Genomic DNA, 484355 nt, shown 5'->3' on the forward strand with positions numbered 1-484355 from the left:
GTCAGGGCCAGGGGGTCCATGGTTGCCAGGTGGAGGCGGGCCCGGGGCCCGTGGCACCGCCCCTCCTGGGTCCAGGTGGGCCTGGGGGCCCATGACACCGCCCCTGCCAGGTGGAGGCGGCCCGGGGGGCCATGGTTGCCAGGTTGAGGCGGAGCCTCAGCCAGCAACCATGCAGGGGGAACTGGGGGAGGAGCCTCGCTGCAAAAAATAAGTGCGCCTTACAGTCCGGTGCGCCTTATATGATCTACAAAGTTGCAAATTTTGCCGACTCCCGGGGGATTTACCTTACAGTCCGGTGCCCCTTATGGTCGTGAAATTACTGTAATTGTAAAAGTACAGCTTAGCTAGAGATTAAAATCAGGAGGATTAATCTGTTTGCACATTTGCACAGGGGATGCTGACGTGGTGACTGTGAGCAGGTTCTTATACACAGGGTGTAACCGAAATAGAAATGATGGCCTTGATGTTGGAGTTGAGTTATATAGAGCATGCTGTACAGAGGTAAATTGAGAAGACAAAGATGGTTTTTTCTGGGAGATTTTCTGTTAGTTGAAAAATCTGAGATCTAAATGTCCTCTACCTTAGCCAGAATTACCAGGCATGATGCAAACTCAGCTAAATGAAGATGTATGACAGTATTACAGAAGTGAACAAATCAATATCAAAGACCTTTCCTGTATAAAAATTTGTTTAATCTATCTGTGTGTCTGACTGCAGCTAATGAAAAACTCTGACCACACATTTTCAAACACTTGAACTAACTGCTGCAGCTGTGGGCTAACTGTTTTAAAAGGTCTTCAACTTCCAGAAAAAATATGACAGGGAACTGTAGGACAAAATAACAACAACTAGAAGAAAGAGGAATATTTTAAAGGATCTTCTACTGCTAAGCAGTAAAGTGTAGAAATTAACAGGAATTTGTCTTAAAGAAACTACTGTCATGAGCAGGTGAGGTAGTCATCTCTGACTAGTTACAGGACTTTCTGTGGTTCATACTGTAGCAGAAGTTCTTAAACTATACACCTGCATGTAAGGAACATGAATTACTCATACTGCAGAACCTTTATTAGCAGTGTGGTACAGTTTAAGGTGTGGTCAGCTAAGTGTGGGCAATACTGAAGTCACAGGGGCTTGTTTGATTTTGACAAGTTTGGGCAGTAGCCTGAGGAGTCAAGAGGGGGAGACTATATTCTTTATACATGCACTGGCCATTCTCCATTGAAATACTGTGTCCGGTTCTTACAGTCAGTTGTGGTAGGATGTCAGAAAATGGGCTACAGGCCAGAGAAGAGCTTAAAAAAGAGAGATTTGAAAGACACATCAGTGAAAGGCTTGGGGAAGTAAATCTACTTATACAGAAGAGAGGATAATAGATCAGCAAGAGGTTAATGAGTGACTGCAGCAACTTAACAAAAGCTCTTAGGTGTTCTGAAAGCTATAAAAGAGAAGTGAAGATAAGAGTTTTATATTGATTCAATGATATATAATGCATGGAAATGGCCTGAGAATGAGAAATGACTACAATATTATAAGCAGAGTTTAAGCACCAATACAGAAAATTCTAACCTAATCCACTGCAATTTTTTTTTTGCTACAGATATTCTCACTGTCACAAATCAATAATGGAGATGAAAGAGGGAGCAAGTTTGGCTACAATTTAAAAGTCTCTGAAGAGCACAGGGGCAGTGCAAGGCAGAGCAGGGGTCTGCTTTCTGCCTACATCTGTTGAGGGTGTCTGATAACCAGTGTGGGACACAAGAGCTCAGTAAAAGGTGAAATTGAAAGCATACTTCTGAATGAGATAAGCTTGTGACTTGCCGTTTTTGTCATTCCAGTGAGAGCACCAAAGTTCACCCATGACTGGAATCAACAAGCAGTTGTGGTGAGGCAATGAGCTGTAGAGCAGCATCCTTATGCAGAAGTTTGAAGGCAAGGGCTGGTAGACAAGCAGTTCACTTTGGCAAGGCCAAAGAATTAAAGTGTGTGAGCCTGTCACTGAATGGTCTTTTTAAAATGGAAAGGAGATCCAGAAGTAATACTTAAATAGACTATGCAGTAAGTAAAAAGGGCATTACTGCATCACGAGTGGAGGTGTTTTCCTAGTCCGCTTTTTCAAAAATGTGTCTACAGAAATGGTCCACAATTTTGTCATTAATGATTTCTGCATCAATCATATACTGGTTCTGCAGAATTTACTTAAATTTAACTCTGGTGGTTCTGGTAGGGAAAATGTTCCCCTTTCCTTCTGGCAGACTGAAAATCAAACACATTTCTCAACAAAAGTTGCTTTTTGAAATGCCCTTAAATTTTTTTACCAGATGTCCCAGAAAGAAAAGAAAAAGTCTTTTAATTTAATTTTTGTCTGAATACATTTGTATTCCATTTTAGCTCTTAAAAAATAGAAAATCCGTTTTCTTAATTCTTAGCTTTGATTTTTCGAAATGAGGTAATTTGTACTTCGCTATCATTTTGCTTTGAAGAAACAAAATAAGAGAACATAAAAACAGCAATTTCCTCCAAATGTCCCTTCTTGCTCTTCTGGTCCCCTTTTTCTTTGGGAAGAAGTAAATAGAAGCAAGACCTTGAAAGAAAGTGAAGTAAAAGAAAGCAAGAAGATGAAACTTTCTCCAACTGTGAAAAAAAAAATATTTAAAGCACTCATTTTGAAGCACAAAAAAAACCTCCCATATTTTTACTTTTAAAGTTCAAATGTATTTTTAAAAGATGAAAAATATGTTTTCATTCTTCCCAGATATAAAATCCAAATTTTATAAAGAATCTTGGACATTGTTGGAAAATATTCTGTTTAAAAGTGTATGTCAGTCCTGCTCTCTGGCAGTGGAAACAGCAGTATTAATACCTCTGAAGGCCAATTACACTTCTATAAACCTATTATCTCCATGTCTTACCATCCTAACGTATATATGATCCCAATTCCCTCAGCTGTTTTTCACAGATGTCCTTAACAGCCATTTACTTTTCTGGTTGGGGATCACCACCCATTTTTTTGTAGTACTGCTGGTCCTATTGTATCAACAGCACTTGTTTTTGAACTCTGGCACTTGCACTGACAGATACACTGAGTAAGAATAATATTTCACCCTTCACTGAGAGCAGCATTTGTGATGTGCGCAGATTTCTCTTTATCTTTCTTCATTCTTTTCTTCTCTCTCCCTCAGTCCCACAGTTGGAGAGGAAAAACTTACTATGACTGCCTATGAGGTATGGAAATCAGAAATCTCCATTTAGTCTAATGTATGGGAGCAAATACTAGAATATTTGCTCTCATTTGTCCCTCTGTAGCTGCCTGAGGTTATCTGCATAGTATAATCTGTGTTTGACAAAAACAGAGTTAAGAAAATGTTTGTTGATATTTTGATAAAATGTTGAAATGGTATTTTATGTGAAAAACAATTCCCTTTTTTCTGTGTCAACTGTTTCATGAGGATAAATCTCTGATTAAAAACCATTTGGGCAAAGATCTTTACTTTCTTGCAAGCACTTCACCAGCACTTTCCCATGCTTGCTGAGATCAAACGAGAAGAATGCTTTGCTTTGCACCCCTGGTAGTGTGCTGTAGGATGTTTATCCCATGTTTGCCTCCCTGAAGTCAATACGACTACTGATGTCACTCTAGGCAATTCAGCAATCCACCTCCCACGGTGATGCTGGGAAAGAAAAGGTGCTGCGCCCTTAGTCTCTCATGTCAGCAGCTACAAGAGCAAAACCCCTGTGTGGCCAGCACTGGACCGTGGGCACCACCAGCCCAAAGGCAGAGGACAGTCCCTGGTGGTTCCTGCACCAGCTGAGGGTCAGCTACTCCAAATGAAAAGCCCAACTCTGCTGAGGCCTTGAGAGAAACAACTTCTGGGAGTGCCAAAGATTTATGTGTTGTCTGGAAACTTCATGATTGAGCAAACTTTCTAGCAGGGAAGGGGATTTTGTTGGTAACCAGGGACATGTTTTTCAGCATTTTTTTTAATATATATCTTTATTCTCACCATGAAATGCTGAGGCTTTGTGTATCCCACTGCATCCTTGTCCATTGCAAGACAGAGAACAATTATTTCCACTTTTCTTAGAGAGGATGGAAAACTTTAGAAGCAGGTCCAGTTTTGACTCCTTTCCACCCTTTTCCTTCATTAAAGGCAGCAAAATATATCAAGTAATAAGCAATCTTGTATGTGCAGAGCTGTAATACAGAACCCACCCCATCCCACAGCTTCCTAAACAGAGAGCAAATAAAACCAGTCCCATTCAGTCACTGGATCAAGTTGCCAATTACTCTTTGACTTGAAATAAAATTTAAATGGATCAAAATCACTTTATTCTCCTCCAGCAGGGTGGTAGATCCCTCTTGAGGGGAGAAGCAGCATTCTCCTCATCATTTGAATAAATGGCAGTAGCCACTGTTCCTCAGAGCAAGATGCAGTTAATTGCTCAGATTAGACTTTTCCAGATTGCATTAATGCACACAGTTCTTTCTCGTGAGCATGGGTAAGAGTTGATCTAGATCTTAGTAAGAGTGAGATACACTATCTCTGCTTGAGGTCTACAATAATGTTACATGGTGCTTTACTGGGTCAGTTTTCCTCCTTTTGCTTCCCTCCCTTGAAAACTGCTTCAGAACCTCAGTGATTCATCCAAGTCACTTCAATAAGTCTATTCACACAACAATGTGCAGAGTTGATCAAGCAGTGCCCCAAAACAGTGCCTGGAAATGAAGTTAGCTGTCAAATGTCCACTGTTTCACTGGGAGATAGTCTTTAATATTTGAATTTAGCGCTTTAAAAAGGAAAAATTAAAAAAAAAAAAAAAAAAGGCAGCAGGGAAAATACAGCCTGCAGTGTTTGCTATCAACAAAACTGCCTCTGAATGTAAAGTACAGTAATTTCACGACCATAAGGCGTACCAGACTATAAGGCGCACCCCCCCCGGAAGCTGGTACATTTTGCAACTTTGTAGATCAGATAAGCTGCACCGGACTATAAGGCGTACTTTTGTTTTGCAGCGAGGAGCCACGCGGTGCGCAACAAAGTAGCAAATTAGTAACAGAATCGTGCCATCGCGGGTTTACTGGCATGTGCTCAAATTTGAAACATTTTAACAGATTGGTGTAGCCTTTAAATGCAGCCCCAGACTCCCTTCCCATGCATGGGCAGGCCCCAGCACTTCTGCACGCCGCTGACGCCGGCTGGTGTGGCTCGGGACTGCCTGCGGTTCGGGGCGGCTGGGGACTGCCCACGGCCGCCAGGCGGGAGCCGGGAAAGAGCTGGGAGAGAGCCGACAGAAAGTGAGGACACAGCTGGGACAGAGCAGGGAGAGAGCGGAGGCAGGCAGCCGGCAGACAGCGGGGATACAGCCCCGACAGAGCGGGCAGAAAGCAGAGGCAGACAGCTGGCAGACAGCGGGGACACAGCCGGGACAGAGCGGGCAGAAAGCAGAGGCAGACAGTGGGGACACAGCTGGAACAGAGTGGGCAGAAAGCAGAGGCAGACAGCGGGGACACAGATGGAACAGAGTGGGCAGAAAGCAGAGGCAGACAGCGGGGACACAGCCGGAATACAGCCCCGACAGAGCAGGCAGAAAGCAGAGGCAGACGCCCACAGACAGTGGGGACACAGCCGGGACCAGCCAGGAGCTCTAGCCGGGAGGAGGGAACCGGACTGCCTGAGGGTAGGGACTACTTGCTGGCGGTTGGGATCTGGTGTGGTCCATGTCGAACTCACTCTCACTGTTAACAACCACCCTCAGTAACGCCTTCACCCACGAGTAGGCAAGAAGCTTTTCTCTGATTGATTTATTGTGATCAGAAATGCGGGTCCCGGCTTCCCCCCGGGATTGTTTGGGCGTGGAGATTTAGAGAATTCCCATGTTTCTGACCATGATAAACCAATCAGAGAAAAGCTTCTTGCCTACGCAGCGGTGAAGGTGTTACTGAGGGTGCGCATGAACGGTGAGCATGAGTTCAGCATGGCTCCACAGAGGAGGCTAGCTTACGACATAGATTTTAAATTAAAAGCGATCAACCATGCAAAACAGCATGGAAATAGAGATGCAGCTAGGGAATTCAACATCAATAAATCCATGGTGCGCAAGTGGCGACAGCAAGAGGATGACCTACGACTTGCAAAAAAGACAAAGAAAAGTTTTCACGGGCATAAAGCAAGATGGCCGCAACTAGAAGACAGACTGGAGCGATGGATTTCCGAACAAAGAGCAGCTGGCAGAAGTTTCTCTACTGTTGCTGTTTGGATACAAGCAAAAGCAATTGCGAATGAAATGGGTATAGAGGACTTTAAAACAGGGCCATCTTGGTGCTTTCGTTTCATGAAGAGATGGCAGCTTTCCATCCGTACCAGAATGACGGTTTGTCAGAGGCTGCCAGCGGATTACGAGGAAAAGGTAGCGTCGTTCAGGAATTATTGCAAAAGCAAGATGGCTGAAAACAATATAGAAGCCAAACACATCATCAATATGGACGAAGTCCCCCTCACCTTTGATATGCCGCTCACCCGAACTGTCGAGAAAACCAGAACACCCACGGCACCAGTTCGCACCACAGGGAACGAAAAGACATCATTTACTATAGTTCTCGGTGTTTCGTCAGATGTGCAGAAATTATCCCAAATCGTAATTTTTAAAAGAAAAACGTTCCCTAAAGAAAAATTTCCAAATGGAATAGTTGTTACCGTGAACACAAAAGGGTGGATGCATGAAGACGTGATGAAGACTTGGCTAAAGGAAGTTTATGCTCGTGCACCGCAGAGGTTCTTTACTCTTAAAGTGCCGGGATTGCTGGCTCTCGATTCCATGTGTGCCCATAAAACGGATAGCGTGAAAGCCCTAGTGGAACAAATGAACTCGGAGCTGGTTGTAATACCGGGTGGTTTAACTAAAGAAGTGCAACCACTGGACATAAGCGTTATTCGTTCTTTTAAGGCTAAACTGCGAGTTCTGTGGGAAAACTGGATGGTAGAAGGCGAGCATTCCTACACGACCACTGGCAGGCTGCGCAGGGCAAGTTATGCCACTGTGTGCACGTGGATACTGGATGCCTGGAGTAAAGTAACACCCGATATTATCATCCGAGGGTTCACGAGGGCTGACATCATTCCAGAATTTAATATCTGCGACGGCATCGAGGGTGCCGAACCTGACGACTCTGAAGATGAAGATACGGGCGATACAGCTTCGGGTTTGCTGGATGCCACCACTGCCCAATTGATGGTTTCCGATACGGAGGATGAAGACTTCGAAGGTTTCGAAGGTTTGGCTGAAGATGAATAGAGGTGACTAAAAAGTGACCCTGTTTAAAGACGACCCTGTTTAAAGACGACCCTGTTTAAAGATTACAGTAATTTCACGGATACAAGCCGCAGCAATTTGACAAAAATTTTGGTGGAAACCCGGAAGTGCGGCTAATAGTCGGGGGCGGCTAATCTGTGAATAATTTTCTGACATTTACAACCCCAGACGTGCCAGCCAGGGCGCCGAGCCGAGCACCTACCAGTAAAAGCCGGCATTCCGTGATTGTTACAGTGTTACTGTGTTGCCCTGGCTCCCTGCAGGCAGCACGGGGGGCGGGGAGAGAGGCGGGAGAGCTCCTTCTTCCCTCCTCTGCCGCAGCCCAGGGGAGGATGTGTGGGGGGGCTGCGCCGTCATTGCCGCGGCCTGGGGAGGAGGGGGGGGGCTGCGCCGTCATTGCCACGGCTCGGGGAGCCAACAGGGGCCCTGCGCCACCATTGCCGCGGCTCAGGGAGCCGACGGGGGCCCTGCGCCGCCATTGCTGCGGCCCGGGGAGGTGGGGGGAAGTGCGCGCCGCCATTGCTGCAGCTCGGGGAGCCGACGGGAGCCCTGCGCAGCCATTGCTGTGGCCCGGGGAGGCGGGTGGAAGCGCGCGCCGCCATTGCCGCGGCTCGGGGAGGAGGCGGGGTGCTTTGTCCGCGCCCGCCGCCGGCACCACGGGCGCGGGGAAGCTCCGTCCCTGCCTGCCACCGAGCGGCAGCACTGGGCTGGGCCACCTGGCCCAGTCAGCAGCCCCTAGCGGGCCAAGCCTGCACAGCCTTAGCTCAGCCAGTAAACCCCGCCCTCCCGCGATTCTGTTACTAATTGCACGTGGGTCCTCGCTGTGCGGCTTATATTCGGGTGCGGCTTATTTATGGACAAAAACCGAAATATTTGCCAACACCCAGAGATGCGGTTTATACTCAGTGTGGCTTGTATTTGTGAATTTACTGTAATTTGTTTAAAAATAAAGCTGTTTGAAAGCTTCATAGAAGTGAGTGATTTTTCTCTGTATTTTGTTAATGCTTTGATTCTTTTAGGCTGCATTTAAAGGCTATTCCGACATGTTGCAAAGGTCTGCAAAATCAGCACCTTTCCTGTAAACCCGCGTGTTGGGTGTTAGGGGATTTTTTTTTTACTCTTTCCCTTGGTGTTTTTTTTTTCACATTGTCCTGGACGGACGACTTCATTACCCTTTTAATTGCTCAAGACAAAAGGAAGTGGTGGGGGGTGGATGCTTGTGGGTTGTTTTGTCCATCCAGGGGATTCTTTTGCCGACCTGAAAGCAGAGGAGAGAGGTTTCTTCTCAGTGGAGGGATCTGCCCTGCACTGTGACACTGGTGAAGAAGTATCCTGGTTCTGAGATCAACACTGACACCCAGGGTACAAGCACTGAGGGAAGTTTTTTTCCCTTCACTCTTTCTAACCTGGGACGACAGCCCTGGAGGTGCTACCTGGCTTTGCTGCTCCAGCAGCTGCAACGCCTGAGGGGAACAACCGGGTCCGTTCGTGTAATGAAACGTCCTTTGTAATCTAATCCTGCTAATTTGGTGCTTAGAGATGCTGAGCGCAATACTCATTAGCATGTCTTCTGTTGAGTAAACGAAAAGCAGTTCCCAGGAGACTACAGAGACCAATACCAGAGGACATGCTGAGAAGAGCGACCAGACCAGATGCCCAGCCGAGAGCGAGCAGCCCTGAACCAAGGCAATCCCGAACCACAGGCAGTCCAGGTCCCTCCCCGCGGCTGCAGGTCCCGGCTGTGTCCGGGCTCCCACCTTGGCTGCAGTTCCCGGGGGCTCTCTGCTCCCGCGCGGCAGCCACGTCTCCCACGGGTCCCACGGGTCCCGGTTCTCTCCCCGCGTGGTGGCTGCGTCTCCCGTGGGTCCCGGTTCTCTCCCCGCGCGGCAGCCGCACCTCCTGCGGGTCCCGGCTCGGCTCGCAGCTCGCACGTCCAGGGTGGCAAATGTCACAACTTTGTCCATCAGATAAGGCGCACCAGACTATAAGGCGCACTTCCGGGTTCGAGGGAAAATTTTAGTCAAAAGGGTGCGCCTTATAGTCGTGAAATTACTGTACTTCTTAAGGCTTATCCTCACTGATTTCTAGGCAGACACTGAATTTCAGAGATTGCACAGTCAAAGTTCATCTTTATTTAATAAAACTCAAGCATGTACTCACTTTTAAATCTGAGCCTGTGCATACAGGCTTTGCTATCACAATCAGAGATTTGGGGTTTCATTTGGGTTTTGAGGTCACATATTCTCTTCTGTTATTATGTAGAGAGGCAGCATTAGGAACCTGGGAACTGCAGCAGCTGGAACAGCAATATTCACTTTAAGACAAGGACATACACATCACAAGTATTGTACATTACATATGCATGTAATTTGCTTAATACATATAGCTGAGAAAGATCTTCAGATGATGGTAATGCAGAAGCAAATGTTTTGCAGATGGAAAAATGGAAGGAGGAAATATGTGTCAGTATGACTTGTGCCATGTTACAGTATATAGGAGGGTGACTGTCCTGAGCTGTACCAGTTGTGGACATGGAGAAGTGTTTAGGAAAACTGCACCTCATTATCTGGGAACACTGCAGAATTTCACCAGGATTTGCTGTATGTGAGTGGTTGCTTACACATGGAATGTACAGTAATTTCACGGCTATAAGGCGCACCCTTTTGACGAAAATGTTGGCCCGAACCCAGAAGTGCGCCTTATAGTCCAGTGCGTCTTGTATATGGACAAAGTTCAGAAATCTGCCGACACCCGGAAGTGCGCCTTATATTCCCATGCGCCTTATAGTAGTGAAATTACTGTACTTTGTATTACTGAAATTACAGCCAGAATTTACTTTGTACAAGCATGGGACTGGAGGATCTTTGAGCATACTTCTGCTGTACTTAGTGCAGAGGAGCTGCCTAACAGAGCCAGAAGAGTCTAAAAAATTCTGTGGAAAGTAGCAAAGGACCAGTTTTTGCAATCCTCAACCCATCACAGCACATTATTTTTCTAACTTCCATTAATGCTTATCATGGATGTGTTCAGTACTATTAAAACAACTTCAGCCTAAAGTGTTTTGGTTCTTGGTAACTTCTAGAAACTATCTTCTTAAAGGCCCGATAATGTCAGTGGAAAAAATGCACAACTGTGTCTGTAAACCCTTGTCTCCCCATCTCAGAATACAGCCTCCTAAAATAGACGGATAGAAAAGGCCAGATTTTTCATTCCAAGATTTTGCCATTACTTTTTCCCTCTCTCCATGTCCCCACCTTGTCTGTCATTAGATGGACATTGATTTAAATGCAATACAGAAGGGTACTGACATAGATTTTTAAGATCACCTTAGACATGAGTACTCAAGTCAGGAAACTTTCAGTTTATTTAGCTGATTTTGCCTGGCAGCAGAGGTCTGTTGACCTCTAACCTCCAAGATCCTTTTGTGAGCCTTCCCAAAGCATAAATGCTATACTTCTGTGCTGTTCCTCTCCATCAGAATTCATATGTTTTTTTCCTGAGCACAGCAGTGTGTGCAGTGAGCCACAGTGTCCTTCAGAAAGGTCTGCATGTTCAGCCTCCAGACTACCACCAAGGAAAACATCTTTAAGCAAAGCAGGCATTTGACACTACCATCTGTCTTACAGAGAAAAAATACCATTCCCTTGGCCTCACTTCAGCAACTGATCTTCGGTCTTTGCTGTCAACTACGGCATGCAGCCTTCTGTCTGCTGACAGGTGGTTGCCAACTCAGGGAGGTTTAAGAGCACTTAATCCACAAAAGAAAATGTAGGAAGATGAATGTGCTTCTGCCTCACAGTCATTCTCATCTGCTAAAACAGGTGATTGGTTTCCTAACTGCTGCCACAGCTGGGGTTGTATTCTAAATAAGTGTGGCTGGGTAAAGATTCAAATTTTCAGCAATGCAACATCACTGTAAAATGGTAAGAAAGAAAGAAGTACTGGCAGTCCACATAGCCGAGGGTGTGGAGTGTCTGCCTAGGGAAAGTGAGGCACAGTATGGCAGTCTCCCACCTCAGAAATCATGAATCTGTGTGTCTGTGAGGATTGTGAACACCTTTTCCTTTGGTTTCTGCCTTTAGACATGTGAATTGTCTAATCCCATGTCCTCCAGATGTTCAGATTCAAATGATGAAAGTCTCAGATTACTTGTGGAGTCCACCAAGGCTCTCTTTCTCATCCTGAATAAGGCACATGGAGCAGTTTGCAGAGGTCTAGCATCAGCTTCTATACTGATGCTCATGAAGCAATGCTTGAGCCTTTGTTTCCCCTTTCCTGCTAGAGAAGTGATATGAAGCACCTTCCCTAAATTCTACATTCAGTTGAAAAAATCTTTTCTACTCACTTCATCTCAAACTGTGTTGGTCTGAATTTCTGGAAGCCATGGCCTGCTTCCTGATGTGAAGCAGGGTAAAGGGATAAAGGGCAGCCTTTGATCTTCAGTTCTTTTCCTGGCAGCCACAAGTGATGACAGTCAAGGGCTGGTAAGGCAGCTGGACATTCAGCTTCTCAGAGAAATCTTACAGGTCTAGCATGTTTGCTCTTCTTTGCTTTCCTTCATACGATACCCGTCACTGCATTTACTCAGTGTTAAGGGGCTTCTCACTCACCTTCCAACATGTGCCCTCTGCTCCCCATGCTTCTACCCCTCCTCTTCACACAGCTTGTTTCAGTGGTATCACAACAGCGATTTTTGGCAAGGGTGCAACCCACTGAGCAATAAGGAGCATTAAGATTCTGGACAGCTACCACAGCAGTCTTCTTGCTGGTGCCTCAGAGGCAGAGATGGCAGGCACAGACAGTGCAGTATGGAGGGAAGACAGCAAATGTACATAAATACTGAACGGCAGGGAGAAGAGAGGATTACAGCAGAGCCAGAGGAGCCAGCCAGCCATCCATCCATCCATCCATCCATCCATCCATCCATCCATCCATCCATCCATCCATCCATCCACATCCATCCATTTATCTCACTGTACTTCCCAGTGCTGCCAGCCCCTTTCTGTATGGACTGTATGTTGCTGCTAAGCCTCTTTGCAAGCAAAACTTGGCGACTTCAAAGAGACAGTCCTGCTATCCCTTGCCTGAGGCAAGTCTGTGGCTAAACATTGAGATTGAAATATAATGTCTTCCTTAGTAAGACTGTAATTTCAGCTGGAAAGCAGTTCAACCAGTGACTCAGATAGGAATCAATTTTATTTGGATATGACACAAAGGGCTGTCCTTACTTTTAAGCTTCTATGGTTGTACTCAGAAGGTTTCATTGATGTAATTACTGTCCACACCAAACAGTCAAAGCATCATAAAATCCTTGGGCAGCCACCTGTATCACCTCTCCAACCTTTCCAAAGAGTAGTCCAGAACTTCTTGCTGCACAAAACCCCAAGAGGTATGTCATCCATTCAAGTCAGCCATTAAATGTGTGGGAAACAGCCAAAGATTGCTTGTTATGCCTGTAGAACAAATGATTATCCAAACAAACAGAGCAACTATGGGAAGTTCCTGTAAATGAATTACAGATTATAAGGTATCAGTTATTTAAATGAACAGAAACAAGCAAATATACATATGTATGTGTACTTTCCTGTATGTATCTGTTCCTGTATCACAGCTTTCACCTATGGGATTTCCGGCTGTCATCCTTCAAGCTGTGTTTGAAAGACAAGCTGTGTTTGTCATGTGTGGCATAGTAGCTTGAAAATTGATTTTTGGAAGAATTTTGAAAAGGGCAAAGAAAAGAGAAAATAAGAACAGAGTTCATCATGGTTCAGCAGAGGCTTTGACTGAGCATGTTTGTGCCATAGCTCTGATGTCCTTCCATGAGCTCTGAGAAATTCGGAGGTCAAAGGTATTCAAACCTTTAGAAGCGTTGTCTTATTTGCTGTGTTCTGCAACTGTTTACATTTAAAATCTTTAAACTTTCTGTAACTTTTCAGTAGTTGTGTTGGCAGTCATTTAGAAATGGAAAAACAAAATTAATTATAAAGCACTGCATTAAAAAAAAGTTACTGAAAGTTATGAAAGCACAGTATGGTCAACTGATGTGCAGTGCTCCAGACCAAGAGTTGTGTGCACCCCTTTTTGCCCTCCATGTTCCCCACATGGGCAGGACACAGTACAGGAGCATCTTTCTGCCAGAATATCTTGGAAGAGGTTGGGGAGGGGGCATGGGTAGACCACTGGAGGTGTCTCTCTGGAGGCAGCGGGTGTCGATGTCCGAGGAGCTGAGATAGTCCATCACATCAACTTCTGCTAGTCTAGGGAGACTGGCTGCCCAGAGTTATTCAAACTCTCTGTGTAGCTGGCCAAAATCTTTTTGTCTCAAGTAATCTGGATGAGAAAGGTGATTTTACAGGTTTTGCAGTGATTAATCCAGTGGAGAAACATTCTTGCTATTTCTTTCCAGGGAATTACTGCAAAAAGAATGTTGAATATGTGGAGTGTAACAAAGTAATATTAATCGCTGACCTAATGACTGTTATTTTCAGGATTAAATAATAATTTTCTGTAAATCGGCTATAGATATTAATTATTGTTAATCAGCATCATTCTTAATACTGTAGTTCATTGTGAAATCTCTTGCAAGCTGTATACTTTGTAAAGCAGTATTTAGCATTGCTTTGAGAAGTTCTCACTTGCATGAATGTTTTAGTATAATTTCTTTTTGGTTCAGAGATGTAGTGGCTTTACAAGTAGATGTATGAGCACTTGAATACCACGTATGACCACCCTTATAGTGATGACTCATTAACAGTGTTCTGTTCAAATCTTGTTTAATTTTTTCATCTTTTCATTACTATAAAAATATCCTGGATTGTGTTTTCCTCTTGGATGACAGTGGCACTAGTTAGAAGGCTATACCTCAGTGATAATCCACAAATTAAAATAATAAATTGCAAACACTACAGGACCTAGAACAAACCATTACAGTCTATTGGATGCAGTTTAGAGTGCTAATGACATGCTAGCATCAGGTTCATTGGGAAGGACACTACTTGACAGCATTGCCAGCCACAGTACCTTAGGTGCACAGGGGGATGCTGTGAGCTCTTGTCCCAGACAGGTCAAAGCCTCTATTGGGCAACACAAGCTACTGGAAGACTTTATTCCCTGCTGCAAATGGCAACCAAGCTCCTTATAGTGCCCTACAAACACTGCGCCCCAGAGAATTCATTGTTGGATATTGAATGTCACCTCTATCGTGACAGGATATTCTCACCACAGCTCATAGGTGGGACTGCACAGGGGCTGCTCTCAAGTTTGGTCTCTGCTGAAACTCCAGTATTGCAGTCATAGAGGGAGGTGAACAGGAAAAGCAAGTTCATGGGGATGAAAAACCCATTGGATGATTTTGAACCCCACAAAGAAATGCAGCATCTTGCTCAAAAAGTCCTTTTGGCGTACTCAAAGATGAAAGGAAGGAGCAGGAGAATCAAAGGCAGTCCAAGGCTGGGCGCAGAGTCCAGAGTGGACTGACATTCCCTCCAGCTTCAGTGGCAGTGGCTGCCCCTCATAGCCCTCACAGTTTATTCCTGAAGGATGAATGAGGTGAGAAACCTCTTCTGGAAGCACTGTTTTCCACATCAGCTTCTGTCTCCCAGTCATAGGCTGGAAAGTTCTGGCCTTTACTCTCTCTTTCTTAACTACAGGAGGCAGCAGGTAATAAGCAAGACACAGGAGGCACAGCAGATACAATCCGGCCATGGAAGTAGTCTCCACTGGGTGTCACTGTGACCACGAGTTTAGTAGAGCTGAAGCAGTAAGCATTTCTTACATTCACAGCAAAAATATCCAGGTTTGTGGAGAATCAAGTCTTGGTAGTTTCTACGTCAGAAGTCAAGCCCTGTAGGGGCTCATGCCACATTTCTTACACTCCTGCAGTTTGTCCATAGAGTTGTGGCCAACAGCCGGATGATGAAGCACAGCACTGTTCTTGAACCTGGTCTGTGCTTCAGGGGTTCCTTGTTGTTCTGCAGCCTTTTCAGAAAGTGCTGTGAGACTCAGGGAGATGTTATAAACGCTCTGCCTCCTTTCTGGCCTCTGAGAGACAGATTCTAGGTCTTAGTTACTGCGATTATAATCAGTGGAAGATTCAGAGCATCTATTTGCCAGTATTCTGGAGACCTGACTTTTGCAAGGTTCTGGGATCCTGGAAGCTGCTAGATCTGAGACTGGTTAAACCTGTTTAAATTCATTAAGGAGAATAACTATGAAATTGTGACCCAAAGTTATTGAGGGCATAGGACAAAGGCTTGGACTAGCACAGCCAAGGAAAGACAGTTTTCTTTCAGTGTTGGGATTGAATATGCTGCCAGGCTGCTGTATTTGTAAAAAATGCCGCTTCTGCAAGCACTGCACTTGTCCTTCTTCCCTCTCTTGGTGGATCCATCTGTGGTTTCTGCATTGCCCCTTACCAGTGGGAAGCAGGCATATACAGCATGATCTACTAATTTCACTAATTTAATTTCATGGCAGTGCCTGTCATGAGGGCCCTGCTCAGCTACTGCCAATCATTGACCTTTCTGTTCACATTTCATCACCCTTCCTCCTATGTCTCGTCTTCATCTGTAAAATTGCTGAACATACCCCAGCACATCCTTTCCATGCTAAGAGGTGGGCCCAGATCTAGTCAAGAGCCAAATTTGTGTCTGAGGAGTACAGTAAATTCACGAATACAAGCCGCACTGACTATAAGCCGCATCTCTGGGTGTTGGCAAATATTTCGGTTTTTGTCCATAGATAAGCCGCACACGAATATAAGCCGCTTTGTCGTTCGCAGCGAGGACCTGCGCGCAATTAGTAACAGAACCGCGGGAGGGCGGGATTTACTGGCTGAGCTAAGGCTGTGCAGGCTCGGCCCGCTAGGGGCCGCTGACGGGGCCAGGTGGCCCAGCCCGGTGCTGCAGCTCGGGGCTGGCCGCCGCTGCCACTGGGCTCGATCACCCCGGGTCGGCGCTGCCCCGCGGTGGCAGGCAGGGACGGAGCTTCCCCTGCTCCTACGGCAGCGGCGGCGGGCGGGGACGGAGCTTTCCCGTGCCCGTGGCGCCGGCGGCGGGCAGGGACGGAGTTTCCCCGCTCCTGCCGCGGCGGCGGCGGGCGGGGACAAAGCACCCCGTCGGCTCCCCGAGCCGCGGCAATGGCTGCGTGGGGCTCCCGTCGGCTCCCCGAGCCGCAGCAATGGCGGCGCGGGCTTCCCCCCCCCTCCCCGGGCCGCAGCAATGGCGGCGCGGGCTTCCCCCCCCCCTCCCTGGGCCGCGGTAGGGGCGGCCCGGGTCCCCCCTCTCCTCCCCGGGCCGCGGCAATGGCGGCTCCGGGCCCCCCCCGTCTCTCCCCTGGGCTGTGGCAGAGGAGGAAAGAGAGCTCTCCCGCCTCTCTCCCCGCCCCCCGTACTGCCTACAGGGAGCCAGGCTCCACCCGCAGTGCAACAAAGTAGCGATTTGTAACAATCGCAAAATGCCGACTTTGCAGCTGCTCGGCTCAGCACTCTGGCAGGCACTTCTGAGGTTGTATTAGCCGCTCCTGATTATTAGCCGCATTTCCGGTTTAGGAGCAAAATCTTAGTCAAATTGGTGCGGCTTGTATTCGTGAAATTACTGTAGGTTACCCCAGTGTCCCCAGCCACTTTTTTCATCACTGGTGTAGCATGCTCTATTTTCACCCATCAATGCTACTTGTCACATCAAACACCAACATCAGCCCTAAAAGTTTAATATACCACATGTATCCCAGCAAGATTAACAGTGTTGGCTCCTTGCTGCACAGCAGATCTCTGAGGAGTATTGCACACTGATGTACAAATTTTCCTCAGAAGTAAGGAGATTTTCCATGTCAAAACCCCACATGCCAAGCAAGCTCGGTGCAGTTTTTATGAGATAAGATAAGAGAACTTGGTCTGAGCACCCAGCTGAGATAGTAGTCAATGCTTTGAGAGATGGTATACAGTAATGTTTGCTTCTCAGTTCATTGTTCCAGCTGAACACTCAATCCTGTGAGTGTTCAGCTGGAACACTCCTGTGTCAGCCCTGTGTGTACCAACACACAGCACCCTGAGGCAGGGCTGCAGCCCGCAGCATTACTGTCTGGCCTTTTCCTGGGACATGTGGCCCTCCAGCTACTGCAGCTGTGCTATCCTTCCCTACTGCCCCATCACCAGGTAGCTGGAATGGGAAGCCAAGGTCAGGGAGGAATTCAGTGGCTTAAAAGTGGCTTGGAAAGAACAGGAATAGGCCAATAAAGGGCAGGAGTAATTTCAAGGAAATTGTGTTATTTGTTTTCAGGGTCAGTACTTAAATAATGGACTGCACACAATGTTGTAAATCTCTACTTAAGTATAAGCATATGGAAAGTATTTTGGCATATATTAACTTCATAAATTATGGTTTCTCTGTTTTCACTCAGTCCTCCCTTTTCTTGATGATTACTACTTCAGTTCTACCTCATTTCATGGGCTTTCTGTCTTGCCGTACAGAAAACATGACAGCACTGTTTCTCCAAGGACTCAAATTCTTCTGCAAAGAGACTTTTGAGCTCCCCAAGTACCATCAAGAAGAGAAAGAGAACAAAAAGCTGTGCTCAGGCAGACACAAATGGCAACGTCGTAAGAGAAATAAGATATGCTAATGTCTTTCCAGAGCTCAGACTTGTGTTTTGCTCCTGGGACAGGGTGAGGCTGGGAGCTGGGTATGCTGGGAGCTGGATGTGCATATGGCTCTCTACACTTGATGAATGTGGCTATGGGCTTGAAAGAGTTAGTAGATGCACATTTCTCTTTTGAGATAAGGTACAGTTCTGAAGTGCTTTGCCTTCAGGTTGCCACAACGTCCCCACTTCCCATTTTGCTTCTGCATAATCTTTCTGTTCTCCTCATCAGAGTGTTCATTGTGCCCACGCTTCTACAAATTTTGAGTATTCTGAAGGGCATTGTTATTATCTGCTTTTGACAAAAATCTTTACTGTGATTTTTTCTACACCAGAGTGTACAGTCTTCCTTTAAGATCTCCCATCTAGAAATGGTCAGAAAGTAGATTTCTTGTCCCGAGGGAAAATGTCGAGATTTAAATGATTTTATAATAAAAGGAGGCCAGAAGAGCAATTTTATTATATATTATTTAAAGGGAATTCCAAGGGAGATTTGCCCAGATTTGATTCTCTCTCTTTACTTCCTTTCCTCCTTTTTGTCTTTTGTCTTTTTTCTTTTTCCTTCTCCATTTCATGAGGTAAATATAACTTTGAACAATACAATAAAATTATCTCTAAGAAATAACTTTGACTTTGGATACAGGAAGTATACAGGCATATTTGATGTACTTTTGATGCTAAAACAAATGCAAGTGGTGAAGAATATATTCTTATGTTGATAAAGTGCTGTCCCACTGAAAAAAAAAAAAAATTAAAAGCTTTTAAAATTAAAGGCTCAAACACTTTCTAGCATGCACTTTGAGAATAGAGGCTAGGCTCTGTTTGTGTAGAAGCTGCCTTGCTGTTGAGCTGCAGCAGAATATGAGGGGATTGTTGAGTCTACCTTAGTTTGACAAAACCACGTTTTCTTCCTGACCAAAATGAAGGGTCAGACTTCTTCCCGTCAGAGACAGAGGACAGAAGTTGGTTGAAGGGAGAGGGAAGATGAAGTGTGGGATTTTCCCACTGCAGTCTCCAAGGGGCATATTTTTGGAGCCAGGCTAAGTTACAGACAGAATCTATCTGGGGACTGTGATAAATTTTTGAGGTTTCTCTTCTCAATAGTTTCACATTTTCCATGCAGAGAGATGGGGTTGGGATATTTTCCTTTGGAGATCTGTGAGACTTTGAAGTGGTTTTTTAAGTTTAAAGTAGATATAAGACAGCGTGAAAAAGAAGCGACTTATACTGTTTTCTTTAATATGACAAATTCATTTTAATAAGTAATTGCAGCATCAGTGCTGTTTTTGACCAGTTCTGCCACATAAGGGTTTTGTCTATTAGCTTTTAATACCATGTTATTCTGCACTCTCTAGCATATATCTAGTTCTTTTGTGAAATGCTGTATTTCTGATTCTTTTGTAAATGAGCCTCTGGCTTGGCCTGTGGATAATAACAAGGGGCAGAGCGGCTGCTACAAGAACATTTGATTTTCTGAATGTTACATATGATTTAACAACACTATACCTAGCTCAACTATTGCACCTATCAGGTGGCATTATTTTCACAGCAGTCGCTGGATTATCTGTAGTAGCAGAAATGAAGGTCAGTTATTTTTCTCTCAGTTACCCCTGAATTTAATTTAGTTTACCAATCAGGCTCTAGAGCCTCAAACAGCTGCCCTGAAGGTAAGAAATGTGTCATGCACAATTATTACTTTTGTCCTCGAATTTTATGCACTCAAGGTCTAAAACCATCTGGCTTTATCACAATACAATTTTCCATTTTCATTTTTCAGCTGAAAACTCTGAACTGTCTATTTAAATCCAAAATAACATTACTACATTATTTAGAAGCCTTTTCCACTTCTGCTGTCATGAGCACAAACAAGTCTTTACCAGAAAGCTTAATAACAGGAAGACTTTGTTTTAAAACTGAAAGTTTTGGTTTTAAGTATCTACCTCTCATTACATTAAGCATCAGCTATGTGCTGGATACAAACTCAACAGCGTCTCATGTGACTCATCTGGTCTCTTTTCCCCAGAAGGCCTGGTTCTTGGATTGATCTTTTAAACTAAATGGTAAACTGCACCTTCTGTCCTTTTTCTAATGTAGCTATGAGATAGGATTGAGGAAGGGTCTAGGTTTGTGTTCTTTCTTCATTTAAGTGGCAACTCGTTGAAAGCATGAGGATAAGAATTAAGCAGTGCAGAATGAAGCATTTTAATTGTTCTTCTAAACTGATTACTTTATATCTTTTGATGCTGCTCTCTATTTACTTCCAGTGTAAAAAGAGCATATGGGGGAAAAAGAAGATTATTGAATATTGTGAATGCCACTTTCTTCAATAAACTGTAATATCTTATTGACAAATATATCTGAGGTTTCTAAGGATTTTTCCACAAAAAAAGTCTTGCTTAGCAGGGCTTGAGAAAAAAAAATTAAAAACCCTTAAAAACAAAAACCCCCACCTTTTCTATACTTATGGAAAAGGAAAACAGACTGATCTTTTAAAAAGTTAGGAAAAAATACTACAAAGCCTTGGCACCTTCAAAATGGCATAAGGGCTTTCAATCTGTTGAGGAGATTATTTCTTAATTGTCTTATATAGATAACAAGCTTCCCCGCCCTTGTCTTATGCTGCACACACATTCTTGTCAGTATCAGCATATTCTCTCGACTCCTTTAAGAGAGAAGATGAAAGCAGTACAAATTCAAGGCAATGTCACTTTATACTGATGACAAATGGACCTTTAAATGTATGACAGTCAGAAGAATTTGGCAGACTATTTGAAGACAAAAAGAGAAGGAGGTCAGGGTTAATTTAAACACAGAATTTTAGCTTCTAACCACATTTGATCTTATCTTGAAAGAAATTATTTAATGTATTATTGCATGGAAATGGAAAGAGCTGGAAAAACCTTAAAAGTCATCTGACACAGCATTGAATTTCCAGCATATTTTTTAGTGTGTGTCTTGGGAAAAAAAGGAAACAGCTACAATTTCAGCTCTGCTTTCCAGAGGGAAAAAGTATTCCCACAGAGATTTGTTGCTGATGAATGAGAGCTACCTCAGAGAAAAGTTTACTGTGTACAAATGTCTTGCACATGGTAGAGTGAAAGGAGTATTCTTCAGTAAATACAGCAAAGCAAGCTTTGAATTTGCACTGGGATATTGATGAGACAGCCAAGGCTGGTTTTCTTATACGCTTACTGTGCCAGAACACCCAGTGAATCCGCTTCTTGAACACTTTTTCCTCCCTTTTTGACTGCCCATGACACTTATTTTCATTTTCATATGGTAGCTATTCATCTAGCATTTTCAGAGCCTGGAAGTGTGTTAAAAGCAAATACACAGCTTTTGTGGAAAATATTCTCTAGGTTGCATTAGACTAGCTAACCTTGTTGAAGATTGAGGATCTGTACTCTTTGTTGGTCTAGCAATGGCAGTCAATACCTAAATCTTCCAAAAGTGTGAGGTGTCCTGTTTCCCAGTCTCACATGGGAGATGGCCAATCTCTGACAAGTCATCTTTTAACTGATCATTTTTCCTGAGAATTAAATGTTGCGGAAGTAGATGCCCTACCTAATATTTCTGGAGGAGAAGGAGCATATATATGTGTGTGAAAAGGCATGCATATTCCCTCTTTGCACCTCTTCTAATGCACAGAACAGAACACAGAGATCTGGAGCAGCTCTACAGTGGCTGAACATTGCTGCCCAAATTGATACCCTGCCATCCATTTCTGCTCACACCCTTTCCATTTGCAGCAGTGTGGGCCTTCTTGCGTGTAGGAGGGTGCAGGAAAGTTTTCCCACTTTTCTGCAGTTTAGCCTTGTTATGCAGGCCAGTTCTGCAGGAAGGTGCCAAAGTACCACACAGCCATGACTCAGGAACTCACTGTAGGCTATGTCAAATATTTCTGGTAATTTTGCTCATTAACACACAGAAATTAAAGCTTGTAGGTTGCTTGACTTAGTTTGCCGAAAATTCAGCCTGGGCCTTTGTAAGTATGTAATTCCAATAAAACCTGAACAGCAGCATTGAATGAAGTGCATTTTCAGTGATGGTAAAGTTGTTAGTTAGATCTTTGTCTGCAAAAGTGGGTTAAACTGTGCAGACTTTTGGTTTCCCCTGAATTTTCTTCAGATTTTGACATTTCTGCACTGTATAACCCTTATCTTCTAATCTTCTGTTTGAAGCTATTTGCCTACTATGTGCCAATGTGCATCTGATGTCTTGTAAGTGAGTAGTTGCCACAATTTCTTGACTAAAAAGTGACTTATAGCAATAGGATAACTCTTCTGGGAAGAGGCCACTTCATTAGCATTGGCTTTGTGTTTTGTCTGTGGCATAAAATAAGTTTGAGCTTAGCCCCCAAAAGATATCAGTTCGAGGTATGGCAGTACACTGTCAATTCCATGTGTGAGTATGGAGGGATCACTAAGCTCTCTGGGTCTCAGAAGTGCCCTGTGTCACTATAATCCTATTTTACCAGATGGGGTTTGCTACCCTTATTATGTCAGTACACAATCCCAGTCTTTACCATAGCTGTACTGGTAACATGTTTTGAGCACTGATCCTGCTGAGAAAAGCAGAATTTTAAGGGATCTTTGGGTGTGTTTCTGCTGAATGGAGAGTGGGGGAAATACTGGAAGTTAGATTCTAAAAGCCTCAAGAGAGAAAGACAGTTTTAGCTATCTGCTTAATTGTTTTCTGGATATATTAAAAACCATTCCCCATTCACCAGAGAGTCAAAACAAACCTCAGCATTGCATCCATCTATCCTTTCTTATTTCAATGCCAGAGTGCAAATATATCTAGCATATTTTTCCATCAGTCTTCCAGTAAAATAAAACCAGGACTGTGATTATTGATATTTTGGAAGTGGCAAATGCAGAAAAAACGAAAGCAATGCTCAAAGAACTTTTTAGCCTGATAAATAAGAAAGAAGTTTTACTTAAAGATACTTACATTATTAATGATACAAATCCCACGACACAATAGAAGCTGAGAATCCTATTCTGTTTCAGGTTCTGCTTGAGTTAGTCACAGAACAAAAAACTTTAGTTTTCAACTTTTTTCCCAATTTTAAATTGAGGCATTAGCGCCATTTTTGTGAAGGTTACACTCTGACTGCCTTTCAACTACAGCACTATTTGCAAATTACTGAGTGTAAACAATGCCTGACTCAGTCTGACCTGCTAATTGGGCAAAGCACACTCTGAGCATGATTAGCAAACACAGGGAGAACTTGGGTTGTTTTTTTAATTTCAAAACATCAAGAACTGTAAATAAAATCAAAACAGTGGATTTTTTTTCATCTGTTTGATACTGTTTTAAAACATAAACTATGAGACTGTGTTATACTTCTATTGGAGCTCTCCAAATAAGCAGCAGTCCCAGCAAGAAGTCTAATTTGAGTAGGCAGTGTTTGTAACAAGAATATGTACTCCAAATTATAATTGTGCAAAGTTCCTCTACACATGTTAGAGTGCATGGGGATATGGTGTTTAATACATAGAGGGAAAAAAGCCCATAGGTTTGTAAAATATTCATTTGCATGAAGAAAGAGACTTCCTTTCATCCACTTTGGCATAAATATATAGATTTTTAACTGCTGAGAGTCTGTATTTTAACACCTCACTTGATGAAAAGTTTCATCCTAAATGCAATATAAGGTAAAAAATTCATAGCAAAGATTTTGTCTAATGATTTCCTTACCAATTAAATATTGTAATGTTGCATCTCCTAGTACCATACTGCAATAGTTTAGGCTTCTGAGTCTTTGATCTGGTATTGTAATAACCACACCTGTCACATGTTTTTTTTAAATACCAAGTCTCAGAATGACATCACACTCTTTTCAATCAAGATGAGTGCTTATGGAAAAATGCAGTTGTTGTTGACAGTGTGTTATCAACAGTAATTATTTCAGTTTCAAATTTTTAATTGAAAGCATTAAAAATCTTATTTTTTAATTATGAAGGGTCTTAAATCCTCACAAATTCCAAAAAACCTCACAAATTCAAATTCTTAAAATCTCCAATGTTGAAATTGTTATTTCAACATCTTATTTCAACACTTACAAAGAAATATTACTTAAGAAGAAAAATGTTTTGAAATATTTGTGTTTAACTTAATTTTTTTTTTAAAAGTAATGCAATTAAACTTTAGTATACTTTATAGAAAAAGATTCAACTACCTGCAACTCTGTTTATCCTGGTGTTTCATGAGCACAACACAAAAATAATATAAAAGAATAGAACAACATCTTAATATCTAAACCAAAAGTTTTATCTTGCAATATAATAGTAACAGATGCAATTCAATAAGGTATGGATTTGGGGTAATAAATGAAATAAATTCAAGAAACTTACTGTCCTTTTTTGAATTAAATCTGGGAGAGTGGTACTTTCACCCACCACAATTTGCTTCACCTTTCTTGGCTTTCCTTCCCCAAGAAGAAATTTTCATCTTCTGTAAAACCCTTCCAGTTGTATAGCCAGAATCTCTATTTACTGCCTTTCTTTGGGATAAGGAGCCCTTTTCTAGCTCAAAGGGTTGTGCAAGGCACATCTGTTAGGGAGCATGCATGGTAGTGCTGAAGAGGAGGGGGCATGGGTGGTAACCTGTGTGGATAACCTCTGCCTTCCCTGCTTTTCAACCTCATTCACCCAGTTGTTTTCCCCGAAATCAGGTCACGCATACTGGATCTGCTCCATCCACGAAGAGTCTCTGCTGTTTTCCTAGGTGGCTCTAACTCCATCTCCTTATATTAGATACATATCCAGTACAACTCTTGCTAGATGTGTCAGCATTCCCTGAAACCAAGAGTAAATATCCACCTTAATGCATATAGTGGTGAGTGACAGGGTTATGTATTAGCAGTGGGGAAGTGGCTTCAACATTCACTTTGCAGCAGGATGGCTGCAAACAGCTTGTGCTGTGCATCCCCTCTCTGATATGGAATATGGCGTGGGTGGGAAGTGAGGGGAAGGAGTGGGACTGGGCTGAGAATGCAGCACCAAACCCTTTTCCAGTTTGTGGAATATAGATTCACGGAACCATAGAGCCATTTAGGTTGCAAAAGAGTTTTAAGATCATTAAGTCCACCTGCAAACACGTATATTTTAATTTCAATGTTGTAATTAGGCACGGCTTTAACCTTGTCAAGACTTGGAGCATGCAGCATCTGCATCAACACAGAAGAGTGCCAGACCGAGCTATTCCTGTTAGTCAACACTTTGCACATGTTCACAAAGATGTAAACAACTGCACAACTGCAAGGCCAATATGTGAGCCTGGGATGTAAAACAGGCCATTAACAGAGTAGCACACCAGCTGGAGGATGATGTCTGTATAAGGCACATTTCAGTTAAGGTTATCAAACAGAAAACTCAAAAACCTCCTGCCCACAAGGCTTATACAACCTTATACCACTGAGAGGAAGTGAAATTGAGCCATTTTTGTGAGCTGATTTAGAGAAAAAGCTTTTAAAAAATAATATTTAAATTTATAGACTCTCTTTAAGGAAACACATTTAATATATTTAATAACTGTTTTGTCAACCACCTAAGTCTTTGTTTTATCATGTGGGATGTCACTTAAAGAAAAACTTTTTAAATGCAATTCCTTTTTTGACATTGTCCCACTAACTCTTTTGCTAGTAACTTTGCAGACCAGAGGTGCTAAAGTATTTTAAAATGCACTTGCAGCAGAATTCCCTGCTAGTGTCCAGCTTAAAGCTGGATTTCATTCTTCCCAGCAGTAAGACACGAGTGCCTCAGACAGACATCTGAATTATGTTGTCAATAACACTTGAACTACCCTTTCCCACAGATGCAAAAGTAAAATCTTAACTAGATGCAATGTGAGCAATCCCACTGATAAGGCTGGGAGAAGCAGACAGTGTAGAGTTAAAGTCACAGTTTGCTTGGCAGTTTTTTGTGAATCCATCATGATCCCTGATCTTCCCACAGGCAGAAAGAAATCTTCCCATCTAATCCCTCTATATATCACTTCTGCCAGGAATTCTGGGCCTGTCTTATTTAATGATAATGGCCAATCAACCTGACATTTTATACTGTTATGACCAGTGAGTAAACCTAAGACTGTAAATATTTCCCCCTTAAGTTGTTTTCCAAAGCTCCTTTTCTAAAAAAAAAAAAAAAAAAAAAAAAAAAAGATAAAGGATTAATGACATTAGGCAATCCAATATTTCTTTGGCATACTGTTAATTTCCTTCATCCACTTATTTCAATTAAATGCAAGTCATTAGTGCAACTGCTCATTTTGTGCTAATGAGGTGTATATTGATTTATAATGGAGATTATTTTCTTTAAGATTAAATGCATTTTCAGATAAATAGTTAGAAAGCCTGACAGTACACTAATCTTTCCTTCACTTAGGCAACATATTCCCTTTTTCTTCCCCATGGCCACTACAAAGGTCTAGAAATATACTATTAGATTAATTATCATCACAATTTGACAGCTGGATCTGCATGGGATCTTATCAAACGTACTTAAAAGTGAGGACCAGGATCAGAAGATTCCTCTGAAGTTGTTCTTGTTATATTTGAAATGGCTTGATGTGAGAAACTCTCCTGCAACCAAAAGGTCTAATTCATGTGCAGGGCAAGGTGCTCCTTTAACTTTATGGTGTGTTGCTGGTCTGCATGCATATATCATGATGCTATTCTACATAAAAAGCCGGAAATGTGGGAAAGTAGTTCTGGGTTTGCACAAGCGCTCATCTCAGAGCCTGGGAGTGAAGAGAAACCTGGGGAGTCTTGGAGTGCCTGCACACAGAGACACTGGCATTCTCTCTTGTTTTTCAGTGGTCCATTTCCAAGGCCAGGAGCTGTAATTTCCATTTAGCAAGTTACAGTGGCTTTCCAGAGTAATTTTCAGGTTTATAGAACAGGCTTGAAGATTTTATTTGAGAGCATGCAACATGCTTGGTATGTATTTCAAAAATACCTTCCAAACAGTCAAAGCCACTAAAAATTTTCACAATAACCTGCAGCAAAATATAACAGAAGAGTTTGAAGCTAAATTCCCTTTTCAGTTTTCTGGGGTCACAGGCTTTATAACTGATGAGGGACAAGGAATGCGGTCTCCTGGACATTAACAGCATGAAAAATCACAGTCTGAAAAGAGATTGGGTTGAAATCATCATATCCTTGGTGTGTCCCAGGAAATTTGCACTAAAAAGAACCAGAACATGAGATCTCTGCTGGGACCTCCGTCCAAATGTAATGTAAGCCCTAACTCAGGAAACGTCTGCAGGCTGAGCTGCACATTAGTTCAGTGAAACACCTTCCAGGAGAAGCAGCCCTTCTCCCTAGCTCCCACTGCTCCCTGGCCCAGTACCTTCAGTGTGTCTAGCAGCCTGCAAGATACAGGTGCTTCCCATCAGACCAAACACATCCCAACTTCAGTGGAAAAGCTTGGGCTTGGCTCCACCACAGTATACAGAGGGGACATGTTACTGCAGACCTCTGGAGAAATCTCTCCTCTCCAATCAGCAAGGTAATTAATTTTAACTAGCAATCCCACTCCTAAAATTAAATAAAATCCAAGTACTTTTCAGAGGTGAAATTATTGTCTGCAAACAGCTATATTTTTTTCCATTTTGATTGAAAAGGAAGAGGAGGCACCAACTTAATTTTTTAGTTTGGTTCATCTTTGCATCTTCATCTCTTTTAACAGGGAACCTGCTACAAGTGGCCTCAGGGATTAACATTAAATCTTTCCTGTGTATCTGCACAGAGAGCAAAATTTCTCCATACCCAGGGAATATAACAGCCTCTGAAACTGAAAAGAAAGATGGGGAAAGTGTGGAGGATTTATTAAGGCTAAGGCAATCCTACATGCCAGTGAATATCCATCTCTGAGCAATTTCTGAAAGCAAAAGTTTTTCTTCTGCTCATGAAGAACTGATTTTTCCTAGGCTCTACCTTAAGCCTCTAATAGTCAGTTTTACTCTCTGGTGCACTGCAAACTTTAGTTGCAGCTTTATAATCTCCTGCTCCAGGTGTTAGAGTTCTTCCAAGTTTAGGTGTGTTTCAACCACAGGTGTTAAGAACAGTTGTGGCTCATTACTAAGAAGGCACTTTTGAGCCAGGACTTCAGTCTGGAGGCAGTTACATATCAACAGGAAAATTGTACTAACCTCTGCATTTGCAGAAGTATGAGTCATGAGAGATGTAGGTGACATCAGCCCTACAAAAACTTGGCTTTCACTTTCAGGAAAATACACATGTGAAAAAAAATGGAAAGGTTTCCTTCATTTGCAAAGCCACAAAAATTTGTAGATCTCTTTCTAAATTTTTATTTTCTTACAAAATGACCATATTTAAGAATTTTCCTGGGGAGAAGAGGTAAAACATTTGCTGTTTTCTAAAAGAAAGACGTATTATATCAGTCTTAACTTTGTTCTTACCGAGAATGTGTTTTTTCTCTGTTATAAAGCATAAATAGAATTAATTTGCAGTCAGTCTTTTTTGCATTTTTGCATGAGCAGAGCTTGACAAATGGCTCTGAAATTTAATCATGGTTTGGTTACCTCTACAGCATTTAAACAAATCAGCTTTATCCTTTCTCCACAGCGAGGAAAAGAGAAACCAAAACAAACAAAGTCATTTAATGCTTTCGTCCCCTCCAGAATGGTGTGTAATCCCAGAATACTTAAGACACAATAACCATAATAAACTGCTGGGCTTTTAAAAGAAGATCGCTTTAATGTCTTTAATAGAAAATATATGTGTATACTCAGCATTTTTAGTCATGGTATTCTATCTACACTGTACTATACTATACTATACTATACTACACTATACTATACTATACTGTACTATTCTATACTATACCATACTATAATTATGGTATGTGATTTTACAACTATTACTGTAGAATACCCCTCACAGTATGGCAGATTTAATGCCTAGTAGTACAGATTTATGTAATTGGCATTTAACTTATACAGAACCTCAAGCAGGCCAAAACCATTATTTTAGGCTCTTTTTGAGTTTAATAAATTGAGCCAATATTCAACCACTGCCAGACAGTGTCTGCCTGAATAGGCCATCTACTCTGATGCTAACACACATATTCAACAAGCCAAATTTCACTCCTAAGAAATCACTAGAAGCAGGTAGCTATTTATAAATTTTGAATTCCAGAAAGAGCTTTTACGATCATGTAGTCCAAATTTCCATGCAGCATGAGATGGTGAACCTAAGTAATTCCTACATCATGTGTTGATTCATTTTTGAACTATATTAAATTTTTAGAAAGACACAGAGTGTAATGATCTCTCTAAAAGGGATTAACAACAGCAAAGAAGACATTTCTTCCCAGATGTTGGCATTTTAGCAAGATATTTTAGCAGATATTTTAGCATTTAAGTGCTGAATTCACAGTAGCAGTTTTGACTATTTTCAATTTTTAATACTCTGTGTTCCTGGACAACATAAAAAACTTTCTACATATAATTCAAGGAGAGGAAATGTATATATGTTATCTTCCCCTCCCCCACATTGCCGCCACCATAGCTCCCCCTACTCCAAAGAAAAGAACAGGTGGAAAAAAACAGAGGGGAAACTACAGCCATTAAAAATAATTACTAATTTCCTGTGGGTTTGCAGTCTGAAATATGTGATAATGTGGAAAGTATTTGAAGTAATAAAATGGGCCCAGCTTCATAACAGTTCAAATGGAGACACTGTATACAGCATTCTATTTAACATAAGGACTTCAGCCTGTATGGAGGTATAAAATTTGTGTGTAAATCACGAGTGTGATATTTTAAATTTAAGTCAGTGCCAATGAAAGCTGTTGCACTGACAGCACTACAAGTCCATAGCCTAAGCTTACCAGAAGTCTGGTGTAGTTTGGTCTAAGACCCTAAGAAGCACATCACTGAAGGAATTCAGACCTGAGATCTGATGTTTGACAGGCTAGTGCTAGAAATACAAAAAGCTGGAATAGTTTCCAAATAAGTAACTGGAGACCTGCTTTCCCTTCCTTCCTGCAATTTCACTCTCTTTTCTTTCTGGAAGCACATGTTAAACAACAGCTATGCCTTTGAAGAGGGTCACATTTATATATTTTCCCCTATTTTCTGTGCTTTTTTGGGTGTAAGACCATTCTTGAGCACATAGCTATCCTTCCCCTGCTCCTAAAAGCCTTAATAGAATGTGCTGTTATCATGCGTATCATCTCCTTCTTTCTCCCTTAGCTATGAAAACCAGTAGTCTCCCAGGGAATAAATTCTCAGTCTCTACAAAGAGAGTCTGCATGTGTCAACCATGACAACAACCATCCACAGCATCCAGCTTTGCTTTTTCCTTCCTGAGAGTGTTATTCAACAGGAGACAGTTCCCTGTGTAGATTCGACCTTTCTGCCACTAAGCCTGATGAGTCCAGATTCTCTAATGGGCATTTTTTCATCCACCTATGTGTAGGCCCCTAAAGTCTAAAAGCCAGGGTAGCATGGGGGTTTTTACACCCTTTCTGTCACAGTCTGAGAAACTAGTTTTTCCCACCTTTCCTCTCCATGGCACACACTGTCTGGAGTAGAAGACATGACACACCACTTTAAAAACTGAACAAATGTAGTGTTCCTGTTTTCTTCACTAAACTGTTTCAGCTTCCAGTACTAACTCTGCCCTCAATATCCACGTGGCTTCTCTTCTGCCCAGTATACTTAGCTGTCTGTGGATATTTTCTGCTGTATACTGGCATCCAGATATACACATGTTGATAGATAAGAAAGACACAGTCCTGTGCTGTGGAGGACCCTGAGGCCCAGCTGACCAGCAGTTGCAGAATATGCAGGTTTCTGTGAAAGCACTCACTGCTCAAGGTCCTCCCCTTCGATGTGTCCTGTGCATTTCACAGGAAAAAATAGCTATTATAATGGTAATAATGATAATTTTCCTAGGGCAGGAAGAAAAATAAATACATTAATATAAGATACAACAGAACTAAAAACTAGGCAAAGCTGATACCTAGGGAAGCAAAGCTTTCATAGGAGGCCATGATGGGAAAAGAAATATGGAAATACCTGAAAAGGTCCATATTTTTTCCCTTACTTCCTTCTGAGTTCTATTGAGTTTCTTTCTGGTTTCTTCTATTGCCTGAATAGAAGTGTGCCCTGACAGGTTTTGGACAAGTTGATCCAATCAGTCCTACAATCTCACTTACCCAACAGCCTAAATTCAGCCAGCCCTGTGAAGCTGTATCTTAACAAAGGACAGATGACCTAGTCTTCCGAGGTCTTTCCTACATTTTTTTAATTCTACTGAACATATGAAAAAGAATGCACAAAGAGAACAGAGGTCACTGACTCTGATGATGGAATTCACCATTATTCCAATGCCTGCAGACACCTGTCTTTGCAGTGGTACATTTTTTGTTCTATAAAGGCTAACTGAGATGTGTCTGACCAGCCAAACTGATGCCTGTGAGGGAAACAGGTTCTCATTTTTCCTTTTAATGACATATCTTATAATTTGGTACCTAGGAGTGGTGCTGCTGGAGTGGCTAATGAAGTGGTTGTGTGTTTCAATACCGTGTTGACAGTATTGGCTCCCTGGGCTGGAAAACTGTAAGAATCCTTTCCCTGCAGATTATTTGTTCCTCTGATGACCACCCTCCCCCTGCTTCCCAGCCTTCCCTGCCCACCAGGGGAGAGGTTGCTCTGAACTAAGGATGGCTCCCAATACCTCTTCTGCAGCTTAAAACAGTGTTGTGGGTTGGTGAGGTTTAGAAATTTTTCCCATTATTATGTTAAACTAGCCGGGATGGCTCTCCTATTAGCTGTTAAGAGCTGAAGACAAAGGAATAGCTGAAGCAGCCTGATGGCTCCATTAGGGAAAGGTGGAGTCCTGCTTTTGTTTTTCGGCAAGTAGGAGGACACTCGGAGTAGGAGAACTTGCAGCTTGCCGGCCGAGCTCGAGGAGAGAAGTTCCTTTCTCCGTGGTTGGGATCAGGCTTCTTGGATTCGGACTGCTAAAGCTTTCCTGTTTCCTCTGAACAATTGGGAGCTGGGATGCCCACGGTGAGCAGAGTTCTTTCCTCACCCTTTCTTCCACCTGGGGCGGTACCGCCACCTTGCCCCGCTGCTCCTGCAGCAGCCGCGACTGAGAGACTGCCTGCCCTGCTCCATCGTAGAGCCATCGGTGACTGAAAAAGGGACTGGGACTGAATTCCGTTCTGTTCTGTCACTGTTTTTTATCTTTCATATAGCTGATGCTGTTTTTGTTTGTCTAGTAAATATATCAGTAAAGAACTGTTATTCCCAACCTATACCTTTTTTGCCTGAGAGTTCTGAATTTCCTTTTCCTGGTAATACTGTCCTTTTAAACCGGGACAAACAGTGACATGACTTGAGCTACAACTCTTTAGTCCAGTCACTACATTATATTTTGTGAAAGGATTTTTTTTATTTGAGGTACAGTTATGGCTGTCTCAAACAGCCATATGAACATTTGAAACAGATTTACAACTTTTGTTTATGCTCTCAGAAGTGAATCAAAGTGAAAGGGTCCTTTCCTGTCTACTTCATCCTTGCAAAAAAATAAATACCTGTGTACTGAAGGAAGTCTGTCTGCAGGTTAGCTTTGAACCTTACCCTGTTCCTCCCCACTTCCCCATTATTTGTCTAAATTCCATTATCTCTTTGTGGAATTACTTCTAACATCACTAATTGCCAAATTTCAATAAGAATGTTTTTTATCATTGGACACCAGCCAAAACAACTAGTGTATCTAAACCTCTAAACTGTGTGTACCCATTGCTAGTTTTACTGCTGCTTAACCTCGAGGAATTCAGCTTTGATTTGAAACAGTTCATTGTTTTGAGTCATACTTCTAATTCCCTGTTATCATTAAAGGGAAGGTTCTGCCAACTTTACAGAGCTGGTGAACAGAATAATTATAATGGATGAATATATCTGATTTCCTAACTTACATGCACATTTTCACCATCATGACCCAAATTTTATGCTGTCTAAAGTTAAGGTGGCCTAAGTCTTTGCATTTAACACACTAAGGAATCTTAACTCAGAATTAAAACCACTTCAGGGAATAGGTATTCACAAGAGAAGAGCTGGGGTGCTGTGATCAGTGAAATCAGTAGAGTTCTTCTTCTTGACATTAATGGCTGTTAGACTGGGCAATGGGTAGAAGCAAGTATAATTGCTGGAAAACCTGTGTCTATCATCAGGACGAGCAGTGTGAGGTATGCTCAAAATGACAAGTAAGTCATGCTCAGATATTCCAGTTCCCACCCAGAGGCAGTTTCCATTTTGTGTGAGAGCTCTAAATTCCACTGCTTTTAGCATAAATGGGCAAAGGAAGACAAAGAATATATTAATATCCCCATGAAAGCACATTGGACTGCTTATCCAACTCAGAAAGCACACAAAAAGCAGGAAACTGCACACAAAAATGCTTTCAAGACTGCTTTTTTCAACACACGATATATTGGTGCAAAATGATATCAGAACAATTGCCCTGACAAATGTTGATAATGATCTCTAAATATTTCTTCCCAAAGTGAGCAGGGGAGAGACAGCCTAGAGCACCACACCACACCTCCAGGCCAGTTCTTCCTCATGTAAAGCCAGTGTGAGATGAGACTTTTACTTCCCATGAAAAATCTCCTTGAACAAACTGATGGTGACATTAGTATGATCAAATCTTGAGTGAAGCTCACAGAGGAATAATGCTCAGACACAGAAGTTTTCTATCCCTCAAGGACAGCATGCCCTTAACATCCAGGAGTTCCTCAGTAATACATTGCTGCAGTCCTGTGTCCTTGCTCCTCTTCAAGGCCTTGGCTTCAATGGAAAACTCTCTGCTTGGGCATCTGTTTGTGCTTACAGACCCATGACTGTACACAGAGGGATCTGCCCAGGCATGTCTGTGATTAAACTGTGCTTTCTTGGCATGATGGAAAAGAGATATGTGTTTTCCTGGTCACCTAGGAGAAACACTTACTGCACCTGACACTGTCTCAGTGTTATGGTAACCATCTCCCTGGCATCTAAGTGGCTTCTAAGATTAAAATCTTCCTCACTTCAGAGCTCCTAGAACAACATGTTCTTTTTCCTTGTACTTTTTACTCACTGTGCACTTTATTTCAAGCACTATAGCTCAGTGGAACAGGTCAAATCACAAGAAGATAGAACATCAGTTGATTTTTTTCTTTTAAAAAATGGGAGAAATTACTTTCTTTTGGATGAGTAAAAAAACCCTATCTATCATTGAAAAAATATGAGACTTCTCCACTTCCAATATTCTTCTGAAATGCATTATAGCTGTAATATTTTAGGGAGTGCACTTGTACTCTTTTACTGACCTCGAGTAAATAAAAAGAAACAATTTGATTGTTTTATTAGTGACAGCTGTTAATTCTCTGAGCCAACAGCTGTGAAAGCTGACTGATTACAACTATTAAAATTAATATTAAGTATGTTAGTCTCAAAATGCTCTTCTACCTTTTACTTCTGTGAATAAACATATCCAAATATTCAGCACTATTTTAATGTTATAAAATCTAATTCCACAGAAAGAGCATTTATTATTCTATGGTTATTTCTAACATGTTAAGAAAAGAGAAATCGAAAATAAAACTTTGGTCCACACTCATACATTCTATAAACATGTTTGCCACTATTGCCTTGATTCAAGTATGATGAAATTGGTAGTGAGGGAAAATCCTGCAGTGACAAAACCAGGATGGGAACACAGGGTGAATGATTTTCCCCTGAACCTCCTGAATACTGCTCCTAGAGGATAGCAATGAAAGGGAGAAAAACACAAAGGTGGAAAATTGTTGAGAGAAAAGAAACTGTGCCCACTGGCATGATGCACAAAAGCAAATCTCAGTGCCAGATGATGCCACAAAGTTCACCAATAGCATGAAGTTTGTAATTTGCCTGTAAACATGCGGTTTTGGCTAACACCACTATTCCAATTAATGAAAATAGCAGCAATGACAAGAAGTAACCCAACATAAAAGCAGCATTGTTACGGTATCTCTGTCAACAGAAGGCATTTTTCTCTGCTCACCTTGTTCTGTCTGAAGACAGCCCCCTGCATCAGAAAAATCACCTCCTGCCACGCCCTGTATTCCAAACAAGGAGTTGATTATACAGCTAAGCAGGCCAATCACTGGGAACAACTCCTAAGCACAAGAAATCCTTGCACAGAAGTGCTATGAAATGGCACCGTGGAGAGTCATAGTTAGTGACAGACTTTGGGGCAGAGGGAAGTTGGGGAGGAGGGGATGCAAGGTCATACGGGCAGAAACAGCTATACATATTTTTTTCTAAAGTAAACTGTGGTTCTAATTTAATAAACTGATACTGGGGTTAATTCAAGTTTTAATTAGCAAAATGTTCATACTAATTATAATTCATATTACCATGGAAGGCTGTTAATTGGTGTAATTAACACTATTATTAATGTCCCCGAATGGTATGGAAAACAGTTTCCATGACTAATGGGAGTAACCTCTCCTTGGAATTGCTAATCCGTTATCTTCTGACTTCCTTTCCCACTGCCATGGCAGCATTGTCCAAGTTAGCTGGTTTGCATCACATCTTGCAGGCTGGGTTACCTGCCAATGATGGGAGAACCAAACCCCTGCACAGGTGACTCTGCAACCGGACATAGCAGGAGCATGAGGAGGGGAGCAGAGCTGACTTTTCCAGCAAAGCCAAAGGGCAGGCAGGCCCAGCCATGTCCCCACAGCAAGGCAGAGCACTGTCACGTTATTTGTCTCCAGCTAGGACTCAGTTGTCCTATAAACTCCTGGAGATTTTTTTCTCCCCACAACTGTAGCTGGCAGTTGACTCACAATCTGCTTTCAAAATCATCCATGTAAGGCTGACTTTAACTCAGGCGGTTGTGTTCCCAAGGGTTTGCAATGATTTGAAAGCTGCAGATTTGCTGAGACCCACAATGCCTGGAACATGTTTCCCCTTTGCTGTATTTAGTTCACTCCTTTCATAGAACTGAAAGAATGTAGAAACATAAATAGCACTGTCCCTCTAGGGATTACTAGCACATGCAAAATGTATTCCTCAAACCAAATATTTAATTGATGATCTCTGTAGAAATTAACTACAGTATCCCAAAATACACATAAAATATCCCAAAATACAAGATGCAGAATGATTCTTTTCTAAATACTGGTTTCAAATTCTAACAATTGTAGCCCTTACTGTCTTCCTCAGGCTAAGCATGAATGGTAGAGGATGAAGTAAGTAAATCTACAAATCTTTACATTTTTCCCTTCTTTTTAATAATTGCTATATCTAGTATTTAATTTATTTAATACATCAAGACTTGAACCAGCCAATGAACAGAAAGGTGGAATTTTTAATCTTCCTCTTGTTTAATCCTTGATTTCGAGTATTATTCAATTCTTGTTACCAGCAAACATTTGCACACTTATTTCTTAATAAATTTACTAATTTAAAATCTGAATCAAGCTCTAAGTGGACACTGATGCAATTTTGTAGTTTTCTAACTGGTGAATGAGCACCTTGGAGATGAAGATAAAACAAGATAAAACATAGCAAGAAAGCTTTCCAGTATTCTGATTGGTAAGGTTTACTCCAGAAATCTTGGAAGATGAACTGGGTTAAAATCCGCAGCTTGACTGTAAATCCCACAACAGGAAGAAAGAATCAAATTCCAGGCATCCTGGTCATGGAAAATAAACCTTAAGATGGTCATTCTGTTAAAGGATGTCTGTGCAAAGACCCCAAGTACCGGAGTGAAATTTAGCTTTAAGGTATCTGTGGGCAAGAAAATAATAAGCTAAATCTCTTCTTGAAATTACCCATTGTTAACTGGAATGCAGTTTCTCAGGGAATTTCTTGTAAGAATACATTCTGTTCTTTTCATGTTTTTGCTTTCCCTTGTTCCACTGCATTTGCTGAGAATAGTTTGGAGTATGTAAGCCTTTCCACTATAAAAGTTTTGCTCTCCAAAATATATTCCTGGTGCCTAAGTGTATGCTCCAGCCTAAGTATTGCCAGCAGATTCAAGATATGGGTGGAGATCTGTGTAGAGAGTGAATAAAAAAAAATAATAAAAAAGAATAATAATAATAATAATAAAATAAAATTGTGAATGTTTTCTCTGTTTAGTAAAAATAACTGAGAAATTTACAGAACACATTCCCTGCTAGTGCAAATCAGCAGATCTCTTCCAGTCATAACCAGGAGGAGGCTGACCCTGCATTATTTAAATTTTGTTGACTTGTGTTATCAAAACTCCTGTTTTCCAGATAACTTAATACAGCTCCCATAATTAGTTTAATTTGTTCAGAAGAATACGTCCAGGTTCCATTGGTCGTAATTCCATACAAGCTATGTTTTAATAGGAAAAAAAGCAGTCCTCAGCTTTAATAATCTTATAAATTAAAACACACTTGTTTTCTATGCAAACTTAGAAAGTCAACTATGTTTTACTGAAATAGAATTGAATTCTTGTCAAAGTGACTATTTCACATTAAAAGTTAATGTGCTTAGAAATAATAGCTTAGATTTCTCCTCACAGTGTTCATATTGTTGTAATGGGATGTTGAAACCTAGTCAGATAGACTGACAGACCGTGAAGAGAAACAACAATGAAAAAAGGTAAATAAAATAAACAAAGGGCCTCTTCAAAAAGGATGATTGTAAACTCACAGAGTTTACTGTATAATTCTTATTCAGATTCTCATTTGTCAATCAAGACACCTTCTGGACTCCTAAACATTTTGGTTTGTTTCTTCATCTGATAAATAGTTTAAAAGCAAGTTTCATCATTTTGTATTGGACGTACCACTGAGATAACCATGCAGTGACAATAAACACAGTCCTCTTTGTGCGTACTCCAGCGAGCATCTGGGATTCATCTGGAGTCTGTAGTTTGCATCAGGAGGTAACAGTGGTCCCTCCACATGACTCTGGTTTGGTCGGCATTTTGTTTTTGTTTAAGATGTACATGTCAACATCTGTCATTTCTTTAATCACCAGAAGAAGAATTCAATTACTATTTCATAAATGAACATTGACAAATAATTTTCTCTCAGGCACAGCAACAAAAGAAGGGAAGTTAAGGCTGATGCATCTTCTTGCCCGCAGAACAATGCAGAATAGCCTTGAGGCTTGCACATGTGTAAGGAGTTTGTGAATTGTGCTTCAGAGTCAGGGATGGCAACAGCCTCGCCACATGGCAGTGGAGACTAACAGAAGAGGTTAGAGCCATAGGGCTGAAAAGCCTCCCACATATGCTTTGCAACTGTCCTGGGTTGTGATCATTACTCTCTGCTTCTGGGAGAGTGGATGGGCTATAAACTGAACAGGAGGCCCATTAAATCATCACACATGTGTGCTGCAGATTAAAGTACAAGCCCGAGTATTCACACTGTGGGAATCCCTACTTATGTCAATGCACAAAATCAAGAACATACCTGAATGCAGCACAGAATTCTCAGGGAGAATGTTTCCCTTCTTCGATATCTGTGTATTTCTTAATATGGGAAACTGTTGTGGGTTTACTGCCAAACCTACTGTGAGGCTTTCTTGTTCTTAATTAATGCTGCTGTTTTCAACAAGGAACTTTTCAAAGACTCTGTGCTAACTCATTTCTGATTTACTCTCTGAAAACAAAGAAGTTCCAAATGCTTGGTAGTACACATATCTTCACATAGCATGAAGCACAGGGAAAGAAAAGTGGGGCTAGATTTTGCGTGAGGTTCCCTGATGACATTTTTAGCTTCACAATGCCTATATTAGCCTGAAGCAGAAGATTGTAATCTGGTTTTGAGGCATTTGGATTTGTTTAGTTTCAGAGAAACATACAGATTCTTTACAGATACAGAAACATTCTCCCTGAGAATTCTGTACTGCACTCAGGTATGTTCTCAATTTTGTGCATTGACATAAGTAGGGATTCCTACTGTGTGCCACAGGGCCTTTGGAGGTCAGCCTTTGGTGAGCTGCCCCTTGAATTTCTCGGTTCTTTTTAATTTTTTTTTCTCTTTCCCAGAAGGATCGGGAATTAGGCCACAGAAAGTGATGCTGCAAGTGAAGCTCAAAGTGACTCCTGCTGCTGCTTCAGACATCACAACCCTTAGCAGAGGCTGAAGGTATTTGCAGGTCAAGAGATTCCTCCTCTCCTATTGCTATGCAATGCTGGGGGCATTATATATACTAGTGCTGATCCTCCCAGACAGGATGGACTTGGGATCGCTGTGGGAGTTTGCTGAGTTGTCCTAGCCCGTATTGGTTCTGGGAAATGCCACTAGGCCTTTGGAGATCAGGATTCTTGTTCATCATTCTTTCTGTCACGAGTCCATGCTGAAAAGTATTAAAGATTGGGGGAGGGGGGGGGGTGGATAAAACAAAGGAAGAACAAGCAGAAAAAGAGAGAAAATAAAAAAATTAAATTGAATAGTATTAAATTTAAGTAAATAGCATTAATAGTAATAAATTTAAGTAAATTAAACCAAAATGGGACCCTTGTTTTTCCTTTTATTCTGAGGGAAAAGCACTTCTGAGACAGAATCACTGTGCTGGTTCTGTACTGATACCACACTTCACTTTTTAATTTTAAGTGATACCATTCCTAGTGTTTTTCACAACATTTCATTAACCCAGTTGTCATTCCAGCAATGAAAATATGCTTTTTATTGTTAGTGAAGCAAAAGCTCATAAGCATTGTGAAATTGCAATTATCTGTGTAATTCCCTGCCAATTCAGAAGTTTTGGGGAGTAACTTAAATGTTTCTACTACTGCTTTGAATCAACTGTATATTCAACCCTTGGCATATTTATTTGGTTGTATAGAAAGTTTTTATTATTATCAGATGCTCCTTCTGCTAAAATAATTCTAAATGAGAAACTGTGATAATGTATGATTTCTTTTGTATTCTGGTATATATTGTTATTATTATGTGTACATGTAAAGAAATGAGTTATAAAAATTAGCCATTTTTTTTTAATAGTTTAAATATACTCCTCATTTGAAGAAAATGAGGAAATAACTTTCCCGCTCCACCATGCTCTTGGCGTGTTGGCAGGTAGGTTAATCACAACTCCAAAGCTTGAAGGAGCTAACTTGTCCCTTAACCATGGGGGTTTTATGGGCATATGGGGAATGGGAAGGAGCAGTTGGCCTTTGGCATTGCAGGAAAAGCTCCTGAAATTTCTAGAGTAGAGGCTGGGGAGCTAAGAGATGTTGCCTTCACCTTAGGCATGGCTAAACCTTGCCTGTCAGGAGACAGGTGGGGGCAGGGAGCATAGTGACACAGTGAAACAGGAAAAAAGCAGGCTTTTTTGTAAAAGGAAGATATCAAATAAAGTATGAGGGTATTCTGTCTTTTCTGCTGTCATAGTATTCGCCCCTCCAGGAAAGAACACAGTGTTTTGTGTTCATACTTTTTGCACCTGGCTGTCTTTAAAATCCAGTGTGGGCAAATTCTGGCTCCATGAGAAGCCATAAACACAATGGAAAACAACGGCATATGATTTCTGTTATGATAGCATTTAATGTTTGCCATTGTAGTTTGGAGCTGGGTTTGTTCCAGATCTTTTAAAGAATTTAAATTTTTTAAAAATAGACGATCAGTGTACTGCAGTAATTTTTAATGAGCTCACAGATTTAGAGGGAATTTAAAGCAAAAATAAGTAATTTTAAAATTACTTTCATGCCTACAAGTTGGAGAGAAGGAATATTTATAAACAAGCATTTTTTTGACAGAACAATTGGCATTTTCTTTGCTATTGATCCTGAAACTGGAGGGACCACCCCTTCTGAAGTCTTCTCTATTGTTCAGTCAGTTTCCAGAGAAATGAGTGTGAAGTTAGAAATTCTAATTCAGGCTTCACAGGAGAATCTCATAAAGGAGAGCCAGGGGCAAATAATAAACAAATTGTGAAAGGTACATTTTCTCACATAAGGAGCACATCCATTCATTCTGCTGACTCCAAAGCAACCAAACAAATTAATGTTGAAATCCAAGGGCTGAGTCTTAACCACATAAAACTATTTTCTGGGGGTAGTAAAAACAGGGGGTTATTAAATTTTAATTGCTGCCCACACTTAATGCTATATATCCAAAACAATGTTTGCATATTCTGAAAATAAAAATTAAATCCTGAATTTTAAAATTTTGATAGCAGCTCTTTATTGGACAAAAATTATTGTGGGTATCTCAAGCTGATCTCTCACAAAATCACTGCAAGGAGGAAGTGCTTGCAGGACAGTGTTAAAATCAAGTGTTTAATCTGTCAACACATTTTTTTCTACAGCTTAAACCAACTGACTTCATATGGGCTGGAAGAGTTTTGTCTGTAAAAAGCAGTGATGTGGACTCAGAAGACTAGCTGCCAAAATGGATTTAATCATGTTTTATCACAAGGGTTTTTTGTGGTTTTTCAAGAAACAGAGTTGTAACTCAGGAGAGGTGACTTCCACAATATTCACACACTAAATTGTACAGGTATGGAAGCTACTTTTGCCAAAATCACAACAAAATTTCCAGAATTAATGCTGGATAGGTTCTTTTGATGCAAAGTTCAAACTTCAAGAGATAAAAAGAAGTCCAGTCATTTTGGCTAAAAACTGCAAAGAGAAAAAACTTAAGAAATATCTAAACATTGAAAATTTAAATAAAACTGGATTTTCAAAAACATACATTCAAAAGAAAGTTTTTTTTAAAAAAACCTCATCATTTTTTATTGGTGATTTGATTTTTTTCCAGGTTTTATTTACTTCTTCCAAGATTTTAATTCTCAGAAGAATATTCAGGAAATTCAGCCTTGCCAGGATCAGGATCAAGGCTGTCTTTGCCCCATTTGCCTCCAACCAGGAGCAGTGTATTTTACTCTGTCAGTGTTTAGTGTTATTAGCCATGAGAAGCACTGCTTGTTTCTGGTCTGCAGATTGCTTGGTTTAAAAGAGGATGATGTAATGCAGCACAGGAACAAACAGCTACTTTCCCTGCAGTAATTTTACCCTTCTCTGTGAGAGGACTGCTTTCTAAGAGATAATCTGTCCTCATCACCAGCAGCACTGCTTTGTGACTTTTATTTCATTTGCCTTGATGTCCCACTGGAAAGATTGGTTCAGTTTCAGGATCGGGACCAGCCAACTCTCAAAGTGACATCTCAGCTAATCAGGAAATGGAGCCAGTTCAACATCTGGCTTTTATTTGAGAGTAGCTCTGCATCTGAATGGTGAGCTCAGAGAGTGGAGACAGCAGCAGGACTTTGATCTGCCACTGCTTAATTTTGCATGGATTACTGAGGTCACCATTAATGTCAGGAGGAACACGACAACAGCCTTACTCTAAGGGCTTCCTGACTGAAATTCCTGTACCTTTACTGGTCTTGGACCACAAACCATGGTATTAGTGTATTTCTGGGGCTCATATGAAGTCACCTGAAGTAGTTCCCCTAAGAGCTGATGACATGATTAAATGGCTAAAATTTAGAGTGGGAGCTACACTATCTTCTTCCATAGGCTTTTGTAGGCAGAGAGGTGAGGAGGTTACTAGAGCACCTGTCAGTAGATGTGGGATCTGGCTTTTTTCTCATCCTGGTCCAGGTCTTCTTGATCCTGATGAATACAAGTCAACTTCTATTAAAATGAAGTTAATTAATTATGTTTTGGGACGAGACCTTTAGCTGGAATAAATTGGCTGCTTCCAGCAGTAGCAAGCAACAATATCTGTGCTTAATATCTGTGCTTAATATCTGTTGATGGGGAATATGGTCAGCAAAAATGGTTTTTCCATAAGCCTTTTAAGCACTGGTACACTGCATTTTTTCCAGTATTCATGTAATCTAGTTATCTACTGCTGCTCAATCACATTTAGAGACTCTTGTCTTGTCTTAGAAAATTTAACTCCAGAGGGCTTTTTCTTCTTTGCCCGATAGAAAGAAAACTGATAACCCAGTTCTTCTTATCGTTATACTAGTTTAGCTATTTTTATTTAATTAAGTTGTTCTGAAACACGCATATGTAAAAAACCTGAAAGTTATCTGCTAGTCACAAAAGAAATGTCTGATCAAAATATAAACATATATGCAACATACTTCTTTAATCACTGACCTGAGCACTTCTAATCTAAAAATGAATGAGAAATGTCTGTCTCAGTACAAAGTGGCAGTTAAGAATGGTTGAGTCTGTTGGCAGCACTGACCACAGAACCACAGATTTATTTAGGCAGGAAAAGACCCTTGAAATCATCCAGTCCAACAGTAAATGGGATCTGGCCCAGAGCTCTCAGTATGACAGCACTATCTCTGGCCATGGAGGAACATTTCCTGGACTGTGAGGAAGAGGCAATGGGAATCCCTTAGAAGGTCTTTGGACCATAACAAGTCTCAGTCTGATGGTGTAACAAGGCCTGGAAGCTGAGCAGAACCACTGACTTCCACTGGGCAGCAGCATTGCAGAGCAGAGATTGAGAAACATGAGCAGCCCCTTGGTTTTAGAAGTTATCAGCTGCCTTCATGTGCAAACTTTCCTTTGTGGGCTGAAGACTGGTGGATCCTTGCTTCTCTTTTTAGGCAGTGCTTCTGAGTGCAGACAGAGCCAGAGCCATCCTTTTTATACTGGGATGCAATCCAATGCCAGCTGTTACAAAAAACAAACACTGAAAGGCTAGGAAATTAATAGGTAATGCACTACAAATTTAAACAGAGACCTCATAAAAGCATTTTCCTTTTATTAAGTAGCTAAGAAACATAGGTTTCATCACAGTGCATGCAGGACAATGAAAGGCAGGAAAGAATGGCTCAGCAGATTACTAAGCTAAAGGAGAAAAAGTTTTGGCCAAATTAATATATTATTATTTAGTTTATCTTTAGATTTATTTAGGGGGTTAACAAAAACATCTATCCCAATGCTCAAGGCACTTTTGCCCAATATTAAGGCAAAAAAGAAATAAACACAGCTGTCCTCCTTAAAGCTAAAATAAACCCATTATCAGTGCCCTGTTTTAGCATCAGCTTAAAGCTGAGCATCAACTTGAGTGCTTTTCTAGGTCCATAATAGAATTAGAGTGCTGATTGTCTTGAACAATGGTTATCTAGCTATTTTAAAACTATCCTGCAGTCACGGTCTTCATATATCTTTTAAAAAATACATGTTTGTTCTTTACCATATCAGGCCTCAGAGAAGGATTTCACAGTGTATATTGCCTTGGGAATTATTTTCACCTATTTCATTGATTTATTAATTTTTTGCCCACAAAGGGGATACTAAACATCCAGTAGCTTGTTTCAACTTGCAACAAGCACATGTTTGTGAGTACACATCATCCAGGAAAAACTTGTTCAGTCACTTGCACCTAATCAAGAAACAGAACTAAATTTAACAAAACAAAATGGAGTAGACAGCAAAGACAGGTTAAGGCTTCCACTGACAACCAAACCAAAGAGGGCTTTGGAACAATTTCAGGAACTTTCCATTAAGAAACAACAACAAGTACAGTTGTTCACCAGCATCTTTTAAAAGCATCATTGTAAAAATGGATAGCCATCATAAATAATGGGGAAAGGTTTGCATGAAAGGAAATTTGAGCAAAAATCTCGCACCAAACATTTCTGTATGGAAACAGAGGCGAAACATTCAAGAACATCTCACTGTTGCAAACTTCCAACCAACATGATTTAGCAGCAGAGCAGCTGTTTCACGGTGACTGGGAGCTGCCGCCAGACATTCAGTACTGTATATTTTTTCTTCATGTTATTGAGAGGGAAAGGTTGGGCAGAGACAGGGTTTATAAAAAGCAGACTTTGCTCAAGTATTTTGTTTAACCTTCATAAAATATTCCCAGCTTCAGTGCAGAATCAAGGGCTGAAACAAGGGGAGCATAGGATGGATACTTGCATTTCATTTAGTACTTTAGTACATTTATTCTGGCTTAATTAGGCAACAAAAAAGTTTTCATTTGGATGCAACACAGCAATAACCACTGTTTTATAAGGGCAGGTAATCAGTGTGGTATAAAAGAATATTCCAGGCTTTTCAGAGCTGAGGTGATGTTGCTACATGTGATGGTTTTGTAGCTCATCATACATAAAAAAAGGTATTCAGTTCTTTTACGACCTCACAGCCCATGGTGTTTGGCCACAGTAACATACTATCATCAGCTTTAACACTTAGGCAAGCAAATTCACCATAATCATTAGTGAAAAATAGTGGGTATTTCTGACCTCACACTTAAAATTTTCTGCAAAAAAATAATTGAAATGACAGAAGCACTCTTTTCCTTCTTGAGATCTTGCCTATCCATAAATAGCTAACTTATAGTGCCCAGATAAAAAAGATTGTTGGCGTGTTATTTTTTTCATGAAAAAATGGTATCATGGTAATATCTGAAGAATTAAGCAAATATTAAATTAAGTCAATGAATTTTCCTTCAGAGGAGGAAAATCTCTTCTTATCCAGAAGCCTGTGAGGCAGGGGAGACGAGTGATTTAGGACAAAGGAAGGAGAGGGAAAAGTGAAGACAGTTCTCTGGCACTTCATAGCAGAAAGCGGAAGGAGTTGTTCTTTGATACAATTCTTCACCTTTCACCCCTTTCCCTTTCACACCCCTCCTGCAGCAAGTGAAAGCTGTACCCTGTTTATTTTTGCTGGTCTGATTTATAAGGAGGTGGCATATAGATGCGTTCAAGCCAGAAGGAAGGGTTTGAAGCTTAGATGCACTGAGAAACCGTATATGGTAGAGGCTGAAGAATTTTTCAAGCCATTTTTAATATTGAATCTGTTCTTATTAGCAGTGGTGGAAATAGTAGTTACCATCAGATTATATGTACATATAGGGTCACACTAGATATAGTGTGTATATATTTATATACAAATAGTATCAGACAGATGCTTTTTTACTACTAAGGCTTTGGGAATGAGGAAGCCCTTGGGATGTGAGGTGTGGTAAAAGGAAATGTAGCAGGTGAGAAGGGCAGGTGAAATGAACTCACCACTGCAACACTCACATGGTAACTTAGACTGGACACTCCAGAATAGAAAAGTGGATGAAATTGACAGAAAAGTATTCTTGAAATTATTTAACTTAAAGAAACAGTTTCCATTTTGGCAGCAAAATTTTCTAGACTTGGCTGTAGCCTTTAAGTATAAGCTGTCTCAGAAGATTTTTGTTTCCTCTCTGATTTTTTATAGCAGCACTCATGTACAGAGGTATGGGGAAGGAAGCAGTGGTGATTAAAGAAAAATGTACTAAATTTGCTCTTAGGGAGGAATTTGATTATAAAGTAATGAAATTATCATTACCCCTGAGTGATTTTGGGACAAATTTCACAGGTTAGAGTTATTCCTTATGAAAATGTTTGTGATTTTGTGCCTAGACCTACAATAGTTGGAAACTGGGAGATACAGTTGCATGGTTTGCTCTTGCAAGTTCATAAGCCTAGAAAACTTCAAATTTGTGAGAAGCCACTTGCATTTAATTTAATTTTTTTTAACCTCCTTGTGTTTGGTAGTAGGAGGAGGAGAGTGTATTCACAGGAGCATCTTCCAGTGAAATAAATATAAGCAGAAAAGGAAAAAAAATAAGATGGACTCTTCTTGTATTGTAAGTCTAGTGTTTTATGTCTTGCCTACATTTCAACAGACTTATTCCACCCTCAGCCTTCACATCACATCTCAGTTTACTTTCCCCTCCACCCACAAAGCCCAAAAGATAGAAATTTTTAGTTCCCTTTGTAACATTTTCCTGCATTGCTTGCTGGTTTCTTTCCCTGTGTGATGCTTCCATCTTTACTTTGGATGCTATTCATTGAATGAATCTGGTAATCATTAAAATCAGATATTCGTTGCCATAGGACCTGCATAGTGTGTGGTGAGAACTGGCATGCTTCAAGCAGCTTGCTACTGAGAGAGACAAGCAAAGAGAGTATGAGGGGAAAGACATGCTAGTGTGTTCGACTAAAAGTACACAAATGGTAAGAATATAGCTCAGGATCATTTGGAAAATTACAGCAGAGCCAGGAACAGAATTCATGTTTCCTTATTCTTTACTAGAAACTCATGCATCCTTCTCCATGTTAGCAATTTTCAACAAGCTGCCCTGTAAAACAAATGAAATGTGTGATTCAAAAATAATATGGGAACTAGATGTTTAGAGAATGTCTGTATGTGAATTTTTTTTCATGAAATACAATAAGAAATATTAAATTATACAGAGATCATTAACTTGTTCTTTACAGGCCTCTTCTATAACACTGAAACCGCTTCTTCTGTATCCTAGTACTTAGAAAGACATGGCTATATGATTTTATACTTACATCAGAGAACACCAATTTGTGATTTACTTCCTGAACATTAGAGTATCTTTCAAAATAGAATAGCTTAGTAATAGACCTTCTTTATAGCCACTCAGTGATTTCCACTCTTAAGAAAAAGAAAAAATTACTAAATTGATAGTGAGCTATGAGGCTATTAATTTCGAACGGCTGAGAAGTGATTATGCAGCGATTTTGACCTTTGCTGTCATTCAGAGGATTTGAGAATGGAGCAAATGCTTACTTGCTGGCAAAGCAGGGACCTGCCTCTCTACATGTTTAAAGAAAACAGTTACAGAATAAATATCAAGGATTTACACTAGCCAGCCAGTCTTCACTCACTATCATAATGGAACTCGAGTTTCCTATGCTTTCTTAGTATACTGAGCTGACATTTGCAATTCCCACTCCGGTACAGAAGCCTGTGTTTCCTGCTACATTATCCTCCTGCATCCACATAATCTGGTAAATTTTGCTTTTGTTTAAAGGTGAAGGTCTTTCCCTGATCTGAAGACATCCCGGCCAAAGAGAGAACTAACCTTGTCCCTCTCAACATGCTGTGCTAATTCAGACTGATGCCTCAGGAATTGGTAAAAATTTATTGCCAGCCTAGTTAGATCAACTTGAGCTCTGGCAGGAGGGTAAATGAATATATGTTTTTAATTAATCCCCTGCCTAAATCAAGGGAAAGGATATTGCATTTTTCAGCAGAATTGCTCCACACTGTGCTGACTGCATATATTTAACAATTCTTACTCATGTAACTGAGAAAAGCCACTGGAAAGCTTCCAAACCACATGAAGTTTTTGCCTGGCCCTGTTTGAACTCTCCTCCACCTGGAAGAGGGCTGGGGATCCGGAGCTGGAAGCACCAGCAGGAGCTCAATACCTGCAGTCCTGATAGAAGAGACTTGTCCAATAAGGAATTTGCATTCAGGCAGCAGGTTCCTCTTGGTATGACCCTGGTGAAATCTATCCCTGAACATTAAACATCATGAATAATCCCATCTCTTCTTGTCAAAGCCATTAAACATATGCTTAATTTTCAGGTAAGCCTTTAATAGGAAACTTAGTATGAGTTACAGCATGTCTTTGAAATGGTTACCAGGTAAGTTCTTTGCTCACTGTTGACAGAATGTATACATTACTTTTGTATTTTTTTAGGTCTGGGTTTGTGGTTTAGAGATCAGTAAACAAGTTTCTCCTATGCTTCCCCCTTCCCCCCCTTCCCCTTTTTACTTTGTTTTCCTCTCCCACTTATTTTCTTTTGAAGGATTTGGTCAGATTTTGGTTTCTCCAACTTCCTCATCTGTTTAGGAATAAAATAGCTCTTTAAACATGAAGCCTTTCAGGCCTTTTGATTTGGCTAACCACAGAAGTCAGTTTTTCATTTATAATTTAAATTATTCCACATGCTAGCACAAATGAGAATTGCAAAGAGATCAGTTTTGACATGCTCTTTAATACAACATATGGTTACAATTTATAGTCAAAAGTCACCTTTCCCAGGATAGCTTGAATTTTGGAGGTCAGAGCAGGTGATATTTATTTCTTGGTTAAGGCACTGAGAAGCAGCAAAGGCTGATTTTGCAGTGTCTTACAGTGTGTAAATCTATACATAGGAAGAGAAAGAAACAGTCATTAAAAAAGCAATAGTCCTATAAAGATAATTTTCACAAATTCCTCCACTGTCACAGAATAGATTTCCAGAAGAAGGATTAAAGGAAGGACAACTTTGCCAGGCTTTATGTAAAAAAAGTCTTTGAGAATAGGAAAGGTGCTTCCAAAGGACAACAGAGATGCTTGAAATACCTTTTGCCAGGAAAAGGTCAGACTGAACTACTGAAGTTACTAAGCCTTCACTGTGTTTGCTTTATCATTTTACCTTTACTGAACTCTGATAAATAATAATTTCAGTACAGGAAAGTGTCCTCTCACCTCAGTCAGCATTCACTGGAATGAGCAAGGCACAAGCTGACTAGCCACAGACTGACCAGACAGGCCATATCCCTGGCATTGTTCCTATCCCTTGCATATGACAGGACTCATGCAATTGGAAATCAGTAATTTTTCTTTGCAAGGTTAACTCATTGATATATCTACCCCTTGCACTGGGTAATTGCCCATTTACACAGACAGATGAAAGATACTGGGAGGTAAAACCTGTGTTCAATAGGTGCCCAGAGAAGCTGTGGATGCTCCATCCCTGGAAATACTCAAGGTCAGTCTGGGTGGGGCTTTGAGCAACTTGCACTAGGGGGAGGTGCTGTTGCCCTTGGCAGGGGGTTTGAATTAGATGATTTTGTAAGTCTGTTCCAGCCCAAACTGTTCTGTGATTCTGTGTGGAAAGACAGTACAGCATGTGGCAGCAGCAGCTGTGGTTTACACTGATTTTATGTCTTTGAACGCAAATATATGGGTGGTGGTATTTGACAGTGCTGCTGCAGAGGGAAAACTTTGTGTTAGATATCTTTACATTTTCCAAAGCTTACATTTTTTCCATGTAGAAGACATGCTTAAGACATGTTTTCATAAACACAACTCTTTGTGGCGACTCTTGTTTGATGACAACTCTTTGTAGCAATCCACTTCTTCAGAGCTTCCCCCTCCCTCTCCCCCCGCCAAAAAAAAAATCCCTTGCACAAAGTGACGTTCAGTTTAACAGTATAAACATACAGATTAATAGCCAAGATGCTGATGTGGTTAAGTTAGAGGCAATGAACACCTTGTGATTTTTCAATGTATTTTTCTGCCTTGTGCTGTATTGTTTCGGAAAGCTCTCAAGAAAGGAAGCCTTTACAAGAAGTGAAGAGATGAATTACTGCAGATTACAAGATTTTTTAAAATTGTCTTGTCATCACCAGGATGATTGCAAGAAGCTACACCTAGTGACACAATTCTCCCTCCCCATACTTCTGTACTATTTCTGAAGTCAGGTGCACACAGAGAAGTACCTCCTTGCTCTTTGCCATAACTGGCATATTTAGCGGCATTATTTAGAGAGTGACATAGTTAAGGCCATCCTCACTGTGCCATATCATAAGTCTAACTTGTTCCTTATCCTACTTCCAGCAATCATTTTGAAGTGGATACCTGGGAAACAACATATACAGGCCAAGAATATATGGCACTTCTCTGTAACACTCTGTCAGCCCCCAGGTATTTCCACTTCAGGGTGATTCCCACATTAGCATGTGTTTCTGAGTGTTTAGTTAACCCTAGTGGCCCTTGGGCCATGTAAACTGCACTATGGCAGCATTTTTTGGGAAGGAGTTTCACAGACCGGTTGCTGAATAATCATTTCATATTGTTTTCAACCTTGCTCCCACTCTGAATTTGAAGCCCCTTTGTTGTAGAACTGGACAACAGTGAACTCAATCAATTCCTCTCAGGTTCTCACAATTTCACATGTAGAGCTCTACAATAACACCTAAATTTCTTTCTTTTGCAGGTTGAGGCATCCCCATCTACTAAGCAGTTTCCAGTACAGAAAGTACGCCCAATCCTTGAGTTATCCTGCTCCGACTCCTTCATATCTGCTCTGAAATTACAGTACTGAAATTACACGCGGTATTCAAAGGATGAGGAAAACGCAGTTATTCAGTGGCAAACAAACCCTCTGTTTTGTTCTCTGTTCCTTTTGACTTGCCTTTTATTTTAAGTAGTATTTCACACTGAGATGACATTTTCTTGGCAGTATCAGCCAGAGCCCTAAGACATCTGAAGAAGTCATCATCCACTCATTGTCCATTATCTAATGCAGAAAGCTCAGATATTTTCCCATGTGGAACATTTTATGTAAAATTTCCCTACACTGAATTTCATGTCAGTTTCTCACTCAATCACTCAGATATTTCTGGAGCCCTTCACACTTGGCTTTTCCAGCTTTACCTTATTGTCGCCATCCTATAGCCCATGTCCTTTCCCAGGTCTTTTATGAATACATTGGGGGGCACAGGTTCCTGCACGACTTTGAGAACTTTGGCCTCACATTTACTTATTCTTGCCATAAGTTTCTCTTACGACATGGCTGCAGAGTTTTCTTGAAAATCTTATAAAGATTGTGAAACAATTGAACACATTTATATGAATATATGGTGTTCTTCAACTTGCCCAGTTGTAATGGACTTTATAGAGTTCAAATAATTATTTGAAGTATTCTTGCTGAGCCATAGTAGTGAAAACAGAAATAAATTGAATTCCTAGCTGACAAAAGCTTTTGTGTTCCTGTTGTATATGAAAACTTCCCATTTGACAAAGTGTTTATAATTTCTGAAAGATTTTAAAACATGATGAATGATACAGTGCTATTCAAATAGAACAAGAAGTGGTCAGCCTTTACTGCCAAGAATACAAGATATGAAGATCCTTGAGGGTTCATGGCACTTCCACAGATTGAGCCTATGTGCTGACATTGTTTCCGTTCTATTTTAATTTCCTTATTTTTCTGTAAGCTTTCACACACTTTTGTCACAGTCTGTGATGTTTGCAATGAGGGCACAAAGCTCTGCTAACAAACCCAGACTCAGTAAATACAGTTTTGGATAGTTTATACCAGAAAGGGGCCATAAAAACTACATAATGTGAGCTGAAAGCACCATAGAACTCCTTCACAAATTACTTCATACTTCTCTGTAAATTTGTACTAGACATAAAGCAAAGACAAAATAATTTCTAGGGCACACCAAGGCTGATACTAGTGTGGGAGATTAAATACAGGCAGCAAATCAGACCAGCATCTGGACTCAGTGGCTAATGGAACATTTCAGTATGGAGATATAATGTAACATAATACAGTAATGTTAGTTGATTTTTCACAGACTGATTGTTATACATCATTAAAACTTTTTATGCCATGATCAGCAGCTTTGAGTGCTTCTCCTGCTTGCAGACTAGGATCAGCCATGAATACAATTGTTTTTAATGTCTTCACTGAGGAAGTGCATTTTCAGAGGATATAAAGAAAAGCTAAAATTGAAAATATTAATTTTGCCAAAGCCTTACTCTAGCCACGCATGACACCATAACACAGCTATTCCTGCTTCCAAAAATAGCTCTTCTGAAAGGTGAAACTTTTCCTCTGGAACATGATTCTGTCAAGAATTACAGTAGTTTCACGAATACAAGCCGCACGGATTATAAGCCGCACCCCCGGTGCCTCGACAATGTTGCTGTCTTTGTCAATAGATAAGCCGCACCCCGAATATTAGCCGCACTTTCGTTCGTCGCGAGAATCCGTGCGCAGCTTTCACAAATTGGCCAATTAGTAACAGGATCGCGGCATAGCGGGCTTTACTGGCTTGGGGCGGGGCCAGGCAGGCTCGGCCTGCTCATGGTTGCCGACGGGGCCGGGTGGCCCAGCTCAGCGCCACGGCTCGGCGGGGCTGGCCGGGTGGTGCTGCCGCCGCCGCCGGGCTCGCTGGCCCCCCTCTCCCATCAGCACCGCCCCGCTGCTGCGTTCGCTCGCCCGGCTGGCAGGGCTGCCGCCGCCGCCACTGCCGGGCTCGCCGCTCGCCCCGCGCCGCGTTCGCTCGCCCCGCGCCGCGTTCGCCCCGCACCGCGCCGCGTTCGCCCCGCACCGCACCGCTTTCGCTCGCGCCGCTTTCGCTCGCGCCGCGTTCGCTCACGCCACTTTCGCTCGCGCCGCGCCGCGTTCGCTCGCGCCGCGCCTCGCTCGCCCCGCGCCGCGTTCGCTAGCCCTGCCGGCGGGCTGCCGCCGCCAGGCTCGCCGGCCGCCCCCTCCCGTCTGCACCGCCGCCGCGTTTCCTCGCCCTGACCGGCACTGCAGGCCCCCGCACCGCCGGGCTCCCCCACGCTGTTGGCCCCGATTCTGCTGGGCTTCCCCCGCTGCCAGGCAGCCCCACCCGCCGGCCTTCCTGCTTCTGCCATGCTCCCCTGCACTGCTAGCCCCAGTTCTCCCGGGCTCCCCCGCCCTGCTGGCCCGGGCTCTGCCGCCCTCCCTGCCCCGCCCTGCTGGCTCAGGCTCTGCCGCCCACCCCCACACTGCTGGCCCCGCCTCTGCCAGGCTTTCCCACCTCTGCCGGGGCCGGCCGGGCTCCAGCTTGGCTTGGGGCTACCGCGGGCTCTCACTTCCGTGTTGGCAGCTTTTAGAATTTTGTTAATGTATTAGCCGCCCTCAAATATTAGCTGCACTTCCGGGTTTCCACCAAAATTTTGGTCAAATTGGTGCGGCTTGTATTCGTGAAATTACTGTACTTTAAAACCTAAGCTTTTGTTTACTTGGTCATTTGTCCTGTTGTGAGTCATGTCTCAGAGCAGCAGAGTCCAAGGCTCTGACTGAACAATCACTGTTCAGAAAAGAAGTCTGATATGTGTTGCTGCCTATAATCTTCATTGATTTACAATGTAGTATCACTCCAAGCACTGCTTGTAGACAGCCACAGCAGATGCTCTGGAGATGCTGTTTCCTACTCTGTGTAGATCCTATGACGAAACATCACCCAGATGGACTTGCACCATAATTTTTCTTTGAAAGAGAAAAAACACTGTTCAGTGGTGCTTTCATCCCTTTAAGAAGTCACCTTGCATTTATACTTGTTTATACAGCAGTTCAATACTCCATACACTTCACACATCCTTTCTTTGCCCATATTTAGGTCAGCAAGCGAGTGACAGCAGTACCCTATGCCAAGACCTATGTTAGGTGGTGAAGAAGTGATGACAAGAAAATTAAGAATTGTTGTTCTCCAGGATCAAATACAATCCCATGAACATTATTATCTCCAGGGGAAAAAATGCAACTTGCAGAGATTGCAAAACTTCTGGGTTTTTTACATACCTACAAATGTTTAAAAGTAGCACCTTAAGGTAATGCATGAGGATGCCAGTTCTCTATTGATTTTACATTAATTGGGAGTAAAAGCTGTAAAATTAAGAAGTTGAGTTTCCCTTAACTGAAAAGAAGGCTGTTTAGACTATTAAGCCTAGAGCAATTGAGCCAATAATGCTTGTTTGCTGCAAGTAAAATAAGTTGGCCCTAAATAATGTCTTTCTCAGCAACTGTCCATTTATAACAGTACTGGTACTTTACACTGAGACTGACCCATGTGGGAGATATTACAAAAGTAATATTTTTCTCCATACAGCCTAGAAGGTGCTTTTCTAGAGTGAGAAAAGCATGTCATCAGACCTCAGGAAAATTACTGCTCTCCTGCAGGATTTCATGTACATCAGTTTTTCAAGTGATTTTTTAAAATCTCATAACGAGGAACACTGTACTGTCATAGAACCACAGAATCACTAGGTTGGAAGAGATATCCAAGATTATCAAGTCCAGTCCAATCCCTAACACCTCAACTAAACCATGGCACCAAGTGTCACATCCAGTCTTTTGTTAAACACATCCAGGGATGGTGACTCCATCACCTCCCTGGGCAAACCATTCCAAAAGTTTATCAACCTTTTTGTAAAAAACTTTCCTAATATCCAACTTATATTTCCCTTGGCACAGCTTGAGACTGTGTCCTCTTATTCTGTTGGTTGTTGCCTGGTGAAAGAGACCAACCCCGCCCTGACCACAGCCACCTTTCAAGAAGTTGTAGAGAGTGATAAGGTCACCCCTGTGTCTCCTTTTCTCCAGGCTGAACAACCCCAGCTCCCCCAGCTGTTCCTCACAGGGTTTGTGTCCCAAATCCCTCACCAGCCTTGTTGCCTCCTCTGGCCACACTCAAGCATCTCAAGGTCCTTCCTAAACAGAGGGAACAGAACTGGACACAAAACTTGAGGTGCAGCCTCACCAGTGCTGAGTACAGGGGAAGAATGACTTCCCTGCTCCTGCTGGCCACATATTCCTGATACAACCAGGATGCCCTTGGCCTTCTTGGACACCAGGGCACACTGCTGGCTCATGTTCAGTCAGCTGTACCAGCACCCCCAGATCCCTTTCTGCCTGGGCACTGTGCAGCCACACTGTCCCCAGCCTGTAACACTGCAGGGAGTTGTGAACAAAATACAGGACTCAGCACTTGGACTTTATCAAACTTCATCTTATTGGACTCTGCCCATCCATCCAACTGGGCAAGGTCTCTCTGCAGAGCCCTCCTACCTTCCAACAGATTGACACATGCTCCCAGCTTAGTGTCCTCTGCAAATTTACTAATGAAGGACTCAATACCCTCATCCATGTCAGTAAAAATATTGAACAGAACAGGCCCCAGCACAGACCCCTGGGGGACACCACTGGTGACTGATCCCCGGCTGGATGCAGCACCATTCACCACCACTCTCTGGGCCCGGCCTCCAGCCAGTTCTTAATCCAGTACCCAGTGCTCCTGTCCAAGCCACAGGCGGCAGCTTTTCCAGGGAATGCTGTGGGAGACAGTGCCAAAGGCCTTGCTGAAATCCAGATAGACAATATCCACAGCCTTTTCTGCATCCACCAGGCGAATCATCTGGTCATAAAAGAAGATCAGGTTGGTCAAACATGATGTTCCCTTCCCAAACTACCACACTGGGTCTGACACCCTGACATCCTGTGAGTGCTGTGTGATGGCACTCAGTACAAACTGTTCCATAACCTTACCAGATACTGGGGTCAGGCTAACTGGCCTATAGTTACCAGGATCCTCCTTGTCACCCTTTTTGTGAATGGGGGTTACATTGACCAGCTTCCAGTCATCTGGACCCTTGCCATTATCCCAGCACTGCTGGTAAATGGTGGAGAGAGCTTTTGCAAGCTCATCTGCCACCCCTTGATGACCCTGGGATGGATCCCATATGACCCATAGATTTATGGACATCCAAGCTGCTCAGCAGTTCTCTGACTGCCTCCTCCTGGATAACACGGGGACCATTCTGCTCCCTGACACCATCTACCATACCAGGAGGACAGCTGTCCTGAGGACAAGCTGTCTTCCCACTAAAGACTAAGGCAAAGAAAGTGTTAAGGACTTCCAACTTCTCCTCATCTGCAGTTGCTAATTTTCTTCCCTCATCCAGTAAGGAACAATTGCCATTTCGTAATTTACATCATATTCGTAAAAACATTTTTTATTATCCTTTACAAAAGTTGCAAAATTAAGCTCAAACAGAGCTTTGACCTCCCTAACTTTTTTCCAACATGCCCTACCCATCCCCTTAAATATTTCCTGAGAGACCTGACCCTCCTTCCAAAGATGATACATCCTCTTTTTATTCCTAAGCTCCTTCAATACATCATTGCCCATCCAGGCTGGACATTTGCCTTGTCAACTTATCTTTCAGTGCACAGGGACAGTCTGTTCATGGGAGTCTCAATGTGAATACAGCAGTCTAATTTGATGTAGAGCACAGAAAAGGGACAGACAAGGCAGAGCGGGGGAGCAGGGACACAGGGTGTATTACTTCCAAGCAGTGTCCTTTAGGGTAGTAGCGCAGCTCCACATCCTCTATAAGAACTGCATCACACAGCCAGGCTGAAGGATGAATGGTGCCTTTCACCAAACCCACCCTCCTGGGCTTGACATGCACCTATCTTTAATGGGATTACTTACCCCTTGTTAGGTAAGCATAAAGCAAAAGGAAAGCTTTGCTGCTTCAGAGCCTGAATTAATTTGGTTACGTACTCTAACTACAGTGTGGTAGGAAAACTCAGCAACTTGGAAAAGCTGCTCCAATTGAAATGCAAAGATCCCATGGTACTTTTTAAAAAAATATATGTAGATAACCTGTGATAATGAATTAGATAAATACTACCACTAATTGGAGAAGATTAGGAGAAGGCAGAGAAAGATGAGCAGAGGGATGGAGTCACCCTTTCTTGTAAGGGATCGGTAGACTAAGATTTGTTAGCCTGGAAAGAGGTGAACTTGGGGAAGCATGGTAAAGCATTCATGTGAAGCATGAATGATTTGAAGAGTTGCTTTTGTCTGAAGGATGCTGTGGATGCTAAAGGACTACTGAGGTTCAAAGGGTGAGTGAACAAGCCCAGAGCAACAAAATCTTAGGAGGGTTATGTCCAGCTCCAGAAATCCATGAGCCTCAAACGACTGGAAACTGGGATGAAACATAATACATACTATTGCCCTTTTAAAGCATACCTGCCTCCTTCAGCATCTGTTATGGCTCACTAGGCAACAACTCTTCAGTCTGGCACACCATAGTTGCTCTTGCATTGTGTGATCGCTTGGGGCTGAAACTTGTAAGTTTGATCTGACTGTCTTTTCCTCCATCAAAAAATGTTTTTTTTACAACAAGAAACCTGTGGGGAATAAAGAATAGGAGTGGAAAGTAATAACTGTACTGGTTTTAATGTTGCAGCTACAGGACACATTATATTTAATTGCTTGTTAGGTACTGTGCCTTGTGAATGTTGTTATATGCAAAGCTGCAGATAGAAGTAAATCTTATTTTACTAAAAATAGTTCAAGGAAACAGAATTTAACCTTTTAAATAATTTGATTCTATCCATAATAATAATTTTTGCCATCAGCATGTTTTTGAAATGTAAAGAACACAAAGTGTTCTTGCAAATTGACTAATTTACAGTTAAAATTGTCAGTCTTCATTTCACAATGTGAGCATTTACTTCATGGAAGAAGGAAAACATATTTGTTGGAAATAAACACTGGTACACTGAGCTAAAGGGTATTCAGTGAAGAAAATAGGTTTTGGCTAACCTGAGACACCACAGATCATGACTTCAAAATATTCTGTCTGCTTCAAGTTACTTGTTTCAATTCTCTGTATCCTAAAATACTGTTTTATTTGAAGAAGAAGAAGAAGAAGAAGAAGAAGAAGAAGAAGAAGGAGAAGAAAGAAGGGATGCCATATTATTTATTGTAAACAATGCTTCCTTCTTTCATTACAAAGCATGTGTTGCACTAACAACTATTTCAGAGAGATTGATGAACTAGAGCAATTAAGCATACAGGCATTAGCAAATGCAGTCTGACCAAAAATCCTTCTACTATGCATTCAACTTCAGTATTACAGTGTCAGTGTAGTAATGATGCAGTAACAGATGTAAAGATCACAAAAGTGTCTTGCTTCTCAGAAGACAGAAAGTGCTTGAATTCAGGAAAAACAAATGAATAAGTCTCTCCAGTAATTCACACCTTTTTTTGTCTTTTTCATAGAATTTCATTTTTAGACATCATGATATGTAAGATTTCCTAAGAATTTCTTTAATACTTACCAATGGAAGGAAAATGAAGACATAATGTACTGTAGCAAAAAAAAAAAAAAAAACAAAAAACCCGAAACTCTTGAGGGTACACCAAAGGTAAGTAGCCCTGAAGTGCATCGGATTACCCAATTTTGAATCAGATGCACATAGAAAGTAGGAAATGAGCATAAGAACTTGGCTAATGGGATCATTGCTCACATTTCCTGAGATATTTGAAGGGATTAAGTTTAAAACTCTTACTTACACTCATCCTTAGTTGCCCCTAACTGAGGAGCTGTTGTGTTCAATAAGATATTATGTAACTGAATTTTCTTTTGATGTTTTGATGAAGATGATCTAATGGAAAAGGACTGTGGATGGGAGGGCAAAACATCCTCTGTAAAGGAGAACTTTTGCTGAATTTTGCTTGGTAGCAAAACAATGATGTACCCCTATGTTGTAGCAGGGGTCTATCACCCTCTGCCATCACAGATGAGAGAAACCCTTGATGCCAGAAAAAGGAGTCTTAGTCTTATAAACTAGAAGAGGAATTTTAGGTATCAGATGACCAGAATGTACCATCAAAAGTCACCAACTGAAGCATATATCTTCCTTTAAATTATGGGGAAGGATCTTTTGCTTTTTACAAGTATGGCTGAAGAATCCATGCACCAACACCTCCAAAAGGACAAGTAACAGCAAACCAAGTAGTTAGTCTCTACCATAACATCAGCAGGCAATAGTGATGGTGTTCCTACTCTGGAACTCACCAGTGAATGGTGGTGAATTAATTTTAAACAGCCTCAATTAGTGAAAGCAATAAAAAACAGGAAAAATGTGCACAAAGAAATCAATAAACCTTTACCAGGTTACTTGCAAAGTCATGTTTATGTCCGAGAAAGAGGTGTACAAACAAGGAAAGTTGTCTGAGGATGGAACACCTGGTCTCAGTAGATGCAGTGGTTTACAGTGCTCTATAGGAATGCTAATGTTCTGTTATTAAGCAGATGACTCATCAGTACAGAGGTTTCATTGGATTGACCTAGAAGGTGAGGAGATACATAATAGAACATTACATGACATGAGCCAGTAAAAAAATCTTAAGGAAAAGCTGCCATGAAAATGGAATAAAGTACACGTTAAAGGAATTAGGGCTGGGTGGTCTCGCAACAGAAAATATTGCAACACTGCTCTATCAGTAACAGATACATTTGCTCTGCAAATCTGCTGCTCCAAAAGCCCTTGTGTATTTCAACTGTTCTTACTTCATACAATTATACTGGTGCAAATTCTGCTAACAGAGTTTGCAAGCACACACACTAACTCTACAAATTTCACCATTGCAGGTTTGATGAATAGTAATCAAGTATATTAAATATATAAACAAACAAATGTATTAACAAAACAATTCTGATGCAGGCTTGTTAAGACCTGACAATGCTTTAGGACTCTGATCTCTACTGACAACATGTTTTATTCATTACAGTTCACATCAAACTTACCGACAGCTTGTTTGAATGCTGCCCTTGGTAGGTTGCTGAGTCCCTTTTGTTGTTCTTCATTCCTTCCCTTACTGAAGAGTCACCTGAGCTGTAGCTGGGAAGTGGCACCAAGGACCCAGTAGCTTTATATTAGCTGCCTGGACAGCACCAGAGCATCCGTGCAAATTGGAAACCAAATTGGATGGCTAACCAACAGTCTAGTTTGGATTGCAGAGACCCTGCAATACATTATATTATTGACCAAATTAGATGGATTTAAGCTGGCATAGACATGCTTCTCCTTTCTGCAGAGGAGTCTTTGGCTCCTGAAGAGGACATCCTTAGGCTGCATTTCATTCAAAGTTTGTGCAGTGCCTGATGGGCACAAAGGATGTCTTTATCTATGGTCAGGCTGCTACTGAAGTCCAAATAGTGACATCTTTTTCTTTTTACAAGGTAATGGATGGCATCAGTATGTAAAAGACAGTGAAGTTTAGAGATCACTTACACTTCACTTCCCTCCTGGTATTAGTCTCCCTTCCTCCCCATTTCTCTCCTCTTTTCTTATTTTTCTCTCCCTTCACTGCTTTCTGAAACAGTATAGGTTAAGTTGCAGTTTGATAACAAAATAAATACTTTCAGTATATCTGCAGTCCCTGCTGGATTTTTAGGAATATTGCATAATTTTTTTCTCCTTTTGCTCAGTCTTCAGTTGAGTCACCAGTGGCACAAGGGAGTAATGTTTCTGTTGCAGGAACAAAACAACCTCTGTATACTGCCTGTAGGAAATTCAATTGGTGTCTGTCTGTCTGCTTCCCTTTCTTCACGGGGACACTTCTGAGACACTATAATTGTCTTAGCTGGGGAGATAAGTGACAATTGTGGATGGGAGGAGGAAATCTCTCTACTTTTTATCTGTCTATTGAGATGTCAGTGTCAGCCAAGAAGCACTTAAAAGATCTACTCTTATCTGTCAAGAGCAAGGACACATGGAAAGATCTAGTCATGACAGGAAAATCCAGTTACAAGGATGCACGTGCCTAGGGCTTCCTGTAATATTTACCGATGAAAGGCTCACTGGCATACTCAGGGCCGGATCACTGCTTTGGGAGACAGGAAGATGGAACTAATTCCAACCTTTGGGTTCCTACCAACCACATGCAGAGGTTCGCAGTCATAAACATTCATCTCTTCTGGGATCTTTGCCCACGTTAAGTCAGTACAACTTCACTGATTCCCTTGATCACAAAAGCATGCATGCTTGTTTCCTACATGGCTTCCAGCATCACAGGCTGGTTTACATGGACTGGGTAAATTTGACGTAATACAGATTTGCCTGCTTTTCTTAAGAACTGTGCCTCTATGCGTGAAGGAGGAAAATTTGGAGTCTAATTACATGCAGGTTGATTCAAATGGTACCAAGCCATACAAAAATAAGAGAACTACTAAAGCTCTGAGAGCCTCTGTGTTTCCTGGTTGTGTACAAAAGACACTGCAGCAAATTGTTTCAATTGGCATAATAAGATGAATGAATCATAAAGCAGACAAGCAGCAATTCATCCCTCCATGCAGCTTCTCCCTCTAATAGTATTGTAGTTAGTCAGCTCAGTAATTATATTTTCAATAACATTTTGCTTGCAGTCAGGTTCCTCTGCTTTTGCTGACCAAAGAGAGTAGCATACATTCAGAGGTTTATCCCAGAAAACAAAATTGTTTTGTAGGTCTACAGAATTTAATCTCAGGTGCAAAGATCAGAGTTCCCCTCACCAGATATATATCCATCAGTAGTCTCTGACCCAAGGTAACCTTGGAAATGAGTGTTCAACTCATTTTCACAGACCAGACCAATGCAAATCCTGTTTAAATAGGCACAGGCTTCAAGCTGCTCTCCAAGAAAGCAGAATACTGCCAACCTTATTTTCAGTTTTTGTAGGACCTGAGTAGGCTTAACAAAAAGTTTCTAGTCAGACACCAAAGCTTTTTTTGATATATTTTAAACATTAGACTTTTCAGTTGGTAGAAGTTTCACACAGAGGCACATTGTAAAAATGCTTTTCTCACTGCTGAGTTTCATTGCTAAGCAGTGTAAATGTAAAATACTAAATTCTACAAACCCTGTTCCTCTTGCCTTCCCAGGTATTTGTAGGAAAAAACCATCAGATCTGTGGCCAAAATAGGCATCAGAAATTACAAAGTTATACTTGGGTGCATAGGCATTTTTTCAAAACATGTAAATGTAAATGTCAGGTGTTGGTGTTTGAGGTTCTGGATCATTCCTGAATACACTGTCTTGACATCAGTCGAGAGTAGCATTATCTAAGATCTTTTCTGAGTCACATGTGCAACACTCAACTGTCTAGCTTACCTCTTTGGCACTCTTTATTTGTTAATATTAGGGTATTAAGCAAAGTCAAACCCCAGCATCCATGAATTACTTTCTGATTTCAGAAAATACCATCTATTTCTACAAGATCTGGAAATCATTAGAGTTCTTTTTTTCTAATTACTAATACAGAAAATAATTCTGAAGATTAACAAAAATATGGCATGTAGACAAAATATAAAGGAGGACATAAAGAAGTTTCCGGTGTCAGCACTTTATGACAATCCAATATTTATTTTACACCACCAGAGGACTGCCTCAGAAGACTGGTAAAAGGTTTGCAATGCCATTAGCTAGTGCTGCCTTCCTCTCTGAAAGGCAGGCAAACACAAAGATACTCATGGTCAAAAAGGAAAAACGGAAGTCAGAGGGTCCACAAAAAGTTGCATAGTTTCATTGGTAAATTATGCACTGGGCATGGAAATTAGTATACATTAGTAATTAGTCCCTTTTCTTTCAGTATAAACACATGGTGATGGATTTGAAGAAGAAAGAGTGAAAGAAGAGAGAGATTAAAAGAGATGAGAGACAGAGGTTTGGAGGGAGGTTTGGAGGGAGGTTTGGAGGGAGGTTTGGAGGGAGGGAGGAAGGAAGGAGGGAAGGAGGGAAGGAAGGAAGGAAGGAAGGAAGGAAGGAAGGAAGGAAGGAAGGAAGGAAGGAAGGAAGGAAGGAAGGAAGGAAGGAAGGAAGGGAGGAAGGGAGGAAGGGAGGAAGGGAGGAAGGGAGGAAGGGAGGAAGGGAGGAAGGGAGGAAGGGAGGAAGGGAGGAAGGGAGGAAGGGAGGAAGGGAGGAAGGGAGGAAGGGAGGAAGGGAGGAAGGGAGGAAGGGAGGAAGGGAGGAAGGAAGGAAGGAAGGAAGGAAGGAAGGAAGGAAGGAAGGAAGGAAGGAAGGAAGGAAGGAAGGAAGGAAGGAAGGAAGGAAGGAAGGAAGGAAGGAAGGAAGGAAGGAAGGAAGGAAGGAAGGAAGGAAGGAAGGAAGGAAGGAAGGAAGGAAGGAAGGAAGGAAGGAAGGAAGGAAGGAAGGAAGGAAGGAAGGAAGGAAGGAAGGAAGGAAGGAATGTTGATCAGTACCAGTCATGGCTCCAGCATTGACACAGCTGATGTGACACAGCTGATGAGGTGTTTTAGGGTCCTGGAGGCAGTTAATGGAGGTACTTTTTATAGATAACTTTCCCCACCCTAAAATTAAGTTTCTCAGTATCTCACTTTAAACACAAATTATTTGTCATGCACAGTTTGTTCTTTCTATACCTTTGTGAAAATGGGTCAGAGGGTTTCAAGGATCTTTAGTGATCCTGATCCCACCTCTATTGGGTTGACCTTTACTTGACAGTCTGTGCCTGCTTCTTGACCTCATTACAATGTCTGTGCTCAACTGTGTTGTGCTTATTTCCAGAAGCAAGAACAAGGGTATTTGACCCAGAAAAATATTGCCCTACCTCTGTCTGGTCCCCTTCTCCTGACACATTCTGTTATTTTTCACAGCATGTTCTTACTATCAGTCCTTTGTTTAGCTTCAAGCTGTCCAGCTATCAGTGCCTGAGACATACATGTTAGCTCCTTATCTTCTGGGCTTTTACAGCTAGAGGTAAAGCAGTCATACATGTTACACATCAAACTCAGCGATACTTCAAGTCTCTGGCCACAACCAGCCGTAATAACAGGTCTTGGTCTATGTGTTGTATCTGATTTGACTAGTGAAAATTTTGTGTTCATTACTCTACTTTTATTCTTCTGATCCTTTGCTTAGCACTGATTTAATATCCCCAAACTTGCTTCTCATTTTTTTCTGCGTGGTATTTGCTTACACTGCTTTTCTCCATAAGTTGTATTTTTCCTATTTACAGTAATTTCACGATTACAAGCCGCACTGATTATAAGCCACATGTCCGGGTGTCGGCAACATTTTGTTTCTTCGTCCATAAATAGGCCTCAGTGGATTATTAGCCGCTCTGTCATTCGCAGCAAGGATCCCCGTGCAACTTTCACAAAGTTGCCAAATAGTAGCAGAATCGCCGGATCGCGGGGTTTTACTGACTCGGTTTGGGGCCATGTGGGCTTGGCCCGCTCGGGGCTGCCGAGGGGGCCATCGACGGGGCCGAGTGAGCCAGCTCAGGGCTGCTGCTCAGTGGGGCCGCTCAGGGCCGGCCAGTCACCTCTGCCGGGCTCACTCGCCCCCGTCTGCACGACCGGTGCTGGGCAAGCTGGCCCCGGCCCAGCACTGCTGGTCCCGCTGCTGCTGTGCTCGCTCCCCCAGACCCGGGGCCCAGTGCTGCTGGCCCTGCCCCCACTGGGTGGGCTGGCCCTGGCCCAGCGCTGCCGGTCCTGCCACCGCCTCGTTCGCTCCGGCCAGCCCCCGCCGCGTCCGCTGCCCCGTCCCGGGGCTGCCCGCCCAGCCCCCGCTGTGTTCTCTCCCCCTGGCCCTGCGCTGCCCCGTGTGGGTTTGGCTCAGGGCTGCTGCCGGCTCGCATTTCCGGTTGGCAAATTTCAGAATTTTTTCCACAGATTAGCCTCTCCGGATTACAAACTGCACTTTGGGTTCGGACCAAAACTTTTTTCAAAATGGTGCAGCTTGTAATCGTGAAATTAGTACTTGCCTTTTACCACCAATCTTTTAAAATAACTATACTTCAGTTTGGCTCTTTCTGGTCAGCAGCTGCTGCTATTCAGTAGTTCATAGAGAAGGCATTTCCTAGAGATTATTCTCAATGAGAATGCTCTTACGCTGATGGATTTCAAATGTGATTTTCTGAAATATTCATTTAACGCTCTGTTTTTATGGAAGTGCCTTCCAGTTCAATTAGCTGTCCACTTTTAGAAAGCAATGCACAGAATGGTGGGTTAATGGTCAAAACCAACTTGCTGAAGTTCAGATACTTAAAATGTTTTGGGTTTATTAGAGTCACAGGACAAATGTCACTTTGTAACCCTCTTCAGTTACTGTCAATTGTCATCTGCAGATAGCTTACATCGTATCAGCTCTTCATTCAATCACAGTTATTTATCTGGCTGTTGATTTCCATATTACCTTTGGGGACTGATTTACAGATGTGCTTGTGTCTTGCTATCCAGTGCCCTTCCAAAACTTAGGTAGGATAAATCTGATGAAGACGGCTGGTATGATGTAACAAATATGCATGAGTACATCTTTTGCACTCATGACAATGTCTGCATCACTCCAACTGGCTAGGCTGCAATGTGTCTGAACTTGTCTTACGACAGAGGTGAATTATAGGCATACTTCTAATCCTATTTTTGGCATCCATGAACAAAGTGCCAGCTGCAAATGGCAAATGTGTTGGCAAGTCCTTCTCACATGGATATGTAAGTCCTAGTTTCAGCCAGGACGGGGTAAATTTTTTACAGTAGTTGGAAAGGAGGTGGCATGGCCAGACCCTAATGCTATTCAATACGACCTGGTATCATTGCCAGGAGAGGGGTGGGGGAAAGGAACATTCTTTTCTGAGGAGAAGGGTGTCCTCTTCTGGTCAGGAGAAAAGGAAAGGTGGGGAAGAGCCTTTCAGTATTTGTCACAAGCTTTACGTGCAAATGGTTTCTTGGTCTTATACTCCTGTTATTAATATTGTTGCTGTTATGGTTTCCTCATTTCATTGCTGTTTCAAATAAATTCTTCTTATCTCAGCCTATGATTTTCACCTTCTGTGCCTCCAATTCTCAATTCCATCACACCAAAGTGGGAAGAGGGAGGGGAAGGTGGAAGGGAGTGAGAGGAAGCATGGTTTGGAGTCTCTGAGGAGAACTAAATGGGGAAGTACCAATCCTAAATCATAGCAATCTATTAGTGTATGAGGAGCCAGTGGATATCCAATCTGTTTCTCCTCAGCTGTAGCAAGACCACATTCATGAATCTTCCTTATAGGAAAAAGAAAACAAATCTCAATTCAATGGTCTTGATTTCTGAAAGTTATTTCATACTGGCATTCACAACTTTCTGCTGCTTTTATAATTGTTTACAGTGCTTTGAACAACCACATTGACTGCGGAGAAGTGAATAAGCATGCTTTTTCCTCTGGATGCCCATGTAAGTTTTAGGTACAGCCACCTGCATCATGTAAACAGACATGCAAACAACCGAGTAGAAACAATAAAAAAGGAATTGGAAAGGATTCATTTTAAAACTTCAGAGAACAAGGAAAGGGCTTGAAGAATAAAAAGGCTTGAGTAAGAAAATGCAAACAACAGAACCAATAGAGAAGAGCTTAAAGAAACTGCTTATGAGTGGGCATCAGCTGTTAGATGTTTGATCTGGCTGATGGGATCCACTTCTTGGTGCAGTTGACTGCTTTGTGAGTGAGCACCACTAAGAGCCACAGAATCACAAAATGGGTCAGGTTGGAAGGGATCACAATGCATCTTCTGATCTAACCTCCCTACTCATGCATTCTGCAGCACATGGCACAAGATGGAAGCCAGACACTTCTTGGGTATCTCCAATGAGGGAGATTCCTCAATCTCTGGGCAGCTTTTTCCAGTGTGCAGTCACCTGCACAGTAAAGAAATTTTTGTTCATGTTCAGGTGAAACTTCCTGTGCTTCAATTTATGCCTTTTGTCCTATTGCTTGGCACCAGTGAGAAGAGCCTGGATCTAACTTCTTGGCACCCTCCTTCCAGACACTTATACACATTGATTAGACCATCTGCCTGACTTCTAGAGGCTAAACAGGCTCATCTCCCCCATCTTTTCCTCCTAAGGCAGATGCTCTAGTCCCTTTATTCACTCAAGGTTCTTCTTTTAAAATAAACAGAAAAGAAGTCTCTGGGGTGACCTTATTTGAACATACTGTAGCTTTTTAGTACCTGAAATGAACCTGCAAGAATGCTGCAGAGAAACTTTTTACAATGGTGTGTAGTGAAAAAAAAAAAAAAAAAGGCTTTAAATAGGAAGTGGGTAGGTTTAGATTAGATATAAGGACAAAACCTTTTACAGTGAGGGTGCTGAAACATGGGTACAGATTGCCCAGAGAGGTGGTAGATGCTTCACCCCTGGAAGCATTCAAGATCAGGCAGGACAGGGTTGTGAGCAGTCTGATCTATTTGGGGATATCGCTGGTCATTGCAGGGGGTTGGACTAAATGACCTTTAAATGTCCCTTCCAATACAATGTATTCTGTGGTTCTGCAGTGTAGTGGAAAGTGTCCCTGGCCATGGCAGAGAGGTTGGAACTGGGTGATGTTTAAGACTCCTTCCAACCCAAACCATTGTACAATTCTGATTATCTTCATAACTCCTGCTGGACTTGACACAGGAGCTCTGTGTCCTTCTTGGGACCCCAGAACTGAACACAGCATTCCAGGTGATGGGTGACGACACCAGGGTTCAGTAGAGGGGCAGGATCACCTTCCTTGACCTTGACCTGCTGGCACTGCTCCTCAGTGCAGCCCAGGATACCATCAGCCTGCTTGGCCACCAGGGCACACTGCTGGCTCATGGAGAGCTTGTTACCCACCAGGACCCCAGCTCCTTCTCCATAGAGCCACCCTTCATCCAAGACATTGATGGATAAGTTAAACAATACCAAGCCCTCAAAGGACATACTAGTGACATGCCTCCAACCAGACTCTGTGTCACCGGTCACAACTCTGTTGCACAAAAGCATGCAGTGCTTCTCCTGCATGTCAGTCCAGGTCAATGGAGAGGGTGCAAGGCAGCTGTGTCTCAGCTCCACCTGAACCATGGTGGCAATGGAGGAGGGGCTGGAATTCCTCCCACCTAACTGGCCATGAGTGAGCTGGAGGTTGCCAAAGCAGGATTGGTTTACTGTGGAGACTTCCAGTGTGAGGTCTGCTCATTTTGTCATTGATCTTACTACTACCACTGATCATATAGTTTGGTTTGTCCAGCCATGAGCTCAGAGAGACCTCCAATTAAGTATCCTGCTGTGGAGAGTGTATTTCCAGAAGAGGACTTGATGTGTAACTTTATGAAATCCTAAAGACATATTTAATGAATGACACTTAGCTTTCTCACTGCAGTAAAATGAGTCCAAGAAGGGGACCTAATCTAAATTTTCTTGCTGAGACTACCCTGCAGAGCCTGAAATTCAAAGATACAATATCTGCTTTGTTACTCTATGAGCTTGCTGTAAAATATGCTGTAATCTTTGCCAGGGATATGTAGTGCATTCCCTGGAGGTTTTTCAGCACTGAGGAACACTTCAGACTGCTTAACAGTTTGTTCAGGCTTTGCCTTATAAGGCCTTTTAACTCCAGCACAAGCGCATGACAGCCCCTCCAAGTGTCAGGTTGTTGGGAACAGATCACAGCAACAGTTTCTCTGCTCAGAGAGCCACATTTGTCCTGCCTGCCTTAACCTAATGCCCTTCCAGCTCCTGTCCTGACAGGCAGCATGAAAGTGGGGGCTTAGGGTAAAGGGTGGGAAGTGCAAAAATTTAACTCTGCCTGTGTGCACATCCTTACTGGAAAGACTGAGTGATTTTGAATGCATCGAGATTCTCTTGAGTTTTACAAAGGCTTTGATTACAGCTGTGGTGCCCTGGGAAGACTGGTGGTCTACCACTTCACACACATTCGTCAGTGGTAAAGATCTGCTGCTCCTGGGAGACATCTGTTCCTGAAGCTGAGAGCCATGAGTTAAAACTTGCTCTCAGCTCATTCCCACTCTGCAACTGCAACAGTAGCAGCAACTCTATATCAGGGCAGCAGAAACATTTTGCTTTTTCTATTCTCAGTGTGTCTGTGTCTTATTTTAGCAGTTCTGAAACATCAGCAGATAAGGCTATAGTACTGAAATGGGGAATGCTAACCACTGAAAGCCAAATATGCTTTGCTTTGGCTTAAAATATCCTCTGGTTGAGTTATAAACCATGAGAAACAGAGACTTGTGGAAATGAAGAAGTACTTTCAGCCTCTCCTATAGTTCCCAGCAGCATTCTTATTGCGGCTTGGCCAGGCTGCACATTGTCAGAAACCTCAATGGCCTTTGCAAGTGTTTGGAGTTGTGGGGAAAAGCAGTCCAGTGTGGGGGCAACACAGGGAGCAAAACAGACAGGAACAGACCTTGGGTTTCCTGCACCTCAGCCCCCTCTCAGAAGGTCATCCCTTCTCCTGCAGGCAAAACCCCAATCCTTAAGCTCTCTCTACATCCAAGAAAGCCTTCCACATTTCAAAAACCTACAAATGGTAGCAACTTCTACTACACAGACCCAGTAACTGAGTAAACCAGGGCAAATAATTCAAGAGATAAGGTTGTGCGACTTCAGTGGGGCTACCACTTGAAAGTGATGTGTTCGAAGGCTGCTTTGAAATAGAACTGCTTTGAGGGAAAAAAATACCGAGACATTGGTAGCCAGTATTTGTCATCATACAGTACTTTATCCAGAGCCAAAATATCATGACTTAATTAAACATTAAAACTGCAATAACCACAGTGTCCATGGATGTTAAGTTGCCCAAAGTTAGGACTGAAACAGATTTTATTTTCAGAAACAGATAAAAGAACTGCCTATGTTGTATGTTGGGCTCTGCACATCAATAGGGACATGCATGTAAAAATTTAAGCCGCATCTGCTAATCTCCAAAACAAACTAACTTCCAATAGTTTGAGGTTACTTACAGTCTTATTTAAAGTGCGCGCTGCTGAAAGGTTTTTCCAGTTTCCTACTTGCAGCAATGCTGCATTTGACTCCGGCATTGTAGCAGCTGAAATTGCTGCTCAAGGCAAACAGAACACAAGCTAATACTTACTGTGGAACTTCTAACACAAAAGCAACTGACTAAAATATCAGCACTGCTTTTCCTGAATCATCATTTTAATTTGGAAATGCACACAAGACACCCGATCTAAAGGCAACCTCTGTTTTTCTGACATTTTTGTGTTATTAACTCATTTTTCTCAGTGCACTCTTTGTTTCTCTTCAAAGTATCAAGAAAGTTCCTTTTGGTTTGCATCTTTTTTCCTCTCTGCCTCCTTCCAAAAGACTGTAAGCTACCCTTTGTTTCTGCAGCAGTGGGTTTTCTGTGCTCTTTGGGATAACTGCTCAGATCAATTGCAGGACTGATTCTCACTACAAAATTTCACAGCTGGTGCACTTTCATCGTGAGATGAGACAGGCAGTCTAGAATACTAAATCGAAACTCTGATAGCTGGATAACAAGTGTAGTGAAAACAAGAAAAAATGGCTATTAAAAAAGAAGCATTTTTTGGGAGCTGATTTGTGGAACTCCTTGCCACAATACTGCTAAGAGTCAGAACTAACTATCAATCAGTCAGCAGGGGACTAGAATCTTAGGCTGATAACAAATGCAGTGTGGTTTAAAAACAGTGTATTTTGAAAGGGAAATCAAATCCAGAGCTGCTTATCAAGCTGTGATTGTGAACTCCCAGACAAATCTTTATTATTTTGAAGATACTAATAAGAAGGGCTTCAAATAATTTTTTCAACCAAAAATAAAAATACATATTATAATTTCTAAGTTTTTATTATTAAATTTAATTAATCATCCTTTCACTAATCATCCTTCTTCAGCAGCCACAAAGCAAGCAGTCCCAGTACTGCAGAGTTCACATTAAAAAACAAGATGAGAAGACAAGAAGAGAGGCAAAGAAATACTTTCATAGAAGGATGATTTGAAAGTTGTCAGGGCTTGATCAGTAATGACATCTACAGAACATCTGCTTATTAATCTACTCCACTAAATGAATTAATTTAACTTGTTTAGGTTAGAGTTTGTTTTGCAAGTAGTCTTACTGACTCAAAGATATATTGGGGGAGAGGGGGGTAGGGAGGGTGGTTGGAAGAGAAATTGTGAAATTCCTAGATTTGAAATGAGAAAACTCAAAATATTACTTTAAATGTCCCTTCTTCCATATGGTCCCTGTTTTCTGAAAAGTCCCATCATCCTTAAATGGGACTCTCATGTCAACATGGAGATACGTGCTTTTAGTATAGTTGAACTGTGGTTGGGCAATTAATAACATGTCCAGTAAAAGACACATTGAAGATGTTGCTTGAAACAAATGAGTCCAGGGCTCTTGTCACTTCATTGTCATCACACATCAGACATAAAATTGACATCTGCTGTGGACATAGGTACATAGGTTTATGCATACTTGAAGTTCACTGAAATAGCTATAAAACCACACCATGACCATCTTTCTTGAGTCTAGTGACCACCTGGGCACTAGAATCAAGAAACATTTTGTCTTTTGATAACTCTCAACTGGAAGTACAGTAATTTCACGTTTAAGCTGCACCATTTTGACTAAAATTTTGATCCCAACCCGGAAATGCAGCTTACACTCAGGAGCGGCTAATATATGAAAAAAGTACTGAAATTTCCAAACCCGGACATGCAAGCCGAGGTACCGAGCTGAGCACCTGCCAGTAAAACCCAGGATTTTGCGATTGTTACAAATTGGTTACTCTGTTGCACGGCGGGTGGAGGCAGGCTCCGTGCCGCCGGCAGCGCGGGGGGGGGGGGCGGGGGACTCCATGCCCACCTCCCACCGCTGCCGCGGGAGCAGGTGGGCTCTGTCTCTGCCTGCTGCCGCTGCCACAGGTGTGGGCGGGCTCCATCTCTGCCTGCCGCCGCAGGGCAGCACTGGGCCAGGTCAAGCGAGCCCAGCAGTGGTGGCAGCGGCAGCCAGCGCCGAGTGGCCCCAAGCCAAGCCAGTAAACCCGGCAATCTTGCGATTCTGTTACTAATTGGCAACTTTGTTGCACGTGGGTCCTCGCTGCGAACGACAGTGCGGCTTATAATCAGGTGCGGCTTGTGAAATTACTGTATTTTACTGTATTTTATTAGTCTTTAAAATATATATTTTTTAAAATATACTTATCATTTTTATAAAAGTAATTTTTTTCACTACAGGAACAATCTAAAATGTGGATAAAATTAATTTTTCCGAAAAGATCTCATGCAGCCACTCTCTCTATACTTTTGTTGGGTGCCCAAACTGCAAACGTTGTAATTCCCATAACATTAGAAGACCAAATAAATTGGTCATCTAAATAAATAAAGGAAAAACGTAGAAAAAATGAGATTATTTTTCTTTTATGTGAGCAAAGAGTAGACAATCCTGTTGGGAAACACCATAAAGCAGAGATGCATTTTTTTTCATCAGCTGTATCTGTTTGTCTCTTTACAACTTTATAAGGAAAGCAAGGTTCCTCCACCATCTTTAAGAAAGAGTCTCAGACTTGTGATGTGAGGAGCACTCTGTGGCAGAAGCAAGCCTCAACTGAGGGATTTTTTCATTTCACTAATTGATTCAAATCACCTAGGGGAAATCTGCAAAGTTTTAGTTCTGCAAAAGAATAATTCAAGAAGACTTACATATTGTTAAATTAACAATCTGACATGCTGCTTTCTTCTCCATTTGTGCAGATGGCATTGCTACATGGTTACTATTATTTTAATGAATGATGAACAAATACACAGAGCACAGAGCTACAGTAGGCTCTCTCACAGTATGTGCCCTTTGTAAACCAGTTCCAGCCTCTTAGGGAACCTTTTTTGTTTTCATTCCTGACACATCTAGCAGTAAGTACACTACGTACATGAGAACACTTCAGACCTTTTGGGAGAGGTTTGAATTTATGATGAAATTGAGGATACCTGCAGCCTTGCTCCACATGTTATTCTCTGGTACAGGAGACATAAACCAGAGAAAGTTGGAGAAAGGTGAAAAAGCCTGCTAAGTACTAAATTAAGACATAACTGGAAGTTTTCAAAGTTAAAGTATTCAACATCTTCCCAAATATCTTTATTTGAAAGGGTGGGTGACTGCCTAGTTTTGAAACAATTGTGTCTTCTATTCTCTTCCAGGTTTCAAAATTGGAGTATATGCAGAAGCTCAAAATGTAGACACATTGACAGGGAATTTCAAAGCAGTCTAGAGGTTTAAGAATCATTTTTCACTCAAATTAATGGAAGACAATGTCAATCATTATGTCTGCTTTGTAAACCAGCATTAAATTTCATCTTAGGAACTTCTGACTACTAGATTTAATGAAAACTATCTTTTCTGAATGCTGCTTACCAAACAAGGTCTTAAAAGTTAGAGGTGCAAAATATAAAGATGATTTACTAATTAGATGCACACCAGAGATACCAGTTTAATGGTAATGTCATCTTGAGTGATGCTTGTATGTGGTATGCAATACAACACAGAACACTCCTCCAGTTTGTACCTTACAGCATTAAAGCATAAGATAATGCCATTAGAGGGACACAAATAGGAAGCCAGTGGAATTTGCATATTCCTCAGGAATTCTGATTAAGATTTTTTTAAGCATCTGCTGTCTGTAGTACTAGTCTTGAAAAAGCACTAGAGAGAATAATACCTTCTTGCCATGATTCTGAGCAAGGAACCAGGGAGGATACATTTCCCTGGAAAGGGACATGACAGTGTGATTGTGTCCTGTGATTTTATCACTGGAATAGTGACCACAGAAAAGGAACAGCCTTAATGATCCTTGGAAAAAACTTTCACATATGCAGCGCAGGATCTTCACATAATAAACACATATCTCTGTTCAAGGCAAACTCTTGGCACTCTGTGGCTGCCTCAGGCTGTGAAAAGCTTAATGACTTCCCTCGATAACAAAAGAAGTCAGATGCACTAATTTGAACGTGATGTAGACTGATCCAAAATTCACATCAAACTTTCAGCATGTGTCCAGAAAGTAGCCAGTTATTTTTGTCTCTTTGTGAGTCTGCCACTCTCTGAAGCAGAAGCCAAAAGGCCAGGAGACAATTTCTGCGTGGAAGGTTTCCAGTTTTTGTCAGGTTAGAGGACTAGAAATGGCATACTGTCTAAAAATACATAATTTCATTTGGGTTTTTTGGTTGATTTGGTTTTTGAGTTTTTTCTGGGGCTGGAACCACTGACAAGCAGGCTCAAAGGATACATGGCAGGTCTCAGGAGGATTTCAGAAAGATGGACTGTGATAAATAGACTTGACTCCAATCTGACTCACTCTTTCAAAGTACTGTTAAGGTCCCTTATTTTAATTGATGCATTTAACTCCTCTCTATCAAGGAGATAAAAATCAAAATTCTAGTTCTTATGTTCCTATAATGTGCTGAAATTGAGGTGGGCTGGTTTAAATGCCCATTGTTAAATGACAATCTTTATGCAGACAAGCTGTAGAGACCTCTCTGGGCAGCCCTTCCACTGAGAAGGAAGGTAATGATGTCATAATTTTCCTAGCTTTTTGCCTTAGCTAAAAGTTTGTCATTAACAAAAGCTTCCCTTGTAGACAGGTATGAACTCCTCAAAATTTTTTTGGCATTACAGATCCAGTGCCAATACCATAGCCCTTCTTTTGCGACCTTACGGATAGGAGACAAAACTAATAATAGTCTAAAGGATCTGGTAACAAAAGGAAGTTTAAAAAATAGGTATTAAATTATCTTCTGAACACATGTTGGGGGAGAAAAGCCCCAAAGATTGCAGTGTGATCCAGTAGTAGTAAAAAACAATTATTGAGATTCTGGCCCCACATACATTCTGCAACACTCATTTATTTTCACCTTTCTACAGCTTTTGTCTTTTGGGCTGCAGATAACTTATTATTTACTTTGCAATCTCAGTTCTGAAGCAAAATCCAGTGTACTAATCCAAACCTCAGCAGTAAACATTTTAGCATTTTTTAAGGGAATATCATTTCAGCAATGTACTATATGTGAAGAATGATCAGAAGGAACAAGAACAGAAATAAAAACCACTAAAAGCAGTTTTCCTGCTGCAGTCTGAGTTGTTTGAAAAGAGAGAAAAATGCCAGAACCTACAAGGAACCAAGTTTTAGTTTTAAAATCTAAAGCAAAAAAATGTACACTTTTTCTTTGCATAAAGAATAGTCAAGCCAGTTTTAAGGGACTGGAGGGGCAAAAGCCTCCTCTGTATCAGCATTACAGTTTGTCAGGAACAATGAAACTCAAGCTACAAAATGTTTCAAATGGGGTGAATAACAAAAGTCCTAGGTACACACAATTCTCAGCTCATTAACAGCTAAGAGAGATGCATGACTAAGGGGGGGTGACCTATTTCGGTGGCATAATTTTGCTGATAGAATTGAAATTCAACAAAAAATCCCCTTTTTAGTGAAGGGAGTTATCCTATTCTCAGATTTGTCTCTGTCCTGCACAGTAATGCTGGCAGTATTACTTGTTCCAATCATTTCTCTCTGTCTCAAGTGGATGTTGAATGCAAAGGGAGGCACTGGGAATAGAAAGTGGAAGGATAAGTCAGGATTTTCTTTTTGTGTAATTTCAGAGACTAAAGGAATTTGGGAAAAGTTGTCTTAACATTTCTCCTCTGCAGGTCATCCTATCCCACTCTACTCCCCAGGAGCTGGGCTAGGACAGCATCACAGAAGCAACTACAGTAATTTCATGACCATAACGCGCACCGGACTATAAGGCATATCTCCGGGAGTCGGCAAATTTCGCAACTTTGTACATGATATAAGGCACACTGGACTATAAAGTACCCTCTTTTTTTTGCAGCGAAGGTCCATGCCGTGCTCAACTAAGTAATGATTTAGTAACAGAATCACGCAATCGTGGAGTTTACTGGCAGGTGCTCAATTTGCAAACATTTTAACAGATTGGTATAGCCTTTAAACACAGCCCCAAGCGCCCTCCCCATGCACAGGGCCTGGCACTCCTGCCCGCCCCCAGCTGACGAGGCAGGGCTCGGGGCGGCCATTGCTCACACCTCAGGGTTGCTGCGGTTCAGGGCAGCTCAGGGCCGCCCACGGCTCGGGGTGGCACAGTGCTGCCTACTCCCTCTCTCCGTGTGTGACTCCTGCTGGCTGGGGGCTGCCCGCTCCCGCCCCACCTTGTGGCTCAGTGCTCCTGTGGCACCACCCCCCCTCGCAGCTCGGCTCACGACTCGCACTTTTTTTTTGCAGCAAGGAGCTGTACCTTGTGCAACAAAGTAACAAATTACTGGCAGGTGCTCAATTTGCAAACATTTTTCACAGATTGGCGTAGCCTTTAAATGCAGCCGCAGGTGTCCTCCCCGTGCTGCGGGCACTCCCACAGAGGCCGGGGCCAGCGCTGGCTCCCTCCCCTCGTGACTCGGTGCTCCCACGGCACTGGCCCCCCATTGCAGTTCACACTTCCGGGTTGGCAAATTTCACAACTTTGTCCATTATATAAGGCGCACCGGACTATAAGGTGCACTTTCAGGTTCGGGGAAAAATTTTAGTCAAAAGGGTGAACCTTATAGTCATGATATTACTGTTCCTTGAAAAAGATGTTTGAGGTCATCAGGTCCAATCTATTACCTAAATTTACCTGACACCACCCTGTCACCTAGACTATGTCAGGGTGTGCCACATCCAGCCTTTTCTTTAACACCTTCAGGAAAGTGGCTCCTTCACCTCCCTGTGCAGTCCATTCTAATGCCACTCTTTCTGTGAAGAACTTCTTCCAAGTGTCCAGCCTAAACCTCTTCTGGCACAGCTTAAGAGACTCTGTCCTCTCATCCTGTCACTGATTTCAGGGAATTATAGAGAGTGATAAGGTCACCCTGAGTCTCCTTTTCTCCAGGCTAAACAACCCCAGTTCCCTCAGCTGTTCCTCACAGGGTTTGTGTCCCAAATCCCTCACCAGCCTTGTTGCCTCCTCTGGACACATTCAAGCGTCTCAAGGTCCTTCCTAAATAGAGGGAACAGAACTGGACACAGCACTCGAGGTGCAGCCTCACCAGTGCTGAGTACAGGGGAAGAATGACTTCCCTGCTCCTGCTGGCCACATATTCCTCATACAACCAGGATGCCCTTGGCCTTCTTGGCCACCAGGGCACACTGCTGGCTCATGTTCAGTCGGCTGTACCAGCACCCCCAGGTCCCTTTCTGCCTGGGCACTGTGCAGCCACACTGTCCTCAGCCTGTAACACTGCAGGGAGTTGTGAACAAAATGCAGGACTCAGCACTTGGACTTTATTAAACTTCATCTTATTGGACTCTGCCCATCCATCCAACTGGTCCAGGTCTCTCTGCAGAGCCCTCCTACCTTCCAACAGATTGACACATGCTCCCAGCTTAGTGTCCTCTGCAAATTTACTAATGAAGGACTCAATACCCTCATCCATGTCAGTAAAAATATTGAACAGAACAGGCCCCAGCACAGACCCCTGGGGGACACCACTGGTGACTGATCCCCGGCTGGATGCAGCACCATTCACCACCACTCTCTGGGCCCGGCCTCCAGCCAGTTCTTAATCCAGTACCCAGTGCTCCTGTCCAAGCCACAGGCGGCAGCTTTTCCAGGGAATGCTGTGGGAGACAGTGCCAAAGGCCTTGCTAAAATCCAGGTACACAACATCCACAGCCTTTCCTGCATCCACCAGGTGAATCACCTGGTCATAAAAGGAGACCAGGTTGGTCAGGCCGGATCTGTTCCTCCCAATCCCATGCAGGCTGGGTCTGATCTCCAGGTTGTCCTGTAGGTGCCATTTGATCACACTCAAGATGATCTGCTCCATAACCTTACCTTGCTGAGGTCAGGCTGACAGGTCTGTAGTTTCCCAGATGCTACAGCTGGGTAAGCAAGCTGCAGTGCTAGCAGCCAGCACTGAAATCCCAAGAGGAGACAGACTGCTTCCTCCCCCTGGGAATCTTCAAATAACCCAGCTACCTGGCAAGGAAAAAAGGGAGAAAAGAGAAGTTCATACATAATTTGTTCTTCTTCCCTACTTCAAGGAAAGTCACAGCAAACAGCATCTTCAGAGCTGCTCTTGGCAGGCAATGCTCTGTGGCTCATTTCTTAAGTTACTGCCAAGGACATTAGTAGCTGCCAAGTTACTGCAAGGTGCTGAAGAAACCCCAGGCTAGCAGGAGGCTGTTTTAGCATGGTAGTGGAGATGGCAGAGCAACAGGTCTCAGGAAAACAACTGCTTCAAATCCCTCATTCCAGCTAAAACAAGCCACTGTTTAGGGACAACAAACATCATTTGGCCAGATTTCTCATCTGTGGTGTCTCTTGAGGGCCCCTACCACTCCCAGCATCTGGTGGCCTGCTGAGAGGAGGTGCCATGAAGCTGTCATAACTACATAGAGACCTTCTAGCCAGAGGACTTCTCAGTGCAACCTTCCCGTGGCTGCAGAAAAAAAACTGAGCAAACATGGAAAAACTTCATAGACTGCATTTATTAATAATTTATGGCTTACCTATTCATAAACCTGCTGTCTTGGGAATGTTTAAAACAAAGCCCCAAGCTCTAGCTTTTTATTTCTTACACAATGCTATCTCCTCCTGCATGCATTTCAACTCCATGTCTTGATAGCAGGTGGCAAACAGAAAAAAAAAAATAAAAAAGGAATAGGGGAGAAGAAGTAACTTCAGTTACTCCAAGTTTCATTTTAAAAAATTCTTTTCTATAAAGAAGGAATCATCTTGTGACCATTCTTAGAAAACTGGACTCAGAGGTATAGGTTGACCTCTGCCACTGCTCTTTTCTTCAGCTTCAGACGTATAACTCACAGTTTCACCATCTATATTTTCTAGGTGCAAAGTACTCTGAGGGATGGAGGGGACATTTCCAAGCCTTTGCTTTTCTTCTTGCACAGGCTGGTTTTCTCACCAGCCCACACTGCCTGGGGGCTGTGCCCATGACAATCCATGCACGGGGGAATGGGGAATGAAGAAAGCATACTGGTGGTAGCATCTGCTACTCCACAGAAAGGTGAGGGCACATATTTGTATGTTCAGCTTCGCACTTTCACCATTACAAGTCACAAGTATTGGTCAATGTATCAGTCACCTTCCTCCACCAAGAACACTGAGTGAGTGTGAAGAGTTTGAAGAACAGTCCCCATCAAACACTCACCACTTACTGGGTTAATGTGTCCAGGTAGGATGAGGACAGCTGTCCTGGAGTGATGTCTCACTGGGATGAGGGTCTCTGCAGCTCACAACTGTGAGTTCAAGAGGCACAAGCATAACCCCTGGTGTTGAAGGCACTCCATACCTCCAGCAAGCTGTACAGGTGAGAGAAGGACAGGAAGACACTTCTGTGTGGTGAGGCAGAGAGCTGCAATTAAAACTGCAGATGGAGTAGCTCTCCTGGAAGTTTCGGATGGTGGCGCTGCCAGAAACTTTGAAGGGTATGTAGTGTGAGGCACAGTGTTGGAGGAAGTCCAAAAAACAAGCATGGGTGATGAGCTCAGGTATCCAAAAGTTCAGATGACCTATTAATTCCTGAACTATTTTAATATAGCCAGACTCTGGTAAGACAGGTAAAGAAAGATTAATCAAACCTCAGAATTTCGACTTAGAAGAAAATAATATGGTTCAAACATGCTGTAGGCATGGATGCTTGACAATATTGAGAATGCCAGAGCAGTGTTAGTGCAGCACAATGCAACATGTTGGCATGTGGTAATTTTAAGAGCCAGAAGTATCTTCTCTTAAAGAATCTGAAATGCAAATATGAAGCCTGTTTTCCCTCCTTGCTCTGTGTTTTCCTGACAGCCACTGCCAAGATCCAACCAGTAAATAGTCGCCTCAAAAATACATCATTTGCAATGGCTGAGGTGCTAATCCTGGCCATCATGTGTATGCACATGCTTTCCTCATGCAGTCTTCAGGACAAACTCTGGTTTCTTTTCTCTCAGTCTACCAACAGCCAGGAGGATGGGAAGCCAAAGGCTTCCTAAGGACAAGATTCCTGGCATCATGCACAAGAGTTCTTATAATATGCAGCGCAATGGCAAAAATACAACCTGGCTGGCTTGACCAAAACCAAACACAGGTGATTTAAACTAGAACCTTTCCCAATCCAGTTCAGCTGCATGGCAAGGACAAAAACCTGATTTTCACCATATAACTAAGATGTCTCGTTTAAAGTTCAGGCTACACATAGCTCAGAATGCTTTCAGGATCTTTTCCAGCACTGAACAGGGTCTGCAGATTCTTTCCTACACTATTTTCCAAAGAAAAGAAAATAAAAGTCTGTTTTGTATGGAAATGGGATGCAATTCACACATTATTAGGATTTAGCAGTTCTTGCTCTTTTAAAAATTTCTGTGGAAAGAACAGCATCTGAACTGACATTCGAAGAAATAAAAGGGATATATTTTTCTTTCTTTCTTTCCATTTTTAGCTACTGAACAAAGTGTATTAAACCAGCTTTTATCTACTCTTCCAGAATCTCCTTGCTCCTCCCTACACATTCCAACCTCTCTTGTTTTACTAGTGTCTTCAAAATTTGGAAATATCACCCTGATCTCCTTCCCTAAAAGAAAGGGGAAAAATTCTTTAGAATTTAACAAAATTTCTTTTTATTTTAAATTCAAGTCCCTTACCAACCTAGCAAAACATTCTGGAAGCAAAATCTTAACAAACATGGATGAAAAAATATATTTGAAAATGGACTGGGGATATGCTTTGTTTTGTTCCATTTAAAATTCTTTCCCTAACTAAATGTCTTACAGGGGCTCTGCTGCAGACTCCACCATGGTGTAGTAAGTCACCTCACAGATGTCATTTCAGCTGGGTGTGCTCTGTGAAATGCCTTGGTAAAGGATTTCAACCTTATTGCATCACAGGCTTCAAGCTATATGAGAGAAAGCTATATGCAGAGAAATGTAGAACTACACGTAGAGAAACTAACAGATATTACTGTTGCATGACTTCCAGCCTTTCCTCGCTGTAAGACAAGAGCAAGAAACTGCTTTGATGCAATTGCAGATGCAACCTCTATCATTCCTGTATAGTCACAAAGAGTCAACAGAGCTGATCCATGTTTCCGTGGCAAACTAAGCTGGAGGGGTGCACAGCCCTGCAGTATGTTTCATTGGAATCAGAAATGCTGCAGCACAGATCAGGGATGCACCCTGCTTATCTCCTGTTGGCAAAAAGCACTGCAGTTAAATTGGAGAGAGGCTAAACAAGGAGGGGGCGAGGGGAGGGGGTACAGAGTCCAGTTCTGTACCATAATTTAAATATTCACATCCATTTCTATGTAAGACTGTCTGGAATGCACTTAAATATATGCTTAAATGTCTTCCTGAGTGGATGTCATACGGAAGGAAAGAGGGCATGGCCTAAAGTGAGACATATTGCACACAACTCTGGCAATGTGCAATGTGACTACAGGTTGTAGCATGAATAGGCTGTCCATTCCAGCTCCAGTAAGCACTGGGGTATAACCCTTGTATTTGCTGGATATAGCCTGTAGCAGAATTCTTTCCCTGGGCAAGGCTTAACAGCAAAACATGAGAAGGGTATTGAAGGGATTTAATTGCATAGCTATCAAGCCTTAGTAGCAGTTGCCCATATATGTTCTCAGAGCACATGTGGGAGTAGAGATGTCTGGATCCTGCGTGGTGGGATATTTCAAAACCAGCTGTAGTAATACAAATAGCAATGCCTGAACCTTTGCATGGTAATGGAAAATAAAAAGGAGAGATTTTGAAGAACAACAAGAAGAAAAAGAGACCAAGCAGGCTAGAGGGCAGCTGCTATTCAATAAATTAATTTAAGGCTGGAAGACTGAGAGAATATTCCAGCATGTAGCTGCAACTGTTGCATTTTCCTTAGCTGTGATCCCCCCTCCCGCACTTACTCATACTGCCCCAGTGGGGATATGGCAATAAAACTTTGCCTTTTGGCCACAGTGACTTATTGGAGCTGGAAGTAAGGAGGTAAAGCTAAGCAAGAAGTCATTTTAACATGGTGTCACAAGACAAGGAAACTGCGCACCAGTAAGGAAAATAGGACCAGGAGGTGAAAACACTTGACAAAGCAGCTGCCTTGAAAAACAGCTTGCAGCAAGTAGCACGGCCTGGAACTGGAACTGGGATGAAGGTGAAAGATGTCTGAGAGAGGAAACTGGGATGTGCAATACTAAAATGCCTTTGAAAGAGCAGACATGTGGGAAACAGGGTGACTTCCAGATTGCTTTCCTTCAAGATGGTGGCATTTTCCTGTCTTAGCAGCAAGAGGTTATCACATAAAAATTATATGCTGCAAAACACACTCCTGCATGGCAGGAGACATGTAAAAGTGCATTTTGCAGCATATAATGCTCATGGCAGGACAGCCCCACAATGTCATGGTCAGCCCCCACCCACCATCTGGTCTGGTGGGTGCCCTGGCTCAGAGATTCTTCCACCCATGGCACCCCATGGGACAGGACTGCGAGGGAGTGGGGGGGCTTCATTGCCATCTCTGAGAAAATGAAGCAGAAAGACGATCATACAAATAAAAATAAAAGTGTGAGGAGTTTGCATGCAAAACCAAAGCCAAGCTTGAAGTCATGGGTGCCCTTGTGATCCTGGCTCAGGTGTCCCCTCACTTCCTCACCTGCCTCCTTCTCCTCTGTTTATAGCACTGGATTCTTCTACAGTGAGGCCGTACACACAGCTTTATCACTTTGCATGTCTGATGTGAATGATGTGAAACATGCAGATGTGCGGACACCTTACCTCCCCGTCCCCACCCAGACGCTTTTCGTCACTGCTGCTCAGGGCTGCCCTGCAGCAGCAGCCTTTTGCCGCGACTCTGTGCAGCTGCCCCAGAGTCCTCGCTCTCCCTCCTCCTGGCAGCGCTGTCCTTTCCCTTACCCCAGCCTGCTCTAGAGGGGCTGGAGCCGCCGCCCGCCTGCCCGGCTGCCGCATCTCCCTCCCTGCGCCATGTGCCACCGTCCTTCCTTGCGCGCTGCGCCGCGCTCGCTAAGGACATGCTGTGCCACAGCTGTCTGCCTCCTCTGCTGCAGTCAGGCAGGTCTGTATTGCTGTGCACGCTGCTGATGTCGAGCTCCTGTCGTGACCCAGCACCCCATAGGAGGAGCAAATGAGCTGAGACGTCAACGCAAAAAATTATAGCCATGCGAGCTATCCCTCTGCTCAGCTGCTCGGAGAGTGCCTACATGGTTTGTGTGACAGCACCAGCACACAGAAGCAGCACTGAAATGCAGTTAGCAATACAGCTGGGAGACAGGCAGCCAGGCAGGCACTGGTCCAGTGACTAAAATGATCGTACCGTGAGCCAGCCTGCAGTGCCTCCAAAAGTGGCTGACTGGTACACAGGAGCTCGGCTTTCTTTGCAATTACTCCAGTTTTCCCCCGGTGACTGCGGTGTACGCTCCGTTTTGGTTTTGTTTGCGTTTTTGTTTCTCCCTCCCACCCACCGGTCTCCCTCTCTCTCCTCCCGTGTCCTTCTCTCCAGGATGGCGGAAGCAGAGTTGCACAAGGAAAGGCTCCAAGCCATAGCAGTAAGTCAGTTTCCTTTTACTTCTCTTTTGTCCTTAGCCGTGGGTTATTGGAGGGAAGGGGGGATTCCAGCACAGTGGCTGGGAAGCGCCCGGAGAGCCTAGCTTGTGCAAAGTTGTGTGTGGAATTCCCTGTTCGGGAGATGAGTGGTTAAAGTCTGCTTTGCGGGATTTGGCGGAGAAAGAGGGCTCTGAGGAAGAGCGTTGAGCTGACACGTGCAGAAAGAAAAATGTGAATGCACAGTGGCATGCTTAAAAGATTGATGATAGAGAAGAAAAGAAGGAATAAATGGGGAGGAGATTGCAGGAGAAAATCAGTACTCTGCTGAATATATATTTTTTTTCACAGTTGGAGGTTTTTGCTTAGCTGATGAAGAAGTCAAGCAAAATGATCTACTGCAGGATGGCTTTTAGTGAGAAAATAATTGTGATGTTGCTAATTTTAAGACAATCAAACACATACACTGCATTATCAAAATTGTGTAATTGTTTGATCTACTAGTTAAACTGTTATCTCAGCTCCCCAGCTGAGCACATGATTTCAGAAAAATTTCCTGATGAGCTGCATTATGCCAGGGGTAAAATCTAGGCAGGATTGAGCCCCATTTTAGTTATAACTTTTGTTTTCACATTTAGTAGAGTATTTGGATTGAACCATGAGCTTAGTTGGTGCAGATGTCGGAGGAACATGGGTAGTAACACCTGGTGAGGAAGGGGCTTGGGTCTTTAGGGATCCACTGTCATCCTGGCATACAGAAACTGCCAGCTCATCTTCTAGCATGTCACAGGCACTGTGTCAAAAGGCCTGTGTTTCTGTGGGCACTGCCAGTCCGACAGCCCCATACAGCCCGCCCTTGTTCAAGTGACACCCAGCTCTTCTTCTTCCCCATGGCTGAGATGTTGATGCAGCTGTGCCAGTCCCAGACGGATGGCACGGTCCGTGCCGGGGGCCACACACCTGGAGATCTGAAGGGAAACAGAAGACGGCAGAGGCCTCATGGATTTAAGTTCTCTTCCCCAGTTCCCCCAGTGATCAACAGATGCTACATTTTTCTGTAGCTGGCACAGGTTACAGATTTCTTTTGTAATGTAACAGGAATGGCCGCTGCTGCTGCTTCTGCTGCTGCTGTTGTTCCAACATATTTTTCTGAAGTCCATTACTCTGCTGATAGATCCATGGAAATTTAAAACAACCAGATTTAAAAGAAATAGATTAGGGGATTTTTCTCTCTAAAATATTAACTGTAAAGCAGCAAACGGTATCATTTTATAAGGGGAGGAGGGAAGTTATAACCATTTAATTTTCAGGCAGTGGAAAGCAGATGCGCATTTTTAAGCTGGTTCTTGGTTTTCTATCAACATAGGCATTGCCATATCTCAAGTGAAAACACCAGGAATATTCCCCCAGAGGCAAACCTCACTTCTGCCAGTGATTTGGGACTCTTTTATGGCACTACTGTACTGCAGAACTGCTCTATGCTGTGCTGCAGTGCATAGCTGTGAAACACTTCTGTCTCCACATTACAAAAAAAAAAAAAAAAAAAAAAAAGGTTTACATTATTGTTGTTTCTTTCAATGCTACATAAAAGAGCACCAAAAAACACTTATTTCCACATGATGTCCTGAAACCTTTCACCAAAGTCTATCTGATGCTCTGGTTCTTAGTGCCCTGCATCTTACACCAATGAGGCCATTATGGATTTAATATTATCACCTTGTGTATTGCAGCTTTTACAGTAGGTAAAATAGGCTGACATAATAGAAGGCCTTGAGAATCTGGACCTTAACTTTCTATACATATTTCATTTAGTTTTTTATTTCTGGTAATTCATAAAATATAGTAAGCAATGTATGCAGTTAATTAGATTGAAAGAATTTTACCTCAGCATGAAAAGTATTCAGCCTTATTTTAAGTGTTAGAGTGGGTCCATGAACCAACTTGTTTGCTTAGCACTCTGCAGAGCAACAGGTTTTTCATATAAGCTTGTTAGTTGACTTTTCGCCTGTGCTTGGGCTGCTGCAAATGTTTGTCAGAATGCAGAGAAGTTAATTTCTAGTGTAAGCTTTGCTTCATCTGAATGAGGGACATGACACAAGTTAGGCATTTTCTTCTGCCACTGGGTGGCTAAAATAAAGCAAATTCTCAAATGCTGTATGGCCTTTCTCAGAAGAAGAAAGAAATGGCATTTCAGTTCAGCTTGGTGTTTCATCTGCTTGAACATGCTACAGTATCTCTGGGATGAGCAGAAGCTTACTCCAGCATTCTCCAATCACACTGTTGAATGTTAGACACAGAAAGAAATCTACTCACCTCTGGGTTCTCTACACAGTTTTCTCTACATTTGCTTCTATAATCACCATGGTAAATTAGTTTGCTGGGAAATTTGCAGAATAAATTTTAAGTGTGCATCACTGAATATGTAAAGAAAACAAATCCAAAAACAGAAATATGAGCTTTAACACCAGAAAGCTGACTGGTTTTGAAGCATTTAATTTTATACTTTGTTATCTTGTCTTATCACAGTTTTAATGTATGCTTCTATGGCACAGAGGCAAGTGTCATAGGAAGAGGAAAAAAAAGAGTCTACTGTTAGGACATTGTTCTAAATCTCAGTGAACGTGAGTTAGCCAGTTGTTTTGTCTGCAGCAAATACATAGCCTCTCTGTGCATTCATGTTCTATCTGTAAACTGTGAATAATAGACTTTGCCCTTGTCTTAGAGAGTTGTTAGGGATGCCATTGTTTACCAGGGCAAGAAATATCTAAACACATCTTTAAAATAGAATTTGGGATTCTAAAACCAGAGAATCTTAAAATATGTATGTTTTAATGTCATTGAAATGCTTAAGCTGTGATTTTCAGATCTTTCTAAAATTCATACACTGACTATAGCAAGACTCAGAGCACTGTGCAAATCTGATTTGAGAAGTAGGAAGATGTGAGACAGCTACTAAAAACTGGAACCCAGTTCCCTCTGCTTGGGAGGAAAACATAAACTGTGTGTCCTGGAGAGACTAGGAGCAATTGGTTTTCTGATCCTTACTTGAACAGAGGCCACATCACATCTTCCAGCGTGGATGTCATGTGTGCTACAGACATACTGGTACATTTTTCTGCCATGACACACTGCTCTTAACATCTGCTTGAGCCTGAGCCTGAACCACCACAGCATCCATCTGCTGCCCTACCAGCAATTGAGCTCAGTGGTGCCCACTCTTAATGCTGTAGGGCGATGCTTTCAGCAGGCATGCAAGAGGTTAAAAGAGGAGGTCTGAAGCCATCTTCTCTCTCATCTTGTTCCTGTATAGAGCACTTCAGTATTTGCATCTGCTTGTTTCCTGAAGGGGATTGGTGGGTAAAATTTTGGGTGAAAAAGGAAGCATTTTTGTGGCTTTAAAAAATATGCTGGCTGCAAGTTGCTCAGAAGTTGGGAATGTAAATAGTCCCAGACTCAGTGGCCTGGGGACAGGTGAGCTGTCTTAATTTATCTTATTTTGGATAAATAACATGTGTGACCCAGAATTTTGTTATAGGGGCCCTCCTCTATGACTGTAGAGAACCCCAGAAGACAGTAATCTAAACATAGACAAGCATTTACAAAACCTAAGTATTTTTTGTCCCTTATCTAGCTGTCACAAAGCTGGGAAGTGGGGTGTTGAATATCGATTGGTGCATCTGGGATATGAATGTACATATGATGCAGAGAAGATCCATACATCAGGTGAATTAAATGCAATCACTGAGGGGCAGCACTGAGAAGAAATTGTCAACTGAAGCAACAACCAGTGCAGGGGTTGGGGAACATTTTCAGGTTCAAGAGGGGAGCTACTATACTGATTCCTTAGCAGATAAAAACAACAGCAATGGTCCTTTACTTACAAGTGCCTAGTTCAGAGAACCAGTTACTCAATTAAACTATCACTGACATTCAAATAGCCACACCAAAGATACCTCCTGTCAAGCAAGACTGTTCTTGCTTTTTCTGTGAGATGATGAATTTGTTGAGCTGAATCTAACATTACTTAGATGTCCTGGCAGGACAGTAGTGTTTAAAAATAGACCCCTCCGTATCAGTGTGGTCTGCTTTACATGGATTAAGGACTGACTTTCTGACAGGTCTTAAAAAGTTGCCCATTGTGAGGAAGACTGCTGTTCCTTGAGAGTAAAGGTGGGGGAGAACTTACAGGAAGCAACTTTTCAGGATTTGAAGGTGTTCCCTTGTTGTATTTCGATGTAAATGCAAATTGCTGGTAACATGAGTGGTGAAGGAGTTGGATATACTACATAAAGAGAGCAAGTTGGAGTATTTGTAAACTGGATCTTCCATTTAAAGTACTTCAGACCTGTGTTTGCTGGCATTAAGAGAGGCCAGTATGGGTTTGTGCATCCAGATTAAGGTAGTATGGGGCTAGCACCACAGAAGAGGGCTCTACAGACTGAGCAGCGCTGCCTTTGACAAGGAACAAGAGCTAGTGTGGGAGGAAATTCAACAGAGGCAAGGAGAGGGATCCTTCTCCTGCAGAGGAGATTAGTTTCATACCAGTTAAGCCTACACCAGATGAGATTTTAGAGTCCTCCCAAACGAGAGCTATGTGTGTTCATGTTTACATACAGCATTGTACTGATTTTTCAATAGGTTTTTGAGAATACTAATACAATTACAATAGTAGTGAAATCTTTTGGAAAGATAGTACCAGTATAGTTTCAGTATCACAGTTGCTGGTAAGGAAAGCATTCTGTGTTTCTGGGTTGGACACTCAACAACTGCAGTGAGCATCATGTGGTGTCCATAGCTTTCAGAAAATTTTCTGACAGAAGAGTTATCCCTTCTGCCTCTTCCCACCATCCCCTCCAATAGCTGTTACTCCACAAAATGGAAACCCATGACTAGTACGTCATATCCAGGATCATTTTAATATCATTTAACTATAACACTGCTCCACAATTTTTGTGAGTCCTTCCAGAGATCATTGTCATGAAAATTAGAATGTGAGAAATGAGGTGTTGAGACTCACCTAGAAAGATGTGGCAAATTGGTTTAATCAAAGTTTACTGTTGCTGTGATAGTTTCCAATGCCTTCATTTATGAACTAATGCTTTTGTCCTTTAAGTTAAGCATGGGATCAAATCCATCTTAATCCAGTTATTTTCAGACATAAATACTGCAGGGAAAAATAAAAATGCAGCAAGATACAGAAAAAACAAGCCAGCAGTGACTTTTCTGCTTGGAAAATCGATGAGTGAGAAGAATCTGCAGAAGGAATGTCTTGGAGAGAGAGGATAAGTAAATACTACTTACATGTTTTGGCACAAGGATTACTGGGTATCTAAGGAAGGTAACAGTTATGGACAAAACAAACACAAAAAATGTTCTCCCTGTAATGAGTTGTTGAGCTGTTGAACCCCATTAGCCAGGACATTGTGGATGCTGAAGAGTGCACTTGGGCTTCAGAACAAACCAGGCATACTCATGGAAGTGGAATCCATAAAGGACATTCTTATTAGAAGCAATTTTTGATTTGCAGATTACTAGATGCTGGCAGAGAGGTGTTTTATCTGGTTACCATGCTCCTAGTTTTGCTTTAAGCACTGTGAGGCATGGGCTAGATGTTCTGATGAAGTGCAGCCATCCTGTGCACTCAAACAACTCAAATTCCTGCAGTTGCCAAATCTGGAAGTTTTGACACTAAAGCAAGCCCCCGTTGCAATACTTATTTGAATTCAAACTAATTTGAATATTGCATAGTTCAATCCAATTTTCCCATGTCCATTTCCCCCTCATTATCTTATTTGCTCTTATCATATTTATCATATCATATTTATCATAGTTTACTTATCATATTTATGGTTCTGATTAATTACAAGCACTCCTCTGTCATCTCATTCCTCAGTGATCCCAACATCCAATTACCTGAAACAAAAAATCATTCTGTAGCTGTAGGTCTTCTCCTTTTATATTCTCAGCTAAAAGACTGGAGAGCTAGTGAGACCTTATAATTCCAGAGCACTCTGGTGAGAAAGGTCTGGCAGAGTTGAGTCTGCATCCTGCTGCAAATATTTCCAGGGATGAATTCAGAAGGAGTAAACTAAGGGTTAGCGCAAATCTAAATTAGATCTAAATCTAAATTAGATCTGTAGTGTGAGCATGAGAGGAATCTGTGAGACTCCTGTGAACCTCAGTGCTAATCAGCCAGAGGAGATAAATTATTTTTTTGTTGCTGTAAAAGATGCAGAGAGGATTCCCTGCACACAGATCTGCAGCCCTACCCTGGACTGCAGCAATACCATGAGTCAGCTTCATGACAGACCTTACACAGAGAAAGTACAGAGCTGTATCTTGCCTTTACTTCTGGAGCATATAAAGTGCTGAGAAGTTGTGCACAGTGTACGAAATGTTACAGCCTTTGCCCATACTAAGCCAGTAGTCAAACACAAATGCCTAAAATATCTGAAAACTAAAGTTACCTTCTCAAGTTTTATCTGTATTTTTGCTTTAGGAATGTTTAGATAATGACAAGAGAAACAGAAATAGGAATCAAAAATACTTCTGTCAAAGTATTTGTGAAAACTAGGTAAAAAACTAGAGAAACAGAAACCAATTTGCTCTTGAGAAATTTCTAGACAGTTTCCAGACTAACTCAAACTCAACTGTTTAAATTTAGAATTGTTTCCACAGCACATTCCTAGTCCTTAACACATCACCAACATTTCTTGAGCGCAGACAAGAAGGCTGAGATACTGGATTTTACTTTGAGTCTTTCAAATGATAATTTGGAAAAGAAGTTGAAAATGGGTGAAGAGGTTTTGTGATTGTTGTTGTTGTTGTTTGGAAGTCTCTGGTTAAATAAAAAAAGTTTTGAAATATCTACATTTTAGGAAGCTATTGAACAGCTCTAACCTAGAGTGTAACTTTAAGGACAGATTTCCCATACCATGGTATTAGTGGGGTAGCTGTTTATCTGAGGTCAGACTGTGGGACTTACATGCCATGCTTGAAGTAATGGATAGCTTGAATGGATAGGTTGATGGTGGGATAGGCCTGAAGGGGGTTCCACAGTTGTACTCAGCCTCTCCTTGAGCAGTCCTGCTCTTTTCAGGAATCACTCCTTGTATCTATCTAACTCCTTACCTGCTTTACAAATACTCTTTTATTCTTGCACAGAATGAAGTGCATCCTTCTTGCAGAGCGCAGTCACCAGCAAGATAGTTCATCTGTCAAGTGTATTTGGTAAAGTACTGGACTATGCACCTCTAGTAAATTATTAATTTACTCTCAAATGGCACAGGAGTATGTACTGTACCTCTGTGTACTGAGGCACTGGTTGGACTGAGGATACCTTTCAAAAGGAGGACTTGGAATGAAAGGGATTCTACACCTGCCTCTGACCCTAATTTCCTAGAGTAGAAAAGCATTTTCTGTAAGCCACGTGGTTGCAAGGGTTAACATTGCCCAACAAGTCGGATGGCAGTGAAATGGGTATGGCCTTTTGGCAATTGCACACCAGACCTGAGTAGTTCTTGACACACAGATGCTTTTTGTTACTTAGCTAACTTCCAGCGAGGCTAGATGCTTGAGGCGTGTAAAGCTTTCTTCTTCTTCACCAGTAAAAACAAATACTCTCTGTGCACAAAAAAAGGCCAGCAACCAATGCAGTTCGGAGAACTCTTTCTGCAACGAGACAGACCTGCCCTCATCTATGAGTTGCTGCCCTTTCCAGACAGTACATAGCTCAGGTTGTTGATTTAGGCAGAGCTCAGACTGTTTTAATTTGAGCTGCCAGCATAATTTGTCAGGATCCACAGACAACAGCTGGGTGGGGCTCAGCCCCTCTGCAGTTCCTAATAATAGCAGTCACTGGCAAGCAGCTGGAGATTTGGGATAGCAGAGAGGTGTTCAGATATTTCCAAAAAATTACAGACCTTGAAAGAAAGCCCTCATTTTACCAGCAGAGGACTAAATAAGAGGTGTTTTCCAGGTTTTTTGGGGCTATGTCATTGTCAGCTCCTCTGATCCAGCCATGTTCCTTTGCCATGCAGAGTTGCAAGCAGTGCTGCAGTAGAGGGAAGTAACCTGTGCAGGTAACGGAGGCCCTTTTAAGAGGCTGAATGTTGCAGACAGAAATTAGAAGCCGGGTTAGCGTGTAATTTATTGCTGGAGTAGGGAGCGGTGAGCAGCCCGTGGTGCTGGCTGCAGTCACCCAGCTGCAGTCTCATTATGGCACAGCAGCAGCAGGAGCAGCACAGGCTGAGATGGCTCAGAGTGGGCCTGGCCATTGATTAACCAGTTAAGTGCCACTGCAGAATGACTGGCTTTTCCCAGAGGGAGAGAGTGTATGAGCATGTATGCAATCCCTCCTTGTTAACCTCTCCTGAAGCAGCTCTGCTCTCCACCACATGCCAGGTCCTTGGTAAAGCTCCTGCTGACAATGATGAGTTTTTTAAGGATCCCTAGTCATCCAACTGTTTCCCATTTGGAGCATAAAGCAAGCATTTGGCATCCAAGGTGTCACTAAATTTACAATAACTGCAGTACAGGGGACTGGATTGTCTCATGTGCTGGCATTAGTACAAAACTGCTATGTTGAAAGTGTTGGCCAGTTCTGGCAGCTCTGTGCAGATAGCATTTGAGAGTTAATCCCTTATCTCTTTTGAATCCTTAACTGCATTGACATAGAAAGTAAGGCTCAGTTGCTAGTCATGTATTTGTTCTTAATAAATATAAGCATATGCAAGCACTTGCTGCATGTCAGAGAAGTAGGTTCCAGCAGAAGTCTGATTCAGCATTGAATCTTGTATCTTGAAGACTGCTCCTTATGGTAGGGATACCTCCTCTATTAGGAATATACATAAACTCACTCCAGCATCACCAAGATCTTACCAAATTATTCTGGTTAATGAAATAACTTCAGACAGGAAAAAAACCTCTCAATTTTTTTATTAAAAATTAAATCAAGAACTACCTAATTGTAACAGTTTAAAGAGCTGTGTCCCTGAATCAGTAAAACACTGGGAAATTTTTGTGCTAAATTTACAGATGTTATTGCTGAAGTTTCAAAATATACAAGATTTAGACTAAAATAAAATATAGACTACAGGATATAGACTGTATTGGATGTCTGAAACTCTTCTATGAAATAGAGACCTGTTCACACTTTTCATGCTTTAGCTTTAGATTATCAGATTGCCAACTTCCTGGTTTCTTCAAGGAAAAATAATAGAATTGAAGTGGTTTATGAGTATTCTTTTCCTTATAAGTGCAACATTGCTTATGATGCTGATCCAAGATTTTGGTTAGACTAACGTGTCACAGACCTCATGCTCTGTGAATTTGTCAGTAATTCAGTGTTCTAGAGTGTTCCAAGGGAGTTCTTCCAGAATCAATAAAGCTTAAAATATAGGCAACTCTTCACTTTTTTTCCTGGGATTTTAATATAATGTAATAATAATAATTCATAATTCTGAAAGCAAGGAGTGTTCAAAGATTATTCCACTTCTGAGATGGAGAAGATGGAAAGCTCTGCTGAACTGGAGAAAGCTGGTAGGAGTTGAATTTTATAACTCTGCCGCAAATCTCAGAGCACTTCAGGGGTAAACTCCCCTCTGGATCTGAGCCCTCTGTATCTACACTCCCTGCAAACTCACCACCCAGGAAAGCAGCCCTGAAACACAGATCTAAGGATAAAAACAGTGGTATTTCGGTGGTCCAGGTATCTACAGCTACAGTTTCTGCTACATTTTGGTCTAGGGCAAGCCACCATCCTGGCTGAAACATATATGAAAACAAAAATAGCCTTTGGTCTCTGTTAATCTGAGAACACATGCTCATTGATAAAATAAATCAAATTTACATTGAAGTGGATAACAGTAACAGGGTGACCGTGGGCAGGTCAGATGACTGGTGGAAAGGTGGTAAAGTAGTTATATACTGTTACTATCTGCATGGATTGGAGAGTGGTTTGATCAAACTCATCCATGTGCCACTGAAGCTGGCACATGAAAAAGAGAGTTTCTAATGATACTGGCATTTACAATTCTTTTTCATGTGGTGTCTTCAAAACAAGGATGCTTAGCACCTAGTAACCTAGTACTTACCAACTGCTGTATAGCAGTTCTGAAGAAAAAGTGATAGTGGATAATGTTGCGAACATTACTCAGCAGTCTCATCTACCATGGAAAAGGCATTGTGAATGTATATAAATGTGTCTATGTGGTTTTATATACGCACCCACACACAAACACACCAAAAAAAAAGGAAAAAAAAAAAAAACCACCTTGGTACGTATTATATATTCTGGAATACATGTACATGGAATGGTGTTTTGGTCAGATGGTGTTAGTCTCCAAGAAATCCGTGGGCACAAAAGAGTCCAAGAGGGTCAGGAATGATCAGAGTGGAAGAAAATTACTGCTGAGGCAAGACAAAATTGTCTGGCCTCATGAAGAAAATACTAATGTTCTGCTGATTTTGTGTAAGAGTAGAAAACCTTCTGTATTCCTTCTAGGGTGAATCACCAGTGTTTTTGTTCTCAGCTGTTTCTCAGTCAACCAGTGATAACTAGTCTGAATATAAAGGGTTCTTCCTTCCCTAAGATTTGGCGGCTGACATATGGATGCTTGCAGGCCCAGAAGAGCGCTTTAACCCAAATACAATGGCAGAAATCTGAAGCTGAGTTGGTTTACTTTCTGTTTTGAATAGCCTAAGTGTGTGAGTGATCAGGCACTGGAATTCCGATATGTTGGGTAACCAAATCAGGTTTGAGAACATAAAACTACCTTTCTTCCTGTAGGAGAACCATCAGTTCCTATACTCTTCTGCAACAGGACCCTATTCTGCTTCCAATCAAGTTTATAGGAATTTTGCTGTTAGTTTCAGTGGTGAGCAGGAACAGACCCATAATATCCCCATAAATATTCACACCATTTCTATCTCTATCATCACAAAAAATGCCAGATCTGTGCCAAATCAGACATGTAAATCAGACCTTCCAGGAGAAAGTATAAGGATGAGAATGGATACAGAATGTGAGATTCACTATTTGTCTAACCTTGAGAGTTGCATGCTTTCCATTTGTCAAATGCTCCTATCAGCAGTACAGAGGCAGTTAGAAACTACCTAAATTCACCTATCCAAAGTTCAGTGTTTTATGCAAAAAAAAAAAAAAAAAAAACCAGACCAGAAAAAAACAAAGCCAACCAACCAACCAACCAAACTGCATTTTAAACTCGTGTTCTTGTTTACCCACAAGGAGAAAGCCAGTTTTGACAGCTTGGTTCCTGTAATACCTGCCCACCACTCTTGACTTCTTCCCTTTTATGTTACCAAGAGTTGCAGATATACCTTTGCTGGAATAAGCTTCCCATGCTTTAACTGTGCTTTGCAAGGTGCTGCTTTTTCAATACAGTCTTTTTCAACAGTTTTTTCTCTTGGTATAAATGTTACCGATGGCAGCCGGGGGCAGGGGTGTTTGGAATAATAAAAAAAAATTAGCAATGATAGTACCATCTCCATCTCTTTTTTTTCTGTTCAGGCAGGGGGTAGAGAAGAAATTTTAAAAGAAGAGATATTTCAGTTTCAGTGAAACCATGTTTGTGTTTTCTTTGTTAATCCTGGAAAGTGTGAAACTGGAAAGGCTGAGCAAGCTGAAATTTCCTTAAGGCTCTAGCCTAAAATCAAAGGGGATGAGAACCCTACCTTTCAGCTTGTGCAAACAGAATTAAAGCATCAATAATGTGATTGAATTTCATTGGTTTTTTTTTTATCCAACTCGAATTTGCTTTGAGTTGCCTTTGCAAAACAATGCAAAACTCTGCACTGAAACTTTGGAGCCAGTCCTTAGGACCTGTTTGGGGGTGGGAAAACAACTAGTGCATAATCTATAGGGCAAATAAATTGTCAAAGGCCTCTAGAAAGCTCAGCTTCAGGCAGCTTTATTCATGGCTACATCTTGATTTATATGGGCAGAAAGCCTTTCAACATGCATTAAGGTAAAGCAACAGGTTCTCAGATTATAACATCCTTACAGATTTGTCTGTCTCTATTCCTATGTTTTAAGACAACCCACAGCATATTTAAGAAACTGATCAGAGAGAGACTTCACTGCTGATGTGTTGTTAATATTGCACTCCTTTTGTTTTGGTTTGAAAGACAGATATCTGCTAAGGAAGGCAGGAGCCTTCTTTGGAATGGAAAACGTAAACCCCCTCCCTCTGAATTATTATAACTTTGAAATTAAGAGTCCCTCAGGTGAAGATATGAGGATAGGAATAGCAGTTCTTTACTAGTGTGTGTAACAAAGCAAACGAACAACAACAGCTGCAGCATTAACAGGAACCAGAGCAGGAGCCCAGGGAACCTTCCTGGCCGTGGGCACTTTCTCTGGGTGCAGTTCTAGGCACGACCAGCAGAGGCGCTACAGGCTCATGGCCGGGCAGGGCCGGTGCAGTGACTCCCCTGCACCTGCAGGGGGCACTGTGGGGCGGACTGGGCAGCACGCGGTGACGGCAGCTGGGCCTGGACAGTAAGGGATGGAGGAGAGGCTTTGCCTCACAAACCCTGGGGTGCCCAGTCCCACAGCCCCTGCAGGACTCTTGGGAGCAGCATGCTGTGCCAGCAGGATGTCTGGGCAGGCAGGGCCTGCAGGGCTGTGAAAGCTCAGAGCTGTGCCAAAGAAGCGGTGGGGATGGGGCAGCGGCAGCCCAGCTCCCAGTGGAGCAGGGAGAGGCGGGCTCGGGATCCTGGGGTTTTTCCACTGAGGACCTGAGCTGATGATGAAAAATCCCTTTTTTTAGGAGGTAGGTAGGGTGTTAATAAGGAGCCAGTGCAATGGCTGCTCTTACGAGCAGAGCGCCACTCACAGTAGCAGAGAAGCAACAGAAGACAGAACCCCACAGTGGTGACTGATTCTCCCTACAGCAACCACAGCCCCTCTTCCCTCCCAATGCTGAGAGCACAAGAGATAGGGGCTGCACCCAAGCCTGTTCACCCAAATCTCAAATACCTCTGCCCCTCTACAAAACCCAGGTAAAGAGAGTAGCCAGCTGCACCCCTTCCCTGAGCTGTGACAACTTCTTTTGTCTCTCTTAAGTATCCCATCATTATTGTCTCCTAGCAACACGCATGGGGGAAAATTCCCTAAGAGAGAAAAAAAACCAAAAGGAGAATTCCTAAAATGCAACACCATTTCAAGCTGCTTGTTCTTTTTTAGCAGAATTTTTAATCTTAATAAAACCCCACTTAAACCATGAACAATAAGCAATTGCTTTGCTTGTGCATGTATTGTTAAAGCCTTACATGTTTCCAGATGCAATCCAGAATTGCAGATATTAAGTACTTAATAGAGTGTAAAGGTGGCAAAGCTGGTGACAGCCTCTTAGTGTGTTGCAGCAGAAATTACCTCCTGAGTTTTACAGTGTTACAACTATCACATTGGTGTGTTACTTAAAAATTCCACTCCATCTTTCCAGACCAGTTCTTCTCACTTTAACAAACAAACTAAATAAAACACTCTTTTGGATACCTGAGAAATAGCTGCTCCAGGAGCAGAGTTTTTGGTAGTTTTTTGCTGTGAAGAGCATCTCTTCCCAAAAAGTCACTGTGTAAGTGGCATTCAGCTTTCAAATCGTATTGTCTTTCAAAAGTTAATATAGAGTATCTCATCTATGAAATGTTGGAAATATTTTCCTTGGCTAAAAGACATTAAAAGAATAATTATGATAGTTTAGAGCATATCTAAGTCATGCACTAAAGTACCTACATCTGTACAAAGATGCACATCTGGCTTTTAGGTCTACTAGGTATCTGAAACGTGTCCTTATTGTAACAAATCGGATTACTGGAATGGATGTACAACAGATATCAAAGGTAATGGAAACAAGCTGGTAACTTACTCTAAGATCAGCAACTGAGGGAAGCAGGGAGCAGTTAAGATGAGCACAGCTGCCTCTGCACTGTACTGTGGTGTATGGCATCCATTAGCTCCCTGTCTGACTCAAAAATATGTGCCAAAGAGCCCTACTCAGTAAACTCAGCATGAAGTCTAAACTTTTGTTTCATAAAGGAGGCAGTACAGTCATTTATTATTCTCCTTAGTGTCCTTATTCAGGCATCTTTTTCCAACCAACGACCATCACAAACTTGAGTTGTTTCTTTATTTCTTTTTCTGTTGTTCTGACAAGGACTAGCTATTTACCCACTTTTCCCCTGATGTATGAGTAAGAGCAATATTGTAAAAAGTACCCCGTAACTCTTGAGTCAACCTGAGACTTCAAAACTGTATTTTTCAGAAGGTAGATTGTTACATAATGCTTCATATATCCAGAACACTGTTGCATTGTTCAGAAAGACATTGTGAAAATGTCATGGCATCTGAGTTTTGCATCTGCTGGAAATCCAAAGCAAATCTTCATTCTGACAGATTCACAAGTGGCAAATTGAATAACAGCACACAGTTAGTGATAGGGAAAAGTTGCACTTACCTTTTTTACATTGATTGCATCCTTGGTCTTCATACTTTTAAATCCGTATTTTCTTGTTTCAGTTTCTCCTTTAAAACAGATACAAGGAAGGAGAGAAACTACTCACTAGTAAGGAATAAAAGGCATGCCTTTGGAGGTAGCAGCACTGGTCATGCAAAAAAACCCCACCAAACCCCCTCTCTAATAGTTCTGGTTTGTCGCAGAGCTCCAGGTTTGTTCATGCCACCTAAACTTGTGGCCCGATCTTTCCCTACAAAATATGGGTTGTGATACTTACTCTGACACAGAAGCAGTGGAAAACCATGTACATCAAATCTAAATGGTGCTTTGAAGATGGAAATACAGGCATAAGTGGCTTCCCAGACTTTTATTCTGTCTCCAGCAACTGATGAAGCTTGATGCTACAAAGGAGGCAAACAAAACCCCATTAAACACCTCCTGAATAGTTTCAGAGTAGTTTTCTTTCTGTTTTGACAGGGAGAAGATGAATCTCTATTGTTCATTACTGGCATTAGAGCAGTGCCAGCTGAGGTCTACACACCGTTGTGCCAGCAAAACAGCGAACGTGTGCCCAGTGTCAGCTTCCAACAGAGCACAGAGCAGGGAAAATGAGAAATGAGTACAGAAATGTGAAATCATTTATCCAAGACATTCAGAAAACTGAACCCTCTTTTCATGCATCCAGTGCAGGCTCCACACTGAGCCCCACTGCCATGTCCTTGTTAACTGCTGTGGGCAAAGGTTCCCACCCTACGCCAAAACAGTCCACTGATCTGTTTCTGTTTAGGGTGCTGAAAGATCCTATGTGGGCACAGGGGTCTTTCTTATCTATCTTCTCTGCAGGATGCTCTGATCCTTTAGTGCCCAAGATCTGCATCTCCTCCATAGGCCATGCCAGCAAGGCCTTTAGCAGAGCCTCTTCTGTAGAGCTTTCATGCATTTTGATTAGCTGGCATCCATGGACTGAGTCTTTCTACATGTGCTGTGCTACTGTTCCTCAGCTGTGTCATGCATATTCTGTGACTACAGTGTGTGTAATCAATTAGTCCATCAGCTTTCTTCCTTACTACCATCATGCATGTGAGCAACCATACCAATAACATACTTTCAGAGATCCTTTAGAGGTGTCTGAGGACCAAAATTTGCATTAAGCATCTGCTTGGTCACTCCAGTACAGAGACACCTGGTGCAAGAAGAAAACCTCAATCCAGCCTGCTGATGTGGCTTTTTCTCCCTCTTGTTCGTGTGTATGATCACTATAATTTTTTCCCGAGTCTAATTTGGTGGGCGTTAGGAGCAGGTTTTGTTGATATCTTTCCAATAAGGGATGAAGTTATGGAGCTGGTAAGTCCTCGCATAGAATATGTATTGCAGCATTGGCTGTGACCTACACATGTGTTGGAGCAGTTCCAAGCACAAGTACAGCCTTGGCAGAGGATGGACTGAGAGCAGTCTCTGGGAGGAGGACTTAAGGTGCTGGTGGATCAGAGGCTGGGCATAACCTGTCAGTGTGCACTCAGAGCCCAGAAAGCCAAACTTGTCCTGGGCTACATCCAAAGCAGTGGGGCCAGCAAGGTGAGGGAGGGGATTCTGCCTCCCTACTCCTCTCTGTTGAGACCCATTTGGAGTGCTGTTTCCAGCCCTGGGACCCCCAAGATAAGAAAGACATAAAATTGTTGGATTGAGTGCAGGAGATGCCATGAAGAAGATTGGGAGACTGAAGCACATCTCCCATGAAGACAGGTTTAAATACCTGGGGGTGTTCAGCCTGGAGAAGAGAAGGATCCAGGGAGACTTTTTAGCACCTTCCAATACCTAAAGGGAGAAGAGAGATGGGGATGGAGTTTTTATCAGGGCCCTTAGTGATAGGACAGGACGTATAGCTTTACATTGAAAGAGGCTAGGTTTAGATTAAATATAAAGAATAAACTCTTTACTGTGAGGGTGGTGACACACCCACACAGGTTGCCTCAAGAAGGGGTGGATCTGCCATTCCTGAAATGTTCAAGGCCAAGTTGGATAACACTTTGAGCAACCTGGTCTAGTGAAAATGACCTTGCACTTGGCAGAGGGGTTGAAGCTAGATCATCTGTAAGGTCCCTTCCAACCCAAACCATTTTTACAATTCTCTGAATACCATGTTTCTTTATTTCTAGGGAAGCAAAGCAAGAATATCATCTCACAGCGTAGCATGACCCAGGAAGCTTTCTGTCTCTGCAGCAACAGCACCTATGGATCTAGCTTGATTTCTCTCCCTTTCTATTTTAGTTCACAGACATATTACCCCATGGCAAGTAAAAACCCTTAGAAAGGAAAGAATTGTTTAGGCTGTGAGTAAAAAATGACTTTAGGAAGGAGAAGCAGAGGCAGAAATATTTTCAGCTGTATAGAAAGAACTGTTCTGTCCAAGTCATTACAAATGACATGGCGTATATTTTCAAAAATCTTAGCAGTGGAATGGATCATTTTTGCCTCTGAGTTTCAAGCTGTGATCTTGGACAAGTGGTGGGAAATTTTGAGGGTTTTAAGGCGGTTAAGATTCAGAGAAGAAAACCAAAAAGGTGAAAATGTTGGTGCTAGTTTCCTAGCAATCCTCATGGCAGGAAGAGAGTGTTTTCAAGTGCCAGCCAATTATCAGGACTGTCAGCCAACTAACTGCTCAACAAGGATGCACCCTCACAATGAGCGCTGGTAAAAAATTTTATTAGTATGTGTATCTCCTCTGAATGACAATTGTTCAGCACAGGACAGCAGAAAAGATAATTTTGGCAGACTTTGACTTGGCAAAAGTTGCATCAGTATAGAAGATTCTTTTTTTATATCACTTTCTGTTCCAGAGATTTTCTTATAAATGGAAGAGAGAAGTATTACTGCCACTCCCACTGAATACTCCATGTGGGCCAAGACATGATGTTAACAGTTTGTTTAGAAAAGTATTTCTAAACCTTCTCCTTTTACAATGAATCCATACAGATTTAATCTTTGTCTTTCACCAAGCACCAGAGATTTAACTGTTTTCAGATGTGACTGAACTTCTGTTTGTTTCATTATCAGACTGACTTCATCAGATTTTTTCTGCTTTTCTTCTTTAATTCTGACATTGTCATGTGTTCGAACTAAGCACTGTAGCAGTCCAGTGGTGTGCTCCAGCATGGCAACTGGCTGTAATGGATACTAGTAAAGTCATCTTTTGCAAGTATTGCTTGATAGTTCAAGCCTTGTCATATTTGGATGGCAATGAGGACCCAGCTTGATGCAGCACCAAAAAATCCATCCAGTAGCAATGTACAGTGACCAAAAGGTATCTTACCATGGAAAAAATCCATTGTTTAGCGCCATACTTTCTTTAAGGGTTGTTTCCTTCCCCTTGATAAGAGAACTGAAGAGCTTGTATAATTCCTGTTTCATCCTCTGTATAGCTGCACATTTTTAATATCCTTACTGTTTGTCATATTTCTTTTATTCACCCATGATCTACCTGAATTGAAGATTTTCTTCAGACTGCAAAATCTGGCCAGATTTGCAGGATAATTCAGCATTCAGCATACAACAGGAAAGAGTTTCAATTAAAGAAACTCTTGAAAATACAGACTCTCTTATGCCCCCACTCCCTTACATTTCTGTATGGGATGGGTTATATTTTCATAATATATCTCTAAATGTAGTGAACATGTCTGCATAAACTCCTGGTGGGTGGATCCCATCTGTTTCCACACTATAAGAAAATGTTTTAGAAACCTAAAGGAAAGGAAAGTTATAAACGTACCCGTACTGACACTCTATCCCAGCTTCTCATTTTCTTGTCCTCTTTGATGTCTGTCTATGCAAATGCTAAGACAGAAATTCAGCTCTTTTCCTAAATCTTTCTTTAACTCAAAACTTAACTTTTTTGTTTCTCTTACCAGTTTGAAACTCTGTCTCTCGATTTTCCTTTGGAAGAGGATAAATAAGATACATTGGTTATGTGCTTACTTGCCATTAAACTTTTTACCCCCTGTAATTCAGTCTCTTCAGACTACTGTTCCTGAAGAATCAATGACAAGATACAAGAACATCCATAGCAATTACCAGATAAATCTTTCTCATACCATACTTTAAAGGAAATTATTCCAGAGGGAAATTCTTGGCAAGCTTGCTATTGTAAGTTAAATAAGTAAAAGTTATTGGGAAAAGGGAAGGGAGGGAAAGCTTTGTAGGAACTACTGTTTATTCCACCTTCAGGTCGTAAAATGATGCAGAGGACTTGTAAAAATGCTATGGACATTTGAAAAAGAAAATAATTTCTATCTGAGCAAGAGTTAAGATTTCATTTGCATTCAGTCACTTCCTTGGCAACGCTATTACTTTAAGCTTATCATCCTTGTTTACTGATGACAATGTGTTACTGACATGAGCTTAAGCTGATGGCAAAGATATTTAGAAAATAAAGTGTCATCTCACAGAAATGATCTGTCTGTGACACTGTGATGCACACCAAGGTGCCCAGTTGGAGCTGTGGAGTCATAACATTACCACTACATAGGGCAACAAAAAGGATCTCAGTGCAGTAAAAGAGGGATGCTCATTCTTACTGGTTGACATGGAAGAATATGGTTATATGTTGATTCCATAATGAAACGGAGATACGGCTTGTAAAATACAGATAATTAAAGAAAACCCACTGCAATATATTATATACTTTTAAAATTGTTTTCCAGAGTTCTGTCATACTTCCACCTCTTCCCTGCATTCATAAGGACTCCTAAATTCCTTTTTAAGTATGAAAGCTAAGATTCCCGTGTAGTTATATAACTGTAGAGCTAAGGTTTTAAAAAAAGTAGGAAATACTGTGAAACTTGTAACAAAATCACAAGAGTTGGCAAAGCAGGGCTTGCTGTAATGGTTTTATATTCCTCCTGTGCATAGGCCACAGTGACATGTAAGACTTTTACTAGCGGGTCTGCAGAGGATGTGATCTGCTTTCAGCAAGGAGAAGTTTAGTTAAGTATCAGAAACTTACCCTTTGAGATGTAAACTGAGAGCAGATGCAAAGTTGAGACCCTACAGCTACAATTAAATAAAGACTGCTTTCATAGTGCCCACACCTTTAAAAATAACTTTTGCAGGATGAAATACAATTGAATTGCAGCAGTGATGGAGGTTATGTATGAGTAAGGGTTGCTCTATGTTTTTACATGGAAATCTGGTACTTGATATAAATGAATCTGGAGTTTTGTCTCCTTATCTGGGGCTTCTTGGTATTACTGTAGTGCAGATGGAAGTACCTATTACTCCTAAGTTTAACTGTTGCTTTAGAATAATTCCAAATTTCAATATGCAAAATAATTTTTTTTTTCTCTTGCATATCAACTAAATGGTGAAAATGAGTTTGATTATAAAAATTGGCAGTGCCCTGTTAAGCTAATATATCTGCCCTTTACTCCCTGATACTGTATCCACAGAGCCAACCCAGAGTAGTGACAACTTTTCAGGTGTGATACAGGCAGAATTTACTCTTTCGTGGTTTAACACATGTGGTTGTTCCCCATGAGAAGCCGCTTCAGCTGCCACCAAAATGTTTGAATATTAAGATAGCTGACACAGGAAGGTTTTCCAAGTTTACATCTGTGACAATACCATGTGACTTCTGCTTATTCAGGAATGGAGTTGAAGGTAGTAGGAATAAGCATGGTGTTTTCATATGTCCCATAAAAAATCACATCTCTCTTTTCTAAAACCAGAACAAATTTTGGTCTAAATGTTCTTTGGCTTGTTTCATTGCATTTAGGGGAGGTCTAGAAAAGTACAGTGTGCTATCTCTAAGAAATTTTAGGCAACTAAGAATTATTTTTCCTGGTTTTGAGAGTCCTCTGGCCATTGCTGTAATGAAGAATGGTGAAATGTAAAGACTGTGACAACTTCCAACCAGGCAGTATTTCAAAGCTGTCCTGTAGAGTATAGTACTATGCACGATCTGCAGGATTTGACAGTAACAGGGCACAGACACAGGCAGAAATTGTGTTATTTTGATTTATCCAAGATAAAAAGGAGGGAGATGGTATAGCAGAAGTGCTCAGGTATGAATTTTACCTGAAGCGTCAATGGTCAGAGAGGTTAAGATTCCTTTGTTGGGCAACATATCACTCAAGTCAAAGAAGGCTGTGATAGGCAGGTGTTATCTAACCTCAAGTGAGTATTGCTATCCTCAGTGTTCCCCGCCCTGCCTGAGTTGGGTAGCACTAGGTCAGAGACATCAGGATGGTAGGTACACTGTGTTGGAAGGTGAGCTTCACAACATACGGGCAGTAAGAACCACTCATCCTTGTGTGTATGCATTCATCTCCAGCCCACAAAGATCTCATGGCTCTCTGCTGCTACTGAAAATGGTGGGCACTAGCACTTAAGTTCCTGCATGGAATGTGAGGCTCTGTTGCTTAAAGGCTAGACCATTCTTTTGAACTGTCTGTTACACAAAATCCAAGTGACTGAATGCTCACCTACCCTGAGAATACTCAAAGGACAGCCTAAAAATTCTCTAAGAGCACTTCCTTTTACTGACTGCTAGTACAAAGACAAGGTGGGCTGCTTCTTCAGTAAAAACCTCATTGTGCCAAGTGCCAGAGGCTGACCACTTGTGCAGATTTGGGCACAGCCTAGGTTTTAGTAGTAGGGGAAGGCCACAGAAGTGGCTTGTGTGAGAAGTTTCTGGAAGCTTCCACTGTGTCTGGCAGAGCCAATCTCCAATGGCTCTGAAGATGGACATGCCACTGTTCAATTAGAGAGATTGGTAATCCCTTTGTGATGACGTATTTAAGAAGGAAATCAAAGCGGCATGCAGTCAGTTTTTCTAGGGGTGGCAAGGTGCTGCTGCTGGGACATCCCGGCACAGTACGTGGCAATGCACTGCTGCCAGCACCATTTTTGCGTGGCCCATGGCACTTTGCCTGCTTGGCCACCTCTAGTCAACTGCACTGGGAGCACAAGGGCAAGGGCAGTGTCAGTAACTTCTCAGTGCCTCATGTGAAGAGAGGTGTTAAATAGCGCCAGTGCCATGGCAGCCACAGCCACCCACACGGTGGTGGGAGAGCCACATGGGCAGTGGCAGAAGCATGGTGAGCAATTCTCCAGCACAGAGCCTGGATGAGATTGGCCTCTCAGTGCTATGAGACATTACAAGAATTTTTGAATTGGTGAAACTTGACAGTGGTGCCTACAAGCAGCAATATTTCTTTTAGTCAGAGAAAGAGGAGAAAGTGAGGGCATGTGGAGAAAGGCAGCGTGGCAGCACAGAGGTCAGTGAAAAGACGGAGGAGGAGGAAGAGTTGCTCCAAAAGTCAGAGTTGAGATTCCTCTGCAGGCCGTGGTGAGGATGATAGTGGAACACTGTCCCCCTTGTAGTTCATGATGCCCATGGGGAGTGCAGATATCCACTTGCAGCCCATGGCAAAGGTGCCCACACCAGAGCAAGTGGATGCCAAAAAAAGCTGTAATCCAGCAGGAGATCTGAAGAGAGAGTGAGTACCCTTGCTTCTAGAGACAGAGAAAAAGGGCCCTTGCTTCCAAATTAGAGCAGCTTATACTTTAAAAATTGCACCCCAATGAATGAGTGACCCATGACACAGTGGTTGTGGGAAAACTGTCTTGCCTATGGGAGGCACTCACAGCAGAGTAAAGAAAAGCCTTCCCTCCCTGAACAAACTGAAAAGATCTCAGATAACGAACTGACCAATCCCCCCTCCCTCATGCCCTGTCTCCTGTGCTATCAGTGGAAAGGAGGGAGAGCGGGGAAAAAAGGTGTTGTAAAGGCATATTTTACTCCTCATTAACCTCCTCTGAATCTGTTAATAATAAATTTACTTTATATCTTTACATTTGAGCCCATTTTGTCCTCGTCCTTATCTCAATTCATTATCCCTTTAGGGCTTTTTTCCCCCTCCTCTGGTCAGCTATAGCAGAGGAGAGTGAGTGAACACTTCTCATGAGTGCCTGGCATTTGGCCTGTGTCAAACCATGACACCACTGCAAACTGACTCTTGGCTGAGGATTCGTACCATCAGCGACCTCTTCTAGCCACCTGTTAGCAAATAATAGTGGTTTTTGTCATCCCCATCATAGCATTTCTGCAAGTACCAAAGAATTTTGCCAAGGTATCTGTGCTGGGCACAGAGGTCTTGGAAAGTCTGAGGGACTATCGCAAGAGCAGGCAGTCATGGCATAAAAGGAGGTAACAAAGCAGTTCAGCAAATTTGACTGTTCAGGGTTGTTTCCTTTTGTGTTGAACCAGTTAAGTCACTGCCGTTCACAGCTGGCTGACTGTGTTTTAGAAACTACAATAATAAAATAATAGCAATGCACAAACAGCCAAGTGATCTGTCAGAAAGCAGAGAAAAGAAGATGTTTCTGTAGAGAAGAATGTATAGAAGACAAAAATTTCCAGTTGATTGGGGGGAAAAAATCGGTTCTTTCTGAGAATCTGTGGAAAAATGAATAAATTATTCCTTGTAGCTCCTCTTATTATTCTGTGCAGCTGCAGGAAAGGGTTGTGTAATTTTCGTGCATTCTTGAACTAAAGTGTTTGGTCTGGTGACTAGATATGAGAAGAGGGAAAGTATTCCTCTCACTCCACAGGATTTCAAAAACTCTACAGTGTCCTTTCAAAAATGAGGAAGAAACACTCCATCCAAAAAGTAAAAGTTGATAATTCTTTTTAATCTGATGAAATATTTTACTATTTAAATAATTTCTTTATTTCTGGTTGATATTTGAGCAGACAATGTTTATTAGATGTGAAACACAAACATGCCTTATGGAATAGCTTAAAAATTAAAATGTTAATTTTTAGTTTGTACTGTGTTCCCCACTTAAGTCATACTTTGTGTTCATCAATAGCTCTTCATTGTCAGCCCATCTTATAAAACAGATGCATAGGTAATTGCTCTGCAGTGCAAAACTATGTGATGAAATGGAGAATAGGATTTGTGGGCTGCACATCATCCACAGACCATTTGTTTTGCAGGTATGCTGTAGCAGGTGTCCCCTAAGGGGAACACAGACTCTAAAACAGACCTTAAAAGTAGCATGTAGCTACATATAACTATCTCATAGCTCAATGAGATCCATCAGATCTGGTGAGGATGTCACTCATCATGACTCTGGCTAGCCATGAGCAGCGATGGCGTAGAATGGCGTAGAAACCCCACAACAAACAATTTTTCATATGCCAGTGACATTGTAGGTCCAAAACTGTCCCTTTCCAATGCAATTTTGCTTTCCTGATAGACAGGAACTGCCAGTTGCTAAAAAAAGCATGGCAGACAGGAAAGAGAATTCAGCCTTTTATGAATCCCAGACCATAATCAAGATAAATTTTGCTTCATTTTAATAGGATCAGATTGGAATGCTAGCTCAATTATTTTAAGTCGGAGCATTCATTAAGAAATAGCAGACTTGACATCTTATGATATCCGAGGGATTGTTGTCTGAAAATGTATTTATTGGATCTCATCTGCATTTTGGCTAGCCAGAAACTGTGTAGCCCTTCTACCACTGGAGGTTCTGACCTGCACGGTGATCTCCTGCTTGTTTCAGAAGGTTTCTGGAAGACACTAGGAGCAGGCACCTGTTGGCTAGCCAGCTGCTGTGTGCTCTTAATCACTTTGCTTGGTTGAATACACTATGCAAACACAAAAGGCACGGTGAGGAACAGGAAACAGCAAGCTCCTTCTGTACACTGGAGAACCATGCCTTGAGCAATGGTACATATCTGTGCTGTAAAGGAGACCAGTATTGCTTAGTTACTGATTGAAGATCATGTTCTCTGTGCTTACAGTTCATTTAGAAGAGTTGTTGGGGTTTTTTTTAAGTAATTAGAAAAACTTAACACAGGTTAAGTTTTTTGCAGCTGAACCAAAGTGGAGGAAATTTGTGCACAAGTAGCAGCTCCAGCAGACTCATAAAGAGACATGAGGACTGGATTAAGACTCAGAATTTCAAGAATACCTCATGCACTGCTTTTAAATCACATTGTACAAATGCAACTGAAGTGTGTAAGAGTGGAGACATGTAGTCAGGTGCTCCAGGCCCAACTGAAGCCCTGAGAAGGTGACGACAGCCACATTCTGGACCATATTTTGCTAGAGCCTCCGCAGTTGGGGGAACAAGAAACCCACCTCCTCCATTTAAACCAAAGTGACTGACTTTACACAGAGAAAGATACCTCAGAGCAGATTTACACTGCAGGGCAAAGAAGGCAGTTGCAAGCAGCTGGAAAGCAGTAATTGCTTCACCTTTGGAAAGCAGATACATGCCTGTGCTTACATTCGCACAGGTTTTAAGTGATCATTGCTTTGGAAGGTGAGAACTGAGGTTCCAGGCAACAGTGGAATGTTCTGTATTTACTGTGTACATTTTGTAAAATCTTCTGACAAATTTCATTTTTAAAAATTAAAGTCTTTGATAGATAGCATTTGTTCCTATTTAACAAACCGGGAAAAGAGATATATCATCAATATAACTGATTATAACTGTAACATAATTATAGATAGGAAAGAATTCGGGTTTTTTTCTGTGGAGGTGCTATCAGTATGTCTGTCTATGAAGTAGAGTTCAAATGATTCCAAAGGATTTGTGTTCTACCATCCTTCTTCATGGCTGCTGCTACCCAGTATAAGGTGGACTCCCCCAAATAACAAAACATAACCAGATAATAGGAGATGGTTAAATTCAAGTATTAATTTGACTGAAAACATCTGGAAAACAGAAGGTAGTTCTGTTTCACAAGATTTGTCTTTTGATTGATTGCTGGAAATTCTTTGCAAAGCTAAACCAGTGCAGGAAGCTTGATACAGAAGACAAAAAAAATACGCTGTCTTTGCAGTAGCTGCACTCATTTGTTGTCATTTTTAGCATCTGGGACTTAGGCTGAATAGCAGAAAGAGCTTTTCAATTATCATTATGCATAGGGAAATGTGTTTCATGCACAGATAAATGTTAGACATCTTCTTTGCATGATATCTGTGGAAAAACTGTTGGTCTGTCAACCTACAGTCTAGTTCAAGCCTTTCTGATTCCACATGGCTGTCCCTCATCACAGAATCACAGAATGAGTAAGAATAGAAGGGAGCACTGGAGGTCATCTACTCTAGCCTCCCTGCTTAAGCAGGATCCACTAGAGCAAACTGCACGGGATTGCCTCCAGATAACACTTGAGTATGTCCAGTGTGGGAGACTCAACACCTCTCTGTGCCGCCTGTTCCAGTGCTTGGTCATCTGCACAATAAAGGAGTTCTGCATGTTCTCTTTCTGCCTGTTGCCTCTTGCTCTATTGCTCGGCATTACTGAGCAGAGCCTGGCACCATCCTCTGGACATCCTGCCCTCAGATATTTATAGATGTTGGTGTGATTCCTTCTCTAAGCAGAAGAGGACTTGTTCCCTCTACGTTTCCTCGTAAGAGACATGCTCCAATCCTCTTGCCTTCTTTGTAACCTTATCCTGGACTCACTCCAGGAGCATCATATCGCTATGTAATAACACTATTTAGGTCATCCCCTCATGCAGACAGTGTCAGTTAATTCCTAGCCACAGAGAAATGAAGTTAGAGAAATCTCTTTATATGTTTTTGTTTGTGAAGCAACAAAAAAGAAGGCTCTGGGTGTTTTACTATTCCCGAATCAATAAGTATAGTGATGGCAGCATGTGAAAGGCACAGTGGAAAAAGCCGTTAAGCTCATCTTTAAATATGCAACCTACATGTGTAACTTCTTCCTGATGGAAGATAAAGAGCTTAGTGGGGCATAGAGACGATACTCTGCTTTTGGAAATGACGAGAAAGCAATTGCTTACCTTTGGACTCAGGCATGATCTTCCCTTGGCACTACACCATTCTAAGTTAGATTTTGAGTTTGTGCGACATCGACAGCCTGTGACAGTGATCCCAATGTTGCATCTCTGTCTGTGCCCTTCCAGTAGAGATGGCAGTGGCTCAGCTGCCTTAAGGAAACCCCTAGTTGACCTTAATGTGGGGAATGAATGTTCCTTGGAATAAACAGTTTGCAAAAGGAGGCTGCTAATAGCAAAACCTCAAAGGCTCTTGCATAACTTCAGAAGGAGGAAGCTGGTGGTTTTGATTTTTCCCAGCTTTCAGACTTCTGGGAGAAATTCAACAAAGAAGCTGTTGACATTTACACTCGGAGTGGCTCATGATGTACTCCTGGTGGGAAAAAATTACATTCTTGGGTTTCATAGTCACTTTAGAAGCTTTTTATAATTGGTAGAATTTGTCTTATGTGATCCTAGTTAGAAGGAGACTACTGTATCACATCATGAATAGTGCTAAGGTCTTAATATGCCAAAGGAGGAGCCTCCAGCCTTCAATCTGATGCAGAAGTTTAAAATACTCTGCTGCCTCCACTGCAGAAGCAATGACTTTTGTGTCTGAGGCATAGTTACTGTTCTCTGTTACTATTTTTCATTTGTCATCTCAGACAACAAACACAAACACAAGGAGCTTGCTTTTGGATTTGGTGCCACTGTAATTTATAAACCATAGCCCCATTTCATGCAGCAGCCAGACACCTATCTCAGGGAGACAAAAGAGACTGGCACAAATGCACAAGAGCTTCCTTAAGTGGGGCAGACAAACAGCAGGGTACTTTTTGTTAAAAGCTTTTGAACTCATAATCATCTCATCTTATCCCAGTAAATTTCAATTATAATCACAGGAAGGAGGAAATGACAAATAGAGGTATTGACATGAATGTGTGGGCCAAGAAAAGTGGGAGAGAGGTGTAATTGGTGTGCAATTGTCTTGAGGAGGCTCATGCAAAAATTCATCAGGTGGGAAGGGAAGGAAGAGTTGAAAAATTGTACAGAGCCGGGTTTGAACCATGAGTTGAAGAAAATGACAGGCAGAGTGGGCTCAAGCCCACTGACATTAAAGGGTAGCTTGTCAATAGTTCCAGCCTGCTTTGCAGCAGGCTTTAATACTCTCATCTTTGCTTTTGATTCCCTGCCTGAAATGCTTTTGGTCTGTCCTTAAAATCAGATTTTGGGGTGTTACTCTAAGACTTTTGCCTGTGAATCCCTTGAAAGCAGAGCAGCGGAGTCTGCCTACCGTCTTACGCATGACAGCCTGACTCAGGATGCATAAGGCTGAAGGGAACTAATGGATTTTTTATGATCATTTTTACGGGCATCACAAAAAAGGGCCATTCAGTCCATCCAGTGTGTTGTACCATCCTGATAGTAACGAAAGCATTACGGCATTTCCCTGTGCCCTACCTTCTAGGGAAACACAGTGCAGCTGTAAACCAGCTGTGCTTCATTAGCACTCTGCAACAGAGCCCTTTTGTCTGCTTTAACTGCTATTTACCATCTTCTCTTTCACCATTCCTGCTGTCTCCTTCTGTCCCTACGTATGGCTCTTTATAGGCAAAGCAGTTGCTGAAAGACAGGTTATCAGTTTTAAATATAGCATTTTCTGGGCTTAGCATCTATTTTGATAATATTAAATCTAAGACTATTTGTGATATGAAGGAAAATGAAGAATGACTCCTGTTGAATGAGTACAAAAGGATGGCATGTTGCTGCCCTGGCTCCAGTTTCATTGGAGATAATGGATTTCTCACAGAGCTTTAAGCTCTTGGCAAAGGCCCTGATCTATTGACATACTGAAGCAAGTTTGCCGCTCAGCCATGGCTACTTTGCAGACACCACTTTCAAAACTGTTTCTGTTTGTTGGTCATTATGATCACAAAGATTTTGTGCAGCTCAAATTTCTGCTGTGCATCTGTGGCAAACAATGAAGACATATTTTGCAGTAGTTGGCATCAGTTTTCCCATGACCTGTGCAATTGTGACAGATATAAACATAGTATTGCAGGCTGTCAAGGGGCTCCTGTTTCAACCGATTTGATTTTGAAGTCACTGTCTTGTTTTTGGTGAAACAAAGGGTGGGCTGGCAGTGGTATTTTGGATACTAGTGCCATCCAGTGGCCCACAAAGAATGCCATAATACCGTTCAGTGTCCTCAAGGAGCACTAACACATTGCATTTTCAGCCAAAGTGAGACCATGATGAAAATATATGATAAAAAAAGTAAAAGGCTTGAGTTTTAGAGGTCCATATTTTATTATTATTTTATGTGCTGTGGGTACAGGCCCATTTGCAAAAAACAGATGCAGTCTTTGGCTGTGTTTAGATCAGTTCAGAGGTCTCTAGCAAAGGTGGGTACTCAGAAGTCAGCACAACTATCTTCTATTGCAAACTGTTAGTCATTCTTCTCAGCATTTAAAACAGATTATCAGGGATTAATACTGCTTATATGAAAAAGGAGGAAAAGGGCTGATATTACACTGTGGTATGGATGGACAGTAGTTCCGCAGTTTAGCAAAAGGATTTTTGTGACAACTGCATATTGGTTCATAAACACATATACATCCATATGACAGTAGGAAATGAGGCAAAGTTTTTTAGATTTGTTCATACTGCTGGGGACAAAACAAACAAACAAGAAAAAAATACAGACCTTATTCGGGTAAATGGAGAAGGAATGAAAAGGACATGGTAAACTTCAGGCTGCATGGGAACCATTGCCCTGAGTTGTGTTACTGAGATAAATAATGAAAAGGAATTTTAGTTTAAATAATGGAATTATAGTGTGGGATATTGGGAAAATTGACAGGTGCTGTGAAATTTTCTATGTCTTGATCAGTTTTTCATTTGCTGTTCTCTCATGCTGCACTTCAAGGGCAATGTGTCTTTGTCCATGGTAATTTTTCTTCAGTTAGCAAGCTTTAGTAAGGAAAGGGGTTGCCCGAAGACTAGGAAGAGATACAGACTGAGGAAAAATATTATTTTGAGATTTGAGCCATAAAGCAGATGTTTGTAATCCAAGAGTATTTGACAGTCATTTTGTCTGTACTGAATCTTTTGTTCTTGAAAGTGCTTTAATGTTACCCATCTTACCATATGCAAAACTTGAAGGCCCTCAAACACAAAAAACTTACATAAAATAGACATCTACTTAGATGAGCAGAACAGGATCAGGATTTTTTTGCCTAAGGAAATTTTTATTTGAGATTGCTGCTGGAAATTGTAGCTCATGAAATGACTTCCAGGAGGAATGTGAGCCACATGATCTATAGAATAACCAGCTCTAACCACAGCTAGTTACAGGAAAACAAACAGGCATCTTCCAGTAAAGCACATACTTGAGGCACAAACCCTGGCAACAGGATTAAAGTATGATCTGCATGGCCTGAGAGTCTAGCCTGATCCCTTGATTTTCTCACACAAACAGATTAAATTGTTGGTAACAAACAGAAAACATGCAGTGCAGAGACCTTTGCCTCATATTGGCTTGGATGTGATTGTTCTTGTGACATTAATAAGAATAGACTGATTCACTATTTGTATCCCTGCCTAGAAGATGGTATCTTTATGAAAACATATTTCCAGTTCTCAGAAGAGTGCTAAAAATAGTAGAAGTAGATAGAAGAAGAAGAAGAAGAAAAACCAACAGCAGGAAGCAGACTGTATGGGTATCATTTACTTCAACCTATTTAATATGGGGAAGGACTCAGGAGAAGTTATGTTTGTTGTTTTTATGGATGTATTATATTTGTTAATATACAATCTTATAATGCACGGAACAGAATAGCATTGTGCAGTTCCCAAGGCAGACCGGAAAGGAAATCATGACTCCAGGAATCAGAATTTCTTTTAAGTTACCTACTTTAGGAGATCAAATGAGCCAGTGATTCCCCTTCATAGCTCAGATTCTCTGTGGTCTTGGTGCCTCACAATATTTCCCTTTGGCCATGCTGCTGTGTGATGAAAAGATTTCAGCATGGTCCTCAGCAGGTCTTCTCACTATTTGCAACTTCCCAATACAAGAATAACTTGTGCAAAAAAAGCAGAGGGTCCTTCGATATGATGACAGCCTGGCAAGATATTATCTAGAACTAAATGATCAGTTGTGCTTGGGGTATACTTCTGCTCCAGAGAAGGGATATTGGATCCAGCTGTTGCTACCAGCTGTTATGCCAGAAAATTTTCCTGTCTTTCATGCCTAAAAGACTGGAGCAAAGGTGTGATATATAAAAAAATTCCTCTGGATTCTCCCTTGGCTATCTGCCATTGAAGTAGAAGCTCCTGAAGAAAAGGAGTAGATTATAGGGAGCAAACTACATATCCTGTGGGTGGCAAACAAGATTCTGATGTCTTCCAGTTGCTTGTTACTCTTCCCCATAGTTGGTAGAGACAAATGACTGACTCACTGCATGCTTTGTGCAGTTATGATGAATAAGTACCTTTTCTTTAGAAGTAAGGGCTGTGACAACTATGTCTGACAAGTTATGGAGGAAGAGGTCCACATGGGAGCCTGTGTGGCTGTGTAGAATTGCTTTGGCAGAAGGAATTATACAAGGAAAGGTCTGCTTTTTTTCATGCCTACAGCTGTACAGAACAGAGCATATCTGGGGCCTGGAGACATTTGGTGGAAAAACACTGGACTCTTAGCCTTGGGTTGAAAATCTTCCTTCTATGACGTGTACCTTTTATTCTGACATTTGGTGTTTTCTTCTTTTTTTTCCACAAAAGGGCTTCATCAATGGTGATTTTGAGTGCTTTTGCTCACCATAAGAGTGAGCAGAGTTCTTTAAGTTGTAGAATCACAAGCTAGATTCTGTGTAGAGATACCTCCGAAAAGAGCACCTTGGTACTATAATGCTTTCTATGACATCTGGTAAAAATGGACTCAAACCTATTTTTCTCTTCAGAGTCTTCCTTCAGGTACTAACTACTTTAGCACTAGCCTAAATTACAAATTGCATTTTTGCCTACATAGCACATTAATCAGGGAAACATGATGATTTAGGTTTTGTTTTGACTACATAGATGATAGTTTGAATTTGGTTTGGTTGGAGGGTGGTGAGGGGTTGGGTGTTTTTCCCACCAAACTCAGACATAGAAAATGTGGCCATCTGCAGACAAAATGCTTTATCCTCTAGTGGAATCCAGCAGTTTGCCACTTCAGACATTAGAATAATAAAATAGCTCATAATATTACTGATAGTTACCAGCACATTCTACCCCCAGTCATGCTCATGGGAGTCATAGAATCAAGGAGTCATAGAATGGCTTGGGTTGGAAGGGACTTCAAAGACCATCTCATCCCAACCACCATGCCAGGGGCACTTTTCACCAGATCAGGTTGCTCAGAGCCCCATCCAACCTGACCTTGAACACTCCCAGGGATGGGACATCCAGAACTTCAAGACAACCTGTCACAGTGAAGAATTTCTTCCCAACATCTAATCTAAAGCTACTCTCTTTTCATATGAAGTCATTCCCCATTGTCCTCTCTCTACGTGCTCTTGTCAAAGTCCTTCTCAGTGTTTCTTGTAGGGTCCCTTCAGGTCCTGGTAGGCTGCAATTACGTCACACTGCAACCTCCTCTTTTCCAGTTCCCAATTCCCAATTCCCTTAGCCTTTTCCTGTAGGAGAGGTGCTCCATCCCTCTAAACATCTCTGTGGCTTCCTCTGGACTCAGTCTAACAGATCCATGTCCTTCCTGCACTGGGACCTCAGAGCTGGATGCAGGGTTCCAGATGGAGTAGAATCCCCTCCCTCCCCTGCTGCCCATACTGCTTTGGATGCAGCCCAGGACACGTTTGGCTTTCTGGGCTGGGAGTGCTCATGGCTGGGTCATGTCCAGCCTCTCACCCCCAGCACCCCCAGCCTTCCAGCAGGGCTGCTCTGATCTGTTCATCCCCCAGCCTGTGTTGATACTGGGAGTGCCCTGACCCACATGCAGCACCTTGAATGTGGTCATGTTAAACCTCATGAGATTCCTATGGGGCCACTTCTCAAACTTGTCCAGGTCCCTCTGGATGGCATCATGACGTTCAGGTGTCCATCTTGTAAGCTGTTTTAGGCTATCTGCTAGCAAAAAGGACACGCAGGTGTCCCTTTTCCTATCCCTGCTTGGCAACAGGTAGTTTTGTACATTTAATTTTCAGGGGATTGTGGAGTGCGCAGGTAGAGTGGCTTGTACTGGTCAGTACCACCTCCCATTTAGAATACATTTTTAACTTTGCAGAGCAACCTGCTTGGCAGTGAGTTCACTGTGATCTGTCTACAGGCTGGAGCACTTGTGTCAATTAATCCTTGTTTGACTGGAGGGATGCCTAGGAAACTCCCAGCATTTCAGGGACTGGAACTTCAATTGTGTCGCTACTGGGTTGCTTGCTGTGATCTGATTGTAGTGGCACTCTGCTTATTATGTCAAGCAAAACTCAGCTTGCTATAAGACCTTAGTGTTGTGCCCTCTTTTCTTTGTGGTATGTATCCAGTCTTGCAGTTTGTCATCTTTAACATTTTAGTTAAACATGTTTAGTTAACATTTCAGTTTAGTTGCTCTGACAGGGAAAATCTGTTATTTCTAGGAGCTGTGCAGAGCAGTGATTTTGCAAGCAAGCTGACCCTTGTCAGAAGTGGATTGCAATTGATTGCAGTGGTACAGGAGACAGATACTTGCCAGATCAGTGATGTAGTCTGTGAAGTTTTTTCTGATGCACTGGTAGAGCATGCACTGCAGATGTGTAGGTAGTGACTTCATTCTGTTCATATTAAAAGTAATGAGTGATGCAAATTTAAAATCCCAGTGATAATATCCTCAAAGTTTTCTTTAGCAGTTATACTGAGAGCTTGGTAGTGTGTCACACTCGTGTCCTTCAACAGAAAAAAAAAAATAAAAGCTTGAAGCATTTGAGTACACTATAAATCCTGAGTAGCCATTTGTGGAAAATCATTTGTCCCTGTTTTTGTGAGCCACTGCCTCCAGGAACTTTTTGCCTGACAGTTAGAAAGTATCCTGAATTTGTGTGTCCATCTATAGCACTGTTGAATACAGATAGGGCTTAATGGCAAACACTATGTGCTCTTACTTGAGCTTCCACTGTACTTGTACTCACACAGTGAAATGTGAGAGGAGGCAAAGCTGAGGTAAGTTTCATTTGTTCCTTCCTGGAGGAGATGACACTATATATGTGCAAGATACCTGTCAGAGGATCTGAGACACAAAAATTCACAAAATGGTAGGGTTTGATAGGTCCAGCCTCAGGATTTAGGAATCCATGTAGTTTACGCAGAATTCCTGTGCACAGTGCTTAGTCTGGCTGTGAGACTGTTTCTGTCATAACATAACAACCCAGGTAGGAATTAGTGCCTCTTTCTATTAGATTATGAGCAATTACACAACAGAGGGACTGTGTTTGCCACAAACAGCTTGCAGTCTAAATAAAGTTTCCTGTCTCTGGTGGCAGACCAGTTGGAAGCCAGTCAAGATACAGTGGGTTGTGTTGTCTCTGGCATGGGCTGAGGAAGAGAGACCACCAAATAAACAGCAGTGATCATCAGGAGTGGTCAAGGATGGAGATGCTTCTCTTATTAAATGATCTTAGAAAAAGTGACTATTTTAATATTCTATATGGTTTCTGGAGCCCCATCCTGGTTTGCCAAACTGTGAGAAAAAACTGAAGTATCTTTCTGACCTGAGGCTTCTAAGTCCTTCCTTCATTTGAACTATTTGATCCCTTCCTGTGTTCAGACTTGCAGCCAAATGTGGTGCTGACTTGAGCTATGGGAAATGGATTTTGTGTAGAATTCAGCAGCTACTGTCTGTGCAGGATGACTGGTCCACTAACATTCAGGCCATGAAAAACTTCCCATTAATTCCTTCATTGTGACACAAAACTGATTGCATATCACATTAGTGCTAATGCAGAGAGGAGAGGGATTTTCAACCCCTCTTCTATACCAGGAAATAAATTTCCAGTACTCCTCCTAGACTCTCCTGCCATCCCTGGAAAAGTCTTGGGTATGTCTTTCTCAGTGGACCTTGGGTGTTTGGTTTACAAGCTCTTCTGCAGGTCCCTACAAAGACAAGTGATTCAGCTGTTCGTGGGATCATAGCCAAGCCGGTAATTGTATCCCGTTTGGGCTCTGCAGTGGTCCAGCTTTTCAGGTAGCAGCACAACCATCAAGCTGAGAGGAGATTTGTGTGAAAGATGTAAATAGTTGAATGGAGGACCAGCAGTTTTCTTTTAAAAGTGAAGAAAGGCTTGAAAAGCTAATTTTAGCTTGGTTTGAAACAAATAAAAATAGGAGATTTGGTTTTCACCTTACTCTGGAAAATTCTTTCATAAACTGGATGGGGAGCTGTTGTCCCTTTTACCTCTCTCCTTTGTCCTTTGCTTCTAAAAGTAAAAAAATAGACGCTTAATCACTGTATCAATGCAATACAATATCTCTGACCACCTTTGCCAGTAACATGTCCAGAAGTTACATCTCTCTGCTTATAAGCTGGCAGAGTTAGTTCTGCTTAGACAAAGGCAGCATCACCTCAAAAACCATGGAGCAGTCTGGTCAGCAAGAGCAGAACCCATTAATTACAATTTATAGAACAAGACAGCTTTTTACTTCCAGTTTTATCACCACAGAGAGAGTATAGAGAATGGTTGTTGATATAGTTTAGTGCAAGCATGGAGCAAATACTGTGTTGAATTCTCACTAAGTACCCTTACACTGCAGCATGAGAGCCAGGTGCTTCAATTTAAGTGGTGCATTGCATCTCTTATGGTCAATGTAGTTAAGCATCGTTTGTCTTTTGAGCTCATTTCTTAAGGTCGTTTGTCTTTTGAGCTCATTTCTTAAGGTCTTTCCATATAAAAGGTCAGAGATCTTGCTTGTGGATGTCGTCTTCTCTTCTTATGGAAGAGAGTCTACAGGCCAGGAGTGTACACTCCTTGGAGCCTGCTGCTCTGCTGCAAGTTGTCACGGTTTCTATCATGGTTTCAACAGTGCAGCCAGCTTAGAAATTGAGAGCTTTGCTTTTTCTTCTAGGTCCTGCAGGAAATTGGAGTTTACAAACTGTATAAAATATTGCAACTTGTGTATTTTTCACCTTAATCCAGTCGTTGAGTAAAGAGAAATACACATTTCACATAGATCTGAATTAAATAAGATCCTTCAACAGGGACACCTACAGAGATGTGCAGAGCAACGTGTTGAAGACTACAACAGATAATGACTATTCACTGACTTTATGGGAGGAGACTAAGCTATCCATGTTAAAAAGATAAAGCTTTAAGGAAGAGCACTAAGCCTTTGGAGGCAGCTTCAGAGAAGGATCTAACCTTCCTTAAGGAAGAAAGATCGGAGCTTCCTTAAGAACATTCACGTGTGCAAAATTAAGTGTCCAGATGGAGTAATGGTAGAAGAAAGAAGGAATATGACTTTTGAGAAGGGGTGTGTCTGCAGTTGCATCCTCTCTGTCCCTAGCTTCATAGAAGGAATTGCTGCAAAGATGCATTTTCAAATTAACAGAAGAGCAAAACTGACAGAAACGCTCCATGGAAGAAGGAGAAGGAATGGTTTCAAAATCCAATATTATAGAATTGTAAGGCCTCCTTTGTGCAGAGGTCTGCAGAACACTCGGACAAAGACAGAGAAGTTGTACAGGAGTAGTTAAACAGGACCTGCATGGTATCTTGGCATTTAGTAGAGGAGGCCCCATTACACTAGAGGAAGAAGGCAGGAAGAGACAGGAATCAACCAACATCCTTGAAGCTACTTCTCTTACCTGCATGGTTTCATTTTGGGTTTTTTGGTACACTCATTAGAGTTTAATAAGCTGTTCAAATGGTTTACATTTTTATAAGCCTGTGTCAGCTCTGTGAAATTCCTCTAAACTATACAGGCTTTGCTGTTTCAGATCTCCACAAACCCTGAGCACCTGGGCAGACAAACCTGCACAAACCGCACAGCAGGGCGTATGGCGCACTGAGATGACCTTGGAGCTGTGCATTCTCAGATACACTTCAGAGCAGGGATGCAAACCACAGAAAAATGCAGGCAGTTTTCTGAAGAGGACAAACCTTTGATGGCACAGCAAAAATTTGCCATCTCTACAGGAATTTGTGTTCTGGAGCCAAGCATCAAGGTGGTGAGATGCAGACTGTTTTCCTGTTTTTCTGGGTCTCTCCCATCAATGCAACAGACTGTCACTGTGTAGTCTTCTGCATCCTGCCTGTGGTCTGCAGCCATGAGCATCCTACCTTGAGGATTTGTAGCTAATCTGTTCCTGGAGAGCAATCACACACATGTCACAGGTTTCATGTGCTTACCAGTTCCTCCTTACTTGGTGTGACCAGGTGGTAAAGAAAAGGTCCATTGAGGGTCTCTTTGTATTTCCAGGATCAGGGTGGTCTTTGCCTTTGATGGTGAAGGGAGAAGGCCAGCAGCTGAATTTGTTAGGCAATAAGTAGTGTAATGTCCCAGCTGTTCCTATTCACACAGAAAGCATCGGGATGCCTGACCTAGAGGAATGACATAGCAGTAATTCCTCCTGCATACTGCTGAGGTTCAGTTTTGAGGCATGTGATCTTACACCTGTCAGATTAAATAAATTTTCCAGAAGTAAGCTGGCTGGAGATGAAACCAGTTCTTTTATGTGTTACAAAGGCAAGATACCAAGGCCAAGGCTGCGTAGGATTTTTAGCATACCTGGAACACAGCATGCTTTTTACCAAGCATATGGGCGTATCTACTGTCCCAGTCATGATCAAGCCCTTCATTTGTGGTCAATGGGCTCTCTGTGTTCTCTGTTGGAGTAATGCAACTCCCCTGATTAACTGGAGAGGAGGCAGAAATGGCATGTCCAGCAGTCCCACCAGTCTCTGTGACCCAGCAGGGAGCTACCCCCTCACTGAAGAGGGGCACTTGTGCCCTCTCAGACCTGTGTGGGTCTTCACAAGGTGAAAATGTGTAAGACCTCCAGTACTGGTCAAAAAGCAAGAGGAACCCAACCCTCTACAGATGATCCAGGAAGAAAGGAAAACGTATCCAGAATGGTGGTTTGTGAGCTGGTGTGTTGTCACAATTTCATCACCAGTTTAGAATGGTACTGGCAAATGGAAACTGGCAACGTCTCAGACTTTGAATTGCATTACACTGTGCTCATAAAGAAAGTTCTCTCCCTCTTTCTCTGTAAAACCAGGCATAAATGTGGAATTACATTCTTCCTGAATGTAGAAGTTAGGACTCAAAGTAGTTAGGACACCAGCAGCTGCCACATATGTTAGCAGATCCTGAGCATCAGACAATGTAAGTATCCTTAGCTAATGATCTAGTTTGGACAAAAGCTTAAAGAATGGGGTTTGAGCTAATAATTTTATCTCGCAAACGAGAAGTGCTTTTCAACAGCAGAGGATCCCTGCACAGTACAACTGCCAAGCACAGCACTGTGACATAGGAGAATGGGTGGGATGCCACAAAGGTCAGTGCCGAAAGTCTCAGGGCCAGCAGGCAAGTTGCCACATGCACAGGCAAAGGGAGGAAGCCTCAGTAAGAACATTTTGATGTGAGGCACTGAGACTCTGAAACAATTTGTTAATCCAGCCGGAATGTAAGGATTAAAACACAAAGCCCTTCATTTGGGTCTTTCTACCAGTGCTTTGAAAATAACAAGCTAAAAGCTGGATATGATTCAAGTACCAAAATTAGCACTGTTTATCCCTGTGGATCCTGGCCATTGCTCTGTGCTGACCAACCAGAGCAGTTTGTTCCCTTTTCATTGCAGAAAACCCAATTTCCTCTTACCACTTCATACACTTTATATGCTATGTCTTGGGGAAGTTTTAACTTTCTTGAGGTGAACATGTCTGTCATATGAGCAATTTAAGTGTTTAAATAGGGAAACCAAATTCTGATGAAGTCCCAGTCTTGATAATTCTAATCTAAGTTCTCACCAAGTGAAAAATAATGCATGGAGTTCTTCGTCAGACATTTCCTTGGGGGGAAACCAGCATAAGCAATCATAGCTTCAGGTTGAATGCCCTAAAATCTTTGTGATTTATTTTTCAGTTCTAGATAAACCTTGTGTAGGTGTTTCTCTGCACATTCAGTTGTGATCAGAGATGTTTCCACCTTTACAATGAGGCTTTACAACAGCCTCATTGGAAATATAAAGAGGTATTTAAGGAGTGTAAGGAGCATGAGGGTAAACAAGAGAATTTTATTTGAAGCTGTGGAAATGTAATTAAAATGTGCCCACAGCCCAAATCCTGGCTTTCTTCTTTTCAGCAGCAGACAGTGAAAGGATAGACATTGAATGGCATGGATTTAAACCAAAGCCAGTTAGTAGCAACATGAGACTAGGGAAAGCTAATGAACTGATTTTCTACAAATAATCTACTCAGGCTCAAGAAACTCCTTATTGTATGCTTTTGTGAATGAGAATGTAAAGTCTGCTTAACATTTCTTATGCAAATATATTTTTAAGAAAAATACAGAGAAAAAATACTTGATTAAAAAGTAGCTTCTCTGAGAATTTTGCTGGTTGTCTAATAAAATAGAATTTCAGAATTACTTCTATGTGACATAATCTAGAAAATTCACCTAATTTTTTGAAAGGTGATTTTCTATATGAAGACAGAATTTTTGATCTAGCCCAGTCTGCAGTAGAAGGTCAGTGCTAGCAAGCTATACATATCATCTTGGAGGCTAGCAGTAGTAGGCACTAGGTAATGAAGTGTAGTTGCCTGTCATTTATAACTACTATTAAGGATTATCCAGAATAATGGGTAAATCCTTTCAAGATTTATACTAAGAGGCTCTATACAGGTTTTTGAGCCCTTTCCATAAGTAATTGGTGTTGCAGAGAAGATTGCTTCTGTATTCAGGTGACCCCGCGCTCTTACCCATTTTCAGGGTTAGTGTAAAAACGTCAAAGTTCTGGAAGACATGCTGATGTGGAATTAATAGAGAGGTGGGAGTCTGACATTTGTATGATAACTGTTTGCTTCATTGTCGCATCTCAGAGAAAGGATCCTCAGACACCAATGACCCTGGTGACCTCTCAGTAGCTATTAAGGAGCCTGACACCCACAATCAAATTGTGAATTTATAGGAAAGTGAGACATTTTTTTTCTGCTAACAACTGAAAGGAAACAGCATCTGTGGGTGTCGGCCCATATTCACTTCAGAAATGGGGGGTAAGGAAACTTTTCATGCTCCAAAGACTCATTATGGTGGTGGCCCAGTCAAAAATGCCCATGGATTGCGATAGAACCTGAAACTGCTTCCACTGACCCAGTAGCACTCAGTGAAAGGAAGATTAGCATATAAAATCTGGGTTGCCTGAAAATGGGCATTACTTCTCCATCAGAGTGGGGATTTTCCCATGGGATACCAGAGGAACCATGTTTTCTCCTCAAATAATTTTACTTCACCATCTCAATGAGACATTTTTCCATTACTTCTCAAAATTGCTAATGAGGGAATTTTTTTAAAAGGAAATTCCTTCCCGTGTTCATCAGTTTTCCGTAAGGACTGTTTTTCTGGGAGCAGTGCCATTATTTTATTTGTTGCTTGAGATGCATGGTGATTTTAATTAAGCAGTTATTGTCCATGTGCATCGTGGTGGTTGCCTTCAGTGTCCAGAGAGCTCTAATTACAAGCACACAGGGCAGCTGAAATTTTTGCTGCAGCCATTTAGAGGATTGTGGGGATTACTGTCTTCACCAAAGATGATCCCTTTTCTTCCTGGACAGTTTTGGCTTGGATAGTCTCAGCTATGACATTGGCAGTGGGTTTGTGGCCATTGGGAAATGTTCTTAATTCAGAACGCCTGAGCCACAGTTAGTCTTACAGGGCTCTGTGTGAATGAACTCCTCCTTTGATATCCCAAGCAGAAGAGTTGATTATTTTAGGTCTCCTACTCAAACACTTTCTTGAGGTCAATGCACATGTGGAAGTAGAACTATTCTATTTGCTTTAGTAGGTCAGCACAGGAGAACCCCATCTTATTATTCTGCTATGCAGGCAACAAAAATCATCAATAAAGAGGGCTGCAGACCAGAAATATTTGTTCCTTTACTGGGAGCACATTCAGATTGGTTGCCAGGACATGTATATCTTTTCCTCTCTCAAACCACCCTTGCCTTGTGCACAAGCAAGTAACTTCTTTGACCCTCAGTACTAGGGAAAAGAGATGCAAAGTTGCAATGAAAGCTAATGTTCTGCCTAACAACATTTCTTCACCTTGAGGGTCACCTCATTGCAAGTACAGTACAGTAAATTCACGAATACAAGCCGCACTGAGTATAAGCTGCATCTCTGGGTGTTGGCAAATATTTCGGTTTTTGTCCATAAATAAGCCGCACCTGAATATAAGCCGCTCTGTCGTTCGCAGCAAGGACCTGCATGCAACAAAGTTGCCAAATACTAACAGAACCGTGGCATGGCGGGGGGTTTACTGGCTCAACTAAGGCTGTGCAGGCTCGGCCCGCTAGGGGCTGCTGACGGGGCCAGGTGGCCCAGCCCGGCACTGCCACTCGGGGCTGGCCGCCGCCTCTGGGTTCGCTCGCCCCGGCCCCACCCCCGCCCCGGCGCCGGCCGGGCATGGAGAGAGTGCCCCGCTCCTGCCGCGGCGCTGGCCGGACACAGAGCACCCCCTGCTCCCGCCATGGCGGCGGAGGGCGGGGGCAGAGCACCCCCCCTCCTCCTCGAGCCGCGGCAATGGCGGCGCAGGGCCCCCGTCGGCTCCCCGAGCCACGGCAATGGCGGCCCCCCCCCATCCTCCCTGGGCTGCGGCAATGGCAGCGCAGGGCCCCCGTCAGCTCCCCGAGCCGCGGCAATGGCGGCACAGGGCCCCCATAGGCTCCCTGGACCGCGGCAATGGCAGCGCGCCCCCCCCCCCGTTCTCCCCGGGCCGCAGCAATGGTGGCGCGCCCCACCCCCGTCCTCCCCGGGCCGCGGCAATGGCGGCGCTGGGCCCCCCGTCTCTCCCCTGGGCTGCGGCAGAGGAGGAAAGAGAGCTCTCCCGCCTCTCTCCCCGCCCCCCGTGCTGCCTGCAGGGAGCCAGGGCAACAGAGTAACACTGTAACAATCGCAGAATGCCGGCTTTTACTGGCAGGTGCTTGGCTCGGCACCCTGGCTGGCACGTCTGGGGTTGTAAATGTCAGAAAATTATTCACAGATTAGCCGCCCCCGACTACTATTAGCCGCACTTCTGGGTTTCCACCAAAATTTTTGTCAAATTGCTGCGGCTTGTATTCGTGAAATTACTGTAATTTCACGACTGTAAGGCGCACCGGATTATAAGGCGCACCTCTGGGAGTTGGCAAATTTCTGAACTTTGTCCATATATAAGACGCACCAGACTATAAGGCACACTTTTTTTTTGCAGCGAGGAGCCGTGCCGCGCACAACAAAGTAATGAATTAGTAACAGAATCCCCTGATCGTGGGGTTTACTGGCAGGTGCTCAATTTGGAAACATTTTTCACAGATTGGCATAGCCTTTAAACGCAGCGCCAGGCGCCCTGCCTATCCCGTGGGCCCCGGCACTCCAACCTGCCCCCAGCATCGGTTGGCACAGCTCGATGCTGCTGCGGGGCCACCTCTCCCTCACAGCTCTGCACTGCCATGGTGCTGTTCCGCCTCGCAGCTCAGCGCTGCTGCGGGGATGCCTCTCCCTCGTGGTTCAGTGCTGCCACGGGATTGCCTCTCTCAGTGCTTCCGTGGGGCCACCTCTCCCTCATGTCTCAGCGCTGCCATGGTGCCGTTCCATCTCATGGCTCCGTGCTGCCGCGGTGCCATTCCCCCTTGGGCTCAGCACTGCCACGGGGCCGCCTCTCCCTTGCAGCTCTGCACTGCTGCGGTGCCGCCTCTCCCTCGGGGCTGCCACGGCTCGGGGCAGCATGGGGCTCCTGCGGTGCCAGAGGCGCCGCGGCACAGGACTCCTGCGGCTCGGGGCGGCCGTGGCACCAGGCTGCCACTGCACGGGTGTGGCTCGTGGCTCGGGGTGGCCGTGGCTTGCACTTCCTTGTTGGCAAATTTCTGAACTTTGTCCATATATAAGGCGCACCGGATTATAAGGCACACTTCCGGTTCGGACCAAAATTTTAGTCAAAAGGGTGTGCCTTATGGTTGTGGAATTACTGTAATTCTGTCTTACCTCTAGCAGGGGCCTGTTCGATACATGAAAAACAAAGCATTTCCATAACTTCCAGGCTCTTCTAGTTATTTCCTTACCCAGTTCTGACCAGGTTTATTCTATTTCCAAAACAAACATGCAAAGTCATTTCTTGCATGCTGTGGCAAGCTGAGTGATGGGAATCAACCTTGTGACAGTAATCTCCATTTCATACCAGAGGAGGAGGAGGACATACCTGATCATGAATTGTTCACCTTGTGTGTCTCCAGTCTCAGCTTTGCTTCCTGCTGTACATACAACTGTGGATAGAGCAGGCATGAGGAGGGGAGCTAAGACCAGCCTTCACCTTTTAGGTGTAGTTTGTCTTGCTGCCCTCAGGCATTTATCTGTGCAATTTGGATACCCATTGTTTGTTCCTTGATAACCCTCTGCTTCTTGCTTGGAGTAAGGGAAGTTGACATAGTTTTATCATAAAGTATGTGGGTATATGTAAGATAACAAAAATCATTGCAGCAGCAGGCTGTCCTCCTGCTATCCCTACATCCCATCTAGACCTTTCCAACATACAATTTGTTTCAATTAGGTATGGAGGAGGTCTAGTAAGGGAGCTACCAAGGTCTTTAGGCACCTAGGACACTTGAAACAATGACTTTGTTTTTGGAAATGAGCTTTCTGCACAGAAGAACTGAGTGAAGAATGGTGTCAGTCTCTTAGATGCTGCATAGAAGCAGAGAGTGCAGTTCTCTTTAAGTTCAGAAGCTATATTCTAGTATACTTGTGCAGGGAGGCTGTCCCTGGCTCATGTTTCAAGTGAAACAAAGCTTAGTGAGGTGGCCATGGGATTTCAGGGAACTGGGGCAGAGAGGGCTTTGCAGGAAAATGCCTAAGGGAGTAAAGCCAGTAGCTTGCATTTACTTCTTGTTAATGGTATGATTGCAGAGAAAAAATGGATCTCAAGACAAGAATAGACTTGGTTCTGCTTGGAGCACAATAGGAAAAGAGCTGCTGTAAGAGTCATTTGCCATAATCAGAAAAAGCATGTTTTTTTCCCAGAGCTCAAAACAGGAGACCAGACAAGCCCCCAGCTTGTCATTACAGAGTGTGCATGGCTACCCGTAAAAGCAGGATTTTCACCAAGCATAGTCATGCAGGACAGCTGGCAGCAAGTAGGTGGACATTGACAATCCAAATGGAGCAAGCATCTTGCCTCCCTCCTTCAAGGTGTGTTTATCCTGATGTAACAGTGTCTCTGCTTCAGTTCTGCATCCTGCCTCACCTGGTGCTATGATTTGTGTGGTCTGCTGTTCACTCCAGCAGAACTGGAGTCTGCAAAGTGCTGCCAATACCAGGCTCTGTCATTGCAGCTGGTAAGGGTGGTTGGTCTCAGGAGAGTTTCCTGCTTTCACACACATGGCTAAAATAAGGAGGTGACCTGGCATGAATGAAGAAAGGGTGGTGGTGGTGACGAGAGGAGAGGGGAGGGGAGGGGAGGGGAGGGGAGGGGAGGGGAGGGGAGGGGAGGGGAGGGGAGGGGAGGGGAGGGGAGGGGAGGGGAGGGGAGGGGAGGGGAGGGGAGGGGAGAGGGGAGGGGAGGGTAGGGGAGAGGAGAGGAGAGGGGAGGGGAGGGGAGGGGAGGGGAGGGGAGGGGAGGGGAGGGGAGGGGAGGGGAGAGGGGAGGGGAGGGTAGGGGAGAGGAGAGGAGAGGGGAGGAGAGGAGAGGAGAGGAGAGGAGAGGAGAGGAGAGGAGAGGAGAGGAGAGGAGAGGAGAGGAGAGGAGAGGAGAGGAGAGGAGAGGAGAGGAGAGGAGAGGAGAGGAGAGGAGAGGAGAGGAGAGGAGAGGAGAGGAGAGGAGAGGAGAGGAGAGGAGAGGAGAGGAGAGGAGAGGAGAGGAGAGGAGAGGAGAGGAGAGGAGAGGAGAGGAGAGGAGAGGAGAGGAGAGGAGAGGAGAGGAGCATTCTGTGTCTCTTAATCTTTTGTTTCCTATGAACCACTGATGCTGAACACCCAAAGAGGAAACAAATACACAGATTTGATTTCACTTAGGAGAGATATGTAGTTACCACAATGAAAATGGTCATTTAAACCACCACTCTGGTGAAAGTTTCAGTTTCTCTGAGGAAAATTCTCATAATCTTGGAATTATGAGAACTGACAGCTGAAATTTTTTAGAACCCAGAGTGTTTTTCCAAAATTCTGGATTTCTCCAAACTGGCAAAAGAAAAGTGAGAGATCTGGAGCTCTTTTGCTGGCTTTCTGGGGTTTTTTTTCCTCATTTCCTGACCTAAAAATATGTGAGTTTTAAAAACAATACCTGCCAACTGGGCAGAGTAGAGAAAATAATCACTTGCTAAATAAGTTAATGTAATTCTTTGATGACAATTTTTTGTAACTGTTTTCCTTGCTTTGAAGCAGACTATAGCTTTCCACCACTTGTGCCATTTTTGTGTGCATTTATTTTGCATTGTCACAACAGACATTGTTACAACATTTGCATTGCCACAACCTCTGTGTCAAGATGGACACTTGCTTGGCATGCATATTTTAATGGGAAACGTCTGAAATTACTCATGGTAACTCCTCCAGTGATGTTCCACCATTCTACTCAAGGTTCACATGACCCCTGTTGGATTTTCTGTTGAGTTGGGGATGGTTTTTTTTATCCCAGCACGTTCTTCTGGATATTTGTACCATATGCCTTATCCTGACATCAATTTTAGGCATGTATTTTCACAGTGAGGTCAATGAAATAGTGCTTAACTTCTGTGCTGCTTCATGGTGTGCTTTCTCCACAGTTTGAGCTGGCTTTAAAGCAAAGAAATCAGATGCTTCTGCCAGTGCAAGTAGATCAAAGGGGTTTACCAGCTCTTTTCTGCCCCAAGGACTGGTAGAGATGCATGTTTCTCCACAGATAGTTATGGCTTGGTAGGCTGAGTAATCTCTGTATCACTTCCAACACTCTGCAGGCAGATTTCTAAACAAGAACAAAAGTGATTTTGTAATGGAAAAAATGAAGTATTCTGTGAATGCAGTATCATAGAGATTAGTTTTGGTATAACTTGTTTTCTTCAAGATCTTATACTTGCTTTGGGCTTGAGTTTTTTGTAATTGGTGGCAGTGGATTGTGGTTGTTGGAGCTGTTTTGACTGGAACAGTTTGACAAATGTGATACTAAACTGTAAGTTGTTTTGTTCAATGTAACACGCTATTCAGACAAAAAGTTATTGTAGTTGTTAAAATTAACCATGAAAGAAAGACAAAAGCATACACAAACTTAGCAATAGTACCCATCCTCACAGTATTCCTTCTCTTTGACTGTCTCCAGGCTCACCTGGGACATCCATCATGTTCTAGAACCCATAGCAGCCTGAGGCATGAATTTCCTCAGCAGACCATTGCATTGGCTTCAAACATGCCCATCCTGTTTCACTTGATGGCCTTTTTTTTCCTTAGTGTAGAAGGCAGAGTGAGCAGTAGAGCAGAGCTGGCTATTTCCATGATTTACAGATCTCTATTCGATCCTGCCAGAGCCCCTTGTTCTTCCAAGCACAAGGGTTCTTACTGAGTATATCTGATATATTTGGTTTTTAGCAATAGGAAGATGGCACTGACTAACTTTTAGCTTTCATATTCTTCAGATTCTGTATTGCATTGGTGTGTGACTCTGAACTTCATCTGAAGTGTCAGCAAGTTCTCCTCACAGTTTAGTTAGACAAAACAATCCTTTTCCAGCCCAAGCACCAAGGACACCATTGCAGGTCAAGGCCCAAAAAGTATAAACAACAGCAAATTGAGGAGAGCAGTCTGGGAGGATGGGACTTCATAATCTGAAGCTGTAATTGGATAATTAACCCCAATATGTAAATGGACCAAAACTTATAAAAGTGTGAAAACTCATGAGCAGTCATCCAGCTTGGATAGAGCCATGGCTGGCTCTTGTATGTCCAAGGTGTATCTTTTGAAGGCCTTTTAATAAATACCTACTTTACTCCTTTAACACTGTCAAACCTCTGTTCCAGGTAGCCTCTTAGGCATCAGTTTTTGGTGATTCCACTGTGACAGGAAGGCATTGTTTTAATGCTGAGAATTCCATCCTTTCCAAAACCTAGTACTTGGGAATAAACTTATGGTTTACATATTGCACATCCACATATGAGCGCCTGAATACAAATCTCATTTTTCCACAACATGAGTCACCTTCCCATTTGACCTATGTTCTTTTCCCATCCTCTAGATCTGAATTTTTTTAAAAAGCAGTATTTCCTGTTTTCCTTGTAACTTGATGAAGGGACAGTTGCAAAGATTAAATTCTGTTTTGCTCATTAATATTTCAAATATTCAGAGTGTCCTGAAATTACCTCCCAAATGGTACTCCTCTACCATTTTGGAAGCGTAACTGTCTGTATTCTTACAAAAGTGGTACAGATGATACACCTCACAAAAACACTAAAGTTTTCCTTTAAACATGCCACAATCACAATAAAACCAGTTCTGGTCTTTTCCACCTCTGTTCAATCCCATTTCTGGAATAAACGTCTTTGCTTAAAGCAAGAACTTTATTTTCTTGGTGCCAGGACCCTTAGAAATGTGTAGTTTAGCAGGAATACTTGGGGAAAAAAGTTATCTGTGAGTAGATGAACAAAGTAATGAGGAACATTTACTGGCTTACTCACAGAACAGTGCCTTAATGAATGCTCAAGTTGAGCATTTGCTTCAAATCCCACAGTTTCAGTAAATTGCTGAATCAGAAGTCTGTTTAAGTGGAGGATGGGATGATGTCTAAAATCCTTGCCAGGATGGTTTTGGTAGGATTTTTGTCATCCAGTCCAGTCTTCTGCTTTTCCAGAACCTGCTTACATAAACAAGGTACACGTATAGTCCCAAACCTCAGTGACAGGGATAAACCTAAATGGAATGTGATATAGTGACCTGAAGGTGGAGTGTCCTGATGGCTGATTTGCACAGTCTTTAGGAAAGAAGAAAAAAAAAGTACTTTTGTTATTGTATTCCGCAGCCATAGCTTGTACGAAATCAGAGGGTAAAGGCATACACACTGAGGCTGTCTGAATGCCAGTGAAATGGAAAACGTGAGCAATATTCCAATTTAACTCCACAGAAATCCACTAGTTAGTAAGTAGTTCAAGTATTTTAGTGCCTGCTGTGTTGCTGCCTACAGGGAAAATACTCTAAGTGCTTTCCCTTTCTCAGAAAGAAAAGGAGTTTTCATTTATCTTTTATAAATCCTTCTTGTCACATCCATTATACAGCATGACACAACCAACCAAAGGATGTATAGTGGTGGTTTCCATCACATGTTTTAGTGACAAGGGTTTTGTGGATGGTAGAATACATACATATGTATGTGTATATATACACAAACATATATATGTGTGTGTGTGTACACATTTATATATAAACATATGCGCTTATATATAGATGCACTTATAAATCTAGATAACTTTGCAGTGTAAAGTACCTTATACTGGTCTATGGATTGTCAAACGTGGGGTGTTAATGCCTACATATATGAAATACAATCTTTTTCATCTGGCCAGCCTGACACAAAAGGGCAGAATTGTCCTTATTCCAAGAATATTAGGTCATTAACTGGAACAGCTTTTAGAATTACTTTGTTCTGGTCCATGGCTGATCAGCTATTTGGAGAAAAAACAGAAAAACAAGTTCTGTTTTTCAGACTCCATGTATGGTGTACAGAATGAAAAAAGACAAGAGATGTCCCTGAATAATACTGGGGCTTGAACCATCTAATACCCTATTCATTTAAAAAATTTAAAGGGCTAATGCAGATTGGAGGATAGGAGTGATGATCTGCAGTTCACAGTTCTGTATCAGAAGGATTTTTAAAGGTGCACACTGTATGCCTGTATATGCATAAAAGAAAACTGTCTTCTGTGTGCGGAAACCAGTGAGATGCCAAGTTTGTGATATTCTGGTTACTGAAAATGCTGATTTTCCTACTCTAAAACAATTTCAGCAGACCTTTGGGAGCTAGAGGAGGGCCAGCATGATGATTAGAGGGATGGACCACCTCTCCTAGGAGAAAAGGTTGAGAGTTGAGATTGCTCAGCCTGCAAAAGAGAAGGGGTGACCTGGTAGCAGCCTACCAGTACCTGAAGAGAACCTGTAAGAACCATGGAGAGGGACTTTTGACAGGAGCATGTAGAGACTGGACAAGGGGGAATGGCTTCAAACTGAAATAAAAAGTAGCTTTAGATTAGATGTTAGGAAGAAATTATGTACTGTGAGGGTGATGAGGTACTAGAACAGGTTGCCTGAAAGTTTTGGATGCTCTGGGAGTGTTCAAGGTTGGGCTGGATGGGGCAACCTGGTCTGGTGAAAGGTGACCCTGCCCTTGACAGGTTTGTTGGAACAAGATGATCTTTAAGGTCCCTTCCAGCCCAGACAATTCCATAATTTTGGATTCTGTTCTATGAGGATATATTTTTTCAGCAGTAGTCTTACATATTTTGGACAATGGGGACTGTGTATGGTAATGTAGATATACATGAATAATCACCATGTAAGCGTGTGCAAAATTTTACAGTGCTGCTTGGCATATGCAACATTTAACTGCCTTGCTTCTTCTGGGTTCATTACTCCAGCCTTTCCTGATATCACCATTCTAATGTCTAACTCTTCAGCATAAGTGGCCTGAGCAGTTTTCTACCTCCATGTTTTGTTGTGCTTTTAGTGAGCTTGACATTACCAAATTATATTTTTTTTAAGTTTCCTGATCTTCCTTGTAAATGTAATGTTTTCCCCTCAAAATGCCTTGTTTGATGTCCAACATAAGGATGGTTAATTTCTGCATAGGCAGAATCTTATCATATATTACTTTGGGATGAGGCATGAAGGTTTGAAATCCCTCGAAAGCAGAGTATTCCCAAAGCATCAGTAGGGCACCTAGATAAAAGTAAGAAAAACTACTTCATGGATTTAAGGAATCCCCAAATGCCTTCAAACCAAACCTTACAGCTACTGAAAAATTTAAATTACCAAAAAAAAAAAAAGGGGGGGTTTGCAGATGAGAAATAAAAAACACTTCTCCAGTAAAAATAGAGGCTAACTGCCTTCATTTATTATGGAGTATTTCTGTCTTGGCCACAAAATCTGAAATAAGAAAAGACCTTCAGGAGAGGGAACCTGGTCCAGGATAGGGATGGATGGATGGATGGATGGATGGATGGATGGATGGATGGATGGATGGATGGATGGACGAATGAGGAGAAATGCTCCCCAGAATGTGCAGAAGGCTGACAAAGGCAAACAGTTTACCTTCTTAAGAGGAAGGTGTTAAGGGGGACAAAGCAGGTCGTTCTCCTTCTGCAACACCTGAGAGAGTCTGCTGCCTGCTGAAGGGAGCAGCCTGGGCACAGGCGAGTGAGTGGCAATGAATGGAGCTGTAACAACTCGGCTGTGGAAAGGACTGTGCTCTCCTTGGCACCACTTGGTCACTCCAGCTTCAGGGACCTGATAAGGGCCAGCTGCTGGCACGTGCTGGTGACCTGAATGTTAAACACAGCCAGCTGGAGGTTACCAATCCCATTTACTCTGTATGTAAATCCTATACAATCTGTCTGAAACATCTTCCCCCCGTTGAGCAGAGGAAAAGCTTTACCACCAGCCCTGATGGGAAAAACAGAGGTCAGCAGACTGCTCTCTTCCTCCATTATGCCACCCCCTGCTTTTGTGACACCTTGTTGTCACACAATTGCACCACACTATCCATGGTTTTGGCCCCAGCATCTCAAATGCAAAATCACATCTTTGTCCCTTTAACTTCTCTCTCAGCTGTTATGCCTGTTTTCTCCCCTCCTCTGGGACTGTGCACTCTGTTGCTGCTCCGGCTGCTGGGAGCAAGCAAGGAGAATTTCTCCTACTGGCAAGTAACCAGTCAGTCTGGGGCTGGCATCTTCTCGGAACGCTGCTCTTTGCATACCAGCAGGCAGAGGAGCAGGTGAAATGGGGCTGGTGACATCTGTACAGATGTGTTTGACTGCTTACATGCTGTTACGAATCTGCTACCCTTAAAGCCTCCATTTCTCTGACGAGATCTCTCTCTCTCTTCCCCCCTCTCTCCCTCTCTCTCTCTCTCTCTCAAAATTATTTTTCCAAGGAGAAAAGGAAAAGGCAGACAGAAATAGAAGGCAAGAGACAACAGCTTGAGGACCAGATACTTCAGCTGCAGCATTTCAAGGTAAGGGACTGATGCCAGAAATGATGGATTGACTAAATCTGTTCATTATTAGACATGCGGATCACATGCCTGAAAGCTGGGAAAAGCCCACTCTGACATGAAGCAGCTTTCACTGCCGGAGCCTATCTCTTACAGTGATCATGTCCTGCCTGCTTTTCATTCCGTGTGTTTCATGCACAGGACCATGTTGTTTAAACGGTTTATGAGCATGGAGTCAGGAGGGTGCGAGTGCAGGGAGCACAGCAGTGCTGTTATTATTAAATGCTGTTATTTATTATACATAATGATAAGACACCAATTGCTGTGGCTTGGGTGTGCACTGCATGGCTTCAGCCAGCACTTTCTGCCTGCAGAGCTGCGTTGGATTTCTCTGGTGCCTGTCATTAGATTTTTTGTGTGTGCGGTGCAGAAGGAGTGTTAGTTAGCATGCATCTGTGTATGTGTGTACAGATTTCATTGCAGGGTGAAGTTATTAGGCATGCATGGCATAATAAAATGGGCATGTATGTACATGCGGAGAAGGTGTTGGTGCATATGTGTGTATCTACATGAAGAGGTGCCTTGATATTTAACAGGGTGCCGAGCGATCCCAATCCCTGTTGGTCTCCATGACAGCTGCAGATAGCATCATTTGAAAGCTATCCTTGCTGTTTCTATTGCTTATTCCTCCTGTCAGTAGCATATTTGTGCATAGCAAAGATAAGGACAAAACCACACGTGATCTTTTTGTAACTGGTGAGCATTTGTGGGTCAGATCTTGTTATATTAGTTCATTAGGGGAGCCTGAGGAATTTCAGTGATTAAAATATTTGAGAAAGATGATTAGAATTGGACAGTTTATCCTCACAGCAGGTGGACTGAGCTGTGTTTTTAAAATTAAGATATTTAGGTTGTTTGTGGAATAAGTGTGTGTGTGTGTGAGTGTGTGTGTGTTTGAACAGTACACCTGCATTGGGAGATGATGTGCAGAATATCTGCCCACACATGAACTTGTAGACCACACTGCAAGTTATGCTACAGGCAGGAGCTTTCTCCTGCCTCTCCAACACACTGCAGTCACATTCTGCAAATTATTCCTCCTTTTCTGATAAACACAATGCAGTTAAGACCAAGTAACTGGCTGCACAAATACCCTAATCAAGTTTACCACCAGTGTGTGGATATCAAACATTGGTGTTTCCAGTCAAAGATGTGATTGAATTTCTGTGGGTCAACAGGAATTGCTATTTTGTTCAGGCTTCCACTGAGTGCAGGCAAATGGAGAATTTCTTCTGATAACTATAGGGTGCTGCAGCAGTACCTTCATGATGCTTGTTTTTCTCCTTTTTGCTATCAAGCTGATGATTCCTTTTAGCTTGTTAACTGTTTCCAAGCTACCTGCATTATGATTCTTTGTGAAATTCTTTAAGCAGAACCTTTTGGATAGACAATTCTGTCAATTTTCTGCTTCATCTGTTTTACTTGGATATAGCTGTTGCTAAAATGTATGTTATCATCATCCATAGGAAAAGTAAAACCCCTCGAGGTGCTGAAGTGGGATCAACCCCTCAGCTGATGTAGACTGGCTTTGACTTCAGCCCTGCTATGTTGATTGCCACTAGCAGAGTTCCAGTTTGGCTGCATGGATTTTTTTCAGAGACACACATGAAAAATAACTGTGTCCCTTTATTTTTTAATTCACAGGCAGGAGCAAGAGCAGTAATCATACAGGAAGTTAATGGAAGATCAGGCCACAGAAATTAAATGACAGGGACATTTAAAATGGCAGCTTTCTCAGTTAAAATCACAGCCAGACTTAAGGTCTGTAATGCTGTGTGCAAGGATGGGCATCAGGATATGATAAAATCATCCCTACCTCTCCATTCAGTTTCATCACTTGTCACCAGAGGAAAATTGTGCTGCTTTTACAGGAGTGGTCATGGTGGCTGCTGCTCTATGAGCTGCTGTACCACCAAGTCTGCTGGGAGACCTGAATGAGGTGATACCAGAGGTCTAACTGGGGTAGCAGAGTTCATCCTCATTGCTGCTAAAACCTTCCTAAAATTAAAATAATAAAAAGGTTTTAAAATGGAAGTAGAGGCACTGGCTGGTAGTCTTTTTGTTTCTCTTTGGAGACAGATGAAGAAAACTGCATTTTTGTTTCATACATCATTCAGTGTTCTGGTTGCTTAGTGAAGTGCTGACCAACATTTTATTTCGCCTGCCAGTTTGATTCACTCACTTGCAAAACTGTGTATCCCCCTGCCACCTACCCAGTGCTCTCCCTCACCACACCCTGCTGAGCCTCTCCAAGTCAGGGGCTCCAAGTCTGATGTGAATATAATCCCTTGGTCTGATATGGCTCCCTAGTCTGACACACCAGACCCAAATAAGTGCTTCTATTTTCCATCAGAGTACTAAGTAGAACACGATTCATTTCCTGAATTATGTGGATTTCATCTAATTCTATGCAAGGCATACATCCAGGTTAAAAGATCGGGCTTTCCCTGTATTTACTCGAAATGCTGTGAGGCTTTTTAGAGTGTAAGGATTTCATATCAGTGTTCATTAAAATCTGCTGTGTAGAAACCTTTGGAAATGAAATCTGGGTTAATCCTGTGTCTGCAGTATCTGGGTTGATCCCACAAGCATAACAGCTTGAATTCACATAAAGACATTCATGCCAGTATTCAATGGCTTTGCTTCATTTTTGTGCAATGTCAGAATAATTTTCTTTTTAAAATGCACTGTGTAAAATAGCATGTTTGGTTACTTAATAAAGGTTCTGCAAGCTACAGGGTTTCTGTTAATTTCAGAAAATTTTATTCAAATAGGAAAATTATGTAATAGAAATAATTTATTGCAAATGTTTATGCTGATTACCTACGGTTTTCAAGTTGGTGTTGCCAATTAGACCCCTGACAAAATGACTTTGCTACCAGTTCAATCGTTTTTCCCTTGTTACGTATCTGGCTGAAAATAAGGCAGCAGCAGGTGCTGTCCCACTGCTTTAGGCAGAGCAACCCAGCAAACACTAGACATAGTAAAAGTCAGTACCAAATGTGAGCAAGTCTTTGGCAACACATTTTACAAATGCTCCTGAGAATGAGGCCCGTGCTGAGGACATCAGAACAAAAGTGTAGCCCAGTTATTAATGATCTATGTGAGATTCAGCATTAATCAAGTGAATCCCTTCAAATGTGAAAATCTGGAGTAGAAGAGAGTCTAGAGTAGTATAGGCTCTAAAAGCTGAATTCCCTTTTGCTGTCAATGAAACCATGTCCTCTCTTCTGTGAATCATTGCAAAGTAAGGACACTGGTGGGCACAGACTGAGTACCTTGGGGCCACTGGGGCCCTCTGTCAAAGGCAGGAGGTGTATTTGTCTACATTGCAATCATATGCCTGTGTTGGAAAGGCCCTAGACCTATATACCTGTTGGAACAGGTATAGAGATGTTTTGAAGCCCTGTTTTTTGAGATTGAACATGGTCTTTTGCTCTAATAAGAGGCAATTTACGACAGGTTCCCTAACAGCATACCTCCTCCAGTCCTTAATATGAAAATAATACTTCTTGTTCCATATAACACAATGTCAATTTTATTGTCCAACAGCAGATAGAGTTATGATTTTGTTGTTGTTGTTTAACAATAGATAGCATTTAAACTTAATGCCTCAGCAGTTTCTTGGCCATATGCCTACAAATGGCGTTTCCTTGTCCATGGGAACTGGAGGTGTTACCAGCTTCCATAGTTTAAAATTGGAGAAAAAATTCAAGTAAAAATTCACCTTATACCAAACGTACTTTATACAGTATCCATCAAAGTTATTTGGTTTCTGGAGAAAGACTGAAATGTATTTTGATTTGTTAATTGAACTGAAAATACAACCTGCAAGCAACAGCTTCTTTAAAGAACTTGTTCAGCTAGACAGCAGTTGGGCAGGCCGGTTTTAACAGAGATGTTTACAAATAAACAGAGATTTATTTCAAATTAACTCCAGGGTTGCAGTATTTCTTCCAAAATCTGACTGCCTCTGTAGTTAATTGAATAGAATTTCTATAATTGTTTACTGTGGTTCTGTTTGGTGGCCAATGGTAATAAAATAAACAAAACAAAATCTCCTAATGGAATGAAAAATTAGTTCAGTGCTGTTACTTTAACTATTACAATCACAATAAATCCATTTTCACAGTTATATTAGTTCTGGAGTGTTATAAATATTAAGGACCTATTTCTTTTAACATCTGCTTCTTAAAGACTACAGTTCATGAGCACAGTCTGTAACATAATTACATCTTTACTCTCAAGAAAAGGCAAGCCTTTTTACATTGTTACAGAGATTTTGTTAAGGTATGGTTGTAGCTAAAATCATCTCATCTATAAATAAATTCTAATTTCATAGTTCAAGTTATATCGCTGTCCCCAATTTAATCTATTCTTAAAAGAATTACTGTCAGAAAGTATAAATAGGTATGTCTGTCTCTCAATGTGTGTACAACATTGTGGGAAAAAAAGAGATAACTTTTGCAAATGAAGGATCCTTGTTATTTCTTTACAGTGAATCCCTTTATGATTTTCAGGTAAATTAATCCTTAAGCCAGATGGCACCTCAGCCAAGCACACAAAAAATGTCTGATGGTGTCTTATGGTCTCCATTCCCTACGCGTCAGTGCAATATTCTCCAAAATGTAGTTCAGAGACAAGGATATCATGCAGAGCAGTGTTAAATGCCTTCCACAAGCCCAGGAAGATGACATCTGTTGCTCTTCCCTTATCCACCAGTGATTTATGGCTCTATCACAGAAGGCCACCAAATCTGTTGGATATGATTTGCCCTTAATGAAGCTGTGTTCACTGTCACCAATCACCTCCTTGTTTTTCGTGTGGCTTAGCATAGTTTCCAGGAGGATCCTCTTCCACGATCTTGCCAAGCACTGAGGTAGATGGGACTGACTGGCCTATCAATGCACATGTATTCCTTTTTTTTCATTTTAAAAGCTGGGGATATGTTCCCACTTTTCCAGTCGCAGGAAACAACCAGTCTGCCATAATTTCTCAAATTAACTGAATAACAGCTTAGCCTCTTATTCTACCAGTTCCCTCATCAGGTCTCAGATTCCTTAGATGGTCTTGAACTTGATGTTCGACTACAGTGAGTGGTTCCACATTCTCTCTGTCACTGCCTTTTGCCTTCTCCATCTCAGGCAGTGCGTTTGGAGCACTTGCTGGTGAAAGCTGAGGCAAAAATTCATTAAGTACCTCAGCCTTCTCCATATCCCAGGTCTCCTTTTTCTTTCTGGAGAGACTGAACATTTTCCCTAGTCTTCATTTTATATCCAACATATGTCTAGAAGCCTTTTTTGTTGCCTTTGATGTCTCTGGCTGTATTTAATCCCGTCAGGGCTCTAGCTTTCTTGACCTGACCCCTGGCTGCTTGAACAATTCCTTTGTATTCCTCACCCGGAGGAAATGCTTTCACCACTTGTCCTTGCTTTCACTCTCTGTAGGCTTTCTTTTCATGTCTGAGTTTGTCCAGGAGATCCCTGTTCATCTACACAGGCCTCCTGGCATATTTGCCTTACTCCATCTTTGTTGGGATAATCACTTCTGACCTTGGAGAAGGTCCTTGAATACCAACCAGCTTTCCTGGGCACCTCTTCCCTCCAGGGTGTTATCCCACAGTACTTGACCAAGCAGATCTCTGAGGAGGCCAGAATCTGCCTTCCTGAAGTCCAGGGTAGTGAGCTTTCTGTGCACCTTCCTTGCTGCCCTAAGGATCTCAAACTCCATTTCATGGTCCTTGCAGTCCAGGCTGCCCTTGAGCTTCACATTCCCCACCAGTCCCTCCTTGTTGGTGAGCACAAGATCCAGCATAGTACATCTTCTCATTAGCTCCTCTATCACTTGAAGAAGGAAGTTATAATTATGGCATTCCAGGAACCTCCTGGATTGCTTATGCTCTGCTGCTGTCCCTCCAAAAGGTATTGAAGACCCCATGAGGAACAGGGCTTGTGAACATAAATTCACTTTTAACTGGCTCTAGACAGTCTCATCAGCAGTTAAGAAATAATCCAGAGAGAAATTTCCATTTTGAGAGCACAGGGGACCCCTCTTTGTCCCATTCTGTGTATTAGCACCTTTGGGCTGATGCTCACCATCCTGAGAAGTTTGTCTCCCACCAGGTTTTAAACTGAGAATTGACAGGCTCTCCTCTGGATCATAAATAAAGAAACTATCCCCAGTTAAAACCTTTTAGTAAAAAGAAAATAAAATAGAATAAGATAATAAAATTTTTTATCCAGGCCAGCTACACAAATTGTTTACCACAGAGAGATGAGAGCTTTAGTCCTCTAGCTAATGTTCCTTACCTGTTTGCAATTGAAACAGAGCTGTAATTATTCTGGTGTAACCCCTCTACAAGCTGTGCTTTTATTCAGGAAAAATATTATGTGTGAGTTGTGATTTGAACTAGGACAGAGATATCCTGGGATGGTCATGTAAATAAACATACCATACAGGCAGGACTTCTTGAAACTCATCAAAATTATCAGTGAGGTTTCAAGCAGTAACCAGGTCCTTTGAGCACCTCATGGCTACTCCAGCATATTTTGTTTTAGCCAGCCTGTGTCAACATAGCTTCAGAAAGTTTAGCTTCAGAAAGCTTCAGAAAGTTCAGAAAGCTTCAGCTTCTCCTGATGGCCTGAAACATGTTCAAAGACAAATTCATGTCACTTGAATCCAACTTTTTAAAATAATGCATTTAAGAATTTTAAGACTAGACAAGAAAGGAATTCCTGAAATATAACTTTTCTTATTGCCTCTTTTGACTGATATGTGTATGTGGGAAGGAGTGATAAACTGAAGCCAAAGAGAGATTGAACATAGAGAGGAAATTATTCTTCAGGGAGATAATAGTGAAAAACAAGTCAGTGGCTCAGTAGTAGTGATAATTTACAAAGCTTATTTGTTTTGAGGGGAGAGGTTTGACAATTTTTGAAATCTCAGATTGTTAATTATTCACAAAAGATTTGTCTTTTTATTAGTTTTTGCTTCTCTTACAAATACACTTCTTTTGTAAACATGGAGTGAAACTGTGGTCACTCTTTTCATGTATGTGGTTTTAAGAGGGGTCTTATTCAGTCTTCAGTCCAATTGCATGAAGGCCAGAAACTTCAGCTAGCTTGCAACTATTTTTTATTCCAGCTCCAAAATTCCCTAGGAATTAGACATGTTCTCATGGAGTTAAAAAGTAATTTATGTGCCAACAGGAGCAGATTTATCCCATGTATATCTTTATCCCAATACATTTGCATTCTTGACCAGGACAGAATCCCATGCCTCATCCCCAGGAGACTTGCTCCGAAGTTGGGCCATGTGGGACCTCATTGTAGCATCCCCTTTTGCAAGCTGTGTCTCTGATGGTCTCTGCCTGCCAGGATAGCCCGCCTCATCCGTCTCCTCACCTCTGCAGCAGCCGCTGGCACTTGTTTATAGTTTATTCTCATTATGGTGCTTAACCTTGCCACAAGTGAAATATTAAACAATTGAACAGAGCCATCATTGTCATCCAGCAATGAAAAAGTCTGAAATTTTAAATAGACTTCCTAAAGAGAGATAAAGAAAAATAAACCCTAACTCACCAACATAAAACTCTCCAGAAGAGGTATCTTCCTGTTACTTCAAGCAAAACTTTCTGATAGAGTGGAAGTTTAGAAAATATATGTAGAAAGGAAGTTGTGCTTGACTGTCATCTTATTGTTCATTACATTTCATCTCAATGTCATCTCAAGTCTTTAATGACTGTTAGAAACACCTTTTATTGGGTCATACCTGCGATCCCTGTCAGTGAAACTAAGTTGTACAGACCAGTGCTCTGCAGCTGATGAATGATCTGAATGACAGAGATACAAACTTTGTGTCTGCTCTTGTGGAGTCTCGACAATGTCTCTTGGTGTGGTAGGTTTCCTTGAAGCTAAAAGAGCTTGGGTTTTAGTTTGTCTTCTTCACCTTTGACTGGAAACAACTATCTTCTTGATTTACAAGGCTAAATAAATGGGACCTGAACAATTTAAAAGCAATGTACTCGGAATGTTTACACTGGTGATTTTGCTAATGAATGGGAAGCTTTCTCTGAGGACATAAACCAATTGTTGCTTTTTTTTCTCCAAAAATCATTCCTAACTGGACCTCTGTCCGTACAGCTGCAATTTCTGTTCCTGTGAGGTTTTCAAACAGACAAAGCATGACACCTTCAAGAAGAAACCGTATAGAGCTATCATCATACCCATGCCATCTCCTTGCATCTGCAGCTCCGGTTGCATGTGGCTCACACTGAAGATGTACCTTGTCATGTGGGCACCCAGCTGAGATGCACACCTTCCCAAAGTGGACACAAATCATGCCAGATATCTCAGTCTTCCTTCACTGGTTTCTGCAGTCATTTGGCACTAGTCTAGGGACAGTCCTACCATACAAGGCCACATCTTGCAGCAGAGCTGAATAGAATCTCTTGGGTTGGCTGAGAACCACACCTCTCCTTTGTTCTGCGAGCAGACTCTCTCACACTGAGAACCCACATAGGAAAACTCTCTGCTTCAGTCTGAGCAGAGGCAGATTGTTTCATTTGCCTAATGGAAAACTAAATACTACAGCATTATTCAGGAATACATTCCAGGAGTCTGCTTATTTCCAGATGGACTTACCTGTCATACAGCTTGTGTCTATAGCCCCTCTTGCATTTGCATATTTTTGCACAAATGGTTAAGGGCGTCTAACATTAACACCCCTGCTCACACTACAGCCACGTGAATAATCTTTTTTGTTTCCATTTTTTTTGAAAGGCAAGGGAAGGCCTGCTGGCAAAGGAACAAGTCTTTCTAGAATCTCAATACCTCATGTCCCAGTGACCTCTTTGCTAATGCTGGCAGCAGTGCTGTGCATCAGCAGGCCAGACCCAGACATGCTGGGTAGCATGTACTAGCTGGGTTAGAGCCAGGTGGGATGGCTCAGGAAGCACCACAAGAATATGACAGCAAGAAATGTAGTGTTTGGAAAGGAAAAAGGGTTGACAGAACAAAGGAAGAATCCCAGAGCATTTTTGACAGTGGTTATTCTTGCACTTGTGTCCCTTTACAAATTCATTGTATCAACCCAGGCAGATGCTTGGGAGCATGCACAAACAGAACAGACTTCGCTGCTCTGGGAGACTTTCCTTCTTGTTCCCCTGGGTGACAGGGGGCTCCAGGTAGCTGCCAAGCAGCAAAATCATTGCTGCCTCCCGAGTTCCAGATCTGCCTAAAAAGCTCACCCGTTTGTACCAAGGTAACTTTTTGAAATGCAGAGAATAAGTCTGAAATGCAGCCAGTTATGCTAGCATCCTAATGGGAGTTTTGCGGGGTAGCATCTGACTCATACATGTGACAGGCAAAAAATGTTCATTGCACTCTTTTAGTAGGCATGGGCTGGTTATGTGTAGACTTGAGATACCAACCTTTCGCCTTCATGCTTTCCCATGGCACAAATACTGAATGGGTAGAAGGAGAAAATAATTTCATATTAATAAATAACTTCAGCTCTAAAATGTTAATGTCTCATGGTCTTCAATTCTCAAAATGCAAAGACTTTTGACAGAACTTCAATTTGGCAAAGATTTCAGTAAAAGTGACTTTGATTTTAGTGGAACTACACCAGGGATCATTAGTGGCTGTTCTCTAGGGCACAGAAGACCGTAATTACCTGGAATAGTCCACATCCAGAATTGTTTCACAAGAGCAGGCACATTTTACTGGAGGAGGCTGTCTTGGGTCAACTTTTGACCTTTGTTTCTTCTCAGGATTATCATCTTCCTCGAACTCAGGAGACAGAGGAGTGCTCCACTTCAGCAAGCACTGCTTTCAGGAAAGAGAGTACTGATTGCCCCCTCAACATCTGCAAGTATAAAAAACACACAAAGCTTGTTTAAGGGACTACCTCAAAAGGTAGCAGCACAGCAAGGACTGGGGCTTTTCTCTTGTCATAAAAAGTCATGACAAGTCTGGCAGATGTGTCTGGGCCTCAGGTTAAGACACTGACACTATCACAATGTATGTAGGACTGAAATCTATTAGTCATATGAACAAAGTTTATGGAAGTTGTTTCAAAATCAGCAAGACTGATGGTTAGAACTAATTAACTTCCACAAAGCAGGGAGTGGAGAGGTGACATGGAATAATGATTTATGAAAAGGATGCTAAAAGGTTTACTTGCTGTAATAAAATGTCCTCGGATACTTAAACTTTAGATGCAGTATTAAAGCAAAATGCAGCACTAACAGAAAAGGTTTTCTTTGCATATATAACATTAATTCTCCTTGTTGTGCAAATGCACAATATTATTGATCAGGGGTAACTCATACAGGTATGTATTTTTGGGTTCCATCCTCATGCAAACCTTCTTTTAGCACATTTGAGAAATGCCTCCTATTCTTCCTGGGATAAGATTTTGTAAGATTTTTTACAGAAGCATGACCCAAATTTCATAGGTATTGAGGACAGATGGCAGCAAACTCTCTTTTGTTTCCAGTCTGCATGTGGCTCTGGTTTGCATCTGTCTGGGTTGCTTTGATGTGGGCTGCCTCTCTAGACTGTCTCATATGCAGGAGTTGTGCCTGAGCACCCAGCACAGCTCTACCAACTCCTCACTACCCACCCTTGGTATTATCGTATGTACCAAGGCCTTCCCTACATTTTTGTGATGAAAATGCCTCCTTGAGAAATGTTTGCTCAAAGCAGGTGAGAGACTGTTCCATCCCTGCCCACTGCTTCACTCCTACACCAGTTATCTGGCTGGGGAGAAAATGCTTCTTACTGCACAGCAAGAGGTCACCAACATCCCCTGGTGTGTGCCTGCCTCTTGCATCTGCAGTGAGTGCATAAATACACGCAGGCTCAGCAGCTTGGCAAATAGACTCTCTGCAGTTTAAGAAATGCATTTATAAATGTTTCCATTCTCAGTTTTCTTGTATGAATTCCTCAGTATAGTATTTAACAAATGCCTTAATTTTCATATTGAAAAGGAGAACCAGAAACATCAAAGCTTCTAGTTTCCTGTATCAGATAAAATATGCTGACATTTCACCCAAGAGGGAGGTTTTTTAGTAGATCATAGCATTCTTGTCTCTAAATATGTCTCTTAAAAAACCCATTGATGCCTTCCAGTTTTAAATTCATGCTATTAATAGGTTAAAAAAAAAAAAAAAAGCTTTAGGGAGAAAGAAACCATGTGATTTTGTAGCTTAAGTGTTTCATATAAACAAAGATCAAAACAAAGGCTGTACAAAATACCTTACTTTTAGTGTACAGCAGTGGTATTTAAGGCACTGGCTTCTTCCTGGGAGTACCAGCATGGAGACTTTGTAAAAGCACATTGAGAAAAGTCTCGATTTTCTGTCCTCCTAGAGTAGAACAGGATTGACTGTTAACTTGATGTGTTCAGTGCCAGTGCTGTCCAAGCAGCATTTTGTCAAAGGTTTTATTTATTTATTTATTTATTTATTTATTTATTTATTTATTTATTTATTTATTTAATTTTGCTGGAGCCTGGAGCCATACCTAAACCAGCTTTAGAGCAGAGAAGACTATCTTCATCTTTAGAGTTTGGTCTTTAGAAACTTAGGGGTTTTTTTCCAACTGAGTGTCATTCAGGATTTTGGATTACAGCTGAGTAAGATACATGCAGCAACATAGTTCCTCGTGCAGCTGGTCCACATTTGAAAGAAAAGGCAGCAGCTTTTTAAAGAGCAGTCAGCCTTCACTAGGCTTTGCTCTGGATCTAGCCCAGCAGGTACCCACTGAGCTGTGTTATTGAGACTTCAAAGGCCAAAGCACAAGTTGTTAAATGTTTTGCCCCTCAAAACCTGTAAATCCATCTTTGACTCCTTTTGTTTCATCATACATGTGGTGACTTGAGAGTCCTCTGCTGAGGGCACATTTCTATAGTATGGTGAGTCTGAATGAGATGATGAAAATTTTGGCTGGTAATCAGCTCAACTGAAGACAAAAATTTCACTAATAGATGGTGGTGCCAGGACAAAGAGTAGCAAACTGCACAAACTGTGGCTGGAGATAGCCACTTGTACTGTTTTGGCAATTAACAGCTTGGAAGCCATAAGCAAAGCTGAGTTCAGCTAGGTAAAGCATGTCTCCAGCATCAGCAGGTCCAGCTGTTGAACATGACTGCATGGGACAAGAGCATGAGACCTTTTCTGTTATGCAGAAGTCCTAATTCACATATAAATCACTTTAAATCCACCTAGACATCCTTTCATGCACAGCGCAGTTAAAGCCAGTGAAAGTTTGAGTAATTTATAAAATATAATTTGCGTGTGCGTTTTGTGTTGCTTTATGTCTGCTGCCTTACTAAAATATAATTGCCTGACATCAAATAGGCCATGGAGTGACAAAAATAGTTTGTGCATAGTTACTATGTCTATATATATACACACACTCAAAAACTAGCAAGAAAGCCTTGTCTGACATGTCAAAAATGTTTCTATTTTGGGCAAGGTTTGAAGCTTGCTGTTGATGGTGTTTTCCCTTTATACACAGTTTGCACAAGTCAGGTTCTATTCCAGCAACAAGCATGGCATTGAAAAGACACATACGGCATGTTTGGGCTGCTTCTGAAATCCAATTTCCTTGAACCGATGATTTCCTGATTAACTCCTCTTTGCAGAAGAGGAACTGGTTCCTTGAACCAGCATTGCCAAGCACTTTGCAAGTTCAGAACCAAGACTCCTTTTACTGATCAATGCAAGGGAAAGTTTGGTTGGTCCCCTGGCTGACCATTTTTTCCACCAGCTCAATTTCCTTCTTGCCAAGGGGCAAAGTCCTGTTTAGCTTTGGGCTCCTGGTCTTCCTCATCCTATCTGCTGCATTCCTCTGTTGGATTTGGGCCAGACAAGGAGCACAGGCATGTATGTTGTGTAAAGCATGGCTTTCAACCAGTCCACCTTCACTGGTGAGCTATGTCAGATAAGCTGCAGCTGCATTGAGCAGGAACCAGGTGAGGTTGCAGCGACATTTTCAGTGTAGAAAGCACAGCAAAACTCCCAGGAATAATTCTGTTGGGTGAAAGATATTGATGCTTTTTGCAACAGTGTTGGTGTGATTTCTGGAAGACTTTTGCTCATTTGTTCTGATTTATGTACGCCCAAGAGATGATGTATGTGCTCATGTTTATGTATACATGTATCTATCTGTCTGCCAGTAAATATACAGAAACACATCTGTTGTGTAAATGAAAACCAATATCTTTGATTGATTTAATAGGAGACTAATTTTATACTCCACGAAAAGCATTGCATTTGGATCACATTGATCTTTTGTTTTTGAAGCTTTAAAAAGTTTATTACTTTAGTCATTCCAGTACATGCCTTCTTATTAACAAGAAATCCCCACTTTGGTTCAAAAATGTCAGTTCTTGCAGGACTTGCTAATTTGCTAATTTTATTAGGGAGTAAAAATAACTTAATATTAAAGCACTGATGGTAAATGAACTGTATACTGTAAAACTGACACTCCTCAATGTGAAAGGCCTGACATCTGAGTAAACAGCTAATTGGCTGTTACCAACTGTCTGAAGCATTAAGCAAAAATTCAGTGGGGACAAACTAATATTCAGAAGCAAAGACAGCTTCTTCTCAATCTTCAGATAGTTTTTTTTCAGTTTAAACCTAAGATATGGGATTTTTTTACATTACAGTCAAAAGCTCTTCGGGAAAAATGGCTGCTACAAGGAATTCCTGCTGGCTCTGCAGAAGAGGAAGAAGCCAGAAGGAAGCAGTCAGAAGAGGATGAGCTGAAGGTGAAAAAGCTAGAAGAAAACATACACAGGTAGGGACAGCTTCCTTTAGCTTTGCCTAAGAACAGTTATACCTATGAAGGATGGAGCTGATGGCAGCTGCCCAGGCAAGGCTGTAAAAGGCAGTCACACATATAGCCAAATATGCCCAGCATTCATCTCCTAGATGTCTATGTTCAAGATAAAGTCTTTGTGTTTAATGGACTTTTATAGATTTCTTTCATGAGGCAGCTGAAAAGGGGGCCAAGTTCCCCCTCCAGATGCATGTGTATGACTTGATCAATACTCAAGAGATTCTCCATTCCTTTACACCTCCTACAGCCAAAATGAGTTCAAAGAGGGAGAGCATCCTTTTGCATTCATTTCACTGGTGCAAATAACATTTTGAAATACAACAGCAGATGCCACCAACAGATCAAACACCTACTGCTTTTAGAAGCAACGTTTGGGTATAAGAGTGATTTCCTTTTATCAGTTTCCCATTGCAGTCTGAGTTGACATTTGTCCTCTATTTTGTGTTTTTCCTTGTTTTGTTACAAACAAATGGCTCTAAAGCTCATAAGGAAAGTGCTTTTATTATTCACAGGGCAAATTTCAGAGCTGCTTCTACCATTTAGGTTATGTAAATTTAGAGTTTTTTTAATTGGCAAAAGCTGGTAAAACTTGGCCACGCGACTTTTACAAATGTATCAGCTGAGACTACAGAGAAAAGGGAATAGGACCAGTAGTCCAAGGGTTGAGGTATTAACTTAGCATCTGATGAACTCAATTTGCCTTATGGCAGGTTTCTTGTGAGATTTCTTGGAGAAGTCAATGAGAATGTTTCTTTGGGGATATAGACAAGCAGACCTACCCTAAGCCTGGAAAATGCTAAATGACTACTATGTGGTAGATATAGATCAGCATGAATGTAAGAGCTACCTCATGCTACTGGTCTTTGTCCTGTGATTCATGTTAATTGAAACTGATCTGAGAATGTGTATTGTTCTTTTATGTTTGTGGTAACATAAGGCAAGAAAATTTTTTAGATTTCATATGGTATCTGATGTTTTACTTCATAAATTAATACTGTATATGGAAAGAGTACATGGGTATGCTTCAGAAATATGTACTGTAATACATATTTAATCTAGTGCTGAATTCTGCAAGATGCTAAGAGCCCTGATCCCATTCAGCAAAACACATCAGACAGTGGCTAATGTCAGCTATATGGGTACCAGAAATGACAGCAGTGAAACCTCTTTGTTTAATTAGTTTTCAAAGTGTAGGATGAAGGACTGTGTAAAACTTTTGCTCCTATGGTTTGCTATTTTGTTTTCTTAACAGCAGATATGAAATCAAATATTTGAATATTTGAAAGTAGCAGAGCTCTCTTCTTCTGTGACCACTTATCTATCAAACAACAGGTTAGCTGCTTTCTCCTGAGCTGAGGTGACATTTGTGTGAAAGCCTCGCTAACAAGCTTAACTTCCCTGTTGTCTTTCCAAGGCAATTCCAAAGACAGTAAAGAAGTACTTTTATTTAAATGAGAAAATATTATGTCTGAACTGTAGATATTAGACAGCAGAAGTTGAGGTCATTAGTATAGTTGAAATTTACATCCATGACAACATGGCATATCCCGAGCTCATCAAAATAGGCTAAGAAGGTAAAGGGCTGTAGAAGGAGAAAGAAGAAGAGAGATGTCAAGCACATTATCCTGAGGAGTGAAGTAGAATGGACTCATCCTGAAAGTATTTTTCTTGCTGTTTGTGCACTACATTTTCCCTCCGCACTCATAGGAGAGAATCAAGGGGGAGGATTACAGGGGGATTGTTCATCTGTTAATGTTTGCAGGGGAATCAATGGTCATTTGAAATTCCACTGTATGCTGTCCAGGAAAACCCTGTGAAAAAACCTGAACCTTCTCAACAGGGTGACAGAGGGCAGACTAAGCTGATCCATGAGGGGGATAGAAAATTACTTCAAGACCTGCTCTAAGGCTGATTCCACAGGAATGTAAAACCACTGTGCCATGGATTTTGCATATTCATTAGTGTCACACTGCGTCATATGTGCAAGCACAGAGCAGCTGCAGTAACAATATGTCTGTGAAAAAGTCTTGGGATACATATACTGGAAAGTGTATATAAAAATACATACTGTATTATTAAAATATACATAATTTGCATTTCCTCTCAGATCAAGGTGAAGCTTATTTGTGAGGAATAATGTCCAGCACCTGCTGGCAGCCAGTACCCACAACCCTGCTTCACAAAGGGGGAATGGGAAGTCATGACTTTCTACTTGCAGCAGAGCATCCCATCATCATGACACAGAGTGCTATTTCTTCTACACACACCACTCATGTAGTTGGGGTCATGTAGCTGGGGGGTTCATGAGGATGTGTGCTGTCCAGAAAAGACCAATACCTTTTGGAGAAACAGTAAGTCTAGCACTGGGCTTGTGAAGGGTTTTTAAGGCCTTTCACATCTCACAAATTCTTTGGTTGGTTATTGCTCACTCTGTTTCCGTTTTAAGTGACTTTCTCACTAAAATCATACTTTCTGCAAGACGTAAACATCCTTCTAATGTTTATTCTTAAGCTAGTGTAACCAGTTCTCCTTTGTGTGGGAAGTGTTTAATTTCAACTGAGGCAGTAAAAATACGTAAGAGTACAGACTGCTTCTTATTTATTAGATTCATGTGTTATTTTATCATGATACAGGAAATCATATACTTCAGTTTGTAGCTTGCGAGGATATGTTCATATGACTCAACTTAGACAGGAGTGAGTGTAATGATTTAATGAGCTTTCTTGTCTGCAAAAAGCGTTTTAAAGAAGAATGCCTATATTACTCAGCATTTTTGGGCACTTCATGTTAAGCAATGCAAAAAAATGAGCATCAAAAAAAGAAGAATAAAGCAGAACAAATAATGCAATTCAAATAATGCTATTATAATGCTGCTAGTTAACAGCAGGAGGGCATAGAAGTACATGATGTACATATAAGTTAAAAAACAGGGAGTGCAAGATGAGGACAAGATGCAGGCATATGAGTCGTGTAACTGTGGATTACAGGCAGAACAGTGATTTGACAGTTGGGATTAGCTTAATATGCTGCGAACCCTTGTAACCAAGAATGCAAAGTGAAAATCAAGGAGTCAAAAAAGCTGAACAATTTGGGTCCTGGATTTCCATCACTCCTGCTTGCTTGACTTCAATCTTCAGAATAAGATCAGAAGCCCCATGAAAAAATCCTTTGTCTCTTGCATTTCTTTTTAAAAAGGGATTGGTCCAGTGGAGTTAACAAGAAGACTGAACCTGCTATTCAACATTCATTGAGTCTTTAGTGGACTGGATCTCTGTCAGTAGTGGAATAACATTGTTAAGTGTTTTAAACCTAGCTGGAAAACTGGTGGCAGCATTGTGTCAATGTCAAAGTGAAGCTTGACATGGATATCTCTTGACACAAACAGTTCTTAGACATAAACTTTAAAGTTATTTAGGATTTTTATGTTATTATAAAGATTCCAGGTCAGTGGTAGAGAAAAGCAGACTTTTCTGAGTTTGTTTCCCATTGTTTCAAAGTACAAAAGTGATCTGTTTTTTGTAGCTACCTTAGATTTGGAGTGAATTACAGCAATGGAGTGAAAAATGAATGAAAAGCATTTCCTTTCCCTTAAACTTATTCTCCAAATCACAGACCTGAAACATATTATTTGGGATAACATTGATAGAGATTCCCAGTCAACTTCCACAGATATATTTGTGGTAATGTATTGTAGGTGAAACAAATTCTGCAATGTATTGCATGCCTCTTGTGGTTTGGTTTTTTTACTGCATGATGGTCTGGGTATTTTGCAGCAATGAATGAAAGTTGGTGTCTGGATATCATACAGGTAGTACTCATAGAACAGAGTAGCCTACTGAAAGCCTGCTACTCCTTCATAGTATTTCAGATGCTCCCCAAATTGGTTTGTTATATTAGAATAAATTATAGTTCATGGCTGGTGGCCTGTGTTTACTACAAAAGATGAAGGGTTTCTGTTGCTCTGAAGCTTTTGGGTAGTATGGAAACAAGAAATACTCTCTATCTCCCTGCTTGATGATGAAGAATACTTGCATGAAGTACCAGGACTGGACTTGTGTCTCCTGGAGTAAAGAAAACCAGAGAAATAAATGTTCAGCTAAGTGACATATCCCTCCAGTAATCAACAGTGCATTTGTTAACCTTGGGTGAGGAGGTGCCCAACAACTCCAAGGAGCAACAAATTATTATTATTTTAGCCATTTTGGACATGTGGACCAGACAGACAGCTTAAACCAGTGGATGCTGGATCCCCAAAATGCACACACAAGAGCCACTAGCGGCACTTTGGCACTGTGACAGATCTTGCAGGAGAAGCAGTACAAAACAGAGGCCAAGAAGTAAGCAGTTCCCTTGTTCTTTGCTCAGGACTACTAAGCTGTCAGCATCTCCAAGGTCCTAATATTTGCAAAAGCCCCTTGGGCTGGTGAAGTTCTTCACCTTTCTGCCTGCTGGTGATAAGCCACTGCTGCATCACCTCTAGGAGGAAGCTTTTCCATGGTGATCCAGCACAGAAGGAGAGCTCCAGTGTTAACAATGGGAGGGTCTGTGCTTTGGCCCATAGGACATGAGCTCTTTCCCGGGGCAAGCACACCCTTGATGGTTGTTGCTATCTTGCTGATGTGGGCAGGCAGTAAATGCATGCAAAAAATCCCTCCTTCCCAGCAACTCCCACCCCAGAGTGTTGAGCTGAAAGATGCCTAATGAAAGGAAGTGCAGGAGAAGCACAGCCTCCAAGAAAAACACTTAACTTGAAAGACCAAAATATATGCTGACTGTAAGCTTACATGATGCAAAATAGATGCTGAATGTAAGCTGAATATAAGCTTACCACTTCTCCCAAGCAGAAGGTGCCTTGGTTGTGCACTCTGTTGTTCTACTGTGCTTGGTGTCTGTCTGCTTACCAGTATCGCATAAGTCAAAATCTAAGTGGAAGCAGATGTAAAATATGGTAGAAGTTCTTCAAATTTAGCAGAATTATCATCTTCTCCCATTACTGCAACTTAATCTTACAGGTAAATGCTTAGATATCAGTTTTGTCAGAGAGGCTGGGCGTGGCCATGAGAAGAAAACCTTCCCCAAGCTGACTTGATGTGCAGAAAATAAAATCTTCATAATACATCTTGTTACTAGACACAAGTGCCTCACAGTTCTGTGGTGCTACATCTATGCTAAAATGTTTTCTCATTGAAGAGTTCAGCAAGTACAGACTAATGGTTCAGCTGAGGTTGTTGCAGCTGCTGCACCTTCAGCATTTTCTCTCCTTCATGCCTCCATTGTTTCATTTCTTTCTGATGCCAGTGTTTGTTCCTTGCATCTTCTTTCCATTATAAAAACCTAATATGTTTTAGATGGGAAACTCTAAATATAATTTAGTCTATCTTGCACTGTCACTTACAGTCTTTGCACGACAGAGAGACAGAGAGAACTTAAGAGAGATGCAACTGCACTCCTTCAAGAAAGGGATCATTTGATGTCAAAACCAGCTGCTCAGACCTCCCCTGTATCAGACAGTGTAAACTGGGACCACAAACCTCTCCTTAGTCAGGTCTCAGCCATTTCCCTTCAGTCTTAACCTCTAGAGACATATGAGCATTTTCTGAAGTTATGCTAGTGCAGAGAACAGTGTGTTTTATTTTGCAGCTTCACATTGATGGCAGATGGAGAAAATTATCAGGAAACCGCATTGTTTATTCAGCATTTTTGGCTTTTACCTAGAGTGCCAGATGCAGCCGGAGGCAAGCCTTTGGTCTACCTCCATATGCTTCCCAGCTGACCAGCTCTGTTGGGTGAGCTCTGTAAGAGTGAACTTGCAAAATTATCTCCTCATGGCCATACAGTGTCTTCAAATTCTGCTCACCTGGTGAGGGAATGTCTGCACAGGAGTAGCTGTTCATCCCCAAGCCTTCTATCTAGCTCTCCACTAAGAATGATCAACACCAGTTCTCATATGCTGCCAGCCTGCTGATTCCAATTTCAGCAATCCCTCCCAACTGTGGTTTCCTAAAGAGCGCAACTTTCACCTCCCATTGCACTCTTGATGGGGTTTATTTTCATGTGTGAAAATAAACATTTCTCAGAAAAACCAAAACAAAGAGAGACCAAAACAAAACCAGACAAAAAGCCTAAAAACCAGGAAAGTACTGGTTTTCAAAGGAACCTGTTCTCCATTGTGGTTAGAGAACTTCTCAGAACTGGCATGATTTGTAACAAAAGCAATGAGCTAGGGGCTGCTAGATGGCAATGGATTTGAAGTTTTTTCATATGGTGTAATATATTCAGATGTAACACTTAAAAAAAAAGAAACAACAAGCCTACACTAAAAATAATAACACAGCTTACTACTTCAGCTCTGATGCTCAACTCATACTTAAAATAGCAGAATGACAATCCAGTGCCTTAACAGTTGCTTAAATGCTGTGTCCTGGGTTTAATAGTAATAATCTCTGATCTTCCACAACTCCTTGGCATCACTAGTTTGTCATAACTTAATGATTTCTATGCATCTTACAGAATGGAGAAAATTATAGACTCTTCTATTGGAGCACAAGCTCCCTCCACATCACCTATGTACCATATATGTACATTGATAAAGACACTCATTTGCCTAATTTGAGAGCCAGATATAAAAGAAATCCCCAAACTCTGCCTGTACATAGCAAAGGATTTTTCATCTCTAGTGCTTCTGAAACTTCACCCATGTCTGTGTGCTATAGATTTAGAGACAAGTTCCTTGAGAATGCAAGCATGTTGTCACTGTCCTGGCTTCAGCTAGGGTAGAGTTGATTTCTTCTTGTGGTGTTTCATCTCCAGCTGGACTTAAAGCCACCACACATGAATGCATCTTTTAGGCAAGATAACACTTGTAAAGTACCATCACTTTCTATATGACTTACCATTAGTACACATACTTCACCCTCTTGTGAAAGGGGCAATACCTCTAGATCAGGTTCAGCAAGAAAAATAAAATTTCAATAGCTACAGCCTTTCAATAAAATGGACATTTTGTGTAAGACTGGGTTTCTGTTGCCATACTAGACAGTGAAATATTATCAAATTAAGAACTCCTGAGCCTCCTTGGCTTTAACACTTCAAAGTTAAACTGGTGCACGTCTCTTAATGTGATGGTGTGAGCCAGATGGGGAAATCTCTTCCTTACGCATGTATTATCTTATGTATTGAATCACAGATTTTGCACAGATTCAAAGTCATCAAAGATCCTCACACCTCTTTTAAGCCTAGTAGAACTGACAGGGGTTTCCTGATGCAGTAAGCTGTATTATAGCATGAAGAGTTGAACTTCATTACATCCAAATTAAATATTAATCATGGTCCAAATGGGATAGTTGCCCAGAGTAAAATAAAAACTGACTAGAGTCTATTCCTTTCCTTGTTATGCTTACTTTTGTTTGGGTTGGCTGGTTGGTTTGCTTTGCTTGTATGCCAGCCCTAACACAGGGTAGTACAGGTGAAACAGCTCCTTACATACAGTTAGTTCATATAGCACATGGAAAAAAATAACATTGTGGAAATTCTATAACAGAAAAATAAGTTTGAGTGAAGGTAACCTTCATGTGCACAATCTTGTACGACATGACAAACCAGGAGTGTATTTAGAAAGAGAAGGCACAGAGTTAGGCAACGGCATTAATTTGTTTTATTGCTTTACGGGATCATTAGTCTCTCTTCAAATTAAATCAGAGGACTTCTCTCTTCCCTACCAAATCACCCTTTACATGCTGGACATAAAGAGGCCAGAACATGCAGCGTACACATTCTCACGTGTGTGTGTGTGTGTGTGTGTGTGTGTCTGTGTGTCTGTGTGTAGATAAAATTCTGAGGTCAGGACATGCAGTGGACATGCACACATGTTCACACTCATGTGATCACAGAGCCAGGGAAGACACAGCTACAGCTCTGGTCCTCGATATTCCCTTCTCCCAAAGGGCCAGGTTCATCCTGTTGAATTCCAAGAGCTTGAATAAATCACCTACATTGAATCATCATCTCATTTGACCTGCCATGCAGTCAGTGAGGCAACAGCATCACCTCGGTGGCCTGTGTAAGCCTCTCTCTTTCTTGATTTTGGGTACCTCCATTAAGTGCCTCAAGGGCAATGTGTGGAACTTAAACCTTCATGTTTCATCCTGCACAGGCATCCTCTACTGGGTCTCTGGGCACTACCGTGGTGCAAATATTCACCAGTATCGATTACTAATGTGTCTGGTGCATCATCTGTTTGTGACCCCAGGCTCTGCCCTGTCACTCTTGCTGATCTCCAGCACTGACATGCGTATGCAGAGCTGGGCTAGCACTCAGTACGTGGAGGTGGGGCAAGGTGCAGTGTCTGGAGCCACCCAGTGGGCACTGGCAGTGTGAGCCTCGATTTTAAAAAATGCGCAGTCTGAAGAGCATGCCACCTTCCCTGTAGGGTACTTTAACTCCTGCAGTATGTGAACAGCAAGGCAGAAATTAAAGCAAATGCCCGTTGATGGTCCACTGAAGGTGAAGAAAGACTGGATGTGCAGTAAGAATCCCGATTGATAAAAAAGAGGCACAAGTAAAGAATTTCACTGAGAATTTGCAGTTAAAGAAAAAAGTCCCAAGGAGGTATGTTCAGGAACAGACAGTAATCCCACTTGCATATCTATTATGGTCTCACTTTAAAATGAGAAAAAGTTGAGAATCTTGTTCAGAGAGGCTCCGTGCATTCGGAAAAAACCTGTAGACATCCAGGAATAAAACATATGACTGATGTGGCCAGAGTAACAATGAGGGACATTCAGCGCACTTGGACCAGCATGTTAAGAAGGTAAAACATGTTCATTGCCATGTACAAATACAGGTTTGTAGGCTGAAATGGTATATGGCTCTATAGTGTAAGATACTGAGAAATCCAGCCCAGCAGCAGATTGCTAGAGGAGCTCAAAGTAGAGAACTGACATGGTATGACAAGTGCACAGGGGCATCAAAACCAATGGGGGAGGAATAGGGACTAATAAGCAGCAAAAATACATACATATATATATATATATATATATATATATATATATATATATATATATATACAGCAAATGCACATGGATTAAAACCATTTCGAAGTAAGACTTGCATGGTGTCTGCTGTGACCTGTTGTGGCCACAGGTGAAAAAGGACTTAACAAAGATGTTAGGAGTACTTCCAAGCAACAGAGAAGGGGAAGGGAGGGAGCAAAGAAGGAAAACTCAAAAATTTTGCAAAACCAACAAATTAAAAAGTTAGTTCAAGATCAGATGAAACAGAGCTTTATGAGGGATTTCCATGTAATCAATACCCAGAGCTGCAGTTTGGATTCCTGAACAAAGCGTACTGTGTGTTACAAAGCTTGGTCAGCAAGGTCAAGCAACTGGAGTATTGGATTTTTACTTTAGAACATCATCAATGTCTTAAAAAGAATATTTGGAGTGAAAGGTATATTCCAGTTTAAGAGGCATTGGAGTCAGACAGACAAAAACATTCTTGGTGTTAGAAGTCCTTTGGCCACTGAAGACTACCTGATGTGCAAGGAGTCATAGCTATGGGACAGTGGAAGCGAGGTATACACTGAAATTGGTACACCGGGTACTACCCATGTAAGAGTCTGTGGACAAGGGTCTGATGTGCTCCAGGTGCCAGTAACATGGGTCTTCCGGGGCCTGAATGGCGTTTTCTGTAGGTGTCAGTCTACCTCAGGACAAATTCACCCAAATACAGTACCAGAGTCCTAAGAAGGCAAATAAATTCAAAAACAAAGTTCCTGGCAAGGAAAAGACTATCTGAAACAGATTAAGCTGATTCTGAATAACTGGATCATTAATGAAACTTCAAAAAGCTGTGAAAAAATGGTTTGAAAGACCTGGCAGAGCAATACCATGTTCTTGCTGTCCCATTCCCAGGAAAATACATTTAGTCCTCCACATGAAAGTTTGTTAAATTATGCCGACTCTATACTAGAACAGTTTTACTAATGCAGTTTTCCATTCAGTTTTAATCTTACGAATTTTCAAAAGCATGCTTCCAAAACTGTAAGTACTGTTTCCTGTTCTGCTCTTCATATGTAAAGAATTAGTCAGGACAGTGAATTTCACACAAGTGATCCTCCCAAGAATCTACATTGCAATCAGGATGTTGGTGGGCAGTCTGGCTTGCAGTAAGATGTTTTTCTGTAGGTCCATTAGATAAAGGAGCAGTCTTAATAACCCAAAAAAGGTTTCAGTTGAAGACAAAGCTCTTAGTTCCAAAACAATAGAAGGACAATATGAAATACTACTAAATTACGGAAAAAGGCTAATGGTTTTCTGACTTGTCTGATGACCTCTGAGCTTTGTGATCTGGCACACCTGGAATAAACCCAGAAAGGTAGAAGGGTGCTAAATTTAGATATGCATTCCAGGCATCAGCTGCTGCAGAGCAACAATGTCGCCAGCAGAATAGGGCATGTAGGGCATTTTGATTGCAGCATCCACTTGGGGAAACCAGAGTAACCTGTTCACGCTCCAAACATCCTTCCAGAGGGGTTGCAGGGGGCTAGCCATAAGCAGTAAAGATCACTTCTGATGCAGGGAGTGGTTCATATTTGTTAAAATGACAGTCCAGTTTTGATTCCGCAGGATTTTCAGCTGAGAAAATAAATAAAAGGCAAAATAACATAATTCTGGCTTTAGCAAAGGCTGCAGTGAAGATGCCACAGGATTTACACGTGTACCTTGTTTATGCCCCAGAATATGCAAAGGAAACCCCTCATGTCTTTGAGCCCTCACCTCATTGGTATCACTTTCTGGGGAAAACTGTGTAAAACTGCAGGGTGTCACCATGCCAAGAACATGATGATCCTCAGCTCTGTTTTCTTCTTGAGAAATAACTGTACTTTCACTTAGGCACGATCTAAAATTTTCTGCCTGCCAAAGGTTGGAAGTAACCCCCCATCAGATGTAACTTGTTATGTCATACATATGGTCACTGAAAGCCCAGTTTTAAGGCTGTGGGCAATGTTTTGTAGACTTCCAGGCAGGCAGCAGCAAACTCTCCTTTTATCATCTTTCAGACAAGCAATTTTCAGGAGCAAACCTCCTACACTCAAAACCCCTTTGTCATTCTCTGCTCTTTGCTGTTTCAAAACAGCTTTACAAATACGAATCATTAATCATAGAGAAGCTATGTCACAGAAAAATCATCCTATTTTCCTAGCCCTGTTAGGACTATCAGGGAGATTTTCTCATGCACATGTAACATCAAAGGTCAGGCAAAGAGTCCAGCTTGGTCTGGACAGCAGTTGCTGAAGACAGTATAGATTCCCTGGAAAAATGAATTGAAAACAGGTTCTAGTAATTGACATCCGCTTCACACAAGTAAATTTTGAGAACTTATTTTCTTCTTACCAGCTACTTTTTCTTAAATGTTTGTAATACATTGTTTCTACCCAAAGACCTTCAATTATCACGGATTGGTATAGTCAAAACTATTCTACCTAAGACAATGCAAAACTTCAGGCATAGCAGAGAGACCCGGTGTTACACTGATTCATTAAATACTTTTATTTGAAATTTACGGTGTATTAACAGAATATGACCAAATCAGACCAATGTCCACCATGCAAACTCTTCATCCAACTTTTTCCTCTCTATAGAATGGGAGTGTTATAGCTGACAAACACTTTGATACCTGTAAATAATTAGCAGAACACATGACAGCCACATCCTGCTGTTCTGGCTTACAGTGTGGCTGTAAGGCTACTGTGGATCCCAGGATCAAACAGATTTCTTGCTACTCATTACTTTTTGCAAGGCTGCTGTTGCACTGCATTTTGTAGGCGCTTGTTCAACTCTTCAGGCATTTCAAAGAAGAAAGCAGAATGGAACATCCAGTTACTCCCTCTTAAGTGCAAATGGAGGCGAGGAGAATGCACCATGGTTCTTGGGAAGTAAAAACTCCTGCTTATATGGGGCTTTTGACAAATGAAGACATTTAATGAACAGGATGACTCTTACAGGTGGCTCCTTGGTAGAGCTGTGCTTTGTCAGGCCCTCCACCAAACACCACCAGACCCCCCTTGGCCACCAGCCTGGCTTTATGTGGCACTGGAGTGCTGTTGGGTTCACACAGTTAAATCACAAATTTGCTTGCTTCAGTGGAGTTGTTCTTGACTTGCCTCAATTATGAACAAGATAATACAGCTTTTATTTTGGAGGATTACCAGATCAACAACGGCTGTGAAACATGGTGACTCAAGCAAAGTAGGGTGTCTAATATTCCTTCCTTATTTCCAGTGCTTATTTCCTCTGCTTATTTTGTCATATGAAATGTCTCTAGGGCAAAGCTGCAAAATTACCTATCCTGAAAATGTCTTTTTCTTGTTAAGGGTGCTGATATTTAATAATTTCCCAGCTTCATTAAGTGGCTTGTCTTACCGGTTACTGCATCAGTACAGACTGCATCACACTGGCCTCTTGAATAAGATGAGTAATACATTGATATTTTTCCATCTTAGCAGCCCCCGCTGAGCCACCTCATCTCCCAAAAGAGAAGACATTTGAAAAAACTGATGCAATGACCCAGCATTTCTGAAAGGTGATTCCTTCCTCATTAGTCTTTTCTTTACCTGCTGCTGAGTGGAAGAGGACTCAGTAAAATAAGGGAAAGAAATACTGATAGCTTGTGTTGAAGAGGTAGATTGTGTTTAGCAATCTCTGACTGTACTGCTTGTTGCTTTGTTAGACATATAGATATCTAAAATTTCTGTACATGAGCAAAGCTGAAAATGGATTGCAAGTGGGCTCTCAAATTCATTTCTCTGAATATTAATAACCTGCATTCGAGCAACATATACTACGGATATCTGAAATTTTTCATTCAAAAATTAAATATGTGACCTTTTTGTTGGCACAAAAAATATATAGAGAGAATCTCAGAAGCTGTAGTAGCCTGTAATACACTGATTTTGCCCCTAGATATTTGGGACAATTTAACCATAATACAAATCTATGTTAGATTAGTCTCAAGTTTGGGGTTTTTTTGGTTTTTTGCTTTTTTTTTTTTTGGTCATGGAAGCTTCTTTGGATAGTAACTAGACAGTAAAACAGGACATGGAGCATCTTGGTTCTACCTAATTTTCTTGTTTTACAATTTTACTGGTAAAAAGTTCATGCTGTTCTATCTACTGAGACAATATGTAGTGCTGAGTATTTATGAAGCAATGATTTTTTTGTCATCTGAACTACATGTATTTTGAAAATGGTCCAATCTTATGTAATTATTTGAAGGATTTTCTTTCCTTCATAGGAAAGTGACTTCAAAACAAATAGTAGTGTTTTGTGTCTACCATGGGAAGCATGCTATCTGGGAAAAAGCCCAGAGCGTACAAAATGTGTTAATGGGTCTGTTTGCCCCTGGGATGCTGAATCAAGTGTTTGTGAGAGTATTCTGAGAGGGTTTGCATAATGAGGGGCTTGAAAAATCTGTTTTCTCCAGCTTTTCCTGGAGAACAAGAGTCCAGTTTTTGTGGATGAAAACTTAATAAAGAAGTGGGAAACATTGGCAGGCAGAGAAGATAGCTTCCCAAGGAGAGTCAAGGTGAAATGATAAAATATCACCTTCAAAATCACCAAAAGTACTCCAGCAACTCTCATTGCATTTCTGTTAAAATTTTTTAGAGCTCCTCTGCAGTGATTAGCTGAACTTCTCATTTCATGCAATGCATATTTTGTGTGAGAAATATTAGCCTAAGGACCATGCACCAGTTATTCATTTGGTGATAAAATATTAATTGTGCCTCTTCTCCCCTATCAGCTAGGGCCAATGAAAGGAAGAGGAACCAACAGAGAGGCATAACTTTTCTGCTGCACTTAGATGGACTTTGTTGGTAGGATGACTTGTAAGGATTTAGAGCTGTCATGGCTATTAAAGTTGCTGGAGTTTAACAGCTCCCACAGCTTTGTCTTCCTAAATTCTATTCATATCCTTCTTTTCCTCACCTGCCAAGCTTCTAGTTTTATTTAATGGTTTCATTTTTAGGAGTTTGGTAACTTCTTCAACATGGCAAAGGGTTTCTAGGAAACAACAGTTTTCTGCAGTTTCCCCTCCTGTCACATCTCAGTAAAGTGACCTGCCTTACAGACAATTTTCAAGGCAGGCAGCCATGTCTGTAGGCAGCATTTGGGTTCCTGCTCTCCTCTTTTGTTACAAAATTCCCATCTGACTCTGAACAGAACGTGATGTCGCTCCATGATGAAATCCTTCTTTTCCTCGGCACTTATCAGTGGTGTGGTGCTCACTACTTGCTCTCTCTAGGGCAGCAGACAGGAATGCTCTTGCCACTCCAGCACAGAGAGAGCTGGGGAGTACCAGAAACTTTTCCAGGCTGTAGCCCTAGTTTCTTTGCCTCCTTTTATCCCAGGAGTTGCAAATGGGAGGATTTGCAAACCCTCACACAGGAGTTTTACTCAGTGGACCTGTGCCACCTGTGCCATCCATGCTCACTGAGCAGGGGCCTTGATGGTCCTTAAGCATTGCTCAGCCTGTGTGACCACAGGTGGAGAGGGTTGGACAACACAGATCGGTCCTATAAATCCAGAAAAAAAAAATAGATCATGGCATGATGGTGTGATTATTTAATTCTGGAAGGAATCAGAAATGTCAAAATTATACTTTCTGTTTCAGCACAGGTTCTCCTCTTATTCTCACTACTTCTGCTCCCAGCTTCCCTCTTTTTCCTCATTATACTCCTAGGAAGACTGTTTTTTAATTAAGTGGGAGGGTAGACTTGCAGAAGAGAGGGAAAGCTTTTGTTCTTTGTGTCCCACATTGATTAGCATTCTTGTAGCTTCATGTTTGCTTATCTAAAAAGAAGCTGTGATTTGACTGAGGGAAGAATAGTTTTTGCATATTAATTTTCTCCTAACCAAAAGTGTCTAGGTTACCCTAATGATACTGGAAAAATTCTAAGACTCAATCACCACTCTCAGATTCATTTAACTAGTAATATCATCTGACAAGTTAAGCAGAGGAAACAAAAGAAGAGAAAGTCATTAAAAACCTATGATCATTTTAAAAAGAGTATTAATCACGTTAACTTCACCCTGCACAGGGAAGAAAATATTTGGTGCATGACTACTTCTCCCAGCTAGCTTTCAGAATGAGGAATTTCTGCAGAGTGGTTAGTCCATGGTGAGACCCCACAAAATATAAAGGCTAGGGACTGGGATGACCATGAAACTACGAAGTCTGTGACTTACAAATGGAAAAGTAAATTAAAAATAATGGATTTGAGGTAGGCTTATTTCAATAAACTTGAGATTTCATAAATGAAAGTTTTGATGGTAAGAGGAATTACACAGGGTGAATGATGATAAAAGCACAAACTGGCCAGGGGAAAGATAGGAGGTATAGGACCAGACTCACTGTACTAAACTTTTCCTTGGCATTAAGCAAAAATAAAAGGTCACAGAAAATGGAAATTAGTTCAGATTGCTAAATATAACTTGAAAGAGCTGAAAAAGCAGGTGAGGACAAAAGCCAAAATGCCAGAGGCATAATGTGATCTGTACCATAATAGGAAATTATTCTGTGCCAGTGTTACTGGTGGAGAGAAAGCAAAGGAAAATGCTGATCTCCTGTTCAACAGAGAGGAAAGATGGTAGATGACACTAAGAGTCTTGTTTTGTTCTTCAACCTTCACTGAAAAGGTATGCTGCAAGTGGGGAAGAAGAATCAGGGAAAACAAGTTGAAGAATACTGAGGCAAATCAGATTGATTTCAGATCATCTGAGCATGGTAAGATGTATCCCCAAGCTGCACATCTGACTGAAACCGTCTCAGAGTTTTGTCCCTTTGAGATCTTGAAAGGAGATGTCCATTGGAGAAGCAATTTTCATGCTTAACTTTACCAAGGGGGAAGCGAAAAGAGGAGTTGAAGGATACCAACCTAATTGCATTCCTTAGAGGAGTACATGTACATGTGGTTTTCTAGGAGAATACACAGTGATTTATAAACAACTTGAATTTATGAAACAAGGCCAGCCAAGGTACCCAGCTTGCTTGACAGGCTCCTAACAGGCCATATCAGTGGGAAGCCATTTACCTTAACAGTAAGAAGTCTTGGAAGCTCTTATAATCCAGCAGGTAGAAATATGATTTGGACAAAACTTGTCTCAGACAGAGACAATACTGGAAAGAAGCTGTTCTGTCAAAATTGAAGGGAAGAGTTTTGATGGACTCTGTGCTGGTTTTTAGACAATTTTGTGTTCTCATAGTACTGCAGGTGATGAGAAGGCTTATGAGTAGATCCTCTATTTATTAAACTTAAAGACAACATCAAATGTGGGGGCACATGATGAAGAATACTGTGGTAATTGCAATTCAATAGAAGGAAATTGCAAAGTTTTACCTTTGGGCAGGCATAGCCAAGTGTGGAAACAGCCAACTGTGGCTGTCAGCCCAGTTCTCTCAAAAACATGTGGGAGCTAGGATGAATAAGAAGCTGGACACGAGTCAAGGATTTGGGGCTGTAAAAACCTTCTGTTATGTAGGTAATGAAACATAAAAGAATAATCTGCTGATCATTAATAAGGCCTCACTTGGAGTAATGTGCAATTGCACTGGAACTACAGTTCGGACTACCAGAAAATCAGGAGGAGAAGATGGAAGTGGCTGGGGTATATGGTCTACAAGGAAAGAGTGCTCAGTCTAATGCAGAGAGTAGGTCTTCAAAAACTTCATCAACCACTGCAATGGAAAGGAACAATGGGTTCTTTGTGTTCATGGTAGAAGGGACAACAACTACTGAAATTAAGTATTGGCAATAGAAATTCATTAGGGAAGTCCTTCCAGCACTCAAGACAGTGAAGCACTGGAGAGGCCATGGAGGGTTCATCCTTTCAAGTCTGTGAGATGAGGTCAGAGACAGTCAGCAAGAGCAGTGTTAGTTCAGCCAACATTATCTGCAATCAAGGACCTGCCTGGAACCCTTGCCCTGGGCCACTGGGGTTCAGGATTTGCTTCCAGCCAGTCAGAGGCTTATCTCCCTCTTTCTGATAACAAAGATCCACAGCTTGCAGAAGAAAACTGTTTTGGGAAAAGAAAGTTGAACAGGGATATGATACTATCCTCAACTTGTTTGAAAATAGCTATAAAGAAGAGGGAAATTAATTTCAAATACAAGAGAAATAGGATTCAGATGCCAGAAGGCCAGACTAAGAAAATAATCAAGTATTTCTCCTGCAGACCTTTTTCAGAGTGAGCATGTCGAAGCACTGGATTGTCATGTTGAAACACTGGATTATCAATTGCTACAGGGGATCTCTACTCCTAGACAATTTCAGGATGAAGCTTGGACAGTTTGTTGAGATACTTGCTGCAAGAGGGAGAGCTGCACTATTTTCCATTTCTGTAATTCTCTTGGAGAAGGAAAGTACTAAGTATATATAGAAATGAAACAGAGAAGTGAGATCAGAAACTGTTTTTCACTAGAGCAAATGAGAGATTGTGAAACCCAAACCAGGAAATTAAAATTGTGAGTATGGGGGAAGCCCAACTACTTTGCATTATGAACAGTCATCTTGTTGCACTTGTAAACACATACAGTGGTGTATTTTGGAAAATACCGTATAGAGTCTCCAGGGATTAATAGACTAAATTAGTGCTTGGGACAGGCTGTTGGCTCTTGCAGTGTATAGCAAAGCCAGCCTCTTGCATTTTAGCTAAGGAAGAAACTTTCTGTTATGCAAGTCAACACTGAATTTTTGGTCTATTTCCATGAAATATCTAGAAACAGTTAATGCCAGGCACAGAACTGGATGGACTACCAGTGCAAAGCAGCCAGCCAGCTCCTGGTACAACTGCTTGAAATCATGATGGATTTTTCTTTCCACTCCCCCTCTTCTCACCAGCTGGGAAAATATTTCTGTGTTGGAGTCACTTGTTTCAGAGTTCTTATTTGAAGGCATAAATATATCTTCTGGTTTGAATTCAAAGTTTCGGTTTTGCTCTCCAAATAATTTTACATTGTTTCATTAGTCTGAAATAGATTCTGGGTTTTCATGCCTTGTCATTAGAGTTGGAATAGACATCTGTGAAGAGGAACAGAAGACATAAATTTTAGACTCTGTGCACCCTAGAGAACAAGATTATGAGAAGATGAGGCTATAAAAAAAGCTGTAGCATAAAGTGATGACTTGAATCGCTCATAACTAGAAATTTCTATCATAGACAAAATTCTGAGACTTTGAAATTTCAACACTGCCTCAAAGACAGAGAAAAAATAAGTTTATCAAAATATTATGAAAGAGAGGGATTAATATTATTTCTCTGTCCTCCTGGAAATATTTTGTTTTGATAAGACTAAAACATTCTCAGCAGTGACACTGGAACACTTTTATCTGTTAAATGGTAATGTAAAAAAACAAATGTTTCTGCTTCATGGAAACAAAATATTGAGAGATAATTTTGTGTCAGTTTATCATGAAATAGATAAATTCCTGTAAACATTTTGCATTTAATTAATTCAGTGTTTTCCAAAGGAGTAATATTTTTCAGGGAAATCATCAACCATATGCCATAATTTTCCAGTGTCCTTTAACCCCCACAAATGTCAAAATTATATATGCTTCTAAGCAAAGACAGAAGAATAATCTATGGTCAGAGAAATAAAAAGTCATTCCCAGAGTGAAACAAAACAACTGCTAAATACTGCATATAGATGCTTCATAATTGTTTAACAGTTATTTATGACATTGTATGTGCAAGGAGAATCAAACATATGTATTTTCTGCCACAGCAGTTGCTCAGTACAAATGCATCTTTAGAGTATTGTACTTCCCTTCAGTGGTTTGTTGCATCTCTTTATTTCATGTCTTCCAGATTTCTGCCAAGAATTGCCAAAAGCATCTTAAACTCTCTGCTATTGATACAGCATATTAAACATCCCAGGCAACAGGAAAATTTATTAAGCTACTTTCCTAACTTACAAGATATCACTGGTCTTGTCACAGGGACCCTGTGGCTCCCTTCCTTCTACCAGCTTTGTGCTGTCACAGTGCCACAGCACCCCACTGGTGCCCATCCCCTGGTGGCCAGGGACCGTGGTGCTTCTTATCCTGTCTGTGCTCCTTTTAGCAGTAGTGTAGCTGTGATTGATCCCATCAAGCATCAGCTGCAGCATGGAGATGTGAAAATGCCTTCCCTGCTCCTGTTCCTTCTTGCCCTTATTCATCCTCTCACTAGGCTACCTTCCAGTTCCCAAACATGTGTTTGGTATTCCCAACTTTGTGTTGAGACGGTGCTGTGATCTCCAGCAGCACACAGGATCACTCAACAGCCACTCAAGCATGGCAAGGCTTTGTCCCTCCAGAGAAGTCATCTTCATTGGATTGGTCTTCAGCAGTGACTACTGCTTCCTGTCTCAAAAGCAGAACATAGAATAGCTCTCCTGCCACGTTTCACGTTAAGCATGAGGAGAAGCAGTGTGAGAATGTGCAGTGTCCCAGACAGGAAACGAGGAGGTGCTGACTTATAAGGCTGTGTCCCACAGCCTGCAAGTCAACAGGCGAACCAAGAATGGCATTGGGCATTTACCGTGGTGGGATGGTGCATGCCTTCTCTAGAGGCTCCTGTCCTAAATGCTATCAGGTCCCCTTTCCTGTGAGTACCACTGCCTGACTCCCTCTCACATGTCTTTGTTTATTTCTGCATAGTAGTTTCCTATCTAAATACATCATCCTCCATCCCTGCTCATTTTAAAAGGTAACAAAATCCTAGCGCATTTCTTGTATGGAATACCACGTTTCTCACTACAGCCTCTTCTGAGGAAATGTGGAAAGGGTCAGCATAAGCTTCACTGCTTCCCTGGGAAATGTAATCAGGAGATCGAAGTATATGTTTTTTGCATGATTTTTTTAGTTAGTTGGTTTTTTCTTGTTTGTTTATTTTTTAACACTGAAGTGTCCAAAATAGAAATAGTTAACTAGAATATGGAGGCTCATATGGCTGTGTTTACATGAAATAATGTCAAGATCCCACCTCAGAGAGTGGACAGCAGTTTACACCCATTAGGAATTATCCCTGGGAAGGCTCAATTTTACCACAGAAAATTGCTTTTACATTCCTCTCTTCCTCAGCCAGACCTGGAAACAAGCTGTATATTGCATCTATTTTTGGATGTGGGACACACAGGTCAACTACTGGTCAGTGTGGCGTGGGAAAGGCTGCAGTGATGTGCTGAGCATCCAGACTCTCCAAAAAGCACTCTGCTTCTGCCCTGAGGGAGAGTGCAGTGCCCTGCTGACACTCCCCACTGCCTGGCAGCTGGCAGAGACCAGCATGGAGTGCTGCACATGGTCCCAGAGGCAACGTCGGCACCAGTTTCTGACAGGCTTAAACATGTTTTAAACACATTCCTTAATTAAAAATGTCTTTAATGAGCCAAGGCACCATGAGTAATCCACAACTAAAATTGACTATATTAAGGTATGTCCTTAAGCTATCCAGAATAACATCCTCCTTTAAAAATAGTGTAACTATACTCAAGATAAAAGTCTGGTGGAAATCAGGGACCAGAATATCAACAAACATTGCACTGAAGTGTGTTCAGCAGAGCTGCTTTTAGCAGACTTCTAGAAATGCACTGTATTCAATGTATCACTTTAAAATTCTCATTAATAGACATTTCCTTCCATCCTCTGGGGAATCACCATGACCCACAATGCATTAGCCCTGCAGCAGGCTAGGGTTTCACATCACCACTGTAACTTTCTTCTTAATGTCTCTGTCTTAACACAAGCTTTCTGCCTACTGTGCGTCATGTCCAGTGCTCTTGTCCCCCACAGCCCAGGGCTGTTGCCTAGATGACTGTGACCACACAAGAGTTAACACACAGATTGCCAGCTCAGAGGGCTATTTCCACATCTGGAACAGCTTCTCCCCTATTGTAACATTTACAGCTGGAAGGATCATTGTTGTATTTTAGACTGTGTATTAGCTCTGATGTTACAGCTTCCTTCTTCCCATAGAATACCAATGTGTGATTGGTAAGCTGTAAGGAGATGTAAGTGAAAACTGGGAGTACCAGAGATGCAAAAATTGTCATTTTCATTGTATTTTTCCATGGCATCATGTGAGAAGTCATCCCAGATGAGGTTATCCTGATGCCACACTCAGTGGAAATGCTTTAGTTTTGTAATTTGCACAAGTCATAAGGATGATCTGCTAGCTGGATAGTAAAGAAAGCTTTACTGACCTTGTCATGCATATTTACCTGCACCACAAAGTTAGGGCTTAATGGCTTCTCTTTAATTTTGTGAAACGCAAACAGCAGCTGGCATCTCACTAAGATTATGGAAGATGCCATTAGTTTATCAAGTAATTTGTATTTTTGTATTTCCAAAATATCCACAAAGAGGTGTTTCAGGGGAGGAAGTTCAGAGGATGTAACCAGTGGAAAGTGGAACCATGGGCTTTCTTGTTTTGCCATATCTTAAAGAGAAATGTCTTCTTTGCCAGGCAAAAGCTGATGTATGCATAGACTGCAGAACAAAACTTTGGATGTATTCAGTTAAAGATTATTTGTTTAATAGTGCAAATATACAGCCCCAAAGAGCACATTTTATGCATCCTTTGTTTCTGGTGTGATAGCAAGGTGGCTTGCATTTATTTATCTTACAATAAATACTAGCAAGAAAAGTATTAAGAAGACATCTTTATCTAGAATAAAACATAATTTTCTTGAAATTACAGTAGCAATGCCAGAGAAGTCTGTATTCCTAAAATCTGCCAATAAGTTTTTATGTCCATGTGTGTCCATTTATTGGGTGTTACTGTCATATATATTTGATAACAGTATCCCAGACAGTTATATGCAGGAATTGTGGTTATTCAGACTCCTAAAGAAGCAGAAAACTTTTTTCAGCTTAAGGAACTGACAGATTGCCTGGAAGATTTTAAGCAACAAAACCCTCTGAGGGAAAAAAAAAAAAAAAAAAAAAAAAAGGGAAAGAAGAAGAAAATAATTTTCAGAAAAAAATCTGTATTTTATTTACACGCAAATACTACTACTGTTATATTGTAGTTTCCAGTCTTTAATCTTGAAACAAAATATATCCATCCTCCACTGAAATAATCCCAAGACTGGCTATGTTACAAAAGATACCTTCTTTTGTATATTAGAATGCAGTACTAGAAATGTTTGAATACAACATGCAGTTCTAGAAAGTTGCTTTCATGTAACAAATGCTACCATAATTACAAGGATGTAACAGTGAATCTGTAAGTGAGGAAAACCTCCACAAAAAATTTTTAGTCCCTCCACATGTTGTCTTAGGTTTCTGAAATATCAGCCTGATGTTATTTTAAAGAGGGATGTAGCCTTTTTGTATGAGTTGGAATACCTGAAACTCTCACATCTGCATAACATGCTTCCTAGGCTGAGGATGCTGTAAGGAACAGGAAATGAGAACTTTAATTCAAGCCAACCATTGTTTTCCATAATATGAAAAACGGTACAGCAAAATCATCTGCTGAATTCAATGGACAGAAGAATATGGACTTTTTTCTAACCATGTTATATTTTAACACTTAACTTTGGAGTTTCAAAATACCTTGTTTTTCTAAAAATTATGGTCATTTTGGAAGTAAATGTGCAAGAAACTATTATTTTAAAAGAATATAATCTATTTTTAAAAACAAGTGGTTTTAAGTGATCTATAGCTAAAAAGCTGTATTTTGCCTCTCTCTTGAAAAACCCTCTATTTTTATATGCAAAACCCATAGCTTCCTCTTCCCCTACCCACTGGCACTTCCTACATCTCTTCTCTAGTCCTTTGGTTTAGACCTAGACCCAGCAACCCAGTGTTGATCCAAAAGTGGCATTTCAGGGTGGTCTGATCTTTCTCTTATAGGCTGAAATAATGTGTACTTCTGTATTCAGTAATACTAAACTCACACATGCTGTTGTATTGTTACAGCATTTGGGAATTTTTTTTAAATCACAGGCCTAGAAAATTGTTTCTGTCCTTAATTTAGCTTTGGATAAATTAGCCCTTGAAAATAGATTTTTCTGAATATGGTACCCATCTGATCAAAGAAAAGGGAAAACAAAAACAAAAACAAACACCAAAAACAAAACCAACCAACCAACAAAAAAAACCCAACAACAAAACCCCAAAAATATACCACAGGAAAGAGTCCAGTGCAGAAAGCACTGAGCTGGGAAATAGTTAGGTATCCATCTTCCATCTACAATGGATATGCATAGATATAGAGTGATGAAGTTGCACTCAATAAATTGTCAGGATGAAAAATATACAAGTTTTTTATGAAAAGCCAAAACTGTTGGTAAGGTAAACAAAATCTTACCTATTTAATTACTGATTTGTTTTACTGACTTGTTTTTAATATCAGTCAAAATACTATAAGAGGAGAAAAAGGAGCAGCATTACATAAAAATCTGCAGAGTAATAGCTGCGACTGTTATGTCTCCTAGCCCCTTTTTCTGTTCTCACTCTTCCATGACCTCTTCATATCCATCCCAGACACAGTTAAAATATATGTCAGGTTATCAGCATCTTGGAGTCTTCATGAAGGTAAATATTATGCTGATTTTAAGGGTTCCTTCCCTTTTCAAGACGGAATGTGATGTAGACATTGGTGGTTTACTTCTCCTCAACTTGGAGTCCACTTGAAGCAATTCTTTCTTTTTTTCTCACACCCTTTATAACTTGGTCTTTCTTCATGGATCTGTAATTGCATGTCAAATCTGCTATATATGTTTTATGTAGGCTAGATAGAATCATGGAAGCACAGAATAGTTTAGTTGAAAGGGACTTTTAAAAGTCATCCAGTCCAAATCCCCCTGCAATAAGCACTGGCATCTTCAGCTTAGGTCAGGTTGCTCAGAGCTCCATCCAGCCTGGGTTTGAACTCTTAGAAAGATGAGGCATCCACATATTCTCTTGGAAATCTATCCCAGTTTTTCCCTATATATGCCATTAATATAAAATTCTTCTTTATATCTATATTAAATCTCCCCTCTTTTAGTTTGCACTCTGTCCTATGGATACAAGCCTGATTTTTAAAAAAAACCTGTCCTCATCTTTCTTACAAACCTCCTTTAGGAGCTAGACTGCAAGGTCTACCAAGAGCCTTCTCTTTTCCAGGCTGAACAGCCATAGCTCTCTCAGCTTTTCCTGGCAGGACTGATGTTCCATCCCACTGATGATTTCCATAGCAGGTACGCATCCTTCTGAAGCTGTGGCCCACAGAGCTGGAGCAGCGCTCAGGTGCCAAGGGGCAGAGTCACGTCCCTTGACCTGCTAGCCATGCTTCTTTTGATACTTTTTCTTTGCTCTCCTTGCTGCTCCTAGAGCTGTTTTATCCAGCTCTAGGTCTTTATCTGACCGTTCTGAACTTGGTCCTTCCCCATCTCATCATCCTACCCCATCCTTCTCTTCACACTATCCTGTATCTCTCTTCCCAGGCTTCAGCTGTGGCATCAAGCCCATCTTCCCCGGCATGGAATGACTACAGTGGGTTCATAGCCATTTCTTTCCACGGAACAAACTGCTTGGCACTGCTGTCTGTAGATTATAGCTACACTATACAATTACACAGACATGTGCAGAAGACAAAGGGAGCATGTACAGAGGGACCGGGACAAGTCCTAAAGTCCTTGCGAAGCTATTACAAAGCTTGGAATCTGTTACTAGAGATGGTGCTACTGTATTTACTGGGCAGCACTGCTACAAAACTAATTATATTTTGTTTCTTCTGTCTATGGCCTATGTAGACACATACAAACTTACTGAAATAGCAACGGTTTCCAGTTGTGCATGCATATCTGCACTGGGACTTTTAATTTCACACTTAAAACTAATTTGGTGTCCTAAAATTTGCAGATCAAGGCTTCAGTGACAATTTAGGGAATGTGGAACAGTTTGTCATTATTATAGTTACAAAGCTCCAGATTTACAGCTGTTTCAAGACAGACTGGTGAACATGAAGAGTTCTCCATTGAGGAAGGTCCAAGCAGTTCAAACAATTATTCAAGAGATAAGAAAGTGAATGTATTCAGTCAGCTGAAGACAGAAAAACTAGTGGACCATGTGCTCACCTGGCTCCAAGCATTTAATGAGATTAATGTTTACGAGGTGAGGATCTTCCAGTCTTTTCATTCCAGTTTACTGAGGTACTTCTAATGCAATAGGTCAAACTTTCTATAAACACTTGTGCCTATGCTATAAGTGGAAAACGTCACTGCAGAGGCAGGAATCACATGCTGGCACCTGAAATGTTGAACTACCATCTTGTACTCACATCCAGCATTGTACCCTGGGTTGAGCAATCATAGTTTGTACCAGGACAGTGTGATAGCGGGTGTGGATTTTGGAGTCAGATGTAGGTTAGGTATGTTCAAGGGCTCTCTGAGCAGCCACAAAAAAAATTCCAAAAATCTCAGATATTTATTGTTGCTCTCATAACCTGGCAACCTCATGTGAGATGCAGAGGAGTGGGTGGTGGATGGTCATATATTCATGCCCAGGCAACCAGTCTGGTCTGCTCAGAGGCAAAGCACCAGGACAGAAATTGGTACGTGTAATGCTTTGCATTGCAGCAGTTTCCCTTCCAGGACTGCCAGTCCAGTACTGTATAAAATAGAAGCATCAGTTCTCTCAGAACTTGAAATTATTTTAACACATCACTTTCCCATTCTCTTGCCTCTCAGCAGTTTTTTGTCAGAGAAGACAGCCCATAACACTGAGCAGCCTATATCTCACAGCTCCTGACAAGGTTTTCTCACTACTCCAGTTGCTGCGTTGCCCTCTGGCTGAGCAATTCCCCTTGTCATCCCAAGCTGTGCAGCTGAGGACAGGATTCAGTGAAACTGGATTTTTGACTTCCCATGAAAACCCAGCATGCCAAGCTCCCTGGCGTCCACCACGTCCTTTCTGTTGTCACTCTGTCCTCTCCTTCAGAGGTTTTGCTCCTTTCACCTTGCAGTGAAGAGTACTGTTGAAGTATCTGTGTGCATACCTGGCTGGCAGCTGGTATGTGTAGTGTCCTGTTGGGGACAAGTAGGACAGAATGCCATGGAAAAAGCTGAGCTGTTACAATGCCTGAGCTCACTAGATGGCCTCATACACTGCAGAGAAGCTTTTCCTCCAGCAGTTTCCCCTTGCACATTCTGTTTATGTATGCAGTGGTAGGGACTTTTTAATTATTTTCCCTTTTTTTGCTATCTGGACCTGGATCCATCTTCCTGATTCTTTGCTGCTGTGGCAGACCTTTTTCTGTCTCCTGGGCCCTGGCAGTCAGTTTGTGGAGCAATATCCAATTATCGAAGCAAGCCACACAGCATGCAGCAGGAATGGGAAGCAGAAAAGAAAGCTAGTATGTGACTTTCATAATAATAATATACCATAGTAGTACAAGGTCCTGCAGGAGCACAAGCATTAAGTTTAGCATTTGGACCTTTCTGCAGTGCTCCCTGGGTCCATGGATGTATATATATTTGGCATGTCTGTCTGAAGGTTTGCTGTATTATACGTTTTAGGGAAAAAATCTCTGTTATACAATAATTTCCTATGACTCCACAAAGTCCTGTTGTGGAAAGAGCATGAGGGAGGTCTAAGGGGAAATGAGAAAAAGATTAATAGCTGTGCAAAAGGCACTATTTAGCAACATGTAAAAAAAAGTTGCATTTGCCTGTGATATTCTCTTGTTCTCCCTGGCCACAGCTTTTGAGAGCACCACTGTTGAGCAGGTATTTACTACAGTACTGATTTCAGGGGTGGGAACTGGAAACAGAAAGAATAGAAGGGCTCAAACTCACAGTCAGATTAGCAGAGTGCTACCATGCTTTAGATGAGCCATGATAATGGACTACAGCCCACCAGCAGCCCTCTGCAAATGTAGGGTAAAGCACAACTCCAACCACTTTCACTATTTAGGGATATTTAGTGACCATAATTATCTGCTGGTTCTTAGCTGAGAGGCTGGCTGAACAAGATCCAACAACTAGACTTACTTTTTGGGTGAAAATTACCTATCCACAATTACTACATCATGTGCACAGCCATGAGCATAGATCTTCCCACCTTTTGTTGGTGTGCTGTTGGCAAAAACCATTCTTGTCCTTTGTCCTGCATCTTTTTTCTACTTAATGTTGGACATTTGGACATTTGCAATTGTATTGACCTGTTCAAAAGCAGGAGGACTCCTCTACTTTCTTTCCCAGCAGACTGTAACACCAAGAAAACAGTGAGGAGGCAGTCTGCCTGATACCTTTGAAAAGAGTTTCTACCTTCTGTCTCAGTGACACCCACCTGAGACAGTCATAGACAGAATGATGGTGAGAGCTGTGCTTTTGCCACAGGGCCAGGCAGGAGCCATCCTCTGCAATGCCACTGAGCTCTTCAGAACAGCCGCCTACATGAGGGTGAGCACATTATCCTGCCACTTTTAAGTTCAAATGTCAAGCCATCCGAAAGTAGCCTGAATCAGGCAGCTCCAGATTAATCTTGTAAACTGGGGTTTTTGTCTTCTACTAAACAATCCAGGCAGATTTTTTTTTTTTTTTTACTCAGCATCAAGTCATTTGCTTGTTTCCCAGCAGCTTTTTTTGAGGACTCCTTGGCGTCAAGACTTTGGTACTTTCCAAAGACATGTCAGTGAAGAAGGCAGAAGCAAGTATATTTAGGAGGACTTTCTATAAGAGGATTTCTTGATCTTGATGCTAAAAGTCCCAAACACATAGCAGGAGGCACAGAGTGGGGAGATGAGCAGAGACCAGAACAGTTCTATAGCCAGAAGGCCACAAGACCACTCAGTGTGTATTTGGATCAGAGGGGAGAAGCCAGAGATGCTTAAAAACACAAAGTGGCATCTTTACATGGTCCTACTTATCAGTCTTAGAGTAGCATAAGGTGGAAAATATCAGCAGTCCTGTACCAATATCAGAAAATGTCTCTTTATGACTGATCTCAAGAGGTGGCATGAAAATGAGAAGCAGGAGGGAAAAAAAAGATAACGGTGGGTGAAATTAAATGGCAATATGGAGGTTCCACACCACGAATGAGGCAAAATTTGTTAGAAGAGGGGATGACAAGAAAACCCACAGCTCCTTCAGGGACTGTCATGCTGACAGAAGCTTCCATGCTGTCTGCAGGGTGTATATCAAGGTGGCTGCCAACAGCAGACCTGAGAACTGAGCCAGGGAGCTAAGCTACAACTGAGGCCAATTACAAATGAGGAAGAAATCATTTAGACAGCTGGTGGTGTCCATCTGGCACTTAGTGACTAACCAGCCAGCCCTTTGGCCAGTCATCTTGACAGCCTGCACTTCCGACTGCCCTTGTCTGGTGCTAATGCAACCGATGGCATTCCAGCACCCAGAACATTGTTGTTGTTCTCAGTTTTTATGCCATATTTCAAGTAAGGCTTTTTAGCTTGATTTTATTTTCAGTCTGTCCATTCCAAATTTTGAGAACAATAATTTTGAAGACAATAATTTTGAGTTATCACATTAATGTGGTTACCTTTAAGTTTGGAGTTAGAGGTACACTTCAGCATGTGCTAACATCCAAGTGTTCATCTATTCAAAGCACTGGAACTACAAACATACCTATCGTTTGATATCTGTTTATCTCTCTTGTTTAAATTCAAGGCTTTGAGTACTGCTTTTTCGTCTACTGCCTGATAACTTCAACTATAAACATTCATAGATGAAAACCCTTCAAACAATAAAGCTGGAAAAGTGTTCATAACTATACACCAATTTGCATGTATATCACAGGAGAAAAGCTTTCAGAAGTACTTGCATCCCATTTTCAAGAGCACCTTTACCACTTTCAAGCTGGTTTTGTACATCTCAGATAGTATCTTTTGCAACCTGCAGCTGGCCAGTAATTTCCTAACTTCCAATATCCTAAGCATGTGCACACTTGCCTACATGAAGTAAACTGGGAAATAAGTCCCAACCTTCCCAATACTATGGACATCTGTGAAGTCTTTGCCCTTGGTTTCATGTTTTAGACAAAGCAAATTAAAATGATCTGTCAGGGCTGTAAACCCAAGCAGATTTTTGCAATGGTCTTACATTTATTATTATCCATTCTTACAAGAACTTACTTTATTTGAGTGCCTTGTTCAAATACCAACATTTAAAAAAACCATAGTGGGCACAGAAAAGAGAGAAGGCGGTCAATTGTACAGGTAAGACCAAGAATGTTTATGGTTTTCCCAAAATTCAGTAGAGGTTTTCTCCAGTCCAGGATCCATAAGCATTAGGAAAACTGAGAGACTCAAAACCCGACAAAATTAATCACTTTGACTTTAGGAAATCCCTTTTAAAACTTTAGTCTCTTTTCTCAAGTTACATAGCCAAAAATTCCATTGATCAGCTCTCCTTGCTAGCCCATCCCTCGATACCATCATTCCAGGCACAGAGATGGTTTGCACAGTCAAGGAGACCTGTGTGAGGAAGGTTCATCACAGCCCTGGGTTGCACTGAAACCACAGGAGATGAACTAGCTTCTCATAATGCTAGCCCCAGGATCACAGCCAGGAGCCCATCAGGCTACACTAGGCTTTCTTCAGTTTGCTGCAGAAAGGGTAATGAACTGACTGCTCATAATTTATTGGAAAGTAGAGGGTTACCACACTCCTAGGTTCTTTGAGATTCTCCTCTTTGATATTTACCCTGAGAAAGGCAGTCCTGTGCCACTTCTCTGCTATGATCAGCTTGAGGTCAGCCCATCAAAACATGGACTCTGGCACAGTTTTAGAAGTTCTCTTAAGTAGGAAGATTTATAACCCTTTTAAAACCCATCCCATTCTACAGATACTCTACAGGCTGCATTTTACACTACTGAACCAAATCAGCCCACATGTCTGCCTTATCCCAATTCTGAAACTCTGCAGCTCTTGGGAAGTCCAGGGTCAAGAATTTCACCCCTCTGAGACCCACACGGGCAGGAAGTCATCAGCTGACTCCTACCACAAACATGCAGCATGAAGTCAAGGCAAACTTTTCAGCATTCCACTGTTAAAACTGTACTTCATTCCAAGTTTTCATGAGCCAGTAAGGGGGACTAGAATGGCATTGTCGCATTATTAAATATGTTTTTTTTTTTTTTTTTTTTTTTTTTTTTTTTTTTTGAGTTCCAGCACTGTGATGGTTCAGACAGCAATGACTCAGGTCTGGCTGATGTAAAGTAATGTGGAGCAAAGGGCTGGAAAAGGGAGCCTCAAGTAATACTAAAGCAATTTTTCCCACTTGTTTCTTCATTCACACAGCTCTGTAGTTGGCTCTATTCACTTCTACAGTTCAGCAATAACATCATACTTCCAGGAGTTCCAAGGATCTCTATGCAAAATTATAGATGCTGTCCAAGGACAAACTCAATCTTACAATTTCTCCACAGCACAGAAAGTTGTCTTACACTGTACATAAAATCCAAAGATGTGCTCATGATTACCTGAGCAGTTGGGGTGTGGGGGTCTAGAAACTGGTAAGCTGTGATTTCCAATTCAGGCTGAAACAGAATCCAAAGGAATGCAGCATCCAGGTCTTTTGTCCTTCACACTGCAGGTAGACACTTGCGAGAGGTGTCTGATGAAATAAAAAAAATAATCATGAAATTCAGAAAATTAAAAAACGAGATACAGGCATTGTGTCTGAAGGCCCTGGATAGCCATATCTCCTCTGGTCCTCTACTGGTGGGGTTAGATCATTGTAGATGAAATCCTGTACCCTTGGAAAGTGAAAGCCAGGCTGTGGGTGGCAGAGATAAAACTAGAGCCATTAGTGTTTAGCATATAGTCAGTATTTCCACAGTTCTCCATATAGATCACAGGCTGTTGTGGACTTCTTGTTTCCATCTACTCACCCACCTTCTCCTTCTCCAGGCTAAACGATGTCTTGAGCTGGAATTCATTCATCATTTCATGGTGCGATTTCATTCTTGTCAAGCTGAGAACAGCCAATGGGAAAAGGAACAGTGCCTTGCACACTGAGATGCAGTTACCACCACAGGTCCACCTTTCCTGAACTTGTATGCCAGAAATTAGTGCTGGGAGTCTGTGAAAGGAATGGCACAGAGCTCTCCATGTGCCCAAGAGGAGGCCTCCCCAGCCAGTAGTAGCAGCACCACCCACCAGCCCAGTGAACACTCAAAGAAATGACAAGAACAATAGCAGGAAATGTCTAAGGGTGGAAACAACAAACTGAACACAGCCCAAGTTTCTGGGGGCTTCCTGATTGGCTTGATTTGCCTCAGCAGGAGCACTTTGGATAACCTTGGAGCTACCCCACCAGGGCAAAACCTCTCCCCAGTGAAGCCACGTTTTTTCCAGTGGCTTTCTGGGACTTGGGGATGTTTGCTGCCCAGTACAAATTGGTAAGCAAGCAAAACATAAAAGAGCTAAGGTAGATCAGATGGATGAAGCAGGATCAGGACACTGCAGTCATTGTGCTCAGGGTGGCAGCAGCTTGATGCATCTGTCATTGCTTCCTGTGTAAAGTCTGTCCATTCCCATGGGGCATGTTCCTTGCCTCGCATCAGCCTTCACCCTGGAAAAATGAACTGTGAGTTCCTGTAAGTGAATGGCAGCAAAGGACAGATTTGCAAAGCTCAGATCCAAGAAACTGTTTGTATCAAGAAACAAACAAAACAAATCACAGCTCTTACTGGGTGTTCCCCTTCCTGCCCTGCTGCTCTTTTTCTGTCCCAATTGGCAAGCAGTGCAGGGGAATGGATCTGTGTATTTTTGAGGGTCATGTAATATGGGGCATTTTTAAAGGGACCTAATAAAGTTCAGTGTGTGACGCATACTGATTGTCAGCTGCACATACCATCCAGTTCCTTTGTCAAGGACTATTGAGGGCATTTACAGGTTCAGGCAGTTGTAACTAAAGCACCACACAAAAGGCAAGGAAAAGTATGTCCAAAAATGTTGAAGGGAGGCAGATGGGATCCTGTCAGTTGCAACTTTTATGGTAGTTGTGCTTTAAAAGCCACAGGACAGCAGAATAATCCTAACATTATAAAACTTTGATTGGGTTTTTATGTTTTCAGCCTGAATTTTCAGGGGTTTGTTTTCATTTTTAGTGCTATTCTCAGACTAAATTCACATGGCATAGTCAGATCAGAATGCTGGATGCTGGGCAATGCTTTTTGCACCAGCAAGTAAGCTTGTAAGCACCATTTTTCTTGAAACAGCCCTTTCAAACCACCACAACAGGAAGCAAATAGATAATTCCTGGTTTGCACCAGAAATCTATTATAAAGTTCGTGCAGTTTTTAGCAGCAAATATGAGTCAGGTCAAACCAAAATCGTGATATTCTCACATGTACAGTGAGGATAATTAATAAAACCAGCTAAGACACCTAGTAGGGATAATCACGGACTGATGTACAATTAGGCTCTATAGGATTGGCAGAATGTAATGGATCAAGATGGGGGAATGGAGGCAAAATTACTTGCTGGAGGCTACAGCAAGGGTAAGAATAGATAACTATGGTCCATAATTGCTGTTTTTGTCCACACTGCTTTTCTAATTGATAACTTCAACATCTTTTCATTGCCATATGAAAGACTCTCTTGCATGTGCTTCTATACTGCTAAATGTTAAACATGGTGGGGGCAGGGAGGGATTCCAAATAGCCCACATGAGAATTTTGCTAGGAATTCTGCTTCCACTGACTTTGGATGGAGACAGTGCTCTGCCTAAACAGAAAAAAAAATGTTCAGCAGAAGTCTGAGTGGAAATAACCTCTGAAGAAATGTAAGGCAAAAAGGGAGGGGAAGAGGGAGAAAAGGAAGGGGAGGCAGAAAGGGAAAGAGCCTGTACCCGGAAAACGTTTGTCTTTCACTCTAGGTGTGCTCTTGAGTTCTGCCAGGCACAACTCTTGTACTGTCCCCTTTGTCCCTGCCCTTCAATGCAGCAGCCCATGCGTGGCTGAGAAGCACGACTCTCTGCAAGAATTGCTATGCATGACCCAAACAAAATAGATAGTTTTTGTTTTGCAAACAAAATAGATAGTTGAGAGAAAAGCTGCAGAGACATAAGGTCCAGACAGCAGACAACATACCCTCTCCAGCCCTAGCTAACAATGTTACCTTTAAAACCAGTCTCCCATGCATTTTGCTTTTCAATGCAGCACTGCCTGCACGCTGAGCTTGCGGAGTTTTATGGCATTTCTGCTCTAGGCCTTTCAGAAGAATGTCCCTAAGCACTACATCTACGTGTCTTTTGAACTCTTCCAGGGACATTGCTTGCTCCACTTTTGTGGTCAGCCTGTTCCAATGCTTGGCAGCCCTTTGAGTGAAGAATATTTTCCCTAATATCCAATCTACACACCCTCTGGCACAATATGAGGGCATTTCCTCTTGCCTTGTCATTTGTTACCTGGGACAAGAGACTGATCTCCTCTACAACATCATTTCAGGTAGTATACAGAGCAGTGAGATCTCCCCTGAGCCTCCTTCTAGACTCCTCTCCAGCTTTGTCGCTCTTCTCTGGACATGCCCCAGTAACTGGATGCCTCTCTTGGAGTGAACAGCTCAAAACTCAATGCAGGACTTGAGGTGTGGCCTCACCACTGCCAAGGACAGGTGGCCTGCTGGCCATGCTCTTCTTTATACAGGTCAGGATGCCATTAGCAATCTCTGCTGTCTGGGCACACTATTGGCTCATGTCCAGATGGCTGTCAACCAGCACCCCCAGTTCTCTTTCTGCAGGGCGTCTTTGCCTTGCTTATGTTTTGTCTTGAGCACTCCATGAGCCTTAGCAGCTCATTTCTCATCCAACACTGTAAATCAGAGCTTGTACATGGCAGGTTGATATCTCTTCAGAGAAAATAATTTTTGGCTTGTTTTTGTGTTTCATTTTCCTTCACTTAAAAAGGTGATGGAGATTTTCCAGGCCTCCTGCCTTTCCTATAAATGCTTCTAGGTAACTCAGTGTGCATCTCCAGTATATCAGTATGTACAGGAATTGCAGAAAAACATCCTCCTTCCTTGGCAGCCTGCAGTGTGGGTACTGCATTAGGTCGTGCATTCATTTTGGTCATACATCTGCACTAACCTTGGGTAACTGCAGCAGCCAGCACTGCTGCATGATGGAAGAATGAGCACTCAGCCAGCATCCCCCAATTACTCTCCCTCTATTTCTTGGATGTCTCCCAAGATATAAATAACACAATCCACACAATCCACTGTACAGCTGTACTGCTGGCATCTGTTGCTAAACCTAATTTCATGTGCATAGCTGTGACAAACCAGCAAGTTGTTTTTCACAGGGATGACCACACCTGTGTTGCTTTTCAAGTCTCTGGGTGCGTGCTGTTGTGTATAGGGACTTTGTCCTGGGGAAAATTGTGCTTGCAGCCCTCTTTCACCCAGACCACATCTTGCAACATGAGAGGATTTTATGGCCAAAAGCCACAATGGTATGTTTGTCCTGTGCACTCTTATGCATCCTCAGACATCCTAGGACATCTGTCCTGGTGCTCATCCTGCCAATTTTACTTAAGCAGGTTTCTGCAGCATTCCCTGTCTTTCCTGAGTAATTACCTTTCAATTGCCAAGTACAACACGTATCCTATCTCAAATGGCTATTTTATCTTCCTTGCCTTTCTCCTGCCATCCTAGTGAGTACCAAACAATGAACCACAGATGATGCACCTCTGTACTTGCAGTGCAAGTCCTGTCTGTTTTCTGATGTGACTACCTGTCTGTCCAGACACAAAGATCTGCATGTCTGGTTCTGTGTAAGCCAAGCGTTTTATATCAGTTGTATCTCTTACTTCAGCTGCATTAATATTTTGGATACTGGCCTTTGAAGCTCCACAGGCAGGAGGCCTGGATCTGGGAGGGAAGAAAAACATGAGAGTAATGGTGAAGAGGAGAGAGAAAACCCAGCTTCACCAGGAGAGCCATTTTTATCTTACCTGGTTGGGCCAAGAAACCAGAACATTTGTGCCGTTTTAAACACAAGTGGTCCAGAGGCTGGATGATTCAGGAGCCAGATGCTATGAGGACAGGTTAAGCCATTAGGGTGTTTGCTTGACTAATCAGGGACTTGGTCAGATCTGCCAGGTTCTGTCTGCAGCCTGGTCAGAAGCACAGACAGGAGCTTACTGCTCCAAACACTCTGTTATAAGCACACAGAGAAAATAAGTAGAGAAAATAAGTCTGCTCTTTCACCTCTTTGATCACTAGCCACTGGACTGGTTCAGAACAGATCTTTTTTTAAGCTTTTTTTCCCCCTCTGTTCCCAAAGGAGGGTTAAGCCATGTACTCCTCTGCCCTGAGGGCAAGCATCCAAAGCATAGTGATTCACTGATTTCCAGTCAGTGATTTGCCATCTCCTGAGTCAGTGGGAAATTTTTAAGGTTACAATCTCACCCAGGCTGAAGACATCCCCCATTTGAAGAATACTGGAAGAACTGGGCTTACAAAGGTTTACACTGGTAAAAGTCCAAAAACAAGCGTGGGCTGTAAGTGCCATGAGGGCAAAAATTTTTGTGTTATGGTGATATGAGGAAATCATACTAGGCTGAGGTAGCATCTTAAGAAGAGAAAAAGCAGCTCACGAAAAAGTGGTTTCATTTAGAGGAAGAGTCATACCAGAGTGCTGAAGGTTCCCATATTTTGGAGATTTAATGCTGTACCTGGCAAACCTGATAGGCAAAAGTTAATAAGCAAAGGTTGTTGATTTGGCAAGGAAAGGGACTCAATTGCATAACTTCTTCAATTCTACATTGTAGTATCAAAGTAATGGTCGTGTTTTCCACTTCATCATGCTTAGCTCAAGAAGTTCTGTGGCCAGTACTTGACTTGGTCACCTTAGTTTGTCTAGCATGTATTAACCTCATCTTACACCTGGAAGATGCAGAATATCATTGTACTTCTCTCTCTGTGCATGTGTGTATACACATTTACTTCAGACAGTAGAATGGAGTTTTAGTTCTCAGGTTCCTCATCTGGTACTGGGATGCAACTTTTTCCAGGTGGAGGAAATTGGTTCAGAAAGATTGATATGGACTACCAGAGCAACTCATTCAGCACCATGCCTGAATCTCATATCCAACCACTGATTGGCAGTGAGGGATACCAGGTTTTCAAGTCATGGAGGTTTTGGCTTTTCAAATATGTTAATTAAGTTTGCTGCTCTTGAATTTCAACTGCACTCTGTAAACAACAGCCTGTTGGAATTCAAAAGATGTGCCCTGCCAGCTTTCTTCTTTGAAAGTGAACTATTCAAAAAAGCATGAGCAAAAAGACTAAACTAAGAGGTATTGAATTACTCAGTCCTGAAATCCTGCAACAGACCTGAAACCAAGCAGGATTTTTGCCATCAGCAGTGACTGTGTTTGATACAGGGTGACATCCACAAATGGTCCCAAATGCCTTCAGCAACTACTGCTGCTGTTTGTTAAGAAAACTAAGCCAATGTGGAAACTAAACCAAAGATTATTCAGTGATTTCCCCCTACAGCAGACTAAGGGTATTGTTCACAGTTGTGTCATGTAGATTTCGGCTTCAATTTCATAGGCATGTTGGCTTACAGACAGATTATTGGTGCCTGGCAGTTGATTCAGGTAATGGGAAGTTTGTCAAGAGCTGAGGTGCTGCACTGGGATCCAGTTATGCTGGTTTAAAAGACTTGCATGTCTTTCAGGGTCACCCTTTGCCCTTGCAAGTTCATTTTCCAAGGTTGTTCTGAACCTGGTGACCTAACAGGTGTCCTGCTGGTCCTAAAAGAAATGAGATTGAGAGGCCCATGGAGTAGAGCATTTTTGTCAGTGCACTTTTGCAGAAGGCACTGTACTTCCAGGAGGTGAACCCTACATGTGAAGTTTCAGTTTCTGGTTTTGCTGTGTAGTCAAAAGCTACCTGAGGGCAAAATCCTTGAGATGGGCACAGAGTTTGTGCAGAGGTCATTTCATCCCTTCAGGCAAGGGCAGTTATCCCTAAACTTGATGTTTAATTCCCTGTTCTGTAAATATCAGGAGTTTGTTGCAGTGTTCTGCTTGTGACTCTGCCATTTTAATACTAGCTGTAACAACTCAGGATGTTCAACTCTGAGAGACCTGGTGCTATTTACTGTTTTATTCATGGCTTTTATGTCAATTTGATTTATGGTATCACTCAAGCAATAGCAAAATAATCAGTTAAAGTTGAACCATCCCCCACTCTATGTATGCATCCGTCACCTTTTCCCTTCAAGTGTTTACTGTGATTAGGTCTTTCCTGTTTTTCTCTTCGGTTCTGAATAGTTGTATACTTTCCTTTTTAGTCCTGATGAATGTTCTTTTTTCCACTCACATGCTGCAGACATAATTTTTATTACATTTCTGTTTTCTCTGCAGAAATTACATGAGTATTTCTCAGGTACAACCCAGAATGCACAGTTAGCACAGGTTAAAGAAACATGTCCATAAACCTGCATCTGTTCTCCCTGTTTATAATGCTGTTATCCTCCTACCTTGTAAAACAAAACACTGCTAAGCCAAATGTAGCTATCTCTGGAAGTCTTGTCTGCTACAGTTAATTAGCTGGAACGAGAAGGCTGTTTTCTTCAGTCACAGTTCTGCTTACTTAGGATTTGTGTATTTCTGTTTCAAGCCAATATGACTCTGCATCAGCATCTGCATTCACTCTGTGAATGCCCCACAGGACCTGCTCAGGGTCTCTCCTGGGTTCAAGGAAAGGCATCTCATGCCAGACCAGCCTCTGCTTTTAAGCAAAGAGGAAAATGACAAGCCAGGTCTGTGGGTTTCAACATCTTAATGTGGGAAATAGAAGAAATAGAGGAAATCCTTCACCTGAGAAGGAGCATTCAACACCTTCAGACTGGAGCACAAAGCAGAGTCCTGTATCCAAGCACAATGTTTGCTGGGTACTGAGTGCTAAATGGAAATGCACATGTACCCATACCACAGTTACAAACCTCGCCTTCTGCATATCCACCTCATAGATCTCCCTACTTAACTCCTCTTTTTGTCACCTAAATTACAGTATTCTGTCCTACCTGACAGGTCCTGTGGTCCATATCCCTGAATCTCTTCAGGAGAATTCATGTGTTGGTCTTCTCAGAAGCTGCACTGGGTGTTTTGTCCACACACATGTAGTGGCTAGTTAGGTGAAAATCCCACCAAACACACAGACCAGGCTTCCTTTATCAGTCTAGTACATCTCCTTCCCCTGCAGAACTGTAAGGTTTTGGTCTGAATCTTTTAGGGCTTGATAGCTACAGAGTCTAAAAGAGAGGGCCTGTAAGTAGCTTTAAAATATATTTTCCCCCCATCATTCAGGAACTTCAAGACCCACCTGGAAGAAGCTGTGATCATCCAGGCTTGATCATAGCTGACCCTGCTTTGTGCAGGAGATTGGGCTAGACACCTCCCAAAGTCATTTCCAGCCTTTATTATCCTAGAAGCCCGTAGTCTTACTAAACAAGGAACCAAGGTCCCCCAAATGACAGCAAAATGCTGTCCAAAAGACAGCATTCCTTTAGCTGTTTGTGGTTTCTTCCTGTGCATAGCAGGGCAGCACTGTTAGCATGAGAAGGAAAGTCACTTAGCTTATACAAACAACCCCCCCTGGAAATCCTCTTACACTCTTGGATGCTTATGGCAGCCATCCATTAGAGAAAGCTGCAGGACAGAAAAGCAGCAAGGCTGGTTTGGCTTTCTGAGAGACAAAATTTCCCATTTCTTTATGTGGAATTTGGGAAAATAGGACTCTAATAAAACCACTGAAACAAAACCCTTGTCCATGCCACAGCAACCCTAGACCCTCTGACCCAGTTTTTTTTGCTGTAGAAACAATTTAGCAAATCTCAGTTGTCAGGTAGATGCCTGGGCCAATGAAGCAGAAATACTAACAATCTGTTTTATCTTCTACTTTGTCTGAATCTGCGTTTTCTTTCTTAATTTTCTTCCCTACAACATTTCAGATATTGTAGTTGTTTATGTAACTGGCTTTATTGTTGTGGCTATCTTTCAAAGGCCAGCCTGAAATCTGCTAAGTATAAGGAGCAAGGGAATTACAGTGTTTCCTTGCCAGGTGTCACATGACAATTAAGGCATATCCTTTGTAAACTGGGAAAGAAGAAAAGGACATTATTTGATATTTAACAGCTTTAAACTGGAAGGATGTAAAGACTTTGTATATACGTGTATGTGTACGTGTGCACTCTGAATGGATTTAGTACTGTTTAAGCCATTATCCAACATGTTGCTCAAAACAGATGTGATACAAATGCATTTATCATTCAGACCAAATTTACATGACTCTTTCGTGTGTTGTTATCAGAAAATCGGGCACTTTTCCCTACCATTGAGCAATTCTGATTAAATGAAACTCACTAAAAAGCAAACCATGCAATCTTCAGTTTGCATTATTTAAATTTCTGCACTGCTGGACCATATGTAAAAAGACAGCCCAAATAAGTGATGAGGACTCTAGATCCAAATTTTCGGGTGACATCTGTAGTACCCAAGTTGTTTACTCAAGAATATATACAATAGTTCGCATAGAAACTCTAAGCCTGAGTATTTCTGTTACCTCAGGAGAGGTGCCTCAACCATTAGGCCTAGATAGTACAAATTAGAGTGATATAAATTTAGCAAAAATGTAAAAAGCAACCTCCTGGATACCAATGCCTGGTATATGGCCTCTGAGCTGTGTAACAGGTACATTGTGATGAATGATCTGTATTTTTCCTGCAATTTTTCTGCATTCTACATAGAGCCTGGATGACTCTCAGTCTACCTGTACTGATTTCAGTGAGGAAAATGCAATTTGCCTCAATAGGATGAGTTTTATGCATTCCTCAGTGTCATAAAAATCTCTGCTTCTAAACAGCTTCATTCATGTTTCTAAATCCCAATAATTCTGTTCCCATCTTTTTTTTCTTTAGCAAGTTGTTGTCAGTATCTCCTCTAAAAGAAAGTCAAGAAGGGATTCAGGAAAAAAAAACCAAACCAACAACAGGAAAAAAATTAGAACAACTAGATGTCTTGTCAAAATAGAGTAATATAATGTCTGATCTGCCCAACTCATTTTAAAGGTGAGGGTAGGCTGGAAAAAGGAAGCAGAAACTGAGGACTTGAACCAAGAGGGGTAAAACCAAACGAACAAGCAGTCAAAAAGTAATAAAATATAAATCAATCAGTTACTGTCTGTACATGTGCAAGAGCACATGTGCATGTGTTAAAAGCAAACTCTCTCTGCAAGACCAAACAATTAAAAACAAACCTTCTCCAAATCATTCCAGTGCATAGAGGAGAAGAAGAAGGCACCTATCTGTGGACTTCTAAGTTCTTCAATTTAACAGGAGTGTGGCAAATGTCTGACCTGAGGGACAAATTAATTTTTTACTTCACTAGGTATTTTAAACAGTCAAGATAAAAAGTCAATATAGAAGGGGATATTTTGAAAAATTTCTCCCTGAATTACAACATGAGGGGGAATGTTCATCCTGTATCAAACTGTTCCATTGCACCAGAACAAAATGCTTAGTTGTAATTTTTTTTTTCTTTTATGTTTTATATTATTTTGGAGGAAAGATTAAATGGATTGAAGCAGTTCTTTCCAACAGTTCATTTTAAAATTATTGCAATTTAGCCATTTCAACTTAGTGACTGAAGCTGTTACCTTTAATGGTCGCTCAACAAATCACCACGAATCTGAGACTATTAAGTATTCACATACTTCAGGGGAGCAAAATCTGCCTTTTTCCATCTGCAACAACTTGACCCTCTAATACTTTTCCCTCCCTCTAATGAAAAGCATTATCAGCAAGTGCCACAAATCTTTCATCATCTTTCAGCTAAAAAAATGAGGAAAAATTTCTCAAGCGGGTGCCTAAAATTAGACCCCTGCATCTAAATTTTAATACAAGAATTTCATAAGAAACTCAGCCTGCCTGTTCTGTCAAAGAAGCAATTTCTCCTTCTCTCCTCCCTACATCACCTTCTCCATTCTCTCTGCCTTGTGATTGAACTAGCATTAGTGGAGTCCTGAGCTGATCAAGGCTGGAAAAGAGCAAAAATGTGTCCTTTAGCCTGGATCAGTGTCCTGATCCTTCATTTCAAGAGTGGTGAAGAAAGGCAGGGGCAAGCAGCCATGGGTAAGGAAAGTATTGGGTGATGCATTCAAGGAAATATGGTTCAACAAGCTATGAGCAGCTACAGATCTTTTGGTAGACAAAGGAAGTTTTATGCAACTATCTCTATCCAAATGTGTTCATCTTGGCTTAATTATATATATTTTTTTTCTCTTTTTTTCAAAAGTAAGAAAACAAAGACAGTGGCACACACAAAAGGAGGTGTGTGGGAGGAAAGAGGGAATATTCCTGCATCTGCATAAATTATGTCAATAAAAGGAGGTTTGAATTAAAGTAATGGAGAATCTAAGCTCTATAAAAGTGCATCCCAAATCATAATCAACTCATCTTAAGGTGTGAGATCTCAGCTGCTAGGTCTTGACAGGAGAAAAGAGAATGCTGAGTGTTTACTGCCTAGCAGAGTAAGTTTATTTTCTAAACTATGTATTTTTTCACCCAAAGTCTCTGAGGACCCCAGTGTCATGCAGCAGCAGTAGAAAGCACAGGGAGCTTTCCCAAAGGGAAGCGGGCAAAGTACAGGATCAAGAGAAACTCCTACCACAATTGGTTGACTGCCAGTTTCCAACAACTATTTCCAGTTTCATTGTCTGGAGTATGGAAACATTAGAAGACTTATTCCTCTAAATACTACTGCATATTCATAGTTATATCCTACACTGTAATTTCTGGAATGAAAGTGAAAGTCAGGGATGTTACGGTAATTGGAGTAAAGGGATACCGAAGTGTATTTTTAGTTAATCTGTACATGCTTTTGCAGAAGTTGATAAGATAATCACTGTTTTTCCTGTAAATAGATCTGTCTGTTTTACACATAACTCACATTCCCTTCATGTGCTAGGAAATTAGTTGTGAATAATAAGGGACAAAGTTGTTTCTGATGACATTTGAAATGTCAGTTAATGCCTAGGAAATTCTCTCTCATTAAACTAATTTTTACATTTTATTTTTGTGTGTCTGTACATGTCTGTATGTCTTCCACAGACTGGAACAAGAAATACAGAAATTAGAAAGTGAAGAATCACAAATATCTGCCAAAGAACAAATAATTTTGGAGAAACTAAAGGAGACTGAGAAATCCTTTGACAACTTGCAAAAGGTATTAAAAAACAATAACAACAATTTAAAAAAATTAAAAAAAACAAAAAAACAGACATTTGGGCACAGATTGAAACTAAAGTGTACTCTTAGCACCATTTGGAAGCAACAGTTACAATTCATGCACTTAAGGAAAGACTGAGGGCAATTTCAGAACATATAACTTAAACCAGTATAAACAAGTCTAGAAAAGACATAGTAGTATTAGATCTATTCTGATTAGGTTATTTGGGTTTTCCCTTCCATCCCAGCTTTTTTTTAAATAGGGATTTCAGAGGCTCTCTCCCTCTCTGCAGGGAAGCTACGTGAGCTTTCAGCTCTCTTAAAGATGTCAGCAGGATCCTGAGAGTATTTCAAACTTCCCTGCTCTTGTGGCATCCACAAATAGTAGCATTTGCCTCAAATGCCACTTTAAAACATTACAGCCTGCAACAAAAAGCAGAGCTCTTCATCTAGTTTCACCACCTCTCCCTCCCCCAGTCTATGATGGCGCCTAAATCTAAGGAGCAACAGAGTTGCCTATTTGAAAATTCCAAAGAACCATAAAAGCAAACCTAACAAAAAAATCAAGATGTAAAACAAATTAAACCCAAAATATGAAAGGTTTAACCAAACATCCTATTTTTTCCCTTCACAGAGTTTCTCCCACCAGGATGGTGGTAAGTGCCTTTTTATTATTGTATAGCTTTGGGTTTAACAAGAGTTGTTACTATAGTTTTGTTACAAAGGTTTAAACAGTGAGTTTCTTTCCTTCATTATGTGTTTCTGATTTATTGCTAGAGCCATTACCTTTTTCTTTGGTATTTCTATAATGCAAGCACAAACGTCATGTTGTGGTAAAACAGTGTTTCTTTGGCAGAGCTCCACCTCTTATGCTCACACAAAGGGGAAGAATAGCATGAATAACTTAAAGCAGACATCATATAATTTCTGTATTATCAACCCCTTTCATCATGTGATAACTCTGCACTGCAGGCTCCTTCACACCTCTCTCTGTGGTCAATCTTCTCCATTGTATGTGCTCATGCTCTGCTCATAAACAGCTAGATTCTATGGGGACTATTCCTAATATAGAGGAACAGCTATTAAAAACAGATTATTTCGCTGATGACCAATATTCTCCACATGACGATTCTTGCAGAAGGAAAACCTCACTTGGTTGGATGAGGATGTAGTAATCCCTAGCTTATTAACTCAGTGTCATACAAAGTGTGATCTATACAAAGTGTGAGCTATAAATTGTGTCTGAGTGAACAAGTAATATGCATGGTTCTCAGGAAGCTAGAGAGATCCTTGCAGTGCCACCCTAGGATCCTTAGGACCCTGGAAGGATGTCATACTAGGGCATCTGCAGATAAATATGTGCACCAGATACTCATTCTAAGTACCGCCTTTGAACTGACAAAATAATGAGGTTAAAACTCCTCCAGCTGCTGTCAACTGTATTGTGAATGCAGATGAGGAATATGTAGGATGATCCCAACATTAAAACACTGGGACATAATCGATGTTACTATCTTGTATTTGAGTTTGCTTGGAGAAGTCTTTTCCAAGTAATTAATATTACTTACTAAGGACAGCTTTTTTATAAGTCAAAACCTACTTTAGATATCTTCACTCCTGCTAGCAATATAATCCAAGTTTTTTGTTAAATGTCATTGTAAAAAAAAAAAATCCCAGATAGTATGTTCCATGGTAAAAACTTAGTCTTCCTTCCATCTGAAGGATTTGTATTTGGCTACCACAAAGTGGTAATTGCAAATATTTTGTACCTATGCTGTGTTACACCATGGTCATTAGTAAGACTCTGAAAAAGGAACAGTGCCTGCGGGGATTAGCAACCAAAATGCTCAGGAGTTTCTACGACTCCTGCAAGGTGCAGTCTGCCTCTTCATGTGTCTTGTAATAGCAATGGAACCAAAGGAAACCCCAGCTAACAATTATGAAGTGGTAGTTTCCCTGAAGGTATGTAGCAATGTAATATTTCATTAGATTCAAAAGGAGACCTCACGGTCTCCAGATTTTGCCTGCTTTCAGTTGATCCCTTCCCGACAGACTGACCCAGAATTAAGGACAGCTTGTAATTTCTGAAGGGTAACAAAGAATTGCAAAAATGTGTCAAAGAGAAGAGAGCAACTTGTGCAAGCAAATAGACCAGGGGGTTACATCTAAGTAAACCAGTCCGTCTTCTCTTCTACACCATTGGCTTTATACATCTTGTTTCTTCCTCTTGGCAGCTGGTTCTTGTGGGCTGAGGTAGGCTAGGTCATCCCATAGGTCATCCTGTCTTCTGGTCCTCTACAGATGACTGAGGCTGCAGGCTGTCCTTTCAGCCCTCCCACTGTGGGCACAATGCAGCACTGCACCTCCTCAAGGTACAAGCTGAGCCAGTCCTCTGTGTTCTCTCTGGCAGTGGTCTGAGAGGGAAGCTCATGAGAGCAGGAAGAAAACCTGTACATAGCTGTGAACGCTTTGGTGCCATAGTTTTTTTTTTTCCCTCCTTCAGAACCACATAGAACTTGCTTTGTTGCTGCAGATAAGCCATCTGTCTGATAAGACACGCTGCAGAGAAAAAAGGTAGGAGCCACTGGATAACTCAGGAAGGCAATTTCTTCAGTTGCTGCCACATCATGAAAGACTCCTAAGTCCATACTTCTCATGTTTGTTTGTTCTGTGTCCCTTTATTGTAAATGCAGTGAAAGTACGAAAATTTATTTATCTCACCATTGTGTTCCTGTGCACAATTTTCTGCTGCCTGTATGGTGGTGACAGAGATTTTGAGTGTGCAGGAAGCACAACTAGAGGATGTTCAGTGCCCAGAGAGGTCCAAGCAAAGACTATAAGGGAAGGGGAAAAGTGGTGGTGAGTGCCAGTGAGTGATCAAGTGATGGTCTGTGTCCTTCACAGCCTTCACACAAAATAAGCTAGTGTTTAGCAGTGAGAATTTCTGAACTTGAAATCATCCAGACGTAATTAACACAAATTCCACATCTTCCAGGATACAAACACACTGCCTTCAGAAATCACTGTGTAAGAGAAAGTAGAACAGAAATACTGAGGCTGGGATCCATGGCCTTGTCGCCTTCAGTTGTGACTGCCAGCTCTGTGGTGGCTTGCAGCTGACAAGCTCTCCATTAAACAAGGTCTGAGATGATGCTAGGCATTACATCATTTGTTGGTGCTCAGGTCTGCAGTCAAAACCAGGCATGCTGCAGTGCTATGCTGCATGCACATAATGAACAAATGAACAGGAGAGAGCTCTTGCTCCATGTGTATATGTTTAAGTCTCAATGCATATATAAAATAAAAGGCAAGGAGATCTCATATAACTCCCTTGTCTCTTGAATTGCCTCAGAGGTAAATGCATCCTCTGCAATATTTGGCTGTTTGTATGCAAACTATATGCTACTACTTCAGCCAACATACAGAAGCCACAATTACAGTAAATGAACAGTTTGCACAAATCTCTGTTTGAATTTTGTATGTATTAGCATATATTGGGCCAAGAAGTGGTCTAGGAAACCTGACTTGAATTATTTTGTATACAGAATATTGTTTAGAGACTCTTCTGGTTTTCTCTTCTCTGATCTTGACCAGCTGTGCAGCCCAAGAGCAAACCAGACCAACATGCCTTCATATGAGTCAAGTACAGCTCTTTGAAGAGTTCTTTCCACATGTCCTATGAAAATTCATCAGAAATTGACTTTCAGCTGTAGGCTTTTGATAACTTTTAGATTCAGTTCCCAATCTAGAGCTGCCACAATTACAGCGCCTCTGGCTACCTGAGTAAAAACCATTTATCACCACCCTTGGAGTGTGACATGTGAGTCAATTTCCTGCACTCAATCAGTCTTGACCAGGAGAATAGTGTGGGAAACTGTGTCAAACACTTTGCTGAAGTCTAAACAAGCATCATCCACTGCTCTCCCCATGTCAATAGAAGATGTTATCATGTTGTAGAAGGTGATTAGTTTACTCTGTCATGATTTGTCCTTGGTAAGCTCATTATGGCTTTTCCCAGTCATCTACTTCATTTGGTTTGCAATGGTTTCTAGAAGGACTGATTCTGTCACTTGCCATCGGGACAAAGTAAGACCATTGTGCCTCCAGTTTCCTGGGTCCTCTTTTGGTCCAGTCCTGTGGTATGACATTTTTGCCTTTTCTAGTCATCAAGGACATCCCCTGATATCTGTGCCTTTCAAATACCATAGACAGTCTCCTTACAAAAATGTCAGGTGTTTTCTTAACACTCTAGGGTGTGGATTTATGCATTTATGGGCAAAAAAGGTATATTGAGAAATCTGCCTTGTCACCGTTGTTGGTGACTAGCTTCCCTGCACTCCTTTAGCAGTGATTTTGTGTCTTTCCTTCTGCTCAAAAATACTGAAGAACCCTTTCTTCTTGGTATTTTTTGCCAACTTTAGTCCTAGCTGATCTTTAGCCTTCCTGACTGCAACTCTGTATTCTTCCCGCAAGATGCTTGCAGTGCTCAGTGCCTGTCTGCTTTTCCACAACCAGTATGTTGATTTTTCTGCTTTTAAGCCAAGGAAGTCTTTTGTTTAGATTTCTTCCTTTCCCTTTGTAAAGAATAGATCCTTCTTGTGCTTTCAGCAGGCACTTTCAAATGACTCCCAGCACTCACAAATACCTTTGACTTTCATGGGTGCTTCCAATGAAATATCTCACAGCTAGGTACTTGGCATATTAAAGTTGTCTCTTCTAAAATTTAAGGTCTTCATTCTACTACTGATGCTCAGTGTTCTAAGCAGGACCTTAAACTCCGCTATGTTTGCTCACTGTATCCAAGGTGTCATTGGTAGTTAGGCTACCAGTGTAAGTCAAATAAATCTTCTTGGTTTGCAAGCAGTAAATCTAGCAATGTTTTGCTCCTAGTCAGCATGTGCAACATCTGTAGGAGGAAGGAGTCCTTAAGACATTTCAGGAACCTGATGGATGGCATGTGCGCATTGTTTTTGGTTTTTTTCAACAAATGTGTGGGTAATTGAAACCACCCATGAAGAATGGGTTTAGTTGGCCCAAGACTTCAATGAGCAACTATAGTAAGGTTTTGTTGGCTTCATCATCCTTACAGGGAGGTCAGTGCATAACATCCTCCTTAGTGATGATCCCTCTAATCATGATCCTAAGGCATTAGTTACACAGAACTGGCATGGTCTCCACAGCTCTCCTCTACATGCAAATATCTCTATCACACAAAGTACTGCTCCACCTCCACTTCTTCCTTTCTTATCTTTCTGAAAATATTTGTAGCCATCCATTGTGGTCTCCTCATCATATGAGTTTTTCCACCAAGTTTCTGTGATTCTTCTGGCATCCCTCACACTGGGCACAAGGCTCTAGCTCCTCCTGCTTGTTGGCCACATAACATGCATTGATATACATGCTCTTGAGATGGCTGACCTTAGACTTCTTGCCTTCAGACAGGGTGGGGGAGCAATTCTTAACGCTCTGGTGGATGCACTCATCCATCATGTTGCTTGTGGATATACCAGTGTCAGTTGTGGACCCTAACCCCCAAGTTTGTTTGAAGTATGATTCAGTAAATTGGAGCCAGACTATTCAGTGTCCAGCTAAAGCCTCTACTAATGTTCTTACAAACATGGTGGCAGGGCCAAAATCACTGTTCTTCCTGATGCAGTCCCATGAAACCCCAGAGAGCTTTGTAGGTGGAACTGCCCTGCCTTGGGAGTCAGTATTTGCAGAAGACCCACCGCTAATTTTAGTGGTATCAGACTTTTTAGAGAGAAAATTAATCCATCTGACATTTGACCACAGGCCTCTGTGTGGGAGCCATTCAGAGCAGCTCCAAAGGTTTAACTTTGTGCAAGCTCTCTTGAAGGACTGCCTTGCACCATACGTTTTGCCAAGCACTTGTCTGTCTGTTAACCTGGAAGAGTGCCATACTCCTAAAATTCATTTTGTTGCAAGTAGTACAAAATGACACAGAACTTGTCTTATGGCATGCTTACTAATTAATAACTTATCAAAAATGGAAATTAAGATATTGAGTGCAGTCTGTTCAAATGTTATTTATGTTCAGTCTTCTCATGTGAGCAAAATGCTAATTTGCTTCTCATCCATTCCTTTTAAAATTATCCTCTTATATCCTTTTAAAGGTGCTAAATGAGAGAGACCTTGTTACCAGTGAGATTAAGGGAAATAAGCATATTTGCTTTGTTTGGACGCTGGGGGAGGGAGGCAGCAACACAAGACAGAAACTGGCAGAATCAACCAACCCCAACTTGTTGTCAAATACCCTATTTCTGACATGAGGCAGCACCACTAGCTTCAGAAACAACTACAGTAATTTCACAGTTATAAGCCGCACCATTTTGACTAAAATTTTGCTCCCAAACCAGAAGTGCGGCTTACATTCAGGAGTGGCTTATATATGAACAAATTTTGGAAATTTCCCAACCCAGAAATCCAAGCCAGCAGCAGCCCCGAGCCGAGCCGCAGCCCACCCAGCCCCAGGTGGCGGGGCAGTGGTGGCGCAGCAGCAGCACCACCCGGCCCCAGGGGGCGTGGCGGCAGCACCACCCTGGCAAGCCCCTCTCCCTCTTCCCGGCAGCACCAGCTGGGCAAGCCCCTCTCCCTCCTCCTGGCGGCAGCAGCCAGGGACGCCCCTCTCCCTCTCCCTCTTCCCGGCAGCCATGGCCAGGGACGCCCCTCTCCCTCCTCCCAGCGGCAGCAGCCAGGCACGCCCCTCTCTTGCTTCCCAGCGGCACCAGCCGGGCACACCGCTCCCCTGCCTCCCGGCGGCAGCGGAGAGCGGGGCTGGAGCTGCTCCCTGGCGGCCGCTCCGCGCAGGGCCAAGCCAGTAAACCCCATGATCACACGATTCTGTTACTAATTGGCAACTCTGTGAAAGTTGCACACGGATCTTCACTGCGAACAAAAGTGCGGCTTACCGTCCGGTGTGGCTTATTTATGGAGGAAAAACAAAACGTTGCTGACACCCCGGAAGTGCAGCTTATAATCGGTGCAGCTTGTAATCATGAAATTGCTGTATATGAGAATTGCACTGCCCTCCCAGCATTCGCATCTCATGACAATGACAGACTGTGGCCCTGAAGCTAATTTTTAAAATATTTATTATAAGTAGCATACAGAGAAGATTCTAAACTAATTCAATACTAACAGCATCTAATGCTTAGCTGAGTACTGTCTCCTAAAGCAGAAGGCAAGGGGAAAAAACCAAACAACAGCTTACTAAGGTCTGCAGATATCTACCACGTAAAAGTGAGAGTTTCACCATCAAGCTGTACAACTGGTCTTCCATACTACTAGATGTCAGAAATGCTCAGTTCCCATTGGGGGAAGAATAAATATTTGCAAAGAATTTTGCCTCCTGCAGTGTCCTCACATGAGAACTGTACCCTAGCCATGCCTGTTACTCTCATGAACTGCAAAAGAAATAAGGATGATTAGTAAAGCACTGATTATGACATGTAACACATGTGACACATCTGTCACTCAGTCACTGGATGAGTGTGCACTGAAACTACTGTTCCAAAAGGACACTCTGTGGGATGAATAATTACTAAGTTTGTGCTATTTCCAGAACACAAAGTGCCTTCTTTCTCTGGACTAGAACCACAGTGCCCACTTCTTTGTTTTGAGAAATCACTTCAGTTTTCAATAATGGTCTACTCATTTGCTGGTGATATTTCCCAGACCAACAGCACCAAGCATTGTACCAATTTCTCATTAGAGGCAAGTAACCCTGCAAAAGAAAGCAGCTGTTGCTGGCCATTGCTCAGTCAGCTGTGTGTCTTCAACAATTATTTTTCCTAGGCTCTACTGCTAAGAATATAAAACTTTGAGGCTGCTATATGCGTTGAAATTGTCAAAATTTGCCAAGTCTGCCATTTATCCCTTGAAATACAAAATAGAATAACATTTCCCTGGACAGGCTTGAGGGTTTTTTCCAATTCATCTGCTACAAACTGAACTCATTTATATACTAAATTTGTGGGAGGTTTAAATTAATTTGAACTGTGCCTCTATGCCTTACTTTTCTGACATCAGAAGGGAGAAAAGAGGGCTCCTTACCTGAGTTACCGACAGTGGTCTGCAGAGGAATGGAGTTTCATCCTGGGGTCTTCTATTACTGCATCCAGTAGCACTGATGGCCACTGCTGATTTCTATGAGACTAAAACCATTTCACTTATATCAGACCCAATTCTCCCGCCAAAAAAGCTTTGGTATTAGAGGTGGCACATTGTGTCCTTCCTGAGGTGTGTCTCCCAGGTGTAGGTATTTTTTCTGGGATGGGTGTTAGACCACAGGGAATGTGATGAAAGTATCTCCCCTAAACAGATGCAGTGGAGCAGGTTACAACAGAACATTTCATTTTCTCTCTCATTTCACCAGTTCCCTTTTATGGTCTGCACTGGTCAACCTCTCTCACCTGCTTATAGCAACAAGAGGCTTCAAGGAAGGGAGATTTTGTCTCCTATGCTGGCACCTGGACTAGGCAGTACCAAAGGCTTGACAAATTATACATTGAACTGGCAAAACACCCTTGGAGGAAAAAGAATGGTCTGTTTCACACCAAATAGGATTTTATATTTGAACATAAATTTAACCATTTCCATGCACAGATGAAAATATTTCCAGTTGATAGGAAAGAATATTTTTTTTTTTTAATTTTTAATGTTTTGGTCTGGTGCCTGAACCTTAAGTCAGTTATTTGCACATCTCTCCTCTTAGCTCTGCTCTTAGCTCAGCCACTGAATTCAAGCACAACAATAAATGCTAGTTATATTTAACCCAGCCACAAAATATCTCCAAGGAAATACTTTTAGCTTTATTAATATCTCTTCTAAAGTACACGTTTAGCTTATGATAAGTAGCCATAGTCTCAAATGTAAAACAAATCAATCATTTAAGATAACTTTCTACTAATTCAGGATATATTAATGAATTATGGCATTGCAGCACTGGCAGGAGCATAATACTTAGTGAAGACCAAATCAGGTACCCTAGGAACCCTATCAATATCTATATGAGGTTTCATTATTAGCTAAATTTCAGCTTTAAGAACAAAAAGCCAAATTCTGATTCAATAATAGTGGAAACAACTGGTACAAAAAGATCTTATCCTATTCAGTCAACACTAGCATTTTTAGGCTTTTATATCTCTATTTGAAATGTCATGTATTCTGGGTATCACACTGGATTTGTTTCTTACCTTTCCCACCCCACTCCCCATTTTAAAGCTCACAGACTTGATAAATCCAGAACCTCCTGACAAATAATTTTATGTGTTCATCTGACATAAGGTTTGAGTCATCTGGACCCATTCCCTCCTGCCTCAGCTAGTCTATTGAACACCAATCACAGGACAGTGACTTTGCACTTTGTTTGCTTTGATCCAATTATCTAGTACAAAGCTCCAGTTACTATTGTCAGGGCTGACAACACTGTGCTGTCTAAGCAATGAAGCCACTGGGGCTCGTAGCACGAATCTAACTGTTTCCTGTTCTCTGACACCAGATGCAGTAAATTACATTTACTCCCAGATCCCTGAACTCCCAACCCTCTATTCACGAACAGCAGAGCCAGTTCCTGGGTGGGACGGATCAAGCAGAGTAGCTGGTAAGTCTCAAGGAACAAAGTATTATAATGCCAGTCCAGTAACCATGAACTCTTTTTGTTATATTACTTTAATGAGTCTGGTGTCCCGATATCATTTAAATGCCAGGAAATACTGCTTGATGTGTATTTTTGTAAGTAAGTCAAGGCTTTTTGAACTGCAGTGAGTACTCTCAAAACAAGGTAGCTAAACTACATACAAGTGCCATAGGAAACGTTCTTTTTTTAAAAAAAAAAAACATGGTAACATTCAGTTCTTTCCATCTCTGCTGGTACAAATACATAGTATTAGACCAAGGTTTTGTGTCCTCTCTTGTATTCATGCAACTCCAGACAGGCACTCACGAGACCACACACATTTTTCAAATATTTATGTCATTTATATTTATTTGTATGCCATTCTTTCTTCTTGGAAAAAGGTGGGTTTGTTTTGTGCTTGGAGACATACAGAGAGTTTTCTAACACTTATTTTTCAAATTTTGTGTGTGTCTTAAATGTAACAAGACTGTTAGAAGCTGTATATTTTTATTGTTTTCAAAATCCTTGTTTTCTAAACAATGTACTCCTTATCTCGAGACCAAATTGCTGGTAGCTACCTAAGCAGTGTCCCAAGGAAAGGGATAAAAGCTGGCTTACTTAAGAAATTGATTAACCAGCATAATAAAGCAATGTCTGCAGCTAAGGCATGATACACAGCTATGAAATGTGTAATTTTTTCCATAAGTTCTGTTACAAGTTATTCCAAAATCTTTCCTTCCACCAGTGCTTACCCCAATATGTCTTTTCTGTGTGTTTTGTGCAATTTTGTCAACAACAAGAAATTAATAATTTCTTTCATTTTTTGGATGACTCAGAAGCCTTGTTAATGTATCCTTGATAATGTTAATGTGCTTCATAAATGTATTGTGTGTGTGCAATAGGTGTTCTTAAAGGTGGGCTGTAGCCATCCATCTTAAAACAGGGTCAAAGTATAAGTAGTGGGGGTTTTTTAAAGAAGAGGCTCTTACTCCACAAATGAGGCAGAATACAGATCCTTCTGCTGGCACATTGGGATCTTGTCCTGAGCTGCTGCATCATGTTTCACTGTAATTAAAGCCAGTGCAGAAAACTTGTACTTATGAATCCTAGCAGTCATCTTCAAGTACTCCTTTCAGTTCCAACTCTAGTGTCAGGTAATTTTGTATTCTATTAGTAGATCACATTTTGCAGTAAATATGCTTTAGTTAAATAAAGACATGTTAGCATCAAGGTTAGTTCATTTTACAACTACTTTGACGAGCTGGGCTGCTAGATTTTCTCACAGAGAACAAACATAATGCACACAGGCTGATAAGCAAGGTTCTGTTATTCTCTCATGGCAATGCCTTTTACTGGTGAACAACTTTCTAAGAAATTCACATATGTTTATGCATTTACTTAGCCAAGTAGCTTTAATGTGGTAACCAGGTTGATCATAGACCATATGCTATGCCAATACCTAAAAACACTGAAGTAAAATCACAGGAGAAGACATGAAAATAAAATTTTGACAGTCAAAAGCCTAAACAAATTAACCAGAGCTGAAATACAAAAGGATCACACCTGTTAACGTGCTAGAATTTGTTGCCCAAAGTCTCCCTAATAGATAAGACATTTTGACATAACAGTACTTCAACATTTTGACATAACAGTACTCCACACCATAGATAAAAAGATGTATCTTGCAACTCTTCTTAGATACAGAACCATAGAGTTTTAGGTTTGGGTTGGGAAGGACCAACCCATCTAGTTCCCACTGCCCTGCCATGGACAGGGATGCCATTCACTAGATCAGGTTGCTTAGTGCACCATCCAGCCTGGCCCTGAAAACTTGCAGGGATGGGGCATCCACAGCTTCTCTGGGCAACTTGTTCCATGCCTCACCACCCTCTGAGTATTTAAATCTGCTCTCTTTCAGTTTAAAACCATTGCCCTTTGTACAGTCTCTATCTGCCCTTATGAAGTCCCTCTCCCTCATTTTTATAAGCCTCCTAATGATATTGGAAGGTTGCAATAAGGTCTCCACAAAGTCTTCTGTTCTCCAGACTGGGCAATCCCAGCCCTCTCCTTCTGTCTTCATCAGAGAGGTGCTCCATCCCTCTGATCGTCCTCTGCTCCGAATCTGCTCCAAAAATGTTCATATCTTTCTTGTGCTGAAGATCCAAGACCTGGATGCAGTCAGGTCATGGTGGACAGAGTAAGAGCAGGGTAGAGGGGGATAATCACTTCCCTCAAGTTGCTGGCCACATTTCTTTTGATACAGCCCAGGATGAAATTGGGCTGCAAGTGCACACTGATACCTCATATCCAACTTTTCATCCATGAGACCTCCCAAGTCCTTCTACTCAGGGCTGGTCTCAATGACTTCTTCTCCCAGTCTGTCCTCATGTTTGGAATTGCCCTGATGCAGGTGCAGCTCCTTGCACTTGCACTCTCTGAACTTCGTGAGATTCTCATGGGCCCACGTCTCTGGTTTGTCCAGGTCCCTCTGGATGCATCCCTTCCTTCTTTTGTTTTAGCTGCATTGCTCAGCTCTGTGCCATCTGCAGATTTGCTGAGGGTGCCCTGAATCTCACTGCCCATGTCATTTACCAAGATACTGAGTACCAGTCCCAAGAGAGAGCCCTGAGGAAATCCACTCATCACTGGCCTTCACTTGAACACAGAGCCTTTGACCACATTGTCTGGCTCCAGCCAGCCAGCCAATTCCTTATCTACTGAATAGTCCATCAATCAAATCGATGTCTCTCCAATTTGGAGATAATGATGTCATGTGTCAAAGACCTTACAGATGTCTGGATAGATGATGTCTGTTAGTTTCCCTTGGTGACCATTGCCATTATTCCATCACAGAAGACCCCTGGATTAGTCAAGCATGATTTTCCGTTAGTAAAGCCACAATGACTGCCTCAGATTACCTCCTTGTCTTTTATGTGCCTTAGCATATCATCTGGGACAATCTGCTCCATGATCTTCTTAGTCACAAAGTGAAGCTCACTGGTGTGTAATTTCCCAGTTCTTCCTTTCTCCCCTTTTAAAAAATGTGGGCAGTGTTTCCCTTTTTCCTGTCAGTGTGGACTTCACTTGACTGTCATGACTTTTCAAATATGATGGAGATTAGCTTGGCAACAACACAGAATTAAAGAATCATTGACTAGTTTGACTTGGAAGGGAACTTAAAGATCATCTTATTCCCTTATTCCATTTGCTAGGAGCAGGGATACCTTCCAAGAGACCAGGCTCCATCCAGCCTGGCCTTGAATATCAACCAGTTCCCTCAGGACCCTGTCATCCATGTCATCCAGTCCCATGGACATGTGGCTATTCAGCTTCATCAAGTGATCCCATATACATTCTTCACTTGCAATGGGAGAGTCTTCACTTTCCTCACACCCACCCAGAGGATAGGGTACTTCAGAGAACTAGGAAGCCTGACTCCAGCAAAGGCTGAGGGAAAAAAATCTCATTTGGTACCTCAGCCTCCTCTATATCAGTCATCACCAGTTCTCCATTCTTGTTTGCAGGGAGATTCCTGGCCTTTTTTCCTAACCTGTGTACTTACGGAATTCCTTCTTGTTACTTCTCACATCCCTTACCAAGTCCTATTCCAGCTTTGCCTTGGCTTTCTTGGCCCCTGACATTAAACCATATTCCTGTACTCTCCGCAGATCACTGTCCCTGCTTCCACTAGTAGATGTTGTTTTCTTACTCCTTGGTTTGAGTGGGTGACTTTAGTTCAGCCATGCTGGTTTCTGGCCTACATTGTTAATTTCCTACACTCTGAGATGGAGAGCTCTTGCATGCTAAGAAAAGTCTCAAAGCCTTGTCAGCTCTGATCAACCCCTCAGTCCTTAAGGAGAAACTTTCCCAGAGGATCTAATTCACCAACTCCTTATACAGTTGAAAAGTTGTACTATTTACTATGGTAAAGTTGTCTTTGCTGCTTGCCAGGATCATGCTCCTCAAGGTCACAAATTCAAATATGGCCGGATCTACATTATTTAACTATCAGATTTTTGCTATCTGCTTCTGAATTCAGTCCCACTGTACAAGCCTTCTTTTAATACACAATACTGACCTGAATTTGTGCATCAAAACAGGGAGGGTCTGGCAGATTGCAGCCTCTTCTGCACTACAAATATGCAGCACTCAACTATTTCACATGAAAATCACCAGTCTATAATGAAAAACCATGCATCAGATAATATTGTTTAATTTTCAAAGAAAAAGATAAACACAGGACCTCTTGGGGAGCTCAAGGTGCTAAGTCTGTCTAAGAAGGTAACAGACAACCATTTGATGACTCTCTTTTGAGTTGTGGTGCTCAGGACAAATCAGGAACTTCTGCCCATCAGAGATGATTTTCCAAATGTGCTGTTCCTGTCTCCTGGTTTATTCAGCTTAGCTTCAGTTCAGCTGGCCACTCAGAAACCTGACAGTTTTAGGATCTTCACTGTAGGCAAGTCAGCCTCTAGTTTTACCTTCGTAATGTTGAAAGTTATTGGACAATATCTGCCTGAGCAGCCCTGGTGAGGTCGAGCAATGCTCGGCACCCACTCACCCAAGCCCTAGGCACCAAGCAAATAAACAAAATTCTTCTTCCTTTCTTCTTCTCCCCTCAAGAAACTGCACCTAGAAAGTTCTCGAGTGTTAGTGTAGATACGTGCATCTCTTTGTTCAATTATTGTGAATTGGATTAAAAGCAGAGGCACTAGGGTAAGACATAGAGGACACTTGCACACCAGTTCCTGGACTGGACAACCCTGAGCAAGTGATCCATGCTAGACGCTCTCTGAGCTTCAATATCGTGCTGTCTGCCACAGTTTCTCAGAGCAATTGCTTTGTAGCTTAATTGCTACCAGGCCCGGGGCAACAGATTGTTCTTTATTTATAGCCTTAATTTCCTGTTTCTAACCATGCCAGCTGCCTTGCAGTCTCCAGCTGCGCACCTCAGAGCAGAGCTCAACTCTCAACCTTGCAGCTCCCTCCTGGCTGCCCAGGCTACTGTGGGATGGCCAGGTGTGAGAACGCCAGCACAGGAGGCAGATCAAAAAACTGTAAGCCCTACTTTATTGTGGAAATGGGCATCCTGTGCCCAGGGTCATGACAGCCATGGACACAACTAGCCCACAAACCTCTTGAAGCAGTGGTAAGACATAGTCCTTAGGGATAGTCCACTAGGTTGCAGTGGCCAAGGTAGGAATGGTGCTTCTGCAGCCCACTCTAGCCTTCAGTAATGCATCACTCTCAGAGGCAGCGATGCTCCTTCACCCACCGGCATCTCTGACCCCTGGCTCCATGCAGGTGTTTGTGTGGTGTTGTACTTGACCTAACCAGTCCTGCTGGGGCTGGCCAAGGTCTCAGCAGGTGTACACAGCAAATAAATAGATGGCCAGACCCAATCATTTTTCCCACCGGTCTGCACCCCTAGGGAGGACAAAGGAGACCGTGTCGTGGAGAACAGCATGGACCTGCCCACCAACACATTAATTTTCTATCAAGCACTATAGGCAGTGTAATGATGAATGCCATGATAAATCTCCTATTGATGATGAAATATTTTGCTTTAACATTATGGGAAAAGTAGGTCTACTCTGTGTAGAATAAAAAGACTGAGGAAATATATGAAAGTAATGGCAATTTTTTATATTAATTATTTTTTTAAATACAACATACCAAACTACATTGATTCTTTGGTCAAGGATATTCTCAACTCACTTGAAAGTAATTCAGGAAAAAAAGCAAACATTCCAGTTTGTGGTATCCCCAGGTAAGATAAATCATGATTATACCATTGAGGTTCGTTGATGAAAGTGATCACTGTAAGTTTCATAAACATTTGTCACTGCCTGTGGTAATTTGTAATTGAGTGTCTGTGGATGTCTGTCCAGGAGCCAAAATGTCTTCGTATGCATACAAAGAATACTTAAACAAAAGAACACTTTGGAAGGTCTGAGACACCTTTGCACACTTTTTTCTTTGAAAAGCTGTCCACTGATATGTCATCATATCTCAGAATGGGTGTTGGAGCAGAGTAGACTTCTTGTCTATTCCAACTGTCTGGTCTACACTTTTCATCTCATTACTACATCCTTAACTACTAGAAAACCTTTGCTATTCTAAAGCAACAGCCGTCACACGTTTTTACCTGTTGTTTCATGACTCTTTGAAAATTAGTTCATTATCACTTTTTTCTTCAACTTTCACAGTGGTGAAATGCTTAATTCACATAAACAAGGGAGCACTCCTTGGCTCTTTTGTACATTCTCTTAACCTGGAAGCAGAGGTCACCACTGATGTCTTGGTGTGAAGTTGAGAGAGCTGCCCTCCCACACACCTATGGGAGATCTATTCCCATGTGATTTTGTTTTCCCGCATGTAGAACAGAGATAAACAATATTTCTTCACCCTTCTAAAATGTTTTGAGTGCTACGGATGGAAGAGTTAAGCAAGGACAAGCACTGATAATTAAATGATCTGGGTGTCACAGTGAACAAAACTTGTTACCAGCTAACTGGCAGTTTGATGGCAGAAAAGAGAGTAGAAGGGTTCTCTCTGAATTTTGAGGCAAGTTCAGAATAGAAAATTAAAGGGCAACCTGCATGCTATCACCCCCTTGTCTAAATTACACCTAACCTCTTGGTACTCCCAGTTGACCAGAGACAGCTCCATGTGGCGTGAGCTGTAAGAGTAGGTCCTGTTTGCTGCAGATATGCCCAACCTCCACCTACATAAAAAGCCATAGTGTAACAGTGTCCGCAGCATTGCATCCCACCTCTAACCTAGAATGCTTAGCCCTTTAGAAGCAGGAAGTAGGAAAAAGGGGCACCATAGTTTTCTTTGTCTGTTTGGCAATTAACCATTCACTGGCTTTTTTTGTTGTAACATGCACTTCCTCTCTTGTTTTCATTCAAGCTTTGTGCACCATGGAAATTAATGTGGAGAAAGACAAACAGACAGGAGAGACCAAGATTGTCTCTGCTTCACCTGTTGGCCCAGATGAGGCCCATCAAAGAGGATTCAAAGTCTATGATGATGGTTCCAAGGTAGTCTATGAGGTTCACTCTGGTGGCACAGTGGTAGAAAATGGAGTACATAAATTAAGCTCAAAGGACGTAGATGAACTTATGCAAAAAGCTGGACAATCAAGTGTAAAAGGAGGGTATGAAACAATGACTGTGTCAGACAGAAATGTGGTAGCCGATGGAAACCTTAGCCATATGAAGGAGCAAATGCTCTTCAAGGAGGCAAAGCTGGAAATGGTACACAAATCCAGCAAAGGACGTGTTGTGAACCCTCAGCCACAAGACAAACCCTGTGGTGGTGAAACCCCAGAGGCCAGTGCAGATCAGCCGGTGACAATGATATTTATGGGCTACCAGAACATTGATGATGAAGAGGAGACAAAGAAAGTGCTGGGCTACGATGAGACCATCAAGGCGGAGCTTGTGCTGATTGATGAAGACGACGAGAAGTCACTGCGGGAAAAGACAGTGACTGATGTTTCCACCATGGATGGGAACGCTGCTGAGCTGGTCTCTGGCAGGCCCCTGTCAGACACGACAGAGCCCTCCTCTCCTGAGGGAAAGGAAGAGAGCCTGCCCTTGGAAGCTGCCCCAGGTACACAAAAGAAAAAGCGCTGTCAATGCTGTATTGTCATGTGAACACCTCCTCCTTCCCTGCTCCAGGCAGCTCCTGCTCCATCACTTACCTAGACCTCACTGTACTTCTAACTGCAATACTGTGAACTGGAAGTGAATGCCTCCATTGCCTTGCAGTTGGGTTGCTTTCCTTTCCAGTTCTTCAGGAAGAGGAACGCATGGTTATTTTCCCATCAGGCATACTGTTTGGTGTTGGGGAGGGGTTGGGGGGATTTTGGCTTCTTTTTTTCTTTGTGTTGTTGGTGTTGGTGTTTTGTTTTGGTTTTTTTTTTTTTTTTTCTTTAAGACGACAGAGTGAGAGATAAATGAGAAATTGAACATATGTTTTCATATTTATTTGATTTATATATCTATATTTTATATATATAATGAAAACAGTTTTTATTTTTTTTCTTTAAGTATCTGGCAGGCTTGATCAGATTCCTAGGATTTTGTGGGAGTCTGAGTTTCACAGCCACCAGATATGAGAGCCTTAAAAAAATGTTACTTCTTCTTTTTAAGAAAAATCACATTAAGCATTATTTTATAGATCACATTTTTTATTTCTTGGGGGAAGGTTCGGATCAGTTTACTCTTTTGATTTGCTAAAACTCAGACAAGCCTTTCCCAAAAAATTGCAGAATTTTGATTTTTAGTAACTTTCCAGTTTAGTTTGCAGTGTCAGAAAAACCCATTAGCCATTTCTGCTTATTGGTGATACCAGAAGTGGACCTTAATTATTCTTTCTAGAAAATGTATGAATGATCATTTTGCCTTATATAAATCTTCCAGATTACAGTATTGTATATCCACTTCACCTCCCCAAATTACAGTTGAAATTGACATGAAAAAGATGCAGTTGTCACACCAACAGAAAGGAAGTCACTCATCAGAGTTACTTTCAGTATCTCTGCCAATGTTTATACCTGAAGTTTTCCTGCTGAACTCTAGTAGGAGAGGGATACTGCTTTCTATTTCCCTAGAATATAAATGAACTTTTCTGACAGTCTGACCCTGTTCCTGCTGGATTCAGTGGAGAACTTCTCAGTGCTGAGAATGGGGGCAGGGCCAGAGTTTTCTTTTGTAGTTCTTAGGGAAATGTAATTTCTCACAGAGTGTACCTTCAGTGCACCTACATAATGACAAGCAATTGGGTCTGATGCTGCCCTGCTTGTCCAGGTAAAACTCCTGTGGAGGCCCACTGGAGTTTTGTCAGAGCAACTGTATTGGGAGATCCTCTAGCCGCAAGACTAATATTTTCAAAAACTGCTGGTGGTTTTGGATGCTTCATTTTCTAATGAGGGCACTGAAAGATGCCTGATTGCCAGTGTGTTTTTCTTCACTTGACCTCTGAAAATCAGGCCTCTTAACAGCAACTAAAGACAAAAATGTAAAAATATGAAGGCATCCAAAATCAATAGGTCTTTCTTTTTTTCTTGTTCCTTGATTCTTCTAAATGAGAAAGCAACTAGCTTTTTCATGGTGAGTTACTATAAACCTGATTCTTGTATCACACTGGTTTGGCTTAAGCTTGACTTCACTCACTGTAGTGGAGTCACTCTGCAATTATAACTACATGAGTGAGATTAAAAATCAGGTTTTATGTCTTCTGATAGTGTGAACATGTACTGGTGATTATTTTGAAGTGTCTTTTAAACTATCAGACTTTTAAAATCAATAACAGCAACTGAAAAAAAAAACAGTAAAAAATAAAAAGAAAAAAAAGAAAACAACAAATGCCTCTTTTCAGTCTGAGGTGGTTCCTACGATATTTCTGTTCTTTCTTGGATGGTGCTGTTACTGCATTAATTGTTAATCCAGAGCATCTGATTAAACACAGTTCTTGCTCTGTACTCTTTTCTTTCTGTGCCAGTAAAAAATGACACTTGTTCAGTGGTGGTAATATGAGGCACACTGAAAACCTACACATACAAAAAAAAGCAAAAAGTAGTTCTCATGTTAGGTCATTCAGCTGTCACTATGGAACTGGTCAATGAAACTTCTCATCACTGCCCAGGTGACTGTCAGACAAAAAAAAGCCCAAGCAAGTAGAGAAAAAAGCAAGAGTAGTAAAAGACAGTCTCACCTCTTTGACACCTGCAGAAATTTTGCTGACCTCCATACTGGCAGCAGTGGCAGAAAGGAACAGACTTCTACATGCTCCCTTTGCCTCCCCTGGGGGCATTTGGTTGGGAGAAGGACCAAACTCACCCAGAGAAGCTGTGCGCATCATTCTTTGACTCAGGCTTAGGTGGTTAAGTTTTATCACAGAGGGGAAAGGCCACAGAGCCTTATATTGCAACAAAAGGAGTGGTGGCTGTTTGATAGAAGCTAGGAGCCTGTGTGTGTTTTATTGGCTGAGTTGTGTGGGTTTTGGTTGGTTTTTTGGTTTTGGTTTTTTTTTTTTTTTTTTTTGGGTTGTAGTGGTGATTGGGTGGTTCCTCCCCACCCTTTTTCCCTTTCTCTCTTTTTTCAGAAATGCTAAGCAATTACAAATCTAAACAAGACCCTAAGTTTCAAGCCCAGTGTGGCAGGTGAGGCTGTCCCTAGGCAGGTTTAGGAGCCCTGCAACACTAAGGGTAAAGCTCTTTCTGTCTGGTATCTACCTGTGGCTGATGTGGGAGCCCGGCGCGCTTTGCAGTAGTTCTGTCACTATGGGGCCTGCTCACCTCACCAGTAACACCTGGAAACAAATCTCCCAGCCACCTCCTCCTGGCATGGCCAGTCATCCTGTTGCTCACCACCTTTTCCTCTCTGGGTGTGATGCCACCCTCACAGCCACCCTGGCCTCATGGTGTCTTCACAGCCTAACCTTTTTCCCCCTGCCACTCCTGTCCCCGTATGGACTTTTTTTTTCAAAACTTCCTTCTTGGGAAATTCGGGGTATCATAACACCCTCACCTGTCCCTGTATCTCTTGAGCCATGTGCTCCCCTTCCAGATGACCTTCTGGCTCAGCACCAACTCAGCATTTTGGGGATGACTCCCTTAGCAACCAGCTTTGGGAGATGCTTGCTGACGCTGGGACCAGAACGTGTCTGAGACCACTGCACCATTGGAGGGACAGCACGGTGGGGAGATGGTGGCACACCACAGTCCAGAAGGGGCCCTTTAGTGGTTAGAAGTAGAGCACAAGCCTTAAACCTTAAACCTCTCAAATACCCTACTGCTCAGTTCTTGTAGCTAACATTGAGTGCCTAGCAAGGCCAGTCGTTTTTATGTGTTCACATTAACTCCATGGATAACAGGCCATGGATAACAGGTCCAAGAAAGCTAAAGGTTCTCCTGCACAGCGTTGCTCTTTACAGGTCAAAGGCAGTTCCCCATCTGAGGTCAGGAAAAACATGAAATAGTAGCTAATGGGTCTGAAATCACAGGGCCTTAGCTGAAACATGCTTACTCTAACCATGCTCCTCCACAAGGGCAGCAGCCATACCTGGACATTGCCTTGTCCCTTCTACCGATTCACCTGCAGCCAACTTACAGGGGAATTCAGATGCATTAGCCCAGCTGATGAATGTAAACTGGTTTTCCAGGGATGGTTTGGGCTTTGAAAGGGGTAGTTTTCCCTTTACCTTTAGACAGGATGCTGCCTGTGAAAATCCATGCACAATCCGGCGTGGAGGAAGCGGCCTGCTCTGTGGTCAAGCAGAGAGAGATTTTTGTAAGGATCATTATGGGATGGGTTTTTTAATATTGTTTTAAGCAAAATCCCTGTCTGTTTAACTTATGCCATCACATGTACATTTTCAGTTTCAGCATGAGGGGATACAAAAAAGTAGAGTCAGAAGCTGGTTCAATAATAGCATTTTGACACAACAAACTGCTCGCCTTAACTTTTGTAAGAAAAACAAAGAAAAACCTCTTTTCAGTGTATTTTTTCCTAGACTGGGAAAAAAGTAACCTAGGAAACTTTTTTATATTTTGTATTTTCTAAGTTTCTATAAACCCACTCTCCATGTCGTCCCTTGTTTGCATTCAGGGACCATTTCTTTTTCAAACCACTGCATTTTACTTCCATTCTTTCTTTTTTTCTTTTCTTTTTTTTTTTAAACAGATGAAAATACAAATCAAAAACCACAGCATTATGATTAGTGGCTAGGCAATCTCTTTCAATTACTAGGATATCAATACAGAAAGAAAAGAATTACAGGGTTGTTTTTTTAGTTTCTTGTGGCTGATGTACTGTATGGTATATGTTTACAGAACTCCTCTGGTCTGCCTTTGTGATGTTATCTAAATGAATGACAAAGTAGGTATGATGTGCCATTTGACAGTTTGCCTTAGCACTCTTGGGTTTCCTTCTTCTTTTTTGTACCGTTTATTTCCCTGTTTTTTTTCCAAAAAGTGCAGACTGTATTCCAAAGCTGTATAAACACAACATTATCTTTCAATCCCCAGCAAGAGAAGTGTGCAAAGCCCTTCTCCGAGAAGTGTACCTCTACCAGTGCAGTACGAGACTTCAGTCCTGCAAACAAAAACATGCGTGCCCAATTCTTCTGTGTGTGTAGACCTGTTTCAGTCAGCAGGACTGCTCACTAGAAGAACATTGTAGACATCTGCAAGATCAGGGCATGAATGACCGACACAGAGTCTAGTTTGGGTGTTCTTTATGTACCTACGTAGATTTTATGCACTGCTGAGTTTGCCCAAGGTGGTGTAACCCAAGAGGCTATCTCTAAGCATTGTACTTCTACTGAGAAAAATACAAAATTAAATAATGCTTAGCATCTGGTAGGATCAGGTCCTGAGTCAGCATTGCTACCATCCATGAGCAAACATTTGGAGCGACTTCCCTGACAGCTAATATATTAGTCCCCTGCCATTTTACCTAAGTTCACTACTGATTCTTCACATCTGAAATTATTAAGATACCACAGACCAATCTGAGCAGAAATATAGCATAGAGAGTTGCTAGAGAAATAAAAGGTGTTCTACCTTTTAATTTAGTCAAACATCCAAATGGCATAATTGGAAAGTAAGCGGGGATATAATAGAAAATGTAGTATTTTACATTTGTGTATTTTTTTAAGGAATAAATATTTTTGTAATGAGATACAAACCCTGGATGGGTATTGAGTTTTGGAATATCATCCCTCCCATGACATTCAGCCTTTCAACTTTTTCATACGTTTATGACAATGCCCAAATTCTTGGGATATTTTGTAGACCTAACCACATTTTTTTCCAGGAAGAAGGATCACAACACTTTTTAAAGAGTCAAGTTAGAAGAGTAGAATCCAATATAACTGCTATAGACACAGCTAAATAATTAAACATGTTTCACAGAAAAAGGTGGACCTACACCTTCTATAGCTAGACAAATTTCTTTACCTAGAAAGCCAACACAGTAGGCAATTGCTAACTACTTTCAGCAGAGTGGTATGGCTAATAGTGGAAATACATGTTTTGTCATATTTTATCCAACTTTATATTTCAAAGTGCAAGAGATGGTACCACTGGAAGGAGTTGAACAAATTATTTTAGACAAAGTAGAGGATTTTCCCACATGCTGAGGCATGGATTCTTTGTTTTTTCTAAACTCAGTAAGTTTCAACCAGTTCTTGCTGTCTGTTGAAAAGTTTAGAATTTGCTCAGATTGTGTTTCTTGACCCTTCTGAGCAGCAAGAGTAAACTTTAGTTCTGAGCTTAATAGTTGCAGACCATGACAATATCCGACAAAAATATAGACTGTAATTTTTGTATTAAAAGAGTAAATTCTATGAAAAAGCTGAATTTATTCAGTTTAGAATATAAATAGGTCGACACCTCATCCAAAGAGAGTATAAATCCAACTTGTAATATAAACTTCTATTAACTTGGTTTGTAAATAGTGACAAGGATGCATGAAGTTCTTTAAAATGTCCCACTTGTATTTAAAATTAAACAATTATAAAACTGAGCCTTTTTCCCTGTGGATTCAAAGAGTCTTGCAAAATCAATAGCTTTTTACTTGTGATGGTTCCACTTAGGCCGTTCAGTGGATTAGGAATAGGCCACTTCTCTTAAGGGCAAACTTGTGAAGAATTCCAAGCCCCTTCCTTCAGTTTGCTAAAGCTTCTCTTACTTTGCAGGGGTTTACTGCTACTGTATTTCAAATCTTTCCTGCAATTGTTTCCCAAATTCTTCTCAAAGATGGATTTAGGGGTTTGTTCTAAGAATCTACTTCAGAAATTGAATTAAAAACCCTTAATTAAGGTTTTAGGATTAGCTAAGTAACTCAAGTTCACTAGTTTTGTTATATTTATACACTTCTAAGTTGCACTGCTATGTTAGTGACTTGTACCAAAATTTAGACCTTGTATATCTATTCATCAGGTCTGTAAGACCTAAAGATTTGCCCATGAGCATAAAATCAAGCATCTAAGTAATCATTTTAATGGAATGACCCCGACAAGTAAAATTTAAGCACATGCACATATGTGTACAGGGTCTGGTCTTTAAGCAATATGCTACAGACAAAGCTTATGCTGCTTTAACTGTGTCTTCTCATTAGTTTAATTAGAATTTTAAATGGTGTTGTGAAACTAGTGCACTTTTCTGCAGAGGGTTTTAGAGCATGGTCTCCTTGCTGACTGTGTTTGAGGAGACTAACACCCTCCAAGAACTTCAAAATCCCACTGCCTGGAGATGCAGGGGACAAAGGAGTAAACTTTATATCTCCACACAAACACAACAGAAAAGGCAGTATAACTTTTATTTCCAAATTTTTGTCTCTACACACCTCTGCCTCATTCTCTGCATGTCTGTGCTTGTTCTCATTCTGGACACTATGGTTCCACTAATCCTTTTTTCTTTATCCCTCTGCTTCCCTTTTTCTGGTCTCCTAGAAAAAGAGAGGGAGAAGAAAGGAGAGACCAGACTTATAAAACTCACCCTAGACCTGCTGGTGTCAGTCCTAAGAAATTATGGTGTCTTCTCCTCACTATTTTGACATTTTCCTTCATTTTCCTAGATTCTTTGGACATGTTTGATATTAAAGGAGCACTCTCCCTCTCTATTCATCTGGCATCTCTTATGTGTTGCCCAAAGAGTGAGTTCCATTAAAATCTCTCTATTTAGGTAAATCTACTGTCTCTCTTACTATTCCTGTAGAACACACTATGCCCCTTGAACTCGTGTGAGCCAGATGTATCCAGGTACATAAAATATCAGCATCCAGAAAGCAGTTCTTACAGCAGCAGAAGGCAATCCACCCCCCCCATATGTCAGGTTGCTATTAGCAGGGCAAAAAAAGCCTGGAGAAAATGTGAACTTCCCCCACAGACTGATCCAGCGTGCAAAAGTATTCTCAGTGAAATTAGCTGCCAAGAATCTACTGATATCCCTCCAAGATAATACGCTTGTTAAAGAGAGGCAAACTACAAAATTAAGAAGGTTTTGTGCAACCATATAAAGTCCCAGTTGAACGTGGTGCCTGAGGTACACTAACCTTAAGCACATACTTGAAGTGTAACACATACTTAGCACTGTGCAGGTTAGGGATAGCCTTGAGGATGTGTGAAGATCAGTCAGTATTTATGATTAAGGTGCTCCACTGATGATGGTCTCAAGTACTGTACCTCTTATTCCTGTTATTTTGCAAGGAACTGCTTAGGGGCAGATACAAGAGAAATAATAAATATGAAAGTTTTTGCTTTTTCATTGACCAAATGAATCTGAATGCAGCAAAGGTAGCCAAGAAGGAGCAGGTCAGGACAAATGCAAAGAACACATTTCTGAAGGTTTTCTGCCCCTCCCAACTATGTCCACTCCATAGACAAAGAACGACTCTTTATAGGGGTTCAAGAAAATGTTGTGTAAAATGCAGCTTTTATGGTGAATGTAGATTGTGGTTGAGATTTTTTTTAAGCTTTAGTCTCCCACTTTCTTTGTGAGCTAATGTAAATAAAATCCCATTTTGTTGGGGAAAAACTGCTGTGCTAACACTGGATTAGAATTGCTGGGGATAGCTGCTGTACTTTGTAACCTGAAGTGTACTTTTTTGACTGTTATGTTTTTTTCTTCAGATTAAAAAATGAGTATTAAAAAAAAAACCAAAATAAAAAAACCAAGAACACTGCCAGCAACAGCCATGCTGTAACTGTGGCTTCTCTTTTTTTGTTTCTCTGTACAGTATTACTAGTAAATAAATCTGCCTTTTCACTGCGCCTATTTCTGTGTCTTTTTACTGTGTTTCTCTCTACCTGCCACTGTTCAAGATACACTGTGATCTCAAGGACATACTGCACTGGAGCTGCCTCTCTCACTAAAAGATTAAAGTACTAACACCACAGTTGGTTTTTTCTCCCTTTCCTCCTCTCCTGTGCCCTGTTGCTGTTATTTTTATGAGATACTTCATACATATTAACTCATCATACCTGTTACTTCTCATTTCTTTTTTCCTTTCCTTCTCCTGTGATACTCTGCCAAGCATATTGTGGACCCTGTTCTCTAGGATCACATGGCACATTTTCATATTTGCAGAAGAAAAAAAAGATTTGGTTTAGCCAGCTAGGCAATATGTTCCGAGTGAACTTACTACCTGACTGAGGGAAGTATTCTATACAGTGTACATAATTTGTGAGAACAAATAATTTGTGAAGGACAGTAAACAGTGGGCGATTTTCTTTCAGGGCTTGTCACAGACAGCATCATCTCTATATCAAGGCTAGAAGAGCCTCACCATAGTCTGACTTGCAGGGGGGAAAATAAGAAAAAATCCTCAAGTAGTTGTTTTATTTTCCCTGAAATGCTGTGTTTACCTGAGGTTAGAACTACAATAGGATGGATAACATAGCTAGACATCATATGCCTCCTTCTCAGAAACCTAAAAATTCATCTTAAACTCTGATATTTAAGAATACATCTCAAATTGCCCACTGCTACACAAGCACCCACTCTCTGTTCCTCTCACTCAGAAGCCATACGGGTAAAATGTATATATATATATACACACAGAGGCCTTTGCAATATGGTACTTTTTAGCATCACAGAAGAGAAAATGGTCCGGCATTTCTGCTTTATAATATAGTCCTGAAAGTTTTGCAGTACAGTAATTTCACAATTACAAGCTGCACTGACTATAAGCCACATCGCCAGGTGCTGGCAAACATTTCATTCTTTGTCCATGCACAAGCCGTACCCAATTATAAGCCACTCTGTCATTCGCAGCAAGGACCCGCATGCAACAAAGTTGCCAAATAGTAACAGAACTGCGGCAGGGCGGGGTTTACTGGCTCGGCTCGGGCCATGAGGGCTTGGGGCTGCTGACAGGGCTGGGTGGCCCAGCTTGGCGCTGCCGCTTGGCAGGGCCGCTCAGGGCCAGCCGCCGCTGCCACCCCAGCCCGGCACTGCGCCGCGGTGGCAGGGGGGCATGGAGCCCACCAGCACCCACGGCGGTGGTGGGAGGCGGGGATGGAGCCCCCCCACTCCCGCGGCAGCGGCATGTGGGGAGGGGAGCCCCCTGCCTCCCCCCAAGCCCTGGGGTCAGCAGGAGGGAGCCCCCCTGCCTCTCCTCACTCCCCCCCCACCCTGTGCTGTCTGCACGGAGCCCTGCTCCACCTGCCACACAACACAGTAACCAATTTGTAACAATCACATAAATGCCGGGTTTTACCGGCAGGTGCTCGACTTGGCAGTTTGCACTGACTCGGTTTGCACTTTCAGGGTTGGAAATGTCAGAAAATTATTCACATATTAGCCACTCCTGAGTGTAAGCTGCATTTCCAGTGTGGGAGCAAAATTTTGGTCAAAACAGTGCAGCTTGTAATCATGAAATTACTGTAAGTGGAGCCTCATATTGTGTTTTTTTCCTACTTGTGTTCAGTGACAGAAAGTCAATTTGTTTGACTGTCCAAGAAGAATCTGTGAGTGCTGGGAGAACTGGCATGGTTCTGTTATCAAAGGCCTAGAATTAATTCAGCTGAGTGAAATTATTATAATTGTTTCAATCGCTTTGGTTTTGCAAATACCTTCCTAATTCAGAATGTGTGTCAACATGGCAAAAGGAGGGATCATGAATTGTGTTAGCAGTAGTGTCTGTGAGAAACCCATGAATTGGCAAGGCCATTATCATGTGCAGCTAACTTAGTGCTTAGGCACTTCGAGATATATATATCAGATACATATTAGATCTGTTAGCACATACCATGGCCTGTGACATACTCTTATTTTCATTCCACCTCACTTTATTCCATAGCCATGAGAAAATTTTCATTTTCAGCTGATAATTCCTCTGCTGTACAAAACTGAGTCATCCAAGTAAACACCAAAAACAGATTAGACAATTTTAATATTGCTGCTGTTACTAAGCTTTCAGAAAAAAAGGTATTTGCATGCATTTCCCATTTTAAAATTTCTAAGGGGAAAAAAAATGGTTTGGGGATATTTTTAATAAAATGTTTAGCAGCTGGTCAGACAGCATGACACTCACCTGAAGCTCTTCTGGAGTGGTTCTGTGGAGGTCAGGGACTTCACAGGGCATATTCAGCATGTAGTAGGCCTCTCAGGTTTTGCTTTTTTTCATTTTTTTAAATAGCTTTGTGTCCCTTTGATAACAGAAGGAAAATAGGTGCTTATTCTCAAAGTTCAACATTAGAGGTATTTCAGAAATTTGAGGGGGATATGGGGAGAAAATGGAATAGCACATTTTCAGAGAGCCCCTTTACTTTCCTGCAAGACCCTCACAACCTCCCCTTGCTGTCTCAAAATTCATACCAATTCTGCAACATTTCTTACTTCACACTATGATATTTTCAAGGTTACATGAAGAAAGTTTTAACACTAGTAACTGTAAGAATTGGTAATAAAAAAGGGACAAGAAGTTAACAACAGTTTTTACTCTTCCAGGACCTCCATTTGCAGTTCTCATGTACTGCTCACATGTCCATTGTACTATGTACAGTCACATATGAATTTGCTGTGACTGCTCATGGGGAAATAGAGGCTGGTCTCTGGAGGAGTTTGCAAAAGCACAGCATTTGGCACAGCTGTGCAGGACACCCTCTATGTGTGATAGAATAAACTACCTGCGTTGTTGTCACAAGAGTCTGGTTGACTCACATCACCTTCTCAAATGAGACAAGGAAGGAGATACTTGTATAGAAACAGAGTTTGCTATATCTGACTTGGAGGAGGGCACTTCCTAAAATACAATCCAAAATTAGAATTAAGGGGGAAATTAGCTGTCTAAGAGAGTGATTGGATCACTCCAAATATGGGGCAGGGAGGAGTTGTGTTGGTGCACAGACACTGGCATGCACACTGGTTACCAGAGAAAGAAGGGAATTGGCTTCTATCTATTATACACAGCAGTTCTTTCTGGTGTAAGGAAAAGAGGTGTCTGGGCTCACTGAGCACTGATAAAGACACTGGCTCAGGTCCTGAGAAACATGATTTCTAGTTGCTGCTACTCTGAGCAGTTCAGCATGGCCTTACAAAAAGTCTCTCATCTGCAGATCTCCAAGGTATGGAGGGACATAATCCACTTGATTTGGATGAGAAGTGCAGGTACCTAAAATACTCTGTGAGTCTGAAGTTTTTTACATATTACATTTGTAATTTAGGATGCTTAGCACTATCCTGCCTTGTGCAGCTCTGGTGATGTGGCTGCTGGTGTATGTCACAAGACTACACGAATGTGGGGCATGCTGTGGGTACACAGCATCATAAAATATCTTCTTACTGCTACCGTTTAGTAGTGGTTCTGCTTGTAACAGCATTGCCAAACCAGAAAAAAATATAGGCTGTATTGCAATCAAACCCAGCCAATTACAGCAATCATGCATTTGCTGGGAATGATTGGTTTGCCATGAATTAGGAGAAGAATTTAACTGTAGCATGTTTGGTGGCTTGTACATAGGAAAACAAAAGGAAAATAGGTGAAGGGAAAAAAGGAGACATGCAAAAATGGGTCACTTTCTCAGACACGACAAATCAGTTCAGCTTCCTTTTTGAGTATTTTCACTGTATGTAATGCTACACTGGCTACAGATTCCCTTCGGCTATAGATGAATCCCCCAGCAGTAGCAGCAATATGGTAGCTTTTGTGGGCAGGGGGAAGTTGGTTGAGCTAATCAACCCTGCTGTAAAAGAAGTTATCTATTCACTTGAGTATAACCCCATGCTAGAATGACTGTACCCGTAGACATCGTTTCATTGTGGTTTGCGAGCATCCTGTGGCTTAAAAGGAAGGTTTCTGCTTAGTACCATCAGGTCTTGATCATTATATTTCACTGGAGTGTGGTAGATATACCATTCATTTTAAAGCAAATGAGACAACTTAGCCCTGACAATTTTTTAAGTAAATTGTTGGTGCTCAGTTTTTGTTGCATTGTAAGATGTTTTTTCTTAGCATGCTGTGCTAAGTTATAGAAGTATCTTTATTGCTTCAAAAATAAGGGTTTATAGACAAAGGTGGGGTGCTTCCTTGTGTTGACCAACTTAAACAATTTTGTATTGTTTATGGTTAAGTTACTGGTGAGATGGGGTGAAGTGATGAATCTGTTAAATACCACATGTAGTTGTGCACTGAGAGCAGGGCTGACATCTGGAAATTCTCCACTGCTGCTATTTCAGTCTGCATTTTTTTTACGGAAGCTGGAGGTCACCAAGGGGTTAGTAAATTGGGAGAGTTAAGACAGAGACCACCCTGGGAAGAAAGCAGCCCTTAACTTAACAGAAGAGAAGCAATTTCTATTTTTACTTCTATGACTTCTGCTAAAATTCTAGTGCTTTTTCGTGTCTTTTTTGAATCTCCAGCTCATGAAGTCAAATAATTTGAGGCAAGTCTTTGCTGTATTTTGGAAAGAAAAAGAAAAGAAAAAAAAAGCAACAAAAATACACCAAGGAGAAAAACAGAATCCTGGGATTCCTGGCTAAGAAAGAAACTGGAAAATGCTTCCTCTAGCTGCATTCACAAGTCCTGCAGGTCTGTGGTACTCTATTTTCTGAGCCCTTTTCTGTGGCATTTTTGAGACCGCAGACAATATTCTTAAGTGCTCTTGAATACAATGAGGAAATGAGACTAAGATGAATGGAGAAGCTACTGAAATATTATACACCATTTAGTTTCTTCACTGCTTTTATACACCAGGATTTTGAGTTCACAGAGCTGGAAATACTGAGATTAGTCTATTGATGTATCTTCACAACGTGCCAAACATTTGTTAAATATGAGCAAATCCAGAAGCTATCATGGAGGCTGCTACCTCTCTATCTCCAGTGTCTTTACATATTACAAGTCCTAGAGAGGAAATATTGGGGCTTAAAGCTCTAAACAATGTTCAGGATATTTAGAAGTTCTAATTGAAAGTGAAAAAAAAAGAAACCTAATTCTTTTCTCTCATCCAGCACCAAAAAGGGTCCTCCTCTAATCCATAGACTGAAAGGAATTCAGTTTGATGTCAAAGGACATTTCACAATTTAGCAGCTGTAAATATTAAAAGAAGGGCCAGTAAATCCCTTACAAAAAGGTGCACATATGCTTTCTGGGCCAGAAGCTTACCCCAAACCAGACAGTGAACTCATAGTGCCTGTGTGGGTAGTCAAGGCAGATTTTTGTCACAAAGCACAAGAATTAAAGGAAATAAAGGAAAGTATTGAAATTAGTTCCAAAACCCCTCTCTGGTGCAATAATATATTTTAAAGCTAGGTTCCTGACCACCAGAGAGATGCAAGATGTAAATAACTAGTCCCAGAAAGTTAAATTCAAGGAGCAGAGCACAAGTTTTGCGTGCACACCCGGCTTATTCTGAAGAAGTGCAGTACTTGTCACCATCAGCACCTGAGAAGCAGCTGATTTTTCTTTTATAAAGAAAACAAGTGGCACAAAATCAAAATGTTTTCACAAAGGACTCTGCTGTGTGCAGAAGTTCAAAAAGCAAATCTCTTTACACCAGCAAAGCAGAGCTGACCCTGCAGTTACACAGCCTGGAGTTCCTGGTGTGTTCCAATTTTACCCACTCTAAAAGCACATGACTCACTGCCCAAGTTACAGCCTTAATTTTCATCTTATGTGTTTAGTCATTTTCAATTATGTACGATTATGTTAAGAAAAGTTTGGCCAGAAGAGTTTATAGAAAAGCTAGTAAGCTTATTCAATAGTAAGCAGTCAGGTTAGTACATTAATGTGATACAGGTTACTGAAAGCCATGTTTTTCAAATATGTAAGAAAAAAAAGTCCAGTAGGAAATTTAAAAATTCCTTTCAGAAAACAGACCTGTAAAAGATATGTTGGAGAAAAATTTAACCCTTCTACTAGTCTTTGAATCCCCACAAATATTTTCTGTCATAACAGAAAAGAACTAGCCATGTACTTGAATTTAATAACCTGGGTAGCCAAATTTGTTACCATGGATCTTCTTGTACCATCTCATTTCATTAGAGACTTCTTCACAGAGCTAAAGATAATTGGAAGTAACAGAATATATGAGCCATCCTGTGAAGAAAGCACCTTTTTTGGAGAACAGGATTGTTAATCAGAGTCAGGAATAAGAGCAAGATAATTATGAAATAGGTTCAAATTGAAAGGGAGGAAATATATATAAGTTAGATATACAGAAGAAATTCTTTAGTGTGAGGATGTTGAGACACTGGAACAGCTTGCTTGGGGAGAACTTGTGGATGCCCAGTCCCAGCCAGTGTTCCAAGCAAGGTTGGATGAGGCTTTAAGAAACCAGATCTAGTTGGGATCTCCCTTGCCCATGGGGGACCTGGAACTAAATAATCTTTAAAGCTGTTTCTCACCCAAACTCCTCTGTGGGGTGCAATTCAGTTCTTTAAGTTAACTGATCTGTCTCAGCCTGCAGTGATGAAGGTCTTTCCTTCTGTGTAACTAATCCCTTTTTCTTCCAAGACCTCTATTTTACAGAAATATCTTCGTGATCCTCCACTGCTAATGGGCGTGGAAGGCCACCACGTATGGTCCCTGCAAAGAATGGACAGCAGGCATGGTGCTGAGCAGAAAACGAAAGGAGGCAGAAACTTACTATGAGGTGTTCTGTTTTAAGGAATCTGAGAACACTCTCAGCATTGGAACAGAATAAATAATGCAGTTTTAATTCAGTGGTGAAAGCTAACAAAAAAAGCAGATTAAAAAAGGATTCTACCAGGCTGATCTCAAAGTGAAACTTTCTGAATTGACCAGTTGTTTAAAAAAACACAGTGTGAATGGGGAAAAAAAATAAAGCCGTAATATCTCATATGGAGTAATATTATTGCTATGACATTACCAGGACAACCCCTTCAATTTTTCTATCCAAAATTATAATTAGTGATTCTAATTATTAGTAGTAAATTCTATGTGATCTTGCTCTTTTAGAGCTCTGTTTTTTCCCAGAAACTTTACTATTCAGAGTCAAAGGGAAAATTCCCTTGGCTTCAGCCAGCACAGCACTTCTGTGTGAAACCTGCAGGGCTGACATTTCAATTTCAAGTCAAATGTGTTTAATAATGAAGCTAGCTATGGGCAAGAGACCCACAGCTGTATATTGTCAGTGCTGGATGATGCTCCTTTTCCTGCTGACTATGGCCAGCTCTCTGCTTTTTCCTTCCCTCCTGACTGCTGCCTCCTTCCCTTTGGCTGCATTCGTATTTGCACAGCACTCATTTGAGCAATGATGCACCACATGGATGTCTCTGGAGCAGAAATGCAGTTTGATGCTACTGTCAGGAAGGAAGACTCTGGTCTAACATGCATATAAATACTAGCACACCTGTTTGACAGATGCTAAAGTTTGTGAAGAAACTTTTCTCCAGAAGTTTGTTTCCAAGAACAAAGATGGAGAGTGATCGCTTTTCCTGGACTTACTGTCCCCTACACACAAATCTTTCAGTGCCGTGTGCATCTTAGACAATACTGATGTTTGTAGGACTTACAGCCAGATATAATGTCTGAACCCAAGACAAATCTTCCCTTTCTCACTTCCATAACACAAAGTAAGCAAAACTCAAATCAGGTAGTAAAGGTTGAGGCGAGAATATAACATATTTTTGCCAGAAAGATCTTCGTGAAAAACTAATCTTGTAGACCCCCTAGACCTCTAGAGAGCTCTCAGAAGTGGGAAGCAATAAGCAAGCAAAACACAATGTTGAAGCCAGAAGCTCTGCAAATCTGGTCGCTGCTCAGAGCCATGGTCTCTGCATTCCTTACTCAGGTCACCTGAGTTGTCTACCTCAGCCTATCTGCTGTCCAGTTTTTCAGGTTGAGACACTATTCATTTTAAGGTAGCAGTATGAGCTAATTTATGACTATCTCCATCAGGCTGTACAATAGTTTTGGTGGCTTTTGCCTGCTTCAGTACAAGCGATTAACACGGATTATAACAGAGTAACCAAGGCAGAGTTGCTAGCTCCATTCGGTAAATTTTGTCCTTAAAAAGAAATCCCCTCTTGAATAAAATCTGTGTGTTTTGGTAAACTGTCGCCATGTCCATAAAATCACATGGTACTTTTTAAGTGTCAACATTACTTGCAAGATAATTGTGTATGAAAAGGATAGATTGGAAAATTGCCCCCAGCACAGTCAGGAAACAGGATTCCCTCTCTGTTGAAGCAAAGTGGCATCAGTACTCCCAAGCAGGTGGTCAGATGGGTCATTTTTTTGTAGTTCAACACACATTCCCACTCTGACTCTTGAAGTGGGAGTCAAAGACAGACAAGTGCCTAGTTGGGAAAGCTACGGCAGATCTCTCAGCTCATCTGAGTTGAAGGGAAGTTAATCAAGGAGAAAACAGACTTCTGGTGCAAGGGAGTGCTGTGAGAAAAGAAAAAGAGGAATACTTGCAGGTTTTCTCAGTCTGAGGAGATATAGGGAAGCACCAGGCAGCACAATAAATTGGTGGTGAACAAATACACCAGTTCTTCACAGCACTCATGCTGAACACGGGGTTTGGGATCTGGCCTGCTTAGCTGGTCCACCAGGGAGTCCTCATACCAGTTATAAGCCAATGCCTTTATTTCCTGGAAGTAACCAACATGTCATCTAATCTACAATAAATAAAAACTCAACAGACAAAAGTAAACTTGGGGAATACACAGAAAAGCTTACTTTTGATAATTTTTTGAGGTTTGCTGCAGCCCACTGCAAGCGTTCCAAGTCAGAACTACCACAGTCCAAACATTAGTCTGCTGTCCCTGTAATTCAGAGCAGAGAGGATCATAGGCCACAAAGATCAAGAGCTAGGCAAACTTCAGGGCTAGGCAAAGTACAGGTTTTGCACGAGGGTGACAGACAGCCATATGATTTAGAGATGGACATAGGTCCAGGCTCTCCCAGAAAATGGGTGAGCCAGCACCCGGGGTTTGGTGTGCATCCATCAATGTCATTTGTGCAGAGATGTGCTGTGCAGAGCATTATGTCCACATCAGATCATTAACCATCATACTATTAACCAGACCTGTAGACAAAGCTGAAATGCATCCATAACATTAACCTGAAAGACAATCCAACCTTAACCTTGACAAATTCTGAACTGAAAGATCAGCTTTGGCCAGAAGTGAACACATCCAGGCCTCCAGATATTAACTTCCCTCTCATTTGCTGTAAGTTCTCTGTGGAAAGTGGTTGCTGTAACAGCCCTTGTCAGTTCTGTCTTGAAGGGTTTAGTCAGTCTCAAGGATTGCTTTGGCTTTGCATTTGTACCTGCAGAAATGAATGGTGTGTAAATGTGTGTGTGTTTGTGTGTGCGTGTGTTCATGTATGTTCTGAAAACACCCCCTGACACAACAAATACAGGCTTAAGTTTATGAAAAAAATCTTGGTATTAATTCTAAACAGTGTATCCTTTTTTTAGTATTCGCCTTTGGGTTCTCCAGTTTTATCAAATCTCAAGTTTCCTGAAGCAGGGCTTTTTGCTATATCTTATGTCAAGAAACTGGCCTCAGACCCTACATTTTACAAAATCTGTTAAACCTTCAGCTGTGCAATACTGCCTGCTCTCAAAGCAACAGCTGGAGTCCTGGCTCCATGGCGATAAAAGGGGACCTTGTTTCTGATTTTCTGGGACCAGAATACCTAATGAATCTCTGTGTGCAAATCTTTGTAGGCCTGGATCCTAAAAAATTTACATGAAAGGATGTTCTACTTTCCATAAGTCATAAATTTAAATCAATATATTAATATTACAAATACCAGCTTTCCATGAAGTTAAGTTTAAAAGAAAAGTCTATTCAGTTGCCAGAAAGTCCTGAATATCTTGTAGAACCTCCCATTGTAAAAAAATATTTATAATTATGTTATTACTGTCACTGTAACCAGTCCCATTCATTTTCCCTAGCAAAGAGATGTGAGAGTTCAGTCTGGATATCAAATATTTATGAAAGACATATTAAAAAAAAAGAACCTCCAACAGAGCCATGAGGGGTAGCTTACTGGCATTATGCAGAAAAGGTTACTTGGTATTTGTTTACATCTTAAGACTCTGCCTACATATACTTTAGCCTGTGTGACTCCTTGACTTACCTTCAAGATTTTGCACAGCCCACTGTGCATGCCTAGCTTTGATATTGGCAAGCTCAGACTCCCAAGTTTTTGAGAATACAAATCATCCAAAGAAAACTTACACTGACATTTGGATTAGTTCTTGTTACCAGCAAAGTTGTGTGGTTCAGTTCAAGTAGTTCTTCTTTTAAGTTCCTCTTTTCGATTTCTACCTGAATCAAAACTGTCATTTGTATAGTACTGTGAGTTAACGTATGGTAAGACAGAGGGCAATGTAGTCTGAACTGCAAGGTATATAGATCTGAAGTAAAACAAGATTAGCATCTATAAATATGTGTGAGGAATGACAGGGTGATGTATTATACAGAGTGGAGCTGCTGGTAGAAGTGAACTCAAGGGGTTATGAGGTAAATAAAAATACCAGAACTCTTTACAGAAATTGTTTAATCAAAAACTATTAATATCATGAAAATGACCACGTTTTTGAAATAATATGTATTTCCATCAAACTACAGTTTTTGTTTTCAGATAAAGTGATAAATCCAATACAGTTACACATATGAGCCTTGGCTTGGCAACTGACATAATGTAAAGTTAGGCCTCCCTCAAGAACCATAACTAGTTTAATGACAACACGATCATGTAAATAGCAAAGTGATAGAATCTTGCACAGTAGCATGTGTGCAACTGACCTGATAAACTAGATTTTACTGAAGTACCAAACATCCTAAGTATTTGTGGAATATCTTTTATTATTTCCAGGGAGTAGATGAAGAATTGAATTGAAGTGGTCTTTAGCAACTGAAGTTCAAAAGATGCTGTAAGCTATATTTTAGTATTTAATATGTATTTTAAAAAGACAGCATCCGACTAAGGCACAGAAGGGTTATTGTTATTATATGAAAAATGAGGAACTAAGACAGGAGACAATGAAGTGGCTGCCTACAATGTGGTAGCTCAGCCTTTTCCTCAGGAAAAAAAGTGTTTTCTGATGCCAGTATGTTTCTTCATTCAAACAAACCATGGATGCACTTTTAATCTGCGCAGAGGACAAGTGATAAACTGAAGAGCTACCAGGCAAGTAACTGCTTCACAGCAGCAAGCAGCCCCCTTAAAACCCTCAGTGCCCAGGGTGGGGGTGATTACAGCCCCCAGCCCTCCTGTATGTACAATTATTACTGATGTATCCCATCAGCAAACATGTGTACAACATGCTAGCAGCCATCATGAGGAAAGCTTCTGCTGCCCTGCAAGTGTGCATCGCTGGCATCGAGAGCTGTTAGGTGCAGAGGCAGTTCTTGTTATGTGATAGACCAGGCTGTTTGGCAGGGTGTGCTAAAGCCAAGGAAAGATTACCTGCCCTTGCTTTATGTCGATGCACTGGTACAGGAAATGCCGTGGCATTATTTAAGAGAGCCATAACTTACTCCCATTACAGCCATTCATTTTATTAGCTCCTTGTATAACCAGTGTTCTGACAATGTTTTTGGAGGGCAGAAAAATATCTCCACAAGAGCATAAATGTTTTGTCATCCTTTTTCTTTGCTTTTCCAAATTTCTGCAACATTCTGGTCGCTCAGTGTCAACTAATGTACAATTTTCCAGTAAGGATTTCCCAAGTCACTGATTTTTAATGGGAGCAACCTGGGAACAAAAGTAGGTGGGGCAATCAATGTGCCTTAAACAACAGTAGACAGAGATGTAACTACAGAACAGGAAATGCAAAATAATATCCCATTTTACTAGGATAAGATATATCTTCTAATTTTATAGCCAAAATAAAATAAAATAAAATAAAAAAATTATAAACTAGAAGCTATTGTTACTGGTTCATTGAAGAGAAGACAAAGGGAGACTATTTGTTAACCCATTAGTCTCTCAGCATTTTTTTTTGTCAGATTAGAGTAGCCAAAAGGTACCTAGACTGAAGGAAATGCAGAAATCATGTACTGCTAGCTTCCAGTGCTCCTCCAAATATTCACCTACCCAATGAGTGTACTTCCCTTTATAAATCCAACTCCTGTAGAAACTCAAAAAGAAACCAACCTCAGAGTGAGGGAGCAAGGATTCATAGCCCCATTCAACCTAGGTTGCACAGAACAAGCCTCTGCTTGTGTCTCCATCTGTTTGTTTCCATTATGTATATACAAAGCCTAAGGCCAGGCACTGTCTTTCAACTACATTTGCGCTATGCAGGAAACATCTCTGCTTGTTAAATCTACTGGGTTTTAAAGCTTAAGCTTTGGGATAGCACCAAAATATTCATATGATCATCCCAGGGTAAAAAAAAAAAAAAAAAAAAAAAAAAAAAAAAAAAAAAAAAAAACCAACTCAAACATCTATTTGAAATCAACCATTCACCTCCTGCAAAACACAGGGGAGCAAATTCAGCCCCGATACAAATATGTAAACATCTCACTGACTTCAATGGCCATTCAGCTTAGCTGTGTCAAATCTGAATTAGGCCTTAGGTCTCAAACTGTCTTGTCTGCTTTTGCCATCTGTCTTCCTTTGCTAACCTAATTCCTTGTTAAATAGTGTGACCTTACTGAGTATGAACCTATTCTGCTGATCCTTTTTCTGCAACAAACATTGCTAGAGGCTAAAATTCCTGAAAGTTATGACTACTTTGACTGCCTCTGCCTCTAGATACTATGAGAGCTTCCTTTAAGGTGGTCTGAAATTCAGACTGTGAATTTAAAATTCCTGAACATTCAATCTTTTTGCAGTCATATCTTAGGCATTTTAAACTACTAAGCTGGTTAACAAGCTATAATTTATAATAATTCTTGGATTCACTATCTGTTTCCTTAGAGGTTTCTGAATTGGAAGCACTAAACATGGTAGTTCACACATCGTGTAGATGATGAGGGTGTTATACAGAAGAAAAAACAAACAAAACAAACAAGGGCAACAACAACAACAAAAAACCCAGACATGTCTCCATGCTAACAAACCGATGGATAATATATTTAGAGAACATATTAGAGAGAAAAGGCAGAAATGTGGCCAGTGACATCCCTTATCTAGTGATTGTGATGCTGAAGGAAGTACAGGGGATAGAGACTGTTACAGGGGCTCTCCCTATGTGAAGCCTCTTCCTGCTGCTGCCAAAAAAAAAAGTATTTCTGGTCCAGTAGGGCATTTCTTGTGTTCTTATACTGAGACAAAAATCCCATGCTGTTCTCAGAAAATAAATGTGGGAAATTCAAGCAACATACCTGCACTGTTAAAATAAATTAAGCATGACTGTTATTTTTTGTCTGTTACTTGCTACACATTGTGAAGAAACTATTTGAATAGCCTGAATAAGGGAAGGAGCACTCACAAACTTACTTACACTCAAGCTGAACTATTCACAAATCGAGAGCTTCTGAGGATCAAGTAATTTGATTATCATTTAAAGAGAAAGGGAAATTTTAAAAAGAGAGAAAAACCCCAACGAACAAAACCCCAAGTCAGCAAAAGCCACCTCCCTTATTTATTCATTTTGTTGCAAAAGATCATGTTCCACGCAAGACTTGATATTAAAATGCAGTGATTCTTTCAAAAAAGATGCTTTCTAATACACTTCTAATTTCCAAAAATCTCACAAGAAATAGAGCTTTCTAGATTTCAGCAGGAATGATTTAAGTAAGTAGCCTGACATTTGGGGGCTTACCCTGAAACCTGAAATTTCCTGCTCTTTGTTTGTTTTCAGAGCTGGATTCTCTGTCTACAGGGCAGGCTGCCTGTTTAAAGTGTTATTTTAGAATCCTATAAAAGTAAGTAATAACTCTAGCACTGAAGCAATGAGTATTTCAGTTACAGGTAATATGAAAGGTAATTGAAACCCTGATGTAATTTTATGCTTTCTTCATGCTCTATTCCGATGCTATTATGGGCTTATTGTCAAGATGGGAGCTGCACAAAATGATTATTGCTACTCTGGTGCAGACTCTACACTGGGTTTTTTTCTCAAAATGGTAGCTAATTCTCTTAGGAGAACATTTTACTCAGTCAACACCATTCAGTGTTCATGCTAAGGAGGAAGGGAGAGAACAAAGAAATGGGACAGGTAAGGAGAAATGCAAGTACACTACATAATCTACATTTTAAAATGAGGTGAGTTTTGCTTATTAAAGCTTTAGAATGCCCCCAGCTAGGCTCAGGGCTCAAACTTTGCAAAAACTCCATAATTGCACATACTGTTCATGCATCAGCTTCCACTTCTATGCAGCCTGCACAGATGGACTGTCTCATTAGGCAGGGAAGCCTCTCACATCACGGGCTGCCTTGCATGTGACTTCTGCCCCAGCAGGCAATGTGGGTGCTGTAAACTAAAGTAGTGTGGCTCAAAAAAAGTTGAAACCATGCATAGCTATCAAAAGTGAAGCATCAGGCTTTACTGTGTTTTGATGTACTATGGAATGCAAGTGCTCAAAGACTTTCATCTCCTCAAGAATATTTTTAATTTTTAATTTAGACAATGCATGTCACAGGACAGATAAACAGCTGAGAGAGAACAAGTAGAACTGAGCCACAAACCTGCAGGAGAAAACTACAACTGACTTTGAATTGTGGCATAGCTGTTTGTTCTACACTTGACAAGCATGTTTAGCATACCACAGACCCAAGAGTCAGAGTTTTTGAATTGCATCAGCAGGGCACATTTTAAGGAGCACATGTTGTGACTTTGAGTAAGTGAGAGAGGACAAAGCCCTTCAGGAATACATGGCTGGCCTATGCTCCTTTAGGAAATACAGAGAGAAAGCACCCCTTTGATGTCCCAGCCCCAGTATGTTTGCTTATCTGAAGGCTTAGAGGTTTTACTACTGTGCAGGTCTTCTGTTTCTGGATGATGCATGTACATGAGTTCTCAAAGCTTGGGACAATCTGGAAAGTTATATCCAGTTAGCCCATCTCTCTGTAGCAGGACTTAAAAATAATAGAAGGGTTGGAATGTATGGAGCTCACAGCTGGCAATGGCACAGCTGGCAGCCCCTGGATAAGAATTAAGGGACAAAGAAGTAATGTGGATGTCAATGTGGGAATCTTCTATAGACCTTCTAGCCAGGACAATATCAGCAACAAATTATTTGAGGAACTAAGAGGTAATTCCAAGTCAACTGCTTTTGTCCTTGCATGGGGACTTCAACTTGCCAGAAATTAACTGAGAGCATCACACAGCTAGTACAACCCATGCTGGAGGATTCCTAAAAACTAGTTGATAACTGTACAGAACAGGTCCTCAGGGAATTAACTCAGATAGATGCCATTGTGAGTCTGCTACTTGTCAGCAGAGAGGATCTTGACCATGGGGAGATGAGCGTCCATCCTGTCCACAGTGCTCACAGAACATCTGGTTGTTGTCAGGAGGAAAAGTGCCAGCAAAGCCTCAGCTCTGGGCATGACAAGAACAAAATTCAGGCTGCTCAGACCACCACTGAGTAGTGCAGCCCGGGACAATGCTTTTACTCACTTTTCAAACATGCACCTAAGGGCATAGGAGCAGGCAATTCCCAAATGTTGGAAGTGAAGTAGAACGACAGGAGGCCAGCTTGCCTGAACAGGGATCTTCTCTTGGAAATGAGGCAAAAAAATAAAGTGGAAACAAGGTCAGGTCATATGGGAAGAACAGAGAGATGTTGTATACCACTGTAGGGGGACAATTTCTGTGACCAGAGCTCAACTAGAGTTGAAGCTGGCCAGAAATGTGGGGGGAAAAAAAAGAGTTTGATCAAATACATTAATAGCAAAAGGCAGTGTAGGAATAACATTGGCCCATTACAAGATAAAATGGTCACCTCACCAACAGTGACAGAGACAAGGCAGAGGTGTTTAATGCATTTTTTGCCTCTGTCTTCAACATGGGTGAAGGACCATGACTGCGAAAATGTTCAACTCCCAGTCAAACCTGAAATTGTGCAAGATCTGCTGCTCCAGGCAGATCCCTACAAGTCTATGGGGCCTGATGGCATTCTTCCAAGAATCCTCAGAGTGCTGGCTGATGTAATTTCAAAAACTCTCCTGTTGATTTTTGAGCAGCCTTGGGAATCCAGAGAGATCCCAGCTCACTGGGATGATGACTGGAGATGATGAATGTTGTCCCAATTATCAAGAAGGCCAAGAAAGAAGACCCGTGAAACTATAGCCTGTCAGTCTCACTTCCATGCCTGGTAAAGCTGTGAAGTAGATTATTCTGGGAAGTATTGAGAAACACCTGAAGAACAATGCAGTTCTTCACTGGTCTTGGCCAGCACGGCTTCATGAGGGGAAAGTTCTGCTTGTCAAACCTGATTTCCTTTCATGACAAGGTAATCCACCTAGCTGATCAAGGGAAGCCTGTTGATGCAATTTTTTGGACTTCAGTAAAGCCTTTGATGCTGTCTCTCTGGGTGTCCTGGTCAGGACAAGTTGAACATGAGCCAGCAGTGCCCTGGCAACCAGGAGGGCCAAGAGTGTCCTGGGGACATCAGGCACAGCATCACAGCCAGGCAAGGGAGGGGATTGTCCTGCTCTGCTCTGAGCTGGGGCAGCCTCAGTTCCAGTGCTGGGGGCAGGTCTGGGTGCCACAACACAAAAAAGACATTGAGCTGTCAGAGAGTGTCCAAAGCAGGGCCATGAGGATCGTGAAGGGTTTGGAGGGGAAGCCGTGTGAGGAGTGGCTGAGGGCACTTGGTCTGCTCAGCCTGGAGGAGACTGAGGGGAGACCTCAGTGCAGTCACAACTTCTTTGTGAGGGGAACAGGAGGGGCAGGCACTGATCCCTGCTCTGTGGTGAGCAGTGACGGGAGTGAGGGTGTGGCCTGAAGCTGTGTCAGGGGGGATTTGGGTTGGATATTAGGATAAGATTCATCACCAAGTTGGTTGGGCACTGGAACAGGCTCCCCAGAAAGCTGCTCACAGCATCAGCCTGACAGAATTCAGGAAGTTTGGACAATGATCTCAGCCTTGTGGTGTGACTCTTGGGAATGGAGCTGTGCGGGGCCAGGAGTTGAATTTGATGACCCTTGTGGATCCATTCCAACTCAGCTTATTCTGTGATTCTGTGAAGTGTTGGTTGTTATACTTCTCATAATGCCCTAAGTATTGTCTGGAAGGTGATGGACATGACATAATTTGACATTACACATTAACTTTTACTCTGTCTGAAATCTTAAAACTTTTAGGTGAGAATGATAGCCCAATAGCATGAAACAAAAAAAAAGTATTATTTTCTTTTTAGTTTGGCTTTTGCTTTTAAAGCACTTGATCTCTTCCTCTAGTAAGGAGTCAAGAAATCCTTTACTGAACTCTCTAAAGCATATGGTTTTAATAAGAAACATCAGTGGAATTTTGACCAACAAGTCATGCCTCTTTTGAATGTTGTGGCTGGGAAATGAAACATTTCACTAGCTATTTTAACTTGGGAGTTGATCTGTGAATAACTGAGGAGGATATACCATATCTGGGTATTATGTTTGCCAGCGAAAACAAGTAGTAGTTTGAAAGCAAATATTATAATTTTTCCTAATTCTATATAATTTTCTAAGGTTGTCCGCAGAGGCCAAAGGCTGATGCCTCTGTAATTGAGCAGTAACTTTATAAGTACCCCCTCTGATATGACTGAAAGTGATTACCACGCAGCACAGCTAAGCTTAGGAGAGGACATGTGTCTTCATCCTTTAGTGCCTGAATATTATCTCTGATGTCCTTTTGTCAAAAGTCAGATTACATTAACCTTACATCAACAGTGATTTTACTTCGATTACACATTTACTAACTCTGTTCAGTGCTCTGGATCTTTTATTGCAGATAGTAGATCTGCCCTCAACTTCAGGTGAATGAATACATGGCCTGATAGGGTGCACTCTCCTGGATTGCACGACTTTCCAGCATTGCCATGGCTCATGCCATGATGACACCAATTCACTTGCACCTTTCAACTCTAGTGTGCAAGGTCTAGCAAGATTTGACTCTACCATGTGTTAACATGTGTGTCTAGTACAAATGTAGGCTTGAATGGGGTTCTTTCATATCTTGACCACAACAGAAGACAATGCATCAATTAATACAATTTTCTATCAAACAAAACTGGTAGCTTGACTCTGGAAGTATTGATACAAATTTTTCTGACAGAAAAGTTGCACAGTTCTTCAAAACAACTGACAGTATATTCTTAACTCAAAAGTATGCAAAATTGGAGATCAAACATTAGACTGCTTCAGATAGTCTGGGCTATGTCTGCCTCCTTGCAGTCTGGACCTTAACCACTACAAAATAATTAGCCACACAAAACCCACTCTCGGTGTTCTCAGGGGTCATCCTGTTGCTTTGTCAATAACTGAATTAGTTCTTCGAGGTTTTGTGCTATAAACCTCCTTGTTTTACTAGTTTAACTCATGCATAATCTGTGAAAATCTGGCAATATGACATTTTTTTACCAGTCTGGAACAGGGCTACTCAGACAAGTTGTATCTGTTCATTGCTAAATCCACAGGTGTGTGGTTCAATCACTTGTAGTCACCTTCAGAAAGCCTGACATTTTTGCAAGATCTTGAAATGCAAACCAGATTCAAAATGTCACCTCCTAGGAGACCATGAGGTGTGAAAGGAAAATTGATGGTGGTAGTTTCTCTCATATGCACCTTATTACCTGCAGCTAAATGTCAGCAGAGTATGTTTGTCCCACCCCCTCTGCAGTTATGGCATCTGACATATATAAAACCCTCTTGAGTCGAACTGGTTTTGCACAGGAAAAAGCAGATAAGCATAATTGGAAAATCATCTAAAGGCTGAAAATTGGAGATTGCTTTCCTGCCATTCCCAGGAATGGCAAGACACTGCCAAGGCACAGCCATTTACGTCAGCACTGCTATTTGGAAGTAGTGGGGAATGTCCTGTCTGCTGCTAAGTGTCAGCAAAGAGAAAAGTAGGTTTAACTGCACATGTCACTTTTGACTATCGCAGATGCATCCACAACATCTTCAGCACATGTATTTAGCATTCCCAACCATTGGTATATGCAACTTCTCCTCTAATTCAGAAAATACCAAAAAAAATCATTAAAATATGCCTTGTCTGCATCAGTGTGGGCAAGATCAGTGAGAAGAAGAGAGGAGATAAGATGTCTGACTTACAGCTAAGGGAATTTGACATAGTTTTTGCATTCCTTTCTGTTGGTTATGATGAGAGATTAGAAGCTTGTCTTCATAGTTATTTACACACATGCATTTCTTGGGGCCAAGAAATCTTTTATACAGGCGCAGCAAGGTTAGAACCACAAGCTGTCTCCTCCCCTGTATTACAGATGCACTTTCAGTGCTGTTTCTGTAAGTGATGGCTTTTCTTTCTCCTCACAAAGAATTGTTATCAGTAGCAGATAATCTTCCCGCTACTTTCTGCTTTCTTTCTGTGGTTAGGTTTTAGGTGTCGTGATTAAAAAGGACTTGCATTACATCACTTGTGCTTCCTTACTTCATATCATTCAAGGAGTTCTCTGCTAATTTTAAACCCTTGTTCAAGGCAATGAATTCATCATTTGGCTGGGCTTCTGTCACATTCAGGAACTAGCTCTAGACAAAGTTAGGAGGCTATCTGTTCTTTTAACAATAAAATATCACACTTCTTACCTGGCTATTCCAAATAAGAGAAGGTACTCCAAGGCAAATTATTACAAGTGAAGAAACAAAATTCACATGTTTTTCTCTTATTCATGCCTCCAAATTCATGTCAGAGTTTTGGCTTATGTTTTGCAGACATTTTCTCTGTCAAAAATTTTAGTGGTTCTCTCTTGCTTCCATCAAAAGTTCTTCATTGTGATCAAGATTGCTGGGACAGAGAGCTATTTTCTAAGTAACATTGCAATCTTATTCTCTTAGAATAACTTTAATCTTAGGGTTGGTCTATACTTAAGGTTTCTTTCCAAAATATATGTAGATTGTGGTTCTGAGGGCATTTTGATTTCTTCATAGCAGAAATTATGAACTTCATTGCACACTTGCAGCTATTTCATGGTACTAGAACTAACTGTTTTTCCCCACAGGCCTAAATCTATAAGAAAATGCACACAAGATCTGAATCAACACTAGTTCAGCACAGTTGTTCTCTAGAAACTATTTTGGTAGGTAGAAATTCCTTGTTAAAACAAGTGAAGGACAGGTATTGAGAGTAGTATTGCATGACCTTGTAGTGAATAGCTAAAGATATAACTGGTCTTCCAAGTCATCATCACTTCCCCCACAACTGAAACATGCAAAAACCACATAAAGAGCATGGCTAGACTGGACTAGTTCAAATCACTCCTGAAAGCCCAAGTTGAAGAGAGCTACTCCATCCCACTGATGGAGGTCTGTGCAATGGCTTTGATTGCTCTGCCTGCAACCACTGGTGAAAGTCCTCTTATGTGTTTTCCAAAACAGTGCCAGACATCTCCATCTAAAACATGCACCTGAACTCTGGAGATAGAGACTTTGACATTTATTCTTAGTACAGATGCAGCACAGTGCTTCTGGCATGGTCACAAATCAACCAGCAGCACTCTGAAGGACGTGACCAGCCAAAGCTCCTTTTCCTTGGGGCATAAGTAAGCGTGATTTCCCTCCTACTAGTCCAAGTAGGGAGATTTGTATTTAAGTACAGAATACATCACAGTGTGAAGCCTGGAAAAGAGAGAAACCGTTTGGAAAAGAAAAGCAAATCAGCAAAAGAGAATTGCACCATTAGTTCTATAACCTGGGCATTCACCCCAGTTAATAACATGACTATCAGATGCAGAAAAACAGATTATGTGAGCTAGTGTGCTTCAGACAATTGCTATGAGACACATCAAAAAGAAGTGCCACCTACAGCACTCTTTGCAATAGTTTTTCTAAGCCTGAAGATTTTATTAAATAGAATATAATTTTTTTCTTAACTCTTAGAGATGAGCCTTCAAAATGTGGTTAAAAGGGTAAGAAATTTTTCCTACTGTTGTTCCAAAATATAGCAAGCATGCAATGCCTCAACATGACATTAATTAAAGTGCAAAAAACAGATAAATTAGTGGTTTTCTTCACCACTTAAGTTATGCCTTTTTCTTCCTGCTGCCATGTGACCTCTCCCAATCTGAATACCAGGAAGCCACCAAGTCATTTAGTGGTTTAATAAACATGTCAGCACTCTTGCTAGAAGACCTTTTTCCCTAGATTCTGACTTTTTTTTTTTTTCTCCCTCTCCTTCTTTGGGGATTTTATTTTTCTGAATGACCTTCTATTAATCACAGGAACCACTGGGGAGAAACTCTACTTTGTAGTGTAACATGGCATCTGTCTGCTGGCTCAGCTGGGCACTGCCAAGATACCAACACAAGGACATAGTTGATCTTTCATTTTAAATGACAAGTCCTAGGTAGCTGAAAGAAAGCAGACCAAGACACAGCAGGAATTCCTGTGATCCAAGTCAAAGGAAAATAATTGTTCTAATAAATTGCCTCCTTGACCTGTTCAAGACCAGGTTAAATGATGATCCAGGACTTACATGGATTGAGCTGACCTGTTCCTTTCCAGTCTGAACAGGGCAGGAGGCACTCTGGTTAACAGCAGACTGGCCAATAGAACCAGGATACAAGCACCCTGCAACAGGGAGAAAGGTCCAATCTGGGAGTAGTAGTTTTGCTTCTGGGACTCAAATACAATGTTCCTCAGCTTTGAAAAGGACTAGAAGTGTTCCCACAAGCAACCTGTCTCAGTGAAAGAGAAACAACTGATCCATCTGCATGCAAGCAGACTGTTGATTTGGTCAGACAAAAATCACTATCTTGGGAGAAATGAACAAAGCTTGATTTAGTTTTCCTCGTGAATACTCTTAAGTGCTTTATCTGCCTTTTCCTCAGAGGAGACACATATTTCCCCTAAAATAGTTTTCTGATTCAGCTTCTCTTATGCTACAATCTGCTCCTTTACTGAATCAATTTCTTTGACAAGAGGATATAGGCTGGCAGATTTTGAGGGGATGGAGGCTGCACCAGTGTTAATGGCTATATGGCATAGGTTTGGAGTTGTTTCCTGACAGTTTAACAACACAGCAATGGAGTCCTTATGCTGAAAACAAGAGCTCTCTGTTGCTGAAACAAATACCAAAACTAAGATCCTGAGTCTGTAGCTGCTGGGTTTTCTAAGGCAGTTTTGGGTCACTGCAAAAAGTTCACAAACTTTAGTAGCTGAAACGCACCTAAAAGTTTCCCTTCTCTGTCTAGCTTCTGTGGAAGTAGAACAGAAACTCAAAGTGTTTGGGAGACTGAGACTGATGGAGCAAGGACCCTTGAGATGAGTTTGATGGCCCCAGGTCAAAGCTAGCCCAAGCAGAGGTGTTTCCCTGTGGTCACAGTGCTGAAGAGAAGAACTATGATTCAGGAACAGTCTGATAAGATCTCCCCTTGCTTGTTAAGAGCAATGAGTGAGTGTGCACAGCAGTTTTCCAGATTCCTCACCAGTACCTTTCTTTTTCATCCATATTTTGCAGATTCACTGCCAAACACATCACCAGGAACTACTCTTACTGGACTTTTATTCAAATTTCGTCCTTCCTGTCTTGACAACACCTGTTCCTTTCTCTAGTGGCTAATGCTGGTGAGAGCCCAAATTCCTCCCACTTATCTGCACCTTGATTTCTCTCTCAGGCCAGCATATGTCTCTTAAGGAAAAACTTTTAGCTCAGCTTCATTCCTGTACTATTATTTTATCCTCTTTATTGCAAAACTCCTGTCGTCTATCAAACCCTATTCACAGTTGAAATGAACAGCAAATAAAAGGAAACAAAGAAGTCAGCACAGTGCTGCACAGAAGTGGAGCAAGCATGCACAGAGATGGATGAAAAGCCACTGAGCCCCAATAGTGCTGATGGAGCTGCCCTGGAGCTGTTCTGGTTCAGTTACTTCATCACTGCTGTACACGCAGTGAAAAATGTGAAACTTTAACTGCATTAATGGCAGCAGGAACTGGTATTATCTAGGCCTCTAAAACATGTCCATGGATGTGAATGTGTTTGGATATATATTTTTTTTAAAATCTAAGGGTGATTATGAAGTTGCCATGTCTTCCATTTAAATTAAATCTGAGGTCCATGCTATAGCAGATAATAGATAGCCTGTCACCAAAAACAATGTGGGATTAAGTGTCCACATGATATTTATTTTGTGAGATGTGTAGAAAAGATATACAGTAATTTCACGACTACAAGGCGCACCCTTTTAACTACAATTTTTTCCCGAACCCGGAAGTGCGTCTTATAGTCCAGTGCTCCTTATCTGATGGACAAAGTTGTGACATTTGCCACCCTGGAAATGTGAGCTGCAAACAGGGGGCGGTGCCGCAGGAGCACCGAGTTGCGAGGAGGGGTGGGAGCGGGCAGCCACGGCCAGCAGGAGCTGCAAGGGGAGGGAGGGAGCTGCCCTGGCCCCTGCACGGGGGGAACGAGGAGCCGCCGGCCACGGGGGGAGCGAAGAGTCACAGGGGCTGCGGGAAAGCGGCGGCGGTGGCATAGCCCCCTGCGGCCGTGGGAAAGTGGTGAGAAGCGGTGGCGCTGCCCATGCGGCCACCGGAAAGAGGGGAGAAGAGGCGGTGCTGCTGCCAACTGCAGGGAAGGGGCAAGAAGCGGTGGTGCTGCTGCCAACCACAGGGAAGGGGTGAGAACTGGCGGCACTCCCCGTGCGGCTGCCGGAAAGGGGCAAGAAGCGGAGGCACTGCCTGTGCGGTCACTGGAAAGGGGCAAGAAGTGGCCAGGGTGGCCGTGCCACCAAGCCGAGCGAGGACGGGTGCCAGGTCAGCCGAGACGCCGAGCGAGGACAGGCGCTAGGGTGGTCGAGCCACTGAGCCGAGCGAGGACGAGCGCCGGAGTGGCCGTACCGCCGAGCGAAGACGGGTGCTGGCGCAGCCGAGCCGCCGAGCAAGGACGGGGGCCAGTGCAGTCGTGCCACCGAGCGGGGATAGGTGCCAGGGCGGCCGTACCGCCAAGTGAGGACGGGGGCCAGGGCGGCTGTGCCACCGAGTCGAACGATGGACGGGCGGCAGGGTGGCTCCACGGAGCTGTGAGGGGGAACAGCATGGTGGCACAAGGGAGCCACAAGGGAGAACGGCACAACAGGAGCACCAAGTCGAACGAGGGAACGGCACAGCAGGAGCGCCGAGCCAAGTGAGGGAATGGCACGGTGGCTCCGTGGTGTCACGAGGGGGAACAGCACCATGGCAGCATGGAGCTGCAAGGGGGAGGCGGCCCTGCGGTTGTGCCGAGCCTCACCTGCCAGCACCGGGGGCGGGAGGGAGTGCCAGGGCCCACTGCACAGGGAGGGTGCCTGCGGCTGCCTTTGAAAGCCTACACTGATCTGTGAAAAATGTTTCCAAACTGAGCCCCTGCCAGTAAACTCCACGATCGTGGGTTTCCGTTACTAATTCGTTACTTTGTTGCACGCGGCACAGATCTTTGCAGTAAAAAAAAAGTGCGCCTTATAGTCCGGTGCACCTTATCTGATCTACAAAGTTGCAAATTTTACCGACTCCCGGGGGGTGCGCCTTATAGTCCGGTGTGCCTTATGGTCATGAAATTACTGTAATTTTCTTATGCACGTTAATTTCTAGGCCTCAGACTTTCATGACTTTCTTCTAGTTAGGCACATTTATTATCACTGTAATGTTCTCTTCTTAATCTTTCAAGTGTTGCCACATCGATGGGGAATATGTCTTATAAGTGGAAAATTTAAGACAGTACCAGCACCTTCCAAAGGGAATGCAGAAAGCTAGTTGTGGCACTGGTGTGAAATCGGGTAACCCACACCTCCACTGAGCATGCAAGTCACCAGGCTACGCTTCCCTGGTGGGCTTAAGCTGCACCTACATCAGCATTTCATCAGAGAGCAGTAGTACGGTTTTTAGTGAACTCATCCGTCTCTTCTCTACCACATTTGCAGTGGATTCAGATGTGGAGTCATTCACACTACAGGTGTACTGTTGAGTGCTTTTGGAGGAAACCAAACCAGAAACTGTGATGCGGGGTCACATGAAACACTTTCCAAACACTAGAGTAAACATAAATATTCAAATCAAGTAGCACTTCTTATGACAGTATGGTAATATTCACTCCAAGGTAACATTCACTATTTCAGGAAATTAATACAAACCACCACAGAAACAGATTAAATCTAGTCTGACATTAAATCCTGGAAGTATTTATAATATCAGTTTAGATATTTCAGCACCAACTGTTCCCAGCCTCTGATGCAGTCCAATAGCTACAGTGTAATGCAGAGGCATCCATTCAAGGATAACATGCAAATGCTTCACAGTTCCAAATACAGTAATTTCACGATTATAAGTTGCACCATTTTGACTAATATTTTGCTCCCACCCCGGAAATGCGGTTTACACTCAGGAGCAATTTTCTGAAATTTCCAACCCCAGAAGCGCAGCCGAGATGTCGAGCCGAGCACCTACCAGTAAAACCTGGGATTGCGCGATTGTTACAAATTGGTTACTCTGTTACACGGCAGGTGGAGCCGGGCTCTATGCCGGCAGCACGGGGGTGGGGAGGTGGGGGCTCCCTCCTTCAGGCAGTGCAGCCTGGGAGAGAGGTAGGCGGAGCTGTGCTGTCATCCCCGCGGCCCAGGGGGGAGGCGGGGGGCTCCCGCCCCCGCCTACCACCGCTGCAGGTGCAGGCAGGCTCCGTTCCCCTCTGCTGCCACAACGGGAGCAGGGGGGCTCCTTCCCCTCCTGCCGCTGCTGCCGTGGGTGCCAGCAGGCTCCATCCCCGCCTACCGCCGCAGGTGCCAGTGGGCTCCGTCCCCGCCTGCCGCCGCCACTGTGAGTGCTGGCGGGCTCCATCCCTGCCTGCCACTGCGGGGCAGCACCAGGTCGGGGTGAGCGAGCCCAGCGGCAGTGGCGGCTGGCCCCAAGCAGCCCCGCCCAGCGGCAGTGCCGGGCTGGGCCACCTGGCCCCATCGGCAGCCCCGAGCGGGCCAAGCCAGCACGGCCCAAGCCGAGCCAGTAAACCCCACCATCCCGCAATTCTGTTACTATTTGGCAATTTTGTTGCACGCGGGTCCTCGCTGCGAACAACAGAGCAGCTCATACTCAGGTGCGGTTTGTCATTGTGAAATTACTGTACATTGACAAAAAAGATGCGCAGTAGCTCGAGTATGAAGGGAAGTTTTACTGAAACTGTGTAAAAAGGCACATAGCTCTATTTCACGTCTGGTTTTGGATAGCAGATGAGCATATAGATATCAGTAGACAATCAAAGGCCCATTATGCTGAAATGTTATATATGGATAGATAAAAATAAGGAACCTTTTGGCCTGAGATTAGCATCTATCTCTATCAAAGAGAGCTGGAAATTAAAAAATAAAAAAATAGACAAAAAAAACTCAGGGCAGAATAAACTAGTTGCTTTTTCTGCAGACTCACTTCCAAAGCAGCAATGCTCTATGGGAATCCCATAGAGCATAGAGATGAATGCAAAGAAGGGATCAATCCTGTGGTAAAGTCACAGGATCAGAGTTATGACTTTGTGGACTGTTTCAGAGTGTGGAGAACACAAGAGAATTGGTCTCAATTCAATTCCTACTCACATTGGTTTTAATGCAGCTCTCAAACCCCCACTAAGGGCTACCTGGCTCTGTGGACTATATGGACAACATAGTTCAGCAGGTAGGAAGAGAAAAAGCTAGTTCCAGGGAACCTGTGCTGGAAAAAGTTAAAAGCATTTTCAGGATTTTTAAGGACACATAAGTTCCACTGGCACTTTCTAATGTTCTCCTTCCAGAGCAAAAGAAGTCTAACTGAAACAGCAACCAGCCAATACTGTTAGAAGGAAAGATGCAGATCTGTAGTGAAAGTCTCTCAACTACAGCTCAAGCTAACACAGTTAGCATGTGCCACTGTCCACTGGAGAAAAGCATATGCATCTCTGAAGCACAGATCCTTTTTGCATAAGTAATCATAACACAATTGTGGTGCATACACTCAAGATTATAGACTCAAGTAGCAGCAGAGGGCATGAACAACTATCCTTGTATTGAACAAGGGCTGCAGAGCCATTTCAAGATGTATTATTATGTGAGAGACCAATCTCAAATTTAGTAGGCATGCACTGTGCTGTGGTAGCATAAGGAACATCATTCAATGTACTCCCTCTGTGTACCTTCAGCAGAGCTACTGGAGATGATATACAAATCCTTACACATTTTCCTTCTCTATAGAGGAGATAATGTAGACACTATAATTTAATTTCATAATTTAGGAAATATTCCCTGATTTAATCTGACTCTAACCCAACATTATTTAATTATCACCAGTGTTGTGGAAATGGAAATTCCAAAAGCAGCCAAGCAGCTGTCTGTGGCTATGCTTGAGCAAGATTGTCCCTGAAGGTGAAATCAGCTGATATGTTGTTACCTTCTTCGAGGCCTAAACCTGATGCAGAAATAAAAGCACAGAGGTTGTCCCAGACAGGCTGTCCATGCCATGACCTGCGAGCTGTGCTTCTGATCTGACCTGACCCAATAAGCAGTGGTAACTACCACCTGCGTCACAAAACAGCATTCTCTAATGACATACTCTTAGTTAGGGGTCTAGGTGCTCTTATTTGTCCTGCCTTTGGACGCACAGAAGTGATGAAAAGTCCTCTGGCTTCTCCTAGAGACAGGACAAGCTTATGTAGGGAATAGTGTGAGCACAGGCACACCTTCAGCACAGCAACACAGATGAGCACAGAGCAACCAGAGACTAGGGAGTTGTCTGGGGGTTACAAGACTGGAGCTGCCTGAGGGTGACAAGGGTCATGCCACCACCTCATCAGGAGCCACGGCAGCTCTGCCACTGGCAGCCACCCTAGGGACAGGGGTGGCCACTGAGCAGACTGAAATGAAGGATATTCTTCCAGAGGCACGGCACACTGTGTCAACACTTAGCACCCGTTGCATTTTCCCCCAGAGGCAGCTGCCGCTATGCAGCATGCAGAGCTGTCTCCAGCTGGCAAAGATATTTGTCAGTCATGGTTTTGGTAACCTTTCTGCATTCTTTAACAACACTGACAAAACACCAGGTTGGTGACAGAGAGTGGCGGGAGAAACGGATCCAATCAAAGCAAAGCAACCTCTCAGCCATGCGTATTCTCCCATGGGCAATAAATGTCTTTGGTTTTGTAGGTGCAGGAGGATTGGCTATGCTGCTGAAGGACCCATCGGGACCATGCTCCTGTGAAGGTTCTGAAGCCAAGGAAGGTGCAGGGGTAAGTCTCCTCTCACTGTGTCCTTGTGGGAAGCACAGGGATCTGCACTGTACTCAAACGTAATTCTTCATAATTCTCCACACTCAGAGGAGTGCATCACATCTTCAGCTGCAAGGAGGCTGTCATGCTGGGAGTAGTTTTACACAACAGATCCCATTGGTGTAAACTGTATTCACTTGGTTTCCACAGGGCCTCTTTCTAAATATCTGTAGGTCTGGTGCAATGGTTAGGATTAGGAGGATTTTTAACAGAAGTGAATCTATTGAAAAGTTTGGTTAAACAATCCTGGCAGTTCATGGAAGATGGTGTCAAACCAATGCTCTATCTTTCCTCACTGTCAGCCAATCTCTCACACAGGAATACTCCTTTTTCTTTGTCATTCTCGTTGTGATCATGTGCAGCTATCTGTTTTAAACAGCAGCAATTGAAATTGCCAGTAAGATAAAGAGTGGAAAGGCAGTGAATGGGCAAGTGAATTCCTTCAGGGCCAAGATATTCACTCTCACGGTGGCCATGGCCAACATTGCTAAAGAAGTTTTTGTGTGAAGCCAAAAAAAATTGTGTTAAAAACTATAGTTGTCCCCAAAAATTTTACACTCTAGACTAGTCATTTTTAAATACAAAGGCAATATTCATGCCTAAATTCATTTTAATCTTTCACACTTTTAAAAATTAAATTAAACAGCAATCTAGGCTCTTAAATAGATTCATATGAGACTGATGAAACATATTTCATGCATTTTCTATAAAAGTAGATTTGTTGGGGATTTTTAAATTACAGTTAGTTAAATTTCTTTAGAGAAGCATTCAAAGATAAAACTCAGAAAATTTGTGTCTTCTTCTGGCCTGTGAGTGAAAACTAATGTGAGAAGCTCATATCATCTGTCTTTAAGATCTTAAAGGCCATGATGAATAATCTGCTCAACCCAGCATCTACATACTTCTTTTTTTGAATGAGGAAAATGTAAACACATAACATATTTTGATTTTTCTTACAATATTTACTTCTTTCTTTTATTAGACTAAAAAAATCAAGTTTCTCAAAATCCGGATTTCCTACAGGCTCTTTTTAAAAATATTCTACAGTGTTGGTAAAATCCAAATGCTGCTGGAACAAGATGATGTTTAAAAAACAACAAAACAAAACAGATCTACTAATAACAAATACAAATCTGACTATATGTAATTAAAAATTTAGAATGAACAACATAACACAGAATTTCACAGTCCGGGGTATCCAAAAACAATGATCAAATTTAAAGTTAAATCTATATAAAGCAGCAAGTCAACACATCCTCAGAGATATCAGTGAATAATAAACTACTGTTCATTAAGGAAATAATTTGTAGTGCTGACAATAAAAGCAGGGTCCAAAATGATAATGCAAAGAAGTGAAAATGAAACCCTTTCATGTTTTGGTTAAATCAGATATTTAAATTCTTCTGATTGGAGCTGGACTTGAACAGGCATTCTGGTGTTCTGGTTGCTATCAGTGCTCTGCTCAATGTAGAAAGGCTTTGTGGCAGCTCTGGTGACACAAGCAGGATCTCTTGGGCTGCTGGGAAAGCTCTCAGCTGGAGTTCACCCAGCCCATAATATTCTCTGGGTCATACTTAAGGAAGAGGGGGAAAGATTTCAATGACTGTGGAATGCAATTTATTTTAGTAGCACAGTACCTCAAATGCTTGGGAGTATAACATCATACAGAACAAAATCTGACTTAGCATTGTTTCCTCCGTGGTTTTGAAAAAGAGGTGTCATTTTTTCAGAAAGACCTCCTGCTGAAGGAAGAGGTTTAATGGCATAATTTTGCAAAAGGAAGGCTGACTCAGTGTTGCCACTAATGTAGTGTGAGCAGAATCAGCAAAATGCCAGCACAGGAAAGTCAATAAAGTCCATGAGAGTATACTTACACATTTGCAAAAAAGATTAATTTAGTCATAGAAAAAATGGCAAAGAGCTAAAGTTTTCTATAATAAGGTGCAGTTTGTGGAAGGGACAATCCTGATGTTTGAGGCAAAGATTATATGGATCAGCTGTTTATAAACTCCTCCAAGTTTGCTGAGATAGATATCCAAAATGATTGTTCTTTCTATTGTTAAAATGTCAAATGGGCAATGCTATTTTCATATAAGAAAACTATCAGCTCTAGATCAGCTCCAAAAATAATCTATGCACACCTAGTTGCAGTAATATTTCAATAATATTTTCAATTAATAGAAAGGGGAAAGAGAAATCCCCATATCTCTGTTATTTTCAACAACCAACTTAGTCCAAGGGGGCCTGGGCTATCATAAAGTTCCCTTTCCTTGAATGAACTATTAACAAAGTAGCAACGAACTACACTTAGGTCCTGACTGTGCTATTGAATCCAATGGTAATTTGTGTAGCTTTCAATAAAGTGTAGAAAATTCTTACCTCAAATAGATAAAGACATTCATAACCAGTGAAGACAGGATAGGGATCAATAAACAAGTGCTACACTTGGAGTACTCTCCCTTACCAGAGGGGAAATTTGTAGTCCTCCCTAAAAGCCATTCCATGTAACACAATCTGAATTAGCCAAATTGGACCTATTGTTGAACAAGCCAAAGTCTATGAGTCATCTTGGAGCGGTTTTTATGTTTCTTCCTTCATTTCTAAATAGCAAAATGTTACCTTTTCATTGTTGCATTTAAAACACATCCTGTTAAGCCTACAGCTCTCTTTGCAGTTCAGGTTCAGAATACCATGTACTTTACTGAGCCATTCTTGCAGCTTTTACTTGAAAAGTGTACGTGTGTGGGAGTAGCATAAACTGCAGCTGCTTGTCTTTATATTTCCACCATTATTACTGCTGATTGGTAACGATGAAGAAGATGTACATGTACAACATTTTACTTTTTCTGTAATACTGCTGTACAGGATATTGAGAGATTATCTTGGTGAACAACTTCTAATTTCAACAAAACTTTAGGACCATGAAAAAGATCAGCAGTAGCCTGAATTTGTTTTATAGTATTAATATTTTGATGTCATATTTTATCAGAAACATAGAATATTAATCTGCTTTTTCATTTGTATTATAGAATATTATATCATCAAAGAACCTAAGTGAGTCCAGAAATTTAAGGGAAAAAAAATCATTTCACTGTGCAGCTGCTTAAAAACAAACAAAGAAACAAACAATTAATATAAGTATATCTAAGATATGCCCCTTCCACTCATCCTCCCTCTTGTCCTGCTGCTGAAAAGTTCCCAGATAACTCAAAATGGCAGAGGCTTTGATATTTTCAGCATTCTGGATCAGTTTATAATGGAAATGCTTTTTCTGCATAGTACAAGAATCTGAAGATTGCGAGGTCAGACAGCAAAACTCCCTGGTCATCTTTCACAGCGTAAGCCTGCATGGCCTTATATCCTCTTCTTCCTGACTCTTCAGGCAGTTTCAGATGTGTCTCACTGCTATGCCCACCCACCGTGATGAGGCACTGCTGAAATTCAGACAGAGTGTGCAGCAAAACACAGGCAAGGTACCAACCAACTTGGAAGAGCAGAACAGTTTATATCCTGCAGCTGATGCTTTCCCCAGCTGGCTCCTGCCCACTCTCATCACTGCTTTCCCGGGCTGGACTGTCCATCCCTAGTCCTGCCCAAAGTTTACCTCATGCTGAAGTCAGCAGAGCTGGGCAGGGTGATGGGAGAGGAGGATTCATCTGAGTTACTGAACCGCATGTCACAGCACACAGCTAAGAGTTCATTCCCATTACTTCTGGTAATTGCTCTCAAGTGTATCTGCATATCATCATGGATGCAGGAAACTTTGGTCAGGGAAATCAGAGAGTATTCAGTCATTCAATAACTGAATATAGAGTCAGTTATTCAAAGCGATTAAAGATTATGTTTGACCCCTGGCACTGTAATTTTATTTTCGTGATTCTGCATGGAAACAGTCTAAGCTGAGTAACATTGTCAGGCTGTGGTACCTGTGTAAAACATGCCCCCCTACCTCCATATCCAGAGACAAGTAAAATTGCTTGCTCCAGCAGTGAGTTCGATAATAAAATGCACATCAGTTTTGTAGTGCAGAGCTGGATTTCCATACAGAATACTGTGTAAATTTAATCAGCAGACGTATTATCAGGTTATCATGTCGTCTTATTATAGCTTCATTTTGCCTGATTGCACTCCTGATGATCAGAAAACACAGTGAATAATCTAAGACCTCAGCTTGTTGCAGAGACAGCCAGTCCTTCAGCTGACCATAGGTTTGGACATTGTTCCCTCCCTAATTCAAGAAAATGACGCATCTTTAGGAAACTGTGATACTGTTATTTGATGGGGGAAACATATTCTTAGTCATGAAACAAATAATTGCTTCTTTGAAGCTATTACCCACTTCTTTGAAATATTATCCACTTGTCTCTGACTTTCTGAGAACCTGTAGATAGTCTTGATTTTCTCACTCATTTCTAGTGTTGCCATCCACTCTGCAGCAGACAACGCATTCCAATTTGAGGCATTTAACACCATTTCAATAGTGCTAGAAGGAATAAGCATCAAGCCTTTCTCTTGCGAGGGCCTGGTGAAGTGTGTTGAGAAGGCAGCTTAACTGCTGAAGATTAGCACTTCGGTGGGCAAAAAGTTGAAAGGTATCGACAATTTGCAGGACCATTCACTAAGACTGTAGCAACATAAAGGTGAAAATGCTACGAGTATGGGAAGAGGGTCCTGATGTTCCTTCTGTGTAGTTGGGATTTCAGTCACTGGAGGCTCACAGGGTTTCCCATGAAGGAGAAAAAGCTAAGGCAGAAGGATTTCTCTTCTTCATTGTTGTCAGAGCACATCTGTGGTAATGCTCCAGGAAAGGATGCCGTGACAAAATGTGCCTTTCTCCATTTAGTTCATGTTTGGAGCAGAAGTAGCTACTGTGCTGGTTTTGCCTAGCAATCAGATTAAGAAAACTGACCTGTTTTGGAGGCTGCTAATTGTGAGTTGAAAAGGCTAGGAACATTGCAATATGAGCAGGTAAAGTTTAAATGTTATTATTTTTAGTAATTATAGAAGTAGCTTAGTGTAGAATTAGTTGTCAGGTTTTGATTCTCTTTTCCCTTTCCTGGTTAAAGTTTAGTGTAATGTCCTTTCTGCGCATCACACTTTATTGCCCCAGACACTAGTTCTTTCAAAATCCATTTTGTCTCTCTCCACATACTCACTATGAAGGTCTTTTTTTTTTTGCTATGACTGCAATCTATTCTAATCAGGCTTCTTTTCCAAGATCTACTTTCTACATAAATCCATGCAGGATTCATGCTTCAAAAACCATACTTTTCACTCTTTATCACTAGATTTCTTCACAAGAACTACGCAGGCCTACTGAAAGCCTCTGATTATGTTCTCTTCATATTTTTCTCTGCTGCAAGTCCCACGTTCCCACCCCACTTCGTTTCTGCTGAAGCTCAGTTTCTGCTAATTGTTCCTCATGTTTGCTGTCACTTTTACTTCAGTGCTCTCCTGTATCTCCCACAGTTGCTTATCTCCCTTATCAGACTCTTTTTCCTGGGGTGACTCTGGCCCCAGTTTTTCCTGCAGGGGCAGGAGAGGTCTCTGCACATTAGCACCCATTATTGCTTGCATTTGGATAACATCATGGGCCAGATAAGAAATCACTATGTTGAATGAGATAAACTTAGTAAAGGAAAGCCAGTCTCAAGTCCAGGTCTCAGTAAACACTTCGGTTCCTTCTAAAAGCTATGGTACAAAAAAACCCTTCCAGCTCCTTCTTCCATCACGGTTTTGATCATTAATGGCAACAAATTATTTCTGTGTTATCTTTGCTTGAACTACTGGAATTTATAGCTGTATTTATAACTCAGTTTTTGTAAGTACTACAAAGTTGAATAATCAGTGAAATATATTATGTATGGGTGTTTGTGTGTAGATACTTCAACTTTTCTGGACTGTACATTTTGTGAATTGCCTACACAAACAATTTAAGCAGCTCTACAGTACTTTCTTTTAACTATAGAGACTAATGTATTTAAGCTGTTACAGGACAGCACTGCTTTATTCTCTGTAGACAACTTTATTCTTTGTCTTGTTGTTTTTATTGTTTCACTGGTAGTGAATAAAAGCCTGCATCTGTTCCTCAGGAAGGACTTAATCCAAAGCTTATTGAATGCATTGGAAGAGTCTCCATCAGGCTTTGAATCAAGCTCTTTAGTTCACAAACAAATGCTTTTTGTGAGAATATGCTATTCAAGTATTGTATAGAAGAGTTACAGAGGTTCCCTATTTCGAAAATACTGACTGCTCTTTAAATCTTTTCTGCTATGCCCGTTCTATTGCGGGAACAATATGCAACTGTACATAATTGCTGAAGTACTGTAGTCCATGTTTATCATGCCCCACCAGTTGATATAAATGTAGAATATGTAATGCTGTGCTAACAAGTAATGCTGTATTTATGTGGTTCTTCCTATGGAGATAGCAGTTTGAAAAATATGTAGAGATTTGCTTGCTGGCCTGAGGATGATCAGGCTCAATCAGGCAAGCTGGGCATGGCAAAATATCTTCGAGGAGTGCCTTGTATTGGTGTTATTGATGAAGCTGACTTGAAAGAGGGTTTGTAGAATAAAAGAGGGATACTACTGAATGGGATTTTTTTTTCTGCCCTTAGGAAAAGGAGCAGACAGAAAGGAGTCACAAAGCTCACAATAGGGGAAAGAAATAGGGGCTACTGTGGATGAGGGCACAATGAGACAAAGATAAGGCCGGAGGAATCAAAGCAGAAACAGTAGCTGGAGCAAGACTGTAAAGAACTTTTAAGTGAAACTTTACAGCTTCAGAGTTGCATTGACTGCGTTTTCCGAAAGGAGGGAGATCCATGAGTTGGTTATGCAGTAACATACCTGGATGCTGCAATAAAATAGGTTTTTTCCTTACAATACCACAAGTACTGAATACTTCTTTGGATTTCTTGTGAAGAGAAACTAACAGTTTCCGTGAATCGAAGAGAACATGATGCCAGTGAGACTTGGCTGGCTTTTCAGTTGCAGAACAGAATAACTTCTACACGTGGGTGTGGATGACAGAAGCAGTTACTACTGGGTATTACTCCTGTGACAGAATTGATTGCAGTAAAACACACTACACTGTGTGGTAAGTGCTCGCAGGGTTGCACACGTAGTTTGTAAGCTGATGGTGACTCAGTTTATGGAGCCAATACTAAAACATTACTCACTCAAAGAGTCACATTTAAGCCAATGGGATTACTCATGTAGTGAGTAGCTGATAGAGATCTTGCCAAGCTATTCCACCACATAATAGATGTATGTGAATGAGCCTGTGAGACAGGTGAATAACTTCAGAAAGGAATCTTTGAGATCATTCTATGTGCGAACCTTTTCTAATTGAATTCTCTAACCACAGCGGAGGTCCTATTATGTTTTCCAGCTCCCACTAACCCGAAGTCCCTATCCTAAAACTCATCAATTCATATAGACAAGTAAGGAAAAGTGACTTGCCTTCAGTGACATCACAAGTGAACAGCAATGACAGGAATAGAACAGGGATCTCGAGTCAGTTCTCTACCAGCAGCTCCCTGCCTCTGTAATGCACAACATTTCATCCCTGCACTGAATATAAAGCATTTATGAATGTGACCTCCAAACTTCCTACAGCTCTTCTACTAACTGACTGGCGGATCTCTGCATTTATTAGCTTTATAAATGCACAGAGAATACACTGAAGTACCATCTCACAGACATTATTACAAGCTGGTGCATTCCCTCATCCTGCTCATCTCCATGTTTTTCTGCAGTCAGAGAAATAACCAGAACCACAAGAGAAGGAAAATTAATCTAATCACAAAATTTCTGACAGCCAATCTAAGACACTTAAAAATCTACATCCCAAGCAAAACTCATTTTTCATATTCAGTCTGGAGACTACTGTATCAAGAGTCACCTTTCAGGTCTGCATTTCATTTAATAAATGTTATAAAAGTGCCTGACATATTCAGCATCATTACCATAGTGTTTTCTTTCCTTTCTTTCTTTATTCTGCATTCAGCATCTTTTAGAGTTCACAGGGAACATGAATAGTGTGCTGGGCTGTAAACAGCAGCCTGAAAAAATTTCTAATAGGAAGAGGTATCTTTTCAAATTATTCTCCACTGCATAAAAATAAAATAATCTGCCTCACTGAAATCAGGCTCCTCTATACTGACAGGGTCCAAAAGCAAAGACTCTGAGTTACCCCTCTGTCTCCTGGATAAAGCAGGAGTAGCAGATATTGATACAGCCTCCTCTCCTCTCCTCTCCTCTCCTCTCCTCTCCTCTCCTCTCCTCTCCTCTCCTCTCCTCTCCTCTCCTCTCCTCTCCTCTCCTCTCCTCTCCTCTCCTCTCCTCTCCTCTCCTCTCCTCTCCTCTCCTCTCCTCTCCTCTCCTCTCCTCTCCTCTCCTCTCCTCTCCTCTCCTCTCCTCTCCTCTCCTCTCCTCTCCTCTCCTCTCCTCTCCTCTCCTCCCTTCCCCTCCCCTCCGCTCCCCTCCCCTCCCCTCCAAACATCTTTGTCTATTATTTCTTTCTCTTTATCTCCCCATCCTGAGTTGCCCTGTGTCTCTTCCCCTTTCTGACTCCAGGCACTGTTTGTTGGCAATGGTTCCATCCTCTTTCTGCCCATGGAAGAGCACACATCTGTACAGAGGCAGATTGTAAACTAGGTCAGTTTATATGGCAGAGATAAAAAAAGCAGGAATAAGAGCCTTTTTGTATAATAACAAGGTCTCACATAAGCACATGGCCTGGTTGTCAGAGATGTTGAGCACCTGCCATTGCCACTGACTTCAGTGGCATTAGTCCTCATGTCCACAGGCTGCAGGTGTAGAAAAACATCCTCAGTTTTGCAGTGCCTTGCAAGCAGAAGCTCAGATACACAATCGCAGTTCCTTGATGTTCTCCAAGACTCCACGTTAACCTCAGGATCTGTTTTTGTCAATTTTTCCCATGTTTTCAGCACAGTCTTGGGATGTAAATTGGTCAGTCACTGGAGGAGGAATGAGGTGATACTGGGGATAATACCTTTTCATTTCACAAGCACATAAAGCAGGCCTGAAATAGAATGACATGAGGGACTGTCATGTAAGTGTTAAAAATAACTATTTTTCTTGACAAATATTTGGTTAATGCAGTTATCTTTATATTCTTCCTTTTTTCAGTGTTTTTAGGACAATACCAACTAATCTTGTAATTCATTATCTAGGTAAAGGCATTTCAATATTACAGTAAAAATAAGGGAAAACTGCACTCTGGCAAAGATTAATTACTCCTTCCCCCTACCTGAGACTCTTTGTAATGCTGTAGAAAATTTACAGAGCATTAACAAACTGCATCAGTTTAATTTGTGACATTGCTTTACCTAATGGAAGAAAATCTCTGCTGCAGTCATATGCGTCAATCCAATCTTGTATGAACCCAGAAAGCAAGAAAGGGACAGAAGGTAATTGTTGGAACAATAAGATAGAGAGGTGTGAACCCAGGAAGAGGAGCTCTGAAATTCTTCTGCTGACAGTGTAACATCATTGATTTCCAGATTTTTCTCCACAGTCCAGTACTGCCAGTGTCCAAAACTTGGGGCCATTAGAAAGTGTGAAACTTGACAATGCTTATTTTAATTATGTTTTGAGGCCTGGAGAGGACCTTTCTGCATGGTTCTGAAGTTTCCATAAGCAAAAACCACTAATTTATTTCCATTCCTCCCTTCTGATAACTGCCTTATTCTGTTTCTAGCAGCTGAAGTTCCTAAAAACCAAATAAAGGGTGGTCAGATCTGTAAACCATAGAAAAAGGATGTAACTCCCATGGTCCTTCTCTATTTCCTCCATATCCCCATATTGCCAATTGGATGGCATTGCCTATCTGTGGGAGTACAGACTCTCCTGCCTGCAGGGCAGGATCAGCAATGCATGTCCATGCACAGGCGCAGCTTCCCTTTGCTCCCTGTCTGCTCTCTGCAAATAGGCTGAATGAGGACTTACTGTGGTTCTAGCACCTTATCCTAGAAAGACAAAGGCTAGGAGTCTTGTCTTTGGGCAGATAACTGCATTGCAGACATTCCTGGGGACATTCCTAAATGGTGCAGCTGAAACACCCCTGTTCAGAGCTGATCTCTCTTCCTCCTCCTTGGGCCCCATGCTAGTGGCAAGTAAAAAGTTCATTTAAAAGCCCATCCTTTGTCCAGAGAATTTACAACAAAGTCTGAAAAAGAGAAAACAGATGGCTGCCAGTAGGGAGAATGGTAGGCAGTTCCTTGGGTCAAAGACCTTGGGGTTTTTTGTCTGTACCATACTGTTGTGTGCTTTCAGAGACATATACTTGCAAAGAGGATTGTGGCCACGTGTAGTTGATTATTAGGATAGCTTCTTACTTACATGTCTGCACTTACATATGTATGCCTTATACCATTAGCATTAGTTTCCTTATACCATTAGCTTTTATTATAAACTTTTTTCATTATCACACAGCATTCAGGTAACAACCATGCCCTCTGTGTGATCATCTGTGTCCTTGAGTTCTGAGCAGAAAATGCAGCAACTGAATTATCAATAGCAGCATGTAACCTCCCATGTAAAACATTGGCGACTTAAGAGTGGAGGGTGGAAAATGGGATGCTAAACTTCAATACAGACTGGAGAGCTAGAGGTTTGCAAATCTCATGCCTGTACTGTCCAAATACAGAGATGCTAATTGGGTTAGAACTAAGGGACACTTAATGCAATCTATCTGAGAAGAGTCAACATTGCTGCTGTAAAGTCCTGCCTTAAACAAACCTTCTGGAGGTCTCTGAAAGGTCAACAAAAATGTGGATAAGAGTGATCTAATTTCCATATCAGACCGGGTGTCTAAAAGGTTCTTGACAAAGGCTTTTAAGGACACTAAGCAGAGAAAACAGCAAGAGGGAAAGCCCTGGTACAGCTCAGTAATTGTTTAGAAGATAAAATTTAAAGTACAGGAATAAATCACCAGTTCTCACAATGGAGGGAGGTGCTGGATGGTGTAGAGCTCTGCAAGAAGTCAGTGTTGCAATGTGTGCTGTTCAATGTACTCTGCCTTACCTGGGAATGGAATCAAATAGCAAAGTTCATTAAAATGCATTTATTTGGCAGTAATAAGAGGAAAGATTGTGAAGAATTATACCGGGATATTACGAAACTGAATGTCCAATATCAGAAATCCAATATAAATGAATGTAAAATGACACACATAGACCAATAGTCATTAAAAATAGTGGGCTCTGAGCTGGCATAAGTAAATTCTCACTGTTATGACAGGCCATAGAAATATCCCCTCCTCTGCTGAAAAGTTCTTCATGAAGTATTTTCAAGGAAAAACATCATTGTGCCACTGTATGAGTCCATGGTTTGATCACTTCTTAAATCCTGTGTACTTCTTCAACTCAAATTTAGATCTATTAGATCATGATCATGCTCAAGAGTGCATCAGGGATGGTAAGAGGCACACAACAGTCTTTTGACAAAGGTCCCCATGAGAGCAACCTTCAGCTCTTCAGCCGGGAAATGTAGTGATGTACAGAGATTACAGTGGAGATCTGCGAACCCATGATCAGTTCTAAGAGAGGGTTAATTGTTCCCCATCTCCAGCTCAAAGAAAGGGTTAGTTGTTCCTCATCTCCAGCACAGGAGCTGAGGGGATAATTGAGTTTGTATTGAAACCAAAAACAAGAGGCAGAGGTTCTTCGCAGGAAGGATAGCAGATCAATGGGAATCCCTGCAGGCATGTTTGGCTTCAAGGCAACATTGAAGAAGCCCAGGACAGTAGTACGACCTATTAAAACAAAAAAACCCAAAAAATACCCCAAACAAACAAACAAACAAAAAAAAAAAAAAAAAAAAAAAAAAAGTGGCCATCACCACCCCCCCCCCCCCCCCCCACTAATAAAGAAAATCAAACCAAAACCGAACAAAAAGACAACAGCCCGAAACGCGTCTTGGAAACCCCCGGAGCTGGCGGGGGAGTGAAGCTCCCGCCCTGTGCACTCCCCGGAGGCGAGGCGCGGGGCCGAGTTCCTTTCCTTTCCTTCTCGACGGGCTCGGCCCCCCCGGCCCCGGCTCCCTCGCCTCCCGCCCGCGGGCACCGTAACAGGAGAGGCTCTCCGGTAACCCGAGCGCGGCGGGGCGGGGGCGGCGGAGGCTCGGCAGGAGCGCTTCGCCCCGCGGGACGGGACGGGACGGGCGCGACGGGACCGGGCGGGGCGGGGCGGGACGGGGCGGGCGGCGGCTTCGCCCCCCTCGTTCGGCGTCGGCGAAGGGGGCGGGCGGGGAGGGAAGTGGGGGAGGAGGAAGAGGAGGAGGAAGAGGAGGAGGAAGGGGGACCCGACGTGCCGGGGCTGCGCGCGGAGCTGGTAGCGCACGCCGCGAGCCGGAGGAGCGGGAGCGGCTCGGATGAGGTACCTCGGAGCGCCGGGATGCGCGTGTCCGCGCGGCGTCTGTCTGCCTGTCTGCCTGCCTGCCTGCCTGCCTGCCTGCCTGCCTGTCTGTCTGTCTGCCTGCCTGCCTGTCTGTCTGTCTGCCTGCCTGCCTCTGTGTGTGCGTGTGTGTGTGAGCGTGGCTCTCAGTGCGGAGGAAAGGGAGGCGGCGGTGGCTGCGACTCCGGCGAGCTGGCCCTCGGCGGGTTGCAGGCGGGAGAGAGGGGAGAGGGGGGTGGGCAGGGCGAGGAGGGGGAGGTAAGGAGGTGTGGGTAGAGGTGCGAGGAGGGGCCGGGGAAAAGCGAGGAGAGAAGATGGAATCGCGGGAAGGGAGAGAGCAGCAGAGGAGAGGGGAATGCAGATGCGCGGAGGGGAAGGGAAGAGGCCGGGAGGAGAGAGGGGATGCCGAAGGGGAACATTTCTACCCTTGCCATCGCAACCCGGCGCGCTGTGCCCGCCAGCCCCGCGGAGCAGCCCGCACAGAAAGCGGGGTCCGTGCGAGCATCCCCGAGGTGCGCGGAGCGGGGGCCGCGGGGGCTGCGCTGCCCTCCCTGGGGCGGCCGCTGTGCGTGGGAGATGGCCGGCTCCTGGGATGGAGGGGCATGTGGAGGGGCTCAGCAAGATCCTGAGAAACCTGTGACGTAATTATTTTTTAATCAACATGTGCGATCTAAAATTTTCCTGGACTCCCCTTTTTGAACAGAAAATCTCCCCTGTATCTTTGTTCTAAGTATTTCTATTTTTAGATTCCTCCGTAACAGCTAAGCCAGTTCATGAGTTTTAAATATTTTATTTCTTTTTTTATTTGGCTTATGCTGAGGACCACTGCAGTGTAAACTTCCAAAACACTGGTGTCTCCTACAAAAAAGTTATTGAAATTATTACTGAGGTGAGCAGGCCGGCAGCTATTGTGGATGTACCAGTGTTGGAGTTCCTGATAGCATTAATCATTAGCCTTAAAGAGCAGTCATCATACTGAAGTTAGGTTTTCATCTTAAGATTAATTACCTGTCAGGTCCCAGAAGATGTACATTAAGAACAAGTACCAGCCTGCTGTTAGAAGAGATAGAGCATATTCCCCCCATTGTGATTTTACCGATGAAACAAACATGTTGTTTTATTATAGTGGTGATTACCAGTTCAACGTTGTAATATTCTCTGATTCTAGTATTGTCTCATAGCTCTGGTATGTCAATTTGTATTCATGCTGTGTAAGTGTTTTGCAGAGGTTTTGCCTATCTGGCAGGGATTTATTTCAATTTTACAATTACGTTTTCAGGATCTCAGCAAACTCAGGAACCCAAAAAGTTGTGTGTATATATATCAGTATCTTTTATATTGTGTGACTTTTTTTTCCTAAGAAATGCAAGTTTTTTCATGTCTTTAGATCACAGTTTTTGTGTGTCTGCAGAAGTTACAGCTGAAATTGTGTTCATTTGAGTGTATTCATTGCATTTCTGACCACTCAGTATTGACTGTTTTTTTATCCATTTATCTTCATTTTGTATTTGAATGCCAGTCCTTAATGCCCTTACTTAATGCCCTGATGTAGCCTCTGTCAAAGTAAATTTTCAGAATTTTAAAATGTTACATACAGATACTGGCTTTTGACAACTGATACCTTGTTTTTATATTAGTTTTCACAGCTGTCCAAAGAGTATAAGTCCTAGGTGAGCTCTTAAGTAAATTAAGCCATATTTAAAGATATCTTGTAATAGTGCCAATAAAAAATAGCTCATGTGGCAACTGATGGTTATTTCCCTTCACTTTGGATGTGCAGCTTCTGTAGGAAGGGGTGTTTGGTCGTCCTTTTAAGTTACTCCAAACTCCTGTTGACTTCAGCCAGAGTTTGGCTAAGTTAAGAATACACGATCGTATTACTTACAACATGAAAAGTCCAGCCAGCAGAATCCAGAGCAGTTTGATGTATACTTTGATCATAAGATAATTTGGCTCATGCCTGGTTTGTCTTGTCTAAACTGCAAAATTCACTTTTGCTACTGGAAACACCTGCTGATTTAGCAACTGCTATTGATACTCCATTTATAGCAAGACAAGAAGAGCTACATAAAGCAACATCTAGAACTGTCCCTATTGTTACTATTCACAGTGTGATTTTTCTCTCTTTGATGTGCTGCTGTACTGATTTTCAGGCTGTTCTGACTTCAACTGATGGGCAGTGCTTTTATGGTTGTGGGATAAAGAGGGTTGTTCACGTTGGTCTCTCTTTCTTCCTCCCACCCCCATTTAAAAAATGAAAAGCTGCAGCTCTCTCTCCTAGCAGACTGTGCTGAAGGGGCAGATCTTGGTTCTCATGTGCACCTTGTTTCTTGGATGCCTAGAGTTCAACCTGAATTCTGTGTTATTTTTATACAATTTTCATTGCTTGTTTCCCCTAGGAAATTGAGGAAAAGTAATTTCCAATACTCCCATCCACTAGGACCAAGTCCATTGAAGTTGATGTGGATAGGCTTCGCATTCAAATTATGGTGGAAAAAAATGTTGGTCTGTTAATTGATGATGATGCTGGCTTACCTAAATATTACATTGGTCCTGCAGAGGGATGATCTTTATTTGGCTGCTGACCTAGACCGCTAGAATACAGTTCTATAAGATTAAGTTTAATTTTGAAATATAGCAAGCAGTCCTGAATGAATACCAGCAGATGCAGTTATATCTATAATGTACATAGTTTTCTTTGAGCCATATGCCAAAGTGGTGCTCTTTTTCTTCTACATCCCCAAAATTTTAAGTCTTATCTGCTTTATTAATTGTAAGACTTCAGCGTGCATTGCTCCAGTAAATTAGTATTTGAAGTTGAGCAAAGTCCATATTCTGTGAACTCTCCTGTGTCTTCTGCTGAGAATGTACTTCACAGCTTGATGGGGAGGGACCTGGAGAATAATTCTGCTGGTTAGTCTTCAGTGAGGAAGCAAACCTTGGGGTAAGTCAATTAGGGATAGTTTCCATCTCAGCCATCTGAAAATGAAAGTTGTCCAGTTATAGCTGGTAACATTAACTATCCCCACATTATACCAAATGGGAAAGATTTTTACAGAGTCAGATGGGGAATTTTTTGGGTTTTAAAAAAGCTGGTGTTAACCTGTCATCATAATCATTGTAGTTGACTGCAGGAATCTAGATGATGACTGAGATGGCATCTCAAGGCCTTTCCAGTATTTTCTGTCATCAGTTAAGAGCCATGGCTATTCAGTACTGAAATGTGTACAAAGCTTTAAAAAAATGCACATAGCACACAATAACTTCAGGAGACCACATGTATCTATCTCACTCCATCCTGAAAAACCTGTGTGAATCATCAGTGCTGAAGTTCTTCACCTGTAAAACCGATTGTAATTTCTTTTTTTTTTTTTTTTTTCCTCTACATTGGACAATCTTCAGGGCTTTTCCACAAATTTTGCTCAAACACACTTGAAACTAATTTCAGCTGCTACAGCAAGCTTGTTTACCAAGTGGTTACATTCATGGTGCTTGGCTTTTCTGGTATTGTGACAGAACTAACAAAAGAGAGGATACTTTTTGCCATATTAAAATTCTGGGTTATCAGCTGAAATTGTTATTTTTGGTGGTGAATAACCTTCATTAATCCATTATAACTGTAAATCGTGCCATCCTTAAGTTTAAAAACAGATACTTTTATATAAGTTTATAATTACTGTGAGTTCAGAGTTCATATCTGTTTATCTGATGGTGGTAGGATACTGGATTTCCAGGATAAAGGAGAACTGTTTTTTCAGAATAATTCCTCAGAAATGTTATTAAAATACTGTACTGTAACAAGACTCAAGCGTTGCGTTGCTTAATGTGAGACTTACATGTGGTGTAGTGCGAAAGTGAGAGTTTTCCCTAGATATTATACTGGCAGAAAATGATTTATTTAATCCCTTATTAATAACAGAGAAAAACAATAGTGTATCTAAAATAAATCAGATTTCCTCCAAAACATATCTACATCTATTAGACAGGTTAGGAATATTGCTTTAAAAGACACACACAAACTCTAGGGAAAACTTTGGTATGTGCTACTGAATCATGAAAGTGTATCCTGTTCATTTTGGAATTTTCTTTCCATCTTTATTTAATTGACTAAAGAGATGAATCATGATCCAGGGGGAAAGAATGCTTCCAAAGCTCTGGATTTTTTTTTTCTCCAGAATCTGTTGGTTCCACTGATTTCTTTTGGGGCTCTGGGCATCATAATTTTCCTATTCTCCCATGCTTCTGGGTTTAAAAGGGAAAACTCTGTGCATAAATTACTAAATTCACATCACCATATGTACTTCAGAAGGGAAGGGTTCTCTGTTTTTTACCAGCTTTATTCTACATGTTATTGTGTTGCTTTATGTAACATCTGTTTGTGTAATTTATGCGTAAATCAGGAAAAGTTTTTAAGGGTGTAATGGGTGTAGTACTGGCAGGAAAGGGTGGCTTATATACAACTAATTTATTCCCTTTCTGGCTGCTGAAGTTGACCACTTTAACAAAATAGCAAAAAACCAAACCAAAACAAAAAAGAAAACTCTTGTCGTGGTAATTTTAAAATACCTTTAAACTGGTGACACATTAGGATTATACTCACTTAAACACACACACACCCCCCCCAAAACAAACAAGCTAATAAAACCAATCAATCAGATAAATAAACACCACAAACACCATTGCATCAATCACTGAGTAAATAAGTAGGTTGACTGGGCCTGGCATCAAATGCACCAGAGGACATGTGCAGCTGCCTTCCTAACAGTTCTTCTCAGGGAGTGATACTTGAGAACATGGATGTTATTTTTTTAACCATTAAACCTAAGAGTTGAAGTGGACATCATGTCCCTCATTGTCTGGGACAGCGACTCCTGCGTTGTTTGAGTTGAGCTTAAAAACAACCATTTTTTCCCCAACACTCCAGGGAAAAATACAGCTCCATCTGTATACATGCTTGCAGTGCCCTGTTTCTGTGTCTCATCAAATGTGGAGCAAGTTTAGTGGTGCCAGTTGAGAAGAATTCCCTAACAGAACTGCTAAGATACAAACCAGATCCACCCATCTTTTAAGAAGTACCCCTTTCTTTTTTTTTTAAAATTGCTCTTCTAGGGCAGGTTTCAGGAAGATGACAGACCTGAAGTAGGAATCTGATGAAATGTACATCTGTACTGAACATTACTGGCAAACTAATTAAACAGATGTATATATATTAATAAAGCTTGCACAAGTAAAGAAGTAAAGATTGTTTTTGTTAAAGCTGGTGAGTCGGTTTGTACAGACCCTTTGTCTCTCTAATTCTGTTCTGTTAGGAGTGTATCACACTACTCCTGTAGCCTTGTATGGAAGACAGTGTGAAGCCAATTTCAAACCTTTAAATATTATTCTATCAGCTTTCCTCAGAAATAGGTCATTTATTTCCAATTTTAGAGTTCCCTATTAGCTGCTATCCAGCCCCAAGAGTAAGCGCAAGAAGAGGTTTTTGCTGGCAGTGCTCTTGGGAACCCACATGCTGGTGTGGGAACTATCAATAAACCCAGGGAGTCATTTAACCTGATTTTAAAACTAAGTATGTGCAAGGTGAACAAATCGTTGTGGTTTGTGCCATGGTTTGGTGTTCCAATTGTCCCTATGTTTTCAAGACACTGGCACAGCTTACTCGCACTTAGGACAGGATGACTGTGGCCAAAATACCAAGGAAGATCTGGAGGACCAGGTGCATTAGTAGGAAATGTAGCCATGAGGAGAGTGCAAACACATTCAGGCCTCAACACCATGTTGTTTCAACTGATCGCAGCATGTGGCTGAGACAGGGACACAACACCAGGGCATGTTTCCAGCAGCATCATTCTGGCATGGCATGGCTGAGCTTGGCAGCAGACTGATCCAGTTCTCCGTTGTTCCTTGCTCCTGCTGCTGGTTGTGATCATTAAAAAGACAAATTAAGATAAAGTTACGGTCTTACTTTTCCATTTGCTTGTCTATTTTCAGTATTTTCATAGGATCATATATTCACTTAGATTGGAAAAGGCCCTTAGAACAGCAATGGTAAAACTTTATGGCAGTTCTGTATTTTTGTGTCGTGAAAGCAGTGGATATACTGAACACACTGGTCGGTGTATCACTGGAAATTGGCTCAATCAAACCAACCATTTTGGTCATTTATTAGATCTAAAGGGTAGCACAAAAGAACCTGTGCTGGTTTTAGATGCTGCTCTTTGATTTGATAGGTGCCTGAGCCTATCCTGCACCCATTTGATGTTCCCAATCTCCATGACACTTCCCATCACTACCTTATGTAAGTGTACTTTCACTTACACTCTTCTGTTTCAATTCCTGGCTTTGTTTAATTTAAAAATGTCAAACAGACATATTAGCTTCCTCTTACATTATTGCAAATGAAAGCTTGTTCTTCCTCTCTGATTCTCAAATCCATATGAGTCCCCTCTGAACCTCTGGTGAACAGCAGCTCGGAGGAAGGAGAGCAGCAGCCACAATTTTGGGGAGTTCTTTAAAATTTGAAATGTACTTTAAAAGAGGAACAAACATAGACTGAAGAACCAACATAGCCATTCACTTTCTGAGAATGAGACCTTTGAACAGCATTTTTTATGAGTACTGTGAACACCCCTGTCTTATTGCCTGTTTGGCTTTCTGGAGTGATACATTTGTAAGGCCTGGGTTTATGCTCATTTTGATGTATAAAATGTGCTTATCAACTTGGTTAGTGAGAACAGAAGTGGGATGGCACAGCAGCTCAGAGTGCATATATTGACAGACTTTTAGCAAATAGTTCTCGCTTCAAATTAAAAATGTCTTTTAATTAGTTGACATTTTTGGCATTTTGGGGTATATTTCAAGCCCTTAAACTTCTTGAAAAATCTTCTTCTATCTAATTAACTTAGAGATAGCTCAGGTAATTTTGAAATTTCTAGGAGGATCACCCTTAGGGGAAAAAAAATCACATTTGGAGTTGTCACTGGAAAGCTGACAACAGTTGCTGACATATTTAGACAGTCCTGAAGCCAGTTTGTGATAAGATCTGCACATTAGCAGGACTTCCCAGAATTTAGCTTTGAGTGGCAATTAATTCCACAGACTTTTTGCTTAATTCTTGAGGCTGGGTTCTGGTGGTCAGCAGTAAGGTTGGATTCCAAATAATATTTGGTGACTGAGCCAAACTAGCTCAGTCTTTCAGAATGAAGTGTACTGAAGATATTGCAATAGAATTAATATTTCTTGTGGGGAAGTTCCTTTCCTTGTCTTTTTGTCAGATGTCATTACCAAATGAAATTCTGCTCTGAATGAAATGTTTTTAGGCCATTCTACCTGTCATTCATTCCCCAGGCTTCTCCATTATTCAGGGGTTCCATTTGTACAGCAGCAACAGTTCAACAGCAGAATTGCATTATTCCACACTGGTTCTAGTGGGATGTGTGGAAAACTCAGAAGTTCAGCTGTCGGGCATGCCTTGCTACTTCTTGTTGACTCTGGCAAGTCAGTGTATCTTGCTGGCCTGAATACTTGTGACTGAATGTGACTTTGCTGTGGCAAGCTGGGTAGGGTTTTTATAAAACTGTGTCCTGCTGGAAACCTGTTTTCTTTCTGGAAGAAAAGTATGATAGGACTGTTCTCTTGCATGCTACAAGACTCTCTATTATCCTGGCTTTCTGAAGAGAAATCAAGCCAACTCCCAAATTTCTTGGCAGAATAAACTGTCAAAAAAGGGACTTTCCAACGGGATATTACCAACTGATCACCAGCTGCCTGGGGTGGAGGTCCTCGGGGGCAGAGGAGCACATACTTTTCTAAGCATTTCCCTTCCCATACCTTTGAGATGTGTTCTGCAGAAAGGAAAATAAAACTGGAATCCTGCAGCTGCAGGTGGTAACATGGTTGTGTCCGTCATCATGTTAGATACTGGTAAGAAACTCAGAGGCAAAAAAGAAAAAAAGAATATGTAAGTTTTGTCACAACAACTGCTCAATTTCTGTTAGAAATTGTGGTGAGTGTGAAAGAGAATGAGAGGAGGTTATTATGCCAGTATTCAGTAAATTGAGAGCAAGGAGGCATTTAAAGCTGTGGCAAAGTTACATTGGCCAGAAGTGTTCATCTGCAGATGCAGTGGATTATTAAAGAGTAGAGTGCTTCCACCAGTGTAACCTATGCCATCTTTTGCTCTATGTCATCCTGTGACACATGAACAGCACTCATGCTGCAGTGCATGACCTCTGGAGAACAGCAGGGTTGGGGCTCAGGTTGAGCCCCACTCAGTCTTGTGTGGAGAACTGGTTCTTCAGTGTTCCACACATTGCAGATGCTGACACTTCTGCAGAAAATGTGAAACATCAGGCCAGGGTTAATTGCTCACACCTTCTTCTTGAGGGTTTGTCTTCCAGGTACAGATGCAACTGCTGGTCCAGACTGGGAGAGTCAGCACTAAGCATCTGAACACCAAAATGCCAAGTTATTTCTGCAGGTACTTACCAGCTTTGTCTGTGCATTCTCAAGTGGTGAGGACTTGTAAGTTTAGCAGAAGTGTAGCTGCAGGTGTTTTATGGATGGGGACTGACTCCGTAATTAAGTAGCTTGTATGTACATGGGTGCTTTGCCCAATATCCCATTGGCATCAGTCATCTGTCAGAGTGCAGCTGCATTGGGAAATGCATCATGCCATTTAAATTACCTTTCTAGCTGCTGGATCTAATGAATAATTTCCTTTGGAGGCAGAAGGGAGGGGTAAAATGAAAAAAGGAGATACTGAAGGGCTTGCAGTTTTTATTGTGGTAAATGTGAATTTCAAATTGCATACCTGGCTTTTTTAAAGAAGAGAAGGGGACCCAGTTTCACAGCAGGAGAGCTTAATCGTTGGCATGATGCTAAGATTTTATAGTGACTTGATGACTTCATTGCTCAAGAACATGGCAGTGGACTCCAGCAGCAATGGACCTCCATTGTGGAGGGTTATGCTCACAAAATTTTTCAGGTACCGCCTGATCAGGCAGGATCTCCGGTATTTTAAGTAACTGGGCAGTATGGAAACAGGCCTTTGCTGCTCTGTTACGTTTCATATTTGGGACTAGATGCTGGGTGACACAGTATTGCACTGATTTGATGAAACATTTTGTGTGTATATTCTGTTGCTGGACATCAGTTAATTCATGCTGTTGAACAATATTTGAAATTTTCTAGTTAATTCATATTCACTTTGATTATGTGGGTTTGATATGGAGCTTACCATAGATGATAGGAAAAATATTGCAAGAGACTAAAACCAAATTTTTCTCTCCTGCAACTTTCAGATATTAATAAAATCCTATTTTGCTTAACCATACAGCAGCTTCACTGATAACAAGTTTGGGCTTGTTAACTGTAATCTTTCCTTTTGTATCATCAAAGTTTTAAAATGTTTCCTGGGCTGCAGAGTTAAAAACTAACAAAAATATTTAGATTCAAAGTGTATTGTAAAAACCAGATGAGTCTGAAACAATGACTTCTTTGGGTCTTCTGTTGTTCTTGTTCAGATGCTGAGGTTTATAACCTTCACTGAAAAGCTCTGAAGTAAGCTACCCCTCCTCCAAACCCAAATCCTTCAAACCCAAGGCCCAAGATTTCAGTTAATGCAAATGGATTGGCAGGAGAAGCCCCTGTGATTTTCCTCTGTGCTAACAAACACAACAGAGAAATATGTTATTGGTCTCTCAGCATTTCCCACTATCTGTGACAGTGTTGCCAGAGTTTCTTTGGTTTGGCTGTTAAAAGGATAACAGCAAAAAATAGCTGTCTTGGGAGTGGCAAGACAGGATCCTGGTTCTCCTGAGATCTATGATGGGAAGGAGCTCAGCCAAGGCAATGGTGTTGACTCAGACCTTTGTTCAGTGGGAGGGGGCAACTCTTATGTTTTCAAGTCTGCAAGGTTGCTTTTGCAATGTCTGTCTCACTTCTGAATGTCTGGCCTTCTGTTCTGAAGGGCAGCCTGTGTCCTCCCTCCAGCTTTAGCCTGTTTCTTGTTTGCTTCTCTTTTGGTTGCACGAAGGGTTTCTTAAGTTTGTTGGTACTGGGTGTCAAGAGCCTAAATAAAAGTGTACATATCCTAACTCCTTCACAGCTCTGGTCACTGTTTGATTTGTGTGATGTTGAGAGGAAGGTTGAGTCATTTTCCTCAGGGAAGTTCAACTGATATTGTCAGTTTCTTTCTCTCCTAGAGCTGTGAGCTTAAAAAGGAGTGTGATGTATGACAGTAGTGGTGGGAGCACCCACAAGAACCTTGTCAGGAGAACTGAGTTCTCCTGCCAGCTCTGCACCACGGAGTGTCTGTGACTGCCTGAGCTGCTGGAGAGTTAATACAGATCTGGTGGTGTGGCAGAGGAAAAGATTTGATCCTTGTCACCACCACAGTCCTTCAGTCTGATTCACTGTTCACATTGTACCTAGGCCAGCTTGACTGAATTATGGTTTTGTTCCTAAGATATTGCCTACATTTACTAAGGCCTTCCTGAAATGCAGTCACCAGGCAAGCCTTTTCACTTTGCTGATACTGCCCTGTATCTGCATTTTCAGCATCAAATAGGTCCGCATGGCATGCATAACCCTCCTCCAGAGCAGGAGGCCAGGAGGAGACCTTTAAGGCTACATCTTACTCTTGGTCTCTTCCCAGAGTGCTGCTTCCCATTTCCAAAGGATACACCAGGACCAGTGCCCTGGTTTTGGGGAGTAAAGCCCCAGGGTGCCATCTGACACAAGATGGGAGTTGATTTAAATAGCCAAAAAGCACAATTCATCCACGCCTTTCTATTTGCTTCTAGAATATAACCTTGTCAAACAGCTGTTACTGCACTTCTGCATTACTGTTGATTCTTTCAAAGAAAGATCAGAGCTTTCCATGGAAGAACAGCAGCTGGCTTGTACTCCATCAGTGGAAATTACCAGGAGAAGCTGCAGAAGAAATAGCTTTTCACTAGAAAAAAACTAGAAAACCTCTTAAAGAAATTACTAAGAGTAAAGGTTTAATTTTTGTTCTTAAATTCTCGTTCTTGCTAGTTGCAGTGTTGTTGCTACAGACCAAGTTTATTCGCAGTACCTTTAAACAAACCAAATGCTAAAGGTATTTATGCTAGTCACAGCATAAAGTGGGAATGCTGCCTATGTGCTGTTATTCTTACTTGTAGTGCTATGGTCTTGTGTTTATACATTACAGGATCTTCTGTGAGCATTGTGTGGGTTCTTTCACTGAGATTGTTGGGATTTCTGATTTCTTATGTGATCATAGCTTTTGCCTTTCCTTTGCCTTGTTTTCTTTATAAAATTAAGTCAACCTTCTGTGATTAAGCTCACTGCATAGGAGGAAAAAATGTGAGATGTTTCCTGCAAACAATTGATGACAAACTCATTGTACTAAGCTTGCTGAAAAGGAACTTTTTTTTGGAAGGTGAGAATAAAGGAATTTCCTCCTCCACCCTTCTGTTGTTCAGCTGTAAACTGATATTGTAGACAGGGAAAAAAGTTGCTCTAGTTTTCCTCAGGATATTATTGTGTGATCTTAGTGAAAACTTTTAAAGATACAACTGTCACTCTGAAGGTTTCAGTTTTGTGCAGAATTGAAAAATTAGTTCCTTAATTGTTTTTAATTTATAGCATAGTCGGCTCAGTTAATTTTCACAAAAGACATCCCTTTCTGAAGGTTGAGATTCCCTGGGTTAACTTTACAGTTCAGTGAGAATGAAATCTCTTTTATGGCACTCTATGAAACAATTTGATAATTATTCCAGCAGATAGATGAGTTGGCATTGGCAAAACAGTGAAGTCACACAGACCAAAGCTGTGGGGTTTTTTTCAGAGGAACTTGATTACAATTTGATTTTGTTAGTGAGTAGGAACTATGTATTGAGCATTTTGACTTTTTATTCAGACTTTTTTACCAGATAAAGTATCATTGGCATCTCATCCCTGCTGCAAGAAGTTCATTTCTGATCCAGACTGGCTGCCACTGTGGGAATGGGAAAATGCTTTTTAAGGATGGTAGAGGGATAGGGTGTATTCCATTCTTGTGTTTATCAGACAAGATGCCTAAACTAGGGTTTGACATTACCCTCTTTTAGTTTGTGTTGAAGTCACTTTTATTGAAATACTTGCTCAGCATCAGAGTGTGAGTCCTTCTGATGTCCTCTGCATGTATTCTACTTTATCAGACTGTAAGTAGGCCCACCATCCCACCTTTTCCTGATTTCCTGGGATCTCCTGAAAGCTATTGCAGCAATGCAGATCCCAAGCTCTTGTTCTGCCATTTCTCTCAAAATTCAAATTGTCTTTAATTTATTTCCCTGATGGTCTAATTCCTGTTACCATTGAAGTGAAAGAGCAGGGATAGATTAATGCTGCTCTGAATATTATTAATAGTTCATTGTTACATTCCTAATTAAAATTGGAAATTGGATTTAAGTTATTATATAAACTCGTTATAAGATACGGTTTCTGTCCCAAAATCTAAAGTAGACAAAATAGTGAAGAAAGACAGCAGATGGAGCTCATTGCTCAGTAGACACCATTGCTACTGATAAAATCCACAGAGTTCACAAGTACTAGCAAAGAACAAAATCACCTTATCTCTGCATACTAGTTCCAGTAAAATTCAAACCTAAACATTTTCAATGGTTGTGATTGACAGGCTGAAGTTTCTGCAAGTTTTGGTTTAACTCTAGGTAACAAGTCACCTCCTCCTCCATGCATGTAGAGCAGAAAGATGTAAAACATGGGCTAGATCCTCAACTGCAGCCTCCTAGGTTAACTCTTTATTTTTGTGACTATACTTTTAAAAGTCAGCGTATCCCTGCCCCCAGGACCAGCCAGTCCCAGAAGATAAAAGAAGCCTTCGAAGTTTTGCATTGGTTTTTCTCCAGCACGGGAGGATCAAGCATATTGCTTATTCAGACTTTTAGACTAGTAGAATTAGGTATTCCTTGGCTCCTGGTGGAACATGTATTCATAGTCTTAAACATGTAGCCTTTTTGGTGGTTCAGGACTTGTATTATTCTACCCTGAAACTGTAACAGGATGAAGCCTGGGAAATGGTTGGAGGAAAACACTGAAGCAGAGGCAGGGTGAAAGGAAGCTCTTATGGTCTGAGGCTGGGATGATGTCAGGAAGAATAATTGTTTTGTACTCTTAATTGCTAGCTTTACTCATGCAGCCTGAGTTGGCATGGGTGGGGAGAATGTGGTGTGCCACATCTGCACTGACTCATGGGACAGTAGCCACCTGCCCTCAATTATTTTTGGCTTACCGTGAAAGACTCGAGGATGATATAAGAAGGGAGAGTGAGATCCAAAGCCCTTTATTTTGTTAGCTTGGACTGTGGCTGTGTCACCAAATGTAGTGATAATCGAAGCAAAATGGGAGTTCAAGTTTTTTTTCTAGTTTAAGTGGAACTGTGGTAGGGCAAGCTTTCACATGAGGCACAAGGATAGCAAATGACTTAACACTACCTTGCGCTTCTTAGGCTTTCCTAAAGCATGTCTGTTGTCTACCAGATGCTCTGATCTGTTGAAGAGGAGTTTAAAGAAATATGGCACTTTAGGTTAAAAATATTGGTTTTAGTATAGAAGTTGTAGGGTATCACTTCTATCTTGCAAAAATATGAACATATGCAAGTAGAAACAACCAAAAGTTAGCCTTTTTTATAGATTCTCTATTCTCAAATTGGTGTATTTGAGTTACCTTATTTACATGTTTAACCTCAGCCAGCAATCAGGCACCAGGCAGCTGCTCACTCATGCCCCCACCAGCAGGGCTGAGGAGAGAATTGAAAGGTTAAGAGCTGGAAAACTCATGCATTGGGGTCAAAACTGTTCAGTAAAGAAAACAAAAGCCACACACAAGCAAAGCAAAACAAAACAATAAATTATTTTACTGTTTCCCATGGCAGGCTGACGTTCAGCCATCTCCAGGAGAGGAGAGCCCCATTATACACAACAGTTACTTGGGTAGACAAACGCCATCAGTCCAAATACTGCCTTCCTTCTTCCTCGCATTTTATGTACTGAGCATGATGTCTTATGGTCTGGAATATCCCTTTGGTGGGTTGTAGTCACCTGTCCCAGCTGTGTCTCCTCCCAACCTCTCATTCACCCCCAACTTCCTCACCAATGTGGAAGTGCAAACAGCAGCAAAGGCCTTGGTTCTGTGCAAGCGCTGCTCAGCAATAACAAAAACATCTCTGTATTATCAACCCTGTGTTCAGCACAAGTAGAAAATACAGCTCCATACCATGTATTGTGAAGAAAGATAATTCTGCCCCAGCCAAATGCAGCAAAACAGTTCAACTAAAATAGACTATGTACTGAAGCAAGGGGATTTTGAGGCTGAATAAGAGTCAGGAGATTTAGTGAGAACAATTTCTAAGGAGTTCCTGTAGATGGAGAGTTATTTAATTTCAAAGTAAGTTCCCTGTAATTTCCTTGATAGAGGTTAATTATCACAAAGTGTGAATGGCTTCTGGCCCCTTCCCACATGTATGACTTCCATGTCAGCTCATCATCTTGATAAAGCAGACCAACATGAAGCAGATTTGTAAAGGGGTGTCCATATCAATGCATCTCTCTCCAAACAGTTGTGTACATACAACTCAAATTATATTTTAGTGCCTTCTGTTGGGTACCAATGGTTCTTTTCAATTGCAGGAATAGAAATGAGTATTTTTTATTCTAAAGCATGTGTGCAAGGTACACCACTTTGTTGGGTCTTCAGACCACTCATGTAGTTGGAATAGGTTGTATATGCCAAATATTTTGTTATCAGCATTTGTAGTTTCCTTGATTTAATACTCATTTCAATGTATTCTTTAAAGTGTTTTTTACTAAGGAAGAGCTGCCTAGCTAACTGTGTCCATGATATGTCACGTTCTGGAATAGTTACCAACAGTCTTGACAGGCAGTGAAGGCTATGCAGGAGCAGTGGAAGCCAACAAGAACAGTTTTCTTTTGATTTCAGGTTGATTTAATTGCCATTTCCCTACAGATGGCATGACTGATTAAAGATAAGAAGCTGAAACTGATGAGGGAGGATGGACAGCTAACATCTGATTAGGGCTACTATGCTTTGGATCAATCTGCTGGTACTCTAGATCAAAAATCAGGCTAATCAAGTTTATAGGAGAATCTAAAGCCACAATAAAGAGTTGTGTTATACGACCCTTATGTTTTAAGTCAATTAAGACACCTAACTGGAAAATTTTTGAAATTTCCCTGGTGATGCCTAACTAGGACGCTACTGAACATGCAGGTGAAAAATGTCTTAAAGGTTGACATCTGACAACAGAAATTAAATGGAAAATATGTGGGACAGCACTGCACAAGTGATTGAAAATCCCTGGAGCACAGCAGTGAACAACACAACTTTGAATCAGGGAGGGATTGTAAACATGTAGATTTGTCAGTTAGCTTGATTAGGGGAATAAGGCAGTGATGGAGAGGATTCTACTCAAATACAGTTTCACTTGCCTTGAAACTTAAGGCTTTTTATCTGCAACTTCAAATCCTATTAGATTTAATCCTCAGCTGTTTGGAAATTTCACCACTGTCATGCACACACTTTCCAACTTGCAATCTTACTTGCCCTTGATACCTCCATTACTTGTCAGTTGTTCTTCACAATTTTTCCAGATGGAAATTCTCCTTGAAATCAGATCTGAGTTTGAGTTCACTTGAATTTCAAATTGTTCTTCCTAGTTCAGTTGGTAAAGAATATCGTGGTCAGAATCCATATGTAATAAAACCTCAATTTGACCTGGTCACCAATAACTTGGAATTTTTCTGATGGGGTAATTATCTTCTGTTGCTCACTTCTTTACCGACTTCTTACCATATACACCCTACAGCTTCATGTGACAGCATTTTTGTTGTTGGTATAAGTCAAACCTGTCAGCTGCTGTAAAGCTAATGCACTCTTTGTTTAGACAGCTAATTAGCATGACTAGCAAGCTGCCTGAGGTCTCTGAGTGTGAATTAACTCTCCTACACACTCTGCTTAAAACCACAGCGTCACTGAAATAGCAGTATAGGGGTAGACATTAACAACTGGCTGACAAAAGGGAAGAAAAGGTCTAGGAGAAAGCCATTAGGAGAAAAGAGGCACTTTCTTATTCAAGTCTATTTTGAAAGAGACCAATAAGTTGTTAGCTCTTCTCAAAATGTGCTTTTATACTCTTGGTTCTTCATCTGCAGAAGGCAGGAAATAACACCTTGGCTGAGGTAATTCTTCCCTAGGCTTCTGTGCACATTGAAAGCTTACCCCTCAGGTCCAACATTGCCCAGTTTTAGTCCTTGGGATTGTGGATTGCACTTTCTTCCAGAAGTAGCCAAAGTATAGCTGAAAGCAGTGAATAATGACTTGCATACTCTCCAGATGAACTGTGTCTCCATGGGGAGAAAGGCAGTCAAAGGAATGCAGCCTGAGCACACTGTCCAGCTTTACACCCATCAGAAATGCTCACATACTCTTCACCATAGGGTGAAATGGATCAACAGATGGTCCATAATCCATTCTCTACAAAAGCCATCGTATACATCTCTGAATCTGTTGATAAGTGATAGTAACATGTTTCCTTGGCTGTTCATAGGACTCTGATTGTGCCTTCTGGCAAGCAGGAGCAGACCCCCTGTTCTTTGCTCTCTCCCTCCTTAATGCTGTCGTTATGCAAGGTCAGAAAGGAAAGAGTCAAGGTGTTCCTTTAACAGAGGTGTTGCCCTGAGAACCAAACAGAATATTTTCTGGTGCTTTGTCATACTTTTGTAAGTTTACAAGCATGCCATTTCTTACTTCAAGCACTCTCTGGGTCTTGTGGAGCAGAAAGAATTCTGTGGCATTTATAATGAAGATTAATTTGTGTTAAATTTTGCTGCTGGTTGTGCTGAAATGACTTCAGTCAGAATCCAGTCTTGTCACCCAAATTCAAGAAGCAAACTTGCTAGGGATGCACTGAGAGAAGCAGATGTAACTTAAACAACATGTTCTGTCATGAATGCAGCTGCAGCAGCAATCGTTCACATGGAAAACCACTGTTCTGCCAGATTTTTGGTTTTTATCCTCTGTACTCTGTAAGGGAGACATTCACAAGTCTATTTCTCCTGGTTTTGGCTATTAATAAATTCAGGAATAAGAATGTACCAAAAGTGCCAGGGGACATGACAGCAGGTGACCCATACTTTATGTGGTTCTTTCCAAGTGATTGGGAGTTTTCCTAACATGTGTGAAGTTTCAAAGTGCGTGGATAGGAGTGGGAGAGGCAGAATGAGAGGTCTGCAGCCTGCTGCCTCTTAAAATGAGTTGGTGCCAAGGCTTACTGCCAGCATTTGCTCATTTTCAGTGGTGTGTTGAGGAACAATAGTTTGCATAGGTTTAAAAAAGAAGAGGTGAAAGAAATTTTGCATCTTTCAAAAACTGGAGATAACACTCTCTCCTACTTGGCTTTTTTCCTGTGTTCCCAAATCAATGCCTACATATATACTGCATGATGTGGATTTTTTTGACTCCTTTTGGTGTGCTCATCTTTTTAAGGATGGTGTCAGGTTCACCCTGGAAGTCATCTGCTCTACCTGCCGGAAAGTTTAGCACAAATGGCTATGGGAGGCGTAGCTGAGCATGGCAATGGCCACAACAGATAACTGAATGTAGACCACCATCTAGGGAGCAGTGTCTATGAGGAAGCCTGACAGCTGGAAGAGGCTTGATTGTGTCATGGCAGCATGAGTGCTCACATGGTGCCTTTTTCCTCACTGGAAGAAACCAACAAACTTTGGAAGTAAGTGCTAGCTGTCAGTTATTTGGTTACATGAGCAGAGTGGGGAGAGATGAAACTGTGGTCATGATGTGTAAAAGTTTCAAGAAGGGTGTAGGAATACTTGAGCTGGCAAAACCTAGAACCAAAGTAAAAAAACCACAACCAGAGGCTTTCATCTTGCTGTGGTGCAAACAGCATCTTCCTACTCCAAAAAGCCACTTCATGAATGCAAAGGAAGAGGTTATTCCCGCAGCCTCCACCACTGCTATTTCTTCTCTCCCCCTGACAGAAGTTAGGAGGAAGCTTATTTCAGCTGCTTGGTAACACAGCAGAGCTTGAACTGCTGTCATAGCTTTCATCTGGTTTAGTAATTTGTTGCTTAATTAAGCTAATATTCTGTTCTGCACTGAAGACGTGGCTGTCAAGTCGTGGCTCATTTAAGTATTTTGTCCTGCACTGAGGCTGTGGCTGTTGTAGCACAACCAGCACCACAACTGATGGAACGAGCAAAAAACTAGTGCCAAGGGATTGAGACTCTATGCAGGCATGCCCAACAGCAGTGGGAGTTTGCCCTCAGACCTGGGAGACAGCCTCTTCCCAAACAGCCTTGTCATTACCTCCTGCTGGGCTGTGCTCCCTGTGAGACTCACTGAGCTCCAGTGAGTCTTCTCCCACATCCCTGATGGCCACTGGGGATGGGCTGGAGTGGGCTGAGTGGGAAGTGAGCCTTCCTCCCCAAGGACAATCTGCATTCTCCATTTCACTTACTAGAATAGTACACACCCTTGCCCCAAATAGTGCAGAGGTTCACACTCGATGGGACCATTGGATGTTCCTCTAAAACTTGCTGTGTTGCCTGGGCAATGTTCTCCTTCCTGGCCTTCTGCATTCACCATCTGTCCTTTCCATCTCCCTCTCTCCCCAGTCCCTTTGGCTCTTCAGCCGCAGCTGAAGCAAAGACTGAGCAATCAGCAAAGCCATAAAGAACCTAATCTGTGTGTAATTGTCTGCCATCTTCCACCTAGTTCAACTGCACACTCTTGCAAAGATCATCTACAGCAGTAGGTCAGACCCATATTCCTTAATAAGGTAGGAAAATGAAAGCAAACACATCTCGCCTCAGTTACTGGAAACTTTAAAACAAACATGCCCCAAATGTGATTTCATTTGTAAGTAGAGCAATTTCATTCTGCTTTCGGGTTTGCTGCTGTGTTGGGGTTTGATATTTTTTTGAGGAAGTAAATATTTAAACTGTTTCAGCATCTGAAGTAAAAATTTTATGACCATTATTAGCATGTGTGCAGTTTTGAGTAAACTGTACATAAAAATAAGCAACATTCCTCTCCCTGAGGTGGATTTAGTGGGCACAGCGTTACTCAAGGTTATACCACCACTTCAGTGGATTTCCTGAGACCTGAGGAAAATACTTCTAAATCTTAAGTTTTAATTTATGTTGTTAAAAATATACAGACTTAGGCTGCAATTGTTGCCTCATAAAAACCATCTTCTAATTTTTTTTTAATTAATTTGATTCACTTGTGGCAATGCAAATTTTAATGGGGTTTCTTTTTAATTAAAGCGAGAACATGTGAATCCCAGAGGGTAGATCCTGCTTTTGTTGCAAACTCCCTCATACAAATAGGATGCTGTTCCATTAACAGTGCTGCGAGAAAACAGATTTGAGGATCATCAGCAAGACACAATGATATCACAATTCTGCTCTAAAAATGTCTGAGATTGAGAGGCCCTTCTCCATATTGATGTGGCTTTTGTGAGAGAAGATAAAGGTGACTAAATAAAGCAAGGACTGTACTATAGCGATTGATGAAGGAAGAAATTAAAGTTAATGATGTTTGCTATTTAGGAGAACTTATATGCTAGGATATTTTCTTAGTCTCAGACAAAAGGCAAAAACCTGTGTCAAGCCTGAGCCTCTCATTCCAGTCCCCTGGACTTACAGGTCTGTTTATGTGAAGTTCCGAGTATGAATTTCAGGACTGAGTGCTTAGAAAGTAGATTATAAAAGGAAAATAACATGGGGGTTCCCTGCCCCCCCGCTTTCCCTGCAAAAAATACCATCACTCCATTTTGAAGAGGAAGAGAGGGAAGAAATTGGTGAGTCCAGAGCTGGAAGAACTTCCCAGCTTTCCTGCTTACTGGCTCTTGTGTCCGTGCCCTGGTGCACAGCCCTGGAGAGCAGCAGAAGCACTGGCAAAGCCTTCACTCTGCTCATCAGTTAATGGCAGATACTGCTTCAACTCCACAGCAACCACAGCATCATCTGTTGCCTTTCTCTGGGTATTTTTTGTTATTACCATGTGCCTTTATGGTGCTGTATGCCATTTGTGTACTTTGTTCAGCTCCAACTCCCAGAAAGAACACAATTCCCAGCTTAAAAAAATGTTTTATTAGATAAAAGCAAAAAAGTCAGCTTACATATATGGGAAAATGCAAGATAAAACCTATCAAAGGAAATTATATTATGTTTTTGTGAAGCTCAAAGAAATGTGTTTTGTATTATGAAAATACAAAACAGTTTGCTCTCTTCCTGCACAGCTTGCCATCTTTTTTTCATTGTTTGTTTGTTTTTAATAAAGTTAGGACTTAAAAACAGCATACTTTCCTGGAACATTGTTATTTCACTAGCTACAGATTAAATAAATCAAGAAATACTTATCTCAGGTGCCTTTTTTACTTGGAGTCTGGAAAGTTAAGAATTACAGTGATTCCCAATCAGATTTGGTTGTATAGCAGCATCCCAGTCAGAAACCTCAAATATTTGTATATTACTTTGATAGCGAAGTAAGCAAAAACAAGCCTGTCTGAACATCATCAGCTTCAAGAGCTTAGTTAGGGAGGAAGAAAGATGAGAGATACTTAAGTTTTTAATTTTAAAAACTAAAATCTCATCTATGAGTCTTTGTGAAAGTAAAATCAAATTTTCTTTAGTGTATCCCAATTCTTGTTCAACAGCAAAAACAAAATTAAAAACTTTGCTAACTGTATGTGTCTTTTGTAGGTTGGAGAATAGTAAGATTGAAGGGGTTTTATATCCATCATTACTGCAACTATTCTCTGTGCTGTTAACAGTCTTGCTAATCTAAATTCTCTGGAACTCCTTAACCAAAATGCCAGACAGTGATTAAAAAACATAAATTCCTTCCTTGATGGAAGGAGAAAATCAGTCATTGCTGCACCATGCCTCATTTTCCTGCGGTCCCACCTGCAAACCTGTTCCTACTCATCAAGCAGGAGAGACTTGCATCTCAGCATGTTTAGACACTGGCACTGGTGTAAATCCTTCAGTTGCTACAGGGGGATTTTTATCAGCATCTCTCTGCTGTGGTTAATGGCTTGGTTGGTGTTCACAGAAAACTCACAGATACAGAAGAGACACTGAAGCCGGAAGTTTACTTTTGGCCAGCATGGCATGCTGTTGTAATTACGTATGGCTGTAATTAATCCAGTGTCATCTGCTGCAGAATCTGACCCAAGCAAGAAAAGTCACTGTCCAATGTGGCCAATTAACTGCATGCTATAACAGACTATTTATGAGCTTGCTGATATTTCTTGGTGCTTGCAGAGAGTGGGATGCAGCATGGTCATTCCCACTCCAGCCCCAGAGAGACCCCATGCAGTGGGAGACCCCAGGAAATGTGATGCACAGCCTTTTTGTGGCAGGTTTAGAAGAGATGGGTTTGGCATCTAACATACCTGATGGGCCCAGATGATAAATCTGTGTCTACCCTTCAGCTCTTGAAGAGCCTTCAGCATGACATGAGGAGACATTGGGGGGAGTCATGACTGTAAAACTGGAATGGGAAAAATGCTGCAAAGCCAGTGACCACAGGCTGAAATAAAAGCAGACTTGAACTTTTCATGCATTTGTGCGCATGAAGTATTTTTAACCACCTTTGCATTCTTTTAGTGAAATCCTAGTTTGTTGTCTGGTTGTGAGTGTCCCTCAAATACATAAAAACCAACCATGCTCTTGATTCAAGGATATGTGAACTGAATTTGTCACACAGAGCAAACGGTGAGCATGCACTGAGGATTTTTGGTGTGCAAAATTCAGCAGCAGAATGTTATCATTGTGTTAGGCAATGATACAGAACGCCAAGATAACTCCTGCTTGTTACCTCTGTGTTACTGAATGCAGGGGAAAGCTTGGTTAAGGCACAGCATAATGCACTATTTAGAGGTGAATACTACTGCTGTGGTGCTGTCAGCACAAGTTCTGTCATGCACTTTTGTACTGTTCTTTGAGGTAGGAGACCCAGAACTATAGCGTATGGCTGAGACCTCTAAATACTGAAAGTTACAGGCAGAAGCAGTTCTTGAAACATGTTTGACAACAAAAATAGGTCAAGACAAAATGTTTTGCCATTGGGGTTTCCGTTAATAATTTGGATGCATATATTTAATATTATAAAACTGGTTTTATTCCATAAAATTACCTTGACACCTTCTGGGTTATGTTCTGCTTTTGCATATTACATTCTCAGCTTCTATTAGCACACTTTAGGTTTGGAGGCCTCAACTTGGCTGTTTGTGTGGAATATATTTTCTTAGTTGCTTTCTGTGTGCCCCCAGGATTTATGTATGACCTGATTATTAAAACAGATCTAAAATTATGAATTTTAAAGTGCATCATATTGTTCAATATTCTTATATTCTTACATCACTCAAAAACTGCAGCCATGGAAGTGTCTGCTTAGGCAGGGCCTAATTGCATGTGGTGTTGGGTTGCTTTTTTTTTTTTTGAAGGTTTTTGTAAGCCCTTTGGAGCAAACTGTTGGATTTATGGAAGAATATTAATGGATCTTTTGCGTTTGATTTGTTTTCAACAAATACACCACCTGTTCATGGCAGACCAGGAGCAGTGCTTTCGTGATGCCTGCTAACGGGAATGGAACAGTTTTGAAAGGGTGCCTAGATTCTTTACAAATTCAGGGTTGACTGAATGCCATCAACAGTTACAGCAGCCGCTAGTGTGGTCTACAGAACCTACAGATGATCTTTTGCATGCAAAAGTGCATGCTTTGTGATGGATGCTCTTCTGGGCTGGTAAGAGAGGAGGGTTCAGGGCCAACTGAGGCCAAAGTTTATATTCTGTGTTGTTTGCGTGGTGCATAGGCACACTGCAGCTGCAACCTACGCAAAACACTGGAGCATATGTGTTAACACACTGCCATGTGTTTACCAACGCTAGAGGCTCACACAGAACAAGCAGAAACACCAGAGACATGTACCTTTGCTTCAAATTACCTTTGTAAAAGCAGGTTTTGTTTGCTCATTGCTTTGGCAAAGTGAGGAACTATTATGGCAGAAGTTGTTGGGAATTTACAGGAGCTTTTAAAATGAAAAGGATTTGTGCTATGCTAGTTCATTGGAGAATTGTTCAATGTGTGAGAAGCACCATAACATAGATAAAGTGCTAACAGGGTCTAAGAGGACACAAGAGGAACTACCACAACTGAGATTCATGGTAATAACTTAAGAATTTGGAGAGACATCGAGCTATAGATGTGTAATCTCTGTCAAGCAAATTCTGTCATCTAAAGGGAGACCTGATGGGCTGGTGGCAGCAGTGCTTTTTTGGATTGGAGGTGGTACACTGGGCCTCCTCTGGATGCTTCTTCCAGAAAGACTGTACTGGAATAGACTCCAGGTGCACTGGACAGGTCTGTGAAGAGGACAACTTGCTGGCAGTGCTCCATCCAAAAAGATGTTAGCTGAAGCTGGGTAACACCAGGTTAAACATAGGTTTTCCATGTTTAGAGTATAACTTTAAGCTCATTTTCCCATATCTTGTGAAGATCAGACAGGCAAGAACAATGCCACCAATCAGGCACTGAAATATTACATACTGTAAAAATACTTCCAGTTAATGTCAGAAGGCTCAAGCAATGAAGAAGTGGAAGATTTTCTGGATGGGTTGATGCAACAACCTTTTAGTCCTTTGGAATTTCTCCCATGAGCATCTTTAGCTTTCTTCCCATTGTCTGTGTGTGTGTATATATATATATATATATATATATATATATATATATTTTAACTCTAGGGAAAAAAAAAAGCCTATCAGTATTATCAGGCTTTTAATTCATAGAGGGTGGCCTTCTCCAGAGAAGTTTTCAGACAAGGCAGCCAGATCACAGCCAGCCTTTCATTTCAGCCTTTGTTCTCTTTTTGCATTTGAAGATTGTGATTCATTTACAGATTTACAAAAGCACCTTTCCTTCTTTCCCTTGAAAATAATTGCACAGAAAATCAGGGAGCAAATGTTTTTCTTATGTCATCATTCTACAGAAAGGAGTTACTTATAAGCATCTGCATATGAGCTAGTAAAAGTACTCCTGGTCAGAAGAATAGGATGTGCCCCTTGTTAGACAAGATTTAAAAGTGTGTAAAAGATATTTCACCTTCCTCCAGCTAAAGTATTTGAATGTAAGTCCACCAGAAGAAATAATAAAATCATTTACTGAAGATGCTTAAGTAGCAGCATGGAACTGCCAGAGACTCCTTGATTACCTGTACCTTGTTGGAAGGACCTTCAAAGAAAGGGAGACATGTTGAGGAACACAGATCAGTCCATTCTTGTTAATGTTCTTCTGAGACTCAAATATTTAGACTATTCCTGTCTCCCCCCATTCACTGGGAGGTGGTGCTGTGCTTCAGTCCCTCACTTCTGCTTCCCTGGCAGTTTCAAGTGCTGTTAACCTTGAAGCAGAAACACCATCATCAAAGTGAATTGTCTAAGGCAGACAGAAATTGTGAAATGAGAAAGAAGGCAAAATAAGAATGAAGGTAAAGAGTCAGCCAGTTGTTTCATGCCACTGTCCGTTTCATCTTGAAAAAGAGTAGATAAAAACACTTGAGCAGGCAGGAAAGATCAGCAGTGCCCTTCAAGGACAGGCAGAAGATCTCTCCTGTCGTTTTTGGACTTAGAGTTACCTGCTTTTCCTAAGGCAGTGTTGCCAAGATAAGGATTGGAAATGGGGCAGAGAAAATTAGATTATGTTTTCTTCGATCTACGTATTATATTGATATGACCTAAGAGAAGAAACCCAAATGAGAAAATACTTTCCTAGTACATCTGTGAGTTTGTGAGCAAGTGTGAACCTTGTTATTTAGGCTTCTTAACTGATTCAAAATCCTCACCATGTCTAGTAATATGGATGGGTTTTTCTGTAGAGTCACATCATTTTAGTCTTACTGGTTTGTGTCTTCAAAGTAAGAAATCTCAAGAAGATTCATCCTTTTTCTAGATTTTATGCTGTGCTCATGAACGAGCTTAATATAAACAAAGTCACAGGTATTTATGCAGTTGCTCTTTTAAGTAAGAACGAACTTTTTTCTATTAACATTATTTCGTTTAATTTTTCAAAAATGTTTCCTTCTGTTGTCATACCAGTTATTCCATAGAATACATACTTTTTAAAATAAAAACCAGCATATGCGTTTTCCTTAAAAGTGCATGAAAAATGTCCTTTTTGACTAATATAACTAATGTGCACCTTTTGAATTATATTAATGGTGTTTAAGGCATCATAGAGGATGCCAAAAGTAAAATGCAGCATGAAAGCAGAGAATAGTATAACATTTGTCAGTAAGGACAGCCCTTGTGTGAAATAACATTGCTTTTTAATTGACCTATTAGAACATCCTAATCTTACTTTAAAATGTTTCCCCATTTTCTCTTGGTCTCAGAGGCAACCACTCAGGTCAGTTTTATGCCTGTGGATCACGGGAAGGTTCACTTTGGCGATGCTTTGGGGAAAATTTAGCTTAGTTTAGCATGAGGATTTGGTGTGGGGAGGAACGACAAACCCAGACAGCAAACCATGTGTCTGTGCTGCTGGTTTTTTTTAGCATGGATGGACCTTCGTCCTGACCTTTAACAACATTAGCAAACAAGCATCCCCCAGGACTTGAGCTTTGAAAGGATGTGTGCAAGGGGAGACAGGACTGCTACTTGGATCCGCTCCTGCATTTTCTTACTGATCTTCAGGCATGGCTTTTAGAATCTTGCTTCAAGTATTCATTTCATATGGGAAAAAACGGCGTGGGCATTCCCCAGGAGTGCCACGGATGCTCAGGAATTCATATTGACCTTGCCTCTTTCTCCTATATAAAGTGGGCTGAGAGTTTAGCGAAAGTGCTTAATGTGTTAGCAGTGGCTTTGCTTTGTGCCCACGTGAATGTGACATTTCCATGAGATAAATTGTGACTCATTGACTGGGTAAAACTGGCATGGTGCTTTTGAAAAGAATTGTTCTCATAGTGCTTCTAAGATACAGCAGACAGCATCCCTTACATCTGACAGGGAAATCTCTGCCTAAGCAGTAAGAAAAGGCCAGTGAAATTGGAGGGATTAATAGTCGTGATAGGGAGAGATTCGAAGAATGAGAAAAATGGGGAGGGGCCGACAGGCTATCAGCAGGCTTGGTTGGGAGTCCTGGGACACAGCGTTTCATGTTTCTCCCTCAAATGACTCTCTGTCACATCAGATACACCCAGACATTCCTGCTTAAACTGGGACAAATCCCCATGCTTGCTCACAATGGAACTTGCCTTCCAGCATCTCCAGCTACTGTCTGTAAACACAGGACAGATCCCACACCTTCATGCAGTGTAAATAACCAGTCTTCCCCTTGTGAACATTTGTTTGGTAATTGTCCTTTAGAGTAAAGTAGAATAGCTTTCCTTTTGACTCACCTGCAGACGTGCTTATGCCCTACATGGTGTGATAATACTGCCTACCATTCTATTGTGAGAAGGCGTGAAATGCTGCCCAAGTCCTTCATCCTGATAAGCAGGTTGTGAAGAGTTAACAACGATGTGATAAACAGGAGGAATTTGAGGACTTATGTGTCCATACTTTACAATTTGAAGTAGTTACTGCCCCTCCCAAACAGGTGGCTGAGGTGCTTGTAAAGCATTTCACACGAGTCCCTGCCCTTTGTTAGCATGATGCCCCAAGACCATTCTTAACCACAGAGCAGCTGCAGAGGAGACTGTCATTATTTATGTACAGCTCATTAGCCACCCTCACAGAAAAGGATATGATCAAAACACATCCTGCCCCACTCTCCACAGTGAATGAAACATCTTAAAGGCATTGACTTTGTCTGCTGAGCCTGCTCTGTCTGGGAACAACATGTCTTCTTTGTTCCAGTCACTTGGGCAGTGCACCATCTCTCCGAGTGTGGATGTGCTTAGCGTTTGCATCAGCTCACTTAAGTCTCTTGAGCCCTTTCCACACCTAGGCATCCACAAAGAGCCAGGATACTCCAAAATGTCTGTCAGAAAAACTTGTAAAACTCACAAATAGGTACAATTTTCAGACAAAAAAAAATCATAAAGTGGAATATGTTCCCCATTTTCTGTTTGGTTTTAACTTTAATTGCACAGTGGCAAATGCGTCTCTCCAGTTGTCTGGTGTTCTTTAATATCTTAGTGACAACTACATACTAAATAAATTTGATGTTAAAGCTGAATGTTATGAATGCTGTATCTTAATTAGTCATCTTGCTCCATGTTTTCTTGCTTGTACACTCTTATAATCTCAGTATCAGCCTTCATCTCTGAAGGGAACTTGTGTCTGTTCCCTTTTGATTCTTACACATCTGTGATACTTGCTCAAGTTTGAGCTTCTTCCCTCTGCTTTCATTCTTTCATGTAATTGGGATCTCCAGAGGGATGTAGAGAAAGGTGTCACCACCACATCCACATCATCATATTCCCTTGAAATTGTTCTGTCATGGAGTAAGATATTAACCTTACAGAAAGCACTTGAGGAGTCATTCTTGCAGCCTTTCTTCCCAGGAAGATTTCCATGCTTAACCTACTAGAAATAAGGACATAAGTTAGGTTCAATGACAGCCATGGAAAAGTGCTCCAAGAGAAGTTCAAGCAGTGACTTTGTATCATGTGCTTCCATTCCTTGCTTTTCCTCACCAGCACCATTTAAGGGCAGACATGTTATTGTCTGACTGTAATAGAAACATGTTTCAATTAACTACACAAAGAGGCCTTGCACTAAACTTAAATCTCCTTTGCTGCACTTGATACAAAAAGCACAGGAGTAAAAGTACCATTAAAAACAAGCCACAATGCTCAAAGAATAAATACAGTTGGAAACACAAATACAGTTTGGGCAAGATTTCTGTCTGAGGCTTTTAGTATACATAAAATGTGGTTGGATGGTCCCTCAGAAAGGGGCTTGTTTCCTAAAACAGGAAGGGAGAAGCCATTGAGAAAACATCAAAAACTGGGAAATAGCATTTAAATTTGGCAGTGTCTTGAATTTGGTCTTGAAGGTGTTTTCCAAACTAAATGATTGTGTGGTCTCAGAGAGAGAATATGGTGGCAGTCAGGTAATGTCTCTAGAGATGCAGGTGGTTCCCTGCTGCTTGCTGTCATGTTCACAGGCTGGCATGGTATTAAACCATTAGGTATTAAACCTCATTTCAGAGGATCTACTTCCACCAGAGAACTGTTAAGCAACAAAAAGTTTTCATTTCTCCCAGGCCACATGTGCAGGACCACTAACAAGACATGCTTCATATCAAGAATCTCTTACTGCAAGCAGTGTATAGGGAGTGTGGAGGAAAGGCAGTAACTTCCAGGCAGGGAACTGCAGTAGGTGGGGGAAAGAGGGTGTGGAAGTGTTGCTGTGCCTTCAGGATGGCCTTTGGGTGGTCTTAGCACACCTCTGTGCTGGGTCATCCCTGCGTTCCACCCAGCGCTCTGGAACAGTGCCTGGGAGCTCTGGGGGGTGAGAAAGGCTCTTCAGATGAACCCCATGGAGGAAGAGGCTTCCTCCCTCCAAGGTCATGCTGCCCTGTCTAGGCTTGCAGGTTTGGCATTAGCATGATCTGTGTGAGAGCCCAGTGTGCAGGCTTTACAGAAGGCACATTTGCATTGTACCCCCACGAAGCTCATTCACATAAGCCACATGGAAATGAAAGTGTGCCCCCCAATCTGGGTCTATCCCAGCAGATAGGTCTGGAAGCACCACGAGACCAATTTCACAAGAGGAATTCCTAGGTGGAGTTACATGCCGAGAAACTTGCTCAGGCTGCTACATTTATCTTGTTTAGATGATATTTTGTTTGGTGGTGCTCCTTAGAAACCGAATGTCCGCTTCCTTTCTGGCTTCACAAGGCATTCTTAAACAATGCTAATCAAAGAGTGTCAGGGTTTCCTTTTAAATGTTGCTTTTGACTCTTAAGATGTGGGCTGCCACTCACAGCCAGCACTCTGGCTGCTTACATCCAAAGGCGGTGCAGTTAGCCAAACATCTGTTTCCACCAGCTCTGACTCTCACCTGTCCTTGGCTGTTGTTTGCAAATTGCAGGAGGTAGCAACTGTTGGTGTTTTGCTTTCCTTGACAGCAGTAGGAGCACGAAGCACCCTCTGCCTCTGCAGGGACGGCAGGTATCTCTGATATAGGTTGAAGTCCTGTAGGAGCAACACATAAAACAGCAATGCTGCATTTAAGATTAAGGAAATCAGTGAATTGACTTTTTTTCTTTTTTTTTTACTTTCTTTTCAATTGAAAACTAAGTAATTTCACGATTATAAGCTGCACCATTTTGACTAAAATTTTGGTCCGAACCTGAAGTGCGGCTTATAAATCAGGTGCGGCTTATATGTGGACAAAGAACAAAAAGTTGCTGTTTTAGGAGGACAGGTGTCTGCTGAGAAAGGCAGGAGCTTCTCTTTGAAATGAAGAATGTAAACCGCCTCCCTCCAAATTATTATAATTTTGAAATCAAGGGGCTTTCAGACAAAAATATGGGAATTAGGAATAACAGTTCTTTTCTAGGGAAATTAAAATAGAAATACAGTACTACAAAGAAACAAACTCCAAACCCTGACAAAGTCAGAGTACAACCTGACACCCCATCAGGCAGGATGTTGGTCACAGTCCCATTAAATGGTGGCTGCAGTCCTCTTGCAGTGACAGATGTGGTTCAGTCAAAGCAGAGCTCCTGTAGAAGGTGCAGTTTCCCTCTAAAAGTCCAGTGGTGATGTGGAGAAATCCGTTTTTCCTCTGGAGTCCAGTGGAGAAAGGGGCTACCTTAGTGTCCCAAATGCTCTGTTTTTATCTTGGTAAGAAATGTTGGGCTCTTCCCCCTGGCTGGAGCAACTTCCAATGGGATGCAGTAATTTTATCAGTCACACAGTGGGGCTCAATGGGCCATTAGCAGCAAATGACTCCCTGGAGGAAGGGTGGGTTGTGAAAAGATAAAGAACAATGCCCTGTCTGGTTTCAATGGATGGCCCATTAGCAGAATGTCTCCCACAGAGATAAGGATCACTGCCCCCACCCTCAACAGATGGTGATAGAATAGATATCTTTTATCACACTCTGTATTGTAACCTGTGGCTAATAATCAGGTGCGGCTTATATATGGACAAAGAATGAAAAGTTGCTGACACCCGGAAGTGCGGCTTATACTCAGTGCGGCTTATAATCTTGAAATTACTGTAATTTAAAAACTCATATTTACAAAATTCTTTATCTGTGATCAGTGATTATTTCATTAGCTACCAGATTTTAAAATGTATGTGTTTGGTTTCAAATGAGTGTAGCTGAATGATCAGCTGCAGGTCCCTTGACTTTCATGGATTGAACACTTCACTTGTGTACACTTGTGTATTCTTGCACCTTAAAAAATGCCTTGAGGTGAAATGTAGGTGCTTTCCAAGCACAAGGGTTAGCTCCATGTATAGCATCTCAAGTTTGGATCTCATCTACATGCAGGTGGTTGTCTGTGAAAGGTAGGTAAGATCAGTCTTTTCTGTATACGTGGCCCTAAGGTAGTGCATCTTCATTATCTTTGTGTTTTGCCCCTCGTTGTGAATGGCAGCTATGAGTCTGCAAACAGCATCATGGCTTAGCCTGAAACTGTTGAATGGACAGAAGCAGTATCTTGAACTGAATCTGGGATTTTAGACTCATTTTTCAGCACCTCTCTTCACATGTGCTCTTAAGACATTGCAGGACATAACAAACTTCTGTGAAGGGCACAACTGGTCTCAGTGTCTTGAGCCAAAAGGGCATTTGTGGCTGTGTAATGCATGGGCACTCCTCATAGCCATACAGCCACCCAGCCAGATGGATGGAGGAGCTGGTGCAATAACCATATGGCTACGAGTTCAATACCAGTAGCAGGTATTTTGTCTTAGTGTGTGGCAGCTAATCAGTGTGGGCAAAAAAGCAGCATGGAACAAGTGATTCCAGAGGTACCATGGTATGGCATTAGTCAGGGAATTAGTCCCACTGCTGGGTGTCTAGGCAGTTGCAATGGTTGGAGTGCTTGAAAATGTTCCATATCTTAAGTGAAATTCTTGAACAATAGCAGCCTTTTTCCATCCTGGCAGGGGCAAAGTGACATTCTGTGCAAGCAACATGAAGTTACTGTTAACAGTGCACCAGAAACCCACTTGTGGGTCCATACAGCAGGAATATATATTCTTCTGCACCAATACAGGCATACACACGTCTCTGTGTGTGTGTGTGTGTGTGTGTGTGTGTGTGTGTGTGTGTGTGTGTGTGTGGTGTCAGCACTCAAAGACATCTCTGTATACACTAAAGCAGCCTTCTGCTCCCACCTTCCCCTCCCAGAGGTTATTTCCCCTAATTGTGCCCTGCAGCAGCAGCAACATCTGACATAAGAGAGAGCTGGGACAAGCTCAACCTCTGCCTGATCTGGGCAGACTCATTATGCACAGTTGACACCAGGAAGGGAAGACCTCAGTTGCCATAAAGGAAACTCAGATTGTGCTGCATGATGGAAGTGCTGGAATACTGCAACGATCTCACAGCGTCTGTCAGCAGATGGGAGCAGGCACAGCCTCTGCACAGATGTCCATGCTTACTGCCAGAGAAAGTCTTCTAGTAGAAAGCTTTCTGTGTAAGAAGAGTTCAAGAGGCAGTGTAGTTACTTTTCATAGCTTATGTTATAAATGTTGCTTTATTATAACTAATTAATTAACAGAAAATTAGGGGATTTGTACAGATCCTGTTGCAAAATTCCACTGGTTTTAAAGGGATTAGGCTAAAAGGGAGAAGAAAAGAAGCATTGTTTGGAAAATTAAGAGGAAAAGAGCCCTGGGGCAGCTGAGTGCTCTGCACATGATGGGAGGCTGTTGTTGCTGCTGAGATTTTGAAATGGGACAAGAATTTGTGAATTGATAAATGAAGGAATGACAGGGGCAGGCTAAGGTAATGCTGAGCATTCATCAAAACTCTGCAAAAAATACCTGACACACCTGGAAGGGTATTTGACCAAAGCAAATGGAATATTTATTAATTGAAATGACAAGTAAGAATTTGACACAGCTGGAATTATGTTGGTGTTTCTTCTGCTGCTTTTTACTTTTGTGAAAAATCAAGCTACCAGGATCATTGTATGGCCATTGTATCTCTTCTTCTTGAGATTATTTCTATATGCAGCCCTGTCATGGGGTGAATTCATGGATCTCCATCCTTCATCCACCAGTGGTTCTGCAGTGTTCTTTATCTGAGGCTACAGTGCCTGAATATGTCCTTTGGAGTCACAGCTTGTCTTCTGTAGACCTGAACAGGGCACAGACCATTAACTGTGAGAGTTCACTGCTGGGAGAACCTAGGCAGTAAAAGACACAGTTTTGCAATAAAATGAAAGATTTTCAGGTGAGAAGAAGCCTTGGAGGACTTAGGAGGGATGAGGCTAATAAGCTGCAAGTTCCTGAAATTTTTGGATTGAGTGGAGCTGGTCCCCAGTCATCAGATTTAGCCAAATTGCATTTAGAAACTGTATTTTTTTTTGTAGAAGGATGAAATATCTACCTACTCCAAGGAGAATCAGATGAGTTTCATGCTAATGTTTTAACTGGCAGCTTTTTCTCCAATGATTTTGTCATGCTACACCTTATTTGCCACGAATATGTATGGTATTACCCGTGTGGAAAAAAGAAGATGTAGCGTAAAAGCTGTGATAAAACCATGCCACACAGCTGGAGAACTTTCTTAGACTAGCTGGTGAACGGGAACATTTTCATGTGGCTGGAGCTGCTGAGGGCTTTCTGGTTGGGACTTTCCATTTTCCCTCTTTCTGTTGTAGTGCAAAAGTGGTGCATGTGAGACCTAGATGTAAGCTTTATGAGAAGCTTAAGAGGGAGGCTGAGACTTGAGTGAACAAAGAAGAGCAGAAGTTTTCCTCCATTCCCAGTTTAACAGCCATAGCTGCAAAGAGTTAGTGCCAATAGACACTGTTCTGCAGCACTGAGATCCATGTACCCATGCAGGGGTAACCTCTGTTAAACCTTCACAAGGCTGTGCAGCCTCGAAGTCAGCCAGGCAGAGAGCCTCTGCATGCCTGCAGATAGTGCCAGCAGGGCCCCAGCCATGCTCAGGTGTGCAGAAGGGGTACTGGCAGAGGGGGCAGGGCACAGCAGGGAATGAGGGGTGAGAAGGGATGGAGCAGGTAGGGTCAGGGTGGCAGGACTTGGGACTCGTAGCAGGGTGAGGGATATGGCACGTGCTTCAAAGAGTCTTGGAGACGTATTTCTGAGAATTATTTGTGGTATTCTAAAATGACTTGTGGCAGGGCAGTGCTGTGGAACTGACAGTCTGAGAGGTGACCGATTTTGTGGCTGTGGTGGTGCTGACTGCTCCAGCACAAAGAGTTAGAGCATGGCCCAAAGGGAGAAGGGATTTTCTCCCTGAGTTCCTCACTGAGTTGCTGAAACTTTCTCTCCTGTAAACAAAGTAGTTGTGCGAGCATCCTCAGTTTCGTTTTTCCCTTCTGATGCCATTTTATGCAGAGGAAATGAGCTTGCAAGTGTTTAGCTTGGCACTGTAACTTTGGTAATCGTATCCAGGGCATAGAGTAGCATGGGCTGGTGCTTAATCATTCACTCATTAGCTCAGTGTCGATTGAGCTTGGAAGACAATTAGAGGGTAAGAAATTGTGTCGGGCCGTCTGAGAGGAGCAGGTGTAAGACAGTCCATGAAGGATGACATACTTTCTGTGTTTCTTGTTGCACTGACTCATTGCCATTTCAGCACAGCTGCTGCTGCTGCTACCAGTTTTGGAGAAAATGTTTGTGTTTGAAATGTCCATCTGCTAGCAGCTATTGTCATCTTTTAATTGGTATAATCCTGTCGGATGAGAGACGTACAGTTGTGAGCGTCTCCTGCACTGCCACTGACTGCCAGCACCTCCTGTTCCATGCACCTGGTTTTGCCCATACACTTTCTATATAAATACCTTCCTTATGTACTCAGGAGTTTCTCTGAGGGCTGACTTGCCTTATGGGGCAATACAAAGGGGATTTCTTCCCTCTTTGGCTATGATTACTTTCCAGTCAGGGCATTTCCAAAAGGGATAGCAGCATGACTTGACATTGTAGTGATTGCATGGACAGCCAAGAGATGAAAGCCTGACATACAATTTGGGATTAAAGGAGCTTTACTTGTTTAGTCTAGAAAGTTGCAGACTGGTATATATCAAGAGTTTATATGTGCATCAGGGAGGGAAACAACAGAAAAGCAGTAGATTACTAAATCAAATTGTCAGTACTGAAAAAAAACCCAAAAACTAAAACAAAACAGATGAACTAGATATTTGATGTAAACTAGGAACTAAACCCAGCCCTTGAGGACCAGACTAATACTGCCATGGACTGAGTGAGGACAAATTTTCTTTTTTTTTTTTTTAAAGACAGAATTTGAATAATTTTGTGAAGATGATAAACTGTCATGCTTTCCTGCCACAACAGGTGATGGGGCCAGATCACATAGGAAATCTTGTTTCTTTCTTCTGCCAGTCCATTTCATAACATGCATTTGTTAAAGTTCCTGAAGCAGTTTTGTAGTGGGGCCTAAGATATTGCAATTGGAAAGCACATTTGTGGATTTGAGCTGCACACAAATGCTGCTTCAAACTGTAAACTGAACAAATTTCACAGGATTAGGAGAGGGGATGCTGAGTTGATGGCTTTCTAGTTGACCACCCAAGGTAAGTATGATTAGGCTACTTCAGTGTCAATTTATGCTGCGTAATGTGTGTGTTTGTTCAGTTGGAACCTGAATTTAGATATAAATCACTCTTTCCTTTCTTTTTACTGAAATTACTCTTCAGCCATATCATCAGACAGTCAGCCAAGCCCGGCATGGCCAGGACAGAGGTGAGCAGGATAACAGCAGCCCCCTTGGCCTGGCTTGCCACTGCCCTGTGGCTGTGGCTGCCTGCTGTCCTTGCATCAGTATCAAAACCACACTGCCAGCACCTTTCAAGTGCTGTTAGGCTAATGAAAAGCCTGTTTTTCCATGGTGATTTCCACATGATCCCAGCTGCTGTCATCTAAGTGCTTGTGATATTTTCTGCTAAACCACAAGAGGTTGCAGTTCCATGATTAGTGCATAACTCCTTTCGTAGAAAGTCCAGGGATACACTTGGCATATTACCTAGACAGGGACACCCTACAAAAACTGAAAAGAATTGTTAGGAGTCACTCAGCGTTTTCCAGGACAATGTACATAAATCCCACTCTTATCTTAGAGAGTAAGAGAGTTTCCTCTTCTACTATAGTTTCAGGTTTTTTGTCATCTTTCCCATTTGTAAAAATGTTTGGCTTTTGATCTTTCAGAGGTTAAAAGGTGGTCAAGCAGCAGTTGTATCTGTTTTGAAAAGAATATTAGTGAGAATTAGGGATTTCCTGCTTAGGGAGAGCCATGTGAATACCAGTGAATGAGTGCAGTCTGAAGCTCCTTGCGCTCTACAACCAGATACCCATTTAAATTCCTTGTGTTGTGAGCCATGCCTTAGCAGCTAGAGAACCTAGAGTTAAACTGGGGATTGCGTAATGTCTTCTTCCCGTGTTTTTGGTGGCAAGATTTGTTTGACAACATGCTAGGAAGCTGTTACATATCTCCACCAAGCCAAGTAATTTCAGTACGATGTGAAGATCTCATTTATCATGCCTGAATATCATCACTAGCTGTTTGCAGTGCACAAATTGTTGTATTCAAGGGAAGTTTCGCAATCAGTGACTGTTAAGATCTTAACCTTCCTGATCTCATGCATTCCTTCTGAAAAATGCAGTCAGGAGTTACATTCATGTATAACTGCTGACCATTTGAGCAAAATGCCTTTTTCTTATGCCCTTTCTTGCTGCTATTCCTTTCAAACAGAAGGTAGAAAAATGTGCTCCATTCTGTTTTTCTGAATTAATCTTTCCAACAGTGTTAATCCAGCCCATAGTTGCTTACATGTTTTGACTTTAAAATGCTCTTTAGAAAGTCTTTTTCTTGTGATGAAACAAGTTTTTCTAAGTATTGAGAAAATTATTTAGTACTGGGCAACTCCTTACATATGCTCTTATTGAAATACTCCTTATGTTGTTACTCCTTGGAGCATCTAATACTAGCTCATGGTCTAATCACTACACATTCTTCTTTTCCCAGAGATGGCACTTTTTTGTAAGGAAGGTGGACATTGAGTAATAGTAGCAGTGTTTTATCTACAGAGGTTTACCATAAAATAATGGAGATGGGTTTCATAAGAAGAAACAATTTACTTTATTAGACTGACTGGGGGAAAACAAACAAACAAACAAACAAAGAAAAAAACCCAAAAACCCAAACAAAACAACAATAAAACAAAACAAAAAACCAAAACAAAAATTAAAAACCACAAAAAACAAAAAAATCCCCAAAAAACCCCAAAAATAAAAAACACACACACAAAAAAACCACAAACAAAAAAACCGAAAACAAACAAACAAACAAACCAAAAAAACCTCAACCCCAATATTTTGGGCTCAGCATCTAATCACTAACACACCTGCATAATAACTTGCCTTTCTTCCACAAAACAACAGGATGTTTTCTAGCTTTGCTTTCTCCAGGCTTCACATACAGGATCTGGATAAAACTTTGCTATTTTTTTTCAAGCCTCTCAATTTGTGTAGGAAAATTTGCTTAGCCTTTGAGATGTATGATTGGAAAACACAGGCTTCTCATGTTGCTGATACTGCATGCTTTTGGTGTACTATCTGACATCTTGCATATATAGTCTGATGATAAAGATAGTTTTGAATCTGCTCTTTTGTATCACATATAAAATGGGGATTATGAAATGTTGTGCAACAGAAGAGGTAAGATGAACAAAATTATAAGTTTAACTCAGGAGATTTAGAGACTGACTGGTTTAAACTTTCTGTCTTACTCCTTTCCAACCTGGAGGCAGGAATGAAAAATGAGGGTTTTATACCTGTAGGAGAATTCTTACTCTAGGAATGGAAGAGCAGCAGTATAGTAGTACTGCATGCTAGAAATACCTGTCGCTCCTTCCTGAGCAGCTCACCAGGCTGATTTATTGGGCTTTCTTTTTCAATTCTGCAGGTCTGGTTTCACAATAAAGTGCTCATGACATTCAGTAATTACAAGTGGATACTCAGCAGGATTAGACTGCTGAGTACTTTTGCCCAAATTTCAGATCATCAAACCATGTATTTTGCATGTATTTGCCAAACCATGTGTTTATTTCAAGTCTTTGAGTGCTCATGGCCAAGACTGAGAGAGCCTCTGGCTCCTATGTGGCAGTGTCCTTTGCCAGCCAGGCTGTGTTCTATAGGACAGGTCTGAATTGTTCCCTTCCATTTATAAGGGAATAACAGAGCACAGTGATGCCTTGTTTCTCACACCACTTCTGTGTTTGTACATGCACATAGCATGGACCAAAACAAAGGCATTTAATGAAATTTGAAATTCTCTGTGTCAAATGTCAGACGTGGTGGCAGAGGAAGGGAAGTGGAGGTCTTCCTCACACTTCTGGGACTGTATCTGCAATATGCTCTACTGCACGGGCTGTTGCATTTCACTGGGGCACTGAGGGACCAGGAAAATGCAATGAACCATTTTAATGGGCAGTAAAATGGAAAAAGAAAATTGAAAGTCTTGGGTGCCTTTTCTTCTTGGGTTCTTTGAATACCAGAAGAAAAATACACAATATGGATACTTACCTCATTCACTGATACTATGTGAGAGATTAGTTCTGAAGTCTTCAAAGAAGGAGATAAAATAGCAGATGTCCTCATAAGCACACTCTTTGCATACAACTCAAAATATGCTATAGACACCTTTCTCATAAAAGACACTGAGATTATATTATTTTTTTCCAAGACGTCAGAGCCCAGGATTGAAATTGAGCTCATAAATTCCAGTCTAATATCTTAGACACATGCATTTTTCACTGCAGGAGGTTTTATCTCTTTGATTCAGTGTCTCATCTTCCTTACTCATGGACAACTGGAAGACAAACAACTTTTCTGGCTCCATCAGCTTGAATAAGTCCTTAACCTTATCCTAAGGCTTTGTATTTATTGGGAAATAAAAGAAGGAGGAGTAGAAGGGCAACACTAGTAAATCCTGTGCTGTCAGAGTCTCACAGGAAGTTGAATGACCCTTGCTTGAGAAACAAAAACCACAGAATGTAGGCGTGATATTTATTGGTACATGCTTTGCATTCTCCTCCAAGGACGGATTGCATCTTGCATCGCTGCTGTAAATCCTGTCTACGTTTTCCAAGAAGATTTCAACACTAACTCTTCTGACAGCAAGCCGCTGGAGAGAAACACTGTGAGTGTTAGTATTTTGACTTCTGAGCCCTGGAAAGCTCTCCCCTGGTGTTAATGATTTTTGGTGAAAGGAAAGAATGATGAGCTTTCAGACACAGTGGGCATTCATTAGCATGTACTCTCTGTCAATAGACCCAGCTTGGAGGGCACAGTCATATCTCTGTGGCTTCCCTTTTAGTGTCTGTTTGTTCACTATTCCACCCTAAAGACAAGTCCACAATTGCACTGACTTTCTCATCTTTGTATGCCAACGTTTATATTAGCATCAGCGGCTCACTTAAAATTATGGGCTGAAGATGTCTTAGGAGTCCTTTTTTATTTTTCCTAATTATAAAGAAAGGGAGGAAAGCCTAGAATGAAAGGTGTAAAAGATTACTTACTTTTCCAGAAAATAAGCTAATTATATTTGTATGGGTGTAAGGTCATAAAAGTTCAGATTATGCATTTTTAGTTGTTTATTTGTGTGAATTCAATCTTCTTAATGCAAAAGATGTAAAAGCAGCTTCAGTGTGTTGTTCACAGTTAATTAATTGTTCTAAATATGGCTGATATATCACAATGTTTTCAGCTAGCTAGTTTCTGAGCTGTTCAGGAGCATTCAGTTCTTCCACTACAAAAATCAAAGATCAGAGGTCTTTTTATGAAGCTTGTGTAATATTCTATATTAAGGCAAAACATTTTGTCATTTGCATTTTCCTTAAGATTGCCTTGGTTTCAGGTATTTTTGCACCAAAGGTATTTCTCACCAAAATCCACAGTTCTGCCCTAGGCCATACTGAAGTAACTACAGTAATTTCACGAATACAAGCCGCACCAATTTGACTAAGATTTTACTCCTAAACCGGAAATGCGGCTAATAATCAGGAGCGGCTAATATGTGAATAATTTCCTGACATTTACAACCTCAGAAGTGCCTGCCAGAGTGCCGAGCCAAGCTGCTGCAAAGTCGGCATTTTGCGATTGTTACAAATCGCTACTCTGTTGCACCGCGGGTGGAGCCTGGCTGCCTGCAGGCAGCACAGGGGGTGGGGAGAGAGGCGGGAGACATCCCTACCATAGCCCGGGGGAGAGACGGGGGGGCCCCGCGCCACCCCTGCCGCGGCCCGGGGAGGAGCGGGGGGACCCGGGCCGCCCCTGCCGCGGCACTGGGAGGTGGCGGGGGGCTCCGTCCCTGCCTGCCACCACAGGGCAGCACTGGGCCGTGGTGACCGAGCCCAGTGGCAGCGGCGGCTGGCCCCCAGTGGCCCCGCCGAGCGGCAGCGCCGGGCTGGGCCACCTGGCCCCATCAGCAACCCCTAGCGGACCGAACCTGCACAGCCTTAGCTTAGCTGGTAAACCCCGCCCTGCCGCGGCTCTGTTAGTATTTGGCAACTTTGTTGCACGCGAGTCCTCGCTGCGAACAACAGAGTGGCTTGTATTCAGGTGCGGCTTATTTATGGACAAAAAACGAAATATTTGCCAACACCCAGAGATGCGGCTTATACTCAGTGCGGCTTGTATTCGTGAATTTACTGTAAATGTTACTTTAGCAGAAAGGCAGGACTTCTTCTAACTTGTGTTTTAACCCAAGTTTCTCCTGTTATCCAGGTTAGTCCAGACTTCAGGTGTGTTTGTTGCTTGCCAAGTACATGGTGGAATCAGTACTTTAGTAATGTCTAGGTGCTTTTGGTGGCTGGCTGTCCCTTCACTGTCAAGGACAAAATATTTATGAGGAGGTCCATTTTCTCAGAAAATTTTCTTAACAAAAAAACTGAGTGTGTGAGAGTGCTTCTGCTGATTTTTGTGCTCCAGTAGGACTCACAGAGCTCTGTTATGGCTGCTTTCTGTACATGAGCTGAGAAGGGAGCAGTGCTGTGCACAGCCTCAGTTCTCTGATAAGAGTAGCTATAGACACAATTCTAGTACAGTTCTTCCTGCATCCCTGTAATTTATTTGGGTGGCATTGCTGCAGTACAAGTACTGGAGATAAAATATTGAGGTTCACTGAGTCAGATTTGAATCAATATAGTCTAAGATTACTTCTTCCCTCTGTTGAAGCTAAAGAAAGAAACCAGGATAACCTAGTTGCTTGATTTGGTTGTGTGGACTTGCGTCTGTGATGGTTTGTGCCCACTGTTTTCTGGGCAGGAGTAACATTCACAGGTGCCTTTTTGGTTCATCACTGAAATAACATAAAAGTAGAAAATAATTGAGACTTTCTCTTTTATCAGTTTAATGTCTTTAAGAATAAGTCTTGTTCTCTAACTGAAAAAAATTATAATACATTAAAAATTTAACCACAAGCAAGGCTGCAGTGTATCTTATTTCCAATGTTGCAAAGACCTCACATTGGGTATTTTGGAGAAAACTTTTCAGTCTCATTTCAGTGGTAATTTTATTTAATGTGGTAACGTGAGAGTGATCACAGCAGCTTCTGTGGGAATTTATTATTCAGTATTGTGCTGATTTTGAAGTAGAGGTCAGGATGCCAGAGACAGGACAGGAGGGAATCCCTCCTGACAGGAGGAAGAGGGATTTCCTTTTAGTCAGGCTAAAAGGTAATAGCAAAAATAAAGAAGGCAAAGCTACAGACTGTCTCTGATAGCTGCTTCTGGACTTGTGAAGTTGAGTCAAATGCCTGCAATAGCAATACAAACAAACTCCAGATTTGCTGGAGAAGGAGCGACCCTGCCATGACATACTGTCCACCATCCTCTCCTTTGAGGGGAGGAGTGGGAGGTTCAAAGGTTATCGTCCTATTTATGCTAATTGAGTTTGAGCTAAGCTCTTCCCAAGGAAAAAAGCCTCTTATTGAATTAGTTATTCAGTTCCTTGGGGTGCAAGTGGAATGGCTGTAACACTGTCTTAGAGTCTGCTGTAGTGGCCCTTGAAGAGTACATCTGAAAGATTTCTCTTCATTTAACCATCCCTCAGATGCAGAGCAATACGAAGACCTGAGAGACTTGTGTGCCTTTTGCTATTTGTCTGTCTTCAAAAGGGGCCAAACATGTTCAGGTACACAGCACCCTGGCAGGTCCTCTGCTTGTCCATGGAGCAGGGTTTGAGGGTAAGGATGATTTCTTTGCGTAATACTGTGAAACAACCATAATTTGTAATTGTATGAATGTGCTGTAAAGGAGAGGCAGTGTTAGAGCAACTTACACAGAAAATGAAGGATCTGTAGGAGTCTGTCTTGTTCCTTCCTTCATTCTGTTTCCAAATTGCTGTAACATGCTGTGTATGTTTATGTGTGTCTACCTTTGTATTCATGCATCAAACACTCTTTACTTCTATGTAGGCAAATATTGTTAATAATTTGAATTTCCGTAGACCCTTCTATCCTTTAGCTTTTGAAAGGTTTGTAAAGATGGATTAATTAATTAAACCTCATAGCAGTCTTAGGAGACACATGTTAAGGTAGGATTGAAGTCTGGATAAATTATTTTATTCAAGGTCATGAAGCAAGTCAGCAGCAGATAGGAGAATGAAATCCAGAACTTCTGATTCTAAGTCACTCTAGTTGGTTAACAATTGTTACTCATATTCTAAATTGGATTTTCTTAACAACATTTAGTCATGAGGATTCATGAAAGTACCATTAAGTGTAGCAGTGTAGCAACTATGGTCAAGATTGACATCTGAAAAGCATAACCTTAAATTAATTTGGCTGTCATTATTTGTACACCTATTCTCACAGTACATGGCAGTATTCTTTTCCATGAAACCTGTCTACTAGTCTCTGATGGCATTTAATATGAAAGAGTTAGTTTGCAATTCAAAAATGCCTATTGCATTTCCTCGGCTCTCCTGATTTTATCACAACTCTTGAAATACTTAGTATGGGTTTTCTTTTCAAAAGTGCCAACTGCAGAAAGACCTTTAAAATTTGAAAGTAGCCTTAAAGGTCCACAAGTTGCAAGAAAATACTGGAAATTTTGGTTTCTAAATGTCTCCTGATCTGTCTTTTTCTGTCTCCCTCCTTGAAAGAGGCAAATCAAATATTTTTTTATTATTACATCTAGCAAGTCTTTTATCTAACTTTTATGATTTTTGAAGATTGATCTTTTTGTATTAGTCTCTCTAGAAAGTGCATACTGAAAAACAGAATGAACAAGATCTATATACACCTATGTTTTCTGTATGAGGACAGTTTGCATTTGTTGTTTCTAAGTCCATTTTGACTATTCTCTTTCTAATCCTTTTATCTTAAAAGATCCAACGATACAGATTGTATAGATCACTTATCAGTCATTATGTAATCTTCTCTGGGATGGAGGTGGGATTTTGTGCTGTAAAAAAGAGGGTAGCCCAGGGCTTCCAAAGGGCTTAGATTTCTGCAGATTTTACCTCTCCAGCAGGTTCTCAGCTGACTGTGGGGTTTCTGTGAACAGAGACTCTCTCAACTATTCCTTACTATGCCATAAAAGCTTGGTTCTGGATAATTATGAATCTGCAATGTATGACTTTCACAATTAGCAGCTATCTAACCACAATTTCTCCCTTTCTTTTCCCTCTGGTGTCTTAATCAAGGATTACTGAAAAAAAAAACCAAAAAAACCTCAGAAAGTCTGTGAAGTGCTTTTGTCCTGTTTCTATTTTCATGTAGACTGCTCCACAGTCATAAGTTACTGCATATCTGAGACACCCAGTATATTACCAGAAGTTATAGAGGAAAAGAAAATTTGGCCCTGTGTCCAGTGGGTCCCTGAAGAGATGGCATTCTTCATTGAATTCTGTCTTGTACAGAGCTATTCAAGTACTAGAGCAATGATAATAAATTTTGGATGTTTGTACTCAAATGCATTAAGGTGTCAGAAAGCAGAATGCCAGCTGCCAGCATTGGCTGTAGTTCAGTTCTGGGCTTCAGCTCAGGGGATTGCCTAAGCCAAAATTAAATAAGGTGCCTGGGGAACACTCATATCAAATGAAATCAAGTGCACACTTGCTGTCAAAAAAAGGTTAAAAGATTAAATGCATTTACTGTCCTTGCAGTGCAATATTGCGGTTGTGATACCAGCTCAGATAGGAATATGTGTATTTGTGTTCTGATTTAAATTCCTCAGGAGGATTGCCACTTCATTGAAATAAGCAATACTCTCAGTGATACTCTGAGCTTTCTTTCCATAATCGCTTACTCAAAATCAGCCAGAGATGGCTTCTCCCAAAAAAGTGATACTGCATCCCTATATGAATTGAGTAATGCCTGCTGTGATTATGCCAGGCTATGAAGTCATAGCCTGCTGTCTGCTTACCAGCCATTTATTACACATGTGCATGAACTACTATCCAGGATCAAGCTGGGAAGTGTTATGTAGAGGTGTGCTCAGAAAGTCTGAATTCCACAGGGTTTTCTCTAGGTAGTGCTGGAATGGTTTAAAACTTTTAAGTGTGACAATAGTAAGTGTCCATAGCCTCCCATGCACAAATCTGTCCTCTATATGTTTAAAATAAACAGTGTAGTTTAATAGAAATATTTGGATTTGTTACTTATTTGCATTTCGCTATTGCAGTGGGTTAATCTAGTCAAGCCAGTGATAAGTTTCACATTACCTTTTGCCTATGCAGGCACTGTTGTACATTAATATTTATTAAATCATATTAATTAGACAGCTGATGAAGCATACTGTTAACTTTTCTGGAGGAAGGCTGCAGTATTTCTTCTGTCTTAGGCCCAGCCAAAGTCACCATTTAGCATTTCACACTTGAAAGCTCTCCAGCTCACCTTTGCATGTGATCAGCTCTCGGGCTGACAGCCTGCTTCCCTGAAATCCACACCAAAACTCCCCTTGATTTAGACTGGTGCAGGGCTGGGTGCAGCAAGATAATGTGACAGTAGTTTGAAGGTACTATTTATAGTGATGCCAAAAGTAGAGAAGTTTTGCTGAAACATTATTGCTGGGGGCTTTGGAGGTAGGAGAGGTATTATTAGTGAAATGGCAGGACCACGTCTATTCTCCTGGTACATAGCAAAACTGCTCTGAGGCTCATTAGAGGCACATCCAGTCAGTGCAGCAAGTTCTGGTAATTTGTTTTAATGAATGCTGCTCATTTAAAAAGCTGTAATTTGTGCAAAGCCCTTAGGAAGTAAGGAGGAACTGCGGGAACATAAATTCCCCAAAGCAGAGTCACAGTCTTTCCAGGTGTGTGGCTAAAAGGACATCATAAGCCTTACAAGAAGCAAATAAAGACTGTAAATCATCAGAGCTCTGAAGCTACTCCATTGAGCTTGGCATTTTTACTGAACTGTTGAGACTTCATATTTGCACTAAAGATCTTAACACTAAAGGTAGATGTAGTTTCTTTATATTGTTGAGGTGCATTTACCTGAACTGATTGGTGCTTTTCTTTTGCACATACATCTTTTAGTTCTAGCATCTCTAGGTTTTCATATTTTATCACATAATGTGGTAAAGACAAGATTTGGCAGAAATGCTAATTATTACATGTAAATAATACGTTTTTAGCTGGTGGTTCCCAGATTCCAGCCAACACAACTAACTATGGCACTGAAAGCTAATACATTTTCATACTTAACCAGAAGTTTACTGAGTCTGACTCCAGTGATTCACATGAATCCACTCATGGCTGCTTCTCTTCAGACTAAAAAGCTGATTCAATTTCCTGGCATTTTTCAGGCAGGAGAAGCTTGAGCATGGTGTCTAATATAACTTCCTTTATAAGAATCTGTGTTCCCAGGCAGATAAATAGCACTGCACAGTGAAAAACAATCCTCTTGTCTTGCAACTGAAGAGGTGTTTTCAGACTGGTAATTTGTCTTGATAGAAGTAAATACGAAAGCATCCTGCAAGGAGCTGACTTGCACTTAACATAATGCAGCAGCAGTAGATGACTCCAGTTGCACAGACTTGGATCACATACTGCCTGTCCTCCTCTCATCATAACAGATCCCAGGAAAGAGCTTCAGTGTCCTGTAAGGTAAACAGAAGAATGAGCCACAATTGCCCTCCATGGCTGGATAGTATTTGCTTGGACAGAAGTGATTCTGTTCTCTCTATACTGCCTTTTTTGTTTTCTTTTTTTTAATTTTTTTTTTTTTTTGTGTTGGAAAATGAGCATTTTGCTGAAAATCAGAGTTCATGTGAATGAAGGATCATAGAAGAATTTTTGAAGGGTAACTAACAATCTAAAATATTTTTAAAAGCATGTTCAAAAGTAAAGAAAAGATTCTACCTTTTTCTGGTATCAGAGAAAAGCTTGGAAAAAAGTCAGACTCACTGCTAAGAAAGCGTGAGGAAAATAAAAAGGGCTGTATAGCCACTTTTTTGTGCTGGCAATTCTTGGCTTCCTGGGACTTTAATAATGACATCTGAGCAAATGGGATTATTTTTATTACTGTATGATTAGGGAGCTTTAGTTCCATCAAGTGCCAGCAATACCAGTTTGTGCACATTATTATAGTAACCTGGGTCATTTCATCTCTGTTGTTGCTAGTCACACTGCTGCATACTGCACTTAATCCACTTCTAAGTCGTTGTTTCTGTTCCTACGTGATGCCCTTCTGCCTTTCAAAAGTGTTCCCAGTTCTCTTCACTTTATTTTTCCCTTCTTAGTTTTCACTCTTTTAATGCTGAACCAGTGGAACACACTGCTCTCAGTGCCTTTTGTTATGCATGTGACTGAGAGACTGGAGATTGCCAGAATAAGAAAAGAATTAGATGAATTGGAGAAAGGAGTGATGATACCACCAGATCACCTGACCAGAAGCAGAAGCTGTCCAGCAAAGTGCCCTAATCTGTTTTGAGTTGTCCACCATGTTCACTGTGCTTGTTCAATGGGAAAGACTTTCAGGGCCCTTTCTCTAGTTACATTTGAGCTGCTGTGTACCTGCATTGCCCTTTCCTGGCAGTAATTTTAAAATTCTGATTATGTATTCTTAAATTTATTCTGGGCCTTTTTGGTACGAATTAGAAGTAATTAAAACTTGTCTTCAGTTTCCACTAGAATATCTTTGCTCATTTTTGTACTTGGAAGGCAAACATGGATGCAAGAACATTGATCTTTTGCTGAAGTCAATTTTTGAATCATAATTCCTGGAAAAATAACTTGTCTAAGCCATGGCAATCATCAGGGAAAAAAAGTTGTTGAGCAAAGTCACAGTAAAATATGTCATTAATCATAACCCACCCACATCTAGGCATCGTATCACCAGACACTTCACTGGAGGAAGGAACAGTACTGCTGATATTCGTGACTCACTATATTAATGGGTTATAAGGTTTAAAGCATCAGCTGTGATCCCATTACAACTAGCATTGTAACATAGACTCGTGGATTTCCCCAAACTGATTTTTGTTTGGATTACAGCTTATCTTTTAGAAAAACATCCCGTTTTGACTCCACATGTCCTATAAGGGAGCATTAATCATAGCCCTTAATAAATTGTTCCGTTCATTAATTATAATCTTTGCTAAGATGTTCCTGTTAGAAAATAGACATTATTTTACTCATGGTCTCCCTGAACACTCCCTAGTGCAATCAGAAATACCTTGTGCTCCTTCCTTCTCTTAGGGATAGGCTTTGTCTGAAGACTGCAGAGTGATTGGGAGTTTTTTTGTGGGTTGTTTTTTTTTCTACCTTGCATAACCTGTGAAGTTGGAAGAAGTTCTGGCTTATGGCTTTAATTACAGTCTGTCTGGCTATCTAAAAAGCCTTGCCACTCTCTTCCTTCAAGTCTTACCCTTGTGATGCCAGCACACACCTGTGGCTGAGAAGAGTAATGTCGATGGCATGTGCATGACGTCCACTTTCATACTGCTTTCATCTTGTTGTCACCTGATATTGCAGCCTGCCTTCATGTCCATCTCTTTGCTAAGCTCTGAGGCTGTGACCAGGTTACTATTGCTGGTTTAAAACTAGGATATCATCTAGTACATTGAGGTCCCCATCCAAGCTGTGCAGGGAGCTTCTTACCATTAGTTAGATTTCCTGATGAAATGTTTAAGGTGAAGTACCTTGGTTAAGAGTTCTTTTCACAGTTTCAGAATAGTTAAGGACTGTACTTACATTACCATTTCCACTACAAAATTGGTATGTGCATTGATGTCAGGCACCTGCAGACTCAGGGTTGGATGAGGATCACTGGCAGCCACTTGCAGCAGTTCCAAGATGGACCCAGGATCTGTGTGGACTCCAGCCTGTGTTACTAGGCCAGAAGGGTGCTTCTCCCAAACCCAGTAAGGACGTGTCTGTGTGCAAACCAGGGTGGTGATGGGGGATGCGACACAGAGGTGTGAGTCTGGGTGAGCTCTGCTTTGAAGACATGCCCTTAATTGTGCTGCAGGTTTGGGCAGTGCTTCTGTAATAGTTGGTTGTTGTATTATCTCAGAAAGCTATGATCTTTCTTTACCCCTTTTGAGACGCTAATTGGTAAGAAGAGATGTCAGTGCTAACACCTGATAAGCACATTAGCCATGTTGTTACTTGGTTGCTGAGATGTTCACAGTTCCTTAATTGAAGGCATTTATTTGCTTTGGATAATTTCTGTTTAGCTGACATACTCAGCAATGTTCTGTACATGTGTGTTTCCTGAAATTATTAGCTGACATAATACAAAATACTGCTTTATGCATGTCTGTACAGAGTGCAAAGTTAGAAAGTGTAGTAAAGCGTGATGGCTTCCACTGAGCAGAATACCATCATGCTGTGGAGGGTGTTTCTGGGTAGAAAAACAAGAACTTTTCCATGCCCTCATAGAACAGCACAGAGGTCCTGCTCAGGTCCTCCCTGGGTCAAGTTGATTTATCCTTTTGCAAACTGGGTGTTTTCCTTTGTAGTCAACAATGTGAATGATGGTCATGGTTAGGAGAAATGTCTGCCCTTGCACTGTGGCATGGGTGTTTCAGATTCAGCGACCAGCAAACTCTTGAAGTAGTCTCAGTAACTTTCCTATGTAGGTTGTGATGAAAATTAAGTAGTACTTTACTCCTTTCTTTTCAGAATCTGAAGTTCTTAAGCACTGGGTGTTAATGACTGGATTTGCCTTCTAATGTATATTTTGTTTTTCCTCTTCATGGGACACTGACAACCCCAAATTTGCCATTTGTTGAATACTTGAAATTTAACATTCAGATCTGAATGTGTACGCATCAGTAACGTCTAGATCTGTCTGTCCTAGGAACAGGTCTCAGGAGCTAGTTCTGGGACTTCCAAATTTAAGCATCAGGATTCCAGCACTTTTGGATGCCTGGTCTGTAATGTTTGTGGTTCCTAAAACCAAATTAGCTTTGCTTTTAGTACATCTGGAGCTGGTCCAGATCTCTGCTGCTGTCCATGTGCAAACTGCTGGTCACCATTCCAGAAGAGAGGCTGATTCCCACGTTCATCCCACTTGCAAACAGCAAAACAACTTGGTTTTTCTTCAAGTGGCTTTTTTTGCAGCGAGTGACTTTTTAATGGTACACTTGTATCCTTGTATTCAAAGATTTTTCAAAGTTCATGGTGCCTCTGAAGTAGTACCGCGATTATGAGTTTAATTTTATTTGCCTTTTAATGCTGCTAAGAGGATTTTTTTTTCACCTGTGATGTAAGAAATGTTAAATGCTATCTGATGAAAATACATTTGTTATTTATAGGTAAATCCAATTATTTAGTTAATGGATCTTAAAAATAGCTATAAGAAGTGGTCACTCATATATTTGCGAACAACTGATTGGTGTTTCCCTCCTCAAAAACATCCATTGTGACTGATTTGTGATTATTCAGCTTTGTGAAAGGAAAGCCAAACCTGTTAGCATAGCTTTATCTTGCATGTCACGGAGAACAGACAAATCATTGCTTATTGAGCCACCCTGTAATTGCATTAGTCTGTAAACTTCTGGTGGCCTGGTTTCCTCTCTTATTAAACGGAATGAGAAGGTTTGGAGACATGCTTGGATACTTGCACTTGTAGATTAGACATTTCCTTTTTTGGAAGTCAGATTTACTGGCTTGGGTTTTTTTCCTTAAAAACGAGACGTGGTTTTGGTCTGGTGTTATTTTTTATTCTGCCAGAAAACTGTAATGCATTATGCAAAAATGTTCATTTGTTCTAAGCTAAGATTATTTATAGGTCAGAGTTCTCACATGATGAGTACTGCCAGCTTTAGGTCCTCATAAGGAATACAAATTCAGTTTTGAGACTAGCTCTTGTGTTTCTTTTTCTGGTTACAATAACTAATGTAGGTCGCTGTCTCATTTTGAATGTGTCAGTTTTGATAAATGATATTCACCTCACAAAACTCTCTTGTCTGTCACTTTGTGAGTTACAAAGTACGTAAAAAGGAACATAAAATACATTTTTGTCTTCCTCATAGAAGTTGTTTTTGAACACCAGGTTCTTGTTAACCTGTCAGTCAGAAAGGGAAACCACCAAACAAAGATGTCAGTCAGGGCAGGGGGCAGGCAGGGATTGCTGCGATGTTTTTGTTGTGTGAAAATCAGCTTGAGATTTTTCCCAGCATCCTGAGTTTCTAAGCTCTCCTGTATTTAAACCAGAGAAGGCAACTGGGGGCAATAAAGTTAGACAGGTGCTTAAGCATGTTTTTTAGGAGCCTACAGCAAGGGGAAGGAGTTTTTATTGGGAAGCTGCAGGCACGCATGGCTGCTTCAACTGAGAGCTGCTGCTCCCCCAGTCACTTCCCCGGGCCCTTTGGCTGCTCCCAGGAAAGTAAACAGCCAAGGTTTGCCCCAAATCAGCCATATGACCAGAGAATCCTGTTCAGATCAGAGCTAGGCAAACACCAAACAAACAGCTTGTGCTCCAAACCTTAGGCATTCAGCCTATAAGTAATTACAGTTCCAGTCCTTTTACAGTATGCATTAATAATGCAAGATAAATCTTGATGCTAACTGTTTTCAGCAAGCTAAAGCCCTGTTTACTACCCAGTCATTCAAAGAAGCAATGGTTAGAAATAAAAGTGAAGCTGATATATGCTGCAATCCTGGAAAGGCAGATAGTGTCCTTGGGGTACTCCATGGTTATGTGTTGCCCTTTCTAAGGGTATCTCTTCATATGTGGAAGGAAGAAGGATCAATACAAAACACTAAAAATGGACTGAGTGCAGCATGAATGTTTAGTTTGGTGGACAAAGGACAGCTGTCATAAGGAGTTTCTCACAGCCCCACACTGTTTTTTACTGACAACCATCCTTGCCCTCCCTATGGTTGTATGAGGAAAGGTTGTCTGTGTGGGAGGTGGTTTCAAAATGGACAAATTTGTCAGAATTTCATGCTGGAGTAACAATGTTAGAACAGGAGGAGTGGCATGGTTTCCCCTGTTACTTTTCTTTCAGTTGGTAGTGTTCCACAAGTAATTCAGAGTGGTAATCCAGCTCTTCCTCCCGGAGTTTGAAGCTGCTCTGCCTTAACTCCTGAATCATGTTACAGTTTAGTGTGACATTTTAGGCCAGTTTATGCTATATATTGCAGGAAAGGACAACTGCACTGGAGGGAGAGGAGGTGTTGTCGCAGAACCCTTCACCAGCAGGTCATGGGTAAAATCTCAGAGCCTTTACAGCATCTTGGGCACAGTCTCATACTATGCCATTAATGCCCTGGCATCTAATTCACAAGTCTTGGCATGGTATTTTTGACATGCTGCTTAATGGTTGTTATTTTTTCAAGTATTTCCCCAGTTTTAGGTGTCCCAGTTGGATGACTGCCTTAGTGGCTGAATGTCTATGGTTTTGTAAAATGGACTAGGAGAGTGAAATGCTACATAAAATATTTTTTTAAATACTGATTGAGAATACTCTCTGAAATTAAGGTCATTTCCTGGGATGTTGTGAAATACCTAGGTGCTTACAGTGTGGTTAGAGGTATTTGTGTGGTAGGACTAGAAATGTGCAAGGTGTTGTTCTGCCTATCATCCATGTAAAAGAATAGCAGAATGGCTTTATGGATTTCTTCATGCCTTTACTTTCCAAACTGCATACCTAAATACATGAAATTGCAGTACCGTTCCATATTTCTCCAGTTGCCTCTGTGCAGTTTTTAATGCTGGAGTATCGGTTGGGAAGACACTTCGAGCTGGGCCACCTTTCCTTCACTTAGAATTTGCCATGAGATAGCATGTATTGTTCTATTCATAGATGCAAGAGATAAAGCTTAGCAGAAAGTCATCCTCTGGCCCCACAGAGTTACCACAGTGGGAGCTGATTCCTGTCTGTTTCCCTCTAGATATACAGAGGTATATAGATAGATAGATAGATAGATAGATAGATAGATAGATAAATAGATAGATAGATAGATAGATAGATACATAGATACATACATACATACATACATATATACATACATACATACATACATAGATAAAATAGATAATATGTATGCCAGAAAGAGAAAGGGACTAGAGCTTGGCTCATTCCGCGTGCAGGTTTGATTACTGCAATTCCCGAGTGTATGCTGCAGCAGAGAGCCTCTCACTGCTCCTACAGACAGCTGCACACAGGGGACACAGGCTAGAACAACATTTGCAATTGCTTTCCAAAACCCTGCATTCTTGTCATTGTTAGAGCCCTAATTTGCTGAGCAGTTGATATGAGCCCAGGAAATTATGGGTTGATTTTATTGTTGCTATTATTGTAATAGGAGGAGAGAATTAAAACCAAATGCCTCAGTGCTGATGTTTGACTAGAGTGAGAGACTGATCTGTAAATGCCTGTAAAGGGCCAGGCAGGAGGGCTGCTGGGCAGTTGATGAGCTGTGTTTCAGCATTATGTTCCAAGTGGGATCCATACACAGAGCCTCAGTGGAAGTCAGCTTGGGCAGAGGCAGGGTGAATGGGCTCAAACCACAGGATGTTGCTGTTACAAGATACTGCATGGAAGGAATGTCACTTGTTGCATGTAGCATGACCTTTTTTATCAAGATGCAAGTAGATGGTGGATAGAAGAAGCCAGAAGAGGAGGAACAGCTGGCACTGAAGAGAAGGCTTGAAGAAAACCAAAGATCAATAGAGGGAAGAGAAAACATACTGGAAAAAAACTCAGGAAAGAGAAATTTCAGATACACAAATTAATATAGGTAATCATAATTCTAAGTTCTGCCAACAGGCAGCAGCTGCTGTTTGTCTCTCAGCAGGATGGAGCATAGAAGGCCTCTGGCAGATGTCCGCCATCGAGCATCTTTGATACTCAAGGCTGGCCAAGAGGAAGTTCCTCTTAAGTGACAGAAATGATGGGACGCCTCATGTCACTGATTGTTGTCTCAGGGTCTGCCACACTCTTGGCAAGTGGTGAACGTCTTCATTAATTTAACTTGAAGCTGTAGCTTACAGCAGTGCACCCAGTGCTCACGGCCGATGCAGATTGGCAGAGCCCTTGGAGGGCAGGCTCCAGCAGCCAGGGAGCCACTGCTTCTCATCTGCTGCTTCAAGCAGTGCAGACTGCCACAATTGCATGTGCTGTGTCTTGCAAGCAGAGGTAATGAGCATTAGCAATATATTGGGAGAGCTTAATGATGAACATTGTGTGTTTGCAGTCTATTTACAACCACTGCAATGTCCTTGTGTCTTGGAAAAAGATGTAGGCAATCTTAGTGGGAAGGAAAATCAGGAAAGAATAAGGAGATAAACACTTGCCCCCGATAATTCTGATGTTAGTAAACTTTCCACCAATAGCGCAGTATTTCTACAGTAAGATCTGAGGTCTGTCAATACTTAACAGTTTGTACTGTCTGTGTACAGGGGCTAATTCATATGTTGTATCTGTAATTACAAGAAACTGACAAATGGCAACACTGCCCAGTCGGCTATCAGCAACAGTCCTAAATGCTCTCTATTTCACATAAGAATACAGATTGACAGAGAGTTCTTCATCATCAGTTCTTAAATGAGGAGAAATAAATTTGCAGGAGGATAATTTTAAAAAAATGAAAGTAGTTTCATTAAGAAATCATGTAATATTCTTATCAATAAAAATAGATTCTTTCACATATTCCATTAATTAATCAGTTATCACACAAGTAAAAGATCTGTAGCCCTCTCTTTAACAAGGTGGTATTATACATCTTTTATTCAAATTGATGTTTCCTTTAAACTACCCATGAGTTTCACAGCCTCAGACAGACTTCAAGATAAAGTATGTGCAAACCTGAATGCACATGTGTTGACTTTCAGAGTGCCTTACCTTTTCTTCCATTTTTGTGAACTTGAGCATCTGCCTTGTCCTAGGACAAGTTGTGCTGCTTGGGAATGTCTTGTATTTATGAAGGTTTTCTGCCTCACTATGGTAAATCCCCTGCAGCATTCTTCTTCGCCTCCCCCTCCAAAATGTAAAAGATAGTTCAGATGTTTCCAACCCAGCTTTTTAAAAAAGAGCTACCCAATTAAGAAAAAAAACCCAAAACAACAAAAAACAGCTACCCTATTAATGAAACTAATGAATTGTTACAGAACAGAGTTGAGTGTGTTTTGACCAATTTACCAATGTTAAGTAATTACAGCAAAAGAAACATTAAATGCAACTTGAAATACACACATCTTTCCTAAACTTGGAGATGTTTAACATTTTGTAGTGTTAATCTTGGTTTGTGATAGACTGGTCATAATCAATTTGTGTTGCTAAGTTGTCCTGTGGTTCTTACTGGTGTCTTACTGTCTTAGTTTAAGTAGATGGCAGATACAGTGGGTGCTGTTACTGTAAACAACTGTTTGGTTTTTTTCTGTATTGTTGAGATCTCTCCTTTCTAATTTCCTATTTATGTGTTAAGTTTAAAGTTCTGTGTCTATTCAAAGCTACAGCAAATCTGCGTCTGGAAGGTCACCATATAGGAAGAAGATTTACTCCACTAAAGAAATTATGCTTCCCATAACTCTGAACTGTTTTGCCAGTGCAGGGCATGTAACTTTGCAAGAAAGCACCAAAGTTAAAATCTTTAGATTTTGGCTGAATTAATAGAAATTAGCAAGCATAACTCCAGCTTGCAAGACTGAGTCTGGGAGTTACCTAAACACTTTGTTCTGTTTTAAAACAAACATATTTCTATCAGCTTTTTCAAAATTCCTGAGGATCTTTGTTTCCAGCCACTTTGTCTAAACAACTCAAAACAAACACTGCACAGGTTCCTTACGACCACAATAAATTGCTTGTTTTAACTGGGGTGATTGTGGACTGGTTTGTTTTTGGGTATTTTTCCTTGTCTTTTGTGTTTTCCTGAGAAACAGCCTCAGCATGTAGGATGACAGGCCGTCTGAAGTGCTAACAACATTTAAAATAATACCAGAGGAAGCTTCTTCCAATTACCTTGTGTTTAGGGAGAGGCAAGAGCCTGCACAGGACCATTGGGCATCTGATAGAGGAAGTGCTCAGTTCCCCCTTTTGTGTCCACCCATGGAGCATGGAGCAGCTGAAGATGGCTTTCAGTAGGGCAGACTGGCTTCCTACTCCAGGCTAGCTTGGGTTATCTCACCTTGAAGACTAAGGAGGCACTCATCTGCTTGCATACCCCTCCACCACGAGATGCTTAAGCAAGCTTTAGATTTTAAACCTCAGAAGAGTGGAGGTGAAGCGTTTACTGTAAATTGGCTGTAGTACGTGGCCACAGGAATCTCACTGGGTGTTGGCAGTGGTTGCATGTGATGTCACAGTTTGTGGAGTTTTCACCCACCTCAGTACCCACAACAAAAGCATTTGGCTGAGACAGTGCTTTTGAGAGGTGCTGAAAAAGTGGAGAAGAGACGAGAAGAAGTCTTTCCCCCTCTAAGCGGCGTGCAGCAAACCTAAGAAATTATTCATTTTAGATTCCTTGTTTGCGTGTGAGAGCACGAGAGGAGCCAAACAGCTCCTTAAATATTAACTGTCAGTATCTGAGGAAAAGAAGTAAGTGGGATGCTGTATGACCTTTCTTACTTGTTTTTCCAACCCTCATCTTTTCATGACACGTAGCATTCTCAGCTGATTGGCATTTATGGCTCCATCCCTGGTAATTTTGACAAGGTATTTTATGTTTGCTGTGCTGGATGTAGTAAACATGCCATGTGCCACTTCTTTTCTGAATGGAGAATGCCTCCAAAGCCCCAGTTTCCAGAGCAGTCAAGCATAAACACATCATTTAGGAAGTTTTATCTGTTCAGAATGGAAATATGAATGAAGACCAGTTTTAGCATTGGAAATTAATTTCAATCCAAATGGCATCAAGAGAGGGCCTCCAGGTATTCTGTGAGTTGGGTTGAGCACAAACTCTTCGTTTTCACCAGGGTTAAAGGTTTCCTGCTTAAGTTACCTAAGCCAGCAGCCAGCGTGAGTAGACATCATGTAAGTACAAGTACACACTGGAGGCTTTTTTTCCCTCAAAGAAGCTGTAGTCTTTTTCTGTCATACGGAGACACAGCTGTGACAGTAAGCAGCATCAGAGCCTCGCACTGGACCCCTTCCCCTGTGAAAGTGGGCAGCAAAAAACAACAGCATTGCACCTCCTCACTGCTAAATGCAAAGCAGTAGTGAAATGTAAGAGCCCTCTGCTCCCCCATCAAGGTTTAATGTGACAATTTCCTATTGGAATTTATTTTGGTGGCCATCCTTGGGTAATTCATGCTGAGCAGTTAGCAGCAGTCAGGACATTACTGAAATGCAAGTTTCAGGTGGGGAGTACTCTCTGGCATGGTTGAGATGTGAGTGTGTTGTCCATGCTGCCTATCTTAGAAACTGGTTTTATTTCTCTCTCATTCTGGTTGTCTCAGACTGTTCTTTTTTGTAAGGAGAGGAGGCCTGGTTATAGCATCAGGGGAAATTAAACTGACAGAGCCAATTTGTACTCATAAAATAAATAAAACTGGCCTCTGGGTATAAAGTGTGTGATTTCCTTGGAAGAAGGAGGAAGAACAATTAAGATTGCTCACCAGATTAAATTCTTTGTAATCGCGTGTTTTCAAATAGTCCCTTAAACATGAGGAAATATCCAAGAAAAATATTTATTTTTAAAAAGTATTTGTTTCAGAAAGGAATTCTGTCAAACTGCCTTCCCTTGCTGCTATGACCTGTCTCTGCCAAAAACTGAAAATTAGCTTGTGGGCAAGCATGATCAGACTGGCATCACAGGTGGGTGGGCCTCTGCTCAGAAAGCTGCCTCCCCTCTTATGAGATGTGCTCCCTGCATCTTTTCATCCTGCTGGAACCATGCAGTGAGGTCAGAAATGTTTTACCTGGAGAGAAGTCTGGGGAATGGAGCAATTCACTTAAAAGTGAAAAAGCACCAAACCAGTGAGTGACACAGTGGCGTTAAAAGCCTTACCACGTGCCCTGTATTTTTGTTGTTTTGCTCTGGTTCCTTGCACAGGATGCCCTCTGATGTTCACCACCTATATTTAATCCTCCACTGGTTTGGTAAGGGTAGATTTCTAGAGGAGGTATTAAAAATGAAACTGAGGTCCTTCAAATAATTAGTAAACTCTAGTGTATATAATATATACAATATATAGGGTATACAAGAGTATATTGTATATGTACTATATATATACACACATATACTAGAGTATATTATATATTCTAGTGTATATAATCACCAGTTTTGCCCCAAGCAGCCAGCCTTCTGGGGCACTCTTCATTTCACAGTCCCAGATAGGGATGTGTGTGGAGATGATAGTTTAAAAATAATGTGCAAAAATGGTGGCTCTGGGCCTGTCAGACCTTCCCTCACATGGAGGCAACTTAGCTGTCACACAGAGGAGAGGAATAACACTTCCTCCAGTGAGGTATGTTTCATGAAAAGACTGTTGATGCAGAAGGAGGTAAGGGAACTTTTTTTCTTCTGCAATTGCAGAATCTTGTATTTAATAGTCATGTAAGGATGCTATGCTAGTCCAACAGACTCAGAAAGTCAGGTAGGGAATTTACTCCCTGAACAGAAAAGGGATGCACGAGAGAATTTGTTTGGTTTATGTTTAAGCTTTTGTATACGTTCCATAATGAGGAACACTTCTTTTTTTCCCTCCACCCACTCCCCTGCCCCCTTTTAATGTTCCTTTTTCTTTTTTTTTCCCTTTTCTCATATGTTAAAAGAGAAGAATTAGCCATTTGCAAGTTTGTAGCAATGACCCTATGGTTTAAGTCATGCAGTCACCTTCAGTGTGGAAAGGTGTTTGGGCTGGTAGGGAAGCCTCTGAGACCCGATGTAGCTGAAAGGGAATGTGAATGCTGTAATTTTGTTACTACTTAATCAGGAGATATAACACTGCAGGTCGCTGCTTCTGCTACATTTTTAAAGAATGTGTGTTGAACCAAAATCATAAGTTGAAAACTGCTGTAAAATCTGGGATGACCTCTCCCAAAAACATAGCACAGGCTGTGCCCTGTGTTCGGTGCCTCCTCGTGTATTGCGAAGGTTGATAGAGCAAGGCTGATTCAGATTAAAGAATCTCCCAGAGTGAAGGGCCTGGCAGAGAACATGGTGTCACCTACAAAAATGTCTTTGACTGGTTGAGCTCTTGCTTTACACACCTCATATGCCTTTACAGGTGGCCTCTTGGCATGGACGGAGCAGTCCTGTGGCCATTCAGCACTAACATTCCATAGGAATGGCCTAGGATCCATAAGGCAGGCCTGAGGATCCTCAGATCTGCAGAAAAGCCTTAGGAGTTGCCTGCTTACACTAACATTTCATACAGACAGATCGAGACACGAAACCCAGAATCCTTGGATATAATGTGCATTTGTGCTGCAAATTTGGAAGATTAGGGTCTGAAGCAGGTAAATAGCTTTTAAGGGTCCTTTTTGTCTCAGATACTGAGGCCAGCACTGTCTTCTGTAAGCTTGCTCTTGATGTCTCTAGAAGATAGTGTTTGCTGATTGTTCGACGGAACTCTGATACTAATACAGACTCTTTACAAGAGAACAACATTTCAATCTTTGTAGACTTACTTCATTTCAGTATAGCATGATGTAAGGGACCCAGAGGCATACTGCTTATAGTCATGCAGAAGAGTTGGTTAGAAATTCAGATCTGTTAAGAATCTTTGCACTTCAGGAAGCTAAAAGAAATAATTTTTCAGTATTCTTGAACCACTTTTAATTAGATTTCTTAATTTTTATTTGTTTCTTGATTGTTCAGCTGTTTCAAGTTTCTGTTCAAGTTTTTTTGTTCCAACCAAGAAGACTACAATTTTTTTTTTTTTTTTAATAAACTTTGGAGGTTTTTGGGTGGGACTGATGTTTTAAGGGGAAAATACTCCAAATAACAAAAAATAAGAAAAACTTACTTTAAGTTGATGGCAATGGTGAGTCTGAATTCCTGAGGGGAAAAAGGTTGTTGGTTTGTCTGAGGCCAGGTGTAGCAGAAAAGGGTTTAGCAGGGTGTATCTGCCGCCTTTGCTGCTAAGCTCCACTGCTGTACTGAGCACACCATTAGTCCATTCATTCTTGCAACATACCAACAGATTTTCCAAAACTAGTTGGTATGAGAAACAGGTCATTAAAAAAAATTTAAAATATTACATAGTGCAACTACTTTAGGGTTCAGTGAAAACTGAGCATTTGCATGTCAAATGGACAATTGCCGTGAGTCTGTATCAAACAAGGGTGTTGAGCTCCATCTCCTGCACAGCTGGGTAGTGCTCCAGTTACAGCTCTGTCCTGCAGTGACCTCCAGGCATGTGGGGCTTTAGTCACCTGGTGTCATGGAGAGTACAGAAGATAAATATCTTGTGACCTTCCACTCCTTCAGTGACCACAGATGAGCCAAGGTTTCCTAAACTTCGTATTGAATCAGTAATCACCCACAGAAATTGCATTTTAAATCTGTTTGCACTTTATTTAAATAGAGTGTTTTATTTCTCCATAGGACACTAATCGCTCTTTGTAGTGTAAAATTATGGGGTGATCCAAGGCAAAAAAAATAGCTAACATTGTAAAATTTGTAACTGTGTATTAAAATATGTATCCCTCAACTGTTCAGATAGTATGGGAGGGAAGTGTTACATGAAGGCACACAGTTTCCCGTCACTTGAGGCTCACCAAAGCCATTCTTAGTTTAGGACTTGTTGAATGCCTTATTTTTCTTCTTCTGTTGAGAACCTTATTTACATTCTCTTTTCATAGATTCATGCAATAGGTGACAAAGAGTTTCTTACCCTCACCCTACCCTATTTTAAAAATGTGGAGTTTTGACTTGCTTTATTTAATGTGGCTCAGGCAAGTCGTGGAGCATCTGGTGAAGTGAGCTACCACTGCCTTCAAGGGTTCTCTTGTCAAAAATGTCACTTTTGTCATTGCTGGTAAAGAATGGCAGTACCTTCCCTTTGCTGATGCCTTGGAAGTAGTAAGAAAGCAAGTAAATGTATTATGTAATTCCTCAGGTGAGTAAAATTTGCTTGAGCTATGTAATTTGTAGCATCATGTGTGACACTAAATTCAAGCCATTTTAACCCAAAGTCCAGAGGGTCTTTGCAGGGGATGTCTGGTCAGAACAGCTCATGTTTTTCCCTTAAACTATCAAGCCTCCAGGAAACTTAATCCAAGGGTGCTCAAATGTCACTAGCCCACAGGCAGCAATAATGAACAGGTACTGTGCTGTAGAAAAGTGCTGCCTATTTGCACCCTTCTAAATTTGGGTGGGGTTTTTTGTTTGTTTGTTTGTGTTTTGGGGATTTTTTTACACTCCTTGCATCCAGTTGTTTTCCATGTGGCTGGTACTTTCCGTACAAGCTGTGCACCCCTACCCTGACCTGAGTCCTCTGAAAACGCTTACCTAAGGTGGCCTAAGCACTTGAGTTAACATTTCAGCCTCTCCTGTGGAAAGAATATAGTCAAGCCTTTTTTTGTTTTCTGATAGGTAAAAATTACTGCTAATTACCATTTGGAGCTTGTGTCTTTCACAGCAGCCTCTCATGTAATTACTGCTTCTTCCTCCTAAGCCAGCCATATTCTGTGTTGGTGGGTTGGGCTCTCCCTACCAGACCCCTTCCAGCCCTCCCCCCTCCACCCAAACAAAACCCAAATTAAAAAAACAAAACAAAACAAAACAGACAAACAAACAGAAAGAACCAAAACAAAACAAAAACAAACAAAAAATACCCCAAACCAAAAAAAAACACCCAAAACACCCCCCCCCCCAAAAAAAAACCTCTCCCCCCCAAAAAAAAAAATCCAAACAAACCTAATCACAAAAAACCTACAACAGTACAACAGTAAACTCCGGTTTATGTTAGCTGAAAACAGGTCTGTTGCCAACACAGTGCTTTTGAAAATATCTCTAAGGAGGTGGCTCCCTTACAGGTTAAGTGAAGTCATGCTCTTTCGAAGTCGTGTGAACTGGCATTTTCCTTCTAAAAGAGACTCTTTGTGTGAATGGTCTGAGGGTATGGGCTGCTTTTTTTTTTTTTTCAATCCAAGTCTCCCTTAGCCTGTGACATAACAGTACTGTAATGAGCTGGGGAAGGAATTTGATTTAACAAGCCAAAAAAAAGCTAAGGCCTTTATGGAAAAAAACTTGTTGGGGTTTGCTTCAGAGTTTGCCAAAACAGAGAGAAAGACTATGCTGCACATAGTCTATCATATTTAGTTTTTATCTTTCTCTACTGAGAGGAGTATTTAAAATACTCCTGAGAGTATTTTTTAGGTGATACTTGTGGAATTCTTTGCACTCTAGTGGTTTGTTCATTGTGAGCAGTAGTGAAATTTGCAACTTTCTACTAGATGCAATACAGGAGAATACTGATTCTAAAGAGAAAATATACTTTTGTATATCCTGTGCACATGATAGCTAGGAAAACCACACAGCACATTCAGCGTCTACAATCTTCAGACAGCACTTGGAAAGTCTTCTGGCTGAGTTTTTAGTTGCTGTGAAGGGCTATGTTTCCCACTAGTTGGGTGTGTTACTCTTCCTGACACTAAAGCAAATGCAGTTCATAAAGAGGCTTTCAGGGTGTCTGTTCAGCTTCATCTTTTAGTTGCTTAATACTGGAGGAAATTAAGTGTAGTACTGTGAGCTGTCACAGTGAGCAGCAAGGCATTCCTGGGTTTTATGGCATTTGATGCGTGCTGTGGCACCCAGGTGATACCTCTGTGCATGCACCAGGATACCACATTCTTTAACTCCTGAGAAATGAGGAAGTGTATTTTAGGGGAAAGTACCTGGAAGCCAACATGACTTGCTATCTCCTACTAGCCTGTGCTTTGGCTTTCAGGTACAGACTCCATAGCTGAAGTCCCATGCAGTCAGTTCAGATACTGAAAACTAAGCTATTGCTTGTGTAAAATGCTAATAAACAATGCTCTTTTGAGAAGGTCTGGTCTTTCCCCTTTAAGGCAATTTGATCTGGAATGTGTCGAACTTGTGTTTCTACAGAAATGCAAGGTGCTGCTTTCTGTTTAATTCTGAACCTTTTTATGACTGTTTAAAATAGCTCCAAGCAAGCATTTCCTATCAAATAGCAAATTGTCTGAGAAATGCAGCAACTCTTAATGTAACAGTTTAGTTGGCTTTAGTGATCTTGCCAACATTAAATGAATTAACCACTGTTTCAGTTTTCTATAATTAGGTAAAAAAGAACCCCCAAATGAGGACTGGGAAATTGAAAGGAATTTTAAAGCAGAGCAATTTGAGCTGGAATAGCCAGTTCAGTTAATACAGTTTTCCTTCACCATTATCTTAATTCTCCACGTGCCGAAAGAGCAAGCAATGAATGCCTTAATCAAATGATATCCTAATGTAGTCCAGATATGCTGTATGTCATTTTAATCAGTGCCTTTTCAGTAGAAAAAGAAGGAGTAATGAATTTTGCTTGGAAGAGGGGAGGGGAGCAGGGGCAGAGGGACAGGAAGTGGTAGGTGCTGAAAGGAGATGTCCCAGGGATTTCTCAACTTCTCCCAAATAAGGAATTAAAAAAAAATCCTATGCAAGTCTCACTTTCAATGAAATATTCTCCCACTGGAGATAGTGAGATGACTGAAATGCATAATTTTTGTTATGGGCAAAGCATAGATGAAGTTGCTAACTGTTCACAACCCCAAACTCACGTGGTGCATCATATTTATAGCCTAGGGACAGCAATGGCATGTAGGGAATTTAGCAACATCCTCCTTCTTACAGACTACACATTTGACCTCTCACTAGCAAAAATGTTTTGTAGACTCTGTATTCTGACTTTCTGTTAAATATTACTTATTTGCTGGATATTTATTGAAATGGTGAGTCAAAGTCCACTGAAGTGGTGGGTCAAAGTCCAACACTGGATTCATCATTTAATGATAGTGAGTTTCATTTTGTTGATGCGTACTTTTGAAGGGGGATTTTTCTACATCCACCATCCAGAAAATTAAATTACATGCATGCCCTTAGGGAAGAACCCTTTGAATTGCACTCTGCTAGGGTTACAAGGTTTTGGCTCTTGTGTAAAATCTCCAAATGCTGTTTTCTCCATGTTCTATTTCCAGAAAAAGGGACTGGGAGTGAAAGCATTTTTGTGTGGTAGTTCCCTGATGGACGCTGGGCATGGTGACATGGTGGAGGGTGTGACTCAGGCAGGGGACGTGATGTGCCACTGATGTGCCACTCTTGTTGGAAGTGGTTTCTCTTCCCACTTGTGTCTGTAATACAGCTAATGGCAGAGACTTCAGTCGTATCCTCGGACCACCATCATATTTCCCCCTCTCCACTTATATAATGTGATTTTTGAGCCACTGCTAGGCTATATAACCCTTTTTTTCTGTCCTTTCACTTTTCTTTTCATAATGTTCCAGTCATGGGCTTTTGTCTGAGTCTGGAGGTAGCAGCCTAAAATTCATTTTGTGTAGAGCTAATTCTAAAAAAGGACTTTTTTAAACCACTACATACTCTTTCTCAGTAGAGACTTTTAAAGATCTCTGGCTTTAAAATCATTCCATTTTCTTGAAAAACTGGGAAGAAACCAATCTCTAGAGTGCTTAAACTGGCTGGCTAGTTAAGCCCTCAGACTGTAAGACTTCCCAAGACTCACTGCTTGCAGTGAATAAACATTGCCCTGTTCTTTGTGCTCCCAGCAGAGCAGGCTACCACTGGGTGAGACACACTGCACCAAGCACAGTTACGTAGGCATACCTTCATTTAAGGAGATTTTGCTGTGATGGGTCTTAATCTAATGGATGAGAGCAGCTGTAACAAGTCCTACTGATAAAGACAAAACATCAACAATAATTCTCAGCTTTCTTCAGCTGTCACAGAAACAGATGTTTGGCCTTACATTTCTGAGCATAATTTGTTCCTTTAGCCCAGCATAATTTCTGTGGCAGTAGTCCTGGCAAAATCCAGTAGGTATTGAACAGCCATGCCTTTCAGAAGTGCAGGAAGTATTAATTAGGCTTTGGGAAATAGTTAAGAGCAGAATGACCTCCAACAGTTAACATTTGTGAAACAGAGAATTGAAAGTGAAAAATCTTAGTCTTTATTAGCAGGGGTTTGTAGGTGGTTGTTTCAGTTAAAGCATTCAATTCCTACTCTACTGCCCTTCAAAGTAAGTGGTCAAAGAACTCCAGCATAGAAATCATGTACCTTTTTTCAGAAAATGCAGGTTAGACTGCCATTTATGAAATATTTACTGAATTGTACCAGCTGTTGAAAGACTGTATCCTCAGAAGACTTTAACACTAATACATCTGAGAAAGCCTATTTGTTTAAGGCAGGTTTGCTCTGTTCTTCACATCTATTAAACAGGTTTTCCTAGCAACCATAATATCTGTTCAGAGAGCAAGTGGACTGCATGGCCTTTTGTCTCCATTTACTGCCTTCCTCCTGCCCCTGCCTAACCCAAATTCCTTCCTCAGGAGGTCCCTTTCTTATTCACCAAAATGATTAACATGCCAGTATTTTTCTCGAGATCTCTCATTTACATAGGAGAGTTGTAGATTCATTCTTTAGATGGAATAGGAACCCTGTGCCCCCGATGAAAGGACTAAGGAATTTTCCCCTTGTCTCTATTCTTTTTCGTGCAAGCGACCATAAAGGTCACTCTTTCCTTGTGCTGACATTATCTGGATGGGTTAGAGAGTATTAAGAGCAAGGCTTAGTTTAGCGTCCTTTCCCCTCCCCGCTGGGATTAGATCATGCTTTATCAGTGCAATTGTTCCATCCTCGACATGTGCAAGGCAGATTTCAACTGCAGCATTTTCTGAAACTGATTTTTCATGCATACTTTCAGAAGTCGTGTTCTGCTCAGCTCAGTATTGGTATTAGGCTTCCTGTTAAACTGAACACTTTTCTTTCCTTATTCAGCTGGGATTTCTCCTATTTCATTTGACGTTAAACCAGAAGCTGAGTGTGAGAGAATGCTACCAAATAGCCAAGCCCTTAGCTCAGCTCCTCCACCACCAGCTGAGTGGGGAGCCTTACCCAAATGGACTCCGTAAGTGCAGTGGTACAGGACTTCACCTGTGACCTTCAGTTGTGAAGAGGAAGTTCTCCTTCTGTTCCTTAAGGATTTTATCATACATTGAATTGCCTGGCAGGTGTGGACAGTTTTCTAACTGTGCCATGTTCCTTATGTGTTAGTTGGATGGGACACTCTTTATTTCCCCACCAGACCACTGTGCTTCCTTAGGCAGCATTGGAGGCTTCACAAGATCATATTTACCAATTTAAGTGACTTAGCACCACAATGTCTTTAAATCAAGTATCCCAGCTGTTGGAATTCAATCTTGTTTCAGCAAAAGCTGACTTTAGAGAAGATCCATGGGAAAATAAGCCGTAGGAAAAATGTGTAACGAAGTTAAAAAGTACTAACCATCTGTGCTGGTGCACTTCGTTAACACAGTAACATGGTTTGTATTGACCTTGAGTCCAGTGCTGTCCCTCCATGGCATTGGTTGTTTCCCATGCCTGCACGTAGACTGTGCTGTCCTTTCTGTCCTAGGAAACTGAGTGAAGCAGCATGAGAAATTATAGTACTTACTGGTGCATTTTAAATTGAAGTGGAAATAATTTCACAAGTGAAAGGAGCATCAGAAGTGGGATTTGAACTGATGAGAGTGATGATAAAACCACATTTCTCTGGATGAAATGCATTCTTTTGCACACATTTACTGCTCTAATTCAGTTGCACTTTCAGGCTGACCTACATTTCAAGAAGCCAACAGTGCAGAGAACAAGAGAATGGCCTTTTGATTGCAGGTTCTGGCACCTGAAATCATCACCAATGTACTGATCTCTTGGGTTCTTCAAGCTCCTGGTTCTCCCTATATGCACCTGATTGAAAATGGGGTGTGACAGTACCAAACAGTGCTGCACTTTCTTACTGAGAATTGAATCACAGACTTCTGTAATTTCAGATTTGCGTCTTAATTATGTAAAACTGAACAGAGCTTTCATAGCAAAGCTAACCAGCTCCACACAGGGTAGTATCTGCATCTACATCCCTTGAATATATGTTGCTCTGTTACCAGTTCTGTAATCATCATGCTCTAATAAACTCTGCATTGTTTTTTTATTATCAGAGGTGATATTTCTTTTCACTCAAAAGTTAGCAGCCTTTTGTCTCTAAATATTAATTTCTGTATAAATCACTTTGTCCATATAGGTGCTTTGTGCAGTTACAGCTCTTTGCAGGAGTTAAATATTTTGTAAAAAGAGCTCAGTGTTTTATTGTTGCTTTTTTGCAACAGCTGCACAAGCATTAAAGAAGGAAGATACTTGATTTTCTTGTTGCTGTAGCACTAGTTGAAATGTAGTTATTAAGGTTGCAAATTTTTTATGGAGGGACCAGATCTGTGTTTTTAGGAAGCAAGGGAAAATAACTGGTGTACAAGATCAGCTGGTTTCCTATCAAGAGAGTACCTCTTCAATTTATGTATCCTGGAATTAGTAGGAAACAGTAAGATTTATTAGAAATTTGGATCCTGGCTTACCCAGGAAAAAAAATCACCTATTTGTTATTGAGGGCACAAAAAATACTGGAGCTACAGAGGCACATATGGAAAAATACAGTATCAAGCGAGTGTGTCCTCATCATTAAAATATTTTGTCACACATATCATTAAAGTAGTCATAATTCTTGGGCCGTTTTTGTTCCTTTTTGATTTTTTACAGCAGCAAAAGGAGATCGGAGTTTGATTTGATAGAAGAGTTTTATCATGTATCACATGGGGAAGCTGAAGCCTGTGGCTCAGATGAAGTGAGGAGAATATTGCAGAGCCTTTCACATGTTTTCTGAATGAATGCAATCACAAGTTTTTTGTTAAAGCATGAAAAAAGGAAATAGGAAAGCCATGTAAAAATGTCACACAGCAAGCTCTTCCAGTAAGCACTTTCTTTTGGCACTGTATCCCCACATCTCTTACTACTGTCTGGATTGCTAAAGAGCCCCTCACTGCTTCTTAGGGAGAGGTAGTATGAAATTGCATTTTTGTTGCATTTGAATGTACTCTTGTGATTTCTAAGTGTTTAGGAGAGAAACCAGCATTTTACAAAGAGAATATTGTGCTGTCTGGCTACCTCAGAAAAGTCACAGAAGAGCATAGAGAGCTGCTTGCAGGGAATGTCATTGTGACACTCAACACTAACACATTTTAGTAACCAGATATTGTTTCAGTATTTGTGTTGAAGACACTGTATAATGCACTGAAACAGGCCAGGTTTTTTTTTTTGTGTAGGATTGTAAATGGAACTATTCAAGGTAGTGTCAGCATGTGCCCGACATGTCTTAAATTGAAAATTTGGCAACAGGATTTGAGGATTTTTTTTCCTGAAACTTGAATTTTATTTAATCGGTTGTAAAATTTTTGGATGACACCTCCCCTAGTGTTTTTAAATCTTTAGATGTCATTATAAAATAGTATATGAAAAAGGGAGACCTTTTTGCCTGGGAGCAGGAAGACAACACTTCGGGTTTGGATTTGGGTCTTTTTGTGCTTTGATTTGGGTTTTTTAATCAAAAAGTATAGCTTCTGTCGGTAATGTGAGTAGAAACACTTTCTTTCCTTCAGTTCCACATCATCATCTTCACCCCTTGCCACCCACATTTCTAGGATCTTTTTGAACCTTTTTCCCCTGCTACTGCTTTCTCTTGAATCACCCAAATAGGAAGTTTCCAAAACACAAACATTTGGCCCACATCTTCAGACTGGAAGAAAGAGCCTGGTTTTGTGCAAAGGCTCCCACTGGCACATTCTTCTTCCTCCAGTGTCCAGGGGGGTTCACCACATTTTTGGAGGTGGATGAGGTGGCAGCTGCCCTGTGAGACCCTGCTAAGGGAGGGAGGGAGTGCAGGAGCCAGTAAGACAGGAGCTTTGGGCTGACAGCATTTTCTGCTTATTCCCAGTTGGGATGGGGTGGAGTGGTGGCACTTGTCTGAGCACCTGTTGTATGATGGGGAACTTGAGCTGTGAGGGATGGATGCTCTCACCTTTTTCTGGTTCATTAAGAGCTGCACTCAGGTCTTACCATCCTTCTATAGAAAATGAGTTCTGCAAAGACTTGCTGTCACTTGCAAGCATGGAGAAATATCTCTTCTGGCTAGGAGTTTTGTCTCTGGACAGGGTGTCTGTCTGGAACCACAGAGGTTCAGTTGACTTTTTTATCTTTGCAGTGTTTGAGACTGGCTACATCTGTCATGCAGGTGGTGACTGTGTTCTTCAAAAGAGTGAGGTGAATGAAAGCAGCTGCTCTCTTGAAGGTTTGCCAAAGTCAATCTCCTAACAAATCCATCATTTGCTTCCTTCTTAATTGCAAATAAGACAATCAGAGAGGCAGGCCAAGACAGTAAGTGAAAAGGGAGAAGATGACTGACATTCAGTGAGGAGTTATGGATTAGCCAGTAAATCATCTGCAAATGAGGTTTTACTACTAAAAATGCTTGATGCCGTGGTGGGCTCAATAGTCAGATTGAAAAGTGGAAGGGTGGAACAAAACACTGGTTCAGTGCTGAAGCAGGAGGAGGAGGAGCAGATGAAGTACATACAGGACATCACCAAAAGAATATGCATGAAGGCCGAAGAAATGCAAGGTTGACAATGCTAACAAAGCCGGGACACCAACAGCATCAAAAGCTGTCTTGAAACCCGGCTGGAGTGATTGTAGAAGCCCACAATGAGAAAACTTTCAGATTTTCTTAAACCATGAAACTTCTTAGTTGTTTAATCCTCTCCCTTCCCACCACTGCCACTGATGCTTCAGAAGAATGTTCATCTGACTCTGAAGGATTGCCTCCCACTTGTTTCCATAGGCATTTTTTGTTGCATCAAACAAAGGAAGGCACTGGCAGCAGTTGGGTCTTGCTAGTAGCACACCCACATTTCATTTCTTCTAAAAGAGCTGATTGCCCAAACACTTACACTTTTGTAGATGAAGAATTCAGCCAAAGAGAAAATATGCTAATAATTTTCTAAGCTGCTAATAACTGCAGTTTACTGAAGTACTGCAGCATTGTAGAAGTGACACTAATTGCCCTGTTGCATCTTGACTTAGACGGAAATGAACACACTTTCAGAGATTGTGTAAGTGTAACACCAACTTCTGGAAAATCTGGGTCTTAGCAGTTTAAGGGCATCACTGTGAATGCCATATGGCTGACTATGGTTAGTTTTGAATGCAGCCCTTTTCCCATTCACAGGTCTTTGTGATGGTGCAGGCTTTGAAAAGCCTTCTCCCTGCAGGCAACAAATACAAAGCTGCTGGTGCGGGCTTACGGAGGGGGAGCAAAAACAACCCCCTGGAAAGCTCACATCCTCCCACCAAAGAGCTGAGGCTTGGGGGCTGTGCTGTCCCACTGCCCCCCTCCTCCAAACCTCTTCCCACCCTTGATGGCTCATCCCAGCCTGTGCCATTTTCCCACACCCAGACAGTTATCCTGGGCAGGTGCTGTGGCCTGGACTGTCTTCAAAAGCTTTGTTTTGCCATCTGCTTCTGTCCTTAGCTATCTCAGTTCTCTTTTTCAAGTAATTCATCAGCAGATTGATTTCTGCTCCTCGCAGGAGTGTCTGAAGCATAATCTTCATTGCCATGACCTCACAAAGTTGTCCCCAGACTCTGCCAAAATGTTTTGAGGGAAAAAAATGGGTGATTTTTTAAAATGCATTTTTTTACTCTCCTAGCAATCCTCACCGGCTTCTCTGCCATGCTGGGAGTCCTTCTCCATGCTCAGTGATTAATAACCCCTGGCACAGAAAGGCTCCTCCAATAAGAAGCAGCGTTTCCTTATAGGTTTTACTGCATAATTGTCTGTTTTGCTACGTAATTACATGTCCCACACTAATTGCATGGACACATGCACTTCCAGAACTACACACTGTCACAAATGCACACCCTGATTAGACTGTTACATGCATGTGCCTGAAGTGTGAGTTATGGATTGCAGCTGGATGGGCTCTTACTTGCTAAGAGATTTAGGCAAAAAACTGCACCTGCGGTTCTCTTGCTGATCTTGAATATCGAAATAAGACATGAACGGAAGTGGTTCACAATTAGTGCAGTGGTGGAAATAGATGTGCTTTGGTGAATGCAGTCTCTGGGACAATCAGGTATATTTCCAGTTCTGTGGTGTGTAGCTACAAGAAGCACAGGAACAAGGGACCCTTTGGCTCTGGTTTGGCTCTGCAGGGAGATATGTTTCAGGGGCAGGAGAATACATCTGCATTAACTGGTTTTGTGTCCATCCAAGATACATTTTTGTAGCTACAGAGGACATAGTTAGCTACCAATGTCACTAGTGACTTTGATCTGTCAGATTAGAAGCAATTATTAGCAGGAGCTTAATTGCGTACCCATGGTTAGTGTGAGAGGGGGTAACTGTCAGTCCTGCACTTTGCAGACTGCTCTAGGTGCCACCATACTCCTTTTTGCACAAGCAAGTCAAGCAGGGAAAATGTAAACCCAAATATCAAAAAGGTATTGCAGTCTTAAATCCTGTCATCTGAGTACCTGTTCTGTATGTGGAGCCCTGACAGCAAATCAAGAACAATTCTTGCCCTTTCAGGTTAAAAGAAGCCTTTATCCATGATTCTTTCTTTCCCTACTTGAAAAAGTAAGCACTTTTTGTACTTAGTCTGTATTTATTTGCAGAGCATCTGATTTCTTGAATATATCATTAACAGCACTAAAGAGGAAACTGGCCACATTTTGATATTTAAATGATGAAAAATACAATATCATTTAAGAAAAGAACTGCTATAAACTTCAGCTGGAATATTTCTAAGTTCAACAGAAAATGAAGAAGTGAAGCAAGTAAAACCAGTGAAGTTTGTCAAGTAAAATATGTAGACAAAAGCAGATTGTTTGTTTTTAAAGATTCTTTTCCAATGTTTAGACACAATTAGGAAGAAAATATATAATGGCTGAAGCCAGCATTTTCTTCAACTATGTACAACTACATAATTAGGAAGCTCTTCAGAGTGTTTTTAGAAAGAGCTTTTCTGGGTGAATGGCTGTAATTCCTTGAGGTATGTCAAATGCATTTGACTGCCTGTCTAAATCCAGTGACAGTGTGATTGTTCAGGTCACTGGTAAATGCCACTGTGCTCCTTGTTGATCATCTTCTGCTGCAGTGTGTATTAATAGCATGCTGGATAAGGGAGAGCATGCCAGGGTGACTATTAGACAATGGTGGTCTTGTTGGTAGCTACTCAGTTCATGGGGTTTGAGATCAGTGCCATTTGCTTTCAAAGTCAATGCCTCACACATAGAAACACACACGGAAAGCAAGACAGAGACCTCTGATCTCACCTTTCTGTATTTAAAGGTGAGTCAAAGGGGATGATGTATCACTTTTGGTTTTCATGATTTAGGAAGTTAGGAAGTGCTTTTTGAAGAACCATGTTCAAAATGTCCTCTTTGTTTTTGGCGGTTTGGATTGTTTTTGCCTTTTGGCAGTCTAGAATTATTGAGAAGTTAATTGACATGTTACCAGCTAAATCATTAGTTCCTTCAGACTTTACTCTCAGGAAGTTCATTAGACTGCTTGACCAGTAAAATCTGCCTATATATGATTGTAAGTAGCACTCATTTCAATCACCTCCTTGTGACCAGAGGCAACACATCAGGAGAAACATGAATCCAGTATGTCTGCTGTATATAAAGACCAAAGAAGTGGGAGGGAGGATACCATGACTGTGGTCCCTGTCACTCTCCTTTTGTTCTTCATGCTATGGGAGTTGCAGATGCTTCCTGTCTCCCAAGTGCAATTGTGTGTGGGTTTCCGTGTGGGAGGGAGAAAGACACCATGTCTTTCCAGCACTGTGTAATTCTACTCCATGTTTGTTGACCAGGATTGAGCCACTGAGAATTGAACATTCCCTACCGTTGCCACATCATTTTTCCTAACTTGGTGTGAATCACCAATTCTTTCAGCACATTAGCATCTCTTTCTGCGAAGCACAAGCAGTAATACTTTTTGTCAGTGGAAGCATTATAAGATTTCCTTTAGTTGTGTAAAGCATTTTTAGAGTACCAAGATGATAGCTGTTGTGTACTGCATGTGCAATTCTTTGAGGAATCTAAACTGCCAAGTTGCTGTTAACTTAGAAATTCAAAACTTACTCCTAGTCACAGACTTAAGACACAGGCATGAAATGTCTGTGACATTTAATGACAAAGTGAGGATGGCAAGTGAGTGGGAGATTGTTAAATGAAAGTTTGTAGTTGTTTTAGTACCTTTTCCAGCATATGGAATGGTAACTTCCTATTTTTTTGTATTAATGTCTTGCCTTGCTTTCCCACGCTCTGAGGGAATGCTTTAATCTCAACTTTAAGAAGTGCTAGGATTTGTTTTCTAGATGGTGTTTGTGCTGCAAAAACTTAGGTGTTCTTTTTTTATGACTCCATAATTTTGCTCTCTTTTATTTTAGAAATCTTCCAGAATCCCTGAGGATGACATCAGGTTAAGAAAAAACAGAGACCAAAACTGTGCCAATTTCTTGGAGCCAGCTACTGTGCTTGCTACAAAGGAAGAGAAAATGGAAATTGAAGTTCCAGTTTCTGAACATAAAAGCATCACCACAGTGGCTTCACCACATCCCATAGACAATCCTACCCACTTCTTTTCCCCTGCTACCAGTCGAAATGGACTTAGGGACAGGCATGAATCTCTGGACAGTGAAGTTGCTAAAGAGATCAGATACCTAGATGAAGTGCTAGAGGCAAATTGCTGTGATTCTACTGCAGACAGTACATTTAATGGGACATCCTCCCCTGAACCAAGTTCAGTCTCCATTATGGATGGTTCAGAAGCATCTGCTAATGTCAATAAGGAGTCAGTATCCAGTGAAAAGGAAGAAAATGTAGCAGACAAGCAGGCATCCTTGGAAGTTGAGCCATGTGAAGCAAATACAATAGATGAGAACCTGAAATCAAATGGCCATTCCTTGGGTGGACTGAAAGAAGACACTAGGGAGAGTCTGAAGGTGCCAGGAAGTCCCACTTCTTCAAACAGTTCTAGAAGATCCTCTAAGGATGGAGAAACAACACTTACAGCACTTAAGAAAGAGGCAAAGTTTGAACTGCGAGCCTTCCACGAAGACAAAAAGCCCTCAAAGCTCTTCGAAGAGGAGGAGGAGGAGAAGGAAAAATACAGAGTCCGCAAAGTAAGACCATCGGAAGAAATGATGGAACTTGAAAAAGAAAGAAGGGAACTCATTAAAAGCCAGGCTGTCAAGAAAAACCCCAACATTGCTGCGAAATGGTGGAACCCCCCTCAGGAGAAGCCCCTGGAGGATCAACTGGATGAAGAGCATCTGGAGTCTCACAAGAAGTACAAGGAGCGCAAGGAGAGGCAGCAGCAGCAGCAAGGTGCAGCACCTGCTTCCCCCAAACAGGTTGGCTGCTCTTCTGTATCCCCAGAGCCAGCCAATATAAAGAAAGAAGATATTGTCACAGAGCAAATTGACTTCTCGGCTGCCAGGAAGCAGTTCCAGCTGATGGAGCATTCAGGTCCATCTCAGGGTCAGGCCCCACCAAGGCGGTCAGGAACACCCAAAATGTTCTCCATCAAACCCTTCTACAAAAGCCTCAATTCTCCGTACGTGGACAGGCCGATGTCCTCTGTGACAAGACCCGTTTCTGTGTGTGGGCAGACTGGACAGCTTGAGGGTAACAATGCCACCGTTGTCAAAGCACAGAAAGTCTCGTGCAGCTCAGAGGATGACAAAAGCACTCAGGCTACTACGGCTGATACAGCGAGAGAGTTACCTTGCAGCGACAGCCCCAGAGCTGGACCAGCCTCAAAACTGTGGGCGGAGGATGGAGAATTCATGAGTGCAAGGGCAGTCTTCACAATGGTGAAGGATGAAGGACAGGGAATTCTAGATCACTTCCCAAAGTCGGGCAGCGCCTCTTCGCCTCCAGAAGAACTTGACTCCGGTTTGGATGACTTGTCTGTCAGGTCTCAGGATACCACTGTCTTGGAGACCCTTTCCAATGACTTCAGCATGGATAACATAAGTGACAGCGGTGCCTCCAATGAGACCATGAGCGCCCTGCAGGAAAGTTCTCTAGCGGATTTCTCTCTGCCGCAGACCCCGCACGCCGAAACTCCGGCAGAGTGCAGGGCTGAAGGCATCTCCAAGTCTTTCAGTGACCCAGGCTGTGATTCACCCTCTTCTGCCTTGGCAGACTCCATGCTGATGGATGACCAGCTGGAGTACCACGCTGGCCTGCTGGTTCAAAACGCCATCCAACAAGCCATAGCTGAACAGGTGGACAAAGGAAACCCCAAGGAGGAAGAAATCCCAGCAGAGAAAGAGGTCTCAGCCAAAGAGCAGCCAGCCAGCACTGGGCCAGCTCCAACCTCCAAGAAACATCAGAACCCAATGTTTGAGCCACCCCAGGTGTCTTCACCGGTTCAAGAAAAAAGGGACACCATACCAAAGACTCCGAAAGAGGAAGACTCAGGACTCAGGGAAGGGAAGAGTTTGCAGCAGTCACCCATGTACTCAGCTAGCCAGCCATTCCTTGTGGAGGAAAACAGGCATGAAGTCAGCTATTTCAGCAAGTATTCCGAGGCTGCGGAACTTCGGAGCACCGCCTCCATCCTGGCCACTCAGGAACCTGAAGTGACCGTGGGCCCTTTCAAGTTACGGTCAAGGAAACAGCGGACTTTGTCAATGATAGAAGAAGAGATCAGAGCTGCCCAGGAGCGAGAAGAGGAGCTGAAGAGGCAGCGGCAGGGTCTGCAAATGGCACCAAGCCCTGTTACAAAGAGTGCGCCACCCATGCCCACCAGAACCGTGTCTTACAAAACTGCACCAGGTAAGAGCCCAAAGTGTCAGAGAGCAGAAGTGAGATGTGACTGAAGGGTCAGGTATGGTTTAATTTTATGTCATTTTCAAATGAAAACATTCTATTGCAGGGGGTGGGAGGGCAGATGACTTCATCTGCCTGGAAACTGCCTGGGATAACTTAATTTTCTGGCTGTGAGCACACCTGCAGAAGGTTCTGGATTATCATAAATACAGTGCAGAGATGCTGATCATCCTTGCTAAACCCCCTTCTGTATTCACCCACTGCCACACTATAGCGTGACATGTCCCTCGCTGTGCTGCTCAGACCACCCACTGAAATTTAGGATCGTCTCAAGGAGGCACTGCAGCAGTTTTTACAGCTGTGTGGCTGTTTGAAAGACAAACATCCAAGGCCTTTCTTAGTAGGCTTCCTGTTCTCTTGCACATCATTAAAGAAGTGCAAAAGTACTGGAGATGTGCAGATTTTGGGGTATGAATCAGATTTCTTTTTCTGTGAGTTTTGCTTCCTGTTTTGAGGTTTTGGTCCTAATGTGCTTTTTTATATTCTAAATATAATACAGAAAAAATACATATTGAAAAAGCCCAGAAACACACACTAGGCTTATTTCTGTCTAGCGATTTTTATTAAGCATATACCTGCATATGCTTTGCAAGTGCCTATGAGGTTTATTAACAGTGGTCATCATGAAAAATTATTCATTTTACCAAGAATACTTACATACTGTCTTTATTTCCACTGGTGTAAATACAAGCTAGTGGTAGTCATTTTCCTTTGAAAGTCATGGTAAGCTTGAATAAGATGTAGATTTAGCCCACTACTCAATATGATTGTGAACTTGGAGTTTTATGGCGCACATAAATAGTGAATATTTCCTTTTGTTTCTTCTGCTAAGAGGGTGATCTTAACATGTATTTTTTAAAAAAAACTTAGTAAATATCAGTCTTTTCTTTGAAGGGTTGTTGTTATAACTTCTCTAGTACAGCATTTTTCATAAGGATCCTCTCTAATCGGAGGTGTTCTGAGAAATGTGTGACAAGATGTGCGATACAGGGCACCACAGACATCATAGGAGGACTTGTTTCATAAAAGTGTGCTCATGACTGTTCAGAAACAACATCATCTGTAGCTGAAAGTGCTCAAAATGGGGCAGATAATGATTGTGTTTTACTCAGAAGTGATATTGGATGGGCTGCTGACACTAATGCTTGTTTTAAGTATTCTGGGAATGAGCTTCTGGGAAAAGAGAAAGCATACTCCTGCTTTCTCTACACAACAAGGCATTTACTTTGTGCCTGTAAAAATGTTTGTTGTAAATTACATTCTAGAGAAAATTATAAACTTCTGTTTATTATGAATCATTCCAGACAGTTTCCTTTAAATGTCCAACTGCCATATGTTCAATAAAGAAAATTGGGATCTCTTAGCCAATGACTCAAGCTACTGCAATTTGCAGCTAGTGACAAGGCAAAGATATAATTTCTAGGAAAAGATGAATATGTGGAAGTGTTTAAGAATGTCATTGATCAAAAAAAGCCACAAAGAACATTGCCAAAGTTCCTCTTAGTTCTACTTTTGGTAGAAGAATTTTCTGAACAGCAGATGTGCTCATCATAGCTCAGCTGCAGGACGTCAGCTCAGCACCCTTAGCATTGCAAGGTGTGTAAACCTCAGTTTACCTCTTCCTTGCTGTCTCTTTAGCCAGCTGTATTGCTGTTCTTGCCTGCAGACATCCTTAGAAATAAAGTGGAGGAACACCATGTAATCCCATGAAGACTGCAGCCCCTTCCCTTTTAATAGTTACAGGATTTTTTCAATATTTGTTAAAAAAAAGGCAGAATGTAATTTGGTAGAGGCACAAACATTGGGCTGTTAGGATAGACAGGGCAGAGGTGACATACAGAGCAGAAAAGAAAAACCGCTTCCAATTCCAGTTAGGAATATGCTGTAGATATGTCTGGTACTGCAGAATGTACATCTTGTTTCACAAAGAAAAATAATAGTAATTCTACTACCAATGATAATAATAATAAGGAAGAAACAGAGGTATTTCTGTCAGCAAATTGCCTTTTCCAAAGACAGAATTGGCACTTACATCAGGATATTTCAGCAGAAAAGGATTAAGGGGTCAAGTATAAATTTGAAAAATCTGTTTCTAATCCTTAAGTGTGGAAGTGCATGCTCTTTTGAGAAGGCAATAATAATAATATTATAGTAAATATATGATTATATATATTATATTATCATTATGTAATAATAATAAACTTAATTAGCAATGGCCTAACAATCAGGCTGTTTTTAGGTGGTGGTCTGGGCAGAGTAGCTTTGGTAGGATTCCTGGTGTTCCCTGAATTTTATTACCACTTTCCCCTTCACTGCTTTGAACCCAGTGGATACTCACATAGGTAGCATAAAGACAAGCCATGAAAAGGGGCTGCAGTGAACTGCATTTAATTTAATTGAAGTGTGGCAGATTAACTCAATTCATGTAGATACATGTGTGCAGTAACTGCTAAAAACTTTGGATAGCAAACAGGCTGGCTTTGCTCACCCTGAACCTTCATAAAACTGATGGTAACACTCAGTTTAACTTCTGTACTATTAACAATTATCCTTTAAAATTATTTATTGGTGCTTTGAAGCAACCTTGTAACCCATTTCACATCACTGAATTGAGATACTAAGTACGGTAATTTCACGATTATAAGCTGCACCATTTGGACTAAAATTTTGGTCCGGACCCGAAGTGCGGCTTATAATCAGGTGCGGCTTATATATGGACAAAGAATGAAAAGTAGTTGGTTTAGTTTGGAGGACAGGTGTCTGCTGAGAAAGGCAGGAGCTTCTCTTTGAAATGGAGAGTGTAAACCCCCTCCTTCCAAATTATTCTAATTTTGAAATCAAGGGGCTTTCAGGCAAAAATATGAGAATTAGGAATAACAGTTCTTTTCTAGGGAAATTAAAATAGAAACACAGTACTACAAAGAAACAAACTCCAAACCCTGACAAAGTCAGAGTACAACCTGGCACCCCATCAGGCAGGGTGTTGGTCGCAGTTTGATTAAATGATGGCTGCATTCTCCTGCAGTGGCAGATGTGATTCAGTTGGAGCAGTGCTCCTGCAGAAGGTGCAGTTTCCCTCCGGAGGTCCAGTGGTGATGTGGAGAAATCCAGTTTTCCTCTGGAGTCCAGTGGAGAAAGGGGTTCCCTTAGTGTCCCAAAACCTCTGTTTTCTCTTGGTAAGAAATGTTGGGCTCTTCCCCCTGGCTGGAGCAACTTCCAATGGGATGCAGTAATTTTATCAGTCACACAGTGGGACTCAATTGGCCATTAGCAGAAAATGACTCGCTGGAGGAAGGATGGGTTGTGAAAAGATAAAGAACAATGCCCTGCCTGGTTTCAATGGATGGCCCATTAGCAGAATACCTGCCGTTGAGATAAGGATCACTGCTCCCACCCTCAACAGATGGTGATAGAATAGATACCTTTTATCACACTCTGTATTGTAATGTGTGGCTTATAATCAGGTGCAGCTTATATATGGACAAAAAACAAAAAGTTGCTGAAACCCAGAAGTGTGGCTTATACTCAGTGCAGCTTATAATCTTGAAATTACTGTAATTTCAGTGGAAATTGTACACTTGAGACCTTCTCCTGGAAAGGTGAAGAGCCTATGCGAATTTTTCCCAAAGAAGTTGGGTCTTCCTGCATAAGCAAACTCAAGAAAGACCAAAAAAGTGCCAGTGTATTGCTGTATGGATAATCTTCATGGATTCCAAAGTATTTGAGGAGCCCTATTTAAGCCTGAACATTTCCTGTGTTGTTTTGCTGCAGCTCCTGCTGCAGTTGGCATGGTGTGAGCAGCTGCACAGCAAGACGGTGGTTTCCTCCAACAAGGTGCAGTGGGTACAGCATTTCTCCTGGGCAAAACATTTGGGGCGGTCTGATGCTTTATTTGAGCAGGATGGTGAGAGTGTGACGTGAGAGGAATCCAGCGTAAGCATGGTGATGTAATTCTCATGGGTTTTGTTACTCCTTTTATTAGAAGTAACTTTGACTGTGAAGGACTTGTATTTAAGTTCCTATAGTGCCTGTCTGTAAGTAATTCTGTTCCTCAAAAAGAGGTGTGAAAATCATTACAGGAGAGGTCTTGGTTCAGTGAAGGCTTTTCATCTGGAGCCAAATCCTTTGTTAATATCTGCTGTCTCATGATGAGGGACAGCGAGTACCTAGCAGAAGAAGCTGCCTGAGAGATAGTTTAGGAAGCTGCCACATCTGCCTTTTTGGTGCTTTTCACCAAAGTATTGCCAGGTGAGGCAGCAGACACATTGTGCTCATGTGCAGGCACTCAAACACTTGCACAAGCGAGAACTGCCCACCATGCTCATCTTGTGTTGCCCTCAGCTGATGAACTAAATAAGAGAATTTCAGAGGGTGGCATAAGCCTCGTGCAGAAGTTGCAGCTTAGAGATGCAAGCAGTCCGATACCTCTAAACTGTGAGGGATGTGTGTGTGCTGGCCTTTTCTTTCTTCTCTCTACTTTCTTACCCTGAGTGGCAGCTGTGGAGCTTAAGCCTCTGTCAGACAAAATGCTTCAGTCTCAAAACTATTTTCCACTTCGGTCTTTCTCTAATAAAGACCTATGTTTGGGAAGCTTCTCAGGTTCAGTCATAGCCCGAGGATATGTTTGTGTGGTGGGAAGACAAGCAGAAGCTTTGGGGCAAGATATTTTGTGGTCGTTGCAAAATTTTTAATGCCTTGTGTGCATGTACAAAATAAGGATCAGATATAATACATATGCATGAACTCCCTTTTAAAATCAGAATTTTGAGAAAGATTAGAGCAGAAATGTTTACAGAAGATGCTGTTTCCTTACCCCTTTATAGGCACTGGTGTGAAAGAAGGAAAACCAATCATTTTCTCCAAGGATTCCTCTGGAGTGCTCATCAGTCATCCCCAGAATACTTCCAGGAGTGCCTTAAGAGCATACTAACCCAAATCATTTGCCATTTCCTTTCTTACTCCCTCCCTAGTGGAGGATGTCTGTGAAGTGAGGGAATCTTTGAGAGGTTCTTTATTCACTGTTTGCTCACCTAGGGCTCAAGAAGAGCAAAGAAGTCCAGGTTTCACCTGGTGTGGTAATGAGGCTCTGTAGTACTTGAGAGATCTTTTTTTTTTAATGTACTTCAGGAATCCCTTGACTTCAGCACAGACTGGTTTCCTAAAACAATCTGTCCTGCTGAAATATTTTTAAGATTTTTCTCTGCTATGCAGATGTCTTAAAAAAATTTCAACAGCATCTCTAAGTAAAAAGTAGAAGTGTATATGTAGATTTGGGATGCTAGAGCTCTCAAATAAATAGGCATATGTATAATATATGTACATATATTGCATACATGTATGTATATACATGCAATACAAGGCTTGGAGTCAATGATTTTGAAGGTCTTTTCCAACGTTAATGGTTTTTAAAATTCTCTGATCGTGAAAATTGATGTGCCTTCCATCCAGGGCGAGTAGTTCTGCTTGAAGATATCCTCTTTTTAAATGGAAATCCCAAATCCTGCAATTTGCATTGTTTTTCACGTGAAGGGGAGTGGAAGGATCTCTTTTCAGGCACCAGACTTGTCCATAGATTTGAGCATCCTGTGGTGTGTCTGTATCCCTGGAGAAGGTGCAAATTGGGCAGACATCTGAGAAACCTCATTCTTCCCCCACTACATCCATCCATCCGAGGCAATTTCTAGTGTAAGAACAAAGTAATACAGCAGGGTATCTGGCCTGAAATCTGGCCTGAAATCTGGCCTTTAATTCTCACCGCACTTTTTTGCCCACTGGGTGACATTAGTTTCAAGTCTCTCCTGCTGAGCAATCTAAGCTGTCACACGTGGGTGCAGCTGGGCAGCTCAGGACTTACTGTGGGCCTCTGCTTTGGCAGCATAATTCCTGTTTATCTATGGAGCAAAACAGAGAAGAGCCTGGGCCCATAGAAACTCTCCCTCCAGTCTCTGGTAGAGTGATGTAAAGAGGATGGACTCCCAGCCTCAGCACTGCCCTGCCCAATTAAGCCTGTAATGAGAAACTAACCATTCTGGGTTTTTCAACACTGATCAGAAATTTTAAAAAAACTTGGCAAGAGGAGTTCTTGTAAAAATACCTCTGCAGTGTTGTCTCACTTCTTATTTTTAGAATAAATCCTGTTAATTCTTACAGGAGATTTCAAGGCTGCTCTCTAGTGGCTGCAACTGTCATGATGTTTTTTGAAGGACCAGCTAGGGTGTTCATTTGTTTCAGCAACAAGTTTTCTGAAAATCAGCATGATTTTTCTGATTATTTCACGTAGTTTTAAGGGGTTTGCAGTGGGTATTTTTCTCTTTTTGTGATATTTTTTTTTTTACATTCATTAAAGTGTCTTATTTCAAAGACTTGATGCCTTGGGGTCACTGTGCTCAAAATAGTGACCTTCCATGGGGTGCAATGGGCTCAGCCAGAGAGAAAAAGTAGTTTTCTCTGGCTTTCCTTCAACCAGGAGGAAATTCAAAGGCCCTATCTGAACCAAAAATTTGTAGGACATGATCCTGCTCTACCACAGGAGCACCCTGTGCAACCTGCAGGAAACTGCTGTATGGAAGAGCAGCACTGGGGATTGACCCAAAGCCTTTCTTGCTTACAAAGCAGGTAAAAAAGCACTGGAAAAAGAGAAGGCAGCTGTGTTTAACAAGATGCCTTCTTTGGATGTCTTGTGCATGGTCCCTGAGTGTTGCATGGCTGAGCGAGAAAATAACCATCTTGCAGTTTTCCAGAATCTTACAAACATTTCCAAATCACAGAAATGTGTCCTGTAGGAGGAAACAAGGGTATTTCAAGCAGGTACTTTTGTAAACAGTGGTTTTGTAAAAAAATTTTGTCATGTTTTGCTGTAGTGGGTTACAGGAAGAGGGAGAGGGTTTTTTTAAAAGTCCATGACCATCCTCATTCACTATTCAGACATCATTCCAAACTGTGTTCATTCAAAGCCTGCTGAAAATGCTTGTCCAGCTGTTCATCTTTGCTAAACAATTTGTGAGTCCTCAGCTTAGAATGAGTCATTCTTTTTCATATCATTGCAGGGAAGATAGAGAAGATCAAGCCTCCGGCATCCCCCACCACAGAAGGCCCTGCCTCACAGCTGGACCCTCCTCCTGAGGAGTCTGCAGGAGCCCAGCGACCCAAGAACCTGATGCAGACCCTCATGGAGGATTATGAAACACACAAAACCAAGAGACGAGAAAGGATGGACGACAGTGCGGTGAGTGCAGTTCTTCTTCTCCATTTTCGCTCTGTGATAGAGACCATGACTTGTGAGAACCAACAGCCGCTGAAAAAGGTTATTTTACCAGAATCTGCTCAGATCACCTTGCAAGTGGATAAGGATTTTAACACATTGTAAGGGGCAGATGTTCAAAATGGAAGGATGCAGGCCAGTGAAGAGGAAGAGTGTGTCACTGCAAATATTAAAGGCAACTCACATTTCATTTCAGTTAATTATGTTAACTAATAAGAGCAGCGGGTAGCTGCCCTGTAATTGGCAGATTCTGTTAATTCACATATCACCAAGACCCTCCAGTGGGTTATTTCAGTGACGCTTTGAAATTTGTGGACGAAGCACGTATTCACACCTGTCTTTGTAGATCCTCCCCGAAGTCCAATCCAAGTGTGCTCAGTCCTCACTGTAAGTTGGTAGCTTCCCCAGAAACTACCCCTTGTGAAACTAGACAGGGAGTGTCTCAGAAGTTAACTTGGATCCTTCAACAGCCAGCACGTTGTTGCTGGATTTGTTGTCTTTCTTCCACACAAGCAGTAGTAGAGTTTATCTGTAAGGTGTTCTTTATTAGAGACACTAATAAGAAGAGCTGTGGATTTTGTAACTGGAAGTATCAAAATTCAGGAAAATCTCTTTCTCCTAAGAGAGCATGAGCTGTTTCTTGTTCAGAGTCATTACTGTTGTGAAATGAGTGCAGAAGATAGTAAGATACAAGTTCAGTGTCAAACTCCTTAAATGGACGCAGTGTTTGCTGTGTTTGATGCCAAAGTCATCCAGACATTTCCCAAAGATAGCTGAACAATGACCCTACTGCCAAGGATGCTCCAGCAAACTGCTTTCTAGTAATGTTCATTAAAGGCAGGTTCTCATTATGGATGTAGATGTAAGTGAAGGTTTGTAACATGAATACTGCTCTGGTCTGGCAGCTTTTAATCACTACTTGTGAATATTGCAGAGTAGCAAAAGGCAAAAATCAGGAGGAATGAACTATGGAGGGGTCTCGATGCACTTTTGTTGGCTAACCAAAAATGCAGATAGATTCATTTCCAGTGCACACAAGAAACTTTCTGGTCCCTTATTCTACTGAGGACACTGAAAAACAAGGTTCCATTGTCCATCAGACTTCTACAGCAGATAGAAAGCCAGCTTGTGCACAGGAGCATGTCTCATTCTGGCAGTGGCATCTTGGGGCCACATCTTAGGAAGAAGTCACTCGCTAGTTTCCTCTCCTTCCCCAAAGCACACAGTGAATCAGGATGCCCCCATCTGCTCTGGTCAGTGCTGTTCCCTGGCATCTTCCCAGAGCATCTCTTCCTGCAGGTGCTCAGAGGCTTGCAGGGCAATTCTCATGACCTTTGCAGAAACTGAGAGGAAAAATAAAAAAAGTTTGGTATAAAATGCCCACTGTGCAAACCAGCTCTGGGAGTCCCACACAGACAGTCAGCCTGGTGGCTGGAAACTTCAGAGCAGCTGCTCTACTGATGGGGTGGCACTCAGCTTGTACTCACCCTGTGCTCTTCCTCTGCCCCTGTGAAGGGTAACTTGCCCAGCCCACAAGAAGTGGTGACTTGTGGCTGAAATCACAGATCCTGCTCATTTACTTGAGCACAGTTTCTCAAGTGCTTGCAGAGCTGCACACGTGCTCCCTGGAAAGCAGACTGGGCACAGTTGCGTGGTCTCTGCTACAGTCGGAAGCGATGTCCTGACCAGAGTGCTGGTCAGTGGTCTGGGCAGTGTCTGACCACAGAGAAGTGCTCTGGGTGACATTTCAGCTCTCCATTGCTGCTAAAGCTGCCCAGGCACTGGCTGCCCAAAGACACACTGCCAGAGCATTGGTGGTACTCAGACAACACTGTGGGACTTTGGTGTGCACTGGTTCTCTGTGAATTCACTGAAGCCCAGAAAATTAATACCAGAAAAGACTTTATCCCACAGCTTGAGGTTTGTTGTCATTCTCCTCTTCTGTAAGCCCGCTGCATAAAGACAAACAAGATTTTTTACTGCTGCTCACCCAAAATCCTATTAGAGGTCTGTGTCCTGGAAAGCCCAGGGAGAACTTCCTGAAATCAGCAGGAGTGTTTTGTTTCTTTTCCCTGGCTTTTTCCACTCTCCTTTGGTAAACAACTCTGCCATTGACAAGGGAAAGATGATTTTAATTTGAAGTGCTGCACTTGTACCACCGTCAGTTTATATGAATATTTTACAGTCCAGGCTAAGCAACTGTTATTTAAAAAACAAATAGCTTTAATTTGTCAGCAGAGAGCATTTGAACAGTGTTGTCAGGAAAAAGGATTTCTGTAACTAAAGACACAAAATAGCAAGTCACTGCACTTGGGAGAAGGGGCATAACGACCAGACAGGCAGCTGTTATTTGGAGTATTATGTCCTGAGAGCTGACTGTGGCTCAGCGTTGTTCTTTGTGAGTGAGGAGAGCAGAGGCTTCCTCAAGTCGTGGGAGCAGTCAGAGTGCCTGGCACAGCAGCCATGGTCTCCTGAATGGAGAGATTTGTGGAAAGGTTTAATGTCCACAGAACTCTCTCTCGTGCTCAGCACACCAGCAGCACTGATGTACAGACATCCACTTTTGCCCTGCGTAAGACACAGCAAAAGACAGGAGGGTGGTTTCAGTAGGACATTTACCCTTCCTAGTCTCTCCTTCTGGCATCACCACCTTCTGTTTCATGTGTGGCTTCACTGGCTTTAGTGGCTACAACATGGCCTCTCTGGTCAAGGCTTGTAGGTTATGCCCTTCAGAAAGAGAGGGCAAATCAAACCCATCCTGGAAGAACTGTGCTGCTCAGGAAAGGGGGCAGTTTCTTCCAGATGATGTGTTGCAGTACAGGTTTCAGCAGATGAATCAAAGAGAAGCAGCAGCAAGAAAACAGGTCAAGCACTGATGGTAAACAAGACTGAGACTGGCCAAGCAACGCCATTAAAATAGCACCAAACTGGCTAATCTTTCCTTTTTATTTTTTATGACACTAAGTTGCTTGAAGTCTTGTACTCTGGAATGTGCCAGTTCTTGGAATTTCTGTAATTTGTTCTTGTTTCCTAGTTATAACATGCTTGTTCAATGTACTAATGCTGGTCTTTTCCCTTTCTACCAGTACACCTGTAAATTACTGTCTAGCAAGGTTACTTCTGAGGTACTTTTCAAGTGCTTGTTTATTTTTGCTTCTTCTTGCATGGTGATTCCAAGTGCATGTTGCTGCAGTTGGCATTTTTATGGTGTGTGCCAGTGCCATTCCATATAAAAAAATATGTGTGTGTGATATTCCTTTATATTTCTCATCAGCAAATGTTTGTGTGGCTGGTCTTCTAACCCTTGGATTCTAGTTAAAATTTCTGTGCCATGGGAGAGGTTGTAATTAAAGGGATGGGAGCTGTTGCCTGGGACTGAAGCACTCCTGAGGTGAGAAATGAGAACTTTCCCTTGAACCCTCTTACCATTTTGCTGGCAAAGCTAAACCTGGGATCCAAGCATCTTCAGATGCATGAAACTTCTGTGGCTTTCCTTTGTCTCATCCGTGGAAGAGTCAGATCCAAGTGCATGGCCTCAGTCTGTTCCATTTTGTGAACCTTTCCTTGTCCCTGTCAGCTGTGATGTGATGACTGATCAGAGTCCCACAACTTAGCATCAGTGTTTGTCTCAGGGTGAAATAAACCCAAATCTGCCAAACAAAGGGTATTTACAATGACATCTGGTATTTTAGCAAAGTGGTAATTGGCACAGTCCCCACAAAGCTGGACTTTGCCAAAGGCAGTAATTTTAAGAGCAGGTAGTTGATACTAATTACACTTTCACAATGTTTGTTAAGAATGAGGTGCTCAGTAATGTGTAAATTTCAAATTACTGTAATTTTCTCTGCAGATTGTGGTAGTGACTGATACTCATTTGTCCAACATCAGTACTTTTTAATAAACCTGAATCTTCCATTTTTCCCTATTTCATAATATATTTATTTATTATCTATATAGCACATCAGCTACCTCAAGACAAGTACATGCACATTTTCTGACCTGGAGAGTAAAGCAAAGACAAGACTATGCCATTTCCCATTCATTAAATAATTTAGAGTGGGTTTTATCTCACTGATACAAACCAGTGATTGATCTTTGTGTATTTGTAGATAGTTAAATCAGTACAAGGGCAGTGTGTTTTCAGAGTCCTGGTTTTAAACACAGGTTGTGCCTTTTCTCCTCCATAATAGCTGCACAATAATCTAAGTCAAGGTTTGTGAACAGCAAGTAGTGATCAGAGTGTTTGATGTTGTGTGAGAGGCAGAAGTTCAGGTGTAGTTTTTACAGGCTCAGGCCATGGTCTTCTGCTGGGGGGAAGAGTTTTGTGTCCACCGTGTGTAATGGTAATGATACAAAGAACAAGGAGCTGGAAAAGAATGTGTATGAATGGAAAAGGGATTAGAAATAAAAAACGACACAGCAATTCCTCATGCAGGTGAAAGTATGTTCTCTGGGTATTCCCCAGTATCCAACCTCAGACTGAAGAAACCATGTGATCCTCACTGGAAATCTTCAGCTGAAACCAGACAGGTTATTTCAGAAAGAACAGCAAGACTCAAGGCATGATATGCCCCTACTCTCTACTAACCCCACAGCCGATCTTTGTCTCCTGTTCACCAGTCTTCCAAAATGCACTCTGATGCAGGCAACTGGCTCACTTTTAATCATCGTTGGCAGCACTGTAGCTGTCCCAGCTGTGCTTGCCCTGGCTTGAGAGCAGGGGCTTCCATGCGTTCATCTTGACAGCTCCACTCTGGAAAGCAGAAAACAGCCCCCCAGCAAGGCACAGAAACTGCTGGAGTTCAGCTACCACAACCACTGCATCCTGCTTCATTGGGATGATTTGTTGTATCACCCCCAAATTCCTGCAGCCTATACTAAAAGCACATCCCACTGCTGTTTAAAGAGACTTATGTGCATGCCCCTATATAGGACATTTTTATCTTCAAAACTTTCTGCTTTCGGCTGTACAGCTATACATATATTCAAATGTACAGGACATTAGCTTGAGTTTCCTTAATACCGATCATGCTGTAGCAGATAACTGCAGTAAGGTGACATTTATGCAACATTAAAAGCAAGTGCTGAAATTTTTGTGTTACAAAGCAGAAGATGAACATACTAGATTTGATGGCATGGGGCACACAGTTCATGTTTTAATACTGAGAAGCAGCAATTTAATACTGCCACTGCCCTGTTTCAAGTAAACACATTTTAATCTCAGATTCCCAGCTCCTCACTGTGTTTACTAGTAGTCTGAGTATTCAGTAAACAGCATTAAATAGGTACAGTAAGGAAAATACTTTACATGCTGGAGAAAAAGATGTTCTTTTGGTAGTTCTAGTTTTATTTAAAGCATTTAGTTTATCATTCCTAAGCAGGAGTGCTCACATCTGCAGGAGCAGGCAGCCTGTTTCCTGCATTTGTGCTTCCATCTCTTTATGTACGCTGTGCTCCGTGAATGTGCTTTCTGCAACAACTTTACCACACAGTACTCACAGATTTTAGATGTGCAGACCTTTGCATTTTCTATTTTCTTTTTTTCTTTTAGTCCTTCCAGATTCAGATGGGAAGAATCAGTTAAATATTAAACCTTAGAAAAACTGTTTCGCTTCCACATCAGTTTTGCTACTATGTTCAACAAGAATTGTCTTCCACGATATAGCAGTCAGTTTTCTGACTACTCAAAAAACACCACTATTTCAGTGGTTGTGATAAATATTATTTGGTCTAAAGCATATATATAATATATATTTTTTATATATATATATATCTATATATATATATATTTCTATTGTTGTCAGAAAGAAAGCAGTTATTAAAGCAGTAATCTGTGTCCTGGATTTGTTAATTCTGGGGAGGAAAACTCAGTATAGGTCAGTCTCCATCTCTAGGATGATTAGAATATTATTGATACACCTGGCAGTGGCAGCTGTTTAAAAATATTTTTTCCCAAAAAAAATCCTCAAAAAATAAATGAAATCTTCAAGGAAAGACCCCTCTGCAATTCTTAGCAAGACCTCAAGCTGCAAACACAAGATCCAGAAAGAAATTTTTTGCAGAGGGTGAAAAGCAGTTTTTACAGCCCTACATATCTTTTGTCTTTCCCTCACACCTACTTCTGCTCTCCAAGCTCTTCCCATTCTACTACAGCAGGTATTCAAATCACCTCTGCCAAATAAGACATTTTATGTAACTTTATTTTTTTTCCCTGATGTGACCTTTTCATTAGGACATTGTTCACAGGCTGAAGAAGCCTAGGCCTAAGTGAAGCATCTGCGTCATAATCTTCCTGCTGCATGCAGTTATGGCTCTTTGGACAGTCTTGGCTGCCTTAGGGCACCCTGAGCCCCAAGCCTGGCCCTGCCTGCACCCACTCAGATGATGCAGGGCATCATCAAGAAGGGTGCTTGTGAAGCATTGAGTTAGCATTTTAGACTTGCAATGGAGAGCCTGGGTGTGCTTTACTCTTTATGGATCTAGAGTCAGCCCTGATACGAGCCAAAAATATTTTAAAATTGAGATAATTGGCTATTTTTAGGCAAGCAGCTTCCCGGGTCACGAATTCAATGCTCCATTGAGGGGTCCCAATTCCCCACTCAGTCATTCCAGTTGCGTGCTATAATTATGCCACTGTTTCCTCTAGCGGGTCTAAAACTGTCACAGCCTTGTAAAAACAAGGGTTGTTTTAGGTCAAACACTCTTTTCAGTAGATTAGAATAATAATTCTGGAATAGCTATTCAAAAGGACCTTTCGTTTATATACTGTACCATGTAGTGCTAACACTGAGCCAAACTTGCTTTCCTGCAAGATCCAAGTCACATTCGGTGACCTCATGGTACCTCTGACATGAATCCAGATACAGTTTTGCTTAGAGAACCAGCAGCATTTGTGGAAGCAGACAAACTTTGGGATAGCTGTGCAGACCGGGGATAGATGGAAGAAACCCCACTGCCATCTTTTAAGACAAATAGAAGCTGACTGATCCAAAGCAGGAATCTTCAAAGTTTAAGTGTCCTAACTGTTGCAATCCATCACCAGAGACCATCACAATGCTGTGATTCCAGTAAAGAAGCTGCTGATTTCAAACTGCTCTAAACTATGTAAAATCCATTTTCCTTTCAGCTGACATATTTTTGCAGGCGAAATTCCACAGACCTTATTTTAAAATATAGTGACAGTTTTAGTTTAAAATTTATGGTGAGTGATGCACTGATACCCACCCTCAGTTTTGCTTCTCCATTGTTGAGGTTGAGGTGTCTTTTATGGTTGAGTCATTTGATATGGGAGTAACTCCAGTACAGAGCTTACAGGCTGATGCTCCAGACCAATTTTTTCCTTCAGATTTCTTCTTCTTTTCTTTTTTTTTCTTTTTTTTTCTTTCTTTTCTTTTCTTTTCTTTTTTTCTTTTCTTTTCTTTTCTTTTCTTTTCTTTTCTTTTCTTTTCTTTTCTTTTCTTTTCTTTTCTTTTCTTTTCTTTTCTTTTCTTTTCTTTTCTTTTCTTTTCTTTTCTCTTTTCTTTTCTTTTCTTTTCTTTTCTTTTCTTTTCTTTTCTTTTCTTTTCTTTTCTTTTCTTTTCTTTTCTTTTCTTTTCTTTTCTCTTCTTTTCTTTTCCTTTTCTCTCTTCTCTTCTCTTCTCTTCTCTTCTCTTCTCTTCTCTTCTCTTCTCTTCTCTTCTCTTCTCTTCTCTTCTCTTCTCTTCTCTTTTCTTCTCTTCTCTTCTCTCCTCTCTTCTCTTCTCTTCTCTTCTCTTCTCTTCTCTTCTCTTCACTTCTCTTCTCTTCTCTTCTCTTCTCTTCTCTTCTCTTCTCTTCTCTTCTCTTCTCTTCTCTTCTCTTCTCTTCTCTTCTCTTCTCTTCTCTTCTCTTCTCTTCTCTTCTCTTCTCTTTCTCTTTCTCTTCTCTTTCTCTTTCTCTTTCTCTTTCTCTTTCTCTTTCTCTTTCTCTTTCTCTTTTCATTGCTAGGTTTATGAGCACATTTGCCCTCTGCTAGGAAGAACAGAAAACACTCAGTCCTCATCCCTCCTTCTGGTGGCTGTTCTGCAAAAAGAGGAAGCATGATTCTGGGCAAAATTTCTAAACAAAATCCCTCTAGTGGACCTGGACTAACTTTGTGGCCATGGTCAGTGCTGAGAATGAGATTAAGCTTTTGTTAAAATTTGTCTTAAAATTCGTCTTGTTGCCAGATTTTGTATTCAGTTCCTTGGCTTATTCATAGTCATAGTCAAAAGGAACTAAGAGGGCAAAAAAAACCCTAATGCTGGCAAAACTCCATCCTATCTTCAGCTCCTGAATGAAGGTCTAGAGGCTACAATTCTCATAAATGCAGTAGTGCATTCGCATTCCCATAAGCAAAGTTATGGTGGCCTGCAATTTCAGCTGACAGAGCTGGTTTTCTGATACTGCCTATACAGCAGCCTAGCGCCTGTGTAGTTTTCCAACCACAGCTTGTCACAAGCTGAAAGAAGAATTTCTTTAGTCTTAAATCACTTTTATTCTAGTCAAGGCTTAAGTCCTCACTGCTTGTGACTTTATTCAGAGAAGAACACAATACTATCATCCCATAAAGATCTTCTACTCTTCTGCAGTCAGGGATGTGCAGAGCAGCTTGCAGGAAGTATTAGGGTCAAGGGATGGCCAGCATTGCTTCAGTGAAGAGTCATGTGTTTGTTGTGGGATTTTTTTAAACTGACGTAAAAAGATTCAAAAGTTTGCTTCTTTGGAAGGGATGGTTGCAACATACTGAGGGTAATTGACATTTGTATAAATAGGTACGGAGTGTGTGCATATACTGTGTGTATGATGTGTGTATATGAAATACGTATAAATGTATCAGGCCCATCTTCCTTTTGCATGTGCATAGGGTAATTCTTCACCCCAGGAGCACTTTGATCACAGTGTGTGGTAGCTGCAGCCCAAGGACCAAGAGAAGGGGCAGGGGTTGGGGGCAGGCGGTGCCTGAGAGGGTGATGTGCTGGAATAGGCAGCTCTCTGCTTCCTGGGCTCCCTGTGCAGCTCCAGAGCAGCCTCTGGAGAAAGCTGAAGGATGTTTGCTGGTTCGTGGTTCTGAAGGTGTGCGGTTTTAGTTTGAAACAAAAGTAAATTTGGCCCTGGGGAGAGGGCCAAGACCCTGGGACAGAGCAATTGCAGCTGAGGCTCCCTTGCAGAGAGCTGGATGCTGCCACGCAGCTCCTACCACTTCTGTCCTCCTGTGGTGTGGCTTTGCTCCTGTGTGCCATCCCCCCACTTTCACATCATTGCATGTCTTGGTTTTCTGCACAGGTGTGGCACTGGAGCCCCATGGGGAGGGCTGGCCTGGCTGCCCACCTGGCTGGTCTCTGCCTGCCTGCCCGCAAAGTGTGGGACAGCCTGGAGGCAGGGCCAGCTGAGTGACATCCTGTGCTTTCCTTTTCTTTCCTGACCAGGTGCTGGAGGCAACCCGGGTGAACCGCAGGAAGAGTGCCCTGGCGTTGCGCTGGGAAGCTGGCATTTATGCCAACCGAGAGGAGGACGAGTAACCACACTGCAGTGTGAAGACAGCAACCAGGCATGCCGGAACCAAAAACAAGAGAAAGGAAGAAAGGAAAAAAACAAAAAAACAGCGAACACAAAAACCCACCATGAAAGCAGCAGCATTTTAGTCCAATATTTATTAAATACACAACAAACTCGATGCACATAGACACAGAAATGATCCAGCTCCTGGCAATCCTAAAACTACAGGAACAACACACCTAGAAAACAGCCCCTTCTTCTTCCCTCCATCTCCCCTCTGAAATAATGCAATGGAGAGGGTGCAGGGGGTGGGAGCCCTTGGGGGTGGGCACAAGAGGGTGATTGTGCCCGTGGACCAGACAGGCTGCAGGCATGTGGCAGGAAGATATTCGTGGAGCAGTCTGCGGCCAGGGCCCACACTTGTGTTTCTCACTGACTGAATTGCCAGCCCTGCTTGCCCCCAGGACCACGGTCCACCCAGCAGCTCCTGTCAGAACCTCCTGCAGTTCCTTCACCTCCCACAGCCGCTGCACAAAGACCGTCGGCATTAATTCGGCATACTCTTATCCAGCCACAAAACACAAAGATACTGCCCTCTGTTCTATTTCTTTGAGGAGACTGAAGGGTTGGGTTTGGGATTGGGTTGGTTGTTTTGGGGGGGGTGGGGGCATGGGTTCTGCTCCCCTTTCTAGTAATTTATCTGTTTAAAAGAAGAAAAACCCAACAAACAGGGAGGCAGTTACTGCAAATGTACAATCCAGCAAACTCAGTCAAACAGTCCTTGTGTTGCAAACACAAGCCATCACAATTTAGGAGTGGAATAGATGGGGATGAGAGCTAAGCCAAATGGATTACCTTAGCTTTAGGATCCTATATGCTTGCAATATCACCTGAACTCCAGGTTCTCAGAGCATATTTACGCAACAAAGTTTCTAAGTAGAAAATCTGTATTTAGCGGATGACAACTATTTTTTGATGGTGGGGTGGGAAAGAGTGGCATACATGTAAAATCTTAGAAGATGGAAAATTTCAAGTAGAAAGGTAGTGGGAAAGGGATACAAATAAAGGACATTTAATTTTTAAATGAGGCAATAAATGAACTAAGCCAGACTCTGGCCTAGAAAGAGGTATGAAATAAAGAAGAAAGATAGGTATGTCTTCAACTATATTTATACAACTTAAAAAGCCTTTGAAGTAGAGTGCTTTGTGGAAGTCTTCACGTTTCCAGGCAACAAAAATGCTAAAGGGCATCATGAGTTGGAAGGAATGAGCAAGGAAGAGCAGACAAGGGAAGAAAATATTATTTTAGCCGTTCAGCCAGTGTTTTCAGCGCTACAAGCAAACCATAGAGCCTTTAGTTATTGCTTAGGCTTGGGATCAGCAGTGAAGGATTAGTGTGGATGTGTGGGTGTGTGGGTGTGGGTGTGGGTGTGTGGGTGAGTGCATGAGGCTGACATACCATAAAGTGTATGGCAGTGTGTGTACTGATTATTTTCTCCACAGCTGTTTACCAGCTATAGGGGTGAGTGCTGTTTTGTTTTATTTTTTTCCGAAAGGGGATATAAAAATAAGGCACTGAGTTAATGCAGTATTTGTGATATTAAAATTTGACCCAACATGGTATTTGCATGAGTCACAATTGCAAAGTATTGACCAGTTTTGTAAGCTGACGATTAGGAAAAGAAATGTGGTATTTATTCTTGTGCTTTGTATTTGTATGTAGTATAGAGGCTGCGGGTTTACTCTTTCTTATCACCAAGCAATACAATAGGAATATTTTACAACTGGGAACCATAATTTCTGGACTAGAAACCAAAAAGTTTGGGAGGTGATGGGAAAAAAGACACTAAACCTTTTTTCTCTTAAAAATATTCTTTCTTTTTAATAATCAATTATTATTTTGACATCTTTTAAAAAAATCATCAGCCAGAATACTGTGTCCTCCCTAAGCCTTTCCTTGGTTTCGCGACCTGCTGTGCTGTTTTATCCTGAAACAGTGAGCTCATTTAAATGACTACCGATACTGTGAACATACTCTGGTGCTTTTCTTAAACAAACACAGAGCTTGCAACCAAATTATGTACGACCACCACCCTTCAGTTCCTCCAGCATGTGATTTCTGTTCATGGACACTTAGAATTTTGAGGCTTGTTTTTAGGGAACTGTAGTAAATACATTTATATCTACCCATTGACTCAGTTCTTTGCATTTTCTTCGTGAGTGCTGTTGAACTGAAGAAAACCTGCTGAACTGAGAGTTCACTGTGATGAGGGCAGCAAGCTCATCCGTGGGGAAGCTCCATGCCTGTGAAGGAATTACAGGAATTACTATCTAATGAAGTGGACCTGTTTTTCAGGCATGGTAATCAAGTGTGATTCATGTCTCAAGGCGGGTTGTTAGCATGCAGCTGCAGGAAAAGCACCAATGCAGCACTAGTGAGGCCAAGTGTCACATAGCTGCAGATGTAAGTTCCACGTACCTGTGTCAAGAAGATTCTTGGCCTTTGGAGAGAGATTAAGAGAGACTAGGAAAAAGGGGTTTTCTGAGAACGGGGGATGGCGTCTCTGGTGTGGTGGTCTTGCATTAAATGGCACACATCAGAGTGCCCCCCAGTATTTGCTCCTGAAAGCTGGGTCAGCCCTGGACTGCCTTCCCAGGAGCTTGCATTTTTATTTTTTTTAGTCTGTAGGCCTGTTTTTCCCTCCAGCATTCTCACTGGAAGCCATCATTAGACGTAATCACCCATTATTAGACATTTTTCCATGCTTTGTTCTCTGTGACAGGAGCATTTGCTTTCAGCCCCTGCAACAAAAGTATTTCAGTCCAGGACAGACAGCCTTTTCACCCAGCACAGTTTTTCTCTTCCAGAAATTATGGACACTTTTAGTCAGCAGCACATTCAGTGCTGTGGTAACAAGAGTGAGATGCAGTTTACTTGCCTCTGTTATTTCATTTGCATGCTACCAAGCTTAGGTGTTTATAAGTATACGGCAGTAATACATATCTATCTATATATGACTATATCAAATGCAACAAAAGAGCACTATTGCAGAGTTAACTTTGTCTCCACAAAAGAAACGCTCAGATCCTTTCCCGTGGCAAAGACTGGTTTTAATGAAACTGTGTACTGAGAAATAGTTAACCATTAGCATTTGTGATTATAATCGGTTTGGGGTTACAGTGCAGGTTTTCTGAAAAATTTGTTTTTAAGGCTGCCAATTTGGGCTTCATCTTGCTCTGTACTGACATTTCTGAGGGAAAATAGAATAGCATTGACATGTTTGGCAACAAAAAGGCAGCATCTTTGTCATGACTTATCAACCAGTTTCAACAATATCTGGCTTTCTGTATGTTAACCACTTAAATGTTATCCTGCTTTTGTTTTATAGTGACTGTGAGGCCTACAATGCAAGTATATAATTATTTTCTCATTAAAATAGAAACCTGTGTTGTGTTTCTATAAAACCGCCTGTTTCTTCACGTTATTGCAGAAGGGTGTGCCCCTGGAAGCTGCGCGTGGCTGGAAGAGAGTGGCCTGTGTCCCACCTCCCAAGGCAGTCAGTCGGTGTCTTCTTGAGGTTCTTAACTTGGTATCTCTCTCTCTCTCTAGAGGTGGGAGAGATCTCTCTGCGCTTGGTGGTGCCAATTGCAGGAACAAGAGCATCCCTGCACATTTCTTTTCCACTCTCATGCTTGTGGGGTTTGCAAAGGCCAAATATGCTTTAGGATTAATCTCATGACCTACCTTTCCTTGCTTCCTGCAGGAGCCCCAGTGTCCTGCATGGCAGAGCACACCCTTTCAGCCAGTTGTCCATTTATCCCAGGCCTGGCTGCAGCAACCAGCTGCTTGCCCATTGCCCCTCACTCCCCCTTCATGGTCAGCCAGACCAGGGGAGATCCCATCCCTCACCCCTTCGAGGGAGCTGCTGCCAGCTTTTCCCTGCAAGAGCTGGGAGGTGCCAGAGCACCAGGTGCACTCAGAAGGGACACAGGGACTTGCTGGGATCTAGCCAGGCTCATGCCAGCCTCTGCCCCTCCCTGTGCTGGGAATAGTCAGGTATTTACAACTCTCTGTGGGAAGCAGCAGGGAACACTGGTGATTTTAGTGGGTGTTGGCTAGGGACAAGTGCTGCTTCCAGTCCATGCTTTCCATGACACCAGCTCTCCTCTCCTTGTGCAAATAGTATCAGAAATGCTATGGAGAAAATCAGTTGTGGATTTACTTTCTAGTTAGCAAATGGAAGTCAAGAAATGGGCCAGAGAACAAGCTTCTTTGAATGAAAACTTATCCATCATTTCCATTCCCTCTGTCTGAAAAAAGTGTTGCTGTCTTCTCAACACGGGAGAGGCTTTCTGTCTTCCTCTGCCTTTCCTTGCTCTGTGCCAAGAAGAATGGTGTACTGGACTCAGTGGCACACAGTGGGAAAAGGAACTCCTTGGCATCTGCTTTGGATTGTATGTGAATTAAAAGTGAAAACTGGACTTTTGCAAGGGGGCATTCAGACATTGCAAAAGTAATTCAGTGACACCAGTGGGTGGCAGCAGCTCAGGAATTTTGCGGTTGGTTCTGCTGTTACCAGCTGTTGTTATCTGTTTCGTAACACACTCTGGATATTTGAAGTCCCCTGTCACCCCATTGCATAGCTGAAATGGCATGTACTTCAGAGTGCTTTTTACAATGTAGGTAAGGACTACAGAAGAGCATTTTATCAATAATTTCTGGCACAGCACCATAGAAGGTGAAGATAGTGCACCTCATTTTGTTTCAGGTGGCTTTTAGAGGCCCCAGCACAATGGGAAAGCAAATGGAGAGGCAAAGGATCTCCTCTGCAGTGACAGGTTTGATGAAACTACTTTAAAAGAAGGGAGAGGATTCAATACAGTGTGTTCAGTTGTGAATGGGCCCAGAAGATTAAAAGACTTTACAAACAGGGATCTGCAGTGTAAAGAAACCAAGTCAGAGCTCCACAAAGCTGTAACAGGGTGGAGGGACAGGGGATAGGCAGGACCAGAACTACAAATATAAGCATGAACTTTAGCACAAAAGACTTCTAGTTATGTTCTGGTTGCTGAGTTGACTGAGGGGGTCAGTGCAGGAAACTACTGGCAGTCTGCATCCAGCCCTCCACTGCTTCCCAAGAAAAAGGCTGAAAGACCCCAGTGTTTCACATGGCTTAAGGCTATGAGAGCCAAGGGCTATCCTGTCACCTCAGCAGTAGCATAGGGGGAAAACAAACAAATAAAATATTAAACAACCTAAGCAGCAGCAGAAAAACAACCAGAATACCGTCCAGACCTCATGGTCTGAGCACTGATTAATTGGCATCGTAACCCACTGCTTTATCAGTGGGGTCTTTTGGAAGAGAGCTTTTGCAGCAAGCACTAAACATGGTGAGCAGTGTAAGAGCTCCTGCTCCATTCCAGACATATGTCAGCTCTGCAGTGAATTGAGAACAGTATGCCACTAGGAGCTGGAAATTATTCAGGCCTTGTTCCAGTCTAGAGTGTAGGAGCAGTGACAAGAAAAATCCATGAAGGAAGAAAAATGCGCAAAGCTACCCTGTCACATTCCCTACTACTGCAAACAGCATGGGAGCATTGCACGGCAGGGATTTGTGTGGCAGCAGTGACATCTGCAGGGGGGATTGCAGGACCCTGGTGACAGATTAATTTCCAAGGACTGCCCCTGAAAGCCAGATCCTGGGCACAGCCAGTACATGGGAGAGGAAGGATGTGGTGACTGAGACCCAGAGCCCATTTGGTGCCATTCAGAGCTCACTGCAGCAGCAGCCCTGCCATTAATGCAGGAAACCCTCTTGCAGCCAGCAGAGGATCAGGGACAGAGCCATGGTACATCTCACAAGCCTCCCATGGGAAGACAGTTAGGATGGGCACCCAGAAAAAGCTGCGGTGCTCAGCATGCATGCTCAGTGCCCTGGTCATGCCCCTTCCTACAGGAGCTCCTGGAGCACATTAGCCCTGCCAGGAAGCCACTGCTGGAAGCAACTGCAGGCTCTGTGCTGCCTTGGCAGACAGCTTGGTGCAGGACACGGCTGGACACACAGAACACTTGGCAAGGGCCCTCACTGCACTAAACTCTTGTTGTGGGGACTGTTGCTGGGTGTGAAGGTGGATGCAGAGCAAGGAGTAGGAGCAGACGGCTGGAAACTGCTCCACAAAATGGGGAGGATTTCATACTGAGCTGCAGTAGACAGACCAGGACAACGCTATCCCCACTGGGGTGTCACTGTGACTCAGAGTGAGCCAGGATGCTTATGTACAAATGGCCCCCACAAATACTTCTTCCTCTTGTAGTATCTGAGAAATATGAACTCTCTTAGCCTTATATTAAAATGAGCATTAAGTCCTCAAGCTGCAACTGAAACTCAAGAAACTAGGAAAATATTATCAAAAACACATGGATAATGATACAACCTTGGTGAAACAGCTCTTCATGGGACTCACATAAGACTTCCAAAGTGTTGCAGGCAGCAATGTTGCAGTGTTCAAAAGTAGTGCAGTTTTTGGAAAGGGGGAAAGAGGTTTTGCAGAATACTATCTCCATGGAGAAGGGTGGAGTTTCCAGATATGCAATGGGAGTTGACTTGCTGGGCAGCTTTGTAACCCCCACACCGTGTGGAGGTGGCAGAAAGTATTCAGCTCCATTTAATTAGAGTGAAAGAAGGAAGATGCTAAAGTAGGGCACTTGCTCACTCTCTGAGAAGGCTTGTTTGCTTCTAGGAGCACCAGCCCAAGGTGGACCCTGATTTTCACAGTATTGTCCTTTCCTGCTCCCTGCTATCTCCTTGCCTTCTGCTGTTCCCTTCTGGTTTCCACATGATGCTACTGACACCCAAAACACAGCTGGTATTGCGCACCAAGACTAGGTAGCTTCCATGGACACAGATGTGTCCCTGCCTACTCTGACCATCACTGCAAGGCCCCATCAGCTTCCAGACAGACTCCCTCCCAAGCTGGTTTCCTCTACTCTAGGTAAATCCAGGTATTTCACTGGATTTACACTGCTTCTTTGCAAATCATCCCATGGAAGACAGATAAACTAAGAACCGTGAAATCCAAATGTACCAAAGCACTTTGATACCTATACGCCTGTAAGGACCTTGCTCTTTGAGGTCTACACAGCACTAAGTTCAAATGGAAGCTCATGGGCTGCTGAGCTTGTGCCAATATACTACAAAATAAGTGGGTACATTAGTAGGATTGGAAAGGGTGTTGGGGGAGAGCCACATGAAACAAAAATCTTCTCTTGGTTTCGTTACTCATGCCCAAAGTTTTTCTTTGCTTTTCTCTGCTTTTCTTTGACGTTGTGTCTGAGAAAAAAACTGCTGAACAGAAGGCAGACTGAGCTTGTATGTGGTGCAGAGGGTAGTTTTCAAAGAAAAAGTTAATTTCAAGTTGTGGGACTTGATGTATAAAGAAAGTGAGGATTAGTAATGAAGGTCAGAGCAGAGTGGTATAAACAGTGGAAAACAGAAAATAAATAGGAGAAAATCTTGCTGAATAGGTTTTTCATGGAGGGAGACATTTCAGAAGCCAGCTGAAGAAAGCATGAGCAGGCAATGTTTTAGCAGCGGTGGAAAGTATACAACAAAAAGCATATTTACCCATATTCTCTTGAAACTACAAAAAAATCTCTTGTCAGTTACAGCAGAAGTCTCACCTGCTGCCAGGTCTGGACTGTGGTGGCACAGGACAAGATTCAGCTTAGCTGTCCTTCTTAGCCACTGTTTGCTGGGTCAGTCTTCAGCAGAAGAGAAGCAGGAAATAGCTGAATGGTATCACTGAGCATGTGAGTCTCATAATTTATTGACATGGGCACTCAGAGTTTATAAATTAAAAGATATGTCAATATAGTCTGGGTGTTTCCAAGGAATCTATTATAAAGATGCTTAAGGATCAAAACCAGCATTTCAGTACCCCAAAGGGCTCTGTTTTTCCAATCTTGCTTTATCTCTTGTTTCCTTCCTTCCTGTACAGAAATATTAAATCAGTGTGGTTTTAAAATGTCAGGAGCTCAGTTTATTCTCCAGGCATCTTCCTGCTTTGCCCTAGGCTGCCTCGGTTGTGTATCCTTGCAGAGGGTGCCTTAAAGTTCATGGCCAGACATGACTTGGCTGCTAATAGTTCCCTTGGAGGTGACCTCCAGCTTAAAATCCCTGAAGGTGACAGCTACTCACCCTTAGAAAGTGGTGGTGTAGAAGTACATCACATGTGGCAGTGAAAGGTGTCATCCCACATCACCCACACAAGGTCCCGGCCCTGTGGCAACAAAGCAGCCTCATCTACAGCAGAGCAAAAACAGCAGAGTCCTCTGGAGGGAACAGCATGCACATGACTTGACCCTCAGCTGCGTCCTGTTGGTCTTCAGCAAACGAGTTTCTCAGGTCGTGCAATGACTGGTGTTAGCAGTCTTTTAGGAGGTGAATGTACTGGCAGTCCTCCTTTCAAGAGCATCTCGGGTTCTAGGCTGGTCACCAAGGTACAAAGCCATGCTGAAATGGGTAAAGTAGTTAAAAACTGTCTCCTCATTGCTCACATGCAGTTAAGGAGGAGCTTTGAAACCCCTGCCCAGAAATGCAGAGGTTGTGGTGGGAAGAAGCAGTGCTGCTCTCAACTAGTGTAGCCATTTCAGCATCTACATAATGGGGCATAGAAGAAAAGTTTTAGCTCAGCAAAGCCTTGAATGCTCCACAGTACTGGAATGAAGCATTGACGAAATAGCAAACACCAGTAGCAGCTGCTGTCGTGCCACACAGTTCAAAATTCACATTTTTGTATATATGGGTATTCATATTAATCTGTGCTTGTTAGACACTGAAGAAACGCAGCCTGTAAAAAAGTTAGGAGCAGCAATTTTGCTGGAAAACTGCCTGGTCTTTCTTGCTTCCCTAGTGCCCATTACCCAATACCCCTCTTCAACTCCAGAATTTCCTGCAGAGACAGTAGGATCCTGTGAAGGAAGGAGAAGAGGTGCAGTATTTAAGTCCCTTAAATGTCTTTTTCAATATCTTTCTATACATGTACTGGAGCCCTAAGAACTCACAAAATCTACCAAGGCTGTTCATCCATCAGCTGCCTGGAAGGATGCTAGCTAACATTCTCCCAAGTCATATGTACTGCCTGCATGAGCTTTCTCCAGAGTCTGGGGCTATCTCCTGGAGCAGAATTGTGGGCCTGGGGAACTCTAGATACATCTTCCCTGTGTTTTGAGTGGAGGTGACACCTCTGCACGGGTTACAGAGACTCAACAGCCCTTGCTGTTTCCCAGGTAAGGCTTCTCCAGCACCAGGACGGCAACTTGCCTGCCCAGGAACAGTTCTGCTCTCTTGTCTGAAGATTACACCACTGGTGCCATTTTTCACTGGTGCCCTGAAGCAAAATGAGTAGGGACATCTCCTCCGTAGCCTCCCAGCCACCCTCATAGAGGATGTTGGTGCCTTTCCCTCCTGCCTCAGGGATTTTTCCACCCTGGAAGCTCAAAATAAGCTGGATAATTATCCAGGTGTGGCTAGGGCACATTTTATAAACAAGGTTTTTAAATAACAAGGATTTAATAATCCCTATTATTTGCTGTGCCTTGTTGCACAGGTTGTCCGGAAATCCTCAGCTGGCACTGGAGTCTGTTTGCAGAGAGACAGTGACAGGCACTGCCATGCAACCATGCAGCCCAAAACCACCTCTGTGGGCTCTGCATTCACCACCACCTGTGCTGAGGGGCCTGTGAGTGATCAGATGGTGCTCTGAAAACAAGGCAAGCGAATTATTGAGTTGCCTGTGCTTTTCATTTCTGAGCTGCTGAGGCTGAGTAAACACAGCCCACATGAAGAGGTGCTGTATGGAGAAAAGGGTGCTAAGGCTTAGAAAGGTCACATCATCTTCAGCTTTTGGGTTGTGTCTGCCATTTCTTGGTTTTTGCTTTCTTTTTAACAAATGACTGAATGTGTTTGATGGGATGTTCTGCATAAAACAGTGCAGAAAATTTAAAAATCTGAATGACTAAAACCATAGCAAATTTATGTACTCAGGACCCAGCCCAGCAGAGTAAAGACAGAGAGAGGTTGTGAGGAGTAAGTTGCCATCTGTCTGCTCTGAATGTCTGGAATATCACTGAGGGCTTACTGCAGGTGATGGCTTCAGTGTTAACTTTATCTACCTGAAAAAAGGGATTTAGCCAGGCAAGGAGCTAGCTTGAGATCTGTCCGGTGAAAATGAATAGATTACCAGGCAAGGGTGTCTCCAGAATATCTAAAGAAATATGTACCTTCCCTCCTCTCCAGAAAAAGCACTATGCCTTGCACAAAGCAGAAATGCAGAGCCTGTATCATTATGCATTTATGATACTTTTGATGGTCTCCACCCCTCAGCCAAGAAAATGGGGTGGATTCACCCCTTTTCTGTCCACTGTCCTGATGTCCTCTGTCAGCTGCTCTTCTTACTTCTTGTGGAGTCTCAGGCTTATGGAGAGATAGACATTTCCTCTAATTGTACCTGGCTAGGGCTGAGTTTTTTAGCAAAGGTCCTATCAGACCAGAAAAATCAGCACTCTTCTGTCCTTTGTTCTCCTTTCTTACCCTCACTTCTAAAGATAGGTGATTTACTATTTCTTTCTCCTCCTTTATTCTGCTATATTATTCTTTCCAATATGCTCTGTGTGTGTTATCTTCCTCCAATTCATGCTGACACCCACCCAGATCCTCTCCAAACTTATAAATCCCAAGTCAAATTTACATTTCTACAGAGTTTTTATTCACCCTTAATGTTGGTTTTTTCTGTTGCTTTTTTTTTTGCAAACATTATTATTTAAATGTTTTTATAGGCTTTTTGGAACCAATTCACCATTGCCAAAACGTTTTCCAGACCTAAACTGAAAACAAAAATATGAAGTAGACCAGCAAAATTATTTCAAAATAGCTTTGGAGAGCGCTTAGGAAGGGGAGAGAAGTTGGTGGGTTTGAACCAAGTTTTTATACATTCATGACTGTAGTCCATTCAGCAGTGAATTTTTTAAATAATCATGTTTTTGATATAACTATTTCATTTTTTCAGACTATTGACTATTATGCACGATAGGATTGCTTAAGCTGTAGTGTTAGGACAGTTTATTTCATTGCATTTCTCAAGGCCATTGCTGCCTGCACACTTATAATTTGCAGTGCCTGTGTTCCAAACTCACATATAACTTGGCAACAGTTTTTAAAAAGACATTAATGTAAATAAAAAGGAGGATGTGCACACACACAAAAAATGTGTTTAGTGTAAGGATTATTTGGGGCTTATCTAAGAGCAACAGCAGGATTTATTCTGTGGTCCAGCTGATCAGGCAGACACCAGGTACTGCAAGAAGCTTTTATTCCTGCTTCCATATAGAGGATTAATGTTAAGGCATACAATTAGCTGTCAGGACTATTAATTGCCAAAATTCCTCAAGCTAAAGGGAAAAAGCCAACTCAGCAAAAAGCATCTGTCAAAGGATGGTGTGTTTTTATTTTCAACGGGATAGACCCACAGGAGACTGCCACAAGGTAAGCAGAAAACTCTGAATGGAGAAAAATAGAGAAAACCGCGATGTCTGGTGGTGAAAGCTAGGGAACGTAGGTGTCTGGTGCTGCTTGGCCAGCCAGTGACTGTCCTGAAGGAAAAGTGGACAGTGTTGCCATTCCCAGCCCCTTGCTGCTCTCCAAAGATGTTCTGAAAGTGGTGGTGAAGCAGTGGAGAGTGCCAGCCTTTTCCAAAGAAAGGCTGGTAGACCTCCCTACCCTTTGCCCCTCTCCATCAGCAAATCCCCTCTCCAGCATTTTTGTAGCCTGCACACCACCTTGGAGCATGTGGAGCAGTGGGTGAGGCCTCAAGGCATGGGGAAAAGGTGCCCGTGTGCTCCCACTTGCCTGTGACCCACACTGCCTTTTCCTCCTGGGAGAAGCAGAGGAGAGCCCGTGTCTCCATAGATCATCCCAACATGTCTGATGGTGCTGCAACTCCCAAATGCCAGACTGCTGGCAAAGAGGTCTCTGTGTCTGGGGCACCTCCAGGTGCATCTCTGAGGGCATGGTCCTGTATTTTATTACAGATGCCACAGACGCCAGCCCCCTGAGTTCACAAATAATCTTGGTTTTGTTTCTCAGAGCCACAAAACAAGGCTGCGAGATGGTTTTTTACGTTGTCCAGGCATTAGCTTCCACCATCAGTAGCTCTGGATCCACCAAGACAACTGCCTTGGACTAGAATGCCACATCCTTTTGCCCCTGGCTGTCTACACAGCAGGACATTCCCATTCTTCCTCCATCTCCCCCATCCCTGCAATGAGAACCACATGCCTTGTAAGGACAGGGGCTATATGGAATTAGATGGCAGCCACCAAGGAAGCCAGTCTCCCAAATCACAGAATGCTTTGGTCATTTATGATGAAGTATTTTCCAAAGGAAAACCAGCCATTGCCAAAACAGCTGCTGCCCCACCCTCCCCCAGTGTTTTCAACCAACTCTCCCTCCCTCCGGGGGGGTGATGGGGCTGCAGCTCCATCCAGGATCACACCCAGGCGCTTCAGAGTTCCTAGATACATTTCCTCACTTTACCACTGCCACAAAGCCACAGTGGAGAGGATGATCTGCACACACCAAGTAGGGAGGAGGAGGAGGAGTTAGAGCTGATTTACCACTTTGGAGGCAAAATGCCTTGCCAGACAGGGATTGTAAATCACAGACCCCATTAACAGGCTTAGGGGAGAAAAATGAAAAGGGCTTACTTGCCCACATTGGATTGCAGTCCTGGATGTCAAAAGGACGTTTTCAGACAACAAATGCTGAAGACCAAGTTTCAGAATGCCGGTACTTGCCTAGCCTGGGTCCCAAGCATACTGGAACACCTATGGCAACTCTGTTCAGAAAGAAAAAATGATGGAACTGCCATAAATGGTTTGAAAACAAAGAAATAGCAATACTCCATCGGAGTGTAAAACATCACCACAGAGAGACATAAAACACCTCTGGTTTGGCCAGGCTGAGAAATGTTGAAGAGTTGGTGAGACGTGTGCTGACCCTGCCTCCAGTGGGCCTCCAGACAAGCCCACTCTAGAGAAAAATGCCGTAAAACAGTGTGCTCTTTCTCCAGCAGGACACGCCATTGTATTTTTGTTGTTAAGATAGTCTCTGAGTCTGTAGATACATTTTTCTTAAATGTCAAAGGCCACTCTCTTATGCTGCATGAGCATATTTTAAAGCAGATGCAAATGTCCCTATAAATATTAGTAATATAAAAATGTGGGCTTCTGAAAAATTACCAGATAATAGTAATTTGTGGCATCAAATGAATATGGAATTTGTGAAAATTGTTTTGCAGTAGTAAATATTTTGAAGCCTGAGCCAAACTCTTACTTCACTGTTTTGCAATTACTGACATGGAAATATGTCAGTAATTATCCTTCCATGAGAACTAGTTCTAAAAACTACATTTAATGTGAATGAATACACAGAATATCCTGGGAATACAGATGTAATTCATGAGATTCCTAGTAACATTTAGCACAGTTCATTAGCTATCTAGGCCTGAACAGTGTTGGCTGAAGAAGCCAAGCAGTCTGTACGTGCAACAAAGGGTGGAGGAAAAACATTCCTCATGCAGGAGTTGAGCAGATCTGAATGTCTCAAGCACAGTGACTGTAACATACCTCTGCACTGCAATTTGATGCCTTTGCACCAGACCCCACATCCCAAACTGAAGCTTGAATGGAACAAGTAATTTATCTGTCCCCATAATTCTGGTGGGAGACACAAAGCTCCCTGGGCCAAATAAAATGTGGCAATTCCTTTGGTTGCTTTTGTTGCTCAAACTGGTCACACGCTGATGCTTTGGGGTTTTCAATAAGGCTATCTGGAATTTCCATCCTCTTGAAACATTTCAGGGTTTGCTGAAAAAAACCTTTCCTGTCCACTTCTCAATAAAAGCTGAAGAAACTAGATAGCCTTTGCAGCTGATCTGGGGAAAAGAAAGAAAGGCAACTATTGAAACAACAGACATAATTTAGAGCTGGCTGAGTCTTGGTCTAACAAAAAACCAAAATTCTCTGATGAAGGTGGAATTTTCTAGAGCAAATCATTCTAGCGGACTGTTCCCCACTCCTTTCCCTGTTAGATCCTGACTATTGAAACAACAGACATAATTTAGAGCTGGCTGAGTCTTGGTTAACAAAAAACCAAAATTCTCTGATGAAGGTGGAATTTTCTAGAGCAAATCATTCTAGCGGACTGTTCCCCACTCCTTTCCCTGTTAGATCCTGTATCTTTCTTCCCATAGGTGAATATAGGACAAAAATTATTGCACAACCAAACAGAGTGAAAAAAAAGAAACTCTTAAGGCATGGCATTGAGTAAATGTCACCTGAGTCAACTAAGAGTCCAACAGATGGAGGTTTTAACATTGTTTTTTCAAATTCATCATTAATTTATTTTTTGAAGTAATGACTGTAAATCTTCCTAGAACAGATTGTTATTCTGCCTGTTATGATTCATTGAACCAGTTCAGAATGAGATCACTATCATTCAAGCTAGCATTTTTGAGACTGCCAATTATCCTCCCAGTACTTCCTGCTACTGGGACTGCAAGCATTGTCCTTGGTACTGGCAGCCTGCTTGCACCATATCCTGGTCCAAGAGCTTTTTGTGCCACTGGCTAGCAGCACTGCTGTGCCCCCGGGGCCCTGCTTGAGTGGACCACTTTATCTGCCCCTCAGGCAGCAGCAAAATTGGAAGCTGACTTCAAGCTGCAAGGCTTGAGAGTCTGTGGAAATAAGCACCTGCAGAGATGCACAGCCATCTCCCTGAGGAGTTAGGGCTGGAATACTCTTCTCCAGAGGTGGACTCTCACCCACCTCAGCCGGCAGCTGAGCTGGCTGATGACTGGGACACAGCAGTCACTGATGCCTTTGGATAAATTGGGACTTCTCTGCTCCTCTTGCCAATTTCCACACTGTAAAGCCAAAGGAAGCGGCAAGCAGAGTGGTAGCCAGAGGAGACAGGTTACCAAAAATAGACTTTTTCCCACTTAATTTCTTTTTGGTGTGATTTCCTGATTGCGTTATTGAATCAACAATGACATAAGGGGCATGATGCAGCAACAGCAAAAGCAAAAGACACAATGACATATTTGTGTAGAAAAAAGAAAAATGAGCTGGCAGTAAAGGGGAATTCACAAATTACTTGATAAAAGGCACATAGCCATTCCCTGCCCCCAGAACCACTGTGTGAGTTCTCTGAAGGATACCAAAAGGAGAAAAAAAACCACCCAAAAAGTCAACAAACAAAGAACAAACCACCACCCCAAATTACAGCAATTACTTGATCAGGGCATTTTCACTTCCTACTCTGTGAGAGAAATTCCCCAGGTCATCTGACCTCTGTTGAAACTACACCAGGAAGAGGAGCAGTGGCAGTCTACAAGTGCAGGGCGTTCTCTGGCTGTACAAAAGCCTCCCAAGTGTGAGCCAGAGCTCAGAGCTGCGCAGGGATGTGCAGGTGTGTGTACATACAGTGAGGTGAGCTGTGAGTATCCTGCCAGCCAGATCATCTCTTGCACAACACTCCGGTCCTGTGCAGCCCGGCAGATCTGCTTTTCCTTTCGCTGCTTATTTCTAACCATGCCTCCAGAGCAGAGCTTCTGAGGAGCTGTTTCCTCATGCGCTGTTTCCTCACATGCTGCTGAAAACAGCTCTCTCCAAGAAGAGGTGGTGGCTGGCAGCATGGTGGGAATAATGGAAATGAGGACATGGATTGAGCCAGTGGTCGCAGGTTCCCAAGTGGCCAGTGCCTTCTATGACACAGCACTGCTCCTGGTAGTGAAGAACTACTACAACCAGACCAACAGCACTGCTCCCTCTCAGGTCCTGGAAGATGCTCAGCAGAAGGCTGTATCCAATTTTTATATCATCTATAACCTAGTTCTGGGCCTGAGCCCACTGGTGTCAGCCTATGGCTTGTCCAAGCTGGGGGACAGGATACATCGGAAGATCCCCATCTGCGTCCCTCTTCTTGGTTATTTGGGCTCCAAAACTCTCCTGCTCCTCCTGATTCTGCTGGGCTGGCCAGTGGAGGTGATGTATGGGGCTGCTGCCTTCAATGGACTGACAGGAGGCTTCACCACACTTTGGGCAGGCATCATGGCTCTGGGATCCCTGGGGTCCTCGGAAAGCAAGAGATCTCTGCGGCTCATCATTATCGAACTGGTGTATGGCCTTGCTGGCTTCCTGGGAAGCATGGCATCTGGCTACCTCTTTGTTGGCTTCAGTGACCGCTATCGAGAAGGCACCGTGCTGGTGTGCTGCAGCATTGCTTGCTATGCCTTCTGTCTCCTCTACAGCATTTTTGTCCTCACAGTCCCCAAGCCAGCAGCTTCCTGCCAAGCCAAAGCCAAGAATGCAGAGGAGGTGGGTGGTCAGCTGCCAGAAGCAGCAGTACCAGGGAGTTCTCAACCTTCAGAGAGCAGCATCTCCACTCCTGTATCACCCTCGAAACTCATTATCATCCTGCTGTTTGTGGCAGCAATCCTCTATGACCTTGCTGTGGTTGGTGCAATGAATGTACTCCCGCTGTTCTTGCTCAGGGAACCTTTAAGCTGGAATGCCGTGGAGATTGGCCATGGAAATGCTGCTGGGTATGTGATCTTCATTACCAGTTTCCTAGGGGTACTCGTGTTCTCCAGATACCTGAGGGACATCACCATGATCATGATCGGAGTAGCATCGTTCAGCGCTGGCATCCTCATCATGGCCTTCGTGCAGTGGACATTCCTGTTCTACATTGGTGAGTTGAACAGCCACACATGAGCAAATACACACTGAGAAAGGGGTGTTTCAACATCACTGGAAGAGCTTTTTGCTTTGCTTCATGACAAGTTTGCAGCCAGGGAGTTAGGCAGATCATCACATGGGCAATTTGCATGCAAGCATTCTTATTATTCCTCCTTCCCCTCATCTCCCTTAGTACTGTTAAGACTGAGCACTCTACAATATCCCGAGGAGGCATACACTCCTGTGAAGGATTAATTTAAGGCCCATTGACTTGTAATTCATCAGCAGGTCACAGACTAGATCTGAGCAGAACAATGTTCACACTCTGGGGGACTGGGAATTGTTGCTGATGACCTATACTAGCAGGACCACATCACTGCAGCAATAGGAAGCTTCTGCTTCCTCTGAGGTAAAGTTTCAGGCTACAATAGAAGCAAAATGGCTTCCTATTACATTAATATCTTAAAATATGATTTATTTTTGTCATATGAAGGCACTTACATCTGATGGGAAACTTAATGAAACATTGGAGCTGTAAAGTATCGCAATAATGCAGTTTACAAATCTCACACTACACATAAATTACTAAGGGACAGATAACAATAGATGGGACAGTATTCCATGATAAATGAAAGGCAAGTGTACTTTTAGGAGGTAACCTATGACAAAAAACAAAATCCAAGAATTGCATTCATTGTGGTAGAGCTATCTCACAGAGTATCATCTATTGTATGGCTTAAGGTTTTGCTTCTGAAAGTGAGAAAGACACTGGGGATAAATGACCTGAAGTGATTTTTCTGTCCATCCCTACAGGGAATGGGAATTGGAAAATTAATCAAAATTGTTCTAAAGTGAAAGATGATAGAATATTGTATTTCTGTGCTAAGTCAAACACTGAGTGACAATTTTAAGAGATTTTGTTTGTTTGTTTAGCCAATCAAGGTGGGGAATAAAAGAAAATATTAAGTAAAAAAAAAAAGCTTGCTTAATAATTCAGCTCATCTTCATCCTGACATCATGCTGCTATGCAGTGTGTAGGATGCTTATTCCCTGCATTGCAGAAACACCTTGGTACACTAGACACGGACCAAGTCTTCACTGAGGCTAGTTCTGCTGACAGGAAGGTAATTCCAGCTCCCTATAAATTTGCATAGTAGAGACAGGCTAGAATACTGCGAGCCAGAAGCTTGCACAGCTTGCACTGATGTAGTGCTACAAAGGTATTGCTTCTGTCAAGGCTGTGTAGCACAGGGGGCTCTCTCTGCATGATAAAACTGAAGTCATCATCCTCAGTGTCTCAAAGGAGCGTGAGAACCCCATCTACACTGGCATGTCTGGCTAAGAACAAGAGACCATGTCTAGTTTGGGCAAAGTACCTCTGCTAATGGGAGTAATAGGTGGCTTTTCTGCCTTGGATCAAGTGAGGACCCACCTCTTTTTTGCACTCAGGGGATGAGAAAAGGTGAAGCAAGGTGCCTGCCCAAGCCAGAGGGATGTAATCTTGAAAAGCAGTGGTTTGTTGGGTCATAACGAGCAGGTACTGGCGATAACTCAAAATTCATTGCATTACAGCACGGGCAGTGATGCTCTTTGCCCTCATCCCCTTACCAACCATCAGGTCCATGTTGTCCAAGTATGTTGAAGGATCATCCTATGGTGAGTATTTTGGTTACCTTACCAACCAAAACCCCCTGAAATGCCTTTATTCAGCCTAAAGTACTTAGAAAAAGGTAAGTTAATGCTGCAATCTGTGTTTTGTGTAATAATACCAGAACAGACGATACCACAAACAGGAAGGGAGAAGCAGAGAAACTTGCTGGACAAGATTCTTATATCCAATCTTCTTGTCCTTGGTTGCATCATCATTTATCCACAGAATTTTCAGCACATACTTCAAAAGATTACAATCAGTACATAGTTCAAAGGTGGGGAAAATAGCTGAGGTGCTGCTCAAAAACACAGTACTGCAGGGAGAACCAAGAAAAGCAGGACATTTTGTTGAAACACTGTGGTATTCATACCATTTGTATCTGGTTTCTTTTTTTTCCAATTTTGGGAAGGGTGGACTATTTTCATCTTTTTTATTTTCAGTTATGCTCTCTAAACATTTCTTTAGATGTTTCGAAGTTTGTTCCCGTCAGGTTTGATTTAACTACAAAGAATAACTTTTGCATACAAATTGACCCTTCTTGGAACAGCAGCTAGAATTCTTTTCCACTAAAATATGAATTAAAAATTAGTGAAATGTACTTTACAGCAGCATATCGAGGCCTACCATTTTTCCCCAATGAGATAGTTTTAGATACAAGATACAGGACTGTCCATTCATTCAAACAGCACCACAGGCCCACAACTGCTCATACCTCTTCCAAACATATTTCCTCTGCATCCTTCATGTCCTTTTCCTTTCTGCCAAATGAACATCACACTGCTCTGTCACCAGTTTACTCCTACTGCTTTGCTCCTTCAACATCCACCACAGCAAAATCATCTACATGCCACAAACAGCACAGCTCACACCCCAAATTAATCTAATAAATCAAAAGTTTTGACCTCCACCTCGAGCCATAAAGGTTGCCCATGACCTCGAGTAGGACCCTACAGCAGAGCAGCACTTGCCTTGTGGTTGCAGTCTCTTCTCCTTAGCTGGTGGCTGCTGGTGCAGAGGGGCTGCAGAAAGCTACAAGGGCAGCAAGCTCAGCACACAGCCCTAACCTTGCTGCCAGTCTGCAAGTCCCAGCAGGGCTAGGTTACTTCCTTTCACCCATTTAATGTGACAGAAACCCTTCAGTAAAAAGTGGTTTCAACTAGAACTCAGGTTTCTGTCTTTCTTCCACATGAAGTATCATACAAATAACATACACATCCCCATTTCAGGCATTTTTGTAATTTCAACCCTGTGAACCACTTTCCTGGCCTAGGCCAGAAGTGGACCCTGATCAAAATTTCTCCTGTCCTGAAGATGTCGGCTCTAGACTATTTTTCTACCTCTAGGAAAAGGAGCACTTATTAACCAGTTTATCGTTGCTTTTACAAGAAGCTACCTTTTATGTAGACTGTTTAGGCAGACAGTTTTCCAGTTGAATCTTTTGTTCGACACCTAAAAGAAGGACAAATAATTTAATTGTGATCTGGAACAGAAGCAGATGCAAGCTCATGCCATCTGGTGTTAGTGGAGCAATGACTACACAGTTGTGATTGTGGATTTGTCAGGGAGCTACCACGGCCGGTTTGTTAATCTTCAGTAACAAACTATGTTCTTGTCTTACAGGTAAGGTGTTTGTCCTGCTGCAGCTGTCTTTAGTCACCACGGGAGTAGTGACATCTACAGTCTACAACAAGATCTATCAAAACACACTGGACTGGTACAGTGGCTTCTGCTTCATTTTGTCTTTTCTAGTTGGCTGCCTGAGTCTCCTCCCTTTAAGGTAAGAAATAGGAAAAATTTTGTTCAAATACAACAAAAATGTTGTATTTTCACTGTTCTTCCTGATTCTTAGTATAAAATATATAATGCGGATAGGAAATAAATTTAAAAAGAAAACAAGACCTCCCCCACCAGCTGAATTAAAAAAAAAATGGGAAAAACAAAGAAACTTGCAGAAATGAGTTGACAAATATCAAGGAGATTCAAAGAATGAAAGTTACAATGTCTAGCAAGTTGTTTTTTTTTATTTTTGTTCAATATAACACTAATTGCTGTAGGAAGACTACTTGGCAGTTTAACCTCTAACAGTTCCAGGGAACAAAACATTCACACAAATGTGTTTGATACTCTGAAAATACCAGTAAGTAGAATGAAAGAATAATCCTACACAAAGTAAATTTTTTTTTAAAAAATTCCATTATACATTACTTACCCATTGTGACAGAGAAGAATATTCTGAGTCTCCTTCAAATGTTTCAAAGAGAAACCATTACCACAGTGAAGGAAAATGTTACTTTTCTAGTCCACTGAATTTGCCTAACTGTACCACCACAGAGTGACTGAGAGGTATAATTTCAGGAACAACTTTTACGCACAAAAGCAGCATAATTTTAAGAGAGAAAGCTGAAACAACCCCTCCATCTACCTTTACAGATTTTTTGAAAGCTCTCCCTCCAAATCTTACTTCATCCATTAGAGCCTCCCCAAGACTCTAGCATGTTGCATTACAAGAAACAGCAAGATTTTTTTCTGTGTGAACTGTGATAATGTCAGTATTTAATCCATGTAACAATATTTTTATTCATATATAACAAACACACTGGTTAGGCTAATGCTTGATTCCAGGCAAAATTCTTGCCTAGCTCTGCTGTAGATGAAACAAAACAAAGTAGTAGAAAATCTAAAAGTACTATGTATACTGACTTCAGTAGCACGTCTTAGAGAGGAAGAAAAAGCAACACTAAGGAAAGCTCCTCCACCATCACCTCTGTTTTATCCAGAGTATCAAAGACTTTCTGGGCTTGTGAATGCATTTGACAAGCAGCATCTTCAGGACTACTAGTGTTGGGAAGGCTACTTCATACTCAACATTCCCCTGGCTCTGCTTTCCTCCTCAAATCTTCCAGACACAAAAGACTTGTTTCTGATGTGCAACCCAGGGGTCACTGCTAGCTACTCAAATGCTTTTCAATACAGATTTCAAACAGAAGTACTATTACCAGTACAAACACAGGTTATTACAATGAAGGATGATAAATGGTGCCAATGTTATTGCCCGTATACAAGAGAGGCTGGCAGATCATTGAGAGGAATCCCATTGGCACTCAGCCAGCTCCAGACACTGCAGCGAAGTCTAAGATGTGGAAAGAGCAAACTACAGTTTGAGAAGGTGGTTTGCTAATTCTTATTATCTGCATTTTTTATTGTTCTTTACAGCTTTGTGGCCATCAAACAACAGTCAACCACTGGCTCCCTTGAGATTCTGGCCGAGTAATGAAGGTATCTTCTGGTTGTTATCATTAGTCCGTGCAGCTACCAATACAACAGGATACACAGCATTTGTATTTCCACTTCCCAGCATGCCACAACCTCCCAGCCACTAAGCTCACCAAGGAGAGATGTTTGCCTAGCTATTTCTGCAACATGCACCCCATCCTTCAGAGTATGTGCACTGGCTCTCGCACACCAGCAGGTCTTCAGAGCATTCTGCTTTTTGCTAGGCTGGTTAGCAATACCGAAGATGGACAAGAATATAGGCTAGAAATGAAAATGGCATTTCTAGACACATTGCTCAGAGCGGATGCAGAAAGCAGAGGACTGGTTTTCCATTAGTTCCTTCTTGTCTGTTCACTCAGAAATCTCATGGCAGTTCTGTGACTTTGGCTGATGAAACGGGGCTGCAAACCACGTCACCTGCACAGAGCCATCAGCAGGCCACATTGACTCTCCACCTCCTACAGATGTTATCAGCCCAGCCAATTAATGTTACATACAAGGCCATTAAATAGAGAAAAACCATCATAAAATATGTAAGATTAACACAATTTTAGTAATCCCTACAATAAAACACCTCTGAACAGATGTTCATGACCTTGACTTCGGGGATTTTGCCCCACTGCCCCTGAATGGTGCTTCAACAGAGCTCATGCTCTTCGAGGACTAAAACTCAAGAGCTAATGCTCACACCACCACAATGTGCTACTCTTGTAACAGGTTAAGACCAGGTTAAGTGCAGCACAGAGCTCCTACAGGATTTATGCAGGTGTAGGGACATTGAGACCATATAATAGTCACCGTGCCACCTCAGCTTTAACCTGGGGTGGAAAGGAACCTCATACAATACAGCAACTAGAATAAGAGGATGTCACATAAATCTGAACATGAGTCAAAAGTCTGGCCTGTCTCACAAGAATGTGTCTGCTTACACATCAATTGAACTAAAAAGGATTAAGTGGCTTCCAAGGCCCTGGACTAAGTAAAGGGAAGTTAAAAGCTCTTAAATAACTGAAATAATCTGGAGGTAAATCAGGCAGCTTCAGTTCTAGTAAGAGGTATAGCAAGCAGAAGTTGGTTCATCATTACACGACCTCTTGCTCTGAGGAAGTTGCTGTCACTCTGTCGTCTCCCCTCTCCCCACCACCCAATCTTTCCTTGGCTCTTTCACTTTCAGAAGCACTTCCAGAAGCAGTGCAGCAATAGATGATTTCTAGTTAGATCAACTGTGGAAGATTAAGAGAAGGGTATTTCTCCAGTAAGATAGTGAGCTGCTTAGCAAAATAAGCACACATATAATTTCACCAGTGAAGACTGCAAAAAAATGGAACTTTATTCTAAGTAAAGGAGTCATCTTTTAATACATTTATTGGTCCATTCCATTAAATTAATTGAGGTAAACAAATGGTGCATTTAAAAAATGTACACACTAATAGAGAATTACAAACAGTTTTACCTCAAAGCATTTTTCTCCATCAATACTAGCTCCATAGTAAACAATGCACAAAGTATATTTAAAGAGATATATGAAAGGGTATAGAAACATGCCAGCACCAGAAGGCAAGACAACATTTCATAGCCTGCGAGTCTGAACAAGAGCCTAGTTGCCAGATTCGACCATGTACGGGACGCAAATGCCTCCTTCCCATTTTTACATTGTTTACTAGCTAATTCACACAGAGACAAGTCTTTTCACAGCTTTCATTTTGTATTTTAATGGTATGAACAGTGACTCTAGTTCTGGTGAGTGGGTTTATAGAGTGAAAGTAGAAAAGTCTGGACAAGGAACCAGCACCGTTTTGGTCCCCATCACTGACACCTTCAACACAATGTGTGAAGCTCACAGCCAGCTTGCCTTCACCTGCACAGCCCATCTCTCCAGACCTTAGGGAGCAACAGAGGGATGCAGGCACAGAGAAGCAAGAACAAGGACAGTGCTTCTTTATTTCTGTGTACTGTAGACACAAGCCCTTTGGCTCTTATGCTCTTATTGTAAGACTGGCCCTCACTAATCTGTCTCCTTGTCCAGTGGGAATATTGCACTGGCCACAACACTGCAGCTTAATCTGAAGGTATGGATACCAGCACCAGGGTTAAGGAAATGGTTTAGCTTCAAAGCATAGACCTTCAAAGCAATCTAGGACAGTGACTAGCCTTTATTGTTTTAGCATGCCATTTACATAAAGATGATCTACTTACACCTCTTTGGAAAGTTCATTATTTTCTGCAAATTTAATGTGCTTTAGGCATGCAACCTTAAAACTTGTCCAGTTCATTGCAAAGTACTTCTACAACTCAGATACTTCAGCAAGACTTTCAAGTGCTAAGCACAGAATTAAGCACTGCCATTTTAGTTTGTAAGTTGTTTCAACAGCACTCCCAAATAGTTTTAAATGCCACATTCAATCTGCCAGAAGGCAAATTCATTCCTGTGATCCCCAGTTTTACTTCACAAGAGGAAAAAAAAAAAATCCAACACGTAGTAGCAACTTGCCTGTAGAACAAGTGTTCACTTTCCCTATGTATTGGTGTAGTAAAAGTTAATATACCCAAGGAAAGAATATTCTACCTTCAGAATTTAAAATGACAGAACATCTAATGAGCTAATTTAGTCTATACAGTTTTGTTCAGTGGTTATCAGGACAAGGATTTTCAACAGTCTGCAACAGTAATCATAACGATATCCAGTTAAATTGTGCAAGTTTTAACAAAAGCATGGCTTGTGTTAGATAATGGACATCTGCTGATGTGGGAAAGAATTCTTTTGTACCCTTGCATCTGCAGGACTGACACCTGAAAGCAGTATGTGTCATGAACAGGCTATGCAGAGCCAGTGCTTCAAGGCTGCTACACAGTACTTCCACAGAACTCTCTCTGCCACTCATGCTTTGTTGCTATCAGTTACTCCACTACTTTATCCTTTGCACAAGTTTTAGTGCAGCAAAAATCCAAGCAGATTTCAGTGAAGAATCATACTTCATTCTTTAATAACAACTAAAAACAACTTTAATAACAATTCATAACAAAACTGTTTGTCTTTAGAGCTACACATATTACCTTTCCATTTTCCAATGTATACCTGAAAAAGCCATGATGTTTCAACATCTATGTTTATTGCAAGAATTAGAACCTGATAAAGGTATACATGAACAATGCATGGTCCATTACTGAGCACACGGAAAAGATCTCAGTGCTTTCTTTATTGTGCTGGTGCCACTTAAGAGAAGAAACAAACACCACAGAAATGATACAGAAGTAACGGGGCAGCAGTGAATTATGCATCCGCTGAGAGAACCTTGCCCTGGCTATGGACTATGAGGAAAACTGGGACTGCTGAAAGAACCACAAGCTCATAAAAAGGGTGCCAACTACTTTTGGTGCCATTTTGGTCCATGTGCAGAGAGTCATCTTAAGTGACTTAACACTCAACCAGTTACAGAAAATATGAAGCACCTGCACTATTCCTGCTTCCCTTTACCAAAAATCTTCTGTTTCTCTCAGGGAAGTGTGGAATCCAAAGTAAAGACTTCTATAAGGATTACAGGACAACATGTTAAGAGTTTCAGTTCAGGACTCAACCTCCCTCCAACAGCAGTTATGTCACACAAGTGTCACTCTGCACATCTTACCAGAATTTCCTGCAACTTTTGTAGTTTTCCTGACTGGCATGGTGCCCCAAACATCAAGGTCAGGATCCTACCCCCACCTCATCCACAGCCTCTCCCTCAGTCACCCTGTGATTTACAACAGCTCTTCATAAGAATAGACCAACTACACAGCCTGTAGGAACTGAGACCCACCTATGCACACTCTTATTACACTGCAGCAATTCTTTCAGCGGGCTTCTCCTTTGAATGCCAAGTTTTACTTCCCTTGTAAGAGCTTAAGATGTTTTGGTCCAGATCACGCAAGATATCCTGATCTTCAGCAGCTCCAGCCTCAACAGTTACACGTTGACTTGAACTTCATTTGGTACTCTCCACTTCCACTACACTTTTCATGAACAGCTGTCATATTAATTGCTAAATTGCCCAGAAGCAACACCCACTTCAGTTTGACATAAAGCAAAGCAGGAAGAGTCCCTTAGTATTGTAAGGCATCAGATGAAACAACCTGTAGGAAAAAAACACCATTCTTTCTACTCATCTTGTGCTGTTTATTTTAATAAAATGGTGGGAAGACTGACTAAATATTAGTTCAAAATATATTTTGCTTAAGTGATGTTGTAGAGTCAGCTACAAAATTCCATTTATTCCACATGAACTAATTAAAAAAGCATGTTATCTTTCTTGGTGGAAAATGGGGAAGACTGTAACCCTGAAGGACAGACTGTTAGATAGTATGCAAGTGCTTATTCTAGATTGCTTCAAGATGATCCCCTTAAGTACTTCCCCTGAACAAAAGGAGTCCGTGATTCTGAACCTGACGGTAACTTAAAACAGAGTTCTCATTTACACCAAAAAGTGCATATTGACAAACTGACCTTAAAACAAGGAACACAGTCTTAGTACCACAAAGTTGTCATTGAAGGCTGAGCCAAAAAGAATTTCTTAAAATGTCTTATTTTTACTTTTTCATGCAGAGAACACCATCTCATTAGCCTGACAGCTACCACAGTGCTGCAATAACTGATCTTGAGAGTTCTACAAAGCCACCAGGCTGAGAAGGGTGGCTGCATGTTCAGTTTGTGTTTACGAAGGAATAAATTCCAAATCAGACTAGTACCTGGTAGGCTGTTACAGGAGAACAGAGAAGTTGCACAGAAAGAATTACTGCTCACATTCTTTGCAAGAATGTTGCCAGAGAACAAGTAATCACTCAAATTTTGCAGTAAGCACAGAGTTATTTATTGCCCTAAATCCCAGAATTACACTCATAGGAGCCCCAACCCCTCTCACTAGGATGTTTAAATCACATCAGCATTCCTAAGGCCATTGACACCAAGTAGGCATTCACTTGAGGTTGGACTGCAAGAGCAAGGACAAAAAAGGGACTTGCAGAAGCAGCTGCAATTCTAAAGGGCAACAAAAACTACAAAGAAAATAGATCTGTGACAAAAAGTAGTCCTAAAAGACTTGCCATGTGGTTCAGCAGAGACAGGTATGAACACTGTGTACCTAATAGGGTACTCATCTATCCCTCACCAACCCATTTAAGGCAAGTTTCACACACTGATGCTTGGTGGAAGGAAACATTTTACATCTCTTGGCTTTTGGCTGCTGCAAAGAAAGTGTGAGGAGGAGAGAAAGCAGAGTTCTACTTTTACTACAGCAGGCATCTTAGGTGACCAAGCCTAAAGTGGCTGTAGCAAAACCCATATATAAAGCATGGTGTAAGAGATCACCATGCAACTTCCAGAGCTAGCTTTGGAAAAACCAGACTCATACTTCCTCCCTCATTCCAGAAACAACCCTTGAAAGGCTGCAGTCCAACTCATTCCCGCTGTTAGGCTGGTTTTGATCCCCAAGTCAGTCACAAGTACACTTCAGTCAACTGACATTACTTCATAATCACCAAGGTAAACAAAGATACTCAGTATGACCCAACAGCATGCCACACTCACAAAAACCACAGTTCATGCTTGCATCACCAGCTATCTGCAGCTAGTGTTGGTATGGTCTGTCTAGAACCAGCCTGACTCCCAGACAGAAAAGTCTACAGAGACCATTTCATCCAGAGGCAGCACACAGCAGTAGCAAAACAGAAAATATTCTTTCCCAGCCTTTCCTTGTCCATTAAAAAAAAAAAAAAAAGGATAAGGATTGGTTTGGGACTACTCTTTCATAGAAATAATTATTGGTTTGGGTTTTTTTAAGCAAACAAAACAGAATAGTAAAAATGTCATTTGGCACCTTGCAGTAGAGTTTTATTTTCATCTTTTTAGTGTTCCACTCATCAGTTCCTTCCAGACTAGAGAGGTAAATTTTAACAAGATCCCCATGCACTTTCACTGTGAACCCCAATCACTCCATAGGGTAAAGAAGGAACCATTCAAGATAACTCAAAAAGATGAAACATACCCCAGTTTAAACACAAAAATTGAGGAAAAAAAATTCAAATAGGCTGGAACAGATACTCTGAAAAACTAAGTGCAGCTGTCATTTCAATTAACTTAACAAAAAGAGTCCTCCATACAGCTCCAGTATGACTAGTGGTACTGAGCATAGAAGTGCTAGACTGTCCATGAAGGTACTTCTTATTTGGTCTCTGGCTTGTCTTGCAATAGTGGTATAATTGACTCCCACGCCGTAAGGCACTGAAGAAAGAAAGAAAGATTTACAAAAGTGATTTTATATCATTTCATATAACTTCTGACCAACCCTTCCAGCCCAACAGCAAGCAAACTGAAGAAAAGTTATGTGGGTCTTTATAGATTATTACAGAAGGGTGCTAAAAAACAATGTCAAACAGCAAGGAAGTGTTAGAACAGCTGCATCTTCCAAACAAATTCAACAAATTCAAGTTTTCCAGAGTCATCAGATGTCCAAAGCCTCTAAAAATCATCAGAACATCCAGGACTTCCAAATACTAACCTACATTTCTCTAAACTGAAGAATACCACAGCTTTCAGCTAGGCAGATGAACTGTTTTGAGTAGAAATTTATGTCTTTGTGGCACGGCTGAGGATGAAGGCTGCTTTGGACACCATGGCAGCTATTACAGACTACCTCCAGCAAATGTGTTTGAAAGAAAACATGTCTTTAGGAAAGCTAATTCTGTGACACAGAATTATAGTGTATTCCAGTATGGCTCTGGGACTTGACTCCACTACATGACGAACTGGTAGTGCCTGGTATAGTAAACTGTAAGTGGAGTGTAGCTCCTGGGTTATTAGAAAGCCACTCTAGGCTTTGGAGTAATTTTCCCAGCCACATATACTTAGTAGAGTCTTTGTACTGTGTGTTGTTACTGTCTTTCAACTACACAGAGCCCAGAAGTCAAACTGGGCAAACACAGACTGTGGAATCCAAATTATTAAATGCTGGAAATGGGCAAACTCATCAGTAGCTCTTATATCCCCAAGTAGATGTTGACAGACATCTTCTTTCTAACCTTGCTGACTGTACTGCAGATGAATAGAGTACTTCTAGTTGTGTAACCCCCTCCCCCCCAGACAACTGGATACTTTCTTACCAAAAGAGCTTCCTTGCTAAAAGCAAATCTAACGTACACATCTAACTATCAATTGCAGAGGCACGGCTGGATGTTCAGTGGAGTCTGTAGTATCCCCCTCCACAGTAGCCTTAGAACTGAGGAACCAGAGTGATGAAAGTTCTGTGTGAGCAGTTATGACATTGGAAGGGGACAAGGTACTGGATACTAATATTACAGGGAGAAGTAACCTAGCAGAGGAAGAAGCCTGTGAAGTAGATGTGTAAAAATGAACAGACAAGATGAAGTATAGTTTAGTAGACAGTGCATAAACCCAGTAGTTCTAGTAGTGTTTAATATTCTGTAAATATTTAATATACCTAAAGGGGGCTTATAAGACAGCTGGAGAAGGACTTTCTGCAAGGGCTTGTGGTGAAAGGACAAGGGACAATTGCTTTAACCTGGAAGAGGGCAGGTTTAGATTAGACAATTAGGAAGGAATTCTTTACTTTTAGGACGAGAAAACACTGGAACAGCGTCCCCAGAGAAGCTGTGGATGGTCCATCTCTGGAAATGTTTTAGGCTCATGCTGGATGGGGCTCTGACTCACCTACTCTAGTGAAAGGCATCCCTGCCTCTGGCAGGAGGTTGAAACTTACATGACCACTAAGGTCCCTTCCAAAATGTTCTGTGATCCTATGGTATTAATCACTGCATTAGGCTGCACTGTTCTAGCATAAAGGAAAATTAGATTGGAACCATATGCAGTTAAACGTCAATGTCCTTTTAATTAAAAATTTAAAAATCTAACACCAGACCTCAGGTACAAATGCAAACTGAAAAAGAACAGTGGCTAGGTATTTTCAGGACTAGTATACAAGGGACAGAATGATGCACAAAGGGACAGAGATCAGAATAACTTACACATAGCAGATGTAATCCATATATGAGTCTGTGGATGTGCATTAACTCACGTAGTTTTTTTCATAAAAGGCAGAATCAAGAGATTTTTCTACTCTGGTACTATTACTAGAATGTGCAGTTCTGGGTTTTTTTTCATCACCACTGCTGCCACTTAGTAATTTGTTCAATTCAAAAGCGCAAAACAGACAAGCACACATGATAAAATGCTGTTTGAGTGCTGACTTGCTAAAGACCACTGGTCTCACAGAGTTCACTTGACCATGACTTCCAACTCTGACAAACAGCAGCTTCAGATGTCTAATACTCTTATCTTCAAGACAGTGTGAAGATTTCATTAAGAATTATCACCACTGCAGAAGTGAATAAACTACTTTTATTCCTGCTAGTGCTCCAATAGTGACACATACCTTCTCGTAGTACTGGATGTTTTTATCTGCCATCCCCATTAGTAGCTGCCTGAAGTCTTGTCTTTTGTTGTTCTGCCATCTCTCCATATCTGCTTTCAGGTCAGCATTGAAACATTCTACTCGGTCTTGACATTTCTCAACATCTGTGGGTACCTGTAGCAAAAGAAATTAAGATTTAAACTGTCACCAAGAGTGCTAGATTGAGATGAATTAGCTCAAACCTTACTGAGTAAAATTATAGAATAAAGGGTAAGTTCACAATGCAGTAGTTATTGTGAATCAACTCAGTTATGGCTGCAGGGAAAAAGCCACAGTTCTGAACTAGAGAGAATATGAGATTGCTTAATTTGTTCTTTGCTGTTTGAGGTGGTGAGTGCCTGTGCTTGTCCATCTTCCTTTCATGAAGGAAGCACTTGCTAAAGGCACAGGAAAACCATTTGGTGTAAGTGCTCAAACTGAGCAGCTTGGCTCCACAGCAAACTTTCCTGCTTCCCATTTACAGCTGCAGTAGGAATGTCCCAATTTACATTAGTGTGTCTACAACAACAAACATTCAGGTTTATTGAAAAAGCTGGATAAGACATCTCAGTATTGACAGCTGCAGAATAAAATTTTGAAATCCATAGTTTCTAGCTTCCACTTTTAACCTTACAGGCTTCTTGAAAAAAATTTAACAGCAAAGCACTCATGATCATCAACATGGGATGGGCTCATGGACTTTATGCTCAACAACGGACATGCAACCATGCAAAAGCAACAAATGACATCTTGAGGGCAGCCAACTGCAAGCTGAGATGCAGATTTAAATGGATTTTTGACAGTAGTCACTGGACCAAGGTATATACACTTTAGACCAACTAAGTTGGTGGTCTTTGCTTATGTTTTAACTAATATAATATATACTACCAGGCAAATACAGGAATAATTTGCAAGTGTTTCCTCAAGCAGGGAAGCTGAACACCATTTTTTCTCCTTCTCATTGCTGCATGGTCTACAAAGACAGGAATCTTGTAAGAACATGCAAACTAAGCCCATGAGCTTAGAAGAGGAAATGCCTGAATCTGGGAACCATAGAGGGAAGTGAACGTTTGCTCTGGAAGCTGCGACTTGCACAAAGGCAAAATAGAGAATTTAGAACATTTGAAGAACTTTGTGATGGGTCATATCATACTTGATACTTTCAGTAAACTCCCTTTCTGAGGGACGTGAAAGAAGGAAGAGGATGAACAGACAACATAAGAAGCTTTTCATGGATACCCACATGAAGTTAGAGGTGGGCTACTATCTTGCAGTTTGGTAAGCTACTCAATTTAGGCAGAAACACACCAACTGTGTTTCTTCTCCAGGACATGGATTAGGACTGATCACTTTATTACTCAGAGAAGGTCTTATATCTATTCTTCAATAAACCAACCTGTTTGAGATGCAGGAGCTCTTCATACTCACAGGATTTGAGTTCCCCTTTATTCACACAACTGAATTTACACTACAGGCAGCTAAGAAGCTCAGCAGACACATTTTTTCCCTGCCACGTCTGAGCACTATACTTATGACTACAGAATTCATTCTGCTACAACTTCAGATGAATTTCCCTCGCAGGCTGCAGACAAGAACAACCAAGCCAGTGACTGGAAGGTTTAGGTGATGCTCCCCACAAGGCACGTATGCCTTGCATTGTAAGTACTCTGCTATCTTAATGGAAAGACTAGGCTATCAAGGGAAATATTTATGAAGTCTGGAAGCAAAACCACATAAGATTTCCCAATCCAATTAACTTAGCTTCTAAGCACTCACCAGCTTCCTGCTTCTTCTGCCAGGATCTGAAACCACAATGAAGCTATACAAAAAACTGTTATTTCTCACAGAAAGTTTTCTTGCTGGTCAGGCTGAGAGGGCTGTACAAGTTTAGAGCTACAGGGATAACCCAGTGGTCAACGTGTGCTCTCACTAAGGAACAACAGCAACAACTAACTCCAACTAAGTCTCCAGGGGCATCATGAAAGTAGTGTCTGCACTACTTGGGAGTACAAATGCCTTACCTAACAAACTGCAGCTTCTTCTAACACAATTTGCAATTCAGTAGTTAAGAAAAAATTTTAAGTTCATTAACAGCTTTTAAGCACTTTTCATCAGTAAAAACTCAGTGCAAAGAGATATTAAGTATTTATCACCAAATCTGGGCCTAAGTTGAAGCATCAAAGCTGAGGCTTTTATCTGTTTTTGCCAATGGAGACACTAAATATTAGCTAACAACTAAGAACCAGGAAGAAAGTAAACCGGACTTCAGGGGAAGTTGCTACTTCTTTACTGATATCTGCTCTCAGGTACTCAGTAGCTCAAAAACCCCTCAAAGCCACAAAACCAAAGTGACAAATGGTTCAAACTCCAACATGATCCTAAAAGGCCCAGGACTACTTCAGTGAGTCAATTTCGACTGATGAGAGACGTATATATATACACAAGCATGAACTGAGCATAAAATTGTACATATATGATAAGACCTGCAGGTACATCTAATTCTCTTCACGCTGATTCTGTTCTCTTAAATAATTAAGCTTGCCTAACATTTGTAATTTAGTGTGGTCAATTACAGCTAGCATGTCCACTTTGAAACTTCTCTACATCATCATTATCAAGTGACAAATGGTCCTAAAGCAGAACACATCCAGCATTAATTAGACAACTAACCTTTGCATAAGACATTTCTATCTTCCTAGTTCTTGGGAACAAGTTATCTGTTACAAAGCTTTTTTTCTCCCACCTTCTACTTCAAATTCTGCACTGCCATATTTACTGTTCCCATAGATCACGACATTTCAAAGCCTTGAGGTGGACAGAATAAAACAGATCATCAGAGGCAAACCACACCCATCCTTCAGTGTGCTGGTTAGATTACTGCAAAATTAGCTCCAGCATGGGTCAGAAATGAGTGAGAAGCATTTCACCACTGCACTTGTTAGAAACTCAAAGGCTGCAGACTCCACACAAACACTACGATGCTACGAGTAAACACCACCCACAATGTGCTTTCAGTGTAAGCTTCAGTATTCTGAGCAGTATCTGCTAACAGAGAGGCACAGTAGCACTATAAGCCTTCTGCTTTCACAGGCCACTGAGCTCTAGGCTGATCTCACAGCCAAAACAATCTAATGACCTGGTGAGCTCTTGTGATGACGGGCTGGGTGTGTGCACAGGCGGCCCAGAATGCCCTCCAGTGACAGATTATCAAGAACTCAGAGGATTTCCTTTCAAGATCTGAACAAAGGCCACTTAAGGTTCTTCAGGTTCACTTAACCTCAAAGATTCTCTTAAGGTTTCTTCTGGGGTCTTCTTACATCATTTCTACCAAATCATCAAATATGCCACAAGGAAGACAAATGCCATTTCACAATATGACCCTCTGCCTGCTTTTAGTTTCCAGCAAGTCATAGCAGGAGACCTTGCTGAATGTAAGATATGCTGCTAGGCACAGCTCTGAGCTATCAACTCTTATAGGTAATGACATATCCTCTGGTTGGAAACATTCTGAAAACCCCAGAGATAGTATTTCTGAACGTGCAAGGAGCTCCACATAGTTTGTTCAACTTCATCTTGTAAATGACCCAAACTACTTATGCCACAAAAAGGTACAAGGAGTTGTCAAAAAACATGCTGATACTCTGGAGAGGAGCCATAAGTATTCAAAAAATTCACAAGACTTAAATGCTGCTCTTTACGCAATAATCCCATGAGATATGAGATCCAAATGCCTTTTAACAAGTGCAACATTAGCAAAATTCATCAATTTCACTGCATCAAGATCTTGGTAAAGTCAAATGCCTAATACCTGGCTTGCTGGATAAGCTATATTTAGTTCCCTCCATCCTAGATACAACTATTAGAACCAAAGCTACACTGAAGAAGTAGAGTGTGGTATACACTCCCAGGAGAGGGGCAGGCAGTAGACTCAAATACAAGCGTACCACAAAACACCTAGTACAGCACTATTTGTATCTATCATAATAGACAAAAGATCAGGAAAACATTTTTGCATTTCTATGCTCTTGTCCTGTTCAGCTTCTTAGATTAAAAATACTATCTGAACCTACTGTAGAGTGAACCTTACTGTACAATAGGCATAATACTGGAAAGTCATCCATTAATTATTAATACAAATATAAGGGAAACCAAAATCCTCCAAGCAGAGGAAGGGAACAAACCCTGTTCCATCATCAGTTAAAGCTGCAGTGATTTAAGAAAAGGCTCTTGCACTTTGTTTCATGCAGAAGCGGGTGGCAGCATAAGCATGTCAGTTCACAGGTTTGCTTTTGCATGGTGTCCAGCCAAAATGTGTCATCCAGTGACACGTGCCATCTCTGTTCAGCATCACACAGGTAGACCTCCCTAGCAGAAAGGGCAAAATAAGGATTTTTCCCACAGCCAAAACCAATGTTCTGCAACAACACAGTTCCACAGTGCCAGGGATAGGACCTTAACACAGCCAGGCTGGCATACTGCGAAGTCACCAGGGACTGTTCTACCACTGCTTTGTTACCTGTCACTGAACAGTCCAACTGACTGCTGTCTGTTGTTTAAGTGTTACAGAATCATCCTGCTCTGAACTGTGAGAGATCAATAGTACAGAAGATGCTAGACAAGTTACATATATTCATACTTCAGTCTTTATTTCACACCAGCTTGCCAACAACAATTTCTGTTCTGCCAGAAACTGCCTATACTGCAAAGAAGCCACTAAATCCAGAAAAAAAGGAAGTTCTGTATCTCCATTCTTTTCAGGAAGCAGTGTAAATGCAAACAGTTTTTGTAGAGCAATTTTTAGTGCTAACCTTTGGACGGTCTTCTCTTTTCAAGGCTACTGCTTCCAGTTTTGCTTCATACTCCGCTTGAACTTGGTCTCTTTTCTTCAACACATTCTATGGGCAAGAGAAAAGAGAGCTGTGAAGGGATACTCTTGTTCCTTCCCCCAGCCCACAAGAAACTCTAAAGTGATACATCTTCAGTGCCAATTAAGCCGTAAGTCAGACTTCCAGATTTACTTTGTCCTATTTTGCAGCATTTAGGGAGTAGTTTTTAATAATAAACAGCACTTGCTTTCCATCGGCTGGTAGGGTCAGATAAAATTCAACATTTGGACAACCTGGAGGCACGCAAGATAGAAGCTATCATGAAACCATTAATATAACCCTGACTAAGTAAATTTAATTAATCAGTTGACCTATTTACTGCCATGAAAAGGATAAAATAGAAGCATCAAAGCTGACAAGGGCTAATGTAAAGTTTCTGATATCCTCAAGCAGCAGACAGAAAATGGCATTGACTAACAGACAGGAAGACCATCACAGAAGGTATTACAGCTCCCTTTTCACTTTCAAAGACTCTTCAGAATCCTTTAAAGCAATCTGTCACATTCTGGCGTTACAGAAAAAGTAAGGATTTATTTTAGATTAGTTGGGGGGTTTGGGGGGGGGGTAGTTGGTTTTTGGTTTCATTAAAAAAAAAGAAAATTCTGAAAAGGGCAATCTATATGAAAAGCACTGGACTGCCTGAGAGAGCTTTTCGAGCAGTAAACATTTTCTTGACAGAGCATTTTCAAAACAGAAAGCCAAAGATGCTACCCTTAGCTTGTACTATCTCCACAAACACCTTCACTAATGTTATACTACAGTCTTAAAGTTTGAAAACAACCACAGGAATTAGTCTTTTCTAAGAATGACTTATGAAAAAATAAACAGTTTTGTGTCTGCAAGAGCAGGCAACTTACCACTTCAGGTTTCAAAAGAAATAACTAGGATTTTTTAATTACTGTGTTGTTGCAAAGTAATTATTAAAAATGCTCAGAGGGAAGTCAGCCAACATGTACTGCAAATCTGAAATTCTCTTGCAACCTGGCTTTGAGTCTTCCCTTCCGCCACCTAGAAGGAATTGTCCCATTAGGACACAAAGCAGTAACTAATCACTTTAACAGGTCCAGACAAGGCTGGTAATATAGGACTACTCATGAGCACTGCTGCCTACAGAAATAAGTTTTAAGAAGAGTAGCTCCTCGGAGCTCTAACAGCCAGTCTAGATGTAATTAAGAGCAATTATGAACATACAAATCCTGAATCTACTAATCATCATCATCATCTCCCTTCTCCTTCTTAAGCCAAGGGAAAGTCACCAATGCAGTTGCCTGGAGTAGAGACGTTGCCATCAACAGTCTTATAAACTTCAGTTCTTGATAAATGGGAATGGCACCTCATCCACAAAGCTACTATTAGATTAGTCAATAAAAAGAGGGCAAACCTGAAGAATTCACCTTCACCTTCAACAGCTTAATTCTCCCTTTTGTTCCAAAAGGGACACAGAAGCATGCCATTGATTACGTTTGTTTGAAAAAACACAACATCGCCCCTTCTTTTTGGAATCTATGCAACTGTGTGGGATGGTCTTTAAGTAACTGAGGTTATCAATGCAATACAAGTCTGACATTTAATAGGTATTTCTACTTGGTATTGCCTCTTGAACCAGAATCAACTGTAATTTCTTCTGTGAAAAACAAGTGCATTTTGCCTTTAGAAGTCTGGAGCTGGTGTGGGAAGCTGAATCTATACCAGAAGTAGCCAATGATTAACTGTTACTGGCAAATTGGATTGAAAGAACAGCTGTCTTCATTCCCCTAAGTGCTAAAGTCCACCTACTGTGGACCATTAGCAATGAGCTTGTGAATACAGTTTTAAGTATCCAGTAATGCCTCAGCTGTAAGTAATGAAAAAAATATTGCCCTCCATTTCAGTTGTCCCATATTTTCCTCTGGCACCTCCAGGCAATCTCCTCTGTTCTAGATGGATGCCTTGATGCTTTAGCAGCAATTATGAAAAGCTCTGCATCAAGCATCCTCAAAATTACCACAGACCATGCAATACTAGTTAAAGCTTCATTTAGAGAAAAAAAGTTAAAAAAAAAAAAAAGTTGGAAGAAACCAAACTCAAAACTCAAAAAAAAGTCAATCAATACACTTCAGTTATTTCAGGTCAGAATTAAAGCAGTGGTGCCTGAACATGACAGACTTAGCTCTGTTTCAGCAGGTCCTTCACCAATTTGTATTTAGTTGAAATATTCCACCTTGGCCCATACAGAGCTTCAGGAGGAGTTTGCCATCAGCCTGCTATCTCAAATTTAAATTTCAATCTTGTTTGCACACCACATAGCTTCCTACCGTGACTAAACATCACAAGAGGACCTCCAGCTACTTCATGCCCTTAAAGACACCAGTTATCTATTAACATGGTGCTTGCTTTAAACATACGTTAAAAGTAATGTTCAAGAACACCCCTGGGGATCACATCACATAATAAACCTTTCTAGCAATGCTGAGCAAACACAAGTCATATAACATCCTAATATCTGCGCTGAATCACACAGAGATCAGGAGATTCTGTGCTCTGCATATGCCTCCCAAAGCAACATCAGTGTACATCAGCAAATGTGGTACCACATGTTTACTGACAAGGGCCTCACTGCACCAGGAGCTGAGACATCGTCTTGCCATGTAACAGAAACCATAGAATACCAGGCTGGAAGAGACCTCAAGGATTATCTCATCCTACCCTTCTTGGCAAAAGCACAGTCTAGACCAGATGGATCAGCACCCTGTCCATCTAGATCTTAAATGTGTCCAGCGTTGGGGAATCCACCACTTCCCTGGGGACATTATTTCAAAGGTTGATTGTTCTCACGGTGACAATTCTCCTCTTGCATTCAATGAAAATGTCCACAAGAGTAATTTGCACTGATTGTCCCTGCTTTATCTTGTGTCTCCTTGTGAAAAGGGAGCCTTCATCATATTTGAAGTCTATCCTTAAACACTGGTAGGTAGTGATAATATTTTCCCTAAGCCTTCTTCCTCAAGGTTGAACATATCCAGCTCTCTCAGCCTTTCCTCATACAGCAGGCTTCTCAGTCCCTTGACCATCTTTGTGATCCTCATCCAGACCCTCTTCAGCTTATCCACATCTTTTTGAGTGCAGGAGGGATAAAAACTGAACACAGTTGTGGCCTAACAAGTGCTGAGCAAAGCAAGTAATTTGGAAAGGGTCTCCTCTAGACACTTCCCGCACACATTTTAACTCAAGGCCACGACACCAGCTTCTGATCTGTTCTGCAAATCTTTCAAACAAATCCAGAGGCTAGACTTCCCTCAAATCAGCTAACATTCTATTCAACCATAACTACTGGGCTTTGACTCCGTATGTGCAGCTTCCTCAGGCTCTTCCCTTCAGAAAAATAGTGCTCCTGAAGACATCAAGGCCTCTTCATCTCTGAACAGGGACAGATAATCTGGCAGGTTTTATCTGAGAGACATTCAGCCAGCTATGGGCTGCTCTACAGATCACGTTCCCATACCTACACCACGGGTACAGTGTGCAACAAAGAAAGCTAATCAAGGTTGCACTGAACTCCTAGTACCCGAAGAGGTACATTCCATCAAGCACCCTGTGCAAAAGATGTTCTCTGTGAGACCGAAACAGCCTTTCACCTCGCCAACAGTCCTCACAGCAGCTGAAGAGGACTACTTGAAGAGCAACGCACTGCTAGTGAAGAGGACACCCTTTTCAACAGAAAGTGTTCTGCATTCCAAACGTGCACTCCTTACTAACCTTGGTTACTTACTTGGTGTTATGGATTCTGCAAGGACAGTTCAGTAGCTGCTCACTTCAGAAACAGAAACAGGCTAATGTTTTCTAGCAGAAGAAAACTGTACTTTGTAGGACCTGAGAGAGTTCAGTTTTGCTGTCTGAGAGGGAAGGAAAATACGAACGGTCTGGCTTGGCTAACAATAGTTTTTGTTCTTGATTTTCAAATTTTTAGACTGAATAAAGGTAGTAAGATGCCCAAGACAGACATGAAACAGCATAATCCTTTAGAGAACTAGAAAGTCAACAGTCTAAAAAGTTCAAGCTAAAAAGCAAGGGTTTCTTTAGCTGAAGAAGTACTTTAGACAGTTAAGTAGCTGTTGGCTTGGAGACAGTGCCGTTCTAAAAGAGCTCTAAAAGGCCAAGAGGAAACCTAGGTGCAAGTCTGTAATGCTACTCTGCCTGTGGTGAGTGGTGATTATCTGCCTCAAGTACCTCTTCAGCTGAAGAAACCCTTCCTTTTTGGCTTAAAAAAAATTTCCCCTGCTGTATTTGTGAAGATCATCTCTCACAATTCAGCTTCCCCCTTCAGATGCCATCTTTAGTAGGCATTTTTAGCATCAAAAGCCAAATGTTCTGAGTTAAAAGTATTTAATCAATAGCTGCATGCTCTGTTTATTTGTAAGCATGCTCCATCCACCTCCACTTCCTACAGTCCAAAAATCCTAAGATGAGGCTTTCTTCACTGTTAGTAGACCCATAAAGAAAATATACCTCATTCATGCTGGGGTCAAATCCATGGTGACAAAAGCAAAGAATATACCCAGAGAATTAGTGCAAAGCCACTTGCAAGAATACTTTTACCACACAGATGTACAATTTCTGAAAGGGAAAAGACATCTACAAGCAAGTGTTTAAATTCTCAGTTTAAGAAGCATAGGATGAGATTAAGACAAAGATGGAGAAGGACCACCATGTTCAGACTGCTCGTTTGCAGTGGGCTACTAGATCTGTAAAGGAGGGTATATCATGGCCTTTTAACAGTTGTTCCAAGTGGAAAGTCTTCAGAAGGAACTTGTCTGTTAGTACCCTACAGCAGAACTGCTATATATATGTATGTCACACATACTGTGCCAGAGCACATGTAAAAAGCTCTGATGGACAAAATGAAGTCCTTGATGCCATTTTTTAGTAAAGTTTACTCAGTAGTTCTTTTCCCCATAAGATGTGATGGATTACCAATGCTCCTTAACTTCAAGAGAATAAAACTCACATTAAAGTAGTTTTTATTACATTGCATAAGGAGTAAAACATCAAGTTCTTAGAAAGATTATGAGTCACAGAATACCATCTTTAAGCAGTTACTTGGTATGCAGAACTTAACAACATCTCATAACAACCGATCATGCCCAGGGTATGGGGATGATAGAGGAAGCAACATCTGTCTTTTGGATGCATAGTTCTATAACAAGGCACTCAACTCTACTACATACAAGTGAGAAAAACTGCTAACGCTATAATTCCAGTCAGATCAGGCAGTGACCCTCTAGTGAAGCACAACTGGCTTCAATTCAAAGAAAGATTCTAAGCAGCTATAGGATGTCTCCTGTAGAGTACCACTTGCCACACCAACGAAGGGGCCACTCTGCAACATGCTGAGCACACCCTACAATACTTACCCTAGCTTGACTGAAGACCAGAGCTGACTGTTAATGCTACCTATGCAGCACCCTGCTATTAAACATACTCAGCTTTGTTTTGACTATGAAAATATTCCCCTACTTAATGTATTATTTACTTACCCACTTTTCCCACTACGACCATTTCTCACTGTTAAAAAATTAATTTGCTAATTCTAGGCAAACACAACACTGCTTTCTGCCACAGGGCTCTCTTTACCTTCATTGACTCAGCATACAATATATACTCCCTAAGCACAGGTAGGAAGTCTTCTGTCATGTCCTCACTGAGCTCTTCAAGAGCTGTGCAGCAATTCCCAATACAGGCAGACACTCCTTCCAGTGGCTCTGACAGCTCAACTTCCAGCCCTCCCCAGGTTGAATAAACAGGTCCATATTCTCGTAGTTCCACCAAGTATTCTACAAGAGGCACATGGAAAAATAGATTAAGGGAACATGAGCAAGGCCCAAAGATGCGCAAACACAAAATAGGGGAAATTATGCACCAATTTTGAGTAACATTAATCCCCACAGGGAGTCAAGACTTGTTGCATTAGCTTCTTACCAGACAGAGCTCTACGGCTGCAGAGGTGACAGGTTCAAGTTGCTTCTTTCTTAACTTTCCATTCCTACAGATTTCCAATACAAAGACTCTTGCACCTTTGCAGTACCCAAGGTCAGTTCTTTTAACTCTACTAAGACAGACCTGTAAAGCTTGTCTTTGTCTAGGAATTCCATTTGTACTCCTCCAGGTGGAATCTACAGGTTCTTCCACCTTCCAAATGTCTTTCAAAAAACTACTCCAGTAAGACAGTAAGTCGGTATAAAAAGTTCAACTTTAAAAAAAAAAACATTTGGAGAGTTGAGCTAATATCAGATCCTGTGTTAGGTTTTGGTCCTTTTTAAAATCTGGAACAGGCATTTGATTTTGCCCTGTGTGTGACTTTATTACAGGTCAGAATCATCAACACAAATTGTCTTGATCATGCTATCAAACAGAATAAGACACAGAGCATTCAGATTGAAGTATTACAATGGAACACTTTGTCTCCTTACCCAACTGCTCTTTGATGATCCGTTGTGCTATTCTGTCAATGGTACCAAGCTTTAGAGAGAATGTGTCTAGATAATCCCCAATGGCTGCAAACTCCAGTGGTCGACTTCTTAATTTGTAGCCTCCTGTAACATATTTGACAGACTCCCCCATCTTTGACAGCAAGGCCATTCCTTGCTTTTTGTAGGCATTAAGATCCTAGGAATTCAAACAAACAAAGCAAAAAAGAAAATGTTTACAAATACTCATTTACATGTTTAAATATTAATACAATGAAGAATACTTTCCAAGATCAAGTCTTGTGAAATCAAGAGATTACATATGACATGCAGCCTTGAACAAAGGCTTGCTTTCTACAAGCTATACAACTGAGCACAACTCCAAGGCTTCATGTAGGTAAATTATCCAGGAGAATAATATGAAGAACATTAAAAATAACTAAGTAGTCCAGCTTTGCATGTGGTCATACTTTCCCATGTTCCTGTATTCTCACCAGTGAAGCAGGCATATTAACAGCTCTGGTTCTACCAAAACAGTTCACACCATTCATCTACCAGGTGGCTCTGATGACCTACTACAGAGCTACACTTTGCACACCTATTTGGGAAGCAGCCTCCTCACTCCAGTTCTGTGGTCAAACAGAAGGCAAGTGAAGACTGCATGGAGAGAAATGCAGAATGGGGAGACCAACAAAGTTTCTCTGCAAGACAGACTGTAGCTCAGGCTGGGTCAGATGCAACCACATTGCCTCCACAGAAAGTGTAAACTTCCTTCACAGTCCTTTACACATCAGCATAAACTAACTTTCAGATAATTTATGCTAACAAGACTGCTTGCCTACAGTTTTTATGGAATTTCACCTTAACAGTGCATCAGAAAAAAATTGTTTTAGTTAGCCAAAATGCTTCAATTTTTCGTTTTACTTCTTCCAGCAGAGGTCAGTATTCAACATATCAAAACAGGCTCAGGAGCTATAGTTCAGTTATCCTATAGAGCCTGAGGAAGAGATGTGCTCAGACTAAGTAGGCCTGTAGAGATCAAGAATTCAGACACATTATTACAGACCAGACTTAAAAGCTTCAGTATTCTTAAAAAAATTTTAAAAAACCAAAAAAACCAGCAGTCATCTTCAAAACATGCAACATGGTATTCCTTCCAAGTACTTAACGTAAGTCAAATGTAAACTGATTAAGAAAATCTGACATTTTAACAGCTACTATAATTTTCAATTATGTTTGCATTTAAATACAGTTTGACTTTTGCTTTCCACACGGCCTCAGAGGCATCAGAAAAATCCTTGAACTCAAAATTACAGTAATTTCACGAATACAAGCCGCAGCAATTTGACAAAAATTCTGGTGGAAACCCGGAAGTGCGGCTAATACTCGGGGGCGGCTAATATGTGAATAATTTTCTGACATTTACAACCCCAGACATGCCAGCCAGGGCGCCGAGCCAAGCACCTGCCAGTAAAAGCCAGCATTTCGCGATTGTTACAGTGCTACTCTGTTGCCCTGGCTCCCTGCAGGCAGCACGGGGGGCGGGGAGAGAGGTAGGAGAGCTCTCTTCTTCCCTCCTCTGCCGCAGTCCAGGGGAGAGACAGGGGCGCCCTGCGCCGCCATTGCCACGGCTCGGGGAGGAGAGGCGAGCCCGCGCCGCCATTGCCGCAGCTCGGGGAGGAGTGGGGGGGCTCTGCCCCCGCCCTCCGTTGCCGTGGTGGGAGCAGGGGGTGCTCCGTGCCCCGCCGGCGCCGCGGCGGGAACGGGGCCAGGGCGAGCGAACCCAGAGGCGGCGGCCAGCCCCGAGTGGCACCACCAAGCTGGGCCACCTGGCCCCGTCAGCAGCCCCTAGCGGGCCAAGCCTGCACAGCCTTAGTTGAGCCTTAGTTGAGTTCTGTTAGTATTTGGCAACTTTGTTGCACGTGGGTCCTCGCTGCGAACGACAGAGCGGCTTATATTCGGGTGCGGTTTATTTATGGACAAAGAACGAAATATTTGCCAACACCCAGAGATGCCGCTTATACTCAGTGCGGCTTGTATTCGTGAATTTACTGCATTCACTCTCAAGCATTCAGCTATGTTACAGGTCCAAACAGGGAACACCAAGAAACATTAATTTCTCTTTTTCAACCAGGAGGTTATGACTTCCTGTAGTAAGTAAATTCAGAAGTCCTAGTCCTAGCACACTGAACCGACACCTCACTGCTCCACTAGACCAAGTTCAAACATTAGAAACAGTCAGCAGAACAGGTGTCCTTCCCCCTCATCTTCCAGGACGCTCTGTAACCTCAAGACAAACTCTTCCTAAAGCAGAGGATGAAGCCCTTGACATTAATTTCTCAGGGGTGGCAGAAGACAAAAAAAGCAGCTAAGAAAGCTGCACCATGCTTGGATAGATCAAAAGAGGAACAGAGCTATATGACATTTAACGTGCTAAACAAATTCTGCATTTTTGGCTTGTTTCAGTTAAGTTCACCATGGAGGGGAAATAAAAGAACACTGGCGATTGACTATTAACAGTCAGCAAAGCATGAACCTGAAGTGAGCTCAAACATCACATTTAAGTGAGCTAGAGTAATGTGACTTTGGAAAGGCATGCTTTTACAGCTCTTCTCACCTATGTGGTAAAACTCAAGCATAGCTGTAGGTCCTCCTAGTCTTATTTGAAATGCAGTTCTAAAGAAAGCCAAAAAAAATTGCACCATTCCTGCATGAGTCATGCAGAAGACAAGCATGAAATTGTTGGCGAGAACAAATAAGAATGAGGCCTCCATGCTTAGTTTTGAGGGCATCAAGTGCAAGCAGTATAAAAAGCACAGACAAGACAAAAAGTCAAGAAATTTCCATGCTTTTGTGCAAGGGAGACTCTTCTTCCTCTCCCCCTTCCCTCCTCCCCAAAAGAGGATTTTAAAGTCTACGGTTTTCTGAATTGTTATTCTCTCTTGCGTAATAGGAGTATGTTCTAATCTACAAGACAAGCAGGTCTGGAAAATTCAATTTATGAGTCTGCAGAGAGGGATTCCTCTTCCCTTCATGCACACGGAACCCATACTGTCGTCACACACAAGAATCTGTCACACACAATAGTCAGAGTGCCCAATAATCCTCCGGTATTTTAGAGGAAGCTCTGATCTGTACATGTAGCTTTGTCAAAGCCTTTTCACCTTCATTTCAGAAGGGACTGCAAAGGTTAACAACTGCATTTGGAAGTTACTGGCTTACCTTAGCTGTGAGAAAAACGTTGAAGTGCTCATTAAAAGACAGCACTGGGTGATCAGTTATTCTCTTCAAGAACTTGTCTAATGCTTTCCTCCTTGTTTCCACGAACTCTTCCGAAAAGCGATCAACAACACCCTTCACCACAAATTTTTCAGGAAGAGGCTGTCAGAGACAAGCAAACAGCACAAGATTCAAAAGACCAAAAACTTGTTTCTGTTATTTGGAAACAAAGCAATCAAATTCCAGTCTTAACAGGAACTGAAACATTGTGTTTGCTAACAGGAACCATGCATCAGATGGGATGCAAGCCATGCTCAGAGTTATCCTTCAGCTAGTACAGCTTAAAGCTAGCCATTCTGCTGAGTGGCTTCAGTTGAGAGTCACATCAGGGAAGTCAGACAGTACTCACACTAAGTATTTGTAGCAGAGCTTAGATTGTTCTCCGTACCCCCCAGCACACATCCCCAATGTTGAAGCAAGGCTGCCCGGTTCTCTGGAACTCAGAAAATTTGATAATTCTGCTTACTCCCCACACACCCTCTTTAACAATTTAGAGCTTTTGAACACGGCCCGCCTGTAAAATTCTGAGAGCTTTAGTGAGAACACTAAGCAAGAAAAACCCCAGGGGCTTGACACAGCAAATAGGATCTCTTTTAAGTATGAGCACACCTGGTCATCTATCACAGCTGACTTTCCTGAGCATGTTTCGGTGAGTGACAAAAGCCTGATGATAGATCAACTTCTACATCTTACTGTTTTGAGTACATCAGTTCATCTCTGCAGTTCAGCTTGACATGTAAATCCAGAGTGTTTCCAGACCTGCTAGTTACAGTCTCACAGTTGGATTACAGACTCTGATGTACCACCCAGAATGGAAGGTAACTTTTTAAGCTGAAGCATGGTTAGTTTCAGCTCTACCACTAGAGGTGCTTTTTGCTCTGTCCAGACAGCATGGACTTCAAGATTAGTATCAGTTTTTAAATTGTTCTTTGCATTTCATTCTTGTGTACCAGTCCATTCAGGCAATCTGCTCACAGTTAGGCTAATAATAACAGCCATTGTCATCCAATTTGTGAATTAGGACTCTCTTCCACAAAGAATCTGTCATCTAAAATCTGTTTCAAAAATAATTTTAGAAATATATATATATTGCTTTCCCACCACATCTGAGATGATGTGAGTTGTATATGAAATCTGTATCTCCTAGAAAAGCAGCATGACTTACCTGCAACACAATTACATTTTGACCACTGTATTTGGTTCTTACAATTTAAGACTTTATTATGCTTAGCATTCAAATCAGTCAGTCATTCTAGTTAAACTAGCATAAGGTATCATTAAACCTCTTCAGAAGTATAATGCCTTGTGCATTAATCTTCAGGGAGGAAGAAGTTCTCTTCCTTTGCTTTGTAAACTTTAGCTGGGACTCTGGGAAGTCACTACCTCAATACCACATTCAGGAGAAAAAGTTTAAAGAGAATTAAAATTTTAAAAAAAGAGGGAAGGAAAGGAAGACTAGTCTAAAGAGCCCTAGTTCAATCAAACACATACAAACTGGCTCTGACTAATCACTAAAGTTTGAGCATTTGAATGTACCTCTACTACAAAGACTTCTGCCATTTAACCTGGCTTCAACTACAGCAATAGGTACATTCCTTTCCATTTTAGGCCTCTAGAGGTCCATATCAAGTAATCAATACACACAACTAGCAAGTGATTATCTTGCTTTAACTGTATAATAATTAACTATCTCATAGTCTTCCATCTTAACAATTTATTTTTCCCTACTGAGACATGTTCATTGCCATCAGAAATGGCTTCAAGTATCCAAACATGACCATCCAAAGACAAGAATCTTGTCTGTGTTACATTTACCTTTGTAGTCTAGAGACAGATCTGAGATCAGTTTTACTGTCTATTGAAAGAAAATATTAGAATGTCTCAGATCTTTTAAAAAGCAGCAACTATCAGTAACTGAAGAGAAGAAGAGGAACCCATACTGAGCTTTAGCTCCTAAGTGTAGGCTGTCAAGACACACTGTACTGAGAAGACATATCATTTGCTACAGGAAGATTTTAGGTAGAATCACTACATTGAGATTAGGAAGACAATTCCCTTTTAATAATTTGTTAAAATAGAAGGTTTTCAGGGATTGCGGTATCTATAATTACAAATACAGATAGTCTTAGATTGTCTTGAAACATGTTTTCAGAGTACACTTGAGTGCAGTGTATCTGAAACTGCCTTTAGCTTCCACACCTCATCTATTTCTAGATGATAAATACATAAATACATGCAGCAGTCTCCTCACCATACCCTGCAAGAAGAAGATTAATAGGAGAGTGCATAATTGCTAACTTGTGCATAAACAGATAAAATAAAGGAGCACATCCTTTTATCTACAGATTTTCTAGAAGAAAGGCACCTAAGATTCTGGTTTGTTTGCAGTGGGTTCCATGTCCAGTATTACAGCTACTTATGCTAAGCTTGCTATTTTGTGTGCAAAAATTCCTGGTCAGAGCAAAGTAGCTTGATTCCCCGGCTGTGACTCGACTATTATTTACAGCCTTGCAGGCTTCAGGCAGAACTGGCTGCCTTAGTGTACCCAAGAATCTGCAGAAACTTGACTGTGATTGCTCCAGCTCTTCAGAGAATGGGGTGAGAGGAAACAGTATGGGCACTTAACACATTGCACGTCTTCACCTTTTGCTCTCAAGCTCAGAGTCTTTCTTTTCCTTTCTGTTCACTAAATATACCTGCTGCCACTTAGTGGTATCACATGATTTTGTGAAGTACTTCTTGTCTCTGAGACACTCAGGTATTATTCCACTTGAGGCAAGTCTCAGCATAATTAAGAACTTAAACAGCGCTGAACCACAGAGCAACCTAACAATATTTCTCACACAGTCTACTCCTTGCTGAGGGAGGAAGGGAGGGCAAAGAAACTTCCACCCCATCACCCACCCCAGAGAGGCAGGCTAAAGTATGCTAGTAGTATTGCTATTTCCTGTCAATTCAATTCCTACAGGGCTTTTTAGATATCTTCGTCCAAAAAGGCTGAAAGTAGTGATCTCACAGATTTCCTACCTATTCACACAAAAAACATAAGGCAGTACTAACCTCCTCACATCAAATAAGGTAGTCAGATCACCAGTTTCAGCAGCAATAGGTGCAGTAGTTTAGCTAATCTCATTAGGTAAACTTCTATTTACTGAAGGCATGCAATAGCTAGCAAAGTCAGAGGCTGAGACTTCCAAATCTGTGCTATTTCATGTCAGTGCTATTAAGTGTTAGCACAAATACAGTAATTTCACGAATACAAGCCGCAGCAATTTGACAAAAATTTTGGTGGAAACCCGGAAGTGCGGCTAATACTCGGGGGTGGCTAATCTGTGAATAATTTTCTGACATTTACTACCCCAGACGTGCCAGCCAGGGCGCCGAGCCAAGCACCTGCCAGTAAAAGCCGGCATTTCGTGATTGTTACAAAGTGTTACTGTGTTGCCCTGGCTCCCTGCAGGCAGCACAGGGGGTGGGGAGAGAGGCGGGAGAGCTCTCTTCTTCCCTCCTCTGCCGCGGCCCGGGGAGGACGGGGCGGGGGGGGCACTGCCATTGCTGCGGCTCCGGGAGCCGACGGGAGCCCCGCGCAGCCATTGCTGCGGCCCGGGGAGGGGGGGGAAGTGCGCGCCGCCATTGCCGCGGCCCGGGAAGGGGGGGGGAAGTGCGCGCCGCCATTGCTGCGGCTCGGGGAGCCGATGGGAGCCCCGCGCAGCCATTGCTGTGGCCCGGGGAGGCGGGTGGAAGCGCGCGCCGCCATTGCCGCGTCTCGGGGAGCCAACGGGAGCCCTGCGCAGCCATTGCCGCGGTCCGGGGAGGAGGCGGGGTGCTTTGTCCGCGCCCGCCGCCGCTGCCGTAGGAGCGGGGGAAGCTTCATCCCTGCCTGCCACCGCGGGGCAGCGCCGACCCGGGGTGACCGAGCCCAGAGGCAGCAGCAGGTGGCCCCGAGCGGCAGCACCGGGCTGGACCACCTGGCCCCATCGGCAGCCCCTAGCGGGCCGAGCCTGCACAGCCTTAGCTCAGCCAGTAAACTCCGTCCTCCCGCGGTTCTGTTACTAATTGCACGCAGGTCCTCGCTGCGAACAACAGAGCGGCTTATATTCGGGTGCAGCTTATTTATGGACAAAAACCGAAATATTTGCCAACACCCAGAGATGCGGCTTATACTCAGTGCGGCTTGTATTCGTGAATTTACTGTAGTTTTAAATTACTCTGTAAAACCAGCTCAAAAGGCCATCTTGAGAACCGAGACTAGAACCTGAAGTACCAGTGGCTTTTCATAATCCCCAGCCGCTTTGAAATACAGATGTAATAACTGAGCAAACAGATGAAATGTATTCTATTTATGTTATAGTACATGTATTGCCCCACAGGAGACTCTCAAAGCTCATCCCTCAGGTGTGCTTCTCAAGAAAAGTCTAAGCTTCCTAACTTGTCAGGATTCGGAAGCTCTTTCCACTCCACTACAAGACACCATGAGTACCATATTTAACTCTAAATACTCCAAGAGAATGAAGTACTGTTTTTTAAATCTAGACACATATCATCCAAATATTACCCTTAGAGGACAGATGCACAACTGTCCTTAAAAGCAGATTCTTGCTTACTACCTACGGGAATAAGATGTGTTGGCTGAGACTCTTCCAGCTTGTTTCTCAACCAGTCGAAGTCCTGGTACCGCCGACGGACAGAATACTCTGGTAAATCAAACTCTGCTCTTGTGGTCTGGAAAACAACAAGGGTACACTTAGTGTGTAGCAATGCCTCTCACTTCAGAGCTTAACAGCAAATGCAGTACAGCCATCCCTGGTCAGGGTGAAGCCAGACAAGCCTTGCAGGAGGGTCTTAATCCCCAAAATTGTGCAGTCACCATGACAGAAAGACCCTCTGGCCTTTCAAGCAATATGGAAAAGCAGCAATATGAAAAATGATTGCTTATGAAAAATGATTGCTTGGAGCTGATGTGTTAAGATCTATATGTAGCTCATTACACGTTCTGCTCTTGTCAGGGTAGAAGTCTGTAGAGCAAAAGCACTGCACATCACTTTACTCTCTTGGCAGTTGCAAGATTGCAAAGACTATATGAGATATGCATTGTGAGGACAAGACTATTTTAACCATCAAGAATTAAAACTAAAGGTGTTTACTGACTTGTTGATTCTTTAAACATGCACTATCCACAGGTAAGAAAGTGTTTTACTGTCCTGGATTCTGCAATTGATAGGCTTATCACACTCCAAGGTCACAAGATGAGAACATAAGCCACTGAAAGGATTGACAGACTACTTTTGTTGACTTCCAAGACAAAGAAACAAGTCTGTTTATGTGTATGCCCAATTAGATATAATAGCACATTAAATGAAATCTTCTAAATTTTCCTTCTTTAGAGCAAGGTCATTACAAGTTTGAGGGAAAAAAAGAAAGTATGCAGAGAAACTGCTGGCAAGTGTTTTACTCAGTCTTTGAACAGTCCATAACCTTGAAGGCTGATGGTATGGGGCTGCAAGCGCCTAAAAGCACCCGTGAAACTGTGTACCAATTAAGAGTGTCTGCTGAAGAGCCTGGTATTGCAGCAGCCCTGATCAGAAGGTAGACAACCCTTGTTGTAGTTAAATCCCACTGAGAAGAACAGGCTACTACACTTAAGTTATTTGCAGCATTATGTCCATCTTGCAATGAATGGCTTGCAGCGCCAGCACACTACATGCCTGCAGCCAGGCATCAAACCCAGCACATTCTGGGGAACACACTGGCAACCCCAGCTTTGAACTGGCATCGAGTCCAGCACCTGATTGCTTTGCTAGTCTCAGCCAGTAGCAACCTTTAAATACAATCCACCTCTTCACTTGCTCTCTGGATGACTCTTCAGTTGCTGCATTTTACTCCCACCAGTCACCACTAGGGATCCTGTAAAAGTTCTACATATGAAATCCCTTTCTAGGGTGAAGCTGGGAGCCTTAACACAGTATTAGCAGCACAGCATATCTGGAATACTGTAAGTAGCAAGCTGATGTGTTATTATCTATGACATGGTTTAGCTTCTAGTAAAGGAAAGCACAGACAGACAAAAAAAGAAATCAGGATCAGCTCCTTCTTTCTTCAACCTGCTAGGCATGGTAAGCCATGCAGAGGTTAGTCCATGGACTAACAACGAATCCTCATGAGTTGGAGCAGTTGTGTTTGTAGATGAGGGACTCACAAGACCTCGATATCCACTGCAGATCTGTGCTTTACTCAGCTACACACATCTCAGAGTCACATGAGCTTATTTAACATCCAAGAGTGCCATATTATAAATGTGACTTCTGACCCTTTTTCATTTTGAATGGCATTATTATAGAAATAAATTTTAAAAAGGGTGGGGCAAGGCAGCAATAACTCAGTAGAAGGCAGGCTGTCACTGCCCAAAGGCATTTTAAGAGATCAGACAGTGACTGAATGAGAGTAATGAGAAGGGATATACACTACAGTTCTTATCCTGTAGCATGAGAATGAAGGTAAAGTCTCGTACCTGTTAGCACTGAGAAGTTTATTAACCACTATTCTCCTAACAGTTAAGGAAAACCATATAGGACTATCTAGGAGTAGGAAAGCAGGGTTAAGTCCCAGTACACAAACCATATATTAGCTATCATTCACCTCTAGCAAACTGCTTATTGCCTTTACTTCACAAGGAGAATAGCAAAGTTTTCCATATATCACTTTTTTTTTCTCTGAGATGAAAATACAGCATCAATATCTCAGTGTTTACTGTACAGCTTATCAAATCTAGATAGCAAATAAGCTTTTCAAAGACTATTTGAGCAGAACATAAAGGCCCTTCAAAGTTTTAATGAAATCTCACTAATGTTGAAAGAATTTGGATCTCAGACGAAACTTCATTAGTTTATCACAAGTTACTTTTTCCAGACTGCACATTAGAGGAAGGAGGATCTTGTCACTGTCCAAGCACACTGTTGAGGAACATGTTCACAGAGGTAGCTCGGTGTGCAGAGCTCGGTGGAGCTCTGGCTGCTGGAGCCCAGGCAAAGAGGCCATGAAGAGCCAACCCTCAGCACAACAAAGGCCTGGGGACCTGTGGCCCAGCCAGGGGACCAGGCACTGAGACACGGAAGGAGCCCATGATCCCAGACCTTCCCACACTTAGAATGGTGAGGAGATAAAAGCCCAGGAGCTCCTTTGTTCTGGGTCCCTCCTCAGGGACCCCAGCTCAAGCTGTCAGTTTGTAACTGCACTGTGATGAAATTATTTTAATGGTTGGGACACTTGAGACTGCTATGCACCTGGTGTGACTGTGGGAGTGATGGGGCACAGCTGGGAAGGGGCCTTAGTCCAAGCTCAGGTGGTGCAAGAGTGACTGCCAGAGCGGCTCCTGGATGGTTGACCAGGGAAATCTCCGTAACAGACAAGTGAAACATCTATGGTTTTGACACAGTTAAATTGTTCCTGCTTTCTCAGTAAGAGTCATAAATCTCATCTTGCAAGAACATTTGTCTCTTCCAAAGGAACCTGAGAAACTTACATTGCATATCTCAATCTCCCAAAAATAACGGGCAAGACATTTCCAGGAACTTACTGAAAATTCCATCACCATTCCACTAAGTCAGGACTGCATCACTCTGTGCTCAGTTTTACCTGCTGGAGAACAGGCAGAATTATAGACACTTTTACCTCAGTTGCTGGAATAGTTTTGACTAGAGGCAGTAGTAAGGCAATGACCAAGTCTTGGTCTTGCAAAAGATTCTTCAGTCTTCCTTGGAAGGAGCTAGCAGCCAAACCTGAAGCCAGCCTGTGATGATTATATAAAAGTATTTTTGTACTCTAGTTCTACACTCTAACTCACCACACTTGATTGCAGATTCCTCTCAATGTTACTATTTAAGTTTGAGGCAAAGTTTTCAACTATGAAAAAAGGAGAATGACAGAGGGGGAAGAGAAGAAGGCTGCTGCTCTTAGCACTCCAGTATTTCCTTCTGCCTGAAACAGTTTAGACTGTTTGAAAAAGCCTTCACATCACTTTAACCTTCTCCTCTCTAGGGAATCAAGCTGTTTCACATGTTCAAGTAATCTACCCAATGAATGGACTTGAAGCATGAGGAAGAGGACAGGAAAGTGAAAACAAGACCTCCACTTCAGTACTGACTGGTTTGAAAGACCTCCCTTCAAGCCTGCAGAGCAACTGCATGACTCAGGAATGGTACTCAGCTATTCAGACCTCCATGGGAAAAAGCACAGAAGGCCTTGCCATCCAAGGAAGTACAATGAAAATTAAGTTAGAAGCACACTTATTTATGTTTTCTCAGGAGAGATGACTACATAACATAAGGCCCAGCTTTACTATCCCCTTTCTTCCTAGAAAAGAATTCTGCTTGGCAAAATTTCCCTAAAATGCACATCCACCTAACTGAAGAACACAAAAGACACTTCTTCAATCATCACAGTCAAGACCCATTACGCTGCAGCACAAGTTTCACCCCCTTTTATGGTTTCACTAAGCCCCCCTGTGTAAAGAAATTGCTTACTAACTTGCATTGGCAAGATGAACACAAAGGCATGAGAGAATCAAGAGTCAGTCCTGAATCACTGTCTTGTTAGCTGGAGGATTACCATTATATTCTTTAAATGTGTTCATCCACAAGACAGGCTAGGGAATGCTACCTGGTTCTTACTAGGGAGCTGTGAAAACAGGTACACAAGCAGAAACAAGTAAACTCTAAGTTTTCCTTTGCAAGCCAATGTTTTGACCCTTCCTCAGTCACCACCACCTGCTGACCAAGGTATGAGAAGATGAAAAGTCCAGGGCATACTGCAAGACTTCTTTTTAATATTTTTTTTCTTGTTAGAATGAAGGACTTGTAAAAAGAAAGAGAAAAAAAAACCCACACAACACAGATGACAGTGTGGTTGGTCTACACTTTTCCCTACAGTGGTATCCTGCCACAGCCACACATTACAGCATTAGCAACTCCCCTTTTATCCTAGTGATGCTGTTTTTCAGTCTTCAGAACAACTCATTCTATGACCTATGTTTATCCAAACCTTTGAGGTTCCAGAAGTATTCTCCAGTAGAGAAGAAAAATACCCCAGCCATCCCTGCTCCTCATTCAGAGGCATTAGACAGACCTTTCAGAGGTCTCTAACTTGTTTCCTGCAAGGTTGAAAACAGGAGGTGTTGAGAAGGCCTCTCATCTATGGATTATTTCTGTGTAGCTTTTCTGCCATGTTTAATTACTGCTGCAGCTACAATGGCTAATTGGCAATTAACTTGGCATCGAAGACACCTTATTTGTAGGGCAAGACATTAATACTGTTAGTCTTGAACAATGGTAGATAGGCCTAGATGTTCTGACCCTAGAGATTAACCGAAAGTTTCCAAGAATAATAAAGCTAAAGAGATCAGGCTTTCATGGTGATTCAGAAGAACTTACAAAGTTTCATAATAGCACTGCAATGGTATGATATAGCAGATTTATGTACTACAATGAGAACCAAAATTAAACAAGTATTAACAGACAGGTAAGGAGACATCAAAATCAAAAGTATAGAATTATTTTTTAAAATATAAAAAGAGACACTGTTGGGCAATACTTCTGATCTAAACACGGTAAATACCTTGGCCAAGTTTCAAAGTTCTGCTTTAAAAAGAAAAGGAACCCTTGAACATAAGGATTTCCAAGCATAGGAACATTATTAGAGCGCCACTATATAGAAATATTCTGTATTGATGGAATAATTGAGACTTAATAGAGAAACAACATTAGCCAATTTTAGCCATTTCCCTGTGGTATTTTATTTTGTGATTCCTGATCAAGCAATAACTGAAGGCTAAGCTGCTCCAAGTAAAAAAAGATACAGCATTTCCTGCAAGATATGGACTCTTAGTGTAAAAACGAAGGTCGGAACTGTGTTAAATGTGCAGCAAGACACAGTTACTATTTTAGAAAAACTCCATTTTCTCCTGTGCAGTCTGAAAGTGAAACTTTGAAGAGGACATTAGGAAAAAAAATATCTGTAGCCTGTAAAGGGTCCTGATCTGAAAGGAAAATATTTGTTCCAGTACATACTGCCATCTAAGCGGGCTGGAGGAACGTTAATCCTTCTGAACAAGTGTATCAAGAATATTGCTAGTAAAGATAGTGAACACCTTTTGCCTTAGGTAACTACAAGTGCCCAAAGCAGATGTCAACATCACCTAGGAGCTCATTATAATGGGAATAAGTCAGTTAAGAGGAATCAACATTTCAGCTGTGAATCTGGTGGACTTTTCAGATCACTTTTCATATTAATATATGTTGATTACATTCATGATTGAACTACAGCAGGTGCTGAAAAAATCTCCAGGCTCTTTTGATCGGCAGCAGCATTCTTAGGTTACTTTATTATCACCTGTAGAGCTACTTGAACCAGCAACAGCACGAAGGCCAATTTACAATCAACACTATTTTAGTGGCTAACAGAGGAAATGTAGTAAACACTTCCAACAATAAGCTTAAAGCACTTCAGAAAAGGAAAGACACAAAATGTGTGATGATTAGCAGTGAAACAGTAACAAGGCGCATTCCCCTTAAGGGAATTCAAACCAAGAGAGTGTCAGATTACTTAAAGGAACAAACTCTGACGTTAATGAAAGAAACTGGCCTTGCAAGTTTACAAACAGTTCTATTTAGAAGTCAGAGACAAAAAAAAATAAATCCCATTTGACACGTCAAAAGCTTTTTCCACAATTTCAGACACAGAAGTAACAGTTCTGCTAAGAGATGTCACATCTTCAACACATTCACAAAGTACCAAAAACACTAAGTTGATGTCCTTAAGACAGGAAAACACAGTACAAGATGTGAATATCCAGAACATGCCCAAAAGTTATTCCACAAAGTAGAAAGTACTAGGAAAGAGAATATTGCTTTGTACCTTTGTCGTAACCCTGTATGTGATATATGTCTCCATTGTGCACACGTGTTTTTTGGGATCATCAACAGTAACAAAGAGGTCTCTAGTTTCCACATCGAAGTCATCATCCAGCTGCAGTCTGTTAAGGAGAGATGAGGAGGAGGCTGGGCTAGAAGTGTCCACGGGTGTGCCATTGGGCAGACTGAGATCCTGCATTGGAGAGAAAAAATTTTAAAAAGTTTTCAATAATATTAACAGATTCAAGGTAAAGCACATTATTTTCAAAGACACCACAGAAAAGCTTTTCTGATATATTACAAGGTTTGTTTGTTTCAACACCTCCAAGGGCCACCCTTTTCCATGACACCTGGACAACACCCTAAAGTCTTCTAGCATTAAGCTGAGGAGAAAACATCACTATACCTCCCCTAATTAGGCAGCACAACCTGCTTTCTATTCATAAGGAAGTAAGGCACCACTGAACCAACAGTTCCTGGTGAGACTGAGCCAATCTAGACTGAAAACAGAACACCTAGGCAGATCAAGAGACCTAATTATAAGACAGGTTTCAGGCAAAGTGGCAACAATTCAGCTGTCTGGAATGCAGTCAGCTTTCACCTCTGGAGACTCCTACAGTGGAGGAAGGAGCACAGCTTTCATCAGAGGCCTCCAATCCAGTCCATTAACTTCCACACATCTTGACAGCAGTCAGAGTTTGAATTGCCATCACTGCACTACAGAACAGTCACAGAATCATACTCTCACACAAAATTGTCTAGGCACACCTCCCTTCTGGAGTCCTAAAGCAAATGAAAACATTACTTTTTCCTTGGAGAGATCCTCATTCCCTTTCTCCCAAGCCTAAGAGTGTCATCCAGTGCCTAGAAAAGACAGAGGCTAAAATATCCGGCAAGTGGCTATTTTAGGAAGAAAAACACAAAAGTTTAGGAAGTCAGCAATTCCTTGAAACTCACTCGGCAGTAGGGGAAAAAAGAAAAACAACAAAACAACTTGGTACATCCACACACCTTCAAATATTACACTTCAATACAAACCAATCACTCTGTAACAGTAGTTATCGCACTTGCATAAATATCACAGCAACTTAACATGTTCTTTGCCCTGGTTTTGTAGCAGAGGCAGCGGACAGTGTGTGTTAAATTGTACACAGAAAATCCTAAGGATCCACGGCTCTTCTTTTTAGAGAAGACAGGAGGATTTTTTTCGTTGCATCTTTTTAATAGTAGCACAGGGATAGATTTATCCACAGAGTTACCTCCCTGCTGCTAAACAGAGAAACATCACCACAGACAAGCACCACATTAACTAGAAGTGTTTTAGTTATACAGTTACTTCTTAGATCCAGCTTCACACAACAGTAAATGGCTAGACAAAACATACCTTAGCAAAGCAATCGTGTGGGTGAGACCCCCCTGCTCATCAGTGCGGCTTTAGCCAAAGGTATAGAATCACAGGCAAGAGCTGTGAGGTAAAGTACTTACAAAGGCGGGCCTTTGATAATGGCTAAAAACACAGCTAAATTCCTACCAGTCATTGTCACAAACCCATCATGGGAGTACTGAAATTTCATAGAGAGCCATCTAGCTTGTTTGAATACTGCAGCACTGCTCTTCACCTTGTGGGCTACCTTACGAAGTAGAGAAAATAATTGTTTAGCCTAGACATTTTGGGAAAGGGGGGCTCTGAACTATTGTCTATTAAGAGAGAGGTTAGATACATTCTCTCAGCTAATGCACAGACGAGGCTGCCAACAAATAGATGGTTTTAGATTTAACTGGCAGGTGAGCAAGACAGGAAGGCAGACACTCAAATGGTCTCTAGAGGGCAAAAAAACAGGAGGAGCAAGGCACAGCTTGCCAGCTCAGATGTGAGGTAGACACCTCAAATTACACAAGCATCTGGCTCGGACTCAGCCTAGTAGGAACATGTACAAGAGGAGGAAGCAATGGCACAATAACTCAGTAGATAAGAAATTCTGTTGAAATTACACAAACAGAATAAGCAGTAGACAGGATAAGGTTAACAACAGGAGATGGCTTCAGAAAATCTGCAGTTCAGCTAGACAAGAGAATTTGGCTGAGTAGACTAAAAAGCAAAGCAAGCCCTGGGATACCACAGTAGCTGGAGACAAATCTGTTTCTATTTCCAAAGGAAAAGACAGCTCATCATTGCCCATGTGCAGAAAGCATTAACGTACAACAAGTTGTGCCAGAACTGCAGCCAGTCATATTCTAGGCTTCCAGTATGACAATTACTTGCAGAAACAGCCTAAGCCTGATTCCACAAGAGATCTCAAAAGCTTGTAAGAAAACACTTCCAAAAGAGGGCTTAAAGAATATAATGGAATCTGCTTAAAATATGAGAATATAGAGAAAGAACCAACAATGGAGCTTGCAGCCAGTTGCATGAAGATAGCACATTCCTCACCAATTCTCTTGGGAAGAAGCAGTATCATACCAGTATGTCTTGCACATTTTAAGCAGGACAAATATGTGAAGGCTTGAATTGCACTTTAGTGTGTTGCTGCAGTCGTGGGTCCTGTGGGATGTTTCAGGTGTTAAAGGCTGTGATAGCTCTATCTTGGATGAAACACTCCAGATCTACATCAAGTAAAGCTTCTGTACCAGCAGTGGCTCAGATCAGAAAAGTTGCTAGCTGTGGTGGAGGGGAAAGGAGAGATGATGTGTTACTGTGCTATACTGCCTCATCTGCAATATCCTCCCCTGGCAGAGACAGTTGGCATCATATCCTGCTACTTTGCTACTTTTCAGCAGATGAAAGCCAAGTTAGAAGCTAACTATTTCTCCTCCTGATTGGCTGGAAGCTCCTACCTAAGTGCACTAGAAACAACGCATATGGCTGCTGAACCTTCATTAGACAGTAAGCAGGATCCGTTTTGCTGAAGTCTTGTGCCACCAATACGAAGATGCAGGCTTTGACATACGACAGCAAGGTACCTCAGGTTGTAATCCAACCAGCAGAGCTCCTCTCTGTCATGTTAATTGCTCCATCTTTCTTCCATGGGACTTAGGGTTTTTTAATTTGTTTTTGGTTTTTTGGTTTTTTTTTTTTTTTTTTTGCTATTCAGGAAACAAGACTGAATCATTTGTGTTACTCTGCTTTTACCACAGAAAAAGAAGTACAGTAATTTCACAACCATAAGGCACACCCCTCAAAAGTCAGCAAATTTCGCAACTTTGTAGATCACATAAGGCGCACTGGACTATAAGGCGCACTTCTGGGTTCAGGGGAAAATTTTAGTCAAAAGGGTGCGCCTTATAGTCGTGAAATTACTGTGTGTCCTTCAGGTCTCTAATACCATTATTAGTCCAAGTCCCAGTAGGTACCTACTACTGCTTACAAATCCTTTTGTCAAAGCTGTTACTCACAGTAGTCAGTCTGCCATAACGCTGAGCAGTCCTGCAGCATAGAGAAGGGGAGGCTGCTTCTGGTTAGGCAGGCAAGGTGGCATGGAGGACATGTTTTGTCAAGATATTCTTCACTTCTTAGTGAGCATCTATAAAGATTTTCCAAAGTTTCAAAGCTTTTTCTAAAGTGAAGAGTAAAGATCCTTACTATCTGTCCCCCACTGCCTCGGGAGAGTTTCACACCTTTGTCATCTGTTGAAGTATGTCAGGTGAAGGTGTAGTAAGGCCTGGATCACAACTTATAGTAGATAAAAGTGTGACATTCAGATTTCCAGGTTCATGAGCTCCTGGTTATTGAACATGGCTATAAAACAAGCACAAGGGCAGGCTCTTCATGTATTCCTATAAAGTTCCTAGAATTCCTCAAGATGCCTGAAATTATGGGTACAGATGTCAGAGCACTTTAGCACCCCACGTTTGGTATCCTAGAGCGCCAGGCAAGTAGGAACTAAGTGCCTATGTTGGAAATGCACCCTAACAACTACACAGGCTGTTATCTGGTAGGCTGCCTCATATAAGCTCGCTAACTCATGCTCTCCAAACACCTTGACTAGTCAGCCTGCCCAGAAACAGATACTAAATCTATCAAGAAGTTCACTTCATCCAAATATAAATTCAACTGAATTTTTTAAACTAGAAGTCTGCATGTGAGATTCAAAACAAGTTAGGAAGTTTCCAACTGTTGTCATCTTCTCCCAGGAGATTTTCCACAACTCCACTTACAGAGCAGTTTGAATCCACATAAAGTAGAAATTTCAGGAGGCTGGTATTCAGTCTTCTGGATGGCAGCTGCCCCCATGGAGCAGTACACCAGAGAAAACATCCAGAACTCAACCTCTGAGAGCCTAAATTTGCATAGGTATTGCTTTCTTGTGAAGACCATGGAGTCTTCTGCTGAGTTACAGGCAACTAGATAATATTGCAGTTTCCAGAAACTGAATGCTGGTTTTCACCTATCCTGCCTGAGCAAGTGTACAGCTTAACCAGATAGCTTTGGTCTCAAAGCAGCAGTCCATGAGGAAGCAGAAGGCATGGCTCAGCTACACATGGTTCCAATCACACATAAACTCACCTCTGGAAAGGTTACCCTGAACCATGGGATGCTGTGTGCCCACTGCTCCCATTCAACAAGTACTGTGTGGCAGTAAGAGACATTTAGAAATGTTGCTGTTTAGAGCCAAGAGGTGCACTAAACCCTGCATACCCTTGCCTAACTTAGAGACCTGAGAGCCAGGCCTATATTGTTCCTAGAATTCCATGGTTTCACTTCTGAAATTCAGAGTGGTGTACATTTTCTCCTTCTATTTCAAGATGTTCCGTTGCTTTTTGCCACTCATTTCACAGAGACACAATGACAGACAAAGTCATGTTAAGCAGACAACAATTCCACACAATTATAGCTGGGTTTTGGAACACTGTTATCTCCATACCTTCAGTACATGACAGTATGTCATAGGAGAATGGCAGCCAGTGACTGGAAAACTGGAAGTGGTTTAGACAAAAACATTCCTGAGGGCACTTGTAAAAGCTTACATGAACTTGACTTTCACAGACCTGTTCATAACACTCCTTGTGTCATCCCAGAAAGTTCTGAATGCAGGTATTTTTTGTACAGGTCACCTCCATGTAGAAAGAAAAAGCACTTCTGCATCCTCCAGTATATCTAGATTAGCTCATCTGTGCACAGTGTTCTATTAGAAGATCCCCACTAAGCATCTTTTAGTGAAATTTCAGTCTACACAAGATTATTATCCAATACCAGCTCAATACAGAACAAGGGAAGAAAATGCATTTACTTCCCCTTTATGTATGTTCAATTTCATTCTCTATTAGGCAGCAGCATTAGATTAGAAATCACTTCTGTTTCTTTACATGTTTGAGGTACTACCTATCCCAGCCTCTTGCACTTGCTTTTGAGCAGTTAATTTAAGGCACCAAAGTGGGCATACTCCATGCACAGAAGGAGAATGCTGTGGACACAGGAGGGATGGAAAGAATACGGTGGCCATACGCAACTGTGTTTAAAAAAATTTTAAAATCCCTACAGTTAAATGCCAAAAACCCTATTCATTTCCAGGAAGAAAAACCATGTTCCTACAGTGCTCCACAAATAAGACAGTGCTAAGTTGTTGTTAGTCTACAACTAGTTGCTGTTAAGTCTAAGAACTGAAGAACTGTCATAATCAATTTCTGGTCCAGACCTACCCTCCTGGAAAAGGCTAAGTGGTTTTATGTGCCAGCTCCTGATATCCTTCTCTAGTAATGGGAAGGGATGGTAGAGTTATGTGGATGTACTCACAAGAAACAAGATGGTACTTTCCAAAGAGGTCAGTGGTTCCCACTATAATAATCATCTAAAATCAGACCGTAAGGTTGAGGCTGTTTTAAGATCAATACAGAGTAAGTACAAATCAGAAGGAATTTCTCTTGCTCTTACCTTAAAATGTGTCAGTAGCTGAGGAACAAATGCTGGGCTGCTGAAGACCCGAGCCAAATTTTAACTTCTTAGCCATGAAGGGTACTATGAATCAAGTCTGTGGGCTTTGCAGGGTCAGGCAGAAAGCCCCAAGTTTAACATAGCCATGCCTCATCTCTAAAGTTTCAGCAGTAGAACTGGTATTTTTCCCATCTAACCAAAAATCCACTAGAATAAGACTAGATCAATTGGCTCTCAGAATATTTTAAATAGGTGTCCAAGTACAACATCCTGCCAAGCCATGAGTCTGGTAACTTTGGAGTTCATTTGAACTACTACTTCTGCTCTGTAGGTCAGAGTGGTCTAGAGACACACTCCTCAGTATCCCTGAAAAAAATAAGAATTTAAGAAGCAACAGCTAATCATGATGGTCTGCAGTTTGGTACCCCTCAAGGCCTGGGATTATTCTTGCTTATACAGGTATCATACTTGGAATAGTGCCTCTTTGCATTTCAGCTGGACAGAGAAACACTGAAACAAACTTCATAGAGACACCACATGATTGAAACAAGCATTTTCCAAGCCTTCTTGTGTAGGTCACGGGATTCTCACCTCGTTTCTGAGGTTAACAGCCAAATTTCATAGAATGGATTATTTTACTTTGTGATTTGTTTTCCTGCAAGTCATCACAGTTAAGCTAAGCAGAACAAGAATGTGGGCACGGAAACATTCTGGCAAACAGCATTTTCAGCAAGAGCTATAAGCTATCTCCTACCTCTGTTGCTAAAGCCTTTAGAGACTCAGCTACAACACAGCTTCGTTTCAACATTCCTACACAACCAGGGCAAAGGCAAGCGTCAAAAGAAAGTGTCAAGTACCACACCAGACTATCTGTTCACACAGTCTGGCTTTAAGTCTGTCTTCTCACAGTCCATAAGAAGCTGGCTTCTTTCCCTAGTCTAGAAGGGGAACTGTGCCAATACCACTCTAAAACTAAATGTGGTTCAGGTTAGACTCTGAAAATTGGGAACAGTTAAGACAGGACTAATTCAATACTAGTAATAAGTCATGTTACTGTGCTGCCTTGTGCATGAAAGGCCAAACGCCTTTGGAAGATAGGAATCTGGAAGATGAAATGGGTTATTATTAGCAGCAGACATTAATTAGGCAAAATGTAAAGGTATAATACACGCTTGGAACTTAACTGCCATGAAGCTGACATGTATACCCCCAAATCCTTTGTACAGGAAAAAAAGTGCACGGAGTAACTGCAGGATTGCCATAGCTTCCTTACAGTTGTAAATGCCAGGAGGTATTTTAATACATCCACAGGATGAGCTACTCTCTTGAAATAAGTTCCAGATACAAGGTTAGCTCTCACATCTGTTTTTAGAGCACTTGAGTCCTTGCAGAAGGCTGCATCTGTCTTCCTAAGCAAACTGCCAGGCTGGCAACTCTCCAGCATGATTTGTTCAGTTGTGTTTAAGCCATAGAAAGTAGCACAAAAGTGCTGATGACCTGACAGAAAGCAAGAGAGTTTAAGATTCGGGTAGACTTGGAAGCTCCTTCAAGAGACCTGGAGGTTCTTTCATCTCTCCACAGTTCTCAGTAGTAGGCAACAGGCACCAATTACAGTCTATGTTCAGAGCTCAAAGGCTTCCACAAATGGCAGAAGTTACATGTCCTTAGAAACACCCAGAAAATTATGGAATATATGACCTCTAGCTCTGTTCTGTGTCTGTATGCAAGGATTTTGTTCCAGTAATACTGTTTGTTATATGGATTCTACAGTTGTGTGCACAAAAACACCACAAACCATTTCAACATGTTAAAGACCACCTTGTCAACAAACAAGGCTAACATGCCCCATGTTTTGTTTAAAGCTTCATTTTCACAAGCTGAGGGCAGACCTTCTAGATAGCAAAGCAGTAGCCAGGATTTCAGACCATGAGCAGGAAAATTTGAATCCTGCATATGACTAGGAATCAGTCCCAATCCAAGAAACGAGATTTATATCTGATTACAAATGGAATAGTTTATTAAGCTTGTCCAAACTAAACTGCCTTCTCCTAGAGACATAGTTTTGCATTAAAGCTCTGTTGACATACCATGCAGAAGTTTGAGGTTTTTATGTTCACTCTCTAGAATTAGACTTAGTTATATCTGTTATCTAGCTATCCAGTGTCACCAAACTCTTAATTTGGCTTTTGAGACCAGACAGAGTTGGGGTTTTTTAATGTAAACAGCTGCAAAATATTAAGGAGAAACAGAAGAAATAGGAGAGAACGAGATAAGAGGAATACAATGCTGGAAAGCACTGTAGTGTCCTGGTGAATATTTAATTTAAACAAAAAAGAATATGCATACACTACGACATGGGTTCCCTCATGCTCTCTGTTTCAGATGAGTTGCACTAGCTTTCCTAACACAGACCAGTGAAGATTTCGTGAGAACAAATCAGACCGACAAGATATCACTGTGCAGTGTTTACATCTCATGCCCTGGAAGAGCTGGAGGAGTGTACTCTTGGAGAAGCTCTCCGGGTTAGTTTATGCAGGTGCAATTTAAGCAATATCCCTCTATCACGTTTGCTGATAGACAAGACATTTTCCATCAGAAAGGCATTTGCTCTCAAAGGGATAAAATAAACGAAGTGCTTATCTGCTGGAAAAAAACAAACTAACAACCCTAAATCAAAACCCACACAGCATGACTCCTTCAGTCCCTGCTTTGAGGAGAAAACCTGAGGAAAAGCAGTCACACACTATTTCTTCACAGTAAGAAAACTATTTATAGATACTGATGGACCTGTGTACTGTTTTTGCATGGCCTTGTTTCTGGTAGTGGAGGCGCCCACAAAGGTGGCTTCTGTGAGAAGCTGCTGGAAGCTTCCACAGTGTCTGGCAGAGTCAATCCCTGATGGCTCTGAAGATGGACATGTTGCTGGCCAAAACTAGAGAGGTTAGTAACATTTCTCTGATAACATACTTAAGATGAAAATCAAAACAAAGGGCTCACAGTTTTTCTTCTAGTCAGAGAAGAGGAGGGGGAGGAGGTGAGAACATGTGAGGGAAACAACATGGCAACACCAAGGTCAGTGGAGAGAGAGGAGAAGGAGGTGCTGCAGGAGCCAGAGCTGATACTCCTCTGCAGGCCATGGTGATGACCATGTGCCCATGCAGACCATGGGTCCATGAGGGATGCAGAGATCCACCCACAGCCTGCAGTGCCCATGCTGGAATGCACGGATGCCTGGAGGAGGCTGTGATCCAGTGGGAGAACTGGTGGGGTGATCCACCTAGTGGGAGGCTGTGATTCAGGTAGAGAGAGAGGGCCCTGCTTCCAGGCTGGAAGGGGAAGTGCCTCCATGGGAGGACTGCACCCCTTGGAACAGTGACCCATGCCACAGCAGTTTTGAAAGGACTGTGTGCCCGTTGGGTGAACTCACGTTTGCAGCAGGTGGGCTTGACTGCTGCTCGTAAGAGTGGACCCACACTGGAGAAGTTCATGGAGAACTGTCTCCCATAGGAGAGATCCCACAGTCTCATAGGGGAAGGACTCCTCTCCCTGAGCAGCGGAAGAAAACCTTGGTGAACTGACCAAAACGCCTACGCCCTGTCTCCCTGTGCTGTCAGTGGGAAGGGGGGAGGGGCTAGGGGGAAAAAGCTGTTTTAAGGGCTTATTTTACTTCCCATTATCCTCCTCTGATTCTGTTAGTCATAAATTCACTCTGTAAACTGAGTCTGTTTTGCCCTTGAAGTGTTTTCTCCTGGTCCTCATCTCAACTCATGAACCCTTCATTACTTTTTCTTTCTCTCCACTGCCCATCTGCGGCAGGGGAGGGTGAGCAAACAGCTTTTGTGGGCACCTGGCATTGGGCCAGTGTCAAACCATGACAGCTTGAGAGCTATAGACTAATCTATCTATAGAAACACCTTTCAGTTTATGGTCTAGGCTTATCACAGCCACAATGTATATAAAAGTTACTTTCACAAAGGTTTCAAGTGAAGTACACTGATCCAGGAGCAGGCTAGTCAGCACACTGGAAGTCAGCATACAAACTGTGACGAGGTCAAGATGACCACTTGCAATAAATGGCATTGATTAAAAACGTCAGTGGGTCTTCTGGGCAAAAATCCAACACCCACAGCTCCATCTTGCCAGTATTCAAAACCTTCACTCAATTTGCCTTATAATAGAACCTAAAAAGCTATAGCAAAGCTGATAATTCCACCAGAAAATCATGGGTTTCTATTGTCCAAGTAGTTTATCACTTACCATTCCCAGATGCCAGTGCTTTCGCCACAGAGTTAGCTGAAAGTGCCTGCTGCTAACACCATCTGCATCATTGATGGGGAGGAGGCTTCCCTGCCCCTGAGCAACATCTGTCTGCAAAGCACTGCTTTTCAAGGAACACAGAATCATTCAAGCTTACTGGAAAAGTGAGGAAAACTGTACCGAGAAACTTTAAGATAGGGGAGCTTTTTCAGCACCCCTATCAATCTTTGTGAAGTCAAAGCACAGACTGATAATCATGACAAAAGAATATCCTTCAGTGCTGTATACCTCCCACCACTAATAACACTTTAGACCACTGCACTAAATAATACTATTAATCACTGCAAGACAGGAAGCAAGGCTGTCACTCTCACAGTAGGGTCTGTTCTCTCTAATTTGAGGCATGATACAGAAGCAAGTTTACATTTTTCATGTTCCACGTTTTCCTGCAAACCAGAGTGCTACACATTTTTACCATGTCTTTGCTCCCACACGCTTGTATAATACTTGTCTTCAACCAGTGTACCTAAAAGGACAAAGCAGAAACCCATCTGTAAGGGTTATAGACACCACCCAAAGTAGCATCGTACCTACTGCGTATCACTTTACAAAAGCTCTGAATGTGGTTCCAAGACAATAACACTGTCTAACACAATTTATGCTTTCAGGACCACTCTGATCACAGCTCTTGACTAAACTCTTTCCTTGCCTGTTGGCAACTGTGGTAACTTTGGATTATTGTCTCAATTTTCAAAACCATTTCAGGTAGTTCCACTAACTAGTATCACCTAAGTGCTTGCTCTCATATACCTCTTGATTTCAGTGAAGTATCTGGTGGAGAATCAACTGTTCTGTTATTGTAACATCACCTCCAGATGAAGGCGACACCTCTTTCCAGCCCTCGACCCACTCAGTTTATAAAGTAGAATTTGTCCCATAAATTCATCTGTCAAAACACAGAATCACAGAATAGGTAAGGTTAGAAGGGATCACACTGAGTCACCTGGCCCAACCTCCCTGCTCAAGCAGAATTAACCTAGAGCACATTTCACAGGATTGCATTCAGACAGTTCTTGAATATTTCCAGTGAGCAGGACTATGCAACTTCTCTGGGCACCCTGTTCAATGTTCCATCCCTTGTACAGTGAAGTTCTTCCTTACATTCAGCTGGAATTTCTTGTGCATCTGTCTGCTTATTGGTCTTTGTCCTATTGCTTGGCACCACTGGAAGTAGCCTGGTCCATCCTCTTGACACCCTCCCTTCAGATACTCATAAAAACTGATGAGATACTCTCATTTGTCTCTTCATGAGGCTGAAAAGTTCAGGTCCATCAGCCTTTCCTCACTAAAAGAGATGCTCCAGTGCCTTAATCGTCTTTGCTGCCCTCCACTGGACCTGCTCCAAGAGCTCCATGTGTCTCTTGTACTTGGGACCCCAGAACTGAACACAGCAATCCAGGTGAGGTCTCACCAGGGCTCAGCAGAGGGGCAGGATCACCTTCCTCGACCTGCTGGCACTGCTCCTCAGTGCAGCCCAGGATACCATCGGCCTGCTTGGCCACCAGGGCACACTGCTGGCTCATGGAGAGCTTGTTACCCACCAGGACCCCCAGCTCCTTCTCCACAGAGCCGCTTTCCAGCAGGTCACCCTCAGCCTGTGCTGGTGCCTGGCGTTGTTCCTCCCCAGGTGCAGGACCCTGCATTTGCCTTTGCTGAATTCCAGAAGGTTCTTCTCTGCCCATCTCTCCAGCCTGCTGAGGTCCTCCTGAAGGGCTGCACACCCTCTGGGGTATCAGCCACTGCTCCCAGCTTTGTGTTGTCAGTGAAACTGCTGAGGAGGTCTCTGCCCCTTCATCCAAGTCATGGATGGATAAGTTAAACATGCTGGACTCACTACTGGACCTTGGGAGACAGGCAGGCCTCCAACTAGAGCCTGTGCCACCCATTACAATCTCTGGGATCTGCTGTTCAGCCAGTTCTTAGTCCACATCCCTGTCCATTCATCCAGTCCCACCCTTCCTGGGCTTGCCTATAAGGACATCTCAGTAGACAGTGCTGGAAGCCTTGCTGAAGGTAACATCCTCTGCTCTCCCCTCATCCGTCCAACAGTTTCTTCACAGCAGGCAATCAGTTTGGTCAAGCATGATTGACCTTTAGTGAATCCATACTGACTACTCCTGATCACCTTCTCATCCTCTCTGTGGATAAAGACTGCTACCATTGTTTCCAATAAATTGGAATTCATTGTTCCATCACCCTTCCAGGTATTGAGGTGAAGCTGAGTAGTCAGTAGTTCCCTCTGGGTCTTCCTTCTTGCCCTTTTTGAAGGCCATTTAAGCTGGACTTCCACTGGAAAGGCTAACTCATTAAAATAATTGCAGCTTACTAGATTTTTTTTCGATTTTCAATTGATAAATGTAGCAGTGCTAATAGCTACCTTGCTGTCAGTTATTGCCCTTAGTAACTGGAAAGAAACAGTTCCCCCTTGTTTTTCAGTAATTCATCAAGAGTACAGTGATTTCACAAATGCAAGCCGCACTGAGTATAAGCCGCATCTCTGGGTGTTGGCAAATATTTTGTTCTTTGTCCATAAATAAGCCACACCTGAATATAAGCCGCTCTGTCGTTCGCAGCGAGGACCTGCGTGCAACAAAGTTGCCAAATAGTAACAGAACCGTGGCATGGCGGGGGGTTTACTGGCTCAGCTAAGGATGTGCAGGCTTGGTCCGCTAGGGGTTGCTGACGGGGCCAGGTGGCCCAGCTCGGTGGTGCCGCTCGGGGCTGGCCGCCGCCTCTGGGTTCGCTCGCCCCAGCCCCGCTCCCGCCACGGCGCCGGCCGGGCACGGAGAGCGCGCCCCGCTCCTGCCGCAGCACCGGCCGGACACAGAGCACGCCCTGCTCCCGCCACAGCGGTGGAGGGTGGGGGCAGAGCCCCCCCACTCCTCCCCGGGCCGCGGCAATGGCGGCGTGGGCTCCCCCCGTCTCTCCCCTGGCTGCGGCAGAGGAGGGAAGAAGAGAGCTCTCCTGCCTCTCTCCCCACCCCCCGTGCTGCCTGCAGGGAGCCAGGGCAACAGAGTAACACTGTAACAATCGCGAAATGCCGGCTTTTACTGGCAGGTGCTTGGCTCGGCGCCCTGGCTGGCACGTCTGGGGTTGTAAATGTCAGAAAATTATTCACATATTAGCCGCCCCCGAGTATTAGCCGCACTTCCGGGTTTCCACCAAAATTTTTGTCAAATTGCTGCGGCTTGAATTCGTGAAATTACTGTAACTACACAGATTTTACTTCACAGTTGTAGATGCCATGGCAGAGACCTTTCTTCACCATTACATCCTACTGATGCAAGCAGTTTTCCCCAGTTACAAGAACTTGAAAATCTCAGCTGCACTGGCACCCAGGCTCAGGCAGTCAATTCAGTCACAGCTTAAAGAGTCAGTACAGCTCAGCATTTCAGATCTTGCTCATAGTCAGTAGAAAACAAGCCTCAGCAAAGTTATTTCTGAGAAATACATAAGATAAAATGGCATTTTTAACTGACTTATAATAAGTCTTCCACAGACTGGAAGTACATGCAAGTTACAATCTCAAATACACATTTCAGGTGTGGCAAGTAGATTTTCTTGCAGTGGCACTAAGTCCACTGCACCAAAAGAGCTGCCTGCCTTTTCCTAGTCTCTCAACTCAGAGCAGGAGCAGACTGGCTCATGTGACAGCCAGACCATCTGTTTAAGATACCACCAGAGTACACCACAATGCTAGAAGATACCAGCACAAGAGTTTGCACATCCATCTAGGAACAGAGGTCTCCCAGAAAGACATGTAACTAGCAACCCTTCGTTCTTTTATTCTCTGCCCCTACCACCACTAATTACAGAGACATGCTGCCTGAGGCACTGACAGTAGGAGGAGGTCCCCGTACAACTGTAATAAGAGAACTTTGTTATCAAAGTGGTTATCCATTTCTGTCCACGAATGAGCTCAGAAAGCATTGAGCTACTTGGGTAAGTTTAAGGCACTCCAGCACAAGCAGGCCTGAGGATTACTTCTGACTATCAAGTATAACTTTTTCCACCATGGTTGACAAGTTATCGCCAAGACTCATCCTTCTAAAACCTATTTAAAGAACCAAGTTCCTCTACATATGCTCTGAGTATCTGTTTTCAATACTCCGTCTCATTATGTATGAAGCAATCCTGTTGAAAAAATTATGAAAGCTGTGCAACACTGAATTCAATCTCAAAGTATACACCCCTGCCTCCATTAAGTTGAAGTCAGAACCACAAAGTAATAATACTGTTATACAGTACAAGCTGTGTTTAGCTTTACCAAGAGTGATTGAAAAAGTAATGGTACTAAGATAGTTATGCTGATGCAAGTGTTTGCTCCAACTTGTTAGCTATCCTTCATCTTGTTCAAAAAAGAAGTGCATTGCCAATTCAAGAAACTCACTGCAGTTATGCTTCATATAGACTACTGAATTTTACAATACTGCTAAAGCATCTATGGTGTAAGATACCAAGGAAGTACTCTTTCCCATTTCTACAAGTGAAGGCAACTTGTAGTGAAGCACCAGCATGCTGTTATAGTTTGCTTCTACACCATCAAACCTCAGAGTGGCTACAAGGAAAAAAAAAGAAGACAATCACATCTTTTCAGTAGCATACTGGTATATTAACCTATCCAAGCAGTAATACAAGTTTGAGAGATGAAATAGCTACAGAAAGCATCTCTAGCTACCACTATAATGAAATGCAGGAAACTGGATTCAGACAGCAACTTGATTGTGGATAGAACGCTGATGACATGCTGAAAGCCATGCTAGGTTTAAGTAGGATCTTTTAATAGGAAGACTAGAAAAGAGCTACCTGACAACACAACAGAAGAAGAGATGGCAGCTCCTTTAAACAAGATGACAACCAAGCTCAGCCTCTGAGAGCTGACAGCCTGCTTAGGAAGCATGTGGCAGACAACTGCCTGCACCTAGAAGCTTTCTGGCCTAAGGAACATGGTTTATTCCTGTCTTCAAAAAGGATACAGGGAACCGCACGACAGTCAGTTTCACCTCGATCCCTGGAAAATGGTCAAGCAAATACTAGAAACCCCTCCTAAACACACAAAGCACGTGATAAGTCAGCAAAGACTTAAGGGAACTCATGCTTAACCAACTCAATGCCTACCTGCTATGACGACGATATCACTGGGCTGGTATGCAAAAGAAGAGCTTTAACACAGTTCATTTCAACTTTAAGAGGACTTTCAAAAAAATGTCTCGTAACACAATCCTAGGCAATCTGATGAGGCATAAAATAGATAGGTGTACAGTAAAGTGGACTGAAAACTGACTGAACCGCTAGGTTCAAAATTGGCTGAACGGCTGGCCACAAATTACAAATTGTATACATCAGAGAGAGTATTAGGGCCACTTTTGTTTTAACACCTTCATTAAGGACCTAAATGATGGAACAGGGTATGTCCTCAGCAAGTGTACTGAGAGTACACAACTGTACAGAATGCTTCATCAGATGCTTGTGCTGTCATTCAGGAAGACCTCAACAAGCTGGAGAAATGAGCTGTGGGATACCTCAAAAGAATCTATATGAGGAAATACAAAGCCCTGCACCTACCAGAAGCAACCCCATGCATCAGTGTGTGCTGTAGGTTGACTGACTGAAAAGCAGTTTGGCATAGGGAATGAAAAAAAACCAACACAGACACTGATGGAAAAGTTGACCAAGAGCCAACAACATGCCTCAAGGCAAAGAAGGCAAACAGCCTGGAGATAATAATGCTCAGGGAATCTTATCAAAAAAGACAAATATTTGATGGAAGGGTGTACAGAAGGAAGTGACAGACTCTTTACAGTGAAAATTGAAATACTGGAAGTTTCACTTAAACATGAGAAAGATATTTTACTTAGTGGGTGACTGGATGCAGGAACAGGATGCCCAGAGAGTTGTTCAAAAAACAACTTCACAGCATCCTGGGCAGCCTGGTCTATCTGAGCCAAGAGATTGGATGAGACAATATGCAGAAGTGCCTTCTAGACTCAACTTCCCTGTGACTGTCATTTTTGCAACCTGTAGATAGGAACAAGATCAGCCCATCCATACTGACATTTTTCCCAAGTTCACTGACTTTAGTTTGACTTTCTGCAGTCTTCAGTCTCTCCCATAAATGAGAATTTACCTACAGCTTCCTTTAAGAACAATACATGGCGCTGGCCTAAATTCTCATGTAGTCAGAGAAGGAAGAAGTTTGTAGACTCTCAGGCAGATCTATTTTAAATTTCCAGATTATACTGCAAACTGGTTTCATCTGTGGGTGGATAAGGTTAAGAGCAATAATTATAAAATAGCAACCAAGGAGGCTGGAAGTAGAGCTTCCAGCATATTTTTTGGCGCTGGAGAGCTGCCAGGCTCTCCTTCAGAGTAAATGGTATGTAACAGCACTCCAGCAAACACCAGGTATTTATATTTGATCAGGTGCTAATAAGAAGTCTAGGAATTCACCAGGGTGGTAACTTGGAAGCAGAGGAGCATGCAAACAATAGTTTTCAGTTAGTAACCAGAAGTTTGCAGTAGGAGTTTTAAAGTCCATCTCCATGAATTAGCTAACTCAAGGGGGGTATGCATTCACTGCAAGCCTGGTATTCCACATCAGCTCTGGTATCTGCTTGATATATTACCTGTAAAATAGCCTTGAAGCTCCCATCAGCTGTACAGCATTAATAGAGGCAAACACAAGGTATGCAGAGTTTCCAAGAAGAAAACCGGAGAAAGTTACAGGTACAGTAACAGCAGTCTGAAAAATCTGAAAAAGTACAAGGGAGTCTGAGTCCTAGGACTGGTGGGATATGAAAGCTTTTGGAGTCCTCAGCAAGAATCCAGTGATGCGAATCAGGCCCCTTATCAGATAGCTGTCAATCTCAAGGCAGGCCATAGCAACAACAGCCAACACCACCACACTAGGAAGATACTCTTAGATGATACAAGACTAGAGGGACCACAGCTAGACTACAGCAGAAACTAAACCATATTGAATACTTCCTTTCTAACTCTGCACAGCCTGGCACTTCCAAATCTTAGAAGCAGCCTACTAAATCTCCACAGCCTCAGGGGGGCTGGATCCAAGTCTTCCCACACCAAAATATCATCTATTTCTCACCTCTGCTCTAAACTCAGTAATCTATTAATACTGTCTTTTCTTCTCATTGTCAAAGCATTTGTTCTGGTGCACAGAGCAGACCTGCTATCAAACTTGTGCACTGGAGTCATGTGCAAGCAGAACTTCCTTATTTTTTAAAAAGGAAAAGGCCGAGAGAAATTCAGACACTTCCCCATTTGTCTTGCCCTCTTCAGCAGCGGATCCGCCCTGAAAATGAGATTTCAATTAACTTTTATGTGTTCCAAAAGCTAAACCAGCAAGGTTTCAGTTTTACAACTAACTAATCCTGCCATGCAACTTGAGGAATTGTTTTCCTATGCATGTTTCTCTTCTCACCTAACGTTAAAAAAACCCCAACCAAATAAAAGGAAAAAAAACCAAAACACAACAAATATGGTAGCACTCAGGTTCAGCTTTAGCCATCTTCTTTATCAGAAAGCCAGCAAGGGTCAAGGAAGAACAAACTCAAAGACACATGGTGATCAGATGTCAAGACAATGTTCTATGCAATTAGACTTCAGGGGAGCAAAAAGATAGAAACACACAGTCCAATATATAAATGCTTTAAAAACAAGAATCTACAACTCAAGTGTTTCGTATTTCCTGCAGCATTCACTTGACTGTGAAAGTCAAATACCTAGCTAAAATGTCCTTTTCATTTAAGAGGTAAGATGCTGTCAAAAGTCAAGGTGCCCTGATTCCTAAAACTACTGTCCACTGCAAGTCAGGATTAAGACACTACTTCAGATAACAGAAGTTCTGTAGCCCTCTTCCTAAGATTCAGAACACTCAAGACTCATCCACTTAAGATGGCCTCAGAAAACAGCACAAAAGAGTCTCCTTTCCTTTCTAATGACCTACTGCTCTAGTAGTCACTGTTAATCACTGTTCTTGAACAGCAACCTAAGGTTTACGAGACTTCAAAGTTACACAGGATCTTAAGTACTACGTTATTCCCATATTTGAATCCAAATCCAAAAGAAGACACATAGACAGGTATTCCAGTCCCCAGAGTTTCTCTAACTCAGGACAAAGTGGTGTTCTTACTCAACAGATTTAAAAAAAAAAAAAAAAAGTAAAAAAAAGCATACTTTAAAGAATACAAAGCAGTGATGGCACAGGTTTAGCCACTTCTATGTTACACATCAGTGGTCATAAAAACTGAAGCACTTTATGGGCAGAAAACCTCCTTTTACTTCTGAACTTTCTCCACTCAGAGGACTTCAGTCTTAGGTACCTGTAGCTTGCAGCAGATTTTAGGAAGTATTTGCTCAGAGAAAGCATGAATAACCCATAAAAAGCAGTTTGTCCACTTCATGGTGATGAGCCAGCTATTGTCACTAGCCCTCTTCCCAAAGGGATACCTTAGTAGGTCTGGATATAGACAGTTGCCCTTAAAGAAACTAACTCCAAGACACTTTGAAGCAGGAGACTTGGCCCAAAATTTCTGCAATCTCCACCAGACTCTCCAAAAAGGCCAGAGAGAAGACTAGAAGAGCTCCTACTTAAGAATCAATTAATAACAAATGCAGAGGTTTAAGCTTAAGTCAGACTTGAATGCTGTCTTTCCTTTGTTACTCAGCTACTGAAGTTACTCAGCACTATTACTTGATTAGTGAGCCAGTCTCTCAACAGATCAATAATCCACCATCAGTGATTAAGATTTTTAAAATTAACACTGGAAGTGTTCAAGGCCAGGTTGGATGGAGCTCTGAGCAACCTGGTGTATTGAGAGGTGTCCCAGTCCACAGCACAGAGGTTGGATTAGACCATGTTTGAGCTCCCTTCCAACCCAAACCATTCAGTGATTCTGAGACATACCCATGAACAGCCAAAAAGTGGTTTCACCTGCTTACCTCCACTTGCCATACTCCCTCTGTAGTCTATTCAATACACAGTGCAAGCATTGCCTTAAAAGTAGGAACATCTGTTTATTTAATTTTTTTTCTGAGGAGCGAAAGAAGTTACCTAATTTTTTTCCTTGTCAGTGTGTAAAATATTAAGCTGAAGAAGGGACATCCCATACACACCAGAGCTGTTGATCTGCTTCCATTAAGAGGATAAGACATATGGTTTTTTCTGCTAATTCAGCTAGAAGGAAAAAAAAATTCTCTTCCTACTGGATATCCTTTTATTCTCATGGATCATAGCCTAGTGCCACTTCCAGGTCAAGCACAGAACTGCTCTCAAGTCTAAACATCACTTACCACAGCCACTTTTGCCCTGTCTTTTGGAATATTTCTGTGCTGCCAAGTGCCTAGAACAGAATGGTACTACATATAGGGTACGGGGAGGTGGATTTCATTTCTATTGCTGATGGAAAAAGTGGGCAAGAACTTTCCTACTATGAGAAGTTAGCTGACCACAGCCTGAAGCTAGAGTTATTTCTGCTCCCAGGTTGTCAGGAATACGGATACACTTCTCAAAACCTCAAAGCACTAAAGCAGAGAGAAGTTTGCTTGCATTCTAAAAGCAAATAAGTTCTTTAATAAAACTGAGGAAAGACATAGTGTGTGAGATACACCTCAGAACACTGCTTCCCACCAGCTATACTGCAGTGTGAAAGGACCATGCTATCAGCTGCAGCTCCTCAGCTGCAAGATTTGTGAGGGCAGCTGCCAATTTCTGTTGCTACAGACAACAACCTAGGTCATTATTAAACCATCACAGACAAAAACCTCCACAATTTATACCCCCACCTTAGTCACATACCCTTTTCTCAGCAGGTCATCAACTAACTAATTTTTTTAGATGAAGGCCTAAGTTCCTGAAGAAAAGGTAAGCCTTGCTTCTTACTAGAGCAACAGTGGGCAAATGTTCAAGAAGAGGACTCCTTACATGGGCAGGAAGAAATGCTGAATCCCTACATCACAGCTGCACACAGCAGATGGTGAAATACAGAAAAGGCCAGGCTACCTTGACTCACTCTCCTGTAACATGGGAGTATATTGGGCCAGATACTGCTGACAGCCCCAAGTCTTTTGGAACCTAGGCAATCCATCCAACCCAGAAGCAGTTCCATACTTCTCAGAACAACAGCCATAGAAGAAGCACTTCTTGCCACCAGCAACTCAGTAACACCTTGAATGCACGAACCAGCTGTGCCAGAACTGGTTTTAAATCCACATCACTCCTTGAAGTTCTTGATCCCAGGAAATCCCACCTTAAAAATTTCAGAAAGACTTTGCAGTCTACAGAGATACCAAGTCCTTGCAAGCATAGCTAATGTCTCTGCAGTGCTGTACTGCCACTACCGAATTATCACCACGGGGAAGGCACTTCATTGAGTTCGCTAGTGTCCTGTGAACATATGCCAGAGCTAGGGATGGGAAAACAGACATAGATACTTCTGCAGAGCACCCTGTCTAAGTGCTGGGAAGAGGTGAGCAGGAGTTCAGCCTGGAAAGGACAATCACAAATAAGCTGACGATAAGGAAAAAATGCCAGCTCCAAGCCTTCCCCTTGAGAGCTACAGGAAGGCGGCAGCACATCAGCTGCAGCAATGCCTGAAAAATTTACACCACTCTGTAGACGGTATGAGCCATAGGAGATACTGTAAATAAAATACTGCCTCTCGCAACCCTCCTGTGACAGCACGACCACCAGTGTCACAGCCGGTCCCTCGCAGCAAGGGACACGATACCTTCTGCCCCAGGGGCCGCTCTGGGCTCTTGCAATGGATGTCAGCAATGCCCAGGGCTCCATCTCCCCACGGGGAAACGAAGCCGGGAAAAGGGATGTGTCAAGGAAACACACACACACAGCCCTTTTCCCCGCTCTCCTTCAACACCAGAGGCCCCCTCAAATGCTGCGCCTCCCTCCCCCGGGCCATACCTTGTCGGCGATGCTGCGGGGCAGGAGCAGGTCGGGGCTGGGGGTAAGCGCCGGCCCCATCTCCTCGCTGCTGGACGTGGCCAGGGGATGCGGCATCTCCCGCAGCGACTTGGGCCCGGAGGACGGGAGGGGCTTAGGGGTGCTCGCCGCGCCGCCTGACATCGCGCCGGGGCCGAACAGCGACCGAGGCAAGGAGGGAGGGAGCGGAGGCCGCGCCGCCTCGGCGAGAAGCTGCGGGGCCGCGGCCGGAGCCTGCCCGCCACCGCCGCGACACGGGGAGGCGCAGGAGGCGGTGGCTGCGGTGACGACGGAGGAGGAGGAGCGAGCACAGCATCCGCCGGCGCCACGGCCCGCCCCTTTCCAAAGCGACATCCGCGCCACCTGCCGCCCCTCCCCGCCTGGCCCGGCCCGGCCCGGCTGGGACACAGGCACCGCCCCCGGAGCTACCCGCCGGAGCGGGCGGGCCGAGCCCAGCCGAGCCGAAGAGGCGGCCGGGGGGCGCAGGGAGCCACCGAGTGTCCCCGACTGCCGTGATGTCGCCGCACGCTGTGGAACGGCGGGTTAAGTGCCGGAAAAGCAATCCAGCTCCTCGACTTTTCCAGGGTCGCCGAGCGCAAACTGGGAAATCTGTAAACGGGCGGGTTACGGTGCAGGAGGGACAAGGCCCGGCCTGCGGGACTCCCTCATGGCAGATACACTGAGAGATGTCTTGCACGCAAAGGCTGCATAGAAGCATCCTTTCACTGATCCCATGTGTTTACGTTTGCCCCAGAGATCTCACGTTGAGAGGTCTCGCATTGTTATAGAATGTTTCATCGTGCTGAAATGACCTGAGACTCATTTCATCAAGACTTCTAGAAGCAATCCATGCAAATCTGTCTTAACAGCATGTATCCATTACAAAAATTAAGATCTGCCCACCTGTAACAGCATGGAAAAAGTGTTCTTGATGGCAGAACAACCAATAAATAGAAGAAAAGTCATAGCCTGGTCTCAGATATTTCCTGAGCAGGTAAAGCAGCTAAATCTGGCAAATAAATTACTTTTCTCCAAATAATTTGCTCAGACTAATTAGACATGATGGAGTAATATGGGAAGGTGATGTATCACTGTAAGACTGTCACAATCCCTTCCAGCTACAGAGAGATAATATGAAGATAAACATACAGATAAGACTTGGATGCTTGGATGTGTTTCATTTTTCCTGGGAGTACAGACCATTAAAACCAAAAGGACAACATTAATACCTAAAGCTAAGCTACCAAGTTTTACAGGTGTCACTGCCGGCGCCACATAGCAGAACAAGCATGAGAGCACAACACTGTGGACTGTCATTATAAAAAGAAATGCTGTGTATCACAAGGAAAGAAATATGGGGAAGAAAAAAATCAATCCTTTCTATAAATGACTATTTAATATTACAAAATGTTTGAACTCCAGCAGAGATCAAGAGTCCAAGTGCCAGGCTCCAGTGAGAAAGCAGCTGTGAAATACTCCTTGTTCATTGCATTTCAGAAACAACAACCTATTTATCTCTCAGGAAAAGGAAGCAATACACATTAGCCAGCCTAAATACATGTATCTCAACTTTCTTTTAGGTTATCCAAATCTTAAGTGGAAACTATTGCGATAAAGCAGCAGGCAAGTTTGTGTATGTACTACACTGCTCAGGAATTGGTTCTGTTCAGTTTTGTGACAGTCTGTATCTCAAAGATTTATGACTTACTGGGACCTCTTCTCTTTACCCTTAAGCATCCTCACCTAGCTGTGTTTTAAACTCAATCCTTTCCCAAAGGAAGCCTCTCAGGGATACTAGCACCTTCTAATGCTTAGTAACCTGGGGCCATCCTAGCTCTATGCATGTAAAAATGACCTTCTACTCATGGAACCTTGGCTTAGTGGGCAGTGAGCTGAGCATAAGGTGGCTGCATCCTTGCAGCAAGGAAGACTGGTGGTATCCAAGCTGCCTAAACAGCAGGCAGCACAAGCAGCAGATTGAGGGCAGGATTTATCAGACACTGCTTGGCACTCCTCAGACCTTATCAGAAATCCTGTTTTCGCTTGTGGCACCTTTTTACAAGATGTTGACAAACTGGACAAAGTTCAGAGAGGGGCACTGAGATGGCTGGTGGCCATCTGCAAATAGCAGCTGCAGGGCTGAGGCTTTTTGAGCCTGGAGCAGATAGCTTCAAGGGCAGTTAATTGCTTCCTCCAGTATCCCATAGGAAAGGGGTGGAAAAAATGGAAGGGGCCTTACCCCACAGACCATAGCAGGAGGGTGAGCAACAAAAGACATCAACTGAAACAGGAAATTCCTGATGGATATTACGAATAACATTTTTCCCCTTGAATGTAAGTCAAGAGGCAGAGCAGGCTGCAGGGAGAGGTTGTGCAGTCCACCCTTGGAGATTCTCAAGACAATCTGGGTGCAATCTCATGTCTGACCCTCCTTTAAGCAAGAGATTGGAGCAGAGACCTCCCTAGACCCTTCCAGCCTGAATGATTCAGTGCTGCTACAGAAGTCATTATGTTCAGTTTCTGAGGTACGTAAGGTGACCCTTCAATTTTCCTGTATACAAGGACAAAGTTCCAAACTCCAGAGATATACTTCCTGGTTTAGTTTCCTGTGATACGGCAATATATGCCTCTTTTAATTAATTGCAATTATCTGTGTTACCTCTTTCTGCTATGTCATCCTTACTTTTTTTTTATATTATATTTTTTTTATATTATTCGTATTACTTACTCTACTCATTGGCATAGAATACTTAGAAACATTTTCAAATAACTAACTGCATCAGTAAATGCAAATTGCAGGAATATTTGTGCACCTGTGAATACAAGTAAGCTGAAATGTGGTCAGAAAAAGTTCAGAAGACATTAGTGGAAGAGCTATGACACAAGAAAATTACAAACTTGCTGATTATTATGGTGATATTCCTAAATTCTGGCTATGAAAGTTACATTAAATTTCAGAATTCCAACAACATAGCATGCTGTAAAGTCAAGCTGGCTAACTGTTAGCACTAAGTTAACACTTAAATATAATTTATGATAATAACATGCTTTTAAAAAACAAAAAAATGGACAGGGTAAACAATCAAACCCTAATTGTCTTAATGACTAATGACAAATGTCTCTCATCCTCTGATTTTGGCGAGTACTAAATCTGCAAAGATTTATACAGACAATCTTTATACAGCAATCTAGGTTTAACAGTGGTATCTTAGGCAGCAAATGGAAACTCTGATACTGAGAAACAAGAAGACCAAGTTGGATGGAGCTCTGAGTGACATGGTCTAGCGGAAGGTTCCCTGCCTATGACAGGGTGGTTGGAACTGGATGACTTTTAAGGTCCCTTCCAACCCAAACCAATCTATGTTCCGTTTGAAGAGTTCAAAAATCATAAATCATACCTTAAAATAGATTAAACTTACTTTAAATGTGTAATCTTAAAAATCTGTACAACTGTCTTGCCTTTGCTGTATTCTCTGCAAGTTCATATCACAGAGTAGGGTAAGCTTTTAGCTGCTTCTTCTTCAGTTATAAGGGAAATCCATTTCTGTTTCTTAAACATGGAAGAGAACCATATTATGCAGTTGATTTCAAGAACTGGAACTTCAAAAAGAAGACAGAACATTGAATCTGAAATTAGAGTTCAGAGCAAATTCTTGTACCTTGATTGGAACTAGTCACACAATATGGACAGGGGTCATAAAGAACTCCAAATCTGTTGTGCATTAAATGAAACAGAAAAAAAAAAGCTATGTAGCTGACTTCTCGTAGGAATTGTTTTCCACACACAAATAGGAACCTCTAAATGAGTCAGCATGTGGTCATCTGGCTCCAGCAGCAGGTAGAAGAGGTACTGCCAAATACTGAGGAAGGAAACTCTCTGTTTTTCTAATACCAGCAGTGAAATAAATAAATGTCTTAATTCTGCTAGGAAATTATGAGTGATTAAAAACATGGTTATGTATCCTTCTCCACTGTGTTGGTTTAATTTTATAACCATAATATTTTCCTTGATGTTTATATTGATAATTTTCCTTTTGTTAAACATCAAACAAGCTAAAACCATTCAGCATGTGAAACATGCAGCCAGAATAAAATACACAGTGAAAACCAAAATCAGTGGCAGACTAGAAAGAGACTGTTATTCAATGCCCACATCTTAACCCAAGTTAACTTGAAAAAACTGGCATGCTCTCCTAGCAAAATCGTAACTATTTATTATGTTTACATCATTTCAACTCAAAAGCAGGACGAAACAGAAGTGTAATACTAAATGGGCAAGAAGACAAATGGTCAGTTTGGGGATCAAGAATCTCACCAATTCAAGAAAAATATCACCAATTTCACGTTTTTTTTTCCGGAAAAAACCCAGTTCTGTCTCTGTATCACTGAAATCAATCCTGCAGTCTACCTCTTAGGATTGTTTACTAGGATAAACACAGAGAGGAAGGATCCACAGATGCAGGAAAATCTATCTACAGATTTAAGGACAGCACCTATCTTGCACTGCTGTTCTGATCTGGAGTGCCAGTTAACCAGTAACACCACTAAGGAGATTTTTATAATGGCAGATTTTTTTTAAGTGCTCAGTGTGAGCCTCAGTTGTCTCATAATTCTTTTTGTAATACATCTTTATCTTCTTGTCCAGATGAGAGATAAAACCCTGTTAAACAGGATTTAAAAACAGCTATCAGGAGGCTAAGTTCACATTGTATTTATTTACTAGATCAGACATGTAAAAAGCCCACCTGCTTTTTTAAATTTAAAAGACTTAAAGCCCATCTGCTATTTTAAATAGAATACTATAAAGTGTTCTATGTAAGGACAAAATTCTAGGATTCTCAATAGCATACCCCAGACCGTACAAACAGTAAGGTAGGCTTGAGGCCACAGAGATACTGGCGGGTTTGGCTGATTTGACAGGTCAAGGGCAGTAATATTTTTTCTCCTGCTGTCAGCAGCCTCTTCTCAACTGCTTTGTCTTTTCCCCACTGTGGTCTGTCTTGGCAAGGATAACATTTGTGTCTGTCTGCACACAGCCACACATGAAACTGCTATAGAACAAGAGCATTCTAGAAGATGCAAAAAACCCAAAAATACAATTATCTTTTCAAAAAGGATTCTTCCTTCCATATGCTGCTAGACCTCATGTCTTGTATTGCAGAGATTGGAGAGGGCAGGCTTTTGACTCCATCATGTTAAATCTTATACACATGCTCAGTGACTCCCTAGAGATAGGATCAGTTTCAAGTCATGAGCACACAACACCTGTGCATTCATGCACACGTGTAAGATAATGCTTCAGCTTTTGCTGCATCAAAAGCCTTCAAAGCTGTCAGGTTTTATGGGGGTGCCATAAACAGGATTGAGGAAACAAAGGATACTTGTGATACAAACTGGAAGTCTGTGTTAAATGGTTATAAAACGAAAAATCAAAAATCCAATCAAGGAGAAAGACTGTAACTATGGATACAGCATCTTCACAAAACTGGATATGGACCCCCCCCAGAGTTTAAAGACTCTTCAAGATGCATTTTATTTGTTTGAAGCAGTTTTTAGTGACACACACAACAAATAGAGAAAGGGAGTGTTTAGGATGGATATGTATGAGTAGCATTGTCATATGGAAATTAAAACAGCATTCTGAAAGATCTTGGTTCAAGCCAAGGAAGCATCATGCACATACTATTTTCACTTACCGGGGCAAGAACCCAACATGTAAATCACTATTCTACCTCAGCCTACTGTGACTGGAACTGCCCATGGTCATTCTGAAATCACAGAATCACTAGGTTGGAAGAGACCTCCAAGATCATTGAGTCCAACCCATGCCCTAACACTTCAACTAGACCATGGCACCGAGTGCCACATCCAGTTTTTTTTTAAACACATCCAGGGATGGTGACTCCACCACCTCCCTGGGCAGACCATTCCAGTACTTTATCACTCTTTCTGTGAAAAACTTTTTACTAATATCCAACCTGTATCTGCCCTGGTGCAGCTTGAGACTGTCCTCTGGTTCTGTCAGTGCTGTTAGGGGAAAGAGACCCACAGCCACCTTTCAAGAAGTTGTAGAGAGTGATAAGGTCACCCCTGAGTCTCCTTTTCTCCAGGCTGAACAACCCCAGCTCCCCCAGCTGTTCCTCACAGGGTTTGTGTTCCAAGCCCCTTACCAGCCTTGTTGCCTCCTCTGGATGTTCTCAAGCGTCTCAAGGTCCTTCCTAAACTGAGGGAACAGAACTGGACACAAAACTCGAGGTGCAGCCTCACCAGTGCTGAGTACAGGGGAAGAATGACCTCCCTGCTCCTGCTGGCCACATATTCCTCATACAACCAGGATGCCCTTGGCCTTCTTGGACACCAGGGCACACTGCTGGCTCATGTTCAGTCAGCTGTACCAGCACCCCCAGGTCCCTTTCTGCCTTGGCACTGTGCAGCCACACTGTCCCCAGCCTGTAACACTGCAGGGGGTTGTAAACAAAATGCAGGACTCAGCACTTGGACTTTATTAAAATTCATCTTACTGGACTCTGCCCATCCATCCAACTGGTCCAGGTGGCTCTGCAGAGCCCTCCTACCTTCCAACAGATTGACACACGCTCCCAGCTTAGTGTCCTCTGCAAATTTACTAATGTAGGACTCAATACCCTCATCCATGTCAGTAAAAATATTGAACAGAACAGGCCCCAGCACAGACCCCTGGGGGACACCACTGGTGACTGATTCCCAGCTGGATGCAGCACCATTCACCACCACTCTCTGGGCCCAGCCTCCCCAGCACTGAGTACTCCTGTCCAAGCCATGGGCTGCAGCTTTTCCAGGGAATGTTGTGGGAGACAGTGCCAAAGGCCTTGCTGAAATCCAGATAGACAACATCCACAGCCTTCCTACATCCACCAGGCGAATCACCTGGTCATAAAAGGAGATCAGGTTGGTCAAACATGATGTTCCCTTCCTAAACTACCACACTGGGTCTGACACCCTGACATCCTGTGAGTGCTGTGTGATGGCACTCAGTACAAACTGTTCCATAACCTTACCAGATACTGGGGTCAGGCTAACTGGCCTATAGTTACCAGGATCCTGCTTGTCACCCTTTTTGTGAATGGGTGTTACATTGACCAGCTTCCAGTCATCTGGACCCTTGCCATTATCCCAGCACTGCTGGTAAATGATGGAGAGAGGCTTCACAAGCTCATCTGCCACCCCCTGATGACCCTGGGATGGATCCCATCTGGGCCCATAGATTTATGGACATCCAAGCTGCTCAGCAGTTCTCTGACTGCCTCCTCCTGGATAACAGGGGGACCATTCTGCTCCCTGACACCATCTACCATCCCAGGAGGACAAGCTGTCTTCCCACTAAAGGCTGAGGCAAAGAAGGCATTAAGCACTTCTTCCTTATCCTCATCTGCAGTTACTAAGTTCCCTCCTGCATCCAATAGAAAACAAAGACTGGTTTTACCCTTCCTTTTGCCATTAATATATTTGTAAAAACATTTTTTATTATCCTTTACAAAAGTTGCCAAATTAAGGTCAAACTGAACTTTGGCCTCCCTTATTTTTTTCCTACATGCCCTAGCAACTCCCTTAAATACTTCCTGAGAAATCTGACCCTCCTTCCAAAGATGATACATCCTCTTTTTATTCCTAAATTCCTCCAAAATCTCGTTGCCTGTGGGAAAAGACAACAGTTGCCCGTCCAGGCTGGATGTTTGCCTCCTTGACTCGTCTTTCGGCACACAGGCACAGTCTCTTCCCATGCCCTCAAGATCTGTGTTTTGAAGCACTCCCATCTTTCCTGGACTCCTTTGTTTTTAAGGGCTGCTTCCCAAGGAAATCTCTGAATAAGTGTCCTAAATAGGCCAAGGTCTGCCCTCCAGACATCCAGTTCTTCCTGGTTGGGTGGAAAACAACAGACTTCCAGTAGGGTGTCAGCCTTGTTGGCCTTCCCCTTAATTCTTACCCACAGTCATTCAACCTCATTGTCATTAACTTCAATACCTATGGCATCAAAAGCCTCCCTAATATAAAGAGCCACCCCTCCACCTCTTCCCCCTTTCCTGTCTCTTCTGAAGCGCTGGTAGCCATCCAGTGCAGTACCCCAGCTGTGTGAGTTGTCCCACCACATTTCTATGTTGCAGTTTGTATTCACTTAGAACTATATTCAATTTAACACAGCTTTTGTTTATATAATGGGATACACAGCTCCTTCTCTTTCAAGATGATGAGAACAGCCAGCCTGAAAAATATTTCATTGCCTGAAGGAAAAGCATGGCAAATTTGTGAGGCAGTGTTCAAGAAAAGCCTCCTTTTAAATGGATGATTTTGTAGTGGGTTTTCAAAAGACATGCTATAAACGCTTTATTTTACTTTTTTTTTATTTGCTTATGCTGAACAAGTGAGGAGTTTCAGGCAAAAGCATTTTGACACATCAGAGATTAGACACCATTCCTTCAAAGGGTTACACTTTTTCCTGTCTCAACGTGTTATATTGATGTGAAACTCCTCCCAAAGCCAAGAAGTCATTTGACTTGAGGCATGACATTTTTGTAGAGATGCTAGAAGTTACTACTATGATCAACATTCGCCACACTTGTAGAGAAATGAAGAATTAATGAGTCCCAACTCTTCTTCACCTGAGTTTCCTTCCTGATGACTCTTCCTCCTTGCCCTGCTGCTTCTTCCTTCTCTATCTTCCTTTCTTGACACCCAAACAAGGATTATTGTCCACTAATTCTTCTTACAATGGTTAGCAGTGTAAAGAGGAGTGCAGCAGCAGCTAGGCCTGTCTGCCTTGAACTGCAGCTTTTTAGAATCACTTATATCCTCAGTCCTGGAATGACATCACAGAGAATTGCACCAGGTAGGATTATTAGTTTGGATGCTGCCTGCTCTTCACTCACCCTGCTTCTCAGCAGTTAATGATTGCAAGTAAGGTATCTAGATAAAATGGTCTGCAAATCATCCAAGGGATAATTAAAAGGGAAAAAAAATTAGCACATGTGACATTTCTAAAAGCAGAATGAGAAATAACAAAATGAAACAAAGTAAAAAACAGAACAGAATCAGGAGGGCAGGTGCTCAGTCAGCTGTCATGCAAAGAGAACAGTTGACAATAATACAAGTATGTGGGAATGGCAGCAATGTTTGCTTCTCACAGTATTAATCAACTGGGCTTTAAAGCAAACAGAAACCTCCCTGAATTTGTCTGCTGGTTTGGGAACAGGCACATACACACACCCCTACATCAAAACACACACAGACAAACATACACACAGGCAAAAAATACATATAACTAAATTCTACATCTGGACATTACAAGTTTCCAGAGTTTCTAGACACATATTTGTTCAGTTTTACAAATGTCAAACACATTGTGAATCTTTGAAAAGTATAAATGGAAGAACAGAAAGCATACTTGGTTAGCAGAATACTGCCTATCTCATAGAATCCATGTGTATAATACTAAGGCACATTATTTAAAGACAAATTAATCCATTATTATAGGTACTGACAAGATTTTTATGTATTCTGTACACTCTCAAAAATGTTATTTATTTCTTCATGATCTAGTGAAGCTGGCTGCAGCAGATCTTAAGAAATTTTTAATTGCATTCAATATTTCTGTATGCATGTGATTGTCCAAGCTAATGAATAAGTGTGATATTTAACACCATGTACACCCCATGTGTGTTCTTACCATTATAAATAATTCCATTGTAACTAAATCAACAGTTTTTAATTAGCTCTTTTTTCATTTTAGGTCTGAAGAGTGAGGAGTTTATGGACTTTGATATGGCAGAAGAAATCAAATGCCTTGCAGCATACAAAAGGTTTGACTACCAGATCCAATATCACCCTTGCTATAAAGGGTCATTTGCTTAGAAGTGCCTTTACATAAACCATCAAAACCTTAATATTAAAAAATTTAATATCCTGCAGTAAGAGCATGTCCACATAGACATCTTGAACTAAGTCATAAAATAAGTAATTGATTTCCTGTTCTTATCCTTACATATAGTTAAAAGAAGAAAAAGGGCCTTTATTTCGTGAAAATTGTTTAGTGCCCTAAAAAAACTCTGCATATAAAACTGAAGAAGACAATATGACTGATTTTTTGCTACAGAGAGGTCAGTGTTGGCCCCATCTGTATGCAGTCATTAAATTATTTATTTATAGCAGTCCTTAATAATTTATTTTATTTATGTACAATCAAAGCTACAGCTGCTACTCAATGAAGTTTGATTCAAATAAGTATTTTAACCACAAGGGCATAAAAAGTCTTAGATTGCTGCTTTAAGACTAAGGTTTATTCTACTGGTCAGACCAGATCACTTAATCAGATGACCTCATCTATACAGTTGTTGCTTGACATTCCAAAAGCAAGCAGTGCACTAGTTTCATGAACAAACCTCTTTGGAATTTATGCCAAATATTGCTGCTGAGATCAAGTGCAATCTGCATGGCAGTGATTTGAAGGAGAAAATAATTTAAAAACCCCCAAAAGGATAGGACAAGACGACACAACCTCAAGTTGTGCCAGGGGAGGTTCTTACCTGAAGAGCAACTAGACTTTGGAGTGAGCTGCCCAGCCCAGGGAGGTGTTAAGCAATGACTGGATGTGGCACTGAGTGCTACGGTTTGGCTGATAGGGTGGTGTTGGGTCACAGCTCGGACTCCATGACCTCGGAGGTGCTTTCCAACCTGATTCTGTGACCTCTTCCTTTCCATTTGTGGAATATTTTTACTATTTAACCGCGATGCTGCCTGAAGTCCCCACAGTGTGGCCATGCACACCTTTGGCGACCTGCGCCTCGCCTTTTATTCTCTACAAACTAGGAATATACAATTCGCCTAATACATATTCATTGCTTATCCCTGCTTCATATGGAAATTAGTTTCACACCTCTTTTCAGCTGCGCATTATTCCTTTTTGGGTCGCTCTGGTGGTCTTGGGGGTCTTTTTAGATGAAGTAAATAGTCTTCTTCCCAGTTTGAACTTTTCACCTTGTATTCATGCGCATGCTCTCTTCTTAGTCCTTTGGTCAATTTCCGGACTTTGGTATTAGTTTTTTCTTCCCAGGGACCCCCTCATCCTGTGGGTCTTTGTTCTTCTATTTTAATCTGCCAACTTCATCCTGCAGCTTGGCTGCTTTTCCTGTTTTGCAAGCACCATAAATTATAGCTGACACTATAGTTTCGTCAGTCCCCTTTTCAATCAAAATCTTTCTAAATATTTAATTCTTAAATCTGAATTTCTCTATTTCAGTCCCCCCTTTTCTGGAAAATTAGTAAATTCTTTTACTTAATATCGATACTTGTCTCTTTTCCAGTCTAACTTCACTGCTTGCCTCTCTCGGTATGTATCCTTCATTACATTACCATATACTGTCACTAGGGAGGTGCTAGTATCCGCTTTAACATTTTCTAGTTCTAAACAAGTATTCTAATAGACAACACCAGACTTACACCTACTAATATCAGCATGACAATGATGGGGTGGCAAAGTGTGTTCAGAATCTCAGTTGCAGTTGGTGACCATCTAAAGAGTGCATCCCACCAGTGATGAGTTGCATCCTGTTTTACTCTTTGTAACACTTTGCTTATTTCTTTTATATTATGGTAGACAGTAACTAGAGTCTTTTGTTTATTTTTCTGAATTTCTTTCAGGATTTTTGTTAGGTCTTGGTGTTTCATTAGCTGCCTTACTAATGTAAGATTCATTCTAATGGGTGTAGGTGATAATTTATGATATATTTTGTAATTAGATCTTATCAACTGGTGGGATGTAACTGGTGCTACATATGAAAAGTCACATCTAACTATCTTAACAAAACTACAAATACAAAGGTTAGAATGGTTCTTAGTGGATAAGATTACATTATTATCTATTTTTACAGAAGCACAAGCAGTTCTTAAACATACACAGCTTAAGCCAGTATATACAAGCACAGTCTCTTGACTAGTATCTGGATGAATTTCGAAGCGGCAAATACTTTGCTCAGTATCCAGACATATATCTTGTGCATCAATTGTGTTACTCCCACAGAAAAACCTTAGTTGTTCCCTTGTAGCACAAGATTCTAAATTTACAGTTTGCCATTTTCCATTCATCATCTGGGCCCATGCTCTGTGCTCCGAGGGATAGAGCACTGCCTTCTCATGATTTAATCCTAATGTAATAATAGGGTGGATAGTGTATATCATGGCATTACATATAGTAAGCACAAAAGCAGTAGCCATTTTAGTGATAGGGTCATAAGTAAAATTTATCAGAGTCTACCAGGATTGAAGTTTTCTTTCTAAATTGTTTGCATTGTCCCAGACAATTTTTCGAATTTCAATTGGAAAAGCACCTTCACTTCCTTCCCTTATTACTAAAGCAACTGTTGATTGCATCTATAATTGTGCTTGTATGCAACTGAGGGCCAATGATACATTGTCCTGGGCCATATTAAGTGCCTTTATTATTAACTTATGGTCTTGGTCTGCAGCTTTTTTCCACCTTGGCAATACTTTAGAGATCTGCCACTGGCTAGTTTCTAATGCTAATAAAGAGGATCATAGGGGCTGATCTAGCTTTCTCAGATCACTTGTGGCAGTGGTTAACTTATTCATTAATATTTCTGAATTTATTCCGTTTAAAACTCTCAATCCTGTTCCTAATATTCCAGTTAAATTTCTTTGCATTCTGCCCCTAAAGTGTACTCACTTTTGTAACCATGTTGTCCAGCCTTTAAAGGATGTTTTTAGGAAAGAGGAGCAGGCTGGCTGAATTTCAGAAACTTTAGTTTGCATTAGCAATTTAACACGTTTGAGAGACCACTCTGGGTTAAATAGCAGTTGTTGTTGGCCCGTATTCCTTATTACATAGGGGTCAACTTCATAAATTTTGGGTTTAATTTTAGGTAGGGTGGTTTGGGCTTGGGTCACAGCTGATTCAGTTATTGCAAAAGTTGTAACATTTATTTTAAATTTGAATGTAAGCTCAATAGAATCGTGATACCAAAGGCAAACTACATACACAGTTTGTACTAATGTAAAATTACACCAACAATCTAATTTACTTGGACGACTACAGACTTCCGGGTCGCTGTTTGTAGGAGAAGTTGAAACAGTAATTTGTTTTGCTTTCTTATGTTTAGTCCTATTAACCATCCGACATTCTACTTCGATTACTTCTCTTATAGTCTCTTGAAGGGACTACAGCCTTTGATTTTGCCATTCATGTTTTTCATATATCTGGTTTCTATGCACAACCACAGTTGAATCTTTTATATCAGAATGCTTTCCCATGGATCTAGTGTACTGAATAAAAGCTTGAGACCAAGGCCACTCAGCTTCATTCTGACTAGAGGCACTTTCCAATTCTTGGATCACGCTTATGATTACAAGCAAAACAAATAAAACAATTTTATTGATAAAATATTTGCAATCTAAATTACTGAATACTCCCGATTGCGATGTATTCATTTTGCTCGAGTAAGTTTTAATTTTAGTTCATTGTCACCTGATGTTACTTTCCAAGGGGCTTCTGGAGCTTTTTTCACTCGAGAGTGGTGAATCCAGGCACTCTGTTCCTTGATCTTAATTGCAGTGAAGGTGGTGAGGAGCACCTGGAATGGTCCTTCTTACTGTGGCTCTAAAGTTTTCTCTGTAAGAGACTTAACATACACATAACTTCCAGGTTGTATGTCATGCACTGGTCCATCTAGCTCTCTGCCCCGAGTTCCAGCCACGTTTTTCAATTTTTCTGAGTTGCTTACTTAAGGCTATCATATAGTTAGTCAGCCTCTCTTCCCTCACTTGGGTAGACAATTCCTTTTGCACTCTATATGGTCTCCCATAAAGCATTTCAAAGGGACTTAGTTTTTTTTTGGTTCTAGGCTTGGTTCGGATCCGCAGCAATGCCAGTGGGAGAGACTGAAGCCAGGGTAAATTAGTTTCTTGTCTTAATCTCACAATTTGTTGCTTAATTAAATGATTCATTTTTTCAACTTGGCCACTTGACTGGGGATGATATGGAGTATGGAGCTCTCAGTCTATGCCCAAGTGACGACTGATTTGTTGTACTAATTTTGAAATAAAGTGTGGCCCTCTATCTGAAGATATTGTGGCTGGAACTCCGAAGCGTGGGATTATCTCTTGTAACAATACCTTGGTTACTTCCCAGGCTTTGGCAGTTCTGGTGGGGAAAGCTTCTGGCCACTCTGAAAAGGTATCTGTTAACACCAGCAAATATCGATACCCCCCTTTTCTTGGGAGTTCTGAAAAGTCAATTTGCCACTGTTGTCCAGGTCCATGGCCTTTTTCAATTTGACCAAGTGTTGGTTTGGGGATATTCTTGGGTTTGGTTTGGAGGCAAATGTCACACTGCTGGGTTACCTGAACTACAGTAGAGTATAAACCTCTGGCAGCAATCTTTTTAATTAGATAATTATACAGGGCATCTACTCCCCAGTGTGTTTTTTGGTGCTCTTCCTTTACTAATGACTATAACAGGTGAGAAGGGATGACTATTATCCTTTCTGCAGTAACAGCCCATCCCTCTTGGTTATAGGTTCTTTCTTGATCCTTAATTAGTTCTCTATCTTTTTTGGTATATACTGACTTACTTTCAAGGGAGACCTGTCTATCTGGAATTAAAGCTCCTTCAATTGTTACTTCAGCTCTTGCTGCTTCTTTTGCCTCTCTGTCCGCCAGCTCGGTTCTTTCTTCTAATTCTGAGCTCACTTTCTGGTGTGCTTTAATGTGCATAATTGCTACCTGCTCAGGTAGCTGAACTGCTTCCAGTAGTTGCAGTATTTCTTGTGCATGTTTGATATTTTTCCCTTGTGAGTTTAACAGTCCCCTCTCTTTCCAGATGCCTCCATGTGCATGTACAACTCCAAATGCATATCTTGAGTCTGTATAAATGTTTATTTTTTTTCCCTTTGCGATCTCTAGGGCGCGGGTTAAAGCAATTATTTCAGCTTTTTGTGCAGAGGTACCTGTTGGCAAGGGTCCAGACTCTATTACTTCTTTGCAGGTGGTAACTGCATACTCAGCATGTCTCTTTCTACTGACGACATAGCTGCTTCCATCAGTGAACCAGGTTTCTGTGTCATCCAAAGGGGTGTTCTTCAAATCTGAGCGGCTAGAATAGGTGGCTTCGATGGTCTCCAGGCAGTCGTGGTGTACTGGATCTCCTTGATTTCCACTAAGAAAAGAAGCTGGGTTGATAATATTAGTCACAATTATTTTTACATCATTTTGTTCTACCATGATGGCTTGGTATTTCAGGAACCTTTGTGGGGAGAGCCAGTGCCCACTCTTCACTTTTAGGACCGCAGACACTGTGTGAGACACTAACACAGTAATTTTTTGGCCCAAGGTGAATTTGCGTGCTTCTTGAATATTCAGCACCACTGCTGCAACGGCTCTGAGGCATCCTGGCCATCCCTTGGCTGTTGCCTCTAGTTGCTTAGAAAAGTAAGCAACCGCTCTCCGGTATGGACCTAGATCCTGGGCCAGTATCCTCAGGGCAATTCCCTGTTTCTCATGGGAAAACAGAAAGAATGGTTTACTCACATCTGGGAGTCCGAGAGCCGGAGCTGACATTAGAGCTTTTTTCAGCTGGTGAAAGGCCCGCGTGGCTTCTTTTGTCCACTGGAGTTCTCTGTTCCCGTTCGTAATGAGTGCATACAGAGGTTTTACAAGTAACCCATAGCTGTGTATCCACAGCTTACACCATCCTGTCATACTTAAGAATCTTCGGAGTTCTTTTACTGTTTGAGGTTTCGGGACTTGGCAGATCATTTCCTTGCGATCTTGCCCTAGAGTCTGTTGTCCCGCACTAATTTCATAACCTAGATAGATTACCTTTTGCTTCACTACCTGGGCCTTTTTTTTTTGATACCCTGTATTCTTGAAGTCCTAGAAAGTTTAGGAGGCTTACCGTCCAGGCTGCACATGCCTCTTTTGTCTGGGTGGCTATGAGGATATCATCCACGTACTGCAATAGCTTTCCTTCTTCTGGGGGAGCTTTCCAGGATCCCAGGTCTTTGGCAAGTTGTTCCCCAAACAGGGTAGGAGAGTTTTTAAATCCTTGAGGCAACACTGTCCATGTGAGCTGGGATTTGCATCCACTTTTAGGGTTTTCCCATTCAAATGCAAAGATTTTCTGGCTGTCCTCATGGAGAGGGAGGCAAAAGAAGGCATCTTTCAAGTCTAGAACAGTAAACTAAGTTAGCTCTGGTGTTAGGCACATTAGCAAAGTGTATGGATTTGCTACCACAGGATACAGATCTTTAGTGATTTTGTTAACTGCCTTTAGATCCTGTACTATTCGATATGACCCATCAGGTTTTCGGACCAGTAAGATGGGAGTATTAAACTCAGATTGACATTCTTTTAACAACCCTAATTGTAAAAAGTTTTCAACTATCGGGCTAATTCCTTCTCTGTCTTCCCTTTTCAAGGGGTACTGTTTAATTTTAACTGGTTGTTTTCCTTCCTTTAATTTAATTACTATAGGAGGTGCATTTTTTGCCCTCCCTGGCACATTAGAAGCCCACACTCCAGGGAACACTTGATTCATTATTTCTTCACTAATTTCTTCTTCTATTTGAACGGCTGTTAACATTAAACTTAATGCCTCTATGTACTGTTCATCATTTACTTCCAGAATAACCTCCCCATTTTTAAATTTAATAGTTACTTGTAATTGTTCTAACAAGTCTCTCCCCAAAAGATGTTTTGGGGATCTGGGGAGGTATAGAAATTTATGAATACCCCATTGCTTTCCAAGCCTATATTTTAATGGTTTACAAAAATATGCTTTTTCAGGTTGGCCAGTTGCTCCTATTACCGTAGCATAATTCTCTCCCACAGGTGTCAAAGTTTTATTTAGAGCTGAATATGTTGCCCCTGTGTCAACCAGAAATTCCACCTCTTTCTCTTTTTCCCCCAGCCTCAATTTTATAACCAGTGGATCTCCTGGGGTGCGATCTACCGGTTCTCCTCAGTCTTCATTCACATGTGTAATTATTATTCCTTTCTCCTGAGGGCCACCACGTCTTTGTTCTGGGCACTTATCTTTCCAGTGGCCATATTTCTTACAGATTGCACACTGGTCTTTGCCCAGCCGGGATGGGCCTTGTCTAGGTGGTCCCCGTCTACGTCTTCCTCTCTTCTTCTCACTTATGACAGCTACCAGGCCCCTCTTTCCTTCTTCTCTGTTACTAAAAACTCTCCATGCTTCATCCACCAGAGTCTCTAAGTTCCTTCCTTTTGCCCTCCGTATCTTTTGAAGTTTGTGCCTTATGTCACCCGTAGATTGCCCCAGGAATAAACTGACTAGCTGCTGTATCTTTATGTCAGACCTAGGATCCAGTGGTGTATGGTGGCGCATTGCATCCCTTAATCGATCGAGGAATTCGGTTGGTGACTCAGAGGGCCTTTGCTTAATTTCATACAATGCTGACCAATTTATAGTTTTGGGAATGGTCTTTTCCATCTCCTTTGCAATCCACTCCCGATAGCTTTCCAACTTTTTCAATTCTGCTGATCTGTTTGGGTCCCACTGTGGATTTTGGAGTGGGAAATATTCTTTAACATTTAATTGTTGGATTTTATAAAAATCTTCTGCCAAATCTCCTGCTGTTTTTATAATTAATTGTCTTTCTGTCTCAGTCAGTGCATCCAATAATAACTGTGTATCGTTCCAATCTGGATTATGTTGTTTTATTATATATCGCAGATGGTTAGCAGTGTTAACTGGATCACTTCGGTAATTTTTAGCAACCTTTTCCCATGCTTCCAAGTCAATTGAGGAGAAGGGAGATTTAACTAATATCCTTTCTCCCTCTGATCCCACTGCCTCTCGCAGAGGTGCCTGTATTATGGGTTTCTGTTGTCTAGTCTGGTGTGCGATTGGAGGGGACGAATGGACTGGGGCTGTTGGTGCCTCTGAGTCTGCATTTTCATCTTCATTCCCTCCCTGTCTTATGTGGGGAGACCTGAGCAAATCACTTGCCAGATCTTGTTCCTGGGCCACAGTCTGGTAAACCTTATCAGATTTTGTGCACCTTTGCCCTATGCTACACGCTGAACAACACTGCTTAAGTTTTCCTCTCTTGGTCTTATTCTCCTTTTCTAGGGCCAAAACCAGAGGGTCAGATGGAGCCCTGAGCCCACAATCCCTCTGCCATTCGGGGTGATTTCTAAGAGAGAAAAACATATCTGCATATGCTACCTCTGTCTACTTCCCTTCTCTCCTGAGAAACAGCATGAGCTGTAATAGTGTGTCATAGTCTAAAGTTCCACCGGGTGGCCACTTCGCTCCCTCGTCCAGTTTGTATAAGGGCCACCAGTTTTTACACAATTTAATAAGGTCTCTTTTGCTTTCTGTGCCTCCTTGTCCAGAAAGATCTTTCCAATGTGCAATAATACAGCCTAATGGACTAGCTCTTGGGATTTCTTTACTTTGTCCAGTTCCCATTATCTTCTCTCTTTTGTCTTGTTTTGACCCAAACTTTTCTTCATACAGTTTTACTATTCTTTCCCAGTTGCCTTACTACACACACAACCCTAAATCACAGGCACCCAATGTAACTTCTCACGCTAGCTTCAGGATTTTAAATTCCACACTTGCACTCACTCCACGCTGACCCCAGTTGCTTCGCTTTTCTCCGGCCGCCTCAGTCGCCCGAGGTCGGAACCGCGGATAGAGCTCCGCACTCACGCCATACCAGAGGTATGTCTCACTCGTTCATTCACTCACTGACACACTCCACAACTCGACATGTCCGGACTTAACAGTCACACAATACAGCAGCAAAAACAAGGGTTTACTCGACCCACCCCCAGAGTCGCTAGCGGGCTGCTCTATCAGCTCAGTGAGACACTTCCATCGGCTGCGCTATCGGCCGGGATCGATCCCTCTCCCTCTGTCTCCGGCCCCCCCTCGGCCGGCTGCTTGCAAGCCCAAGGGACTGTGCTGTGCGTCAGACGTCTCTGCACGACTTACCAGCAGCCCTGTTCTAGATATTTAATACATACCGTTTTATCCGCAATGCCAGCAGGTCGTTGTCTGTCTCCGCAGTGAGCGAGCCGAGGTTCAGGGTCCCTCCAGGAAAGTCCCGGGGCGCGCCAGGGAATCTGCTCCTCGGCCGCTCCTGCAGCCGGACAGAGATTCTCCTGGCTGGCTCACCAAAATGATGCGCGGAAAGCACTCTATAACTCACAGAAATAAGTTATAAGAGTAGGTATGTATTTATTCAGGGCTGGGTGCATGGGGGATCGCTCTTCTAAAAGCATGCACACCTTTGGCGACCTGCGCCTCGCCTTTTATTCTCTACAAACTAGGAATATACAATTTGCCTAATACATATTCATTGCTTATCCCCGCTTCATATGGAAATTAGTTTCACGCCTCTTTTCGACTGTGCATTATTCCTTTTTGGGTCGCTGTGGTGGTCTTGGGGGTCTTTTTAGATGAAGTAAATTCTCCCCAGTTTGAACTTTTCACCTTGTATTCCTGCGCATGCTCTCTTCTTAGTCCTTTGGTCAATTTCCGGACTTTGGTATTAGTTTTTTCTTCCCAGGGACCCCCTCATCCTGTGGGTCTTTGTTCTTCTATTTTAATCTGCCAACTTCATCCTGCAGCTTGGCTGCTTTTCCTGTTTTGCAAGCACCATAAATTATAGCTGACACTATAGTTTCGTCAGTCCCCTTTTCAATCAAAATCTTTCTAAATATTTAATTCTTAAATCTGAATTTCTCTATTTCAAAACCTTCGCTGTTGCTCCCGTCCCCAGGCGGATGCCCCACGGCAGGAGCGAACACAGGCAAACGCTGCCTTGCCGCTGAACCAACAGCCTGCGCGGCCGGCCTGCGCCTCCACACCACAACACCGATCCTCCGCGCCGGGGCTCGGGCACGGCCAGCGGGAATTCCCGGGCAGGCCACGGCAAGCGAGGAAGGCCTGGACAGTGTGAGGGGAGGGGAAGGGAAGGGAGGAGGGCCCGGGCAGAGTGAGGGGAGGGCACGGAAGGGAGGAGGGCGCGGGAAGGGAGGAGGGCCCGAGCAGAGTGAGGGGAGGGCACGGAAGGGAGGAGGGTGCGGGAAGGGAGGAGGGCCCGAGCAGAGTGAGGGGAGGGCACGGAAGGGAGGAGGGTGCGGGAAGGGAGGAGGGCCCGAGCAGAGTGAGGGGAGGGCACGGAAGGGAGGAGGGTGCGGGCAGTGTGAGGGGAAGGTGCGGGCAGGGAGGAGGGCCCGAGCAGAGTGAGGGGAGGGCACGGAAGGGAGGAGGGTGCGGGCAGTGTGAGGGGAAGGTGCGGGCAGGGAGGAGGGCCCAGGCAGTGTGGGGGGAGGCGCGGGAAGGGAGGAGGGCCCAGGCAGTGTGGGGGGAGGTGCGAGCGCCGTCGCGCTGTGCGAGCGTCACGAGCAGGGGGCGGAGGCGGCGTGGCCGCGCTGCGGGAAGGGCGAGCGGGGCAAACGGAGCCGGGCTCCGCGCCCTCGGGCAGGTGGGTGGCGGGCGGGACTGCAGGGGCCCGAGCCAGGCCGGCCGGACTGAGGCGGAGCGTCGCCGCCGGGCCGGGGAGAGCCGGGGAGGCCATCCGTGTATTGTGGGCGGGAGGGACAAAGCGAGCGGGAGAGCCCATTCCCGAGCCGTGGCGGGGGGAGGCGGGCAGCGGCGGGAGTGGGTCAGGCCATCCATGGCTCTTGGAGGAACCCGTCCCGGCCGCTGTCACTGCGCTTAATTAATACTGTCATTGAGATATTAATTCACTGCGGTGTTGCTGCTCAGGGACCCACAGGTCCAGGACGTAGCAATGACCTGATTTCCTGTGGAACTGTGACTGACTTCTGCTTCACGTTTCCCGCAGGATTCAGCGTTCCAATCCCTCGGCTCCGCCTGGTCGAGCCAGAGCTCTTCGCCACTGCACTTTACAGCCTGGCACCTTGATGGAAACAGATGTTGATGGTGGTCCGAGGTGACGTATGACCGAGGAGCAGGCCTCCTTTTTTGTTTTGCCACAGCTACAGCCAACTTTGGCTGGCCTTGTATCTGGGATTTAAATTGCCTCTCCTCAAACAATCAGTTTTTCGTGAGTTAGAGCCTTATCTGGGTTCTTCCAAGGCTCCAGTTTTTAAGGACTACAAAGGTTGGATGTGATTTTTAGGTGTAGTCTGACATACCTTGTCAGGAAGAAGTTTAGTTGGGAAAATAAGTGTATGACTAATTATATATATTTTTTTTTACTAGAATAGAAATTACCAGAAAATACTACTACTTCTACTAGTAAAATCACTAGAATCTGAAAAAAAAGTATTGATCACAACCATTGCTATTTCAAGCCAAAAGTTCCAGTCAGAACAATATAAATTGTATAATACATTTTAAGCAACACACATACTGTGTTTGGCTTGTGTTTTCTAAGACATATTTATTTTCCCGGATTTAATTCCAAGCTCTTCTTTCAAAGGAGTACATTTATCTTATACTATGCCTGTTTTGCAGATATTTGTGGGGGTTAAAAGATTTGAACTCCAGCTGAATAAAACAACGGCTGAAAATTGAAGGATGGCAGCAAATCCTTCAGGACAAGGTAGGTTTTAATCTAAGTATTTAAGGGAAAAGATTATGCAAAATATCAGTGAAGTCACTGCAAATGTAAGTTTATTTCTTATGGAAAGATGAAAGGAAAGAGAGGTGGGGCTGAAAGCACAGAATGGCAGTTCTGGGACAAGGTATACGCACATTTAATGGTTGAAAAAGACAACTGATGGCTGGGAGGCTCTGAATTACTTAGCATAATGTTGTGCTCAGGTTTAGGATTATGCCTGTTATCGTGCCTGTGGTACACTGATCATTTCCTGAAGCTTATTTCAGACACAACACTTGGCATTGAGCATGACTTGCAGCTATTGCACTCAACATCAGATTTCAGCCAGAAGTCAGATACATTCTATGTCACATTGGGAACAGCAAGACCCAGATGGAAATATTGGTCACAGGCAGCAAGTGGCCAGCCTTGGAGAAAAATCCAGTTAAAACCGTAATGGTAACCGTGATGAAATGTTCTTTTATACCAAGATGCATCTTAGTTGCATCCTTAATATACATCTTGGTAATGGTCCATCTATCCATGTGCTTTAGAGGGGGCTGAGGGTCTGGGGGTAAATTTGAAGGAGGATCTTAAATCGCCCTCTAGAGGTGTTTTCTGGAAAGCTGAGGGGAACTGAGACTTTTCTTATATGGGAGAGCTGGAGAAAAAAGCTTCTCAAGGATGGCTCTTCCCTTTACCTGGTTATGAGAAATGAATTCTCTGTTCAATTTCCCAGCAAGTGAAGATTTTTTGCAGATCTGTTTGTGTCCTTACATCAAGCAGTCCTGCAAACCTGGGTGTTGCTGTATGATACTTCAGGAGGTATCATGTGACTCATGTGGGTACAAACCATAGATTGTACTTACTACTTGATGAAAAGGAAGTAGTTTCTGGAATGCTTATTGAGATTTTGTGAGGTGTTGAGAGAGAAGTACTGCAGATTGCATACCTGTCTGCTTGCAAATTTTACCTCTGACAAAGTTTTTGGTATGCAGTGGTGAATCTTGCTTTTACTCTGTGAATACCAAATCAGCATCATTGAAAGGAATAGAATGTTGTCATAGAGAGTTAAAAGATGCTTTTTCTTAAATATGTTGGTTTACTGAGAGATGGGATTTTAGTGCCAGAATACCTTTGCTTCCCTCCTGACTCCAGAGTCTTATAATTTAATACAGCCTTGGAATCTTTTATATTTGAGGTATCCTTTGCAGATTCATTAGTGGAACTGTATATGAAAATTGTTTGCACTAAGCAGACAAGAAACACTATCAAGTTTAATTACCAAATAAGCCTATAAAGAGTGCAACTAGGAAAACTGGAGAGGAGCAGGTAAATACAAACAATAGTTCAGGGCTTCTGTCTTGGGTGGATGCAGCCTAGTAGTGAAAAGGACTGTGCGAAACACTGCATTTTTAGGTTACCTCATGTATTAGTACTGTTCAAGCAGTTAATTCTCTTCACTTGGACAAAAGGAATAGAGGTTTACTGAAATGCTCACCAGAAGGGTTATGAATGATAGGACACACTCAGGCAGAGCTGTAAGGATGAGTTAAACATCAGCCTTCTACACAGGTAAACTGTGATGGGAATTTTCTGTACCAAATTACTGCTTTTCCCTTGATTAGCATGAGGTATTTTCTTAGGAGAAAATTTGAGTTTTCCAATGATTACAGACTTGGACTATAAAAGTTAATATTTTGTGGACCAGACTTTTACTCATTGGACTCTTAGAAAAGTACTCTTGGTGGTGAGCTGCATATGATTACAGAAAAACCAAGAATTAAATGAAAAGCCTCACTTCAGTTCATTAGCATCATGCGGAACTGATGGCACAAGACTGACTGTGGCATTTAAAAGCAATGGAAGATCTTCCTGCATGCTGTGCATTGTCCACTAGATGTGACTAGGAGGGGTAGAAATCAGCTTCTAAATTACAGCAAATACTTCCAGGTGCTCTGGAGTACACTACCTCTATTGCAATACTTCATAGTACTTAGGCAGCATGCTCAGACTGCTCTCTTGTAATGCCTTTGCTTGTGTGGAGGAAAGCAAGAGCATACACTGTGTGTAACTGAATTAACCATTCTGTGTGTGAGTCCTCCTAGAGGAAGCCCTCTAACATGAGAGAAAGTAACTGCTCAGGATAGAATTCTCCTTTTGGTTCCCAAAGGTAGAAAAACTACAGATCCTGCTTTGGACAGGGCTGAACCTTTCAGAAAATAAGAGTTCTGATACGTTGGAAGAAGCTTTTGAAATATGAACAGAGTTCCAAGTTTCAGACTGTAGCAATTCTAGTCTCTTTATATCCTGAAAGTTATTTATGCTTTTGGCCTAAAGGTATGTGGGGGCATTCACATAGCACAGTCTAAGCAGCTGGATTTGGCTCTCTGTTCACCAAGTCTGAAAAGGAAGATTGTGCTGTTCTGCATCACGTCATCCTCTACACATTTTGCTCTTCCCCATCTGAGTCTGATCTGTGTTTAAGCATATTACTTGAGAACTTTGCAGCCATAAAGCTGTCAATTACTTACATTCTGCTATAAAGGTAACTGTTTTCTGGAGACACAGACAAAATACTGTGTTTTTAAGTAATTCAGCTTAATTTACTGAATAACCAGTACACCTTTTGTTTTATTGTCACACAAAGTAAATGAAAGCATGTCCAGATGTAAATTGTAACTGAGAGTATTTGCATGCAGCAGACTATTAGATGACGTTTTGAGATGCCAGTCATCATGAGCAGAAGAGGACATCAAATAGAATTGCTCCATTTTTTTTCACAAGTGGTCTGTATTTAATAAGGTCTTTAGATTTTGCTTTTTAAGAGGATGGATGCTGCCACTTACAGAAACCTGCACTTCAGTAAAGAAATTGGTTTAAATCCTTTCTGAATTGAGCAGACAAATTGCAGTACCTTTCAGTGTTCAGAGTTTGGAGCCGATACTGCTTTGAAGACATTTTCTGAGTAAAAGTGTATCTTGGACACAAAGTCATGGAGGGCTCTTTAGTGCTGTTACACATCTATGGACGAATGATAAAGAGTGCATCTTGGAAAAAACTTAAATGTGCTGTGAATTTGAAGCAACAAGTCAAGGAAAGATCAAGGAAAAGATAATCAATGAGAAGCAAAAAATTAAAAATAGGTTAAGGTAATTTATGTAAAAGGTGTTGCTTCCCATGCAGAGTTAGTTAGAACAGCTGACAGACATAGGTAATGGTTAGACAGGGTGGTAGATAAGATGTTGAGATTAGGTTAAAGAGAGAGGCTTGCTGTGAGCTCTTAAGACTGCCAGCCTTGCTGTAACTAAGCAAGGTTACAGCTTTCTCTGGCTTTCTACTTTTCATGTGCAGAAAACAGGTGCAAGTAATCTTTCTGGTCCTGCACAGATAGAATGCTTGGTGTCCGAAATAGAGGTGTCAGAAAGGTTTAAAGTTTTAATGTCCCGAACCTGCTACATTAGAGAGTAATCTGAGGATCTAGGTGCTTAGTTTGACATCTGACACTGCCATTAATCTGTATAGCTGCCTTGAACAGGTCATTTTGTGTCAGGAATCATGTCAGCAAAGCAGAGAAAAGTATTAATAAACTGCAATATTTGAACTGTTCAAACTCAAAATATTAGTGCAGCTCAGCTCAGAGAAGTGAAGGCTAAATTTAAAGCTCTGTTAGGAAGTTCCTATGTTTGAAAAAATCTACACTTGCTTTAACAGATGAGAATCTGGTCTGTTTTGATTTTTATGTATCTAGACTTCTAGTACAAGAAAGCAGAACAAACAAATCTGCAGAAGAAAAATTACTCTTATTTATAATTGAAGGTGGAAACTTATTTCTGTAGGAATTTCAAATTAGTCTGTATGAAAGCGTTTTGAGTTCCTCAATAGTGAAGAATCTAAATGAAAGTCTTGCTTATGTATTACCAGATATGGTTAATTGCTTTCTAGGGTGCCAGAATTTCTCCATAAAATGGATTTCTAATGTTCCACCCCCTTCATTGTTAACCTTGAAATCAACAGGCTTTATTTTGCATGTTGAAGAAGTTTACCTGAAGGAATATCATGTTGCTCAGCTAATGTATATGTTGAATGTGCTCCTTCACTTTCTTAAACAGGCTGTTTTTCTCCTTACCAATAACAAATTCTCTTAAACAACTGATTTTTTCAGCACAGCAGGTTGCAGATGATCTGAACTCTAGTGCAAAATACTACTTTTAAAAAACTCAACTGACAAACAATCAGACAAAAAACACACCACAAAGAAAAAAATACTTGGGTTTCTTGTGAATACCTGTAGAGTTTCTTCCACAAGGTACTGTAACAAGACTCAAAAAAGAAGACAGAATCTTCTACAGTTTCTGATCACAGTTTAAAAACAGTATTTAAAATGTCTCAGGCTTTCCTGAATCATACCATCTGCTTCATATAAATTTAAGCATATTTAATCTTTATTTTTTTAGATCACAAACTCATACTAAACAGTGGTCTCCTTTTTCTTTCCTTAATCATCATATCTTCTGAATACCAAGCATGCATTTAAATTTATGCAGTTCAGCATAAGCAAGTATTAGAAGGGTGCTGAGTAATATGTCAAGGTTTTTGGATTAAAATTGCATAGAGTGAGCATACAAATGTGGTTGTTTTAGATCAGACCCTCTAACAGGTGATTCCATCATCCTATTCACACATTGTTTCCAGAATTTACAAGAAAGTAAAGTCTGGGCTAGCTGCAGCTTAGAAATATTAAATCCTAGCCTTTTGACAAGATTTGTTAGCCTTTGTATGACAGCTGTGTTTGAAGGTTTCAAATTCATTGCAAGTGCAAGGTCTTAAAACAGAAATAGTGTGCAATACCCAAAGAGCAGAGAAATATCAAAGGCCTGAATACATACTCATATCAAACAGAGTTTAAGTGGAGCTAATGCTACATAGGAAGGAGAAATTAGTGGACAGAAAAATACCCTTAATTAAATGTAACTGAAAATCTTATTAATGAATGTTGAAATTATTGTGAGTGATCTTACATAAAACCATAGTACAATATAATATAATCAAAAGACTGCTCCTTTTGAGAACTCCTGAGACAATGAAGTCTATGGCTGTGTATGTTAGGCATGGTAGAAGAAAAAGGTGAGAGTTTGATAACAAGACAATACAGATGCAAATTGTTATTTAGAGTTAAAGGTTTCTCTCTGGTAATTTTCTCCTTCATTAAGATGAAAAGGAATACTGGATTATACAATTGAGCGTCAGCACAAGGTCTGTCAAAGAGAATGAACTGTGAGTGCAGCTACTGAAAATAAATCATTTTACCTTGACATGCTAATACTGTCCTTAAGAGTTACCACGTGTGGCCTTACTAACATTTAGTAGGCTGCCATGTTGTATTGCTGTCATTAAGACAGTACTCAGGGCCGGAAGGCAGCGTGCAGCACTTTGCAGTGGGAATCTTGGACTTTCTATGTGGAGAAAATAAAGGAGAAATTGGCTTTTTTTTTTAATGATGTTGTCATAGCTTGCTATGTATAGAACGGCAGCAGATCAAAGATTGAAAGTGTGTATTTCAGACATGAGGAGTGTCCTTGGTGGCATAGAAGCATGTAAGAGTCAGCTCCGGAGCTGTTGTGCTCAGCTGTGCTGTTTGGGCATACTGAGCAACAGCAGGGGCTTGTGCATCTGGTTTGTTTGAGGGCTGCAGTGAGATCCTTTATTATATGAGTCCTGTGTAGGTAAAGGAGTTTTGTCAAGTTTGCATTTAGAAGGCAATTTTAGAAAAATGCGTAGATGGCAACTATGTTGGGCATTTTTAAAATTCTCTCAAGTCACTCTGCTTCCTGACCTCTTCTCTAGCATTCAGGGTCTCTTTGGAAGAATGATGAAAGCAGATGGAGGCCACATTCTTTTATTGTGTACAGACAGTTTAATAGTTTAATTTTGCTTCTTTATTCCAGCGTTTGATCATACTCAGAATAGGGGTAGTGTGTGTAGGACGCAGTATATTTAAACTTCTCTTCATAGATTGAGTGACAGATGTTTGTGTAAACACATGTGCAAGCTTAGGGATTTTTTCATTCTTGCCTGTTACATATATAATGATTGTGTTACAATTTGAGTTCACTGACGTGAGAAATTAAGCCCCATGTGTATATTACTCCATTGTTATTGTTGAGTTGAACATTCAGTGACTACATTTTAAATTTAGAACCTGGTAAGTCTACTTCTTTTTTTTTTTTGAAGGCAGCTATTTGATTGTAAACCTTGATTTTTAGCTCCACTGCTGGCTTGGAAAGGGGTAGGATCTAACTTGAGTAAAAAACCTCTATTTTAAAATGTGTTAGTATGCATGATAGCTTATGGAAGCTATTGCATGCTGAAAAATGAAGCCTGTTTAATACTAGTCTTTTCAAATGGGTACAAAGCTTTGAAGATCAGTGCATTGATCTTACAGTAATTTTGTACAGGGACTTCTAATTCCACAGGGTTAGAGTTGAGCCACAGAAGTCAAATAAATATCTCTAATATTTTTCTGTCATTCCCACCAGGTTTCCAGAATAAAAATAGGGTTGCAATCCTGGCAGAACTAGACAAGGAGAAGAGAAAGTTACTTATGCAAAACCAGTCTTCCACAAATCACCCTGGAGCCAGGTATTTTATGTTCTTAGACCTGTTTGGACATCACTGACTACATGAAGGAAAAAAGCCAAACAGCTAGTGAGCTGTAAACTTGCATAAATACTTAACAGAAGGGTTTTCTGATGATCCTTAATAACAAGGCAGAGGGACATTGCGCTTTAGGAACATACTAGTACAATGGTTTACATAGCATGAATTTTGGCTTATATAATTTCCATTTGAGAATGAGAGAAGCAGATATGCGTACTCAAGTGTATTAAAGTCTACCATAAAGAAAAATTAGGAAGCAGACACTGAGAAAACATTTCATTATTAAGCTAAAATGCTCTGGGGAATGGAAGTAGCAGACCATTAGATTGAGGATTCTGCGTGCTTAGAGAAGAACAATTAGAGCAGGCATGAGTTATTCTTGAAACTCCCTAGGTACAAGACAAAGCCATTTTATGTTACAGCAGATAATCCTGTAAAAGATGCTGTGTTATAGGGATAATTCTACACCATAAAGTGTAATAATCTAATCTGAACTGAAGGGCTCTTACTGGGATTTCTCCCAGTAAGACAAGGAGATCAGATTTTTGTCATAAATCAGTAACTAGAAAATCATACAATAATTTATGTGGAGAGGTTGAGATACTTCAGCTTTGGGGTTAGCCTGAATTGAGTTCAGTGTCACATTCTAGACACATTGTAACCCACAACACCTCTGCAAGAGTCCAATACTCTGACTGTAGTCTGAGTGCTGCCCATGTATTTTGCTGAAGAGATTCTGTGGCACTTTTAATTCTTTCATAATGTCAAAAAACATGCAGAATACTTGAAATTTCCTGATGTAGACTTCTGAGTGAGATAAGAAGTTAATAATTGTATATGGTTATTATTTGAGCAAAATTGTTGGAAAGAAAATCAGAGTATCATACTGTTAGGTACAACTCCTGACTGGCAACACTGTTTCTGTGCTTCATTTTAAGTATGACAGAGCTTCGGGAATGCTTGTTTACTGTTTTTTTTCTTTAAGGAAATACAGCACTGTATTCTAGTGCGCAGAATTAGAATTTTCTAGTTTTGAAGGTGGATGTGGGTGGAACCTACAATGCAGCAAGCTCTCTGCTTTGGCATGGTGGGCTGATGTGTGATTTTTCAGAAGCTGACAGGTTTTTGATGTTGTGACAAAGATCTTGGTCTGCAGAGTTGTCAGAATTGAGACCATAAAAATTGTGCAAACTTGGCCAGAAGAACTTGATATATGTGGAACACAGCAGTGGCAGGGACAGCATAAGGGTGAATGAGTTGATTTCTGGCCTTGGCATGTGAAAATCCTGTATCCAAGAACAAGACCTCTTTTGAAAAATGTCAGCTTATGGTGAAGCCTTAAGCTTATCTACAGAAATCATATTGAAAAGTTAGAGGGTACAGATTAAATACAAATTAACTACCTTTGAAATCACTGAAAATACTCTGTTTTAAATAAACTGAGTAGTACGCTTCTCCAGCAGTGAAACTTAACTTAATACTTGCCATAAGCAAAACTTTTTCTGAATTGTTTAGCTATTGTTATGCATTTAGGCATAGGTTTGGCTGCAGATCTTTTCCTGAGCATCATGGCTCCTTCTCAAAAACTGGTTTACTACATCAGCTGTTGACACTAAAACTGTTGGTAAAATTCAGTTGATGAATTTGCTTGGAATGCATGTCATTTGTACTCTGTCTCTGTGATTGATAAAAGCAGGGTTTTCAGCAGCAGTCTCCAGTGACAGTTTCAGAGGTAGCTGAGAACTCTCTTGCGATATAGTTCTAATGGCAACCCTCACCTGATTTTCATGTTACTTATCTAGAGTTGGGGGTGCTTTTTATGTTTTCTTTTTTTTTTTTGTTTAAGAAGGCAGATAAGTCCTAAGGTGTAAAAGAGAAGAAAAAACATAAGTAAGTTTTAATTTGAAAACTTAATCTGCACTGAGATAGATAAGTCAGTTTTAGGTATTGCAAACTGTTATCAAAGGATCATTATTTCAGTTAATGTCAATAGGAAGCTCCTTTATCATACGTACTACTTCCCCCCACCAAAGACCTGTTCTTATACTGAATTCTGCAGCGCTCTTGTTAGTGCTTCTGTTTATCACAGTTGTTTAGAACAGTCACTCAGTGACTGAGTAGTGGTAAAAGCACAAAACTGCTTTAGAGATTCCTTGGATTGTCTAACACTGCACCCCCAGTGTTTTCATTGCCTTCAGTGGGACTCAACCCATGAGCAAAATCCACAGTAGACTTCAGGTTTAGTTTGACAGGAGTTGTTTATGATGGCTCAAATGATACAGCTGTGGTCACTCCATCCGCCCTTTTTTCTCTTATATTTACAAATAGTAATTCCAAACAGTAACTGACAATTGTCAAGCCATGAGTGAAATGAGAGCTCAGGAAGTCATGGTATCCATGGCCAGAACGGCAAGAACACGTTTTGGCTGTGGTCTGTGTCATGCCATCTTATTCTTTCTTGCAGCATCGCACTTACGAGATCACCTCTGAATAAGGATTTTCGTGATCATGCTGAGCAACAGCACATTGCAGCACAACAGAAGGCTGCACTGCAGGTGAGCTGATACAGTCAGGGTTCAGCTTGGCTCTGTTTTAGGTGTGCATCCCTTCAGAGAGCAACCCTGCTCATAGAGATATTGAAAAGCACCTTTCAGAGATTAGGTATCTCACATTTCTGTATTTGTCATAAGTGAAGTATCTTTTGTTATGATGAAACATCTTCTTGGCCATGGAGCGCTCCACCCAGCCCCTCTTTGTGTCTCTGTTGAACTCCCTCCAGTTTGTATCTCAGGCTGAGCTCAGATAGCTACCCTTGGCCTACTGGCCATGCCGTTGCTGCTGCAGCTCACTGTGCCAGTTGGCCTTGATCACTCCAAGGGAATACTGCAGGCTCAGGGTAGATTTGAGATCCAGCAGGGCTCTTCCCCAGTCATGGAGGGAGGGAATATGCAGAACATCTAACTTGCTGGAGTCCAGCCTTTGAACTGGGAAAGGCTGTGTAGGATTTCACAAAGGTGTTCCAGAGCCATACAGCAGCTGCCTCCCTCAGGTGAAGAAGCATGTATCTACATCACATGAGCAGAATCCTGATGTCCTGTGTTTGGGAGTGTGTCTGCTGGCATTCTGTATAGCAGCTGGTCATGGAAGGGACTGGAAGTGGAAACATGGGGTCTAGGCAAAGAAGAGCAATCAGGCGCAATTAATTTGCCCCACCTCCATGGAGTTCACTGAACAAAGCAGCAGAGAATGTCCAAGTTAATTGTCTTGATGGGCTCTATTCTGATGTGGCTGATCTAAAATGCTGGGTTTGAATTTCACTATCAGAATTAAGGAGCACGCTGGGAGAAATGATAATTAATGCTGCAGAAGCCAGGAAGTCTTAAATTATGCCAGTGCTACAGGGAGTTATGCTTTAACAAATGCTTTTCTTTTTCCAGCACGCACATGCACACTCCTCAGGATACTTCATAACTCAAGACTCTGCATTTGGAAATCTTATTCTTCCTGTCTTACCTCGACTTGAGGCAGAATGAGGAATGTTGTTTGTCTCAGAAATTCCAAGATCTGACTTTTGTCCATAGCAGGAGCTGTCTGACCTTTTAATTTCTTTATGTATCTTAAAACCTACTTTTTTCTGGGTTTTTGCAAATGCCATTCAGGAGTGAGAACTCTATAATGGAGAAGTAGTGTTGAAAATTTTTTATCCCTTATTTCTGTTCGTCTGTCGGGTCAAAGTAAAATGCAAGACCTTTCTTGAGGTTTGAAGTGCACAGGGTTTGCTCTTCCCTGTTTCAGTGCTTCCTTTAAATAAATGTCCAAACCAGAGTCACCAAGAGATGCACAATCTGTCTGCATTTGTATTTCTTTTTATTATGTACAGGTATGATTTTTGTAATGAACAATGAAAATTATTTCTGTCCATCAGAACAGACACGAATTTGTCAAATGCGTCAGCCAGTCTTCCTCCCCCACCCTCTCCTATGCAGGAACATTTCTAGTGTACTGTTCACCATTGTAGTATCATCTGGTCTCAAGTCCTTAGTTACTTGCTTGCCTCTTACCTTGTTTTGTGAAATGCGAAAAATGAATTAAAGTGGGAAAAAAGCAAATGTTTCTAACAGTCTTTTTACAGACAAAATAAAAAGTCAAAGGTTCTCTGGACATTTCAGATGGAAAGTGCTTTCTGCAAAGACAATTCCTTTTAAAAGGTCAAATTTTTCTAGCCATGCCTTTTTCAAGACTCATCGTGTTTTATTTTTGTTCACTTTTTTCCGTGGTGTTTTTATCCATGGTAAACAATTCTAGCTTCCTGCTGAAAGAAAATCTATTGATCTTTAGGTAAATTATTTTGGAACTGTGATTGCGCTTCCAGGATAAAGTAACTTAGATAGAGTGGAAAATAGTCCTTACATAGACTTTCTTCTGTCTTCACAGTTTTGCTTATACAGTTATGCTACTGCATTGATTGCTTTGCCTACGGAAGCAAGTTTTAGAAAACAAAAAAGAACAGGAAAAATTATGTGAGAACAATAAATCAGAAAGCATCTGTTAAACTGCTGCCTATTTGAAGTAGCTCTGTCCTTTGTCCTTAGCTGTCCCATGCAGTTTGTAGGGTTGTAGTTGTCATTTCCTTAGGGACGTCTAGGGTATTCTGTTTCTATATTGCCTGGACCCAATAAGCACTACTGAACTATCTGTTCATATTTCACTGTTAATATTTGCAGTAACCATGAATACAGAACAATTACCAAGAGGTGGGTGCAGATGAGGAAAATGCCACTGCTTTCATATACTTCAGCTGAGTATAGGCATTTACAGAAACTGGAGCATACTGAAGTAGGAAGGAAAATATTCCAGACCCAGCATAATAGAACATAAAGATATGCAATTTTAACAAGAACTATTCCTACCACATGCTTTTTTTTCTGGATTCTGATGTGATGAATCACATGAATGGTGATGGTTTTTGTGGGCAGTGGAGAAGTCACTTCTCTGTTCAGTGGTTGGCTCTGTGTAGGTTTTTCTTTTTAATTACCAAGAATGCATATGAAATTACCATATAAAATTGTCCTCACTATTCTATATTCTGCAGTGTGAGATGCATATTATAGATGCTTTGAAGAAAAGGGTGCACAAATCTCAGTGTGAAAGAGGCAGCTATGAATCTCTCCAATCTGGAAACATACAAAGGCAAAGATCTTCAAAAAGATGCAGAGGAAAGCATAGATTTTATATATGAGTTGAATTTAATATTAAAGGAGCACTATGCTAAAAATTACAGAATCTGTCAGTATCATTGTGTAGACTGCAAATGATCTAGGCAATGCAAGAGTAATCATCCTTCTCCCTTGGAAAGTTGTAGTTGCACCACTGGAGGAGTTAACAGTTGTTGGCTGTGTTGTTTTCACCTTGGATATTGAAAGATCTGCCTTTGGAAATTCAGGGCCTGAGCTCAAGAATGAAGGTATTTGAATGGGGAGTGGGTGGAATAAGTGCAGCTGTTGTGATATTTTTAAGTTATAATGTCTTAAGTTATTGCTTGCAATTGTGAAGTTCTTGGTGATATATGGCGGTGGGATTAACTGTCAAATACACAAATTACATATATGGAAGCACCTATCTTAGAAATTACAGACTTGAGCAATTATTGTCAGATGCATCTTTCTTTCCTACTATTAATCAGTATTGGACACATTAATCTATTCATATACAGTAACTTCAGCAAAACCCTTTCTCAGGATTGCGTGTTCGAATCATTACTAGTTAGAATACATCTGAACCAGGAAATGTTCTGGCAGTAACCACTAAGTTGATCGCGTAGAAACGAAGGCCTGTAATATAGTGGTGAGCTGTGTACCTCAACACACATGACTCAAGTTACTTTATTTCATTTGCTGCAATAGAAGTTTGCCTTTCCACTCACCAGAGGTCGGTGTAGCATTTGTCAGAGCTACATGATAGGTTGGAAGCAGCTCATAGACTGGGCTAACATGCAATGAGATCAGATTTTCTAAGTGACAGCAGAGTTGTAATGTCTCAAGAACACATGAGGTAGAAGGGTAAAAGATGTACAGAAGCACCAACAGAACTGAACCATAGCTTGTTTTTCTTTCCATTAGACAGGTTTTTTCTTCCCCATCACTTTAGGCTCTGGACAATGCTCTAGAGTTTAACCCAAGAAGCTTGGCCTGTAAACCTGCATGTGATTTCCTACCATATGTGCTTTTACTCTCCCTTTTTCCATAGTATTTTCATTCTGCTGAGCTCCTGGAAGCACTGGCATGAAACTGATCAATAGTACCTGATGTTGTATTGGACTTTATATCAGAACACAAAATACTCCATGAAATGCAGTACTGGAAAGAAATTACATCCCCTGGTGTGGCTTGGCTAGATCTTCCTAATTGCGTGGATGTGCTCAGTTAAAATTGATAAATGCAGCTTTTGCCTTAATGTGCTTTCAGCAGTGGACAAACTAGCTGTAATTTTCAAGTCCTGTGGACACAGTTGGGTAGCACTGTTCACGACAAGGATCTTACAGAATCTGCACTGTTGTAGGGGAAGTGCGCAAGGGCTGAAGAATGGAATGAGCCTAGAACAGTGTGGTATGCAGCCACTGCCATGAGCAGGCAGCGACTATCTCAGTGCGTCCTCTTAAGCACCATTCAAAATCAGGAGAGCAGCTGAGAAAGCTGATTCCTATTGGTCAAGTTTACAGCAGTGATTATTCCTCCTGACAAATCAGCTCAAATAGCAAGCCTTCTTGAAGGACAGTTAGTCAATCCTGCTGAAACTATACCTGATTCCCATGTTTTGAGGAACATATAGTAACAAAAAAGACACAGGAATCCTAAGGGGAAGCTTAATATAGGGCAGCTGGGTGTCTGTGTTCACAGACACCTCTGGAGGAGGTGGAGAATGAGGAAGGGATTCTGACACCCAACTGGAAAAGTCCACCGTCCAGAGCTATATGCCTGATTTATGTTTTGCTAACACACAGGGGAAATTCTATAGCAGCTGCCAGCAATACCCTTGTGTCTGGAAAGCCTGGTAATCAGTGTGTTCTGAAACACTTTTGGAGAGCTAAAATACAGAGCTTTCTGTAGTGAATGGTAACTTTGACAACTAGTTAGTGAAGCAGTTTTCACATGCTCTTAGGTTAATAGCTTGCCCAGAGAGTTTCTGCATTTATTGGAAGCACAGAGCTTGCCCCAGGCATTTTACAAGGACAACACCATCCTGTTTCCTAGTTCTTGTTCCTCACAGAATGAACCAAATGATATATTTTTCTGGGGAAATGATCTTTATATTCTTTCCTTCAATGCAAGTTTTTTAGAGAGGAAGTTTTATGTATTAAATAGAGAAAGCTTGATTATTTCAGTGAGACATTATGAAAAATTATGTTAAACTACTCATGAGGAAATTACTTTCCTCAGCTATTCTACTCTGCCAGCTTCTTTCAGGCATTGAATTATGAAAGGTGGTGACACGGTGAAACAGTTCTCAATATGTTCTCATTAAGTCCTCTAATCTGGATACTTTGGTGTCAGTGGATGCTTCTTTTTGGAAACTTTTCAGAGTATGTTCAGCAGAGAAAGGTCATGACTCTTACCAGCTAGCTCAGCATCGCCCTAAAGTACTCAGATTCATTGATGAGGAAGTTGGGGTACTTTTGTAGCACTTAAACAGTTCTATCATGATTGAAGAGTGACATAGATTGTGAAGAGTTTCACAAGCTGAGTAAACAAAATGCTGGCTGATTCCAGTCTGAGCAGAAGCCTGATGATATGAGTGAGGGATGCTACCTGATTTTGGCAAAGACTAGGTAAGCAACAACAATACCCAATAAAGCACACATCGAGCCATCTCAGTCCAGAGCTCTCTAAGGGGACAGGTTAAGGAAAGGGGATGTAAGGCTCCCCTGCTCTAACCCACAGAGACCACCTGCATCCCACATGTGGTCACTTTGCCTCAGCCTCTGACCCAGGGAAAAGCAATTAATTGGCGCAGCCCTCCCAGAAACTTATTTTTGCCATCAAACTGTAAGGGTCAGAAAAATAAGGTAAAGCAGATGAGTGGTGACTGGAAAAAGGTTTCTTTTGTGGGCCATGGGGCTGCAAAATGAGATGCTAGTGCTGTCTTGGAACATGTGCTTGCACTATTCCATCCTTTTAGCTCTGGAGAGTTCTTAGTCTCTACTCCTCTGAGCCAGCCTCACACTCCAGCTCTATGCTGGGAAGTGCAAATGTCACCTTAAATACAGGATGAGAGTTAGAGCCGGGTGAGGCTTTAGTTCTCACTTCCCAAGGGAGGTCTTCGGACTTCAAAATAGTCTTACTCTGTGCTGGTGCCGTCTAACAAAGCAACCAGAAACCCCAGAGATAAGAATTTACCACACAGGAACAGTCTGTGTGCTGCTCTGTCCAGGCCTGGAGTGTGAACCTGACCTCCATAGGCACAGGAAAGTGCCTGGATTCATGCTTGCAAAGGCAGTGCTCAGTCTGACTGGAGCTCTTTCCCTTGGGATAAATGGTAAAATAATGATTGGAACCTAAGCTGACCCATAGTTTCACACACACCAGATGAGAGCCTGACTCTCAAGGTAATGAAGCTGGTTTTGTTCAAACCAGTGAATCAATTCCAGAGAGGGAGGTTGAGAAAAATGTGTCAGGAAAATGCCTATTCTGTGCTAGTGAATGTTTTTATGCATGGTCAGGACAAGCACAATGACAAACTGGAGGAGGCTTCATCTCCTCCCAGTAGTTCACACCCAAACAGAATTCATACAGGACTTTTCACTCACTCAGAGGACATAAATCTCCATCAGACAGCAATTCACTGCCTCCCAATTCTGTAATGTATGTTCAGTATGCATTGTGCATTCCACATAAATATGCCATTATAGGTTCATGTAGATATGTCACTGTAGGTTTCTTTCTTGCTTCTGATACAGCAGTGAAAGCCAATGCTGGGTCTCCTTCCCTCTTCCTGACTCTTATCTGTTTTTTTCTTTTCTGTCAGCTATTCCATACAATATTGGTTTCAAGTGGCAGGAGATCTACCTATGGGATTTCCTAATGCATACAGTATAGTGAAAATTACAGGCTTCTCTTTGACAATCAAATTGATTTCAGAAATACCCCTATAAGTAATATTTACAGCGAGTAACAAAATACACCTTGCAGATCCCTATAAATATGACAGCTTTTCAAAACCAAGATCATTTTCCTGAAGAACAAAGCAAAACTGAATCACAGCGAGGGTTCTTACTGGTTTGACATACAATGCATTATTTACCAACAAGTGTTAGCTTTCCTGCATCTCATAATATTGGTAATTCACATAATGGGTGGGAATTGTGTCTTTAATTCTTTTACATTTAGGGACTGAATTTGGAATTGAAAAAATTTCAAAACTCCAGTGAAGGAGTAATGATCTTACTGATTCCAGTTGACGTAGGGATTCCAGCTGCAAGTATATCTGTTGAAATATTTTCATCTCATTAGTAGTCAGATGATGGTCAGTAATTATGCCGTAGTGTTCTGCTTTTTTCTGACATGGCAGGGGAGAGGTATTATACGGAACTAGAGCAATCTATGTCTGTGTGTGGGTATGGTAAACCTCACCAATCCTCTCACAGTAGATACAGTAGGTAAAAACCCAGCCTTGCCTTTCCATCAGAACAGAAGCTGATTGCACATCATCAAATCTTGCTCCCAGCTCTGCTAAGTCTTCCAGGTCGTCTTTGTGACTTAAAGGTTCATCACAGGTTCAGCTGAAATGAGGTTTTCCTCTAAAGAGAAAGTGGACCAAGCCATAGCTGTAGAAGTTCAGGGCAATTATTTTAAAAACTGATCAACAATTTTTGAAAAATTACATCATTTTAGTGTGAATTTGATATAAGCCCCTTTTAAAATGTCTCAAAACCTGGTCAGCCCCAAACTGCTGGATTTTGATTTAACTGCTCATCATTTATACCTGACTGACTGAAAATCTGTCCTTTGGGGATGCTATTTTTATCTGCTATTAATTTGTTAATGAATTTCATCTGTTTGTTTATTAATTGGTAAACCAGTAATAGTTTACAGCAGTGCCTATAGATCTAGTGTAAATGTTCAGGTAGTGAAAAATAACTATTTACAATACACTGAACAAGTGTACAGAGCTGTGAACCATTAAAAAATATGATTCACAAGAAAGTAATTTTTGTACAGTGGCTCTGAAAGCCATAGGCACTTAAGGTTTGGTGGTTCTTGGTCCCCGAAACTCAGTCGCCTTTCTCCTAGCTATGCTTGCTAGGAAGGAAAATCCATCATATACATGCTGCTGCCTCCAATGAGGAAGAAGCTCTCCATCAGTTCTTTTCTTGGAAGACCTGGTAGTGATGATGGAGACCACTGCTCCCCAGCTTTTCAGAAGAAAGCCGTATTCATCCCCAAAATGGGACCACACCATGTTCTGCCTTCCTCTGCCCTGTCCTGTCATTCCACTTTTTTCTGTTGTTTGAAAGCAGCTCAGCTTGTTCACATCATCATAGAGACTTCTTAGGATGCTGGATGCTGAGAGCAGACAGAGGGCAGAGTTGCTCTGTCTTCAATGATAAGATGGGAAAACTTCCTGGAAGCCTTTAGTGAAGGAGACAAAATAAAATTTTCACAGTGCTCCAGGTTTCTTCACTAGTTAGGGGATGATTGTTCTGAGGGAGCAGATCCCCACCCTTGGCTCCTTGTACCAGACATTCCTCATGCCTCTAACCTGCTGCCAAACCACCAGGTGGAGGGGTGACTTGGCCTCCCTTTGTGTCGGGGCCCTTGTATGCACATGTAGAGACCGCACTGCAGGCAGAGCTTGTGCTCATGGGCGATCTGGCTGTAACAGTTTGTGTTCTGACTGTTTTCTTGCTTTCTGCAACCATTCTGGCAAAAAATGACCTGTTCTGGAAATCTCTGAGCAATTCAATGTCATCAAACTCTCTGCCTGCCTGCTGCTGCAAGGTTTGCATGTTCAGGTACTGGCTGAGTATTTCCCCCTGTGGAGAGCAGGGCTATGGGGCTGTCACCTCCCAGTCATCTGTCCTCCACGCCTCTTCCTCATCAACAGGGAAGAAGTACATGTTGTGAGAGCACTCACCAGACACACCAGCCTTGCTCAAGATCTTAGGCTGAGTTTTCAGCTTTCTCATGGAAGAGCTGAAGGTGTTGCTGGTGGTGGAGAAAGCAGCCACTGGCATTCTTGAGGATCTGGTCCAAGCCTTGTTGGATAGTGCAGAATGATGTGGCTACAAAGTCCGACCCATCTGTTTTCTTCATGATGATGTAGAAGTCCTCCAGGGCTTCACTCACCTTCATTGCTGGGATCTGAAGTAAGAGGAAGGGGAAAGATATGTCAAGGTATTTTCAGAAAGGAAACACATCACAGGTGTGGAAAACACATTTAAGGCTTCTCTGTGCTCTCTCTGAAGAGCCCTGCAACAGCTTCTGTGCTTCCCCAGAAATTTCTTTCTTGGCAGTCTTACAGTTTTGTGCAGAGGCTGCAATGAAATGCTGTGGTGTAAGGGGTGTTCAAACAAATCAGATGAAGTTGGCTGGCTGGTGCCACTTTTGCACCACCTGTAGAAATCCTGATTCAGAAGAAAGCAGCTAAATTCCTGGCTTTTTTTTAAGTGAATTAAGGTTCTAGTCGCACTGAAGTGTGACTGTGTGCAAATACGTGTGACCTACCACTTGGGTATAATACTCTATATACTTTCACAACAAAGTGGTACTTACGGAAATGGATATTTTCAGGTGAAGAAGGAGAAGTAGGTGAAGGAGGAGTATGAGGAGAAAAAGGAGAAGCAGTAGCAACTTCTTCTTTTTAGCCATGAGATGTCAGTATTGCAATTAGACTGCAAGTCTGGCTGTTTTGCCTACCAGTATCTTAGATAAACCTAACAGAAATTTAGTTATAAAAATGTGAACATGGTTGCTATGCATTGGATCTTAGCCAAAGTCCTTATTTTTGGTGTGATGTTTTTGATGTTTCTGGGAGTTAATTTTTGGAGAAAAATTCTCAAATGCTTGAGATGACACTGGCTAGCCCTGGACGCAGAAATCATACCTTGGGGTAACAATAGGAAATTTTGTCACATAGAGCATGAGACTGAGGTTGTGCACAAGCATTATGTACAAGGAAACCTTTAGTCTCGCCCTGGGTTTCAAAGCTACTGGCTCAACCTTGAAGGAAACAGGGTATAAATTAGAAAAGATTACAGTTTTATTGAGAGAAAATCCCTGAGACCGTAAGGATATAAAATAGGCTGAAAATCCTTCTCTTTTAAACTTTATGATGATTTCATTTCACCAGCAGGACTGGCTCCCAGCACTGAAAAAAAACAGTATTTTGCTAAGTTTCCTGACCTTAGTGATGTCCGTGTAATCTCTGAGTCCTTTGTTCATGCACCTTGGGGCACACAGCACTGATGCGCAAGTACTCAACGTCATCATCAGAATTAAATTGTTGAGCTTAATTGAATATGCTAGAAAACAAAGAAAGGGGATAAAAATAGCTTGTCCTAGTAACACTTTGCCACCATGGCTGAGTCATAGGAACTTATGTGTTTTTCACAAAATATGAAGAATTTAAGAAAGATTATTTTCACTGATGATTTTTCATGAGTTTATGTGCTGAAAATGCCAAGACACTGACAAGAAGTTACCCTAGTGTTGCTGAAAGACTAAAAATGTACTGCCACACAGAGCCAGTAATGGAGAGGGACTAACACAGCATCTTTTGTCTTGCTGTAAAAACCATGAGAGTATGGCAAAGGCAAAGGTGTTTCCTTTTTTAATTGACTATGGCCCCAAGGAAAAACTGTCTCAATTCTTCTACTGGCTCACACTGTGCTGCCAGTGCATCTGTCTACCATAGGTGCCTGTGCAAGCCAGACAGGCAATGCTAGTCAAGTAGCATTTTCCACCCATGCACACTTTCTTCTCCCTATTAGACACAACAAGACAAGACCCTGTTGCTTTGGTGGACCAAAGGCAGGTGAGACTCAGCCCTACAGGCAGGAACTAAAAGCAGAGGATTGATGGAGATTTTTTTATAGATGCATTTTAACAGTACCACTATAATTTTATTATATCTAGTATACTTTAAAGTCTACTTTTTATAGGGCTGAAACTAATGGGATTTTGTAGCCCAATGAATTTAGCAGTGAGAGGTTGCTCTGAACATTCATGCATTGTGATCCCCGCAGTGACTATCTCAGTCTGGCAGGAGAAGGGGAAAGGTGGTACATTCAAGGTCAACAGGAGAGGGATGCTGGATTTCTCCTTCTAACCTTTGATTTTTTGACCACTGCTGACTGTTACTGCAGCCCCAGAGGTGTAATGCTGTACACTGGGATGTGATTTTTGAAAGTTTATATTGTTGCAGATTTTGCTGTTAAAATAGTATATAAAAGGTAAAGGAACTGCATAAACCCAGCTGAAGGACCCACTGCAAGAAAATCAAGCTGGAAAGCAAAACATGACTTCTACACAGGCTAACAATGCAAGCACATTGTCTAATCCTCTGAGCTCTGGTCTCTTCTGCACCAGGAGTCTTCAGTCTGTGGTGTGCACATCCCTGACAGCTCAGGGTCTCCTGTTGAGGACTCCAAGGAAGATTGCTGGAAAAAAGCTACACAGAGGGCACATGTAAAGAATGCACATTGCTATGCAAGTCTGTCAAGGGACAGGAGTCTCATGAACTGAGGGGACCCACCTCTTCTGCACACTGTGACTAGTCAGTGGACAAAAACAGGACTTCTTTCCATTTGAAAGGTAGGCTGCAAGCATTTTTTCTAAACTAAGCTGGGTCTAAAACCATTGGTCGTGGCAAATGTTCCTCCTCTGTCTGTGTGCAGCCTGGCAGCCACTGAACAAGCTATGCGTGGTGTGTTATTAGGTGGACAGCTCTGCTAAGAGAGGCCAGAATGCTCACGGGAATTACGAGCTGATCTCAGCAGCAGTCTCCTGCCCTCCTGTGTCCTTGAGTGTCGCTACAATCCTCTCACAGTGAATGTTCAGGCACTGCTTGCCTCTCCCCACTCTCCATAGAGTTTTGTACCTCCCAGGACGTTTCTCTGCCTAGTCCGTGGATCAGTAACATTCAGCCCCACATTTCCCCACAAATTGCTTGCCATCTCATGAGTTGGGACTGACTCATAGTAGCTCATCCAAGAACTACTTCTGAGACCACTCAGAGTATTTTGGGAAATAGTGTTAAAATCAAAATTGTAAACATACAACACCAGTTGTTCTTAAAGACATAACAGCTCCACCCTCATGGATATTTTCACACTGCAATTAATCCTGCTTAATTGACTTCTGACAAGCCTTGGTGCGAAAGTTATGGTGGTGGTTTCTTAAATCACAGTATCACTCAGGCAATTTACTAAACTGTAACAGGAAACAGAGGCTTACATTGCTTCTGGCTTCCCAAGGCAAGGTTTATCATGTGCTAGGAAATCAAGTCCTAGTTCCCACTTTTTCCATATTCCAGATTTTCAAAAGCCATATGTCTAGTTTGAGCTGAGCTCTGATTCTCGATGACCCACAGTAACAGCTTCTTGTGCCATTTGGTCCTGAAGAGAAACAGTGAGAGCAAGGTGCATGGGTGGCCATTAAGGAATGCCTCATAGCACATGCACAGTCATGAACATGAAAGTCTGTATCAGTTTTTCCTTTCCTTCCCTTCCCTTCCCTTCCCACTACACACCTTTGTGGCAGGACATTCCCCTTCTCCAACAGCTCAGGTGCTGCATATGGATGAGATAAGCCAGATCAGGACAAATGCCCAGCAGGGGGTTATCTCTGGTGCCAAGAGGGCTAAGACCCCAGCTGAGAATAAACATCTTGATCTGGAGAGCAGATGTAGAAAGAGATAAAAATTCAATATCACAGACCAAAAGACACTGCTTTACAATATAAAAGCTATGCAAATTTCCACAGAAACAGAAGCCTCCTACACACTCCCTGGAAATGTGCAGGGCTTCTCCCACAAAGTTTGGACACACCTCCATGGATATTTTCCAGAAATTGAGAGGAAGGGTCCTATGTATGCCCCATCACAAACTGGGTGGTAAGATGCACTGAATCCTAATCTATACTATTTGTTCTCTAGCTGTAATACAGGTACCTCCCTCTCGTGCTGTACTAGTAGTGTTTCCTTCTTATCCTGTGTAGTAAGTAAATCTGTTCAAGTCTTAAATTTATATCTATCAAATAAATAATTCATTTTGTAATAGACCTAAATGACCATTATGAAGAACTTGCAATGAGAGTGGGCTTTGGGGTGCTGACCACCTCAGTAGAAGTACTGTCTACTGCCAAAGACAGTGGGCAAAGACAGAAACTTGTTTAAAACCCCCCTCTCCATTCATAACATATAAACAACATAAACATAAACAACAAAATATAGCATGAATTGCTCTAGGGCTTGGATGTGTAGCAAGATGAGTAAACGATGGCTGCTGCAAGCAGCACGCAGAGCTAATGCTTGCAGAAAAGGAGTCTTAGCCTAACAAAATACAACTGAAATAAAATTACAGTTTTGTGATGGCAAGCATGTATTGGCTACCATCTGTAAGAGTGTTGTATCACCAGAAGGCTGGAATAAGAGTTATTCTGCTTTCTACTCCTCCAGGAAATACAACATCCTTGCCTTTTTTACTTGTCCCAAAGAAAACAGTTTATCCCTTTCATTCTTGGATATTCTGGAAGAGTCCTGGAAAGACTGGGATCTTGGTTCAATACCACACCAGCTCATGAGCTCTGTTTAAAGACAAGGGTATTCCCTCCTGCCCTCATCACTGACTTTGCGGCTGGATACCAAACCACAAAGCTCTTTGCCCAGCATTGCCTGTCAGGAGCCAGATGATGCTCCAAGCATTTGAAATTATGTCTGAACACCTCGTGGAGTACTTGGAGTACTGTTGATGCATCACCAGGACATACATACTTACATACACCCTTACTGAATGTACACAGGAGTTCATCAGACCGGTCAAACAGAATTTGGAAAAGCATTAAGCTGCCAGGAATGTGTGTCCTATAGCCAGAAGAGCCATGCATCACTAGTTCTCTGTTTCATAGTCACATCAGCACTAGATGGTTCTAAATCAAGTCCCACGAGACTGAATTTTTATATGTGCAATTGAGAGGCTCCCTGTGCCAACTCAGTGCCTGTGCAACTCAATGCCACTGTTGGTACATAAGTAACTTATAAAGGAGGAGATCTTGCACCTAAACCTGAGTCCTGCTCCTTCAGCCCTAAAATGCCTTTTATCTCCCTCTTCCTGAAGGGTTTATTTTCTAACCACACTTCAGGGGATGTGAGCTAGCCATGTGAACATTTAGCATCTGAGCTTCATTACCTTCAGTAAGGCAGGTTCCTTTGGAAAAGTTATGTTTTTGGTTCAGCTGATGCCATACTCATGGCAGAAACCCTGCAAAATCACACAACACTGCCATCTGTGCAGGCACAAGCCCTCTTGCCAACTTCTGTCACTGAGATGATACAGGAAGAAAACAGTTATATTTTCTTGCCAAAACATGCACATACCCTACATCTATGCAGACAACTGTGCTGTTATCTGGATGGCTGGTGGGTGCTCCATGCCAGACCATTTAAGTTGCAATGCACATGGTGGATGTCTAGACACCTAATGCTCTGCTCCATGCTGATACCAGGAGTTGTTGCATTGCACATGTGTTTGGTGAGGGAAGGAGAGTTGCCAGATGAGTTAATAAGGTGCCATCAAAACTGGTTAGATCTCAGCTCTGATGTCTCTTTCCATCTCTTCATGCTTCTTCTAGAGCAAAGGCAGTTCCTCATGCAGAGCCTGTTGCTGTTCATAATGCAAATCAGTAGTCACCTTCTCAGTGGCATCAGAAAAACCAGCATCTGTATTCATTCTCCCCCCATGGAGGCAAACATACTAATTTCTTCCCACAACTACTCTAAATAAAGAAGATAAAGATATCTGCAGTATCTGGAAGTTCCGAAAATCCACAGATTCTGCTCATCTTTGGCTTTACTAATTTTTGTGCTAGCACAGGCAGCAAAGACACTGACACACACCACAGGCTCCTGACGGATCCCACTGCTGTCCAGAAAGAACAAGGGTTTTAGATGCTGTGTAGAGACCACCCAGCTCTCACTGGGTGAGCCAGGACACATTTCCTGCTGGCCTAAAAACATCAGGAGCCTGATGCAGCATCAATGTGGTCTGACCAATTTCTGGTGTGCTGAATAGTTTCATAACCACTCTTTACAGCTGTGTAAACAACCTGTCTCCAAACCCATGAGACTGAAGAACATAGATGCTGTGGAGAGATGACCCCCACAGCAGATGGCATGGCAGAGGAGGATACAGCTTAGCTCTCTTTTTGTTGCATGGGCAATGTTTGCTCAATCATTTCTTCATGCAGCCCTTGGCACATAAGAAACTTCTGGCCACCCTGAGCTTTCAGGGACATTTCTGAGTGTCCCTCACCAAGGTCCAGACATACAGAATTCTCAGTGGCATCATCTTGTATGACAGAGTTAATGGTTCCATGGCTAGTGGCATCCTATCTCCTCAGTGCTCAATGCTTCTGCCTGCTTTTCCCTAGCTACACATTTGAAGCATGTTTTTTTCCTCCAGACCCCTTTAATTTACTATTTTGCATGGTGTGGTAGCTTAAAAATAACTGAGAATTAAACTCCAAATAAGCTGTTCCTGTTCCCCCCACTCCTGTTCCAATGAGAGTGGGACAAAGGCAGATATGGGTTGAGATAACAATTTACTGGAAACAAGCAGCACAATAAGAAACACAGAAGAACAGCACAATACTAATAGCAAAAGTATGCCAAAGAGAAGGTGTTTTATGTACAAAATGTGTTTGCCACCTCAACACAGTGTGCTTGGCTGCTGAGACAAAGACAAGATGGCAGATGCTCTCCCCAGATGGTGTTCTCAGTCCCCAAGCACAAAACAGTGAAAGAAAAGATGGACAAATCTCCCAAAAGCTGGAATAGTCTGTGTTGTGTTGCCTGATTTCAACTGCTGTGCTCAGCTGGGCTCGGCTGTGCTTAGTATCACCAGTTTGGCTTGGGTGTCCTCTGCTGGGCTTGGCTCAGCTGGGCTCAGGCTCAGGCTCACCTCCATCCCCATGGCTCTTTCCGCACTGTCGCCATGGTGCCCTGCTGGGCTCAGCTGTGTTTGCTGCTTAAAGCTGCATTCTTCCTGAGGGACAGGAGGGGACAGGCAGTGGCAGGAGAGAGACAAAGTCTGCAGCGCTGGTCCTGGAAACTTCCCTGAGGAAGAAAGGGAACAAAACAGTGCTGCTTCAGTGGTGCATTTGATTTTTCTCCCACTAAAGCCACAGCCCAGTGATGATGGGGATGGTACAGAATAGCAGCCCAGCTGTGCCCACATGGCCACAGGCTCCCTCCCTCCCTTCTCAGCCCCCACAAGCAAAAGTAGGAGACATGACGACAACGTAACTAAAAGTAATTGCTAGTACATTAGGAGTTTTTAAGTGCATAATCATAGAGTCACAGAAATGTCTGGGTTGGAAGGGACCTGAGTGATCATCTAGCTCCAACTTTCTGCTGTGGACTGGGGCATCTTCTGCAGGACCAGGTTGCTCCAAGTTCCATCCAACCTGGTCTTGGACTCTTCCAGAGATGGGGCATCCACAGCTTTCCATATGCAACCTGTGCCAGTGTCCCACCATCCTCACTGCAAAGGCTTTCTTCCTAATATCTAAACTAAACCCACCCAGTTTTGGTTTAAAGGCATTCCCCCTTACCCTATCACACCATGCCCTTTTAAAAAGTTCCTCTCCAGCTCTCTACTGGAGTCCCTTTATGTACTGGAACATTCCTATATAATCTGCCCAGAGCTTTCTCCTCTCCAAGCTGAACAGCACCAACCGTCTCAGCCTGTCCTTGTAGAAAGGTGCTCCAGCCTTCTGATCGTTGTTATGGCTCTTCTCTGGACTTGATCCATCAGGCCCACATCTTTCTTATGTTGGGGGCCCCAGAGCTGGCCGTCATGTTCCAGGTGAGGTCTGAGCAGAGCAGAGCAGAGTAGAGCAGAGCAGAGGGGCAGAATCCCCTCTCTCCCCTGCTGCCCACGCTGCTTTGGATGCAGCCCAGGACACATTTGGCTTTCTGGGCTGGGAGTACTCATGGCTGGGTCATGTCCAGCCTTTCATGCACCAGCACCCCCAAGTCCTGCTCACAGGGCTGCTCTCAGTCCATTCTCTGCCCAGCTTGTTTGGCCTTGGGATTTCCCCAGCTCATGTACAGAACCTTGCACTTGGCCTTGTTTAACTTCCTGTATCAGCCAACCTCTCAGGTATCCTTTCCCTCCAGTGTGAACAGTGCTGCACAGCTCAATGTTGTCAGCAGACTTGGTGAGGGTTCTCTCAATCCTAGCTTCTACGTCACTGACAAAAATGTGTAACTGCCTTCATTGAAATGCCTGTCCATTAGGAACTCCACTCAAATCATGCTACATGCAGGATTTTGTCTTAAAGCTCCTCCAGGTGTCATTTCCTTATAGTTTTTTAGAGAAGTGGCAATATGCATCTCATATGCTGCCAGTCTTGCATCTGCATTATCTTCCTGTAGGAATCTGGACCTTGGAACAAAGTGTCCATGCACAAATAGCCACATGTTCTTATTTAGCCATATTTTTTTTCTTTCTTTCTAATTAGTCTTCTTGAAAGACACCAGTAGTGAAGGTTGTAACACAGTAAGCCATCGGACTATACCACAAAGAAATGTTGTGGATTCTTTCAGGAATAGCTGCCTTTTTCCATTTCTCTTTGGAGCATACCGCAAAGCAAGCCACCAGTGAATTACAGACCCCACTTTGCCACCTGCATAGTTTATCTGAAGAGGCAATGTGCCATAGTGTCTCGCAACAACTTCTGCATCAACTGAAGCCATGATTACCTTCAGCAACATCATGAACACAATGTTCAGACATATTTAGCCATAGCTAAACTCAGAAGCTTCTACCACTTTTGTGAGGCCACCCTGGAGAAGCACTCCAGATCTCCTGAGCCAAGAATTCCTTGGTATTGCCTCCCCTGCTACAGCAAAGGCCTGCATAGTGCAAGAGTGCACCCAGCATGTGCACACTGGTGCTGGTTATCCAGCGCTGTGGGAGCATGGCAGTTCTTAAAGTGGAAATTGAAAGTAATCAGTGTACAAAGGGAAAAGTGAAAGCAGCTGAGTTACCATAATTTTGCCAATTTGCTCACCTGGATCTGCATTAAATACTTTAACCATTAACCCCACCACTGCACACTCACTTTTAGACCAATAGAAACTCATTAGCTTCAACCTCTATGATGAGAGTTTAATCCAAACTATAAAGTTTAATCCAACATGTTTACTGTGCATGTGTAACAGACAGTGAAAGCACCTGGGAGCCCCTGGCCATCACCCGTCCATACCTCACTTCTCTATCTCTTCATCCAAAGGCTTTACTTTCCTCCTTCCACTTGTCACTGGGACAACAGCAGGATCTTCGACAGGATACTTTTTACATGTTTCTGTGGTGAGCACAGTCCAGCTGCTAGCACCAATCTTCAAGATGGGATTTTCTTAGCAGAATTTGCCAGGTGATGGAAATGCATTCCCAGAATACCTAGTGAAGAGCATGTTCCTCTATACCTCGCCCATGGTTTTAGTTACCTCTTACTATCCTGCATTGATGTTCTAAAAACAACACACATTGCAGTTCCCTAGATGCTACTTTTCAGGGGGATTTGGCTTTTTCCTTTTTCTCGTGTTCCTTTGGCGGTACTCAATACACTCTGCCCTCCAATTGGGATGTTTCACTTTCATTATATAGAGGTTTTATTAGCTTTAGTTTTCTGGTCCTTTCGTTTTAAAAGCTCTTGAACAGAGAAATTTCATATCTGACAAGCCTGTCTTAAAAGGTACATATTCTTGGATTCATACTTCATTCTAGATGAAATTTAAAACAAAACAATGTGGAGAGCAGACATTACTGCTGAAATTCTGCATGCAAAATAAATAATTTCAGGCCAAATTGTGCCTTGGCATTGAGGTTCAGGAAAATGGCTTCCAAAAGGCTCTCCAAAATGGCTCTAAGAATGTAAGTTTTCAGTCCTACTATATTGAGATTAAATGAGGACGTGATTCAAGTCAAGCTTGCTCTTAAGTACATTCCTGAGTAGGGAAGGACTTAAGCAATTGGTTAAATGTTTTCCTGAAACTCAACCCCAGGAGCTATGAGGGTATGACAGCAACTATTTCTTGGTCAGCCAATTTGTAGTCTGCTAATCAAAATGCAGCACAGGTGCACGGGAACTCCCCACCTATGGAGATACTCACATTTGAGAAACATGAGACACAGCTTGTGCTATTTTTATACAACATGCTTTGAAATGCCACATAAATTGTCTTCACTCAATTAAAGAAAAGAGTCAACTTTGCAGAAAACAATTTATTAAATACATGAGACTTGGTTGCTATACCTAATTACAGACAAAATACTGTGAATAAAGCATGCACTTATCACAGACATCAATGACTATTTTGATTTACTTTAAATGGTCTTTATTTCTGTAAGTTAAGGCTGTACCAATACAGATTTTAAAAATCAAAAATACAAAGTCACACTACAATAGTAGCAAACATTGTACAGACACTGAAACCAATCTCTAATGCAGCAGAACCAGACTTATTAAAGATTATCATAAGAGAATAAAAATGGAGGTGAAGTGCAATAAAGATCAGAATATCTCTGGAATTTACAGACCAGTAACAGTGAATGTCATACTCCAATTAGCACAAATTGAATCCATTCTTTTCAAAAGCCTAATTATCTGACAACTAAGCAAGAGAGAAGACTCATAAATACCACTTTAAAAAACCCCTCTTGGTCTCTTTACTTTTTTCTTATTGAGGGCATTTCTGTACTCAAATGCTTGAAGAACATTTTTCAAGAAGACATTGTGGCAGACAACAATATAACACACATTTGTTTGCTCTATCCCCATCAAAAAAATAGTGGAATGTCTTGAAGAAGAAAAATACACCACAACAAAAAAAAAAAGTTCTCAACTGACGCAAGCGACAGTCAACTTCGTTGACAGCATCAGTCTTTACCAGTGAAGGACCTTACCCTGTATGAAGTGTGTTTGTTAAAAGTACATACACTGCAGTCATGGCAATGTGACATTCACATGGGTCAAAACTTATCCAGCTGATGAGTGAAAAATTACCAGCCCTGGAAACTCCAGCGGGGACTGAGGCTCAAATTAAGTTAAGAAATCCTTCTGCATTTACAGCCACAAAGCCTTTTTGCATGTTTTTCTCCTTTTGCTGTGCAAGTACAGAAACAGGGTAATTTGAGGACAATGAGGTCAAACAGTTAACTGAAAATGGACTAGTTGAAAATATTGCTCCCATTTTCAGAAAATGATCCAGTAATCTCCCTCTTGCCCCTAGATTTCTCTATTTACAGAGCTTAATACATTAAAATGCATCACAATATTACTTCTCCAATAAACTGCTGTTTATATAATCTCCCAAATGCAGAAGCAATAGATCTGTGTAAGAAGGTGCCCTATGTACAGGCAACTGCACTTGGAGTGGAAGATATGTAGCACTCCTCACACTAAAATCTCTGCCTTAAATAGCTGATTACAGCTGGGCCTTGCAAGGGGGTCTAAAAAAAGCTAGCTCCCAAGTTCCACTGGGGTTTGGATGGATAATTCTTTCTTGGATCCTTTCAGCAGCATAGGCTAAGCTATATTTAAAAGGAAAAAGTAAAGCTGGTCCTGTGATATAATGCACACCAGACAAAATGCAGTTACAGGACTGACAATATGTACACTGAAGGAATCACTGTGATTGGAAGGTGGTATCTAAACCAGCACACCATTTATATAATCTAATTTGCATCTTGAAACTGATGAATTGTGAAAAATAAACAAATGCAACTAGAGACTGACATGCCACAGGCAGCAGGCTATATCAAGTGTGAACCGAGAGAACTCTTATTGCATTTCCAGTGTGCAAAGTGGGAATAAAGGATGTTCGTGGCTTTTCTGACTTGAATCTAACCTGGAGATAATGCAGATATACCTAGATTCACAATGGAAAAGAAGATGGAGGAAAAAACAGCTGCTGTGCTGGAGGAATCTGACTCTGGTTTTTTGGTGAATTAGGCCAATTCATAGAAGTCAGAAAGACAAATTGATAAGAGAATTAGTGCAATGGTGAGACCGCTAAAACTCTGATCTTCCCATAAACAGAAGAAATGTAGGATATAAGACCTGAATATTTAAGATTAGAGCCACATAGGCAGGAGTTCTGTGGAGTAAAAGCTCTCCACTCATACTAGTGAAAGCACATGTTCATGTGTAAATGGCTGCTAGACAACCAAAACAATGGGGAACTACACTACAAACTGGTCCCAGCTGGTTCCTCGTCTAGTAGGACTAGTCTGAAGAACTTTCCAGTTTTTAAAGGACTATTATAGAACCTAACATTTCTGAAGAGAGCTCTGTTCTCTCCAACTGATAGAAACTGAGGTGCTGCAAAAGGCTTCTCAGTATTCTATCACTTGTGGGAGGTTTTAATCTTCATTTGGGGTTCTTAAAGTAATCAGATTTTGGGGGACCAGCTTGCAGCCTACTACAAAGGATGATTTTCAGTGTATTCTGTATGCTTCTTTTAATACTACTTTTTGTAAATGTCCTGGGTATCACATAAAGGAACAACTACATCGAAAAATTTGGCAAAAACATTATCTTTTGGAAGTGTTTTACATCACAAGGGTTGTCAATTTTCCTGCTTGGAGACAGAGATTACTTCAGACCAATACTTCAAAGAATGAATTCAATATACTCTTATTTTCCCCAATCACACAGTTTTTCTCATAACTTGTTATTTTGATTTTAAAAGTCTTTTCAAAATTGCTTTCATGTCTCAAGAAAGACAGAAAACTGATAGCCAGTCTCTTCTTTTTTCCATACAAAGTACTATCTTAAAGACCAGCCTAGGTGCACTGAACCATGCCTGGTGACTGGGAAATCCAACAGAGGTGAGTATCTCACATTTCCCTCTTGCCTGTTTGTTGTGTGAGTACAGTATGATACAATTTCAGCCTGTCAGAATTTTACAGAGATCAAAATGAATGCATATGCTTGTGTGCGTTTGCAATTCTGCCAGATTTTAGGCAGAGGATAGAAGAGGAACTGAAAATGCAATGTAAGAATTTTGATAAACAGGACTTGTCTGCTATGGGAGCAGTTGGAAAGAAAGACACCAAAAATCTTAGGCTTGACTTACATCCTAGTCTCATTTAGCAGCAATGTGTGGCTTCTGTAGAGGCAAAGCAGAGACTGGAATCCACCACTTGACCAGGCTGATATTTGTTTACAAGAGCCAGCTCACAACTGCTATGAAAGCTAACAGTTTCTTATGGTAATCAGAGGACTGCTTTATTAAATGGCATTTTAGCATGCTCCAAAATTACTTAAGCAGGCTGGCTATTCATTAGATCCATTGCCAACAGGAACATTTGGGTGCTACACATTCCCTCATACCTCTCACAGCTGGTAGACTGCTGTTGCAGTAGGGTGGCAGGAGAAGATGGTTTCTTTTCAGCTGTATTAAAGGTTTTCCAAATTAAAACCAATGAGAAGACACTTTAAAGAAAGATGAAAATTTAAATACTATTTTTTCCTTTTGCTATTTTTTTAAGCTTCAAGCTGGTAAGTGATCATCTGTGCAGACAAGATACTAGAAATTTGGCACATCCCATCTACCACAACATATTGATTCCTTCTACAGAAGGCACTAAATACTGGCATAAACCAAGAAATGATCAGCAGAATGCAGTTTTAGCATGACACACGAAAATTCTGCTAACTGGCACGGCTCCATAGTACAATTTTCACTTACCTAAAATGGTGGTGATTATAGCAGCAATGGTTAGGATTTTTACAAGTACCACATAAACATACAAATGTCAGAACATCTAGAAAACAGGCAAAATTTCAAGAGCAACATCACTGAATCACACAATGCATTTAATTACTATTATTATAATTTTTACTATTATGCAAGGCAGTGTAATATTTTTAATATATTTTTTTTAAACCTAGTTTTTTATAAACAATTCTTTAAAAAAAAGTTGTTAAAGTCAGTGAATGAATGTTAGCCTTTTAGAGGTTTAACTCTAAGAATGAATTGGTCACTATGGAGAATTCACAGTAAGGTGGAAATTTAGTTATACTTTAGCAAATATGTTTGTCAACTGCTGTTTTGAAAGAAACTGTGCTAATCTTGTCAATTTACAAAATGACAAAAAATACATTCACATTAAAAGATTAGAAAGATTAAACATTGCATGCAGGGAAAGACAAAATCTTTGCGTTAGCAGTTTCTCCTAGCACTGCTCACCATGAGACCAAGGGTTGTCATAGCAAAAATACTTTCAAAGGCAGAGTTAAAGCCTGCAGATAATTAATACAAATGGAAAAGATTTTCTAATTCTGGTGTAAAACAAAGTAGGATATTAAAGGATAAGGATTACACTTGCCTTCTTTAGAAAAAAGGACAAAAACTTCCATTGTGCTTGCTAGGCTTTTCCACTGCCTTTTGTTGCACTTGGATATTCTGCCACTTCTTTTTCTTCCAGTATGGAGTAGCTGGTCTGCCTGGACAGGTCTCGAGATGAACCCTGAGATGGATGGGCCACGTGGACAAAAACAGCTGTCAAGGCATCTGTGGCCAAGTGATGTCCTCTCCTGCACACCCCAGACTCATTTCCAGTGGGGCTAGTCATGTGCCTGGTGGGGAAGTGCAGGAACAGGCCAGCTTGGTGGAAGCAGAGGCACAGGCATGCACTTCTCACAGCACTCTGCAGAAGTGGCACCAAATTCTCTCTGGTAGCAGCACCACCCAGCTTGCAGGCACTGCCAAAAATAGGTGCAAAATCAGGTTCTCACCATTTCGTCCCCTGACAGCTTTTAGATTTCATTAAGACATTTCATTTCATGTTTTGTCTGCACATCTCTGAATGCCTTGGATACTTCTGCACCCACATTTCACATCCATACACCCAGCTTTGTGCAGAGGAACGCAGTCTTTCAAGCTGCTCACAGAGAAAGCTCCTGAAGAAGACAAAGCTTTCAAGCATCAGGCAGAAAACAAAGGTCTCCACAAAGCAGCTGACACTGCAGTCATTGTTCAGTGCACCTTTAGCCTCAGAGGGACTAGGATATTTGTTTCAATGCACAGAAGTTACCAAAATCAATTTGAAGCCATTTAGTATTGATCCTTGTCTTTCGTATTCACCACTGAAGACAGTGAGGCAGTGTCTCCTACAACCGTTTGTTTTTAGTCTGGAAATTTACATATAGCAAGTGAATTAAATATACGATAGTAGAACAGGAAGAGGAATCCCAGCAGGAGCAATGTAGAGCAAACCAGAAAGCTACATTTGATGAAGGAAAGCTGAGAACATGCTATAATGGTAACAAGGGCAGTCTCAGCTAGATGACAACTTTCAGAAAGCAGATCAAATTCTAGGCATAAGGAATGTCAGAGAGTTTTATTTGTTCATTAAAAAAAAAAAAGAAGAAAACAGCCAAAGGGGCAAAGATATATGTTAAACAAATTAATTCATTTAAAGCATTTAGTCTTCTATTTTTTTCCTAAACATTTTGCATTTTCTTGATGTTGTTCCCTTCACTTGACTGCTATGATATTTTCTTGTCATTTACAGACTGTATCCAACTGTAGTAACTAAAAAGAACTCACTAATGGGTTCCTATAACTTTGTTTAAAAGAGCTCAACACCTCATTCCAACTGAAACTATCCCACTGAATTTCAAAGATAGCACCTACGTTAGCAGTGCATTAAATTCTGTGAAAGAAACCTCTTTTAATTACAAAAGACCAGATTGAAATCTGAAACAGTTCTGGTCTTTTCAGATAGTTATAAATGCTGTCTAATGAATGCTGAGCACAAGAATAAAAGATTAGCCAAAACCATCCTAATATCTTACAAACAGTAAGTCCATTTTTTAATGCAGACAACTAATTTAGTAGCATTTGTATAATAAAATAAATGGAATTTCGTATGCATTACCAACTATCACTAACCAACTGAGTGAGAAAACAGAGGAAATAAATTAATTTCTTGAGACAGAGATCCATCGGTTCATGTAACAAGAAAATTTTGTGTCAAAACAAAATGTTTTTTGATGTATTTTCCCACATCAGTTTAGGAATTAAAGCTTTAGACATCGCCACTGCCTCAAATATGTTCCACTTGAGAGGATAGTGTCAAACTTTTCAACAAACTCAGAAGTGTTTCTGGGTTGTGGGGCTTCACAGCTTTGCAGGGTTTTGCCTCTTTGCTTCCAGGAAGAGTCAAGGTGTTGGAGAACAATGGCAACAGGGCTCTGTAGGGCATCAGCCCCCAGTGCAGTGGGCAGGAACAGGCTGGAACTTGGTTTGCAGCAGTGCAGCTGGAAGCAGTGCAACCAATGCTTCTCAGAGAATGTCAGCTTGTCCTCAGAAGGGCCACTCCCTTGCTGGCTATAGTTATGCTCCTGTGAAAGAGGTGGATCTCTGATGTCCCTGGTGGCCCTCAGCTTTCCAAAACCCTTGAAGAAATCAAGCACAGCCTCATGGATTTTTCATATGCTGTTCTCTGGAAAGTATCATCATTTAGTCATGTTTAAGGCCTTCTCCCTTCTTGGCTTGCAGATGCTCAGTTCATAGGGATGTCCTTGAAAAGCTGTCCTTGAGCTCTCTGTTTTTGGAAAATCATGCTGCAATCTTCATGCTGGTTCTGCACACAGCAAACTCCAGCTGTTATGGTGTCCACAACCACCAAGACATGGCTCAGCGCATGGGGACCATAACCAGAAAGCATAATTCCACGTTTCTGGCTAGGAATGTGCCATACTTTACAATGGATGGTCTCTTCTCTCCATTGTTCTCAGCACTGAGTGCAGATTCAGCACACACAGGAAGGCAGTGAAATAAGAGAAAATACATCCTGCCGCTTAAGAACAAGGACAGCAAAGAAGCTGTTTCTTCATGGAGACATTTAGTCAAGAACCTTCATTAAGAAGAGCAGACTCATTTCCTGCCATGTTTCATAGTGAGAAGTCCTTCTCTACCCTAACCCAGAGGGATGAACTGGCTCATTTCAGACAAATAAAATGACAATTGTGCATCCAGTAGTTTCTCTTTTTTAAGATGTGTTCACACTGCCTCTGGAATTTCAAGGAGCTGGATAGGTCCCCATGCCCTGTTGCACCATGAAATGAACTTCTCCCCATGACAGAGGGAGCCCAAAAATTGCATACTGTTGAGGACCAGTCATCTCAGTCCTACTTGTCAGTCCATGATGTCAGTGGAAGGCCACACAGCACACAGACATGGGCCTGGTCCTCTGCACAGGAGTAAATTGAATCTCATTTCATGACTTGAAAGCCTCTCACAAAAAGCAGAAGAGGGAAGGAGAGTGCTTCCAGCATGAGAGATGAGAGCCTCCAGAGTGCTCACACACAGTATCCAACAACCCCACATATCCCTGTGAGGTGGTCTGTCCTGAGTGAGTTATCCCCAAAGCACAAGGTCACTTGATGGGCAGGGCTCCCAGCCAAGAGCAGCCCTGCACAAAGCGGTCCCCCTGCCCCATGGTGCAGACACCAGGAAGGAGGAATATTTGAGGGTCAGGAATGATGAGAGGAGTGGAGCTGTTGGGGTTGGGGAAGATAAGTCAATCACAATAGTCTGTAGCTAATTGTCAGACAGAATGCACCCATGCACCACATGTGTTAGTCTGGTCAGACAATGCATTATGGGATGTACACAGGCATGATGACAAGAAAGGGTAAAATATGAGCTGAACAGGAGGAAGCCTAGTGCAAGAGGAATCTCAGTTTCCTTTATGGCTGTCTCAGTCCTTAGGGCAGCCTGGGCTCTAGAGTGACGCAGCACCTGCTCTTTCTATCCCCATCTTACCACCCCACATCACTTGCGCAAATGGCAGAACAAGATTCACAAACATCTAAGACACAAACACACAACAATACACATTGCTTGTGTATCATTCTCTACAGCTTTCCAAGAGGGCAGCAATGTTGTAGAGACTCAGTATCAGTCTACAGCAGCTTCTAAAAGGAACTTGAAAGTGTTGATACTCTTCATGAAGGAGAACATGCAACAGGGACACAGATTCCATTGTCAGATTATCCTCTATGTCAGCAGCTCTCATCCTGCTATCATAGAATTATTGCATTATGCAAGTGAACAAGGTATGTGGTGTTATTTTAGATATCCCTTGGAACTTAGTTCACATGACAGTATTTCATTCTCCTGCACTTAAAAATACATTTTGTTGCATAAATACATTTTTGAAAATAAAACAGGCAGTTTGCAACACTCTGGCATCACAGACTTCAGCTCCAACTAACCACATGAAGACATGTAACACTGTGCAAAACCACAACATCATAAATACATGCATGGATGACTAAAAAAACAGAGCTTACACCATCAAAGTGTCCACAGCTCTGACCATCTACATGTGCAATCATGTGAACAGATCCAAATGCATTGTGCACAGCTGCATCCAGATCAGTCCAGTGACATCCACATATAATCCCCATGTTTGACTGTTATTGTGGTGTCCTGAGAAGGCCACATGGGAAAGTCAGCACTAACATTGGTGCAGACCCCTTTGCACTGTGTAGGCCTGTGCTTTGGCACTCAGCCTCTTACCTTAAGTTCAAGGCCAAATTTTTCTCTTGGTAGCACTGAGCAAATCTCCCAAAAGCCAGTAGATAATTCTGAAGGCATCCAATACATCTGCAAATGATCCGTAAGGGTCTCAGTCTCAGTTATCCTTTTGATGGGTTTCTAGTGGGATGCAGCAGCTGAGACAGGCTAATGACTCTGTGATGCTGGTAGATGAACACCATCCTCTGTCTCCCTGACTGGGTCTGCACCTCAATTTTTTAGTAGATTCAGCTCAGTATGCTGGCAGAAAATTATCTGACTTCCCCCTTTTTTGGCTGTGTTTTCTGCTGGGGAACTGAGTTGAAATCACTCACTGACAAGGTCTAACATCAAATTCAAGAAAGGTGAGTGGCAGGAAAAGAAGGAAGGGAAAAGAAAGGAGAAAAGAGAGCCCCATTTTGGAACCAGCTATCCCCATCCTAAGAAAATCACAGCCTCACCATGGGGCAAAAGCTCAGCCTTTATATCAGAGTAGGATGTAGTCAGGAATGCAGCCACCCACCTGCACCTGCAGTGCCTCACTGTAGCCACTGTACTCAGTCACCATCATACAGCCTGCACTGGAGAGGAGCAGGACAGTGTTTTGGCAGTTGTCCTTGATTTTATGGTAAGAGGTTCTCAGTTACAAAAGCCAAGGTTGGAGACCAGAGTTTTTCTTCTGGGGAAAGGAACAGGATGGTAAGACTTGGCAGCACTAGCCCCTGGCGACACTGCTGTGTCTTAGCACCATAGAAGCTGCACACCATCGTTGTGAGTTTGCAATCTGCTGACAAAGCAGGTGTGATACTGTCAGTGAAAATTGCAAATAAATGAGTTATCCTCTCTCATCTAACATACAGAGATTAGGACACCTACTCTCCAACTAGTATTAGACAAAACCACAAGGGCAGTTTAAAATCAAAGTCTCCCTCCCAGACAGTTAATAACCTTTCACAGCCTTAATACGAATGGTAATTAGATAAACTGTGGTCACTCAATACCTTTAACTGTCCACAAACAAAGACTGAATAATAGGTTGTATTAAATGCCCTTCAAAACTAGTAAGTTTATTTTCATACTATGATATTACTTGGGTATAATCACAGAACTACAGAATCAGACTATGGGTAAGGTTGGAAGGAACCACAGTGTGTCACCTGTTTCAACCTTGTTCAAGCAGGGTCATCCTAAAGCATATGGCACAGGATTGTGTCCAGATGCTTCTTGAGTATCACCAGTGAGGGTGAGTCCTCTCTGGGCAATCTGTTCCTGTGTGTGGCTAGAAAGATGCCCCAGCACCTTAATCATCTTTGTCACCCTCTTTTGGACCTGCTCCAAGAGCCCCATGTCTCTCTTGTACATGGGACCCCAGAACTGAACACAGCATTCCAGGTGAGGTCTCACCAGGGCTCCGCAGAGGGGCAGGATCACCTTCCTCGACCTGCTGGCACTGCTCCTCAGTGCAGCCCAGGATACCATCGGCCTGCTTGGCCACCAGGGCACACTGCTGGCTCATGGAGAGCTTGTTAC

General features: G+C 41.9%; 4 protein-coding genes, 2 long non-coding RNA genes and 1 pseudogene across 15 annotated transcripts; 3 read left to right on the forward strand and 4 right to left on the reverse strand.

Moving 5' to 3' along the window:
• Positions 1-77434: 77434 nt before the first annotated feature.
• On the reverse strand, positions 77435-82805 carry LOC117010462. 2 transcript variants are annotated; one of them, XR_004420678.2, is made up of 3 exons: positions 82648-82805; positions 79054-79197; positions 77435-77854 (listed from the first exon to the last, which is right to left on the reverse strand). It is a non-coding gene; the product is annotated as an uncharacterized LOC117010462 (long non-coding RNA). The 2 variants fall into 2 exon arrangements; XR_004420679.2 differs by having other exon boundaries at positions 79047-79197.
• Positions 82806-83054: 249 nt separating this feature from the next.
• PALM2AKAP2 (PALM2 and AKAP2 fusion) lies at positions 83055-351411 on the forward strand. 7 transcript variants are annotated; one of them, XM_033084949.2, is made up of 12 exons: positions 83055-83435; positions 134021-134101; positions 147821-147951; positions 190112-190226; positions 190863-190884; positions 199749-199850; positions 206781-207485; positions 244061-244143; positions 328739-331136; positions 338237-338415; positions 341538-341576; positions 347877-351411. In XM_033084949.2, the coding sequence occupies exons 1-12, from the start codon at positions 83391-83393 to the stop codon at positions 347967-347969; spliced, it is 3993 nt and encodes a 1330-aa protein (XP_032940840.1). In that variant the 5' UTR covers positions 83055-83390; the 3' UTR covers positions 347970-351411. The 7 variants fall into 7 exon arrangements, with proteins under 7 accessions (XP_032940840.1, XP_032940842.1, XP_032940841.1 ...); XM_033084952.1 differs by lacking the exon at positions 83055-83435 and adding an exon at positions 133609-133861; XM_033084951.2 differs by lacking the exon at positions 199749-199850 and having other exon boundaries at positions 83056-83435.
• Positions 351412-363220: 11809 nt separating this feature from the next.
• Positions 363221-375182, forward strand: SLC46A2 (solute carrier family 46 member 2). Its single transcript, XM_033084822.1, has 4 exons — positions 363221-364757; positions 366317-366400; positions 368016-368172; positions 369609-375182. The coding sequence occupies exons 1-4, from the start codon at positions 363698-363700 to the stop codon at positions 369664-369666; spliced, it is 1359 nt and encodes a 452-aa protein (XP_032940713.1). The 5' UTR covers positions 363221-363697; the 3' UTR covers positions 369667-375182.
• SNX30 (sorting nexin family member 30) lies at positions 371008-424998 on the reverse strand. Its single transcript, XM_033084823.2, has 9 exons — positions 424744-424998; positions 403623-403811; positions 397326-397436; positions 392658-392816; positions 389439-389634; positions 388603-388802; positions 382915-383001; positions 378089-378241; positions 371008-375921 (listed from the first exon to the last, which is right to left on the reverse strand). The coding sequence occupies exons 1-9, from the start codon at positions 424903-424905 to the stop codon at positions 375862-375864; spliced, it is 1317 nt and encodes a 438-aa protein (XP_032940714.1). The 5' UTR covers positions 424906-424998; the 3' UTR covers positions 371008-375861.
• An 8158-nt stretch (positions 424999-433156) lies between these two features.
• LOC117010378 lies at positions 433157-444567 on the reverse strand. The gene is made up of 3 exons (XR_004420646.2): positions 444272-444567; positions 438272-438425; positions 433157-435919 (listed from the first exon to the last, which is right to left on the reverse strand). It is a non-coding gene; the product is annotated as an uncharacterized LOC117010378 (long non-coding RNA).
• Positions 444568-444649: 82 nt separating this feature from the next.
• Positions 444650-457120, forward strand: LOC117010377 (INTS3 and NABP interacting protein). 3 transcript variants are annotated; one of them, XM_033084798.2, is made up of 6 exons: positions 444650-444736; positions 445632-445739; positions 446267-446354; positions 452891-452993; positions 455476-455566; positions 456449-457120. In XM_033084798.2, exons 3-6 carry the CDS (start codon positions 446330-446332, stop codon positions 456542-456544), a joined length of 315 nt encoding a protein of 104 aa, XP_032940689.1. In that variant the 5' UTR covers positions 444650-444736; positions 445632-445739; positions 446267-446329; the 3' UTR covers positions 456545-457120. The 3 variants fall into 3 exon arrangements, with proteins under 3 accessions (XP_032940689.1, XP_032940690.1, XP_032940687.1); XM_033084799.2 differs by lacking the exon at positions 444650-444736 and adding an exon at positions 445055-445076; XM_033084796.2 differs by lacking the exon at positions 444650-444736 and adding an exon at positions 445159-445268.
• Positions 457121-463555: 6435 nt separating this feature from the next.
• On the reverse strand, positions 463556-466812 carry LOC117010515 (annotated as a pseudogene).
• Positions 466813-484355: the final 17543 nt, after the last annotated feature.

The sequence above is a fragment of the Catharus ustulatus genome, chromosome Z (genome assembly GCF_009819885.2).
Source record: "Catharus ustulatus isolate bCatUst1 chromosome Z, bCatUst1.pri.v2, whole genome shotgun sequence".
NCBI lineage: Eukaryota > Metazoa > Chordata > Aves > Passeriformes > Turdidae > Catharus > Catharus ustulatus.

Excerpts from the sequence above, each read along its gene's own strand:
- PALM2AKAP2 (XM_033084949.2), top strand. The coding sequence starts at position 83,391 with ATGGCGGAAGCAGAGTTGCACAAGGAAAGGCTCCAAGCCATAGCA. Across the intron at positions 190,885-199,748 it reads TTTCTCCCACCAGGATGGTG|ATGCAGTAAATTACATTTAC; the intron begins GTAAGTGCCTTT and ends CTCTGACACCAG. Across the intron at positions 244,144-328,738 it reads AAGCCAAGGAAGGTGCAGGG|AAATCTTCCAGAATCCCTGA; the intron begins GTAAGTCTCCTC and ends CTTTTATTTTAG.
- SLC46A2 (XM_033084822.1), top strand. The coding sequence starts at position 363,698 with ATGGTGGGAATAATGGAAATGAGGACATGGATTGAGCCAGTGGTCGCA. Across the intron at positions 366,401-368,015 it reads TGTTGAAGGATCATCCTATG|GTAAGGTGTTTGTCCTGCTG; the intron begins GTGAGTATTTTG and ends CTTGTCTTACAG. Across the intron at positions 368,173-369,608 it reads CTGAGTCTCCTCCCTTTAAG|CTTTGTGGCCATCAAACAAC; the intron begins GTAAGAAATAGG and ends TGTTCTTTACAG.
- SNX30 (XM_033084823.2), bottom strand. The coding sequence starts at position 424,905 with ATGTCAGGCGGCGCGGCGAGCACCCCTAAGCCCCTCCCGTCCTCCGGG. Across the intron at positions 392,817-397,325 it reads AGCCAACACATCTTATTCCC|CCTCTTCCTGAAAAATTTGT; the intron begins GTAGGTAGTAAG and ends TGTCTCTGACAG. Across the intron at positions 375,922-378,088 it reads ACATCCAGTACTACGAGAAG|TGCCTTACGGCGTGGGAGTC; the intron begins GTATGTGTCACT and ends TTCTTTCTTCAG.
- LOC117010377 (XM_033084798.2), top strand. The coding sequence starts at position 446,330 with ATGGCAGCAAATCCTTCAGGACAAG. Across the intron at positions 452,994-455,475 it reads ACAAATCACCCTGGAGCCAG|CATCGCACTTACGAGATCAC; the intron begins GTATTTTATGTT and ends TCTTTCTTGCAG. Across the intron at positions 455,567-456,448 it reads AACAGAAGGCTGCACTGCAG|CACGCACATGCACACTCCTC; the intron begins GTGAGCTGATAC and ends TTCTTTTTCCAG.